This window comes from Homo sapiens, chromosome 13, assembly GCF_000001405.40.
Source record: "Homo sapiens chromosome 13, GRCh38.p14 Primary Assembly".
Taxonomy (NCBI): Eukaryota; Metazoa; Chordata; class Mammalia; order Primates; family Hominidae; genus Homo; species Homo sapiens.
In genome coordinates this window covers 76,879,164-77,415,882 of record NC_000013.11, presented here as the reverse complement: position 1 = coordinate 77,415,882, position 536,719 = coordinate 76,879,164, and the positions used below count along the sequence as shown (strand labels likewise).

At 37.8% G+C, this 536,719-nt stretch overlaps 6 protein-coding genes, 5 long non-coding RNA genes and 3 pseudogenes across 16 annotated transcripts, besides 26 other annotated features; 7 read left to right on the top strand and 7 right to left on the bottom strand.

Annotated features, from left to right (window-relative positions):
- Positions 6,115–6,409: an enhancer, noted in NCBI's record as "tiled region #1150; HepG2 Activating non-DNase unmatched - State 24:Quies". NCBI's record gives its function as "activates a minimal TATA promoter and a strong SV40 promoter by Sharpr-MPRA in HepG2 cells {active_cell/tissue: HepG2}" and the evidence as "EXISTENCE:reporter gene assay evidence [ECO:0000049][PMID:27701403]".
- Positions 60,937–61,106: an enhancer, noted in NCBI's record as "experimental_33339 CRE fragment used in MPRA reporter constructs". NCBI's record gives its function as "activates a minimal promoter by MPRAs in K562 erythroleukemia cells, with activity observed for the introgressed 13:77928997 or rs17763409 variant allele {active_cell/tissue: K562}" and the evidence as "EXISTENCE:reporter gene assay evidence [ECO:0000049][PMID:34662402]".
- Position 61,021: a transcriptional cis regulatory region, noted in NCBI's record as "Neanderthal adaptively introgressed variant 13:77928997 (GRCh37/hg19 assembly coordinates) or rs17763409 in the experimental_33339 CRE". NCBI's record gives its function as "modulates activity of the experimental_33339 enhancer by MPRAs in K562 erythroleukemia cells {active_cell/tissue: K562}" and the evidence as "EXISTENCE:reporter gene assay evidence [ECO:0000049][PMID:34662402]".
- Positions 76,393–76,582: an enhancer, noted in NCBI's record as "active region_7843". NCBI's record gives its function as "activates an Ori minimal core promoter by ATAC-STARR-seq in GM12878 lymphoblastoid cells {active_cell/tissue: GM12878}" and the evidence as "EXISTENCE:reporter gene assay evidence [ECO:0000049][PMID:35858748]".
- Positions 86,209–86,288: an enhancer, noted in NCBI's record as "active region_7842". NCBI's record gives its function as "activates an Ori minimal core promoter by ATAC-STARR-seq in GM12878 lymphoblastoid cells {active_cell/tissue: GM12878}" and the evidence as "EXISTENCE:reporter gene assay evidence [ECO:0000049][PMID:35858748]".
- LOC107984564 (uncharacterized) lies at positions 87,685–88,838 on the bottom strand. The gene is made up of 2 exons (XR_001749930.2): positions 88,748–88,838; positions 87,685–88,619 (listed from the first exon to the last, which is right to left on the bottom strand). It is a non-coding gene; the product is annotated as an uncharacterized LOC107984564 (long non-coding RNA).
- Positions 88,310–88,639: an enhancer, noted in NCBI's record as "active region_7841". NCBI's record gives its function as "activates an Ori minimal core promoter by ATAC-STARR-seq in GM12878 lymphoblastoid cells {active_cell/tissue: GM12878}" and the evidence as "EXISTENCE:reporter gene assay evidence [ECO:0000049][PMID:35858748]".
- Positions 88,789–371,226, top strand: MYCBP2 (MYC binding protein 2). Its single transcript, NM_015057.5, has 83 exons — positions 88,789–89,409; positions 119,209–119,284; positions 127,507–127,722; positions 136,972–137,125; positions 142,215–142,411; positions 145,345–145,587; positions 145,820–145,891; positions 147,946–148,042; positions 151,881–151,954; positions 152,094–152,232; positions 153,754–153,830; positions 154,508–154,712; positions 155,291–155,455; positions 158,054–158,212; positions 164,528–164,732; positions 171,932–172,077; positions 172,723–172,824; positions 182,620–182,727; positions 190,329–190,448; positions 191,351–191,432; positions 197,926–198,043; positions 203,723–203,927; positions 204,563–204,716; positions 209,058–209,230; positions 210,285–210,410; positions 210,500–210,627; positions 221,639–221,730; positions 224,070–224,204; positions 225,548–225,631; positions 226,836–226,932; positions 229,820–230,012; positions 230,506–230,780; positions 233,961–234,182; positions 235,565–235,756; positions 237,929–238,135; positions 239,255–239,386; positions 241,394–241,572; positions 244,249–244,391; positions 246,169–246,269; positions 247,237–247,455; positions 249,329–249,554; positions 250,492–250,610; positions 251,342–251,429; positions 253,928–253,977; positions 257,774–257,946; positions 259,681–259,825; positions 264,934–265,149; positions 269,666–269,721; positions 271,323–271,438; positions 274,940–275,037; positions 275,720–275,836; positions 276,547–276,687; positions 289,341–289,565; positions 290,415–290,547; positions 294,388–294,510; positions 316,870–318,513; positions 319,402–319,571; positions 320,281–320,525; positions 322,551–322,718; positions 325,620–325,777; positions 326,852–327,051; positions 328,250–328,399; positions 332,691–332,851; positions 333,890–334,046; positions 334,232–334,456; positions 336,994–337,059; positions 338,496–338,735; positions 339,034–339,132; positions 345,172–345,252; positions 347,052–347,318; positions 348,019–348,302; positions 349,795–349,891; positions 351,149–351,268; positions 353,186–353,287; positions 354,093–354,221; positions 354,582–354,714; positions 356,257–356,360; positions 357,477–357,665; positions 358,790–358,897; positions 360,116–360,325; positions 363,965–364,072; positions 364,721–364,886; positions 370,390–371,226. Exons 1-83 carry the CDS (start codon positions 89,108–89,110, stop codon positions 370,503–370,505), a joined length of 14,037 nt encoding a protein of 4,678 aa, NP_055872.4. The 5' UTR covers positions 88,789–89,107; the 3' UTR covers positions 370,506–371,226.
- Positions 88,830–89,209: a silencer, noted in NCBI's record as "silent region_5419". NCBI's record gives its function as "represses an Ori minimal core promoter by ATAC-STARR-seq in GM12878 lymphoblastoid cells {active_cell/tissue: GM12878}" and the evidence as "EXISTENCE:reporter gene assay evidence [ECO:0000049][PMID:35858748]".
- LOC127898562 (uncharacterized) lies at positions 88,895–88,978 on the top strand. The gene has a single exon (NM_001414702.1). The coding sequence runs from the start codon at positions 88,895–88,897 to the stop codon at positions 88,976–88,978; it is 84 nt and encodes a 27-aa protein (NP_001401631.1).
- Positions 89,250–89,369: a silencer, noted in NCBI's record as "silent region_5418". NCBI's record gives its function as "represses an Ori minimal core promoter by ATAC-STARR-seq in GM12878 lymphoblastoid cells {active_cell/tissue: GM12878}" and the evidence as "EXISTENCE:reporter gene assay evidence [ECO:0000049][PMID:35858748]".
- Positions 90,310–90,489: an enhancer, noted in NCBI's record as "active region_7840". NCBI's record gives its function as "activates an Ori minimal core promoter by ATAC-STARR-seq in GM12878 lymphoblastoid cells {active_cell/tissue: GM12878}" and the evidence as "EXISTENCE:reporter gene assay evidence [ECO:0000049][PMID:35858748]".
- On the bottom strand, positions 119,941–135,230 carry LOC124903184 (uncharacterized). The gene is made up of 3 exons (XR_007063827.1): positions 135,194–135,230; positions 132,363–132,428; positions 119,941–120,020 (listed from the first exon to the last, which is right to left on the bottom strand). It is a non-coding gene; the product is annotated as an uncharacterized LOC124903184 (long non-coding RNA).
- Positions 124,281–124,484: a silencer, noted in NCBI's record as "fragment chr13:77865534-77865737 (GRCh37/hg19 assembly coordinates)". NCBI's record gives its function as "represses an EF-1alpha promoter that drives an FKBP-Casp9 reporter gene in an ReSE screen in HepG2 liver carcinoma cells {active_cell/tissue: HepG2}" and the evidence as "EXISTENCE:reporter gene assay evidence [ECO:0000049][PMID:32094911]".
- Positions 231,048–231,097: an enhancer, noted in NCBI's record as "active region_7839". NCBI's record gives its function as "activates an Ori minimal core promoter by ATAC-STARR-seq in GM12878 lymphoblastoid cells {active_cell/tissue: GM12878}" and the evidence as "EXISTENCE:reporter gene assay evidence [ECO:0000049][PMID:35858748]".
- Positions 297,434–297,935: an enhancer, noted in NCBI's record as "NANOG hESC enhancer chr13:77692083-77692584 (GRCh37/hg19 assembly coordinates)". NCBI's record gives its function as "activates a minimal SCP1, AML or CMV promoter by ChIP-STARR-seq in primed H9 embryonic stem cells {active_cell/tissue: H9 hESC(primed)}" and the evidence as "EXISTENCE:reporter gene assay evidence [ECO:0000049][PMID:30033119]".
- Positions 328,107–340,369, bottom strand: MYCBP2-AS1 (MYCBP2 antisense RNA 1). The gene is made up of 4 exons (NR_046716.1): positions 340,299–340,369; positions 338,950–339,067; positions 332,771–332,873; positions 328,107–328,331 (listed from the first exon to the last, which is right to left on the bottom strand). It is a non-coding gene; the product is annotated as an MYCBP2 antisense RNA 1 (long non-coding RNA).
- Positions 334,693–335,372, top strand: MYCBP2-AS2 (MYCBP2 antisense RNA 2). The gene is made up of 2 exons (NR_170173.1): positions 334,693–334,969; positions 335,222–335,372. It is a non-coding gene; the product is annotated as an MYCBP2 antisense RNA 2 (long non-coding RNA).
- Positions 388,604–388,653: a silencer, noted in NCBI's record as "silent region_5417". NCBI's record gives its function as "represses an Ori minimal core promoter by ATAC-STARR-seq in GM12878 lymphoblastoid cells {active_cell/tissue: GM12878}" and the evidence as "EXISTENCE:reporter gene assay evidence [ECO:0000049][PMID:35858748]".
- Positions 388,724–410,623, top strand: FBXL3 (F-box and leucine rich repeat protein 3). 2 transcript variants are annotated; one of them, XM_005266336.2, is made up of 5 exons: positions 388,724–388,871; positions 394,022–394,370; positions 397,161–397,283; positions 400,303–400,474; positions 408,095–410,623. In XM_005266336.2, the coding sequence occupies exons 2-5, from the start codon at positions 394,023–394,025 to the stop codon at positions 408,736–408,738; spliced, it is 1,287 nt and encodes a 428-aa protein (XP_005266393.1). In that variant the 5' UTR covers positions 388,724–388,871; position 394,022; the 3' UTR covers positions 408,739–410,623. The 2 variants fall into 2 exon arrangements, with proteins under 2 accessions (XP_005266393.1, NP_036290.1); NM_012158.4 differs by having other exon boundaries at positions 388,724–389,056.
- Positions 388,824–389,103: a silencer, noted in NCBI's record as "silent region_5416". NCBI's record gives its function as "represses an Ori minimal core promoter by ATAC-STARR-seq in GM12878 lymphoblastoid cells {active_cell/tissue: GM12878}" and the evidence as "EXISTENCE:reporter gene assay evidence [ECO:0000049][PMID:35858748]".
- Positions 389,124–389,183: a silencer, noted in NCBI's record as "silent region_5415". NCBI's record gives its function as "represses an Ori minimal core promoter by ATAC-STARR-seq in GM12878 lymphoblastoid cells {active_cell/tissue: GM12878}" and the evidence as "EXISTENCE:reporter gene assay evidence [ECO:0000049][PMID:35858748]".
- Positions 406,449–406,518: an enhancer, noted in NCBI's record as "active region_7838". NCBI's record gives its function as "activates an Ori minimal core promoter by ATAC-STARR-seq in GM12878 lymphoblastoid cells {active_cell/tissue: GM12878}" and the evidence as "EXISTENCE:reporter gene assay evidence [ECO:0000049][PMID:35858748]".
- Positions 410,624–410,765: 142 nt separating the features above from the next.
- On the bottom strand, positions 410,766–423,802 carry CLN5 (CLN5 lysosomal BMP synthase). 2 transcript variants are annotated; one of them, NM_001366624.2, is made up of 5 exons: positions 423,612–423,802; positions 420,655–420,820; positions 419,756–419,981; positions 417,798–417,840; positions 410,766–415,425 (listed from the first exon to the last, which is right to left on the bottom strand). In NM_001366624.2, exons 1-4 carry the CDS (start codon positions 423,782–423,784, stop codon positions 417,812–417,814), a joined length of 594 nt encoding a protein of 197 aa, NP_001353553.1. In that variant the 5' UTR covers positions 423,785–423,802; the 3' UTR covers positions 410,766–415,425; positions 417,798–417,811. The 2 variants fall into 2 exon arrangements, with proteins under 2 accessions (NP_001353553.1, NP_006484.2); NM_006493.4 differs by lacking the exon at positions 417,798–417,840.
- Positions 422,298–423,497: an enhancer, noted in NCBI's record as "BRD4-independent group 4 enhancer chr13:77566521-77567720 (GRCh37/hg19 assembly coordinates)". NCBI's record gives its function as "activates an origin of replication core promoter dependent on BRD2, P300/CBP, MED14 and CDK7 cofactors, and independent of BRD4, by STARR-seq in HCT116 cells {active_cell/tissue: HCT116}" and the evidence as "EXISTENCE:reporter gene assay evidence [ECO:0000049][PMID:35650434]".
- Positions 423,519–423,758: a silencer, noted in NCBI's record as "silent region_5414". NCBI's record gives its function as "represses an Ori minimal core promoter by ATAC-STARR-seq in GM12878 lymphoblastoid cells {active_cell/tissue: GM12878}" and the evidence as "EXISTENCE:reporter gene assay evidence [ECO:0000049][PMID:35858748]".
- Positions 424,219–424,288: a silencer, noted in NCBI's record as "silent region_5413". NCBI's record gives its function as "represses an Ori minimal core promoter by ATAC-STARR-seq in GM12878 lymphoblastoid cells {active_cell/tissue: GM12878}" and the evidence as "EXISTENCE:reporter gene assay evidence [ECO:0000049][PMID:35858748]".
- Positions 424,379–424,468: a silencer, noted in NCBI's record as "silent region_5412". NCBI's record gives its function as "represses an Ori minimal core promoter by ATAC-STARR-seq in GM12878 lymphoblastoid cells {active_cell/tissue: GM12878}" and the evidence as "EXISTENCE:reporter gene assay evidence [ECO:0000049][PMID:35858748]".
- DHX9P1 (DEAH-box helicase 9 pseudogene 1) lies at positions 426,914–431,141 on the bottom strand (annotated as a pseudogene).
- RPL7P44 (ribosomal protein L7 pseudogene 44) lies at positions 433,947–434,771 on the top strand (annotated as a pseudogene).
- LOC105370269 (uncharacterized) lies at positions 439,156–483,727 on the top strand. Of its 2 annotated transcripts, XR_001749929.1 has the most exons (4): positions 439,156–439,367; positions 473,012–473,122; positions 482,933–482,964; positions 483,572–483,727. It is a non-coding gene; the product is annotated as an uncharacterized LOC105370269 (long non-coding RNA). The 2 variants fall into 2 exon arrangements; XR_942104.2 differs by lacking the exon at positions 439,156–439,367 and having other exon boundaries at positions 472,923–473,122.
- On the bottom strand, positions 457,245–467,372 carry ACOD1 (aconitate decarboxylase 1). Of its 2 annotated transcripts, NM_001258406.2 has the most exons (5): positions 467,313–467,372; positions 463,233–463,394; positions 462,194–462,283; positions 460,359–460,564; positions 457,245–458,873 (listed from the first exon to the last, which is right to left on the bottom strand). In NM_001258406.2, the coding sequence occupies exons 1-5, from the start codon at positions 467,322–467,324 to the stop codon at positions 457,898–457,900; spliced, it is 1,446 nt and encodes a 481-aa protein (NP_001245335.1). In that variant the 5' UTR covers positions 467,325–467,372; the 3' UTR covers positions 457,245–457,897. The 2 variants fall into 2 exon arrangements, with proteins under 2 accessions (NP_001245335.1, XP_047286537.1); XM_047430581.1 differs by lacking the exon at positions 467,313–467,372 and having other exon boundaries at positions 463,233–463,410.
- A 3,065-nt stretch (positions 483,728–486,792) lies between the features above and the next one.
- BTF3P11 (basic transcription factor 3 pseudogene 11) lies at positions 486,793–487,432 on the bottom strand (annotated as a pseudogene). The gene has a single exon (NR_026983.1). The product of NR_026983.1 is annotated as a basic transcription factor 3 pseudogene 11 (transcript).
- Positions 497,363–498,562: an enhancer, noted in NCBI's record as "MED14-independent group 3 enhancer chr13:77491455-77492654 (GRCh37/hg19 assembly coordinates)". NCBI's record gives its function as "activates an origin of replication core promoter dependent on BRD2, BRD4, P300/CBP and CDK7 cofactors, and independent of MED14, by STARR-seq in HCT116 cells {active_cell/tissue: HCT116}" and the evidence as "EXISTENCE:reporter gene assay evidence [ECO:0000049][PMID:35650434]".
- Positions 497,363–498,698: a biological region, named in NCBI's record as "MED14-independent group 3 enhancer GRCh37_chr13:77491455-77492654".
- Positions 498,027–498,698: an enhancer, noted in NCBI's record as "H3K27ac-H3K4me1 hESC enhancer chr13:77491319-77491990 (GRCh37/hg19 assembly coordinates)". NCBI's record gives its function as "activates a minimal SCP1, AML or CMV promoter by ChIP-STARR-seq in primed H9 embryonic stem cells {active_cell/tissue: H9 hESC(primed)}" and the evidence as "EXISTENCE:reporter gene assay evidence [ECO:0000049][PMID:30033119]".
- Positions 529,251–529,680: a silencer, noted in NCBI's record as "silent region_5411". NCBI's record gives its function as "represses an Ori minimal core promoter by ATAC-STARR-seq in GM12878 lymphoblastoid cells {active_cell/tissue: GM12878}" and the evidence as "EXISTENCE:reporter gene assay evidence [ECO:0000049][PMID:35858748]".
- Positions 529,478–535,708, top strand: KCTD12 (potassium channel tetramerization domain containing 12). The gene has a single exon (NM_138444.4). It carries the CDS (start codon positions 529,735–529,737, stop codon positions 530,710–530,712), a length of 978 nt encoding a protein of 325 aa, NP_612453.1. The 5' UTR covers positions 529,478–529,734; the 3' UTR covers positions 530,713–535,708.
- Positions 529,964–530,463: an enhancer, noted in NCBI's record as "H3K4me1 hESC enhancer chr13:77459555-77460054 (GRCh37/hg19 assembly coordinates)". NCBI's record gives its function as "activates a minimal SCP1, AML or CMV promoter by ChIP-STARR-seq in naive H9 embryonic stem cells {active_cell/tissue: H9 hESC(naive)}" and the evidence as "EXISTENCE:reporter gene assay evidence [ECO:0000049][PMID:30033119]".
- Positions 530,081–530,350: a silencer, noted in NCBI's record as "silent region_5410". NCBI's record gives its function as "represses an Ori minimal core promoter by ATAC-STARR-seq in GM12878 lymphoblastoid cells {active_cell/tissue: GM12878}" and the evidence as "EXISTENCE:reporter gene assay evidence [ECO:0000049][PMID:35858748]".
- Positions 535,709–536,719: the final 1,011 nt, after the last annotated feature.

The window sequence follows — 536,719 nt, the reverse complement described above, 5'->3', positions numbered from 1 at the left end:
AGGTTTGAGCATGGGTTGTGCAGACTACATACTATAGTCAGGCTTCAAGTGGAGTGCAGGAAGGAATTCTGGGTTCCTATGGAGTCAGTCAGAGAGATGCTTGCTTGTCCCTGAGAAGGCTGATGCAATGGTGCTATAAGCTTCAGGTCACCATGCAACACAGAACAGCCCAAGGGACCCTTGGAAAAGATGATGTTGCTTTTACCTGGTCTCATGTGACAACATGTAAGTGGGAAATGAGAACTGAAATTGCTGCCTATACAGGAACTAGCTAACATAGGTTTTGTTATCTGCTTCGAGTGTGCTCTGTGTGCATCCACACCCAAGTCCCAGGCCCCAAGAGTCTGTGTGGAGCTGTGTGATGGGCTGATGGTACCTCTTACATGAGGCCTTTTGGGAGATACTGAGAAAGCACTGGACTAGGAGTTGAGGCTCCAACCCCAGATTAGTCATCATCTGTGTGTCAGAGCTGGTCTCTCCTCTTAAGCTTCACCTTCCAGAGTCTCACCTCAGTCCCCCACTTCACAATCCCTTCATCTCTGCCCTGGGTCCACCCCTCACAGCCCTCCCCAGGGTCTTTTAAAGTCTCCTAAATTGTTTTCCTGTCTCCAGTCACTCATCTTTTTAATCCATCCTTCAAGAATTATCTTTTCAAGGTTACATTTGTTTTTTGAATACAGAAGAAATGTGTGTCTACAATGAAAAAAATGATGTTAAATATACAAAAGCAAAAAAGCCAAAATCACTCATAATCTCACTTTTTTTGTATATGAAATGAAAAGGGAAACTCCTCCTTCCTTTCTCTCCTGACACTTCAGCCCCCATCCCTGTAGCCACCATCAAGAGATTGTTTTATATTCTTCCAGACTTTATTCTGTGTTTATAGGAACACATATTTTTGTTGTTATTCTTTTCCAAAATGAAAATAGAATCAGGCTATGAATATGGTTTTGCAGTGTGCTTTTTCTTTTACTTACAATGAATAGTTTTCCAAGTCAGTACATGTGAATCTGCTTCTTCCTTCTTAACTGCTACCTGAATTTCCTTTGATGAATATTCTGTAATTGATTCAAACATTTTCCCAAAGATTGAGAGTTTTTCTCCAATTTTTGACTAGTTAACAACACTGCAATTAGTATCTTGTGACTTTTTTTATATAATTAAGCTAACATTTCTGTCGGATAGAACTCTAGAAGTAGGATTCCTTGTGAAACTGCTGGGTCAAAGGTCATGCATATTTTTAATTTTGATAGATGATGTCAATTGACAGATAGAGCTTTTAGTATGGAAAAGCTATACCTGTATTTACTCTCATCAATACAACATGAGAATGTCCACTTTTCCTCACCAAGTGTGGATGTTATTAATCAATTGAAATGTTGCCAGTTGGGTGGGGAATATAGTATCTTGTTACTGTTTAATTCTCCCTTTATAAAGGAATCCTTTTTTTTTTTTTTTTTTTTTTTTTTTCAGAGTACTGCTCTGTCGCCCAGGCTAGAGTGCAGTGGTACAATCTCTGCTAACTGCAACCTCCACCTCCCAGATTCAAGCAATTCTCCTGCCTCAGCCTCCTGAGTAGCCAAGGTTACAGATGTGTGCCACTACCCCCACTAATTTTTTTTTTTTTTTTTTTTTTTGTATTTTTAGTAGAGACAGAGTTTCACCATGTTGGCCAGGCTCGAATCAAAGTTCTGACCTCAAGTGATCCACCCACCTCGGCCTCCCAAAGTGCTGGGATTACTGGTGTAAGCCACCGCACTCAGCCGATGAATCCTTTTTTAAGCTTATTGGAGATTTATATCTGCTCTTCCATAAATTTCTTGTTTATATTCTTTGTCATTTTTTTAATGTGGCTAATTGTCTTTTTTATTCTTCTTAGTAGATTATTAGTAAAATATTCTAAACATTAATCTTTGCCTTTAAATATGTTGCATATATTTTTTCCCAATCTCTCACTTATCTTTTAACTTTCTATTACCTTTTCAAATAAAAGATAATATAAAGTTATAATATATTGATATTTTCTTCTATGATTTCTAGGTTTTCTATCATGCTGAGAAAGTCCTTCGTCATCCCAAATTATTAAAATACGTTTCATTCCTTTTCTTCTAGCACTTTTGTAGTTTGGGTTTTTTTTTTGTTTTTAATGTCCAGGTCTTAAATCAATTTGGAGTGTGTGTTTGTGAAAGATGCAGTATAGAGATCTAATTAGATAGCCAATTATCTTGACATCATTTAGAATAATCCTTTTGTCTATTACTTCTTAAATTCCACAATTGTCATATACTAAATACCATAATTTGTTAATGGATGTTTTTAATACAGACATAGTGTGTGTGTGCATATGTGTATGTGTGTGTATGAGTGTGTGTGTGCGTATTTGTTACATACATACATATGTCTTAATATCTGGCAGTCAAGTTTTCTATACCACAGATTTCATCCTAAAGCCAGCAATTATGTCTATGATCTATAGGACATAAAATGATCAATGAGATTATGTTCAAAAAACCGATTTACTTATTTAAAATGATGTTATTTATTTTTGAGCACATACAGAAAATAGGTTTTAATTAGTTCTTTTAAAATATTGCAAAAAATGTATTGTAAATTAATGTGTAAAATAGTGTTGCAGAAAAGTTTTACTTTTTTTAACATTATCTCACATTCTAGTTGAAAAAGAAATGCTTTCTGTGAAAGCAGATGATTTTCTGTCATTTCTTTAAGCTGAGACTAAGTTATTGCTACCATATTTTACAGTTCATGTCATGACATAACTCCAATTAGGAAACAATTTACTCTGTCCAGTGAGACAGAATAAATGGCTCGCAGTAGCAGTCCATTTTGCAATTGCCAACACTCTAGTCCAACAGGAATATAATTTTTTCACAGATGGGCAGTTCCCGAGAGATCTAATGTCTGGAATCTTCTTCCCTCACAAAATCTGCATTTAAAAAATTCTTTGTTCCAACCCAGAAGAAACAGTTTCACACCAAACCTTATTCTGAATAAATCCAAAAGTATAGAAAAGAAACTTTTTAAAAAAAGATTCCTGAATAACCCAGACAGAGTTAGCATGAAGGACATCACCAGCGAGGAGCATAGGTGCTAATAAACCGCCACCCCACCTTCAGCCAGGTATTCGCTCCACTGTCGCTGCAGCCACCGACATTCTGGAAGGAAAGGAACCATGGGGACAGGGTGTCAAAGCGACACAAAAACATGACCCCACTCCAGGACCCTGCTCTTCCCAACCCTCCAGCCCGCCACCATTTTTATGCAGTGTAAACATCTTCACAAAGGGAATGGATGGAAATTCATACGCCACTGAATTACTAATGTTCTTCACATTGTGAAGCTAAGTGATGAAATGTTCCCCAAATTAGCTTGACATGAAGATATGCATTTTGTCATCCACTAGGCTATCTTTGTAGCTGCTGAAGAATGTTCAGACACAGGTTGTACATAGCTGAATACAGTTTGAGAAAAGGCCTGCCACACTGTTCTTAATGAAAGTAATGTCAATTGAAATCAGTGGGCATCCCCCATCTCCATAAGAAGGCACAGATTAAGTGCCCCCAAGGGAATCTCTGCATCTGTCTATACACCTCAGCGTCTGCTCCTTCAAACTGATGGAGACAATTAAGCCAGGCATAATTTGCATCATGGCCAAGAGCTAAGATCATGCCAATATTAATCAAACAACTTTGTTGTCCTTTAAAGATTATATTGCCTACCATGCTCTATGTCTATGTGTAATGTCTTAATCCCTCCATATTAGAGGGCAAGGACCATGCTTTATTCATTTTATATGCTTTACAGCATAGAGCATACAGTTCCTTGCACTTAGTAGGCACTCAGTAAATACAATAGGCGAATTATATGAAGCATCAAACATTTTCTAGAATAGCATCGTTAAATGGATATCTAGTCACATATTACTATATAAAAACTCAGCACTCATTTGAAAATGCAATTTTAATTTTAAAGATAAAGGTTTAAAGATATAGTCATTAGAAATTTTAAAGCTACTGTACAGAAAAAAATGTGTAGCTATAAATTGTAAAACAGATGTCTCACATTCTTTTGGATAAACAATAATTGTTATGTTACATACCAAAAGAAGGCAATGCACACCTAACTTCCTAAACATTTACCTTGCTTGTTCCTCTACGTATTAAGAATTAAATAAGTAGTTGCTAAACTAAATGTGTTCTTATGCATATTTCCTTATACAACCTTCAGGATAGAGCAGTAAGCAACACTTCAAACACTGCAAAGAGAGGTGACAAACTCTGGGTCAATTACTCTAATAAGGATACTCAGGCGGCCCTCCTAAGAACCAGAGCCGTGTCAATTTTGCGGTTCTGAGCTGTCCTTTTGCTCTTAAGAGTGTTCTAGGGAGAATTCACATGAAATTGTTGACAAGATGTGGGAAGAGTATAAGGTCTAACCAAAAGGGCTGGGGTTAGAAGCATAACATTCATCCTGAAGGTAAAACTAGAGTACAGAAAAGGAAATCATGCACAGAATGCTGTCATAAGACTTGGGCAAACATGATATGGGAGAATTGGGAAGATGCTTAGGGATACTCAATGTGAACTTATTCCAGACCATCACTAGCTACATCTGAGCCCACTGACAGACTGCTGCCTTGGGCGGCATGAGTTTGGAGTTGGGTAGGAGAGAAGCCTGCTGCAGGGAAGAGCTTCTGTATCTGCAGCTGAGTGGGGCCAAGTGAGGTGGAAACTGACCAATGACATTCATTAATGGGCCTCTCCCACTATCTCACTCATATCCAGTGACCATCTATCAGAATAATTGAGCATTTTATGAACACAGCTCAAGTATGCTACTTTATAAAGATAATTATTTTGTCTTTTGCAGATGGTAGGATTTGCGAAGGACAAGCAAGGAGAGTAGGTGGAATAGGAAAAGCATTTTAAAACATTTGTAAAAGAGACTTGGGGGTTTAATTGCTACCATGATACAATGTACATCAAATTTATAAACCAGTGTATGAAATTACCATCAGTATAACATTGTCCTTGGGGACTATGCTACAAAATTGCCTTCCCAAGAGCTAATTTATTTAAACACATACAAACCACTTTTTGTACTTCATCCAATAAATTTTCAGAGATAAAACAAAGAAGACTCCTTTCTATGCCAAATTTCTCTACATTAGGGATCCTAACTGAGTACTATAGATTGGGATCTAAGGAAGACCTTGGAATTGAGAATCAAAAATTAGAATCATGGTGTATAATGCCCTAGGCCAAGACCGATAACCTGAATTAAGGCATCCATCAAAGTGAAGAGAGTAGTAAACAGCGTGGAAAATAGCCGGAGTGGCAAAGCCAGATTCAAAGTTCTAGATCAAAATCCCAGGACAACATAAGAAAGCCAGTGTGATGTGAAGAGGGTCTTTTGGCTCTCATTCATTACAGAGGATTCTAAGTACCTCTTAAAATGGGGTTCATGGGTGAGTGAGAAGTGAGAGGCAAGTATAACACAACAGATTACTATCTCCTTATCACACACAGCCTAGCTTTTCAGCCCAAGAAAGCTTACATCGTGAGATGGTTTGGCTCTGTGTCCCCTACAAATCTCATGTTGAACTGTGATTGCCAGTGTTGGAGGTAGGGACTAGTGGGAGGTGTTTGGGTCACGTGGACAGATCGATCATGAATGTCTTGGTGCCCTCCTGACAGTAATGGGTGAGCTCCCACTCTAAGTTCATGAAAGTTCTGGTTGTTAAAATGTATCTGGGACCTTCCTTCTCTCTCTCTTGCTCTGCTTCCTGTTCACCTTTCACAATGAGGAAAAGCCTCCTGAGGTCCTGACCTCAGGAAGATGCTGGCACCATGCTTCTTGTACAGCCTGCAGAACCATGAGCCAAATAAAACTCTTTTCTTTGTAAATTATCAAGTCTCAGGTATTCCATTACAGCAACACAAAACAGACTAACACACAGTTGAAACTGAAACATTAAAAAAAAAGTTTTATGAAGCATTTTATGAATGCATATTAGGAATGCTTTCCATCAGATCTCATCTCTACTTGCCATTTGATATAGTTTGGATATTTGCCCCTTCCAAATATTATGTTAAAATTTCATCCCCAGTATTGGAGGTGGGGCCTAGTAGGAGGTGTTTGGGTCATGGGGGTGGATCCTTCATGAATGGCTTGGTGTCACTCTCCCAGGATTGAGCACATTCTTACCCTATTAGTTCATGGGAATACTGGTGGGTTAAAAGCCTGAAATCCCCTCCCCCAACTTTACTCCTCTCCAACCATGTGACGCTGACTCCCCTTTGCCTTTTGCCATAAGTGGAAGCTTCCTGAGGCCCTCACCAGTGAAGCAAATGCTGGTGCCATGTACAGTGGGCCGAACTATGAGCCAAGTATTAATAAACCTCTTTTCTTTATCAATTACTCAGCCTCAGGTATTCCTTTGTAGCAATGCAAAGTGGACTAAGACACCGTTCCGGTGTTATCTACCACCACTCTGCAATTTGAACCCACTAAACAGGTTCATGCATGTCTCCCAAATGTGCCTTGTGCCTTCCTATCTATATACCTTTTGTTAGCTATTCCCCCTATAAAATAATGCCCTCTATCATACCATTTACTCAAGCATTCCCCATCCAATAAGACTTATTCAAATTCCACATCTCCCATGAAGTCTTTTTTATTCATTCCAACTTGAAATGATTTCTCACTCCTCTGAACTCTCAGGTCACTCATTTGACCTTCATATATATTATCTTGCATTATTAATTTTATTTTCCTGTTCCTGTAATTAACTGTATTCCTAGATCTTTGAGGATGCAGTGATTGTATATTATCACTCTGGATATCTGTTGTATATTAAAATACTCAGTAAATATTTAGTGGACTGAACTTAAGGTCAGAGGCCCTGTCTTGGAGTATCTATCTCTGTATCTCCCCAGCTCCAGCACTTGCTAAATAAAGCTAAGCAACTAAAAATGGTACCCAGTACTGGCTCAGATTGGTTGAAATACAAACGCTTGTTTTCCTTTTTTTTTTTTTTTTTGCCAGTATATATCTTCTTTTCTAAAGCAACACTATATTGCTAGAATTTGAAATTTTTCTACCAAATAGAATTAGAACAAAACTACAAATTACAGAGGAAAAAGTACAAACCACATTGTAGTGATATTATTTCTCTGTTTCTCAAATCATGCACAATCACTATAGGCAAATTTGAAAGTAGAGAAACACGCAAAATACATATTTTCAAAAAAAAATCATTTACAGCAGCTACCCAAATAATTTTGTTTAGTTATAATATTCATGAAAAAAGGAATCAGATGTGGGGGCCACTGTTTGTGTGGAGTTTGCATGCTCTCCCCCATGCCTGTGTGGGTTTCCTCCAGGTCCTCTGATTTCCTCCCACATCCCAAAGATGTGCACATTAGGTGTGTCTTAATTGTCCTCATATGAGTGAGTGTGTGTGTGTGTGTTTATGTGTCAGTGCGCCCTGTAATGGGATGGTATCCTGTCCAGCACAGGTTCGTGCCCTGCACCCTGAGCTGCCAACATAGGCTCCAGTCACCAGCAATTCTGAACTGGAATAAGCAGGTTGGGAAATGAATGAATGGATACAAATTGTTGTAAGATAAAAATCAGTCAAGTTTATGATAACCATACAAATGCAGGACAATGAATGAGGCAGTAGGAAAGCATTCATCAAACCACCATATTTGTGATTGTTTTTGAACTTCATGGTAGGAAGAGGTGCTCCTTACAATTTTTGCTCCTTACAAATTTCACTTACAATTACAATTAAGCATTTATTCCTTAATTTAAGCCACCACCACAACAATTGTCATCACTCACTCATTCACCAAAAATTGGGTAAATCATTACTGTGTTTTTATTAATTTTTCTTCAATATATATATAGCTGACATTTATTTCAGTACCTAGTAGAAGTGTTTTGGGTGTTTATTTAGAAGTTTGGTGATGTTTCATGACCAGTGATATGCCATAGGGACTTAATTTTTGTTTATATCAGTCTATGGTAAAAGTGGTTTTGTTATATCTTGTTGTATTTAAGTCATGGTTTCCAAGAACCTACCCACATTGTTAAGTGAGGACTTGCTGTATGATTCTACTATCTGGAGATAGCCACTATTAATTTTCTGGTACATAATCCTTCTCATTAGGCCTTCTTTATACTGCCGACCTACCTAGGTCTTTTCTAAATGAAATTACCCTACCCATACATAGCTTCTACGATGTGAAACTTACACCTTCTCCCATTACTCCAGCTGTAGGTAGGCATCTCCGTAGAAAACTAATCAACTGATTGTCCAGCAACTAACTCAGATCAATAAGATTCCAAGTAATAATTTCTGTCTTCAGAATTTAAACTAAAAAACAGCAATAAGTTCTGAAACCAAAAGGTTATGAATTAAAGAAACCATACTGTTCTACAGGCAAGTTAAATTTACAAGAAGCAGGCATTATGCACACGCCAGTTGAAAATGGAACAGAAAGAAGCTGGGAGTCACAGTCACTGTGTGACTGAGCCACATTAAACGGCAGTATTAGAGGGAAGCCTCCAAATTCTGATCCCCTGGAGCCTCCTTAAAGCCAGAACTTCCTCTAGCTCCAGACTTCATGACATCAGCTGTATAATGGCTTCAACTCCTGGATTCCCAGGAGATTTCTCTTACAATTTCTTACGTAGCCCATCAATGAGATCTCTTTACTCAAGCAAGCTTGAATATTTTAAGAACAAAACTAAGGACTGTCCTAGACTTTTTCCACATACCTATGGAAAAAAATATATATATATATATTTTAAATACTTCATATATATATATAAATATATATATAAAGTGTGTATATATATATATACTTCAAAACATAGTACATATGCTGCTTAGAAGCCTGCTTTTTGACACAGTGATATGCTATAGACATTAAATATTAATGTGCATCTCCAATTCAAATGGCTTCATGACATTTGTTATAGCATGATCTGTTTATCCTACACTCCTGACATTTAAATCGTTTCCAGTTCTACCTTACTATAAACTTCTTCATTTGACACTCTTGGCATATATTGTATCTTCCAGTTGTTTCCTCAGGATAAGAATACATTCTTCATACAATATTATTAACATATTTATCAAAATTCTATCCTTTAACTTCTAAGCTGCCAAATATTAATTAAAATAAGTAGGGTTTGGAAACAAAAATGTGATTGCAATTACATTCTATAAGCACTGTTCTAAGACATGCAGAATAAGGATTCGTAAGGTCGAAATTCAGGGATGGGCATCAGGGATTTCATGGTTCCCCTAATATTATATGCAAACATTTATGTTCATGTACATATTTGCATCTTTCCTTAAGCAGGTCTATAGCTTTAAACAAATTCTCAAAGAGTCCATATCAATACGAGGTCAAAATATCTCTGATATGGACACTCAATAAACTTCATATATATATATATATATATATAAAAATATATATAATATATATAAAACAATGATTATATGAACTCAAATTATAATAACAAAATGCATTGAATCTATTTAGCATTATGTCTGACACATTTAAATAAATTTTAATTAATTTTAATTAATATAATTAATAATAATCATATATACCAAATTTTCTATTGCATTATACAGTCTTTTAGATGACAGATGATATCTATCATTAAAAATACATCCACAGAAATGATGGATATAAATGGATGTGAAAGATATCCACTGAAATGATGATATCCATATGCCCACAAATTAAACATAACCTTGCTAATCTATGTCCAGACTCCTACCATGCAGCTGTAGCATTTTTATTAATTGTGGACAGAGAGCAATTTATTTTCTGCTTGATAAGGTAGGTGATAGTAGCACAACGAACCAAATTATGTGAATAATTCTCATTTTCCCACCTATTTTAGTATTATCAAATAAAGTTGTCAGTCTATTATTTTATCTTGAACAACTCACTGCAGCTATACTTAACTTAGTCTTTACTGATTTTCTTATGGCCTTTTACTCTTTCTTGAGAGAGAAGATATTCTGTCAGGATGAAATAACCACCTACAAAAAGCTTGATTTTTTTTTCATACAGTCTGAGTTTAAATCACCTGAAAAAAATTCATCGGTGCACTTACGTAGATCCAGGCACTATTTTTAATGATGATACTGATAGTGACTTTTCCTGAAATTGAGTTACAGCTTCTTATGTGATGAACACATTATTTAATTACTTTCATTTGAAATTTTCTTGTATACTTTTAGTGATGTGTGGCCCACAGTGTCATTCTAAATTATTGTTATAGTGTAAATGTAGAACCAACTCACACAGAATTCCTTTCTTGGAGCCGTTAGAACAACCTCATTTACCTAAGTCAAGGGTTCTCTACTAAGAAATGCTGTGAGTGTTTGATAATTAATGTCTATATACTGATCATGGTAGGGACACATAATAATCACATTTGCTTCCCAAAATATAAAGAACTCAAGACTAACCTCAGTTTCCCCGTCTGTAAAATGGAATTAGTACCCACTTTATAGCTTTGTTTAAGGATTAAACAAGATACATATGTGAAATCATTTGGTTAGCCTCATATGTGGCACATTATAGGTATTCATAAGTGTTTGTTGTATTTGAATCTGAATTAGCAACCATTAGGAAAATTGGCACTGTTTTTGGTTGGAAGCTTGAAGCCCATGAAATATCCTAAGGATTTGCGACAGACTATACAGAGGTAGTTCTATATAATCCTCAAAAAATCTGGAAAGATTATATCAAATTCTCAGAAAAAGTCAAATGTTTTCTATTCACACTCACTCATACTACTGAAGACAATCAATGGAAAGAGAATGCCCGAAATTATCTATCTTCTGTTATTTCTAACATAATCTAAGTTGGACATAGTAGATCATATTTATTTACGTTAACCAGATTGTGTTGAGGAATAAATAGGTTATAAAATATTATATTAGCCTTAAATAAGAGAAAGGAGTTTTAAATGAGGTAGTAGAGCAAAAAGAACATCGCTACAGAAGGGACTTGGTTTTGAAGAATGAGGCCAATGGAGCTCCATTAACCAAACAGGAGGAATAATTGAAAGCCAATAAATAGTCTTAACTCATCGATTCCTACTTATTTTATTAAATTATAGTATTATCTATTCTCTTTAGATTATTTATGTCTATTATATGTATATGGCAGAAATACTATATAATGGTGTATTACTGTGACTCTCTCCCCAACTCCAAGTTCAGTGATGTTTTATTGGTGGCTTGGAATCAGCTATGATGAAGTATTTACACTATAGAAATCAGCCAGTGCTGCAAATCAGAGTTTTTTTTTCTTTTCCGTTTTACAGAGAACCAGGTGTTAAACATTTGTCAGCACACCACTGAGTATTGGTCTTCTATTTGCTTTCAGAAAGACATAAATTCTGACCAACTGGCTTTGGAAAGGAGATAGGTCTTTTTAACCTCGTTCGGAGACAATTCCCCATGAGTCTCTCCTGTTTCCACTCCTCTCGCAAAACAAGGCACTTAACAGCATTTATATTGAACTATGTTTTCAGTGATTTTTGTAAAGTTATACAAAACTTGAAAGTTATAATGTCTCTATCCAGAGCAAAAGCAGGCACACATGTTATCTGTTATAAAAGATTCCAGTTCCCGGTCACGTGCGGTGGCTCACACCTATAATCCCAGTACTCTGGGAGGCCGAGGCAGGCAGATCACTTGAGGTCAGGAGTTCAAGTTCAGCCTGGTCAATGTGGCGAAACCCATCTCTACTAAAAGAAATAAAAGTGCAAAAATTAGCCAGGCGTGGTGGCAGGTACCTGTAATCCCAGCTACTTGGGAGGCTGAGGCAAGAGAATCACTTGAACCCAGGAGGCAGAGGTTGTAGTGAGCCGAGACCACACCACTGCACTCCAGCCTGGGTGACAGTATAAGACCCTGTCTCAAAAAAACAAAAAAAGATTCAAGTTCCCTAAGCTCAGCATTCCTCTCCTATAACTCAACCCACTGCCTGTGAAGGAATCTACCTGGGCCTATCTGTCACCTCTGTGGAACTTGGGGGCAAAGGGAACAAACCCAAGTCTGCTGATGGCTCACACAGCTTGCTGTGCTGTGAGTATTTGTGCCACCCTATGCCCCAGAATTCCAATGTCTTCTGCCAGCCTCCATTAAACTGTAGCAGGCTCACTTGTTAGCTTGCAATTAGGGTGAAATCTTAGACACATCATAATTCTTAATAATCCTTTCCTGAGAAGAACAGTAGTCTCATAGTTTGGTATAACCTACAATCAGGCAAGGAGGGGCTAAAAGGGTGTTGTTGCTGTTGTTGTTTATATTTCAACATGTTGATTTTCCTAAATGTAGTTTCTAGGAAAATCAACATGTTGAAATGTAAACAACAAACAAACAAGTTGCTAAATCCTAAATACTTTCCTAGGTCCTTTTCTACCTGCCAGAATCTTCATATGCTCTCTATTCTAGACTGGGCCTCTTCTGCCTCTCTTCCATGGTATAAGCAAAAAAGTGTATTGTCAAGAGTAGGAGAGGTAAGAAGACGGGGAGGGGGGATATGTAATAGCTTAGAAGGAAAGATAATATCTTTCATTTTCAACAGTGAAAATTAAGTTTAAGCTGCCAGTGAAAAGTTTAAAAATCTAAAGACTGTTAGAAAGATAATGAAAATAAAAAATAAACCTGTTTTGAGGAAATGGCTGTTAATATCAGAGTAATCAATGAAGTCCCCTGGGGAAAATAGTGCCCAAAGTTTCTAAGAAGACATTACTTTAATACTTGTATTATTATTATTCTCATATGATACTATATCCATTTGAGAAATATTCATGTTTTCTAACAACATAAAATTTTTTCTTTTAGGGGGGTCATGATACCTGGAGGTTGTGTCCTCCTTAGCCAACCCTGAGGCTCTATGCAGCCATCTTCCCCTTTAGTTACTCTGACGGGCTGTAGGCACTAAAGGCCACTGTGAGAGTCACCAGAATGAAGATTTGTGAAGCCAACTTCTGTATTTATCACGAAAGCAATGCTTGATCCAGGTGGCACATGTTTGGAGCATCACCATCGATGTTTACGATAATTACCCATTCACAAATAAGTGGGTAGTAGCATTTACAGCTTATCACCCCCGATAGTATACTCTGACATAAAATCTCTTTAGTTTAACATTTTCATGTCAGTGACTGTGTTTTATTTCTCAAAAACAAATGAGGAAAGCATAGCAATAGAAAGATAATCCATTATACACCAACATGAACTTAAAGGTAGACAATTTTTTTTTAATCTGGTCCTCTGCATTCTTTACCATTTACAGACCTGTAAGAGCTTTGGAATTAATTTGCAGTTAGAAGTCAAAGCAAAGTTTTCATCATCTGAAAACAGTTAAACAGCAAGGAAATAATTTTTGTGCAAAACAAGAGGCTTTTTAAAAATAAAGACATGTTGATGAGCAGTTGATTTTACCATCTTTTTTTCTTTCTCATACCTCATTAAATTGGATTTAAAATATAATATTTCAAATTAACCTAATCAGAATGTGTTGCCCATATTTAACCATATAATACCCACCTAGAGAATAGAATTAAGGCACATTCGTAGTAACAACTCGTATTTCTTCTGACTTTGTCCCCTCAGTCACAATTTTGGGATCCCCAGATTCTCTTGAAATCTCTCTGCTTCTACCTGGGAGTCCTCAGGAGCAAATCTATTCTGCTTCCACTACCTGAAAAGAAGCAGCCACAGAGACCCTACATCTGCAGTAGCCATGCCTCATGATGCTGAGTTGTCATGATGCTAAATGTGAGAAATCTCTGGAAGCTACATTGTGCCAAAGCCATGGTGTACTTCCTCCTGAAAGGGGAGGATGCATCTCTTCCTTTTTGGCTTTGTGCCTAGAGACCAAAGTAGAGATGCTTAATGTCCTCATGTCTTAAGTATACCTATTCTCAATGTCTATTCTCTGTAAGTCCTGTGTGGCACTGGACCAAGGACATCACTGAGAAGCTCAAAGGTGCTAAACCACCAGAAACACAATTAAAAAATCTTTAAAAATCAATAAATCGGTGCTGTGATCTAAATGTGTGTGTCCTCCCAAAATTCATATATTGGGATTTTGACCTCCAAGGTAATGATATTAGGAAATAGGGCCTTTGAGGGGTGATTAGATCATAATGGCAGAGCCCTCATGACTGGGATCAGTGCCCTTATGAAAGAGGACCTAGACATCTAGCTTGCTCCTTCCACCATGTAAGAACACAGCAAGACAGCACCATCTATGAACCTGAAGATAGGCTCTCACCAGACATCCAATCTTCTGGTGCCTTGTTCTTGGACTTTCCAGCCTCCAGAACTGTCACAAATACAGCCATGTTGTTTATAAGCTACCCAACCTATGATATTTTGTTATAGCAGCCCCAGTAGACTAAGATAATTGGCTTTGTCAAATTTTAAAACTTGTGTTATTAAAAATCCACTGCCAAGAGGGAAAAAAAGGAATGCCACATACTTAGAGAAAATATAAAGACTATATTTTTTAAACCCTCAAAGCTTGACAGGAAATAAAACCCAAGCCATATAATTACTTCAAAATAGTCAGAATATTTGAACAGACATTTCAGCAAAGAAGGTGGATGAATGGCAGATAAGCATATGAAAAGATGTCCAACATCTTTAGTCATTAGGGAAATGCAAATTAAAACCACAGTGAGTTACCACTACACAACTCCTAGAATGGCTAAAACTAAAAAGACCGACCACATCAAATGTTGGCAAAGATAATGGAGCAACTGCAATTCTCCTCCACTACTAGTAAGAATGTAAAATGGTGCAATCCCTTTGGAAAACAAGTTGGCAGCTTTTGAAAAATTAAACATAAACCATAGGACCTCACCATTCTATATCTAAATATTTACCCTAGAGAAATGAAAGTACATTCCCACACTAAGATTTATCTAAGAATGTTAATAGCAGCTTTATTATAATAGCCCAAGCTGAAAACAACCCAAAAAAGACAACAAAATGTAGTGTGTCCATATCATGGAGTACAATTCCATATCATGGAGTATGACTCATTGAGACACACAACATAGGTGAATCCAAAATAACTATGTTGCCTGAAAGAAGCCAGACAAAAATAGTTCATACTAGCTAAATCCCTGTATCTTAAATCTGAAGACATACCAACTAATACACAGTCACAGAAAACAGATCAGTGATTTCTCGGGGATATGGGAAAGAGGGAAGAGAGGAGGAATTACAAAGTGGCATAAGGAAATTTTGGAGTGTCACAGGTATGTTCGCTATTATGATTGTGGTAATGGTTTCATAGGTATATAAATAAGCTAAAACATCACATTGCACACTTAATATATGAAGTTTCTTGTATGTCAATTATACCTCAGTAATGCTATTAAAAGCAAATGAAACACACACAAAAAAAGTTTTTCCAAACTACAAACAGCAAATATCACTTGAAGTTTTAACTTTATTTAACTAATATTAAGAATTATTAACATTCATATCAACTTCCTAACTTCTAAACAATCTGCAAACCCTAAAGTAAATGGAGATTTGGAATGACACTCTTTGTATAATCTAAGAAGTGACATTTCCAAGACTATTGAGCCCTTACAGGAACATACAAATATCCAGCCCTAAAAACCAGAAGCAAGCTATCTCTGAAAACATCTTGTTATGTGCTGTTTTAAATCAAGTCACTAACAGTCTTATTTTGCACTTTAGTGAAAAGTAAAATGTTAAATTACCACAGTTTTTTGTTTTGCTTTGTTTTGTTTTGTTTGAGACAGAGTCTCGCTCTGTTGCGCAGGCTGGAGTGCAGTTCCCCAATCCTGCTCACTGCAACCTCTATCTCTTGGATTCAAGCAATCCTCAGCCTCCTGAGTAGCTGGAACTACAGGCATGTGCCACCACGCTCCACTAATTTTTGTGTTTTTAGTAGAGACAGGGTTTCGCCATGTTGGCCAAGCTGGTCTTGAACTCCTGGCCTCAAGTGATCTGCCCACCTCCGCCTCCCAAAGTGCTTGCATTACAGGCATGAGCCACCATGCCAGGCCATTACCACAGTTTTTGAAGCAGTTAAATGATAAATTGCTATTCTTTAGCAAGAGAGTCTTGAACCAATTTGAGAAGGACTTGATACAGGGATCCTGGATGAGGAGTCCACTCTTCTGAAGTTTTAGCTTAAAAGTGATGCAGGACAGGTAAGCCTCAAAATTGAGGCTCAGCCCAGGAAGGTCCTTAGCTCAGGAAGGTCCTTGGCTTTGCCCTTGGAAAGAATTCAAGGGCAAGCCCTTGGTGTTAAACAGCAACTTTTATTGAAGCAACAGTGTACAGCAGCAGCAGAGGTACTGCTCCTTGTGGATCAAGGCTACCCTATGGGCAGTGTGCCCAGAGTAGCAGCTCAGACACAGTCTGCACTCACATTCATACCCACTTTTACTTGTATACCAATTAATGGGCAGTTTATGGCCCTGGTGGGCATGTCTTATGGGGTGGTGCTTCTGCCCTGGACTCTTTTTAGCTAGTCCTCAATTTGTTCCACTGTCCAAGCCCCACCTCCAGAGTTGAGTTTTGCCTCCTACTTCAACGCTATTGTATCATGAATATAATTTAGTAGACATATTGCTAAAGAAAAAGATGTAACTCTATAATTGTAGAAATATATGCTTTGAAATCTGTAGGGAATATGGCTTTATGCCCAGAGAGAAAAAGGTTTACTGGATGGGACTACGGTTTTGATTTATGAACATCCTGTGAATCAGACATTCTGACATAAAAGAGATTATGCACAGTGCTTGGATGGTACAGGGAAAGAGGGAAAACCTGACACTGTGTAGCAAATTATCTGTTCACTAAGGTGCCTTTCACTTGAATTTATTTTTGCCAAATATGAAGATTGCTGTTTCATATAATAGACTTTCTTTCGACATCTGCAGAATGTTTCCAAGTTGATTCATTTACCTTGGTGATACACTTCAAATCCTATTTCCAGGCTTTCTTCACAAATTCCAGGACCAAGATCAACTGCTTGCTGTGTTCATTTCTCAAATAAGAAAGTACCTTGCATCATTTGAATAGATGTGTCCTAGACTATGGTCAGCAAGTTTACATAAACAAATACATCTTCTGATGGGTGTAGTGCCCGTATAATGAGTGTACTTAGGTAGGCAGTTCCCGATAATTAGTTTGTGACCTTTCACAATAACCCTCGCTCCTATTAAAAAATCATTATAGGTTTTGCATTTAACCCTGCCTTGGAAACTTGATTTAAATTCTAAATGCTTTGGTCATGTCAATGCAGCACAAAGCAAAATAAGATCTTAAGAAGTTAACTTGGATACAGTAAATCTGAGTAATTCAAATGTATGTTGCTAACCTATGAAAGCTAAATAATTATTCAGTCCTAAATTTGTCTCTCTTACTAAGTAAAAAATTTGATTCAGCTAACACAAACTAGAAATAATTATGCATCGTACCCCTGGTTGCAGTGTCCAAGCTTAATTAAAAGGGCTTTGGTGAACTTCTGAAGGTGTTTCAGCTCTCTCTATAGCTTAAAATTTTCCACCAGATAATATAAGAAGAGAGTCAATAGAAAAATTGACTGTGTTTAGTAATAAAAGATAACCTGTTATTTTGTAGACCAGAATTTGCTGGACAAGTAACTCGATTACTATGATAATAGAAAGCTCCTAAGAGTTTTGTCTAACTTCTCTCCTTCTTAGTCAACATCAATCACAGAAAGCATTGTGTTACTGTACAAACTTATTTCTACCAGCAAGAGCCAAAGTTAAGTTAATACAGATTGATTTAGCTTACTGGAGTACATTTTTAGTGTAAACAGCTATCAACTTGGCTACGGTTTTCTTAATCGTATACTATTTCCAACTTGCTAATGCACTCAATGCACCTTATTATACAAATGTCTGTAGTATCATCATAATATTGTAATGAAGCAAATTTCATAATATTGAAGTGAATGAATGTGAATCACTGAAATATGAGCCTCCTTTGGGAATTTCTAGAATGCACATTCTAACACCAGCAAGAGAAATGAAAACAAAGCCTAGCTTTAATGATTCTGTTCTTTTTCTAGACATTCCTTCACTAAGAATATATCTATCAATGCTAGTTTTTATCTATAGTCAGAATAAAGATGAAATTTTCTAACAAGTAATCAACCTGTGCAGGATTGTATAGAGAATTACAAACAGTACATTTATACCTCCTCCAGTGTTTTCTGCCTTCTCAATTACATCCTTCAATTGCATTAACATTTCTTCTCTTGGGAATTTCCCACTAACTGATCAATATGTCCATTAGGATATTTTCCCTGATATCGTATTGAGCTTCTGCTCTCATTTGCTATTTTCCCCCCTATTAGTGCTAATTAGGTCCCCTTGGATTGAGAAGAGTAATGCTGTTCCATCTTGGCATTCCCTCTCAAATGCTGTAAACAATGATGCACAGCTTTATTTATTATGCATTGAATACATGTAAATTATCCTCAATAATTCTGGGTAGATTGTAATTATGTCAACTTGCCCTTTTTCAAACGTTCTTAAACTATCTGATCTTTTCAAAGATAAAATATTTAAAATATATTATAATACATTAGAAAAAATGCTGAATTCCACACCAATGACTTCTAACTGTAGTTAAAATTTAACAAAAAAAGAAGAGAGGCAGGAAGGAAGGCAGGAAGGAAGGAAGGAGAGAAGGAAGGAAGGGGAGAAGAGAGAGAAAAAAAGAAAGGGAGAAGGAAAGAAGAAAGAGAAAGAGAGGAAGGAAGGAACAGGGAGGTAGGTAGGGAAGGCAGGGAGGAACGGAGGGAAAGAAAGAGAGGAAGGAAAGAAGGGAGGAAGGAAGGAAAGAAGGGAGGGAGGAAGGAAGGAAGAAGGAAGAAAGGAAAGAAGAGAGGAAGGTGGTTTACAAAAAAATTAGATGCTTAATTCCACACAAAAATACATTTATAACTGTTTTCACTATGAAATTGATAAACCGAATTTTTAATTTAGAGTAAAATAGTATAACTTTAAAATTAGTCCTGTTCTTACACTTAATGAGCCTAAAAGTTTGGTGACTCGATTTTCTTTTGTATTTTTTCCTCCCCTCTGCTAATATTCCCTTAAAATGTCTTTTGTTCAAACCATCTTAGGCACTCAAAAAATGCTGGTGAATTGACAAGTACAGTATTGATGAATGATGGGGGAAATAAATACTTACAAGTAGGATTAGAATGCCTTTGTTCCATAAGATTTAATGTGTAACATGGGTTGCCATATAATTTATCTATGGGAATCTATGTTTGAATTACCTATTTTCATAATCAATAACTTACAAATAAGTCAATGGTATGAAAATAATGTGAAGGGAACTGTTCTAGACTAAAAGAGACAAAAGAGATCTAACAACTAAGCATCATGTGAGAATTTTATTTGAATTTTGTTTTAAACAAACTACCTATAAAAAGATATATTTTAGCCAACTGGGGCAATTTGATTATAGACTGAGTATTACATGATACCAAAAAATATTGTCAATTCATAAGGTATGATGATGGTCCTGTGGTTATGTAATAAAAGTTCTGTAACACTTATGGAGGCATACTGAGTTAGGAGTAAAATGATATGCTGTCTGGGATTTGCTTGAAAGCATTTTAGGAGCAGTAAAGCATTGAAAGAAATGTAGGTTATATGTGAAGTAAGTGAGTTAAAACTGATGAGTTTTGCATGCACTAGATGATGCATATATGGATATTCATTACACTATTTCCTTCTTTGTGTATGTTTAAAACTTGTACAATAAAATATTTTTTAAATAACACAAAAGTAATATGTTCTCAATATACAAAAGTACAAATAATACTAGGCGAGCATAAGTTAAAATACAAAATTCTCCCTCCTACCACCCACAAACCCTACTCTTAGGAGGAAATCACTATTAACAATTCCATGTGTATGTCAATAAGGACATTTCTATCTCTATATATACCAATTACACAGTTTTTTTACTAATATGTTTTTTAACCTTTTTTTAAAATTTTTTGAGACAGGGTCAAACCCAGACTGGGGTTTAGTGACATGAACATGGCCCACTGCAGCCCCGACCTCCTGGGTTCAGGTAATCCTCCCAGCTCAGCATCCCAAGTAGCTGGGATGCAGGCCTGTGCCATCGCACCCGGCTAATTCTTGTATTTTTTTGTGGAGACGACATCTCATCATGTTGCCCAGGCTGGCCTCCAACACCTGGGCTCAAGCGATCTGTCCACCTCAGCCTCCCAAAGTGCTAAGATTACAGGTGTGAGCCACCATCCCTTGCCTTAATCTTTTTAAAATTAAATCTATATCTTGAAGATTTTTCCATGTTAGTGAATTTAGATCTACCTTATTCTTAGTAACTGGTACAGAGTATTCCACTGTTTGGATATTTTACGTGGATGCTTTCATTTTTACATTTCCGTATGAATGCACATTGAGTCTGTTCCCAGCTTTCAACTATTGCAGGCAGTATTACAGGGAACCTTTCCGTACATGCCTTTTTGTACATGTGTCTGACCATGTCTGTAGGATGAAGCCGAAGAAACAGAATTGAGAGGCTAAGTTAGTAGACAAGGGTGTGGACACTCCATTCAGGCTCCCTGGGTCCCAATTTCAGTGCAGTTACTGACAATCTGAGTGATCTTGGGCACATTGTTTAACTGTCTCAACATCAGTTTTTTCTTCTGAAAATGAGATTAATAGCAATCTCATTTACTTTGTGATGTTATGAGAATAAATGATACATATAAAGAGTTCAGAACAGCTCATGACACATGGTGAGTGCTCAGTAAATGTCAGTGATCATTATTGTTAATATAGCTTGGGTAAATTTATATTCCCACCAATAAGAAAATCGATCCTTTTACCCTAATCTGATGGAGGAAAATCATCTCCTTGCTTCAAGTTCAGTTTTCTTACCATTTATTAAGGTTGAACATTTGTCTATGGATTTCCTGGCCACCTACATATTATTACTGTGGAATATTAATTAGTGTCCTCTGCCCATTTTCCCACTGAAATATAAACTTAGTGATGGCAGATTCCAGAGAGGTGAACAGCCACCCACAAGTCCTGATCAGACCTAAATTTCTAGATAGAGAATCTGCATACTTTAGTTTTAATCTGTCCTAATGAAATTCCAGAGGACATTCATCTACAGGTTATGTATCAGACAGACACTCTCACTGAGATGCTGGATAAAATTCTATTTTAAAACATTGGTTATTTGAACCCACTAGGAGGCAACTCAGGTAGTAAATACTTAAAGGGCCAAGATCACAGGAAGAAGAAAAGTACATAAATGCGAATTCAACATTCTCCTCCACGTTGCCCCCTGATAAATTTGCCAATTCTTAAGCACCACAGGGCCTAGTGGCCAAGCAGAGCTTTCAAATTTCAAGCTCAGAGCTTTCAGCAAGTTCACAAGGATGAGAAAATAAAAACTGATGTTTAAGAACCATCAAGGTAAATGCCTTGGCTTAAAGTTAGACCGCAGAAAGGCTATGTCCTAGGATTAAGAACAAACCAAAATATGCCAGACCTTACATGGGCCTAAATTCCATCACACATCATCTTAATCATTGATTAAATCAAGGTGATCTACCCTTACACTAACTGCCTACCAACAGAAAGAAAATCCTCTCTGGAAGGAGTATAAAATCATCCAAATGTCAACAATTTTACATACCTAATATCCAGCATTCAATCAAAAATTACTAACCATGCCACGGGACAGGACCAAATTACTGAAAACCAAAAACCAGTACAATGACAATAAAAAGAAGACAATGGAAATGGATTCACAGCCAGGTACAGTGACCATGCTTGTTGTCCCAGCTACTCATGAGGCTTATGTGGGAAGATCGCTTGAGTCCAGGAATTCTAGGCTACGGTGAGCTATAATGGTACCACTTCACTCCAGCCTGAGTGACAGAAGAAGTCTCCAAATCTTCAAAAAGAAAAAAAAGAAAGGAAGGAAAGGGAAGGAAAGGAAGAAAATAAAAGAAAGAAAAAAGAAAAGGATTCACAGACAATCACATAATGGAGTTATCATTTATGGCCAAGAAACATGAAATATTTCCTCCAAATAACAATCGTACTGACAGCTAACTTCTCACCATCAATTATGAAAGAAAATAACTTTCAAGCTATATTTCTATGCCCAGAAAAAATAATCATCAAAAGTAAAGGAGAAATTTTGCAAGATGAAAACATTCTGGAGATTGGTTGCACAACGACGTAACTATATTTAACACTTCTGAATTACATACTTAAAAATGGTTACAACGGTAAATTTTACGTTGAGTATTTTACCACAATTTTTTTAAAGTGAAGGAAACAGGAAAAAGTAAAGTGAAGGAGAAAGTGGCTTTTGTGGTATGAAAATTGTAAAGTTCTTTTTAAAAAAGGAAAGAAGAAACAAAAAGATTTTTAAACAAACAAAAACTAAGAGAATTCATCATTAGCAAACCAGCATTAAAAGAAATAGTTATTCAGAGGAAAAGAAAATAATCCCAGGTAGAAATAGAGAAACACAAGACAGAATGAAAAGCAATGTAAAGGGTAACTATAAATAATTATAACTGTAGAAAACAATAATATTCTTAAGGGAGAAGGACTAAAATACACACACATACATAAAATATACACACATATATATGAAAATAAAGAAAAATGCAGAAGTATAGTACATAAAATCAAAGTGTTCTGATGTCCTGACATTGTTCAGGAAGTGGTAAAAGTATTGTTTTGTAGATTCTATCAAGTCAAGAATTCCTGTTGTAACGTTGATGACAACCACTAGAAAATATTGTAAAATAATACATAAATAATTACTAATAGAGGAGAAAATAGACATAAAAATAATTCAAAAGAGGTAAGAAAGGGGAGAAAATTTAAACAACAAAGAACAAACAGAAAACAGATAATAAGATGATAGATTTAAACCCAAATATATTAGCAATTTAGATGCAATTTTCCAATTGAAGAAAACCATCACACTGGATTAAAAAATAAAACCCAGCATTGTTTATAAGAAACACACTTTAAACATAAAGACAAAGAAGAATTAAAAATAAAATATTGGAGAGGCATATTCAATGCAAAAACAAGAGAAAGTTGCTATTACTATACTAACATCGGAAAAAAAGAAATATTACTGAAGGTGGTGAATATTTTATAGTGATAAAAGTGTCAATCTACTAAATTGATTTAATGATTATAAATTTGCATACATCTAATAAATGATAGTAATAGCCTCAAAGTACTTGAAGCAAAAATTGACAGAATCAAAGGATAAATGGGTCATCACAATTAGATTTGAATATATCTGTATCAGTAAAGAAGAGAAGCAGAAAAAAAATACACATTTTCTTAAGTGCATATTAAACATTTGCCAAAGTTGACAAACTGGTGGGCCATAATTCAAGTCTCAAAAAATTTCAAAGAATCAAAATCATTAATCTTATGGTATTTGGCTAGAAATCAATAATAAGAATAACTCAAAAAGGGCTAGATGTTTGGGTAAAAAGCAGCACACTTTTAAATAACCGATTGGTCAAAGAATTACTCACAAGAAAAATTTTGAGCTCAATTATAACAGAAAATATGGTATATCAAAAAGTATGAGATGCAACCGAAACTGTGCTCTGAGTGAAATTTGGAGCCTGAAATGCTGATATTAGGGAAACAAAAGGGTACGATTCAATGATCTAAGTGTCCATATCAGTAAGTAAACATGTGCTTTTGATATTTAGTATGTGGGTTCTACTTCAATTTTTTAAAGCTTACTTTTTAAAAAGTTTTTAAGAAAAAGAAACTCCACAAAGTCCAGTCTCGGATTCTATACTAATTGAAAGGATCTCAAAGTCTCTTAATGTGCTTAATAAACCACAGTCAGCTCTTGCTCCTCCTTAACATGTATTTAAACTACTGTGCATGCCCTAATCTCCCAAGAGTTTTTATTTGCTTGCTTGTTTTTTCAATTTTGTATATATTCTAAAGTTAGATTAGCTGTTTCAGAACCACTCTGCAGCAGGAAAGAATAGAAAAGCACCCAGTGCTTCAGACTCACCCTTCCAGAACAGGCAGATACAAGCCCCTGAGCCAACAGAAAAAACCAGTTACTCTCCAGGCATTCATCTCACCACACCCAGATAGCAAGAAATATCTATTTAACATATATATTATCACACTAGCCTCAAAACAAGTTTTGCTAAGTATGAAATTATATAGGCAATACCTGGCCTCCTTTCCTAACACAGTAAAATGGAAAGTTAAAAGTCCTTAGTTGCATATTTTAGATTATCTGAGCAGCAGGTGTTTCATTACTGCAATGTACTACAATTGATATACTACTGTACCTTATTCATAAAACTAAATACTGTTTTGAGAAAGCAATAAATTCAGTATTTTAGTTCTAGAATTTAACAACTAATGTATCTGAAAGAGAATTTTCATAATGTACATGTGACTTTTCACTTGAAAAAGTATTTTGGACATGGGTGTATTAGTAGAAGGTATTCAAACTTATTCCCCATATAAATAGAATTAGATTATCTGTGAGCACCAATTAGGAAGGCTTAATTGAAAACATCAGATTAACAGAATATCAATGTGATATATCCCAGCCACACTAAATATTCAAGAGCTTTATAATTTTCTTGCTTTCTTTTATAGCACTAGTATGACACTAGTACATTTATATAGTTTTGTTTTAAAAAATGCAGGAAACTGCTTCTTCAGTGAAATGGCTAACTTCATTTCTCATATTTTCCTATTTATAGAAATATTATTGGAAATAATACTCTTGAGAAATCAAGTTTAGTGCTTCCCACTGTGTGCAAGCAATGCATAGCCTTAAGCATGGAGGGACAAAGAACCTTCACCCTACCCTACACCTAGGTTTCTGTGACAGCAGGTCACCTCTACGGCCCTTATAATCAGTTTTCTTTCTCTAGTCAGGACATGAAACTCAGAAAAAAAAAAAATTTCTCTGCTGTAGCCATTTCTTCTTGAATGTTCCCAAGTCCCAAGTCAATGTCTCACTGCTCTCTGAGTTATTTTGAGAGGAGGACATTCCTTCTTCCTGCGAAACACACCCAGGGACTCCTTCTGGAAGTTTGCAACAGCCTTGCAAGTGGGGAGGGAGGGATGATGACTGGAAAGAAGGAGCTTGGAGCAGATATTTAATCCCAGACCTTGATCATTGTTGAAAGGAAGATTTATGCCCTTTCTGTAATACATGTGCAACAGGCACCACCCTTTGTTGAAAGATAATAAGCGTCTTGCAAATCTCTCCCCATCTCCTTCTATTTCTTCACTTCTCATCTCCCTTGCACATTTAAACTATTAGAACAGACGCTGTACTCCTGTTGCTCACTCCTTCTGCTTCCACTAATCCTGATCTTGATGGCTTTCTGTTTGAATTCTGCAGCCACTTTTTAAAGTGCTCTTGGAAATTACCAATACCTTTCTCTCAGTCAAAGCTAAAACTCTCTTTCAGAGCAATTATCTTTCACAAAAGTGCTACCTATTTCAATGTTCAAAATATCTGGAATTACAGAATCAAATATCTATCAATTTGCAGTTAGAGCCCTTAAATACAGATAGGAAAAAGAGCCTTAAATGCTATTCAATGCATTGAGACACTATTAAAAAACAGCTCTAAATGACATTTCATAAATTTTTTTCCATTTATTTGTCAATTTTGTACTGAAGTGTCTCTAATACCATGGTAACTCATTCCTACTTAAAAGATACATTTCAGAAGAAAAATGTGCTCTTTTTGCCCCCCAGAAGCAACTCAAATAATAACATCTTCTGTTTGAATAGCATTCTACTGACACTTCATTTTCACATAGATTCTGTAATTTAATCTTTCAAATAACCACATGAGGTGGGCAAGGCAAGCCTCATTAATTGCATTTTAGCACCAGAAGCATCAGTCAGGTAGCTAACACAACATTCTGGCACTTTCACTATGACACACTTTGCCTCTTCAAGCATTCATAGCAACTCAAATATTCATAGCAACAATCCATCACCATAGATAATATCTAAGCAGCACTAAAAAACATGACATTTTCATTTTCTATAACATCTTTATGCAAGAAAATGAAATGCTGAATATAAATTCAACCCCCAAACTGTAGGACCTAAGGGATAGTCCTCCAGGGGTGAAAGTACCCAAAGATTGTTCTAATTGCATGCTCCAGAGTCTGCTATTTAGTTAGACAGGCATGAGTCCATCTCTTTCTGCTAAGGGGAGGGCTTAAGGAAAGAGTCTTCATGAGCTTACCAGGGTATGCCAGTTTGTGACCCAGTTCCAAAAACCCGAGTGGGAGGAGTGCTAGAATCTCAGCATGTAGGTCTATGTGCAAGAAAGAGGTAATTTCAGCTCCCCCTCACCACTCCACCCCCGCCAGTCCAGAAAGAACTTAGACTCTGTTTCTTGGTAAGAAGACAGGAATTCCAATGAAGGGAAGCTTGCCTAGGAAAGGGCTCACAGAAAATTAAGAGAGCCACTATTGCTCATTATTGGAGCTGGTCTGAATGACCTAAAAGTGAGTGGTTGAATTTCTCACCATAGCAGAGAAATTATGACGTACAAAATGCTCCTTATGACTCTCCAGCCTCAGCAGCCCTGAAATACTGAGGGTTCCTGACTGCATCACGCTCTTCCAGCTCTCAGGATTTGCACAAACCCTGGTTTAGAATAAGCTCCATCATTACCTACCTATCTCCTACTCATCCTTTTTGACACAGCTCAATCATCACCTCCTCCAGGAAATCATCTTTCATGATCTATGCTCCCCACCAGCAGCTTGCATGCTCTTGCAGAGCCCTGTATTTATCTTTATCATGGTTCTCACCACACTGGATTGTCATCCTCTTATCTAGCTTACCTAAAAGACTAAATTATTGGAGGACAGGGGCTATGTCTTCGCATCTTGGTAGTCACAAAAACTTAGCATAGAACCTCCACATAATATACACTGAATGAATGAGGGAAGGAAGAAAGTCTTACCCTGATTCCACCCCAGAACTTCTGATACTTCTGGCCCTTCCATTTGGTAGGATACCCAAACCTTATCTCTGAATCACTGGATTTACCTCTTAGCTCTACTCTTGCTCATACGCTCTTTGGGAATGGTTGAGAGGCTCTTGACCAACACAAGCCTAGTGAGACCCTACAAGTAAAGGGAATTTTGTCCTCCAGCCAAAGCAGGGGGATACAAACAGACCCATTCTTGCTCCAGTTACTTCTAACATCACTGCCATTACCAGGCACAGTCCCACCCAATTCCAGAACACACTGGGTTATAATTTAGCAGGTTATTAGTAGCTCTGTCTCCACCTGGTTTGCTTTGTTAAAATAGTCTGGTGAGACACTCCCTGTCTGCTGTTTTGTTTTTGTCACAGTTATCCTACCTTCCCTGAGCTGCCAATATGCCTGAATCCCTTTTACTCACATTAGCTTTTCTCAGTCTCTCTACCAACAAGCCAAACTCTTCTTTTGCATTCTAGCACTAATGCAATGACCTCAGGTGATCTGCCTGCCTCGGCCTCCTAAAGTGCTGAAATTACAGGTGTGAGCCACCATGCCTGACCCCTTGATAATGTCTCTGATTTGTCTTAGGCCAGTACTGCTTTTCCCTGTTAACCAGCTGTCCTTGAAATCCATGTGGCCCAGCATTTCAGATTCCACATCGTGCTACCTGCTTCCCCCAGATTGCTTTCCAACTCTGCCCTTCAATTTCCACACCTCCTTCTGAACTTGGTTTAGGACAGCCTGTTCTGCCCTGGGGCCAGGACCTGTACTTTGCTTTGAGAGTTTTCCAGCCCACATTCGCTCATTTTTGTCCTGTTTATTCCAAATTCAACTTTCAGAAGCGTATTTCCCACTGAACTTAAGAATAATCAAACTGAAAGGCAGCATATGACATTGTACATTTTGAAGATAATTAAACCACTCCTACATATTCCCCTAAGAGTCATTAAAAAATATTTCTGACAAATCCCACCAATAACGTTGATGGAATAGTTGACCAATCATTTAGAAGAACACTATAAATCAAGTCAAAATTAAGAGGCTGAAATAGTTGGAGAGTTTTCTCTATAAACTTTCATGTGATTACACCATAGCCATTGCGTTTTGTGGCATATTCATTTTTATAAGTCTATTTATGAGTACAAAGAGGTAGCCACCACTGCATTAGCTTGCCAGCTTGGACAAACTGCTGCTATTTTAACCACTTCCCCCTTTAGAAAGAGCATGGCCAACAGTTCCAAATTCCTAGGGGAACTGTAACTGTTTGTGCTGAGAAAACTGAATGACACATCATTTAGAAATTTGTTACTATTTACGCCACTATCAACTTGACTTTTTAAAAATTTGTCCAGAGTGATTTCTTAAGGTCCAGAGTCCAATACCTCCAACCCTACCCCAAGGATGACTGGTCGCAGGAGCAGAAAACTATTCTGTGAAACAGCCTAGACAATCAGACACCAAGAACCAACACACTCTAAGATGGATTGAGCCAGTGTTCCCCAATAGACCAAGAACATCACCCTCCCTTAAACACTGGTAGTGATAATGACTAGGTCCTGGCATCGGGCTAGAACAGCCCAAGGACTTGGCAACTTAAGAACTAAGAGTCTTACCCATGGGTCACTTTTGGAGGAAGGAAAAAAGTCCAATCTGTGTTAATAGCCGTGCCGTAGAGCAGAAAGGAACCAAGAGTTACTTTCTGTGAACCTATTTCTGACCACATCTGTCTGGAATAGAAGCCATCCTAACCTCAGATGCCTACTCATTTCTAACTTTGTCTGTTCATTCAGTTCTGCTCTGAACCCAGGTTAGGTAGCTTTCCTTGGATAATATCAGGTCAATCCTGTTCCCTTGATAATGTCTCTCTCTTTCTTTCTTTTCTTTTTTTTTTTTTTTTTGAGACGGAGTCTCACTCTGTCACCCAGGCTGGAGTGCAGTGGCACAATCTCGGCTCACTGCAACCTCTGCCTCCCAGGTTCAAGCGATCCTCCTGCCTCAGCCTCCCAAGTAGTTGGGGTTACAGGCACGTGCCACCATGCCCGGCTAATCTTTGTATTTTTAGTAGAGACGGGGTTTCACCATGTTGGCCAGGCTGGTCTCGAACTTCTGACCTCAGGTGATCCACCAGCCTCGGCCTCCCAAAGTGCTGGGATTACAAGTGTGAGCCATCACGCCTGGCCCCTTGATAATGTATCTGATTTGCCTTAGGCCAGTACTGCTTTTCCCTCCAGATTTGACCTCTGCCTCATGCTTGCCATCCAGCAATGATTTGCACCAGGGGCCCCAATCCAAGACAAGCCTAATGGCATCCAAAAAAAAAGAAAAAAAAAAAAACCTGGGCAAAGAACTGTTAAGGCTCTTTTACTAAGCTTCGCAAGCCAACAAGTTAGCCTGCCATGTTTCTTGGATACTGGCAGAAGACACAAGTCTCCTGGGTCAGAGACAAAGAACTTTATTACTCATGATGTAGTCAGCACCCTGAGCTCAATTTTCATGTTGTTCCCCCTATCCCTCAAGTCCCATGGGAGTTATATGGAGCACCCTAGGTAGATGCTACTCACATCATGAGTTTGAGCTGAGAAACCCTGAGCTAGGAAACCCCAATCTTTTATTATAAACAATTGGGCTGCAAGAAAACCTGTCCAATAAACAATTGGGCTGCAAGAAAACCTGTCCGACTTTTGCTCTGAAGGAAGACATTATTTATGGTATGCTGGACTGAATCTGCTCCAGAAGTTTGTGTCCAGAAGTAGATACTATCTCTATCTTGTTTTCACTATCAAATATCTTTTAAAAAGATTATTCAGGAAAAAAGGCTGTCAGTGCCTCTGCTCACAAGATGTGCAGAAACATTAGAAACCTATGGGAAATGGCTCCCAACACTAAGTTGAAAAAGCTAGTGAATGAATGAATGACACAATTTATGGACACCTTAGAGAAAAAAACAAAGTAATGAGTAATCAATATAAAGTTTTCATCCATTTGCCACTTTCCTAAATAAGCACACAAGCATATGTCAACAAAGGTCATTTCTGTTCACCAAGGAAGATTTTCATTTTGTTTTATTAATTTAAATGTATGTTGCTCTTTCAATCATTGGCACTCATTTGAATAAATGTTGCAAAGCTGCAAAACTTAGCAAGTGAGACTTTTGAACATACCAAGTACTATCCACTTCATGGAAACTACTTTTTTCAAATATCATTCTGTCACTCCACTCATAAATTGTTTGCACATATCTCTTGATTCTGAATATTTCTATCTTAAAGACTAAAATGTAAATGACACAAAATCCTGAGATTTAATTTAGTCAAATATAAAGAAAAAATACAGAACACTTATATATTAAGATTATGCTTCCAACTACAAAGTAGAGATGATTACACACCTCATAGGGCAGGTAGACATGTGTTTAAATTACAGAATTAGTTCCACAAGTTCTCCCCATCTTGTGTGGCTTTCTTTTTGGGCATAGCAGCTTTTTCTGAGTAAATTAAATTATTCCTGGCAGAAATGTCATGAGCAACATTCAAGGAATTCTAAGCATTATAATGGTTAGGCAGCACTTTGCAAACTATATTCTGGGAAGTACAAAGGTCCCTCATAATGTTAACCCATAGTCTGCCACTTCAAAAATTTCTTGGTCAAGTAAGTTTGGTAAACTATTATAATGGCTTCTTGCTGTAGAATTTTTCAGAAACTCTAATTGGGTTAATGTATCTCATGAATATCCTCCAGTAAGGGGGCTAGGCGTGGTGGCTTATGCCTGTAATCCCAGCACTCTGGGAGGCCAAAGCAAAAGGATCACTTGAGGTCAGGAGTTCGAGACCAGCCTGACCAACATGGCAAAACCTCGTCTCTACTAAAAATACAAAAGGTAGCCAGCTGTGGTGCTGGGTGCCTATAATCCCAGCTACTCAGGAGGTGGAAGAACGAGAATAGCTTGAACCTGGGAGGTGGAGGTTACAGTGAGCTGAGATAGTGCCACTGCACTCTAGCCTGGGTGACAGAGCAAGACTCTGTCAAAAAAAAAAAAAAAGAAATCCAGTAAAGGGTTAGGGACACCAGAGTTCCACAGAACCCAGTCAAAAAAACCCTGGACCACAACTCAGGCTACATGTGGGACAAGAATGGTAAAGTTATGGAGTTAGCTGGGAGTTAGTTTTGCAAAGGACCTTGAATTACATGCTAAGATACTTTATTGTGTAGACAATGGTGAAACATCCTTTTGACGTTCTTTTTTACTATTTGGCACAATTAGATGTAGTCATTTTAGACAGAAATCTATTAAAAGATCCTAAAAACTTTCTAGTTTGCAATAGATTACTCCAGAGAAGTAGATCTACACAAGAGAATTACCTCTGTAAACAACCCAATTTCAAAACTTAACAGCCGTCACTCTTAAAAAAATCTCCTTTATGTCTAAGAATTCCCATAAAGTTGTTTTTAAGTGAATTTTCCTTTTTTTCTGTTCTGCATTCATTGTTTTTTTTCTTCAGAGATGAGCTGAGATATCAAGTCCATTTATAGACTATCCCAGTCTGAATAAGCTCACTCTTCAAATCTCCAAATTTTTATTATTTTGGCTTATTTTCCAAAGTTTGGTCAGCTCTGGGACTGTCTTGGATATTCCTACCAAGTTGATTTGTTCTGACATTCAAGGAATATTTAATGAGCAGCTATCTGAGGCAAGGCATTGTAATAAGTGCTGAGAGAAATAAAGGGATTTAGACATTCCCTTCAATATTTGAGTGCACTTTTAAAAATTCTACTTTAGATCAAATCTAGTTTCTTTCAAGCTTTGAGTGATTTCTGCATCTTGCAAGGTCCAAGTGTATAAAGAACAACTCAGTCCATCAGTCAGTGAAAATTTACTGAGCTCTTACTATACACTATAGTTATGTATACACTATACAACCATTATGTTAAATGCTGGAGAAGCAGTAATGAACAAGTCAGCCCTAGTTTCTCCTCTCGTAGAACTTATAAATTTAGCTATAGCTACAGACAATAAAACAAAAGGGAAATTTTTGTTAGCTATGTGCCCTAAATTCTAAAAAAAAAAAGTTATTATTTTAAATGGAGATAAAACATATATGGCAAAATGTTAATAACTAAATCTAGGAGGATGGTATATGAATATTCACTTTACTATTCTTTCAATCTTTTCGTTGATTTGAAAATTTTCAAAATAAGAAGTTGGGGGAAAGATTTAAGGATAAATCAAGTCACAAAGTTAAAAAAAAAAGACTCAAATTTGTTTCCGTAATCTAATACCTCTTTATTTAGTTGTAACATTTTGAGGTTCCATGACTTCTGATTCTGTTGTTTTCATACCAGAATCTCAAAGACAGAAGGCAAAACATTACCATATGAATGAAAGTAAACTGGGATTGCATTTTTCCCTACCACGGAATGCCCTGCTGCAAGTGAACACTGTGCCTTTTGAATTTGCCCAGGGTTTTTGTAAAACGTTCTATAAAATATGTCAGCATATTCAGTCTGTGGCTAAGTAAATAAAGAGAATTACAATGTTCAAACAGGATATTTGTTGCCATTCATTGGACATTTGTTAAGCCATTTTCTAAGGCAAGTATATATGCTTTAACGAGTATAATAACCTATAACCACTAAACTCAATGCATTTGCTGTATATATGCTAAAATATATGAGGAAGAATCTCTTCATTTTACTAGTGGCAAAGACAGAACTGTAGTGTATCCAAATAAAACAAAAGATGTTAAGAAAGAGTGTGAGTGAATATAAGTGGCTTTTAACACTGTCTTTCCCTTACCCTTAACCCCAGTCCCACCAAACAGAGTATCATTATTCACATTTTTTATTTTATCACCATTTCCTAGTTGCCAGATGCAACTTTGACTCTGATGCATGACATACCTGTATTTTCAGCAAGGAATGCATATAGGAAAAAAAACAAGTGCATAAAAATGAGAGTCAGTGATTAAGAGGGAAAAGGAGCATGAAGGAATTTAATGGAGAAGAAATATAAAATCAAAGTCCTGCTACAGATATTCCCAAAGAGTAGAAATACAGGTTAAAGACTAAGTGGCATTTTGCCTCTATTCATTTACTCAAAAATGCATTGCATGTCAAAATGCATTAATCAGACACTATGCTAGGCAGAGGAGGTAAAATAATACAATATAGTTCTTACATTTAAAAAACTTACCAGATTCCAGCTAAGTACTCAGACAAGCAAAAGAGAATCCAATATGCATGCTAGGGATAAGAAGATGGTAAGTGTAGTTGAAACAGCAATGTGGACCTTGGAATCAGACGCAATTAAGTCTCTGTCATTTACAAACTACCTCCTGGACCATATTACCTAATCTCTCTGAGCTTCAAGTTCCTCATCTGTAAAACGCAAAAAATAACATAGCTTGTCCTATAGTTGTAATAATTAGGAATAAGGAATGCAAAATGTCTGGCACACATAAATACTTAAAAGATTATCATTACAAATACTTCAATAGAGGTGTGTGCATAATGATCAAGAAATACCAGCTTTTTCCCTTCTACAATTATATGGCCTGATGAATCCCAAAAGTTATGGTATCAATTCATGTCCTAAAAGAAATTGGGATTTTGAAAAGAACTTGATGATGAGGCTTTTTACAGAAATGAGGACAGCTTTGGGAGACTCAACAAGGGATGTTGAGTCCCCCAAAGGCCAATAATAGAAGAAAGACATTGCCACCCCTAAGCCCAAGCCCAGTGAGAGGTAGAGCCTTGGAAGATCTTCCCCTCTATAGAAACATTTCTGGGGTGGAGAGGACAGCTCAGGCTATCACAGTCTGATGTCATCAAAGATAACTACTGTATCATTCTCACTCAATAATCAGCTGGCTGACTGCTATTTCATTTTTTTCATTTAGATTGCCTGCAAAAACAGAAGTTGCTGTCCAGTGAACACAACAGTTTACATGGTTCATTGAAAAACAATAAATTGGAAGTGAGTGTAAATAAAATATTAAGATGATCAAATAACCAATACAAGCATTCCTGCTCAAGATGTGTGTTAAACTCAGCAGAATATGGTGGCACCATTGTCTGGAAATTGTATCTCTATAAATCAGGTTACCTATTTTAGCCACCAAACAGTCTATAATTGAAATTCCTAGGTCTTTTTGCTCATGAATTGCCGCTAAGCTATGAGTTTTTATAGTGGATTTTTTTTTACTTACATTTTTCATTTTACCTTTATCTCTGTTAAAATAGTTTTATTCAAGCACTTCACAACTTCACATCAACACACTGTATATTCATTTTAAATTAGCAGCACTTGTCTAACTTCATGTCATCTACAAATTTGATAGGCATGTCTGTTTTTCGTTTCTTTTTTTTTTTTTTTAAGAGACAAGCTCTCCTTGTAATGCCCAAGCTGAATTTGAACTCCTGGGCTCACAGGATCCTCCCATCTCAGCCCCTGGAGTAGCTGGGAATACAGGCATACCACTGCACCTGGCTTGATAAGCAAGTCTTTCTATTTTTTTCTAAGTTGCTGATAAAAAGGTTGAATCCCACAAGGGCAAGAACAGAACCATGTACATGCATTCATTTAAAAAAATCACTGAGTACCTAATATGTATGAGGCTTTATATGAATTATTGGGGATACAGACAATGTAGAAAGAAGTTAAAAGTGTTGGCTAGTGATAAATACTACAAATAAGCAAAATACAGTAATAAACTAGTGGCTAGGTAGGGTATAGGCAACTTTGGACAGGGGACTAGGGAGGCCTCACTGAGCCCTAAATGATGACAGTGAGACTGTCCTATGCATACCTGATGGAAAAGTGTTCCAAGGAGAGGGGACTAGGAAGTGCAAAGGTCCTAATGCTAGAAAAATTTATGTTTATATTATTTATATTTATATATAAATTAACTTTATTATGGAAGTTTTAAAACACAGAAAAGTAGAGAAAAAAGTATAATGACCTCAATGTACCCATCATTCAGCTTTGGTAATTATCAATATTTTATTATCTTTATTTTATCCCCTCTAGACCCCAAAATTTGTTTCTCAGAGTATCTTAAAATAAAGGCCAGAAATTGTATCATTTCACCTTATAAATACTTCAGCATATATTTAAACCCTAATTATAATATCATTATCATACCAAATAAAGTAACAATAATTCGTTAGTGTTAGAGGCTATTGGTATATATCCAGTTCTATAAGAATTGTTTCGGGCCTGGCATGGTGGCTCACGCCTGTAATCCCGGCGTTTTGGGAGGCTGAGGCGAGTGGATCATGAGGTCAGGAGATCGAGACCATCCTGGCCAACTCTACTAAAAAAAAATACAAGAATTAGCCGGGTGTGATAGCGTGCACCTATAGTCCCAGCTACTCGGGAGACTGAAGCAAGAGAATCGCTTGAACCCAGGAGGCAGAGGTTGCAGTGAGCCAAGATCACACCACTGCACTGCAGCCTGGGTGACAGAGCGAGACTCCACCTCAAAAAAAGAAAAAAAAAGGAATTGTTTCTTGTTTTCAAAGAGCTTACAATCTAAAGGCATGATAAGATCTTTATTTAAATAACCAAGAGAAGCAAACATCATAAGAAAAGTAGATATAAAGTGCCCTGTGAGGTCTAAGAGGGAGATGGGAATGGAGACTTCAGCACTATGATAAAAATCGGAGCCCAGAATCAGATATGTGACCAGGAAATCAAGGTGATATCCTGACATTGAGGAAGCTGAGGACCCAAAATTTAGTCCAGCACCTGGTGAAAGGGCTTGGCACAGCTCAGAATGGCAGGAACAGAGAACATAGAGACAAGGAAAGGAGAATCAGTTATCCTGGTCTCAACTGAGGGGCAAATAAAAATCCCCAGTGAATGGCCCAAGTGATGAAACCAAGAAGGGTTAGGAATTGGGGACCCTCAGCTGGGATGCACTGGTCCGGCTGAATCTGTTGTTCACTGCTGGCTTCTCTTTGCATTGTAGGGGACTATGTTGCATGAGTTGTTAAATATTTGAACATTACCATTGACTACAAATGATACTGTCATAACATTGGCTTTTACCCAGCGGTATTCCTAGTGCTTAGGTCAATGCCTGAAAGAGAGAAAACATTCAAATATACTCTGATAGAACAGATTGGTGCATGAATTTCATATTATTGTTCAGACAGTTTGTTATGCTATTTCTAAAGCTATATAAAAAAATTCTCTTATTCATTCATTTACCTTAGTTTTTAAAGCTCCTATTGTAATAGTTTCCAGCTGCGATGACAGATTTCCTCTTTAACCCAGGCATAAATCGACTCTAAGAGAAAAATGAAGAAAGAAAATTTTAGAGAAATGTTTTTCTCAATATGCCTCAAAAAGTATACACTCCCTAGTGATAATCAGAGAACAATCTTAAAAGAGAAACTCAAGATTATTGTCAAATTAACATGGCTGTCAATTACCAGATTGGTGCAAAAGTAATTGTCTAATTTTTGTCATTGAAAGTAATAGCAAAAACTGCAATTACTTTTGCACCAACTTAATAGATACTACTCTCACTTGCAGAAGCATGAATGTAAAAGTACATCTTAACAGAAAACATCTGATTAATAAATGCTGTTAGCTGAAAGAGAAAATTCCTTCTTAAAAATCATAAAGCAGTAATATCTTAAGATTACTTTATTCTTTCATAAAGCAAAAGTTACCTGGAGATCATATATTTCTATCATTTCTAATAGTATTATAATCTTTCTTATTACTCATCCACTATTGGAAAAAAATATGGAGTCAGTGTGACTATCATTTGTTGCTTACACAAACATTTAATTCACACTCTCATTTACATAAAGACTGTAATAGCCAAACCTGTTCCTGAGCAAGTTTTATCTTGTATGGGAGGGCTAAGTCAATTAAGCTCCTAACACAATGTGTTAGAATAAACAAGGCTGGTTAATAACAGGTCATTAAATTATTGGGCAGGTAACACCTTTGTTACATAAACAAGTGTATAAAAGTACAGTGCTGAGTAAGAACTTTGGTTTGGTTCAGAAATCACTGAAGGTCATAACTTAAAATTATATGTAGTCTTTTAAGGCACCCGCCTCAGAAGGTTGCATGTCTGTTTTTGTCTGATAGGTAAACATTCACATTAAATTAGAGTACATTTTTGCTTTACAATAACAAAAATAAAAATGCAAAGTGCTATTCCCAGAGTTACACAGAAAGTTACGGCCATCACCTGCATCGGTCAGAATCCCAGCTAAATATAGATGAGTAAGAAGAGGAGTTAATGGAGGGACTGTTTAGAGAAGTATGAGCTGTGTTCAGGAATCAGCAAGTGATAATGAAGCATCCCAAAGCTAAAATAATTGCAAGCCATTCCCTTCTACATATGTTAAGGGGCAAGGGTAGCAAACGATTACTAGAACCTGAAGCGGTTTGCAGCCTAGGTGTAGAAAAAAGACGCTGAGAAGAACTTGTGGACGCACATAGAGCAAAGCAGCCACAAGGCTCTGTAGAGAGAGAGTTGGGTAAGTAAATGCCCTAACCTCACTCTCCTGCCCCTCCTGTTCCTTTCCCATGCCTCCTATTGGCTGAACCCAAATGGAAGCCAAAAGGCAAGGGAACCATTTGATATAGTTCACAAAGGTTAGTCAAAGCGGGATAGAGAAGAGTGGAGAGTGGGTCTGGAAACCAACGAGAAATATTCAACACATACCCACTTCCACCATTATAACTCCAGTTTTACTAGCTATATACATATTTTTCAGCAGTTTCTCTCATCCCCATGAGGCCAAATCAAAAAAAGAATCTAGCAGGTATTTAGGATGCTCTATCCAGACTTTAGCACTATATTATAGGAAACTGTTACAGAAAAATATAAAGCAGAGGCCGGGCGCGGTGGCTCACGCCTGTAATCCCAGCACTTTGGGAGGCTGAGGCGGGTGGATCACGAGGTCAGGAGATCAACACCATCCTGGCTAACATGGTGAAGCCCTGTCTCTACTAAAAAATACAACAAAAATTAGCTGGGCGTGGTGGCGGGCGCCTGTAGTCCCAGCTACTCGGGAGGCTGAGGCAGGAGAATGGCGTGAACCCGGGAGACGGAGCTTGTAATGAGCTGAGATCGCGCCACTGCACTTCAGCCTGGGCAACAGAGCGAGACTCCGTCTCAAAAAAAAAAAAAAAAAAAGAAAGAAAGAAAAATATAAAGCAGTATAACATGTGGACTCTGTTCCCAGGGTCTTTAAATTAGTTGGAGGGTAAGATAAAGACATGTAGCATAAATAGGAGCAAGATAAATAACAAGTTGTAGATCCTAAAAAGGACTGAAGATTTGGGTTTAGGCAAGGTCAAGTGTCTCCTCTAAGACATTTTTTAGAAAGTCTGGTGCGTAAATTGCAGTTTTTTCTATTTTTATAGATAATTCAGGAAAAGGAAGTTGCAGAGCAAAGATGTTCTTTAAGAGTGGCAGTCACTTAACATCCTTAGAAACATTCTAGTAGCAGCTTGGAACTTTGCCCAGCCTATTTTGCTGGATAACCTGTTCCAGGATAGGAATGAAGGTGAAGGAAGGAGAAATTGCCAATTCTTTTTACTCTCTTCACATGCACTTTTCTGCAAAGAGCAAAGACTGACCATTGCCATAGCATCTGTTTTCAACATTGTAAGGCTGTCACATCACAGCCAAACCCAACCTCAACTGGTGGAAGCTATCCCCCCACCTAAAACACTTTCACAATTCCCTCATCATGCAGATGGCTACTGAATTCTTCAAGACTCCACTTAAACAAGAACTCTACAGTTTTTACTGAATATTCCAGGCAAAGCCAGACCCTCCTCTCAACTTTAACCTCCAAAATGATGTAAAAGGTTTACTTTTCAGTGATGCCCTCTTTCGTATGATCACTTCTGAAACAGTTACATTCTATCTTCTTTTACTTCTTTATCCCAGCATAAAAATGTCAAAGAATATTCATATGACTATCTTTGTGCAGAATCAAAAGCATTGCCTAGAGAGATTTTTTTTCCTGGTTAATAAAAGTCTCTAGATGAGAAAAATAAGAACTTGCAATAACTATTGTATCTTCTGAGATAATAACTCTAAATTTGAAAATATAGAAACTTTTAATCTAGCAATGAAAGAAAAACCCTCTTCCCCCATCAATCTCATTCTTTATTGAATAAAAAGCTATTACCCAATCATAATTTATTTATTGTTCATAGATTTTCCATAGCAATAATTAAGATTGTATTTTTTGTTTGTTTGTTTCCTAAGCATACCCATGGTATCTAATGGCTTCATAACTTAGTAAGTCACCATTGAGCCTGATTAATTTCGAGAGAAGAAGAACAGAAGTACCTATAGAGAGATGCTCAACAAATACCTTTTTATTTGAAAACTAACTGTGATGAAACCAAGGAGAATGTGTCCTGGAACTTCAAAGAGCAAAATAATCTAAATGGAATTAATATATAAATCAAATTGATGCAAATATGAAGAAATAATACTTTTTTCACTGCATCTCCATTTAGAATTCTGGAAAGTATGATCATTTGGAATCTAAAACAAGTTGGGGGTGAGAGACGTTGAAATGGCTCCAACTTCATTCAGTTTTCCGTTTGAATCAGGTATGTGTCTGGCTGAATACAGATTGGTTTACTTAAAGCAGGTAAAAAGCTACCACAACTTCCAAAGCAATTTGGAAAGAAATCAGAGCTACTCATTCATTCATCAAACATTTATTGAGCGCCTGGCCTAGGCCAGACACTGTGCTTTGTCTCCCTCCCTGCCTGTATATTCTAGTGGGGGATGTAAACACATTGTTAAAATTATACATGTTATATGCTGAAAGGAGAAGCAAGGAATTAGCATTCATTAACAGGCCAGACACATTATACACAGAATTCTATTTAATCTTAACAATGATCCTGCCCACTAGGTATTATTCATCCAATATTCCAAATGAGAAACTAAGGTCAGAGAGACTCAATGAGTCACCAAGGTTACCCTGCTAATGAGTGGTGAGGCTTAAATGCCAACTAAGATCTCTTTGACTCCAGAGTTCATTCTCTTTTCTCTGTACAAGTGGTTTTTAGGATTTAAAAAAAAAAAAAATGGACTCTTTCTTCAAACATAATACTTTTCTATGGAAACTCTGTGTAGAAAAAAACAAATAAAGTAGATTTACTCTGTTGTAGGAACCAAAACATCTTTTTTCACTCATCACTAGGTTCAAGCTGATGCTCCTGTAACAAAAGACAAGTTACCAAGAGAAATGCATACACATTTATTTAATGTACATTTTACATGATACAGGAGATTTCAATAATGAAGACCCAAAGAAACAGGGAAACCTGCATATATTTATTCTTTGGTTTGATCAAACGTGAACAGTTGTGAAGTATGATAAGGACATTCCTTTTCTCTGGGTCTAAGGAAGGTACCTTTTGAATGAGGACCTCTTCAGAAGAAGATCGGATAATTCTTTTAGGGCTTGCTTCATGAGAGAGGAGCAGGGAAGAGCCAGAGAGACCTTCCTGCTTCTGCTGTTTTCTCAGATGCCAAGGTGCCACATTTTTGGGGCAGCACTTTCTGAACCCTGTCATTATTTAACACTTGAGTTGGTTGGAAGGCCAGGAAGTCTGCCTACCCAAATGCCAGTTACCACACACATGCACACACACACACATCACATGAGGAGACTCCTGAGGCACCAGTGCAGAAGTCATAGTGAAAAGTCACCGTCAGACACTATGTGTGGGGGAGCAGAGCACGGTAGGAACACAGAGTGACTGATCTGTGTGGTGCAGCCAAGCCTATGTTCACAGAGAAAACTGACAGAAATGGAGCAGGCTAAGAAGGGGAGAGGAACACTCAGGAAAGAAGAAAAGTGGTATGGACACAAACATTGAAAAACAAGGCTAATTTGGGGAATATTGAGAAGCCTAATCTCTGTGGCTGGCAAATACCAGGAAGTAGCAGATGGTGCCATTGCAAAGTAAGGTTGGGTTAAATTATAAAAATTGAGAGGCCTTTTTAGGCATGCTGACAAGGAGTGTGATGATATATTATGTATTCAAATTCAGATTTCAGAAAATAATGCAAAGATTATAAAATATTAAGATAAAAACATTGATGTATCCTACAGAGAACAAGCTTTTCCTTTAAAGAAGACCAAATGCCCAGCTTTTCTAATGCCAAAAGAGTTATTGTTATGTAAATCACTATTTATATTTCTGTTAACTAGGTCTTGTTCTCAGCGAAAAAAGAGAAAGTTTTTATCCTTAAAAATGGTAATTAAACCAATTTAAAAATATACAATAAAACTCAACAAAATTGCAAAATATGTTTTCCTATAGTTCATACTTTTCAGTGACCCCACTTTCTATGTTTTCAGTATATGATGTGTCCACAATTTGTATTGATTGATTATTTTTTCTTTTTGCCATTCAGTAATATTCAGTAATTAAGTAATTTTGTTTTTCAGTAATAGTAAATACCCTCATCATTTGTTAAAACTTGTACAAAAAGCAAATAGCAGTCCACAATGCAAGACAAATAAGCATTTAACACTTTTAGAAATTCCTCCCAAGCCAACATATAAGTCTAGGTTTTTTTTTTTTTTAATCATGGCTGATTGGATCTAGACTTACTTCTAATTCTAAGGTCTGTACACAGGGCAAACATTGTGACTCTGTAACCGGTAAAACTGAAGCATTTTCTTTATGCTCAACAATATCATCTGGTCTCTGTAGTTGATCTTGTTGACATTAATTTTGCTGAGGCAAAATTAATATAAGTGAAGAATTTATTTGGCTTGAGGATTCCAACCCAGAATCATCGATTCAAGTTGCTTTGAATATTGCTCTAATTAGCAGGAGTTACAAGTAGGTGTTTAAAGAGAAAGAAGAGGCCATTTCTGAGCTGTTTGCTGATAATTTACATTAAAATAACTTAAGCTATTGACTGGCTATCCATTATTAAGCTATTGTGTGCACGTTATATTGTCCAGTGCAGCATTAAGTTAATTTATAGCTACTTGTGAAAATAGCAAGCAGTTTCAAGAGATGAATAGGTAGCTCTAAAGGGAGGCAGTATACATGATTACTGTCTCAATTCCTCTTTGGGCCTGATCATTTCAAAGGACTCTCACTCTTCAAATATAAGTTCTTTTACTTTCTCAATTTTCCATTCCAATTCCTGTCTCCTCCCAATGGGAGTGAGGACCCTGAACCTCCTCCTGCTAGAACTGGGGCTCTGCTGTTCTTGCTGGTCCCTCCAAAAAGGGGAAAAGACCTATGAGCAGAGTTCTGATTCACATAGAGTAAATTATGAATCCCACTTCTAGCCAGATTGTTGGAGTATCATCACTGCCAAGATATTCCTCCTGCTGTGCTCACAAAAAAGACTACCTCCCACTCCAACGCTACCCTCAACTTCCAACCACTCTCCATCTGGCTTCCTTCTTTTCCTAACAGCAGTTACCCTCAGATCACAGCAAGTGTCATGAAATCAGATAGTTTTATCCACTAAGTCATGGGTCACTCTTGCTAAAAAGTGAAAAAGGTAGGGATTTTGTCTTATGTTAATGATCATTAGCATCTAAATGAGTGGAAGGCACTAGGGCTAGTAAGGCCAGAAGCAAAAATTTTAAAGTTGCCTTCTTCTAAATTCACCAGTATTTGTTATCTTTGCATGACCTACATCAAATGTTAAACCCTTCAAACCCTGCTATTCAATGGAAATAACTTCATTACTAATGGCTAATGTCACCCAAAAGACCACCAGAATGGCTAAGTAGTAGAAAGGAGAGCTTCATTGGTGACATCAGTTTGCAAGCCCAGAAGAGAAAGTCTCCAGCATTGAACAAAGATGCTCCCTCTTCAAAGACGGGAAGAACGAGTTGGGTTTTATTGTTGATAGTCTCCAAATTACACAATAAAATCATACATGTTCAGCAGGTTTCGGAGAAAAGCTTTACATCTTTATGTAGGGAGCCAAATGCATGGTTAAACATGTATGTAACATACATCCCATGTTCACCTTGAGGCAGGATTTTAGCATTAAAATGAGGTGGAATTTGGTTCTTACATCAAACAGTGAATCATAGGACACAAAGACAGTTTGTGTGCAGCCTCTATAATTTGACTGAAACTGGCTTAAGGTCTGCAGTCACTTAACAGAAAAAAATATTTGTAAGACCAGTCCTCTATCCAGTCAGAGTTGAAGTTGTCTGGATTGTAAATCAGAGATAGGAGGGGTGTGATAGCTCCTGTGGTTAGAGAGTTTAGCAATAATTTGTTTTTCTTGTAGCCATGGGAATCTATAAATCTGCCATGCCAGCTGGGTCCTAAACCCTCAACTAATAGGCAACTTTTTAGAGTCCATCTTAGTTAATAAAGGAGCATCTATTTTGATCTCCCAGATCACACTGAGCGCTTATGATACACCTGGCAGATAATATTTTTTATTGAGGTATCATTTACATACCATAAAATGCACCATTTTAAAGTGTACAATTCAGTGGATTTTTTTAGTGTACTCACAAGGTTCTGCAACCATCACCACTATCTAATTCCAGAATGTTTTCTTCACTCCAAAAGAAACTTATATATCCATTAGCAGTCACTCTCCATTCCTACTTCCCCCAGCCTCTGAAAATCACTATTCTACTTTCTGTCTCTATGGATTTGCCTATTTTAGACATTTCATATAAATGGAATTGTAGAATATGGCCTATTATGACTAACTTCTTTAGCTTTGCATAACGTTTTCAGGTTAATCCATGTTGTAGCATGAATCAGCACTTCATTCATTTTTATGACTGAATAATATTCCATTGTGTGTGTTTACCACATTTGTTTATCTATTCATCAACTGAGAGACATCTCCATTGTTCCCACTTTGGGCTATTATTAATAATGGTGCTCTGAAGATCTGTGTACAAGATTTTTTGTGAACCTATGTTTTCAGTTCTCTTAGTTATATATCTAGGAATGAAAATTCTGGGTCATATGATAGGTAACTCTCTGTTTAACTGTTTGAGGAGCTATCAAACTGTTTTCCAAAGAGACAGCGTGTTATTTTATATTCCTGCCAGCAATGTAGAAATATTCATTACTGTTTTTTTTCAGTAGCCACGCTAGTGGATGTGAAGTGATATCTCATTGTGGCTTTGATTTGTATTTCCCTAATGGCCAATGATGTCATTTATAAAAACAACAATAATAATAATCAGGAAAGTGTTTTTTGTGAAAAATAATAATAAACTATTTATATGTTAACATACTTTTCAAAACTGAAAAATAATTAGGCTGGTATTATTTTACATATTGGCAAATCCTTTAATATTTTGCCAAATAGAAAAGAATTCAGATTTCCATATCTGCTTCTACATTCAATCTGGTCTAGTACATTGTCGTGATTGAAGTACATGAAGAAAATCCAGTCTTATGTAGACTCACAGTTGAAAAAGAGAAGAGTATTTCAGTAGCCTTTCCAGATAATTGTGGATATTATTCTTTGATAACGACATCAAAACTGCACAAGTGATAGTTTCTTAGAGGTTAGTTGCAACATGGAATCTAAAATCATAGCAGTGAACTTTACATTCTCTGTTACAGTAAAATCTATTGATCTGTCTTGCACTTTGAGTGGATTTCTTACCCATGATTTTGCAACATCCTGCCTTGGTCGTTTGGCAATTATTGGCTCACTGAGCTATATAGATCTTCTAAATACTGACATAGTTCATTATACCATACCAAAAAAATCACATTTATTAATTTCACTAACAATCATTAGAAAAATTGTTAAGTGTTAGGATACTGTCTAGTTCATGGTGGCTGATAGAAATTTTTCAAAATTCTAAATTTTATCACGGGAAACAAGTATTATTGTCTTCTTGAAGTGACATGTTCATTTCATTCACTTTGAAGAAAATATCTGCCAAATAGCCAAGAATGAAAGATCATATTTGTCATCAATCTTTTTTTTAATCAGGTCAACTTTTATTTTAGATTCAGTGGGTATATGTGCCAGTTTGTTACATGGGTATATTGCATGATGCCAAGATTTGGGTTACGATAGATCTTGTCACCCAGGTAGTGAGCATAGTACCTAGCAGTTTTTCAGCTCTTCCCCTCCTCCCCCACTTCCCTCTCCAGTAGTCCACAGTGTCTATTGTTGCCATCTTTATGTCCTTGAATACCCAATGTTTAGCTTCCACTTATAAATGAGAACATGTAATATTTTGGTTTTCTGTTCCTGCATTAATTTGCTTAGGATAAAGGACTCCAGCTACATCCATGTTGCTGCAAAGGATATAATTTTGTTTCTTTCATGTCTGTGTAGTGTGTACGACTTTTTATTATCCAATCCACCACTGATGGGCACCTAGGTTGATTCCATGTCTTTGCTATTGTGAGTAGTGCCATAATGAATATACAAGTGCATATGTCTTTTTGGTAGAATTATTTGTTTTCCTTTGGATATATAGCCAGCAATGGGATTGCTGTGTCAAATGGTAGTTCTGTTTCTCATGTTCTTTGAGAAATCTCCAAGTTGCTTTCCACAGTGGCTGAACTAATTTCATTTCTACCAATAGTGTATAAGTGTACCCTTTTCTCCACAGCCTTACCAGCATCTGTTGTTTTCTGAATTTTTAATAATAGCTATTCTGACTAGTATGAGACGGTATCTCACTGTGGTTTTTATTTGCATTTCTCTAATGATGAGTGATGTTGAGCATTTTTTCATTTGCTTGTTGGCCACATATATGTCTTCTTTTGAAAAATGTGTGTTCATGTATTTTGCCTACTTTTTAATGGGGTTGTTTGTTTTTTGCTTGTTGAATAAAGTTACTTACAGATTCTGGATATTATAGCTTTGTCAGATACATAGTTTGTGAATATTTTCTCCCATTCTCTAGACTCTCTGTTTACTCTGTCCATAGTTTATTTTGCTATGCAGAAGCTCTTTAGTTTAATTAGGTCCCACTTGTCAATTTTTGTTTTTGTTGTAATTGCTTTTGATGACTTAATCATAAATTCTTTCCCAAGGCCAGTGTCCAGAATGGTGTTTCCTATGTTTTATTCTAGGATTCTTATAGTTTGAGGTCTTACTTTTAAGTCTTTAATCCATCTCGAGTTGATTTTTGCATATGGTAAAAGGCAGAGGTCTAGCTTCATTCTTTGGAATGTGACTAACGAGCTATCCCCAACACCATCTGTTGAATAGGGAGTCCTTTCCCCATTGTTTGTTTTTGTCAACTTTGTCAAAGATTGGACAGCTGTAGGTATGAGGTTTATTTACAGGTTCTCTATTCTGTTTCATTGGTCTATGTGTCTGTTTTTGTACCAGTACCCATGCTGTTTTGGTTACTGTAGTCTTTTATAGTATAGTTTGAAGTTGGGTCATGTGATGCTTCCAGCTTAGTTCTTTTTGCATAGGATTGCTTTGGCTATTCAGGCTCTTTTTTGGTTTCATATGTATTTAAGAATAGTTTTTTCTAATTCTGTGAAAAATGGCATTGGTAGTTTGATAGGAAGGGTGTTGAATCTATAGATTGTTTTGGGCAGTATGGCCTTTCAACAATATTGATTCTTCCAGTCCATGAGCATGGAATATTTTCCTTTTGTTTCTTTCAGCTATTTTTTGTAATTTCTTTCAGCTATTTCTTTCAGCTATATTTTGTAATTCTCCTTATAGAGATCTTTCATCTCATTGGTTAGATGTATTCCTAGGTATTTTACTCTTTTTGCAGCTATTGCAAATGAGATTGTATTCTTGATTTGGCTTTCAGCTTCAACATTATTAGTGTATAGAAATGCTATTGACTTTTGTACATTGATTATGTATCCTGAAACTTTACTAAAGTTGATGATCAGTTCCAGGAACCTTTTGGCAGAGACTTTTGAATTTTCTAGGTATAGTATCATATTGTCAGCAAAGAGAGATAGTTTGACTTCTTCTTTTCCTATTTGGTTGCCTTTTATTTCTTATTCTTGTCTAATTGCTCTGGCTAGGACTTGTAGTACTATGCGAATAAAAGTGATAAGAATGGGCATCCTTGTCTTTTTCCATTTCTCAAGGGGAATGGTTCCAGCTTTTGCCCATTGAGTATGTGATTGCCTGTGGCTTTGTCATAGATAACTCATTATTTGGAGGTATGTTCCTTCATGCCTAGTTTGTTGAGGGTTTTTGTCATGAGGGATATTGAATTTTATTGAAGGCTTTTCCTGCGTCTATTGATATGATCATATGCTTTTTGTTTTTCATTTTGTTTATGTGGTGAATCACATTTATTGGTTTGCATATGTTGAACCAACCTTGCATCCTAGGAATGAAGCCTGCTTGATCATGGTGCATTAACTTTTCGATATGCTGTTTGACTCAGTTTGCTAGTATTCTGCTGGGGAATTCTGTGTCTATGTTCATCGGGGATATTAGCCTGTACTTTTCTTTTTTTTGTTGTGTCTTTGCCAGGTGTTGGTGTCAGAGTGATGCTGGCTTTGTAGAAGGAGTTAGGGAGGAATCCCTTCTCCTCAATTTTTTGAAATAATTTCAGTGGGATTGGTACCAGCTCTTCTTTGTACATCTAGTAAAATTTGGCTGTGAATCCATCTGGTCCAGGGCTTTTTTTTTTTTTTTTTTTTTTTTGGTTGGTAGGGTTTTTACTACTGATTCAATTTTGGAACATAACACTGATCTGTTCAGGTTCATTTTCTTCCAGATTCAATGATGGGAGGTTGTGTGTTTCCAGGAACTTATCCATTTCCTCCATATCTTCTAGTTTGTGTGAGTAGAGGTGACATTAATAGTCTCTGAGGATCTTTTGTATTTCTAGAGAATTGGTTGTAACGTCACCTTTATTGTTTCAGATTGTGCTTGTTTGGATTTTCTCTCTTTTTGCCTTTAATCTAGCTGTCACCTATTGATCTTGTCTATCCTTTGAAAGAACCAATTTTGGTTTTGTTCATCCTTTGTATGGATTTTTGGGTCTCAATTCTGTTCAGTTCTGCTCTGATTTTAGTTATTTCTTTTCTTCTACTAGATTTGAGGTTAGTTTGTCTTGTTTTTCTAGTTCCTCTAGCTGTGATGTTATGCCATTAATTTGAAATCTAACCTTTTGAGGTATGCGTTCAGCTCTATAAACTTTCCTGTTAACATTGCTTTTGCTGCATCCCAGAGATTTTGTTTTGTTGTTTCTCTGTTTTTTATTTCTGTGAAATAATTTTTCTATTTCTGCCTTAATTTCATGTACCCAAAAGTCATTCAGGAGCAAGTTGTTTAATCTACATGTCTGTCAGTCATACTTTCCAGAAAAAAAAATCATGTTCCAATGCATGGAGGAGGCTAATACAGTTTGCAATTTAAACAATGACACAACTGTTTTCCTCAAAATATCTCTATATATTTTGATATGCAGCCGAAGTGTTTATATATACTTCTCAGCTGGGTGTGATGGCTCAGGCCTGTAAACCCAGCACTTTGGGAGGCCAAGGTGGGTAAATTGCTTGAGCTCAGGAGCTCGAGACCAGCCAGGGAAACATGGTGAAACCCTGTCTCTACCAAAAATACAAAAATTAGCTAGGCATGATGACGCACACCTGTGTTCCCAGCTACTCAGGAGGCTGAGGTGGGAGGATCACTGGAGCCTGGGAAGTCAAGGCTGCAGTGAGCCATGATTGCACCACTGCACTCCAGCCTGGGTGACAGAGAGAGACCCTATCTCAATATGTGTGTGTGTGTGGATGTGCACATGTGTGTGTTTGTGTGTGTGTGTGAATCCTTGAGAATCCAGGATTCTTGGCTGGCTATGGCTGAACATAATGAAAATACGTCCAATATTAAGACATAGGACTCTTAGAAGTCCATGGTAGATGGCAAAATAGCTAATTAAAAGAGTCCATTAAAAGCTTTGGGAGACTGCCATAGAAGAGTATGAAGGATATGAGTAAATCAAAAACTGTGGGTTAAACAGATGGTTAATTTTAACAATCTTGGATGCCTTAAACAAAGAATGTCAAGATCAAAATTACACTTTATTGTCTCTGTCAGGTCTCCTGTGTGAAAGGTAGGCCATTTAGTGGAAAGAGCAGAACTTCAAGAATTAGAAGGAAGACATGTGGGAGAATTCGAAGGTCTCAGACAGCTCCAAACCTGGAAGCCTCCACTATATCTCCTTGCTGTCAGTTGAAACATCCCTACCTCTCCTGTCTGACGACATGGTTTTTGTACATGCACACACACAGACACACACACACACACACACTTCCCATTTTATCAAATAGATTCGTAAACAGCTGTGTACTCAAGGATCAAGATTTAATAAAATTAATACCTATTACTGCATCATCAGTGTCATCAATGATATTCTTAAGTAAAACTGGCGTCATTTTTTTTTTTTTTTTTTTTTTTTGAGATGGAGTCTTGCTCTGTCGCCAGGCTGGAGTGCAGTGGTGTGATCATGGCTCACTGCAACCTCTGCCTCCTGGGTTCAAACTATTCTCCTGCCTCAGCCTCCTAGGTAGCTGGGACAACAGGTGCATGCCTGCACTCCCAGCTAATTTTTGTATTTTTAGTAGACACAGGGTTTCACCATGTTGGCCAGTATGGTCTCAATCTCTTGACCTTGTGATCTGCCTGCCTTGGCCTCCGAAAGTGCTAGGTTTACCAGTGAGCCACTGCGCCCAGCCCATTTTTTCTTTCTTTTTCTTTGTGCTACAAGTGTATGGGTAAAGAATACAAAGATCGGCCGGGCGCGGTGGCTCACGCCTGTAATCCCAGCACTTTGGGAGGCCGAGGCGGGTGGATCACGAGGTCAGGAGATCGAGACCATCCTGGCTAACAAGGTGAAACCCCGTCTCTACTAAAAATACAAAAAATTAGCCGGGTGCGGTGGCGGGCGCCTGTAGTCCCAGCTACTCGGGAGGCTGAGGCAGGAGAATGGCGTGAACCCGGGAAGCGGAGCTTGCAGTGAGCCGAGATTGCGCCACTGCAGTCCGCAGTCCGGCCTGGGCGACAGAGCGAGACTCCGTCTCAAAAAAAAAAAAAAAAAAAAAAAAAAAAGAATACAATGATCAGTGCCTACCACAGTTTAGTACCACTGCCTTGAGTCATGCTAAGGAGCAGTTTTAGCCACTAGTGCTTTAGCATCATCAGTATAAATTTCAACACAGTGGAAAAAGGCAAATAACACTTTAGTATTACCGTGAAGATAGTTTTAACCTTGCAGAACCACTACAAGGGTCTCAGAAACCCCAAATGTCCATATTCTGAGAGCTGCTGCCCTTGGCAGCCACTGAATTCACTTGGGAATAGAACATTTCTAAATGAGATCATGGTACTTTTATCAGCAAGAAAATTGAATATGGTAATACTTTGGTGAGACATGGGTTCTGTTAGGGAGCTCTAGAATTTAATCTCTACAATACTCTCCTATTTTTTCACCTTCATTGCTGCAGACAATATCTAAGTTCAGGCACATGTCACCTTCTATTTAGCGAGTTCTCTGAAATGTTCTTTGGTTTCTCTGCCTCTAAAATCTCCTTTCTCCAAATGTGCTTCTACACTAACTGTTGCAGATTAATATTCCTAAACCCCCCTTTTATTCCTTTGCACAAATTTCCTTTGCAATTTCCAGTGACTTTTTCTGTCTATCATATAAAATCTAACTGCCTTTCTTTGATTGCCAGGGCTTCCCTTGTTCTGGACCCAGCTTCCAATCCAGAGTTTTTTCCACCTTTTCTTCATAATTTCCAACCTCAGAACATACATAGCATTTCCCAACTCATAGTAGATATTTATCTGAAACTCCCTATTAATGTTTGGGGCACTTCCCTACCTTTTGAGTCTTTATAGATGGCAGAGCCTACCTCCCTCTAAAGAAGTAAAGGACAGACACTTGCTTTCCAGGAATTGTGATAGTTAGGTCATCAGTGCATTATCAAGGCTTAGCCAGTCATTAGAATTAGCCTTTTAGGGCCGGGCATGGTGGCTTATGCCTATAATCCTAGCACTTTGGGAGGCCGAGGCAGATGGATCACCTGAGGTCAGGAGTTCGAGACCAGCCTGGGCAACATGGAGAAACCCTGTCTCTACTAATGATACAAAAATTAGCTGGGCGTGGTGGTGTGCACCTGTAATCCCAGCTACTTGGGAGGTTGAGGCTGGAGAATCGCTTGAACCTGGGAGTCGGAAGTTGCAGTGAGCCGAGGTGTCCCCATTGCACTCCAGCCTGAGTGACGGAGCAAGACTCAGTCAAAAAAAAAAAAAAGCCTCTTAAAGATGGTGAATCTGGAGCTAGTGACATAAAGAGCTAAGGAGGCTTGGATTCATCAGTGGGAGGGCAGAGCAAAGGACCACAGTGGTATCAGTATTCAGTACTGCAGTAGCATCCAGTATTCGAGTGCCACAGTGGAATCAGTATTCATTCAGTACTGCAGTAGCATCCTGTGTTCTAGGGCCACGGTGGTATCAGTACACAGTACTGCAGTAGCATCCGGTATTCGAGGGCCATGGTGATATCAGTATTCAGTACTGCAGTAGTATCCAGTATTCAAGAGCTACAGTGGTATCAGTATTCAGTACTACAGCAGCACGCAGTATTCAAGGGCCATGGTGGTAGCAGTGCCAGCAGCAGCAGCAACTGCAAACATGCTGGTGGTGCCAGTGGCATTACAGTTGCTAGTTGTTGTGCTCAGGGTGTGGTGAAAGTGGTAACAATGTCCTACCCAAATCAGTTTTGCATAGGATTTTAGCCATTTTCCTTGCTGAGTTTCTTCTTTTTTATGCCCATTTTCTGAGCCTACCTCTCTAGCCCCCTATATGATTCTTTTCAATATCCTTTCAGTATACTTCTTTTCTGCTTGTATCAGCTAAAAGCTATTTCTGTTACTTGCAACTGAGAACCTTGACTAATTCTGAAATTAGTTTGTGGAGGTCGCATCAACAATCCTTCAGGAAAAAGAAGGTCGGGGAGAATACAGGATTCTTGCCTGGCTGTGGCTGAATATAATGGAAGCACGTTCAACATTAAGACATGGGACTCTTAGAAGTCCATGGCAGATGGCAAAGTAGCTAATTAAAAGAGTCCATTAAAAGCTTTGGGGTTATGGAAAAAAATAAAAGAAAATTTAAAAAGAAAAAAAAAGCTTTGGGACTTGCCATAGAACAGTATGAAGGGCATGAGGAAAATTACAGACTGTGGGTTAATCAGATGGTTAATTTTAACAATCACGGATATATCAAACAGAGAACAACAAGCTCAAAATTACACTCTGTTGTTTCTGTCAGGTCTCCTATGTGAAAGGTTGGGTATTTAGTGGGAAAGAGCAGAACTTCAAGAATTAGAAGAAAGACACATGGGAGAATTCAGAGGCCTCAGACAGCACCAAACCTGAAAGCCTCCATTAAACCTCCTAATTGTCAGTTGAAGCCCCCCTACCTCTCCTGTCTGATGACATGGTTCCTGCCTTGCTGTAAGACCTTATAGCATTCCTGTATAAAGGAGTTACCCTGAAAGAGAAATGCAATTCTTCCTCATGCCCTCACATTATTGTCACATTATCTCTAGACCTATACCTAGAGTCAGATCCCAGGATTCCTCAGAGGAGCAATTTAAAAGTCATACCTGAAAAGATACAGAGTACACATCAATATGGTTGGCAAAAATCTGGAGAATATAGATGTAAACAGGTTTTGAGTATGTGATGCCAAGGAAAAAAGGACTCAAACTTAGTCAAGCTGAATTTGTGGATATGGGTGTGCTTACCAGTTATTCTGGATTCCTTGTGAAAACTTAGACAGCTTGGAGTCTTCTGGTTTTTGGTTTAATTGGTTGACTAATGCATAGATTGAATGGTGGCCCATGCTAACTGAAGCTGAGATGTTAAGATGGCAAGAAAGATGGGAGCCTGGGTCACTGATGATAACACAGAGCTGCCGAATGAGCTCTTGAACAGTGCATCATGAGATTGCATTTATATGGGCAATAAAAGCTTTGATCTTGTTTGGGCGAATATTACAAGTATATCTCTTCTATGAAGCAAAGTTAATTCTAATTAGTACAACATGAAAAGTACACATCTCAAATCTATTAGCCTTTTTCAAAAGGACAGATGGAAATTTATCAAGACAACTGTATGTTAGAATTCATGATGTATTTTTTCTTGGAAAAAAAAAGTACACATTCCTAATTCTATCCACTGAAAAGACCCAGGAACAATGACAAGCCCAGTAGCAATGAGCACCCTAGTACCCACTAAAATGAACAAGGGCACCTTGGAACAATGACCAATAGTAGAGCTGAGTAAAGAAATGTAAAAAATGAATGTCCTTCCTTGTATCAGGAGGCAAGGAATCTGTCAAAGGCTAATGGGATGCCAGAAGGTCACAGGAGCCAACTTGAATGGTCTCTCATTGTCCAAAGATTACATCATTTGGGATCAAAAAGAATGACTCAAATTACTAAAAACACAACATATATATACAAATGAAATCGTCAATGATAATGCTAGAAGAAAATCATCCCATGGCTTATCAGTAGAAGTGGCTAGGACATAACTTATTACCATAAAAAATAGATAAAGGGACACATAAAACATTTATTCTGTCTTTCTTGTATGTATTTTATTTTTCTGGTAAACAAATGATTGATAAAGAGCTCTCTTCATAGAAGAGTTTCTGTTAATAAATACAGAAAGAATGAAAGAATTAGAAAATCATCACATTTCAATTCCAAAATGGCAAAAGAGACCTAAGACTTGATTATTAATAAGTGCCAAAATTGGCCAGACACAGTGGCTTATGCATGTAATTCCAGACTTTTGGGAGCCTGAGGCAGGAGGATCATTCGAGTCCAGGAGTTCGAGATCAGCCTGGACAACATAGACCCCCATCTCTATCAAAAAACAAACAAACAAATAAAAAAAACATGTTTTTAAATTAGCCACGCATGGTGGCGTGGGCCTGTAGTCCCATCTACTCGGGAGGCTGAGATAGGAGAATTGCTTGAGCCCCTGAGTTCAAGGTTGCAGTGAGCTATTATCCTGCCACTGTACTCCAGCCTGAGTGATGGAGTGAGACCCTGTCTCAGAAGAAGGAGAAGGAGAAGGAGAAGAAGAGAAAATAAAATAAAAGAATAAGTGTCAAAACTGTTAGATGAAATATGGGTGGGGGATTTACAGTGGATGGATCAGGCTGATCACACATGAACTCACTGATCAGTCCTGGCATTGGAAAAATGAGACCATCGGCCAGTATGAGCCTCCTGATGTAAGACAATAGGATCATCACCATCTCTGAAATACTTTTCACCCCAAAAATGAGACTGTATTTATTCACATATTTAGCCAAGTCCCTACAGGAATGTGTAAAATAAAACATAAAGCCACTTCCAGGATGTGGGAAATTCTTTTAAAAAAAAAATTTTGAACAAGTAAATGACATAAAAATAAGAGGGATCTATATCACAATAAATTACAAGAGACTTAGCAACCAACATTGTTTGGCTCCTGATCCAAACACTTGAGAAAATTAGGAGGATTTGATTATGTTCTAGGTACAAGGTGACATTAAGAAATTATTGTTGACTTTAGGCCTGGCATGGTGGCCCACGCCCGTAATCCTAGCACTTTGGGAGGCTGAGGCAGGCGGATCACGAGGTCAGGATATCGAGACCATCCTGGCCAACATGGTGAAACCCCATCTCTACTAAAATCCACAAAAAAAAAAAAATTAGCCAGGCGTGGTGGCATGTGCCTGTAGTCCCAGCTACTTGGGAGGCTGAGGCAGAGGAATCACCTGAACCCAAGAGGCGGAGGTTGCAGTGAGCCTAAGCCAAGATGGTGCCACTGCACTCCAGTCTAGTGACAAAGCAAGTCTCAAAAAAAAAAAAAAGAGAGAGATAGAAAGAAAGAAAGAAAGAAAGAAAGAAAGAAAGAAAGAAAGAAGAAAGAAAGAAATTATTGTTGATTTTATGTGATATAGTGATATTATTGTTATCTTAAAATGTTAGAGATCCATTCTAAAATATTTATGGATGAAATGATATGACGTCTGGGATTTGCTTTATTATATACTTGTTAAAGCCAGAAGGGAACTGATGAAACTAGATTGGCAAAATGCTGATAGTAGTTGAATCTGGGGATTTACAATATCAATATTCCTGCTTTTGTGTATGTATGAAGAAGAAAAGGAAAAGGAGAAGAAAATGCAGATGACTTCTGGTGCTTCTTCTTCCTTCTTCCTGTTTCTTCATCACGAATGGTATGTGACTACAGGGCTTACAGTGTAGCCACCATCAAGTGACAATAAGGCAAACATGAGCATGGGAATAAAAATAATGTAAGAATAGTAGACAAATACAAAGGAAAATGCTGAGCTGTTACACCAATTCCTCACCTACTGTGGATACCTTTTTGTGTGAGACACCTCAATCTCTACATAAGTAAGCCACTGTGAGTGGAATTTTCTGTTCACTGCAGGCTCACATTGTGGTTACTAATACAGTTTGACTCAATTACCACCAGTGATTCGGGGCTCTTCACGTCCCCTGGGTAAACTTAGCTAGAATGACTGGCACTAACAAAAAATAGGGTTGCTGCTTCACAATAAAGTCAAATCCCCAAATCAACAGGCTCAAAAGAAGTTTGTATTCTCTTTTGCCATGCCAGAGAGAAAATATTGGAAGGTCATATGGAAGATTTTGCCTTTTGTCAGTTATTTCTGGGTAGTTTATTAGAGCTTGGAACTAATGAGGCCATGGATACCTTTTTGTCTATTTTAGTGGCCAAATCAATGGTTTTGCTGTAGTTTGGTATCACACCAAACTTCTAAACTATAGTTTAAATCAATGGTTTTGCTGTAGTTTGGTATCACACCAAACTTTTAAAGTATAGTTTAAATCAATGGTTTTGCTGTAGTTTGGTCACACACCACTGATTAGGGCACAGAGATTTTGAGTGTTCATGCTATAATCCCAGGGTAAACATATATTTGGATCACTGACGGTATTAAAACCACATTCTAACTGCATGGTTCAGTGAATCAATTTCATTATCTTCATATATGTTAAACAGAGCTTGTTGACTGAATCTGTCCTTCAAAACATAATCTGGTAGAAAATTTCATTTATTTCACAAAATTTGAATTGGCACTTTCTTGCTACTTATCTCAATACACTAGAAGAACAGAAATAGTTCCTCTATTAGGTTCACAAGATGACTAACAAAAAGGCATCATATTAAACAAACCCTCTATTACCCAATTTTCTACCTAGAGGGGTGACGTGGGAAATGATTTGGCCTTTAATGATTTCTTTCACGTCCAAAGTTTGCTCTTGTTTTCATGATTCTGTTGATCTCTGGATTCCACAAGTATGCAAATGACTTACCACTGTGCAAACAACTATGCATTAGTCAGAACGTTCATAAAGTTTTGCATAGGAACCTGGAGGAGGTTCATCATAAAAGGACAGATATAATTTAAAATTTGGTAGTAAGGAGTGAGTAAAGGAAGTGAATTTATATGAACTGAAATAAAGAAGGTTTAAGAAGGATTAAGTCTTGTTTTTGAGTATTAAAAAGGTTTGTGTACAAATGATACAAAACAATTATCCTCAGTCCCATGTGGCAGATAGAAATTACAGCAGAGAGAATTTAAACCAGACATTAGAAGAAATCTAAGGACTGTAAAACATGGATCTATATTTCCACATCATTATAGAGTTAGTTTTTTAAAATCAATATGGAGTTATTAGTTATTTTCAAATAACTCAAACTAAAAACAGGATGATTTAACTCAATTTCCTAAAACAAATATTCACATGAACTCTCTGCAGGAATAGAGTAATAAGTGAGACACATCTCTGCCCTCTGAGAGTTACAGTGTTGGAAGGATGGTGAGTAGAATTAGCCAAATACAAAAATAACTGCAAAATAAGGTGTAACTGCCAGGCGAGGTGGCTCACACCTATAATCCCAGCACTTTGGGAGGCTGAGGCAGGAGGATCACTTGAGGCCAGGAGTTCAAGACCAGCCTGGCCAATATGGTGAAACCCTGTCTCTACTAAAATATACAAATTAGCCAGACGTGGTGGCTCGTGCCTGTAATCCCAGCCACCCAGGTGGCTGAGGCAGGAGAATCGCTTGAACCCAGGAGGTGGAAGTTGCAGTGAGCTGACATTGAGCCACTGCACTCCAGCCTGGGCAACAGAGTGAGATTCTGTCCCCAAAAAATAAAAATAAAAATAAAAAATAAAATATAAAGTGTAACTGACAAATACCAAAGCAAAATCCTATATTTCTCCAAGTCATGCCACTGTAATGATAATGTATCAGGCTATGTTATTGGTAGCAAAAACTGTGATACAGATGTGTCAGCCCTTAGAGCTATGTTTGCTCCTCAAAGTGAGGCTGCACCTTGGCTGAATGACCAGAAGATGGATTCACTACAGACAATAGAAAGAGGCTGCCATTTGGCTATAGTGTGCAGAAATATCATCTAGCACAGTTGGTAACCAAGGCCGAGCATTAGTGATTTTCTTATCTCACCTTTGAGGAAGTGTATAAGGAGAAGGGAGGTTTCAAGTTAGCAAAGCTTGCAAAAGGCAGCAAATGCATTTAGCTAATCTTTCAATTTCATAAATTCTAATTCAAAATAGGCATAGACAAGTTTTAATTTTAAAATTTCTACAGTATGACCATGTATTTGCATCTCTGGTAATTGATAGCATGACCATATAAAAAATACCATAAGTAAACCTTGATGAAGAAGCTGAATAGCAAAGGAAGAATAGTTTTAAAACTTGCTCTCTGAGTATTGCTATGCTTTGGGCACTTAATAAGTACATTTAGATTCATTACTAAAATATTTATTAAAATCAAATATCCTCTTAGAAATGGCATTGACTTAAAACACACTTAGCCTACCTGATTCTCATGGGTATGTGTTAAATAAGCTTTCTGGAAACAAGATACAAGGAAACACTTTCTTCCCACATTTCCTAGTGTCCCTTTAACACTGGTAGGAACACGGTATCTAATAAAACAGCTTTCTTCAAAAGTCAAAGTGTAAAAACTAATTTGCAATAAAATATAACCTGGTTGGTAGTCATTCAACATTCATCATTAAGAAAATGTTGAAACTGTTATAGAAAAATTGACAATGCTATGACAAAACAAGTTAAAGAAAAATACAAATGTCTAATTAAAATGAAAAAATATGTTATCAAAGAAATTACAAATTAAATGTTTTCCCATTATATTTATAAAATATTTTAAATTCTAATGATTAGTATTGAGGATTGTGGTATTTAAATGAACAGTTGCAAACAGCTAGTATAAGTAGAACTTAGCACGATATTTATGGAAAGCAAACTAGAGATTCAGATCGTAAGTCTTTAAAAGGCTTATAACTGTGACCAGGTTTTTCGATCTTTAGAGTTTATCCTAAGGCATAAAAAGCTTGGAGAAAGACCTAGATTCAATGATGTGCATTATTAATAATAGTGAAAAGTTAGTCCTATTGGACTCCATGGGCAAGGCAACCATGAGAACCTTTGCTTAGTATCACATTTGTCTGCACTGCAATGATGCACAGAAATAGCAATAAATACGCTGCTCGATGTTTTTCAGCATATGTAATTCATAGTGGAGGGTCATATTTCCTAAGAAAATGTCTGGCAATTTGTGAGAAATGTGTTAGGAGTGGAGGTGGGACAATGGGTTTGATAATACTTAGAAAACTCTGTGGGTTAGACAGCTTGGGCTGCCATACAAAATAACACAGTCCGGGTGGCTTTCAACAACATAAACTTATTTTCTGACAGTTCTGGAAGCTAAAGGTGAGGTTGCCAGCATGGTCAGGTTCTAGTGAGGACCCTCTTCCTGGCTTTCAAATGGCCACCTTTGAGCTGTAGCCTCACATTCAGAGAGAGGGGCACAGGGAGAGAGAGAGGGCTCTCTGGTATCTCTTCTTTTAAGTGCACTAATCTCATCATGAGGGTCCCACCCTCATGACCTCACCTAAACCTGATTCTCTCCCAAAGGCCCCATCTCCAAATATCATGGCATTGGAGGTTAGGGCTTCAACATATGAATTTGAGAAGGAAACAATTCAGTCCATAGTGCTATATTTAAAAAATAAAGTTTCTATGTCAACTTAACTATATAATAATACTAATAAATAAAAACCACACTGAGTTTAACTCATGTGTTAAAGCTCTAGCACTCTACTGTAATACTTTTAAAAACAAAAAAGTACTGAAAAATCTCTATTTGGTACGACAGGATTAGAAAATCATGATTTTGTAACACCTAGTAAATGTTTGCTGAAACCATAGTGTGGAACATACTGTTGGGAGAACAGGATATTCCTGCAGTGCCCTAGGATCACCTCTGAGATTATTTATTAATTCCAAAGAGTAAAATGTACCTTTGCAACCTGGTGATCTGGTAGTTGCCATCCAAACTTAGTATCACCAGTAATAGGACAACCTGACGTGTGTCACCTGATAACATATGAAGTCACAATATTACCTATCTTGAGAACAAAATTAAACATTCTTGACAAATAGGTTAAACCTGAATTTAATCAAGTCTAGACCTAAATACACAAAATAAAGGGGATAGACAAACAGGTTGAACAACACCATGGGAAACAGTCAGGATATGGGACATATTATATAGGAAAACTGGCTCAGCCTCTTCAAATAGTCAACGTCATGAAAAAATATTTGGGTAGAGAATTTTTCTTTTTTTCCTTCCTTTTTTGTTTTTCTAGAGACAGGGTCTCATTCTGCTCTCCAGGCTGGAGTGCAGTGGCGTGATCACAGCTCACTGCAGCCTCGAACTCCTGGGCTCAGTTGACTCTCCCACCTCGGCCTTCCAAAGCACTGGGATTACAGGCATAAGCCACCACGCCCAGCCAGTCGAGGATTGTTCTAGATTAAAAGAGAAAGAGGGGCGATCAAACTCAATAATCAAATTCCATACATTCAAATATACATCTGTAAAAGGAATTTGGAGACAAGAGGGAGAATTTGACTACAGACTGGATATAAAATAATATAAAATTATTGTTAAGTTTCTTGAGCATAATAATAGCATTGTGATTAAGTAAAGTATTCTTATTCTTAGAAACTTTATAGTGGTATATTTAGGAGTGAAGTTTCATATGTCTGCAAATGACTTTCAAATATTTCGGAATAAAAATTATTTTATGCATGTATATAGACAGAAATATTTAAATATTTGCCAGCATGTTAATTTTTGAACTTAGTGGAAGGTACGTGAATATTCTTTGTACCATTCTTTCAACTTTTCTCTGTATTTAAAATTTTAAAATAAAAAGTTGAAAAATACATTTAAACTTTTTAAATTTAAGAATAAGTAATACGACCAGGCACAGTGGCTCACTGTAATCCCACCACTTTGGGAGGCTGAGATGGGTGGACTCCTTGAGCCCAGGATTTCAAGACCAGCCTGTGCAACATGGCAAATACTCGATCTCTACAAAAAATAAAAAAAAATTAGCCAGGCGTGGTGGTGCACGCCTGTAGTCCCATTCACTCAGGAGGCTGAGGCAGGAGGATCACTTGAGCCTAGGAGGTCGAGGCTGCAGGGAGCTGTGAGTGTACCACTGCATCCAGCCTGGGCAACAGACTGAGACTCTGTCTCAAAAAAATAAAATAAAAATAAAAATACATAATACTAGTATATAAGACATGTGATAAATATGTAAGTTAGAAAAATTATACCCATTATCTGATCTAAGATCCAGAACATGAACAATATCATTAAATCTGGATATATGCTCTTCCTCATCCTAACCCTCTAACTTCTCCCCAACTATCTTGATATCTGTAAAATTTGTTATAGACATTTTCAAGCATATACAAAAAGCTCTAGCCCCAGCTCTGCAGTTTCTTTTTTTTTTTGTGTTTATGTTGTTGTATGTTCTATGTTATCCTTAGAGAATTCCTTTATCATTTGCAAAACCAGCAATGCCTCCAATGTGTATCAATAAGTTAAATATTCTGTAAAGGAAGATCCTCTCAGAGATATTTAGTCCAACATAATTTCAGAAGTGGAAATCCTTCATCCAATTTTTAACCTTTTTGTAAATAAATATATACTGTTATTTCAGTTAGGGTCAGTTTTTTAAAAATAGCATTGTTTTGGATACAATGTTTCTTTCTATACAGAAACAAATTGATTTTAATATGAAATGGAGAATATATCTGATGACTACCATCACCTGGGGACCCTGTCCTCCTGCTTCATTCAGTTAATTCATTGCTACTGTAATTTCTTTGCAAAACAGAAATGAAACTTAGTTCTCTGTTCTGAGGACCAGTTGAGCGGAATATAAGTATGCCAGTCAGGAGACGGATATTCTTGGAGTTTAATGAGAAAAGTAGCACTTAGTTGAGGATAAAGAATTCTAGTTAGTAAATAAAATGAACTGAGTAGAACATTGAATAACTGAGAACAAGAAGCATTGAAAAAAAAAGGAAGGAAAGAAAGACTTGAGTCAAAACTTGGAGTCCTATTAAAGAGGAAATAAGAAGAGGAAGTGGTTTATAGAGTAAGAGTTTTTATATATTAACTTGAGATTTTTTACCTCTATTGACAGGAAACATAATGGTGGCCATTAAAAAAGAAAAGAAAAAAAGAAGAGAAGAGAAGCAGAAAGAAAAGAAAAAAGCTGGGTTTGGAGCAGTGGCTCTGGCCTTTAATCCCAGGGCTTTGGGAGGCCAAGGTGGGAGGATCATTTGAGGCTAGGAGTTCAAGACAGCCTGGGCAACATAGTGAGACTTCATCGCTACACATACAAAAAAATTAGTCTGGCATGGTGGCACACCTATCATCCCAGGAATTCAAGGTTACAGTGAGCTAGGACCATGCCACTGCACTCCAGCAAGACCCTGTGTCAAAAAACAAAAAAACAAAACTAATACATTATGGGAAGAAATTGTTAAGGCATAAAGTAATTATACTTTTCACATTAATCAGTTTTCCCTTGTGTATCTAGTTGCTCTCTCATGGTTTGATTTTAAAGAAAGATAAAATGTTGTATACCTTTTATCTGCTGGATTCCCTTAAGCATGATCTCATTTAATTCTCAAAAAATTCTAAAAGACAAGGATCAAACTCTTGATTTTATGACTGAAGTTAATTTGGGCTCAGAGAGGTCAAGTACAAATACAAATGACGGGACTAAGAAGGGTAAGATAATCTGATTTCTCTGGCTCCAACTTAATGCTTTTTATTTACAAGGCTAACCTACCTCAATAGCCTAAATAAATTTGTAAGTTATACCAACTTTCATAAGACTAGAGTTTCTGAGCTCTCAATAAATATAAGATTAGATAATTTGATTATTACTAATCAATCTGAAAGATAAATCTTAATATAATGAGCTTTTAAGTTGCCAGTGGTAGTTAGAAAAGCAAAAAACAAAGTTCCCAGAAGATAAAGTACAATAGGTATATGCACACACTTTGTGTGTGTGTGTGTCTGTGTGTGGTAAGAACACTTAACATCCACTCTGCATTTCTCAGAAATATATGGTCATTAACTATAGTCTTCATGCTATACAATAGATCTCTTGAACTTACTCCTATCTAACTGTAATTAATATATTCTTTGACCAATATCTCACAGCCCCCCCTCCCCACTAGCTCCTACAGCATCTAGTAACCACCATTCTACTCTCTACTTCTATGAGGTCAACTTTTTTAGATTCCATATATGAGTTAGATCATGTGGTATTTGTCTTTCTGTGCCTGGCTTATGTAACTTAATGTTCTCCAGGTTCACCCATGTTGTCATAAATGACAAGATTTGGGGTTTTTTCAATTAAGTGTATATTGTATACATATTTAAAACATCCATCTAGTAAACAAAAAATGACAAAAGAAATTATGCATTAATTTTGCCTTTAACCTTGGCAGCTTATATTTATGCTAGCAGAACGCTATGACACAGATGCTTCTATGATTGTTCTTTGGAGTTACAGTGGACATAAAATTGATATGTGCTCACTTACAGACAATTTTGGTGATTCAGTTTGCCAAATGCATTTTTCTTTCCTTCCTTTTTTAAGGTTTTCTTTCTTTGAAAAGAAAACCTGTTCATGTAGAATTTCCATTTCTAGCCCAACAGAAATAGAATTGGAAGTCATGTCAAAATTTTATGGAGAATGTTATACATCCTGACACTATTTATAAGGGTGAAAGAACAGAAGGAATTGAACAACAAGGGGGAAATCATTGAATAAAATATGGTACTTTCATATGTTACTTATTATATGGCCATTAAAATTAATTTCTCAAATAATTATTAATTATATAAAAATTTTGAGTTCAAAAAGCAAGATACAATGTTGGATATACAGTATAATCTAAAATACCTTCAGAAATATACACACACATAGAGAAGAACTATTAAAGGAAAATTCACCAAAATATTAACAGATGTTATTTCTGGGTTGTGGTATTACGGATAAGATTTTTATGCTGAATTGCCAAAGTTGTCTACAAGTGAGCACATATTAATTTTATAATAAAAAGGCTACAAGCCTGATTTTTAAATGACAAGGTTTAGTCATCTTTTATTGATGTATTGGTAATGATGTTTCCTATAAAAGATATAGTATGGATCCTTGAATTCTTTTATTTTTAAAATTTATTTGTCCATAGACTTTACTTTTGGGTTTAAATATTGGGGACAAATAAGCATCATATTCCTTAAATGCTGACTGGTCAACTAAAATTAAACAATTAGCGTATTTTATCATGTACGTGGTTATTAAAGAGTTCTAATTCAGGAGAGGTATAAATATAAGATGGTTTTGTTTTCTTTAATCAAACACACTTTGTTAATAACATCTTAGGCAGATTCCAGATTCCATAGGATGCAGTCACTTTTTTCTCAGCTTCCTCTCCCTCTAGTACAGGTTTGACCAGTAGCCAAAGACCCTAAATTGTGAAGAGAGGTATAGTCTGCTCACCCAGTTCCCTTTTTCCTTCTTCTTCAAAGTGTAGGTTCAATGGGGACAGGAGCGAGGAAAGAGGGATTGAGGCAAATTGACCAGGTGGAAAGATAGTTCTTTGTACATTAGTTCTTGTTATTGGACTGGTCATGAATACCCACTGTCCCAGGCATCCAAAACACTGGCTCTCTCATGTGGTGCCTGCGTGAGTTCTTTGGCAATGGTGAAGGACTTCTCCACCACACAGTTCCCTAAACTGTGGGAGACCTGGCTCCAGTTCAACCCCTTTAAGTCCCTTTTACTCACATACTCCCACCATCTGTGGGATACCCACAGTCTCCAGCTATTGGAGTCTCCTTTCCTGGCAGGAAGTGATCCTAAGTGGTATTCCGAGTAGATGGCTCAAATCCAGCTCTATTCCTTCCTTCTCACTGGACTCACAGAAACTCATATATCCTGTCCTGTTGGAAGATTGGTTGCATTAAGAGTTCCAGTTCTTTTACCTTCCTTATGTCCACACCCTTTAACATGACCTTGCAGACTCCTTCAGTAAAGATATGAAGTTTACTTTCCTCTTCCTCAAGTCTAGGCTTGCCTTTGGATTTCTTTGTCCCAAGATGATTTTATTTTCTTTAATTGATGCTGTTTTGGGGTTGAGGGATTTCTTCGGCCAATGGGTCATTAGCAAATAAGACACAAGCAGGAACTTGGAAAGTGTTGATGCAATTGGGCTTGCATGCTCTTGCTCACTGCCATCACCATGAGAAGGCCATGTTTGTGTTGACCCACTGATCCAAGATCTGAAATGCCAAAGCTATACTAGTTGACAAATTCCTAAGTCACTCAACAGCCATCACCCCTCAGAAAAATGAGTGAACCCAACCCAGATCAGCTGAAACTCTCAGATTTTTGAGTGCAATAAATGCCTGTTGTAGCCACCACAATTTCATTTTGTTTGTTATGGGACATTATTGTGGTAATAGATGATTTGTATACTCCATCTAATTGTGGTTATACAAGCTGGTCCATTCAATTTCTTCTTTCCATCTAGCCTTCTTTCCCTGATTCCCTTTTCCTATGCTCAGATAAACACAAGGGAAGAGCATCACGTTGACTGCCTAAGCAAATTGTCATGAACTTTGAAGACTCTGAAAGTTACTTGCAAGCTAAGCAGTTAGCAAGCCATAGCTCCAAGGATGCTGGTAAGAAACACAAGACTCCTAGGTCAGAGAAAAACGGTTTATTCACAGCAAGAGCAGTAGCCAGAGTATCATCAATTTTGTGCTGGCTCCTCAAGCCCCAGTTCCCAAAAGGAGTCATGAAGAGGTGCAGATGACACCTACACATGAAGTGAGCTGCATTTCAAGAAACTTTGAGCTTAGGGAACCCAAATCTTTTTTTTTTTTTTTTTGAGACAGAGTTTCACTCTTGTTGCCCAGGCAGGCTGGAGTGCAATGGGGCAATCTCAGCTCACCACAGCCTCCACCTCCAGGGTTCAAGCGATTCTCCTGCCTCAGCCTCCCAAGTAGCTGGAATTACAGGCACGCACCACCACGCCTGGCTAATCTGTATTTTTAGTAGAGGTGGGATTTCTTCATGTTGGTCAGGCTAGTCTCAAACTCCTAACCTCAGGTGATCTGCCCACCTTGGCCTCCCAAAGTGCTGGGATTACAGGTGTGAGCCACTGCACCCGGCCAGGAACCCAAATCTTTTAAGACAGGCACTCGGGGAGCCTAACTTTTGCTTAGAGGCAGGTGTCTTTATGATACTAGATAGCAAGCATGCATGCCCTTTGCTCTGGAGGGATACACCATCTCTAACTTTCAAGGCCGTGTGCTAGACAAACATCCTTGAAAAGACCAGAAAAGGTGGTCCATGCTTTGCTTGTAGGACATGTGGGTGTGTGAAATAATGTGGGTATGAGGAATTTTCTCTTAACACAGATGTCTTCCAGGAAACAGAATGACAGTCCCTTTTTCTAGTCAATTATTCCCAATGTTTAGAAGAGATTCTCTGGTTTCCTCCCCTCTCCCTCCACTTCCACTAGGCTGACAACTCCCAGCTCTTTCTCATTCTCTTGACTTTCAGGCTTCTTATAGAGACTGAGAAAGGATGATGGGCACCAGTCATTGCAGAACCAGATCTGTGGTCTCTAAGCAATCCCAGCCTTCAGTTAACAGGAAAAGTCCCTGTTCTGTTACAAATGAACCATATTGCTCAATATGTGTGTGGACAACAGACTGACTTAAGAAATAATGCAATCAGGCAGCAGATACTTGACAAAAACTCAGAGATGCCCAAATTTCGATGTACAGTATAGATGTGTACTATTGGAACTTGGCAGCAAATGCCATATGAATAAGTCTTGCAGAAATCTTAGGCAGAGTTCCTTTTAGGCTATTCCACATCTCACATAATATACAGCCTATGAGGCAAAAAACACTTAGACTCACCCAATAATAAATACCCTTTTTGTGAATGACATCTCAAAGTTAACAGGCAAGCCACAGATATTTGCAATATTGCAACCAATAAAGGATTGATATTCAAAATATTTAAGGATTCCTTAGTATCCATGAGAAAACAATGGGCAACTGTGATGGCCATGGAATTGCATTACCCAGATCTCCCTTCAAGAGAAACTGCTAAGGAAGAGCAGTTGGCAGATAGCTGCAACACCTCTGGATCCACTGTAGTGTTCATATCAAGGCCAGGTTCTCCAGGTCAGCTCCCAGAGAGCAACTGAACATGGCAAGCATCTAGGGTCTGACTATTCCCTCCCAATACCAGATTACTCTGACAGGTGTTCTTTATTCTGGGACTCCATATTGGTCCAGCTGAGACTTTCTCAGAGCTGCATTGCAGTGAGAGACTTTTACCCTGACACTCTTCCTTCTCTCTTTTCACAAGTGTCAAACATGCATTAAGGCCTGGAGGTTTTCCCTATCTACCCCAATCACATTTATCCTTCACAGGCATTCCCCCTAACCAACGTCTCTGTAGATGTCTATCTTGGTGCATCTGCTTCCTAGAGGACTCAGACTGACACAGGAACCCCATAAAAGACAGCAAAAGATTTGAACAGGGCAGGGCGGGGTGGCTCACGCCTGTAATCCCAGCTCTTTGGGAGGCTGAGGCTGGTGGATAACTTGAGGTCGGAATTTGGGACTAGCCTGACCAACACAGTGAAACCCCATCTCTACTAAAAAAAAAAAAAATACAAAAATTAGCCAGGCGTGGTGGCATGTGCCAGTAGTCTCAGCTATTTGGGAGGCTGAGGAAGACGAAGTTCTTGAACCTGGGAGGCAGAGGTTGCAGTGAGCCAAGATCACACTACTGCACTCCAGCCTGGGCAACAGAGCAAGACTCCATCTCAAAAAAAAAAAAAAAAAAAAAACTTGAACAAGTAATTCATAAAAAACAAAGCCCAAGCCCAAATTAGGTATACATAGATACACATACAATACACACACACAAAGGATGAAATGTGGGTTGAAAAAAATCTACCTCAATATATGAAACTGAGGATCAATTGAAGGAAAGAAAATGGAATTACAATTCAGAAAAGTAAGCCCCGTTGAAAAAAGTGGGGTTATTTATGGACCAAGCAAAGGACTATAAAGATCAGTGGTCCTGGTAATTGTAATGGTCTACATTTACTGAGCTCTTACTATGTGTTGAGCACTGCTCTGAGTTCCCATGCACAAACACAGGTACTACTATAACCTCTATTTTAGAGATGAAGACATTGAGGGACACAGATTAGCTAGTGTGTCCAAATTATTTTTAAAAAAATCCACTCAAGTTCTATTTAAAGGGTCATATATATACATGGTTTAGAGACTCTATTCTAAACGCTATTTAAAAATATGATGGGAAATGAAAATAGGAAGAAATATAGCATTCAACCACATTTTAATTTTGTGATCTTGGGCACATTTCTTTAGATGAGGAAACATTCAGTTTCCTCATCTAAAACATAGGGATAGTGCTGTTTAAATTTTGAGACAAGGTCTCACTCTGTTGCCTAGGCTGGAGTGCAGTGGTACAGTCATAGCTCACTGCAACCTCTGCCTCCTGGGCTCAAGTGATCCTCCTGCCTCAGCCTCCTGAGTGAATGGGACTACAGGCGTGCACCACCACGCCTGGCTAGTTTCGTATTTTGTGTAGAGTTGGGGTCTTGCTATGTTGCCCAGGCTAGGCTTGAACTCCTGGTCTCAAGTGATCCTCCCACCTCAGCCTCCCATAGCACTAGGATTACAGGCATGAGCCACCACACCCAACCAATACTTTCTATTAACAGTTACATTTTGGAAATTATGTTTAAATCTATAGCATGCTGTATAAATATGAGATATTAATATCAATTTATGTGCTAAAGAAATTGAATTTTTAAAAAGAGGATAGCATACAACTTAGAAAATCCTAAATTTGAAGGCATGTAATAAAGCCAAATATCAACTGAAAATTTACTTTAGCCAATTATTTTTATTCTTCCTCAGCTATGCAGCTATGTATTTAGGCATACATGCACTACTGCATTACTAAAGATCTGTAAGCAGGTATTTATTTTTGCAGAGCTCATAGTGAGTAACAAAGTTTAAATATCACTATCTTTCAAGTTCACTCTCTTGAAAATTAACAATGGATCAGTTTACTGAGTTTTTTTGACAAATAATTTGATCAAAATCATAAAGCACAAGATGCCACAGTGATGATTTCTGTGCAGAATGGAATGGTAAGAACCAGAATGAAATGTTCTCATTGATTCTGTAAAATTCTGCTAAACCTCTAATTACTTTAATGCTCTGTCCTCTCACATTTTCTCTCTCCAATCCAATTATTTCCCTTTATGAACTTCTTTCTAAATGTTACCTGTATTGACATGGTCAAATAAACTAAAAAGTACAATGGCCCCAGAAGTATTTGACTTTATTTATTTATTAATAAGGCTACACAATAAGCCCATATGGTAACATATCCATGTCATATAGGACACACTGTTTCTGCGGTAGTCTACAGAGGTATTGTTCTATAACCAATTACATAAAGTATCAAACCATTGCAGTGGGATCTACATAGTTTATAATAGTTTATTCAATAGTTATATATGTGCAATTATTAAAAAGCAATAACTTTAATAAGTAAAAAGATACAAAATAACCCTGATATTCTGAATTTTGGAATTGTAATAATACTACCGACTAATATGTTTACTATTTTTAAATCTTGAATGGAGGATGTACCTTTCTTGAACAGAACAGGAAATTGATGATTTCCTTTGTATTATTTTATGTCAGGATAAAGAAAGAAATTTAGGGGTGCTCCTCAGTTCTGTAATGGTGGCTAGAAAATGGATTAATGGACAAGATATTGTATACATACACACACACACACACACACACACACACACACACACACGCTTTGAGGCAATGCTTCCATTTGTCAAAAGAATTACTTTTCTCTTGCATTCTGTAAACACCCTTATGATAGGTCAATGTTCATTTTTAGAGGCCTTATATTGTTTTGAAATAAAGATAAATTAAAGAATGTTAGATTTGCAATTAATTCAAGTACATAATGCACCAATATTATAAACAATATTGGGTGGATTCACTTCTAGAATTTACCATCTGGTGGCACATGTCTGTAGTCCCAGCTACTCAGGAAGTTGAGGCAGGAGAATCACTTGAACCTGGGAGGCGGAAGTTGCAATGAGCTGAGATCGTGCCACTGCACTCCAGCCTGGGCGGCAGAGTGAGACCCTGTTTAAAAAAAAAAAAAAAAAAAAAAAAGAGAATTTACCATTATCTGGTTTTCTCATTATATTTTCCTTGGTACAAATATTAAATAACGTTAACTTTTTAACCTATTAAAGAAAGATTTTATTATTTGTGTGGGAAGAAAAAGGGGATTTTCAAAGGAGATGAGTATGTCAAAAAATTTATAATAGCCTTCAAAACTGTATGCTTCCTGTGTTTTAAATATTATGGGTTAAATTAGTCACTATCTCCACTTACAAGGAGTAAGATTAACTTTTTTCTTTCCAAATTAGAATTGAGGCCAACCAAGTTCCTCAAACCAAAACTGAAGTAGACATAGTGGCTGGCTTAGGCGGGGAATTTCTCTCTGTGGTGGAATATTCAGGGGGCTTCCACACCAGTGTTCAGTTTTTATAAAGCATGTAGACAAAGCTTGATGTGAAGCTGGATTTCTCTTGCCCTTCTTGAAATAGGTTAAGAAGGAAAATAGATACTGTTTACCCGAGACTATTGTAGCAACAGTAGTTAAGTAATTATGCCTCTACATCCTTTCCATGATATACTTCTCAGGGGCCATTCATACCTTACACAAGTGTTGACTAACAGTCCTGAGTAGATGCTGAATGATGATTTATGAGACTATTTTAGCTAGAGACCTTGCCTCTCTACTGTTCTACCAGCAGGAAAGTAAAACCTATATACTACACAAAGAGAGCAGCAAATGTTTACCCAGCCAGGAGGGCAGCATTTGCCAGTCAGACCAAGAGAATGGCATGGTCTACTAGACCAGAGATGTGATATCTTCCTACCAGAAACAAAGGTCAACATCTGTCTACCAAGCAGGAGGGTAGCCTCTGTCTACCAGTACAGGAGGGTAACATTTTTCAGAGCCAACATTAAGTGCATTTATTTGGCTTTTGTATTTGCCTACTTGTTTTAAAAGGTTATATTGTGAAAAATGCTAATGATTTAATGACCAAAGATCCATGTATGTATTTTGATATGAAAGTATAAATATTAGAAAACAAATCCTTGAATACAGAGTAACACATTATATTTACAAAAGCAGTAGGAAGTCATAGAAACAGATTATTAGTAGATACATCTCTAAATTTAGTTTCAGGTGGTAAATATATTCTAAGTACAGTATTTATTCAACTTAATATTTTAAGGAAAACTATGTGATAAATATATTTGTATATACGTTGGCTTCACTAAAAGGTGGTCTAATGGTATTTTTCTTGAGAACATCTTAATATGAGGCAAAGCACATTGCAATGTCAGAAATCTAAAATAGTCATATATAATTTGTTTCACTAAAAAATATGATTATGTAGCAGATAAATCAGGAAGTCATTTACATTAAGGTACACCAATAAAACAAAACAGTGTTAATGTAACACATATCTAGATTTTATTAATCTGGTTCAAACAAGAAAATAACAAAGAACTATTTCAGTGGGAGAAAAATCAGGTTTAAAGATAAATATTACATATTCTACAAGAATTACACATTGTCATAATTAGGAAAAAATGCAAAGCTAGCTATTTACTTATTCATTCATTTACTTACATTCTCTGTGCTATTGCTCAGAGATTTGAGTTGATTTGGACCCAAAGCACACATTTTGAGATAGTAAAATATAAATCAAAGCAGAAAATTAAAATCAAGGAGAAGATAATATAGAAACCAAACAGGAATGCCAGACTAGTAATCAGTGTTTTTTTTTTCAACCCTATCAGTACACCTCCTCTTTATAACAAATACGCAATAACTCCTTTACTACCCTGGTGGGAAATTTAAAAATACAGTTTATATAAGTAATAAAAAATACAAAGGAAAACTAAAGTTAAAAATATATATACAACACTTTGGCAAGATTTCACTAGAAGACATGAAGAAGTAATCGGATACTTGAATGTAAATGTTGAGTCACCATGAATGTGACAACTACAAAGATGGACTGATACAGGTATGTTATATCGATCACTCAGATACAACAAATGAAATTCCAAACCAAACAAAGGTTACGTTTCCCTTGGTTTATACCTTTGTTATATTTCTGGAAAATTCTTGCAGCTGGATAAAATCACTAAGTGTCTGAGTGAGGTAACTAGTAAGTATCTGAAGTTGGCCCTCAATCTTCCTCTCCTCCCTGTACTGGCAAGCTGCCTCTCACATCAAGAGTGGAGTTTACTTGTCCTTGCCTTAAGTCTGGACCAGCCCTGAGTCTGGCCTTGACCAATAGAAAGCAGCTGAAGTTCTGTTTTGGGGCTCCTGAGCCCAAGCCTGAAGAGGACTGGCTGTTTTCCTTGCCACCTCTTGGAACCCAGCTACCATGCAATGAGAAGCCCAAGCCCTCCATTTGATGGAGGCCTGAGGTGCTCTAACTGACAGCTCCAAACTCAAGTGGCAGCCATGTGAGTGAGCTATGTTAAGCCCCCCGCTGACTGTAGTGCCAATAAATATCACATGGAACAGGAAAACTGCCCAGATGAGCCAGTCGTCCCACAGGGTCTTAGCAGATAATAAACTTCTGTGGTTTTAAACCCTTATCTGTTGGGATGCTTTATTACACACCAATAGACAACCAAAACAGCATTTATATGTAAAATGGAATTAGATTCTAGTTTCAGAAAGATATAAACAGGCTTTTAATCTATTTGAAAATTCAGTGGGACACTTGAAAGTCTTGTAGGACGGGGGATAGTTCTTCATGATGAGTGATTGTCCCATTTAATGCAGGATGTTTATCATCTGTGGCACCTACCCTAAATGTAAGTAGTGTTTCCTGGTTATTATGACAACTAAAACCATCTCTACACATTTCTAAAGTGCTCTCTAGGCAATGGTACTGACTCTGACTAAAATAATTATTTAGATAGTGACTATGGTGGTAGGTAGTGGTAAAGATAGAAATGAACTATAGTCCATGTCTTCAAGAAACATTTAATTGGTGAGGCAAAGAAATGTCAAACTATAACACAAAATAGTAAATGTTGGCCAGGCACCATAGCTCATGCTTGTAATCCCAGCGCTATGGGAGGCTGAGGCAGGGGAATCATTTGAAGCCAGGAGTTTGAGACCAGTCTGGTCAACAAAGTGAGACACCCATCTCAAAAACAAAAAAGGACACAAAAATAGGCTGGCCATGATGGTGTGAGCCTGTAGTCCCAGCTACTCCCAAGGCTGAAGGTGGGAGCACTACTTGAGCCCAGGAGTTTGAGGGTGCAATGAGCTATGATTGTGCCATTGCACCCCAGCCTGGGTGACAGACTGAGACTCTGCCTCAAAAGAAAAAAAAAATGGAAATGTTATGATGGAGACGTCTTCCTGGGACTGTGGTAGCACAGAGAACCAGCTTAGGAAGGGCTGGTCAAGATAAGTTTCCAGGAGGAGTTAATTACTGAGATTAATTTTGAAGTAAATACTTGAGTATCCAAGTGGAGGAGAAGGAACATGGAAAATCAGGCAGAAAAACAACTTATGCAAAAGCACAGTGTGGGGCAGTGGCAGGTATAAAGATGGCAAGGTAGGCTGGGGCCAGAGGCCGATGTGTCTTTTATGCCTTTTTAAGGAGTTTATTAAAGCCTGAAGGCAATTTCGTTGCCAAAGTCAATGTCATATGTCTCCCACATCACTCTCCCAGTCTCCCTTGCAGTTGGCTTGGGGCCTTGTGACTTGTTCTGACCAAGAAACAAGGGTGGAAGTGATGTAAGCCACTTCTAGGCCTGGCTCCCAATAGCATCCCAAGCAATCTTCCAACTCACTCTTCCTCTGCCTCATGTTGGAGGCCATGTATTCCAGATGGCAGAGCTCTAAGAATAAAGAGGACTACCTGACCTGTATGAGACTGGCATGTTCAGGAATTAATCCAGTATTAAGTCACTGAGATTTGGGGGGTATCAATCGGAATTCTTTCAAGAGACAAATTGCCCCAGATAGTTCGAGTAAATAGATTTTAATGAAAGAACTCCTTTCAGAATTGTGGCAGGGTAAGGGAAGAAACATGATAGGTGGGAAGCTGTTATGACCTCTAGATCTGAAGGGGCATAGAGAGGAAGTGGAGTTATGAGAGCCCCAATAGTGGAGCCAAAGAGGAGAAGCTACCCAGAGGAGCTCTAGTCAGAAGCACAGGCCGGGCACAGTGGCTCATGTCTGTGATCCCAGCACTTCGGGAGGCCGAGGTGGGCAGATCATCTGAGGTCAAGAGTTCGAGAGTTCGAGACCAGCCTGGCTAACATGGTGAATAACTGTCTCTACTAAAAATACAAAAATTAGCCAGGCATGGTGGTGGGTGCCTGTAATCCCAGCTACTCGGGAGGCTGAGGCAGGAGAATCACTTGAACCTGGGAGGCAGAGGTTGCAGTGAGTCATGATCAAGCCACTGCACACCAGCCTGGGTGACAGAGTGAGACTCCACCTCAACAAAAAAAAAAAAAAAAAAAAAAAAGCAGCAGCACACAGGCCCTGTCAGAGGCTATGAACCAGGAGGAAGCGAGCTGGAAACAAATACCCTGACCTGCCTCTTCTCCTGCCCTTCCATCTCCTGAAAGGGGCTCCCCATTGGCCAACCCCAATCAGAAGGCAGCCTGGAAGGAGCCCAGGTGGCACAGTGCACAGGGGCCAGCCTCCAGGGGCACAAAGCCGTTCAGTGAAGAGAACAGAATGCCTCTGGGGGGTGAAGAGAATCAGCAGCTCACAGGTTTGGCTGTTGTGGCAAATAGCTCTAATTACCCTGCTTAATACAAATCATGGAGGGATTTTAAGTGAATTTTTAAAAAATAAGATTTATTGAAATATAATGAACATACCAAAAGATTCATCCTTTTAAAGTACAATTGAGTGCTTTCTGTATAGTCACAGTTGTGCAGTCATACACAGCAATTGTAGATTATTTTCATCACCACCCTGCCCCCACCACCAACCTACACACACAAATCTCATACCCATGAAGCAGTCACTCCCCAAACTCTTCTCCATCCCCTCCCCGCCCAGCCACTGGAACCACTAGTCTACACAGTCTGTTTCAGTGGATCTGCTGACTCTGGATGTTTCATATAAGTGGACCCACACAATATGTAGCCTCTTGTGTCTGGCTTCTTTCACTTAGCATTATATTCTTTTTTTCCCTTGGTAAGAAAGACTGTATTCAGCATGATTTCAATAGGTATAGAGACTACTACAACAGAGTCTGCAGTGACTGGGAGAGATTGGCCTCAACCTCAGCAACATATTTTCAAGGTTTATTCATGTTGCAACGTGCATCAGTATTTCATTCTTTTTTATTGCCAAATTACATTTCATTGCATATGGTACAGCTTTAAAAGATCACAATAGTGTGGAGAATAGGTTGGATTGAGCCCAAAATCAGTGGCAGAGGTATGTGTATAATGTGTATAAGTGGAGGAGTGATCATGTTCTCTAAATATATTTCCTCAAATTCTTATCAGACCAGGAAACAAGTTAGCGAAGATAAAGAGCACTCTTCATCTCCCATCCCAAAATCTCCTCCTTTTCCTGGACTCCTCATCTCGATGAAACCATTATCCATCCAGAATCTGGGGTCCTACTAGGAGTCTCCATTTTCCCCACCCACGTTAGATCAGTCACTTTTTTCCTGTGCATGAAACTTCCCAAAGGGCCCTCTTTTCTCTATACCAACTGTTTTCTTTGAGGCCCTCAATGGGGTCATGTTGAACTACAGCAGTAACTGCCTAATTGGTATCCTTTGTTCATGGTGCCCAGCTACATTCTATCATTGGGAGAACAACAATGATAGAATATTGGTAGCGAAATGTAACAACTTATTTTATTGTTGAGTTAGGAAGGAGAAATCAGGCATCAATAGCCTATATCCCCTTCCTCTTTTCATCCAACGAGGAGGTAGGAGCCTTCGAGGAGCAGGCAATTTCCTCCCTGTTGCATAGGGAGAACTGCCCTGCCTGTACTAAAGTGAGTGGATGGATAAAATTGCTAGCATTTGAGGTTTAGAGGAGAGAGCTTTCTTAGCTTTACATTAAGCTCTATCCTCCCACTTAACCGTTATTGTAATAAAAGTGATATCTGCTTCCATTTGCTACAGATGTTTTAACAACTTTTTCAGAATTTGGGGAAGGACTGTAACAAAATATCAAGTTTATTCTCTCAGTAGCCAAATATAAAGGGAATAATGATCAATTGTCTAGTTTTTCATTAATAAAGGGAGAGAACAGGTTTTCAGGAAAGTAGTGTCTTCGTGAGTACTTAATTCTAAAACAAAATCCTAAGGTGAGAAATTTGGGTCATGACACGATGTCATAAATAATGTCATCATTATTTTAAGCAGGTGAAATGACAGATTATGTCCTTTACTCATTATAATTGTCTAGGTTTCAGTTCCCCCAGGAAACTGGCTCTGAAACAAAAACTTGTATGCAGGAAGGTTACTAGCAAGTATACTCAGGAACACAACCTGTAAAGATGTCAGAGAAGCAGAATTAGATAGAGGGAGAAGTGAACTGAGGATCAATTAAAAACAGAGGTATCAGCCAAACTCACAGGGAGTTCTGGAATTGGCCTGGCCCTTGGAGTTGTCTCCACATTAGGGGGACAGGACTAGGTCTTTGTACCACTGCAATGTTAAGTCACTTGAAGCAAACTGCACCTCAGGGAGGTGACATGACCATAAGCCAGGAAGCAGTCGTCAGCTGAGGACAAGTCTCAGCAAAGGGCTCAGCTGTGAGCTGTCGGCAGCCAACACTTCTGACAGCTGGGAAATAAGGGACTCGCTCCCAAGAGAGCAATCCGGGCAATACACTGCGAAATCCATTACAGTCCATCCCCAGCATTGCTCAGACCCACTTGCTTCTCTAGAGAGTTCATCCTATGTCCAGGACTGTGGGTAGTTGTTTGTTTTTTCCTGTTGAAACCTAAAAGAGGAAGACACATGGTATGAACTGGAGCCCTTGTTGCTGTAGCTGGTTTCAGTGCTACAACTGAAACTCATAATGCCTTTCTTCCACATGCGTCCTAGATTGATTTCTCCTTCAGCTAGAACCCCTGCTAGTCTAGAGAGCCTATGAACAGAATTACCCACACTCTCATCTCAGAAATCTGAGCCGCTGGTCACCATGCCCTTCTCAGACCATGGTGACTGTACTTGTTCATTTAATGTCAAAATTAAGTAAGGAGTATCAAGAGACACAGTCATGGATCACCTAAGTGCTAGACATATTCTTCTCTGTGGCCATATGTAATGGCAGCCCTATCTACTCCTGCTAATAGAGGTCACTTATACCTGCCAGTGTAGGACTCCTTTCTTTATCTGCTGGTCTCTTGGACTGAAGGGCCTGAAGCGACTGAAAGCAACCATAACTTAAAGTCCAATGGGGTTCTTACTAGGTCCTCTGGTGGAAGTGTTACACCTTTTGGAACCGGGAGCCTGAGCAGAACAGAAACCACAAATTCTCTAAGAGGTCACTGAAAGTAGAGCTACTACCACTTCCACTCTGGACTCCTGAACTCATATATTCTATCAGAAACACAGCATCACAGAATAGGTGTTCACTTAAAGTCTACTATGTGTAGCTGTGCCTCAATGAGACCTTCAAAAGACCACAGCACTATTCCATCAACAGCAGGTTCTGGGTGGCATTTTAGGTAATAGGATAAGTGGATCCAATGGACATTTTATCAGTCTCCTATTGCCACTGCGACACATTTACTGGATTAAAACAAACTATCTTGTATTTCTGGTGGTCAGAAGTCCTAAAATCAAGATGTAAATAAGGCTACATTTCCTTCACGGGTTCTAGGGGAGAATTTTTTTCCTGATCTCTTCCAGCTTCTAGAGGCCACCTGCATTTCTTGGCTCCTGGCCCTTCCTCCACCTTTAAAGCCAGCAGCGTAGCACCTTCAGATCTTTCTCTTTCTCTTGCACCTCCACTCCATCACGGCATCTTCTTCTCTGACTCCGCTTCTGTAGTCACATCACTTTCTCTCACTCTCACCCGCCTGCCTCCCTCTTATCAGAACTCTTGTGATTATATGGGCCCACCTGGATAAGCCAGGATAATCTCTCCATCCGAAGATGATGCTTAACTTAATCACATCTGCAGAGACCCTTTTGCCACGTAAAGGTACATATTTACACGTTCTGAGGATTATAACATGGACATCTTGGGACGGGGGGCATTATTCAGCCCACCACAGACATGTATCTACTGTCACACATCAGATACCATAAGGTAAGTGGGCTTCTTGGTCTGAGACAATGCTTTTCAGGATCCCATATCTATGTGAGTCTTCAGATAATGGTGCTGGCCAATGAAAGTCCTGTGGCCAAAGAAGGCAAACCTATATCAGAATAGGTACTAATCTCAGTCAAGTTAAATCACTGACCCTTCCAAGGTGGAACGTAATCAACTATCCAGCCAGTGCCTGGCTGGTCTCCTTGAGGGATCATGCTGTCTTAAGGGCTTAATGTTAGTCTCTTTTGCTGGCAGTTTGTGCATTTGGCAGTAGCAGTAGCTAGATCAGCATTGCTCAGTGACAGTCCTTGCTGCAAGTTCCATGCATAACCTCCGTCCTTGCCACCCTATAGAGCCTCCATCTCTGCACCAGAGCTACTCCATCCATGTGCCTTTTGTGCCACCATCAGGTGGACAAAAACAGAGAGTAACTTCAACTGGTGGAATCGTCCTGTCTATGTGATTGTTCACTGACTCTTCCAGGTGAGATGCGATCTGAGAGGCATCATCATGAGACTGATTCAAAGATATTCATGCTTTGTGCTCACTCCAACAAGTCCACTCACCTACCTCTTTTACAGACCTTCTTCTTCCCAATCTTCTAACTTTCAGTCCCTCAACCAAAGAGCCAAGACATCTGCCACTACCACGAGTATTACATATTCTTACTTCAGACTACTTCTCTTATGTGTAAAATGAATGAGAATGTATACTGCATAAAGTCTGAACCATTGAGAGGATTTTGCCTGATCACTATCTAGTGATCCTGCACTGTCAGGATCACAGTGCAACAGCTGTCCATTTTCAGCCTGCTTCCACTTCCCAAGCCAGCCAACGCATGAAACAAGCTCAACTTTTTCCCTCCCCTACCCAAACAGCCATATATTTGAGCTTAGAGACAGGCACCAGTGCAACAGTGGGGGACAATATAGGCGTCTGGCCTCATCCTCATGCAGCTTACTTGTGCTATGGCCAGCCCATACCCAGTTCTGGGTATATCACCTCCACTTTATCATAGGTAGACATTGGGCCCACTGGACCTTATGAGTTGGTGGTCTGACAAAACGCAGCTCCCAGTGGGTGGTCCTAGCCACTTGACATATCTTGTGATCACCTGACATCTCAAGGGGAGATATTCTGTCTCTCTCAGAGCTCAAATAGTATGCCAAGAGCCATTTTTCAAACAGTGCATAATGTTTTTGCTAAAGATCACATGGTTTTGCTCCAGAGTCCTTAAGCTCTTCTTTGTGATTTTCCCACTGAAACTTCCCATTAATTCCAAAGCATCTTTTCCTGTCACTGACATCTGTAATTTCATAGGTTCTGTAACGTCGTATGGCCCAAGGAGCAGAAGTGCTTTTCACACAGCCTAGAAATGATGCAGAATTTTTTTTCTGTTCTGGGCTTCACTTAAAGCTGTCAGTCATCTGTGTCATTCAAGAAATGCCTCAAAGCAATATTTTCAAGTAAATATTGTGCCTTCAGAAAATAAAGAAAAAAGATAGGAAGAACAAGATGAGATAATTTACCCTTTAACTTGTAGGAGGTATCTGGCATGCCTCAGACATCTATGCACTCAACAAGGGGAATCTAATTCCACTAACTTTATAACTAACACCTTCCTTGAACCTCTCAAAACTTGAGCTACTGCACCTGCAGGCGCATTCACATCCACAGGTCTCCCAGCCTAGCCATCTCCAGTGAAAGTTTCAGCAATTGCACAGCTACACTTACCACATGTCAGGGCTATCAATGCTCCATATTCTATCCATCCATCATCAGTGATAGCCTATTAGTTTTCTATTGCTGCATAACAATATTACCACAAACTTAAAATGACACTGTCTTCTAGTTGCTGTGTATCAGGAGTCTGGGCATGACTTATCACTGTCCTCTGCAAGGCTCTAATCAAGATGTCAGCTGGGGATGCAGTTCATCTGAGGCTCAACTGGAAAGGAACCACATCCAAACTCATATGGTATTTGTCAGAATTCAATTCCTTGCAGGCTGCCAGGCTGAGGACTCAGTTCCTCTTTGGCTGTTGGTCAGAAGCTACCATTAACCCCTTTATCATATGAACCTCTCTGTGTGATGGCTTACAAAATGCCAACTTGCTTCTTCAAAGCCACTAAGGGAGAGATGGTCCCAGCAACATAGTTACAGTAGTATGCAACTCAATTACATAAATATAATCAAGTACATCCTGTCACTTTTGCCATATTCTATTGTTTAGGAGGAATTTGCAGGTCCTACCCACACACAAGAGGAAAAGTTTATACAAAAACAGAGATATTAGGATATAGAGATCATGACGAGGTCACCTTAGAAACTGTCCATTACAGGGGGCCCTCACTGCCACCTAACCAGTGGATAATCCAGCTCCAAAATTCCATTTCAGACTCTGGTTCTTCAGACCACTCCCCTTACAACTGAATTAAGTTGGGCTCCCTGGGAAAGAGATTGGGAAACAGATGTAGACTGGCATACAAGAAGTTTATTGTGGAGTTCTGACAATACTACTAGTGAATGAGTGAGAAAAGCAGGATTGGTTGAGAGAGAAAAATGGAACTGTAATGTAACTGCAACAGAGGCCTTAGCTAATTGCACAGAGTTCTAAGAGCTGGAATGGCTCTTCAAAATCATTCTGAATTAAGGTAAGAGTGCCTTGTCTTTGTATATCACTTTGACCAGTTATTTGATGCAGGCACCCTCTGGAGAGGGGTTGTAACCTGGCATAAGGCAGTTCCCCAAGGCCAAGAGCAACTTATGGGCAGGGGTTTAGCTTTGAGCAGCCAGCAGTCAACACTCTCAACAGCTGGGGAATAAGAGCCTCATACCTGAAGGGGTATCTGGGAGGCACACTATAGTAATCTTTAATAAAATCCAAAGGCATCATATAAAATACAGTTCAGTGAACTTTCTGATGTTTTGACTTGATTAAAGGAAGAAAATTTAGGACCCAGGGGAATGAATGGGTTTTTATGCTTTTAAGTATTTTCCATAAATACATATTTCATTCGGACAGATTACTGATAGATTCTAGATAGGGAATGTGTCCTGAGAAGATGCTAGAGTTGGTATATCAGGTAGAATGCTTTGGCTGCAAGCAACAGAATACTTCATCAACAGTAGCTGAGACAATTAGGAATTTGATTTTTACCTTGTATAAAAATAAGTTTGAAACTTTGTTCAATGGTTCTATGATGTCAGGGTCAATATTTATGATGCTCTTGGCCTTATCTCATGCCTCTTGTCTCATGGCTATGAACATCAGCCATTCTGTCCATCTTTTAGGTAGAAAGAAAGGGAGAGAGAGAGAAGTAGTACTAGCAGATTTTCCCTCACTGTGCTGTCCTGAATTGTGTCACGATGCCAACTCTAGGTGCAGGACAGACTCACAGAGAAAATATTTCACTTTTTCCGGCATCCAGAATGGAGGCAGGCAAGGAAGAAGGGGATTTAGAATGGGTGTGAGTGAGCCAACTAATATTTTCAAAGCAGATTTCTGTTTTGCTGCTTGATGTCAGATCCGCAAGCTTTCAAGACCAGATGAAAGATGATAAAATGCCATCCTTTGGCTGAGAAACCAAATCAGGTTTATTATTTGGATGGAAGACCATCTGTACCATTCAGGGTCCAATCAGGAAAACAGATAAATGCATGCCAGGTCATTAAGAGAGAGAATTGAATATGGGGAACTAATTGCAATGCTACTCTAGGAATAGAAAAGCCAAACAAGGGACAGAGATATCTACAATCCCTAGGGCTGGAGACACCAAGGAGAAAACGCTGCTACCAGGGTCCACAAGCTGGGGCTGCTCAGTGAGAACTGGCTTTACGAGAGGTTACCTAATTGCAGCTGGACCATGGAAGGAGAAGCTGTTCAGCAGGAGCTGGAACCACAGAGGAGATGTTGCCTAAAGTTGGCGGGGGTGGGGTGCCGGGAGAGAGAGAGAGAGAAATTGATTCTCCTGCTGCCTACTTGCCAGTCACCCATTTTGCCCCCAGGCTGAAGCTAATTTGAAACTAGCTGGCAAGGGAAGCCTGACAAATGGAATTTGCAGGGATCCTTCCCCTGCTGTACAGAGCAGAGCAGGAGAATGGACAGGAATGGACTCAAGAGCAAATAAGCAGATTCCTGGCACACCACCCCACCAACACTGAGGTAGACTTTAGAAGTACCTGCAGGGATGCCACAGTTTTTCTCTGCAAGCAGTGTTGTCTTTGCTGCACCACAAAAATTAGTAATTAATTCAGTTCACAACAATTTGGCATCAAATAGGTAAGATTATTTTGTCTATCCAAGAAAATTCTGTCACCACAAGTTAATTTAGGAAGACTGTGAAATATTTTTTATGACTTTTATGTTCTAAAAACTTTTAAAATAGCTTCCGGTCTAGTTTGAAGGCAAACCTGATATGATATCAAAAAAGAGGCAAAATATTCTTAAGAAAAATTTTTTATGAAGAACTGGTAAATTGGCTCCTTTTTACTTTCTAAATATAAATGTAGAAATATTCATCAAAATAGGAAGCCAAACTAGGCAAGGTCAAGATTTTGATGTTAAATTCAGATTAACCTACAGAAAATGTAAATTATAGATGATTTATAGTTTTTGAATCTGGAGAGATACCATAGCTACTAGCCTTTTGAGAAGAAACTATAGTCTGTTTTGGCTGTTACATGTCGAAATGTATCCATCAGTAAAAATTCAAAACACTTATTGAATTTATGAAGGTAGGCAATGTGTTTTGTGAGTTAACAAATTATACAAGAATGGGTATTTTAGGGAAACAACTATTGTCTTTGGATTCTATTCTTCCTGTCATGTCAAGACACAGTAAATCTTTATTTGTGGACAGGACTCTTTGTTAAGAAAACAACAAGAAAACCAACTTTCAAATCCTAATCTATATAACTCAAATTGTATAACTGTTTTGTTACTTCTAGCACAAGATTAGGACATCCCTCAAATAAGGGATCATTAATATATTAACATAATATTGACAATAATAGCTATGGCCTGCTATGTAGTATGTTAAGCAAGTAAGTCATACAGATTATTTAATTTAACCCTCAAATAATCTAATGAAGTAGGTGCTATTATTATTCACTTTACTGATGAGAAGATGTAGCATGAAAGAGGTAAAAGTCTTTGAAAAAAAAGACCATGACTAATATAGTCATTTTAGAGCCATTTAGTTATATCAGGTTATCTGGATTTGGCAATAACCCTATTAAATATATTTAAAAGAAACATTAATATGACATAGTTGCTATTCTACATGAGAATTTCAATTATCCTCTTACTATTTAATTTTAGTAATAAAGATCAATCTAATATCACGCCAGTTAAAAATGGCTTATGGCCAGGCGCGGTGGCTCACGCCTCTAATCCTAGCACTTTGGGAGGCCAAGAGGGGGCGGATCACCTGAGGTCAGAAGTTTGAGACCAGCCTGGCCAACATGGTGAAACCCCGTCTCTACTAAAAATACAAAAATTAGCCAGGTGCGGCAGTGCGTGCCTGTAATCCCAGCTACTTGGCAGGCTGAGGCACAAGAATCGCTTGAACCCGGGAGGCGGAGGTTGCAGTGAGCTGAGATCATGCCACTGCAGTCCAGCCTGGGTGACAGAGTGAGACTGTCTCAAAAAACAAACAAACAACAACAAAGAAAATGGTTTCTATCCAAAAGACAGGCAATAACAAATGTTGGCGAGGATGTGGAGAAAAGGGAACACTTGAACACTGTTGGTGGGAATGTAAATAAGTACAACCACTATTAAGAACAGTTTGGAGGTTCCTCAAAAAACTTAAAATTGAGCTACCATATGACCCAGCAATCCCACTGCTGGGTATATACCCAAAGGAAAGAAAATCAGTATATAGAAGAGATGTCTGCGCTCCTGTTTGTTGCAGCACTGTTTACAATGGCCAAGATTTGGAAGCAAACTTATTGATGTAAGTGTCCATCACCCTATAAAGGGATAAAGAAAACGTGGTACACACATACACAATGGAGTACTATTCAACCATAAAAAGAATGAGATCCAGTCATTTACAATAGCATGGACTGAACTACAGATCATTATGTTAAGTGAAATAAGCCAGACACAGAAAGACAAACATCACATGTTCTCACTCGCTTGTGGGATCTAAAAATCAAAACAATTGAACTTATGGACATAGAGAGTAGGATGGTTACCAGAAGCTGGGAAGAGTCATGAGGAGTTTGGGGAGGGGAGATGGGGATGGTTAATGGGTACAAAAAAAAAAAATCAGAAAGAATGAATAAGACCTACTATTTGATAGCATAATAGGGTGACTATAGTCAATAATAACTTAATTGTGTATTTTAAAATAACTGAAAGAATGTAACTGGATTGTTTGTAACTCAAAAGATAAATGCTTGAGGGGATGGATACCTTATTCTCCATCATGTGCTTATTTCACATTGCATGCCTGTATCAAAATATCTCATGCATCCTATAAATATATACACCTTCTATGTACCCACAAAAAAATTTTAAAGTAATAACAAAATTTAAAAAAGATTAATCTAATAACTTATAAACTATACTAAAGTTTTCAAGGTTGAAATGCTATAGTTTTAAACTTTCTGTTTTTAGGACAATTATACTTTATATAACTTTCTACATCAGTTGTGAAAACATCCTCTAGGCTAAATGCATCACAACAATGAGATTTTGAAAGAATGTGATTTGCATTCAGATATATAGTATTGAATTCACATACTTAAAAAACATATACTAATATATTTTAGGATAATTTTTCACGGATGAAAATGTCAATATATGTCAATATATAACTTAGGATCCCTGGAACCTAAATTTTTGGATGTGGGAAAACTTGGACATATAATTTACATCTTTTAAAACTACCATGAATAAAAAAGAAAAACATTAACTCATCATGCTTACAAGTTACTGAATATCCCAAGGCCCTAAAAATATAGTTGTTTAAAGCATGAGGTTAAGATAGCCAGGGGATGCAATATGTAATTTATGTTTAAAATAATTTCGATAGCCATGTTGAATTTTTCCCTTCAGCTTGGAGTACTAAATATATTCTATGAAATATACTTTATTTTAAAGTGCAATATATTTGTCAAGAATGCACTATCTTATTACCCTTAAAAAGAGAAGGTCACTGAAGAGTAAAGCATGTCTTCACTCTTCAAGCCTAAGCTTTTTCTTTTTTTTTTCCCAAATTGTTCTCAGCTACCAATTTTGTTTTTAAATTCCCCAATACATTGTTGTACAAATCCAGGAAACAAACGCAGACTTTACCACAGCATTTTCAGCAGTCTCGATGTACCTAATAATATACATACTTCCTGTGTTTGTAGTCTTGTAGCTTTAGTACAATATTAACCCTTTAAATGAAACAACACTAATCTGTCCTCTTATATACACGTTATGGTTCCTGCCCTGTTATTTACTACATCAGCACGGGTAGCTTCCTTTAAAAACAAAATCGTTAAAGATGAGAGTAGGAAAAATGTAAATGTGATAAGAGTTCAAAAAACTGTGGTCCAGGTTTGCAATGTTAAGTGGAAAAGAACGACTAAATCTGTGATCACAAGGGGAAAGATGAAGCCATAGTCTTATTACATGGGCACAGGACAGAGAGATCTCTTTTGCGAAATGAGCATACCAACCACAAAGAATAAAACATACTACGCCCGTAATAAAATGGGCACAGGCAGGATTTGCCGTAGTTCAATGCTATTCTTTGAGGGCGAATGTGTCGTGGGTGAACTGCTGTCTAGCCCATTCCGACACCCAAGCCGCCCAGGCGGCCCCCACGCCCCCCGGCTGCAGCCCTCCCTGTACACACAAATGCACACACGCCCAGCCCGGCCGCTGGAGGAACTAAGATGGCAGCGCAGAAAGCACGGGGGCCGAGCTCGGTGGGGTGGGGAAAGAAAAGCAAAGCCCTCTGTGTTTTTTCATTCTGTATAGGTCCCCCTCTTTCCCCAAACACAAGGGCTGCGTAAGGCATTCGGTAGTAGAGCTCGCAGGAGCGGCGGGAGGGGACGCTTGCTTTGCATACTGCCAGAAACCCACGTCTCCGATCTGCAGCGACGGTTCAGGCGACCCTCGCGACTTGTGACCACACTCTCCTTCACGTCCCCTTGACAGTAGAAGTAAGGGTGACTCCAAATGCCTTTTTCTTTCTGGCATGCGCCCCACTCCCCCGCCATCCCAGGGGAGCCTTCCAAGTTGCCCAGCTGCCAAGGCGGTAGCTGTGGCAGTTGCAGGGACCGGGGAGCGCGCCGTGCGGAGGCAGGAAGAGGAGGAGGAGGAGAAAAAACGCTGCACTGGCTATCAATTTTGAGGAGAGCGACCGCTGCCGCTGCCGTGGAAGGAAACGCTGCCAACCGCAACAGAAATGCCACTCTCGGATACCTAAGTGAGCATGTGTGCGACTCTGCGCACGCCTAGTTGCGCAGCTCAATGACATCGGGCTTCTTAGCAAGTTATCCAGTTTCCGGGTTTTGAGTGTACCCATCAGGCTCCGTAGGGGCCTGTCTGGGACTGAACAGCAGTAAAGATTGAAGCGAAATTAATGAATGGTGGGAAGAGCCCGGAGACCAGGGCAGCCACGCGGGTCAATGTCCACTAGAAACTCTAAATGGGCAGTGACTGCACATTCCACCACCTGAGCCTGCGCTGTAAATGTTTTCTGTGCAAGCAACATTCATTCATTCAGCCAACATCTATTTCCCTCCTGTTCAGGGCTAGACCCTGTGCTAGGAGCCTGTGATGGTTGAACAGACACCATTGCTACCCTACGGAAAACCTAGTGTTTTGTTTAGTATGTGCTACCATTTGTGAAAATTCATGTGCCAAGTTGGACATCCTAGATCCTTTAAGTCCTCCCTCAATCTCATGTAGTGGGTATTCTTTTGAGCATTATTCAGAGGAGATAATTTGCCCAAAGCCAGACAAGTATTAAGTAGCAGAGTCAGGATCCAATTCCAGGGCTGTCTGATTTCAGAGCCTTTTAGCTACCCTGCTAGGTCTTGCAATAGTAATGGGCCCTCTCATTGCTTACCTGTCAGGCCTTAGAATTCTTAGAATTTAGCTGCCTCTACACCATTGTCTTGGTTCTCACTCCAGGGTTAGGGGCTGCCTGGTCAACACTGAGGTCTTTAACTGTGCTGAAGCATTAGGATAGAAATTTAGTCTAATAAATACTTACTGGATACCTACTACATGCAAAGTCCTGAAGTGGCTGAAGGAGACACAAAAGCAGCAAGCTCTGAAGGAACTTAGGTAAGGAAACAAGACAAATACAAAAACTTAACAGGGCTAATTACAGTACTAAAATACTATGATTCCACATGTCTTGTCCTTTGTTCCTATGTTTATCCCACTGCTAATTATCTTTAAAAAAACTAAATGAAATCCATCCATTATTTAAAGCTTCAGAAAAAAATGCATTGCTTTCAGCAACCTTCCACCCTAAAACTAGAATTAATTTACTTTCCTATTCCTTGTTGTTTGCACTTCTCAAACACTAAGGAGGATTTTTTAACATTTATTTTATTTTTTTTTAAGAGAAGGCCATCCGAAGAAGAGGCACAGATATAAGAACTAGTACATAGATGAAAGATACAGTACTGGGATGACAGAACTTATAAATTATTTTGTCAGGACTGTAAATTAGGAAACTCTTCAAATTGAGAGTCAAAGGATAAAACGTAGTAGGAATCAAAGTGCATTGGCACGTATATTTCTAGAGCATATACTTAGATGGGGTTCGTAGGTTAGCTTGGAACAAAGGACTGAGCAAATGTTACTTTTTTATAGACAACAACAAGATATGTGATGGATCTGACATTTTCAGACGCTATACAGTCTCCGTCACAATTATTGTTTCAGATCGCATTCAAGAATTATCTTTAAAAATGTAAGTTTGGGCAGAAAAAAATAAACCATTAAATGACCACTGCCAAGAGATAAAAGTGCACTCTTAGGTGAGTGAGGAGTCAATAAAAAAGAGTAATTTAAAAAATATTATTGCTCCGTTGAGAACAAGAATTTGGGAATGACTCTGGCTTGTGAATACTAGCCTATCTGTTATACTTTCACACACAAAATACTTTCACACACAAAAAAGAATGTGCTAGATTACTACCTGTCTTTGTAAGTAAAAGCTGTGTTAAACAAGCGTAAATCCTAATGACAAAAACCATATAAAATAAGATCGCTAAAGGCACTTCTAATTGGGATGGTTTTCTCTGCCTTAAACTCTGAATTAACCAGCACAATTCACAGTAAATCTTCCTGTTGGCAGCAGAGCCTTGGAGAAGAGGTAGCAGAAGAGCGTGCCACTCCTCCTCTGGCGATGGGCACGTTCCCCCTTGCTTTCTGGTCCTCGTTCTTCCACCTGGAGGGAACCTGAAGTCGAACGTCAGTAGCTGACAGCCTCCCCAGCACTTTCCTTACTCTTCTTCAAGCTGCCAGTAAAACCCGGAGAAGTGGACTACTTCAGATTCCGCACAACCCAACAGCCCCAAACCCAAAGCCCCGAGGCGGAGGGAGTGGTGGCGGAGAGGGGGTGGGGAGGAAAAGGGGCGGCAGTTACTGAGCATGTGCGAGGAGTGGCGCATGCTCTGTGAGGCCGGCAGCTTCCCATTGCGGGTAGCCCCGGCGGTGGTGGCGGTGGTAGCGGTGGTGGCGGCGGCAGTGGCGGCACCGCCTCCTCCTCACATTCCCGGGGTGGCGGGGTTAGATGAGCGGCCCCAGTAGCGGCGAGGGCGGCGCGGGGGGGAGGAGGAGAAGAAGGAGGAGGAGAAGGAGGTCGCTGTCTTTGTAGTCTCCCTGCTGCGGGAGCCAGAGGCCGCCGCCGGAGCCGTCGTCGTTGGAAAAGGGCTGTGTGTGCGCGCGCGTGTCTGCCCGCCCGGCCCGCGGGGACGAGGCGGCGGCGGCGGCGGCGGCGGCGAGGATGATGATGTGCGCAGCGACTGCCTCCCCCGCCGCCGCCTCCTCGGGGCTCGGCGGGGACGGATTCTACCCAGCCGCCACCTTCTCTTCCTCCCCGGCGCCGGGGGCGCTGTTCATGCCGGTTCCCGACGGCTCCGTGGCTGCTGCGGGGCTGGGGCTGGGGCTACCCGCCGCGGACTCCCGGGGTCACTACCAGCTGCTGCTGTCAGGCCGGGCCCTGGCCGACCGCTACCGGAGGATTTATACCGCTGCGCTCAATGACAGGGACCAGGGGGGCGGCAGCGCTGGACACCCAGCCTCCAGGTGCGTCCCCAGGGTGCCCTTCCTTGCGCCCCATGCCGCCCTTCCTTGCGCCCCATGCCGCGCGTGCACCCGCGTGTGTGTGTGCTTGCGTGTGTGTACCTGCGCATTTATTGAGCTTTCAGTCCGCTCTGGATGTCTGTTGGCAGGAGCACTTATCGAGATAGGAGGGTGCGGTGGCTGCAGTTTCTCGTGTGTGTGTGTGTGTGTGTGTGTGTGTGTGTGTGTGTGTGTGTCTGCCTGCCTATGTGGGGGGATAGTGAGGGGTGGTAGGGGAACCTGTGATGCTGGAAAAGGCGATGGTGCTGGTCGGCTGTGACACGTGTGTGTATCGTTGAGGTAGGAGGTGGCATGGGTAGAGAGGGTAAGAGGATGATACACGAAGAGAATTGCAACAGTGGCAAGGGAAGTGGCGTTTTCAGTGTCTCTGCCGCAATGTTATTTGCACGTGCCGCCTCTCCCATGACATTCCTTCCAGCCCTTTCCACCTCCCTTCAATCTGCCTTTCACCAAGAGGAGTCATGGTATAGATTGGTTGAGTTTTGGATAAGCAGGCCCGAGGGATAGGCGTGAGGTTTGCTTTAAAAAGATTTATGAATAAGGGACGCAGATGGAGATCTGTGTGGATGCGAAAGGTGTCTGATAGAGATTTTTAGAGCTGTACTTTGATAACCGGGCCTTTTGGTCTTCTAGAAATGAGGTTGCAGTTACTCTTGTGATCTGATGTCCCATCGGCCATTTCTCTTCATCCTCTGTTCGATTTCCTCTGTTACTTACAGGCTTTAGAGTAGAGAGGGTTTTGTAGGGAAAAGGGGAAAACTGCAGAACTTCAGAATATGACAGCTGGTACAGCGTTCAACTGCCACTAGCTAGAAAATCTGAATAGCGCGTAGATTTGTCTCTTTTACTTGGGTTGGCTACACCTTCAGCTTCCTTGATGTAGATGTTCAGTTGGTTTCATTTTCTTTTTCTTAAAATGTGGGTGCTTTTTTTTGCTGAGGGCTCTCCTATTGTTTTCTTTTCCATGCCCTTACATGCCGCATACCCTGAAGGTTGGTGACTGACTTGTTTCACCAGCTTTGACAGTGGTAATTGGGAGTTGGCTTCATCTTTTTTTTCCCACAGCTTCTTGCAGTACATGGGGAAAACATAGTAGGAAACTGTCAAAATGAGTTAAAGAGTTTACTGTTATTTATTGAATGTGCAATTTATTAGGCAATTGTTAGGTGTCTTTTTCTCCCATTATGAAAGGGACGAGGCTGTAAGTCAGGTATTTGTAGCTTATCACTAGGTATCATGGCTTATCTGTTGGAGACAGTTGTAAAGCTGGAGCTTTGTTCACACTTTTTCTAGGTTAACCAGTTTTCTCATGTCTGTGATTGTTTACAGGATTGGGCACAGCAGTAGTTTTACCATATGGATGTAAACGTGTGTAACTATTTTTTGCTATCTGAACTGAAGGCCAGAATGGCACAAGTCTGTTTCTTGCTAATGCTTTTGAAAATAGCACAAAACTACGTGAGACAGTTTGCCCTGATAATTAGGTATAATTTTGATCTGTAAATCTCTAAATTATGGCACCGCAGGAACATCTTTACAAACTCCTCTCAAAGAATTTAAATTTATTTTGTGTATGGTTTCCAGACTTATGCAATAATTTTTGACTTGTATATTCCTGTTTTGACTTCCTACTACTAGTGTAATATGATTTCTGTGTATCTAGAACTATATTAACGGTTTTAGACAAAATTAACATAGATTAATCATATAACATTTGTGAATGATTTTTTAGCCCTTGGTCCATTTTTGTACAAGCCGTCAATGAAAAGTAATGAAGAATTAGTTCAAGTATTTCAAGAACTACTCATGGAAATCAGCATTATGTTATGATATTGCCTGCTAATGCTTGTTCAACGCAACATTATTGTTTATTTAAGTTCACATTATTTTATTACAAAAAGTAGCCTGCAACTACTCTATTGATGATTTGATTAAGAATTAAATCACATTTCTTATTAAAGATGTTGAGGAAAGTAGACTTGGGGTTTCGGCTCTGAATGAATGATAGAATTATTTGTATAGGGACACAAGTTAAAGGAGAAGATGATATCTTTTAGAGAGACTGAATGGAGCAATAATAGAGAATGAAGCTCTAGTGAGCATCAGGTTTAAAGGTGTGAGAGAAAGGAGACAGTGAAGGAAACGGAATCAAAATTAAGAAGAAAATCATGAAACAGTAGCCTCTGTGGCTCTAGGAGAGTGGATTGAAAATTCTCAGAAGTGGTAAATGTTGAAGAAAGTGAGAACCGTTTTCAGGTCATTGATAACTTTTGAGGAAGTGGTCAGAATAGAGGGATGTGGTGAGGAGTGAATGGAATGTGTTTTTGGTAACTCAAGGGGATTTCAAAGTTGAGGGAAGGATATTCAAGTATAGGAGGTTGGGTGGGATATGCAAATATGGGAGGCTAAATGGAGAGACAGAGTGAAGAAGTGAGAGAGGGGATAATTGATAGGAAAAGGTCAAAGGGATCTCAGGGACAGGAAGAGGTCAAAGGGATCTCAGGGATAGAGTTAAGGTGACAGGTGGAGAGGTTAGCCATTGAAAAAAGGAGCAGTTAATATAGAAGGGGTGGAGGTGAGTACTTGTAAATATAAAGACTGGGAGTTTATTGAGGATAGGCATCATATCCTATTCGTTTTGATAATCCCAATGTCTAGCACATTTTTTGGCATGAATTCTGTAAACATCAAGTGCCTGCTCTGTGCCAGGCAGTATTGCAGATGCTGAAGATGTAGCGGTGAGCAAGATAGACAAAGTCTCTGCCGTCTTGGAAAATCCACTCCAATGGGAGAAATAGACAACTCATAATTTCACTTAGTAATAAGTAACTGTGAAGGCAATAAAACCTATTTCATGTGATAGGGCAATTTGTAGTGGGGCTATTTTAGGTAACATGGTCAGGAAATGTCTCTTTGAGAGTTGGCATTTAAATTGAATTGCCATGATGAGGAGGCAGATGTAGAGGAAGAATGTTCTGGGAATTTATAAAGGCCTTGAAATGGGAACAGGCTTGTGTTCAAGAAACAAAAACATGATGAGTGAGTTATCAGTCAATGTCAAATGAATTAATTACTCTTTGCTTTAGGTGTACAGTTGAGAAGTTGAGAGTTTCAAACCTAATGGACTCAGTGACTTTGATGACAGTCTAACAAAGTGGTTAAGAGCTTGGGCACAGAAGCTAGACTGGTTTTGCATCCTGGTTTTGTCATTTGCTAGCTGTGTAACTTTGAGTATATTACATAACTTCTATGCCTCAGTTTTTTAAATATGTAGAATGGGGATCATAATACTAACATGAATTGTTTTGTAGATTAAATGAATCAATGTATGTGCTTGGCATGTTGACTGCTATGAAATATTAGTTACTGTTTTTTGTCTGTTTGTTTTTGCTGAGAATGAGGGGTGTGGGGACTTGAAGAGAAGGCAAGGATCATGTCTTACTCTTTTATTTTTGGTCTCAGTGACTGTGTAGAATGTGGGAATAACTCTTTCATTTATCCAGTGACTGAATAGATATATTTTTGGATGAATGAGGCCAATCAAAATCGGAACATTCTGTTGGGGAAAGGGGTTGGACAGGAAATGTATGAAGGAATGTATGATCTGTTCTGAATGTGAATGGTGGTATAACCATGCACTTGGGAGGCACCATAGCACAGTGGCTAAATGTTAGAGCACTGGAGGTAGACTCCCTTAGTTCACGTCTACCTTTTTCTACTTGTGTTAAATTGGGCAAGTTAATTAGACTTTGTCTGTTTCTTTACTTGTAACTTTGTAGTGTTATCAAAAGGACATTATGTCCGCACCTGGTAAGTGCCCATGAAATGTTACCTGTTGTTATTATTAAAATCACATTTAAAATTCCAACCAGCATGGCACTGTATGTTTTTCCACACAAAATAGAAATGGAGAAAACCTAGTTGAGTTGATTTAGGGTTAAAGAAAAAAGAAATGGAAGGTTTTGGGGACAGTGTTTGACTATATGGTAAAAAGGAAAGTGATGCCAAGAGGGAACTGATAGACTGGAAGATAAAGAGGAGTCAGAGTATCTGGGTCCTGAAGTCCTAGAAGAACAATGTTAGTGAAAACAATAGAGGGGATTGTGACCAAAATGGGGAATCTAAACTTAACCCCCTTAGTTTTTTCAGCTGCTTTATCTCTTTCTTGTTAGAAATGGTATTTGAGTCCATCCTTCAGATGCATGGGATTTTGGTTGTAAGAGGTTAAGTAGTCATTTTAGCAAAAGTTCAGGGATTATTTTATTTTACTTATTTTGAGGCAGGCTGGAGTGCAATGGTGTGAACATAGCTCACTGCAGCCTCAACCTCTTGGGCTCAAGTGATCTTCCTGCCTCAGTCTCCTCCAGTAGCTGGGACTACAGGCATGCACCACCATGCCTGGCTTGTTTTTTATTTTTTGTAGACACAGGGTCTCACCATGTTGTCCAGGCTGGTCTTGAACTCCTGAGCTTAAGTGATCCTCCCACCTCCACCTCCCAAAGTGCTGGGATTATGGGTGTGAGCCACCATGCTCAGCTTGCTCAGGGATTATTACTTGGCACTAACCATTGGCCCTATAAAAATTTATAAGACACAAATTCTAGACTTGAGTTTACTGTCTATCTGGAAGTGCAAGATACAAAGGCAGATACTTATAGAAGTGTTAAATGAAATGACCAAGAAAGTATAACCTACTATGACAAAGGCATGGCATTCTAGGCTGGCTTAAAAGCATCAGCAGAGACAGGAAAGCACAGTTTGTATGTAGGTAACAGTAGGAATTCTGTTAGAGCTAGAATGCAGGTGTCATGAAGGACAGTAGTGGAATTCATTCTGGAAATGGAGGCTTTGGCTAGGATGGGGCATCTTGAAGACCAAGGTAAGAATTAGATTTTATTCAGTAGACACTGATCACCCTTGATGGTTTTAAGCTATGAAGAGACGTTATTTATTGTAGGAATATGTCAGGAAGTAATGCGGGATTGAATCTGTATGTGTACATCTGTATTTGTGCATAGGTAGTAATTTTCTTCATGTAGCTGTTATATCAGTGGAATCCTGTATAGTGTATAAACACAAGTTAAGGCAAAAACTGCTCTATTGGTATACTGGTAGGTAGAAATGTGAAATGAATTAGTTTCCTAACTCAAGAGAAGAAAAAAATCTTGCCTCTGGGCTTAAAAGGAAAATAAAAATGTCAATCTAAAAATACTTTTGTCCTTTAATATATTTGTTTAAAAAATCAACAGAATAGTCTCACTTTTTTCTCAAAAACCAGATTAAACATTTAGGTTTTCTGAGGAGGGGTTAGGTTAATTGAGGTTTAATTTATATACAATAAAATTCATCCTCTTTAAATGTTCATTTGAAGAGTCCTGAAACTATCACCACAGTCAAGTATAGACTGTTTCCATCACTTCATATAAAAAGTTCTGTCAGGCCCTCCTACCCCTGGTTACTGACCGCTGCAAATCAGTTTTCTGTCACTAATATTTTACCTTTTCTAGAATGTCATATAAATCTAGCTCCTTAAGGGCAGGGCCCCCAGGTATTGTTCATCTTTCTGTCTTGTATCTGTATTTCCTGTAAGTGGAAGCTAGACCTTAAGGGTTTATTAGGTGTTCATTAGAAAATTTTTTAGCAAGAATATTGTATATGGCGCTGGGTACTGCATGTTGCATCCCATCCAGAGGTTGTGAGGTTGTCTCACTATTTAATATGTTAAATCTGATTACTTGGGTAAGACGGTACCTACTAGATTTCATCTCTGTAAATGTATGCTTTTTCCATTTGTAAAGAACAAGTAATCACAGGGTAAAAATTTGAGCACATTGTGAATGCCTTTTACCTAATGCTTTTAGCATTCTTTGATAATCCTTGTCTGAGTCAATAATTTCATTAGGGGTTGCAAAATGATGAATTAAAAAATAATTCTGTTATTTCTTCTATGTTTATTAGCTGGTACTCTTCTGCAAAGAAGAGTTGGCCTTCACTGACTGTCAGTGAAATGTAGTTTCTCCTAATCCAGCAGCATAAATGCTTAATTCTCTTCCCTCATTAGCCAAATTGGTGTAATAGTCCAGTGGTGGTGTGGCAGGTGCTGTGGTTAGGCTTTCAGATCCCGCTTTCAGGCACATGTTCCCCTAGCTCTTGGCAATATTGGCAGCTAAAACTGATTGCAGCTGAGTCCCACTCCACGCATTGCCCTGAGCCAAGAGTTGCCTCCCCCAGAGTCATGCCTCCTCTTCAGGGGCAGTTTACATCTAATATCTATACAGTGTAGGGATATAAATGCCTAGCGCTTTTGCTATAAGACAAGCCAACCTTGAAGTCTATCCCAACACCAGAGAGCTCTCCCATGGGTCTGGCTGAGGGCTTCCTGGGACTGCATTGCAGATCAACTCCTTCCTCTGTTCAGTCTTACGTCTTTCACTGCCCCACAGTTGTTGGTTCGGAGGGCACTCCGCAATAAACTTCCGGTGTGCACATCTGCATTTGAGAGTCTGTTTCCTGGGAACCCTCCTACCCAAAGCAGTTGGTGCCAGGAGTGGTCTCAGAAAGTAGACTTTACAGTGAGGTTTTGAAGCTGGATTATTGGCTGGCTGGCTGGCAATGAGAATCGATTCTGGTGCTAGATGGAGCACTAATACTGATAACGCTTGGCATGCACTGTAGCTATGCAACTTAAAACTTTCACTGGTGGTGAGTTGGAATGCTATTCCTGTTGAAGGGAATGCACTGGTGAGTGCACTAGGCTTTTGAGAAGTTCAGAGAAATTAATTATGAGGACAATCATCAGATGGCTTTTGGTAAATAACATTGATAGATTGGAGAAAGATGATGCAAGGTGGAAGATAATTGGGGGCAAAATGTAAAAGGAAATTTATTTAGCATCATGTAAAGAAACACATATACAGTAAGAGGAAAAATCTAAGGCTTCAACCCAAAACTTAATTTTAAGGGTAGCAGAGCACCAAGGTAGGTAGAATTCTCTCTCAGCTATGCTAAGGTCAGTGTTCTGGTTGGGCAGGAATCCTGACCCTTAGGATGGGGCATCTGAGTGCACTTGAAAACCCTGAAACCCCAAATTCCTCTTAACCCTCTGGGCCTGCAGAAGTGGCCTTCTTCTACTAGCTAGAGGGGTTGCTTGCAGACTGTGCTGTCCCTCTTACCCCCAGCTCCTCCTCTCTCGCCTACTGACTATCACCAAACCAACAACTAGGGTTAAGTCACAAGAACACCTAGTTCGGGGTGCTGGATCTGCGAAGGGAGGAAGGGACTGTACACACAAACACACACACACACACGTTCCCAAACTGCACCAAGGCACCCCAAAGCACCACCACAGACACAAAAGAATACCATGGGATATTTCAGAATTTTAAAGGAAACACAGCAATATCTGTCACAAATTACTAGCTTGAGGTAGTTCACGGTTTTGACATTAGCTCATGCCACATTTCTTTTGATGATGTCATATTTTTGCAGGGTTGGATTTTTACTAGTTGTGATACAGATCAAGCACTGTGCAAAAATCAGTGTGGAACAGGAAAGGAGGGTGGCATGTTCAGTCTGATTCCAAGTTTGAGAAGTTGTTCTGTGTCTAACAGGCACACATGTCATATTATCAAGTAATTGAAGTTTTTGTTTGTTTGTTTGTTTTGAGGCAGAGTCTCGCTCTGTCACCCAGGCCAGAGTGCAGTGGTGCGATCTCGGCTCACTGCAACCTCCGCCTGCCAGGTTCAAGTGATTCTTCTGCCTCAGCCTCCTGAGTAGTTGGGATTACAGGCGTGTCCCACCACACTCGGCTGATTTTTGTATTTTTACTAGAGGTGGGGTTTCACCATATTGGTCAGGCTGGTCTCGAACTCCTCACCTCGTGATCCGCCTGCCTCGTTCTCCCAAAGTGCTGGGATTACAGGCGTGAGCCACTGCGCCTGGCCCAGTATTTGTAGTTTTTAAGAAGGAAATAAAAATATTTTTCTTCCAATTTATGTGTTATTTTTTCAAATGTCTACTCATTTGTTAGGACATGAATTCTTGTTATTTGGATCTAACTACTTAATAAACACTACTGTTTGGTATTTCTTTTGGCCTATGAGTGCATGGAAAAATTACCGATGATGGCTGTGCATGGGCCCAATAAAAGGGTTTTCATTCACCAGTGCTGATCTAGCAACTGCTGCTGCTGAATATCCAGCCTGACAGCAGCAGAGATCAATCATCCTTCAAGCAGGCCAACCAGTCCTTATACAGTGGAAAGGACCATGATTCATTTTGATTGGATTTGAGACATATTCTGGGTCTGAATTTGTCTTTCCAGCAGGGTCTCACCCAGGACTACTGTTTGAGGGCTTGCAGGATGTTTGATCCTCTACTACAGGGATCATTTCAGAATAAGGGACCCACTGTTATGTTATGTTATGTTATGTTATGTTATGTTATGTTATGTTATGTTATGTTATGTTATGTTATGTTTTGAGACGGAGTCTTGCTCTGTTGCCCAAGCTGGAGTGCAATGGCGTGATCTCAGCTGACTGCAACCTCCGCCTCCCGGGTTCAAGCAGTTCTCCTACCTCAGCCTCCTGAGTTGCTGGGACTACAGGTGCACATCACCACGCCCAGCTAATTTTTGTGTTTTTAGTAGAGACGGGGTTTCACCATGTGGACCAGGATGGTCTCGAACTCCTGACCTCGTGATCCGGCCACGTCAGCCTCCCAAAGTGCTGGGATTACAGGCGTGAGCCACCGCGCCCGGCCGGGACCCACTTTTATAGAATAGGAGAATCATTTGTCCCATCTTGCACCACACCGTCCAGAAGCTGATGACTTGATAGAGCAGTAAAACAGTCCTTTGATGGCACAGCTGATGATGAGATCCTGCAGCTTGGGCATGATGCCCTGCAAGGGTGAGGCGCCCATTCTCCAGTGTTCCCAGTAGGAAGATCACATGAAATTAGGAGTGGCTCCGCATAGCATCACTCTGTGAATCACCTGGGCAGTTTCTGCTTCCCATCTCCATAGCTCTGATGGCAAGGGGTTAAAAGATCCTGGTTCTCAGAAGAGAAACATTTCCAACAGAGGGCGCTATGAGAATCCTGTTATACTTTAAAGTACAGCTGCCACTAGGATTTGGGGCTCCTTTTCTAAATAAAGAAGTCACCAGGCTGGGCACGATGGCTCACGCCTGTAATCCCAGCACTTTGGGAGGCCGAGATGAGTGGATCACGTGAAGTCAGGAGTTCGAAACCAGCTCAGCCAACATGGTGAGACCCTGTTTGTACTACAAATACAAAACAATTAGCCGGGCATGTTGGCGCGTGCTTGTAATCCCAGCTAATTGGGAGGCTGAGTCAGGAGAACTGCTTGAACCTGGGATGTGGAGGTTGCAGTGAGCCGAGATTGCGCCACTGCACTCCAGCCTGGGCAATAGAGCAAGACTCCATCTCAAAACAAAAAAAAAACAACAAAAAAAGAAGTCACCATTTGGACAGGGTTAATGTCCTTGTTCATGTGGAGGAGGTAGGGCTGTGTTCCACAGTGGAGCATGGAGGTTTGGCACACAGGTGATCTATAAGGTGTCTCTTGGTACTTCCTTGTCCAGTGTTTGTGGTAAATGGACACGAGAAAGGCCCAGTGACCACCCCATGAAGTCAGCCACCTGGACCAACAGAAATACTAGCCATAGATTAAAGGAATCTAGAATGGCTAGTAGAGAAGAGTTGTTGATATCAATTTTACCGTCTGTAGTGGCTGGGGCTGTGGTTTGACCCACTTTCCTTCCTCTGGAAAGTTTCTCCAGGAAATGACACTCACCAGAATTCTGGAGGAACTTTTTCCATGCCTTATTTGAAGCAAGTGAATCCTAATTGTATAATAGGCGAAATATAGTGAATCCTGTATTGTGGAACCCAGAGCCCCTGCCCAGCACTGATGTGCTCAAAATTCCCCCACGACTGCTGGGAACATTGGTTGGCTACAGACTCTTCCCTAGTTCCAATATGGGCATTGCCTTTGGCAATAGGTGATGGCCCTAGGTGATGGATCATTCTTGGGGGCAGCCTGAATGAACTGGTTGATCGGGGCATTTTATGGTTTTTAGTGCTACTGTAACTAGTTTAGTTTTTCCTATTTTTCAGTTGTTTGATATGAATATATAACAATACAGTTGCTTTTGAATGTTAACCTTGTATCTCTGATCTTGTTAAGCTCATTTATTAACTTTAATAGTTTTGTAAATTCCCTGGGATGTTCTGTGTAAATAATCATATTGTCTTTCTTTCTGATCTCTAGATTCTCCTACCCCTCAGCCCCTACTTTATTCCAATTACTTAATTCTCCCTTGTTTTTAATCTGAGAGAAAAACAACTACAAATTAATCTTACAGTTTTTTAAATCATTAAGTATGATATTAGCTGTAGGTGTTTCAATGGCCTCTATCAATTTGAAGATATTCCCTAGTATTCCTACTTTGCTGATAGTTTTTATTTTTTATATTTTAATTTTTTTTTTTTTTTTTTTTGAGACAGAGCCTTGCTCTGTTGCCCAGGCTGGAGTGCAGTGGCATAATCTCGGCTCACTGAAGCCTCTGCCTCCCGGGATCCAGCAAGTCTCCTGCCTCAGCTTCCTGAGTAGCTGGGATTACAGGCACACGCCACTATGCCTGACTAATTTTTGTATTTTTAGTAGAGATGAGATTTCACCACGTTGGCCACTCTGGTCTTGAACTGCTGACCTCAGGTGATCCACCTGCCTCAGACTCTGAAAGTGCTGGGATTACAGGCGTGAGCCATCGCACCCGGCTTGCTGATAGTTTTTAATTATAAATGTGTATTGAGTTTTGTCAAATGCTTTTCCTCTACCTGTTAAAATGATCATATAGTAAGAGAACAAAAGGAAAATTGAATTACATTAATTAATTTTTGAATGTTAAATTAACTTTGCATTCCTGGGATAAAACCATCATATTTGGAATGTATTGCTGAATTTGATTTGCTGGTATTATGCTAAGAATTTTCAGGTTTATATTCATGAGGGATATTGGTCTGTAATCGGTTTTTTTTCTTTTCTTTTCTTGCTAATCCTGTCAGGCTTTAGAATTAGTTATCCTCGTCTCATAAAGTGAGTTACATAGTAATCCTACCCTACCCAGTCCTACCCAATTTTTAAAATGTTTGCGTAAGATTGTTGTTATTTCTTCTTGAATGTTTGACAGAATTCACCAGTGGCACCATCTGGTCCTGGAATTTTATTTTGGGGAAGCTTTTGACAAATTCACGTTCTTTAATAGTTAGAGCGTTATTCAGATTTTCTGTTATTATTCATGTCAATTTTGGTAACTTGTATTTTTTTGGAGAAGTTCATTCATTTCATACTTCTAAGTTGTTGAAGTTTTTAGCATGAAGTTATCCATAGCATTCTTTCATTATCCTTTAAGGTCTATGGGATCTCTGATAATAACTCCCTCCTTTTTTAAAAAAAATATTTTTTTAAGAGCAGTTTTAAGTTCATAGCAAAATTGAGAAGAGGGTACAGAGATTTTCCATCTATCCCTTTCCCCCACTCACGCATAGCCTCATCCATATCAACATCCCCCACCAGAGTGGCATTTTTGTGGCCATTGTTTAACCTCCACTGACACATCATAATCACTCTCAAGTCCAGAGTTTACATTAGGGTTCACTCTTGGGGTTATACATTTTTTGGTTCAGAAAAATGTATAATGACATGTATTTATCACTGTAGTATCATACAGAATATTTTCACTGCCCTCAATATCATCTGTGCTCCACCTATTCCTGTTTCTCTGCCACTCAACCCCAGGTAATCACTTACTGTCTCCATAGTTTTGCCTTTTCCAGAATGTGCTATAGTTGAAATCATACAGTATGTGGCCTTTTCAGATTGGTTTCCTTCACTTAGTAATGTGCATTTAGGTTCATTCTTTTTTTGTGTATGAGACTTGATAGCTCATTTCTTACCACTGAATAATCCACCATGTAGATGTACCAGAATTTGTCTGTTCACCTACAATTTGGTGAGTTTGGAGGACAATTGGGTTGCTTCCAAGTTTTGGCAATTATGGATAAAGCTGCTCTAAACATCTGTGTGCAGGTTTTTGTGTGGACATACATTTTCTTTTTTAGAAATTGACAAATGACATTGTATGTTTTTATAATGTACAGCATGATGTTTTGAAGTACATATACATTGGGGAATGGTTAAATCTAGTGGACATGTTTTCAGCTCCTTTGGGTTAATACCAGAAACAGTGATTGTGGGATCACGTGCTAAGAGTAGGTTTAGTTTTTGTAGGAAATCACCAAACTGTCTTACAAAGTGGCTGTTTCATTTTTCATTTCCACCAGCAATAAATGAGAGTTCCTCTTGCATTAAAGCCTCGCCAACATTTGATGTTGTCTATGTTCTGGATTTTGGCCATTCTGATAGGTGTGTAGTAGAATCTCGTTTTTTTTTTTCATTTCTCTGATGACATATGATGTAGAACATCTTTTCATAACGCTTATTTGCCATCTATATATCTTGTTCGGTGAGGTGTCTGTTAAGGTCTTTGCCCCATCTTTAATTGAGTTGTTTGTTTTCTTATTGTTAGAGTTTTGAGAGTTCTTGGTATTCTGTGAGGGTGTAACTGAGGAGATGGGGAAAAAAGTTCTTGGTATTTTGGATAACAGTCCTTTATCAGATGTGTCTTTTGCAAATATTTTCTTTCAATCTGTGCCTTGTCTTCTCGTTCTCTTGGCATTGTCTTTTGCAGAGCAGAGGTTTTTAATTTTAGTATTCAGCTTATTAATTATTTCTTTAATGGATTGTACCTTGGTGTTGTAGCTAAAAAGTTATCTAGGTTTTCTCCTGTGTTATTTTCTAAGAGTTTTATAGTTTTGCATTTTACATATAAAGTCCGTTTTCCATTTTGAGTTAATTTTTGTGAAGGGTGTAAGGTTTGTTTCTAGATTCATTTCTTTGTATGTGATCCAAAGAACCAACTTTTGGCTTTCTTAATTTTCTCTATTATTGATCTGTTTTCTATTTCATTGGCTTTTCCATCATCATTGTAATTTATTTCTTTCTACTTTCTTTAAGTTTACTTTGCTGTTCTAATTTCTTAAGGTGGAATCCTAGGCCATTGATTTTAAATTTTTCTTCCAATATAAGTATTTAAAGCTATGAATTTTTATCTGGGCTGTGCTTTAGTTACATCCCACAAATTTTGACTGCTATATATTTGTCATTTAGTTCAAATTATTTTCCAATTTATTGTTTAAAATTATTACAACTTTCAGATATGGTGTTTTCTTACATATTAATATATTATTGTTATTACTTTCTAATATAAACCTTGTATGATTTTGATCTTTAACATTTATTGAGATTTGTTTTATTGCCCAGGATATGTTCTGTCTTGGTGATTGTATTATACACACTTGAGAAGAATGTGTTCGGTCATCTTTGGACATGAAGTTCTATAAATGTCAGTTAAAGTTGGATGATAAGTGTTGTTTGGATGTTTATGTTTTTATATTTAAAGTTTCTCCTCTTAGGCAACTAGTATAGAACCTTGCCCTTAAAAAAAGAAATCCACTGTCAATCTTTGCCTTTCAATTGGAGTGTTTAGATTATTAATATTTAATATGATTAATTATTGACATATTTACCATATCAACAGTGATAGGTCTGCCACTTTATTGTCTTCTGTTTCTCTTTTTTTGTTCCTTTCTTCCTCCTTTTCTGCTTCTTTGGGATTATATTTTGGGATTATTGGGAGTATTTCATTTTAGTTGCTCTATTGGTCTTTTCAGCAATATCTCTTTGTATTTACTTTTTTTATGCCCTAGGGATTACAGTATGCATACCTAACTTTTTACAGGCTACTTAGGGTTATTATTATACTAATTCACTTAAAACACAGAAACCTTGCAACCCTACAGATCCTTTTATTCTCCCCTCCCCCAGAGACCTTTATGTTATAGTTGTCATGCATACTATACTTGGCAAACATCACCAAACAATGTTATAGTTTTTGTTGTCGACAGTCATGTGTACTTTATAGAACTTAGAGGAAAAATCTAGTATTTTGTGTTTTCCTATATATTTATTGTTTCTATTGCTCTTTCTTCATTCCTGAAGATGCAGCATTTCCTTTCAGCCTAATGTTGACCTTAGCTTTTCTAGCAGATCAGTCTGCTGGGGATACATTCTCTTTGTTTTTCTTTGAGAATGTATTTATTTTACTTTCATTCCTAAAGGATATTTTAGGTGGATATATAATTCCGAGTAGATGCTTGCTTCCTTGAGCACCTCAATGATGCCATTTAGCTGTCTTTTCACTTCTCTGATTTCTGGTGAAAAATCTTTGTAATGTAAACCTTATTCCCCTCTGTGTGGTGTGTAATTTTTTTCTAGCTGCTTTCAAAAATTTTTTCTTTGTTTTTGGTTTTCAGCAGCTTAATTTGATGTGTATCTAGTCATTTTCTTTAAGTTTATCCTCTTTGAAGAGTACTGAGCTTCTCAAATCGGTAAATTTTTGGCTTTCACTAAGTTTAGAATGTTTTCTACCATTGTGTCTTTCTTCTGACCTTACAAAATTCTAGTGGCAATTATGATAAAACTTTTGAGATTGTTTCACAGGCCTCTAACTGTTCAGTCTCCTATCAATTTTTTTTCTCTGTTTTTCAGATGAGGTTATTTTTATTGATACACGTTCAGGTTCACAGACTCTTTTCTCCCATCTCCATTTTCTTATTGAGTCCAACCAGTGAACTTTTTATGTATTGTTTATTTCACTTTTAACATTTACATTTGGTTCTTTAAAAAAAAAACAAAAAAAAAAAAACAAAAAAAAACTTCTCTTTCCCTGCCGAGAACCTCTTTCCATTCCATTCAGTTGTCCTTGTCTTTCCTCAATGTAGCATATTTATAGTGGTTGCCTTCCAGTCATTGTTGGATAATTACAACATGTGCATCGTCTTAGGGTTGGCATCTTTTGATTGTCTCTTCCCTTGAAGTTGTTCACATTTTTCTTGTGTTTTGCATTGTGAGAATTTGGGATTGTATCTTGGACATGGTTAATGTTATGTTTTGTAAACTCTAGGGTTTATTATAATTCTCTGGAGGATGTTGTGTTTTTTGTTGTTTAGGGGATCCCTTTCTGTGTCTTACTCTTTTTCAGGACTTCTTACCCATTTTCCATCATATCAGTTTCTTTTCTCAGTTCCTCTGGCCAGAAAGAGTTTTAACTTGGAATTTTAACTTTTGGGTTGTAGCCCTGTAATGCAGTGATCTCTTCCTGGCCTTCAGGCAAAGCTGTTAGTGAAAGGAGAAAAACAACCAAACTGGGAAATTTACTCTTCTGTGAATCACTTTTCCAAGTTTTGACTCCCCTCCAGAATTTGCTTTTATTTGTTTTTCAGAGTCCTGAAGTACTTTTTTTGTCTTTTTAAAAATTTTGCCCAAAGTAGTTGTAAACAGTGGGGAAAATAGGCTGTTTTGGGGTTTATGCCAATGTACTGGAACCAGAACTCTCTTATCTGGCTTTAAAAAAAGATTTTCCCTTTTATTGATTTTTAGCAGCTTGACTGTATTGTACCTAAATATGGTGTGTGTGTGTGTGTGCATGCGCACGCACACACGTCTGTGTCTCTGTGTGTGTGTATCCTGCTTGGTATCCTTTCAGTTTGTTAGATCTGTGTGATGTCAATTTTTATTTAACTTGCAAATTTTGGCCTTTATTTCCTCAAATATTATTTCAGACTCAATTTCTTATTTCCTTCTGGGAATCCAATTATATATATATGATACTGTTTGATATCATATGTGTCTATAATCATATATATGACATATTTATATGACCAGATAGTAAATAACTTAGACTTTATGGGCCATAGAGTCTCTGTTGCAACCATGCAGCTCTGTTCTTTAGTTTGAAAGCAACCACAGACAATATATATAAATGGATAAGCATGGCTGTGTTCCAATATAACTTTATTTACAAAGATAGACAGGAAGCTGTTTTTGGCATGTAGACTATAGTTTGCTGACCCCTGAGTAGGTGGTAATCGTTGCTGGAGCTACATTGTGAATTCAGGGAATCAAAGAAGTGCAAAACAGAAATGTTGGAAATAACTACAATGTAGGTAGCGGGGTGCATAAAAATGAGGAGGTAGGAGATATGGCTAGAAAGATATGTTAGGACTAGGTTATTATGTTCCCTGTATTGCTTTATTTGAAAATAGTATGGAACAATCATAGGGTATTTTTTGTTTGTTTTCTTTTTTTTGTCTGTTTTTCTGAGACGGAGTCTCACTCCGTTGCCAGGCTGGAGTGCAGTGGGGCGATCTTGGCTTACTGCAACCTCCGCCTCCTGAGTTCAAGAGATTCTTCTGCCTCAGCCTTCTACATAGCAGGGACTACAGGCACCCACCACCACGCCCAGCTAATTTTTGTATTTTTAGTAGAGATGGGATTTCACCATCTTGGCCAGGATGGTCTTCATCTCTTGACCTCGTGATTTGCCCGCCTCGACCTCCCAAAGTACTGAGATTACAGGCGTGAGCCACTGCGCCCAGCCAATCATAGGTTTTTAAGCAATGTAATGGTAGAGTTAAACTTTCAATTTATAAAGATAATCTCTAGTAGTGTTATAGAGGATGAATGAAAAGGAGCAGATCTGCAAAGCAGGGCTACCTTTAAAGAGACAGTTGCAGTAACTCTGACAAGTGAAAATACTGAGAAAAGATAATGGGAATAGATGGAATAAAGTGGATTTAATGATATATTTAGCAGGTGACTAGATCTCAAGTGCAAATATAATAATGATTTTCATCTAGATAGAAAGGGAGGAAGAGCTAGTTTCTCAAGAGTCCATTCTTGGGATTCTTCTCTCTGAATTTTCTTCTTTGGTTGTCTCAGGCTTATGATTTCAGATATGCATTTGACTTCCTGGTCTGTGGTTTTTAGGTAAAACCTCTTTTCTTAAGTTCTAGCCTGTATTTTGAAAAGTCTACTGCTAGGATTCTCTCAGTCCTGTTCAGATACATTATGTTCAGTATATTCAAAGTCTCCTCGTGAACATACTGTCACTCACAAACTGCCTCTTTTCCCTTAGGCCAGTGAAACCGAAGTCTGAGATAGGTTCTTGAGGTTGGCAATAAGAAATTATAATGAGCCAACACCCACTCACTTCACCTCCTTTTTTCAGGAGGCAGGGAAAAGTGGGAAAGTGAGGCTGGACATGGGAGTATTTAGAAATAGTGTTTAATAATGTTTAAAGGGCAAGAAGGAAGGCAGTAGCTTAAGGAAGGAGACAAATAATTAATCTTTTGGATTAGATAACCTGTAGGAGATGTTCTTAGTGTCCTAGCCATATCCCTTTGGCATCCATTTGCATACTGTCTTCTGCAAACATCTATGACTATCTGCCTGAAAAGAAACACACTTGGCCTGTGTGCAGGGCAACTCACATGCGCCAGAGAGTTAATGCCTTCAGAAAAACTTTCCACCAGTGATGGATGGGGAGTTGGTAGATAAATACCTTTGTCTCACCTGCATTTAGGATAACTGAGCCATGTTTTCTGCTGTCTACCAGAGTTCTCCACTGGTTCAGGCCCTAGTTCCCCATCAGGGTAACTGGCTTCATAATATGTCCTTTCTTGACTTCCTTCTTTTCCCTGTTTTACTTTTGTTTTCCCTACTGGTGTTTTTCCTGGGATCACCTCTCAAAATAACTACTGCACTTGAATTCTTGAATTGACGTCTGCTTCTGGGGAAACCCAAACCAAGGTAGACATTTGAATTTGGCATGGGAATAATAATAAAAATGTGTTTAGCACTTACTAAATACCAGGCATAATTCTAAGTGTGACATCATCCAGTGGGAGAGGTACTGTTTTCACCCTATTGTATGGATGAGAGAACTGAGGCACAGAGAGATTAAAGTAATACCAAGATCACAGTGCTGGTAAATGACAGAGCTTGTATTTGAACCCAAGTCATTTGTTTCTAAATTCTGTACTCTTAACCTATCTTGACATAGCAGGCTGAAGGAAAAGGGCAAGGATAGTAAAAAAGAGAGAGAGAATGGGAATAATTAATAGAGTAAGGCCCTGGGTTAGAGATCATTTCAAGGTGGGTGGAAGAAAAGCAAAGGGAGTACATTTGTAATGGTGTCTCTATTTTATTGGTTAAATAGATGGTTAGATTCTCTGCTCTGAGTTGATGGGTAGGGGAGGGATTTTGAAGTAGCTGGAAAGGTTCTAGATTTTTATGGTAGATGTACCTTGATAGAGAACTTAACTGGCTCTAGACCAGCAGTCTAATGATGTTCAGTAACTCCAATAGCTATTATTGTTTAGGGTTGTTATAGCTTATTGAACAAGGTTTGTAACTAACCAGTATAGAAGTGAATATAGAACATGAGCAGATAGCTCACATTAGAAGTGATATATGTAGTAAAGACTTAAGGGACAGGAAGAGGAAGAAAAAGGAGCCAGTAAAGAAGACTGAGAAGGAACCACCATCAGAGGTAGAAGGAACACTAAAGTAGAGGTTCTAGAAGCTGGCGGGACAGGGGGCAGGGATGTAAAGAAGTAGGCACTGTTTGGTAGTTATCGTATGTAGGAGAATGTGAAGGATAAAGACTGAAGATGGGCAGTTGAATTGGCTACTAGAAAGTTTGTGGTATTGAGAAGTCTCATAGACTTGCATGAGTTTGATAGTAAGGTGTTAAAAAACTTCAATACAATGAAGTTTTTTTTTTTTTTTTTTTTTTTTTTTTTGAGACAGGGTCTCACTTTGTCATCCAGGCTGGGGTGCAGTGGCATGACCATAGCTCAGTGCAGCCTCTAACTCCTGGACCAAAGCGATCTTCCCACCTCAGCCATCTGAGTAGCTGGGACTACAGGCACATGCCACCGTGCCTGGCTAATTTTTTTTTTTTTAATAGAGACGGGGTCTTGCTATGTTGCCCAGGCCAGGACCATTTTTTTCTTCAAGAAATTTAGTGATGAAGAGGGATAGAGGATTACTTAAACTTTTTTCCCCTTTTGAATTGGAGAATGACAGTAGGCCTCTAAGGTTAGAAACCACAGAAAAAAAGCATAAAGGGTAAACAAAGAGAGGGATGTATGGTTGAGCAAAATCTCAAGGATGGTGAATGAAATGGGATCTGGTGTATGAGAGGAAGTGCATACTTGGATAGAGTAAGAGCTGTCTCTTTTGGGATGGGGGAAGGAGGAAGTTTCAGATTTGAAAAGGTCTCAGGGACATATTTTTAGCCTTTTTATGTTTCTGTGAAGAATTCCAGATTCTTTTTCTGATCTGTTTTCTAGATCTTAAATTTTCTATTCAGCTGTGTCCTGTACACTTAAATCCACCTATGGAGTCTGTAGTGTCAGTTATTTTTCATGTCTAGTTTGATTTTTTTTCAAATGTGCTTGGTTGTTCCCCATTCCCTGCAGATATTTTAATGATAGTCTTTTATTTCTTTAAATTTGATACACATGTTCTTGTTGCAATCTTTCCGAAAATCCCACCATCTGAAGTCTATATAGGTGTCTTTCTGTTGCCTAGTTCTGCTGTTCTCACTCAGAGTGCCTTGTATCTCTGTGTTCTTAGTTATTTGCTTGCTCTCATTCCTCTTGTTGTTCTCTGAGGCCTGGGATGAATAGATTGTATTCATGATATCATTAGAAAGTGTTACAGTTTTACAATTGCTTCAAGGCTTGAGTTTCCCTGGCCTACCTAGCCTATGTTTACTTAAGAGTACAAATATGCATGAGGCAGGGTCTATAGCCAAAGCTTTTCAGAGAGTTCTCTTCCCCTCACTTATGCTCCCTTCCATATTCCCCTACCCTCTTTTCTTTTTCCTTCTGCTGCTCTGCCCATTGCCAAGGTAGCTTTATTTATAGTCCTCCCCCCATGTGAAGACTTCCAAATAAGATCAAGAGACTGAAGCTATATATAAGAAATCTGTTTTCATCTCTCCCCTAAATCAAGTTGAACTGTTAAAATCTCTTTCTTATTACTAATTAGCCGGCTAGGTTAAGTAAATAAAAGTTTTCTACTTAGTAATGAGATAACTATTCCTCCCTAATTTATTCATTGATGCTTGAACATGATAGGAGTATCATTACATTAATTACACAGAATGAATCTGGCTTCTATGGAAAAGCTTCAGTTTACATAAGGTGCTTCATAGATTGATTTTTAAAAGTTGGTCTTGTATCCAGTGACCTTGATAATTCCCTTGTTAATTCTTTATTTGTGGATTATTTTGTATTTTCTATAAATATAATTATCTACAAATAAAAAATGCTTTACTTTTAATTTTTAACCATTATGACTTTTATTTCATTTGCATCACTTACTGACCTTCAATATTGTGTTAACAGAAGTGGTGATAGTACAAATCCTTGCATTTTCCTCCTATGCCTAAGTGGAAATACTTAATTTTTCAACATTCAGTATAGTTGAATACACTGTTAAAAGTAGGTTTTTTATAGATAATCTGTATTAGATTAAGTAAAATCTGTTCCTGGTTCACCAAGGAGTTTCATCACTAGTGGTTGTTGAGTTTTAAAAATACTTTTTCTGTTTCTATTGAAGTGATCATATGTTTTGTTTCTTTTGTTCTGTTATTATATTGAATTATGTTGATTATGTATTTATTCTTTCCACATGTTGTTAGACAAAATTATTTGTAGGTAAATGGCTCTCTCTTTTTTTAAAAATAAAAGGGGTAATACACATACCATAAATTCACCCTTTTATACAACTTATTGGTTTCCAGTATATTCACAAAGTCATACAACTAAACATTTTTGTCTCTCCATAAATCCCAAAGCTATTAGCAGTCAGTTTCTATTCTCCTTTCTATCAGTTTTTGGCAACTACTACTTCCTGTTTTTATGAATTTGCCTACCTAGACATTACATATAAATGGAATTATACAATTTATGACCTTTTGTTGCCATTGTTTCTTTCACTTAGCATAATGTTTTCAAGGTTCATCCATGTTGTAGCATGAGTCAGTACTTCATTCTTTTTTTATGGGTAAACAACATTCTCTTATATGGAAGTGCTACACTTTATACATTCATTAGTTGGTGAGCATTTGGGTTGTTGCTATTTTTTGGCTGTGCAGTATTTTTGCTTCTATGTTCATAGGAGATATTGGTCTGAAATTTTTGTATTTTGAAATGTTCTCTTCAAATTTTGATATCAGAGTTATGCTTGTCTTATGAGTTGGGAAATGTTTCTTCTTTTTATATTGTCTAAAAGAGTCTAACATTGATAATGTTTGAAAGAACTACCAGTGAATTTTTAAAGTATTTGGAAGAATTCACCAACAAAGCCATCCGAGTCTAGAGTTTTCTTTGTGGATAGATTTTGATTAGGGATCCAGTTTTTTTTCAATATATAGAAGACTATTCAGATATTACATTTTTTTTCCCTTGTTTAATGTTGAGAAGTTACATTTTTTCAAGGAATTTATCCATTTTATTTGTCAAATTTATGGGCAGCATCTGTAGTGATGTCTCCTTTCTTATTTCTCATATTGGTAATTTGTGCTTTTACTTTTTTCCTGACCATTTTTGCTCTAGGTTTATTATATTTATTTCATTTTATTTTAAAATATTTGCTATATATTTAATTCACAAATAATTGTACTTATACATGGGGTATAATATGATATTTTGATACATGTTTACAATGTGTAATGATCAAATCAGGATAATTAGCATATTTATCACCTCCGACATTTATCATTTTATCATTTCTTTGTCATGAGACCATTCAAAATCCTCTCTTCTAGCTGTTTGAAGTTGTATAATACATTGTTGTTTATGATAGTCACCCTGTGGTGCTATATAACACTCAAACTTACTCCTACTTTCTAGCTCTGATTTTGCATCCATTAGCCAACCCCTGGCTACTCTTCAACAACTCTTCTACTTTCTACTTTTATGAGATCAACTTTTTTAGCTTCCACATATGAGTAAAAACATGCCATATTCATCTTTCTTTGCCTGGCTTCTTTAACTTAAGATAATGTCCTCCAGGCTCATCCACGGTGCTGCAAATGACAGAATTTTACTCTTTTTTAATCACTAAATGGTATTTCATTGTGTATATATATCACATTTTCTTTATCCATTCATCTGCTCATGGAAACGTAGGTTGATTCCACATCTTGGCTATTGTGAATAGTGTAGCAGTGAACATGGGAGTTCTGAATCTTTTCAACATACGGATTTTTTTCCTTTGGATATACACCCAGTAGTGGAATTGCTGGATCATATGGTAGTTCTGTTTTTAGTTTTTTCAGGAGCCTCCATTCTATTTTCCACAATGGTTGTACTAATTCACATTCCCATCAACAGTGTAGTTCTACTTTCTCCACATCTTCAATAGCATTTATTTTTTGTCTTTTTGTTATGTATACTAATCTTTTCAGAGAACCAATTTTTGGCTCCCTGATAACCTCTATTGAATGTCTGCTTTCCATTTCATTGGTATCTACTCTTATTTTTATTTCCTTTCTACTACATATTTTGCATTTAATTTGTGGTTTTCTTTCTAGCTTCTTGAGTTGTAAGTCTAGATAATTTACTTTCAGTGTTTTTTTTTTCAGTATATGCATTTATGTGTATGCAAAAGGAGATGCATTTTGTGGAAGTACTGCGTTAGCAGCATTCTACCGATTTTGTTATGTCAAATTTCATTTTCATTTTATGGAAAATATTTTCTGATTTCCATTGTGACTAGTTCTTTGACCCATAGTTTATTTAGAAGTCTTGTTTTTTTGATTGCCAAACATTTGGGAATTTCTTAGTTGTTTGTTTTTTTTTAATTTCTCGTTTAATTTTTCCATGACCAGAGAATTACCTTATCATTCAGTCCTTGGAAATTTGTTTAGACTTGGTCTGTGGTCCAGCATATTATCTATTTTGGTAAATGTTCTATATGCACTTGAAAAGAATATGTATTCTATTGTTGTTGGATATGTTTCTGTATGTATGCCAATTAGGTCAGGTTGATTAATCATGGTTTGTTTGTTTGTTTGTTTTGAGACGGAGTCTCGCTCTGTCGCCCAGGCTGGAGGACAGTGGTGTGATCTACGCACACTGCAACCGCCACCTCTCGGGTTCAAGCGATTCTCCTGCCTCAGCCTCCTGAGTAGCTGGGATTACAGGTGCGTGCCACCACGCCCGGCTAATTTTTGTATTTTTAGTAGAGACGGTATTTCACCATGTTGGTGAGGCTGGTCTCGAACACCTGACCTCATGATCCACCTGCCTTGGCCTCCCAAAGTGCTGGGATTACAGGCATGAGCCACCGCGCCTGGCCGATTAATCATGTTTTCAAGTTTTTCTATGTCAGTGCTGTTTTGGTCTCTACTTGTTCTATCAGTTACAGAGAGGTATGTTAGAACTTACTCTTTCAATTGTGGATTTGTATTTTCCCATTTAACTTCTGTCAATTTTACTTTATATATTTTGAAGCTGTGTTACTGGATGCATTCAAATTTAGGAGTGTTATGATTTCCTAATGATTTGACCCTTTTGCCATTTAGAAATGCTCTTTTCATTTCTTTTAATACTGTTGCCTTAAAAATTACTTTGTCAAATATTAAAATAGCCACTCCAACTTTTTTTGGGACACTGGAGAGTGTGCTTGAGATACATCTTTTTCTGTCCTTTTAGCATGTATCCTTTCATTTAAAATTATGATATTACAGTTATTAAAGGAAGACTTTCCTTCAGTATTTCTTGTAATATTGGTCTCTTGACAGTGAATTATGTCAGCTTTCATGGATCTAAAAACATCTTTATTTTTGTCTTCATTCTTACAGGATACTTTTAGAATCCTTTATGTGAATTATATCAGCTTTCATGGATCTAAAAACATCTTTATTTTTGTCTTCATTCTTAAAAGATACATTCTTAAAGGTTACATGATTCCAGGTTACTTTCCCCCACCTCTAACCCCCATCCCTCCACTCTACCACCTCCCCCTCCCCACCCCCCAGCCCTTTTCAACACAAAGAATGGAAACTATCAATTTTATTGTTCCTTTAAGCATATCTCTTCTCTGGCTGCTTTAAAGATTTTCTCTTTATGCTTTGCTTTTAGCAATATGACCATGCTGTGCCTAGGTATGCTTTTCTTTGGATTTTCCTGCTTAAAGTTCCCTGAGTTTCTTGAATCTCTCAGTTGATTTCTTTCTTCACTTTTGGGAAATTGTCAGTAATTATCTTGTCATATATTGCTTTTGTTCCATTCTTTTTTCTCTCTTTCTGGGATTCCAATTATATGAATATGAGACCATCTGACTTTGTCCCACATGTCTCGTTCTCTGTTTGGTTCATCCCATTTTTGTTTCCGTGATTGAATTCTGTTATTTATTTATTTATTTATTTTTGGCCTGTTTGCAAGTCTGTGAAACCTGTTTTTCTGTAACTTACTCTGCTTTTAAAATCATATGAGAAGTTCTTAATTTCAGATGTTTATTTTTCAGTTTCAGAATGTCCACTTGGTTCTTTTTTTATAAATTATGTTGAAAATTGCCAATTGCATTATTTTACACATATTGTTAATCTCTGCATCTCAGGTACTTGCCTCCTAACGTTAATATCTGGGTTTTCTGTGAGTCTGACTAATTTTCTGGTTTTCTCTTGATTATGTGTCTGCCACATATTTTGCTTCTTTTGATGTCCCTTAATGTGTTTACTTAGTGTCCCCGAACTAGACTAACACTGTGTATGAATGAACATGATTTTCTTTCAGATCATGTGTTTTCTCCTAGAGAGGTGTGCTCTTTGCTGTGTCAGACAGATAGAATGAGGAGTTTGATTATCTCAATCCAGTGAGGGATTACATAGACCGCTCCCTCCCTCTACTAGGATTCTGTCTTCTTACGGAAGTTTTCTCTTCCCTTTTGACCCAGCCTCTTTTTTTTTTTTTTTTTTTTTTTTTTTGAGATGGAGTCTTGCTCTGTAGCCCAGGCTGGAGTGCAGTGGCGCGATCTTGGCTCTTGGCTCGTCACAACCTCTGCCTTCCAGGTTCAAGCGATTCTCCTGCCTCCGCCTCCCTAGTTGCTGGGATTGCAGGCGTGCACCACCATACCCAGCTAATTTTTTGCATTTTTAGTAGAGACGGGGTTTCACCATGTTGGCCAAGCTGGTCTCGAACTCCTGACCTCAAGTAATCTGCCCGCCTCAGCTTCCCAAAGTGCTGGTATTACAGGTGTGAGCCACCGCGCCCAGCCTTGACCCAGCCTCTCTATCATCCTTCAGTGTTCCAGTTACATTTCTGAGGAGATATACCACTGGGAAAGCTGTCTATGTATCTAGAGCTTTTCTAGATTCCAGTCTGTCATTTCAGCCCACATGGGCATCTAAAGCACTACTAGTCTCTTGTTTCCTTTATTAGAGTTCCTCTGCTTAAGCCAAGCTCAGTCCTTACTCATGCCCAAGCTCTGCAGTTACCCCCATGGAAGAACAAGCCAGTGGTCTCAGCTGCCTTGGAAGTGCTCTTCCACCTCTGGATTTTTTGTTCTTTTAGTCCTCATTGCTTCCACAGCTTTCTTACGTTGGTTAGTCTGGTCTTTGAAGCAGGCGCATTGGCCTGCCTCCTATCTAATCACTTACTTTAGGGAAGTGGAAGTCAGAAGTTTATCTTTATAAAAAGAAAAGGCAGATAATTTTAGGAGTGCTTATTTTTATAAGCATAGTGATGTTTTGAATAGTTTTATCTGTGTTGCATACTCATAGCTATAAAGCATTTTTTTCCTTTCTGATATGGGCCTGTTTATCAAAATATGCCCCAGATCTGGGGCGAGCAAACAAAGACCCACAGACCAATGAGGCCCAATTCTTGTTTTTATGTAGCCTGTGAACTAAAAGTGGTTTTTACATTTTTAAAAGGTTGAAAAGAAAATAAAAAAGGAAGAGAATGTTTTGTGAGCATTATGTGAAATTTGGAAGTTTTATTGTAATATATGCACACTCCTCTCTTTATGTGCTGCCGATGGCTGCTTTCGTGCTGTAACCATTGAGTAGTTGCAACAGAGATCTTGTGACTCACAAAGTGTAAAATATTTGCTGTGTGGCCCTTTGCAGAAAAAATTTCCCTATTCCTGCTTTACATCACAGGCTCAGGAATTTTTTATTTCTTATTACTAAGAGAAATTAAGCAAAAGATTGAAACCATTTTATTCCAGAAGTTCTGTAAATTTGGATTTATTAAAATCTTAGCATTTTAGAGGATTTACAAGGAACCTCAGTCTCCTTCATCTCTTTATTTTGCAAATGAAGCAGATTTGAGTGAAAGAGGTTTTAAAATTATGACTACATTTTTGGTATAAAGTATACTCAGTAATAAGCTGATAGAGAAACTATTGATCTATATCACTGAATAATTTGCAAAATTGATTTGTTCTTATATTGCAGAAGTATTTGATTTTTCTTAAGCAGTGTAGCTCTTAAGAAAATATTTTTGGAATTTTTAAAGTAAATATTTTAAGATAAATATTTAAGGCATGTTAATAGCCTTTTCCTTTTATTGTCAACCACAATTCTTTCAAATCTGATGGATATGAAGTTATTTTTGTGAGAAGACTGAAAGTCTTACAGGACCAATTCCAGACATTCTTCATTAAGCTTCGATTGATTTAGAATATAAAGCCCTAAATCATCAGAAATTCCAAGTTAAATTGTTAATGTGTAAGACTGGTTTTTAGAGTTTCTCTTTTATATTCCCATCCTCAGATATTGTGAAAGGTTTAAGCTTAGTTCTCAAATATAGAGATATAATGGTGTGTTATATTACTAGCAAATGGCATTTTTAAATTTTCCAATGTTGAATACAAATTTTGTTTATATAATTTTCAACTTATTACTGGCTCTTTTAGAAAACTTCTACCTCTTCCTCTGCAAACCAAATCAACAACAACAACAAAAAACACAGTAAAAGTAATTTATAATTAATTTGGGAATAGCTAGTTCTTGGATGGCCTGTACTTAAGAATTGATGGGTTCAGATTCATAAGAATTGTTACAACCAATTAAATGCCATCATGCATAGAAAGAAGTATTTTAGAAATGTACGTAAAGTCATTTGAACTTTAAAGAAGTTCCATTAGATAAAACAGACACAAACATTGGTCTCTAATTGGGAAAATTTGAGTCAGTTATAACTTGTCTTTAGGAAATCTATCTGAATTTGGATTTATATATTCTACTTCTCTGAAAATTGGTTTGGAATAAATTTTGATGCTTTTATAAGTTATATAGAAGGGGCTAACCTCTTAGTAGTTATGTATTCCTGTTGCTCAAATACCTGATTTCACTCAGGTAATCTTTAATATAAAGGAAAGTTGGTTTCCTAAATAGTATGAAGAATACGTATTGTGTTTTATTTATTTATTTGTTCATCTGATATTTATTGACCATCCCTGATGCTTCACATTGATGCAGGTGCTGAAAGTACACAGTTGAAATAGACATTCATCATGCCCTCACAATGCTAGTAGTTGAGTAGATTCTATAAGCAGGTATATGTATTTATGTTTAGCATTTGGCACTGTTAATCTTTCTCTTTCTCTTTACTTTTATGGCATACTATCTTGTGGAAATCTCATCCACATACATAGTTTCCATGACCTCCTTTGTACTAAAGTCTGTGCAAAATAATCCCAAGGATAACTCCTTAGTGGGCCTTTCTGGCTAGAGATGCTTTAAATGCACTCATGTCGATACCATAGATGTAGATACCTTATTTTAATCTCTGAGTAAGGCATGTAGCTGTAGCTCTCAACTTCCTCATTTCTCCCCTTCCTCACTCTTTCTCTTATACTTTCTCTTTCTCTTAAAATACTCGTTGAGTACTATATCCCAGGAACTTTTCTGGACAGAGGCTAGAGTAGTGAACAAGAAAGACAGGGCCCCTGCACTATTGGAGCTTTTAGCTTGGCGAGGAAGCAATACATTAAACAGTTCCATACATAATTACAGTTATTGGCTGTACAATGAAACATAAATATACGATGAATGAGAGTGTATATTAGGGAAACTCATCCAGTGTGGGGAGTTAGACTTAAGTGACACTTATGCTGAGACCTCGAAGATAAGTAGTGGTTAGCAGGAGAAGACGTGGTAGAGAATTTCAGGAAGAGGGAAAACCTTTGTGAAAGTTGTGATGAAGCTTAACAGGTTCAGACAACTGAAAGAATATCCTTCTTGCTGGAGTATGATGAATCAGGTGGAAAAGAATGCAAAATGAGGCAGGAGAGATTGATGGAGGTCAGTTATTGGAAGAGGATCTTTTAAACGATGTCGGTGCTTTTGGACTTTATCTTAAGAGAATTGAGAAGATACTGATTTTTAAGCTGGGGAATTATCCACTCAGGTTTGTGTCTTTAAAAGTTGAGTTAGGTTCCTATGTGAAGAATGGATTGAAGGGTATGGATGTGCAGAAATGAGTTAAGCTTTTGCAGTGGTCCAGGTAAGAGGTGGTGGTAACCTAGCTTATTAGCATTGCAGCAGTAAAGATGGTGTGGACAGATTCAATAACTGTTTATGAGATATAATTGACCAGATTTTGTGATTATTTTGATTTCAAGAGTGAAACTGAAGGCAATGTCAAGGATAACATTTTCATCTGCTTGTTACTCTTGTCTATTTGTTGACATTTTGGTATTTTGAAGTTACACATCTTCAAAATCAAACCCATTACTTTTTTTCCAGCAGGCTAACTCTTCCTTCTAACTTCTCTATTTTTAAGAGTGACATTGTCTACCTCCAAGTGACCTAGGCTTAAAATTTTTCTCTTTTGTCACTGCTGTTACTAAATTAGTTACCAAATCTTAAGGACTTGACCCCTTCAGCATCTGGAACAACCTCCTCCCCTTCGTTCTCCCTGCATTCCCTCTTCCCCCCGACTTCATCCTTTTTTCTTTATTACAGCAGTAGTATCCTCTTGTTAGATCACTAAACTGTGCTTTCCATTCAAGTCTCTGAGCTCCTTGGGGACAAGAACTGTCTTTTTCATTTTGTGTCTTTACTACTTTGCATCTCAGCATGGTGAACATAAAACATATTAAGTGAAATGAAAATAAAATGTTTTCCTTGCTTCTTGTTTCTTGCACCATAATTCTTATTCTTTATCACATATTTTTTTCTGTTTCTCAAAAGTTATTCAGGGGCTTCCTTTTGCTTAAAGAATAATTTGGTCTTAGGACTATGTGATAATGAAGTATCCAGACTGGCTGCTGGAGACATAAAGTATATGAGCTGGGGATTTTCCTATAGTAGTTTAGTAAAAAGTGGCTCTTAAGTCCCTTTGCACCGTAGCCCTCACTACCAAAAAGAGCAGATTTTTTTTCTTGGAAACATCACTGACATTTGTAAACATCCCACTATGGATAAAGTATAAAACACTTCATTTGATGCCTTTTTAATGTTTTAAGTTTATGTTTTTGCAGAATTCAAATTTGTATTATCATTTAATATATATTGTATATTGCTTAGCTGCCCCATGTTATCTTCTCAATAGCTACTTTATATGTTAGTATCTTATATGTGTATGTAAAGTATATTGTTTCACATAAAGAAATTTTGCAAGAAAAAGATCCAAATGTCTACTTTGGAAATACCCATTTTTGATAGCTTTGTATGTCCTAATATGAACATTCATATTTTTTTCCCATTTTTCTTTTAATATTTAGGAATAAGAAAATTTTAAATAAGAAGAAATTGAAAAGAAAACAGAAGAGCAAATCAAAAGTGAAGACAAGAAGCAAGGTAAAGCTGCTGGTAATTGATAAGGAATAGGACTTTTTCATATGGTGATTTGAATAAAAATGCCAAGATTAAAAAATATAATTAAACCATTTTATTAGTATGTGCTGAAGTAATTTTGTAAAAGCCCTTTATGATTTGGTTCCTCTTTTAGTTTCATCTTTCTTTTGGGTGTTTCTTTTCTTTCTTGCCTTTTTTTTTTCTTTTTTGAAACAGGGTCTTGTTTTGTCACCCAGGCTGGAGTCCAGTAGTTTCCTGGGCTCAAGTGATCCTTCCACCTCAGCCTCCTGAGTAGCTGGGACTACAAGTAAATGCCACCACAACCAGCTAATTGTTAAATTTTTTGTAGAGACAGGGTCTCACGGTATTGGCCAGGCTTGTCTCGAACTCGTGGGCTCAAGCAATCCTCTCACCTCGGCCTCCCAAAGTACTGACATTGCAGACATGAGCCACTGTGCCCAGCCTATTTCTGGGATTTTCTTGACCAGTAGCCTGGAAGTTAATATCTGGATGTTGAAAATTATTTGCTATTTATTCTTATTATCTTTGATCAGTCCTTTGGGGAACATATCCATTTCTGTTCTCTTTTTTCAATCTGACTACAGGTACTAGAAACTTGAGTAAAATTAGCTTGTAAACTGGGACTTGGATTTGGGTTCATCATATGCCTTTCTTGACAGGAATTAGGGAAACTTGGTGTGTCCATATTGTTCTGAGCCTCTTTTGACTGTTGGTAGCTCTGCAAAAGAAAAGGCAATATGGAATATTTGAATTAGGTGAGACCTTAGAAACCAAGAATCTATTTTCACCTAATGCAGAGATCTCTATAAAATCCATCTTTTTTATACTGAACATTTTCAGTGACCAGAGCACTTGATATAACAGTCTCTTTTCTATTGAACATCTAGACAGAAGGAAGAGAGGAGTCGTAACTATGATTCCTGAATAGCTTCACTTTGAGTTAAAGAAACAATAGATTTGCTGGGCCTGTATAGCAACTATAGAGGCAATTGTTTCCTACACTTTTAAGTTAGTGTTTTTACTATTGTAACTGAGAGAAATCTACTTCAAAGTAGCAAACCTAAAATAAAATGAAAGGTTGGGGGATGGCATTTATTTGGTGGCTCTATCTTGAGACACAGATGGATCCGGGGATGAAATGATATCATTGGCTGGGTGCAGTGGCTCACGCCTGTAATCCCCGCACTTTGGGAGGCCGAGGCTGGCAGATCACGAGGTCAAGAGGTCGAGACCATCCTGGCCAACATGGTGAAACCCTGTCTCTACGAAAAATACAAAAATTAGCTGGGCGTGGTGGTGGGTGCCTGTAGTCCCAGCTACTCAGGAGGCTGAGGCAGGAGATTGCTTGAACCCGGGAGGAGCAGGTTGCAGTGAGCTGAGATCGCACCACTGCACTCCAGCCTGGCGACAGAGTAAGACTCCGTCTCAAAAATAAATAAATAAATAAAAATAATCAAACCCATATTTTCAGCTCTTGCTTCTGCCTTCCTCTGTGTGTGGACTTATTACCTGTGACTGAGGCTGAGGCTGCCAGTAGCTCCAACTCCATTTGCTCTGAGCAAGAGGCAATCTCTTATACTAGTCATAGCAGAAAGTCTTGGGTAGGATTTTCGGTTTACCTGCATCATTTGCTTTGACCACGGAGATACGGGATACTTTGGTTAGACTGAGTTATATTTTTAACCCTGAGATGGGCAGTGGGTGAGCACCCTGGTGAATAGGCCACATGAAATGAGGGAGGAATAGTTACCCTAAGGAAAGTGTTGCCGGGTAGGCAGAAAAATAATCTGTTCACTGTATCCCTTCTCATTACTTCTGCTTCTGGGATAGAGGAGGGAAGTGGAGCGCATTGTCAATATACAGAAAACCTCTAACAAATACAGTCATTCCAACCTCTATCCCTTTTCAACTTTTTGGTGCTATGTGCAAATCGGAGTATGGGAATCTTGAATATCTTTTAAGTTTTTTTAAGGTTTCATTTGGTGATTTTCCTGAAGTGGTGGCATATGATATCCAGGAAGAGGTGAGGAGAAGTCAAGGTCTTTTGTCCCCTTCAATTCGGCCTCCAACTAGCTTTGTGCCCTTAGTAATTCAGTTTTTTTCCTCTTGCTCTCAGTATTTCTATATCTTCTTTTTAAGAGTAGTTTGAGATAACAGTGATGTAAGTAAGTTCATTCATTTATTCCTCAAACATTAATTGCATGCTGAGTATGTGCAGGCATTATGCTGGATGTTTGGGATACAAAGATGAGTAAGAGGCATTTTTTGCTCATGGAAAGCATATAAAGTAGTAAAATGGTGTTGTTAGTCTCCTTGACCTGTATTACTTTTTCCAGATTATTTTTCATCTACCCTCTTTCTGAAAGTTATTTTTAAAATGCCATTTAGCTGGCATTTTATCTACTTTATATCTACTTTATATATATTTTATATATATGTATATATATATGTATATATATATATATATATATATATAGCCATTATATCTACTTTATGGCTATCATCAACCCCTCTATTTCTCCTCATCCATCAGTCATCTCCTTTATTTAATTTCCATCTTACCCAGGTTAGATACCAGTCTTTCTTTTTAGAAAAACTCTTATTTAATCTGTAACAAATTACAAAAACTTGATGGTTTAAATTAACACTCGTTATCTTACAGTTCTGGAAATCTGAAGTCCAAAATGGATCTCACTGAGCTAAAATCAAGGTGTCAGCAAGGCTTTATTCCTTCTGGAGGCTCTAGGAGGGAATCTGTTTTTTTGCCTTTCCAGTTTCTATAGTAGAGGCTGCTCAGATGTCTTGGGTTGTGGCCCCCTTCCATCTTCAAAGCCAGTGGCGGTTGGTTGAGTTTTCTCATGCGGCATCACTGATAGTTTTCTGTTGTTTTATCTCCTCCTCTTACTGTCCAGCCTCCCTCTTTCACTTGTAAGGACCCTTGTGATTACATTGGCCCATCCAGATAATCTGTGCATTTCAAAATCCTTAGTTTAATCACATATACAGAGTCCCTTTTGCCATGTAAGGTAATATTCACCTGGGTTCTGGGGAATTAGGGTATAGAAGTTTTTGGAGGCTATTATTTACCTACCATATCTCCCTTGTATATTTGTTGCATTAATCTGACAAAACTCAATCTTGTGTGAATCCAGTTATTTTGTCCCTCCCTTAAGGTGAGTTCCATGTGCTGCCAAAGAGAGTTACACAAGAGTTAACTGATAATGATACACATTCATGATCATCAATCTCAAGTATACCATAGCCAGACTATCTTATTATTTTTTCTGGTCAAATAGTTCTCTTTTCTTCTGTGATTATTTCAGACCTTTGCCATGCTCCTCAAACCTCTGATAAATTCTACCTTCCAGCACATGACTTCACTTTCTTACAGGAGAAATCAAATTCATTACTCAGAAAAGTTCCTCAACTTCCTAATCCCAAATGCGTCTGTCTTCAGGCTTCTCAGTAGCTGAGCCTGACATAGAGATTTGAAGTTTGCAGTTCAGTAAGTTTTGAAAGTTAACATTCATGCATAGAAGCACTACTGCAGTCAAAGTTCAGAACATTTCTATCATCTCCAGGGGTTTTCTTTTTTTTTCTTTCTTTTTTTTTTTTTTTTTTTGAGACGGAGTCTTGCTCTGTCTCCCAGGCTGGAGTGCAGTGGTGTGCGATCTCAGCTCACTGCAGCTTCTACCTCCTGGGTTCAAGCAATTCCCTGCCTCAGCCTCCTGAGTAGCTGGGATTACAGGCACCAGCCACCACGTCCAGCTAATTTTTGTATTTTTAGTAGAGACAAGATTTCACCATGTTGGCCAGGCTGTCTCAAACTCCTGACCTCAGGTGAACCACCCGCCTTGGCCTCCCAAAGTGCTGGGATTACAGGCACAAGCCACCGTGCCTGGCCGGTTTTCTTACCCTCTGCTGATTCCATCCCTCCCTATAACCCTGGCTGTAGACAACCACAGATATATTTTCTGTCACTGTAGATTAGTTTTCATTTTCTAGAACTTCATATAAATGTGATCATATTGTGAGTGCTCTTTTTTTTTTAAATCTGGTGTCTTTCCCTCAGCATAATGATTTGTGTTAATGTTGTTGTATATCAATAGTTCATTCCATTTTTTTGCTGATTTTATATACATATATATGCACTTGTGTGTGTATGTGTGTGTGTTCAGTTTTCTTGGGTGCATACTGAGGAGTGGAATGTTTAGGTGGTTTTTCCTTTGATTTGCCAGAAGGACTCATAAATCTCACAAGCAATTTATACTCATGGCTAAGATTTATTACAACAAAGGATACAGAGCAAGCAGCAGGAAAAAGGTATGTGTTTGTGATGTATAGGAAGTTATGGCATAGGCTTCCTAGTTCTTCATTGACTGAGCTTTCATGTCAGAAAGAAAGACATGCTTTCTCTCTGGCAGTGAACTACAGAGAAATGTGTATATTGTTTTTGCTCAGGTGAGTTTTAGAATTCAAGACTTTGTGGGTTTGGTCACACAGACATATCTTGTTAGTCAATCAGACATGGTAAGTGAAACTCAGGTACACATTGTAAAGCTTGATGTTCGTACATGCAGAGCAGTCTGACAGGCCAGGAGGCATGGTCCATTGCTCTGTGTGTTCATAACACAATCATCAATCACTACCACAAAGAAAACTCTAAACATCCACATTCCCAAAGGTTAGCCAAGGGTCAATCATGGTTTCCTTGGGGAAATACAAGGAGTAAGCAATCATGCCTGCAGCGTTAACTTTTTCCTCAGAGTGGGCACGGTAAATGTACGTTTAGTTTAGCTTTTTTTTTTTTTTTGAGACAGAGTTTCGCTCTTGTTCCGCAGGTTAGAGTGCAATGGCACGATCTCGGCTCATTGCAACCTCCGCCTCCCAGGTTCAAGCAATTCTCCTGCCTCAGGCTCCCGAGGAGCTGGGATTACAGGCATGCACCGCCACGCCCGGCTAATTTTGTATTTTTAGTAGAGACGGGGTTTCTCCATGTGGAGGCTGGTCTCGAACTCCTGACCTCAGGTGATCTGCCCGCCTTGGCCTCCCAAAGTGCTGGGATTACAGGCGTGAGTCACTGCACCCGGCCTGTACATTTAGCTTTTTAAGAAACTAGAAAACTCTTTTCCAAAGTGGTTGTTCCAATCTGTAGTCCCACCAGTGGTATATGACCAATCTAGTTGCTTCATATCTTTGCAAACATATGGTATTCGCTTTTTAAATTTTAGTCAGCCTACTAAGTAGGGGTTTCCCATTGTGGTTTTAGCTTGCTTTTCTCTAATGACTAATGATGTGAAATCTTTTCATGTACCTTTTGCCATTCTTATTTTTTTGATGTGAAATGTCTGTTCAGATCTTGCCTCTTATTTTTGTAATTGTCTTCTTCTTATTGAATTGCCAGAGTTTCTCATATATTCTAAATACAAGTCTTTTGTCAGATATCTGCATTCCAAATACATTTCTCCTGTTCTGTGGCTTGCTTTTGGGGGAAGAATTGCCATTTTAATGATATTGAATTTTCCAATCCATGAACATGGTATATGTCTCCATTTATTTAAGTCTTTAAATTTCACTCAGCAACACTTTTTTGTTTTCAGTGTGTAGGGCTTACACATATTTTATTACTTTTATTTACAATTATTATATATTTTTGATGTTACTGTAAATGCAGTTATTTTTGAAAATTTATTTTGCTTTGAGATGATTTCAGTATGAATGCAGTGTGTATGTGTTTGTGTGCACCTAAGTCTGTGTAATTTTATCACATGTGTAGGTCCATGTGACTCTTACCACAGTCTGGATATACAGCAGTTCCATCACAAGGATTCTCTGTGATATCCTTTATAGCCACAGGTATCTTCCTTCCTCACCCTCTCCTTAGCTTCTGGCAACCACTGATCTGTTCAGCATTTATAATTTTGCCATTTTAAGAATGTTGTCCAGTGAAATTGTACAGTATGTAATCATTTAAGATTGGTGCTTTTTTTCCCCACTTGGCAAAATGTCTTTGAGATTCACACACATTGTTGCATATTGTTTGTTCCTTGATGAGTAAGCATTTCATGGTATGGATGTACTATAGTTTGTTTAACCATTTACCCATTAAAAGATATCTGAGTTGTTTCTAGCTTTTGACTATTTTAAAAGAATGCTATTACGAACATTCGTGTACTGGTTTTTGTGTGAACATAAGTTTTTATTTCTCTGGTGTAAATGTCCAAGAACATAATTGCTGGATTATATGGTAAGCACATATTTAGTTTTGTAGGAAATTGCTGTACTTTCTTCCAGAGTGGCTGTACCATTTTACATGACCATCAGCAATGTATAAGTTTCTCCTCATCCCCACCAGCATTTGGTGTTGTCACTATTTATTTTAGCCATTCTGATAGGTGTGTACTATATCTCATTTTAATTTGCATTTTCCTAGTAGCTAATGATGTTGAAATTCTTTTCATGTGCTTATTCACCCTTTGTGTAAATATCTTCTATATTGATGTGTTTATTCCTATCTTTTGCCCATTTGTTAATTGGATTCCTTGTTTGTTTTTACTGTTGACTTTTGAGAATTCTTTATATATTCTGAATACTCATCCTTTGTTGGATATGTGGTTTGCAAATATTTTCTCCCAGTCTGTGACTTCAATGCTATTATTTTTGAAATTACATTTTTTCAGTTGTTCATTCCTAGTATGTGGATATACTACTCATTTTTATATAGTAATTTTATATCCTGTGATTTTGTTAAATCTGCATACTATTTCTGGTAACTTTTTTGCAGATTCCTTAAGATTCTCTACATGTTTTTTTACAAGTAAAAACATTTCTTTTTTAGAAAATACTTCTTGCCTTTTTCCCTTGGCTGGATAGGATATTTTCCTTGCACTAGATAGGATATCCAGTACAATGTTGATGAGTTGCTGAGAGTAGACCAATTTGCCTGGATCACAATCTTAGAGGGAAAGCATTCAGTCTATTACCATGTTAGCTGTGGTTATTTTGTAGATACCCTTTATCAAGTTGAGAAAATTCCCTTCTATTCCTAACTTAGACTTTTTTTTTTTCTATCATGAATCGATACTGGATTTTTGTCAAGTGATCTTTCTGTGTTTATTTGAAGTATAATATATTTTTTCTCTGTTACAACAGTGGTTGCTTTTCCAGTGTTGTGCCAGCATTGTCCCTGGGTTAAACCTCAGTTGGTCATAATGTATTACTTTTTTATATATTGTTGGATTTGAATAGCTAATACTTGTAATATCTCTGGATATTTGGATGAGATATTTGTAATATCTCTTATACATATATTCATAAGTTATATGCCATGCCAATTTAACTTTTTGATGTATTTCTTATTTAACAAGTGTATTTTTTTTTTCCAATTCTTTATGGAAGAAGAGTCGAATATTTGGGACCAAGTGTTTTTGGTACTTGAGGTATCATTTTGTTTATCTTAGATACTTCCTGGACATACTCTAATTATTGGAAGTTGAATTTCTAAAATATTTTAAAACAGCTTTTTATATTTATAATATAAATGTTGATCTTGAAATTGTAGTTGCTGTCTGATGAATAAAATATTGGGCATAAAAGAGAAACTGTTTAGTCTTAACAAATTACCAATCACATGATTTTTAGCCTTTATCAATACTGATAGGTGAGAGAGAGCTTAGGGAAGCATCTACAGTTTACTTGGCATTACTGTTACTTGAATGAGAATGAAATGAGCTGATGAAAATTAAGTGTTTTTTTGGGAGGCCCTCATTTCTGTGTAAACTTCTATATCTACTTTTAAAAGCATTCAAAATGCAATCTAATGTTTGTAGTAGGTCATTGAGACTCTACAGTGTGTCTAGAGTCTCTTAGGAAGTCGTAAAATGAATTTCCTTTGATACAGAACTCTAAGAGTTAAGCTTTGTTGAGTCTATTCCTGTCATGGCGATACAAGAATATTTCTAAGTTTTTTGCCCATCCTTTTCCAGCCCTTGTCAGATTGGTTGGTTATTGCTGCATTGCTCAAAAAATAGTGAGGTATAGAAAAGGGGACTAGAAGTTGGGTCCATAGACTTAGACTGTCTCTGCTGTGTCACATAATGTGTCTTCTGCAAGTCAGTTAGTGTGTCTAATCTTTACTTTTATGTAAAATGGGACTTGATGATAGAAAAGAGTGTGAAATGGAAATATTCTGTTTTGTATTTCAGTCTGAAAACTTAGAGAATACAGTAATCATACCAGATATCAAACTACATAGCAATCCTTCTGCTTTCAATATTTACTGTAATGTACGCCATTGCGTTCTGGAATGGCAGAAAAAGGAAATATCATTGGCAGCCGCATCTAAGAACTCTGTGCAGAGTGGAGAATCAGATAGTGATGAAGAAGAGGAATCCAAAGAGCCCCCTATCAAGCTTCCAAAGGTAAGCCACTGAGTTCTATTAATATTTAGATGTGTAACCTGCAGGTGTTCTGGCTATAATGCATATATACGCATTGCTAAAATACTTTGCTTTATGTAAAATTGCACACTAAAAATAACACGGCTTATGGGCAAAAATAGATTTGGAGCAGAAAAGGAAAACTCTGCAACTTTATAACTAAGGTGCTAACAAAGTCAATAATTGATAATTCACTGGAAAGCGCAGGAAGGGAGATCAGTGGGTTGGAGTCTGTTATAGGGGCAATTAAAAAATGTACAAAAGCAGTAGGGTGGAAATGCTAGTATAGAGGCATTGAGCCATGGCAGATGGAAGTAGAGCTCTGAGCCAGTGAGCCGAGAGTAAGGTGGGCACAAGAGAAAGCCAAGAGCCCTGGAAAGCTGGGAGGTGCTCCTCACCTGGGATGCAGGTATGCGTTTTTATTTTTCTTGAAATAGAACTACAAAGCCTCTCAGCTGTGTAGTAGCAGGGCTGAGAGCCTTTTCCTTTCTGCCTAAGCTTATAATTGTACTCTTGATATTGTGGTTTCCCTTGATTAGGAAAAAAAAAAATCACCTATGAACCAACTGAACTTCTGCATTATTCTGATATTACTCCCTTATTTACCAGGAGCATATAAACTAGTTGGTATTTCTATAATAGAAGCATGTATTGTAGGCCGGGCGCAGTGGCTCTCACACCTGTAATCCCAGCACTTTGGGAGGCCAAGGCGGGTGGATCACCTGAGGTCAGGAGTTTGAGAACAGCCTGGCCAACATGGTGAAACCCTGTCTCTACTAAAAATACAAAAATTAGCCCGGCATTGTGGCAGTCGCCTATAATCCCAGCTACTCAGAGGCTGAGGCAGGAAAATTGCTTGAACCCAGGAGGCGGAGGTTGCAGTGAGCCGAGATCATGCCATTGCACTCCGGCCTGGGTGACAGAGTGAGACTGTCTCAAAAAAAAAAAAAGAAACTGGCTGGGCGTAATGGCTCACGCCTGTAATCCCAGCTCTTTGGGAGGCCAAGGCGGGCGGATCACGAGGTCAGGAGATCGAGACCATCCTGGCTAACACGGTGAAACCCCGTCTGTACTAAAAACACAAAAAAAACTTAGCCCGTCACGGTGGCGGGCGCCTGTAGTCCCAGCTACTCGGGAGGCTGAGGCAGGAGAATGGCGTGAACCCGGGAGGCGGAGCTTGCAGTGAGCCGAGATGGCGCCACTGCACTCCAGCCTGGACAACAGAGCTAGACTCCATTTACCAAAACAAAAAACCTGTATTATAGAACTACTCTCAGTTTACTCTGTTCTGTTTAAGTATTGGTATATTTAAGACTGGAAGGTCTATATATATATATATATATATATATATATTTTTTTTTTTTTTTTTTTTTTTTTTTTTTTTTTTGAGACGGAGTCTAGCTCTGTTGCCCAGGCTGGAGTGCAGTGGTGCCATCTCGGCTCACTGCAAGCTCCGCCTCCCAGGTTCAGGCCATTCTCCTGCCTCAGCCTCCCAAGTAGCTGGGACTACAGGCACCTGCCACCGCGCCCGGCTAATTTTTTTTTGTATTTTTAGTAGAGACGGGGTTTCACCGTGTTAGCCGGGATGGTCTCGATCTCCTGACCTCGTGATCCGCCTGCCTCGGCCTCCCAACGTGCTGGGATTACAGGCGTGAGCCACTGCACCCAGCCTGTTATATATATTTTTTCTATATAGTAGATATAGTTAATATTTACAACAAAAGAATAGGTGAAAATATAGACATTTTTAAATGGTGCCTTTATATGACTTATGCATATTGCTTTTTTCTAAACAGAGCTATTCAAAATGATTTTATAATTATAAATGATTTATGACTATTGCCTTTTTACTAAACTGATACCTTAAAATTATGCCTTGAAAGCTTATACATATCCACAAGGGATTGTGTAAATATTTTTTACTACTTGGAAATAGCAGCATAAATGGAACCTGGTCTGAGTTCTTTTGCACATTTTATGGTGGCTGTTCCTAAGTACACCACCATCCTTAATCATATTGTCAGGTTCTTCTCACCTTATTCTCGGCAGATGGCTTGCTTCATATTTCATAGAGTAATACAAGTTTTGTGAACTTACTCAGCTTCTTGATCAGCCATCTTCACATGTCCTTTTTGCCTCCTGTTTTAGAGTGGGACCCTTTTCTTTTTCTTATTTCCTTTGTCTGCAATGTCCTAACTGTACCTACTCTAATAGCTCCTTCCTTCCTTCCTTTGCTTTCCTTTGCTTTCCTTTCCTTTCCTTTCCTTTCCTTTCCTTTCCTTTCCCTTCCTTTCTCCTTTTTTCTTTTCCCTTTCCTTTTCCCTTTTCCTTTGCCTTTCCCTTTCCTTTCCTTTCTTTCACGGAGTTTTGCTCTTGCTGTCCAGGCTGGAGTGCAATGGCATGATCTTGGCTTACTGAAACCTGTGCCTCCTGGGTTCAAGCAATTCTCCTGCCTCAGCCTCCTGAGTAGCTGGGATTACAGGCATGTGCCACCGCGCCTGGCTAATTTTGTATTTTTATTAGAGATGGGGTTTCTCCATGTTGGTAAAGCTGGTCTCAAACTCTGGACCTCAGGTGATCTACCCACCTTGGCCTCCCAAAGTGCTGGGATTACAGGTGTGAGTCACCGTGCCTGGCCAATAGCTTCTTTCTTTAACCTAAAACAAACATGTTTATCTTTAATATGGGAGCTGCTCTACATAGAAATTATGGTCTCTAATTGTAATTTCTTATGCTTAACTAGGAGAGATTGAGATAAAAAACATAGTTGAGTTAGGACGTAGGGCTGGAGGACTTGTATAATTTACTTTTTAGTTAGAATACCAATTCTGTGTATGTGTGAGTCACACTGTATTATAGTAATTGTGCTACTTAAGTTCAATATTGTGAGAGAAAACAAAAGCCTGGGTAAATTTTTTACACAGGTATGCAGATTTTGAATAGTAAACTGTAGTTCAAATTAAATTGCATAAACAAGAACAATGGATTCCTAGGGTGTTTAAAAACATCAGGATTAGTGAGTATTAAATGAAATATCAGGCATTCTTAAGATAACCTTTTGCAGCATAATTAACAGAGTCAAAGGGGTATCTTTCAAAGAAAATTAAAGAAGATCAGATAGCCCAAGTGATTAATACTGAATTTTCTACCAAGTACTGACCTGTCTGCAAACAGGGTTAGCATGGGTTATGGAGCCAAACTGCTGGGGTTCAAACACCATTAAAATTACTAGCTATGTGACACTGGAAGTTATTTGACACATCCGTGCCTCAGTTTTGTCATCTATAGATTGGGGGTTGCATCTACCTCATAGGGTTGTAGTGACAATTTAAATGAATTAATGGATGTTGAGTGCTTGAGAGAACAGTACCTGGCAGAAAGAAGTGCTCGGTAAATGATATATATAGTTGTAAGTGTCAGTTTAGGTGCAAACAAGAAAATGTGTAGGTGCAAATGAATTTGAGTTACTTGTCAAGGAACTCTTCAGTTTATTAAAAAAATTATGCAAGCAAATGAAACTTCTAGAGAATCAGTGCAATCACCTGATGAATGAGAGGTAAAGAGAGGAAGAAGTGATGAGATGCCTCTATGCAGAGGCAAGCAGATACTATGGGTGGGGAGTGAAACTTTCAGGTGATATTTTTTGGCAGCCATTTCCATGACATGAAGGATTGACACTGAGGACGAAATTAGTCTCTTAAGGTTTGAGGTGATGGGATTTGAAGGCAAGTGGGAAATGTTGGCATTTTTCTTTTCCCTTTGACCTTCTCTGTGCCTCAGCCCCAAATGCTGCTATTATCCTAGTTTGCTCCTTTTCTTTGTTCCTCTGTTGCTCCTCCTAAGTGTGTGGCTGTCCCATTCCTTCTTGCCTGAGGTTTCTGTTTCTTGTACTCTTTTTTTTTTTTCCTTAACATGATTAAGACAGTTTTTAATCTGTTGTTGAAGTGTTGTTGTAATACAGTTTTATTTTTCCCATTCTTGAGTTTTAAATTATTATTTAGTTACTAATAAATTGAGTTTGACTGTTATATAGACCTTGATTGTCACCCTTTTGCTTTTTGCTTTTGTTTTTGTGTTTTGCGGATCAGTAATCATTGATGTATTTAAACGAGCTTTCTATTCCCTGAATGCTTCTACATTAAGTTTTTTAACCAGCTCAAACTGTCACTAAAATCTACATCCTCTAAAACTTTACAGATTTTATAGCTACATAATTTTTATTATTTTTGTTTTTATTTTCATTTTGAGACAGGGTCTGGCTCTGTCACTGGGGCTGGAGTGCAGTGGCGTGATCTCAGCTCACCGTTAACTTCCGCCTCCTGGGCTCAAGTGATCATCCCACATTAGCCTCCCATGTAGCTGGGACTACAGGTGTTTGCCACCACCCCAGGATACTTTTTGTATTTTTAGTAGAGATGGGGTTTTGCCAGATTGCCCAGGCTGGTCTCGAACTCTTGAGCTCAAGCAGTCTGACCGCCTCAGCCTTCCAAAGTACTGGGATTACAGGCAGGAGTCACCGTGCCTGGTGCATAATTTTTAAATAGTAACGCTTAGAAGTCATATTTCCCATCTGAACCCATTTGAAGCCAGTCATGCCACATTATTAAAAGATTTAGACTTACCTAGGATCATTTCTTTCTTAATTCAGTATATTCTTTTTGAATTTGTAGCCAGCATTATATTAGGTCCTGAGAACAAAAGGATGAGACATAATTCCTGCCCTCAAGAAAGCATTGTCTTGTAGGGATAAGAACCAGGTCAATAAATATTCTCTAGTGCCTTAAGGATTGATAGGGAGTGCTAGATATAGTGGAACACGTTAGAGAAAGGACTCAACACTGGCTGAGATAGAGCAAGAGAGAGAGAGCAGGAAGCTAAATCATGAAGGGCCTTATGTGCCATGTAATTGATTCAGATGTTATCTCATAATTAGTAAATATTGAAGATTTTAAGCAAAAGAATATCATCAGACTTGCATGATTGCATCAGACTCACCACCCTGTAGTTATGAATATGCCTTACTAACACTGGAGTAACTTTGTACTCCAGTAAGTAAGTAACTTTGTACTCCAGTTAGTAAGTAACTTTGTACTCCGGTTAGTAAGGCATATCCATAACTACAGGGTGGTGAGTGAGACTGGAGACAGAGGAACCATTTAGGCAGTTATTGCAGTTGTCTAGAGAGTGTTAATGAGGGTTGGAATTATGGTAGTGACAGTGTTTTGAATATAGGAAATGTTAAGCAGAATTGACAGGAATTAGTAATAAATTGGCTATAACGACTGAAAAAGAAGGCAGAATCTAAAGATATTCTTAAAGGTTTTGTGTGGTGAGGGCCTTTACTGAAAGAGGGAATACTGGATGAGGAACAGTGCTTGGCTGAAATGATGATCAAGTTTAGTTCACATGCTGATTCTGAGGTAAATGTGAAGTATCCAGTGTGTGCTATGTAGGGCTGAAGTTCAAAAAATAAGTGTCAGCTAGAAAAATAGATTTGGGAGTTATCACTATGTAGGCACAAGTTGAAACAAATTTCTGTGAGAGATCGGAGGGGGTGGGATCAAGAACATTGTTTGAAAAAATAGCTTTGAAAAGTTGAAAAGTTTTGAAAAGTTCTCTTCCTCTGAGTGTGAAGAGAAGGGAAGAAGATGGTAGTAGTCATAGATAAATTTGTTAGGCAAGGAACTCAGAAACTTCACACTCATACTTTCTTTCTTTTTTTTTTTTTTTTCAAGATGGAGTTTCACTCTGCTTGCCCAGGCTGAAGTGCAGTGGCACGATCTTGGCTCACTGCAGCCTCCACCTCCTGGGTTCAAGTGATTCTCCTGCCTCAGCCTCCCAAGTAGCTGGGATTACAGGCATGCGCCACCATGCCTGGCTAATTTTGTATTTTTAGTAGAGATGGGGTTTCACCATGTTGGCTAGGCTGGTTTGCAACTCCTGACCTCAGGTGATCTCCCAACCTTGGCCTCCCAAAGTGCTGGGATTATAGGTGTGAGCTACCACACCCGGCCTCACATTCAGAATTCTCCATCTTAGCCTTCTCCTCCTCTCTTTCTGCTGCTGCCTCTTCCCCCTCCTTTTTTCTCTGTCTCTAGATTTTTAAATTTTTTATTATTTGTAGATATTATCTCTGTACCAAATATTTGCTTTATACAAACAATTTTAAAAGACAGTATACTTCACTCTATGGTAATATGTAAATATAATTTTGATTTCCTTTTGAGCTTTTTCAAATATAAAAGTATAGGAAGTGATTTTAGGACCTTTTAACTAAACAAGATACAATTTTTAAGGGTAAAGAATTAATTATTAAATCCAAATGTGATGTAACTAAACTTTTATGATCACACTTAGTCATGAAATAATAAAGTCACGTTTGGAAATATATGATTTGAGAAGGGCAAAATAAAACCTTGAAAGACTCTTTATATATCATTTTTCTTTGGCCAAATATATTTTTATCTCACTTTCCTAGCATATTAGACTGGCTGTATCAGGTAATTATTTGGGCTTCATGTTTCTTTATCTTTCAAATATGATAGATAACCTTCAAAATTTAATTATTTGAGAGCAGCAGTAAAGGTAAAATTCAGTAAATTTACAAAAGACTATTTTCTGAAGAGAAGTGCGAAAGCATGTGTTGGGTAATTAGTTATAGTTCGTTATGGAAAGTATTGAAGCTTCTTGTGTTCTTTTATTGTTATAATTATTATTTTTATTAAATATCACATTTATTTATTTTGCTAATTATACATATTTATTGTAGATGATTTGAAAAATCAGAACATTTTTCTAAAGAGGTATTAAAAATCGGAAGTAATATTTGAAATACCATTAACCAAAATATACCCCAATATAAACATTTTTATTTCTTTTGTCATTTTTTCTATGTACACATTAAAATGTTTTTTACACACAAATGAAATAATACTATATTGGCAGGACTATATTTTTTCTCCTTACACTCTTCCTTCCTGATACTGAAGGAGGGAGAAATATGTGTTTTCATTGACTATAAGACTTCAAACTGTTTTAAAGTCTACTTTCAAAGTTCAAACTTTTGGTAAAATACTTTATACTTAGCCAAACAGCAGAAAAAGACTTATTTAAGAACATGTCTGTTACCTCTGTGCAATAATCCATAGCTAAATATTAAAAATTCTTTAATAGTTGCAGAACTTGAGGTTGATTTTTGTTGTGTATTGAATATATATTACTATTCTGAAAATGAATGTTTTCCCATTTGTTAAACAAAAAGTCTACAATGAACCAAGATGTGGATAATTAGTGAGACTCTCACAGTGTTTAACCCAGACAGATGAAGAGTTCCCTATCATCATTGTGACCAAAGTTTTATGGGCCAGTCTCACTAAAACCGGCTAGCTCTGTTTCTAGGCAGCCCACCTGAGTTGCCTATTGCCATTCACTTGTTATTACACCTTAAACTTACCAGAGAGATCAAGAACCTGTTCATTAGGCAGTCTTACTGTTTCTGGCAAGGTTCAATAATTCCGTTGTCACCGTAGGAAACTGTATCTATAATAAATGAACCTTAGCCAAAAATGTCATCTGTGAAAAATCCTCTTGGATTTATGAAAAATCATGGTTGGTAGCAGAGTAAGCAATCTGAAAGAATAACAGAATATAGTAGTCTTCCATTGGCTTGAGAATAGAGCCCCATATTTTGTACTCTGGAGATCTTTGACTTCACATTTCTCTTTCCTGTAAGTACATAAGCAGATGGAAATCTTGGACAGCATGTTCTTGTTTTCTAGTCCATTCCAGGAAAAGAAACTATATCAAATGTGAAAGTTTAATCACTTAATGTGTTTAATCAATTGAAACTCTATGCAGACTCTTCTGTAATATTAGCTATAATCAAGTCTGTTAGCATTTTAGATAACTTCTCCAAAGACAGTCCTCCTAGTTATTTGACTTCTTAGCTATATCTGTTGTTTCCAGAAAACTTGTAAATGTTAATCAGAACTACAATTGACTTACCTTCAGCCGACTTGCTTCTGGTTTAGAAAATGTATTTCTGAGATGCAGTGGTTTTTTAGCAAACAATTTAGTGAATAAATTAAACAAATATTTAATGTGTGCCTACCATATGCTAGGTAATTGGCTAGGCATGGGAGGTATTAAGCCGTTTAAGACATGTTCCTTGTATATTGGAAGATAATACAAGCCGTTTAAGACATGTTCCTTGTATATTGGAAGATCCCAACATGGTTGGGAAAATGAAAACAAAAATAGTTATACTGTAATGTAATAAATGCTATAACAGAGGTCTGTATTGAGTATGAATTATATAGCATGACTAATTTACCCTATTAGATTATAAACTCTTAGAGGACAGGGTCTAGTATACCTTCATATTTCCTAAAGTGAGTTTGCACAATATGAGTGCTTAGGAGGTATTTATGTAATATATGAATTAATGCAAAAATATCAGCAGAGAGAATATTCTTCCACTGTTGTGTTCAATAGAATTAATGGTTTTGGGAGTTTCTACTAATTAGTCTTATTTCAATTTTTCTGTTACTTCTCCAAACAATTTAATTAATACTTCTTGAACTGGTTCTCAGAATGTTGACATTGCCTGAGAAATGGAATTTGTCTTTTGTTTTATCAGTCTTATGAAGGTATATCCTTAAACTCATTCATTGCAATTTGCTCTCTCAATCTTTAGTAACAAATTTATCTCTTTTGCTGGATATAGAGTCTGATTTTTCTTGCACCTGATGAGGAATAGTAAGATAATTAAAGGAAAAGTACCAGTGATATTTTTAGCTAAGCAGTTTTAAATTGTTTTGTGATCATCCTACAAGAAGGGATACCAACTATAAATAATAATATAGTGATTGTACCATTATAGAAAAGGCTAAGACGAAAAGCTCCTTGTAAAATCTTTTTACTATATGTGCTGTGTTGACTTTATTTCTGGTTATAGGTAACAATTAACATGACTTTTGACAAAAAGAGTACTGAATTTTCCTTGAGTACAATCAAATGAACTTTGCAAATTAATATAGTTTATTTCTTCTGAGTGAATGCAATCTAGTCTCTAGTTCATTGTTATAAGCCATTTTCATGATGTTTTATTATGGCTCCATTATACATATACATTATCATTTGCTGTGGAAGTAACTTGTACCAACTAAACTGCTTAGAAAGTGTTACTAGCTTACATGTCATAAAGTATATATATTTTTTCCTTTTAAATAGATTATTGAGGTTGGCCTTTGTGAAGTTTTTGAATTGATCAAAGAGACACGATTTTCTCATCCATCCCTGTGTCTCAGGAGTCTCCAAGCCCTGCTCAACGTGCTGCAGGGCCAGCAGCCAGAAGGCCTCCAGTCTGAGCCACCTGAGGTCCTAGGTAAGAGCCAAGGCTCATTCAGTGAAGCATTTAAAAGTGAATATAATTAATAATAGAGTATTGTACACTTCAAAATTGTTAAGAGAATATTTCTAAAGTTCTCACTACAGAAAATGTTAAGTACTTGAGGTGATAGATGTTAATTAGTCCACATTTTATTCATGAATCATAACATCACTTTATACCCCATAAATTTATATAATTATAAATTGTCAATTTGCAGTTTTTAAAAAGTGAAGAGCTTCTCTTATGAAGCACACACAATAGCCTGTAATGCAGTCTTTATTTAATTGTGGTACGGAAACAGCAGGGGTATAAGTTCTAGAGTATTTTTTTCTGTGTTCCACTGAAGTTATGGTTTAAGAGTTGAAGTTCGTGCACACACATTTCTCAATTAGTATGATGAAGCGGGGGGCAAACAAAACATAAATCCCTGGAATCCAGAAATAATCCTCAAACCTTAAGGTCACTATTAACTGAAATCGTTCTTATTAAACTTTTGGCCAAAATAGCTAACATTCACTTTCTCTAACTTGTTACTCTCAATAGTTTTAAAAAACAGGGGAAAAGGAAATAAATGCCACAAAGCCAAAACAGTACAATTAGTTTCTAAATTGAGGGGACTTTTTTTTGTATTCATCATAAATAAAAATCTATTTGTGTTATGGATTAAACTTCTGACTTAGCAACTTTCATTAAGTAAATAAAGTGTTCGCTTTTCTTAAAGTATGTTCCGATTCTTGCCTTTCATATCAGTGACCCAGACTCAACATGTAATCCTTTAAATAAGATAGGAGCTTTTACTTAAAAGGTACTAAGGAATAGAAATATAGATGGAAGCATAATTTTTAACTGGTTAATTGCTTTTTTTCTCCGATGCTAACTATGGGTCTTTAAACTATCTAAAGTTTTCTAGATCCTTCTATTATTATAGGAAAATTCTCAGAAGTACTAGAGCTGTGGTTCTCATTATGTGGTTCTCAATTCTCATTAGCATGTATCAGAGTTATCGGGGACTTCCCTATGGTGTTTCTGATTCCATAGACTTGGGGTGGGGCCCAAAAGTTTGTATTTGGAATTAGTTTCTTGGTGATACAGATGCTGGTTTGAGGAGTACACTGCTGGTTTAGACTAAAACTTGGTCCTTTTTTTCCGACTTGGCTATTTAGATTTTGTAGGACCCACCTGTGAGAACCAAACTGCATGAACCTAACTACATGTCAGATTTTTCTTTTTTGGTCGCATGTGGGGACTCAGTTATTGTGTTTGACTTTTGTTTGTTTTAATGAGAGGGAGGATGCTGGTCATTGAAACAAGCTGAGGATTTTTTAAAACCACCCCCCTCACATACACAGTTATTAAAAGCTATTACCAAATAGAAGCTGTCATGTTGGCAGGCAAGCACCGTGTTGGTTATTGTTATGATAGCACCAGTGATCATATTAATATTGTGAAGTGCTGCTTGGCTTGACAGCATTTTACTGAAGATTTGATTTATTTTATTTAACAATATTTTGCTCGGTTTTCTTGGATTTGGTTTGTTAGTTAGCAAATAATTGGAATGTTGAAATACCCGCGAAGACTTGGATGTCGTATTTCCTACTTTGAACATGTTATTTCTTTCCTCCTAAGTCTTCTACCATTCTCATGTCTCATGTCAGTTGTTATATACTTTCCTTTGTATCCATTCTGTACATACTTTCTTTCCTTTATTCTTTTAAAACTAGAACTTGTTCTTAATACTGGCTTTGGCATATAATATGTGCTTTAGTCTTATCTTCCATCAAAACTTTCACATTATTGGCTGGGTGTGGTGGCTTATGCCTGTAATCCCAGCACTTTGGGAGGCTGAGGCAGGAGGATAGCTTAAGGCTGGGAGTTTGGGACCAGTCTGGGCAACTTAGACCCCTATCTCTCCAAAAAAAAAAAAAAAAAAAAAAACTGGGCATGGAAATGAGTGCTACTCAAGAGGCTAAGGTGGGAGGACCGCTCGAGCCCAGGAGTCTGAGGCTACAGTCGGCTGTGATCATGCCACTGCGCTGCACTCTAGCTGGGTGACAGAATGAGACCTCATCTCTACCAAAAAAAAAACCCCCAAAAAATCCCACAAAACCCAAAAATATTTCACCTTATTAATCTGTTCATTTTTATTTTCTTGTTTAAAGTTTCAAATTCTGCTGTACTGCCTTTCGTCTGTCTTCCATCCTTTCAGTGTTTACTGCTGATCTCGTCACTGCTTTGGCTTATTTTTCTATGTAAGGGATTTATTATCACTTCATGTTTTCTATTTTGTTAAATTAGCTCAAAGATAAAAGCACTGATTTGGTTCTTTTATACTAAATTTCTTTTGAAACTTGCCTCTCCTCCTTTTTTTAATCTAATATCACAATCTTATTGGTTATCCTTTTTTTCCCATTCGGTTGTTTTCGTGTTATTCATGAAAATATGTGTATATTTATATAACTCTTACTGTGGAACATCTTGATGATTAGTATACACCAAGCTTCTTCTCTTTGCAAATAGATTTTGATTTTTAAATTATCTATTTAAAAATATATTTCCTTATATCCATATATTCTGTTCAATTAGATTATATTCTCGAGTACTCACTGAAATGTAATAGCACCCCCTTTGTTATGTGCTAAGAATGTGCGATACTATTGCTGTTATTATGGAACTTAGCATCAGAGAGTTGGATATGTGTATAATTACAAATGTGGATAAATCGTATGGAGGAAAGTAGAAGGAGTTCTGAGAGTCCTTTTTTGTTTTTTGAGACGGAGTCTCGCTCTGTTGCCCAGGCTGGAATGCAGTGGTGCGATCTTGGCTCACTGCAACTTCCACCTCCTGGGTTCAAGCTATTCTCCTGCCTCAGCTTCCTGAGTAGCTTGGACTACAGGCGCGTTCCACAATGCCCGGCTAATTTTTGTATTTTTAGTAGAGACAGGGTTTCACTATGTTGGCCAGGCTGGTCTCAAACTCCTGACCTCAGGTGATTTGCCCACCTCAGCCTCCCAAAATGCTAGGATTACAGGCATGAGCCACTGCGCCTGGCCAAGATTCCTTTTTTAACTTAAAAATTTTTTATTTATTTATCTTTAGGGACAGGATCTTACTATATTGCCCAGGGTAGCCTCAAACCCTGGACTCAAGTGATCCTCCTGCCTCCACCTCCCAAGTAGCTGTGACTATAGGTACACACTGCTGCACCCAGCTCCTTCTGAGAGTCTTTAACAGGCTCCCTGAAGATGTGACATATGAGATTTAGAGGGTGAATAGGAGGGAGTGAATTCGATTATAAGTGCTCTAGGCAGAAATAACAGCATTTAGTAAGGCTCTGAGACAGAAAGGAGAATGAATGAAAAGAAGAGCAATATGGCTAGAATGTGGAGAGTGAAGGAAACAGTCTTGTGACAGGTGAGGAAGGAGGCAGGGACATGCAGAGCTTTACATGCCATGTTAAAGAATTTGATTAGTGGGCTAGGAGGAATGGAAAGTCATTCTCTATTTCATTACATGAAGAATATTGTTTTTTAAATAGCCTTATTTTCTTAAATTATTTGTTTAAACTATTGACTATTTTCTTTCCCTGGATTCTTAACCTTTTTGAAAGGGTAGAGACATTCTTTGTCATGTTTGCCAATACCCTAGTGTAGAATAGTTGCCAGTGTGTGAGAGTTCGGTATATATTTGCTGAATAATCAACAGATGTACTCACTGAAGGATAATAATTGGAGGAAGGATGGGTAGATGGAAATATGGACAAACAGGGATAGATGAAAGGATGGAGGGAAGGAAGGATAGCTGGAGGAAAAGGTAGAGGAAAGGATAAATGGAAAAAAATGGAAGTATAGGATGTGTACAGACAAGTGAAGAGAGGAAGGGGGAAAGAAAAGAAGACAGAAGGGAGGAAGAAATTAACAAAGGAGTGAAAGAATTTTAAGTAGACAATCAGATTTTTGGTTTGAAATTCTCCCTGGCTATTGGGGCAAAAGCGAATGGTAAGAGATAATTTCTTAACACTTTTTATCAAAGAGATGATGATAGCATGGATTGGAAAGATGATGATGAGATAGGGAAAAGTGGAGTTATCCATTAGGAAGTAAAATAAACAGGACTTAATTTGGGATTAGCTATGGAAGATGAGGGATTGGTAGGGGCTGCCTGGGTTTCTGTAAGTTACCAGATAACCCACAGGTGGCATTTTAGTTTTTAGAGAATTGCAGTACATTACTCCTCTTTCTCTTGTTCTCCTCCTTCTCTCCCTTCCCTTTCCCTCTCTTCATGTTTCTCAGTTTTTCTTTTTCTAACTCTCTTTTTCCCTCTCCATCTGATTATTCACTCTATAAGGATTTTCAAGTCTCCGTTCTATGGAAGAAATACCCAGATGTCTGTTGATTGAATCTTAGATGGAGGTGTTCAGGGAATTTTGTGCAGAGACCTCTGCTGGTTGTAAAACATTTGTGTGTGTGTGTGTTTCATCTTCACCACTAAATGACTTTATGATTTAGGAAAAATCTTTTGATACCACATATCTCAATTTCATTATTAAAGGGGGAGAATATCTGTCCTATTGACTTGGAGGTTTTTCTAGGGTATAAATGAATTACATCCTAAGTGTGAATTGCTATTATGTTAATGATATAGCCAATTTTATATTAAAGCACATTATTGCATATGTTTTATGTTTCTATTACTTTGAAAATATATACATAATTTCCTGGACACTTAACATTTTAAGAAGCCTCCTAATCTAAAAGGTAAAATAAGTATGACAAGTAGTCTATTACTTGATAGGATGAGTTTCTTGAATATGTGAATGCCTCTAGGCAAGCTTGTTTTAAAAGACCTTAGATTGTCTTTTTTTACTAAGAAAAATAAGGAGTTGAACTGAATGTTCTTTAAGACCCTTGTTACATAAATATTTTAACTTTTGGGGAAGAGAGTAACTAGAAAGAAACTAAAGCAAAGTAATTGTTCTAGATTCCTTAAATTTCGTTTATAATGAGACAAAGTAAAAATAAATAAATATACGCATATAATGTTCCGTATGTTGGATGAATATAATTGAATTCTATTTTATCCACAGAGTCTCTCTTCCAGCTTCTTTTGGAAATCACCGTTCGAAGTACTGGGATGAATGACAGCACAGGACAGTCCTTAACAGCACTTTCCTGTGCTTGCCTCTTTAGTCTGGTGGCTTCTTGGGGAGAAACAGGAAGGACACTTCAGGCCATCTCTGCTATCCTCACCAACAATGGAAGCCATGCTTGCCAAACTATTCAGGTATTTCATATTTATATCTGCTTAGAAGTTTATAAGATGACAAGTTACAGTTTCGTCTCAATTTCTGTCAATAGGAATTCTGCTTTTTCTCACTCATTACAGTAGCTTAATCTGTCCAAGATTGATACATAAATAATCTACAGTATTTCAATTAAGTGATATGTATGTTTAACTCTGAAGCTTTAAATATAATAAAATGAATTTTGGCCAGACCTCTTAAATCTTTAAGCTGGTCTTTGCCTTAACACCATAGCCTTCTCTTTCCTTGCTGTTTTCTTGCTGTCTGCGTTCTCCCTTCTTCCCATCTTTCCCTGAGTTTTTTAGTATGGAATTCATTCATGGTTTTAAATATCTTTTCTCTATTGAAAGAAAAAGATATGGTATCAATCTGATATATTTTTGATTGGTTGATTATGATTTTTTTATGAATTGATTCGTTTCTGAGTTACTTCAGCTGTGTATAAAACATTTTAGGCTTTTAATATTCAGTTGTGGAACAAACAAGCTCATCACCATTTTAGTGGTGGGAAAAATAATCCTTATAGGCAAACTTGACTTAATTATTTGGGAAGGCTCTGGAAATTGAGAAAGAAGTTATGATCTTAAGACCTGACTGTCTACTCTTCTCTGGCCCCTTGGGCAACCCTAGGGCAGGTGGAAGGGATGCCTCAATCCTGTTATTAGCAGACCAAAGATAGCAAAAGGAGTATATTGGTCATTTTCTGTCTTATTCAGTGATTTTGAACTCTCCTGGTCAAACAAGACCCATTCCCTTACTCAAGATTTCTGCTCTTTTCTTCCTTTCTGCCTTGCTTGGAATCCTTTTGTCCCTTTTTATGGTCCTTAATTATTTTGAAGTTGCTCTAATACAGTGGTTTTCAAGCTGTGTTCTGTAGACATGCTTTCAGGGTTTGGCAAATGTTTAATTTAAATATATGTTTAAAATATGCAAATATTTTAAAAATTGTAATAAAGTAACACAAACATTCAGATACCATATACCAGATTTTAATAGGATAGTGACCACCAACATATGAGCTTATGAATTTTGATATGATTTGCTTTTATATAGAGACTTAGGAATGCCATTAGAGCTCATAGCAGGAGTATAAGAACTACGTTCATGGAAAGCCTCCCAGAGGATATGAGGTGAGATCTAAACTAATGAGTTGAAATCAGCCAGGAGAAATTTTTGGTGTTGGTGGTGTAGAGAGAGAATGTTCTAGGTATCCACATGCTAAGGCATGGAGGTGAGAGTAAGAGTGAAATATTTGAAAGCTGAAAGAAGTTTAGTATAGCTATAGCATAGAGAGCTGTCAAATAGCGTAGCCACAGCATACAGAGCTGGCAAATAACAGAGACAGGACTCGAGGGCTTATCTGTCTCCAATATTTATGCTCAATCACTAGACAACACAAAACTACTTGATCCTCTGAATCAATAGCTGCAGTTCTCTACAGACCTGCCACATCACCACATCCCCAACTCTAGCCTAAACTCCATATTAAAGCCCATTACCTTAACATGGCTTGCAGTGCTCTTCATGATTTGGCCTTTTATCTACCAACTTCATTTCCCAAAACTCTCCTGGCCTGACTGTTGGTAGAGGGAGAAAAGCTTTCCCTGAGAATGTGTGCATTAAGTCCGTTTTCACGCTGCTGATAGAGATGTACCCGAGACTGGGCAATTTACAAAAGAAAGAGGTTTAATGGATTTATAGTTCCACATGGCTGGAGAAACCTCACAATCATGGTGGAAGGCAAGGAGGAGCAAGTCATGTCTTACGTGGATGGCAGCAGGCAAAGAGAGCTTGTTCAGGGAAATTCCTCTTTATAAAACCATCAGATCTCGTGAGGCTTATTCGCTATCATGAGAACAGCACAGGAAAGACTTGCCCCCATGATCCAGTTACCTCCCACTGGGTCCCTTCCACAACACGTGGGAATTCAAGATGAGATTTGAGTGGGAACACAACCAAACCATATGAGTATGTGTAACTCTTCACATCTCAGATTTGTTTTGGCACCCAAATGCATACTACTTGTCCATTTCATAAAGCTTAACAGAGAGTTTAAAGCAGGGTAGACATGGTAGTACTGCAAGATGCTGTATTGAAAGACACTGAAATCCTTTCTGGAGGGTTGAACTCTTGACTTCAAAGGCTTTCTGCAAATAAAACACTATTTATTGCATTTGAGCTCAGAAACAAATTAATAAAAAAAGCACATGGAAAAAGGCACCATTATTGAGAATTAGCAGAAACAAATATGGTAGAATCAATCCTGCCAAGTCCTTAGATATTGAAATTATTTGATATAGAATGTGTATGTGTATGAATATATAAAGTATGGTTAAAGTAATAAAAGAAAATATCAAAAGTATGATTAAGTAGTGAGAATATAAAAAGTAGTCAGACATTAGGAAAAAAAACAAATCGAACTCCTAGAAATGAAAAACCAAATAATTACAATTAGAAACTTAAAATGGGTTAACTATTGTATAATATGGTTGAAGATGGAAATGGTGAACTGAAAGATAAAGAGGAAGAAATTATCTAGAATGCAACAGAGAGACAAGGAGAGAAATATGGAAGATAAAATAAGAAACATGGATCGAGAATGACAAAATCTAATGTAATACAATCTGAGTTCCACAAGGCAATAATAGATTTGTGGAGATAGAGTACTTGAAATAATGGCTAAGATTTTACAGAATTGGTGAATGACATGGAATCCCAAGAGTAAGGAAGTCTACCTTGCTTGAGATTTGCTTCTTATAGATGAACTTTTAGTTGGTACTTTTTGCTGGCATGCGAAATATCATTCTGAACAATTTATTGTCTTATGAATGATGATGTATTACCAAAGTATCTTTGTTCTGTGTTTGTAACATTTAAAAATGTTTTTTCATTATTTTTCTTCTCTTTTGATTAGGTGCCAACAATTCTAAATTCGCTACAGAGAAGTGTACAAGCAGTTTTGGTGGGAAAAATTCAAATTCAGGACTGGTTTAGTAATGGCATTAAGAAAGCAGCTTTAATGCACAAGTGGCCATTAAAAGAAATATCTGTTGATGAAGATGACCAATGTCTACTTCAGAATGATGGATTTTTTCTTTATCTATTATGCAAGGATGGATTATATAAAATAGGCTCTGGATACAGTGGAACAGTTAGGGTAATGTGATTCCTTACAGTTCCTTAATTATACAGAGTTATAACCATAATGAATTGTGTTCTGTGTGTTTCTAGTTTCATTTCTAGAATATGATCTAATTTTAGTGTAATAATATTTATTTGAAAACCATAATTGAAATACATGCATTAAATGTCATTCACCCATTTGTATTATTTTTCATTGATTATTAATTATGAAACCACTGATATACTAACTTTTGTTTTTTTTGCAGGGCCATATATACAATTCTACATCCCGTATTAGAAACAGAAAAGAAAAAAAGTCTTGGTTAGGGTATGCTCAGGTAAGAAACTATCCACAATAAACCAAAATTTTCTTATCTTTTACAACATGTGATTTGTCCTTGTTTAATCAGTAATATCACTTCTATTTAAACAGAAATGATAATATATTTTTACTAATATGGCCATAATAACTGAATAGTGTAGCGTAAAGAACACTGTCTCAGAACTCATAAGAGGTTCAATTTTAGTTCTGGCCCTGCTTCCTACTAGCTGTATGACTGGACAACTCAGTTAACTTATTGGGTCCTCTGTTATTTAGCTTTAATATGGGATTAAACATACCTTCTTTAGAGTTCTTGTGTAAGTGAGCCTCTAGATAAGAATTGAAGACCACCTTTATCATTAGCACATTTTTTTTTTTAATTGAGACAGAATCTCGCTGTGTCACCCAGGTTAGAGTGGAGTGGCACAGTCTCGGCTCACTGCAACCTCTGCCTCCTGAGTTCAAGTGATTCTTGTGCCTCAGCTTCCTGAGAAGGCCCATGCCACCATGCCTAGCTAATTTTTTTGTATTTTTAGTAGAGACAGGGTTTTGTCATTTTGGCCAGGTTGGTCTCAAACCCCTGACCTGAAGTGAGCCACCCGCCTGGGCCTCCCAGAGTGCTGGGATTACAGGCCTGAGCCACCCCACCCAGCCTCATTAGCACATTTAAATTGGAAATGTATACATGTCCTGAGGCCAAATTAGGGTTTCTTACCACAGACTCTTTCATTTTAGTCTAGATTCAGTACTTTCTAGGAAACAGTGTTTGGCCTACTCAGTAGACAGCTACCTGCATGAAGAATATGCAAAGAATCACAAGAGAGAAAGAAAAGCCCTGGGTTTTTGTGTCTTAATGCTGTGATCTTATCTCCTGACCAACATAGTCAGATAGGTGTTAGCCTTTTACAAGGTCAGCAGCCAGATGGATACATTACTCCTCTTATGGAGAAAAGCAAATGAAGGATGGACAAGAGGGACTAGAAATATTTTTTTCCATACAGTACCTACCTGAACAGTGAAGCCCAAGTTCCTTTGTATAAGGATAAAGAATAAAGATTTCCCTGCATGCCTGCCTTGCTGAGCTTGTGAGATTTGTTGTCAGGATCAAATGATAAAAGATATTTGAAAGTCTTTTGAAAACTATGGAAATTACTATTGTTACATGAAGAATAATTCTACTGTATCACCTATTGGGGAGAATTTGAAATTAAATTTTTTTTTTTTTTTGGAGTTGTAGTTTTGCTCTTGTCGCTGAGGCTGGAATGCAGTGGCGTGATCTCAGCTCACTGCAACCTCCGCCTCCCAGGTTCAGGCGATTCTCTTGCCTCAGCCTCCCGAGTAGCTGGGATTACAGGTGCCCACCACCACGTCCAGCTAATTTTTGTATTTTTAGTAGAGACGGGTTTAACCATGCCGGCCAGGCTTGTCTCGAACTCTTAATCCCAGGTGATCCACCTGCCTCAGCCTCCCAAAGTGCTGGGATTACAGGCGTGAGCCACCGCCCCCAGCCTGAAATTAAATTTTAGATAACAAATTAGTTTCTCAGTAATTGTCTCTTAAAAATTGAACTTAGTTTAAAATATCTCATCAGATTTTTATTTGCCACTCTATTGTGTTTTATCTAAGAAATAATGCCGTGGAAAGTATATTATTATAGCAGTGTGTTCAATGGCATACCACACCTTCTGAAACCACTATGCTATTCATTTTCAAATAGCAAACTCAATACTTGTTATTTTTCTTAAAGTACTTGTTAAAGTAACAGTGATCATTCATATTATTTACTTGGCAAGTGGTATGGTCATTTTGAACAAAATGTTTGTAACTGTACTGTCCTGTTTAGTATACCTAATTATGTTTCTGGGAATATGTTACATCAATTTTCAATAATGTATGACTTTTCCTCTAATTGAGAGGAATGTTCTTATATTTTTAATCATTAATATCTTTTAGACATCAATATTGATGTATTATTGTACCTCAAAAACCTGTAATATGGAGCTGTATGGCTGCTGTTTCTGCTGAATTAGTAATAAATATTTTAACAGGAAAATTTTTTGCTGTTATCAGGGTTATTTATTATATAGAGATGTGAATAACCACAGCATGACAGCCATAAGGATAAGCCCTGAAACACTGGAGCAAGATGGTACTGTGATGTTACCAGGTATGTTTCAAGTAGTCATTTTTTCTCCACAAGCAATTTTAAGAAATGTGCATGTTAAGCTATTTAGACACATAAAGAATGATTAGCAAGGGATAGTGCTTGCTTATAAAAGGGTTTTAAAAATCTTGACATACAAAGCATTTTATAGTCTACGTGAAGTTAATACATATCAAGAGAATAGACATAGAAATATAACAAGTTTTAATATTTGTTTTCAAACTTGGCCGTCTATGGCCTAATCTCTGACCTCACCCCACCACTGCTGAATTAGTGGGGTGATGTAACTGTGTTGCTCTTAATAAAAATCAGAACTCTGGCTCTCATGTGACTCAGTATAAAGAACCTTCTGTTTATTTTTACTTTAACAACAGTGCAGTTGGGTTTTCCTCCTTATTTAATTTAATTTAATTTTATTTAATTTAATTTAATTTTATTTTATTTTATTTTATGTTAAAGGGGTTTCAGAGACAGAGAGTTTAGGGTAGGTCAGGAATTTTTTTTTTTAATTTCATCATTTATGCTTCTTATGCTTCTTAATACTTTGATAAAGGTCTTTGGACACAGTTTATTTTGCTTTAATTTTGAGGCTTTTATATATTCACTTAAATCACTGCTAAATTATCAGGCAGTAGGTCTCCAATTTTGATGAATGCTGGAAAAATGCATATTCTTTATTGTAAGATCTTTGAATTTGTTTATAATGTTGATACTTTCTGAGGCTGTTTATATTAAAATCTTGAGTGTCTAATGTGTCTGTCAATAATTTCATAGTAGCAATATTACTTGTAAGCGTTTGACCATCTGAAAGTGAGAGCTACTTCTGAAGAGTGCATTGAGAAGAATAATTGCTCCTGGGCTGCATGTTTATTTTTAAATATAATCTTAATAATTTCATCAAACATTTATTTGAACCTTACTACATATACATAGATACATATTAGTGTACATGACACTATGTTAAAGTAAATATGACATTTCATGTCCATTTCAGAAATAGAGGAGCTTTGGAAAGCGGATGACTTAATAAAATCATTTTGAAAATAACCATCTATTTTCAGATATGTCTACAGGGTTTTTTTTTTTTTTTTTTTTTTCATTACAAGTCCTGGACCATGTCTTTGGTCATAATAATAATAATAATAATGACAATAATATTAAAAAATACTTTTAATAACATGCACACTCCCCCCACATATTTATACATATATTGAAAGTAATCATGTTTGTTGTATAAAAATCATATGAACAAAAAAGAATGAATTGAAATAATTATAATCCCACTTCCCATATATAAACACTATGAACATATTGGTAAATATCCTTCTCGTATTTTTCCTTTGTGTATATGTCCATACTTGTAAAAAAGTGTGATCATATGCTACATATTGCTTTTTTAATCTATCTCTTTCACTTAATATTCTGAAAATATTTCTAGGTCATTAAATAGTCTTCTACAATGTCACTTAAATGTTACAAAATATATTCCATTGATTAATGTTTGAGAATGAAAGCCTTCCAGGGTTTTGCTATATAAATTACACTGTAATGAGCGTTCCTATCGTGCTGTCTTTGTGCCAGTCATTTTAGGATAATGACATAGAAGAAAAATTCTAAATTGACACATCCCATCCGCTATAACACATGGGTACTAATATCAAGGATTTACTTCTGAGAAACCCTGCACATTTAATAGAGACTGTGACTTATTGATAAGACAATTTGAAAATATGTGCCTACAGCTGTTTTATTTATTCTGCCTTGATAAAAAAATTACTCGTTAATGTCTTTATTCAGTTTAAATCTCGTTGCTTTGTTTAACTTGTGAAATGCAACTTTGAACAATACAAGTGTGGCTTTCTGTGTTTCATAAGTGTGTGCTGTATTAGTGGTGAAGAATGAACCAAACTTCAGGAAGATAGTCCCATATTTGTCTTCAGAACTGGCAGATGTTGCTTGATATATTCCTGAAGATACAAGCTTAAAATATTACATGATGGATAAAGAAAGGATAAAGAGAAAATCTTGAAATCACGTGGCAGAAGACTCCTCCCTCAAGCCTGAAGAAGCCTTTTGTAATTTTCTTGTTTCTTTGACCTGGACTGAATTTTCATCCAATAGCACTTTTTGTTTTTCGTGGGTAGGAATAGCTCTGCTCTGTAGCCTTCCAATCAAGGAGCAGAAGTAAATTGTCAGGTTTATAGATGGTAATGAATACCATGTTTCAAGTTGACATAAATCAGGTAATTCCTTGAGCTTCATGTTCCAGCTTGTCTTACAGTATAGTTTATTTAAAAAGTATTTCAACCTTGTTTTGATGAACTTAAAACATACTTTTTTTATCTGATAATTGTCATTTTATTCTTTAAACCTCGGCTTATCTTACAGATTGTATCTTTATGTCATTTTCTCTCCATGTCTGGTGACAGGTTGCCTCAGTTCATGAGGCTTTTTGCTACTCTTCTTGCGCCGCTTCACTCCTCACCCCTGCGTTTATCTGAAATTATAATGAGTTTTTCTTCTTTGCTTTTTAGTTTAAAATCTTACTGCTTAGAGCTTGAGAAGCATCTTTCTTGCGCCTCTTTGTGTTCTGTACAGTGGACTAGGAACTCTTTCTTTTGATTTCTCCTCTCTTTGATTACCAAGTCTCTTGGGCTACCAGTGGGCCTTGTCTCCCAGTTTCTATTTCCAGTTTGTGATCCCTGAATTCTCTATTTGGTAAGGGTCTGCCTGTGTTTTGCATATTTATGATAAGGAAGTATGCTAGTATGAAGCTCCTGGGCAAAGATAAAGAATAATCCAGCTTATTCGGGTGGGCTCCATTACTGCATTTCAAAATCAGAATTTTATGTTTTGTTGATTCAGGTGCAACTAGAAATGAAATGTTATTTTTTGTTTTGGTATTGTGATTAATGGAGAGATTCATCCTAGTTTTCTGCAGTTATTTTGGGAAGTATGTGTGTGTGTGTGTGTGTGCTTTTAACTTGCTTGCTGAAAATTTGTTTTTCCAAAAGGACAGAATTTATCCTTGATGTTGATTTTGCTTGTAGTTTTGTGTTATTTAGTAGCAATCACTAACACGTGTTCCTGTGGTCCTTCTGTAATACTGGTATCCCTTGTTACAATTGAGCTTGTGCATTATTTTGATCAAAGTATATGGTGTACTATTCTATGGAGATACATGCAGTATTGATGAAATATGGTATTCTAGCCAAGATACATGACTGCTTTGAGATAAAAATAAAAGCATAAGCATATATTTGTCTGCTCTTGTTGGACAAACATTTAAAAAGTTTAGAGCACACTAAATGCTAAAAATGCTGTGAATAAACATTGAATTTTTAAGTGGGAAATGTACAACTGGTTTTGAATATCCATTTTACAAAGCAAGGGATATCTGTAGTTGGACACAATAGATGTCAAATACAGAAGCTTTAGGTCGTATTTTTCTGTGACACTAATGACTGTGATGTATGTCTGAGAGTAGAGTGTTGCCTCCATTGCATGTGATTGTATTGAAATGATTGTAACCAACATTATAGTTTGTTCATCGTGGTGCATGTTTACTGTCAGACTATATCTAATACTAATTCATTTTGAAATTAGGTGGGATCTCAGGTCCTTGGTTATGGAAGATTTATAAATATAAGCAAAAATGTAATAAGTATGATTAGTTGAATTAGTTTCTGCTAATTTATAATTCTTTATTAAAAAGCACAGTCTCCTTTTGAGTTTATCCTTATTGCGTGGAGAACTCTCATTTTGACTTCAACAGAGGAGTAAATTCATTTTGCAAGGTGTTTGCTTGTATTGTAATATAAATACTTTTTCTTTTGCACAGATTGCCACACTGAAGGTCAAAATATTTTATTCACTGATGGAGAATATATTAATCAGATAGCTGCTTCAAGAGATGTAAGTATCCTGAATCTTAAGTAGCTAGTGTAAATGGAATTCCTTTTCCTTAAATTATTTAGCTTTTATTAGATAGACTGTAGAGCCTTGAACGACCTCTTTATGTAATGTAATGCTGTGGATGTTTTATTTTTCTTAGGATGGCTTTGTTGTCAGAATATTTGCCACAAGCACTGAACCTGTTCTACAGCAAGAATTGCAACTTAAACTGGCTAGAAAATGCTTACATGCCTGTGGTATCTCACTATTCGATCTGGAAAAGGACTTGCATATTATAAGTAAGATAGCAAATTAAGTGTTTTCCCTATATTTTAATTTTCAATTTTTCATACTCTTAAAAATGAACATTGTGTTTTCACCAGTTCAGCTTATGTTGTAGCAGCTATTTTGTGTCTGTTACTATTAATATAAAGGATAATTTTGAATTAATATGAATAAATAACTGGGAAACACAGTCTTTAAACAAAGTATGATATTTGAAGACCATTCTAAGGAATTGACTAATAATTTCTCTTTTTTGCTTTGAATAGAGCAAAAGAAAATAAAATTTAATGAGAATTATGGATGGATATTGGTGAATGTCATTAGTTTATATGCTGCATCATTTTTCAACTATTTAAAAATTTGAAAACTTACGTTGTAAATGTTATTACAACAATATACATAGTTCTCTCGTTGAAATTTTTAAAGTTTTTACTTGAATAGATTTTCAAGGTAACTATAGAATGATCTCATAGATTGTCAAAATGGTAATTGGCCTTACACACGGATCAGTAATCTTTCACTTGGATAGAGAAATACAGATAACCACAGAGTATTTCTTGGGCTTAGATTATTTACTTTTGTAATGTTGTAAAAGTAATTAGGATCATGAGTTCTCCTGAGAGTTTTAGTTTTGGCTTGCCATGCCACTCCAGGTTTAATAGTGACCTTCCGTAACTTGTAGGGTTCTTTGCAAGATCCATCTTTTTTGACTGTTATCTCATTACATTTCATAAACTTGGCATTAGTGCTTTACTTTCTATATTCTAATTATGTAGTATTTTTATAATTCTTCCCTAGAAAAATCTTGAATTGAAATTACAGATTTAAAATTTTTAAAGCCCATAAACTAGTTAGTAGTTTGTATAGCTGGACAAAGTCATAAAATGTACCATATGTAAAGCTACAATTACTCATAGTTTTACAATTTGAAAATATGCATAAGGATCTGTGTGTGTATATGCATATTTACATATATATATATTTGAATTGATGGAGTAGCTATATAAGATGTCTTTCTGTAGAAAAAGACATAGGCAGAGAATCTGAAATACTTTAATTCAAATATCTGCATGGCATTGTTCCAAGCTTGAATGACTCTGTGTCTGGACTAACCTCTCCAACCTTTATATATGCTTATTTGTAAACCAAGTGGTATAGTTGTGAGAATCAAATGAGATAAATTTTGTGAATTGTATAATGCCTGGTACCTAATAAACGCTCAATAAAACTTTGAGCATTTATACATTAATTCAAGGAATATTGCTGACATTGAATTTTTAAATTTTTTTGTCGTATATTTAAAAAATTAATTTGGTACTGGTTTGGAACAAGAGAAACAGATTATGATAACTTTATCTTTCCTTGGAGTACTATACCTATGGTTAATATTTTTAAAAATTTGAGCACATGACATTTTGTCATCCTTGTTTTTTAGTGATTTTGAATTGACATTGCAATCACTTAAAATAGTGCATGTTGTATTTAGAATTCTTCATATTAGAAATGCAATAGTATTTATTAGTCTCGTATTTCAGGTACAGGATTTGATGAGGAGTCAGCAATTCTTGGTGCAGGACGAGAGTTTGCGCTAATGAAAACAGCAAATGGAAAGGTAAATTATTCTCTTTGGATTAAAAATGAGCATTCTCTGATTTAAGAGATTAAAATACAATCTGTTGATTAGTTTATATAGTTTGCATGTTTAAGAAGAATCATCTTTTAAATTTTGATTTAAAATTATTTTTTATAAGATAAAATTTTATTCATGTAGGGAACAGTACAGGCATGCCTCATTTTATTGTGCTTAGTTTTGTTACACTTCACAAATAATTGCTCTTTTTACAAATTGAAGGTTTGTGACAACCCTGAGTTGAGCAAGTCTGTTGGCATCATTTTTCTAACCGCCTGTGCTCACTTTGTGTCTCTGTGTCACACTTTGGTAATTCTCGAAATATTTCAGACTTCTTTATTATTATTATATCTGTTATGGTGATCTGTTATCTTTGATGTTACTATTGTAATTATTTTAGGGTGCTGTGAATTGTGCCTATAGAAGACAGGAAACTTAATGGATAAAAGATATGAAAAAGCTATTATGAACTGTGTCTTCTTGGCAAAATATGTGTATTTCTTGCTCAACTCCCAGAAGCTGAATAGTGTAAAAAAGAGTTTGTTTTTATGTGAATTTTATTTTTCAATAAAATATTGATGTCCTTTTTTTTCCTCATGTGAAACCTGATGCACTATTCCAAAAAGTACCATAATTCCTTTTTTTTTTTAATACATAAGATATATTACACTGGCAAATACCAGAGTCTTGGAATCAAACAAGGTGGTCCTTCAGCAGGAAAATGGGTTGAGCTACCAATTACAAAATCTCCAAAGATAGTACACTTCTCAGTTGGACACGATGGCTCTCACGCCCTTTTAGTTGCAGAAGATGGGAGCATATTCTTTACAGGATCTGCTAGTAAAGGAGAAGATGGAGAATCAAGTAAGTTGAGTGATCAACTATGCATTTAATAAAAATAAATGCTTTATTTTAGTAAAAATAAAACTTTATTAAGATAAAGTTTATGAATTTCAATAACACCACACCAACTTTATATATATATCATTGACTTGATGTAACTGCTTAATAAATACATATTGAATGAATGAGGAACTTATTTTACTTTCCAGGATCTAACAAGAATACATGTGAATTACAACTTGGGAAAAAAAGGAGATTTTAGATATGTGTTAGTAGAATGGTATTAATAATGCAATAGCTAATTTAGAGATTGGGCCCTCCAGGAGTTTGGTAGAAAACTAATATTACTCACTGAGAATTTGAATGTACTTCAGGGAATGAGGATCTAGCAATGATAGCGTAAATATTAATTGACCAGATGAGGCTAGCAGGTTCACTGATTTTAAATGACATGTTGGGAAGCCCAGGCCTTTGTGAAAATAAACAAATAGTGTCATAAATGCAAATAATATGGGTTTTTTTTTTAGCTTTATATACAAACCATTATTATTATTATTTGTACATAGAGGTCTTGATTTAATCTAATTTCTTTTTTAAAGCTAAGAGCAGACGGCAATCCAAACCTTATAAACCTAAAAAGATAATTAAGATGGAAGGAAAGATTGTGGTATATACAGCCTGCAATAATGGAAGTAGTTCTGTTATTTCTAAAGATGGAGAACTCTACATGTTTGGAAAAGATGCCATTTACTCTGATAGTTCAAGTAAGTTAATAAAAAGTTTTACTTTTATGCAAAGAAGTTTCAATACTAGTTATGTATGACAAAGACATATCTAGAAAATTTATGTTGGTGGCATGCTTTCTCTACATTTTTTACATTTCCTTCCAAATGTGAAATATTTCGAAAGAGAAATTTTCTGTCATATCTTGTCACTAGGAGCACTGTCCCTAGTTTCATGCAAAGCTAATCATAGAGCTTGGCAAGGGAAGCTTCGCTGTAGCTGTGACTTCTGTGGATGTTTTCCCTAGACTCAGGTGCTTATGGGACATGTCCCTGGGACAGTGGTAGTATCCTGAAGAAGTGATTTTCATGACATAGCTAGTTTATAATTGTTGAAGTATTTTATCTCCCCCATTAGGGTGTTTGGCTGGGATGATCTGTCTTATTTACTATTCTATCCCCAGTGCCCAGCACAGTGTCTGGCACATTGTAGGGTCTCAAGAATTATTTTCTAGTGCCTGGGTGACTGATAAACCAAAAGTTTGAGAAGTGGATATGAGGGGTAGAACTAGCTAAATGGTTTTATATTTATAAATGCTAATCTCAAAAACTTGTCATATTTGGTTACTAGATTTTCTTTCTAGCAGCTAGAAATGAATATAATGAGTGAAGCATCCCACTTGGAAGGATTTTATGTGTGATAAATATGTAAAGCCTTTGAGTTTCTTTGTAAAAAAGGAAACTAGAATTAATGAAGTTTATGATTAGAAATATATGTAATTGTCCCATGCTGGGGAAATTACACCTGTAGAACATTTATAGCAATTAATTATTAAGTGGAGGTGTACCCAGATGATAAGTGAACTGGCTTAATGTTGTAATATTTAGATTCTCAATTGGCTGCAGCTATCAGAGTAAATCAAAATTTGGGAGTGGGTTCTTGTACAGTTTAAAAATAATATTCAATATAATTGTTGCTTGCTAACATCCACTGGGTAGAGCTGATGGAAACTTGTATATTTCTTCAACATATATTTATTGAGCATGGGTGATACATTAGTGATTGATGGACCTGACAGACCTGGATACTGCCTTTTTGAGGATCCGAGAGACAGTTGGGTATTACAGAACTTAAATATTGGGGAAGTGGTATTGAATGGTTATGGACATAGACTGAGATCCTAGCACCAACACTTTTTTTTTTTGAGAGGGAGTCTCACTCTGTCTCCCAGGCTGGAGTGCAGTGGCACAATCTCAGCTTACTGCAACCTCTGCCTCCTAGGTTCCAGCGATTGTCCCACCTCAGCCTCCCAAGTAGCTGAGATTATAGGCACGTGCCACAACACCCAGCTAATTTTTTGTATTTTTTGTATTTTTAGTAGAGACGAGGTTTCACTGTGTTGGCCAGGCTGGTCTCGAACTCCTGACCTCAAGTGATACACTCGCCTCAGCCTCCTCAAGTGCTGGGAATACAGGCGTGAGCCACCGCGCATGGCCCTTGGCACCAACGCTTTTAATTGGGTAACAGTTTACTTAATCTTTAACTGGGTAACAGTTTACTAAACATTTAAGAGTTTTCTTTTTGTTTTTTTCTACCTGCAAAAAATAGATAATGATAGCACCTGCTTCATATAGTTGTTATGAAGATTATAGGAGGTAGAACTTAAGAAATGCTTAGCACATCATGTAAGGTCTCAAAGCATGTCAGCTAGTACTGTTAATAATAATAATAAATAACTACTGTTTTATATATATACACACACCCTTACCTTTTTCAAATGTGCTAAATATTAAAAGTGGAAATTTTTGAGGTATAATTAACAAAAAGACCTAAACTAGTGAAAGGTGAAAGTGAAGGCCACCTTAAGGTAGTGATATCTGAGCTAATAATGTAGAACAGTTTTCCCAAAGCATAATATGAGATTGATACTATTTGTAATTTAAATAAAACAAATACTTGATAACATGTTTTTATTTTAATGTATATTGGAAAAATAATAATCTTTGATTGTTAATGTTAAAGATGCTTCAATCAATTTAGAGTTGATACAAAACATATTAAATAGATAATATGAGTGGCACTTGGATATGACAAATATAATGAAAGTAATACATGAATAAGTGAAGTTTAGAAAATAACTGTGTATTGGATTGTGGAAGAAAGCATTGTAGGTTGAAAAGGATTAAAAAATACTGTTTTGAAAAGTCTCACTGGTTTCTACATAAACAATTTCATGTCAATATACTATGGCAAGTATTTTACTTTGTTTTGCTGAGGCAGGTCAAAGCAGGTAAAATAAATTATTTATGGACTCCTTTGTGCTTAGACCAGAAAAGTTTGAAAGTACTGTGGAGAGGTATTACCATTTGGAGGAAGCATTCAGGAGAAGTAAGCTTGAGAGAAAGCTACAGTAAAGATATGTCCCAAGTCTGGATGATAATGTTTTAGGATTCACTGAAGCTACGTTACAAAGTTACAAAGTTAATTCAGTGATACTCTGCCAGTCTTTTGGCTACTTATTTCTCATTTTGTTGAGTTATTTTGCCCCAGAAATAAACGGTTCTGCATTGAGGTAGTTCTTTTACTAGGCTCAGAAGGGCCTTTTTGTTGTTTTTACTAAATTTGTTTCTTTCCTATAGGTTTGGTAACTGATTTGAAGGGCCATTTTGTAACTCAGGTAGCTATGGGCAAAGCTCACACTTGTGTTTTAATGAAGAATGGAGAGGTGTGGACATTTGGTGTAAATAATAAAGGACAGTGTGGACGAGATACTGGTGCCATGAACCAAGGTGGGAAAGGTAGGTCTTTAATTCTTAGATATTAAAATTTGTGTTGTCTTTTCATTAGTTTTTCAGAACAACATAGTGAAAAGTCTTGTTCTTTTCAAAATGAGTGGCTCTTCTTTTTCTTTTTGTTCCTATTTAAATTTTTTTTAAAAATTTTATGGGTAGATAGTAGGTATATGTATGGGGTACATGAGTTGTTTTGATACAGGCCTACAATGTGTAATAATAATCACAGGGTAAATGGGGTCTCCATCATCTCAAGCATGTATCCTTTCTTTGTGTTATGAGCACTCCAGTTATACTCCCTCAGTTGTTAAAGTATACAAAAAATTATCGCCAACTGTAGCCACCCTGTTGTGCTATCAAATAGTAGATCTCTTGTATCTAATTATATTTTTGTGCCAACTAACCATCCCATTTCCCACCCACTCTCCCTGACTACCCTTCCCAGTCTCTAGTAACCAGCATTGTACTCTCTATCTTCATGAGTTCAATTGTTTTAATTTTTAGCTCCCACAAATGAGTGACAACATGTGAAGTTGGTCTTTCGGTGCCTGGCTTCTTTCACTTAACATAATATCCTCCAGTTACATCCTTGTTGTTGCAAATGATAGGATCTCAGTGTTTTTTATGGTTAAATAGTACTACCTTGTGTTTATATGCCACATTTTCTTTATCCACTCATCTGTTGATGGACACTTAGGTTGCTTCCAAATCTTGGCTATTGTGAATAGTGCTGCAATAAACATGAGAGTGCAGATATCTCTTTGATGTACTAATTTCCTTTCTTTTGGGTATATCCATAGCAGTGGGATTGTTGGATCATATTGAGTTCTAGTTTCAGTTTTTTGGGGAAGCTCCATACTGTTCTCTCCAGAGTGGCTGTACTAAATTTACATTCTCACTAACAGTGTACAAGTGTTCCCTTTTCTCCACATCCTCTCCAACATTTGTTATTGCCTGTCTTTTGGATAAAAGCCACGTTAACTGGGGAGAGATGGTATCTCAGTGTAGTTTTGATTTGCATTTCTCTGATGATCCATGATGTTGAGCACCTTTTCATATACCTGTTTGCTATTCATATGTCTACTTTTGAAAAATGTCTATTCAGAACTTTTTCACATTTTTTAATTGGATTTGAGTGGCTCTTTGACGTTATATTTGTGAATTAGGAAAACCACTGAATTTCTTATTTATTTGATAATATTTACTGATAAAATATCACTGGAAAAACAAATACACTTTAGATTTTTTATTTTTGAGCAAATGTGCTGGCTTACTCCAATCATCTTCTAAATTCTACATAAAATAGTGCTTCTTTGGCTTAGCATCTTTGATGACTGCATTACTCCAGAAAAGTCTTTTCCAAACATTTTTTTATTAGCTGCTGTTACACGACATGTTTTAAATTTTAACCATTTTTGGCAGCAATCTTTCTGGCGTATATTATCTTCCCATTTAACAGCACATGCTACCTGTAATTTAACCTGTTCTTGACAACTAAGAGTGATCCTTATGAATATCTGACACTTTACCAAGAAAAGACTAAATTGTAGACACACCTTCTTCACAATATCCTTTGCTCCAACCCTCAGGCCATTGAAGAGAACAAAGGGCTTTCTCCTTTGATTGCCCTGTTTGCTGTGGTCTTGTTTTGTTGTTGTGGTTGTAAATAGCATGTCTACTTCTTGCCCTCAATTTTTATATCTAGCTGCTATCGTTATGTTTATAACTTTCACTCCAATTTCTGATTTTGGTCAAGAGATTAAACCATACATATATATTATTAGAACTAAGCGTTGAACTTTGGTTAAAGTACCAATAATTTCGAGGATTAATGCTGTATAAATTAACAAAACCTGGTTTTTCTGTTTTGAGGCTTTGATGTCAGACTCATCTGGATCTCAGAAACCCACCATTCTTTGTCTTTGCCTTATTCGTGTGTCTGTGTGTGTATTTAAAATGCATCACTTTAAAAATGAGCAAGTTACTAGAATATATTGGCAAATGAAGAAGGAACAAAAGAAAGAAAAGAAATGGATTACTTCACAATGGAAATACTTTGATTTATTACTAAATTAGTGAACTTGTTTTGGATAATAACTGCTAGGACAAAGGGGAGAATCGGGTTTTTTTAATATATAATATGAATATATATTCAGATTATGTTTTATAAGAAGTCTGAACTAAACAACATTGTTTCCTTATTCTGAAACTCTTGTGAAAATTGAGCGTACATTTACACCTATGTTCTAGATTCTTCAGTGACATTTTGTAATAATCAAAGTAAAATTGTTAAAAGATTTTTTTAATAAGAATCATACCTACCCTGCTGGTAAGTAATGAATTAGAAAGCAGATGAGTAAAGTAAGACACATACAGTGCATACTGATTGCAGAGTCATAACAGATGCTGGGGAGAATGTGGAGAAAGGGGAATGCTCATACTTGGCTAGTGGAAATGTAAATTAGTACAGCAACTATGGAAAACATAGATTTTTCATTCGTATGAAGGTGACTCAAAAAACTGAAAATGGAGCTGCCACATGATCTAGCAATTCCACTTCTGGGTATATGTATCAAAAAGAAAGGAAATCTGTATGTCAGAGAGATGCCTGCATTCTCAGGTTTATCATAGCCATATCCACAACACCAAGATATGGAATCAACTTAAGTATCCATCAACAGATGAATGAGTAAAGAAAATGTGGTACATACACAATAGAATATTATTCATCCCTAAAAAAGAATGAAATATTGTTATTTGCAGAAACATGGATAGAACTGAAGGACATGATGTTAACTGCAATAAAATAAACCAGGGACAGAGACAAATATCACTCATATATGGGAACTAAAAAATTGATTTCATGGAGATAGTAAATAGAATAGTGATTACCAGAGACTTGTAAGGATAGTGGGAGGGGGAGAGGAAGAGTGGTTGGTTAATAGGTACAAAAATACAGTTAGAGAGAAGGAATAAGTTCTAATGTTCAGGAGCAGAGTAGGGTGAATGTCGTTAACAACAATATATTGTGTATTTCAAAATAGCTAGAAGAGAGAATTTAGAATATCCCAGTTATCTTGACTTGATCCCAGTTACCCAGATTTGATCATTAGACATTATATGCATGTATGAAAACTCACATATATGCCATAAATAGGTATAACAGTTATGTATCAATTTAAAACGAACGTAAAGGAATATTTTAAAAGTTTATTTAAACCAGGAAAGTACAGAACATATTGAAATATTAAAAAATTGTGTCTCTACCATGTCTTGTCATTTTTTTTCAGTTAAAAAAAAATCACAGATAAGATTCAAGTGCCCCATATCCCCCTTCCAAGGCTTATTATCATATTCCATTTCTCCCCAGAGCTAACCGCGATCATGACTTTGATAAGCATACGTTCAATCATGTTCTTATATATTTTTACATGTTCTTTTATATTTTATGTGTAAAATAATATTGCATAATGATGTCTGTTTTACACATAAAATATACTACTGTTTTATGTGTTTTTATAAGTGTTAATCTGTTATTTACATTTTTCTACAAATTTTTTTTTCTCATCATTCTGTTAGAAATATGTCCATGTTGGTACATATAAATCTAAATGATTCATGTTAACTAATGTGTAATATACCACACAGTGAACATGCTATAGTGTATCCATTCTCCTGTTGATGGATGGGCTTATTTCCAATTTTTCATTGTTATAAATGAGTTTAAAACCTCCTTTATAAATGTTTCCTGGAAAACCTGTGAGACTTTCTCTGATGTAATTGCTCTATTGTGGATTTCAGTTTTACTGGATTTTTCTTGAAAGAGATTGTAACAATTTATACTCTCACCAGTAGAGTTGGATTTTCCACATCACATCTGATATTGACAGACTGATTTTTGTCAGTTTGGTGGCTATGAAATGATACTGTAATTTTTTATTTGTTACATTGAAGTATAATATGCATGCAGGAAAATATACATAGTATCTTGATGAATTTTCTCAAATTGATTGTATTCATGTAATCAGCACCCAGATTAAGAAACCACATATTACCAGCAGCCCAGAAAGCCCCACTGTATGTTCCTCTCTGCCCTTCAGTTAATTACCATAAATTAGTTTTCTTTTTATACTTGATATAAGTGAAATCATGCAGTATGAACTCTTTTGTGTCCAGTTTCTTTTTATTGTTTTATGTTTATGAAGTTCATACATATTGTTACAAGTAGTTATAGATTGTTCATTTTTGTTCTATTAAATTATATATAGATACTACAGTTTTAAAATTGTTTCTAGTATTTGGGCATTTGGATGGTTTCCAGTTTTGGTTATTATGAATAATGTTGCTGTGAACATTCTAGTAAATGTCTTTTGGTGAAAGTGTTTATTCATGGCTTTTGGGTATATACCTAGGAGTAGAATTGCTGGTTCTCTCACTTTTCTTTTAATTTTCATTCCCTTGATTATTAATACTGAGTTTGAACATCTCTTCAAACTTTATTTTACTTACTAAAAATTGATTTGTAGGAGCTTTTTTACGTATTATGTTTTATATATCTTTGACTAACCTGTGGTTTACAGTTTCATTTGTTATGTATAATTTTAAAATTTTGATGTCAAAATTTTCAACCTTTTTCTTTATAAATTTTTGATGAATGTAGCCTGGTGAGAGATTTTATTTTCCATATAAATTAGAACCAGCTTTATTTGCTTGGCATTGTGATTGAGATTCCATTGACTGTAAAGATTAATTTGAGGATAATAGTTCCAGTATTGGAATGATTAAATGAGTAATGCTTATAGAGCTAGTTACAAATAGTGCTCAGTACATTTTAGCTATGATTATTGAAAATAGTCACTGAGGCTTCCTTCAGGATCACTTTATTCTAATCCTAGATATAGCTAGCTGATGCTTGGTTATCTAATTTTTCTGCTTGCCCATAGATTAGAAGTGGCAAAACCCCAAAAGGCTATATATGCTATGAGTTTATTTCTTGGTTAGATAGACCTGTATTGAGTGATAGCTGTATGTTAAATGGATGTGATAGGTGTGAGAGAATAAGATTGACTAAGAATAAGAGATATTATGAGCAAGACTTAACCTCATAACTTAGATCCTTTAGGAAAGTCAAATATAAAAAATAATTACTTGACTCCCACAGATTTGTTCTCCTGTCATAGGGTCTTATAACACTGTGTTCCTTCAAAACCCTACCAGTTGTAGTTTACATTTTTATTTGGTTATTTGATTAATGTCTGTCTTTCTTACTACATTATAAGCTTCATAACAGCTCAGTATTACCGTCTTCAGTTTCTAGAGCAGAGGTCTGCAGAGTATAACCTGATGTCATTTTTTTATATAGCCCTCTAAGCTAAAAATTGATTTTACATTGTAAGGATTGTAAAAAATGTGACAAAGATTTGTATGGGCCACAGAGCCTAAATTATTTACTGGCTCTTTATAAAAGGTTTGCTGATTTCTTGCCGTGAAGGAATCCCTGGAGTATAGTAGGTGTTCAATTTAGAAAAAAAGATGAATGAATTGTATTGTAACACCATTTTAAAAAGTTGTTAGGTGAGGTATAAACAGGCACTGAGGAGGTAGTGACTGACTGCCTGGAAAAGGTAGCAAGTGCTTTAATAGGGAATGACTTCTGAGCTGAATTTTTGAAGGCTGAAGTTTCTCTACTAGATGAGATAGGCAGAGACATCTTGTAAATGAGGAAGGAAGAGGCAGAGGGAGCAAGAATGAACAAAGGCCCTGAGCATATGGAAGGACACAGGGTGTTTGGAGAGCAGAGGGAAAAGAAATGAGATTGGAGAAAATTAGGAGCCATCTTGTGCCTACTGCCTCTTGCTGAGTTTTGTTCTTCTGAAGACCTTGGAAGGTCACTGGAGGTTTGTAAATTATGAAGTTGTCATGTGCTTTGGGAGGGTGATTGGTGGCAGTAGGAGGATGATCTAGAGTGGGGAACTCTTGGCTTGGAGCATGGTTGGGAGGCTTTCTTTGGTCTGTTGAATGAAAGTGTTGGTAGTGAGGATGGAAAACAGGAAAAGATTTAAAAGTATGATTGACAGAAGGTAACAGCCAAGAGACATTTGACAATAGCCTTCCTTGCCTTCTTTTGCAGAAATGAAATGGGGAGAGTGTTTATTAGTGGTCCCTAAATTAAAATTTATTTTTGTTACTCAAATTTAAGCATTTCTTTGTATAATTGCTTGGATTAGCATGCTGTCATTTTTTAAACTGGGAAATATAGTCATCCATCTTTTATACATGAAAGTAACCTGTATAAAAATTACAAATTGATCTGTCAAATAGGGTTTGGAGTTGAAAATATGGCAACAGCAATGGATGAAGACCTGGAAGAAGAACTAGATGAAAAAGATGAGAAGTCTATGATGTGCCCTCCAGGCATGCACAAATGGAAGCTGGAGCAGTGCATGGTTTGCACTGTCTGTGGAGACTGTACAGGTTATGGAGCCAGCTGTGTCAGTAGTGGACGGCCAGACAGAGTCCCCGGAGGGTAAGAGACAATGATTCCTACTAAAGAACATGTGCAGAACACATTTCTTTGCAAAATCATTCCGGAGTATACTCTACTATTAATATTTTTTTCTTAAAGACCAGTGGCATCTTCACTTGATCTTAGCCAAAAGGCCAAGAAAGTATTATAATTCTTATAATTGTTTTCTGTTATAATAATTTATAATTTAATGTCATCTCTAAGGTTGCCTTTCTTTCATTTGATTCATTTAAACCATTATTTAAAAACAGACCATAAGTTTTTCAAGACTTGGGGCTGTACTTTTATTTGTATTATTTTTCAAAGCCTATTTAATGCTAGATATCTATTATATTTCTTTCTGTTGAACATGAATCTTTTCTAAATAAAATTATCGATATCATAAAGAGTACTTGATTAGATATATAGTTTTGTTTTAAATTAAATGTACCATTTATAAATTTAGAAACGTTGTATGCTTGCTTCTAAAGTTACATCATACCTGCTATATTTATCCTTGTTCTCAATGGACCACATTTTTCAGGGTTCTATATTATTGTCAATTTACAGTTAATATGTAAGTTTGGCAGAATAAGAATGCAGGTTTTCTGCTAGGATGTTAGGAAGAATTTTGAATCTATTTTCTACATTGCTAGTTATAGCCACTATAACATGATGGGATATTCTTTGTGTGATCAGCTTTGTAATAATTGGCTGATTTGGGGGAGTAGAGAAAATTTTGTGAAGAGAAGCCCAGAAGGAAGACAGCCATCCCTGCCTCTTGACCTTCCTCTTTGTCAACTCTGTAATAGTTGCTTCTTCCCAAATATTGTCTGGATCTAATAGGAGTTTATTTCTAAGTTTATATTTGGCCTTTCATAGTTAAATAGGTCATATATAACAGGCCTTTTCTTTAAGGCTGCTGAGATATGATTTTTTTTTTTTTTTTGAGACGGAGTCTCGCTCTGTCGCCCAGGCTGGAGTGCAGTGGCGGGATCTCGGCTCACTGCAAGCTCCGCCTCCCGGGTTCACGCCATTCTCCTGCCTCGACCTCCCAAGTAGCTGGGACTACAGGCGCCCGCCACTACGCCCGGCTAATTTTTTGTATTTTTAGTAGAGACGGGGTTTCACCGTTTTAGCCGGGATGGTCTCGATCTCCTGACCTCGTGATCCGCCCGCCTCGGCCTCCCAAAGTGCTGGGATTACAGGCGTGAGCCACCGCGCCCGGCCATGAACTTTTAAAAACAAATTTTCTTTACATTATTAGTATAAGCAATAAAGTCGTCTTTATCAAAGGATAATATTTATTCTGTAGTGCTTTATGTTTGGCTCTGTTTTCTGTTTTTTAAGCACCTAACTTCTTTATTTTTAAATTTAATTTGGATGCAGAAAGACTCTGATTATTTTTTAACAATGTTGGAATTGAAATTTATTCTCCTGGATCTCTCCAACGCTATTTCCATTAAAATTCAGTGTTAGCTGGGTGTAGTGGCCCATGTCTGTAATCCCAGCACTTTGGGAGGCTGAGGCCAGAGGATCACTTGAGGCCAGGAGTTTGAAACCAGCTTCAGCAGCATAGCAACACCCCTAACTCAAAAAATATATAATAAAAATAAAATTTAATATCCCCACTCTCTGAGCTTAAGCAGCCAGTATATATCGTGAACAAAATCTATAAATTATCTGGTCCCTTTTGAAATTAATTATTCTTCGTTTTTTCCTCCAGAGACTTACATAATTTATAATAATTATTCATAGACTTACATGGACAATACTAACCAAGTATAATAATTGCTTTATGAATGAAGCAAACTGAATATATCAGAATATTAAGGACTATTAAGCTGACTTCAATTATTATAAAATTGTGACTACATATCTTATTATGATAAAGTACATATAAAATTGACCAGCTTAACCATTTTTAAGTAGACAGTTCTGTGGTATTAAATCCATTCATAATGTTGTGCAACTATTACCACCATGCATCTCCATAACTTTTCATCTTGTAAAACTGAGACTCTGTAACTGTTAAACAATGACTCCTCATTCTTCCCTCTCCCCTGCCTCTGGCATCCACTATTCTTGTTTTCTTTCTGTGTCTGATTGACTACTCTAGGTACCTCTCATATAAAGAGAATCAGAGTATTTGTCTTTTTTGTGACTGGCTTATTTCACTTAGCATAATATCCTCAGTTCATCCAGGTTGTCACATATGTCGGAACATCTTTGCTTTTTGAGGCTGAATAATATTCTATTGTATGTATATTACCACATTTTGCTTATCCATTCACTCACTGATGAACACTTTGGTTGCTTCCACATTGTAACTATTGTGAGTAATGCGCTGTGAAGATGAGTGTACAAGGAGCTCTTTGAGACCCTGTTTTCAGTTCTTTTGGGCATATACCCAGAAGTGGAATTGTTGGACTATATGGTAATTTTATTTTTAATCTTTTGAGGAACTGCCATACTATTTTTCACAGCGGCCAACCATTTTACATTCCCACCAATAGTGTACAGATGTTCCAGTTTCTCCACATCCTTCTTAACACTTATGATCTGTTATTTTGGTAGTGGCATCCTAATGGGTGTGAGATAGTATCTCATTATAGTTTTGATTTGAATTTCTCCAGTGATTAGTGATGTTCAGCATCTTTCCATATACTTTTTGGCCATTTGTAGATCTTTGGAGAAATGCTATTCAAGTCCTTTGCTCACTTTTGAATCAGGTTGTCAGTTTCTTTTGTTGTTGTTGATGAGTTTTAGGAATTCTCTATATAGTTTGAATATTAATTCCTTATCAGATATATGATTTGAAAATAAAAAGTTCTGTCTGTGGGTTGTGTTTTTACTCTGTTGATGTTGTCTTTTCAAGCAGAAAATTTTTAAAATTTTCATGAAGTCCAGTTGTCTATTGTTTTTTGGTTATTGTCGCCTGTGCCTTTGGTATCATATCCAAGAAATTATTTCCCAATCTAGTGTTGTGAAGGGTTACTGTTATCTTTTCTTCTTCTTTTTTTTTTTTTGATTATACTTTAAGTTTTAGGGTACATGTGCGCAACGTGCAGGTTAGTTACATATGTATACATGTGCCATGTTGGTGTGCTGCACCCATTAACTCGTTATTTAACATTAGGTATATCTCCTAATGCTATCCCTCCCCGCTTCCCCCACCCCACAACAGGCCCCGGTGTGTGATGTTCCTTTTCTTCTAAGAGTTTTTTGTTTTTTTTTGTAATAGTTTTAGGTCTTACATTTAGGTCTTTGATTCATTTTGAGTTAATTTTTGTATATGCTGCTAGAGAAGTGTCCAGATCAAGTTTTCCCAGCAATGTTTATTGAAATGATTATCCTTTCTCTATTGAACCATCTTGGCTCCTTTGTCAAAAATCATCTGACCATATATGTGAAGGAAGATTTCTCAGCTGTCTATTCTATCCCATTGGTCTGTATGACTGTCTTTATGCCACACCACATTGTTTTGATTACTGTAGATTTGTAGTAAGTTTTGAAGTCAAAACCGAGTACTTTGTTCTTCTTTTTCAAGATTGTTTGGCTATTTGAGGTCCCTAGAGATTTTCTATGAATTTTAGGATAGGTTTTTCTATTTTGTAAAAACCATCATTGGGATTTTGATAGGGATTACAATGAATCTGTAGATTGCTTTGGGTAGTATGAACATCTTAAAAACATTAAGTCTTCTAATCCATGAACATAGATGTGTTTCTACTTATGTCATCTTTAATTTCTTTCAGCAATGTTTTGTAGTTCTCATTTCACCTCATTGGTTAATTACTAAGTGTATTCTTTTTGATGCTATGGAATTGTTTCTGTAATTTCCTTTTCATATTGTTCATTGTTAGTGTCTAGAAATACAACTGATTTTTGTGTGTTGACTTTGTATCTTCCTACTTTGCTGAATTCATTTTCTCTATTGGTTTTTTTGAGTGCAATCTTTAGGGTTTTCTACTTATGAGATTGTATTATCTGTGAACATAGATAATTTTACTTCTTCCTTTCTGCTTTGGATGACCTTTATTTCTTTTCCTGTCCAATTGCCCTGGCTAGAACTTCTAGTGCTGTTTAGGATTGGTCAAAGTGAGCATCCTTGTCTTCTTCCTGATATTACGAGGAAAAGCTTTCAGTCTCTCACCATTATGATGTTCACTGTGTGTTTTTCATATGTGGTTTTTATGTTGAGATCATTTCCTTCTATTCCTAGTTTGTCTACTGTTTTTATTATGAAAGGGCATTGAATTTTGTCAAATGCTTTTTGTACATCAATTGAGATGATCATGTGTTTCTTTTCTTTCATTCTGTTAATGTGTTACATTACATGGATTGATTTTCATTTGTTGCATTCCAGGAGTAAATCCCACTTCGTTATGGTGTATAATTCTTTTAATATCCTGCTGAATTTGTTTTGTTAGTATTTTGTTGAGGATTTTCACATCATTATTCATAAGGGATATTGGTCTGTAGGGGTTTTTTTTTTTGCCTCCCCCTGCCCCTCTCCCTCCTCCCTTTCTTCTCTTTCTCCTTCTCCTTCTTCTTTCTTCTCCTCCTCCTCTTCCTCCTTCTCCTTCTTTTCCTCCTTCTCCTTCTCCTCCTGCTCCTCCTCCTCCTCCTTCTCCTTCTTTTCCTCCTTCTCCTCCTTCTCCTTCTTTTCCTTCTTCCTTCTTCTTCTTTCTTCTCTTCTTTCTTCTTCTTTTTCTTCATCTTTTGTCTGACATTGGTATTGGGGTAATCCTGACCTCAAAGAATGAATTCTTGTTCTCTCCTCTTCAGTTTTTTGGAAAATTTTGAGAATTGGTGTCATAAACACTATTTTAAAAATAGTGTCAGTCAGGCATATTACTGTGTCACAGTTTTTACTGTGTAGTAAGTGATCTTCCAAATTGTTTATAATGCTTGCTTTTAAAAGTGACACATTTCACAGGGTGTCTAGCTATGTCTTTTAAACTGCTGCCAGATATGTTCTTCCTTTTGTACCTTCTGAAATCTGTATAACCTGGGGTTCAACAAGGCTGTCAAAAGTTTCAAGAACTGATCTGATGAACTACATTAAAGCTATACCTTCTACAAAATATGTGACTAAGAAGTTACTTTCCCTGACCCCAAGTCAGTTTCTGGGAGTGTCTTTGTCAACATATACCCCATATGGTTCACAATCGATATGAAAGGGCTGAAGGAGAAAAAGAACAGGTAATTGGACTCTGTGAAAGGAGAGAATGGGAGGTGAAGGCATGTAAAGAAGAGAGGGGGAAGGAGACATATATGTGTTTGTGTGTGTGTATATATATGTGTGTGTGTGTGTATACATATATATATACATATATATGTATTATTTTTTCCTTTCCAATGTGTGAATGTTTTTATTTCCTTTGTGTGTGTGTGTGTGTGTGTGTGTGTGTGTGTGTGTGTTACTTTACGTTCTGGGATACATGTGCAGAACGTGCAGGTTTGTTACATAGGTATACACATGCCATGGTGGTTTGCTGTACCTGTCAACCGGTCATTAGGTATTTCTCCTAATGCTATCCCTCCCCTAGCCCCCACCCCCCAACAGGCCCCAGTATGTGATGTTCCCTTTCCTGTGTCCATGTGTTCTCATTGTTCAACTCCCACTTATGAGTGAGAACATGCAGTGTTTGGTTTTCTGTTCCTGGGTTAGTTTGCTGAGAATGATGGTTTCCAGCCTTCATTCATGTCCCTGCAAAGAACACGAACTCATTCTTTTTTATGGCTGCATAGTATTCCATAGTGAATATGTGCCACATTTTCTTTATCCAACCTATCATTGATGAGCATTTGGGTTGGTTCCAAGTCTTTGCTATTGTGAATAATGATGAAATAAACGTACATGTACATGTGTCTTTGTAGTAGGATGATTTATAATCCTCTGGGTATATACCTAGTAATGGGACTGCTGGGTCAAATGGTATTTCTGATTCTAGATCCTTGAGGAATTACCACACTGCCTTCCACAATGGTTGAACTAATTTACACTCCCACCAACAGTGTAAAAGCGTTCCTATTTCTCCACATCCTCTCCAGAATCTGTTGTGTCCTGACTTTTTAATGATCACCATTGTAACTGGCGTGACATGTTTTCTCATTGTGGTTTTGATTTGCATTTCTCTAATGACCAGTGATGGTGAGCTTTTTTTCGTTTGTTGGCTGCATAAATGTCTTCGTTTGAGAAGTGTCTGTTCTTATCCTTCGCCCACTTTTTGATGGGGTGGTTTGTTTTCTTGTAAATTTAAGTTCTGCTGCATAAATAAATGTCTTCTTGTAAGAAGTGTCTGTTCATATCCTTTGCCCACTTTTTGATGGGGTTGTTTGTTTTCTTGTAAATGTGTTTAAGTTCTTTGTAGATTCTGGATATTAGCCCTTTGTCAGATGAGTAAATTGCAAAAATTTTCTCCCATTCTGTAGGTTGCCTGTTCACTCTGATGATACTTTCTTTTGCTGTGCAGAAGCTCTTTAGTTTAATTAGATCCCATTTGTCAATTTTGGCTTTTGTTGCCATTGCTTTTGGTGTTTTAGTCATGAAGTCTTTGCCCATGCCTGTGTCCTAAATGGTATTACCTAGGTTTTCTTCCAGGGTTTTTATAGTCTTAGGTCTTATGTTTAAATCTTTAATCCATCTTGAATTAATTTTTGTATAAGGTGTAAGGAAGGGGTCCAGTTTCAGTTTTCTGCATATGTCTAGCCAGTTTTCCCAGCACCATTTATTAAATAGGGAATGGGAAGGAGACATATTACATGAAGCTGGCAAGCTTAGGCTCTGTTGCTGAAGGCTACCAACACCTGCCTTCACTTATCTGCTGGACAGCAACATTGTTTGATTGTTTTTAGCCAACCAACCCATCTGGGTCACTTAATCCTAAAGCTTCTGGTGCTTCACTAACTGCAAAAAGACTTTTAAAGGATTGTTTTTAAAGTAGTGACTTTGATGATAGTCGAATCTGTGTGTATTTTCTGTAGAAATATACCAATTATGCCTATTGGGAGTTTAATCAGTCTTGTTTTTAATTATTCTGCTATTTATATCTTTTCTTTAAAATGAACAATCGTGATCTAAAGAGGTGATTTCATTGCTTACTCATTTAACAATTTCAAAAATGTGGAAAATAAGTTATAGAAAAGAGTTTTAAAGACAAATTAGGAATATCTCAGTTGTCTTTTTTTTTTTTTTTTGTATTTCCCCCTAGGATCTGTGGTTGTGGTTCCGGAGAATCTGGTTGTGCTGTGTGTGGATGTTGCAAGGCCTGTGCAAGAGAGTTAGATGGTCAAGAGGCAAGACAAAGAGGAATTCTTGATGCAGTGAAAGAAATGATACCTTTAGATCTTCTTTTAGGTAATTTTGATTGATTATACTATGCTACACTGAGTTGTCCTCAACTCAGTAAGTCTGACAGTTTAAACAATTTCTTTTAGATATATGTTAATAAATTAGGATAATAATTAATGTATGCAATACTGCTTTTACGGTAACTGACAATATGACATTGTTTAAGGGATGAGATTCTTTTTTTTTTTTTTCTTTTTTTGAGATGGAGTCTTGCTCTGTTGCCAAGGCTGGAGTACAGTAGCTCAATCTCAGCTCACTGCAACCTCCGCCTTCTAGGTTCAAGTGATTGTCCCATCTCGGCCTCCCGAGTAGCTGGAATTACAGGTGCCCGCTACCACACCTGGCTAATTTTTGTATTTTTAGTAGAGACGGGGTTTCACCATGTTGGCCAGGCTGGTCTTGAACTCCTGACCTCAGGTGATCTGCCCACCTTGGCCTCCCAAAGTGCTGGGATTACAGGTGTGGGCCACCATGCCTAGCCAGAATGAGATTCTTTTTCCCTTTTTGGCTAAGAATTATTAAAGTAAAAATATTGTGTGTTTTAGACAATGTTTTTGCTAGCTTTTACTTTCTTGAATTTTATGTAGTTCTGTCATAGCTATTATATAACATATATGTTGTTGTTGTTGTTGTTTTTGGCCAATCATCTAGCTGTCCCAGTGCCCGGGGTTAACATTGAAGAACACCTTCAGTTACGACAAGAAGAAAAACGGCAACGTGTAATCAGAAGGCACAGATTAGAGGAAGGAAGAGGTAAGATGTAGCTACAGAGAAAAAGTACATGAAAATCCACTTTCCTACCCTATCCTGAAACCACTGAAAAGTTCACACAATAAACTAATTTGGTAAGAAATCATCAAAATTAAAATTAGCAATATTCTGATAACTCATATAATGGGAAAATATTCAGGGTATTCATGCTTCTTCTAATAACATACGTTTAGGTATTTATAATTGTGCTAATAACATACTTTTAATTCAGCAGGGTGTTTATGGCATAAGTCAGCCATATTAAGAACTGTGCCATCTGCCTACTATCAATAACTATTAGAAATGGCAACTTTTTAAAAATAGATATTCTCACAACTTGTCCTTCACCCGGACTTTGGACTCATCTATTTGACCGTGGAACAAAATTCAATTTAGTCTTTTTCATTTCTATTTTCTTACTCATTTATGCTCATTATCATTTGGACATAGTCCTGCTATGCTGCCCTCCAGTTCAGCACATAACTATGCTTTCATGTGTCCTTTTTTGGAAAAACCTCATTCTAGTTATTTACAGGAAGAGTAAGATGGCAGGTCTGCAGGTTTCATTTGCAAAGATAGGTCTATTGTTTATCTTTTCCTCATTGTTTATGAGCTTAAAAGTTTCTTAGCTTAAAAATACATTTAACTGGCCAGGCACGGTGGCTCACGCCTGTAATCCCAGCACTTTGGGAAGCTGAGGCAGGCAGATCACAAGATCAAGAGATCAAGACCATCCTGGCCAACATGGTGAAACCCCATCACTACTAAAAGTACAAAAAAATTAGCTGGGCGTGGTGGTGTGCGCCTGTAGTCCCAGCTACTCAGGAGACTGAGGCAGGAGAATCACTTGAACCTGGCAGGTGGAGCTTGCAGTGAGCCATGATCGCACCACTGCACTCCAGCCTGGCGACAGAGTGAGACTCCATCTCAAAAGAAAACAAACAAAAAAAATTTAACTGTGGTTATAATTGGTATTTGAATACGCAAAGATAAATATATGTATTACTAAAGATTTCCTTGCTCAGTAAATTTTTTTTTTGTAGGATTAAGACAAATTGTTATGGAAGTCTATGATTTTATTCCTCCAATAGGCAAAATTTTGATTAGAAATGTTTACTGATATTGCATATTTTAAATGCTTATTAGAAATGGCATGATATTTGATGCATGAAATAAACCTTTTACCCATTTAACCATCATTATATTTTTTTCTAGCTATTCTTTTTGTTAATATATGGAATAAGTAGTAAAATGTATAATACACATGGTGAATTCTAGTTTTACTAAACTTAAATTGTAAAACATATACTTGGCACATGAAGAGTGTTCTTCATAGCATCTGATAAGTGATGTTGATTGATAAGGTGAATATTTACTATTGTTTGGCTTTGCTTGCATAATGTCCTTTAAAGGATATTTTAATGAGATTAATATAGATACTGTCAGTATTTACATTATATAAGTATATGGGAAAATTGCATGTTAAATATTTCTTACAAAACAGGATAGAATTAAGTTTCTGATGTGGTAATTAATAATTTTTTATGTTGATATAATTTTTTCAGATTAGTTACCATTCTATCTGTTTGCTACCTGTTTCTTCTTTCTTTAGAAATATTAGGTTGAGCGACATGAATGAACCTACAAAATGCAGCTATTTCTTACATTTAAACTACAGTATAGCACATCCTTACACTTAATTATTCACATTTAATTACTTGCCTAATGCGGTGTATCTTGTTACTCTTTTTCTCTTCCCTCTAAAAAAGCTATTCTTCTCTAGGTATAGTATATTTGTGCATATAGGAAATAAAGGAACATTGAATCGTGCATTGATAACTTGACATAACTTGGTGATTGCAGAATATTCTTTTGCCATTTATTTTTAAATTTGACATAAACCTGTGAAACATAATTGTAAACATTAACCCTTTAAAGTTAAAAAAAAAATCCTCCACTAGCTAAATATTTAAAGAAATTATGTTGTTGTATCTGACTTTCCAAAGATAGATTGAGGTTCTAGGCACTTAGTGTATATTTTGTGACAAATAGGTTTCATCTGCAGTCCTAAATATATAGAACATCAGTAGAAACACTTTGTTCAGATTATTGGTGTACATAAATTTTATCTTGTCCTTATTTTTTGGTAGAACTCTTTCTTAGATCACCCTCCTTCATGTTTGGTAAAACAATATATAGTGAATATCTTTTCTTGAGTGGAATCTTCAGTATGAACCTCAATTATCACAGTCCTTGCTTTCCATGGCACTAAAATTAACAGAAATGTGTGCACATTGGAACCATGTCCTCCCCTTTCACAGTCACCACAGTTACCTAGAATCATGCGAAAGGAGGACAGAGTTCCCGTATTTCTGTGTTTCAGTTAACACAGCACTATGCAAAGTGATGCCTGCTTGTATGTTTTGTTTGTTTGTTTATTTATTTATTTATTTTGAGATGAAGTCTCACTCTGTTGCCCAGGCTGGAGTGCAGCTGCACAATCTTGGCCCACTGCAACCTCTCCCTCCCAGGTTCAAGCGATTCTCCTACATCAGCCTCTTGAGTAGCTGGGACTACAGGTGCCCGCCACCACGCCTGGCTAATTTTTGTATTTTTAGTAGAGGCGAGGTTTCACCATGTTGGCCAGGCTGGTTTCAAACTCCTGACGTCAAATGATCCACCTGCCTCAGCCTCCCAAAGTGTTGGGATTATAGGTGTGAGGCACTGTGCCCAACCTATTTTATTTTAAATGAATATTTTTGCATTTGGACAAGAATTCTAACTATGTATTCATTTTTTAAAAAATCAAACTTCAGAGTCATTCAGTGACTTTGGAAATCCTTATACTGTATTAAGTAATTAAAAATCTATTCTGATATGACACTTTTATGATTTTATCTTTATATTATTCTTAGCACTCCATTAAGCAATTTTTATTTAAAAACAAATTTTTATAAGAAAACAAAATTAGATGAATATGATATACTTACACTTCCATAGAGATAAAACAAGAAAGATAAATACCAAAATATTAACAATGCTTTTTCCTGACAGGTGAGTTTATAGATATTTTTTATTTTCTTCTTTACAATTTGTTTCCTAAATATTCTCCAATAAGCATATTAGTGTATAAATAGAGTAAAAGTTATGTTTTACAACTGAAGCCATTTTAAAAAAATACTGATTAGGTTTAAGGCATCCATACTTTGCTTACCTTTGCTTTTTAAAAAATATTTTTATTTTAATTGGATGGAGGACTCTCTTTCAGGTGCTGTGCTTTTCATTACTTTCTGGCCATGGTTCTCAAGGTGGTCTCAAAGGGACCAGCATCACTTGGGCACTTGTTAGAAGTACCAGTTCTCAGGCCCCACTTCAGATCTCTACTGAAACAAAAAACTGGGGGAGTACAGCCAGTAAACTGTGCTTTAATAGCGTTCCAGGTGATTCTGATGGTCCCAAAGTGTGAGACTTAGTGTGCTAGGTCAGTTGTTTGCACTTTGCGGTTTGATCCAATGACCTTCTGCATCAGAATCACCTGGGCCTAATGAATCAGAATTTATGGGTCAAGGGTCTTGGAAATAGATCTGAGTCACTTGCACAGTGTTCTAAGGCTCTTCTCTGGCACTGTGCTAGAAAAGATTGTAGTGGCTTTGCTCCCATGAGGAATAGAAACATCAAATAAAATGTTAGTGTTCCGGCTGCCATACATACAGATCTTTTATTTCTTTGGCCTGTTGATACTTTTTAGAAACTAAAAATTTAGTAGTATGTTAATAATTATACTTACTAGTAATTGGCTTTTACCTGTGTTAACATTTCAGAATTTAAGAATTAGGTTATGTTAGATTATTTTACTTGACTTTTCTGTCTCATCTTATTTACCAAGTCTGAACTAAGTTTTTCATAGATGATCAGAACTCTGGGCTCTAGTTCTTTTTTTTTGAGTCACAGTCCCACTCTGTTACCCAGGCTGGAGTGCAGTGGTGCGATCTCGGCTCACTGCAACCTCCGCCTCTCGGTTTCAAGCGATTCTCCTGCCTCGGCCTCCCGAGTAGCTGGGATTATAGGCATGCACCACCACACCTGGCTAATTTTGCATTTTTGTTAGAGATGGGGTTTCACCATGTTGGCCAGGCTGGTCTCAAACTTCTGACCTCAGGTGATCAGCCTCCCAAAGTGCTGGGAGTACAGGTGTGAGCCACTGCGCTCGGCCTGGGCCCTAGTTCTTGTACTAAAGCCTTGCTCAGACAGCTTCAGGCCTATTGACGTAATTTAGTTACTGTTTTATGACACCAGGTCTCTTATAATGGAATGTGTTATTGAAACCCAAGAAAGCAATGATATTACTGCTTCTTCATACATTTGGAACTTTTTAATTTTAAATCTTTGTGTTATTAATAGTCTAGTTAATTTTTTTAATTTATCTTTTTAGGTATTAATAGTATTCATTTATAGATTTTAGTTCAATGGTTTGTGATAACTTGTCTTTTTTAGATTATATTGGGTTGATTGATGTATTAATTTAACTGTGCAAGTGAAGTGCTTATTCAGTGAAATTCTTAAGTAGGGCTCTTGAAGTCATCAGAAGAACTAGTGGATGATCATATCAATGATTTTATCCTTATATTCCTTTTCAGCACTCTGTTTCGTAAGGAAAATTAAACTTCAATAATGTTAGCTTTTTCTTCTTTCTTCTAAGTATCCAAGTTTCATAATTGTGAGCTGTAGATGGGCTAAACCCATGTCCTGGCTTACATGGGAGAGTCCCATTTTATAGGTGTCCAGGCATATTTCTTTTTTTTTTTTTTTTTTTTTTTTTGAGACGGAGTCTCGCTCTGTCGCCCAGGCTGGAGTGCAGTGGTGCTATCTCGGCTCACTGCAAGCTCCGCCTCCTGGGTTCACACCACTCTTCTGCCTCAGCCTCCCGAGTAGCTGGGACTGCAGGCGTTCACCACCACACCGGGCTAATTTTTTGTATTTTTACTAGAGATGGGGTTTCACTTTGTTAGCCAGGATAGCCTCAATCTCCTGACCTTGTAATCCGCCTGCCTTGGCCTCCCAAAGTGCTGGGATTACAGGCGTGAGCCACCGCGTCCGGCATGTTGCTATTACTTTTTAAGCCCTTAAAACCATTATGGTTTTCTTGATTTGACGCATCAAATCCAATATTAGCTGATATTCCAGTGACACATAAAAGTCTCTTTTTAAATTAAAGTATTATATGAAGAATTTAGAGAGTATAAGTAAGAAAAAATAGATCAGCATAACCCTTTATACAAAGAGAACCATTAGTAGAATTTTGGTGTAACTTCTCACACTTTTTTACTTATTTCATATAATTTCATACTGTGATAGATATTGGTGTCCTGTTTGTATTCCCTTTAATATTATATCATGAAATTTTTTTGTGCTTTATTGCAAATACCATATTAAAGTAATATAGGAATTTAGGTCAAGGTTTTGCATAAACCTATTCCTTAATTCAATTATTGTTTTTATTTCGTTGTCATCTTCTAATCAAGTTTTACTTATTTCTAGTTATATCATTGACTGAATTTTGTTTTACATTTTTGCTTAGTGTTATAATACATATATTTTTATGTTTTGCTTGTATTGTACCCCTACCTTCCCATTTCCATCCCCCCCTCAAAGTAAATGTTAATAGTCTAATATCTTACTCTATTAAAATATAATCATGTACAGAGACTTACACATATGTGAAAGTGTAGACATATGTTTATTTACAAAAGTAGTATTCTGTATATACATTTGCAACATCTTTTTCTCATTTTACAATACAAGAAGAACACACTGTAGGTCAGTAAATGTGGATCTACCACATTCTATACAGTAACTACCTAATATCATAATATGGCTATACCATAGTTTATATAACCATTATTTATTGATGGGCATTCAGGTTATTGTAAGTTTTTGTGGGTTTTACTGTAATAAATATTCTTAAACTTAGAGCTACATATTAGTGTTTGTATAGTAGAGCTTTCCCAAAATAGAATGTGTGGGGCAGAGAGTATATATCTGTCTTAAATTTTAACAGATAATTCACATTGTTTTAAAAATGTTATAGGAATTTGTTTATACTCCCTAGACTAATGTATAAGAGTAGTGTTTTCCTCTAGCATCACCTGTATTCATTATTCTTTTATTTATTTATTTATTTATTTATTTTTTGTAGAGGCAGGATCTTGCTATGTTGCCCAGGCTGGCCTCGAACAACTGGGCCCAAGTGACCCTCCTGCCTCAGCCTCCCGAGTAGCTAGGACTGTACAGGCATGTGCCACCACACCTGGGTTTAGTTATTCTTTTTAATTCTTGGAAAACAGTGGTGAACAATGTTATCTCATTGTTAATTTAAATAACACAAAATCATATTCTGTGTAAAATTATTTCATAAATCTCATTTTAATGGCTGCGTATTATTCCATTTAGTAGATGTATTATAGTTTTTAATTACTTTCATTTGGGTATTTTTAAAATGTTGCTATAATGAATAAAGTTGTAGTAAACACCTTTGAGGTGAAATCCTTTAAAAATATTTTAGAGTTTTCTTTAGGATAGATTCCTAGGGTGCAGTTACTAGATCAAAGGATAATAATTTTTATGATCTTGAAATATATCACCAAGAGCTTTCTGAAAGGCTTGTACTATTTAACACTGCCACTTATTCCATGCTTTTTCTGCCTACCTGCCTACAGATGAACTCTGAATTACCCATTGTCTACACATGAGTGTAGCTTCTATCTAAACCTGGTTATCTCATACCCCTATTTTACTCACTCCTCTCCCAATGAAAGAAATAAATCACCAAGTTCTATTTATACAGCCTTCTTAATTCTTTAATAGCTTTTTAATATCTACTTTTCAGAATCTTACTGTTTCCTTAGCTGAGGCTTCTTTTCTTTGCCTATCTGACAGCAAAAAGCCTTTTAACTGGCCTTACCTCCAGTCTTATCTTCTAAGCCATTAGCCACCTTCTTTCCAGAATATTCATTCTGCAATACAGATCAGATCAGTAGCACTTCTCTGTTTAAAACCAAAAGGCTATTCATAGTCCTTAGGATGAAGGATATACTTTTATCTCTACAGCCTCATCTCTCTCTATTCTCATTTCTTTTCCCTTGCCCTTCCTTTTTTTCCCCTACCTCTGAACCTTTATGCTACTTGTTACCTCCTTTATTTGACCTCATCTTATGTGGTGGTTTCTTTTATCTCTACACTGTCTACCTTCCCACCCTCAAGTTTTGTTAGCTTCTCCTCTAGTTTGTGTGCCTCCTTTTGTTATAGCATACTGTCATAATTTCTTGTTTAGTTGTGTGTAAACCCTCCCTCCCCTCATTAGAATGTGAGCTTCTTGAAGCAGAGATTGTATCTTGTTTATCAAGGGTTCCCAGAACTTCACATGGTACCTGTTAGTACCATGATTTGTAGTATATTTTTGTTGACTAATTGAAAGCAGGTTAGGGACTTATCATCTCTAGAATGAAGTTTTGTGGTATAAAAAGGTTTTAATTATCTGTTTTTTTGCATACCTCTCCAAGCAAATTTCCCAAGACTTTTGCTCCATCACATATACTCTGTAAAAGTCAGCTACATGTATTTTTAATGACTATACAATATTGTTTAATATCTTTATGCTTTTATAAAATCCTAATTTATATCCTATTCCTTTTAACTGGAATGCCCTCTCTTCCTTTCCTTTTCTCTTGTTAAACTTTTTGTCATTCTTTGAAACCTTGCTGATTGTCCTGAGTTTATTTAGTATCTTTTCTTACTTCAGGACATAATGTGTATAGATTTCTTTTATAGCATTTATTGTAATATTTCATAGTTTGTGTTTTTATTTCTGTTTTTTTCCCTAGTGGACTGAATTCCAGTGAGACCTGTATCTTTGTCATTATATTCATTTCACCTAGTGTCTGCTAAATAAAAGATAATCAGAAAATTTGGTGAATAAATTAGTGACTCAACTATATTTAAAGAAACATTATTTTAGCCCATGGGATACAATAGTATTTTCGAGCCCAATTGCTTTAATTTTTAGACATGATTGCCCCCGTGCCTTCTTGATTTATAAATCAAAAGATTCTAAAAAGATTGAATTTAGCAAGACATTAAACGGGTGTGGGTGTGATGTATTTTCATGAGGAGAAACAATATTGTAGGCAGACCATAGAAATCAGAAAATGGTAATATAACAATATTATTACCTTAATATCTATAACTTTTTTATATAGTTGGAAAATACTTTTTATAGTAATTTATATATCTGCTTTGTAACAATTGAGAAATCATGCATGTTAAGAAAATAAGGCATTTTGTTCATATTTGTTCATATTTGAAATATCAATTTTATTACATTTTAGAAATGGAACTCAGTTTACATAACCTTAGCCTGAGAAAATAATTGGTACTGCATTATTGAGAACTTATTCTTCTGTTAACATTAAATTAGCATGTTTCTATCTGTAGTAGTCATAGAATATGTTATTCATGGTTTTTCATACAATTTGAGGTATTTGCATTTTTGTTTATATCTAGAAACATAATTGAAATATGGTTCCTTTACCCACTTGTACATTTAATGAAGGGTACTTTGATATTTAATTTGACATTTATGAAATTTTATTAGAGGGCAGTAGGCTCAATTTGTCCCATCATTAGAAAAATTAAACTGAAGATCAATAGAGAATCATGAAAAAACTTGTTTTAAATAAAAATGTTCAGTGCTTATATAGTGTCATAATTCCTGTTTCAGTTAATGGTAACCTGTCAAATTTAGAGTGTTTTCAAATTTGAAGACATTTTTGATGTTGTTAAAACTCAAGGAAACTATAGTTCTGCTGTATAAGAAAAAAACCTAAAATTTTAAGTTGTAACTAAAATTTATTTTTCTTTTCAAGGTAAATAAATGTTAATGGGAAAAATGATTTATTTTATTTTATTAAAATAAATTTGGCTGTATATTTTTTCCTTAAATACCATATAAGTGGAAAGAGCTATAATCTGTGTGGGTATGTATTTATATATGTATATATATATGTACATAGTGGCACTTTAGAAGAAATGATTTAATGAAAGATGTTTCCAAAATGTTATTTGGGTTAGGTGCCCCCTTTACCATCAATATAAAGCCCAAGCTCCTTTCTCTCTCTCTCTCTCTCTCGTTCTCTCTCTCTCTCTGTGTGTATACATATATCTATATGCAGAATATAGACATTTTTGTTTTGTTTTTGATCATCTGGTTTTCTTAACCTCTATTTATGATTTGTAGTAAACTCGGTAACATTTTTATTTTGGTTTTGTAGCAAGATTAATACAAATATTAAACCTGGAAGAGCTTGTTAAAACTTAATGGTTAATTTAAAAATTAGTTTTTATGTTTCAATGGAAAAGATATCTGTCTTCAACGAATACATGGTTTACTGACTTTGAATATATATGATATTAAAAAAGTATTTGTAAGATAATTTGATTGATTTAAATTGAACTTCTTGATTATCTATTTGAGACTATTAGTAACTACACAATAATTTTATGAGTATACAAGACGGGTTTTGTACTTTATAAATTATATTTAAGATATTAACTTTTATGTGAAATGGTGATTAGGTTATGGGTGGGGGTGGGGGGCTGGAGTGGGGAAATTGGAAGAAAAGTATAATGTCCAAAACCGTTAAGAATAAATTTTTATGCTTTTTAGTTTGAATTATTTTTTGTTCATTATAGTGTTTTCATTTTGTGAGTTTTTCTATGCACATACAAAATGTTTCTCCTCAGGCCCCCTTGTATTTGCTGGTCCTATTTTTATGAACCATCGAGAACAGGCTCTAGCCAGACTCAGATCCCATCCAGCACAGCTAAAGCATAAACGGGACAAGCACAAAGGTATTTGGTCTTCCTTATCACCTAGGTGGGATACTTTCCCAATTTCTTCCACTCATTTGAATTTTGTCTCTGGGAAAATGCACAAACCTGATTCTTCTACTTTGCTTCTATCATGATGTAGCCTGAGGAGAAAGAACATTCTGAAAGTGATACCGTTTGTCAGTGACTGTCATGCTTCTTGTTTTTTTGTTGTCGTTAGCTTTCATAAAGGAGATATTTTACAATATATCTTTTCCTTGTCCATTTCTTTTCAAATTTCAAAAAGTTAAGGGAAGGTGGAAAAAATAATTATTGCTTTCTGTCTTACATCCTTTATTATTTGCTCTTTAATGACTGTGATCTGGCCTTTTACAATTCTTTTTTGAATGCTGTTTATATGCTTTAGGATAAACAATATTACTAAATTCAGTATATTAAATGATGATAATAAGACTGCCATTACACTTTTCCACTGTTTATTAATTAAGTTTATATAAACAACAAATGAATATACAAATATTTGATGGTTGTGGGTTAAGTAGAGATAAGTGCAAGCAAAGCACGAATCATGAAGACTTTCTCTAGTCCCTGGTGATGGTCAGAGGGCTATCCTAGTCTGTGAGGAAGTAGGAATCTAGCTCGGTGTTGTCCTTTGAGATCTCAGAGTTCTGGGTTAATTAAATATATTCTTAAAGCATGCTTATTTTCTTGTAAACCACAAATTATGGGTCAGCTAAGATCAGGAAAGAATTTAATACAAGGAATTTATAAATTTATATAAAATTTTTGCCTTGTATCCTGGCCTTTGAACCAGTGTTCTTCCTTAGCTAGCACAACTTAAAACTCCCATTTTCTTAAATGCCTAAGATAGGTCCTGCAAAATAGAATAGGAAGTTTTAAAAACATGCTTTCCATGTAGACAAATTAATCTAATTAATGTTTGGATCCTTTTCTTTTTTTTGCTGCAAAATTGTCATAGTCTAATTTAAAAAAATTTCATAGGCAATATAGTATAATCCACTTTATTTTTATTTGCCTCTTTCAGTCTGTCAGTTTGCCACTCAAAACAAAAACATAAACAAAATAGACAAAACTCATCTTTAGTAAAGGTGTAAATAGAGCACAACTTAAGATATACTCTGCAGAAATAAAAATAGTGTTTTAAATCTAATGCAATTAACCACAGTAAAATTTGTGATTACTTTATTTACTGAGTGCTCTAACAATGCCATAAATATTTAAGGAATTTTCAACCTAAGACAGCTGATTCCAAAAAGAAAAGATACATATATAAGGAATAATATTTGGGGTATGCAATGAAATTGTTATTTGCCAGAATGTCTGATCTTTTATGATTTCTACTATGTCACAATTAGAACAGATTTTTTCAGTTTCTTTCTTCCCCCAAATATATGAAAGTGAAGTTTTCCCAATAGTTTAACTGAGGTTAAATATTCACATTTCATGAAACAGTTTAAAACCTTTTCAGCTCCATGTTAGTATCTCATGGACAAGTATCTTTACCCTTTCCAGATTTTTAAATGAAACGTTAAATGAAAACCAAGGTTACATATTTAAAGCAAACTTTTCCCAATGTCACATAATGATTGGCTATAGAAATTATTCAGTGAGGCTGGGCGCAGTGGCACATGCCTGTAATTGCAGCACTTTGGAAGGCTGAGGGGGTGGATCACTTGAGGTCAGGAGTTCGAGGCCAGCCTGGCTAACATGGCGAAACCTCATCTCTACTAAAAATACAAATAATAATGATAACAATAATAAGCCCAGTGTGGTGGCACATGCCTGTAATCCCAGGTACTCAGGAAGCTGAGGCATGAGAACAATAATCACTTGAGCCTGGGAGGCAGAGGTTGCAGTGAAAAAACAAGTTATTCAATGATAGCTAGTCTTCAAGTTTGCTTGTCATGGGGTTACTTTATAACAAGTTTCTTTGTATACTTGTAACCACTCTGTAAGGACCTACTTTGTAATATCACAGTGTAGGACCAGTTTTATTGGATTTTAGGGTTTTATAGAGTGAGATAGTTTTATCTTTTTACTCCCCAAATACATTTACAATGCAAATAATAATTTATCAATTGGTACCCTATTTTTTTGTGAAGAGTATTAATTTACTGCTCACTAATTTCCCTCCAGCCACTAACCATTTACACTCACTGTCTTGTCATTTAATTATCTCTCCATTCACTGCTTTTACTTTTACGACATGTTGAACATCCCTAATTTGAAAATTCGAAATGCTCCAAGATCTGAAACTTTTTGAGCACCAACATGAAGCCCCCAAGTGGGAAATTCCACACCTGACCTCCTGTGACAGGTTGCAGTCCCAGCACACAGCTTATTCAGTGTCCTAAAGTGAAAGCAATCCTCTCAGCCCTCTTCAGCTATGATAAAGCTTTTCCATGCACAGCATGATGGTGACGCCAATCACAGTTTGTCTACGTGGGTGGCTGGGTGGCTGAGGTACCTTTGCTTTCTGATAGTGCAGGGATACAAATTTTCATGCACCAAATTATTTAAAATATTGCATAAAATTATCTTTCGGCTATGTGAGTAATTTGTATATGAAATATCAATGAATTTCATGTTTAGACTTGGGTCCCATCCCCAAGATATCTCATAATGTATATGCAAATATTCCAAAATTTGAACAAACTCCAAAATCCAAAACACTTCTGGTCCCAAGCATTTCAAATAAGGGATGCTCAACCTGTACATATTTTCAGTCTTTTAATAAGTATTTTTTCTACATATATTTTTCTCTTCACCTTACCCAGTTTATCTTCTAGTTTATCTACTGAGAAGTTTATGGTATTGATTGCTATGTTCTATCCTACATTTAATTATGTTGGTACAAATTATAGGATGGTAATAGTTAAAATTTTTTAGACTGTGACTTTTTTGTGAGGGTGTAAGGAGAGTAAGAACTGTGGATTTATTGTTAACAGGACTAAGTTCTAAGATGGAAAGTTGGAGAACTTCTGGGTGATTGGAGAAAATTCAGAGAAGGTCAGAATTCATCCTATACAGGCAGATATTGACTAAAGGCAAAGCAGAGTATATAGACTGAATCAATAAGTAAAATTCCATATAAAATACAGTAAATTATTCTAAAATGTGCCTATAAACTATATTCGAAACAGAATTAACATTTGTTTCAGCTATTCAGTACCTTACACAGAAAAATGTGTTAATAGTGTACATAGTTAGGAACATCTGAATTGTTCTAGAGATAGTCCTAAAATCTATTTTAAAATGACTGATTTGAAAATCTGAAGGCACACTGATAAACATCTGAGTCTATTTTACTCTTACTTTCTGTTTGGAAATGGTGCAGTGTGATGAAAATATTATAGCCTTTGGAATTAGGCTTCAATTTTATTTCTGAATTTGTCATTTACTAGAACTACATGGCTGTGCAAAATGTCTTAATCTCTTTGGCTTCAGTTTTCTTATTTTAAAAACAAGAATAGTAATTCTTAACTGATTGTGTTGCTATGAAGATTAAAATATATGTGTGTAGTCTTTGCACACCCACATATGTAGTCTTTGCACATATAAATCCTCCATGAATACTAGCTTTAATATTTTGAATTGAATTATTTGTTTTCTCTTTCAGAATTATCTTAAAGGTACAATATTTGAGATTTATTAAATGCATAGTTTATTTTTACAAAGGATTTAAGGTTTCAACCATTTGGTGGTGGTAAAATGCATGAGCCTTATTTATGATTAAACTCTAAATTTGTCCTACCATTTATGATTTTGGGCTGGTTACTTAACCCCTTAACCCTTCAAGCCTTAGTTTTTTCATCTGTAAGATGGACAAAGAATACCTATATTATCAGATTGCTTTATTCATTAAAGAAAGTAACAATAGTAAATATTGATTGAGCACTTTTCATATTTTATTTAATTCTCATAGGAACCTGATGAGTTACATATCATTGTTGCTATATTATAGATAGGAAAGCTAGGACCAGAAGGTCCAGTGTCCAGTTGTCATACAACTAGCAAATGAGAAGAGCCAAGATTCCAGTCCAAGTTCTTAAGTTCCAGTACTCCCAAGCACTCATCCACTGTGGTATTTAATTGTTTACAGTGTTCAGTTAGCACACAGCAAGTGCTTAGTAAATTGCAACTACTTTTGTCCTTGCTGATTTGTTTTAATGATTTTGCTCCAAGTACTCACTGTGTTCTGTGGTAGTTTCTGTTATATGCATGACTGTAGGATTACCCTCCAAAAGTATAGATTTTAGTAAAAATTAAAATTAGAAGTTAGAGTCCCTTAGATACTGAACCCTCTTTTTTCTCTGTGTATACAAATATGTGTATATAATTATATATAATGTGTACATACATATAATATTTTAGTTACATAGTTGCCAAGGCTTTGTAGCTACTGTAGTTTCAGTGTTACATGGTATACACACACACACACACACACACACACACACACACACAACATATTCATCTTAGGGAAAATACAGATGTGCTCATACTTAAATGGCCAATTATAAGATTATTCACATCTGTCAATTTTTTATTGACAATGTTTAATTTTTTATATAGATCTAAGCTTTGGTCTTATTGCTGCTCATTAACACTTTACTGAATAATGAGCTTGAACAGATTTTTTTTTTTTTTTTGAGACAGGGTCTCACTCTATCACCTAGGCTGGAGTGCAATGGCATGATCACGGCTCACTGCAGCCTTGACCTCCCGGGCTCAGGTGATTCTCCCACCTCAGCCACCCAAGTAGCTGGGACTGCAGGTATTCACCACCACACCCAGCTAGTTTTTTGTATTTTTAGTAGAGACAGGGTTTTACCATGTTGCCCAGGCTGGTCTTGAGCTCCTAGGCTCAAGTAATCTGCCTTTCTCAGCCTCCCAAAGCCCTGAGATTACAGGTGTGAACCACCATGCCCAGCTTGAGCAGAATTAATCTTGCTGAATTCACTTGCTGGTTCTTGAATTTGGACTAAATTTTTGGCCACTTATTAAGTGCCTTTTTTCTTTGATAAACTTTGGTTAATGTCTGAGTTATAGGAATTATACTCAATTTTTTGATATCAAATACCATATACAGATATATATATAAAATATATATTTTAATTCTGCCACTGCTGCTGATAAAGATTAAGACCCTCATCTCAATTTTTTTACTTGTAAGATTTTCACTGTCTATAATAATTGAGAAGTTGTTTTGTACAGTTACAGTTTGTTTCAATGAACAAAATGTTTCTAGTATTATTTTGACCTCTAAATAACAGCTGCTACTTTTTTAGTCATTGTGGTTGTATTCACTAAATTACCAACCTTTAAAAATAATCTCCTTCCTTGATGCTATGTCTCTATTGTGGGATTTATGCCTATATTTAATCTCCTACTCAAGGGAGGAGACAAAATGCTAAATTCAAAGGTAAAACCTTATAACTAGGCATCAATACATTTATATAAAGTGGAATGATACTTGAAATGTTTAATTAAGTCTGGCAGAATCATATGAACACAATGTATTTTCTATGTTAAATCTCATTTGGTTTTAATAATTAGACATTTTTACCAATTGAGATAAAGCCGTAAAATTTCTTTACATCTGGCGTCTTATTAAATAGCCTTTGGAAGATATGTATTTGTGTGTGTGTGTGTGTGTGTGTGTGTGTGTGTGTGTATGTGTGTGTGTGTGTGTAGGCTTTTGCATATATTTTACCATTCCACTATCTTTCCAACATGAGGAGGCTTTGAACTGAGTATATTTTATTTTGGATGGAGTGAAACTAAATGTTGTTGGTTTTTTTTTTTTTTTTTTAGTCCATCCATTCTTTGATTTAATTTGGCAAACCCACATTAGATAATTTAGCAGAAGAGGAATTATATCTTCATCCTATTATAGTAAAACCTCTCACTAATTCTGAATTTATGATATTTGAGATGCAGTATTTGTGATCTTTTTTGAGTAAAAAATTCAAAATAATTTCTTCCTCTGAATTTTCAGGGTCATACTTATAAGGGGAAACCTGTCTAAAATCACTAGCTTTTCAAACCAAGGGCTCAAGAAATGAAGGATTCCTTCAACGTGCCTTCAGCCTCTGGGTCCAGCAGTTAATTCTTGTATGTTAAAGGACTTTTATGTTTATGGTACATTTTAAATGTAATATTGGCCTATTTTGAAATATAATGTAGGTAACCACACTCTATTTATTGTAGCATTTAGTTTAATCTGTAATCTGTACTGCTTGAAGGTAACAAAACTGAATTTTTACTTCAGTGTTCTGTATGATTAAGACGTTTCCAGTAAGCCACACAGGCCTACCTGTTCTATGTTATTCCGAATTAGTGAGGTTTTACTGTCCTAGTGTCGTAAAGAGTTTCAGTCTTCTTGAAATTATAGGCATTTAGTTACGGAAAGGAAAGTAATAATGTAGGTAGATTTTGTCTCACCTGGATGTTACTAAAGGTTAGGTAAAAAAAGAATAAACACAAAATGATTTAATATTATTCTGTTTAACATTCTAAAATGCACAATGAAAATACAGGATAGAAAGTGTGTGTCTGTAGATTCACATATGTATCTTCATATAATACACACTTGTTTAGAGTTGCTATACCACTTGAGAGTGGTTTAGACTAGTTGAACTTGTGAAATTCCTTCCAGATTTACATTTATTCTGTGTACAAGGAATTTGAATCTTGATGATATAAAGGTCATATGTTAGTGATGTATAGAAGTACATTGTGATTAGAAAAAGTAAGTTGTTGTTATTTACACATTCCAAACAAAAATTTTTATATTCTGGAATGTGGTTTTTGATGCTATGGTTAGATTGTTGGAAAATTCAAAGTTGGATTGCAAAAGCCAAGGGTAAAGAAAAGGCTTAAAGCAAGCTCAATGAAGGAAATTGTGAGAAGGGAGGAGGAAAGAAGGAGTGAAAGCAGAAAAAAGGTTTGGTTGAGGGTAGTGATTGGGGACAGGGAGAAAACCACAAAGCAATATGGCTGAAGGTGATGGTGGCACAGGAAACATGAATAAGAATAGGCCATTGAACTGCAATATATTGAATAAAGCTCTTTGGTCTTTATACATTTTGAAAAGTTCAGTTGAGTTTCAAAATACTTATGGGCAGTGTAGCCTTTCTAAGATCTATTTAGGAAATCTAAGTCACTTGTGAATCCATTAGCAATTTTTTAAAAATGGCTAGTACTAACAATATCACTAAGTTTAAAATAATTGTTAAATGACTTTGCATGCAGTAATTTTTTATGGAAACTAAATTTTCCCATATAAACTGTTACATTTTAAATTTTGTTATTTCTATAACTTAATGACCCGTTTATTACATAAGGTTTTATCCATAACCAGATCTTATCTCTGTTTTTATTAATTTAGTGATATTTGCAAATGGAAGTATATAGTCTATCTTTTCAAAATTCCTTCTTTGCAGGTAGATTCTTGATCTATCACTTCTAACAGCTACAGATTCTTCTTGCTTGTTCCTTTTAACATTTTTCTCTTGTTCTTCCATAATAAACTGATTTAAATTTTTATTTTGAAGATGAATAATGGCTTAATCATAATTCACAAATTATAACACTTGCAGATGGAAGTGGAGAAAGAGGCGAAAAGGATGCAAGCAAAATCACAACATACCCTCCAGGCTCTGTGCGATTTGACTGTGAGCTCCGGGCAGTCCAAGTCAGCTGTGGATTTCACCATTCAGGTAGCGGCTGGAACTTTAGGGTATAACTGCGTTTTTACAATTGTGCTCAGTAACTTATTTCTTCAGATTTGATGAACATAGCCTGTTAACTGTGTGTTAAAAGCTGTAGCGTGGCAGTCTCTCAAATCTGTAAGACCTTTGTATTTATTACAGAATCTCTTTAAACAACTATGGCATGATGGAACAGGTACTTGTCTAGAGATCTAACTTCTAGTCTGTCTTCCTGTGGACTTCTTTTATAATTCAAGACAGTCTGGAAGATGAAATAATCCTTTAAATCTCTTTCAGTTCTAGAATGCTGTGGTTTTTGTAACATGTTCCCATATTTTGTTAATGTTCAGTGATAAATGTATGTCAACAAATTTACTTTCTTAAAATGTAGAAAATAATTAAATTCTTAGTAAATTATTGGCATTTGGGTTAGCTTTTGCTGTACTGTTCAACCTTTATAAAAACAAAAATGTTAAATTCCTTCCTTGAAGATTATTTGATAAGGTATTAACAGACATTAAAGTTCTGCTGTTTCATTGATGTTGTACGTAATTGTGCAGACCTCCTATCCTAGATAGGAGAGAACAATATTTTATATGTAGTTACTCATTATTAAGAAGATTTTACAGTTGACCTGAACCAGTGTGTTAATAAGAATTAATGTTATTAAATGGCATTTATACGAATTTTTAAGTGTGTATTATGAAAAAATTATACATTTATATGACCTACAAAAATATTTTTCAGAACTAAAATTAATTTCTCATTAAATACAAATTTGTCCTTCAGTTACCTATTTTTAATGGTTCTATAAATCTTAAATAGTGAAAATTACACTGCTTTTAGTATAGTTGTGATAGAAATGTAAAATGCATATAATGAAAAAATAAAGCTGTGTGTTTTGGTTGCAGTGGTTTTAATGGAAAATGGAGATGTCTATACATTTGGTTATGGGCAGCATGGGCAGCTAGGACATGGAGATGTCAACTCCAGGTACTTGCTAACTTTTCATTTGAAGATCCAGAGTTATTTTTTCTTCTGTTTTCTTTTCCTTCTTTTTTCTTTCTTTTCTCTTTTTAAGTATATATTTCTAGAATTAAAATAATATTATACCACTGCTTTGCAAAGTGTGGCCCATGAATTATTGGTGGTTTCTGATCTTATGGTTGAGTGCTTTTGTAGAGATAAAGGATTTTGTAGTTTCAGGAGAAAAGCTGATATATATTTTAAATAGGAGAGTGATTATGATTGTCACAAAATATCACTATATTCTTAGCAATTATCTTTTTAAAGGCTGTGCATGGCAATAGAAAAATAGTGAATTGTATTTTTAAAAAATGTCAGCAATGGATTCAAACATATTCCTGATGTCTGTTTTGAAATTTTGGTCTAATAACATGCAGTCATTGAAGCTTTTGAATAATTTTTGGACAGAACCTATTGGTCTCTCTGATTAACTCTTTTGACTTATTGCAAATAGTAGTAGAGAGACTGGTGGTAATTTCCTAATATCCCTACTTCATTTGTTTTAGTTTTAGTTTTAGTTCGTGACATGATCGTGCAGCTAAAGATTCCCTTTCTCAGCTTCCATTGCAGCAGGATGTGGCCATGTGAACTTAAGTGATAGGTGCCACTTTGGAATCTTGCTGTTAAAGGGAAAGGGTGTACCTTTCCATTTGTCCTTCTCTCTTCCCAGCTTGCTGGCTGGAATGAATATGTGGAAGCAGAAACTAAAGAAGTCATCACAGAGATAAGTTGGAGACTGTGTACTGAGAATGGCAGAATCATAAGATGGGAATAGGCTGGGTCTCTGACACCATGAACTGCCTCATCAGCTTCTTAAATTGCATGCTTCTTGCGTGAGAAATAAACTTGTATCTTGAAGTCCCTCTTACTTGTCTTTCATTACAGCAGCCGAGTTTGTATTCTACGTAATGCAGTCAGAATACTTTTGGTCAAAAGTAATAGAAAATCCATCTTTATTAGTTCAGGTCTTCCAGAAAGCAGATGCCAAGACAGGATTAGATATGCAAAGAATTTATTAGATACATGTAGTTTTGACCCTATGAAAGGAGAAAGAGAAGGAAGAATCGGGTAGGAGTCTAGGTTCCAGCATAACATTAAGAGAGTTTTAGCCAGGCCAGTGATGTGTCCCCAAGCTGAGGATACCTTTGGAAGGGTCCTGCATTGGGCAGGAATAGACCAACATTCATACCTTCACCATGTTCAGTCACAGCTGGTAGCACCCCAGGGGACGAATGTCCTCGTGCATCCAAAGGGACAGCACCTGAGGCTGTTATAATAGTTAACTCTGCTCTCTGTAGCAGATTGTCTTGAAGGAGATCTGAGTGGTCTGTGTCTGTGGTTGTCTCACCATGGAAACAGGAGTATTTATGAAGTCTGGAAAGATAGAGAGCAGCTTCAAGCCAGACTTCACTCAGCAATTCACTTAGCTGCAAAAACTTACCTTTTGACCTTCTACTCTGCCTTATTCTTCCTCGCAGTCACAGTGTATATGCCAGAATCAAGGGGACTTCTATGGTTTCTCCTTTACATACAGTGAAAGAAAGAGAACTTACCTTCACATAGTCATTAAATAAAATTCAAGGTTGTCACTGTGTCTTGAACTCACTCTACTATTGTGGCAGGGATGGAATTCTGCCATTTACATGGTAAAGATTAGTGATTCTTAACCCTGGCTGTATATTAGAATTACTTAGGGAATTTGAAAAAATATCATATGTGGATTCTACATCCAGCATTTCTGAGAGATGTGTGTGTTGAAAGGCTTGTGGGTGGGACAGGGGTGGGGAGTGGTCCTTGATAGGATGCCAGCATCAGAGTTTTTTCTAAAAGGTCCCCAGATTCTATATGTATCCAGGATGAGAACCACTCTCTACCCTTCGAGCTGAGGCAGGGTCAGATCTGTGGGCACTGCATAAAAAATGGCAACAAAAGGGAATGTCCTGAGTTATGTTTATGAATGTTGTTGCTAATGATAAGAGACGATTGAGATATCATTGAGTTGAACTTCTTATTAAAAACACAACTGAAACATAAAATTGATACTACTATCAAGAGGTTTGTAAAACTATCACAATCATAAATATTTAATGACTAATATCATACTTGCAAAGAGCAAAAGATGTGTTTGGCAGAATTACTTTATCAGATGTGTCTGCTGGATATGACATAATACCAACAGTGTTGAGCAATTACTGTCACAGGTGTTAGATGCCAACTGATATTTTGCTTTGCAATTGAGTAACATTACTGAAATGCAGAGGCTGAATCTGGGTAGTAATTACAGTTGGCCCTCTGTACCTGTGGGTTCTGCATCTGTGGATTCAATCAATCTTGACAGAAAACATAGTTAGGCCTACGATAATTGCATCTGTACTGCACATGTACAGATGTTTTTGTCTTGTTATTATTTCCTAAACAACAGAGTATAACAACTATTAACATGGTGTTTACATTGTATTAGGTATTATAAGTAATCTAGAGATGTTTTAAAGTATACAGGAGGATGTGTAGTTTATGTACAAATACTATGCCAATTTATATAAGGGATTTGAGCATCCCTAGAGTTTGGTAGCTGCAGGGGATCCTGGAACCAATTCCCCATGGATGCTGAGGGATGACTATAACCTGTGTGGGGAAGAACGTGGCAACTTTTTGTTCTGTTTCTCATTTGAGAGTTGGGACACAGAAGAAGAGGGTTTATTTGTATCATCGTGGCTATTGTTGTTGTTATTTAGCTGGTGGTTATTTTGTGAGCCATAGAAACTGGGAAAGGTGCATTGCAGTTAGATAAGATGGGGTCTCAGTCATGTATGCAGCAAAGAGGGCACTTCACAGAAAATAATTGGCAAATAGTATTTCATGGTCTTGCCAGAGTGGAAAGGGAAGTAGTGAAAAGCATGGCCATGTTATAGTCAGGTTATGTTATCTTACTGTGCACTTGGCACTCAGAAGAATGAGCAGCATGAGCACAACATCCTTCCACACCACACTGAGGTGTGTTGGCCGCTGAGAGGGAAGGTGTTCATGTCAGCTTTTAAAATGAAGAGATTACCTAAAAACATTACTTCGTGGTCCTGATTATACCAGTGAACACCATTCTTCGATTCCCAAGTCTGAAGAGATATAGGGCAGTTTCAGGCCAGACTTCCTCAGGTAATAATATTGTAGCAATATGCTCAATATTTTAAATTGCTTGAATTTATCGTCTTCATGAAATACGATAGCATTTAATGTTGAAACAAAATATCAGGGTTTCTTATGAAGATTAAACATTGGTAGGATCTACACAGTGGTATAGTAACTGGTAGATGCTACATAGTCATCGAACCTGGAACTGTAGAGGCAAGGTTCAGCTCTTCACTTCTTACCAACCATATGACTATAATTTCTTAAGATTAAACACTGGTGGGATTTGTTTTAACTGCCCAAAGTTGTTCTTTTCCAGCATGGAATGTTTTGGTCCTTGTTCCATTGAGTGGTAACTGAAAGACTGATTACATGAAGTGTGGGCAGAGCTACAACGGATAATGCAGTAGTCATACCTATATACTGTGCCTAGTGGATTAGATATTCATCAAGACCGCTTCAGTCTTAAGCACTCAGTTACCCTGTCTGTCTGGACTTTTGTGGAACTTGGAAAGTAGCAACCAAGAACTCTGTTATTAATTCAGAAAGGAGTTGATTATGTCTATAGAGGAACAATCTTGGGAGGAACAAAGCTTCTATAGCATATGTATTAACTACAACAAAGCAAAACATTTACAGATAGTTGAAATAAAGGGTTACAGTTGGAGAATATGTTTGAAAAGTCTCTAGTAATCAAGAGCTGTTAACTGGAATTTACTATATAGCACACATTAATAATGTGTTGTTTAAGATCAATATTGTGGTATGCATGATAATGAAGATGGAAAAGTGTTATTGATATTCTCTTTATTTAATGTGTTATATTGCCAGAATGACTGAGTTCAGTCTCTAGGTTGGGTCCTGATTCTGTCACTTGGTAGCTATATGATCTTGGCCAGGTTACTTAATCTTCTTGTGTCTCAGTTTCTCAAGTTTAAATATCCATAATCTGATGATACTTTCTTCTTCTGTGATGCAGCCCTACTTTATTTCCCTTTGACTTTATGCCCCACAGCCCTCTACTTTTTTACTCTTTTTTCACCCTTTTTTTAACTTTATTTCCTACTCAAGTTAAAGACTGTTGCTTAATTTCTTCACCTATACTCTTACCAGTTTCTTCAGTTTTCCCACTCTCTTGGTCGTGGTGCTAGGACATGATAAAACCGCAAACATGAATCAATCTTAATATTTCCTATGCCTATACTTAGGCTTCTGGAAGGTAAGAAATCACCATACCTATGCAGATTGATACTTAATTTCCAGATTCAACCAGTTCCTGTACAATGGTCATTAATCCTCCTGTTGTGTAGTATTGAACTATTTGACTTAATACCTTTTGAGAGTTTGATGAAAGACATGGGGTCTCTATGAAAAATACAAGAATATACACTTAAAAATTTGCTTGCAAATTTAGGAGATCTTTTGAAGCTCACTCATGGACTTCCTAGAAGTCCTTTATATCTGAGTTGAAAACTCCTGCTCTCGGTATGTATCTATTCCATCTACCACCACACCTTTTCTCGAATCTTCAAACTCTCCACTCACCTGTTTCCTCCTTTTAGCATAGGATCTCCATGTACATTGCAACAGATGTAAGAAATTATTCAGCCCACCAACCCTGCAAACCTACTTCCATCCATACCACTTCTCTGCTTCTTTCCTCATGTTACAGTTAAAGAGGAACCTGTTGTGTCCTTGCTATGAAACCTAGCTGTCTTTTCCTTAGAGATCTATTTCTGTTTCCTGTCTTCTCTCTAACCTTTGTCTTTAGCGTCTTTATTTTGAGTCACCTTTTAAACTTCCTCAAATCTCTTATCATTAAAAAAAAAAAATCCTCTCCTTCAGCTTCATTTTTCCTTTAGCTGCTGGCTCTCCTTTCTTTTTCCCTTTAGTGCTGGGATACTTAGAGCTACTTTGTGTATTCTCTGACTCCTTATCTGCTGCATTGTGGTGCCTGCTTCCACCAAAGAGACCTCCTTCTGCTAAATCGAGTGGTTAGGTGTATGTCTCCTTAGAGCATTTGGCATGTACTTTATTTTCCACGCTTGAAACCTACTCCTCCAATGAGTCTCCTTGAGTTCTTTCTTTCTGTGTGGTTTATTCTAGATGTCTGTGAGCTGTTCTTCCTCGGTCTGTATCTAAAATGTTAGAAGAGACTCATAAGGGAAATTAGGATCTCTTCTTTTCTCTCTCAAAGAGTCTTCCTAGATCTCATTCATTCTCATAGCTTAAGTGAATATTACCACTATCTACTCTGTTGCTTAAGCAAAAAAAATCTTCCTTGCCCCATATCGATCATCTGCCAAGTTTCATCAATTCTGTTCCTTACATAGCTATCAAAGTCACCATCTCTTTCACTCTGCACTGCTCCTAGTTAAGGCCTTCATCATAAATTACCCAAACTACTATATAATTTTTAAAATTTAAAGTGTCATAATTACATTTCTCAAAAGCAGAGCTCTCCTGCTATGTGTGGACTATTTCTATAATGGTTGTGTTTCTAATTACAGATAATGGTTACTAAAAATGGCTGTTAAAAGTAGGAAAGGATACTAGGATGTCATTTATCATAATAGTTACTGTTCATTAAGTGTTAACTGTGTGCCAGACGCTGATCCAAGTACTTGACACGTATGGGCCTCTTTACTGTTCACAGGAACTCTGTGGGGGTAGACACCGTTTGTTAGTATTCTCCATGTGATAAAGAGGAAACTGAAATACAAAAAGAATGAAAAACTTGTTCGAAGTCTGGTCGCATTATTATTAAGTTGGGGAGCCAGGATTCACAACCAGCCAGTCTAGCTTTAAAGCCTGAGCTTGTAGTCACTGCTCTAATGCCTCTCATGATACTGTGTTTTGACTCATTAACTGTGATTCTAAGATCTAAACTTATAGCTTAGTGATAAAAGTTAGAAAAGATGATCATAAAATTATTTCATCTAGTTCCTGGATTGAATTTCTGTTAAGGCATTACATGATTTTTATTTCATCCAATAATTATTTATAAAGATCTCTAACAGGCCAGTCAGTATACAGAGTACCAGATTAAAAATAAATGTAGCACCAGTTTTTCAGAAATTATTATGTGTCTATAATTAGGGTAATTACATTTAGAAGATCTTTTTGATGATCTCCTTAAAGTCAGCAACTGTCTTTTTCATCTTTGTTTACCTAGTACCTGGAATGGAGATAGGCGTTTAGCACTTAAATGTTTACTGAATATTCTTATGAGTGCCTTTTATCTTTCCTACTCCTTGTTGCATTGCTTACTTATTGTTTTTATTTTAGTTGAGTTTTGTAAGAAATTGACTTACTTTTTTTTTTTTTAACCTAGGGGATGTCCCACTCTTGTTCAAGCATTGCCAGGCCCTAGCACACAAGTCACTGCAGGCAGCAACCATACGGCAGTACTTTTAATGGATGGACAGGTCTTCACATTTGGAAGTTTTTCTGTAAGGAATTTTTAAAACATTAATAATATTGCATTATACCATTGCCTTATAATTTGTCTATATTAGCTCTTTTTTCTGTTTCCAGAATATAATATAACAATTATATTATAATTGTTACATATGCATATTTCATGCCTTCATCCCCAACACACACTAAACCTGAATGATATTCTTTGAAGTAATTTTCCTCTCTAGCTCAGCATTAGAATTTATTGAATTTAACAGCTTTGTTAGAATTGGACATGTTTATTTCAGATTAAAGTCTTTTAAGCATTCAATAGAGCTAATTCTGTCATAGGAAAGGTTATTTCTCATCTAACTTGTAGAGATGAATTTTTCTTAACACATAGAACTATGCTATTTTGTAACCTTTTAAAAGCCTAGTTTTTTTTATTTGATTTGTTTAAAATTATACTTTCTTTTTTCCTTTTCCACCCTCTGAGTCTATCCGCCTGTCTGTTACATAGGCGCTTGTGCACATTCTCTCCCTCTCTCTGCACCAAAGCTTAAAGAGTGAAAATGCTCTAAGAATTTTGTGTAGTTTGGGCATAGTAGATATCAAGAAAAATCTTTGCGAGACTGTGCTAATACTCTTGTACCATTTCAGATGTGGATAATTACTAAGAACTCTTGAACCTAAGTGTCTGAGATGACATTTACAGCTTTTGATTTTTTAAAAACTGTAAATGTGTACTTAAAATATTTTATTTGAAAATGGTTTCAAACTTACAGAAAGATTGCACAACTAAGAACAGTGTGTAGAATATCTGGTTAGTGTCTTTAACCAGATTCACCTATTGTTAACATTTTGATCCAGCATTTGCTTTATTATTGCACATGTGGCTGTTCTCTTTCTCACACACGCAGTGTGTGTGTATGCACAAATGTGTGTGTGTACGTATGTATATAAAATATTTTTTTTTCTCAAATCCTTTGACAATGTCTTGTGTACATTATGGCCCGTTACCTCCTACATACTTTAGTTTGTATTTTGTGAATTGACCTAATAATTATTTTTTGGCATTTCTTTCCCCTCCAATCTAGGATCAGGCATTACATTTGCCTGTTGTGTGTCTTTAGTCTCCTTTAATCTGTAACATTTCTACAGCTATGTATTGTCTATTATAACATTGACATTTTTGAAGAGTATATAGTACTGTTTTGAAAAATAGAATCCTCTTCATTTTTGTTTCTTTGATAATGTCCTCATGTTTAGATGCAGGTTGTGCACCCAGGCCAAGATACTCTGTAAGTTATGTTGTGTTTGCCCTCACTGCATCACATCTGAAGGCTCAGAATGTCCATCTGCTCTTCATTGATTATGGACATTTTGATCACCTGATCAAATGTCTGATTTCTGTACTGTTTCTCCTTTGAAACTATAAGCAACCTGTAGGTTGACACTTTTAAGATGCCTGCTTCTCATCAAAATTTCCCCCTAGATTTAGCATCCATTGATCATTCTTTCCTGAGCTAGTCTTTACTATAATGTTTAAAAAATGGTGATTTTTTTCAACTCCAGTAGGCACTTGGCCTTTTACTCTAAGCAAGAGCCCTCCTTTCCTGTTTACTTGTTTTTCTACTTATTATTGGTATAGACTCAGGTATTTGTATTTTCTTCATTATCATCTTTAATTATTTGGGTGCCTAGATTATCTCCGATTTGGCCAGCAGTAGCCCCTTCAAGTTGGCTCCTGTATTCTTGTGACATGCCCCTTCATTTTTTGGAGTGCTTCCTTTCTTTCCAGCATAACAAGTTGTTCAGGGTTTATCTTGTACAGGCCCTGTATGACTGTCCTAGAATCAGCCATTTCTCCAAGAACCCTGATTCTTTTTAGTGGGGAATAGTATTAGACACTAACTGGGCACTAGAAGTGTTCATTGCTACAGGACGTCTTTGGATCTCTGGTATGCATATATTTATATGTCCACATATATGTATGTATTTTAGAAATCATAGGCCAGGTGTGGTGGCTCATACCTATAATCCCAGCACTTTGGCAGGCCAGTGTAGGAGGATCACTCAAGCCCAGGAGTTTGAGACCAGCCTGGACAACATAGTGAGACCCCATCTCTATTAAAAAAATTAGCTGGGTGCCGTGGCACATGCCAGTGGTCCTAGCTGCTCAGGAGGTTGAGGTAGGAGGATCACTTGAGCCCTGGAGGTCGAGGCTGTAGTGAGAGCTGTGATTCCATCATTGCCCTCTGGCCTGGACAGCAGAGCAAGATCCTGTCTCAAAAAGAAAGAAAAAGAACCCCACTGTGACTTCTACTTCCAATCCATTCCCACAAGGTTCTTTCTTACCTGTCCTGTTCTATATTTATGTACTTTCTTCCTCAGTAAGAATCTTTCCTCTCAACAATATCAATATATTTATTTCTCACTTAGTCCCCAGATATGTCTAAAATAGTTTTATATTTGCTTTGCCTGTACAAGTTCAAAAAAACAAACTCACTGAAAGGTCATTCTTGCTCTTTCCCCTCCCACCTGCTCCCCACCCCAAGTCTGAAGGTGTATAGTCAAGCACTGTCCATGAGTGGCCTGGATTCTCTCTCTCACTCCTTTCAGTGGAAATTGTGATTCCTTTGGAATAGAGTGGGGCTCATTTGTTTCAGTTTAAGATTCCCCTCACCCTATCCTTTGATTAAGTTTTATTTCATTTTTAAAATATATAGAACATTTACATGTTGCTAAAAATTAAGTTATACAAAAATTGTATACTCAAGAGGTGTCACTTCCTCCCATATCCTTGACATTCCTGCCTCCCCACACCTTTCATTCCATACTTGGAGGTAATGAATGTCATTGTTTTACAGTTTATTCTTCTTGTGTTTCTTCTTGTGAAGATATATAAGCATGCAGACACACTATTTTATATATATATACCTATATATGTATGTATGTGTATACACAGTTATGCACTGTATAACAGTATTTTGGTCAGTGATGGACTGCGTATGCTAAGGTGTTCCCATAAGATTATAATAAGTACTTTGACTATAACTTTTCTATGTTTACATGCAGAAATACTTACTAATGGGTTACAGTTGCCTACAGTATTCAGTACACCAGCATGCTGTACAGGTTGGTAGCCTAGGAGCAATAGGCTACACCATATCACCTAAGTATGTAGTAGATATACCGTCTAGGTTTGTATAAGTCCACTCTGATGTTCGCAGCATCACAGAATCACCTAATGACACATATTTCAGAACATATCCCTGTCATTAAGTGACATGTGACTGTACATAAATATATATATTTCCCCTTTCCCGTTTTTTAAAGGTAATAGCCTATATATGCTCTTTTGCACTTTGCTCTTTTCGCTTCAGCATCTCTCCTAGAAATCACTCCATATCAATTCATAAAGCTCTTCATTTTTTTTTTTACCTCCATGTAATACCCCATTGTGTGTATATATGATAGTTTATTCATTCAGTTTCTCATGTTTATATATTTACGTGGTTTCCAATACTTTGTAATGGTAGTAGTGAATATTGTTAGAGGTGTATCTTTGAGATAAATTCCTAGAAGTGAGATTACTGTGTTGAAGGTTAATGCCTATGTAGTTTTGTGAGATATTAACAATTCTCCTGTATTTTGCTTTCACACTAACGGTGTATGAGATTGCCTGTTTCCACAGAATTGCCAACAGAATGTGTTGTGGTACCTTTAATTTGTGCCAGTCTGATGGGTGAGGAATGGTCCTGCTTACTTCCAAGTTCCTTTGCCTTTAGTTGGTGCTCTGATCCTCAAAGTTCGGATCCATATTTAGTATTTTGGCATTGAAGGTTAACTTTCTTTTTGGGGGCATGTGTTTCCCTGTGCTTTTTCTAACTTCTTCACACGCCTCTGTCCTCCTTCTTAAGAACTTCCCTGTTCGTGCTTTGCACATGCTCAGGTTTGCAGTAGCCGGTGGGTGGAGAGAACTCTTGGAATTTGGCTCTTCTGCTTACAGGAAACATAGAGATCATGACACCCGCTGTCTCCTTCCACTGCTGAAGGTTTGAGTCACATATAGATTTGTTTGCACAGCATATTTTTGTGTCTTTTGAGGTGGTTATGTGAGTGATAAGATTTGACGTCAGACAGTCATTGTCCTCCAGTCCCAGCAGTCCTAGTTGTGAACTTTTATGAATTTAAATGTGGCTTATTTATAACCACATTCTGGTCCTTATGGGGTTGTCCAGGTATCTAACACATTTTTGGACTGCTTTTCTTCATATTAGTTGGTAGTAAGGGAATACATATTTATTTCAATAGTCAATGAAAAAGATAACTAATTTATTTTTCCTCCAAAAGCAGAATATATCCCTGAATATGATATATTTTGCTCACTATTTACTTTTTTTTTTCTTTTTGAGACAGAGCCTCACTCTGTCATCCAGGCTAGAATGTAGTGGCATGATGATCTCAGCTCACTGAAACCTCCGGCTCCCAGATTCAAGCAATTCTTATGCCTCAGCCTCCTGAGTAGCTGGGATTACAGGCCCATGCCACCACACCCAGCTAATTTTCGTATTTTTAGTAGAGACGAGGTTTCACCATGTTGGCCAGGCTGGTCTCAAACACCTGACCTCAGGTGATCCTCCCATCTCGGCCTCCCAAAGTGCTGGGATTACAGGCGTGAGCTACTGCACCTGGCCCCTGTTTACATTTTTGTGCTCTCTTATTTTTGTCAAAAAATAAGGACAGATCTTAAAAGAGTATGAGAAATAAATGTTGAGTGTTTTGGCTGCTTCTCTAATCATGTGCTTGCCATGTTTCCTTCCCTGGTTCTGTCCAGGGATTGAAGCTCAGTTGCTTCCACAGTTAGTTTGTGGCTGTGTTTTCTTGCTGTGCTACCTGGTGGTTGGATGAGAACGTGACCAGAGTGTTCGCAGTGCTCCAGGCTCCCTTGTTCCAGAATGCTGTGAGGGGAGAGAGGTCCCGAGCCAGGGGTGGAAGAATATCTATTGAGTCAATGTCAGCATTCTTTTATTCTTTTTCAGCTACAGGCTTACTAGTGAGAAACTTCCTATTACTTTTTAAATTAAACTCTTACCTGACCAGGTCCCTATAGAGAGCCATACTTTTAAACTGGTTAATAGTTATTTACTTAAAATATCATATCTTACCATTGATTGTGCTGTTTATTTTAAAACATAAATGAAATAATTTAGGGACATATCATGTGAAAACAACATTACATATTTTTCTAATTGTATTCACAGTTTCAGTATTTATTTTGGTCTTTTTACATGGATATTCTCAGATTATATGAGTTCAATAGTGACTTTCTTTTATACTATCAACTTACTATGTCAAAGTGACTTTTTAAATGAACAATTTGGAATACTAATATTTTAACATATTGTGTGTATTTGTCGTACTTTTCATTTAAATGTAGGTGAAGACAAAGTATTTTGGAGATACTTCTTGCGTGGAAAATATTTCAAACTTTTTTTTAAAAAATAATGCACTTTTTAAGACTTTCCAGGAATAATAGAAATTATTTTATTACTTTATAAATATTTGGTCCAAATTCTTACATATTGTATTTATTTTAAAAACCCAAACTAACAATTGGTGAAAAATAAGGTTTCATAGATTGATTTTTATCTACTGCCTCCTTAACTTTATGAAAATTAGATTGTTTACACAGCAATATTGCTAATATGGTTTATTTAATCTTTTAGAAAGGACAACTGGGCAGACCAATTTTGGATGTGCCATATTGGAATGCAAAGCCAGCTCCCATGCCTAACATTGGATCAAAATATGGAAGAAAAGCTACTTGGATAGGTGCAAGTGGGGACCAAACTTTTTTACGAATTGATGAAGCACTTATTAATTCTCATGTACTTGCTACATCAGAAATTTTTGCCAGTAAACACATAATAGGTAATACCAGAAATAAACAAATGCCCCTTCCAAACTCTTGTCTTGATTGATAGTAAATGGTTTATCTTTCCCTTTAATGAAATGTACTTTTGTAGCTTTTTGTTTTCTTTCTGCTCAAAGAAATTTAAACAAAGCCTGTAAATGTCTCCGTTTATATGTGTCTCTATGCTGAAAGAATGGAATAATTGGGAGATCTGGAAACCACAGTATTTGTGAGCTAGACAGTGGTAGAACTATAAACTAAATTCTAGTAGGATAAAATCCATATTAGAGTAAGAGAGTTTTATGCATTGTTTATTGCTAAATAAATGTTAGAAATTAATTTTTATGGGAGGTTATATAAATCCAACTTTGAAATTTCACGAAGACCAAGTTATCAATCTGTACTGTGTCCATGATACTGTGAATAATTATATAATAGAGTGGTATAGCAAGAGATTAGGAGCATGTGTTGTGGATTTAGACATCTTGAGGTTTTATTCCTAATTCTCCCACTTAAAGATTTTTTAATTACTTAGCCTCTTTTATTCTCTGCTTATTCACCTGAGAAATGGAGATAATACTACTTTATGGGTTTTGGAGAATTTAAAAGGGTAATATATATTAAAATTATATATAAATATTTTTTTCTTAAGGCTTGGTACCTGCTTCTATATCAGAACCTCCTCCATTTAAATGCCTTCTGATAAATAAAGTGGATGGGAGTTGTAAAACTTTTAATGACTCAGAACAAGAGGATCTGCAAGGATTTGGTGTGTGTCTTGATCCTGTATATGATGTAATTTGGAGGTAAGCATCTCAGTTTATAAAATAGTCAATAAGTTTTGATGCAGTTATACTCTTATGGTAATATAAACTTTATTTACAGGTGGACTTTTCACATGTGAGTACTCTCCTGTTTATCTAATAACTGCAATTCTGTCTCAGTGATTCACAGGGACCTTTATACTGTAGCATAGTGGTTAAGAGCATGCATTTTAAGCAACACTACCTAGGTTTATCCCAGCTCCACAACTTGCTTTCTGTGTCACCCTGGAGAAGTTACTTTGACTGTGTGCCTCAGTTTTCTCATTTATGAAATGGGGATGCTAATACTACAGAGGTGCATACTAGGTGCCATATAAGTGTTTGCTATTATCATTATAATTATTAATTTTACTGTTGAGAGTTCTGTTGTTATTTTTAGTCTGTCATCAATCCTGTTTATATTGTATAGAATTCATTCTATTTTTTGTTCTCATAATTATTATTAACTATGAGGAGGAAATTATGCCAAAGACAATAAAGAATAAAGAAGATAATTGAGCTTGCCCTTTAAGAATGTGCATTAAAAAATACTCTTACTGGTAGAGAAATATACAGGATTATATGCATTCTGGAAATTATAAAAACATAGAGATAAATAAGGCACAAAAGAGACTCAAGAAATTATGTTGCATTTGTTTGAAATTTATTGTGGTGCTGGGCCGGGTGCGGTGGCTCACGCCTGTAATCCCAGCACTTTGGGAGGCCAAGGCGGGCAGATCACGAGGTCAGGAGATCGAGACCATCCTGGCTAACACAGTGAAACCCTGTCTCTACTAAAAATACGAAAAATTAGCCGGGCGTGGTGGCGGGCACCTGTAATCCCAGCTACTCGGGAGGCTGAGGCAGGAGAATGGCGTGAACCTGGGAGGCGGAATTTGCAGTGAGCCGAGATCGCACCACTGCACTCCAGCCTGGGCGAGACTCTGTCTCAAAAAAAAAAAAAAAGAAAAAAAAATTATTGTGGTGCTTTATATACAAAATGAATAAATAAGTTACCCTTCTTAGTGTTTCTAGCTTTGGATACTAATAGGAGGTGTACCCTGCCATCACCACAGTGGCTCATCACAGGGCTGAGCACTTCTTTCCTTTTGCGGCCGGCCTTAGTAGGCAAGATTCCAGTAAGTTGAAAGGTTGAAGTAGTGTGAGTGAGGAGACTTTTTCTCTGTCTTCCTTCTTCTACCCATGCCTGCTTGCATTCTCATCAGACAGCCAAGTTCTAAGAGGCCATGTGGTAGCAATGGGATAGATGATCTCAAATGTCTTGCCAACTCCTTGGTAATTTTCTTCCGTGTTCCAAAATAGAGATTAATAACGAGGCTTGCATTCAGAGTGAAGAGACTGCTGCACTTCCCAGGTTGCTGGCCAGCTTCCTCTCTTATTTGGGCATTTTATGAGAAGGCGTAGTGGCCAGTATTGAGTTGAGTACATCTCAAATCAATTACATCTCCCTGGCAGCATTGTGCAGGGTAGATGAAATAACAAGAGACTATGGGTGAGTGGTCTTTTGTGATCATTCTTATGAAGACATGAGGTATTAAGAACCAAAGTTAGAATGGTCACAGTGGGATAGAATGGAGGGGATAGAGAGGAGAAAAGATGTAAAGATAGAATTGGCTGCAGTTACTTACCGATTAGAAGTCAATGTTCAAGAGACTTAGTTACCAAAGAGCAGGCTCTGGTTTGGACTTAGGTGTAAATTGATGTTTTACTGTTTTGTAGTTCTTACATGTTTTATTTTTAAATGAAGTAAATTTGCATTAGCAAAACAAAAATAAAAATTGGCAGTGTGGAATCTGTTTCTGGATGCATTCACTAAGTTAGCAATAACAGTATAACTAAGCGTAACAGTAAAAACTTACTTGAACTAGAACCATTTCCGTGGGGTCTTAACAGAACTCTCAAGTATGATGTTCAGCTGGTTGAACCTTGTCTTTTCCATTTATGGTAGTAGCAATGGGACAGATGATCTCAAATGCCCTGCCAGCTCCTTGATCAATTTCTCCATTGTTGGAAAACAGAGATTAAGAGATGTTTTGGTAAAACAGCTGAGAGGTATTTTTCTTTAAATCAGGATCAGAATTTCTGTTATCCTGACTTCTGGCTGCTTTGTGTCTTTTGTGTTTTTCAATGGGGCACTTAAATTTTATAATTATCATATGCATTGCACATCCAATATTAGCTTACTTTGACTTTCCTTCTGGCCTGCATCTGCTTCATTTTATATTCTTTAGGAGCCAACTTTGCCTGAGTAATTAGAAACAACATCTATAAAGAGCAGATAAATGTTAAGAACACCTGTTTTATTTCCCACATACAAATTTACACAAATAATATGTGAATTTGTGTTATTTTTTAAAAAACAAAGCAAAAATACATACAGGAAAAAGGATGGTCATACTCTGTATCTGTTTCTTTTCCCATACCGAATTCCACTAGCCTTCTCTGTGGATCACAAGTATGAAGTTTGATTTATATCATCTGACACCTTTTAAAATGCATGTATTTTTCTTTTTATGTAAATAAAAACATACCTACTCTAAAAGTTAGATTTTTTGCTCAAAAATAATTTAGAGATCTTTCCAAGTCAGTATTTAAAGAACAGCTTCATTATTAAAATTGTGGAATTCTGTAGTCTGGGTATACCAAATATACTTAACTGTTTGCCCATCAGTGAACATTTTAGATTTTTTTTAATATTACGATACTACCTACAATGCTACAGTGAACAAATACACAGGTATCTACACACAGAGTTTTACACACATGTGGAAGTATTTCTGCAAGCTAGCTTTTAAAATGTAGAATTGCTGAGTTAAAAGATAGGCTCACAGAATTGTAAAATGACTGAGGTAAGTCTGAATCACTTTAGAAGTTTATTTTTCCAAGGTTGAGGAGATGCCTGGGAAGAAAAGACAAGCCACAGCAGGATCTGTGCCCTGTACTTTTTCTGAAGAGGTTTGAGGCCTTCAGCATTTAAAGAGGAAAAGAGAGCAGGAGGAGAAAAGGAAAAGAAAAAATGAGAGGATGTGGTCACATTCTTGTAAGGTTTTGATTAGGCTTACTGAATCCACATGTTGCACATGAAAAGGAAGGGGTAGAGGGAACAGTGAATTTTGTATTTGGAGTTAAAGTAAACATAGAGTAGAGGAAGCAGTCAAATACTCATTCATCTGGGGCTGGGGCGGGTGGGGCTTGGTGGGGGGATGGGCAGATAATTTCTAGTATCTTCTTGTCTCTTACCATGAATTTTCCAGAACCAAAAAGAGATTTGAATCCATGGATATTAGAAACTATGTGTTTCTATTATTTACCATCAAGAGAGTTAGTGAAACTGTTGAACACTAAAGACCAAGGGGAAATCTTAAAAGCAACCAGAGAGAAAAGAATGATTACCTAAACAATGAGATCAACAGAACTTCCCAAAAGCAATAATGCAATAATATTAATGCTACTAGTTATAGAAGCTACCATAATATATTTTCTCCCAAATGCTATTTTAAGTGCTTTTTAAAAATAATTTAAAATTTTTTAATTGTGGTAAAAAAACAGTATAAAATTTACCATCTTAATCATTTTGAAAGTCTGCAGTCAGTGGTGTTTAGTGTATTTATGTTATTGTGAAATAGATCATCAGAACTTTTTTTTCTTGGAAAACTGAGACTCTATAGTTATTAAACAATAGCTTGCATCCCTCACTTCCCGACCCCTAAAAGAGGTAAAGAAGTGGAGATAGTTTTTTGAAGTTTTTGTTACAAAAGAGATCAGAGAAATGGGATGATGAAGACGTTGTGGGTTCCTAATAGTTTTTAATTGGTTTTTACTGTTTATTCATATGGTTGAACATCCACATCCATTCTATCTGTGCTTCCTTTCTATGGATAGCATTCCATGTCCTTGCCAATTTTTGCTATGGATTGATTGTTTCTAGCTCTTATACATTGAGGATATTGTAGCTGTGTCTCACAGGTACACTTCACATTTTTCTTCAACTTGTCCTTTGTCTTTAAACTTTTTTAATGGGGTATTTGTTGAGTTTCATATTTATATGTATGTATCAAAACTTTATACAGTCAAGTATTATAATCTACATTACTATTTTCTGTATTAAGTATTATAATCTACGTTACTATTTTCAAATTATTTCACTTTTAGTGATATAGTTTTTTTATATGTTTAGCTTAGATCCAGAAGATAATGAGCTACATTTGTCCTCTTTAAGCTGACTATATTATTTATTCTCTTTGTATCATCAGTTATGTTTTAGGAATTTTTTTTAAAAACAAAACCACATTGAGGTGCTGTAATTATTCTTTTTCTTTAAAGGTTTCGACCAAATACTAGAGAGCTGTGGTGTTACAATGCGGTGGTTGCTGATGCCAGGCTTCCCTCTGCAGCAGACATGCAGTCCAGATGTAGTATCCTAAGTCCTGAACTTGCCTTACCAACAGGATCAAGGGCCCTCACTACCCGATCTCATGCAGCTTTGCACATTTTAGGTAGGGTTGCGATTTGATGTACCATTAATTCACATTAATGTGTGCTGTCCAGGGTTTTTTTTTAGAGTATTTAAATTTATATGTAATTCTGTCTTGTTTGTTAAATAATAATAATGTACAAAATAAGTTAAATCCTCTAAGAGGCTAATTCCACAGAAAACAATACATGAGACCTGTACTAACACTATCAAAGATTTATGTATGCCCAATTATTTAATTTTCACAGAGGTAGACCCTTAAAAATAATGTTTTTGCTCAACTTGAATGTATAAACTTTTAAAGATATGATAAAATTTTCAAGTATATAATATTTAATTTATGTATATTATGTTAAATAAATTCTATAAAATGTAATGAATTTTATATACATCTTCTGTTTCTTCTTATATAACACAGTTTTCCACAGCATATCAACTTCATTCTTATTTAATTACTTTGAGATGTAGTACTTATTTAATTACTTTGAGATGTAGTGCAATATATTATTTTGTAACTGGAAATTTTATATCACTCTATGTAACTATGTATTTTGTTGCTTTTAAAAATGATCCTTAAAAAGACTCATTTTCAGACTCTAGCACTTGCAGGTGTGAAATCATATTCCTAAATATAATTACCATATCATAAATATAACTCTTTGTTTCTTTTTTCTCAAATTTCATTTTGGTTTCTATTGTAGACATCCAAAACTAGTGTTGATTAAGTTTGTGTGACACTAATGTGTCTTCCTCAAATAGCACTTTAAGAATCAAACTAATTTGGAGTTTCATAAAAGGAAGAACCTTGTAAGAATTCAAAGGTTAAGTGATTTCAACTTTTCAGAGATCCAGTTTTGTGTAAAAGGTTGTCGTATGGCAAGTTTAAATATGATCATTAATCAGACAAGGGATAATTTGTATTGGTTTTAAGCATTCTTCCATGAAATGATGTTTAAAGCTTGGAGTAACATTCTGAGTTTATTTATTTTAATTTATCCCCTATAGCATTTAATGTCATCAATACCATAGGACATTTTAATTTCAAGGAGTTAAATTTTGTTTCTTTGTTGTTTTAGGTTGTCTTGATACCTTGGCAGCTATGCAGGACTTAAAAATGGGTGTTGCAAGTACAGAGGAAGAGACTCAAGCAGTAATGAAGGTTTATTCTAAAGAAGATTATAGTGTGGTAAACAGGTTTGAAAGTATGTATACTTCGGTTTAGGAAATGTTGTCTTACAACTGAAATATATATGGATCTTTTAAAACATAGATTATGATTTATATATTCTAGGTCATGGAGGAGGCTGGGGTTATTCTGCCCATTCAGTAGAAGCTATACGTTTCAGTGCCGACACTGATATTTTACTTGGTGGTCTTGGTCTGTTTGGAGGTAGAGGAGAATATACTGCTAAAATTAAGGTAAAGTTCATCAACAATGTTGTCCTTTTTTGTTTGAACATACTGATTTTGACTTAATTTATTATTTTATTATTTAATGTCTAATTTTTTTCCTTTTTAACTGGGTTTATTTTGTTTTTAATGCTTCTTTTTAAAAAGCGATAGAGAAAACATTGCTAAAATCGAATACAGTAATACTAAATTTTTTAAATTTATTTATTTATTATTATTATACTTTAAGTTTTAGGGTACATGTGCACAATGTGCAGGTTAGTTACATATGTATACATGTGCCATGCTGATGCGCTGCACCCACGAACTTGTCATCTAGCATTAGGTATATCTCCCAATGCTATCCCTCCCCCCTCCCCCCACCCCACAACAGTCTCCAGAGTGTGATGTTCCCCTTCCTGTGTCCATGTGTTCTCATTGTTCAATTCCCACCTATGAGTGAGAATATGCGGTGTTTGGTTTTTTGTTCTTGCGATAGTTTACTGAGAATGATGATTTCCAATTTCATCCATGTCCCTACAAAGGACATGAACTCATCATTTTTTATGGCTGCATAGTATTCCATGGTGTATATGTGCCACATTTTCTTAATCCAGTCTATCATTGTTGGACATTTGGGTTGGTTTCAAGTCTTTGCTATTGTGAATAATGCCGCAATAAACATACGTGTGCATGTGTCTTTATAGCAGCATGATTTATAGTCCTTTGGGTATATACCCAGTAATGGGATGGCTGGGTCAAATGGTATTTCTAGTTCTAGATCCCTGAGGAATCGCCACACTGACTTCCACAATGGTTGAACTAGTTTACAGTCCCACCAACAGTGTAAAAGTGTTCCTATTTCTCCACATCCTCTCCAGCACCTGTTGTTTCCTGACTTTTTAATGATTGCCATTCTAACTGGTGTGAGATGGTATCTCATTGTGGTTTTGATTTGCATTTCTCTGATGGCCAGTGATGGTGAGCATTTTTTCAAGTGTTTTTTGGCTGCATAAATGTCTTCTTTTGAGAAGTGTCTGTTCATGTCCTTCACCCACTTTTTGATGGGGTTGTTTGTTTTTTTTCTTGTAAATTGGTTTGAGTTCATTGTAGATTCTGGATATTAGCCCTTTGTCAGATGAGTAGGTTGCAAAAATTTTCTCCCATTTTGTAGGTTGCCTGTTCACTCTGATGGTAGTTTCTTTTGCTGTGCAGAAGCTCTTTAGTTTAATTAGATCCCATTTGTCAATTTTGTCTTTTGTTGCCATTGCTTTTGGTGTTTTAGACAAGAAGTCCTTGCCCATGCCTATGTCCTGAATGGTAATGCCTAGGTTTTCTTCTAGGGTTTTTATGGTTTTAGGTCTAACGTTTAAGTCTTTAATCCATCTTGAATTGATTTTTGTGTAAGGTGTAAGGAAGGGATCCAGTTTCAGCTTTCTACATATGGCTAGCCAGTTTTCCCAGCACCATTTATTAAATAGGGAATCCTTTCCCCATTTCTTGTTTTTCTCAGGTTTGTCAAAGATCAGATAGTTGTAGATATGTGGCATTATTTCTGAGGGCTCTGTTCCGTTCCATTGATCTATATCTCTGTTTTGGTACCAATACCATGCTGTTTTGGTTACTGTAGCCTTGTAGTATAGTTTGAAGTCAGGTAGTGTGATGCCTCCAGCTTTGTTCTTTTGGCTTAGGATTGACTTGGTCTTGCGGGCTCTTTTTTGGTTCCATATGAACTTTAAAGTAGTTTTTTCCAATTCTGTGAAGAAAGTCATTGGTAGCTTGATGGGGATGGCATTGAATCTGTAAATTACCTTGGGCAGTATGGCCATTTTCACGATATTGATTCTTCCTACCCATGAGCATGGGATGTTCTTCCATTTGTTTGTATCCTCTTTTATTTCCTTGAGCAGTGGTTTGTAGTTCTCCTTGAAGAGGTCCTTCCCATCCCTTGTAAGTTGGATTCCTAGGTATTTTATTTTCTTTGAAGCAATTGTGAATGGGAGTTCACTCATGATTTGGCTCTCTGTTTGTCTGTTGTTGGTGTATAAGAATGCTTATGATTTTTGTACATTGATTTTGTATCCTGAGACTTTGCTGAAGTTGTTTATCAGCTTAAGGAGGTTTTGGGCTGAGATGATGGGGTTTTCTAGATATACAATCATGTCGTCTGCAAACAGGGACAATTTGACTTCCTCTTTTCCTAATTGAATACCCTTTATTTCCTTCTCCTGCCTAATTGCCCTGGCCAGAACTTCCAACACTATGTTGAATAGGAGTGGTGAGAGAGGGCATCCCTGTCTTGTGCCAGTTTTCAAAGGGAATGCTTCCAGTTTTTGCCCATTCAGTATGATACTGGCTGTGGGTTTGTCATAGATAGCTCTTATTATTTTGAAATATGTCCCATGAATACCTAATTTATTGAGAGTTTTTAGCATGAAGGGTTGTTGAATTTTGTCAAAGGCCTTTTCTGCATCTGTTGAGATAATCCTGTGGTTTTTGTCTTTGGTTCTGTTTATATGCTGGATTACATTTATTGATTTGCATATATTGAACCATCCTTGCATCCCAGGGATGAAGCCCACTTGATCATGGTGGATAAGCTTTTTGATGTGCTGCTGGATTCGTTTTGCCAGTATTTTATTGAGGATTTTTGCATCAATGTTCATCAAGGATATTGGTCTAAAATTCTCTTTTTTGGTTGTGTCTCTGCCCGGCTTTGGTATCAGGATGATGCTGGCCTCATAAAATGAGTTAGGGAGGATTCCCTCTTTTTCTATTGATTGGAATAGTTTCAGAAGGAATGGTACCAGTTCCTCCTTGTATCTCTGGTAGAATTCGGCTGTGAATCCATCTGGTCCTGGACTCTTTTTGGTTGGTAAGCTGTTGATTATTGCCACAATTTCAGATCCTGTTATTGGTCTATTCAGAGATTCAACTTCTTCCTGGTTTAGTCTTGGGAGAGTGTATGTGTCCAGGAATCCCTTATCCATTTCTTCTAGATTTTCTAGTTTATTTGCGTAGAGGATTTTGTAGTATTCTCTGATGGTAGTTTGTATTTCTGTGGGATCGGTGATGATATCCCCTTTATCATTTTTTATTGCGTCTATTTGATTCTTCTCTCTTTTTTTCTTTATTAGTCTTGTTAGCGGTCTATCAATTTTGTTGATCCTTTCAAAAAACCAGCTCCTGGATTCATTAATTTTTTGAAGGGTTTTTTGTGTCTCTATTTCCTTCAGTTCTCTGATTTTAGTTATTTCTTGCCTTCTGCTAGCTTTTGAATGTGTTTGCTCTTGCTTTTCTAGTTCCTTTAATTATGATGTTAGGGTGTCAATTTTGGATCTTTCCTGCTTCCTCTTGTGGGCATTTAGTGCTATAAATTTCCCTCTACACACTGCTTTGAATGTGTCCCAGAGATTCTGGTATGTTGCGTCTTTGTTCTCGTTGGTTTCAAAGAACATCTTTATTTCTGCCTTCATTTCATTGTGTACCCAGTAGTCATTCAGGAGCAGGTTGTTCAGTTTCCATGTAGTTGAGTGGTTTTGAGTGAGATTCTTAATCCTGAGTTCTAGTTTGATTGCACTGTGGTCTGAGAGACAGTTTGTTATAATTTCTGTTCTTTTACATTTGCTGAGGAGAGCTTTACTTCCAAGTATGTGGTCAATTTTGGAATAGGTGTGGTGTGGTGCTGAAAAAAATGTATATTCTGTTGATTTGGGGTGGAGAGTTCTGTAGATGTCTATTAGGTCCGCTTGGTGCAGAGCTGAGTTCAATTCCTGGATATCCTTGTTGACTTTCTGTCTTGTTGATCTGTCTGATGTTGACAGTGGGGTGTTAAAGTCTCCCTTTATTAATGTGTGGGAGTCTAAGTCTCTTTGTAGGTCACTCAGGACTTGCTTTATGAATCTGGGTGCTCCTGTATTGGGTGCATATATATTTAGGATAGTTAGCTCTTCTTGTTGAATTGATCCCTTTACCATTATGTAATGGCCTTCTTTGTCTCTTTTGATCTTTGTTGGTTTAAAGTCTGTTTTATCAGAGACTAGGATTGCAACCCCTGCCTTTTTTTGTTTTCCATTTGCTTGGTAGATCTTCCTCCATCCTTTTATTTTGAGCCTATATGCGTCTCTGCACGTGAGATGGGTTTCCTGAACACAGCACACTGATGGGTCTTGACTCTTTACCCAATGTGCCAGTCTGTGTCTTTTAATTGGAGCATTTAGTCCATTTACATTTAAAGTTAATATTGTTATGTGTGAATTTGGTCCTGTCATTATGATGTTAGCTGGTTATTTTGCTCGTTAATTGATGCAGTTTCTTCCTAGTCTCGATGGTCTTTACATTTTGGCATGATTTTGCAGTGGCTGGTACCGGTTGTTCCTTTCCATGTTTAGCACTTCCTTCAGGAGCTCTTTTAGGTCAGGCCTGGTGGTGACAAAATCTCTCAGCATTTGCTTGTCTGTAAAGTATTTTATTTCTCCTTCACTTATGAAGCTTAGTTTGGCTGGATATGAAATTCTGGGTTGGAAATTCTTTTCTTAAAGAATGTTGAATATTGGCCCCCACTCTCTTCTGGCTTGTAGAGTTTCTGCTGAGAGATCCGCTGTTAGTCTGATGGGCTTCCCTTTGAGGGTAACCCGACCTTTCTCTCTGGCTGCCCTTAACATTTTTTCCTTCATTTCAACTTTGGTAAATCTGACAATTATGTGCCTTGGAGTTGCTCTTCTCAAGGAGTATCTTTGTGGCGTTCTCTGTATTTCCTGAATCTGAATGTTGGCCTGCCTTGCTAGATTGGGGAAGTTCTCCTGGATAATATCCTGCAGAGTGTTTTCCAACTTGGTTCCATTCTCCCCATCACTTTCAGGTACACCAATCAGACGTAGATTTGGTCTTTTCACATAGTCCCATATTTCTTGGAGGCTTTGTTCGTTTCTTTTTATTCTTTTTTCTCTAAACTTCCCTTCTCGCTTCACTTCATTTATTTCATCTTCCATCGCTGATACCCTTTCTTCCAGTTGATCTCATCGGCTCCTGAGGCTTCTGCATTCTTCACGTAGTTCTCGAGCCTTGGTTTTCATCTCCATCAGCTCCTTTAAGCACTTCTCTGTATTGGTTATTCTAGTTATACATTCTTCTAAATTTTTTTCAAAGTTTTCAACTTCTTTGCCTTTGGTTTGAATGTCCTCCCGTAGCTCAGAGTAATTTGATCATCTGAAGCCTTCTTCTCTCAGCTCGTCAAAGTCATTCTCCATCCAGCTTTGTTCCGTTGCTGGTGAGGAACTGTGTTTCTTTGGAGGAGGAGAGTTGCTCTGCTTTTTAGAGTTTCCAGTTTTTCTGCTCTGTTTTTTCCCCATCTTTGTGGTTTTATCGACTTTTGGTCTTTGATGATGGTGATGTACAGATGGGTTTTTGGTGTGGATGTCCTTTCTGTTTGTTAGTTTTCCTTTTAACAGACAGGACCCTCAGCTGCAGGTCTGTTGGAGTACCAGGCAGTGTGAGGTGTCAGTCTGCCCCTGCTGTGGGGTGCCTCCCAGTTAGGCTGCTGGAGGGTCAGGGGTCAGGGACCCACTTGAGGAGGCAGTCTGCCCTTTCTCAGATCTCCAGCTGTGTGCTGGGAGAACCACTGCTCTCTTCAAAGCTGTCAGACAGGGACATTTAAGTCTGCAGAGGTTACTGCTGTCTTTTTGTTTGTCTGTGCCCTGCCCCCAGAGGTGGAGCCTACAGAGGCAGGCAGGCCTCCTTGAGCTGTGGTGGGCTCCACCCAGTTGGAGCTTCTTGGCTGCTTTGTTTACCTAAGCAAGCCTGGGCAATGGCGGGCGCCCCTCCCCCAGCCTCGCTGCCGCCTTGCAGTTTGATCTCAGACTGCTGTGCTAGCAATCAGCGAGACTCCATGAGCGTAGGACCCTCCGAGTCAGGTGCAGGATATAATCTCCTGGTGTGCCGTTTTTTAAGCCCGTCAGAAAAGTGCAGTATTCAGGTGGGAGTGACCCGATTTTCCAGGTGCCGTCTGTCACCCCTTTCTTTGACTAGGAAAGGGAACTCCCTGACCCCTTGCGCTTCCCGAGTGAGGCAATGCCTCGCCCTGCTTCAGCTCGCGCATGGTGCGCACACCCACTGTCCTGCTCCCACTGTCTGGCACTCCCTAGTGAGATGAACCCGGTACCTCAGATGGAAATGCAGAAATCACCCGTCTTCTGTGTTGCTCACGCTGGGAGCTGTAGACCGGAGCTGTTCCTATTCAGCCATCTTGCCTCCTCCCCCCCTACAGTAATACTAAATTAATAACTCATTAAAAAAATCAAAATTCTGTAAGAAGGGAAGAAATGAAAGGAAAATTATTTTCAACAATTTACCACTGAAGAAAGACTATATCTCAGTCCTTTCTGTGGAACTTCTGGTGGCCTAGCAATACCAGTGCCTTTTTATGTGGCTACTTTCTTATAGCCATTTTAATGACAGAGGAGGCACAACTGTTTAGGGACATTTTGATGTAGTATGTAAACAGACATCTTCACCCCAGGAGTGGAGACCGGGAGGAGTGAGAGATAGTGTTAGGGGAGGATTCCATCTGGTAGGCCAACTAAAAATCATTGAGAGTCATATGTTACCACACCTATTCGTATCCAAAAGGGCCAACAAATTATCCTAAACAAAGTATATGTTCATTCTTTGAATATTCACTAATAGCTTGAATGTTCTGCTTCTCAAATTACCTGATTTTGCTCTAAAAGTGAAAGAGAAAACTATAGTTTCTGCCTGAATTTCAATAGCAGGCTTCACAAAAAAATCTCGATTAAATGTCATCTGTTCAGGAGGTATTTTCTTAGTTCTCTCAATAATATCTAAAAATGATATCAATATGTTAACACTCTTCTTCATAATGCTGGTTTCCAAGGACATTCCCCATGGAGGCCCAACCAGAACTGACAAACTTAAAGAAATATTTGCTTATTTCTGGTTATAGTTGGAATACATGCTAAAAAAGCAGATAATGTAAGAATGAATAAAGTAAAAATTTAAAGCTCCTATAGTTATATGGAGTATAGTGATAGAATAATGATTAGGACTCTTGTAGCACATATATTTTGATAATAAGAAAAATAGTAGTTTGGCTCATTTCAGTGCAACTGCTTTAAAATGGTTATTTTAGGATGTCTTGATTCATCCTCACGTTAGAGAAGCAACCTCAATGTGTTATGTAGTTCTATTTGACAATGTCTAATAAGCTCATCAGGAGGATATTTTTTTTTCTAGCTCTAAGAGATTTTTTCTTTTCGGAATAGTGAACAACGTAGTGGACCTTATCTTCAAACACTGTAGTATATAGAATTATGGAGGCCTTCCATATATGTTGTTTTTATATTGGCCCTATTTTTCTTTTTCAAACTCAAATTTTACCTCACTCCTCCTATTGTCTGGAAATGATCTTGCCTTTTGTATTCAATTATCCAGTGAGTGGGCTAAGGCCTTTCAACAGTAGTCAGTCTTTTTTTTTCCTTCCCTTCACCTCTCTGTAATGTATGCATTTGTTAAGCCCTTCTGTATTTTTTTGTTTTGTTTTGTTTTCATACCTGTAGTTTTTTCTTCTATCTCTTTGTAGGTTCATCCCCTTCCACCTGGCCACTGAATGTAGGAGTTCCTCAAAGACCCAGCCCTAGGCCCTCTTTCTTCACATATTCGTATATGCATTCTCTTTTGAGCCCAGAGTTTTAATAGCCATCAGCATACCATAATCCCCAAATTTGTATCTCCAACTCAGACTTCTTTGATGCATTTTCATGTAAATATGTTAAAGGCACATCAGTTATCAGTCATAATATCTCAACTGAATTCATGCTCTTCCACTGATCTCTCTCTCTCATGATTAGTACCATCCACCATATGCTTGATACATAGGCCGGAAATCTAGACATTTTTCTTGATAGGCCTCCTATATCTCTTTCTTCTCCACAAAAAAGACTTTTCTACCACTACCCTAGGCAAAGGTATTTGTCTTGGACTAGCCACCTAGATAGTCTCTGTACATATTCTTTCTATACTTTCTGTCTCCATTCTCTCTCTTACCATTCCTACTTGAGCCTACTCCAGTCAGATTTTTGCCCCCACCACTGACATTGCTCTTGTCAAGGACACTGATGACTTTCATATTGCTAAATTCAATAGTCAAGCCTCAGCTCTCATCTTCCTTAACCAGTCAGCTGAATTTAACCCAATTGAGCTCTTCTTTGAAATACTTTCTTCTCTTGTCCCCCACGACACTACACTTCATTTTTCTTTTGTCCCACTGACTGTTCTTCTTAGTCTCCTGCTGGTTGCTCATCATCTTCCTGACTTCTAAATGTTGGAGTGCCAAGAACTCAGTTTTTGACATCTTTTAAAAGTATTCTCTTCCTCATAGTGGTCCAGCCTCATGGACATTTATCTCTGATGACTTTTAAATTTATAAACCTCTTCTCTGACCTTTAAACCAATATGTACAACAGCCTACGCTGTGTCTCCACGTGACTCTCTGATAGGCATTTTGGAGGTAACATATTCAATACTATGCTTCTGATGATCTGCCTAAACCTGCTATCCTCATGTTCTTCCCCATCCCAGTTAACTGACTCAGCATGGAGTTAACTTCATTCTTCTGTTTCCTCAGGCCAAAAATCTTGGAGTCATCCTTGATTCTACTCTTTCTTTTACACACATCCACTTCGGGAGCAAATATTATCGTTTCCACTTTCAAAATAAATCCCGTATCTAACCACTTCTGAAAACTGCCACTGCTATCAGGTTGGGTCATGCCACAGCCATTCTCATTTGTATTATTACAGTAGCCTCCCAACTTGTGTTCTACGTCTGTCCTCACCCCATTTGTTCTGTTCTGAGTGTGGCAGTGATTCTCTTAAAATGTACAACAGATTGCATCATTGTCTCTTCAGAATCCTGTAGTGTCTTCCTATGTGAGAATGAGAACCAAAAGCCTTAGAAGGACCTACAAAGTCCCCATCAGAACTGGCTGTCATCACCTCTCTGACCTTTTGTTCTACTAGTTGTTTCACTCTAATCCAGTGACACTGGCCTGCTTATTGTTCCTCAGACATTCCAGGCACAGTCAAATCTCAGTACCTCTTCACTTGCTGTTTCCTCATAACTACAGCTCTCTTCACTTCAGCACCTACATAGCCCACTTCCCCATCACCTTCAGAGCTTCATTCCCTGGTAAGCCTACTTAAAACTGTAAATTCAATTCCCAACCATAGACTTACTCCCAATAGCCCCCAATTCTTTGATTGTATTGTTTGCCCCTTTATGCCCAATTTCTAGAACTGTGCTTGGCATACAGTATGTGTTCAAAAATATTGGTTGAATGTAAATACAGGAGTCAGATTGGGGACAAATTATTAAGAACCTTCATATCATGCTGTGGAGGAGATGAGAAACCAAGGAATAATTTTAGATTAAGAAAGTATTCTGATAAGATATTTTTATAAGGGTACTAAGGGTCATGAAACAAATACAAAAATCCTCAACTTTGTGGAATATGGGTTAGAAGAAGGAGAGAATGGAGATAAGACTAATTAGTTGTTGAAATATTCCAGCCAGCAATAGGGAATATGGTTGAATTGACAAGCTTTGGTACCAGTAAGAGAATAGATACAGTAATGGCAGAGAAATATGGAAAAATGATTATTTCGGACTATTTTTTTTTAAGAGTCTCTTTGGTAGCCCACACTGGAGTGCAGTGATGCCATCTTGGCTCTCTGCAGCCTCTGCCTCCTGGGTTCAAGCAATTCTTCTGCCTCAGCTTCCCGAGTAGCTGGGACTACAGGCATGTGCCACCACGCCCAGCTAATTTTTGTATTTTTAGTAGAGACGGGGTTTCACCATGTTGACCAGGCTGGTGTCAAACTCGTGACCTCATATGATCTGCCTGCCTCAGCCTCCCAAAGTGCTAGGATTACAGGTGTGAGCCACCAGGCCTGGCCTATTTCAGACTTTTTATCTAAGAGATTAGGTGAATGAAAGACCATTAACCAGAACAGAGAAGGCAGGAAGAAGGTATAGAACTAGTAGGACAAAGGGAATCCAATGACTGTTGAGAATAAGAGCTGAGCTGGAGAAAGATTTCTAAGTCATTAGCATATAATTTAAAAATTTAGACACCTAGCACAGTACTTGTCCAGTAAATTTTAATGCATTTTAATCTTTATCTGCCTCTCTTGCAATTCACCTTCCATAATTATCCAGAGGAAAAAGGTTTTCTTAAAAAAAAAAAGGACATTTTTTAAAAAGACCTCTTCTTCATAATTCTTATTTTCACTTAATTTCATAACCTTTTTGTATTGGATATCTTTTCTGTTTTTTTCTTACCCAGAGGATCTTCCCCTCTTTTTTAAGAGCCATTTGTTTCATGCTTTTCATCTATCTTTTTCTCATGCCATATTACTTTGAACTATATTTTGTTACCTATTGTTTTTAAGGATTCTTATGTTGCTCTTCTCTCTCTGTAGCTAATATTTCTCTACCCTTTTTTATTGTTTGTTTTTTTAAGAATTCTACAGTATTCACTTACTTTTTAAAAGTACTGTGAGATGGGAACTGTTAGTATCCACCCACCTTTTATGGATGAGGAAACTAGGTCCCAGGATCTCAGTTAGTAAGTGATGAAGCAACATTCTACCTCATTTAGAATGAGGTAGAATCTCACTTAGTGAGAGACTCACTTAGTTAAAATTTTTTGTTGGAGTTCTCTCACCTTTTTCAGATGCACATATTAGGTACAAAACTTGTATAGAACTATTTAGAGCATTTGATGTAAATAGATGAATATATAAATTAGGAAAACAGAGATTAATGTAGACCATAAAACCTTGTTTCCTAATTTAAATACATATGTTTGTGTATTTCACATAGTAATGTTAAAAAAGCAGGTACTCTGATTTTTTACATTTGGTATGGTCCAGCATACATTCATCATGCACAAAATTATGAACACATTGTTCATCAGATATGTATAGCTGATTTATATAAATGATTGTCTTTCTCCTTTCCTTAGCTGTTTGAATTGGGTCCTGATGGAGGAGATCATGAAACTGATGGTGACCTTCTTGCAGAGACTGATGTATTGGCTTATGACTGTGCTGCTAGGTAAATAATTTGTGCATTATTCATTGTAACTCTTGCATACTTAATATTAAAAATTTATTATAAATGAATAAACATACTTTAAAAGGAAGTTTTAAATCTGCTATGAATATCAAATACTTGAGAAATTAAATTATATATTAAGCAATATAAGTATTGCTTTCAAAAATGCTGAATTAAAACTAATATACTTCATAAATTTATTTCATAAGTCAACTGTTTCAATATTGAAGATAAAAATGGAAATATGCATATATTTTATACACCTTTACTTTCATGCATCTCTTACGGAATACCTAGTTTGCTGGTGTTCTAGTAATAATACAGTTATTTATTACTCCTAGCATTACAGGTAATAAATAATTAGCGTCAAGTGGTCATGTTTGACCATAATTCAGATTACCCATGTACTCTGACATCATGCTGCTAGAATATATTTGATAATAACACACTTGGGGAGGTGACTAGCTTTACTGAAACCTTTTGGGAGTTTATAAAAATTAGTATGTTTATTTATGAAGGTTCATTAAGTAAGAGGATACTTACACTTTATCAGTCCTCTCTACGTAATCCTAAGAATTATCTCAATATTGTGTTATGATCAGTGTTCCCTGGTTTGAAGCAGGGAATATTATTATAAGAAAAATTATAAACTGAGCTTCATAGTAGTAATAGTGTGCTATGTTTCCCAACAATAACTATGTTAGGAAAACCTTGTAGGTTTTCTTGCTAGTGAAAATGTATATTTTCAGAAACAAGGATGATCGTAAGATACTGACTTTGCTTGTACAAGATATAAATACTTTTGAAAACAAAAGAGTAAATCTAAAGAAAATTTTGACTATTTCTTAGGCATTAACTAATATCGCAAGATTTTTTTAGTAACCTTTAGTGTTTTATACAAATGAATATTAGGGAAAATTTTAAGAAAGCTAATTGATTAATTTTCAGCAAAGCCTTAAGGTGCCATTGTCATTTGCCGTATTTATTTATTTCTTTATTTATTCATTTATTAATTTTTATTTTTGAGACAGAGTCTCACTCCATCACCTAGGCTGGAGTGCAGTGGTGTGATCTCAACTCACTGCAACCTCTGCCTCCCGGATTTAAGCGATTCTCATGCCTCAGCCTCCTGAGTAGTTGGGACTACAGTCGCATGCCACCAGGCCCGGCTAATGTTTGTATTTTTAGTAGAGATGGGGTTTTACCATGCTGACCAGGCTGGCCTTGAACTCCTGACCTCAAGTGATCCTCCTGCCTTGGCCTCTGAAAGTGCTGGGATTACAGGAATGAGCCACTGTGCCTGGCTGCCATTTGTTTTTGACCATATGAGTTTGAGTCGAAAATATAAAGCACAGTTTCATTTATAGAGAATCGTCTAGGATTTCTTCATTAGCTTATATACAAAGCCCAGACTCCTAAGGCATTGGGAGCATTGAAGGATTTCCATAACATCCAGCATCTTTTTTGACTTTCTACCACTACTCTTCTACAGCTGTCTTAATGCATTAATGAAATTAATAATGAACACCTTGTCATTTCCTGACCTCTTTTGTACTTCCATACCTCTACAGATTTTTTCATGACATTCTCCTGCTTCTTTAAATGCCCTTTATTCTTCTTTCAATTCCAGCTACAACCAATAAACATTCCTTCCACTCTGTTACCTAGTACTTTGTAACTTGTTTATATCCTTTAGAAGATGCCCTTATTTATTGTCTTTTTTCTTCTTCTAAATTAATAATGTTTGTATAGATATTATGTGACAGACTCCAAACACCTATCTGACTTAATTCATTCTAAAGGACAACTCTATGAGCAGGATATTATTTTCACCACAGTTTTCAGGTGAAGAAGCTAAGGTACTGAGAGGATAGAGTAACTTGCCCTGCGTTGCCCTGCTAGCAGGTCACAGAGCTGGGCCTTGAACCCAGGCTGCCTGACTCCAGGGCCATTTTCTTAATATGCTGCCTTTCAAAACTATTTAGCTGAATGAATGAGCTTTAAAACTAAAGTTCAGATTTTTATTTTCCAGCAAAATTTGAATGTTTTTTAATATCAGTTTAAAACATTCTAATTTTAATATGAAAGTTTTATAACATTTAAGGATATTGTAGAATTCAAGAAGAGGAGGAAGAAATGTAATTCTATCACCATAACATAAATAACTATATTTGCTTGCATTCTTGTCCAGACTTCTTAGAGTGTTTTTAATGTTGTTTGATAAGAATTTTATAATACAGTTAGTTTCATGTTTTTGTTCACAAGGGATTTTGAAAAAATAAATATATGTGACAGAGAAGTAAGAAAATATTGTTTTTGACTCACTAATTTTTTCTCAGAGAAAAATATGCAATGATGTTTGATGAGCCTGTTCTCCTGCAAGCTGGGTGGTGGTATGTGGCATGGGCCCGAGTGTCAGGACCCAGCAGTGACTGTGGATCTCATGGACAGGCATCTATTACCACAGATGATGGGTAAGTAAATGCCCAAGTGTTACTTAAGCAATACTTATTTTTGTTAGAGGAATATTGTTTTGAAAATTCAGAGTACTTTCAGCAGGATTCAAAAGCTTAGGAAGACTAGAGCATAATATAACTGCTAAAAATTAAATTCATGTAACCTCATGCCAAATTGAGGTCTAGACAGAACAAGGAGATAATAAGACCACTGTACTTTGCTCCTGTCAGATGGTATTTGTATATATTTCTGGGTATTACATTGTTTACGAGCTTGATTACCAAATTAGAAATTATATAGAGGAAGGTGACAAGGAAAATGAGGAGTTTGGAACCATAAAAAAGAAGTAGATATGTGATATTAAATTTGATAGTGCATGAGAAAACAGTTTAAAATTTCAAAGCTTCAGCAATGTGTGTTATTTTAATAAAATATAGGGAAAATTTTGCTGTTTTAAAATAACTTTCACGTATAGAGTACTTTTCAGTTCATATTCTTATATTTTATCTGATTTGATGCCCTCAATAGCTTTGTGAAGCAGTTATTAGCCCCATTTTATACTCCAGGGACTAGAGAAATAAAAAGGTGAAATTATTTGCTATTTCCTGAGAGTCATGTGGTTAAAACCAAGGTCAGACCTGTAACCTGTTGACTCTAAATCCAACATTTCAATATTCTATTACTATGATTTATGTATTCTAAAGGACTATCATTTGTAAGATAAATTCAGTTTATTCTTGATTACTCCTGAGCATAAACTATTTGAAATCAGTTGAAGTTATATAACAGTATATATTCCAGTGCAGGTCAATTCATAACAAAGCTGACCAAAAAAAGAAATAGACTTATTTGTGAGGTGAATTTCCTGTTGCTGAATATTCAAGGAGACTACTGTAGAAAAATCACATCTGTTGTTATGTGCATCAACTTAAGAATGTCTTTAGAACTAAGTGACTACTTTGACCCTGGACTGTATGATTTTCATAGACAGTTCATTCAGACTTGGAATGTCATGGCACACTGAGGCTAAAGCTTATCATGCAGCTAGTCAAGCAGATATTATACTACTTAGTTGTAAGTAGAAATTTTAGAAGTTTACTGCTGTGGTTAAAGCTGAGTTGGAGAGCTAGGAGGGACAGGACAGCTACTCATTTAGGAGTCCTAATCACGTTCAGTTCTTTCATTTTACTGACTAACCCATTCAGAGCTAGAATGAAAATCTAGAAAATACCTTTTTGCTTTTCTTTATGTAAAAGAGTGAATCATTTTCATTGACATAAGATTTGAAAACATGTTTCTTAAATTTCTTATTTCCTGTAATGATCATGTTGTTTTTGGTATCATTGTTTTCTCTTCTTAGGGTTGTTTTCCAGTTCAAGAGTTCAAAGAAATCAAATAATGGTACAGATGTTAATGCGGGTCAGATACCTCAGTTATTATACAGGTATTTAGCATATTTATACTGAATTAGTATGGTTTATTATTTTGCTATAATGAAGTAGAATCATTACAAAACGTGGCATAATAGGGAGAAATTATTTGAAGCATTCAGCAAATTATAATATGCTGGTAGAACTATAAATATATTTAACAAAAACAGTTAATATTTTGTATATTTTTAAACATTTTCCATACAGGCTTAACTTTAAACTTTGCCTGATTACTCAGATTATCTGTATTATACCAATAACAATATTTTACTGACTTTAAAAAAAATCTATCCATTGATTTTCTTACTAATTTCAAATGTTGTAAAAGAATAAAATTTGTCTTGGAGAAGTGAGATTGCAGGGAAGATGGGGAGGACTATAGATGCAGGCCTGGTTGATATATTGTAGTCTCATAAGACTGATAAAATGAGTTGGAAAATTCCCTACTGTTGGTAAATTTTCACCTTTAGCTAAAATACCAAATAATAACTTGCTCATATAATATTTACTATATTTTTAACATTATTGAAAAATTTTAACTTACAATAATTTAAGCATGTATAAAGGCATATGCCTGTGTTTACCTTATTTATTTCTAGACTACTGCAATACTTTTAGAATAAAGAATTCAAATGGATATAAACCGTTACTGAAAAATGTTGTCATTCGTTAAGCAGTAAAAAATCAAAGGAAATGGTCTAGAACTGTGATTCTATCTCCCTATCTTTCTTTCTGGTAATCACTTTGTGGTTACAAACATTATTTTTCCCCAAAAGGTTTTTTCGTTTGTTTGGTTTTTATGCACCGTGCAATCTGTTATAGTTACTGTTTGTAATATGTAGCTCTACAAACATAACGTGTTGCATTGGACTACTCCCAGGTACTCACTGGTTGAATAACTTTTAAATAACAGCATTAATAGTAGCATTACTAGAGAATATAAGTTATATGTTATATACATTATATATGTTCTCTAAGAAGAGGAAAAAGCCTCTACTACTCGGTCTTGCGAAGGTAGGATTTAAAGGAAGTGCCCATATGCTAAAAACTTTGTTTAGCTTGGAAAAATGTTTCAAAAAAGCCCTGTATTGGCATTACCTGGCAAAAAAATTTAAATATATAATTTATTTTCCCATTCAAAAATGTATAATATACTTTAAAAAGAAAAAATGACATTGGACTTTCTAACATAATTTTATATGTGTCTACTGCCTTTAGACTTCCAACCAGTGATGGCAGTGCTTCAAAAGGCAAACAGCAAACCAGTGAACCTGTACACATTTTAAAGAGGTCTTTTGCAAGAACTGTCTCAGTGGTAAGCCATGTTTTAAAAAATTTCAGCTTTTCTCTTCAGTCCTCAGATACATTTTGATGTTTAGAGTTTAGCTGCTCTTGTAAGTTTATCTTAGCCTAGATTTATAAACTCAGATTTGGTTTTGTATTCACATTTATATTCTAGACCACAGATAAAGTATACTTTAAATCATAGAAAAATGGAGGTGTTGGCCTATGATTTTAACATGACCAGATGAATTGGCCTTGCTGTTTTTGAAACAAATAACGATTTGCTTTTCTAGTAAATCATATATGAATGCATATGCTGAATGAATTAGAAAATGAAGGAAAAGTTAAGGATGGTGCTGGCCCAAAAAAGCGTGATTACTACTTGAGGAACTAGGTGGAAGAGTTGCATATCTAACTAGGAAGTTTGTTGAACCACTTGCCATCCCCATTGTACACATGAAGAAGCACAGTGCCATTGAGGTTAACAGTGCAGAATGGAAAGTCAACATGATGTAAATAAATGAAAGTATAAATTAAGGTCTTGATCTCTCATGTATTAATTGAGGATTCTTACGTATGTTACCTAAGTAAATTACATCATAGCATTTTGAATTTCTAATGAGATAAGGGGTGTAAGATGTTTTTGGAACTGTAAGGCACCATCTGAATGTGATTTATTAATATAGCTAGTAGTCTTTCATATTAGTAAAATGCATAGGAAGAATGTTTCTTTCCCTTTTAAATTTATTTTTCAACCCACCAAGTGAATATATATTCCTGGTAGGAATGAGATAAAAGTATCCTAAAAGTATATGAAAGATTTTTCTCCCATTCTCATGATCACCATATATACCTACTATTTACATTTTGGTGTGTATCTTCCCAGACCTTTTTTTTTTTTTTTTTTTGGTGAGGCAGAGTCTCGCTCTGTCGCCCAGGCTGGAGTGCAGTGGCACGATCTTGGCTCACTGCAACCTCCGCGTCCTGAGTTCAAGCAATTCTCCTGCCTCAGCCTCCTGAGTAGCTGGGATTACAGGCGCCTGCCACCACGCCCAGCTAATTTTTGTATTTTTAGTAGAGAGGGGGTTTCACCATGTTGGTGGTGGTCTCGAACCCCTGACCTCGAACAGGCTGGTCTCGAACCCCTGACCTCATGACCCACCCGCCTCGGCCTCCCAAAGTGCTGGGATTACAGGTGTGAGCCACCGCACCCGGCCTTCCCAGACCATTTTTATATGCAAAAAAACTTATTAGTACGTATCAAATACAGGATGCTCTACAACATGCTTGCTTGTTTCTTACGATACTTACAGTTTTCATCTTTTTTAGAAAATTTCGTATTATATATCATGGACATCCTTCCCTGGCAGTACATTTGGCTCTGTCAGTCTTCTCCGTTTGCGTACCATTATTCTAATTTATTCAATCTGATATCTATCAAAGAACCACTTTGATTCTCATTTTTTGTTATTTCATCTTGCTTCATGAGCATCTATACACATACATCTTTAAATACTTGTGTACTTATGTGCATACTTCTACTGGAAATATGCCCATTTAAAGTTTGGTATATCCTCTCAAAGTTGACCTTCCAAAAGAGCCATGGCAGTTTGTAGAGCTTGTGCTTTGAATAAAAGACTATGAGAACTTTGGCTTCTTGGTAACTTTGCATCCTATTAGTCTTAAGTTGAGTTTGGTATCTTTTGATTCAAATAAGGATCTTTGACTCTGTTATGCTTTCTTTAGTGATCTCACTTTTCTGTGCTTGGTAACCCCTTTGTATTTATGTTTAAGTGGTTTTGTGGCCATTAGGTAATTGTAGACTTTATATACAAAACTTATTCAGTCATTTCTTTAAAAGGTAAACTATAGGGCTTAGCACATTGGCTCACGCCTATAATCCCAGCACTTTTGGAGGCCGAGGCAGGAGGATTGCTTGAGCTCAGGAGTTCAAGACCAGCCAGGGCAATATAGTGAAACCCCCATCTAAAAAAACTTAAAAATTAGCTGGGTATGGTGGTGCGCACTTGTAGTCCCAGCTGCTTGGGAGGCTGAGGGGGTGGTGAGAGGATAGCTTGAGTCCAGGAGGTTGAGGTTGCAGTGACCCGTGATCACACCATTGCATTCCAGTCTGGGTGATAGAGGAAGACTCTATCTCAAAAAAAAAAAAAAAAAAAAATTGAATCTATAAACTCGTTTTCAGGAGCTCTGGGATTTGGTGGGAATGGGGCAGTAAGTGCTCTGCTTTGAGATTCAGGTGGTATCTGTTGTCATTTAACCATGATAAAACCAGAAGACTAGAACTGCAAAGAAAATCTACCATCTTAAACTCATATGCTAGAATTTTAAATAATCAAAATAGGAATTTTTTAGTATTTTCTAGTCAATTTTTATCTTCTATTAATGTATTTATCAAAAATTGACTGTAGTTTGTATTGCAAATTTTAATATATAGACATAAAATAAGTTATTTGATACTGTTACTGATATCTAACACTAAAACTCTATTTTATTTTTTACTACAGTGACTGTAAAAAGCTTTATTTTTCTTTCAAGTAAACATGCATTGTTTTATAAGTGCTTCTCATTTTTCCCTTGTTTATATGATAAGCTAGATAGCTGGGTAGCAGGAACACTGAAAAATTTATTTTTAAATAGGTAAATATTGAAGAATGTTGTTTTTAGAAATGCTTAACTACTTTACCTTTTTTGTAACAAACTTCAAAGTTACTGTTGAGGGTAATTTAATAAATGAACTATAAAAGTGTCTTGGGCTCAGTAAAAAAAATTCAATTAAAAAACTCAGTAAAAAAATTCAAAAGAAAGTTTTGAAGTTGTCTACCATTGCCTTTCCATTTGATTCCGTTTATGGTATCATTTGAATTAATTGTTGTCTGTTTTTTCATATTCTGGATTAGGAATGTTTTGAGTCATTGTTGAGTATTCTTCACTGGAGCTGGACCACCTTAGTCTTAGGAGTTGAAGAACTTAGAGGATTAAAAGGATTCCAGTTCACAGCTACACTCCTAGATTTAGAGAGACTGCGCTTTGTGGGTACCTGTTGTCTGAGGTTATTGCGTGTCTATACCTGTGAAATTTACCCAGTGTCAGGTATGATGCATTTTTTTTAAATGACTATAGGGAGAAAATATTAGAGACATTGAGAAGATTTACTTTGAGATAACTGAGAGTTTATGCCCCCCAGCTGCATTTAAGCTGCTTCTAAAATGAGGGGAGAAAGTCAGCTTGCTATGATGCTTATGTATTTGCTTATAAAGAGTAAAATAGATTACATGTCATTCTGATACAAAAAGTAATAGTGGGCCAAAGTTAAATAATCTAATAAAGTTTAATTTTAAACAAATTCTGTCAAATAGAAATATTTTGAACAAGCAATTTGGACTTAAATGCTGAAACTAGGTTTTTATTCCCCCTTCCATTTAGATTAAAAATTGGGACTACACTTAATCTCTAAGTTGTTTCATTTCTAAGATATTAGTACTTGTGATACTTAGCTGTATAGGGAATTACTGAATTATATTGATTGTTTTCATGCATATTTAATATTTTGCTTAATTACCAATCTGCTTTTTCCCCCTCAAAGCTACAGGAAAAGCAGTTGTAGAAGAAACTAGCAAATTAGCAGAGTGTATTGGAAAAACCAGAACTTTGTTAAGAAAAATTTTATCAGAAGGAGTTGATCACTGCATGGTGAAATTGGATAATGATCCTCAAGGATATCTCAGTCAACCCTTGAGTCTTCTAGAAGCTGTCCTTCAGGAATGTCATAATACTTTCACTGCCTGCTTTCATTCTTTCTACCCAACTCCTGCCTTACAGTGGGCTTGCCTTTGTGATCTGCTGAATTGTTTGGATCAGGTAATTTAAGTTTGTAAAATGTTAGTTGAAAATCTGATATATTGCTTAATACTCTTCAAGAAAATAAATTGCAGTTGCCATATCTTCTTAACTTGTATAAAAGATAAATTAGGAAATCATTCGGTGTACATGACTTATATAAGCAAAGTTTAAAATTTTTTAAATCTGCTTCATCATCTTTTAGTTACAAAATTGGTAGGCACATTGTGCAGTTGCTGATTGGTTTTTGAATTGGAGTGAGTGATTCTGAGAGAGGGAGAGAGGAAAAGAACCATAGTGACCAGGGGAGAGCAGGGATAGCACCAGGAGGCCCCCGCCACCCTCATCTGTGAGAACAGGAAGGAGAGAGAGCTGAGAGAACAGTCATACTAGCATTGTTCATTCATTCATGAGGAAGCCACAACCTTTGTAAACCTTTATGCACCAAGTCACAGAGTTTCACAACACCTGAGGCAAAACACTGACAGAACTACAGGGAGAAATAGATTCACATTGACAGCTGGGGACTTTAACACTCCTCTTTCAGTAATTAATAGAGGAACTAGGCCAAAAACATCAGCGATGCAGATTTGAACAGTACTGTCAACCATCTTGATCTGACATTTACAAAACAGGATATGAAACTGCAAAATACATATTCTTTTCAAGTACACATGATTTTTAAAAGAAATATTTGGGACCATTCACTAAGGTAGATCATATGCTAGACCATAAAATGTCTTAATAAATTTCAAAAGATTAAAATGTGAAAGAATATATTTTCAGACCACAGTAGAATTACAGTAAAAATCAATAGCAAAGGATATCCAGAAAAAGCACCAAACATTTGGAAAATGACAGCACTTCTAAGTAAGCAGTTGATCAAAGAAGAAGTTATAAAGGAAATTTTAAAATGTTTCACATAGAAAGATAAAAACATAATATCAGAATTTGTGGGATTTAGCTAAAGCATTGCTTAAAAGAGCTCTTTATACCCTTAAATGCTTATATGAAGAAGAAAGGTTTAAAATCAGTGACCTAAGCTGCTATGTTAAGAATCTAGAAGGAAAAGCAAATCTAACCCAAAGTTAGAAGGAAGGAAGGAAATAATAAAGATAAGAGCAGAAATCAATGAAATAGAAAGTAGAGAAAATTAACACAGCTAAAAGTTGGTTTTTTGAAGAAAAAAAGTTGGTAAACTCCTAGCAAACCTGACTGGGAGAGAAGAGAGAAAGAAAAAACATGAAATACCATAATCAAAAGTGAAATAGGGGTTCACCGGGCACGGTGGCTCATGCCTGTAATCCCAGCACTTTGGGAGGCTGAGGTGGGTGGATCACTTGAGGTCAGGAGTTCGAGACCAGCCTAACATGGCAAAACTCAGTCTCTACCAAAAATACAAAAATTAGCCAGGCATGGTGGTGCACAGCTGTAATCTCAGCTACTCGGGAGGCTGAGGCACGAGAATTGCTTGAAGGCGGGAGGTGAAGGTTGCATTGAGGCAAGATTGTGCCACTGCACTCCAGCCTGGTGACAGAATGATACTCCATCTCAAAAAAAAAAAAAAAAAAAAAAAAAAAAAGAAATAGGGACTATCACTATAAACAACTTTATACTGGTGAATTTTTCAGCCTTAGAGGAAGTTGACAAATTCCTTGAAAAATATAATTTTATCAAAACTAACACATTAAGAAATAGAAAAATCTGAATTGCCTCATATCCATTTAAAAATTATCAAAAACTTTCCCACAAAGAAAATTTCAAGTCCAAATATTGTCATTTATGAATTCTGTTAAACATTTAAGAAAGAAATAATGTCAACCTTTTACAAAGTCTTTTGGAAAATACAGGAGGCAACACTTCCCAACTAATTTTATGAGTTTAGCTTTATCCTATACCAAAACCTAACTAAGATACTACAAGGAAAAATTACAGATGAATATCACTCAGAAACATAGATGCTCTTAAAAATATTATCAAACCAAATTGAACATGTAAACAATATATCATAACCAAGTGGGATTTATCTTAGAAATACTTAGTTAAATAATTGAAAATCGATGTAATTTACCATGTTAACTGAAAAAAGAAGGCAAATTGATGATTTCCTCCATATAGCTACAGGAACAGTGGTTGATGAAACTAGCAGTTACTCAATGATGAAAACCTCTCAGGAAAGTAGGATATAAGGAAACTCCTAAATCTGATAAAAAGATATTTACAAAAAAATCTTCACTAACAACATCCCACTTACTGGTGAAATCTGAATATGCCCCTAAGTTTGGAAACAAGACACGTGGTATCTACACTCACCACTTATATTCAGCAGTGCACTGGAAGTCCTAGGCCTCCCCGCCCTCCTTCGTGAAAAAAATCATTGTCATCACTAATGCATCCCAGGCAACTTTGCATCCATGTAGCAGAGTAGTATGTTTTACCACTCAATTTCCAGGGGCAAGATTATTGCCTGGACTAGTGCACAACTTAATTACTCTCTCACTCTGAACCTTCCCAGTCTGATATGGTTCTTTTCTTCTTTGCTACAGAACAGGCTAGATTTAGCAAATGTTGGTTTAACATATGGAATGTTACTCTGCTTTTATGCTTAACTTTGTAACACAGATGTTTGAAGGACTAGGTAATGTGTACACAATTTTGTGAATTAGGATATCATGTGTTGGCTTTAATGCTTTTTTATGAAATTTTGTAAGTATGCTACTAATTTTTCTTGGTAAATTATGGAATGTGATAATATAATTTTGTGACCTTAGTGAAATGTGCTTGTAATAGCACAGATTTATAATTTGCATCATTTATTATTTGAGAAAAATAGTCTCAGTCCTTATTGAAAATACCTTAGATACATTCTAATTGGGGCCTTTTTGGCATCTCCCTTTGAAACAGTGCTAGAGAGTACTGTGATTGTGAGGATATGAAAATATAAAAATGCTCATTTACTAGAGGACAGGAGCCTGATTTTTCTTGACCAGACTTAATTTTTCATCTTCATTGAATAGAAACTTAAACAATTTTTTAAATATATAGATGTAGTATTATTCTATAACAAGACAATTTAAATGACAGAGTGACAGAAAATTTTGGTATAATTTAAAAGATGGTTTACCTTTTATGTATTCAGAAACTTAGATTATACTGATGCTATATTTTTTGGTTGGGGGGCCATATTTTTGTTTTTAAAAGGATATCCAAGAAGCAAACTTCAAGACATCAAGTAGCCGACTCCTTGCAGCTGTTATGTCAGCTCTGTGTCACACGTCTGTTAAGCTGACTTCCATCTTCCCGATTGCGTATGATGGAGAAGTATTACTACGATCAATTGTTAAACAAGTTAGTACAGAGAACGACTCAACACTAGTTCATCGTTTTCCCCTTTTGGTGGCACATATGGAAAAACTCAGCCAGGTAGGTCTGTCTCTGAAATCTTTTATACAGAGGCACTAAAACTCTAAATGGTTTTATTTATTGCCTCTTTTATACAGAGGCAATAAAACTATAAACACACCAAGCTAAGCGTATTTAGCTTGGTGCTTATTCTTCTCTATTTTTAAGTATATTTACAAAATGATTATTTTAAATATTTTTGAAAAATGTTCATATTTACCTATAAAATGAAGTTTTTTTGCTCTAACGGTTTAATCACACACCTTTAAAAAAATTTGAGAGTTATACAATGAATACCTACATATTTGTTTTTCCTGAACCATTTGAAGGTAAGTTGCAGATACTTTACATTCTAATATAATATTTTAGATTTCTAAGATAGAACAATAAGAAAATAAAGGATTTTTAAAATATCTACTTAATAACACTTTGGTATATTAAAATAAGCACTGTAAATAATAGGTATAGGAAACATTCACATAAATCATTTTCATGCTGGAAATCAGCTAAATTAATCATCTTTTCCCTTTTTTCTGAAAAATAAAGTATTTTTCCTTTATTGAGACTCTGTGACTTCTTGAAATTTTTCTACCGGTAGGGGTTGGAATTTTCTTATCTCCACTTAGGAAAACAAATACAGTAGAAATTATAAAACTACATAGGAATCATATGTGTGTACAAAAAGAATTTTGTTAAAAAAGTGATTTACACAGACTACAGTTGCATTACAGCTAAATATACTAGAATTTATTATCTCAGATTAAGACCTTGTCCTATAGAAAAAGCTTTTTATTTTTGTTTTTTAAGACTAGCTCATTCTGTCACCCAGTCTACAGTGCAGTTGTGCCATCGCAGTTTACTGCAACCTCAACCTCCTGGACTCAAACGATCTTCCCACCTCAGCCTCCCAAGTAGCTGGGGCTGTAGGCACATACCACCACACCCAGCTAACTTTTTAAAAAAACATTTTGTAGAGACAAAGTCTTACTATGTTGCCCAAGCTGGTCTCAAACTCCTGGCCTCAAGTGATCCTCCCATCTCAGCCTCCCAAAGTGCTGGTATTGCTGACACCACGCCCAGCCAAAAAAGCTTTTTAAATGGAAAGAAGTTTTCTGTCTGTCATATAGAATTGTAAATTGAAAGTTAAATAAGAGAATAAAATAGGACTCAAAGCTAATAAAAACATTTCGTAAATGTATGGTACTTTGATACGCAGAGACAGATAATTCAAAAAAGAACTTCTAAGTGAAAAGTGGCTCCACATATAACCAGAAAGATTTGTAGAAATTGACCCTGATTCAAGTCTGAATTTTAAGAGTATCAGAAAGACAAGGTTTTCAAATTGAGTACTCCTATGAAGGAAAATAAAACAATACCTTAGAACTTTTTCTTATGTATCGCAGAGTGAAGAGAATATCTCAGGGATGACAAGCTTCCGTGAAGTTCTGGAGAAAATGCTGGTCATTGTTGTGCTACCAGTCAGGAACAGCCTGAGGAGAGAAAATGAACTCTTCTCCTCCCACCTCGTCTCTAACACCTGTGGATTACTGGCCAGCATTGTCAGTGAACTGACAGCGTCAGCCCTGGGATCTGAGGTAATACATTATATTTTGACACTGGATAAAAAGCACATGTGTAAGTTTTTTACACAGTTTCTTTTTTCAACTATTTTGGCTTTGTGGAAGCTAATTTCAGATTGGATTAGCAACCCCAATGCATTGTTTTTCTTTTTTGCCTTTCTCTCCACCTCCTACTTTCTCTGATTTGTTACTTCTCTCTCACCAGTTTACCCAGCATCCACAGGAATATAAAGTATACATTTTCCTCATAGAGCAGGTCGTCATCTGCCCCATTGCACAAGCCCACCACCATGCCCCGTGAAAAGCAAAGATAGTTCTCACTGCTGGAAGATGAGTAACATTGCTGAAGTCAGGCCCTACTCATAGTGCACACATAGTGTGGGAAAGGTAATGAGGTTTAGACTTCAGCTCTGCCCACTCAACCGACCCTAGAGAAATACATACTTAAAATTGGAATAATAATTTTTATTTCACCTCTATCACAGGTTTTTTGAAATTATAGTAAAATATACATAATATAAAATTTGCCATTCTAATCATTTTTACGTGTACAGTTCAGTGGCATTAAATGCATTCACTTTGTTGTACTTAGTTGTACATTATCACAAAGTTTTCAAAGTCTCAAATATTATGTTTGAGAAAATCACTTTGAAAGTGCCTTTACATTTTGTAAAGTAACATTATTCCATTTCACTGCCTTACTCTTTCTTATAACTTAACTGAATGTTTTGACTGAATTTGGGGAATGTTTCTGTTTTTTCCTCCTAAAAAACAGACAGTAGATTGGTTTGGAAAATCATGTCCTAATATGAAATATCTTACATCATTCAAATGAATGTTTAATAATCAGCATATATTCAGTGGCCCTAGCTCCCAAGTTCTTGTCAAGGAACTTCTTTTCTCTATTTTACTTTTATAATTCCTAATCTTTGCTTTTTTTAAAAAATTTATTTTAACACCTATTCTGAATTAACCCATCCAATATATACACATTATTGATTAATTGTGACAGTTTAGCCTTTAGAATTTCATTGTATGAAATTCATACGTAAGAAATTCGCATACATATGGTTCATCGCATACACTTGAGCTAATTTTAGTCTCTCATCCTGGGAAGCACTTTCTAAGTTTCTTGGTTAACTTTGAGTTTGGCCTCAGAGACGATTGAAGCCCTTGTCAGAAATTTTTTAACTTTTTACATTTACTCATTTAGTCTATAATACCTTCCTTTGATAGTATACTCTGCAGGATGCAGGAAAGTCTATAATGTGTAGATCCCCTTCCAAAGTTTACTAAAGAGTTCTCCCCTTTAAACTTACCTTTCCAATGAAAAGGAATACCAAAAGTTACAGGGTGCCTGGTATACAACTTTGGGAGTTCCCACAGGTCCTGGCTTAGAGATGAATATTTCTTTCTCAGAGAAGTTTGCAATTTTTGTTAGAATCATAAACTTCCATTTTTGTATCTATTTAGTCTCCCAAAATTCTGTAGCCAAGTTAGATTAGAAGTAGGCTTTGTAAATAAAAAGAGCGATTTCAACCCAAAGTAAGTTCTCTAATTCTCTCTAGTGAAAGTCTATAATTAGTATAGTTGCACATGTGTATGTGTACGTATTCAAATACTGAATGCTGTTACAAAAATATCACTGTATATATTCGTAGTATTCAATCTTAGGGTATAGACCATTTTCTTCAAATGAAGTTTTACTTGCAAATTCACAGGTAAGAGGAGAGAGGACATAGTCTGGTTGAAGAGGGGAACCATAAATTTACCTCTTCCTTGCACACCTATCTCTGCAGAATTTCTAGAGCTCTGTGTTGCATAGTTTGAAAACTGTTGATCTATAGAATTTCGATGAAATTTTTAGCATCTCTTTTCAAAGTCTGATGATTTATTCATACATTATGACTGATAAGACAAGCTTGTACTTCTGACATTATAAATTAAGTGGAAAGTATAGTTTCATATGGCTAAAGGAAGAAAATACTGTCAAGTGACATTGATTTGTGAATTTAGAATGATAAAATCTGGTTTTATTGTGAGTTAATCTCTCAGTAGAACATACCTTTAGGAATGTTTATATCCACTTATTAAATAAAGGTTATTTTATTAGACTTCTTAGAAACCTTTGGATGGTTTTGTTAAAGGTATACCAACTACTGATACAATTGCTTTTATTGTTCACAGGTTGATGGACTTAATTCTCTTCACTCTGTAAAAGCTAGTGCTAACCGATTTACAAAAACAAGTCAGGGCAGAAGTTGGAACACTGGGAACGGGTCCCCTGATGCAATCTGTTTTTCAGTAGACAAACCTGGAATAGTTGTGGTTGGTTTCTCTGTCTATGGAGGAGGTGGAATTCATGAATATGAATTAGAGGTGTTGGTTGATGATGTAAGTATCACCCTTTTAGTATTTATCCTGATTAGTGGGTTGTGTATCAGGATTTACCATTGTCATAGTATGTTCAGGGGTTTACTAGATCAATCACTGATGAATGACACTAAAGAAATTGAAAAAGACTGGCCACAGTGGCTCACACCTGTAATCTCAGCTCTTTGAGAGGCTGAGGCAGTTGGATGACTTGAGCACAGGAGTTCAAGGCCAGCCTAGGCAATATGGCAAAACCCTATCTCTACGAAAAATACAACGCACGCCTGTAATCCCAGCTACTCTGGAGGCTGGGGTGGGAGGATCACTTGAGCCCGGGAGGTTGAGGCTGCAGTGAGCCATAATCATGCCACTGCACTCAAGCCTGGGCAGCAGAGTGAGACCCGACCCTGTCTCAAAAAAAAAAAAAAAAAAAAGAAAGAAAAGAAATTGAAAAATAATGATTTTACCTGATTGTTTGTGTTCCATCTTTCCACCTTGGGTCACTACTGCTTCATATTTTTTGTACTTTCAGAAAGAGAAAGATTTAAAGTAGAATTAAAGACTAAAAGTGTTTAGCTAAGTCCCTGATGACAAGTCTTGAGTAGTTTTTTTTTTTTTTTATATTGTCATTTTTCAAGAAACACAATGTTGAGATGGACTATGTCATAGAGTACTAATGGGTGATTCTTAGTGAAGACACTATTTGTTGACTGATTGAGCTATATCTTTCTATATTCTCTAAAATTAAAGTACCTGAGTTTTATTAAAATGGGACAGATGGGGTAGCATGTAAATCATTGCCTATTAAATAGCAAGTCTATCTCTATCTCTAACTTGATTCCTTTCACTAGTTAATTTGAATTTATTCCCTACTTCATTAGGCTTTATAAATGTGAAGAAGTAGAAATAGTTTAAGTCATCAGATGAGAAAAGCTTATTTATGTTGTAGTCTTCTCAAGAAATCACATAAAAATGTATATAGTACCCCCAACTTTTTCTTTCATATGTATGGGAAAATACTAATGGCTAATTTTATATTCAAGAAAATAAATTTTAAAAATAATAATTATAAATCAAAATTGTTCATACAATAAAATTAAGAGTCTGTTGGAATTTTTGTGTTTCATTTTTTTTTTTTAGAGTGAACATGCAGGAGATTCAACTCATTCCCACAGATGGACATCTCTGGAATTAGTGAAAGGAACGTACACAACGGATGACTCACCCAGTGATATAGCTGAGATCAGACTTGACAAAGTGGTTCCTTTAAAGGTAGTTTCAACTGAATGTTTCTATTGTGAATAAGAGGTATTATTATGTAGTTAAAATAGTGAAGAGTATTCCATGAATTTTGTTTGTTACCTATAGCTATTTGTAAGTTATCCTTTATATGGTACTTAAATATTTATGGAGTACCTACTACGTACCTAATGTTGTACCACATTATATTATATTTTTGCATAATGTTTCTTAAAGTCAGGAGTAGTAGGAAGTTTTGTAGTCAAACAGACTTAGCTTTGGATACCTGCTGTTCCACATGCTGACTTTAAGACACTGGCAGATCATTATTTAACCACTTTGAGACTTATCTGTAGATTGGGAAGAATAATACCTGCATTGTAGTAGTATTGAGATTAAATAATGGAAATAAAACACCTGCCTTAGTGTCTAGCACAATATGAAAAATAAATATTAGCTCCTGTCTTTTCTTCTCTTATTGTGCCCTAACTCATTTAAAAAAAAAAAAAAGTGTTTTTGTTTTGTTTTGTTTTGTTTCTTTATTTTTTTTTAATTATTATTATTATTTTTTTTTAGATGGAGTCTCACTCTGTCGCCCAGGCTGGAGTGCAGTGGTGTGATCTTGGCTCACTGCAACCTCTGCCTCCCGGGTTTAAATGATTCTCCTGTGTCAGCCTCCCGAGTAGCTGGAATTACAGCCACGTGCCACTATGCCCAGCTAATTTTGTATTTTTAGTAGAGGGGTTTCACTGTGTTGACCAGGCTGGTCTCGAACTCCTGCCCTCAAGTGATCCACTCCGCTTGGCCTCCCAAAGTTCTGGGATTACAAGCGTGAGCCACCGCGCCCAGCCTATTTCCTAACAATATTTGGCAAAATAGAGAAATTTTACCACATCAAAGTAATTATAGATGTTAAAATAAAATTAAAGTATTTCTGAATTCAACTGAAATAAATTTCATTATAGAGCAGAATTTTGGATAAGATCGGTACACGAGAGGTTTCATCAGGAAGAATTTAGATACTGAAAAACCAAAAAGCTTTTATTGTGAAATTTATATCATGGGTCATAAAGCATTAGTTTCTATAGCTCACATTTTAAAAGTACAGTGCATTATATTTTGGACAGCTTTTTTCCTATGGGTTTTTTTTCTCATGTCTGTTTGCCTATATATTTCTATCTCTGAGTTTTTCTTAAAAATATAATAGACTCACCATTTTTTTCCTCACATCTAAAATTATTTTAAAAGTTAAACTAGTCAAGGAAAAGTATCAGCTTATGCAATTAAAATCCCTTATTGCCGGGCACAGTAGCGCACACCTGTAATTCCAGTACTTTTGAGACACCAGGGAGGGAGGATCACTTGAGCTTGGGAGTTTGAGGCTAGGCTGGGCAATATAGTCAGACCTTATCTCTACAGAAACACCCTAAAAAATTAACTGAGTGTGATGGAACACACCGGTGGGAGGATTGCTTGAGCCCAGGAAGAGGAGGCCACATTGAACCAAAATTGCACCACTGCACTCCAGGCTGGGTGACAGAGCAAGATCCTGTCTCAGAAAAAAATATATATATATAATATATAAAATATATATATATTATATATATATAATATATATTATATATATATAGTATGGCTAATATTCTAGCAGTAAAATTAAGAGCAGGCACTAGTTACATTGGTTGTGTTCAGACCTAGTTCCATCACTTACTAGCTGCGTGACTTTGAACAAGTTACTTAACTTCTCTGAACCTCAGATTCCTCATCTGTAAAATAGGGATAGTAATGATACTTACCTTATGAGGTCATTTTAAGGATTAATTAAATTCCATAAAGTAGTTAGGACAGTTGCTTTTATGCAACAGGTGTTCAGTAAATGTTAGCCGTCATCGTGTTTGATTCATTAAAAACTTATTTAATTATATCATCTGTAAATATGACAAAGAATTTCAGTATATTTGCCTATTTTACTGCTAGAGTTCTTTTTATATATCCTCTGTACATTGTGAATAAAAGATGTTTTACATCTTTATAATGAAGGAAAATGTTAAATATGCTGTGCGCTTGAGGAACTATGGAAGCCGTACAGCCAATGGAGATGGAGGAATGACCACAGTTCAGTGCCCTGATGGTGTGACATTCACATTCAGCACGTGCAGCTTGAGCAGTAACGGCACAAACCAAACCAGAGGACAGATCCCACAGATACTCTACTATAGGTGGGTGAATGTATAGAGATAACGGAAATACTTTACAGTGGTAGAACATACACAGTCTACTACCAGGTAAAATTGCTAACTGGATACTTATAATTAAATTGTACAGTGTATCTTCTTAGCACATACTTGTACAAATTCATATAAAGAAATCTCTTTTTAATATATAAATTCAATGTTTGCTACAAAAGTTAATGCTTTAAAATATTTTTGCTGTTATTTCTTCAATATCATTGAAATGTTTGTGTACTGGGCATATGTGCTGTTGCTGTCACTCTATAATTTCTGGTCTGCAATTTCAAATTTAAAGGATATTCATTTCTTTTTATAAAATACCTCAAACTAATGATCAGATAGACTGTACTCAGATAGTGGTGTTGCCTTGATCTTGTTATCTAGTCACAGAATATTTTGATGTCTGTGAATCTTGGACCTGCCCCCTGGGGCCCTAGAATATATAATAGTGTGTTTCTTATAATGTTTTTAACAAAAACCATTCCTTATGTAAACCTTGGAAAATAAAAGAATGATAACAACCCTTGGGTTAAAAAAATCTTTTAAATAAACATTTCTCACTGAGTCTGAATTTTTCTTGTAGCGGCAAAGCTGGCGTCTTAGGTAGTCATGAGTACCATTTACCACATTTGTCCTCAGCCTGACTTGGCATTAAATCACTGAATTTCCATGTCACTTTCAGAGGCTTGCTGCTTCCTCTCTTTCCTTCATGAAGAGTCTAGGGATGGTGCCTACGTAGATAGTATAAAATAATTTCCCTAGATATAGATTTTCTGCTTCCTCTTTCCATCAGAAATAGAATAGAAATAGCAGGCAGCAAATAGCTATGTAGTTCATTGTTGCTGCTGAAATACAAAAGCTGTCTAGTCTTTTGCCCCAGTCAAGAAAAGCTTTCTGTTACATAAGCACTACAATAAATAGTACATTATTCTCTTTCTTAAACTATGGATTAAAAACTCTGTTATGCGTAAGAGTTACGTGTTTCAGAAAGCTGGAGAGCCACTAAGAGCATCTGCCATCCAAACTTTATATCTTATACAAAATACAGTGTTTTGAGTATTTTCATGTTTTCTATTAAGCTTTAAATACCCTTAGCTTTACATTTTTTATAAATGAAAAATGTTAAAGTCCTTTAGTTTTAAATACCATCCTGCTCTGATAGCTCCCAAGTTTACATCCCTAGCCTTCATGACCTCTGAGCCCTGGACTCCGGGTCTCTCTTCTGACATCTTCATTTGGATGACACTAGTGGAGATGGTGTTAGTTACTGTGTGCCAGGACATGCTTTGAGTATGTTACCTGTGTTATTTCACCTTGTCCTCACAGTAACCCCAGGAGGTAGGTACTTTCCTTATCCCTGTTTCACAGATGATGGAACTGAGACGCTGAATTGTCTAGAGTCACACCTCTGTTAAGTTACGCTACTGCGACTTGTAGGCAGGAAGTCAGATTTCAGGTGATACACCCTTAACCAGAATGCTGCACTTTCTCTTTAAGGATGTTCGTTATAGTTGGCTAGTAGACATCTGAGGTTTCATGTGGCTAGAATATTCATCTCCCTTCCACAGTTACAGCCAGACACCTTGGAGTCATTCTGGACTTCTCTTTCCCTCATACTTTACACCTAGTTCATCAAGAAGTCCTGTCAGCTGTACTTCTAAAATGTCCTAAATGTGACCTTTTCTTCTACTTCCATATTTAATAGTCTAGACCAAGCCACTGCAACCTCTACCTGCTAACTGTAATAAGCCTCTAAACTAGTCTCCCTCCTTTCACTATTGGTCTCCTACAATCAGTTCTCTACAGCACAGCCAGAGTGATCTGATAAAAATATAAATCATACCAAGTTCCACCCTTGCTCCAAACCCAGCTTCCCATTCTCATACCAGTATAAAATGTAAAGTCATTATGTGGCCTACAAACCTTACACAATTTGACTCTTGTTTCCCTTCCCACCCATCACGCTTCACTCTTTCTCCTTTTCTTCCAGCCATACATGTCTTCATTCTGTTCCTTTAATTCACCAGTATGTTCCTTTTGCCCTGACAGTTTTCCCTCAGCTCTTCGCGTGGGTCTTTAAAAAAAAAAAAAAATTCAGGTCAGCTGGGTGCGCGGCTCACTCCTATAATCCCAGCACTTTGGGAGTCCAAGATGGGTGGATCACGAGGTCAGGAGTTTGAGACCAGCCTGGCCAACGTGGTGAAACCCCATCTCTACTAAAAACAGAAAAATTAGCTGGGCGTGGTGGTGCATGCCTATAATCCCAGCTATTTGGGAGGCCGAGGGAGGAGAATCGCTTGAACCTGGGAGGCGGAGGTTGCAGTGAGCCGAGATCATGCCACTGCACTCCAGCCTGGGCGACAGAGCAAGACTCTGTCTCAAATAAGTAAATAATTTAATTAATTAATTCAGGTCTTTGTTAAATATGAGTTCCTCGGAGAACTGATCTTATTTAAAATAACACCCTTCACTTTATGCCCTATGCTGCTTTGTTTTTCTTCAAAGCCCTTATCATTCCCTATTATTGTATAGTTGCATGTTTACTTTTTTAACTTTTAAAAAGCTATAAATTAAATGAGGATCTCAGATCTAGATATGATTTCTGGCACTGGATCATGTTTTACTTACCATTGTAAAATAATCTCATGTTTGCTCATGCTACAGGAGTGAATTTGATGGAGATTTACAATCCCAACTTCTGAGTAAAGCCAATGAAGAAGATAAAAACTGTAGCAGAGCATTGTCTGTTGTAAGCACTGTCGTTCGAGCCTCTAAGGACCTCCTGCACAGAGCTCTTGCTGTGGATGGTAATATTTTTTCTTTCTCAGTAGTCATATTTTAGATTCTTTATTCACTAAATTTTTGCATAGAATTATTGAAGAGGAGCCTTCTATTATACAATTTTATAGAATCTAAGTGTTATTTATAGATCCACCCATGGATTAATTTTGGATAGGTCACACTCTCCATACTGTAATGCAGAATTATTTAGAATGCTCAAAAGGAGTTACCATATATTCTTATTTTCTTAGTTAATTTAGTAAAAGAAAAATTGTATTTGAGTTAAACTGGGTCTTTATTCTTCTTTTAGTAATCAAAAAGCTTTTTCTTCCTCTCTGTTCTTTTTCCAGTAATGTATCGCTATCCACCCAAAACTCTGGGGTACCCTAACCATCTCCTCAGAGGCACTTGTCTAAATTCAGCTCTATGAGTTTTTCCATTGGAATCTCTCTAGTTTGTATTCTCCTCTCTTTCACTTCTTCTCCTGCTGTCATTTAGACTGCCATGGTGCAAGTACATTTCATTTTTTAATATAGGGTTAATATCCCGATAATCTCACTGCTGCCTTTCCCCCATTCTCCATCTAGTTGTTTAGTTATTCTTCACACTGGCAGCAGAGTTATCATTATGAAAACATGGTTATGGCCGGACATGGTGGCTCATGCCTGTAATCCCAGCACTTTGGGAGGCCGAGGAAGGCAGATCATGAGGTCAGGAGTTTGAGACGAGCCTGAGCAACATGGTGAAAGCCCATCTCTACTAAAAATAAAAAAATTAGCCAGGCGTGGTGGCAGGTGCCTGTAATCCTAGCTACTCAGAAGGCTGAGGCAGGAGAATCGCTTGAACCCAGGAGGCGGAGGCTGCAGTGAGCCGAGATCGCACCACTGCACTCCAGCCTGGATGTCAGAGTGACACTCCATCTCAAAAAAAAAAAAAAAAAGTTACCTCCACCTCCTTATTGTATAACATTAATTCCTAAACCTAGTTTAACATCAGAACCACCTGGAAAGCTTGCTGAAAATAAAGACTATTAGATTTATCCCCAGGTCCTGAAGCTAGGCTAAAAAACTATTTTTTAAATAAGTGTGCAGCCTGTTTTGATATAACAGCAGACCTAGGAATCAGTATTTGGGAGAATAATTGGCTTATAAAATAAAGGTCTTCACAGTATAGGCTCAGCTTATCTTTCCAGCACCATGTTCATGGATAACTGACTAAAATGTTAATCAGCAAAGTGCTTTTCTTGGAAAAACAGAAAGCAATGTAGCTTAATAACAGTAAACATTTTTGGAGTGCTGAATATGTGTAGGTGTTGTTCTAAGTGTTTTACATATATTACCTCGTTTAATCTTCCCAACATCCAAATGAGAGGAATACTGTTGTGAACCTAAGTTACAGAGTAAGTAATTTGCCTAATGTCACTGATACAGCCATGTTTGGTGCCAGAATGGTAATTTAAAATAAAGACTCCATTACCCTAGGTTCTGATTCCAGCTCTATTATTTTACAGGTACATGTACTTATGTATTAAGTATTTTGGGTAAGATACTTAAACCCTATGTGCCATGGTTTTCCTTTCTGAAAATTGGGGATAATAAAAGTATCTTATTGTGAGTATTAGTTGAGATAAGGCATGTATTCTCAAAAGCCTTTAGAATAGTACCAGGCCCTTGACAAGCACCCAATTGGTGTCAACTATAGTTTCGCTCAAAAGAGCAGAATATAGATTTAGTACAGCATGTATGCAGTACAATGAAATTACCTTCTGACTATAGTTTTAATGCCTTTTATGCCTTTTTTTAGCTGATGACATTCCAGAACTGCTGAGTTCTTCCAGTCTGTTTTCCATGCTGCTCCCCCTTATTATAGCCTACATAGGACCAGTAGCTGCTGCTATTCCCAAGGTGTGTAATTTAATTCTATAACTTTGAATGTTTTTTTTAAATATCTTTTTTAAAAAAAGACTTTGTGTCTTGTCTTTACAAAAACTTGCATCTTTGAGGCATCTGGGATATAGGTAACAAGCAGAGATAGATCTGCTAATTATTAAACTTCTCTCTTCTTAGTATTGTTTACTGGATTGCTGTGCTTATTTGTTGGCTTTTTTTTTTTTTTTTTTTTTGAGACGGAGTCTTGTTCTGTCACCCAGGCGGGAGTGCTGTGGCGCGATCTCCGCTCACTGCAAGCTCCGCCTTCCGGGTTCACGCCATTCTCCTGCCTCAGCCTCCCGAGTTGCTGGGACTACAGGCGCCCGCCACTGCGCCCGGCTAATTTTTTGTATTTTTAGTAGAGACGGGGTTTCACCGTGGTCTCGATCTCCTGACCTCGTGATCCGCCCGCCTCGCCCTCCCAAAGTGCTGGGATTACAGGCGTGAGCCACCGCGCCCGGCCTGTTGGCTTTACATTTGAAGAATCTGTGAATGGGAAATAGATTTTAGCAATTTTAGGAATATGATATGTAAGGAAAGATTATGTTAACTGAGGTTTTTCACATTTATGAGGTTGATGCCAAATGGTCTTCATTAATAACAATAGCAATGTTAAAGGATAAGAGTGTTTTAAAATAGTGACATATTCAAGAGATGGAAGAAATGATAAACTATTGATTCTTTGGCATAATTAAGTAAAACCTGATTTACTTCAGATCATGAAAAAACAAGTTTTTAAAAATATAGATTTAGATATTGTCATGTAACATCTAAGATAAATCTTTTTTTAATCAATTGAAAGATTTCTCTTTGGACAAAAACTTAACTAGTGGAAAATTTAGATGGAAATTGTTATTAGAGTAACCAACAATTATTGTAATGCATAATTTTAGAACCACTTTCACGTGTATCTCATTTAACCATATTTTTATATGTGTACTAGGTGGCTGTAGAAGTCTTTGGCCTTGTCCAACAATTGCTTCCGTCAGTTGCCATTTTGAATCAGAAGTATGCACCGCCTGCCTTCAACCCTAATCAGTCGACAGATAGCACCACAGGAAACCAGCCTGAACAGGGCCTCTCTGCTTGTACAACCTCCAGTCACTATGCTGTCATAGAGAGTGAGCACCCGTATAAACCTGCCTGTGTGATGCATTACAAGGTAGGCACCGGTTCTTAGTGTGATTCGAATGTAAAACTTGGCATGAGGTTCTCTGATGATATCTTAAAGAATGCCTGGCCTGTATTTACAAGTGTATTTTCTTTTATAGTATTTACATATAGAGAATCAGCAGGTGATTAGGCACTGTTGGATATATAAAATAATTTAAGATGGAATTTTTATCTCAAAGATGATAAAATTTTATTGGTTTATGAGAGTTGTTCTTAAATCTTCCTACAAGTATAGTGTGGTATATAATGCTAAACTTCATGCTGTGATTTGCAATAGTAGTAGATATAAGCATTAACAATTTTAAATTGTATTTTTTGAACTAACATTATTTGTACCACAGCCTGAGCTCTGAAAATTTACAACCCCAATGTAAGATTTAAAGTAGTCTATACATAATGTTAAAAAAACTATGTATAAAATGTTTATAAATTTAATGTTATTAGAGAGTATTCAAAATCCGTATTCTTTGTTTTTTCATTGTATCATGCAAATTAAGGAAGAGAAGGATAAACTTGTATTTTGTGTGCTTGTAAAATATTCCACTTTTCATGGTAGAAACTATTAAGCATATAGAAGTAAACAAGCTAGTACAGTGCACTTGTTTATCCATCATCCCAGATTCAGCAGTTTCAACTGTTAGTCAGACCTGTCTTATTTATTCCCAACCTACTTCCTAACCTCCTATATTGTTTTAAAGCACATTTATGATATTTATTGATACAATGTCTCCAAAATATAAAGACCCTTAAATATAACCATAGTATTATCACATTGAAGAAAACAATTTAATGTCTGCAAACATCATGTAAATTTTTAATAATTTGAGTTAGAATCCATATAAAATCCATATATTGTGATTAGTATGTCTCTTAAGTCCCCTTTAATCTTAAGTCCCTTTAAATCTATAAGTCTCCCTCTGTCTCTCTCTCTTTTTGTTCCCTTGAGTTCTATTTGTTGAAGAAACTGGATCCTATGTATTTGTTAGATGGGAGCCTCTTCAGCTTACCTGCTGGTTCTTTCAGACACCCCTCTTGCAGTCATTCCTAGCTTCCTTGCTTTCTGGTAGGATAAGATGTTCCAGGCTCCCTTTATATGTTTGATGCCTCAGACTTGGAACTAACCATTTTTTCAAAGTGTCCTGATTTCTGTTATACATACACACACATGTTATATTTATATATGTATATACATAAATGTATATATGTTTATGTACAGATAGATTTATGTGTATAGTTTTTTAAAGATAAAATACCTCATGAGTTTATACTGTTGATACTAATTCAAACAAGGACCACAGACACACCTCAGTCTCCTTTCTCTTATATCTAAAATTCCTATTAGTGACACTGGGAATATCAGAATTAGAAAATCATTAAATTATTTCATTTGGTGTGTGTGTGTGTGTGTGTGTGTGTGTGTGTGTGTGTGTGTGTGTGTGTATGTGTGTGTTTTGTCTTTGAAGTATATCCCATCTAAGTGTATGTCAAATTACTGTGTTTAAAGTAAGTTGGAATGCTCCCTCTGCATGATTATGCATTCATTGGATATACACTTAGAGAGTCATTTATTTTATCTTAGATTTTAGGAATTGCTTTTTAAATTTGGATTTTGTTTTATAATTCTTTACATAATTACATACTTTGAAGTCAAATTTATGAAACAAATCTAGCTTTTATCTCTGTCCTCTTTACTCTGTTCCTCCTTCTCTGTCATAGGTAACATTTTATTCTATTTTAATTTTGTACTTTATCCTGTTGTGTCATTTAATAAAAGCATAGACACACACACACATACAGATGCAGATGTGTATGTTTGTGTATATATATATCTGTATTCATGTCACTTTGCCTGTTGACCTCAGGTGACATTCCCAGAATGTGTGAGGTGGATGACAATCGAATTTGACCCTCAGTGTGGTACTGCACAGTCAGAAGATGTCCTTCGTTTGTTGATTCCTGTCAGAACTGTTCAGAATTCAGGATATGGACCAAAATTGACATCTGTTCATGAAAATCTTAATTCATGGATAGAATTAAAGAAATTTTCAGGATCCTCTGGGTGGCCTACTATGGTTTTGGTGTTGCCAGGTAAGTTTTTTTTTTCTTCTGTTTTATGTGGTAAAATAAGTGCATTTATGTATATTTAGTAAGGGTGTATCATTGAAAATGTTTATCTAATTTTTAGAGAAATTTATTAAAGACCTACTATGTATCTGGATTGCATTCGAGGAATAAATAAGGTACCCTGGGCAAGGGGCACAGCCTGATCTGAGTTTTGGAGAAGACAATGTTTTAAGGATTTTGTGAAAAAAAGATTAGCTTGAGCAAAGCAGAGTGTTAACGTTGAGGAGTAGCTAGCTGTCTGTGTAGTTGGGTCCAAATTATAGAAAACAATGGATTAGATCTTTTATTTTCCCAGGAAGTGCTAAATTTTCAGAACTTACCTAAGGACTGAAGTCCTTCATTGTAAGAGAATTCGTAAACCACTTTCTTGTGTGAAGAGAAACTATGTTTTAAAACTTATGGTTTGTTGCATTCTTAACCAGTTAACCAGGACTACTCTTGTGATCCTTCAAACTAATAGGCAATTTCATTTCAGAAACTTCTTCTTTCCACTCTGACCTGCCTATTTGTTTGTTTGTTTGGGAAAAGATCAGAAAAAGCCACACTCCAGGGTAGAGGATTGCCCACTTTGAAAAATAAAAAGGCTAACCTCAGTATTTGACAAATAATTGAAAAATGATTGCCCATGTAACTGAAGTACTTTATTAAGCAGGGGAGTTTGATTATGAAAAAAAGTAACAATTCATTTGCGATAGACCTGTTGTTTCTAGTGTTATTTTTGGTACAGTTTCCTCAAGTAGATATAGGAACGCTCCCCGCCGCAAGTCTATTTAAGTTATGTAGTATATGATTTGTGTTTTTACCTATCTTGTGATAAAAGAGAAAGTCCATTGGATAAAAGACAGGGAAATTTTTATAAAATTGTTTTAGAGTTTGAACTCAATTCTGGCATTTTTATTAGGAAATGAGGCCCTTTTTTCATTGGAGACTGCATCAGATTATGTGAAAGATGACAAAGCTTCTTTCTATGGTTTTAAGTGTTTTGCAATTGGATATGAATTTAGCCCTGGACCTGATGAGGTAAGAATGAATTATCTTTTCATTCTTTTAAGGAAGATTGTGTTTCTAAGGGCTAGTGAGTTGTGCTTCTAACTGACTTAAATTGTACTGTTGCCTCTATTCGAAAAATTGGGGCCTGGTGCAGTGGCTCACACCTGTAATTGCAGCACTTTGAGAGGTGAGAGAATCCCTTGAGACAGTTTGAGACCAGCCTAGGCAATATATCGAAATCCTTTCTCTACAAAAAAAATAAAAAGAAATTAATTTTAACCTAGGGGTGTGCAATTCTAAATTTTTGTAGTTTATGTGCAGTGGTCTGTTTTGCTACTTTTAATACATGAAGAGGATGGAGTTTGTGCAACATGACCCAGCCTTTGAAGTATAGTTATACCTGCCCTGAACCTGCTCAGTTGGCTATACCTTTCTGAGTAAACAGTAGAACCTGTTTTCAAAAAGGGGCTATCATCTTGTCTAAATGTTTTAAATCATACAATAAGATAAAACCAAGGACAAAGTGGGCCAAAGTCATGAATGAACAGTTATTTGAACAATGAACCTTTAAACCTGAACCTTATAACCAGCCTGAGCCACAACATTGAGTACTGAATCTCATCTACTCTCAATTTAACCATTAGCTTCACGTGCTTCCTTCTCATTTCAAAAGTAATGCTTGAATTCAAATCACATTTTGTTGATAATCCGTATTATCATTCAAACATTTTTAAAGCAGCAAATTTTATGCAATTCCATAGGGAGTCATCCAATTGGAAAAAGAATTAGCCAATCTTGGTGGGGTTTGTGCAGCAGCTCTGATGAAGAAGGACCTAGCACTTCCTATTGGTAAGTGTGGCCAATACTGGATGTTTTTTGATAGGGTTTTGTTTTGTTTTGTATGTATTATAAAAGGGCCAAAAATAGATTTGCAAAATGAATTTTGTAATCTCATATATTCATGAGCAATAACTGCTTCATGTACTGGTAATTTGAGTTTGTTTAGAGACTGAAGGGTATCCTCTGACCTTTTTTAATTTACACACGCACATGGACACCCTTTTTATGCATATACATGCTTTGAGCCAGGCAGTGGGTATAGTGTGTATATTCAGCCAAGCACTGAATATATAGTATTAAACCAAAAGTTCTAGATATTTCTTAAATATTCTAGTGGAAATATCAAGTAGACAACTGAATACTCATTGTCTAGATCAGAGAACAGGTCGATAGAAATGTAATTGAATATGATCGTTATTTAAAGACATGGGACTGTATGAAAGATATTCTACAGCAAGTAGATAAGAAAGAGAAGATAGCTTAGGATTAAAGCTGTGACTTATCAAAATTTCAAAGATGCACAGAACAGGAAGAGGAGGCTGCAGATGAGACTGTGAAGGAACAGTCAGTGAAGAGGAGAGAAACCAGGAGAGGGGATGCTCCTGGGATTTTTGCATGCTCTGAGAAGTGAATTAAAATCTATCATTGGACTTGAAGACTTGTTGGTTGCTTGTATATGCAATAAGAAATATGTTAGCAAAATGAGAGAACTGTAAGTACTTTCAGAGTAGAGAGGGAGAATGGAAAGTAAGGAAGGGCGGTCCATTTGAATATAGGTAGCTCTTTAGAAGAATTTTTCATTGAAGCAGAACAGAGATGAGGCAGTGGCAGAAATGGTACTTTTTTATATGGAGCAAATTTGTATGATATATAGATTAATCTATAATCAAGGGAGTAAAGTTGAAAGTAAAAATGCTTACTGATTCTCTAATATTTATACATGGTTTAAAGTTTTATTTTCTTACCCCCCCAAAATCCATCTTTACTCCTTCATTGAAGATTACTCTTCCCACTGTTATTTTTTTCCTCCCTTTTCTTCCTCTGCCTTTCCTTCTTTATTCCCTTTTCTCTTCCTGGTCCCTTTTATTCTTCTCCATCCCTTTTCTCCCACTTAATATTGGTATATATGTATGGAAATGAGACCTTGTATTCTAGCCACATGAGGAAAATTGCTAGCAACCTATTTTTGTCAATAGCTGTTAAATTTTACATTATATATACTTTTTGACATAGAAAATTTTTATACATACTTGCACAAATACTCAAAAAGTGTATGTTGAAGGGTGGATTAATATAGCAGTGCTTGTGATTGTAAAACCTAGAAACAACCAAAATGTCTTTCAGTTGGGAACTGGTTAAATAAGTAATGGCATAGCCATTCAATGGTAGTATATGCAGCTCTTTGAAAAAGTAGACCTATACAGCCTAACAAGGAAAGCTGTCCAAATTATATTGAGAAAAGCAAGTTGCAGAAGAAGGTCCCATTTTTGCATACATTACTCTGTATATTACAAAAAAGTATGATCATGCCTGTAATCCCAGCACTTTGTGAGGCCAAGGTGGGTGGATCACAAGGTCAGGAAATTGAGACCATCCTGGCTAACACAGTGAAACCCCGTCTCTACTAAAAATACAAAAATTAGCCGGGCATGGTGGCACATGCCTGTAGTCCCAGCTACTCGGGAGGCTGGGGCAGGAGAATCACTTAAACCCATGAGGTGGAGGTTGCAGTGAGCCGAGATCGCACCACTGCACTCCAGCCTGGGCAACAGAGTGAGACTCCATCTCAAAAGAAAAAAAAAGAGTATGTTTATGTGTGGTTGAAACACATATACCTTTTTGGTTTGTTTGCACACCAAGTTTCTAGAACAACACATAGGCTGTTGACACTGGATAGTTTTAAGGGAGCACGGCACTGGTTAGAGGTTTAGAATTTTTTGTTCTACACTCCTATACAATTTGAGTATTTCCCATTGAACAAGTATTACTTTATTAGTAACATTTAATAATTAAACTATCAAAGAAAGATCAATAAATAAAATATGTTCTATATTAACTAATAAAGGAGAAAATGGCTAGGGGATGCAGTCACTGCCTTATATTTTTCTGTGAGTCCCTGTTGTTTACTAAAGTCATAGCTCTTCTGTAAGGCAACCAAAATATAAAGGCCCAGATCTGAAATAATTTGTTCCCTCTTTTTTTAGACAAAACGAATACACTAAGTTCAGAAAGTATACATTTATATTCATAAATGTAGGATATATCTTTGGCAAATCACCCATGGATGCTTCTTGAGTATTGCCTTGAGAATTGTAGTATATTCCCACTGGAAGTATCTTATATATTAAACTGTATGCCACTAGGATTTTTTCCAGAATCACAAATCTTTTCAATCTGGAATAGCAGAATTATTTTTTTAAAAAAAGTGTAATGAATGCAAAGGACTAGAAAATTAAACTAAACTAAATATTGACATATTTTAGTAAAACTCTTTATTTACACAACAGGTAATGAATTAGAAGAAGACCTTGAAATTCTTGAGGAGGCTGCATTGCAGGTATTGTCCCAAATGTTTTAAGGATAAACTTTGTACATTAATTTAAAAAGTATTGTCACTCAGATCAGCCTATTTGTCTTGACCATTGGGTTCATTCATTAAGTACTTCACTTTATTCATTGGCATTATAGAGATAAATAACTTATCATTGCTCCCTTTGGTGGGAGAAACCCATGTGAGCCCTATGTATTTGGTGGGTAATTGACTCTGGAGTTAGACAAAAATCCTTCGGGAGAAAAAAACAAATCAAGTGCCAAGGGTGCGGAGGATGGCTTGCAGAACTGTGGCCATTTAAATTGCATCTTGAAAGAATTTGTTTTTCTTTTTTTGCCTGCTAGAGAAAGGGGAAAGACATTTCACAAAGGATGTATAGTTGTGTTATAAGAAGCAGCAAAAGGTGAGGTTGGTACAGTTGGTGAGCTCAGTCTGTGACAAACCAGTATGTCATATTAAGTGGTTAGGGCTAGTTGCCTGTAGACAATTGGGAGCCATCATTTGTTGTTTTTATTATTGTTTGCTTTACCTTTTTTGCTCGTTTAGGCATTAACTAGCACATTTGGCACTGAATGGAAATACATGAGTACTATATTTCAGTGCAATACCCCCTTTGGATCTGTTACGTCAACCTAATATTTCTCAAAATTGCCTAGAGATGACTACATTGTTTTCTTACTTCATTAGTCTGACTTCAGCTAGCTAGTAATCTGTAATAGGATGGAAATATCAGAATCTGTAGACAGCATTTGTCAAATTGTAATACCTACTTAGGCCAAACCAGAGTTTCTGATGTACTGCTAAGTGAGCCCCATTGGATACCACACACTGAGAACATCAGTGATGGGGAAAATTTTGCATCTAGCAATGGTGTGAAGATAGAAGAAAAGTTGAGAGTCTCTCAACTGGATCAGTGTTACTCAGACCCTAGGATGTGATAGATTTGTAAAATTTTCCAAAAATATTTTTCCTGAGAACTTATTAAGTAAAAACACTCTTTAAAAATGTACTACTTTTTATCAGCAATGTCTTATAAAATAAAAGACATTTTAATAGCCCCAGATGGAAAGGTCTTAGAATGGAAGACTCTGTTATAGCCTTAGTTTTTCTAATTCTGCCATGGATCAGAGAACTTTGGGCCCACATTTGGAAAACACCAATTTAGATCATACTTATTTTCTATACTAGGTATATGTAGTTAGTAATAGTGATTTAAATAATATCTGTAGAGCACTTCATAGGTTTCAGCATCTTTAATATTATCTCTCTGTTTTTATAATTACACTTCGAAATCAGTATTAGGTCTTGCATCTTACAATTATAATAACTGAAGTTCAAAGAAGTTTTGTGACTTCTTGAAGACTCAGAAGGGAAACAAAGGCTGGTACCCAGACCTTGTAATTGTGAAGGCTAGTGCTTTACATTTTACTTATTTCCTGAGGTGAATTAATCAAAGCGGTAATAATGAAAACATTTATTTCATCTTTGTCAAGCACTATTTTAAACATTTTGTGCATTTTTAACTCCCCACAGCAACCCAATGAATTAAAAAGTTTTATCTCCATTTACAAATGAGGCATAGAGCATTTAGGCAGTTCGCCCACGATCATACAGCTAGTGAGCAACTGCACTGGGATTTGTTCGCTGGCAGTTTGGTGACAAAAGAAACCCCGTCTCATTAGCTGGGCGTGGTGGCGCATGCCTGTAATCCCAGCTACTCAGGAGGCTGAGGCAGGAGAATCGCTTGAACCCGGGAGTCGGAGGTTGAGGTGAGCCAAGATCATGCCATTGTACTCCAGCCCAGGCAACAAGAGTGAAACGCCGTCTCAAAAAAAAAAAAAAAAAAGTTTGTGATTTTGAACACTGTCTTCTGATCATAGGGAGCTGTAGTGTTGTCAATAATGTTAAGAAACGTCTGAGTTTTAAAAAGCCATTGGCATCTTATGTGTATTCCTTTTTTAAAGTTAAATCTTTGTACCTTAAGATTCAAAATAAAAATAAATTCAACAGATATATAATAAACAATATGTGTCAGGCAACATTCTAGGTGAAGGAGAACTATCAAAGAGTTTCTATTAGTCCATTTTCACACTGCTATAAAGAACTACCTGAGGCTGGGTAATTTATAAAGAAAAGAGGTTTAATTGACTCACAGTTCCCTACATGGCTGAGGAGGCCTCAGGAAACTTACAATCATGGCAGAAGGCAAAAGGGAAGCAAGGCAAGTCTTACATGGCAGCAGGAGAGAGAGAAGGGGAAAGGCCTACACACTTATCAAACAACCAGATATTGTAAGGAAAACAGCAAGGGGGAAGTCTGCCCCCATGATTCAGTCACCTCCCGCCAGGTCACTCCCCCAACATGTGGAGATTTATAATTCGAGTTGAGATTTGGGTGGGGACACAGAGCCAAACCATATCAGAGTTCATATATGGTTTATAATTTCAGGGATTATTATGGTATATAAGGTGTCATCTAGACCAGATATGGAGAGATCTTTATTATGTTATTGTTCAAGAAAAAAAAAAATGGTGTCCCAAATTGCCTCTTTTTGGCATGTAAGGTAGTTATTCTGATAATCTAACATGTATTAAACACTTACTATTTGTTAGGCAATGTATTATATACTTTATATGCATTATTTAGTTTGAATTTTTTAACTGTGTAAGAGAGATTATTTGATGACCAGTTTATACATTTTACAGATTCAGGGATGGTAACTTTTTAGCTTAAGAGCACACAGCAAATAATTTGTCCAAAGCCAGGATTTGAATTTAAGTCTATTTGATTCCAAAGATGATTATTTTTGAAACTGTATAATTTCAAATTTGATAGTACTAGAAATGTAATTATTTTCTATGAAAAAATCTTACTGGAATTTATTTTATAGTCAGTAAAAAGTTTTCAGAGTTCCAGCATTTAAAACAAGTCTCTCCAAAAACATAAGACTTGCTTGTCAGATAGGTGAAACCTAAAATTTGTTTTATCTGCCTCTTCTTCTTAACTTTAGTAAGGCTTAGGCAGGCTAATGAGATGTGTGTGCTGCCACAATCAGGCTTCCACCCACTTTTTACCCAAGTCAAGACCTTGGTGCCCACCCACCCAAGAGAACAGACACACCTTACTCATGATAGCTGCCTGTAAGGGGGACTGAAAAAGAGGGAAGCCGGATGCAGTGGCTCAGGCTTATAATCCCAGCATTTTGATAGGGCAAGGTGGGAGGATTACTTGAGGCCAGGAGTTCAAGACCAGCCTGGGCAACATAGCAAGACCCCATCTCTACAAAAAGTTTTAAAAAAAATTAGCCAGCCATGGTGGCATACGCCTGTAAGTCCCAGCTACTTGGGAGGCTGAGGCAGAAGGATCGCTTGAGCCCAGGAGGTTGAGGCTACAATGAGCTATGATGGCACCACTGTACTCCTGGGTGGCAGAGTAAGGCCCTGTCTCAAAAAGAAAAAAGGGGGAGACATCCACAGTTGCTGACAGAAGGGAGCTCTGGCCCTGAAAAATGAGGACATAACATATAGAGGACTGGCATGGAAGGAGATACACCATTTTATCCAGCATGCAGATCTCTGACAAGGCATTTATTTTTGAGGGAGGAAAGAGACTGGAAATATTGTCTCATATTTTTCTCTCCTAGGAATTTCCTATTCTGTGGGTTAAAAGAAGGAACAGTGGGGTACGTGGAGAAAATGATTTCTCCGTAAAGGCCTATCTGAAAGTATCTGCATGTTGAAAAATTTTATGTAATTAAAGTTTTATTTTTAAGAATATATAAATATTCTTTTTTACTTAACAGGTGTGCAAAACCCATTCTGGAATTCTTGGAAAGGGTCTAGCTCTTTCTCATTCACCAACTATATTAGAAGCACTTGAGGGAAATTTACCACTCCAAATCCAAAGCAATGAACAGTCTTTTCTGGATGATTTTATTGCCTGTGTCCCAGGATCAAGTGGTGGAAGGCTTGCAAGGTAAATGTACTTTAAGTTACTTACTTTATTTTAGGGCTTTCATCTTTCTTCATTTCTGAAAGAGGGGAGTCATTAGAATATTAAAATACTACTTTAAAAAAGTCTGGTTTATGTATGTTTAACTTGCTGAAATATAAAATGATAGTTAATATTTTTGTTTGGCGGTTGTTTGTTTGTTTGTTTTTGAGAGAGAGGGTCTCACTGTGTTGCCCAGGCTGGAGTGCAGTGGCATGATCTCAGCTCACTGCAACCTCCACTTCCTGGACTCAAGCGATTCTTGTGCCTCAGCCTCCCAGGTAGCTGGGATTACAGATATGCCACCACACCCGGCTATTTTTCTTTTTTGTATTTTTTGTAGAAACAGAGTTTCCCCATGTTGCCCAGGCTGGAATAGTTATGATAGTATATGATAAGACCAGGTGCAATGGCTCATGCCTGTAATCCCAGCACTTTAGGAGGCTGAGGTAAGTGGATTGCTAGAGCATAGGAGTTGAAGACAAGTCTGGCCAACATGGTGAAATCCTGTGTCTACAAAAAATACAAAAATTAGCCAGGCATGGTGGCACACTCCTGTAGTCCCAGCTACTTGGAGGCTGAGGTGGAAGGATTGCTCAAACCCTGGAGGCAGAGGTTGCTTTGATTGTGCCAGTGCAATCCATGGTGAAACCCTGTCTCTGCAAAAAATACAAAAATTAGCCAAGCATGGTGGCACACACCTGTAGTCCCAGCTTCTTGGAGGCTGAGGTGGGAGGATTGCTCAAACCCTAGAGGCGGAGGTTGCTGTGATTGTGCCACTGCAACCAGCTTGGGCAACAGAGCAAGACCCTATCTCAAAAAAAAATTAACTAATTAAATTAAATTTATTATAGTTGTTAATTGATTATTTTTGTTGCTTTTTGTTTTTAGGATGAAAAGGGAAAAAAATATGCTGGCCTGCATGATTTTACTAGTAAAAAAAAAATCCCAACTTTTTTCTGGTTTTAATTTTAAAATTGCAGAGATTACTCTTTAGTTTTTAAAAATCACAAAATAGTGATTGGAGAGGAATGTCAAATCACTTAAGTCAGCCTCACTACTATACTATGCAGACGTTTTTATGTAATGCATGGTAGAATTACTTATTACTCAGCTCACAGGACAACTTGAATGTGTAGATCACAGAATGAATTCAGGAATGAACATCACAAATTACACAACATTGATGCATTTTAGGTGGAAAGCAAGGTAATGAGGAAGATAGTTGAGAAACTGTGAAAAAAAGATGGGCAGTACACCTTGAACCTGGCTGCTGTCAGGCAAGTAGAGGGCCATTTCTACCCCTGCTTTTACAGAGACACTGCTTTTTCCAGGCTTGCAGGATGGCAGAGTAAGGTGGAGCTCCTTCAGAGAGAATGAGCCTGCTCAGGACTTCAAATTATGCACAACCTACATTCGTGTTCTTGGTGATTTTAAATTAGCCATAGTTAAAATTTCAAGTTTCCTGGTTTTAAAAAGTATTTTTATACTGTATTTAAATATCAGAAATCTCCTGTGCTTAGGCATGTTTTTTAAATGAATTTGTCCTTAACAGTTTCTGAGGGAGACACTCATGATTATCACTGAGTTGGAAATGAAGATAATGTTTTAGCATTTTGTTTGATACAAGTTTTGTTCATTTGGCTTAATTTTATATTAATTGTTGAAGATGCTGATCAGTGTTTGGGGTTTTGTTTATTTGTTTTTCATTACTGTTAGGTGGCTTCAGCCAGATTCATATGCGGATCCTCAGAAAACATCTTTGATCCTGAATAAGGATGATATTCGTTGTGGTTGGCCTACCACCATAACTGTTCAAACAAAAGACCAGTATGGGGATGTGGTACATGTTCCCAATATGAAGGTAATTATAACTGGATTAAATTAGCAGACATCTATATACTGGCTGCAATGACTGATAAAATTTTAGAAATGCCAAGTGCTGAGAGTCCATTTGTTCTACCCTCTTTATATAAAGGGTGATGCTGAAAGTTTGTTTAAATGACTTGTTTATATTAATTAGTCCCCAAGTGTCCAAGTTACACCTGTTTTTTTTGTGAGTTTGTTCTTTACATTTTGCTACCTGTTACGGGGACTCAAAGGAGGGATAAGAAAGTATCCATCTAAAGAGTGCTAGACACATACAGTGAAGCCCCTCAATATGTATTGATTGAATAAATGCATGAAAGAATACATTTTTAAATTTTGTGTATAGTTTTGAAAGACTCAAGTACGTTCTGTGTTTGGTATTACTGAAACCACATTTTAAAAATAACACTCATTAAGTTAGAAATATATGAGTTTAGATTGTAAAAGAATGAGGAATTGAAATAGTTGTATACCATATTGATGAATATAGAGTTTTTAGGATACCTCTTACCTGAAATATTAATAATAATGTTTCAGAGCATATTATACATAATTATTTGTGATTTAATCTGTTAATATGAATATCTCATTTAAAACTTTTATTTCTGAAAAAATTATATTGAATAAAATTTTATATAGGCAGTCCCCAGCCCTTTCCTCCTTCAAAGTTGTCTTATAGAGTGATTGGTTGTTTGAAGCTTAGAGCTGATTAAGCCACAAAATCCTTTTTGCTCATTGGGTAGCTAATTTTGCCTCAATATTATTTTCAGTAGAACTATTTCAACTACTTCATGCATTCTTTCATTTATAGCGTGAAGAAGTACAATGCCAATGTAGCATCTTACCTAAGTAAAAAATAAGAACACATTGCTTACATGACTTAAGACCAGTAAATAAAACTGTATGGAAAAGGTTTCAACCCTGATACTAAATCAAAATCAGTCTTTTAGCAGTATCTTTCAAATATTTGGCCATGATCCATAGTCAGAATTTTTATTATAACCCAAAGATATAAATATAATATATGATGGAATAGTGTCTATGTAATAGCATATGTTAAGTACATATAATATACTTTATATATACATACACACATACATACATAATATGCTATACTCTGATGCTTTCTCTATCTTATTTTTTAAGGCAAGTCATACCCTTCACAAACTGAGTTCATGCCTACTTGGAATTATTCTATACAATGCAAAAAGCATCACAAATTATAAGAAAAAAAGATTTAAAAATAAAGTTATCCTGATAGTGATATGAAAAAAATTACTACTCAAGGACAGATTTTTGATCACAGTACAATACACGTTAAGATGTTGAAGGGCTTGTATATTGTGTATTCACTGATGAATTTCTCAATGTAGTGAGTTGTTAAATCCAATCTTTGAACCCTCAAGATTAAGTTTTTTATTCATGTGACAACATTCTAATACCATGTTCATACTGTTACGCTTCTGATATTTCTTTAGTTGTATTTTCTTTCTTGTGTTTTCTCCTTTGCACCTTTTATTATCTCTTTTGATATCTGGTATGTTTATATCTTGCATTTGAAAGTCAGACTTCATCTTTTTTTCTTTTCATCTTAGAGTTCTTTTTTTAACCATATGATGGATCTGCTTTTTTTTTTCCTCTCTTCTTCCCTCTCCTCTTTCCCTTTCACCTCCTTCTCCTTTTTCCTTCTTTTCTTCCTCTTCTTTCTCCTCCATATATTTGCTTCTCCTACTATCTTTCCTTGACTTAAACCTCTTACTCAGTGTGCTCTAAATTCATGTCAGATTTATCCAATTTAGAAACTTTCTAGAAAACCACTCTAAATACTATCTAGAAGAAGTGATTTGTGCTCCTACTGATGTTTAATGTATTAATATCATATTATATTAGCTGGAAACAAAATTAATTTAACCTATTTTACTTTCAGCCTATTAGTATATGAAGTCTTAGGAGCACTTTAGACTGTTCATAAATTGTTAAAATCTTTATGCAGTAATAGCTAATTATTTGAAGCATAAAAGTTGATTTGCAGCTAATATTTCAATGAGTTCCAAAATGCTTTCAAAAGCAACAAGTGTTATTGTTATAATTTTTTACTTATAAAATGACTGTTCCCTACCTGTGATAAAATGAGTTAGAACTAAACACACATATTGTACCAATGTCAATTTCCTGGTTTTGGTTCAGTACCATCAGTGTCTGACAGTGTTGGATAAAATGTAGCCATTGGGGGAACCTGAGTGAAGGGTACATAGGACATTTCATCTATTTTTGAAACTTCCTGTGAATTAAAAAAAAAAGTTTATTTTAAGGAAATCTTATTTATTGACAAGAGAAAGTCACATAGGAAATACAAGAATAACTTTTTTTTTAAGTAACACAGTTTGTAAAAGAAAGCAGAATGGTTATTCTATAATGTCTCAGTTTTCTTAAAGTATAAAATTATTCAGTGATTTACTTCAAGGTTCATGGTGCATACACACATAGACTCTAATGATAATTTATTAAATACTTAGGGTAAATATAGTTGCTTACAGAAAGGTTAAATTGAAATAGTATGTATAAAAATAGTGTCTGTAATTTAATATCAAATATGTTTGAGACAGGAGAGTTCCCTTGACCCCTTTGTGGGACTTGGGACGTGGGTGTCGTGTGGCTCATTTACTTGACTGCTGCACTCAAACCCCTTGCAGGATGGCGAGCACTGAGGCAAGCAGGTGCCAGGGCCCAGGCAAGCACCTCTGGGCTCCAGCCCCACAGCAGCATCTAGGAGTGTGTCACAATTAATGCTTTTTTAGCTTTGTTGTCTGTGGATGGCTAAGTGTTAAACAGCTCAGTGAAGAATCAGCATGACAGCCTTTTTGGGTTCCTGCACCCAGTGTGTCCTGAATTCTTGTCTGGCATTCAGGAAGAATCAGGTCATATGAATGGTTTGAAACGCGATGAATGCGTGAATACAGCAGATTTTTTTTTTTTTTTTTTTTTTTTGAGACAGAGTCTCGCTCTGTCGCCCAGGCTGGAGTACAGTGGCACGATTTCAGCTCACTGCAAGCTCCGCTTCCTGGGTTCACTCCATTCTCCTGCCTCAGCCTCCCGAGTAGCTGAGACTACAGGCACCCGCCACCACGCCTGGCTAATTTTTTGTATTTTTAGTAGAGACGGGGTTTCACCGTGTTAGCCAGGATGGTCTCGATCTCCTGACCTTGTGATTCGCCCGCCTCAGACTCCAAAAGTGCTGGGATTACAGGCGTGAGCCACCGCGCCCAGCCACGGCGGATTTTATCAAACGGTGGAAGTGGCTCTCAGCAGAAGGGGAGCTAGAAAGGGCATGGTGTGAGAAGAAGGTGATATTTCCCTGAAGCCCAGCCGTCTCCAGCCATGCTCCTCTCCTAAGTGGTGCCATCTGAGGTTAAGCCGCGCGTCTCATCAGTTGCTGCTTCTCCTCTTGGTATTCGCCACTTGTCTCTTTGCTAGCTGAAGTCTGGGATTTATAGGGGCATAGGGTAGGGGGGCAGGGCTGGCCAAAAAGGCAACATTTAGGCGGAATACAAGGATAAACTGTTCTCATTTAGGGTCATGGTTTCCAGGCTTGAGAGTGGGGCCTTTGCCAGGGAACCACCTTCTCCTATCCAGTATATCCCTGACTCCTGTCTGTATCATCTTCAGATTTTTTAATTGTTTAAAGTTTAAAGCTTTTTATGCTGGCACATGTGTTTGAGTTGAAATTTTAACCATATACCTGTAAACTGCCATTTTTTAAATATAAGAATGGGTTTTTAATATTTCCAGGGGTTTGTGTCAGTCCAAATACTGATCTCTTGTAACCTCACCTGAAGATAGTGGTCACTTAATGGAACATATTTGTCACCTGTGCCTAACATTATATAAATAGCGAAAGTCTCAAACTACTGATTCCATAGAATCGCGTTGTTAAGAACAATAAACATAAAGACAGTCTGTAGTTCTGAGGTAGCTCTCAATTACTTAAAAATACTATCACTTTTATCTCTGCACTTTTTCTATTTCTGTGACAATTCTGTTGAATTACCTGTTCTTGCCAACCACAAAACTATTGTCTGTAGGGAGCAGCAGAAACTTTGAGTAAAGCTCAGAATGGTGATACCTGCTGAAGAACTAAAGTGGTATTCAAATTGTGTGTACATTTGTGGTTGCCTAGGGGTCAAGTGTTTTTCTGCCAATGCATAAACAAATAAAAACAATGTTTTCTTATAATTTCTGGGAAATATTTCTAAAAAGTATTTTTCAGAAATAGTAGTTAGTAGATGAAATAGTAGAGTTAGTAGATCAAAGATAGTCCCGTTTTGTTGAAGAAATTGAGTTGCAAAGTTATAATTCCTGGAAAATATATCTAAAAGGTATTTTTATAAGACAATTTGTATTTTCAGTATATTAACATCCATTAACGAATCTGTTTTTTGCATCTATACTGTAGAGTTAGTGGACGAAAGATAGTCCCATTTTATTCTTAAAGAAAGTGAGTTGCAAAGTTTAATTATTTAATAGATTGCTTAAATCAAATGTTGATGTTGGTGATAGGGCTGTCTAATAATATTCTTTCTTCACCCGAGTAAAGAAACATATTTGGGCTTTAGGTATAAGATTTGTTTTATTAAGTGTTAATTTTTGAAACTTCTATAAATAGAGTACATTTTCTTCTGTAGAACAGTGCAGCTCAAACTGACATTAGTGCTTTAAAATGTGCTGAGATTGTGGGAAAGCATTTACACTTGCATTACCTGATAAAATAATTTGTTAGTCCCTGCAATAACTTAATGTAGATTCATTCCACTATCTTTTCCTGTACTTTATTAGTGGTGCATTTGTTTTTATGTTTTGATATCTCTGATTATGTATTCCAAAACTATGAGGCCTTGTTTTTACACCGTGTTCATGGTTCATATTGTCAACCCATCTTGAGGTCATTTGAACTCTTTTCAATAAGCCTTTGAAGGGAATGCCAGAGACAGACCAATGCTAACATAAAGTATACATAATTATGAGTTTATAATAGTAAGTTGCTTATTTTGATGTCAGTGACAATTAAATAATAATGGTATTTGGTTTCTATAATACCATGTTTAGGTGGAAGTGAAAGCTGTCCCTGTTTCTCAGAAAAAAATGTCTTTACAACAAGATCAAGCAAAGAAACCTCAAAGGATTCCTGGCAGTCCTGCAGTAACAGCTGCATCTTCTAATACTGACATGACTTATGGAGGGCTGGCATCACCAAAGCTAGATGTTTCATATGAACCAATGATAGTGAAGGAAGCTCGATATATTGCCATAACAATGATGAAGGTAATTTATTTTACTTATCAGAAAAATTTTAGTTTTCAGCATTTGTTTATTTAACCAACATTTCAGTGATTCAGATGCAGACATGAAATTGTAAGTCCAAAGAGCATTTGATGGATATTAAATTTGCAGCAACACTTATTAAGATGATGTTATCCTGTCTTCAGAGAGGATTTTCATTGGTTTTTGGCAGATGTCCAGAGGGGATCACCAATTACAGATCAAGTTAATCGAATCAGAGATACAGATGGATTAGGCTGAGTTTCAGTTCCTGTGAAAGTACTTGTCTACTTCTGACCAGGAACAGTGGCCCACACCTATAATCCCAGGGCTTTGGGAGGCCAAGGAGGGAACATCACTTGAGGCCAAGAGTTCGAGACCAGCCTCAGTAATGTAGTGAGACCCCATCTCTACAAAAAAATAAAAATAAAATAAAATTTCTAAGTACTTGTCTATTTGCAGTTTACTATTCTTGCTAGAATGTATCTCTTCAGGGTTTTGGGGTTTACCTATGCCCCCTTCAATTTTGGGTTCTCTCAAATGCCAGATGTATCTCCTAGAACTCTTTGGGATTTTTAGCTCTCTAATACCTTTAGACATTTAAAAAATATATATTTTGGATGTTTTAGTTATCTTCAGAGGCAATGTTAATCCGAATTATCAAGGTAGTCATTATTTGAAGCTGAAGTTTGTAATTTTGGCATTTTCAGAGAGCAGTGGTGAGCCATTGAAGGCTTTTGGGTAGAGGAATGGCTTGATTAGATTTGTGTTTTGTAACGATTGTGGTGGAATATGGACAGTGTAATTGGGCAGATGATCAAGAAACATGACTTGGTTTTAGTCTCTTTAGGGGACTATTGACTTAATTTGGTGAGATATGCTGATCAGTTGGACTAGTGAGTTGTCAATGAGGATAGATTCAATAGAATCAGTAGAACCTGGTAGCTAGTGGAGGTGGAGTAAAGAAGAAAGGTAGGAAATAAAAGATGAAATTCACATATTGAGCTTGTGTCCAATTGATAATGGAAGAGGGGCAGGTTTTGGTTGAGAAAGATAGCAGATTCAGTTTTGGATGAGGTGAGTTTTAGATACTTCTGAAATACCTACGTGAAGATGTATAAAACAAAGTTAGATGTACAGACCTGAGTGATCACAGTCTGACCTCAAGAAAAGGATTCAGGAATCATTAGCACTTACATTACTTATGAAGTCATGGGAATAGATGATACCTTCTATGGTGAATGAAGACAGAAGTTCCAGGATAGGATCCTAAGAAACACCAATATCACTGAGTCTCAGACTCTTCTCTACATCAGAAGCATCTGGAGCACTTACTTAAAAAAAAAAAAAGATTTCCAAGCACCCAGAGATTTAGATTCAGTGGGTTTGGAGAGAGGTTCAGGAATTTACCTGAAACAAATATGCAGTGATTCAAATTCAAAACCTAAACTTTGAGAAATACTGATTTACAAGGTAGATAAGAGAAAAAGAAAGGAAAAGGAAAAACGATTCACATTGGTAAGAATACTAGCCAAAGAAGCAACACATAATTAAGGGAATGGCTGAAGTGAGTGTAGATAAGCCTTTCAAGATGTTTGACTATAGAAAGAACCAGAGGAAATGGAATTGAGTGAAGGCTTTGGAGTATGGGGTCTTATTAATAGAGATAGAGTTACATATTTGAGTGCTGATTAGGAGGTAATTGAGAGAAAAAACAATAAAGATACTCCGAATATAAAAATAGAATCTAGAGCTCAAGTGGTAGCATTGGCCTTAAATAGGAGGAGGAGTAGTGCTTGTTTCATTCTACCAGAAGAAGGAAAAGAAAGCTTAATACAGATGCTAGTAAATTTGTAGGTTTTGCAGCCAAAGGAATTATTTAAAACAGTAATTATGTGTTTTGGGATGGAAATGGAAGTGATGAATCTTAGGGTCAAGGTTTTGAAACAAAGCGGATAAAATGAAATTGTTATTCTAGAGATTAAAAGAAAGCACCGATCAGAAAAGATTTATTAGATGCCTTTGAATAATCAGTTGAAATTGAAGATTATTTGTGAATAACAGTGTGAGTCATATGAGCATGGATAAAACAATCATTTGGATGGATCTAGCATTAAAATTTTGCTAGACCAGCAAAAGAACAGTGGAACAAGGAAGTTAAGTATATGGTAGCTAAAGAGAGGACAGTGGAACCTAATTTAGTTTGGAAGGGAAGAAATTTCAGAGTCAAGGAAGTAAGAGGGACTAGACGTCAAAGTAGATATAAGAATAGTTATTGAGGTAAAAAACTGAACAGGCCATTTTATTTTGATTTCAGAGACAGAACAATTCTGAGTAATGTCACAGGTCTGTGACTTTTGGTGTGAGTGGCTGGAAAAAAAGTTGAAGTTATTGAGGTTAAAGAAATCAGGGAATGAGAAACTAGAGTTCTAGGTGAATTGTCCACTGGCTGTTAAAGAATTCTCTTCTCTCACTTTTTACTCACCAAATTAATAATCTCATTATGAATTCTATATCCGAAATAAATATTTGTCTCATTTTTTAAAAAATCCATCTTACACATTTGGCTATTTTAGTATCAAATTTTAAAATTATTTCTACTATTAAAAAAAAAAGCAAGGCTAAAAATTCTTCTCTATTCCAACACTTGCTTAAGGAATTTAGTTTCTAGTCTCCTTACCTCCCTAATCTTTTAGTTTCCTATGAACATGCTTCAGTTTGTATAATTTCTTTTGCAAATTTTGTTACCACAACGGAATGCAATATTTCAAACATGTTCTGAGTAGCCTAGGTTTAGAGCAGGTATGGAATACCATTCCCAAACAGTATCTGTGAAATGTTAATTCAGGTCCCAGGAAAGGAAATTTTCCTTATCAACCATTCACAGATACTATGTATTCACTCAGTAGTGAGCCAAGTATTGTAGAGGATGGAAAGATGAAATATGGTCTCTTCTTTCATTACTAAGTGTGTTAATAATATGAATTTGAGGGAGAGTGATGAAATAGAAAATACATTGTACTGAAAGTCTAGAAACATGGATTTCCTTTTCTCACCTTTGTATGGCTAAAGACTCAGCCTTAACTTGCGTTTTTCTCATGTGTAACTTTTGAGTAGGTAAAGTCAGCTAGATCATTTCTAATTCATTTTTATGAAAACAAAAAGGGTAGAGAGAAGGAAGGGGGCTTTGAGTTTGCTTCCTTTTACTGTAAGTACAGGAGGAGTTAGAAGTAGATGAGCAGTTGGACATCTTGACCTGAACCTTGAAAGATAATGATTTCTTTGCTAATGTTGCAGGCATACAGAAGTATTCAGAATAATGTGCCAAGTTTCATGTACCTACAGCCCATTTTTGTCTTTACATTTTACCATAATTGTTTCAGGTCATTTTGTTATTTTTTTATTAAGAAACAGATTGCTACAGGTACAATTGAAGCCTGCCTAAACCCTTCCTCAGACCCATTACCACCCCTTCCTTAGAGGTAACCACTGCCCTGAGTGTAGTGATTCTCATTCCTGTATATATTTTTAGGCTCTTACTGAATACAAATTTATTCATAAGCAGTATATTTTGGGTTGTTCAATACGTTTTCCAGAAGTTTATAAAATAATATCGTATTGTATGTATCATTTTGCCAGATTTTTGCTTAATGTTGTTTTTGAGGTTCAGCCGTGTAGCTATAGGTCATTCATTTTAACTGCTTTAAAGCATTCCATTGGGGATCTATTCCATAATCTGTCCATTCTCCCATTGATGGACGCTTATTATAAACTGTACTGAAATAAACATTCTGTATTTGTCTCCTTTTGTACATGAGCAAGAGTTTCTGTAAGATACATACTTAGAAGTGGAATTGTTAAGTTGTAGGGCATGCACAACTACAACTACATTAAGTATTGCCAAAACTCACACTCCCACGAGCAATGTATGAAAGTAGCAGGTGCTGCATGTTCTCCTCTGCGCTTGGTTCTTACCAACACAATTTGATGACCATGATGTGATTTATTTTAGTTTTGTTTTAATTCGTATTTTCCTCCAAGTTTAGTTAAATAACTTTTCTAGTCTTTATTGACCTTTCAGATTTCTTCTTCAGAGAATTGTCTTGACTGTCTTTTTTTGTTGTTGTTTATCTCTTTTGTATGGATTTATTCTCTATATGTTATGGATGCATATCACCTTTGGGTTATACGAGTTACAAATCTCCTTCTCCAAGGTGGAAGCTTTTCCTTTCTGTATAGTATTTGTTTTGGAAAACTTTAAAATTTTAATGTACTCAAAAGATGTTATCTGTTTTTTTCTTTTGCTTTTTTTTTTTAAGTTTTGGTGTTTACTTTTGGATCTTCAAACCTTGTAGAATTTATCTTTAATAAATGGTCTAAAGTAGGTAATTTTTTTTCTTTTTCTCCTATATGTATAACCAGTTGTCTCACAACCATTTATTGAATAATATATTACTCTGTTAATTGAGAATGTTTTTAAATGATTTTACGATTGTTCAGACTGGTCTCTTTCTTAAAGGTTTATGAAAATTATTCATTTGAAGAACTACGTTTTGCATCACCAACTCCTAAGAGGTAAGGATCGTTTTCTCAAAGTATAACCAAAACATGTGTTGTCAGCTGCTTGCAACTAAAATCATCCTGCATTTCAACTTTATTTTCTATAAATAAATACTTTATAGCATTTTTCTAGGTTGCCGATAGAGATGTCATATAATAATGTATAGATTTGCAGAAAGAATGTGTTTACATTCAACTGTAATACTGCCAATATATTACATAATACTACCTACTAGTGAAAATAGGTATGTAAAGTAGATATCTAGTATGTAAAAATGTTTAAATTGACTTGTTTAGGGTTGATTAGTTTGTTTTTTGTTTGTTTGCTATTTAAAAATTGTTCCTTTTCTCCTTCCAATGAATTGTGGAGAGATTTCAGCATGTGGTATACTTGTATTTGATTGTACTGTCTTAATTTTTCAGCCCGTAAGTAATTCTGTTAACTTCAGATTTAAGGACTTTTTTTGAGTTAATATTTTATTTGTTAGGAACAGTACTACTTAAAATAGAAACTTGGAAAAAATAATTAGATGCATTATACTTTGGAGAGATCACCTCCATAGAATTTAGAAAAATCTCTGAAGTGAATCTGAGATAGCAGAATTATGTATAGGCTGGAAATACCAGTTTGAAACTCATGGGGAAAATAAATTTGGGAATCATCTATATTGAGATGGCATTTAAAACTGAGGAATGGTTGTCACCTAGATAGATGGCATAGGTAGAAAAAAGATGACCCAGACCCAAATCCTGGGGCATTCCTTAAATTAAACGGTAGTCAGAAAAGGGAAAGCAACAAAACACTGACAAAGAATGGCCAGTGAGATAAGAAAAAAGCCAGGAAAATGTCACAGAAGCAAAAAGAAGGAAGTATTTCAAGATAGGAAGAGTTGTCAGCTATCAGATGCTACTGAGAGATTGCTGAGGATGAAGTGACCATTGAACTTGGGGACGTGGTGGTCATTGGTGACTTTGACATCAGCAGTTGTAAGGAAATGTTGGAAACAAAAGCCTAATAAGGATAAATTGTGGAAAGGAAGTAGAAGTGAGAGAATGGAGTTTGATATAAATCGGAGAAGAGATGTAAGACCTTATTAGAGGGGGTTGTAATACCAAAGGGAGGTGTTAGTGAAGATTCTAAAGTTTGTGTGCTAATCGAAATGATTCACTAAATTGAGAGTAATTGATGATGCATGAGAGAGAACAAGGTGATTGCAGCATAAAAATGTTGAGGGAATAAGATTCACAGCACAAGGGGAGGGACTAGCTTTGGATCAGATCCAGGACACTTCCTCCATTCTACCATGAGAGAAGGCAGGGGAAAGTAGGTTTATTAATCACATTGCAACTTTGAGGTTGTATCTGATTGCTTATTGTCTCACAGAAGAAAGAGGTGAGGTCATGATCACCTGAGAGTTAGGAAGAGAGGTGATGCAGGTTTGAGGTAAGAAAGAAGTGAAATTCAAGCATTTTGGAGAGTAGGCAAGCGTACTATGGCAGGGTGGTAGGATTGCCAGGAGGTATGCAAACAAATTAAATGTTTGCTGAACTATCGTAATGATGTTGACTGCTTAACCAAAAGTAAAATTTCCAATATCCATCTTATTTCTTTTCAGACCCAGTGAGAATATGCTGATCCGTGTCAATAATGATGGGACTTATTGTGCAAATTGGACTCCAGGGGCTATTGGACTCTACACTCTTCATGTTACCATTGATGGCATTGAAATCGGTATTTTCTTTAAAGCCATGAGCTACTACTTACTTCAAATAACTAGAGTCAAAATTATTTTTATCTTCTAGTTTTGCCCATTAACTTGCACTAGACATATGGATAGGTTTCATAACTTATTTGAGGCCTTGTTTTCTCTTTCATAATGAGTATTTAATTAGTGCATTAACATTTTGTAATAATTTCTGGTGTCCGCCCAGGCACTGTAGCCCTCATGACTCTCTCCCTCCATTTCCTGATGTTACTAGTCAGGTGTGCTCTCTTCCACGCTGCTGTTACCCTGTCTCTCCCCTGTGGGTGTGTCTGTGCCTCTCCTGACTGTGAGCAGAAAGCATTCATGTTTGGATCTTCCAGTGTAGCTCAGTGCCTGGCACATAATGACAGCAAATATGGATGAATGAATGCATTTTTAAATCGATCATTGTGTTAATCTGGGTTCTCCAGAGAGACAGAACCAATAGGATATCTATACAGTCATGTACCTCATAGCATTTTGGTCAGTGACGAACAGCGTATATAATGGTGGTCCTATAAGATTTTCCTGTACCTTTTCTATGCTTAGATATGTTTAGATATGCAAATCCTTACCATTGTGTTACAGTTACCTGCAGTATTCAGTAGGGTAACATGCTGTACAGGATTGTAGCCTAAGACCAATAGGCTGTACCATATAACCCAGGTAATCTGTACCATCTAGGTTTGCTTAAGTCCACTCTGATGTTTGCACAATGATGAAATTGCCTGGTGATTCATTTCTCAGAACATTTCCCCATCCTTAAGCAATGCATGTCTATATTAGATATATGAGAGGATTTATTAGGGAAATTGGCTCGCACAATTATGGAGTCTGAAAAGTCCCATTATGGGCCACACCTGCAAGCTGGAGATCCTGAGATGCAGGTAGCCTCAGAACCAGGGAAGCAGATGATGTAACTCTCAGTCTGAGGCCAAAGGTCTGAGAATCCAGGAGGGCCACTAATAATAAGTCCTGGAGTCTAAATGCTGGGGACCCTGGAGTTCAAATGTCAAGGGACAGTAGAGGAAGTGTTTATCCAAGCTCCAAAAAATAGAAATACATTCACCTCTCCTCTGTTTTTGTTTGCTCTGTGTCCCCAGCTGATTGGACAGCGCCTGTCCACATTGAAAGCAGATCTTCTCCACCTACTCCACTCACACTCACACGCCAGTCTTGTCTGGAAACACCCTCACAGACGCAAAAGTAATGCCTTACCAGGTTTCTAGGTATTCTTTAATCCAGTCAAGTGGACACCTAGAAGTAATCATCACAACCATTAACTTTGAAAAACATATTTCTTTTGTTTTAGGCATTAATCTTTTCTTTACTTTTAAACTGTCTGTATAATAGGATAACAAGGAGAAAACTCTAGTACTTATCAGTGTGAATTTCTTGTAACATTATTTTTCCTGATGCTCCTCAAGGAAAGGGGTTTCTGTGATCAGATAAATTTCGAAAACCTGGTTTGGGATGAGTATCTTTTATCTGAAATGCTTGGCACCAGAAGTATTCTAGATTTTGGACTTTTTCTGATTTTGGAATAGTTGTATTACAGTTACCAGTTGAGCATCCCTAATTCAAAATTTCAAAATTCAGAATGCTCCAGTGAGCACTTTTTTTGAGCATCATGTCAGCACCCAAAGGTTTTAGATTTTAGATCATTTTGGATTTGGGGTTTTCAGATTAGAGATGCTCAACTTGTATATGGTAGTCTCACTTGAGACATTCACACAATCTACATTAACATATTAGGGATTCTGAGAAGTTCTGAAATCAAGAAACTTGTCTGACTATGTTTAATCCTTATCGTGGGACCCCTTGCAAGTGGAGAAGAGAGAAACAGGGTGGAGATAGTAATAATACCAATTAATATTTCACCAAAATATTTGGGAAACCCTGCTTTAAGTAGTTTGCTTTGGCAGTGGAGGTAAAGAGGTACTTTACATTGATGTAATTGTATGTTCTCATACATTAATGTAACTATATAGACTCAGATATATCCAGTTCATCTGTACCATTCTAGAGACCTTCACCAGCAGCCTTTGCTGCACTCTTCTTTATTTCAATATATTCATAAAGCCTTTAGTTCAGCAAATGTTTTTTGGTTCTGAGCATACATTTTCCTGGGTAAGACAATTCCTGTCAAGTGTTAACACTTTAATGAGGATTGTGAAAATAAAACACGCAAACAAAAATCTTATGAAGTAGAATATAAGTAGTGACACACAAGACATACAAATTACAGTAGGAATTCGAAAGTAGAAATAGCCAAGAATGACATTGTGAAAATTTTCTTTTCTCTAAAAATTCTGGTAAAATTTCAGTAGATAGAGTTTTTTTCATCATCTTATCTAATAGTGGGGATGAAGAAAACTGATACAAATTAGATAAGAAAAATCCACTTATATTTGTTTTTTGGAATGAAGCTGAACAAAAATACTTGCTTACTTAGAATCATCCATTTTCTTCCATACTCAACTTCCCTGCTCTTCTTCCTAAGTTTTCTCCGATGCCATCAATGGGCTGCGACCTTGCTTGACCATAGACAAGCAGAGATAATAATTCACTAGAATAGTTATAATAATAATAGCTAGCATTTATTGTGCATTTAATATATATCTAAATTTTCTCTATGTATACTTTTTTTTTTTTTTTTTTGAGACAGAGTCTCACTCTGTTGCACAGGCTGGAATGCAGTGGCGCGATCCCTGCCCACTGCAACCTCCACCTCACAGGTTCAAGCAATTCTCATGCTTCAGCTTCCTGAGTACCTAGAATTACAGGTGCGCGCCACCAGGCCCGGCTAATTTTTGTATTTTTAGTAGAGATGGGGTTTCACTATGGTGGCCAGGCTGATCTTGAACTCCCGACCTCAGGTGATCCGCCTGCCCCGGCCTCCCAAAGTGCTGGGATTACAATTGTGAACCACTGCGCCTGGCCCCTTGTACATTTTACGTCATTTATTTCCTACAACAGCTCGGTGAGTTAGATACTGTTATTTTTCCCATTTTATAGATGAAGAAATTGAGGCACAGAGAGTCAAACAGTTAGTGCGAGATATTGGAGTAACCAAAGCAGTCTAACATGAGAACCTCAGCTTCTCACAACCATGCTACATTGTCATAGAGAGGACTGGTAGAGATGATGAGTGGTATTCTGATTGGATATTGTCAGATAAGATTTAATTCTCAAGGGTTCTTTTTTTTATTATTTTCCATTTTTTCTGTATCATTTCATATGTTCTAGTTAAAGATAGGGAGCCCCTTCTTTTCCTTGACATCCTGAGACATTCCTTTAGAATCTCAGGGCCATTTTTAAAATATTTCTCTTGTTTAGCCTATTAAATATCCATCACCTTAAAAGGACAGAAATCAGATATTTGTGTTAATTTTTAAAAATAGCCTGTGGATGTTTATAAGATTAGGTTTAAGGATCTTCCTTCTCTTTTTTTCTCAAATGTTACAGTTCTCTGATTTTTCTGACAGATGCTGGTCTGGAAGTAAAAGTAAAAGACCCACCAAAAGGGATGATACCACCAGGAACTCAGTTGGTCAAACCAAAGTCTGAACCTCAGCCTAATAAGGTTAGGGCAGAATGAATTGAGAGCCGGAATCATTCAATTTTTACGTTTGTCACTGATGCTTCAAAATGGCCAGTAAACATCTAACATTTTACTTGATTTCAGGACTTGAATTCTAAATATCCCTAAATAAATTTAGAGAGTAGTTCATGGTAATATTTCTAAGTTGTAGCATGTGTACTTCTTTATTTGGTACATATTGTATTCTTCCTGCTGTGGAACATTTACAATGAACAAAAGTCTACTGAAATTAAGTGTAAAGTTTGCAAGGTGAAAATGTCCTCTACTGTCAAAAGAAAAGTTAATTTCTGAAATCTAAAGAGTAAGTACAGGCATTTTGGTAAACTGCATGTTAAAAAAATGAAATATTGGTAATTGAATTTATTTTTCTAACAGAAAGAAATGGTTTTTATCCTTCTTAACACGTATCTTCAGTATTTAGAAATGAGTTAAAATATATATAATTGTCTAAGCTTTATTTTCAGTAATACACATTTCAGTGCTTAAAAGTTCTGTTGTTAGTGTTGTTATACTGTTATTTGCAGAGGGAGCCTCTCTACAAATAATTCTGGAACCTTATTAAGAATTACGATACTTTCAAACCTGCTTAATTTTACTTCTTGCTACTTGTAAGATCTCTATTCTATGTTCTTCCTACCTCACTGTTTATCTTTGCCTTTCTCAGGTTCGAAAATTTGTGGCCAAGGACAGTGCGGGGCTTCGCATCCGTAGCCACCCTTCCCTTCAGAGTGAGCAGATAGGCATAGTGAAAGTCAATGGAACTATCACTTTTATTGATGAGGTAATTGATAAAGGAGCTTTTGGTAGTAAATTTTGGACAGAAAGTTTTTGCATTGTTTGCATAATAATAAGGTTACTGAGTTTTTTGTCAGAATATGTTTTAAGCAGTTTGGGAAATATTTTAAAACTATTTTATAGAATGTGTTCATTGAGTTTCAAACATTTCATTTATTTTATCATTAAAAAATGACTAAAATTATATTTTGAACATGAAAAGAACAATGTTCGACATAGTATTCAGAACCTGTACATGTATTCACTGAAAATGGGTATAGTTCTTCATGACATTTTAAAATGTTGTTTGTTTTGAAATGTGTTTCTTACTGCTTTAACTTTGGACAGTATATTTTTCTGGTAATATAACCAAGTAACTTCTGTTTCTTAAAATATAAATATAAGGGAAGGAAGACTCATATTCCTTTGGGAAACATCTGATTTTACTGTTTATGTATCTTAAAGTGTGGTTTCCTTGTGTTTTTATTCCTAAGTGAAATTGTTTTTACAGTCTTGCCACATGAATTACCATATTGTGTTGGCACTCTTTGCTGCTTTTTTTTTCCCTGGAGGGTCTCTCAGACTTACTTTCTGCAAAAACTAGATGCTTAATCTGCACATGCACCATCATTTTTCTGCTTTGCAGACTTTCAGACCTTGCTAGCCTCATAGGACTTACAGGAAGGCCTGGCTTGTTTCTGTTGCTTTTTTCTATAGATCCATAATGATGATGGTGTGTGGCTGAGGCTGAATGATGAGACAATAAAGAAGTATGTCCCTAACATGAATGGTTACACTGAAGCCTGGTGCCTCTCTTTTAATCAACATCTTGGCAAGAGTCTTCTGGTCCCTGTTGACGTAAGTAAAAGGTGGTTTTAAAAAGCATTATAGATACACGCTGTTTGTTTTACAGAGCTTTCTTTAATTAAGGCTTTTCAGTTCTGAGGTAACCCACAACTAAGTAACCTTTACTTTACAATTTCTTGAATTCTTAAGGGCTTCTGTGTAATGAAAGTGAAGTTTGGCAAGGTTAAGGCCCTTAGTGCAGATTATGATCCATCACAGATAGGCAGGAAGTAGTAAATTTAATTAATTGCTACTTAATTAAAACTACTGAATTCCTTTCAAAGAGGTAGAAAATGAGAGTGGTTACATTTTTTTCTTTCTTATTTATACAGCTGTGTGGAATGAATTCCAAACTAAAGTTTATGAACTCAGAATTATACATTCAAAAACATGTATAAATGTATGTTATGTTCACATTTTGCAGATAGTTCTGTGTGTTCTGTCTAATTTTGACTCTCTTCCTTCTCGGCTTATAATACTATTATTTAGATTTGTGGTGCTCCGTTGTATTCTAGTTGAAGTTAAATCCTAGTCTTTGAGAGAATTCATTGTACCTCCTTGTTGAGTATAGTAGAATAGAGCCAGTGTTCACAAGATTGCTACTTCATGAAGTATAATAATAACCCACACTTCGTTTTATATATTAACCAGGAAAGAATGATTTTTCCTTTTTTCATTACCATCAAATGTGTGTGCTCTTTAGGATAGAGCTAATAAATAGCACGGGTAAAATTTTATTTAAAAACTTAGTATTTTAAACAGTTGAATTTCTTAAAAATCCGTTTATAAAGTTAGCTTATTGTATCAAACCATTCAGTATATTCCATTTGACTTTCTCCTTGATTGTCCATAATAATGTTCTCCAAAGCAGTAGTTTATATAATACAAGACAATTCTTTGGTGAAGAAAACATTGGAATTTCTATTTCTATTTATTGATCTCATTCTTTTTTATATGCTTTTGTGTATGTTTTATAATAGCACAGTGGAGACTGTATATAGACAGAGAGCAAGAAAGAGAAGGAAGATATGTGATCAAGAAGATTTAGAGTGTTGGCTTACTGCTTTACGGAGGTTAAGTTGAACAATGATACATCTATAAGTAAAATACTAAATTTTAAATTAAAAAATTACATCAATTACGTCTTATTAAATTTTCCTCAGATTTATACCTGCAGTTAAAAATAAAAAGGATTTTGACCCTCTATGAAAGTGTATTTTAAAGAGATAATTATAGCAACCACTTTTGTACAGTTTTTTTTTCCAATATAGACTTTTTTGTTGGGCAAGGGGGAGTTGGTTTTTGTTTTTTATACAGATGGGAGAGCCAGGCGAGGTGGCTCACGCCTGTAATCCCAGCACTTTTGGAAGCCAAGGCCAGTGGATCACCTGAGGTCAGGAGACCAGCCTGGCCAACATGGTGAAACCCCGTCTCTACTAAAAATGCAAAAAATTAGCCAGGTGTGGTGGCGGGCACCTGTAATCCTAGCTACTCTGGAGGCTGAAGCGGGAGAATCGCTGGAACTCAGGAGGTGGAGGTTGCAGTGATTCAAGATCACGCCACTGCACTCCAGCCTGGGAGACAGAGCGAATCTCTGTCTCAAAAAAAACACAAAAATATAGAGATGGGGTCTCACTATGTTGCCCAGGCTGGTCTCAAACTCCTGAGCTCAAGCGATCATCTTACCTTGGCCTCACAAAGTGCTCATATTACAGGCATGAGCTACCACACCTGGCCATTGTGTGTTTTATTTAAGAAAATTTTCTTAAGTCCCTAATAAAATGTTATTCCAGATTATATTATCTTTTCTACCTTCCTAGTCCAAATTTTCTCTGATTTCTTTGCTCATTTGAGGAGCTGCTTTTGGGAGAGAAAGATACTCACACAGATAAAGCAAGTCAATAAACAAAAGTAGAAAGGAAGAGCAAGAAGTACCATCTGTCACAATTCTGAATCCCACGATTTTATTTTAAAGCATTGTGTTCTGTTACTTGATGCTTTTGAACCCCATCCAAGAGACAATCTGTAGTAGACAGTCTCCTTAAGGTCAGGGAAAGAAGGGAGTAACAAAGGTTAGAGGAGCGGTAAGGAGTGGAGTGAGGCATACAGATACTTGTGGGTGGTTTTCACTGGAATGTGAGTGCGGAGGTTGTTAATGTAAACAGCTCAAGAGTGTCTGGTATTGTTAGGAAGCTAGGGTTTTTTTGGTTTCTTCATTTTAAGAGTAGTAGTGACTTGAGAGTTTTATAAGTTAAAAGAAAGATACTAGTAGAAAAAGGGAGAAATTAAAGATATAGATGACAAGACTGAAGACTGAGAAACAGGAGGAGGAAATGGAATTAAGGGCACCTTAGAGAGCTTGCTTCTGTAAAAGAGAGGGGAATATGCATGGCAGTAGTTATGTTTTAGAGGAGGGAGGGACGAAGGGAAGAGGTTGAGGGAGACTACAAGTTCCCTTAAAATAGAAGATAGGAAAACGATCAGTTCAGAATCAAAAGAATGAGTTAAGTTAGGGGGTTGAGAAATGCAATGAATATTTGAAATATTGTTTGAAGGATTACTGGGCCACTAAAGACTCAATGAGACCACTGTATAGACCCAACTGGAATCCCCTGCCTAGTCCTTTATTGCCCTAAGTGTCTGGAATTAAAAGAGCCAAGAAAGAGCCAAGAAAGCAAATTATAGTACTAGTTGCTGAGCTGCTGTGACAGAAATAGCAATTAAGATTATCAGTTCTGGGAATGTGGACTCAGACCTAAGTTAGAAATGTGAAAGGACAAATGGAAGGTCCAAGGGATTTAGAAGATTTAATAAAATCCTAGAACAATATAGTGAATGCACTATAGTTAAAGAGTTGGAAAAATGCAGGCAATAAAGTAGAATATTTGTATTTGATATCATAGGTAGGGCACTTTAACAAATGAGATACTCTATTACATTGCCATGGGAGGGTGGCTGAAGTGCAGTGCACGTGGAAGTCACTACAAGTGCCTAAGTCTAGGAACTAAGAAGTTAGGCAGGTGGAAGATCATCTGCATGGACTTGAAGACACACAGATGATGTGACTCACAAAGTTAAAGATAAAAACAGGCTGGGCACGGTGGCTCACGCCTATTATGCCAGCACTTTGGGAGGCCAAGACGGGTGGATCACAAGGTTAGCAGTTCAAGATGGTGAAATCCTGTCTCTACTAAAAATACAAAAATTAGCCAGGCGTGGTGGTGGACGCCTATAGTCCCAGCTACTCAGGAGGCTGAGGCAGAGAATTGCTTGAACCCAGGAGGCAGAGGTTGCAGTGAGCTGAGATCACACCACTGCACTCCAGCCTGGGTGACAGAGTGAGACTCCGTCTCAAAAAAAAAAAAGAAAAAAAAGATAAAAACAATGTGTTTACCATTGGAGGAAGGGGTCCATAAGACACAATTTAAAGTCATGGGGGGATGGGAATAGTTTGGATCAGGAAGAAACAGAGCAGTTTGGTATAAAAATGAAAGAACAGGTAGATGACATAAGGATTTATGTTTTGGGTGGTGATCAAAGATGACAGATGGGGTACAGTATGGCAAAATTAATTGGCATAGGGCTCTAAACAGATCTGGGATAAAGTTACTTCAGTACAGGTATTAACTGAGGACTCATACAGAGTCAGAGGCCTGGCATAGGCAGGGACAGGTATGATTTTCTGTAGGGACTAGGGCAGACCCCTTACGCAGTCAGTACATTTTTTTTATGAGTATCTGACTGTGCAGGGCTAAACATGGTAGGACATAGAATAATGATTCCCTCTCATCTTCTCAAGGAAATAACACACCTAAATAGTTGCATCTTGCTGCCTCTTCTTTTGTATGTCTTATACATTTACTGCTGGAAAAACTATCTTTCTCCCTTCTTACTTCAGTTCGTTTAAAGTAAATGAACTTTAATCATGGCTGTTAATTGTAAAACATGACTCAATAAAAAAATGAAAGCTGGGAGATATGAAATCAAATTAGAAGTATTCAAACACCAATGCTGCTAACTTAAAAAGAAGTGAAAGTACTGAAAAGTTGCCTTCAGCACTGTTTGTGTCTATCTCTTCAACCTTTTCTAGTTAAAACAATTTTGTATTGACATCAATGTGTGCACGTTATTTGGATCCCAACTCAAACAAACTATAGAGAGAGGAATGGGGGCAGAGATTGGAAGTTTGAACACTGACTGAATGTTGGATGAATTATTTTTAAAAATAAGATTACTATAATTACCCATTTTAGATAATCCTTAAAGTGATCTTGTCATGCTGTCTTGTTTACTCATGTTTTAGAATTCGTGTATTCATCGTTAAGTATGAACTTTAGCTCAATTTGGATCTATCAGTCTTTCTATTTAAACACCATATTTGACTGAAAAATATTCATATCCTAATTTAGTTCAAAGTGACTTTAACTGTTTTTAGTAATGCTCTAGTTGAGAGACAAAATAACATTAGACATTCATATTATGACTGTATCGTTTCCAAAATAATTTTTAAGTCAATGGGAAAGATAGAGCTAAATAGATGAAGGGTTCAGATCCTCTGTGAGGCATTCATTATCAATTATGTAGAACTTTTTGCCCTTTTTAGAACACTTTTCCTTTTTTTTTTTGTTATTTTTGTTGTTGTTTTTTGTTTTGTTTTTTGTTTGTTTGTTTGTTTTTACAGCACCTTGCCCTGCCACCCAAGCTGGAGTTCAGTGGCACGATCTTGGCTCACTGCAACCTCCACCTCCCAGGTTCAAGCGATTCTTATGTCTCAGCCTCCCAAGTAGCTGGTATTACAGGCATACACCACCACACCCAGCTAATTTTTGTATTTTTAGTAGAGACGGGCAGGGTTTTACCATGTTGGCCAGGCTGCTCTCGAACTCCTGGCCTCAAGTGATCCACCTACCTTGGCTTCCCACAGTGCTGGGATTACAGACTGGGATTAAAGACGTGAGCCACTGCACCCGGCTGAGAACATGCTTTCCAGTTTTATGTCTTAAGAGTCTTTGTTTTGTTGTCTAATTTATCTAGAATGGTTTCACTTCCATTTTTTTCTAATCTTAAGTTGTCCAGACTCAAAAATTGGTTGGTGATCTTCTCTTTATTTTCCATTTTTGCTATAGTCATTAATTCATTAATTGCTCATTTAGTAAATATTTGAGTTCTTATTCGTAGAATTCTTATTTGCATTCTTGTTAGTAATAAATACTAAGCTGGAAAGTAGGCATTGGGTGGAGATGCAGAGGGGAGGGATACAGAGTAAATAACATGGGGTGAAGTTCTGATCCTTGGAGTACTCACCATGTAATGTGGTAGACATACCATATTCACATAATTAAATTGCATTGTGATAAGTTGTGGAATGGCTTCACTTAAGTGACATTTGAGGAGGACTTGAAGAAAAGTTGCCAGGAAACAGTAAAGGAATTTCTAGACAGAGAATCAAATGTTCAGAGTTATGGGGACATGCTATGTATGTGAACTAATGAATAGTTGATATAGGTAAAGCAGAGAATTGAGGGTGGAAAACAGATATGTACTGGGGAGAATAGCTTTCTCTCTTCCTTCTCAGGCAGCACTTAATCTGTAGAAGTAGAGAAGGCTTACTTCTTTCTCCAGCTACCCATAATATTTGTTTTTCTTGCCTTCAGCCCATTTGTGTTTATGTACCTCTTATTTCTGTTTTTAAGCTACTTAAGGATAAGGACTCATTCAGGATCCCTTCTCACTCACATTTGTTTCTTCCTAAGCATTAAAAATTACACTTTGCTCATAGTAGGTTTTCACAGTTTGTTGATGCTTTACACATTTGTGGATGCTTAATTTTAGTTCTTTGCATTTGATATGATCATTCTGTTTAAAATAATTTCTAACATATATATGCTCCTTGCCTTAATTATCTCATTTAATCCTCATTGTGACCCTGTGATGTTAAGCATATTATAATTCTCATTTTTGCAATGAGTAAAGATAGCCACTCACCCAGGATCACAAGTAGAAAGTAGTGGAGCTGGTATTGGAACACCAGTTGATATGATTCCAAAGCCCATGCATTTATGTTCCGTATGCATTAATCTAGTGGAGAGATAAGGATAAATATAGTTATAAAAGGATGAAGCAACTATAGCTGTAATAATCCTGTTACTTTGACTAGAACTGCCAAACTACAGAAAGATAAATACTTATAACCTTAATGGTTGAATGAGGATGAATACCATATGTATTGAAGATGACATGAGTTATTCTTTGATTGCATACCTGGGGAACATTGATTGATTTTAAATTAAAATTCTGAAGATGTGGAATCTGCAAAATGTGAGCTAGTAGAATGTTTCAAATATCAGGGACAATGCAAGTAAAAAGATGAAGAGAGAATTTATTATGCACCTACCAAGGAAGACATTAGACTCTGGAATCACAAGCTTAATTTTTTGGAAAACAAGTGTACTTCTATGATAGGAGATGTTAATGGTTTCAAACTTACACACCCAATTCTTTGGGTACTCTGTCAAAAATGAGATCTTTTAACATTGTGAGGGGGGTTGAGTGGAAGAGAAAGTTTATATCAAGGGAAGTAGATGATAGACAAATGGAAGTATTCTGAGGTATCTTTATAGTTCCCATATAATCTGAATTCTTACAGAATTGAGTTTCTGTATATCTCCATGCATTTATACAGATTACTTCTTATTTTAGGCTGATGGGTGTTCACATATAGAAAGTATACTGATTTTCCAAATTTTGGAACCTGAAAGATTTGAAGTAGAGTTGAAGAGAAAGTATCATTTGTTAATCTTGTTTGTATAGCTTCACCTGGGTTAATTGATAAAATTGGCAAATGTTTCTTGCATTTTAAATCCAATTTCATTCCTTTTTACCTAATAACATTAAATCCAATTTCATTCCTTTTTGCCTAATAACACTTAGCAGTCACAGCTTTAACATACCCCAGATTTCCTGATTTTGTTAATAGCTTTGTGTGTATGTGTATACATAACCCGTGTTTTAATCTCAATAATATTAACTTAATACAACATTAGTAAATGTGCTGTTCTTATATGGTTAAGAACAGCTTTATTTCATTCTTTAGCTTAGTGTTAAAGTTTCGTAAACAGAATGAGATTAAAACAGTTAAATTAAGATTGTAATAATATATATACGCTATTCTTAATTTTCCTGAGTCATTTCATCATTTTGCTTTAACAATGGCAATTCTTAGCTTTGTGCTTATCTAACACAAGGAAAGATTTTTTTCTTTTATTTGCATGAGCATTTGGCATGGTTGGTCACTTATTTTCACTGTGATAATTATTCACTTGTTGGTCTCTTTTCTACGCCATGAAAGATTATCAGCTTAGAGTTGCAATTTGGTGTTCATTAATTTAGTTAGATTCCCAGTATGCTTTAATTTTCTAATTTTCTTGACAGAACTTTTCTGCCTTTAAAATAGTATTTGAGAATGAAATGTTATTTTATATATATGTGTGTTCGTATATACACATGCACACACAAGCTGTGCTTATAATAATCTGTGAAATTATACTATATGAAAGCTAACATATTTTAATAGTGAGAAATTGGGGCTTTGGAAAAATTAACATTTTCCTGAATGTTCATATCTTTAGACTAAAACATTTCTAAATTTCCAAAGAACACTATTCAAGTGTGTGTGTGTGTGTGTGTGTGTTTGTTTGTGTGTGTGTGTGTGTGTGTGTGTTTGAGATGAAGTCTTGTTGTTGCCCAAGCTGGACTTGAACTTCTGGGCTCAAGGAGTCCTGCCTTCTCAGCTTCCCACGTAGCTGTGACTACAGGCATGTACTACCATGCCGAGCTATATTTTTAAATTATTTTGTAGAGACGAGGTCTCTCTGTCTTATCCAGGCTGGTCTCGAACTCCTGGATTCAAGCAATCCTCCTGTCTCAGCCTTCTGAATAGCTACGAGTATAGGCATGCACTACTCACCCAGCTATTCAAGTATATTTTATTTTTAAACTCCAGCTTTCTGTTAGTCAAATTTCTGCTTCTTGATAAATGCAGTTTTATTAGGACATTGCATTTTGAAAATAATCTTAGGGTAAACCAGTGTGAATTAAGAATTTTCTACAACTGCAGAACAAAAGCAAAAAAGTATAAAGTTTCAATTTACATGGAAGCATATACAGAATTGATTTTATTGGCAATTTATTACCACAGTTAGCAGTTAACATCATTTTAAAATATCATTGTACATGTTGTTGACTGAGAAAGCACTTATGTTTGCACATTGACTTAAAAGAGAGACATAAGCTTTAAATATTGTCAACCAGTCATCACATTGCTTCTTTATCACTAACTTTACCTGCATTACTTTTAACAATTGCCTTTCATGTTACTTTAATACTAGAATAATTTATGCTAAAAAATAGAATACGCTAAAAAAAAGTGATATTGTTTTATGTCAAAAAGTCTGTCCCACTATGCTTTGTAAGGGAGAAAAACCCATTGACCAAGTACTCTACAAATTCTTATATACGTGGATGAACCAGTATAGACATTTTTCCCCTAAAACATAGCACTTCAAAATGCTCTGCAATATGTTTTTCACTTTACCTAAAGAGAAAGGACGTATTCCCTATCCACTTTTAATTAGGGGGCAGTTGGCTTTGGTTTTGGTTTACATTTATTTGTAGGCATATTATTAGACACTTTGTTTAGAGTTTTATATGTCTTATATTTATGAATTAGTATATATTTATGTAGATGGGTGTGTACCCACATTCATCTGTACATATATATGTATATATCCATATATATATATGGATATGGAAAATATAGAACTAGAAAACAGTAAATAAAGTCTCATTATCTAAAATGAGATAATGAGAAAAGTTTCATTATCTAAAATGAGATAATGAGAAAAGTTTCATTATCTAAAATGACTTATAATTGATAAGGAATTTTGATGTTTCTTTTTTGTTGAAGTCTTAGTTGATCTTTTTTATTAATATTTTGAATGTCCTCTTTTTTGGTTCAAAATAACCGTTTATCATAATATTTACATAAGCAATAAAATTGTGCAATTGCTACTCACTAGAAAGATTTTAATTTCAAATCAGATAAATATAGATTGATAGCATGAGATAACTACGAAAATGTATATCATTTAAATTATCAGTAAAACATTTTGTGAAGATGTTAATTTTTCTAGGATAACGTTTCTGTGAATTAATTGTTCCTTAACAAAACATTTTTAGACTTAAACTTAGAGATCCTAAATGCTCTGCATTTCCTAAACTTTGAGATAGAGAAAAGTAGGCCTGTCTTTTGATAAAATTGATTACATTTTTATCTTTTGATAAAAAATTGATTGTATGTATTATGTTTTTCTTATCAAATTTGTTAGTAGCATTCAGAAACATTTCCAAATGAATTTTTTCCTACTTATAAAGGGAAGGAAAATTGAAAAAAATGACTCAGACTTTTTATTTTTTACTTTTTTAGTTTTTATTTTTATTTTTGTACTTCAAAAAGTGATAAGTTCACGTAAACTACATGCCATTATTATTCATAATGATAATTGCATTTTCTATACAATCGATATCATTTCCATTTTTATTATAAAACAGCAGACTGGTTTCTGTCATAAAACAAATCTGGCTTGTATTAGAACAAATACATCCTCATTTAAAGAATTTTAAGGTTTCTTTCTTGCATTGAGTATCTTAAGCTTTATAACAACGTCTGGCTCTTAATTTTAGTAAATGGCATGACACACTATATCCATGGAGAGCTTCTGACAAAAACTTACTTATCAGACAGAATTTCTTCGGTGTGTTGTTTACTCAGATGGCTTCAGTTTCTCTTTAGTAAAATAATATTTCCATGTTGGTGCTAGAGTACAGAAAAATGTTGTTACTGTGCACGCATCTTCTGCAGATGATATCCTGTTCCCTTTCTTTGTTGATATTTTTCTTTCTTAAACTTTGTTGCTCAGAATATCTTTAATGCTAGCCAAGGAGTCAGGGATTTGGACGTATTTTCATGGACTTCCAAAGCTTTTTTCCCCCAGGTGAGTTAACTGTAAGGAACAATAATATTTTATTCAGGTATTTCAGCATGTATAACAAATTTTGTGTCTTTAAAACCTTTGCTTAAGATTAATAAAACCTTTTAACCAAAAAAAGATCTATATGAAGTGCTGCAATTGAGTTTTCTCACTCCTGCCAAAAAGAATGTATTATTAGTTTAAGTGATACTTCCACATGACTTCAAATTTGCTATATTTAGTTTTATGAGTAGCTTTTCCAATGACTATATCTAAGATTAGTGTTTTCACAACTAACTTATTTAGGTGACAGTGTCCTGGCCTTATGGCTCTTTTATTTTTTCTGCTGCCAACACTTTCACATTCCCTCTTTGAATGTTCATCTGAGAATGGGATGGGAATGGAGGGAGAAAATAATAATATTGAAATTCATGAATTTAATATGCTGGTACCTGGGTCTTACATTTCTGTATTGAATAAAGCATGTATTTTACTATTGCTTGAGCATGATAGGCACAGTTCTATGACTTTATGTCTGTCAGTGTTTTATACTGTTTAGCACAAGAATTGGATAAACTTTGTTTTATACTTATTAATATAGTTTTATTACCTTTTCAATAAAATATTATTTTAAATTTTTAACAAGTTTTCATAATTGCCTTTCAGTGACTAGTTTGCAATTATAATTAGTTGTGCCAAGGCTTAACTCCCAGTGTTACCCTGAATGATCAAAAGTTAGAATTATTGTTATAATTAATTAAATGCACTAGGAATATTATTAAATACCAGTGAAGTTGGGTTTTTTTGCTAAATCTATGGATATTTGCTTTTTTATGTTGCCATGTAATTTTTAAGAATCAGTTGTGAGTGGGATTAAAACTTGCCCCTTCCAACTATGAAATGGCATGATGTATTTATTTATTAACCATTTACAAACAGACATTTTAAAATGTTTACAGAAAATCTTGTGAGTGTAATAGCAAGTACTATGTAAAGTTTAGACCTGTGTTACTCTCAATTTTTATCTTGAGTGCTCTCTGTGTATTCATGTAGGTTTGCATATATATAAATTCTTACAAATATATATGATGAGTATATAAAATGCGTATTTTACATTTATTTTCGGTTGTAAATCTAAGTTTTTTGAGTGTTTAAAATTCTCATTTCCGTTAAATTTCCAATATGTAACCAAAGAATATTGGTAAATAAAATATAATTACAGTAAATGTAAATTAATTTTTCTTAGTACATATTTGTATAAGTAAAAATTGGTTATTCATCACTATAGTGAGATTCACAAAATATTATGTGAAAGTTAATGGTGACTTTAACATTTTCCCTGACCAGTCATGTATGGAATTAACAAAGTAGCAGGTATACAGAATTCTTGAATCTACATATTTTTAAACCTGAGGATTCTATTTTTAATATTCTACTGTGTTACTGTGTGTATGAACATGTATACATATCTCTTCATTATGAGGCTACTGGTAGGGATAGAACTATTTAATACAATTCTATCTTGCATAATGTTAGTTGTTAAATTTTTATTCTATTTATAACATTATTAAATATCAGTTTTAACCTAATGTTTGCATGTGTGTCTCTTTATGGTTATCTATTACTCTATCTGAATATGAAATAAATTATAGAGTTCATATTACTGTATTTAAAAATGCAGTTTTAAATCTCTTTTAAAGGAGTAATGATGACAATGAGAACACCCAGTGTGGACCCTTTATTTACATTTAGTTGGGAAAAAGAGAAAATATGGAAAGGTTATTATTTCTCTTTATTACATTCACATAGGAAACAATTTTATCACAGCATTACAATTTAACAGAAAATTTAGGGAAGGTTCTTTCATTTTAGAAGTGACTCTTTTCAATAATAAATTTACGTTATATTTACTTAAATCCATGTTTAATTTCTCCTTTCTACTAAAAATATAGTCTGTTTTTCTGTTACTAGCATTAATGTATCACTGCATAGTAATGGCTTAACAAATCTAGCAAGACGTTTTTATTTGTACAATATTAGAGAGTATAAGTTGTTAAAATATTGTAAGCATCAATATTTCATTCATAACTAACAAATAGCAAGATATAGCTATATTTTTAATGCATATTTTTCATCATCTCTGCTTATGGATCAGTTTTCAGATTCTTCATACCTGTTTTCTCTATTTATAAATAATTATTTCAACATGGGAAGAAATGAATATTTAGACTTTTTTTTACCCATAACAATATACAGTAATGCAGTAATAATGATTCAAAATTATTCCCTTGTGGTTCACATAGTATAGTATTTTTATTTTTCCAACTTTAAATATTGCATTAAAGATAAAAGTAAAATCAAGGATGATTATATTTCTCAAATTATGGTGGGCAGAAGCCAGAGGTTGACTGGTTTCCTGCTATATTTTCTTGCCTTCAACTTTATTTTAAATAGCATTGTTGAAAAACTGAGATTCTTTAATTAGTGCTAATGACTAATTCTTCAGTTATCTTTAGTTATGTGTTTTTTTTATATTGACAGTACTGTAGACTTGCTATAAAAGCTATTAATAGGAAGGCTTTGAAAGTGATAATAGATTGTATTTTGTTTATTTTTCTTTCCTATTCAAATTTTCAGGAATCTAAAACTAATACTGATGACTTTTTCAAAGACATAAACTCCTGCTGCCCACAGGAAGCAACAATGCAAGAACAAGATATGCCATTCTTGCGAGGAGGGCCAGGCATGTACAAGGTAGTGAAGACGGGACCTTCAGGTCACAACATCAGAAGCTGCCCTAACCTTAGAGGTATCCCAATTGGAATGTTAGTTCTGGGAAACAAAGTCAAAGCAGTGGGAGAGGTATGGATTCTTGTAGCTTCATGACTTCTAAGATACTCATTTTTAATGTAATACAACCAAAGCATCTCTTCTAAAGGTTGCCATTTCTACCACAGGTTTTTCAATGTTAATGTATTTTATCTTTACTTGTATTGCAAATACATAATTTTTCTGTGCTTCTGTCTAATGATTTGCATAATTATCCTTGTGTAAACAATATATTAACAAATGATTTGTATTGTATATATAAATGTTTGGTATTTGCACATATTTTTTCATTATTACAAATGTACTATACCATCATGGATTATCATCACTTAAAATATTCTATGTGATCGGTATGGAGATGTGGTCATATGCAAAAGGTTTCATTTCTTTGTTCCCATTCATAGGTCTCACTGAAGTCCTGAGCAAATAAAATTACTCTTTAGGCTACTGTGGCATTTGCCTCAGCTGATAAGCTTGAAGATGTAGTGTGTCATGCTATTTCTCAGTAAGGGTCATTTTCAAGTTACACTATGGATACTCTCAACCTAAATAATAGCAAGTCGGCTGTGTTAGGACATTTTAGATGCAGAAAAAAGAAAATGAGCCATGTGTTCTTGGGTAATTCTTAAAATTATTTAGGTGTTATCTTTGTGCTTTGAAAGTTATTATTTTAACCAAATTCATAAATAAGCAGTATTTTACAGAACTTTTTATTGACTTCTGTCTTACCTCAGGCTGTGGCCTTAATTTCAGAAACTAATTTCTTAGTAGAAATGTATTGGAATGATTACACTATTCAGACACGTAAGATTTTTACTGGTTTTCAGACTGAGTTCCCTGAAAGAATCAAGCCAATCAATCATGCTTTTTGTTATGTACCAGGTAACCAATTCTGAAGGGACATGGGTGCAACTGGATCAGAACAGCATGGTAGAGTTCTGTGAGAGTGATGAAGGAGAGGCATGGTCCTTAGCTAGAGACAGAGGCGGAAACCAGTACCTCCGACATGAAGATGGCAAGTTGGCTTAAATTTGTGATTTATTCCAATTAAGCTTTCAAATACAGAAGTTTAATGCCTATTGTATTGCTTTTGTTTTAAAGAGTTTTTTGTGTGTTTGCTTTTTAACAAGCAAAACTAAAAGTTAAAAAATCTTGCAACTGTTAAAATTGGTTTGTAAAATACGTGAGTACTTAATGCACATTAAAGAAGAAAATTAAAAGAAAATTCGAAACATATAGACTCATCTTTATAAAACAGGCTTTTAATTTCATTAATATAAATTTATATACCTCTTTCTTCTGTACCAGTCCAGGACTGAACGTTCTATCCCTTCTATAATAAAATGAAACTTCGGTATTCCAACTACCAATCTCAGTACTTCTCCCAGGCAACTTCATTTGATTGCATTTTGTCTTAGGGAAAGAGCATTGAATAAATGCATAGTGTCTTTAGGGTTTCCTGTTGTTAGATTTTCAACTTTAAATTTTATTTTACCTTTTTCAACATGGCTATCACTTAATAAAATATATTCCTTTTTGTCCCCCTCTCTTTGATATCTTGGTGGCAAAAATTTGTTCTTCGAAGTTGAGACCACATTATCACTTGTGTGATGCTTTAACTGATCACAACAGAGCAAAGAATTTCTTGTGTTCCTAAAGAATTGTGCTCACCACTAGAACAATAGTGTCATAGTGAAGTTCATGTTTATTTCTTCATACCCAGTTATGAGTCCCTTGTGGACAGGCACATGGTTTTTATCTTTCCATTCCTAGTACTGAAACAGTTTTGACACATACTAGTTGCTCATGAAGTTTTGTAATACAACTTGAATTATAAAAATAATAGCACATCAAAATAAGTATGTAAGCAAACATGGACTTGTCTGCCAAATCCCAAAATTTATAGGATGAAGTTAGGTAAATAAGAGAACATGCATCTTTATTCAAAAGATAATAAATTTATAATACTTATTATTCCAAGAGGCAATTTGGCCATAAATATGGATTCAGAAAAGGTTTGAAATTTGCAATAATGATGGAGTATCTTTGGAGATATCTCCCTTTTTCCCCCCACAACACACCTTTGAGGTAGGTGATATAATCTTAAATTTATAGGTAGGAAACTCAAGCTCTAGAATTTAAACTAACGTGTCTATGGTTGTACAGCTGGTGACATAGCAGATGTAAGACTTCAGCCAGAATCTTCATTCGTGTTTTAAATGCTGTACTCATTACACCATGCTGTACACATTGAGCACAACTTGAGAACCTACCTCCTCTCCTTGTTTTTCCCAGATAGACTTTTTTTAGTCTAAGATGATATGGTCATAAAATAATGTCCTGAAACAGTAGAACTGTTCATTTGAAAAAGATAAGGGTTCCGCTTGATGTAAATCAGACATTTACTAAATGACTTTTTCACTTACTATGTGCTTATTATATATTGCTGTATATTTACTTCATATTCATAAATTTTTAAACATTTTTCTTTATATAGGAATATTCAGATATAAATGAAAATACCTAAGGGGAGATCAGCTTTATTTAAGATAAGTTAAATATGAGAACAGCTTAGGTGACTTCTAAAGGACTTTTCTAGCTTAATCCTTAATAATTTTTTAACTGGCAGTACAAAAAATATGTAAGAGTGGATTCTGAAGCAGGACTGCCAGGGTACTGATCCCAGCTGTGCAACTTTTTACTCATGTGACCTTGACCAAGTTAACCTAATATCTCTGTGCCTCAGTTTTCCCATTTATAAAATGACCTTATAGGTCATAACCACATAAATTTGATATGAAGACTAAATGAGCAAATAACAGATAAAGCTAATGGATGGTAAGTTAGGTCTTATTGTTAAAATGCAAAATGCCTTCCATGCTAAGGATCAAGTTTTAACCTGGGAAATTTTATTCTTATAAACTTAGAAGATAGAAGCTTCTTTCAAGATAAAATGCCTCTTAAATTAGAGTATCATTTAAGAAAAGTTTAAATTTTTCTCTGTAATTAGTTAATCATCTTTTACTCTTGATGTATAGATACAGACATAAATATGGATATTTGGTGATCATGTGAATCTTACTATTTTAATATAAAACCTGGAGTGATAAGGAAAGAAATGATATGAAGTTAGTGCCTTTAAATCACTAAGATTAGTTGATGTGCTGCCCAAATAGTCTGTTCATTGGTGATAATATTTAATATGGAAGTACAAAGATTTGGCACTATGGTAATTTATATGAAGTCATGTGAGTAAAACAAAAGCTTTCCTCTTTGTAAAAATTCTCTATTGGTCTTTGAAATCTGTAGTAGGCAAAGTTACTGCTGTGGTAAAAACAGACTTCACTCTGGGTGCTAGACCATTCTTAGTCTAGAGAGGAAGCAGTGCTATCTTTTCCGTTCAGTTTACTGTTCATGGGTGTTTTTCTGAAGAAACATTCTACTGCTGAAATATTGCATGCTGAAGAGTATTGCCTAAGGGAAGTGCTAAGATTGGTTTTTTAAATCAAGTCTACAAATGCTGGTAAAGGGATAGATTATACAGTACCACTGGTTTAGCAGAATTGCAATTTACAGGTAGGAAGGAAACACTCTACCACACCCTGTCTGTAGTTCCCTGTTCTGTTTAAAGGACTATTGACTTTTTTTTTTTTTTTTTTTTGAGATGGAGTCTCGCTCTGTCACCCAGGCTGGGGTGCAGTGGCGCGATCTCGGCTCACTGCAAGCTCCGCCTCCCAGGTTCATGCCATTCTCCTGCCTCAGCCTCTCTGAGTAGCTGGGACTACAGGCGCCGGCCACCACGCCCGGCTAATTTTTTGTATTTTTAGTACAGAAGGGGTTTCACCGTGGTCTCGATCTCCTGACCTCGTGATCCGCCTGCCTTGGCCTCCCAAAGTGCTGGGATTACAAGCGTAAGCCACCGCGACCGGCCAAGGACTATTGACTTTTAAAAAAGATATTTAAGATACTTAAAGATATTTTAAAAATAAGATATTTAAAAATATACTTGAGATATTTTATTTTTCATAAGGTTATTTTAATGGAATAAATACCTTTTCCCCCCAATTTTACTTGACAGACTTTATTTTGCCTTTTTTGGCTGGCATTAATATGGATATTTAACTAAGGTATTGTTTTATATCAGACAGAGTCTTGGAGCCAGTTGATTGTTCATAGGGGATTAATTTAGTTTGCATATTTTATAGGTCACATCTTGCCATTTGTAAATGGATAAAACATTTGCCATTTTCTGCTTGAAATAAGAATTCTGATACATTTATAGACTCTGATTATGTAACATGGTTTATTATTATCCTTCTATTTGGGAAAAATATCTTTATGTGATAAAATAAGTTAAAAGTTAAGTTTTCCATAATTTTCACATTCATAACTTAGAACAGTTAACAAATGAAAATTCCTTTTGGTACTAGATACTTAGTTTTTTTCTCTATTCTAATACTAATATGCAAAATACTTTTATTTCTGGTTTATAGGTTATCCATTTTGTTTTGCAAAATACTCTTGTATAAATTTGTTGCAAATACAAAGAGTTCCTGGTCCAGAAATATTAGTATGCATTCAGTAATGTATCCTGCCACAATAAAAGTAAATTGGCTTCATAAGAGCCTATCTCATTTCTAAATTTCACTGTGTATTTGATAAATAAAAACAAAGATTTGTCAGGTGCTTTGTTAATGTTAAGATGACCTGACTGGTATTTAAATTGATCAAATCTAGATGTGAGCTTATTTTAAAATCTAACCATCATAAAATCTTTTGCAATTTTCTCTCTTTGTTGTATGAATAGGGAATAGCACGTAAGAAACTAATGTTACAGCTATGGCTTTTATTGTAGAACAAGCTCTTCTGGATCAGAATTCTCAAACTCCTCCTCCAAGCCCTTTCTCAGTGCAAGCTTTTAATAAAGGGGCAAGTTGCAGTGCCCAAGGATTTGATTATGGACTCGGAAATAGCAAAGGTAGGTATTTAAAAGTAAGTCTTTTACTTACCTAACTTCAATATTTTTTATTACCTTCTCTTTTATACACTTTTTATTTGTGTTCACCCAGAAATCTTTATTAAATTAAAATTTGTTCATGGAAAGCTAATAAAAAATGTTTACAAAGGTGTTCTTTTCATAGTATTGTTTTTTGCTGTTGTTTTTTGTTTTTAACCAGTTTTGGCTTAAGTTTATGAGAGTGCTTGCTTATTTTTTTTCTATTTAAAAAACACTCATTTTGATTTCATATCCTAAAGATTCTATTTCACTAAATCTAGTAAAATTTGATTTTTATCATCCACTTATTAGGATGGTAATGTTAATGAGAAACAGAGAACTTGCTCAAATGATCCATTTAAAATCAAACTATTACTTCTAAATAATATTTTTAAGTAATATTACACATGAGCTTTATAAAATTTATGTGGTTTTGAATTTCTAACCCAGTAATCTTAGTTAATTTAGAATTATGTGAAATGATCTGTTTGGTTTTAATATCTATAATAAAACCAGAAAGTTGTAAAAAGAAGAAAACCCTAAGTCATATGAATATAATATATATACAGCTGTTTTGGCTGCATTAATGGAAGAGACCAGCATCATGGACTGTCCAAACAATAGTTAATTTTGAAACAATTTATGCTGGAGGTTCATCAGAAATTGCATTTTTATGTGAATTCACACACTCTTGTTCTTTCCTATGTACCTGATCTAGACTCCTTCAAAATCAGCCCTATTGTCCACAGGTAACATACAGCTGGGTCATGAGTAAAAGGGAGCAGATAGCTTACGTGGAAATAATTTTACTTTAATTTTATTTAAATTAATTCACAGGACTTGATTCCAAGGGACAAATACAGTGTCATTATACCTGACTTGAAGAACAAGTGAAAAAATAAAACAGTGAACAAAATGTATAAGGAATATTCTGTTTAAAATAAAACTACTTCTATTGAATAGCTTCATTACTTTCCACAAAGTATTTTTATGAAGGAAACCTAGCCACAAGATTTTTTTTTACTCCCTTGGACTAGCCTATCTCATAGGATTGGGTATCATCTGCTCGCTTACTTCGGGTACCTGATTTCCATTAACTTAAGCTAGATCTTTGTACTTACATAGTGTAAATGCTTGGTGGTGTTTTCTTTATGTCCCTTTCTCTTTACCTTTGTCAACTCTTAAAATCTCAGCATTTGCTTACCGCTACTATATCTCTATATAGTAATGTTTTAAAGCCTTGTTTAACACAAATTGTATGCTTTCAGTCTTTAAACTGTCTGTCATTGTACTAATAGCTATCACAGTAAATCAGTCATTATAATTTATTAAAATATCATTAAAATAAATATAAATGTTTGAGACACAAACATTGCCGAGAAAATTTGTTATTATGTACAAATAATAAAGTATTACTTTTTAAACATGAGATTTTGTGAATATCGTTCAAAAATAGCATGCACCATGCCAGGCATAGTGGCTCATGCCTATAGTCCCAGCTACCTGGGAAGCTGAGGCAACAGGATCACTTGAGGCCAGGAGTTTAAGGATGTAGTCTGCTATAGTCGTGCCTGTGAATAGCCACACGCTCCATCCTGGGCAACAGAGCAGGATCCTGTTTCCTTAAAAAAATATTAATAATAAGCCTACTCTTGTTAACAAGCTTTTAAAATATTTAGAAGGAGCAAAGAAATAATAAGAAACTTAAACTTGATGAAATATATCTAACTTTATTATCTGTAACAGTAGTTCCCATTTTAACTCTTAATACTGTCCAAGATCGAAGAGCTGTTTTTTGTAAGTTTTTTTTTCTTAAAACAGTATTTTAGAAAATTCTTCATGATCTCTAAATTTTTTCCTATAATCTACAGCATTTATTTATTATTTCAAAAAAAGATATATGGCTCGTGTACACAGTTCTTTCCACATAAATCTATCCCGTGTAGGTACTTCAGTTGAAATTTTCACATATGAAACTTTATTATATTTCAGAAATATGACTAGAAAGATACTATTTTCCAGTTTCTGCATCACCTAGTCTGGATGTAGTTCCCTCTCCCCACCTCCAGCATCATTTAAACTATTTAATGTATACTCACAAATAAGGAGTTATTATCCATCACATAATTTCATTATCTTAAAAAAAATTTTTGTAAAACCTTTTGGTACAAGGAAAAATGTTAGAATCGATATTTTAGATACTATTCAAATTAGGTAGCTCATAATCCTTTTTGTCATATAGGACTTACAGATTTTTAAATTATTCATCTAAGCAAAATATTTCATGCTTTTAAAGTAGAATTTCTTTGGCAGTAACAACTTAAAAAAGAAAGTATTAATTTATAACTATAATGTAAACACATTGCTATGTTAATAACATACTTTGCCCCATTCTGCTTTTTGAAGAAAAACTGTTAATTGCTTATTTTCTGCATGAAATATACTGCCGATGAGGCAGGGTGGTATTAGTCATTGTTGGGAACTATGGAAAAGGCATCATTTACTTAAATCTTCATTTATATATGTTCAATATTGAAGCAATTTATCACTGATTCTTCATAGAGTCTTCGTTCTCCCATACATAATGAGAGATGTTATATATGAATTTAAATGGATTTGTTTTTATAGGTGGGCTTCTATATAAGATTTGGTGGGGCGCTTCCATTAAAAAAAAAAGCTTGCAAAATTCGGTCCCTAATCTGAGGATGATTAACAGTCACCAATTTTCACTCATTTCTGAATTGGCATGGTTTTATTTAGTGTTCAACTCTATCTGAATGTCATAAAGCACCATTTACTTTGCCATTTTGGATGTTAATGAATAACGAGTTGTAGTTTTGACTGTTTTACCCACTGCAGGTGACCAACTGAGTGCCATATTGAATTCCATTCAGTCACGACCCAATCTCCCAGCTCCTTCCATCTTTGATCAAGCTGCAAAACCTCCCTCTTCCCTAGTACACAGCCCATTTGTGTTCGGACAGCCCCTTTCCTTCCAGCAGCCTCAGCTTCAGAGTAAGTCTGTCAGCCTTACCTGCCTCATCAAGCATTTCTGAAGCTTTGTTCTGAGTTGCTTATCAGTTACTAATTAGTTATCAACTCACCTGACTGGTTTTTTTTAATTAGGATGTTATCCCCTCCCACATTTTTGAAATATCTAAGCTATTCTGAGCTAAGACATTCTGCAGCTAAGACATTTAAAGTTGATTTAAAGTTCATATGCATGACTATGGTAAGCATCACATACAGGGACAACTTTCAGTGGATTTTTCTTACTTCAAGATGTCCCAAAAGGATAAAGCCATTTCACTCTTATCAGTGGGTAGAAGAGAGACTGTACTTGTTTGGACAGGTTTGTTTGTTTTTTCTAAGTGAATTTGGTATCTATGAAATGTATGACAATTTAGTTTTCCCGGTTTTCTCAAATTGTTGTTTCCTGTCTTTATTTTTATTTTTTTGTTGTTGTTCCTAATATGTTAAATTGATCATTTGATTCCAGTTCTGTCTTTTAGGATTGCTCTAGTCCTTCATTCATGATAGTAATTCACATTGGTTTGGAAAAGATACCCAAAAAAATTATACTTAACTGAGTGTTCTTTTTTCTTAATAACCTCCTGAACCTTCCACCTAAACTTTTCAAAGCTCTGTCCAGTATGACAACAGTGTGTTCTTCTTGGCATTCAGTTCTCATGTTGGCTATACAATATATAAACACATTAATTGAATGAGCTAGTTTATGAAAGTTTCAGCTTGTATACCATTTTTCGGATTCAAATGCACAACCTCTTTGCTTTGGTAAAGTACATTCACACTTAGGTCTAAGTTATTTGTTTACAAAAATACTTTAATAACTGTTATTAGGGTCATGTAAAAGAATGCTAGCTGGTTTAGTTTTTATTAAAAACTAGGTTAGTATGTAGCTAGCAAATGATATTATTCATTACTTTATCCACCTTAGGTAAAGGGTACACAAGAGTATAAACTTTTCTGGGTTTCCACTATCCATTAGGAAAGTTTAATTGATGAAATTAATTAGTTTGGAAATATAAGTACTATCAATTTCTAGCTTATCATGTTCGTTCATGTATAATATTAATTTGAATGTCTATTAAGAGAAGAATTTCAAAGAAACAAAATAGTGTCACATGTGCGAAATAGTTTTTTCCTTCTATGATAAATATTATTTTAGAAGAATGAAACAGAAGTGAGGAGTTAGTTTATTAATTTTGTGTTGCATCAGACTTTTTACATTTAGAAGTACTACTTAGGTTTCAAGAAGTTTTAAAGGTAAGGACAAAGGGAAAAACAAAGGAAAAATATCAGGATCAGTCAGGTAGAAAATTTATACTAGAAAATTTAAATTCATTCATATTCAAATTCAGTTTTAAATGAAAAATTGCCTGTGTCATAGCAGTAGCAGACAAAAGAACTAAGGAGAAAGGAGAACCTTTTTGTTCTAGCTAAAGAATCATTGCAAGTCTTTACAAAAACAAGCATAATTACCATTTTAATTTTACCAAATTTAATTAATAAAATATTTCAAAACAATAAACAGTAATAAAAGTTGATTTGTCTCTTCCAGGGAATAACAGTTTCTAGGTGACATTGTGTCAATATAATTTTATGCATATGTGTTATCAGTACCACCACTTTATTTACCACTATCTTGAAGCAAATTTGAAATCATGGCTTAGCTATGTTTCAATTAGCAATTTTCTGAATCATTACTTGCCTATAGTCCAGCAATGGAAATTACTTAGGTCTTGTTTTAAACTTCTTATTCGCAACAGGACGTCTCTAAATTTTGACTTCCAAATTCCAGAAAATGGAAGTCTTAATCTTTAGCATCACAAAAAAAAGTATGGAATCTGAAAATAGTTTTAATTTTTTAAAATAATTCAGAATTGTATTTTTTATACCGTGTTGGGAAAGGTAAATGTGGCAAAGTGCCAACATTTAAGACTCCCCAAGCAAGGTATTCTTCCCTGAACCTCACTACCATGTATCCCACTAGTATATCACCTATGCTTTAGAAGATGGCTTATTCTTAGTGAACTTCCCTATGCTATTTAGTAAAATGAGATTTATTTTTGTTTTATACCTTTGTGATACTAAATAAATCATTATGTAGAAGACCATATTTACTCAACTTTGTTTATACTGATAGTCGCCACTATGTAGTAAACACTGTACTTAAGCACTTTGATACAGCCTCATTTGAGATACTGTCTCTTATGTCTGTTTTACAGAGAAGGAAACATAGGCTTAGAGAGGATAAATGATTTGCCCCAGAAACATACATAGTAAAATGGTAGAGCCAGAACTTGAGGTCAATTCTGTTGACTACAAAGGCTATTTTAAATATTCAGCCTTACCTCGGTAAATAATGCAAAATCTACTTTAATATATATATATTTTTAATTTATATTTAAACTAGGTCTGGCATCTAGAGTATTAGCTTTGTTCAGATTGATTATTTTTCTTTTTATAGTTTGACTTTTTTTAATGTAACAGTAGTTTGAATGGAAAAAAAGATTTCCTGAATGTCATAACTCAAGATCCTGGTTAACTAGAAAAATTCTACAAAGACACACATCAACCGGTGCATGGTTTAACTTCATCTAGCATTTCTATGAGCATTATTATCTGTAATTCTTTGGTTTTTTTTTTCCGAATCATAGTTTTTACACCTATCTTTGGAAATTTGAAAATAATCTGGCACATTAAGTTAATTTTTGATACCTTTTCTTTAGAATCAGGCAACATTTTATTCCATAAAATAGAATATTTGGTAATTTTTAAATTAGCAAAATTATTTGATTTTATATACGTAGAAATTATTTCAAGTGTTATTCTAGTGAAGTAGAATGTTATAGAAGTAAAAGTTAACAAATTTCCCTTGTCTTATGTGTGTGCACACAGAGACATGAAAAAGAAAAGTATGTATATAGAATTTTCTTTACTGTTCTACAATTTACTTTTTAATTTAAAAACTAATTATATAGTTTTTAGAATTGGTAAGCAATTTGGCAAAAAAATTTTAGTGAACCAAAGTGGAGAATGATATCTGTATCTGCTTTCTTTAAGAATATTACATTCCTTATTTTCATTATCACCATTTCTCTTGAAAGCTTCATTTTATGTCCTGTACCTTCTGACAGTGTCTTACACATCACAGGCATTCAAGGAGTGTTTATTGACTGTAGGTATTTAAGATTACCATTTCATCAATTTAAGATCTTGTGTTTTCTATTATGATATTCCATTGTTTACTCAGAGAACATCTTCAAAGAAGAGAATTTATTTCTTTCTCTTAGTAATTAAAGCCAACTATACTGTGACAATATGATGTATGATAATTGTGGGTTTATACTGATTGAATTCTAAGCAAGATTATCCAACTGAAAAACTATATTGCAAATGGCTTCATTTAACATAGCATTTTATCACTTTCTACCTACTGTTCCAGAGGCTGAATAGTTCATTTTTCAACTTTTATTTATTTGTTTGTGGTAGAAAAATGGCAAATAAAACTGAAGACAATTTGCTTTTCTCCCAGAAACTTTTTAATACTTTTTTTATTTTATAATGTTTTATTTTTAATTTTGATGGGTACATAGTAGACATCTTCCAGCAATTTCAAACATGAAATATATGATATATGTCAAAAGACAGTACTTTCAAGCACAGATATCATAGCTCTAGGTTACCTTGCAACAAGAGTTTTTCTATTATACTCATAAGTCACATTCTTATGTGGGACAAAAAAAATTAAATGTGACCCCAAAATTCATTTGGATATCTGCATGACTATTTATTTACATTTGAGAATATGAACACACTAAAGTACTATGTTTACTTAGCTTGTAGAAACATAGTCATGGAAAGACTTTCAGCTCAGATTTCCCTTCCAGCTACTTACTAGCTCTCTAAGTTATCTGACAGGTCTGAATTTTTGTTACCTCATTATAAAATGGGATTCCCAATAAATGTTATCTTTTGATGTTATTATTGCCTTTTGATGCAAATACTTAATACCTCTCATGCTTTGAGGAAAATATAGAAAAAGTCCTTCTCTAAAAGAGAGCAATCTATTCTTGGTGTGGAATGAGTTGCAGGAAGGAATTTAGAAAGGGACAAATGAGCTTTCCTAGTTCCTTTTGGGTCTATTTTTGCAATGTAATTCAGTTACCTATTTTAAGATTCTTAATGTATTTAGACTGCATTCAGATGTTAGTGTGAATGTTAGCATAAAAGCCAGGTTTGTTTGTAAGGCTTAGACTGAGTCATTTCTACCCCGGATTATAATCTCAGCACTGTATTTGTCAGTTTGTTGTTTGCCTGCTTTGAAGGTATGTGGATGAAGCACTTGATTTAGGAATGAGGACCTGTGGGATTTAATCCCTGTTTTAGAAGATTAGAGTCAGCATTGGTTCACATATCAAAGTTTAATAAAACTTTTCCACTTGACTTTATAACATCTGTCACAACAACCAACATATTTATTTTAGTTTTGGGGCTAACATCTCCAGCATCCCTACAAATACAAATCATTTTAGGCATGGGCTTGAATTTATCTTCACTGAGCTGAGCCATCTTCTCAGTGACCTAAAAGCTTTGACCCAGGTATTTTGTTTTGCTGCTTCATCAGTGATTTATTCATCCACCCTTTACTTCATCCTAGGAATTCAAACCACAAAGAATGCTGATGTTGCTTACAAGACATTTTGTCCCAGTGCATTTGTTTGCTTTCTCCTGGCTTGATTTGACCTTTTATCTCTCCCTCTTCCCCCACCTCTTTGTTTGCTACTGTGTTTATTTCACCCTTCATTACCATCTTTCTTTAGATGACTTATTCATTCTTCCATTTATTCACCTGCTTTTGTTAAGTATCTACTCTGTGCTAGGTTATGGTGATGAGCAAGGTTAAAAAAAAAACAAAAAACCATGATCACTGATCTTGAAGGCTTCTAGAATATTTTAAGAGATACAACCTAGTTAAAGAAAAAATAATGGCATGTTTTAAGTGCAACAAGAGCAGTAGTCACAGGATGCAATGGAAACATAGGAAAGCTTCTGGCTCAGCTAGGAGAGGTTAGAGAAACATTCAAAAAAGAGGCAGGTCCTACTCAGAGTGTTGAAGGACTTGTGAGAATTTATCAGGCAAGGAGGAGTGGAGATGAGGAAGGAGGTTAATGGAGCATTCCAACTATAAGGATAACATGAGTTACATTACAGAGATCCAATGAATCACAAAGTATTTTATTGAGTCCACCTACGTGTCAGGCAGTGTACTAAGCACTGTTCATGCAGAGGGCCAGTTTGGAGTAATGAAACTCCAAAGTTTGATTAGAATAGGCTTAGGAGAAAACGGGGAAGGAGAAATTGGAGACAATGAGTATAGAGAAGTGTGTCAAGATTTGATCTAAAGAGAAGATACTAAGAGAGAAGATACAAGATCTGGAGAGGTTTTTGTTCTATTTTGTTTGTTAATGGAAAAAAAAGTATATCAAGGTTGTTTTCTAATGAGAGTAATTCAGTTGAAAGAAATATTAATAATGCAGGAGGGTGAGGAGAATTACTGGCACAATATTCTTTTATAGAAGAGGGGATGCAGACCAGGCGTAGTGGCTCACACCTATATTCCCAGCATTTGGCAAGGCCAAGGTAGAAGGATGGCTTGAGGCCAGGAGTTTGAGACCAGCCAAGACAACATAGCAAGTCCTTGTTTCTATAAAAATTAAGAAAAATTTTTTTAAAGATCAGCTGGGCATAGTGATGCACACCTGTAATCCTAGCTACTTGAGAGGCTGAAGCAGGCAAATCACTTAAGCCCAGGAGTTCGAGGCTGCAGTCAGCCATAATTGCATGCCACCCCACTCTAGCCTGAGCAACAGAGTGAGACCTTGTCTCTAATATGTATATATACAGATATAATATATAATATATAAAATACATTCTATATAAAATATATATTATATATTATATAAATAAAATATTATATATAAAATATATATTATATAAATAAAACATTATATATAAAATATATATTTTATATATATATAATATAAAGAAGAGGGGATACAGTCCAGTGCAAAGTGGAAAGGTTGGCTAAGTGGGATCATAAATAGTTATCCATCATAACAAGCAAGAAAGAAGTATGTATATTATTGGGAGCTCTTTTTTCTAAGTAAAATAGGAAGCACTTATCAGCTCGGAGTTACCATGGAGAGACTGCATTGATAGTTTGAGGAAAGAGAAGATATGAGATTTTAAAAGCTAACATATGTCAAATATTTATCACATGCCAGGCACCATTCATGGGAATCAACTTTTATCCCTGTCCAAGAACATGGTTCACTTGAGAAACTTCATGCATGTGCAGCTTTAAGTGACCTAGTGTCAGTGTCTTAGACTAGAGAGGTTGGGGCTGGATCATGAAGGGTCTTGTAAGCCATACTTAGTTTAGACTTTATGTGCAGTGAATAAATGGAGGGAGCACATGGAGGAAATTGTTCTGCAGAATTTTAAATAAAAAGAGTGATATGATCAGTTTTACATTTGGGACAGATAACTGAAAATATTATGAAAAAGGTCCTGGAGAAAGGGAGAATGTTGGAGGCAAAGAATCCAGAGAAAAGCTGAGTAGGGTTTAAGCTAAGGTTAATTGCAGGGAGAATGTAGAAGAAATATTTAGGCAGTAAAATGCTTAGGACCAGTCTGGACAACAAAGCGAGACCCTGTCTCTACTTAAAAGAAAAAAAAAAAAAATTAGCCAAGCATTGAGGGCTGCACCTATATTCCTGGCTACTTGGGAGGCTGAAGCAGGAGGATTCCTTGAGCCCAGGAGTTTGAGGCTGCAGTGAGCAGCCTGGGCGAAAAGAGCAAGACCCTGCCTCTTAAAAAAAAAAAAAAAAAGGAAGTGACATGCTGATTAAAGTTAGGAGCCAGTCTCAAATGACATCTACTTTTATGCTCTGTTTTGAAAGGTAATATCTTATCTAGTACCAAGAATAAAACACAAAACCACCTTTTAAGGAAAAATGAGTTCGGTTGGATGACTTAGCTCCAGTTGGCTATAATATAACTTGAAATTGAGAAATATATTTAGCATTCTCATAATTAAAGATGGCATTGTTGACTGACAAGTTGAAAATAGAAAATTATTCATATATTACATTTTATTAAAAAATATTATTAAAGCATTCTCATGATTTTGCACTCAATTTAGGAAGGATTAGGTCTGCTATATCTCCCACTTTGTTATTCTCTCAAACTTCTGTACCTGTAGTATATCTCATTACTTAAGCTGAACAAAACGTTCATTTTTTGTAATCAGACTTCTCATCCTTATCATCAGATTGTCTTTCCTCCTTTGGTTTATTTAAGAAGTGTGCATCAGCAGCAGCCGTTATGTCTTATGATGGCATAATTTCAAGTGTTCTAGGGGCCTAAGAAGTTATCCAGCTCTCATTTTGAGATGAGAGAATTCTTGCTGACTTGCCCAAAGTCATAGCTGGCAAATCTAGGACTTGAACATGAGAGTCTGTATTGGGGGAACCCGCCCCCAATATTTCAACGTAGGTTCTTTCTATTTTCCCTAAGCATTGGCCAGTCTGAGAAAAAAAGAGAAAGAGTACAAAGAGGAATTTTACAGCTGGGCCTCTGGCGGTGACATCACATATTGGTAGGACCGTGATGTCCTCTGAGCCACAAAACCAGCAGGTTTTTATTAAGCAGGTTTTTATCAAAAAGGGAGGGGATGCAAGAACAGGGAGTAGGTCACAAAGATCACATGCCTTAAAGGGCAAAAAGATCACAAGGCAAAGGGCAAAGCAAAGATCACAAGGCAGAGGGCAAAATTAAAATTACTGATGAGGGTCTATGTTCAGCTGTGCACGTATTGTCTTGATAAACATCTTAACAGAAAACAGGGTTCAAGAGCAGAGAACCGATCTGACCTCAATTTCACCAGGGTGGGGTTTTTTCCCCGCCTTCTGAGCCTGAGGGTACTGCAGGAGACCAGGGCGTATTTCAGTCCTTATCTCAACCGAATAAGACAGACACTCCCAGAGCAGCCGTTTATAGACCTCCCCCCAGGAATGCAATTCTTTTCTTAGGGTCTTAATATTTAATATTCCTTGCTAGGAGAAGAATTTAGTGATATCTCTCCTACTTGCACATCTGTTTATAGGCTCTCTGTAAGAAGAAAAATGTGGCTCTATTCTGCCTAACCCCGCAGGCAGTCAGACCTTATGGTTGTCTTCCCTTGTTCCTTGAAAATCGCTGTTGTTCTGTTCATTTTCAAGGTGCACTGATTTCATGTTGTTCAAACACACATGTTTTACAATCAATTTGTACAATAATGGTCCTGAGGTGACGTACATTCTCAGCTTACAAAGATAACAGGATTAAGAGATTAAAGTAAAGACAGGCATAAGAAACTGTAAGAGTATTATTTGGGAACTGATAAATGTCCATGAAATCTTCACAATTTATGTTCAGAGATTGCAGTAAAAACAGGTGTAAGAAATTATAAAAGTATTAATTTGGGGAACTGATAAATGTCCATGAAATCTTCACAATTTATGTTCCTCTGCCACGGTTCCAGCCAGTCCCTCCATTCAGGATCTCTGACTTTCCGCAACAAGTCTGCTAACTCATTCCAGTGGTTTTTTCCAACTGCATCTCAGTTATCTTACATAGACTGCAAGAAGTGAGAAAGACAAGAGGTTATCTAGTCCAGCCTTGCTATTTTATAGTTTAAATCCCTCAACCACATCCCTGATGAACTTTTGCCAGGCCGGTAATTAACAATATCACAAGGCTGTTCTGATTGTCTGTATTTCTCAGTGTTTGTTAGAGCAGGGATGTCCAACCCCCAGGCCACAGACCAATACTGGTCCAAGGCCTGTTAGGAACCCAGCTGTACAGCAGGAGGAGAGCATTACTGTCTCAGCTCTACTTCCTGTCAGATCAGCTGCGGCATTAGATTCTCATAAGAGTGCAAACCCTAGTATGAACTGTGCATGCAAGGGATCTAGGTTGAGAGCTCCTCATGAGAATCTAATGCCTGATGATCTGAGGTGGAGCAGTTCCATCTTGAGACTATTTCCCCAACCCCCCATCATATGGAAAAATTGTCTCCCAAGAAACCAGTCCCTGGTCCCAGAAAGTTAGGGGACCATTGTGTTAGAGAACTAAGGAAACCGTCCTCTACCTGCCACATAAGAATAAAGGAAACAATGGAACAGTTTCCCTACTTTCCCTAATTAACACGTATTCCCATTTTGAGGCAGTGAGTTGCTGGTACCTGCTTTCTCCTTCTTTCTCCAAATAGTACTTTAAAAGTATCTTATCCTGGCTGGGCACAGTGGCTCATGCCTGTAATCCCAGCACTTTGGGAGGATGAGGCGGGTGAATCACGAGGTCGACCATCCTGGCTAACACAGTGAAACCCCGTCTCTACTAAAAATACAAAAAATTAGCTGGGTGTGGTGGCAGGCACCTGTAGTCCCAGCTACTCAGGAAGCTGAGGCGGGAGAATGGTGTAAACCTGGGAGGCAGAGCTTGCAGTGAGCTGAGATCGTGCCTCTGCACTTTAGCCTGGGCAACAGAGCAAGACTCCATCTCAAAAAAAAAAAAAAAATAAAGTATCTTATCCTAAAAGCACTTCTGTTTTTGGTTTAGGTTTTAGCTGTCTTTGTGCTGCGTAAGCGTTGTCTCTTTCTCAGGATGTCACTTCTGGAGGCAGGAAAGGGTTATGGTTAATGCTAATCACTTTATCAAAATGTCTGATTTCTCTGATGTATAATTAATATTTTTCCCTTGCAACTAATAAGCAACTTGTGGGAGTAAGATTTTTACTTTTAAAAGCATATCCAACCTTCTTGTGTCTCAAGTTAATGCTCGGGAAGCAATACCTGTCTCTTATATTTTGAAGTTATTCTTTCTAAGGCCTAAGATATATACCCATCAAATTATGCTCAGAATTTTTGTCTCAGCCATCACAAACCCTGAAATGATACGCTTTTCCTAAGTGTTATTTTCCTTAACCATATTTACTAGAGATTTGGAATATATTCAATAATATGCTATGAGTATGTTTTCTTCAAGTTCAATTATGTGTAGATGTCATTTAGAGAAACAGTATATTTTGGGGGGAATCCACTTTATGTGTCCCATCTTCTTTCCACATTCAGATCATGTGGATTAATGTCATAGTCTAGTAAAAAGCTTGTTTCTATTTTATCCTTAAGTTTAAAATGTTGTTCTTTCATTCTATTAGCATGATTCTTTTAGTATACTAACATTTATGTAAATAAGTCTTACATAAATACAGTTATATAAACAAATCTTTAGTCTAATTCTTTTAGTATACCAACATTTATGTAAATAAATCTTAGTTTCTGTTCCACGTCCTAAGCTGCTTTACCATTCACATAATTCCATATTCCTCCTAAGTTTACTACAAAGAAGAATATTAGATGTATTGATTATGCAGTGATACTGCATCTAAAGCTGTCAGTCAAGAATGGCTGCCATAGCTAAGAGTATATACAAATCATCACTGTTACTTTATTTTATTTTTTTAATTTTATGTATTTATTTATTTTTTTGAGACAATTTCACTCTGTCGCCCACACTGGAGTACAGTGGTGCAATCTAGGCTCACTGCAACCTCCCTCTCCCAGGCTCTAGTGATCCTCCCACCTCTGCCTCCTGAGTAGTGAGGACTGGAGGCGAGTGTCCCCACACCTGCCTAATTTTTGTATTTTTTTGTGGAAATGGGGTTTCACCATGTTGCCTAAGCTGGTCTCAAACTCCTGGGCTCAAGCAATTTGATTGCCTTGGCCTACCAAAGTGCTAGGATAACGGACTTGAGCCACTGTGCCTAGTCCTGTCACTTTCTGAAAAATCCTATGAAGCATTAATAGAAGTAAAATCACACTTAATTATGCCTGTTTTTAAATCTGCATATTGTTTGATTAATCACATCTTTTGGCCAAGTTGAAGGCATAATTTATATATTGTCTATAAGAATCAATAAACTAGTTTCTAAATATGTTTTAAATAAATAATTTAAAAATTAATTTCTCAAATATCCTCAACTATAAAGTTAGACCTATTTACTGTTTCTTGTAGGAGCCTATTGCTGTCAAAAATATCTGAAGTTCTATTCAGAGAAAAATAGAAATGCACAATGACTGGGACTTAAGCTGAGGAAAGTCAGCAACACTGTTCCCATCATTCTACCATAAATGTGGCAAAATCTTATTGTTTGTGACAGATCTATAGAATTAGATTTTCTTATATCTAAAGAAATATATATAAATACATAAACGTAGGTATGTATAGCATGAACAGAATACAGTGCTATTTGACCATTGTCACAAGACTTATTTATAAAACCTCCTCAAGCTCTTGCCAATATCTTAGTTAAGATTGCATCTAAGGTGGGAGGAGGATGAAGATTGAAGAACTGTCAGGTAATGCTTGATTACCTGGGTGACAAAATTATGTTTACACCAAACCCCCATGACACACAGTTTACCCATGTAACAAACCTACACATGTCCCCCTTGAACCTAAAATAAAAGTTGGAAAGAAAAAAATTGGAAAGAAAAAAAAGGAACTTAAAGAGAAGAAAAAGATTGTATCTAGTAGTTTTACTAAGACTATAAAATTTCTGACGGCTCCACTACCTCCTCAAGATTGAGAACTAAACAACATGAGAAGCACAATTACATGCCAAAGATTCTTTTTGCTGTCTTCATTTGTAGCATCCCAGTGGAATGTCTTTGAAAAAAATTTTTTTTATCTGTATTATCTCACCTGCTCTGAGTATTGGTGACAGTGATATATGCATTGTGATTAGACGCCTAGCCTCCTGAATATAATGTATTTCCAGTATATTGTCCTTCTGAATAGCCTGTTTACAATTCTTTGAACATTGCCTGCCAATAATTTAGCAAATTGTTATTGAATGTCACAGCTTGATTATAGAACATAGTAAGAAATCAACAAATTGAACACCAAACTGAATTTAATGCTAAAAATTATCCTTTTAAAAAATAATGTATTACTAATTTTTACTCATGAAATTTAACATTTCCAATCATTGCTTAGTTGTTGACTCAACACTCAAAAATAATATATGCTACTTTTAAAATCCCAAAACCTCCAGATTTGTGTACTGCCACCAGGTGTTGACAGGTGCCTTGATTCTTCTAGTTTGTGGTTCCAGAGATAAGGTCAGGGTCCTGATACAGCAAAACCACCATTTGTCTTTGTTAAACTGAAATGAGAATGCGTTCCTTATTGGAAAGAAAAGTTACACGGTTTTATTATTATCATCAGTACTTAGAGAAGACTTAAAAAGTACAACTTAAAATGAACTCAAAGTTTCTGTGACTAGGAAATGATATGACTCAGGGAATTTAATACTTGGGATCCAAAACAAAGAAAACAAAATGACCCATAAAGAACCATGTTGTTTATGAGGGCAAACTATAGTAAGCAAACAATATTAACTTCAAATGAGCACTGGAGAAAAATCCTGATTCTTTAAAATTGTTTTTAATATTATTCTCTTAAACTTAGTGATACCCAAAAAAGAATCAAAATTTTGTGGAGAGGAATATAATAACTGGTTGTCTTATCTGTATTAACAGGATTTTGTAAAAGCATTATTATTTCTGTCAATTGATTTTTAAAACATCTATCAACTTTTTTTCTTTTGTGTATAGATATCAATGTATCTCATAGATTGCTTCCCTTTTTTAAATTAAAAAGTATAAATCTTTATAAAAATTAACTATAACTTTATGAAAGTATGTTTAAACTTGAGCAGATTTTGTAAAAATTTAATGTGTAGAACATGTGTTGTTTTCAGCAACAGCTTAATTTCTTTAGTCACTTAACCTTTTTTAGACTTTTGTTTTTAAAAATATTTCTTTTTTTCACTCTGAATCATACCTAGGAATCAAGTCTCTCTAGCCTTTGTAATATATTGAAAAGACTTGAAGGCCATTTTGCCTTCAAACTTTTTTCCAGGAGTTTGTCCTTAAACCTCTAACATCTTATAAGTTTCCTCATAGTTTTTCACATTTCTGTTTTATGTGTGCTTCCAATTAAGATGGTATTCTTCTGATTTCCTATTCCTGTGTCTTCCTGCTATGTGGAGTCTTCACAGATTTTTAGCAGCCAGGCCAGGAGATTGTATTCCTTCCTATATTGGCAGGTTGGATTCCCCCTGAATTAACTCTTCCATTCAGAGGCTGCCACCGTTCTAGTTCGTGTCTTGAAGAATTGTATCACCCTCCTAACTGATATTTTAACAATAGCTGCAAACTCCTTATTATATGACACTTAAATAGCATAAGAGCTCCTTTTGCAGCACCTGACATCTTTTGAGGTTTATAGATTTGTTCAAAATGAAGGATGTACAAAAATATTAAAAATTTAACTTTTTAAAACTTAGATTAAGATGGCTTTATGCCATGGTATGTTGCTATCTACTCCTCCCATTGTCTCTTGAGCCCACTGCATTCCAGCTTTAGTCCCTATCCTCGGAAACTGCTGTAGTCAGTCTGTGACTTTTGTGTTGCCAAATTCAGTTGTCGGTTCTAAGGTGTCAGTTTTACTTAATCTGTCAGCAGTATTTGACAGAGTTGGTCTTTCTTCCTAGAAACACATTCATTTGCCTGCCGGATATTTCCTGCCTTACTGGCTGCTGAATTCTAGTCTCCTTTCTACATCCTCATCTATTTGGTCATCTAGAAATGTCCTAGGGCTTTGGCCTCTTCTAGGCGTCACTCCCAAAGTGGTATTCTGCAGTCATGGAGAATGACACATCTGTAGGCATATGACTCCCAAGTTTCTCAGCACCTGATGTGATGTATACTTATTTGTTCATTCCCTCTCTCCTTTCTCCTAAATATAAACTCTGTGAGAATAGGGACTTTGTTCCTGTTCACCACTGTGTCTGCAATGCATAGAACAGTATCTAACACGTAATATATACTCATACTTTACATTGAATGATTTCTTAATTTATGGGTCATTCATCATTAATCTTGATCATAATAATGAATCAGCCGAAAACAGCACTTTTTTTAAGAAAAGTGTGTGTTATGTCTAGTTTATTTCAATAATACTAAGACAACTATCTCCTTACTACCTGAATTTATTTCAGCACAACCGATTAATTTTAATTGCTATGAGTTAAAAACTTTAAATACAGTGAGTTTTTTTAAATTCAGATAGAGATGTTTTTTAGCTTACTGCTTTTAAAAGACTGCAATTTAAAGGTTCTGTTAATTCTTCAAAAAAAGATAAATTAAGTGCTTCATTTTCCTGCATAGTAAATCATTGACGTTCCTAACATTTTTTCAATAACTTATAAATTTTCTTTGCTTTGTTTGTGTTGTGACACGTTGTGTAAATGAGATTTGATATCAGAAGTAGGATCTACAAAACAAACACTAAATACTGGGGTTAGTACTAACGTTTTCACTGAAGATGGACCCAGAAAAGTAGCCAAACACAGTGTCACCCCGAGTCCATTCTGAGATACATACTGGAAAATTATAGTAATCGGTTCATTCAGGAAACCAAGTGACAATAGGTTAAGCCATGAGTAATATAAGTAATATAAGTAACATTTCTTTATCTTCCACTATTAAAAAAAAACTTGTAAATCTTTATTTAAATGAACACCAAATTAAAGAAAACTGAGCCAAAGAAATGTAAGTCTAAAATGAAATGCTCAATTTTGATTTATCAGAGATATAAGCCTTACTAAGTTTTAAGTTAACAAATTTGGACCTTAACACATATTAATCTAAATTAATTAATTCGACCTTTGTTTTCAGTTTTAGAGAAATGTAAACTTGTTCAAAAATATAGCAGAATATAAACTATTTAAAATAACAGTTTATACTTGCATACCATTTGAAATGCTTTGTTTTTGCTTGTGTTCTCTGCTAAATTTTTTTTCCATTGAATCTGTGCTGCTTCTTTGCCAATGTTTTCCACTGTAGAATCTCCATCTCGCAACCTTGCTTCTCGTGAGCGCATTTACAAAAATTATGGTGTAGCTGGGCCTGCCTCTGCTCTCTCATCTCTGTCTCACAAACTGAAGGGTGGGTATACATGCATTCATGGATGGGCCATTCTTAATGAACATAAGGAGTGTCATTAAAGATGTTTCCGTTCGTCTCAGTCATGTTCATGCCATTCCATTTTTTTAATTAAAGTTTATCATTTTATTTACATTTATATATGTTTGAGTAATTTATGATGCTCCTATTCAGTATTATAATATAGATTATCCCAGTAGCTATGCATGTTTATTACATCTATAGGTTAAACATTACTCTTACTTAATTTTAAAACTTTATGAGATCATTAAAATTAAAATAGGTATAAGGAAAGAATTACCTAATTGGGGGAATTTTTGAAATCATTTTTATCAGAAAAAGATGATATATGTGCAAGGCATAAAGCACATTTTTTAGTCTTAAACTTATTGTTATATAATATAAAAATCATTTTACTATTTTAGTCTTTTATGAGAAACACTGATAATGAACTTAAAGTTTTTAAGTTTAAATTAGTTATTAGGACTCATGTGTCTATTTATATTTATATGTAAACCTACCTGTCCTATCTGGCATAAATTTTTCTAATATTGTTTTCCTAGTGACTAAGTTTTAATATTTTAAACTTAGAAATGTTTAAACTATTGACAATTGACAAAATTTCAGACAATTTAAAAATATGTTTTTGGTTTTTTGAAACACTACAGATGCCTACTTAAATATTTTGTCTTAAAGTATTATTTAATTAAATTTAAATCTTGTAAATCTTTTAAAATCTTGTATTTAAATAAAATTTTATCAAAAAGAACTTTTACAGCAATGCCTAACATATTGTATAAGTTTTTCAACTAATTACTGATTTTCTTTTTTTCTTAGAAATAGATAAAACAGCTATATGTTTCTCATTATACAATTGACAGTATAAACATATAAATAGGAAATATAAAAATATACTAAATAGTATTGTACAACCTGTGCTATATAGTATATAGTATTGTGTGTAATAGCATATAGTATCATGTAACCTGATATATGCTATATATCATGCCATGTGATATATGCATATAGTATTATGATATAGTATGATCCTGATAATTTAAGATTTGGGCATGAAAAAATGTATGGGTCATTTAGTGAATGAATGCTTACCATTTAACATGTTTAGTAACATTTAACTTGCTTGCCCTAAGTTTCTATCCTGTCATTATTATTTCTTCAGGTTTCCTTTAAAGTTAGAAAAATGTTTGCATATTATCATTTAAATGTAAAAGTACAGTCATTAAATAAATTAGGAGATGAATGTGAAAGTATTACGTATAGTCTGAAGATTTTTAGCAAACTGTTTATATTTGTTGGTATTTTGAGCAGCCACAACATACAATTTTTAGTAATATTTAATAACATGCTGCAAAACATTTGAAACACAAATGAAGCAGATAAACATAAATTAGCACAGGGGCTTACCCCACTTAACAAGCATAGTTTTTTTTAATATATAAAATACGTTTTGGAAAAATAAATTTTTCAAAAAGATTTAGTTATCATTTGAGAAATACATCTGAAAAAGAAATATTTCTGCCATTATTTGTATGCCTAAACTTCAACAGGTATTTAGCTGTCACCACTTACAGATCTTAAGAAAATATTCACCACTATTAGAGATATAATAAGATATACAAATGCCTATTCTTTCTAACACTATGTAATAAACTTTTTTGCTCACATATGACAAGTGGTGTTCCTGGTATTTGGCAGATTCCATTTTTCAGGCAACCACAGAGGTTGTTTTCATGATGAGTAAATAACCTACCATTGTAAGTTCATATGCATTCCTAGAATAGAGGTAGCATCAGCAGGTATTCACCATTCCTTTGCATGCAGCTGTTGTGCAGGTCAACCACTAAGACACATCTGACACAGGGAGTAGGTAATCTTTGTCACGAACCCTTCCTATTTGTTAGAAATCCTACACAAGTTGTCCTTTTTTATAAATTAGAGAGAAAACCTCTTTCAGTTTACAGATGGATTTTTTGGAGAAAGGGATACCAAATATAAAAGACTTACTAATTGTTTGTCTAGATTCCCATTATGTGTGGTTCAGTTTCTGAAATAAATGTGATGATAAAGGTGATAAACATGTCTCCAGCTGTCAGATTAATAACAAAAAACAAGTATTCCAAACATCACATACTCAAAATTAATGGCCATGACTACTGATTTAATCTACCAAATATAATTTGTTTACCAAATTTGCCATATGCTGTTACTAGGTCAGTAAGATTAGATGGGTAGCAATTTTTTGAACTACTTTTGAACAGTTTAAGGGTACTTATTCATAGATCACATCTGTTTATCTGTGCTCTCCCAAGACAGCATTGATAGTTAGAATTCTAAATTGGGATTTTTTTAACCCTTTTTTCAAAACTTAGCCCCATCTGTTAATACTGTATTTATAAAACAGAGCACATAATATGATAAAGGAGGTTAATGATTGAATAATGAAGCTTTGCAAGAAACTAAAAAGCATTATGTTTTAGTTACTTTTATTCATCCAAAGAACAGGAAAAATTATCTTAAATATTGGCATGTTGCAATTAAACATTTAGTTCATCAGTGTGCCCTGTATAAAGTACTTGCCATACTCTATTATTTCACCATGTAATTACTCAGTTTGCAAGCATCTAACCCTTGCACATCAATAACTAATGTCACCTCTGTCCTGTGGCCTTGGGAGCCTTAATTGTAAAAAGTAGACTTCTGGAGAAGCTGAATACTTGGGAGTAGCAGAAGAAAAAAATCAAGAAAATTGGAATATATTACTCATTCAACACATATTTATTGAATACCTACTGTATTCCTGGATTCATTCTTGGTATTACATCAGTGAAGAGTAACAGACAAAAATACCTGCCCTTGACAAAGACTGGGGCAGATTCTCCAGCACTACTGTCCTGAGCCATAGAGAAATAGAGCGTGACTATACACACTTAACACATGCACGGAAGCATAAAAAACATTTTCCTACATCATCTGAATTTGTTCACATCCTTTTTTCTTTTAAAAAATAATAACATGCAGTTATAGCCAGTTAACAAATCTACCTTAATTTCCTAGGAACTGTCTTTGAAAAAATATAAATACTTCCAGATAGGTTTATGGATTTTCAGTTTTTTATACCACTTGAAACCCTTCAGTCAGATTGCTTTTCTCCTAACAACTAACTGGTATCACTTGCACTAAGAGTAGAAGTTTTTATTTTAAGGAGGAAAGGTGATGTTGAAGTTTGTACCATTTACTTGGGTCACAGACAGCCTGGCTCTAATGCCTCAAAGAAAAGCATAAAATAGAATGAAGGAGAGACACTGAATGAAGGCAGGGTGCTAAAAACAATTAATGTCCATGCAGAAACATCTAATGCTTTGCCTTAGAAAAGGGAGGTGATTCTTCTTTTCATCCTGTTTTTCTGTCATTCTCCTGACTCCTTGTTTTGAGGGTCCACAGTTCAGACTTTTACCACTCATTCTGAGGATCCACCGTTTCTGTGGTTTCCAAGGGAACACAGGCTCTGAGTTCTAAGCAGCTAAGCTTCCTGAACTTTTGGAGTGTAACCTGTTTATAAATAATTAAATAACAGCTTCAGGGCATTCATGTGCTCATTGTAAACTAGTCTAATCTGATCATAAAACAGAGTGCCTCTTAAGCAACTCTTTGTTAGCCTAATTGTATGCATACACTTAAAAATTATAATTGTGTCTATGCATAAATTCAGTTCTCTAATTCAACAAAACCCATACCGTTGCCCTAAGGATGCGAGGTATCACTCTGCTGGAAATTTAGCTCTACTCTACATTTAAAATACAAGTTTTCACATTAAATAATTTCTTATTCCCCAAAAGATTAATTTCTGTCTCTTTCTAGTCCCTCACTGAATTTAAATTCTAACTAGTTATTGCACTAGGGCAGAGGTTGAGATATCACTGATAGTTCACACTGGATTTGTTCAACCTGTTGTTTTGCGTCCATGAAAATAGTTTTTGGTGGTAATGTTGTGTAATGATGTGTAGAAATTTTATTAGAAATATTTCCCCCTTCTTTCCTTTATTCTTCAAGTATTTTAGTATGTATGACAAACAATATAAATTTTGTAGCTATGTTTTTTTATTTCAGTGTTTAGTGGCTAAATTATCAGTAAGTTATAATTTTATTAATAAGTTTCACTGTAAAATGGACCATACAGGTGATCGAGGAAACATCTCAACATCTTCTAAACCAGCCTCTACATCAGGAAAATCAGAGCTGTCCTCTAAACACAGCAGATCGCTTAAACCTGATGGACGTATGAGCCGGACTACTGCTGATCAGAAGAAGCCAAGGGGCACAGAAAGTTTATCTGCTAGTGAATCCCTCATCTTAAAATCTGATGCTGCAAAGTTGAGGTCAGATTCCCACAGTAGGTCATTATCCCCCAACCATAACACCTTGCAGACATTGAAATCTGATGGGAGGATGCCTTCTAGCTCCAGAGCTGAATCCCCAGGACCAGGTTCTCGGTTGTCATCTCCTAAGCCAAAGACTCTCCCAGCCAATAGGTCTAGCCCATCGGGTGCTAGTTCTCCACGCTCCTCCTCACCACATGATAAAAATCTACCTCAAAAAAGTACTGCTCCTGTTAAGACAAAGCTTGATCCTCCTCGGGAACGTTCTAAATCAGACTCTTACACACTTGATCCAGATACCCTCCGCAAGAAGAAAATGCCCCTCACAGAACCTTTGAGAGGACGGTCAACGTCACCAAAACCAAAATCAGTACCAAAGGATTCTACAGATTCCCCTGGATCTGAAAATAGAGCTCCCTCTCCCCATGTGGTACAGGAAAACCTCCACAGTGAGGTGGTCGAAGTCTGCACCTCAAGTACTTTAAAAACAAATAGTCTAACAGACAGCACCTGCGATGACAGCAGTGAATTTAAGAGTGTGGATGAAGGTTCAAATAAAGTTCATTTTAGCATTGGAAAAGCACCACTGAAAGATGAACAGGAAATGAGAGCATCTCCCAAAATAAGTCGAAAATGTGCTAATAGACACACCAGGCCCAAAAAAGAAAAATCGAGTTTTCTTTTCAAAGGAGATGGATCCAAGCCTTTAGAGCCAGCCAAGCAAGCCATGTCTCCTTCTGTGGCCGAATGTGCCAGAGCTGTGTTTGCTTCCTTCCTCTGGCATGAAGGCATAGTACATGATGCAATGGCTTGTTCTTCTTTCCTAAAGTTTCATCCTGAACTTTCCAAAGAACATGCTCCTATAAGGAGTAGTTTAAATAGCCAACAACCTACAGAGGAAAAAGAAACCAAGTTAAAAAATAGACATTCATTAGAAATATCATCTGCACTGAATATGTTTAATATTGCACCCCATGGACCAGATATATCTAAGATGGGTAGCATCAACAAAAACAAGGTATTGTCTATGCTTAAGGAACCACCTCTGCATGAAAAATGTGAGGATGGGAAAACCGAGACCACTTTTGAAATGTCCATGCATAACACAATGAAGTCTAAGTCTCCTCTTCCCTTAACTTTACAACATTTAGTGGCTTTTTGGGAAGACATCTCTTTGGCTACTATCAAAGCTGCTTCCCAGAATATGATTTTTCCAAGTCCTGGTTCCTGTGCAGTTCTTAAAAAGAAAGAGTGTGAGAAAGAGAATAAGAAGTCCAAAAAGGAAAAAAAGAAAAAAGAAAAGGCAGAAGTTAGGCCCAGGGGTAATTTGTTTGGAGAGATGGCCCAGCTGGCAGTAGGAGGACCAGAGAAAGATACCATCTGTGAACTGTGTGGGGAGTCACATCCATACCCGGTGACCTATCACATGAGACAAGCTCACCCAGGTAAATGATACTGTTGAATGTACGTATAAGTGCTTTTTTCTTTAATGAACCAGATCACTTTATTTGAGCTGTTCTATGAATTTTGTCAAAGGATAGGGAATTTATAGTATCTTAGAATGTCATTTTTAAAGTACATTATCAGTACAGGGTTTTGTGAAAAACAGATAAATTCTAATATTATGATGGCCAGGTCATTTAGTGCTATTTCACTTTCATGTAGCATGTTTTAAAAAATATTATGTGTTACCCAAAGGGTGTGCCATTAATGTGTCTGTCTCACACAGCAGAAACAGTGGCATGCCCATACACACAGGGCATCTCCTTTGATTTTACTATTTTCCTGTTCAGAATTGCAAATTAAATTAGATTAGATTGATTTCTATAGGCTTTTTCCTACGGAAGTGATATTGTTTTATCAGAAGACTGCATTTTCAGTAAATGTAATGATTTCTGTAACATTGACTAATATTCCAAATTCACCTAATACAAATTTGGTTAATTTTTTTCTTTGTCTACATATTATACCTCAAATGTCTTATGAATATGTGATTTCTGAAAATATATCATTGTTATAGAACTTTTATACTTGTATTGTCTAATTTTATTGACATAATTAAGTATATCTAAATATACCTATATTCTATCTCTCTTTTAATATGCCTGATTAGAAACTAAGTATCTCTCATATTTGGGGCATCATTTAATTGATTGCTTTTTGATCAAGTAAGCTATTTTTCTGATATAGTTAATAGCCTGAAAAATAAGATATCTACTTCAGTATTTTGCTTTCTTTGAGAAGGTAAATCTGTCATTAATGTATGAGTAATAAGGATCAAACTATTAAGGACACTTGGAGTGTTAAATATTTATTTTTGGTATTGTTTCAAGGTTGTGGCCGATATGCTGGTGGACAAGGTTACAATAGCATTGGGCATTTTTGTGGAGGATGGGCTGGTAACTGTGGTGATGGTGGCATAGGAGGAAGCACTTGGTATCTGGTATGTGATCGCTGTAGAGAAAAATACCTCCGCGAAAAACAGGCTGCTGCAAGGGAGAAGGTATTTTATTCCATTTGGAGCTATACTTTTAATGATATGGATACACTGTATAAAAATACCTTGTTATAATCTTACTACATCAGATAATTCCACATAGTTGATATTAAAAGATCAGCTTTTATAATGGAAATCATATACAAATTTAATATTTGTACTAAGTCAAATGCTTTTAATTTTAAAAATTAACTATATATTGGAATAACACTAGATAACCTCTGCTACATATGCCTTATTGACAAATATTTGTTGTGTAACTCTTTATTATTAATTGTCTGTTATTCTCTCTATGGAGAGCTTTCCTTTTCACCTTCTTTCTCTTTTCCTCTTTTTTTGGCTCCTTTGTTTTCCTATTCCATATCTACTCTCTCTTTTCTTTATTCACTCTAGTGGCACCTAACTAAAAAATTTCACTGAATACACGCACTGAAATGATTTACTTTTTAAAAAAATGAATTACATTTAGATTTAACTAGTTAGGTGTTAAATTTTTCTGAAGAAGGAAAGGAAGTATAGTTTGTGTTTGATACAAAATTGTCTTGGTCAGCCCAGGATGAATATGAAATGAATGTTGTTTTTTATAATCTTATTATCTTAAAATAGCTTTACAAGTGTTTAATAATTTTTATTGGAAACTCAAAATACTTAGCTTAAGAAACTAAGGATTTTAATGTAAGTCAGAAAAGATTAGTTTGATTTTTTTCTTCGCCAGGTCAAACAATCTAGGAGAAAACCAATGCAAGTCAAGACCCCTCGTGCCTTGCCCACCATGGAAGCTCACCAGGTGATTAAAGCCAATGCACTCTTCCTGCTGTCCCTGAGCAGTGCAGCAGAACCGAGCATTCTGTGTTACCATCCTGCAAAGCCATTCCAATCTCAGTTGCCCAGTGTAAAAGAAGGCATTTCTGAGGATCTTCCTGTGAAAATGCCTTGTCTCTACCTGCAGACATTAGCTAGGTAATAAAATTTTGCTGTTGTTTTTTAATCACCTTTGGATTAACAGCGATTGTTTATTGATATCTAGGGTAGTTCGGTATTTGACCTACACTTTATTAGCTATTGTGTACTATAAACAAACTTCCAGGCATTTATTTTTTGAGTTGCCTTGACTGACATAATGACTTTATGGTAATAGGTATTTAAAAAACTATAAAAATGCTTCATCAATTTGCATTGTATTAATACACAACATGTCTTAGAAAATAAGACTATAGCTATCTTTTACTCTTTGGTAGGCTGACTTCACTCTGTTAGTGCGAAATGCTGAAGTGTAAAGAAAGTGTGTTTCCTTAGCAGTCTTTTATTTCGTAAATTATTCATTCTGTTAGCATTTAAATGAATACCAACTGGGCACCTACCAGCCTTGTGCTAGGCCCTGAATGTATGAATATAACAAAATCCTGGCTTCTATGTACTCATACTCGGATGTCAAGTCAGACATGTTAGTGAAACATTTGAAATGCCATGTGAGGAGTGCTACAATAGAAGTATGTATGTAAGATGCTGTTAGAGCATAAAAGATGGAGAGTATCTGAATCTTCCCCAGGAAATCAGAAAAGGCTTCCCAGAGGGTCTGAGCCTTTAGTAGAGTCTCAAAGGATAAATAGAAATCTGTCAGGCAAGCGACAGGAAGAAAGCGACTCTTGGAAGAATAACCCAGGTGAGTAAAGACACAAATGAAATCTCATTACACATTTCAGGAATCACGGGTTGTTAAAGGACTGGCTACTGGAGGAAATATGTGAAAGCCCGTTCAAAGTGATTGGTTCACCCAAGTAATGTCGGGCTCTGTAGCCCAGGTTAAGATTGCATTTTATCCCATGAGCAGAGGAAACAGTGGAAGAATTTTAAACAGAGAAATACATGAACTGGTTTGCAATTAAAAAATCACTGTGGAATGTGGAAGCTAATGTGGAGACTAGATAAAAGTGCATTACTGGAGATAGAAACCTGTTAGTATTCTGTTTTCATATATTGGACCTCAGTGGTGCAGCCTGTACTTTCACACATCATGCACTGACACTCCAAAAGAGCCTTTCATATACCAAAACCAAATTTTTTTCATCAGCTGACAAATGAAGGTAATCTAGATATTGCCCACTGACATGGCTTGCCGACCAACAGTTCCATTTTGGAAATTGTCCTCTTTGTGTAGCAGAGTTGTATGGTTTTTAAAATTTTGTGCTTACTATTACAATAAAATGAATAAGCAACAAAAATGAAAATATCAGACTAAGTACATTTGAGACTGAGGTGGAAATCATCAGTATGCCAAAATACAATAGATCTTTAGTGTGAATCACACCACTCAGTGGACTTAGGTTAGCAACTATTTGTTCATTTTGAAAAGGAAAGAATCAAATTGTAAAACGTGAAAAATGCTAACACAGCATAATTATAGATTTTTTTCTTTTTAGCTGTCTGGGGAATGGGCACCCCTTCCACCCTGAACCACAGAAAATTTCATATATCTAATATTTTTCAAATATGATCTTATGTATGTTCCTACCCAAAAAAGTAACTGCTTGTATTTCAGTGGTCTGTGCAAGAAATAATAAGCATGAACCAAGGCAGTGATGATAGGGAATGAGAAGAGAGAATGGCTCTGAGAGGAAACCTAATATCATGGGCTTGAAAGATGATGATGATAGAGGGCTAAGCCTACTACAACACTGGAAATATTTTAGCTTAAGCAACTGGATGGTTGGTGGGCTTATTCACCAAAACACTGGAAGATGGAAAAGTTCTCAAAAGGAAAGAAACTGAGTTCAATTTTGGATTTGAAATGTTCGTGGTACCTGGAATGTTGATGAATAAAATTATCAGACTTTTATTTTCACCTACCTACATCTACGATTATTTTAATGCTTTGCCTTTAACTATGATTTACATGTGCTGCTTTTCCTGTTATGAAAGAGATTAAAAATGGAGAGGATCTGTATTGCCATCATGCTTTAAGTTATTGGGTTTGATTTAATGCAGGCATCATCATGAAAATTTTGTGGGCTATCAAGATGACAATCTATTCCAGGATGAAATGAGATATCTACGTTCAACATCTGTACCTGCCCCGTATATATCAGTAACTCCTGATGCAAGTCCTAATGTATTTGAAGAGCCAGAGAGCAATATGAAGTCTATGCCACCAAGGTATTTTAGTTCTCTCCTGTCTGTTGAATAGCTAGTGTTTGGTGGAAGAAAGACTTTGAACTAGAAAAGAGTCCTGTAGAAGTTCTTTAATACATCTGTGAGCCAGTTTTGCTAACTGCTGGAGCAGTAAGAAAAAGCATACATGTATGACTAAGGTAAGGTCCTTGATGGGAGAGGCAGACTAGTTGGAGAGAAGAGATCAACTAGTGAAGGAATTAAAGATTACATTATATGACATTACTTAATGCTGTAGTAAATCAGAGTAGGGAAGGGTTACTTTGAGTTTTCATGGGAGCAGTGGCATTGAAAATAAATCTTAAACTTCTTGGATTATTGTTTACAGTGCCTCCTAACTTAGGTATGGTAGTATCAGAGTAAAGAGCTTCTCGGAAAGCTGAATAGAAACTTGTTACAATAATGTAATACACAAGAAAATAGAGGCCAGGCGCTGTGGCTCACACCTGTAATCCCAGCACTTTGGGAGGCCAAGGCGGGTGGATCACCTGAGGTCAGGAGTTTGAGACCAGCCTGACCAACATGGTGAAACCCTGTCTTTACTAAAAATACAAAAAATTAGCCGAGCATGGTGACACACACCTGTAATCCCAGCTACTCGGGAGGCTGAGGCAGGAGAATTACTTGAACCTGGGAGGCAGAGGTTGCAGTGAGCTGAGATTGCACCACTGAACTCCAGCTTGAGGAAAAAAAAAAATAGAGTACCACTGAAACTTTTTTAGAGGACGAATGATGTGATAAAAATGCAAAGGTAGTCTCACAGTGACAATTGAGAAGCTGACATATGGATTAAAGAGATATATTTTGTAGGAAAAATAAGTGTGACTTGTTGACTAACTGGATAATGAAAAAGATAAGTTTAAGATGACATGAAGATTTCAGTCACGAATAACTGTGAACATGGTATCATTGGAAAGGAAGACATTTGCTGAATGAAAAGAGAATGTGCTTATTAAAAGAGCATGCCACTGTGTTACTACTATACAACTATAATTATAAACTAATATAATAAATACTTTAATGAGCGCAATGGGACATATATATCCAAATGAGGTTTTTTTTTTTTTTCATTAAAAATACATGCAACTTCTCCCCTCCCCAACTGTGTGGATTACTCGTCAGAATTTCTTTGAAGCTGCTCTTGACATTTTCTCCAGAGTGCAGTGCAACCTTTTATATCTTTAAAAGTGATAAAGTATTTCTAAAGGAGATACACTTTTTAAAAGAGTTAGAAACTGTTTTGAGGCTAGTCTGACAAGTGTGATTCTCATTGGGTTACTATTACCCCTTAGGATCAAAATCCAGGAGGCTGAGGCAAGAGGATGGCTTCAGCCTAGGATTTTGAGGTTACAGTGAGCTACGATTGTGTCACTGCACTTCAGCCTAGGTGACAGAGCAAGACCCCTTCTATTTAAAAAAAAAAAGTTGATGAATAAATGAATTCATTAAATCAGTGGTTCTCAATTGAGGGTGATATTTGCCTCTCTGTTGACATCTGGAAATATTTGGAAATAACTTTGTCACAACTGGGCTAGTTGAGTGGGCATCCTAGTGAGTTGAGGCCAGGGATGTTGCTAACCATCCTACAGGAGGCAAGACAGCCTAACAAGGAATTACCTGGCTCAGGGTAGCCATTCAATTAAAGATGTCATCTTTGCTTTCTTCTTTGGATTTTCTTGTGTTGCTTGAATTCTTTCACAAGCAATTTTTTTTTTTTTTTGGTAAAAAGTCACTTTTTAAATTTGTGTAATTTTTTTTAAGTTAGTAGAAAACTTCCTCTGAAAACAGAACAAATGTCTGTGCTTTATAGTAACACCATATATAAAGTGAATTAAGTTAATGTTTCCCTGTATTCTAGTCATTCTGGAACCAAGCAACCTATACTAACACCCAGGGACATTTACTGCCAATCAGTTATGTACAGTATTTATAGTCTATTCAAACAAGAATGTACATAAGCTTAGAGAAGTGGTGAGTAAAGAAAACACCTAGGCAGTTAGCCGTCTATTAGAAAATAGATAATTTTACCAAGGGACACAGGATTTCAAACCTGGCTTGAATGATGGAAAAAACTCCAGAACCAACGGTGAGCAAAAATATTCCAATTTGAATTCAGGTGACAGAAAAAGGAGCTCACGAAAAGAATAGTTTCTAAATTTGTTTTAGAGAAATAAGAAAGAGAAGGGATTTCTCTTTTTTTATAAAATGTGTCAATAAAGGAAATTGTATAGCTCTCTTAATAACTTTGTAAGTATTTTTAAATGTTGCTTTAATAAATAGAAAAGCTGTTAGTTTACTTAAGCCTGAATAAAACCATTAAGTTCTTTTATAGAGTGTAAATACAACACTGGTGCCAAAAATCAGTTTGTTACCTCTCATGACACCTTGATGCAGCCATCCTCCAAGGGCTTTGGGCAACATTTCCCAAGAGTGAGAAACCTCACAGAACACTGAAGACACCAAAAGAAAACTTTGGAACCAAATTTTGCTTCCTGTTTTATTAGGTTTTCATGTGTACATATCCATTTTCTTTCTATTTGGTGCACTTACGATTATATCTGACTGTTTTTCCTGAATATTATGATACATGAATTCCACCCCAGTGCTTTTGATTCTAAAAGGAGCTTGGAAACCTTTCTTCTTTTTCATTTAAAATACAAAGTAGATTTAAGAAAACCATAAGTTTTAAGGTACAATGCTGAAATCAGTCAAAATGTTACTGCATTTGAAAAGATCAAATTATGATTTAAAGAGAGATTATCAATTTGGCTTTGATTTTGTTTCTCCACATGAAATATTGAGTCACATATTTTGCATCATTATAAGTATAGTTACATTTCATTCAGCTCTTCTGAGTTTGTATCTGTTGCATTGTTCCATGTACAGTTTAGAAACCAGTCCCATAACTGATACTGATCTTGCAAAGAGAACTGTCTTCCAAAGATCATACTCAGTTGTTGCTTCCGAATATGATAAACAACACTCCATTTTACCTGCACGAGTTAAAGCTATTCCTAGAAGAAGAGTTAACAGTGGAGACACTGGTAAGTATGAGGATAAAAAAGAATATTGAGTGATCTGACTACTACAAATAAAAAAATTGTTTTATTTGCATATAATTTTTAAAATTTAATTTTTGAAGGAAAAGGCATGGGATAATTTCTAATGTGTGATTGACATTCCTTCTATATGACATAGCTATAAATGTGCATCTCTAAATTTTGCATCTTAGTTGAAGGGAAATCTGGAGATCATTCAGTGATTGTTCGAGAATAAATTGACCTTTACAATCTTACTTGTTAGGTATCTAAGCCAAATGTTACAACCATTATCCCTTCCACTAAACTTTTGTGGACCAGGAGTTCCAATGACGTACACATTCACAGTTATCTCTCCACCCCAACTGAAGCTTGATAACTCTTGGAGCTGCCATCATTCTAAGTAGATAATAAAACTTTGGGGATATAAATAGCCCTTAATCGATTTAAAAAAAAAAAAAAAACAGTTACATGATCTGGACCAGTTGGTATCAACAGCCCCAAATTGGAGCTGGGGATTCTACCTCAAGAATAATTTTAAAAACCCAAGAAGAACAGGGTAATATAGTGATCAATTATCAGAGAGATCACTTGCTAAAATGAAGATTTGGCCTAAAAATTATAGTCAGATGATTAAGTTATCTTACTGAAGACTTTTAAGAAAAACATTATTGAAGATTGTCCAGCAATTTATAGGTTCATTCAACAAATATTTTTGACCTCCTGTTAAGAAATGTTTCTTATAAAGCCATCTTTTAGAAAATGATGCAGATGAGATGTAGATTTCATTTAGAGAAAATATAAATCACTTAGCTTTTAGAGTGTTTTAGAAAAGGTGAACTTTAGATTCAGCTCTGATTCAAAACCCACCTCTACAACTTAATAGCTATATGACTTTCAGAGAGTAACATATTTAATCTTTCTGAACCTTGGTTTCCTCAGTAAAAGTTGAAATTGTTATGATTTGTGTCATGTTCAAAAAACCAATGACAAAGGCTTTAAGTGAATATATTAGATATTATTATCTTAAATATATATGCACTGCCTATGAAAATTAATAATTTTCTTTTTCTTTAATAGAAGTTGGTTCTTCCCTTTTGAGACATCCGTCTCCTGAGCTTTCTCGGCTAATCTCAGCCCACAGCTCTCTTTCTAAAGGAGAACGAAATTTCCAGTGGCCAGTTTTAGCTTTTGTTATACAACATCATGATCTAGAAGGTCTTGAAATAGCAATGAAACAGGCCCTAAGGAAATCTGCTTGTCGAGTTTTTGCTATGGAGGTATGAAGACATTAATGAAATTACTGATTCATTGATTATACAAATCATGTGATGATTCTATTTCACGATGCCACTTTTTTACCAACAGAAATTGTGTGAAATTAAAAGGCATTAGCCAATTAAAAGTATTAAGTGTTCCTATAAAAATCAGACTCTAAAGTTTATGAATATAAATGAATTTAGAATTTCATATTTAAGCACCCTAAAGAAATTTATTTCTGTATTGCTTTACTATTTGAATCTTGAGATTATCTTTTTTTTAAAAGCTTTTTATACTCAGAATGTCATTTTATTAGAATGAAATGACAGAGTAATCATGGAAAGAAGATAAGGAGTAGGGCTTTTGAGTGGTAAGTTGACCAGTAATAACTTCTCTGGGCCTTTGGTCTCTGGAAATAATAGGATTACTGTATATTACAGGCCTATATATAGTAAATCTGTGTTTTTATCAAATGTGATAAATAACCTACCACTTCATGGATGGGAATTATATGAATATATTTAAGTAAATGGTTGCTTGCCTAGAGCTTGAGATACACTTTGTGTTCATCCAGATGCAAGTTGGAAAAAATGTGCTTGAATAAATTAATATTAAAATGAATTTTCAAAGTAAAATGTGATTTGAAAAAATATTTTGGTATTGTATCTTATAAATTATTTTTCCTGTTTTTTTTAAATTAAAACCCCAAATTATTAACTGTTTCAAGTTCCGTGTGCTTTCAGTGAAATAAAGGTCAGATTTTCAAGGTGCCAAGCATAGTAGCCCATGCTTGTAATCCTAGCACTTTGGGAGGCGGAGGAGGGAGGATCACTTGAGCGCAAGAGTTTGAGACCAGCGTGGGCAACATGTGAGACCTCATTTCTACAAAAAAAAAGTTTTAAAATCAGCTGGGTGTGGTGGTACACACCTGTAGTCCCAGCTACTTGGGAGGCTGAGGTGGGAGGATCATTTGTGCCTGGGTGCTTGAGGCTGCAGTGAGCCATGATCACACCACTGTACTCCAACCTGGGTGACAGAGCGAGACACTGTCTCTTAAAAAGAAAAACAAATAGTAAAACTATAAGGCATTTTTTTTAATTAAAAAAGATTTTCTAGTATCTTTCTTTGAAGTCTTAATCCATGGAGGTACTTTATTTCTGAGTACTTTTTAAACTCATGTATTTTATTCTTGAACTCATTTAACCGTCATTTCTTCAGGCTTTCAACTGGCTTCTGTGTAATGTCATCCAAACCACTTCTCTCCATGATATTCTGTGGCATTTTGTGGCATCACTGACTCCTGCACCAGTGGAACCAGAGGAAGAAGAGGATGAAGAAAATAAAACAAGCAAAGAAAATTCAGAACAAGTAAATGAAATTTTTGTTTTGATTGTGCATATTTTTATAGAAACTGGTAGTATACCTTCAAATAGTCCAATAATTTGCATGAAATCATTCGCAGATCTAACTTGAAAGCAAAAAGAATATTTTAGTGCTATGGGCAAAGTATTAATAATGAGACCTGGATTTTATAGAAGGCAGCCTGTATAATGGAGAGAGCATTGAATTAGGGCACTAGGAGCCTGAGTTCAGCCTCATTTCTACCCTATTGTAGTTGTATGACTTGTAGGCCTCGGTTTCCATGTCTGTAAAATGAAAGTAATCTAGGTGACATTTATCTTATTCCCAGTCACTCTGAAATTATGTGAATGGCATTTTAGGTTAATTTCCAAGGATATCAAGCAACATTATCATAGTCAAATTCTTAAAACTCACAAACAAGACACCATGAGCAAGAACTAACAAAAACAATAGACAGTAGAAATAGACCCTCAACAATGGTTGTAATTATCTATGTAAATGTAGAATAATGTGTTAATATGCTTAAAGAAATAAAAGAGAAACTTTAAAATATGAGAAGAAATTGTAAGAAGAAATATGAAGTGATGAATTTGATAAAGAACTAAAGAAAACATAAATACTAATCTAAGTATAATTGATATTTTTAGTTTTGAGATTTTATAGCATGTCAGTGAAAAAATTGGCTAAATATAAGAGAATGATGGATTCGATAAAGAACTAAAGAAAATACGTAAAAATTAATCTAAGTATAATTGATATTTAAAAAACAATCAGTTGGACATTTTATAGCATGTCAGCAAACAAATTGGTTAAATATAAGAGACCTGTAGAAATTATCTAGACTTCAACACAGAAAAAGTAAATAAAAAATACAAGTTGCTAAGAGCAATGAAGGGCAAAATGATGTACAACTTACCTACTTGGAGTTTCAGAAGGAGAAGACAGAATGGAAGAGAGACAGTGTTTAAGAGTTAATACTTGAGAATTTCCCAGAATTGATTACAGATAACAACCCATTGAGTCAAGAAGCCCAGTAAACCCCAAGCAGAATAAATACAAATCATGGTGGACAAATTATAGTGAATCACCTGAACACCAAAAACAAAGAAAGAGATCTTTTAAGCAGCCACAGAAAAAAATATTAGCTTTCAAAAGAGGGACAGTGAGAATAATTGCTTAATTTTTGGTAGCAACATTACAAGTTAAAATACTGAGTTTGTTTAAAAGGCTGTCAGTTGGTTTTTTTCAACGTGCTGAAAGAAAATACTTGTTAACCCAGTTGAAGGGTCTTTGAAGAACAAGACCAAAGACATTTCCAGAATAAAAACTGGGAGAAATGGCCATGGAGTATCAATGAAGAGAAAAGAAAGTGTAAATATGAGGGCATATCTTAAAAAACATTGACTATGTAAAAAGTAATGATATGTCATGGTGATGTACAAAATGATAAAAGATCAATCCTGGATATGTATCTACCTAATACTGTAACCTTAAAAAAAGTAACAATTGACAGACTGCAAGGAAAAATAGGACAGTCTACAGTTACAATGTGAGATTGTCATATACCTGTAACAGCTATCTGTTCCTGCATAACTACCCCAGAACTCACTGGACTAAAACAGTTGTTTATTTGCTGACAGTCTGTGGGTTGGCAATTGCAGCAAGGCTCCACTGAGAGGAATGACTCTTTCCTGTTTTGGTTACATAGTGTGCTTCAAGTGGTACCCCCTGAGCTCTTTTATCCTCCAGAATGCTGGCCTAGGTTTGTTCAGATGCCAGAAGCATTCAAGAAAGAGAGCACAGAAGCTGCAAAGCCAAAATGGCGAACACTAAACTCATATGCCATGCTTCTGCCACCTTCCATTAGCTAGTATAATTCACAAGGCCGGTCAAATTCAAAGACTGAGAAATAAACTCCACCTGTTGATGGAAAGAGCGACAGAGAATTTGTGGCTGTTTTGTGTATAGTACCATAACACTCTTTTTAGTACTGGATAGGTCAGGCAGAGAAAAAGAATCAGAAAGTACACAGATTTGAATGATTGACAGTCTTGATAGAATATACAAAACATTGCATATAGTTGTTTACATTCTTTTCAGATACACACAAATGTCTATGGAAATTGACTGTTTACTGGACACATAAAGCAAGTTTTAACAAACTTGAAATAATTGGTTTTCTTCCCACCATGTCCTCAGTCTTTATTGCTAGTATATAAGAATTAGATAACAAAACAATAACAAGAAAAATATTTATAGGGAAATTAAGTAACGCTTCCAAATGAGTTGCATCAAAGAAGAATTATAACAGAAAATATTTTAAATGGAATGGCAATAATAGTACATCTCAAAACTTGTTGTTTGGCAGAGTTCTAGTTATAGTTACGATGAAACAGCCAGTGTCAGCATTAGTTCTTATAGTAAGTAACAAAAAGCTGGGCAAAATATTTAAAACAATTGTTCATAGGCTCTGAGGAGTGACCAGTACAGGGCTGTAATCCTTGAGAGAAGAAAAGGGCATGAGGTAAGCCCCACAATTGGGAAAAGAGCCCAAGCAGAGTACGTCAGTTGTGTTGGCAGAGATCAAAGTTTAGGACTGTAACTTTGGGATGTGGGAAGCAGGGCACTAGTGGTACAGAGCTGCAGAAAGGGAGTCTAAAATTTTTGCATAAAAATATCCCTAGGGTCCTGGCCACTCTTAGACTGGGCATGCAATTTCTCTGGAGGATCTAGCAGTGGAAATGAATTGTAAGCTGAGAACTGAACAGATTCTTAGCTTCAGAGCTGGGTTCTGAAGTTTTAGTCCAACCAGAGGTGGGGTGAGCGTGATGAATACTCCTGGCATGCCCTTGAAACCCCAGAAAGACCATACTCAAGGAATACAGACCATGCCTTAGGAGTAAGGGCAGTGCCTAAAATCAAGGGCAAAACTGAAATAACCCCAGTCTAACAAAGTCGAATGCCAAGCCTTGATGGAATCTAGATGGCCTGCTATCTCCCTGTAAGAACAAAACTACATTCTTTAGAAGACAATATAAACCAGAACTTCTATATCAGTAGAAGATAATATAAACCAGAACTTCTATATCAGTAATCAATATATGCACAAAGAAGGAGGCAAAAAGCAACCATCTTTTACTTAGCTCAGTGACATAGTTTAAAAAGTTTGATGGGCTTACATTGGTAGCAAGATGGAAGAACAAACATTCTTTGCTGTGGAGTAGCAGCTTCTTAGAGAATGGTTTGGTAAGATCTATCAAAATTCACATTAAAAATCATTCAGTAATTCCACTTTTATGAAGTTCTCCTTATCATATATGCATGTGTGAAAAGACAGATATACAAGTTGATTCATTGCAGAATGTTATATAAAAACAAAAGATTGGAAACAACCTAAATGACTGTTCTGAAGTGGACTGATGAAATAAACTATGGTATTTTTATTCATCAGAATACTATGCAGTGGGATAATATATGTTACATACATATCTAATAAGTAATAATCTCAAAGATAAATTATTGTTAAAAGAACACAGATCAGTTTGTTTCCAGTGCTGCCATTTGTGTAAATGAACAATATTTATAGACAGTCCAAGAAACTGGTAATAGAAATTGCCAGTGGGAGGGCATCTAGGTGGCTGGGCTGTAGAGACAGGGAGACTTTTTATGGTATTTTTTTATACCTCTTGAATATTTTATTATGATGTGTGTTATCTACTCAAAATAATAAAAAGTTATTCCATAGTTAATATTATTAATGGAGCCATCTGAGGGTTGTAATGAGAAATGAAATTCAACCCCTACTTCTCTTTCCTAGCTGTGGTCCATTTGCGTAGAAAGGAGCTTTTTTTTCTAATTCACATAAAAATGCTGTATGAGTTAGTGACCACCCCAACTTCTAAACATATGTTATTTTTTATACATAAACATACACACAAAACATACCTACATATATGTATGTGTATATATCCATACACATACATATATATGCACACACACTACACATACACATGCATACACATGTGGATTCACCCTACAGGTATCTTTGTGAGTACACTAGAATTGATACATTTATTCATTTGCATGCTGATTTTGCTTGTGACTAAACTTACAGCTTTTTTCCCTAAAATAATACAAGCATAATTAGTTAAAATTACTGTATCTTTCTGGGTACAATTTGGTTTTGTTGTTTGTATTTCTGTTACATGACCATTTTTTAAGTATACATAATAGTCTTTTGTGAAGAGGATTCCTTCCAGCACACAAACTGATAAACTTGTTTCAATTTCTGCCTTAGGAGAAAGATACAAGAGTATGTGAACATCCACTCTCAGACATAGTGATTGCCGGGGAAGCTGCTCATCCTTTACCACACACCTTTCACCGCTTGCTGCAGACCATCTCAGACCTTATGATGTCTCTCCCCAGCGGCAGTTCATTACAGCAAATGGCCCTGAGGTAATTTTGGTATCCACATATCCTAGGTACATTGGACAAGAGAGTTTATGGAATATTCAAAGTATGAAATGCTCCAAAAAAAGCTCTTTAAATAGTAAGATAGAATCCCTACATTATATAGATGGTGCCTCCCTCCTTACAGTCATAATTTTTAGAATGGTCCTTCCTCTTAGTTAACATTTGTTTGCCCTCCTGTAAAATGTGGCTAATGTAATTCTTAGTGCCCTAAATTATCACTGTAGCAATCTCCCTCACTTTCCCCAGTCTCCTACCTCAAATCACTTAAATGTCCCAAAAAGAGAGAGGGAAAATGAAATCTCAAAAACAAAAACCAAAATAGAGTTTTGACTTGAAAAGAATCTTGGGGAAAACAGAGCCTGGTTGTATGCACCCAGTCCTAAAAGCACCTTAAGGAGCATCACAGATGCTCAACAGATTCCAATTTCAATTTGAAATGTGTTGAGAATTTAGCATTGCTTTTACACTGTGAACCTTGTTACTAGATTCACATACTGGACTCACACTTATAAATAAATTCTCCTAATTAATGTATACAAGAAATAGATTGATGGAATGCTTGGGCTTCCCATGTTACTAATGATAAGACCAGTGGAAGAGAGATTTCTCTTTGTCCTCCTCACAAGATTTTTGAACTACAAGATAAACTATACCCTGATGAATTAGTATGGCATTGTAAGAGTAATAAATTTGAGGGGTTGTTGCAGTTGGTGTACCACTTGTTTACACAATAGATTCATTACCCTTTTTGCTTCTGTAGCCTTGATCTTCATCTGTCTAATTCTTTTATATTTAAAATGGGTCAACTTTCCTTAGAATTTACCTTGTTCCAAAGAAGTTACCTTTATTTCTCAAAAACAAAAACAATAGGAATGATTTTCTTCCCTGAATTTTTAAAATGTCTGTTACTAGAACATTAAAATTTCTTGAGATATTAGCTACAGAGTACTCATCTAAGAGTTCCTTAGATGTTCCTGGAAAATAATTATTTCGTATATTGCTTATATATCGCCTTTTTAGGTGCTGGAGTCTCAAATTCAAGCAATCTGATCACCAGTTCCTTCATCAGAGCAACGTCTTTCATCACATTAACAATATTTTGTCAAAGTCAGATGATGGCGATAGTGAAGAGAGTTTTAGCATCAGTATACAGTCTGGCTTTGAAGCTATGAGTCAGGTCAGTCATTTCAGTTATTATCCTGGTTGTCCTGTTAGTTAATAATACATCAAAGGAGAAACTGTAAGTTATTCATAATCAATTTGATCCTGTCTTCCATTATGTTTTATCTTATACCTGTTTGTTTTATCATCACGAAAGATTTGCTTTTAAGTATCATAAGTACTTATATTTGTTTCTGATAGGAATTATGCATAGTAATGTGCTTAAAGGACTTAACCAGCATTGTTGACATAAAAACTTCAAGCCGACCTGCCATGATTGGCAGTTTGACAGACGGCTCCACAGAAACCTTTTGGGAATCAGGAGATGAAGATAAAAACAAAACTAAGAACATCACCATCAACTGTGTAAAAGGAATCAATGCCCGCTATGTGTCTGTTCACGTGGACAATTCCCGAGATCTTGGGGTAAGAAAGCAAACGTGATTTACGGCTCTTTAGCTCTTTTCAGATCTTAGTATTCATGCACTTTCATTTCTGAATTTAGCAACAAGCTTTATCACCTGGAATTTCACCAACCAAACATCATTGCTATAATCCCCAAATAAATCTTAAGTCTAAAAACAAATTAATATGATTGGGAGCACTGTGGAATTCCATTTCTGAAAAGAGGTCTGATTACAAATATACCATGGCTACAGCTAAGCAAAATGAAAGTCTGCTCTACAATTTTCTGCTGCCATTCCCTTGGTTAAGATTTTCCCGTGACCTGGAAGTCCTCCCCTTAAACTCTGCTGATCAATTCTTCCAGGGTCTCTCAAACTCAGCAGAGAAATTCTAAGTAACTCCTCTAAAAAATTACTCTTTCCCTCTGCTGATTCTTTTTGTATTACTCTGGTGGCACTTAATAATAATCTTTGACCTATAGTGTAATCAGCTTTTTTTTTTTTTTCTGAGATGGAGTCTCCCTCTGTCACCCAGGCTGGAGTGCAGTGGCACAATCTTGGCTCACTGCAACCTTCGCCTCCAGGTTCAAACGATTCTCCTGCTTCAACCTCCTGAGTAGCTGGGATTACAAGCACACGCCACCATGCTTGGCTAATTTTTGTATTTTTAGTAGAGACAGGGTTTCACCATGTTGTCCAGGCCGGTCTCAAACCCCTGGCCTCAAGTGATCTGCCCACCTCAGCCTCCCAAAGTGCTAGGATTACAGACATGAGCCACTGCACCCAGCCTATCTTCAAGTGTCTACTTTGCCACAGTCCTCATGAAATAAAAAATAAGTTTCAGACTGTCCCAAATAATCATAATTTATATTCTCTTCAGCCTAGTTCATCCATGTGTTTCAACTGAATTAAATATTCTTTTATAAAAGGCACTAAACAAGAAAAAAGAGTCCTATTTGCTTGAGTATTAACAACCAAGAAAGAAATAGCACTAACTGCCAGACTGCCTTTCTTCTACCTCATTTAGAATTTTTTTCCTCAGAATGGATGTGGCTTGCTAGCAGATACAGTATTAATGGCTCTCCTTGAACCATTGCCTGGCTTCTCCTGTGCCATTTGCATATTTCCTTTCTCAGGAAGAGCCACAGTGGTAGGATTGGGTCTCAGATAACCTGGATGCAGGCCAGTCTGCAATCAGAGCAACCTCCAACTCCTGTACATCAGTGCAGGTTCTATTCCTCCCTGGTATTGAGTAAGTAAAAGAGGCTTAGCTAATATAATATGAGCTATTTCCTCCTCAGACCTAAGAATTTCCACTGGTGTAACTACTTTATCTTACTGGAAAGTCAAGTGTAACAAAGCAAAACATTTTTGTAGCTAGAACTCACTGTTCAGTGCAAAGCTATCTTTGGCTCATGGTACATTTTAAGCAAGGACATACTCTCCCTCAGAACAATGATTGCAATCAATTTAACACTTCTGTCTTTTCTAAGAGGAAATAATCATAACAGTATTCATTTTCAAAATTCCCAACATGTAAGCTGACATCTACTTTCCTTTTAACAGGCTTCCTCTATGTTATAGGTTGAGCATTCCAAATCTGAAAATCCAAAATGCTACAGAATCTGAAACTTTTTGAACACAGATATGACACTTAAAGGAAATGCATATTGGAGCATTTCTGGTTTTAGATATTCAGATTTGGGGTGCCCAGCCAGTAAGGATAATGCAAATAGAGTATTTCAAAATCCTAAAAAATCCCTAATCCAAAACACTTCTAGTCCCAAATATTTCTAATAAAGGATACTCAACCTGTATGTATGTTTTCCTTGAGTTATGTACCTCCATGTTCCTCAACCTGCCTACCACAGAGCCTTGTACACAGCATTTGTTGATTTGAGTTGTATCAGCCTACAGCACTCATATTATGCAGCTCTCCAAGGAATTAATGTTAATCTATTTCTTGATGTGCTTTGCGTAAAACTTATTCAGCCTTAAGATATTTGACACTAGTTTGAACATGTATTGAACTTGTACTGTTTGACATTTATTTTGTGTATTAATGTTGCCTTCCCTAGTTTGGCAAGTATCTTGGGGGATAGAACCTCCTCTCATATATCCTACTTCAAATCTGTAAGGAAGTCTGGGTACATTGTGACACTCATAAGTATTTGTTAGTTCAGTTACCTTCCCTCTTTATACTTCCAAAAGTAATGAAAATATAGCAACAAGAGTCTGACATAAGTGACAAGCAGATTTGTTGAAAGGCTTCATGAGGAAGGAATCTGAATATTTAGACTTTGAATAAGGAGAGGGAATGTCAAGCTGTGAGAGAGCACCTGGAGAGAGGCTGAAATGTGCAATTTAAGATGGAGTTTGTGAGAATGAGACTAAAGTTATAGGAACCGTGGTTAGTTGGAGGGATGGGGTGGGGTCAATCAGGAAGGACCATAAGAGACAGGCAGAAGAGTTGATGTGGTATTAGTAGGTCATGAGAAACCATTGTAAGTTCTGAAGCAGGAATATAGCATATTAACTATTGTGAATTGTCTATTTCAGAATAAAGTTACCTCAATGACCTTCTTAACTGGCAAAGCAGTAGAAGATTTGTGCAGAATAAAGCAGGTAATTGAAATTTTGTCATTAAATGTTTCGCTACCTAGAGAGAAATTTCTTCTTCTCAGCCTTCACTATTGAATTCCACCCTTGGCACACAACCAAAGTATTATAGGGAATTATCTATTTACAGAACACTAAATTGACAAGTGGTCCAAAACATAGGAATAGTAACCACCATCCCTGTGCTGGACATCTCACCTGTTTTCCTAAATGTTCCCCAGTCATGAGCAATTATATTGTACCTACAGTCTCCCTACCCTACTCCCCAACAAAGACTCAGGGTATCTTAAAATTTATCACAGATCCCATTCACACTTAAAACCTTACTTCACCTATACTTTGAGTTAATACAGGTTATTGTCCTCTGGCCTGAAAAATCTGTCTGTTATAACACTTATAACACTGCAGCTATATCCAGGTTGCAAGTCAGTTTAAACCAACTTTAGAAACAAGTTAAGTTTTATCTAGGCATGTGTCTGAGACTGTGCTCAAGCTCCCTTACTTGTATTCATGAAACTTTGTCAAATCTGTTCCTCACTGGCTACTTTATCTCACAAAAAGTTGGCCAATCGCTTGCTTGCTTGCTTGTTTTCAAATCACATTGAAGGAATCAATTAAGATTTTGGACTAAACATATAATAAATTTTGTTTAAATTGTTGAAGAATTTGGGAAAATAATCCTATTCAATGAGATTGTGTTTGTTTATACTTAATACCCCTTTTTGAAAATTGACATTATTAATTAAAATAATATCAACTTAATGTCTATTTAAATCACATAGAAATCGCCAGGTCATTTCTTGGTTATTAAATGCCATAAGAACAGTTTTTATTTTATGAAGGGAATAGTGTCAAGAACTATTTCACAGTATATTAACATTTAATCCTTGAAAAAAAAAGTCATATTCTCAATGAAAATTAGTGAAATAAGGAATCACAAGTGTGAAGTTACATATTATGTAATTTTTGTTCAAAAGTAAAACATATTAAGTAACTGCACTTTAAAGTCCCTTATCTTTAAATGGTACTTTAATGTGAGGATGCACAAAAAAAGAACCCTTTTCTGATCTTGTGAGGTTTCCACTTACAGATGATATAGATAAAGTACAGTCATATAAATTATTTGTAATTATTTCACTCATATAATTTTGCTCGGAAGCCATATCGTAGTCAGGCCTGGATTTTAATTCTCAATTCCACCATTTACTGAAAATCCCTTAACCTGTATTAACCTTAGTTTCTTCATCTGTGTAATAGCTACTATAAATAATATTACTTATCTTCACCTGGTTGAAATAAGAAAATCAGTGTGAAATAACCTCATAACCTTTACTCTGTGCAATTCTTTGTTATTTGAGCTTGCTGGTATCAATGCTAAGTCCAGCACAGTGATAAAAGTGATCCAGCTGAATCAGGTTCCTGCCTCTTTTCTACTCAACCAGGTTGATCTGGATTCCAGGCACATTGGCTGGGTAACAAGTGAACTTCCAGGAGGGGATAATCACATCATAAAAATTGAATTAAAAGGCCCAGAAAATACACTGAGAGTTCGACAAGTCAAAGTCCTGGGCTGGAAAGATGGTGAAAGCACAAAAATAGCTGGCCAGATTTCAGCCAGTGTGGCCCAGCAGAGGAACTGTGAAGCTGAGACTCTGCGAGTATTCAGACTGATTACGTCTCAAGTGAGTGTCCTTACAACATATTCTAGCACAGGATAATTGATGTAATATATTTTAAGAGTGTAACAAAATATTTTGTGAAACTTATTACAGAAATTTCTGGCTATAAATGTTGCCCATTTTTTCTTTTCATAGCCCTAAACACCTGAGTTCCATGTTGCATTTGTAATTAAGAAAAATAGTGGTGTATATTAGCAAGAGTAGCATATTATAAAACCTGCGGAATCAGCTAATGAGTCCTCTGGCCAATATAGTGTTAATGCCTGTCATTAATTCCTTCTCACATGCATATCTTCATCAGGTATTTGGAAAGCTCATCTCTGGAGATGCTGAACCTACACCAGAACAAGAGGAAAAAGCACTATTGTCATCACCTGAAGGAGAAGAAAAAGTATACAATGTATTTATTTGTATTCTAAAGATATTTATTTCCCTTTTTTATTCTTTTTTTCAGTGAAATAATTCATTTATTGCTGTATATTTTGATGGATATGTAATAACAGTTTTATGCAGTTCATATTTGTTCTTAGAAAGATGAAGGAACTATCTAAAAGAAATTCATTATTCATGTATAATCTAGCTAGTATTTTAAGTAACAGCAAATTTGCTCTATACCTTGGGTTTTTGCATTCATTTGTAATCATTTCTGTGCTATACCCCATCAGTTATCTTCTCCCTCCTCCATTGTCCCTGTCCTTCACAGTTCAGCTCAAAAGTACTGTCTTCTTCATGAAACTTTTTTACGATTTATCCTCTTCATGAAATTTGTTTATGATTTCCCCAAACAAAAGCAGTTTTCTCTCTGCTGGAGTTCATAATAATCTGTATGTGTCTCTTCTTCATTTTTCTCTTATGTTTATCTACATGGATGTTTTCTCTCTTCTACTGAACCATAGCTTCTTAAAGACCAAGTCCATGTCTAATTTGTCTTTGTATCCATCATGGTAGCATCACACACATGTTTAGTAAATTTTTATTAGAATAACTACTCTTTGTTACTGTTCTTGAAATTTCTTGCAAAAATACAGTTGCTTTACTTTTTCGGTCCTGACTAAAACACTATACCTAAAACTTTTGTACTTCATCCATTTGCAAAAAGAGAAGTCAACTCTGACTAGTCTCAATATTCTAGTGTCTTTAAATGCTACAAATAATCACCTTGGCAGCCCTTTGAAAGATAAATTTCAAGGATTTCCCTTGTCTCACCCTGTGTTTCTTAATACAGTAGTATCTAATCATTGTCCTGTTTTTGTTTGAGGTCTGAAAAAAATAAGATTTCTTAAATGCTGGTAACTTCTTTCAACATCTTTTGGAGATTTCATTTGAATGACTACAAGACTGTGTAACTACCTGTTAAGTCAATTGAATTTTAGCAGATGTCAACTCTGTACTAAACAATTGTGAGAATGGCAAGCCCTCAAAAAGCTTGCATTCTGTTCTTGGTTATGAACCCTCTGCATTCCCCTCACCCCCCCCAAAAAGAAATCAACAAAGATACTATATAGTATAAAAGCAAGTTATTAAATGTGTGAAAAAAATTGCAGATGACATTGGCTTTCAGAGTACCTTGAGATCATTGTGCCCTGGAGTGGTCAGAGAAGGCTTCTTAGGGGATATTGGACTGGAGTTAGATCTGAAAGAGAATGAAGGGATTCAAATGAGATTAGTAGAGAGAATGGGAGCAAGGACTGATCAGAGAGACTGGCCTAAGGGTGGGAGAGTGTATGCTGAGGAGTTAAGGTTGAGTAGGAAAGGTTATACTGTCATGTGTGTGCCCATGAAATAACATGATTTTTAAGAGAATCTTTTTTTAAGTTAGATTATTGAAGCACAATTTACATACAGAAATTCCTCATTTTAAACTGTATCATTCAATGAATTTTTACTTGTGTACACTAGTGAAATCATTATCACAATCAAGTTTGTTTTGTTTTGTTTTGCTTGAGACCGGGTCTCTCTCTGTCATCCAGGATAGAGTGCAGTGGTATGATCACGGCTCACTGCAACCTCAACCTCCCGGGCTCAATGGATCCTCCTGTCTCAGCCTCCCAAGTAGCTGGAACTACAGGTGCACGTCACCGTGCCCAGCTGATTTTAATATATCTGCAGAGATGTGGTTTTGCCATGTTGCCCAGGCTGGTCTCAGACTCCTGGGCTCAAGCAGTCTGCCAGCATTGGCCTCCCAAAGTGCTGAGATTACAGATATGAGCCACCATGCCCAGCCCACAACCAAGTTTTAAAACACATCACTCCCCAAATTTCTCTCATGTTCCTTTGCAGGCAATCCCCCAACCTCACACTTAGAGCCTAGCAACTACTGAACTATATTCTGCCAGTGTTGTGTTGCCTTTTCCTGGATGTCATATAAATGGAACCACTCAGAATGTAGCCTTTTTGTCTTGTTTCTTTCACTTTAGTGTAATGCTTTTGAGATTTATCCATGTTGTAGCATGTAGCCATGGTTCATTCTTTTGGTTGCTGAGAAGTGTTCCATTATATGGATTTACCGTAATTTGTTTATCCTTTCATTTTTTGATGGATATTTGGGTTGTTTCTGCTGTTTGGCTACTATTAGTAAAGCTGCTGTGAACACTCACATACAGATCTTTGCAGGTCTTTTACCAATTATGTGTTTTCAAATATTTTCTCCTAGTCTGTGTCTTATCTTTCAGAGAACAGAAGTTTTTAAGTTTGATAAAGTCCAGTTTTTTCTTGTTTTTTTGATTCATGATTTTTATGTATGGTCTAGAACCCAAGGTCACACAGATATTCTCTTCTTTTCCTTTAGAAATGTTATAGTTTTAGTTCTTTTCTTTAGAACTGTATACATTTTAATTTTTATGTGCAGTGTAAGAATTGAGGCTTATCTTTTGCATATAGATGTTCAATTGTTCTACTACGATTCATTGAGAAGACTATCATTTATCAATAGTCAATTTACCATAAATGGTAGGTCTGTTTCTGGACTCTATTCTGCTCCATTGATCCATCAAAGTGTCTTACTTACTGTAGCTTTATAAAAAGTCTTGATATCAGGTTCTAACTTTGTTCTTTATCTAAGTTATTTTGGCTATTCTAGATCTCTTGCATTTCCATATAAAGCTTAGAATCAGCTTGACCGTTTCTTTAAAAAAAAAAGGGGGGGGGGCGGTGGGGATGGAATTTTGACTGGAATTAACACCAAATTGATAGTTTAGGGAGAATCGCCATGTCAATAATATTGAGTCTTCGTATCTGTGAACATGATATGTATCAGGGGTTTTCTTACATCTGTTTAAAATTTCTCTCAGCAGTGTTTTGTAATTCATTGTACACATCTTGTACATATTTTATTAAATTTATTCCTAAACATTTAACATTTGTAAAGCTATTGTAAATGGTATTTTTTATTTCACTTTCCAATTGTTCATTTCTAGTGTATAAAAATAGAATTGACTTTTGTATATTAGATTTCTACCCTGTGATCTTAAATTCACTTACTAATTTCAGAAACTTTTTATAGACTCTTTGGGGTTTTCTTAGATAATCATGTAGTCTTCAATAAATTTGGGTTTTTTCCTTTCTAAACTATATGCCTTAAATTTCTTTTCTTATATTATTGTGTTATTGCATTGATTAAGCCCTTAAGCGCCATGCTGAATAGAAGTAATGAGAACAGATAGCTCTGACTTGTTCTGGATCTTGAAAAGAAAGTATAAACCATTCATTATTAAGTGTGATGTGAACTGTAGATTTTTTGGGGGTGAATCTTTTTAATAAGATTGGAGAATGTTTTCTTCTATTCCTAGTTTGCTGAGAATTTCTATCAGAATGGATTCTTTTTTAAGAGACCTGGTCTTAACTCTGTCACCCAGACAAGAGCACAGTGGTACCTTTATATGTTTCTCTTTCTTCATTTCTTTTATTCCGTAAGATAATCCATATATTGCTATGCATTTTAGTCAACATGTGATACTAGCTTGTATACAGTTCATTTTCCTTCAGTGAAAAAAAAAACTAGGGGATGGTAGCTACATGATATAGTGCTTCTTTTAGAAGTAATAAAAATGCTGTAATATTGACTGACGACGATAGTTGCACATATCTGAATGTACTAAAAACCATTGAATTCTATGCTTTAAACAGATGAATAGCATGGTATGTGAACTATATCTCAATAAAGATGTTTTTAAAAAGCAAAAATAAATGATGAAAGAGGTAAACAAGATGAAAGAACTATCTAAAAGAGACTCATATATAATCTAACTAGTACTTAAGTAGCAAAATAAATGCTCTATTCTAAAAATTCACTTTCTTTAATAGATAACAGAGCTGTTTCAGTTATCTGTTTCTTTTTGGGTAAGCTTTAGTAGTTCTGACACTCAAGCAATTTGTCCATTTCATCTAAGTTTCTGGATTTATTGCCATAAGTTGTTCATAATATACCCTTATGTCTTTTTAATATCTGTAGAACCTGTAGTGATGTGTCTTGGTGATTTGTGTCTTCATTCTTTTTTTCTGAAATAGTTTCTCTAAAGATTCATCAGTTTGATCTCTTCAGAGAACTAGCTTTTTGTTTCATTGATTTTCCTCTATTTTTGCTTCTTTTAATAATCACAACTTTATTTCTTTCCCTATGTTTGCCTTGTATTCATTTGTTCATCTTTTTCTGACTTCTTAAGGTCCAAGATCAGATCGTAGACTCCAAGACCTTTCTTTTCTCATCTAAGTATTTAATGCTATTATTTTCTTCTAAGCACTACATTAGCTGCATTTCACAAATTTGGGGTATTCTGTTTTTATTTTCATTCAATTCACAATGTTTTCTTAGTTTTCTTATTCCCATTTGATTTCTTTTTTTTTTTTTTTTTCTTTTTTTTTGAAATGGAGTCTTGCCCTGTCGCCCAGGCTGGAGTGCAGTGGTGCAATCTCGGCTCACTGCAAGCTCTGACTCCTGGGTTCACGCCATTCTCCTGCCTCAGCCTCCCAAGTAGCTGGGAGTACAGGCGCCCGCCACCATGCCCAGCTAATTTTTTGTATTTTTTTTAGTAGAGATGGGGTTTCACCACGTTAGCCAGGATGGTCTCGATCTCCTGACCTCGTGATCCACCCACCTCGGCCTCCCAAAGTGCTGGGATTACAGGCGTGAGCCACTGTATCCGGCCCCATTTTGATTTCTTCTTTGACCCTTGGGTAATTTAGAAGCACCTTGTTTAATTCCCAAATATTTGGGAATTTTCCTGTTAGCTTTATATTATTAATTTCTGGTTCAGTTTCATTGTGGTCAAACTGTATTGTATACTTCGTATAATTTCAGTCCTTTTAAAATTGTTAAGATTTGGATTCTGGCCTATAATATAGTCTGTTTTAGTGAATGTCCACGTGCACTTCAAAAAAATGTGAACTCTGCTGTTCTTCTTTGAGGGGTTCTATAAATATCAGTTAGTTCAAGTTGATCAATAATATTCAAGTCTTTAAGAGCCTTAATATTCAAGTCTTTAAGAGCCTTACTGGTTTTTGGTTTTTTGCTTGTTTACTTGTTCTGTTAAGTACTGAAAGAAGAGTTTTGAAGTATCCAACTAACTGGATTTGTTTATTTGGAATTCATTCTACCTGGTAGCTGATCTCAACATTCTAATGGACTCCAAAAAAAAAGTTTTGGTTTTGTAGATGATCAGGTTTTTCCTCATTGTTAGGGCGAAAGGGACATTCTCTTCTGGCTCTCTATCTTAAGAAATGTAAAACCAAGCATCATTTTTGATTCTTAAACAAAAGAGTTTCTTACCTCAGTTTTCTTACCTGTAAAGTAGGCAAAATATTACAATTTACCTTCTGGGGTTGTTGCGAAGATTAGATAAGATTTGTGTGTGTGTGTGTGTGTGTGTGTGTGTGTGTGTGTGCGTGTGCACACACGTGCATGCATATATATATATACACACACATATATACATATGTGGCACTTAGAAGAACAGCGTGCACATAATAAGCTCTATAAAATTTTAGCCTTTATATTTTTCCTTATGATACATTTCTTTGATGACTTGGTGTTCCGATAGCTTAATTTAAGACCACTATCATCACAGAGGTTTGTTAGGACACTTTCCTTTTAAACAAATGTTATTTTCCTGGATTGTTCTTCAAACAATTAAATGTGGGATGTGAACTAATAATGTTTACAATTTAGAAATAGATTTAATCAAAGCTACTCAAATTGACTACATTAAAGAAATTTGTGAAAGGAGAATATACTTCTCTGAATTTCCTAAGTTCTGAGATTTTGTTCTTTTTATTTCAAACTTTATCCTTTGTCTTAGTATTATAAGCCTCAATTTAAAATAAATTTACTTTAAAAATATATACACAAAATTATTTCTCAAGTTACTTTGAAATATCACATATACAAATTTTATTTAAAGAGACCACTTCATTCTTTTTTTTTTTTTTCTTTTTCTATGTAAAGGCAACATCAGATGCTGACCTGAAAGAACATATGGTTGGAATCATATTCAGCAGGAGTAAGCTGACTAACTTACAAAAACAGGTTGGTTAACAGCTATTTCATTGTCTTCATTAGTTTTGTGTGTGTGTGTGTGTGTGTTTGTTTGTTTGTCTGTTTGTTTGTTATTAGGGTATAAAGCAGGGATGTCCAATCTTTTGGCTTCCCTGGGCCATATTTGAAGAAAAAGAATTGTCTTAGGCTACACATAAAATACACTAAGGCTAACAATAGCTGATGAACTAAAAAAAAAATTGCAAGAAAAAAAAATCTCCTAATACTTTAAGAAAGTTTATGAATTTGTGTTGGGCCACATTCAAAGCCATCCTGGGCCACAGGCAGTCCCCCGGCTGCAGGTTGGATGAGCTTGGTATAAAGTATTTTGAAAAATTTATGAAGGCTTTTTTATGCTCGCCCTTTTATAGGTCCTGCAGAATGTGCCTGCCATTTTTTAGAGAGGAATGAGTATTTTGGCATACCTTCATCATTTTAAAGATTTTACTTATGAAAACTTGCTTACCTTGCTGCTATTTGTTATGGGTAGATTTTTTATTTGGTGTCAAATACCCAGCTATATCAGATTTGATTTGCATTTCCCATATTTCTTTTCCCCCATTCTTCTGTGTGTTGGCTGAGCAATTAACAGTGTTAACTATACCAGTGTTAATATTTTTAAATATAACCAGGTGAGGAAATAGCGCTATATTGTTCATATAATGGGGTGCTACATAACATAAAAATATCACTTCAAAAGTCAAATAAAATATTGATTTTAAATTAACCTATTATTCTAACTTTTTTTTTTTTCGAGAGGGAGTCTCGCTCTGTTGCCCAGGCTGGAGTGCAGTGGTGCGATCTCGGCCCACTGCAAGCTCCGCCTCCTGGGTTCACACCATTCTCCTGCCTCAGCCTCCTGAGTAGCTGGGACTACAGATGCCTGCCACCACGGCTGGCTAATTTTTTTTTTTTTTTTTTTTTTTTTTAGTACAGACGGGGTTTCACCGTGTTAGCCAGGATGGTCTCGATCTCCTGACCTCGTGATCCACCCGCCTCGGCCTCCCAAAGTGCTGGGATTACAGGCATAATATTTTTGTATTTTTAGTAGAGACGGGGTTTCACCGTGTTAGCCAGAATGGTCTCGATCTCCTGACCTCATGATCCACCTGCCTCGGCCTCCCAAACTGCTGGGATTACAGGTGTAATTTTTTTGTATTTTTAGTAGAGACGGGATTTCACCATATTAGCCAGGATGGTCTCGATCTCCTGATCTCATGATCCGCCCGCCTCGGCCTCCCAAATTGCTGGGATTACAGGCGTGAGCCACGGCACCCAGCCCTATTCTAACTTTCTACACTATTATTCTTTTCAATGAACTACAACATGAATTTATTTTTGCTTTATCTTTCTAGCAGTGTTTCATTGAATCTTAGATGCTTTCAATTGTAAAATGTCATGTATAATTTCAGTATTGTGAATCTTATCAGCTATAAAGCACCTTATGAACATAATGGTAAACCATGAGAAAAAGTGCCTTCAGTGATAAAATATGGTGATTGGTTTTTGACGTGCTAAACTGTAAGCATAGGCATTAATAACTTGCATATAATCAGTTTGCACATAGTAGTTGATTTAAATATTTCCATTTTTATTGTGGCTCCCTTAGCTTTACTTGTTTCTTAGATGAGTTAAGAGAATGACATATGATGGAGAATTAACTGGGAGAATAGTATTAAATTGAGTATCAATTTACATTCTTGTCTTATTCTTTTGTTTGCTTGTTTTGCTAGGAGTAGTAAATCAAACTAACCCTATATTTTTACATGTTCTGTGTTAACTTTAAATAGGTGTGTGCTCATATTGTCCAAGCTATTCGCATGGAAGCTACCAGAGTCCGTGAAGAATGGGAACATGCTATATCAAGCAAAGAAAATGCCAATTCTCAGCCAAATGATGAAGATGCCTCCTCTGATGCCTACTGCTTTGAGCTGCTCTCTATGGTTTTAGCACTGAGTGGCTCTAACGTTGGCCGGCAATATCTGGCTCAACAGCTAACCCTGCTTCAGGATCTCTTCTCGCTGCTTCACACAGCCTCTCCTAGAGTCCAGAGACAGGTGACTGATCACACTACAGCCTTTCCATTGCTTTTGTTACTTGAAACATTGTTAAAAGTTGCAATGCAAAGAGAATTATCTAAGGACCCTAAGTATAGATTTTTATTTCGTATTTTGTTATATTTTGTTTGGGGCCTGTATTTTACTCCCTTTTTTACTGTTTATAGTGAGAGTATAGAATAGTAAAATATGTTCCATTTTATTAATGTGTTGTGATAAGAGAGTATTCTGGCTACTGATTACCATATTACCATGAAATATATAATGTCATTTAGCCCTGACCAGAAAGAAAAGGTATTTTTTTTCGTGCTGCCTTGGGTTAGTAATTACCACTACTATTACCATTTGAATAGTATGTATATCATATTTTCTTCCTTCACAAAATGTAAAATAGTGTTTAAATCATATTTCTTTTCTTAAAGATTTTGAAGTTACAGAATGGTAGTTAGGTACATTAAAAAATGAAGCCTGGGATGGGGTACAGTGACTTATGCCTGTAATCCCAGCACTTTGGGAGGCAAAGCTGGGAGGATCCCTTGAGCCTAGGAGTTCAAGGCTGCAGTGAGCTGTGGTTGCTCCACTGCACTCCAACCTGGGCAACAAAGCAAGACCCTGTCTTTAAAAAAAGAAAAGAGAAATAAAAGAAACCTTAAAACATTAGTCTTTACATGGAATTCTCTCATTTTATTTTTCTTACCAGGTAACCTCTTTACTAAGAAGAGTTTTGCCTGAAGTAACCCCTAGTCGTCTGGCCAGCATCATAGGAGTGAAATCCCTCCCCCCAGCAGATATCAGTGATATCATTCACTCAACAGAGAAAGGAGACTGGAATAAGCTGGGTATCTTGGACATGTTTCTAGGATGCATTGCCAAAGCACTCACTGTACAGCTAAAAGCCAAAGGAACCACCATCACTGGAACAGCTGGTACCACTGTGGGCAAAGGAGTTACAACAGTTACTCTTCCGATGATTTTCAATTCCAGGTTAGTTATTGCCTCTATTTTAGTACCAAAACAGAATAGAGTGAGCTACTGTTCAGAAATTTAAGACATAATTTCAGATTTTACCTTGTTAGGTTACTCACCAAATAAAATCCATAAACAACTGGCTAATATCTAAAAAGGTCATGTATATAATAAAAGTGTCATTTATAATTAGTGGGGAATAGAAAGTAGGCTGAATATGTGATGTCAGAATATTTGGATATCCATGTTAAAAAAAATTCTAGATACCTACCTCTCACCATATACAAAATTAAACTTCAGTTTTAGGTAATATGTTTTTTTGCCACAATAAAAAGAAATAAATATGGGGGAATAAAGTAAAGTTCAGGTCAACTAAAGCTTTATGTACATTTCTTTTTAAAACTGTACTGGGACAAATTATAGAAGAATATTTTTGTAATCTTCAATTTGATAAGACCTTCTTAAACAAAACACAGAACCCAAAATCATATAGGAAGATATTTATAGATTTGACTATATAAAAATGAAAATTACTTGATAGGTGATAATATTTAAATGTTTTAAAATATAGGGAAATAACTTAGAAAAATACTTAAACCTATATAATAGACAATGACTTGTTAGCATAATATAGAAGTATGACTACAAATCAATTTTAAAAAGGCAAACAACTGATAAGAATAATAAATGACAAGAACAGTCAGTTCACAGAAAAAAACTTATAAATGCCAGTAGTCAGTTCACAGAAAAAAACTTATAAATGCCAGTAAACAAATGAAAACACCTCACTACTAATCAGAGAAATGTAGATTAAAATAATTGCAAAATATCTTTGATGCTTTGGCAACATTATGAGGAAATAGGCATTTTCATCTCATATAAATTGCTGCAGCCTTTTTGGATATCTGTTTATAATATCTAACTATATTTTAAATATGCATATCTTTTGACCTACCAATTCTACTTCTAAAACTTTCATGCATTTGCACCAAGGTATATATGCAAGGATGTTCTGTAATTGTGTGTAACAGTAGAGAATTAGAGACATCTGAACAGTGCTACTTGTAGAGCCAATCCATGACAATATGCAGATAACATCAGAATGTTAATCATTGTATCACTTCTTTCCTGTAGTCTTGCTAGGAAAAAAGTCAGCTGAACTAAATAGTAGTGTGCTTAGTGATACAGTGAATTTATATTCCGGTTAAGCTCCACATTATCCGCATGTGCCCTAGAAATAAGTCGTGTGTGGTCCCTGGACTGTACTTCTAAAAGATGCACACAGAAATAATGTGCAAACAGAGAAATACTTGAAAGGGAACTCAAATAACCTTAACTGCTGTCTTGGGATTTGGGGTAATGGTTTGATGAATTTTCTTTTTAAATGTTTTAATTGATTCAGTCACTTAAAAATCTAAAATGCTGCATTCTGAAATAACATTTTCATCTTTTTCATTTGTTACTACTACTGATAATTTATTGGCTTTTTAAGTGCTAATTTTTCTTGTAGTTATCTCCGACGAGGTGAAAGTCATTGGTGGATGAAGGGCTCAACCCCTACCCAGATCTCAGAGATCATCATTAAACTTATCAAGGATATGGCAGCAGTAAGTTCCCATTCTTCTGTTTTGGCAGTGAAGTGCGGCAGGAAGCTGACACAAAACAGCTTACTCTGCTGAATTGATAGGAGATGTAGATTAGTGTAACTTTACTTAAAGACTATTTGTAGTATGTTAACTATCATGCTGTTTGTCTTTTCAGTGAGTGATAATTTGTCATTTATGTAAACCATGTTCATTTCAAATTTTCCAGTTAATTTGTGTGGGAATTGTTACGTGACTTTAAAATCTAATAAAATAAAATATGCTCTTTCAGACCCTAAGAAAGAACTTGATTCAAAAAACCTAAAGGAAAAAAAGAGGAAGAGAGCTCTCGAAAGTGGAAGTTTCTCATTCTCCTCAGTCCTCATGGTTTTTAAACCCTTTATTCTTCTTTATTAATGTCATATACCCTCTGTCTTAAGATGGTGGCTTCCAAAGGAGATCTGGGAGTGTGGAGGACAGGGAGTTACTTTACAGAATGCCTGGCTCTGATTAGTTGCTCCTTGTCATTTTCCACACATTGTATTATTTCTAGGAGGGCAGCCTGAGAAGGACAAGATAGTATGGAATGTAGAGTCAGAAGGAATAGAAGGCAGCTTGGAGAAGGAGGAGGAATTGAACTGCCCCTTAAATCATGTGGATATGAGAAGTGGGAGGATTTTCTGGGGGAAAGATGAAGTTCTATCACTTTTCCCAACAGCGTGGATATTTTCTCAACCTCTGTGGCAAACAGACTTTCTCAGGGTGTTCATTGAATTAAAATATTTAGGAGTAATATTTAGGAACACCTAAATTATATGATAGTTAAATGTTTGTTCATTACAAATCAAGGTAGCAAATAAAGGTAGTTGCAGTTTGAACCTGTTTATATTTTAGGTTCCTGTAATACTCATCTAAAGCAGTTAGCTTCACTGTGTAAATTTTATGCTAAGTGACAAACTTCTCAAACATAGATAACCTTAGTATTTCTGTTATGTTTTTATCAGATGTGAGAGTAATTGCCCTTGATTTCCAGGAAAAGAGTATTGAGAACTTAATTTTTTATTTATTTATTTTTAAATATCAAAATGATGATTAGAAGTTGAATTTTCCATAGGATCACGAAGAAATTTTAGTTCAAAAGTTTGTGCCCATAATCTAAAATTCCATGGTCTCACTAAAAACAAATATTTCCTTTGATAGGAGATGTTATTTAAGAAAAAAGAGTTTACTATGGTAATACATTTCTGGTCACTTATTAAAATACTCTGTTCTGCTCAATAGGGTCATCTGTCAGAAGCTTGGTCCCGAGTGACAAAAAATGCTATTGCAGAAACCATCATTGCCTTGACCAAGATGGAAGAAGAATTTAGGTCTCCAGTGAGATGTATTGCAACAACTAGAGTAGGTTTTGCTTTGTTTTGTTTTGTTTTAAATTTGGTGTGTATCATTGCGTGTTCTTTTTTAGTAATAGATTTAAACAAATTTTAATCACTAAGTCAACATAATTATTTTTTAACCAAATACCGTATTTATTGAAAAAGTATAAAGGGCTTTTATATTATGAACTAGTCGTTACTTCTCACTGTTATGTGTTCTGTGTCACTTGTTTTTGTTATTGTTTAGGAAGCCAAGGGTACACTGGTTAGAAAAGGCTAATTACATTGTACATTGTTTGCGTGTTGTCTTTCTAATGATCTGTTTGCTGTAGTTTACCACAGTAAGTTTAGTGCCAGCATTATGCTGTGATAGACCGAAGGTCCTTTGGAGACAAGACCCCTGCCTATGCCTGGTTGTTCCTAATGTAGAGCCCTGTAACTTACTTACAGGATTTATAGGTCTTACTTCTAAAAAGCAAGAAGTGCTTGTCCAGGGCAGGGTCAGGGTGGAAATCTTTGAGGAAATGAGATTGCATTCTTCAGATGACACATTTATAGTAAGTTTTAACCTGCTAGATTTCATGTCCCATATACTTCCAGAAGAGATTTGAGATTTCCTTGAAGGAGGGCAGTCTGACAACGTTAGGAAGAAGTGAATGCTGGTAAAAATTGCTTAGGTTAATCCTCAGAAATCTGAAGAAGATAAACTATATATCCCTAGGGCGGAAAAAGTCAATTTATGCTATCTTGCTATTATTGACTGTGACACCTGAAATAGGTATTTTTGACAGTAATCCTTTCCTACCACTCATGTGTTGCTTTCTTTCAGTCTGCATTCCCCTTCCTCCTTGCATGCATTATTTCTTTTTCTATTTTTCTGTCCCTATTTTAACATCTCTTGCTTTCTGTATCCAATAACACTCACATGCACTTCTTAGAGTTGAGCTAGTTAAGTCATTTTCTATTCTTCATTAATGAGGGGATATATCATTCTATATAAAACTGAAGCTTACCCTTTAAGCCTCAGAAATTTTTAACTATTTCTGAAAACAGTTGTCTTTTTTTTTTTTTTTTTTTTTTTGAGACAGAGTTTCACTCTTGATGCCCAGGCTGGAGTGCAATGGTACGATCTTGGCTCACTGCAGCCTCCGCCTGCAGGTACAAGCGATTCTCCTGTCTCAGCCTCCCAAGTAGCTCGGATTACAGGCATATACCACCACACCTGGCTAATTTTTTTTGTATTTAGTAAAGACTGGGTTTCACCATGTTAGTCAGGCTGGTCATAACCCCCTGACCTCAGGTGATCCACCCACCTTGGCCTCCCAAAGTGCTGGGATTACAGGCATGTGCCACTGTGCCCGGCCCTATTTTGGAGAACAGTTTTCTAAAGCTTTTAGACATGTATGTATTTCTGACAAAGTGCACCAAGTATAGTATTAGGCTTTCTGGGGCAACAAGGGGCAACAAAGACTTCTGAGGAACTTTTATTATCTAGAAGGATTTAATGTGTACCTGACTACTCATGGGACTGTACACAATTTAGCAGTTGCTGTACCACCTTCTTTGGCATTTAATGATACTAAATGGAAAAATATTCAGAAGACATTAGTAGTAAATATTAAATATGCCAATTCATTTATTCATATGTTGTTTACATAGTAGACCAATAAAGGATAATTTTATTTGTCAGATAGAAGACAGGGTGGTTCATCAGAGAAACAGTCACTTGTTCAGTAGATATCTGAGTGCCTCCTGTGTGCATGGCACATAGGACAGTGATCGTGTATGCCTGCTACCACATCAGGAAGACTTGAGTGCCACTGAGTATCTATGTATTTTCAAAATCAGCCAGCATTTATTGAGCTGTTGTGATGTGTCACAGTCAGCATTTCATAAGTCTTTCCTAAAAATTCAGTGGTGTAACAGCCTTCCCTTTCAACAGCTCTGGCTTGCTCTCGCATCCCTATGTGTTCTTGATCAGGACCACGTAGATCGTCTCTCCTCGGGGAGATGGATGGGAAAGGATGGACAACAAAAACAAATGGTAAGATCAGAATTTTGTAAGAATTTATCTTGCTTTCCTTTACAGTAAGCTTTAGCTTAGCTTAAAAACAAACAAACAAACAAAAAACACATCAACATAAACAGTTAGTGGATCTCTTGAAAGATTGTGTCCCTTCGGCCAAGTTCATCTCACAAGTCTATTTCAGAGAGTCCCTACTTCATAGTATATGGAAACTTTAGGGGCTTTTATTTAAGTATATTAAAGAGCTTTCTTCTTCTCTGAGTCATGTTTGCATCATATCAAAATTTATTTTTAGCCAGAGTCTGATTTAGTGACTAGATATTTTACTAAAATGTAATCAGTCTTATGGTAGGAAGGAAATAAAGCAATAACACAGGCAACATGACACACCACCTGTTCACATATATACTTAAGTAGGTTTGATGGGTATCTTTAAGTTCACTAGAAAGGAAAACTTTATATAGGCCCTTTCACCATTTTCTTATTAATGTTCAAGTTTCAAAAATAAACAGTTTCTTCCTTTGGCATACAGAATGTTTAGATATATAATGGGGCAGACATTTCTTAAGTCTCTAAGTAACAAAGTATACCTGTTCATTGTATTAATCATTGAACCTGCAAAGCACATTAATGATTGGATTTGGAGTTTTGAGAGATTTTTATAGTTAAGTACATTTGCAATAATTCTGTTTAATATTCAGATTCTAAATTCTTAATAGACTTCCGAATAACGGTTTATTTTTGTAAATAAATTATATTCAATTTGTATGAGAGTCTGAGACTTGCTTGTTAATCTAAGTAACGTGGAAATGTCTTATTTTAGCCTATGTGTGATAACCATGATGATGGTGAAACTGCAGCAATCATTTTATGCAATGTCTGTGGAAATTTATGTACAGACTGTGACAGATTCCTTCACCTTCATCGAAGAACCAAAACTCATCAAAGACAGGTGAAGATTTTTGTCTCTGGAGCATAAAATATGTTCAGTGAATTTTGAAATAAATGTGTGAAAGAGGCTTTGTGTAGTAGGGGGAAAAAGTGGACTTTGGAATCAAAGACCTTGGTTGAGTTCACAGCTGTCTCGCTTACCATCTATAAATAGCAAGTTGTTTTATCCTTAGAAACACTTAATTTCTCCATTTATAAAAAAGGGACTGCTGTGAAGATTAAAGAGAAGATTGGAAATATTCAAAACTTCTTAGAGTGCTTAAATGAAAGCCATTATTATTATTGAATAATTAAATTTTATACTCTCCCTTTCAGAGTGATAAATAAGCATATTTTTCCCTGTTCTTTAATGAAATAATAGGTCTTCAAAGAAGAAGAAGAAGCTATAAAGGTTGACCTTCATGAAGGTTGTGGTAGAACCAAATTGTTCTGGTTGATGGCACTGGCAGATTCTAAAACAATGAAGGCAATGGTGGAATTCCGAGAACACACAGGTAAAAGGTTTAAAGATTGAGCCATGCCTTTAAAACCCACAAAAAAAGATTAAACCGTGCCAACTGATTAAACTGTGAATAATTTTGAGTGATATTCTGATGTTTAATTATGACATCATTGATCTATATATTTACTAAATATATAGAGTGTTCTATGGTGAAGAGAGCATTAGACCAAAAGTCAAGAAACCTGATTTGCCACTAACTAGCTGTGTGGTGTCGAGCAAGTCACTTAACCTCTGGAACTCATTGACTTCATTTATAAAGTGAGAGGATCACAACTAATGGGGCTCCATAGATAAAATACATTTCTATTGATAATTCCCTTCTAGTTCTGCTAGTTGTTGCCCCACAATAAAAATTGCTGCACTAGATGATCACTAAGATCTCTATTTATTATAAGGTTGTATGATTTTATGATATTTAGAGGTTTTTGTAGACCTAATGCTTCTGAAGGTGTTGTGAATGGTACTGTTTCCATTGATAGCAATAAAATAATTAACAAAAATGAATAGACATAAAACAAAAGGTAACCTATGTATGTTAAATGTATTTTTATCTCTAAAACATAGTTTTCATTTTGCTGCTTTTCTAAAGTAAATCTTGTATATTCCTAGTTCAAAGTTATGTTGAATCTTACAAATTCTCAGTTTTCAGCACATCTGCAGTCTGCCATTTGACTGACACGAACTTCCAGTGTTGGAGTTAGGTGTAAATCCGAATCAATTTAATTCTAGGGTGACTTTGCATGCTGCAAGAGCATGACCTTCTTTTCTCATAGTTGATTTCTTCCTCCTATAATCTGTCAGTGCTGTATACTGCATTAATAAATGTTCTAATGTCAAACCATCCTTGTAAACCATCCTTTTTAAATAGATTTTTCTGTAAATATTGCTGAATTCAATATATTGATATTAATTATAGTTAGATTTTTATATCTGTGTTTAAAAATCAGCTTGGTCTGTAATTTTCAAATCTTCACGTTCTTTTTCTTATTGCTCTGTTCTTGTTTTATTGATTCTGTTTCTTCTTTAAGTATTTCAAACATATTTAAATTCCTTTTCAAATTGCAGAGTTCCTGAGGTAGGAATTCTGTTTTTCAAGTTTCATACTCTGATGATAGGCTTTATACCATGCCTTATAATTTTGTTATATATAGTTAAAGATTTCCCTAACTTCTGTGTATTTTTATTTAATTTTTGGTTATCATATTTTTTATGGTATTGTGCATTTGGAGTCAGGGGCTTGTAACAGCTGCTCAGTCTGGTAACTTGACTAGAAGTCTAGTCTGTTTCTTTCACTGAAAAAAAATATTAGTCGAGAGTGTATTTGGCTTCAGATAGGTCTTTAATTTCTTTTTTTGTGTGTCATTATTTACTTTATAATTAGGACAACTTAGAAACCTTCCGTTCTAAAACTGTCAGGCTGATTTCCCAAGGATAGCAACTTATACAAACCTAGTTTGCTTTTTAAAATTTAGTTCTGTTAACATATCTAGAAAACATCCATAAGAAGGATTTTTATTTTTCTGCTTGAACCTAGGCAAACCCACCACGAGTAGCTCAGAAGCATGTCGCTTCTGTGGTTCCAGGAGTGGAACAGAGTTATCTGCTGTTGGCAGTGTTTGTTCTGATGCAGATTGCCAGGTGAGTATATAGTGACACAGGCCATCCCATTGTCCATGTTCCCCTGTGACACCTTTACTTCATACAGAAAAGAGTTTTAGCTCAGCGTCACTCCAGCTTCCTAAATGAGTGTATTACCTATGTGAAGCATCAAATGCCTTACCAAAGTTGAAGAATGGGTCAAATAAGGCTCTCAAGCCCAAACCACACTCTTTTTGTATGTTTCTCAGTTACCATGATCATATGTATTTAATATCTACTTTTGTACTAGAAACAGTTAAAAATTTATGAACTGTATTTCCTTTATCTCTTACAGACATTATTCACTTATTTCCTTAAAATACATTTTCAACATCTAAGAGTTCTTTAATCCTGAACATATATAAACATATTCTATGTTGTCCAAATGTTTTTGGTTTCTCAATTAATAAGAATGTGGATATGCTCAGAGAGTCAAAGGTACCTTTTTAAAAAAAAAAAAAATCTGCATTTTGGTGATGCGGAGAGTGGTGACTGGGAAATTATACATTGGGGAACTTTTTTTATTTTTTATTTTTTTGAGACGGAGTCTGGCTGTGTCGCCCAGGCTGGAGTACAGTGGCACGATCTCGGCTCACTGCAACCTCCGCCTCCCGGGTTCAAGCGATTCTCCTGCCTCAGCTTCCTAAGTAGCTGGGATTACAGGCGCGCGCCACCATGCCTGGTTAATTTTTGTATTTTTAGTAGAGATGGGGTTTCACCATATTGGTCAGGCTGGTCTCAAACTCCTGATCTCGTGATCTGCCCACCTCAGCCTCCCAAAGTGCTGGGATTACAGGTGTAAGCCACGACTCCCAGCCAGGAACTTTTTGCTTTATAGCTGTGCATGATGACAAATATGAAATTATAATTCACTTATCAGCATTCCCTTTATAGAGAGTGGCATTTTTTAAAAATCGCATCAAAAAAAAAAAACTTTGTTAAGAAGCCTAATTTATATTCAAACAAAGATTAGAAATAACTTTACTTTGTTGTTACTTGGCCTGCATAGATACTTCCTGTGGGAAAGTAATCTTTGGAAATTTATATAATAAGGAAAATTACCAGAATGTGTGCTTTTTTACATACTTGTGTAACATTGTAATTCATCTTTAACAGGAATACGCTAAGATAGCCTGTAGTAAGACGCATCCTTGTGGCCATCCATGCGGGGGTGTTAAAAACGAAGAGCACTGTCTGCCCTGTCTACACGGCTGTGACAAAAGTGCCACAAGCCTGAAGCAAGACGCCGATGACATGTGCATGATATGTTTCACCGAAGCGCTCTCGGCAGCACCAGCCATTCAGGTTGCCTCAGCTTTTAAAGTATTGAATGTATCCAGACATTAAGATGGGGAATATATTTGTCAAATAAACATTGATTGAGGCCGGGCGCAGTGGCTCATGCCTGTAATCCCAGCACTTTGGGAGGCCGAGGCAGGTGGATCACGAGGTCAGGAGATCGAGACCATCCTGGCTAACACAGTGAGACCCCGTCTCTACTACAAAAATACAAAAAAATTAGCTGGGCGTGGTGGTGGGTGCCTGTAGTCCCAGCTACTCAGGAGGCTGAGTCAGGAGAATGGCATGAAGCCAGGAGACGGAGCTTGCAGTGATCTGAGATGGCACCACTGCACTGCAGCCTGGTGACAGAGCGAGACTCTGTCTCAAAAAAAAAAAAAAAAAAAAAAGCAGTTGATTGAAATCTTTTTTTATATCACTAGGCAGAAGTGTTCTTTTAATCTATACATGTACCAGGCTAATGAGGAGCAAATTCTGCCTCTTTATGCTGTGCTTTCTATGTTGCATGCTCAGCTTTAATTTGTGATTTGTGTGAACCTCTGTAATCAACAGAATGTATAAAATATTCAGAAGCCAGGGGGAAATAATTAGATTATCCCCCAGTAGCTAAGGCTCTTCTTAATTTCCAAAATCCAGAATGGTATTTTTACAACATTATATAATTGATCTATACATAATGATACATACTTCTATACATACACAAGTTACTGTGCACTAAATAGGTTTTTTTAACTTTTGCCCATTGCTTATATTTTCAGTTCTCATGATTCCAAGATAATAATAGTCTCCAAAAGAAAATCATAAGTCAGTAATTTCTTCTTCTTTCTGTGAGATACAAAATTGAATAATTTTACTTTTTTTCCTAACCTAGCTTACTTTATATAAGTGGCATGAATGTTAAAAAGCAGGAGAAGCCAAAGGCCTAGTTAATAGTATCCCAATTTACTGTAATGAAATTTAGTAAATAATAATGTCCCAATTTCAGTGTCCCAATGAATTTTCATTATAGTAAATTTCTTGATTTTTCTCTTACCTGCTTTAAGTAGTGCCTTGCATTAAATAATCTCCCAGTCACTCAACTGTTTATCATTATTATATTTGCTTATGTCCTTTTCTTTTGTTTATTTAAGCTGGATTGTAGTCACATATTCCACTTACAGTGCTGTCGGCGAGTATTAGAAAATCGATGGCTTGGCCCAAGGATAACATTTGGATTTATATCTTGTCCCATTTGCAAGGTATGGAAAGAATCTGAAATCATGTACTTTCTTTTTCTTTTGTTCTTTCTTTTCACCTTTCAAAATAAACATATGTCAGTATCTCTTGGTTTTACCCACCAGCCCCTAGCAGTTTCTTCCCTTCTCATTCATGTGGAACCTGAGAATATAATCTCTCTGTTATAATGCATCTCAAAACAGTAATTGTCCATTTAAAACTGATTACATTCTGTTAAACATATTACATGAGAAAGTTCATTTAAACATCGTGATGCATTAAAGGGCATGCATCTCTACTCTCAGACCACTAGAGAGCTCAGTTGACATAACATGACAACGGCTACCAAAAAGAAGAATGATCCTCTGGTGTTTGTAGAAACTGATACCTGCCATTAAAGAGTGAAATTGGAACCCTCAGTACCACTAGAACAGATTCTTTTAGAGCTTAGTTAAAACAAGGAGAAAGTTCTTGGCATTTTGACACATTTGTACAAAGGTAGTCAGCAAGTAGGAAGTTGTTTTGGCAAGCTAATAATGATTAACAAAAAGCTGTTTTTGAAGAATGTGGCAGTACTTTCCCTATTAATTCATCGCCCCTTTTTGTTCTATTAAGCTCTCCCTATTTTCTTATCTTCGTATTTGCAAACTAATATAAAGGGTAGAATGTGGAAAGACTTAGCACAATCATTGTCTAGATAGACTGAGGAATAATCAAAAAGATTGTAGTATTTTGCTCTCCCCTATCATATGGTGCTACAAATATTAATAGATACATGAAAGTTTTACAGCAAATACTACCTGTTCACTTCTGTCACCTGGCGTTCTGCCTTCCCCTCAAGGAAGCAAAACACACACACACACACACACACACACACACACACACACACACACACACACACACACACACCAAACACAGAGCGTGTCTTATTTGTGGCAACAAGGTAACTTTGTTTCCACAATAGCTAGGGCAACAGGAGATATATTTCAGACGCAGGAAATATAAAGCTAATAAAATGGAATTTTCATGCTCTGTGTCCCATTTGCCCCATTTTCCCTGCTCTTGGAAAAATATGGGCTTCTAAAGAATTTACAGAATGTTTTTCAAATGACATTTTATTTAGAATATGTGTGCTGTCTGGTTATCTTCTAGCACAATGCTTGGCACTTAGGTGCATGCTAAGTGTTTGTTGAGTTGGTTAATAAATGATTCTGCTAAAGAGTGTTCATTTTTTATTGCAGAACAAAATTAATCACATAGTACTAAAAGACCTACTTGATCCAATAAAAGAACTCTATGAGGATGTCAGAAGAAAAGCCTTAATGAGATTGGAATATGAAGGTCTGCATAAGAGTGAAGCTATCACAACTCCTGGTGTGAGGTTTTATAATGACCCAGCTGGCTATGCAATGAATAGATATGCATATTATGTGTGCTACAAATGCAGAAAGGTATGCTATAAATTATACTGAGAAGTTTTAAAAACTAGAGCTTACCTATATGATTAAGAATTCAAATTGTACAGTGATATCTAATTATTCCATCTTAAGCCTGAAGTTAAAAATAAGATAGCTTGGTACAATGTTTCCCAATGTTTCCAGTAAAACTTGTTTACTTAACTTGTTTGGGGATTCTTTATTTAACCTGAACAAACTTTTCGAAACATGCAGTATTTCTGTATACAAGCTGCTTCCCATCAGTAATAACCTGTTGGCCCAGGGCAATTCCTTCTCGAATAAACTTCTCTCACTTGACTCTGCTAACCATTCCTTCCTTAAAACCCTTAATTCCTTGGCTTCCAGGACAACACACTCTTTTTCTGTCCTCCTTCCTTTCTAGTCATTTATCTTTAACTACTTCTTCTTTTTTTTTTTTTAACCTACCCCTTACATATTTGTTTTCCTAGAGCTCCATTCTTGCCTACTTAATAAATACTTCCTTACCTTGGGTGACCTCTTTTACATCTATACCTTCACCTACCATGTATATGTTTATGACCCCCCAAAATTTTTGAGATTTAGTTACAAATAACCAACTGCGTACCAGACATTTGGATCTCTCACACATACTTCAGAGTTCACATGTCAGGTATTATATTCATCAATCTTGGCCGGGCACAGTGGCTCACACCTGTAATCCCAGCACTTTGGGAGGCCAAGGTGGGCAGATTTCTTGAGCTCTGGAGTTTGAGACCACCCAGGGCAAGATGGCAAAACCCCATCTCTACAAGAAATACAAAAATTAGACAGGTAGGTTGGCATCTGCCTGTAGTCCCAGCTACTTGGGGGACTGAGGCAGGGGAATCGCTTGAGTCCAGGGGGTTGAGGCTGCAATGAGCTGTGTTTGTGCCACTGCAGTCCAGCCTGGGTGACATAGTGAGACCCTGTCTCAAAAAAAAAAAAAAAGACTTTACCAATCTCTGATCTTTATTGACAAAATCCTATCAATTCTGTCTCCAGATCTCTCTTGAGTCCTTTTTTCTTTCCATTACATCTCCAGCAAACCTAATCATTTTCCTTGGTAATTACAGTAGCCTTCTTCCTGAGCTCGGGTGTAGAACCCCTAATTCCTCTGTTGCATCCCTTACACTGCTGCTAATTAATACTTCTAGATCTAAAATCTAACTGGATCACTCTTCTACTTATAATACGGTAGCCCAGTCTCCCTCTCCAGTCTCATCTCCCAAGATGCTACCATTTGCTCTCCATTTGCTGCCACATACCAAATAACTTGCATTTCCCAAACTCAGCCCTGTCTGCTCACCCACTGACACCCCCATGCCATTGCACAGGCCATTGGTGTTTAAAGGATGCTCTTCTCTACCTCCCCCTGCATATTTTACTCTGACCTGCCACCCCCAACCCCATACACACATGCTGTCATGCAGAGCCTAATCTGTCTTGTCATACCTCGGGCTTCAGCTCAGGTTTCACCTCCTCTGTAACATACCCCCATCTCACTTCCATCAACACCACCACCACATGATTTTGGTATCTTGCAGGCATCTAGCATAGAACTCCCTATTCTGCATTATGACTACTGGACCACTTATCTCTCTGCCCTACTTGATAAGTTCCATGAGGACAAAGAGTATGTTTTTTCATTTTTCTATCTCTAGTACTTTGCACTTACTAGATACAAAGTTAAGTGGAGAATGAATAAATGAGTGAAAGAATGACTACATGAGAAAGGTGCATAGTCTCCCAATGTAGCAAAAAGAAAATACAGAGGATGAATGGATGTCTAAGTAGAGAGATGATAGCCAGAAAGGCAGATAAATACATGCACACCCAATAGTGCACATTTATGAAGCTTGTATTGTTACAAATAATAAAATAGTATTTCTGTGTGTTTCATGTACTAAACATTATAAATGAATATTGTGCTATTACAGGGTAGCAGTCAAATGCTTAGGAAGCCAAGCAGAGGATATAGAAAAGTGAAACAGCTGGAGTAAGCAGTCCCCAAGACAAACCGAAATACTTCCAGGGTTAGGTTTAGCTGGTGAACGACCGTTTATAACCTCTGCATCAATGGATCCTGTCTTTGGACCTGTTTTTCTAGTATAGATAATAGATTTATATTGACTCAGTTTGTTTATTCCCAATCCGGACATAGCTTTTTGACTATGAGACAATCAGTGCATGCAAATTGTCCCAGTTCCTTGGCCTCACTTAATCTCTGCCCAGGGCAAATACAGATAAATCACCCATCATGATATTTTTATTTATTCATGATAATTTTATTTATTCAAATTCTATTTATGCAAGTGTCTGTATTGGAAACTGTTGAGTTCCTGCCTACTGCATAACTTTATAACTATGAGCAGAATTCTGAACAGAATTATCAAATTTGCCTTTTTTTTTTTTTTGAGACGGGGTCTCACCATATCACCCAGGCTGGAGTGCAGTGGCATGATCTCAGCTTACTGCAGCCTCCACCTCCTGGGCTCAAACAAGCCTCCCACCTCAGCCTTCTCAGTAGCTGGGACCACAGGTCCTCACCACCACGCCTGGCTAATTTCTGTGTTTGTTTGTATTTTTGATAGAGATGGGTTTTGCCATGTTGCCCAGGCTGGTCTTGAACTCCTGAGCTCAAGGAATCTGTCTGCCTCACCCTCCCAAAGTGCTGGGATTACAGGTGTGAGCCACCATGCCCAGCCGGCCTTTTCTTCTTAAAAAATGTGTGATCAGAGGATGCTTAAAATTACTTTTTTCTTTCCCATTAGCCTTGGAATTATAATTCTATACTAATTACTTTATGTATATTTTGTTCTACAGTATTATAAATTGGGAACTGCTAAGCATATTTATTAAAACAGTAGAAGGGGATATGTATTTTAATATTTCAAAATGAGAAAAATTTCTCAAACTTTACCCTGAAAAAAGCATAGCTTTTACTACTTAATATTCTGTTGATATTTACTTGGAATATTATACTTTTTTGTTTTGACAGGACAATGTAACTGCCTACTTTAAGCTTGAATCCATTTGAGAGTCGAAATAGCTTTAGGCCAGGCATGTGGCTCATGCCAATAATCCCAGCACTTTGGGAGGCCAAGGCAAGAGGATCACCTGAGCCCAGGAGTTTGAGACCAGCCTGGGCAGCATAGGGAGACTCTGTCTCTACAAATAATTAAACAATTAGCCGGGTGTGGTGGCGTGCACCTATGATCCTAGCCACTCAGGAGGCTGAGTTGGGCGGATCGCCTGAGCCCAAGAGGTTGAGGCTGTCGGGAGCCATGATTGCGCCACTATGCTCCAGCCTGGGCAACAGAGTGAGAGCCCGTCTCAAAGAAACAGAGAGAGAGGTGGAAGAGGAGAAGAGAAGAGAAGGGAAGGAAGGGAAGGAGGGAAGGAAGGTAGGAGGGGAAGAAAGAAAAAGAAGAAATAGCTTTATTTCTTACCCTGATCCACCCTACATACAGTCAGCAAGCAATATGGGCATGCACTTGGCATTTCAAGGGATGGTCTAGTAGATAATGGTATTTTCTAAAACCCCTAGATCTTACTTTCACTATGCCCATACTGTATCTCCCATGCCAGAGTTTTCTTTTTTCCTGCTGTAATCTAGATGTGTTTTCTCCACAGGCATATTTTGGTGGTGAAGCTCGCTGCGATGCTGAGGCTGGACGGGGAGATGATTATGATCCCAGAGAGCTCATTTGTGGTGCCTGTTCTGATGTTTCCAGGGCTCAGGTAGGCAGAACATTTTATTAGAAACAACAGTTTAGAAATGTTAAATAGTATTATTTTTTAAACAATAATATGGTGGGAATGTAAATCAGGCTTTTCTCCTCAGTATTTTCTGATATTTGTTCAGTGTTGTATAATTTTTCACATTATTTCATATATATTATTTCCTTTGGGCGATATTTTTATTTTATAATTTTGTCTTCCATGAAATGATCACCATAGTTAAACAATGTAATAAATTTTCTTATTTTCTTAGTTTCTTAAACGTGCAGTGAAACTTTTAGGTTTTCCCCTCTTCAGTGAAATGTTCACAGTACATCTGTGAGATTATAAGAGAGGTTAATTTCATTAATTTTCAGTTTGACCAGCCATAAAACATTCATAAAGAAATTAAGTACCTTGCTTATTAAATCAGATAGATTATGATGGAAATGGAATTAGAACTTGGATCTTTGTCCAGACCTTTTGGACAGGCCACATATTTATTTGTTAGTTTTCAAACATGTGTATCATCAGTTTTTCAATCAATTTTTAGAGTTATGTAGGCCCTCAAAATATGAATTAAGGAGCTGTCTATGTATATGCCTATCTTAAGTGTGATTGAAATAGTCTCACTATGATCTTGTGTCTGTCTCTTCTCTTTTGCTATAGATGTGTCCCAAACATGGCACAGACTTTTTGGAATATAAATGTCGCTACTGCTGTTCAGTGGCTGTTTTTTTCTGTTTTGGAACAACACATTTTTGTAATGCTTGTCATGATGATTTTCAAAGAATGACTAGCATTCCTAAGGAAGAACTACCACACTGTCCTGCAGGTATGCTTTTAATATTTTAAAATCACGATTATGATCTATATACCATAGTTTTATGTAAACATTATATGAAAGCTCTGTTTCAAGTGACAGAAACTCAATTCAAACTAGCCTAAAGAAGCAGGAGGAATTCCTTGATCCTTGTAAGCTTATGACTTTCTGGGTGAATTAGGAAGCAGGCTCATCATCATGAGTGAGAAGTTAGCTGTGACGGAGCAGATCTCATGGGGAGTGAGAATGAAGTCTACTAAGGATTGGTGAAAAGATGGCTGTTCAGCACTAAAAAGTCATATGAAGTTCAATATTACAGAACCATTTAAAAGGATTCTGTGATTTTTTTTTTTTTTTAACGAAGCCTGGAACCGTTGCCATAAAATGAACCAAGTGATTTAATCTAGAATGGCTGGGAATCAGTAGTGTAGTGAGCATCAGAAAGTCAAGGGAATTAAAGAAACCACTCAGAATACAGGAGAAATTATTGTCTATGGAAAGCAGGCTGAGGGGAAAGAAGTATGAAACCAAAAAGAAGCTGAAAATACTGGAAGAGGACAGGAGGCTAGTGGCAACGGTGAGGTGGAATACCAGGCTTCACGGAAGTGAGAGAAGTGGAAGGAGAGGTCCGTGCAACCATAGGAGAGAATTTTACATAAGATATATCTGAAATTAGTGAAAATACATGCACAAGTACATACAACACAATATACCGTGTTGTCAAAGCTAGAAAACACACACTGCCATCTGCTGCCTATCAGAGTGCAAGTGATAGACCTCTCCGGAAAACAGCTTAATAGTGCCTCTCAAAATTACCAGCGTATCAACCCTTCAGCACTCCCTCTTCAGGGATATAGCTACAAATGTGAGGACAGTAAAAAAGGGCAAATAAACAAGGTTATTAACTACAGCTTTGCTATGATAATAAAAATGTATAAACAATGCTAGTGTCCAGTAGGGTAGTGGCTAATATTACGCATCAGTTTAAAAAAAAAAAAGAGTGAGGATGGTGTTTCTGTGTGCTGATTTGGAAAGATCTTCAGGAGATAGCATCAGATGAAAAAAGTAAATTAGGCCAAGTGGTGTGACTGACACCTGTAATCCCAGCACTATGGGAGACCGAAGCAGGTGGATCACTTGAGGTCAGGAGTACGAGACCAGCCTGGCCAACATGGTGAAACCCCATCTCTACTAAATGTACAAAAATTAGCCAGGCATGGTGGCGGGTACCTGTAATCCGAGCTACTCACGAGGCTGAGGCCAGAGAATCACTTGAGCCTGAGAGGCGGAGGTTGCAGTGAGCCAAGATTGCGCCACTGCACTCCAGCCTGGGCGACAGAGCTGTTTCAAAAAAAAAAAGCAAATTGCAGAACAGAGTATGCAGTATGCTGCCTTTTGTAAGAGGGAAAATGAGACTATCTAGTCATATTTGTTTATATTTACATAAAGAAACCCCTGGAAAGATACTCAAGAAACTAATACTATTGATTAACTATTGGGAAAAGCAAGAAAAAGATGAGGGTAGAGACTAGGGAAAGTTGCTTCCAATTGTGTTATCATTTTTAACATTTTGATTTTAAACCATGTGAAACATATACTATCCATTTCAAAATAAAGATAAGTAGGGTTTTTTCAAGTATGACTACTTTTTACCATTTGCTCATGTCAAATAAAAATTGTTTTACTGTTTCTCCTCAAATACTGTTTTTTTTTAATAGAAGTAGCAGGCTTTGAAAGAAGCAAGGCCAGAATGATGTGAAGCCAGGTTATGGAGGATAATGGACAGAACAGAGATGTGAGCCATGCTTGGAGGGAGGGGGTGATGTGCTGGAGGTCAGCAAGTGAAGGGAGTGTGGAAAGGGCAGTATTCTAGATGACTCTAGATGACTTGAGCTTGGAGGAAGGGCAATTATTGAATGAAAGTTGTAGGTTGTGGTCTGGAAAGAAATAGGAGCCAAGAGAAAAATCAGTCACACGTTGTAGCCATATGACCTGGAGGAGCTTGGGAGATAACCAGCCTCCAGTTGAGAAAGATTTAAGGCAAGCAGTATCTTCAGGGGAAATCTAGATTTTACTTAAAGTTTCCTCTATGTTAAAAAACAGAAATAAGAATGCTAAAAATAAGGAAGTTAACAATGAAACACTTTAGAGAACTCAGTGGTGGGTAGTAGCTGAGAGAGGAGGGTCAGGTTTCCTCACAGGATCAGGGCAGCCAACACAAAGGAATCACAGGAGGGAGGCGGGGGAGGAGCCAGAGTTGGCAGAAGGAAGGAATGACCTCGGTCCTGGGCATTTTCACACATATTTGCTCCATTTTTACAATCTGCGAGTAGATGGTATTATCCCTATGTTATCAAATGGAAAATTGAGGGCTAGGGAGGTTAATGAACTGGCCTAAGAACATACACTGAGATTGAGGTATACTCTCCCAGCCTCACACATCCCTCTAACTCATCCATTCATTTAGAGAACTGGAATAGAATAAAGGAGATCCCACAGGGATGTGAGTAGGGAAGATGGCCATATACAGTTTACTTAGAAGGACAGAAGAAGCAATTCTCTAACCACTCTCAACCCTGTTAATTCTAATATTTTTAGATAATCAGTCTTCATCCATTCAAGCTGCTATAACAAAATACTGTAAACTGGGTAGCTTATAAACAGTGGAAATTTATTCTCACAGTTCTGGAGACCAGGAAGTCTAAGATCTAGGAATTAGCAGTCGAGGTGTCTGGTGAGGACCCACTCTCAGCCTCATAGGTGGCACTTTCTTGCTGTCGTGGAAGGGCAGGGGGCCTCTCCTGGGTCTCATTGATAGGAAGAGCACTAATCCCATTCATGGATTCCACCCCATGACCTCATCACCTCCCACAGCTCCACCTCCTAACACCATAACATTGGTGTTAATGTTGTAGTCTCAGCAGTGCACCAAGATATAACAGTCTCTCATTGTCTGAGATAATGCCAGGAGTTCTTTGTCCTACCTCCAAGAAGATTAAGGAGCACAGATACAAAGGTGAGGTTAGAGCGAAAGTTTAATAAGCAAAAGAAGAAAGCTCTCTGCCAGCAGAGAGGGGGGCCCAAACAGGATGCTCCCGTGAGGCTGGGGCCCAGGGTTTTTATGGACTGGAAAGGGGAAGGAATGTGCTTAGTCTGTGGGCTGTCTTGGCCCGCAGCGTGACTCAGCTTGGCCCGGGACCCTGGCCCAGGAACCCACTGGAGCCCACTGTGCCTATGCCCACAAAAGGAGAGAGCCCCCTGACTATACAAAGGACAAAGGCATTTCTATCCCAGGTCTTGTCCTTTATCTGATTGAAGGTTTTTCTGTCTGTGCAGCCGTGGGCATGTCTTTAGGCACAATGCCCTGTGCTAGTTCCCTCATCGGTGCCTGCAGCTTGACTTTTTTTCCCCAACTGCTTTTTATGTTATATGGGGATGAGGCACTGACCTGTGGACCTGGGGCTCTCTGGGGACCCTTCCCTTGCTATCTACCTAAGGCAAACTAACTCCTTTCATTAACACGTCAGTATATAAATTTGGAGGAGCACAAAAACATCCAGACCATAGCATAATCCCTCTATCCATTTCTTTCTAAAATATTTATTGACTACCTTCTCGTGCCAGGATACTTAATCTTCACAGCACCCCATGAGTTAGGTATTGCTGTGTCTATTTTAAAGATGAGGTATCTAAGAATCAGAAAAAATAATTTTACTTCAGTTTCATATCTACAAAATGAGGATAATCGTTTCTGCCTCCTATGACTGTTAAATGGTTAAGTAGCTGATATACTAGAACAGTGCCTCAGTAGTAAGCACTCAGATGTTTGCAGGTGTGTTTTCACTATTTTTATTTCTCACCACCATGTTGGATTGTGAACACCTTGAAGATGGGAGCCATGCACTTTTCATCTTTAATCCCAAGTACCTAAGAATGCCCTTCATATATTAGGCATGCGGTAAATATTTGTTGAGTAAATGACTCATTTTTTCCTTGAAAAAACCCAAGGGCTGCAGTTTGTGTCACCACCATTGATATGTTGTGTATCTGAACTAGATCTGCCATTGAGTGTCCCCATCCTGCGCACTCTCCCCCACCCACTGGTGGGGTGGGCACCAATCTGCAGTGTGATTTGGAGCAGGAGCTACTGAACTACTTTCTAACAGGAATAATTAACTTTCTAGCAAACCTCTGGCATCCTCCCATGCTGACCCATCCTGAGGTCTGTGCCTGCATTTGTCTGAGGTGGCACTCATTGCCACTCTCATGCCTGTTAGCTCTAACCTGAAGTTGACTTCTCTGAGATTAGCTGTCTTCAGTTTGACACTCTAATGTCTTGGTCTTACTCTTGTACAGAACTTACTTTTTATTCCTCTAGATCAGGCCTCAGTTTGTGGTTGTTCAGTAATAGTAGTAATAGCCAACATTTATTGGGTATTATACTGTGCAGTCTAAGAGCTTTATAAATGCTAGCCTTTTATCCATCATGGTTTCCTTCTCTTATGTCAGAAATGTTTTTAAACCTAGAAAAGGTAAAGTAAATGAGACGTCATTCCTCATTGATCAGTGTAAGCTCATTCCATCCAATCTCGTGATATTTTTCTCTCAAGCACAATCAGAATTTAGATTTATTATTTTGAAAACTAGCTGTAGAAAACTAATGCAGAGTTCCTATTCCTTCATCTACTATTAAATAGGGACTCTGCTTTCAAGTATAAGCCTAGCGTGTTTTTCTGACAAAGTAAGCCTCCTGGTTTCTAAAGGAACTAAAAATCTTTTCTAAATGATATGAAACCCATGACGTGAAGCACATTAATATAATAATTTTCTTTTTTAAAATACTGTTTTTGGTACATTTGATAGGCCTACTTTGATTATTATCAACAAATTCATATCTTCCCCAAAGTGTTTTTTCCACATTGTATTTTATAACATTGTTCATGTTTTTAACCTGATAACTTTCATTTTCCTGCTAATATCCTTCAGGTACTTTTAAAAATTACAGGAATCATTGGCCTTCCCATTTTACCAGTGTGGGCTTTTTCATCAGTAAAAATAAAAGGGAAAACATGGCTTCTTTAAACTTAAATGTTTTTACTTATAGAAAAACATTCTACACAAAAATCTCCCTGTTTTCTATTCAGAAAAATAATGTTCTGCCAGACTAAATTGAGGGGTTTTGTGACCTTTTTTGTTCATTACTCTGTTTTAAAATGATATATCTGATGCATTTATTAATAGAAAAAGATCTGTAGCTCGAAGTGATCCTCTCTAGGCAGGATATAGTGAGTAAGGGACCCCATCACTTCTTCCATTGTACATATCTGTGTTGAATTTTTTATAGTGAACATTTTTTACTTTTGTGATCAGAAGAAAAATTTCTAAATGTTATATTTGTATAACCATAGTCATGTTATTTCTTTGAATAACCTATCAGTGATTTATATTTCTGTGAGGTTTATATGTGTGTATTCTTAAAACATTATTTTCCTTTGCCTCCTTCAAATTTATACAGGTCCCAAAGGCAAGCAGTTAGAAGGAACTGAATGTCCACTCCATGTTGTTCATCCACCCACTGGGGAAGAGTTTGCTCTGGGATGTGGAGTGTGCAGAAATGCCCACACTTTTTAGAACACGCAGATCCTTTGTCTACAGAGAGAAAAATTGCCTTCATCCCCCAAGAGGATGCGGTGAAGTTTAAACTCTGCTCAGGATAAGGACGGGACCATTTTTACATCCATGAAAATGAACCATTCACAGTGCAAGAAGGATACCAAATACCATGTACATAATTCTTGCTATGAAAAGTTTCCCCATTATTTTGGTTTATCTTCTTTTGAACAAATGACATCAAACTTGTGAGGTGTTTGCATGTGGCCATTACCGTCATTGGCCTGTGAAGCATTGGACATTTATAGATAATTGATATAAAAGAATCGCCATGCCCATGGACTAAGAACGATGCTGGCTTTCAAGCAAAAAAGAAAAATAATCATTGTTTATTGTATACTGCCTTTTTGTAATCCTGTACAATTGCATCACGGGTGGGGATAAAAAGAGGAATATTCTGGTTTATTTCCTAGACTGTTATTTAAAAAAAAAAAAAACATTGTGTTAGGACAGCATATAAATGTAATAAGTATCACACTGTATATAAACATATCAATGTTTGTCCTGTATAAGAATTACTAAATTACAAATGCAATTTCATTTAAACTTCTAGGTTAAGTTTGAGCCTGAAATTTTAATGAAGTGCAATACTGAGTGTGCCTCATTATCTTGCAGCTGTAAACATATTGGAATGTACATGTCAATAAAACCACTGTACATTTTTATACAGTGATAAAGTCTACCACTGTGGGAGGTATTGTTTAAAAAACAAAATTTGAACACCTTTAAGGTCTAAAAGTCCAGTTTTCCTCAGAAAGAAATTTACTAACACAACACATTCATAATTTTCAAAACTGTTAGAGAAAATAAGAATAGTAATGAAGTGCAATGTTGGAATCTTAAACCCTAAGCAGAAGATCATAAATATATATATATATATTCGTAGGTAAATATATTCATACCAAAGACAGAAGAAAGCATTTAGGAAATTAACTTCTATTTTAACTAGCAGCATTTTTAACTTTATTTATTTATTTATGAGACAGGGTCTTACACTGTCACCCAGGCTGGAGTACAGCGGCGTGATCTCAGCTCACTGCAGCCTCCAACTGGGCTCAAGCGATCCTCCAGCCTCAGCCCCCTGAGTAGTTGGGACTACAGGCATGCACCAGCACCATGCCCAGCTAATTTTGTAATTTTTGTAGAGATGGGGTTTTGCCATGTTGCCGAGGCTGGTCTCAAACTCCTAGACTCAAGCAATCCCCACTGCTTTGGCCTCCCAAAGTGCTAGGATTACAGGCGTGAGCCATTGCACCCAGCCCCTTTTTGAAGTTCATATAAAGTAATAAAATCACTAATTTTTTATTCATTTTCTATAGACAACGGTGTGTTTAGGTACATCTTTTTGACACTCGAGTCATGAAATTGCCAAATTATTGATTGTTGACTCATCATACATCAGATTAGCAAAACTTTTGTTGTTGTTGTTGTATTTGAGACAGTCTCACTCTGCTGCCCACACTGGAGTGCAGTGGCACCATCTTGGCTCACTGCAACCTCCACCTCCCAGGTTCAAGCGATTCTCCTGCCTCAGCCTCCCAAGGAGCTGGGACTACAGGCGTGTGCCACCTCACCCAGCTAATTTTTGTATTTTTAGTAGGGATGGGGTTTCACCAGGCTGGTCTTGAACTCCTGACCTCAGGTGATCCGCTCGCCTCCGGCCTCCCAAAATTCCGGTATTACAGGCGTGAGCCACCGCGCCTGGCCAAGACTAGCAAAAGTTTTAATCACATTTTGTTCTAAATTCCAACTGTGGGAAATATAGAACTTAATTTGTCAATATAGAATTACTGACAAATTTAATGACATTTGTGTTAAGCATTTATGAGAAATTTAAAACAATCTTTGCCTTGAAGGAACTTAAAAAATAAAGATCAGATCTGAGCACAGGTAACTATTTTACAGAATGTTCTAATAAGTTTCATAAAAATATCCAAGCCAAATGCTTCAGGATTTAGGAAAAATCATTATTGTTTTGTCGTTGGGAGTGTAGCTAAGAGGCCATTTAAGCTGCCTTTTGAAGAATAAGTAGCATTTCAAGGAGCAGAGATGTGGAGAAAGGCATGAGAAATACCTAAGTAGGAAAATCTAGAATATGATCAAAGAACAGTAAGTATGAGTGTTCAAGCTTAGGATTGACTGAAAATGTTTCCAGAAAACACAAAGTACGTAGAGAGACTAAAGCTGTTACAAGAAAACTGGAGGGGAGAATGCAGTGAGGACACTGTCAGTATATTTGACTTGACACTGTCAGTATATTTGACTTAAATTCACAGGCCACAGGAATGAAACTAACCTTGAGAATGCCACACAGATAAGAGACTTTATGGACACTTAATAGCTGCGAAGAATACCATCTTGCGTCAGTTAACTTTGCTGGCAAACTGGTCAGCTCAGTTTGTAAATCGTAGAGGAAAAGAAACAAACTATTGAGATGGCTTGGCTAAAAAAGCCATCTCAAGTTATGAAAGGGATAAAATCAACAAAGCTGTGTAGTGAATACTCACAATGACTTCAACTTATCTTCATTTATGAGGAAGTCACTTTTAGTCAGGATCTCTAGCACCTCAAAACCAGAGAACATAAACATCTTAGCAATAAATTATGACAAAGCACAGGAAGGAGTGGCTTTGGCAGGCATTTTTAGCTCAAGCATCCTACACACAAGGACCATCCTTCAAACACTGCATGTAACATCCAAGGCAGGAGACAGAAAGCAGAATCACAGTGGTAGATGTCAGTGAATCTTCCTGGAAAGAAATTGTTTTTCCGTTATATTTTCAAGCCTAGGAAAAGCCATTTTTCTTAGTATTATGGCTAGACTGTTTAGGCCTAAAATCTCCCTATTTTATCAATAAGCTTATTTGGTTTTGGTTTTTGGTTTTTTGAGTTTTTTGGGTTTTTTTTTTTTTTTTTAAGAAAGGGTCTCACTCTGTCGCCCCAGCTGGAGTGCAGTGGCGTTATCTCGGCTCGCAGCAACCTCTGCCTTTTGGGCTCAAGTGATCCTCCCACCTCAGCCCCAAGTAGCTGGGAGTACAGGCACGAGCCACCATGCCCAGCTAATTTTTGTAATTGAAACAGGGTTTCACCATGTTGGCCAGGCTGGTCTCAAACTCCTGAGCTGAAGCGATCTACCTGCCTCAGCTAGGATTACAGGTGTGAGCCACCGCACCCAACCTCAATAAGCTTATTTGATAAAATATATGCAATGCTCCCTTTATTCACTTTTCATTCAGAATGTTTAGTAATTTGTATTGTTTTTCAGATTTTCAGCCCAATATATCTCCCTGCCCACTGTGTCACTGTATTCTACCTATACATCATCACGTGTTTCTGCTATTGGCTGTATGATGGAACACTGCGGCTCATTTTCCTGAAAACTGCCGATAGTGCATAGAGTGCTGGGATGGAAACCAGAAGCTTTGAATTCAAGCCTTGGTTCTGCCTTGTTTTTGCTTGGGTGGCCTTGAGTCAGCCACATACCTTTTAAAATCTCAATTTATTAGAAATTATTCCAAATCAAAATCAAATGAGAAGGTATATACAAAAGTGCTTTATCCCACAATAAACTATTCAAGAGAGAGCAAAGGAGAGGACATTTACTCAACACCTCCTAAAAGGCAGCCAGTGAAATTAGGCATTTTATTTAATCCTCCTGGCAACTCTGAGAGTAAAGCATTATTAATCCCATTTTGGCTGTTTAAAGAAATTATTTGCACTAGATTCCAGCTGTAGTTTAGCTTCAGAAAAAAAAATCCTGAGATGTGAATTCACAGCTTTCTGGGTTTAAAGCCCAAGCTCTATCACATCATGCTATTATTGTTACATTACTGCTAGTTCTATGAAAAGAAATACTAATTTATGAAATACATCTTATCCAAAATGGTTGGGACCAGAAGTGTTTCTGATTTCGGGTTTTTTCAGGTTTGGGAATATTTGCATTACCAGTTGAGCATCCCAAATCTGAAATCCAAAATGCTCCAGTGAGCATTTTATTTGGGTATCAGGCATGTCAGTACTCAAAGTTTTAAATTTCAGGACACTTATCGTATGGCCAAGGTTGCACAGGGGACAAGACAGCATATGCCTCCAAGAGTGTTCAGTGTCGTCAGGAGGTACCTCCACCCAGATTTCCCTTCAGGGGAGGCCCCACCTCAAGGAGTCCAGTTAGCTGACAGCCTCCAGCTTTAATCACCCCCACATATGACCCAATGTCACACTCCTCCAGGGCAGCCCCAGCCTGTGATAGAGTTCAGATGGGGTTCTCGGGCCTGGCCATTTCTGCCCAAGCGGCACTCCTGCGTGCGCGGTCTTGCGTAAGAACTCAGGCCGACTGAGACTGTCTTACAGCTGCCCTGCAGTCGGAGGCTTTTCCTACCCAATCTTTCCTTCTCTCTTCTTTCCTAGATGCCAGACCTGCATCACAGTCTAATGGCTCTCCCTGCCCACTCCTGCTCCCTCATCACTTTATCTTTCATAGGGATTACCCCCAACAGATTTTCTGCACTTCTAACTTAATCTTGGCATCTGCTTCCTAGAGGACCTGCCTGACACAGGAGGGTAATACATTTTAAATGACTTACTTATGGCTTCATTTCTCAAATGTCTTAGGGTGGCTTAGAAAAAAATAACAAGACTACAAAAAGATATACGCTGGAGGGAGTTACAGTGAAGAAAAATTATGAAAGAAAAAGCCAAGGTTAAAGATTAGTGTCTCGCTGTAACCATACAATGTTATCAAATTGCTCAAGAAAAGGCCATCAATTTTACAGTAAGTTTCTCCAGTAACAAGCAAGGTCAGAGATATCTTCATTTAAAACATACAATGTTCATCTGTTAATTTAAAAAAAAAAAGCCAACGCAGATAGTCTTTCAGGATAGATCAGTTTTGACAAGCAAAAGTGGGAAAGGGCATTCCAGGGAGAGATGATGGTGAGAACTGAGGCATTAACGTGTTCCTCAGAAGCACCAGGTAAGCTGTTTTGCTTCGTTAATTTAATAAATATTTGAACACCTGGTCTAGGTCCACACTTGACAGTACACTCTCATGAGGGTGTTTAGTAACCACGACTTCTACAGAGAAGGCGCTTGATGAATGAACTGCATGAGAGTCTGTCAAGATGTGTGGCGCGCTCTGCCAGGTGGTAGGATGAGACAGCCATGGAACACAAATACAGAATCCTGCAAATAATTCAATGTTATTAAGGACCTTAATCCAGGTTTTATAACCATTAGACAAAGCATTTATTGAGGGCTTACCGTGGCCCTGCACAGTCATGGCAGGCAGAATAACCATCCCCCCAAATCTGTCCACGTCTTAGCCCTTGGGATGTGAAGATGTTGCCTTACATGGCAAATGGACTCTGCAGATGCGATTAACGGTACAGATCTTGTGATGGGAAGAGTACACTGGATTGACCCCATGGGCCCATGTAATCACAAGAGTTCTAATATGGGAAAGAGAGGCAAGAGGGTCACGGTCAGAGAAGGAGATGTGAGGATAGACGCAGAGGCCAGAGATAGAGACTTGAAGATGCTACACTGTCGGCTTTGAAGATGGAGGAAGGGGCCAGGCACCAAGGAATGCAGGTGGCCTCTGGGAGCTGGCAAAGGTGAACACAGGTTCTCCCCTGGAGGCTCCACAGGGAATGTACACTCTGCTGTTAGTACATTTCAAAATTCTGATCTCCAGAACTACACAATCATAAATGTGTTGTTTTAAGCCACCGGGTCTGTGGCGATTTGTTACAGCAGCAACAGGAAAGGAATACAATGGGCTTCACAAGCATCATGATGTGTTCATCTTCCACAAACCTACAAAATATTATCCAAAATATTATCAGATGAGGCCACTGAGTCTCACCAAGAAAAAGAATGGAAAGTATTTCAATACTTTTTTATGTTGATTACACAGAGAATATTTTGGCTATACTGGGTTAAATAAAATAAATTATTAAAATTCATTCCAGCTGTTCCTTTTTTTAGTGGCTTCTAGAAAAATGTAAAATACATATGTGGCTTGCACGCATTTGTAATGAACAGTGCTGGTCTAGAATCTCATTCTCAACAGTTTGATTTTATCATCCATCATTGGAATTTTTTTTTTAGCAAGAGGTATGCACGAATGTGTGCTCTAGGAAGATGAGGCAGGAAGCAGGCCAGAAGGTGGCTTGAAAAACACCACCACTGGATAAGACAGTTGGGAAGTTATGGCTGTAATCTTGGAAAGAGTTGATAAAGGCTATAATCAAGAGTCACAAAACACACTTCCTTCCTTTGAAGAGTTTACAATCGAATCCTAGATAGAGTTAACACACAAAGAGGTGGCTTACAACGAAAAGGGTTTAGTTAAGCTGACTTGCAGAGCACATACAGTATGATTCCATTTACATAAAGTTATAAAAACAGGCAAAAAAACGAATGTATGGTGATAGAATTCAGAATAGTGGTTACCTTTGAGAGGGCATTGACTAGGACGGCGCATGAGGGAGCACTGGGTTACCGGAGTATTTTCTGTCTTAATCAGGATGGTGGTTACCCAGGCACAGTGTAGCAGTCCACCACACCGTACACTTAAGATTTGTGTACTTCACCGTTTATATATTATACCTCGGCAGGGCATGGTGGCTCACACCTGTAATCCCAGCACTTTGGGAGGCTGAGGCAGGCAGATCACCTGAGGTCAGGAGTTCAAGACCAGCCTGGCCAACATGGTGAAACCCTGTCTCTACTAAAAATACAAAAAATTAGCTGGGCGTGGTGGCAGGCACCTGTAATCCCAGCTACTTGGGAGGCTGAGGCAGGAGAATTGCTGGAACCTGGCAGGCAGAGGTTGCGGTAAGCCGAGATCATGCCATTGCACTCCAGCCTGGGCACCAAGAGCGATACTTCATCTCAAAAAAATAAATAAATAAATTATACCTCAGCAAAAAGAAAAAATAATGTCATAGAAGATGACTTGGATACAGACCAGATTATACATTAGTTTATAATGGCAGGCCTAAGAATTTCCCTTCAACCTTGCAAAGACGGAAGCACAGAATGCTTTCGAACAACAGGAATAATTGCAATCAGCGCTTTATGAAGATGAACAACACTGACCAGCCTTCCAAGGCCCAGCAAATACATCAGTCACTTCCCTCAATTATTGAAGTGGGAACAAATGACTTGGTGTCTGGTGGCGAATAAAGGTAGTGTCAATACAAAACCTTTGATTTAATGGAGCACAGCATATAATACCAGAATGGTGAGTTCCTAGAAAGAGAAGAAATATGTTCCCAGTGCCTAGAAAGAGGATTTAGTAGGAGATTCACTGGCTTCACACACAGAGTGAGGGACCTCATGCAAAGGCCCAGAAGAGAAGGGGTCCAGTAATTCCCAAGTGCACTAATGGAAAAATGGGTCCAATATTGATGTCCCACTGCATGGGGCATGCATAAGAATGTGACCTGGACATTTTAACACAAAAAAGTACAATCTCATGGTTATATCCAAGATATTACATGAAAGAATCAAGCACCAAAAGACTCCAATTAGAAAGTGCACTTTGTCTCAAAGAGTCATATCTATCAGACAAGTAGAAGGGGCAGCATGAAACAATGCTGCAAGTGTGTATGGTGTTTAATTCCTAAATGTCCACATGGAGGATGTGAACAAGAAATAAGAAAATCTGATGGAATTGTAGAAGGTCAACTGGGGTCAATTAATGAGCTGTGTGAAAGTGCCCACCTGGAAAGAATAACTCCAGCTGAAGCTGAAGATGTCTGTATTAGTCTGTTCTCACACTGCTATAAAGAGCTACCTGAGACTGGGTAATTCATAAAGAAAAGAGGTTTAATCAGCTCATGTTTCTGTGGGCTGTGCAGGCTTCTGCTTCTAAGGAGGCCTCAGGAAACTTACAATCATAATGGAAGACAAAGGGGAAGCAAGGACATCTTCAATGGCCAGCAGGAGAAACAGACTGAGTGGGGTGGGAGAGGTAGGTGCTACACACTTTTAAACAACCTGGGGGAAATGGTGCTAAACCATTAGAAACCACCCCTGTGATACATACAGTATTCTTTCACCAGACCTCTCCTCCAACACTGGGGATTACAATTCAACATGAGATTTGGGCAGGAACACAAAACCAAACTTTGCCAATGTCCATGCCTTTTAGTAAGTAAACTGTGTGCAAGTGGACATTCAAAACCTACACACAACTTGGGGCCTGATCAAAAGTAATCATATCTGTGTCATTGTGAAGTAATATGGGGTACATTTGAAAAACAGGCAGCTAAAGAGATTTTTGCCCTTCTGGATTTAGTTTTAACCAACAAGAATGGAACTGATTGGCAAAGTGGACATGACAGGAGCTGAGGTCCTTAAACCTGAATGTCATATAGGAAAAATGCCACGTGCCTAAAAAGGGAGCATGGCTTAATATCATTTACTTTAAAGGCAAAAGTAAAGGCCAGGGGTAAAAATAACAAAGAAATCCCTTTTGGTTACACCTACAAAAAAATACTCTAATGAATCCCTGTGGAACAAATATCCTTGGCAATGAAACAAATATTATTGGTAACTAGTGAGCCCATCACAGGGGCTATTCAAACAGAGGCTAGGCTGATGGACATCTGTCAGGGATGCTGTGTTACAATGGCAGAATGAATGGGAAACCATCCTCTATTGGAAGGGAGTAGAGGTGGCAATCTGAAATTTTATAGAATCTTTTTTCTATCTGCAAGGCTAAATGAGAACTATTTGCAGCTGGTGTGCTGTTTCTTGACATGCATGCCAAGTCCAGAAAATAGTCAAGTGCATTTTAGTGCTTGCCTGGGTTACTGCTTTTCAAGGACAAAGCCAGTCCTGGCAAGAAAAACACTTTTCACATAGGCTGTTAGTGCCCCTTTGGTGGTGTTACTGCTGCTTAAGCCAGTGAGAGAGAAAACATTACAGCTCTTGCAGCTATGAAGGCCTAGAATTGAAACAGCCACTGCTGTCCTCACTTATCAAGTTAGGGCCAAAAATAATAGTGAGACAGGAGAATAGGGTCCGGAGGCAGGGAATCCAAGGCCAATTCAGGCTGACTTACTAGAACTAAATCAAAAGGAAACCCCCAACTTTCCACACCTAAGTAACAAAAGGAACAAAGGCTACTCCTTTTGCAACCCCCCTTTCTGCGTGGCAGATGAAAAATTGAAAGTACCTCTGATTGGTCCCCTCCCACAATCAATTAGGCTGGTCATGGGCCAAGTCCTCATTTGTATGGGAGTATATAACTTTGTAACTTCAGCCTCTGATTGGTCACTTTCCACAACCAATCAGACATTTGCATAAAGTGTAACTTTGTAACTTTGCTTCAGCCTCTGATTGGTCCCCTCCCACAACCAATCAGACTGATCACAGACCACTACTTCATTGACATAGGGTGTACACCAAGTAACCAATGGGAAACCTGTAGAGGGTATTTAAACCCCAGAAAATTATGTAACCGGGCTCTTCAGCCATTTGTTCAGGCCCACTCCCACTCTGTGGAGTGTACTTTTGTTTTCAATAAATCTCCACTTTTGTTGCTTCATTCTTTCCTTGCTTTGTGTGTTTTGTCCAATTGTTTGTTCAAGAAACCAAGAACCTGGACACTCTCCACTGGTAACAATAGCAACAATGATGTAGCTAGCATTTACTGGGGATTTACTGTGTGCCTGCTACTGACCTTTTTGTTCTATGGATGTTGACACCTTTAATTTTCACGATAACCCTATGTGGTATATATTATTATTATTCCATTTAATTTTATTTTATTATTTTAGAGATAGGGTCTCACTCTGTCACCCAGGCTGGAGTGCAGTGGCACTTTCTTAGCTCACTGCCACCTTGCACTCCTGTGCTCAAGCAATCCTCTCACCTCAGCCTCCCAAAGTGCTGGGATTAGAGGTGTTAGCCACTGTGAACAGCCTTATTCCCATTTTATAGATGAGGAAGCTGAAGCATGAAGAAGTAATCTGTGCAAGCTCGCGTATCCTGTAAATGGCAGAATGAGACCTGAGCTCCAACCCAATCCACATCTTCTCCATCCCACTCTAGAGCAGCTTTGACTGAGCAGTGGAGGCTTGAGGCTTTCAAATTTGCAAAGCCTGAGAAGAACCTGAAGCGACATCAGACTAAAGGACCTGAAAGAAGAGAGCTTCAGGAAAAAGAGGTCAGAGAGTGGGAAAGTACACATGGAGCATGCTCCTTATAAAACCCTAAGTCCATAAGGCCCTTGCCTTGTATGACTCAAAGGAATGACTCAATTCGGGTGAAAAGTTCTGTTCCTCCCCAACTTAACTGCTCTTTAGAGATGTATCAGCCCCTCAGGAAAGAACTGCATGCATCTTTCTTCTAGTGATGTCTTTAAGTTTGATTTCGTTCTAGGAAGTCGGCATAAATCGGTCTTAGGTTCCCTGCCTCCAGCCCCTGTGGTTGATCTGTCAACTTGGAAAACAGGAAATCTTTCAAAAGGGGCAGTAGTCATGCCCAGTGACTTTTCTGGGGCTCCATCCAAGACAGGGCCATCCACAGCCACCAGCACCCCTTTAGGACTAGGCAGAATCATCTTTGGTTAAAGGGCAGCTGTGGAGAGGATGCAAGGCCCCACTCCCGGACACAAGACACAGCAAGACCAAATTCCATGATCACCTTTCAGTGAAAAGCAACATAATTTGAGATCCAAGGAGCAGCCTTTCCAGATTAAGTTTGCAATGGTAAGGAGTTTTGATTGCAAGCAAAAGAAAACAAAGTCGAAATAACTTTGAAAAGCAAGAAAAAAATATGTGAGAGCTGAGCTACCTCTTCCAGGCTGTGGGAATAGAGCAGAACCAGGGCTGGAGGCTCTGGCACCATCTCTCCTCACGTTCCTCTCTATGCGTCTATTTTCTCTTCTTCTTTCTCAGTGCAGAGCACCTTTCTCTGCTTTGCAGACCATGTGGTAAAAAGATCACCTATAGCTCCTGGGTTGATGTGTTACAAGTCTAAGGACCCAAGGAACAGACTACTCTCTTTCTGCCGGTATTAATTCCAAATTCCCAGGGGAAAGACTGTCCCAGCTTGGATGGCCCCTGTTTCTATATGGAGGTTTACCATTCACTGTGGAACATAAGAAATTGGTGAATCACAAAAGAACAGGGTTCTTTGTATGATATGGGTCCTCTGACTCATAAACTAACTTATGACTGTGTTCTCTCATCATCTTCCCATTTGCCTCTTAAGAGTCTTCCCTCTTCTGTGACATCTAAGTCCCTATCTATTCCTCAGGACAGATTTATTTTGGGTTAAGTCCAGGTAACTACGCCATGTAATAAAACATAAGTCCTGTTTTGCCACATTCTTTCATCCTTGGAAGAAACATTTACAGACTGGTTTAGGAGCCTAGGATTGGTGAACCAAGCAGACTAAGATTCATGTTTTTGTTTTTTGGTTTTTTTTTTTTTTGAGATGGAGTCTTGCTCTGTTGCCCAGGCTGGAGTGCAGTGGCTCAATCTCAGCTCGGTGCAACTTCTGCCTCCCGGATTCAAGCAATTCTCCTGTCTCAGCCTCCTGAGTGGCTGGGATTACAGGTGCCCGCCACCACACTCAGCTAGTTTTTCTATTTTTAGTAGAGATGAGGTTTCTCCATGTTGGCCAGGCTCATCTTAAACCCCTGACCTCCGGTGATCCGCCCACCTCAGCCTCCCAAAGTGCTGGGATGACAGGCGTGAGCCACCACACCCGGCCAGATTCATGTTTTTGCCATTCTTATATTCCAGGTGGGAGATGGACACTAAACAACTGACATACAATACCTAACAAGCTAGGAAGTGATAAATGCCGTGGGAAAAGAAAAAGAGGAAAAAGAGGATCAGGCACGTTATTATCACTGTTTTGTTTTGGTTTTGTTTATTTCTTGGTTTTATTACACTGTTGGATTTGATTAATAAAGGTCAAATATCTCTTATCTGAACTTCTTGGAACTAGAAGTCTTTTGGATTTCAGATTTTTTTCAGATTTTGGAATATTTGCATATACATAATGAGATATTTTAGGAATGGGCCCCAAACCTAAACATGAAATTCATTTGTGTTGCACAGACACTTTATACACTTAGCCAGAAGATAATTTTATGCACTATTTTAAATGATTTTGTGCATGAAATAAAGTCTTGACTGCATTTTTACTGTGGTCAGGTGTGGAATTTTCCACTTGTGAAGTCATGTCAGCACTCAAAAAATTTTGGATTTTGGAGCATTACAGATTTCAGATGTTTGGATTAAAGATGTTCAACCTGTATTTATTTTAGCATTTTTGCATTTATTTTCATTGTGGGCCATGGGGCTATAGTTTTCCTTTCTTTTTTGGTTTGGGAATCATGATTATAGTAGCTTCATTAAGATGACTTGGATCACTTTATTTCTTTATCTTTTTTCTCAATTGTATAAGAAGGGATCAGGTCATGCTGTTCATGGTGGCACACTCCTATAATCCCAGCTATGAGGCTGAGGCAGGTGGGTTGCTTGAGGCCAGGAGTTTGAGGTCAGCCTGAGCAACATAGCAACATAGCCTTGTCTCAAGAAAAAAATTAAAGAAATAAAAGAAAAAGAAAAGAAGGAAAGGATTAAACTCTTAGAAATCTGATAAGGCTCATCTCTAATTCCATATGGGCTTAGGGTTATTTGGGAGGAAAAGGCTTTGATAATTACTTCAATGTTTATAATGAATTCAAATTCTCTACTCCTTGTTACTAATTTTGACATGTTATTTTTAAAAGAATTTATTCATTTTATTTATGCTCTCTATTTTATTAGTTAATAATTATTCATAACATACTTTTAGTATTTTAAATCTCTGTAGCGGCTATATTAGTTCCCCTTTTAAAAATTTCTGTACTTTGTTAATTTCCAACTTCTCTTCTTTTACTAATCAATTTGACCAAATAAGTGTCTACCTCATTTGCCTTTTGTATAAACCAGCTTCTGTTTTTGCTAATTCCTCTATTTATTTTTCCTATCTTATTGATTCTTCCTCTTGTCTTTATTATTTAACTATCTTCCAGTTATCTACTACTGTATGACAAAGCACTCCACACTTAATGGATTAAAATAATATTTCATTATTGTCTCTCAGGGTTCTGTAGGTTCACCGAGCTTTGCTGGTGGATTCTCAGTTTGGATTTGTGTTTGCAAATAGATAGCAGCTGAGCCGGAGTCATCTGGATACTTAAGTTGGACAGATGCTCAAGAAGGTTCACCCACATGGCTGGCAGTTGATGCTGACTGCTGGCTGGGAGCTCAGCGGGGGCTGTAAACCAGCACACTTCTTTATGTGACTTGGACTTCTTATTAGCATGGCAACTGGGTTCCAAGAGGGAGTTGCTAAGGAAGAAACATGCCAAGAGATGCAGACATCCAGACAAAAACTGCAAGGCTTTTCATAAGTTAGCCTTGGAAGTCCTAGAATATTACTTCCTCTACATTTTCATGATGGAGCAAATCACAAAGTCCAGCCCATATTCAAGTGCATTTCCTCTTAAAGACTTGTGAACTAAAGAGACACGTGATCTACTCATGTAGAACCAATATACAATGGTGAAATAGGCGTAGGATAGTAAATTCTCCCATTTATAAAGGGGAGAAGAGGAAACAATAGCGGTCACTTGTCTATAGTGATTCTGAAATCTAGCTGGAAACATGTAACCAGTTTCTTAATTAAGGCCCAGTCCTGCTTCCTGGAAGTGATTTTCAGTAGCTCTTGGCTCAGCCGTCTGGGGTCCTTTCTCTGCACTCTGAGTCATCATTCCTTCTTTATAAGAAATGGTCTATGATTGCTGGTAAGTCGTTTTATGGACCTATATTTAAATGACAGAAGATGGGAGCCCCAAGGACTCTTCATTTTCAACTGTCTCTGTATCTTCTATTCAAATTCACAGTGTTTCTGTTAATACAATTTTCATAAACATATTGTATGTTTCCTATGACTCTTACTTTGGTTCACTCCATCAGAAAAAAAGCCACACCCATAAATCTCTTTGAGATTTATGGTAGGGCTGAGATTCAAGATGCTATGGCTCAATGCTTTTAAAATTCTTAGAAGTCTAGGAAGCATACACATAAAATCCTTAAAAGACCTCTTAACTAGCTAAGATGGTCTAAGCGGTACCACCTGAAATTGTTCTAAAGTCCAATAGGTGGACTCTTGATCTGAGCCTTACTCTGAGGCCATGTCTTACTGGTAGTACCCAGGTATTTATCATTTCCCTAAAGGTCTTTTTAAATTTTGTGAACCTTTTGATGGAAGGAAAGACTGTTCCAGGCCCTTTATCTTTCCTCTAAATTCTACTAAAAAACTAAACAGTTACTTCTGTACTTACGTTCTCTCTATCTGAACTTTTTCTTTTCTTTTTTTTTGAGATTGGGTCTCCCTCTATCACCTAGGCTAGAGTGCAGTGGCACAATGATCACGGCTCACTGCACTGCAGGCTTGACTTTCCAGGCTCAAGTGATCCTCCCGCCTCAGCCTCCTGAGTAGCTGGGACCACAGGCGTGCACCACCACACCTGCCTAATTTTTGTATTTTTGGTAAAGACAGGGTTTTCCCATGTTGCCCTCAAACTCCTGAGTTTAAGTAATCCAGCTGCCTCAGCCTCCCAACTGCCTCAGCCTCCCAAAGTGCTGGGTATCTGAACTTTTTCATATGCAACCAAAAGAAACCAGCAGATACTCTCAACCTTCTGCTTGGCGATTTCTTTCCTTTTCTTTCTTTTTTTTTTTTTTTTTTTGATAGGGTCTCGCTCAGTCACCCAGGCTAGAGATACAGCGCAGTGGCACAGTCTCAGCTCATTGCAGCCTCCATCCCCAAGTTCAAGCAATCCTCCTAACTCAGCCTCCTGAGTAGCTGGGACTACAGGTGCATGCCACCACGCCCAGCTATTTGTTTGTATTTTTAATAGAGACAAGGTTTCGCCATGTTGCCTGGGCTGGTCTTGAACTCCTGAGCTCAAGCAATCCGCCTACTTTGGCCTCCCAAAGTGCTGGGATTAGAGGCGTGAACCACTGCAGCCAGCCTGCTTGGAAATTTCTTTAGCCAAGTCCAACAATTAAATAAATGCATTTCTCTACTTTCCATGTTGCCATAGACAAATGTTTCCCTGGGCTTGCCATTATTATATGAAAGATATCTAAAGATATCCTGATTTCTCTGGACTCCATTAACAATTCCTTATTGTCTTTCCAGCACTCACTAACAATCTCCTCCCCTTCCAGCTTCTGCCTGTTGCACAAAATTCCTGCAGCTAAAGTTGTACGGAAGATGAACTCACAATCCAAAATTATAAAATACATGAGGAACAACCCACCATGAACAAACATTGACACATATCATGATTAGACCCCCAATTATTTCATAGGATTAAAACAATTTAAGAAAAAAAGAAATTACAAAGTGAAAAGAGTATCAAGAAAGATCAGGTAGATATGAAAAAGAACCAAATAAAACTTTTAGAAACGAAAAACGCAGGCAAAGGTAGTCTTAGCAAAGACTAAATAGACTAAATTAGTGACTTGAAGACAGATCTACAGAAATTACAGACAGAAAAGTAAACATATACAATTAAGAGATATGTAGATACACCTCCCAAGACAGAAAAGTTTTAATAATTTAAATAGACATTCCCCTCTCAAGGAAATGTTGCAGTTCAGGTAAATCCACATTCTTCAGTGTTGGCTGCACATAGTGACTTTCTTCCAGTACAAAAAGAGAGGGAAAAGGGTAACTTTAAGTAGAATAACTTGATCTCAACCTCTGATTAATGTTGACATCAACAAGGATAAGTCGTATTAATAGATGTACCCTTGATATGATGTGATGAGAATGGTACTTTATACCTCTGTAGTTTTCCTTCTAAAACATCCATAGTCCCCATGTAATTATAAGAAAAAAACCTAAGACAAACCCCAATTGAGGGACGTTCTACAAAAATACTAAAGCAGTACTCCTAAAAACTGTAAAGGTCATCAAAAACGAGGAATTACAAGATGGTATTTAAGGAACTACTGCAACATAATCTAATCTATCCTGATCATTGGTGTACCAAGGCTGGGGTGGTGTGGGAATAGTCTACACCATTCTACGTGGTGGAGGGGGTACATTGTCTGTGGATAATTTAAAACAATAATAAAGAGACTAATTGTTCATCTGCTTTTTATTACCACATGCATTGGCAATTCCAAACAGGGTCAGTAATAAATTATTTTTCCCAGTTGGATCAATGTGCTCCACACTCATCCTTTCTCCCACCTACCATGCCACTGATCTTGATGATACAATTGATAAATGTAAATAAGTACTGACTGATTAAAAAATAAACGTTTTTTTTCAAAAAAAATGAGGTGAAATAAAATATTTGCCAATAACAGGGAAGAAAAGGGGTATTCAATAGGTCAAGTGTGCCAAGGTCCTTGTCTTGTTTAGGAGGAGAATAGATCATAATGGCGAAAAAAGAAAAAAAAGAACTATGATTGGAATGTGATATAACCGTAATGTGATACAATATTAACGTAATGCAACCTATGCTCATCATGTTTACTGAATTGGTTTAATGTATTTTGCTGATCATTTATACTGTTCACCCAACTTTAAATAAATGGGCCTGTATTTGACTTATTTGTTTTTCCTTAATAATTATCATTGTCCTTCTTAGAACTTCCTATTGTTCCTCATCATCCAGTCACTGAGGGACCTAAACAAATGTTGCAGCTCAGGCAAATCCACACTCTTATGCTACTAGAGGCTTTGTACAGTTTGATTCAGTGATCTGACAGCTGACAGGCCCTTAAAAAACACCGAACAAACAACACTGGCATTTCCCCACATTGAATTCATTTTATTATAGAAACAGTCTCACTCTCTCACCCAGACTGAAGTGCAGTGGTGACATCATAGGTCACTGTAACCTCCTACTCCTGGGCTCCAGCCATCCTCTCGATTCAGCCTCCTGAGTAGTAGCCGGGATTACACCAAGCTCGTCTGATTTTTTAAAATTATTACTCTTCTATTTTTTTGTAGAGACAAGAGTCTGGACATATTGCGCAGGCTGGTCTCCAATTCTTGACCACAAGCAACCCTTCTGCCTTGGCTTCCCAAAATGTTGGGATTACAGACATAAGCCTGTACCACTCCTGGCCTCACACTGAACTTCGACGTAACTTTATACATGGCTTCCTAGCTCAATTTCTTGAGAAAACGGGAAGAACGGAGAGCTCCCTGGGCACCACTGCTTTTCAGTGTCTTATACATGGGTCTGAGTGTTCTAAGACATCTTTGAATGGAAAACTACTTTCTCTCTTTTTTTTTGGAGGTGTAGAGAGGAATGGCGCATGATTCAACTTAATGATATTGCACCTAAGAATGTTTCTAACTGTAAGAAAACGCAGTATCAAAAAATCCAAACTTTAAAACAAGTCAACTAGGTAGCAGTTACAAAGATGCCTTGATTTACAAAAGGATTCACCAGAGGTTTTCTTTTCAGCAGCTTTGTAATCCTTTACTTTCCCCATTGCGTTTCAAAAGCTATTTACAAATTTCAGGACTCTATTTCATAAAGCAAATGTCGTTTTTAAAATGTAATAACTCTAATGATAAAAGCCACTTTAGAAATATTGGGAAATACAAATATTTGAAAAACAAAAACCATGTGCAATCCCAGCGTTAATACTCTCACTATTCTGGTACATTTCCTTGGCATCTTTTAAGCACCACTTATGCACATCGATGCGCGGGTCTTCGGAGACTGTATTTAACTCCTCGGTTTCAGGCATCCGGGGCGGCCACCCGCGGGCCGCGGTCCCCAGCAGGCTCCGGCGAGACTCCTTCCTTTCTTTTTTCTGCTCCACCTCCCTAAACCTTCCAGTTTCAGCCACAGATAGTCTCTTCCACATATAGCTAGCTTCAGCCCTCCCACATTCCATCTCAAAACAACAAAAAAAATCCCCTTCAAGCGGGAGTCACATCTCTGGCAGGAAGGCAGAGGCTCGTCCCACAGCAAGGAGACTGGGGCGGCCGCAGCGCGCGCTCCCGCTTGGGCGCGGCCCTACTCCCGCCGGGCTCCGCCCCCCCCCCGCCCCCTTCCCGCCCCCTTGGGCGGGGACGCGCCAGGGAAGCGCGCGGCCGCGAGCCCTGGGCGCCATTTTAGACTCGCTGTTTGTGGCCCAGGTGCAGGAAGCTTACGCGGTGGCAGCCGCTCGCTGAGGTAGTCTCTCGCGGCGCCGGGGATCCCTGAACACAGACAGCGCGGGACTGAGAAGGAAAGCTTCTTTCTGGGCAGCCAGAGCCGCAAAGGTGGAGCCGCGTTGGCGCCCTCCGCGGGACCAGCGCCTCGGATGCGGGCGGAGCGCGGGGGGCCGCGGCTGCGGGAGCGCGAAGCGGGGGGCCAGGGGCGCCTCATGTGAGAGCCGCGGGACCTGCAGCCGCCGCCGTCCCCGGAGCACGGGGTGGTGTGTGGGGGAAGCCGCCCCCGGCAGCAGGTAACGGCGGAGGGGCAGGGCCGAGCCCCGCTGCGACGGCGGAGCCGGGGAGGGACCGCGGACCGTCTGTGGGCGGGCCGGGGTGGGGTGGGGTGGGGGGGGGCGCGGGGGCCGGGGCGCGCGCGGGCCGCTCCTCAGGAGTGCCGGGCGGGGCGCGGGGCGCGGCACCCAGACCTTGGAGCTTGCTTGGGGGCGTTTCCCCGCCGTGCCTGCTTCCAAACATGTCAACAAGGCGTGGTGCGTGTGCGGCGGCCGCCTGCAGCCTGCCCGCGACGCCGCCGCTCCCGGGTTCGCCGCGGCTCCTGCCAGGCTTTATGACCCTTGGCGGGGGCTGGTGACAGGCACCATGGAGCTCGCACTCTGTGGGCTCTCCCGGCGTCGGCTACGCCCGTGCTGGTAGCTTGAGCAATGAGGCACTGAAATGTCAAAGCAAACTGCCCAGGGTGGGGCGCATGAGAAATGTCAGGGGAAGCCAGTCGGTGGGGAGGTGGCGCAGGGAGGAGGGGACGCCCCTGCCGCTTAGCCAGGCGAAAAACTTGGTCAACTTGTGTTGAGCGGATTCGCGTCTGCCTTTGGCGTGGGCAGTCCTTTAGGTGGGGTTGCAGACAGGGGTCAGGAAGCAGCCCAGTAAATGGTCTGTATCTCCAAGCTGAGAGGTGAGAGAGATCATTTTTATTTTGTCGTTGCTAATGATATCCAGTTGAGTGACCCAGATTTTTTAATTAGAATCCTCCTTTTCTAACTTGAAAAAAAAGTAACTTAGTTTCTGTTATCTCTGAAATATTTATAAAAATACCATCAACTATCAGTTATCTATCTATCTATATGACCTGTAGACAGATTTTCGCCACTGTGCGCTCTCTAAGCATTTAGTTGTGAGTTAACCTCTTTATAGTGTTTTATTCTTGTAGTTCAGCCAAAGAATGCATATTAGTTTGATATTAGTAAAAGCAGAACAGAAAGGAACTGTGATGCCAAAATAGGCTTTTTAGAGTTAACTACAAATGAGCATTTAAAATTATTGCATGCCCAGTGTAAAAGTGCCTAATACAACGATGCACACGGCTAGCTGTTCACTTCCGGTCTTCACCTAATGAAGTTGCTTCTTTCAAAGTTTTTTTTTTTTTTTTTTTTTTTTTGAGACAAGGACTCACTTTGTCACCCAGGCTGGAGTGCAGTGGCGCGATCTCGGCTCTAGCGATCCTCCCACCCCAGGCTCCCTAGTAGCTGAGACTACAGGCATGGGCCACCATGCCCAGCTAATTTTTGTAGAGACAGGTTTCATCGTGTTGCCCAGGCTGGTCTCAAACTACTGAGCTCAAGCGATCCGCCCGCCTTGTCCTCCCAAAGTGCTGGGATTACAGGCGTGGCCCACCGCGCCCACCTGGAAAGTTTATGGAACATAGAGTTAGTTCACTAACTCCTTGTGCTGCTCAGCTAGTCTGTGGTCTTTCCTCAGTAGTTTGCTATTTAGCAGTTTGTAGTCATATCAGTCCCTCACCAAAAGCTGTGGTGGCCTAAGTTGCATTATTTGGGGCCTAGAAGCTTTGCAGGAAATTAAACTGCCAGAGCCCTGAAGAGGCCTAGTTTTGGTGCTCTAGATTTCTAGAGTCTAGAATGTCTCATTGACGTTTTATAGTACAGCTTGGTTCTCCACACTTCTTTTCAAATATAGGAGGTGTTTTCACTTTGACAAAAGTAGGAATTATAGGGTCCATTGATGTAAATTATTTGCAGGCTGGAAGATGCTCTGAGATGTTTAATTTTATGTATAGCAGAGTTTCATGTGTAAATAGATTTAATAAGATACTATTAAAGTAGTGTAAATTTTTTCATACATAAATGAAATCAACTTGGAAAAATTGACATTTAAAATTTTAAGTGTCCACTCACTTCTGTTATTTTCATGCACAAATGAGGATAGTGCAGAGGATATTTTTATTGGAATTTGGCCTTACATTTTTTTCAATTGCTTAATGCACTATAATTGTAACATAGACATATTACGTATGACAATTAACAGACTTAATTCAGCTATTTGTAAACTGGTAAGTTCTTAAAATAGGCTTTGGTGATCATATAGTGTTTTTATATCTAGATCAAGAGATACTGTCCCTTAGTGTTGCATACTGTTAAAAAAAATTTTGTCAACTTCTTTAACCTGAACTTGGAAAGGTATTTAAGTACATTTTATTTAAAACAGTACTATAATAGACAAAAGAAAGTTTCTATTTTTAGGACCAGCAAAGTATTTATTAGCAAAGACTATTATGTGAATAAGGCTACCATTTTATTTTTGTTTATATATCCATATACTCTAAAGTAAAATGAATCATTCCGTCTTTAAGTTGTCTAGTTCTGGTTTTAGAAGATTGTTCTCCAGAAACAGGCAATCAGTATTCTATAATAAGGTGTAGAAATTGCAAAGACTGTCATTCTTTTTTGAATCTCTGTATCTCAAAATTGTGAGTAGTTTTAGGTGGTCAGAAGAGAAATTATAAGCTCTGGATAGCAAACACTTTGTTCTTTGACCCAAATTTTATATACTAAAATTAAAGTAAGCCTTCAGGGTAAGTTAAAGCAGAAAAATGGGTCATAATAACAGTGTTATCTCAGCCTCTAGTGAGGGATTATTATTAGAAGAGACTTAATATTAAAGATTACAGTGTAGACTATACACTTTTCTCTAAACTTATTAAAAAAAAACTAATCTCAAGTCACACATAATTTCCAGTCTTCCATCAGACTACCTTCTTGCTGTCACCTCTGTCATTCTATTTTCTCTCTTGTTCTCTCCCTGATCAGTAGGGTATACGTAATATATTTTATTCACATAGTTGGGAATAGGAGCAGTGAAGAATAGGCAGTTTATTGCACATATGCTAAGACGTCTTTGACTGACTTTCATGGCATTAAGGTCAGAGGCCTCTGCCATTCTCTTTTTACTCTCCAGCCCTCAATCCTCTTTCACAAGTTTTGCGAGGTACTGGGTGGAGAAAGTCTGCAGAAACATTTGTTTTACAGTAATGCATATGCATATCCTTCATCTCACACAGGAATGAGAAATTCTTTTATGCTGATAGGCCAGAGGAGTGTTGGAGCAACAAGCCATCTTTCTGAAAGATTGTGACCCCAAGTTTAGGTCGAAACCACTACCCTGCCAGAACTGTTCTCTAGAAACAAAAGTATTACAGGCTCTGAACTAAGTAACTACCAGTGAGTGGTCTGCAGCCATTTAGTTTAGAGCCTGCTATACTTTTCCAAAAAGTCCGATTACACGGTAATGCATTGATAGTAAAAGAAAATGTGTAAAACATAAAAAGGGAAGAGATGTTTGCAAGAAAAAAAAATTACCTGTAATCTGCCGTCTACTGTTGGTTACTATAATAATTCAGTGAGTCTACTTCCAGGGTGTGTTTTCTCGTACACAAGCTCACTTGCCCTGTCTCTCTGACACACACACACACACACACACACACACTCTCTCTCTCTCCATTTTAAAGCAAAAATAGAGTCGGGTGTGGTGGTGCATGCAGATACTCTGGAGGCTGAGGTGGAAGGATTGCTTGATCTCAGGAGGTCGAGGCTGCAGTGAGCCATGATCGTGCCACTGCACTCCAGCCTGGGTGACAGAGCGAGACCCCATCTTGAATGAATGAGTGAACGGAATGAATGAATGAGTGAACGGAATGAATGAATGAATCATTCTCTGCCTTCTGGGTAGTAACCCTGGTTTTTAGCATGTTGTGTACTTTAATGTCGTTAATGCTGGACTGCTTTCCTACACAACAGTCATATCTCAACAGTTCAACAGTCGTATCTCCCCTTTGAAAAGCCTTAATAGTATTGCATTTCTCACAGAAACCCTGTTTTATTAAACTAATTTTGGAAATTTAAGCACAGGAATATCAAGTAATTTGCTCAAAGCCACATAGCCAGTGAGAGGTAGAGCCAGAATTCAAACCCAAGGAGCTTGGTTCCAGAGCCCATTCTCTTTAGCCATAATACTGTTTTGCCATGAAAAAACTATCTTTCAAAGAAACTAATGGAATGAAAGTGCTAAGAATACATAGAATAAACAAATAGGTATAATTCAGAAACACAACTTGGGGAAAACAGTGCAATATTAAGTGATGTGTTTGAAGAAGCAGCTACATTCCAGACCAAACAATTCATAGTAGGGGTGGTTTTGCTTATTTTAGGCGGAGTTAAGAAATGTCTGGCAGTAACACATAGCATAGCCCAGTGCCTGTCCGTGGCAGGGGGTGATTTCAGGAAGAAACTGTTCCACCTCAGATCATCAGGCATTAAGAGTCTCATAAGGAGCGCACAACCTAGATCCCTCATGTGGACATTTCACAATAAGATTCTCACTCCTATGAGAATCTAATGTAGCTGCTGATCTGACAGGAGGAGGAGTTCAGACTGTAAAGCTTGCTCACTTCCTGCTATGGGGCCCAGTTCTGGTCCTCAGGCCAGAACCACAGGACCCCTGTATAGACTATTAAATGTGGAACATCCTCTCTGGAGGTTCTTGGGACCCTGGTTGGCCTGGAATTCAAGAACAAATATCCTTAGATGACTTTTAAGAAACCTTTACAAAGTATCGCTGTAGGTTCCCTTTTATATTCATTTTAGTTAAGTTGACCACAACTTTTGAAATATAAATTCTTAGCATAGTTTCAAAATCATAATACTCTCTCCCATGTAGTATATACTGTATATTATACTGATAAATGTAGATGTTTAAAAACATGCCAAAAAAGTGTAAAATTTATAAAACCATTGTTGGCCTTCATTGGCATTTTTCATAATAGTTTGTTTTGGTATTCTTGAATTACTGATCCAGTTTTTCCTGCATGTTTGTGTATATAAACACACATCTCAGTGACAGAAGAATGAATTTTGAGTTTATTTCTATTCAAAAGTTGAGTAGGAAAAAAACTGATGCATTTTTCGGAATAGGATGAAACGAGGAGGAAGAGATAGTGACCGTAATTCATCAGAAGAAGGAACTGCAGAGAAATCCAAGAAACTGAGGACTACAAATGAGCATTCTCAGACTTGTGATTGGGGTAATCTCCTTCAGGACATTATTCTCCAAGTATTTAAATATTTGCCTCTTCTTGACCGGGCTCATGCTTCACAAGTTTGCCGCAACTGGAACCAGGTATTTCACATGCCTGACTTGTGGAGATGTTTTGAATTTGAACTGAATCAGCCAGCTACATCTTATTTGAAAGCTACCCATCCAGAGCTGATCAAACAGATTATTAAAAGACATTCAAACCATCTACAATATGTCAGCTTCAAGGTAATATTTTAAATCCTTCTTTTAAAAAATAAAGTATTTTTAGTGGCTTTGTTTCCTAAACCAGTACATCTTCTCATGCCTTTAAAATATTTGCTTTTTCAGGGAAAATGCTTAAAAATTTAGAATTATTGTATACCTTAGAAGCTGTCACAAAATATTATATTTGATGGAGCTAAATTACTCTATTAATTATTAATAATTTCTTAAAACAGCAAAAGCAGCCACTAAATAAGCATAAGTCATTGATAAAGCTGTGAATTACATTGAATTATTGTGAACGATTTTGAGGAAGAAGAAATATCTAATAAAATAAAAATTGGGAGATTATAATTGAGTAGAGCTTAATTGCTATTTCTATCTAACAGGAACTTAGTGTTACTTACTGATGGCTTTTTGAAATGGGATCTTCAGATGAAAAGGAAGCATAGAAACTTTATGTAGAAGATTTAGATGAATATATTTTAGAGAGAAATAGAAAAAGGTACATGGGAGAATGCCAAAGGGAACTGTTTATTTCTTTTTGTTGCTGGAAGGAAGGTATTGGAAATCATGCAGTGATGAGATAAATGAAGTGGGTGGCTTTTTGCGATATCCAGAATAATTTAAGAAATCATAGCTGGATGTGGGTACCTGTAGTCCCATAGTCCCAGCTTCTCAGGAGGCTGAGGCGGGAAGATTGCATGAGCCCAGGAGTTTGAGGTTGTGGTGAGCTATGATTGTGCAGCTGTACTACAGCCTTGGTGACAGAGCGAGACCCTGTCTCTATTTAAAAAAATAAAAAATCACAGTGGTTTGTGTGAGGCTTGTCATGTTTTGTTTGGGTGATGAATAATGAAATATGGACATGTTTACTGGATCTTTAAACACCAGATTTTGTGGTAGCAAATAACTTATTGAAAAAAAAAAACAATGCATGAATACTTGATTTATCTGGACACAAGCAGTTGCTGAATAGTCCAGGCTAAACCTAGGCAGAACAGTAGTTCTTAACCCAGAGCTTCTGGCCATAACTAAAATCTTGTCTTCCCTCGAAGAATGTAATTTCCTCTTAGGTGGAGATTACCTGCTTATTCTCCCATGTCTGTCCAAGGAGGAGGAGAGAATTGGTGGTGGGAATGGTTGGATATGTTTTTGCCTTTTTTTTCCCAGAAAACTGCACAAAGGCGCTTAGGCCACTGATTGCCAGGTTTTACAAATAAAAATGTAAGATGAGTATTTAAATTTGAATTTCGGATAATCAATGAATAATTTTTAGTATAGTTACATCCCTTTTAATGTTTAGGACATCTTTAATGCTAAAAAATATCTGTTGTTTACCTGAAACTTAATTGGTGTCTAGTATATTATCTTGCGATCCTAACTGGGGGCAAAGGTAGGGGGATCAAACAAAAATTCAGGACTCATCCCCATACCCCCAGGGAAGAAGGCTAAAGAGGTTTCTGTTTGGTTTTAGTTATCTTTGAATTGTGTAAGAGTGTTCTAATGGTAAATTGTATACAAAGATGAGTATAATACAAATACATTCCTCTGATAGGTCTTAAAGTCCAGTTCCACCTAGTAGATTTGCTGGGTCATTTTTATAGCCCTGTGATACAATTCAGGTGTATCTAGTATAACCCTCATAAAATCATTTGTGCAAAAGTTGAACATTTTTAGTAGGGTTTTTTTTTTAATTTTCCTGAGGAAATAATTTCTGATTTACAAAAAAGAGTCACATCACAGGATTCTTCTGGGCTCTCCTGATAGTCTTCACTGATTATAGACCAAGGAGGCTTATAGTTAGAATTTTTAGTCTAGAAGAGTGGTTCTCTAACTTTATGTGCATCAAAATCACCTGAAGGGCTTGTAAAGCCAAAAATTGCTGGTCCCACCCCCACAGTTTCTGATTCAGATGGTCTGGGTTGGGTATGAACATTTGTTCCCATTTAAGTTCCCAGGTGATGTTGATGCTGCTAGTCTCAGGGACCACATATTATCTATAAGTAGCTCTGAAACTAATATAATTAGCACATTAGTTTTACAATCCACTCTTAACATTTTTGGGATAAAGTAGTGTATATGAATCTGGAAATTAATAATATCCTTTTAACTGTTTTAAGGTGCTTCCCAGGAAACAACTAACTTTTTGATGGATGAACTCCTTTTTACATCCTTGAGGGATTTTTTGGCCCTTTATCCTTCCCTTAGGAAATGTCTTTGCAGAAGTATGTGTGAGAATAGCTACATCTTATTTAGTTTAGATTTTCATGCCTGACTGGTCCAGTACACTCATTTTACTTCACATCTTTCCATTAATAACATTAATGATGAATCCCAGGTTGTGATACACGTGAACATTTTGAGTAAATACTTAGTTTTTATTGCATACCATAGACACTGTATTTACATCTATTATGTGATCCACTACCAAATACATAATTATTTTTTAAAGACTATAAATTGATTTACTCCATTAGTTTATACAGTCACTTTGGAATAAATCAGTGTAAAAGCCAACATTAAATATGTCTCTTATCATAATGAAAGCTAGGTCTTGTCTTGACAATTGCCCTTATACTTTTTCAGAGAGACTTAGAAAAGGCCAAGTTGGAGGTGAGGGTGGAGGGTGGATGATTGAAAGAATATTCTTTAAGTTATAATGCAATAAACTAGTAATGATACTTCTATAAAATGAATATGTGTACAGAGAAATATAAATATATACATGAGTAATCTTGAAGTCTGGGTATTTGGGGAAAAAAGTAAAAAAATAATAAAATATTCATGAGTAAACGGTGTTTCTTTTCTAAGGTGGACAGCAGCAAGGAATCAGCTGAAGCAGCTTGTGATATACTATCGCAACTTGTGAATTGCTCTTTAAAAACACTTGGACTTATTTCAACTGCTCGACCAAGCTTTATGGATTTACCAAAGGTATCTGCTGTTTTTGTTTTATTATCTATTACTGAGAAATTCAGTGAAAGTCTAATCTTTTTTTTTTGTATTGACAGTGTGAGTATAAGGAAAGTTATATATATACATAATGGAAAACCAGTTACTATTTAGGATGAAAATAAATAGTATTTTTTTAAGCTTTTTTTTTTTTTTTTTTAAATCACCATACTTCTAAATTGGTATGGTTAAAGAAATTTACAGAGGCGTCTATAGGAAGTATTAAAAGAAATTCAGTAAGTAAAATAGAGTCAAGCATATTAGAAAAAAAGGGACACATAGATACTCATTTTGGGGCTTCCAGAGCAGGTTGGTGAAGTTAGAATCAAAGAAAAGTAGAGTGCCAATATTGAGAGCAGGTATAGCTTCTAAAATCTTTTGGCAAATGTTCTGGAAAGATTTAATCATGACCAAAGTTAGTCTCAGCACAGTTTAGATTAATTTACAGACTTAAAGACATCCTTTCTTTGGGTGAAAAGTTAACATATATTCTTATATATATTCTAACATGATCCTGCATATAATCAGAGATCGTGTCTCTCTCTCACAACTATTCTCTTAAAATACAAAAATAAGAAGGGTGCATTTTTAGAAAGGCAACTGGTAAAGGTGTCTGAATATGTTAGCTAATGGTTAATAGGTTAGTATCCAACAATAATTTGATATTTTTTTCCCAGAAGACACTGAAAACTAAAATATAGACACCCTTTTAAGTATCTAGTAGTTTAATGTACTAGGATGATTGAGGAGGGAATATAACTAAATTGAATATATTAACCCAAGTGGTCGTTTCAGTGGAATGTCTGTACCAAATAAATCACCAGTTGATGTCAAAGTCTTAATTGATTTTGAAACATTTTCATTACATATGTATATTTTGAGATAAAATGTTTTTCTTCACATATAAAATAAGGGAAATGGGCAGGAGAATCTGATTATCTTAATATTTTAAGATCCTAAGTACAGAAAGATCATTGTGGTACTCCGACTTAATGTGTAAAAATCTTCTGAATAGCCTCCTAAATTTTGGATTTCTATCCCTTTTTCAAATTCGGGGTGATTCTAAGTCTTCTCTTCCTGTGAGCAGTCCAGGTGATTCTGATTAAGATGGTTAAAGGAACTCACGCTAAGAAATACTAGTTACATGGTATAGCGCCACCTTCAAGCTTCAAATAGGAAATGAAACAATCTGAATTGATTTTTAGTGTACCTACCATAGCTAAAATACAAATATACATACTGACTCATATGGTATGTATGTATACCATATTAAAGGATATGTTGAACATAATTTAATTTTCTTTTTTTTCTTATCACTATGCATATATCTAGTACTAATTTGGGAACCATGAATGGAGCTAATGGAAAGAATGCTTCTTCCCTTATTAAGTGAGGCTAGGATACTTAATAACTGTTTTTCTTTTTTTCTTTTCCTTTTATGGCTTTGGTAGAAGATTGAAGTAGGGCGTTGCAATATTTTGGAAATCCCAAGAGAACTGAAGAGAACATAGAAGAAATGTTTTTGTCCAGAGCTAAATTGGGGAAATGGGGAAAGACGTCAGTGATGCACTCATTAGACTGCAAATGAAATATGTTTGTACAAGATATAATTGAGTTTGATATGAAAATATTAGGAGAAAAATATTAACATTTAAGTAGTTAAATAGTTTATCAAAATCTAGTTAACCAGTTGTTTAATCACAGTAGGGAAAAAGTAAATTAGGGAATTGTGATCAAGAAGGTAGTGTTTTGGTTGGGTGTGGTAGCTCACAGCTATAATTGGAGTACTTTGGGAAGCCGAGGCAGGAGGTTCTGTTGTGGCCAGGAGTTCAAGATCAGCCTGGGCAGCATAGCAAGACCCATCTCTACAAAAAAAAAAAGTTAGCTGGGTATGGTGGCTCACACCTATAGTCTTAGCTACTAGGGAGGATGAAACAGGATTGCTTAAGTTCAGGAGTTCAAGGTTGTAGTGAGCTAAGGAGTGCCAGTGCACTCCAGCCTGGGTGACAAGAACAGTACTCTGTCTCAAAAAAAAAAAAAAGTAATGTTTCATTATACTTTCTTGGCTCTTAGCCTGCCCTTATCCTTTTTCACTCCTGTAGAGAATTTATAAAGCTTAACTGGAGCATGAAGTTGGTTTTGTAGAGAGGAATGTGTTAGACCATGTATTAGCCTTTCTTTACTCTCCTAGATTCTTTGCCCAGTGGTTTCAACTCATATCTTAGCTCCGATTGAGAGCTGCATACTTTGAGAATGCTTTAATTCCTGTTTGCCTACATTGATTCCTTTAGATCAAATCCTGTCCAACAGATATATAACGTGTGTGTGTGTATGTGTGTATATACACATATGTACATACATACAAATATATACATATATGATGAATGATACTCATTGGTGCTTTTGTGGATCAAAATACATTAAAATAGAAGACTTGAAAATATTGTAGATAACATTTGAAGGAGTTTTAAACTTGGAATTTTAAGTATTATTTTGATTGTTTTATAATCAAATTTTCTATGAGTTTTCATATCTCAAATGAGTCTGTCATAGATTTTGAATAAATTATTAATTTTTAATGATGGTGTTAATAGTTACTATTTAGTGGTCATAACTATCAAACAGAAAAGAAATGCAGTTTAGTGTTATAGAACACTAGGGTTTCCAGATATGGCAAAATGAAGTGTCTGAGAGAGATTCTCATCCTGGGTTCCAGAATTCCTCTTTTTACTTACCAGTGGTTTCTCTGATTTAGAGACACTTATCCTGAGGCTTGAAATGCTTTTTTCCCCCACACATAAATAGACTCTTCTCAAAGATGACAGATAGTCACCTATTTTTACCATATTCCCAACAACAGAGTGAAGGGATGCCACCCCTAAAACATTTACAAAATATTAATATGTCATTATGGTTCAGATAAACTGTAGTACTAGGAAACCCCTTGATTCTCATTTCTAAAAATTGAAATAATTTTTATTTTATTTTTTTTGCTTTTCAGTCTCACTTTATCTCTGCACTGACAGTTGTGTTCGTAAACTCCAAATCCCTGTCTTCGCTTAAGATAGATGATACTCCAGTAGATGATCCATCTCTCAAAGTACTAGTGGCCAACAATAGTGATACACTCAAGCTGTTGAAAATGAGCAGCTGTCCTCATGTCTCTCCAGCAGGTATGTTGTGTTTTTTGCTAGACACATTTTAGTAAAATGCATTGCTATGTTCAAATTAGAAAAAACTATGATCATTAACCTTGAAGGTGGATTAATATGACTGCTTCATCTCTTTAAAATATTTTTAATGTAGTAATAGAATAGCATAAGTTCTGTAGGGTTACTAGCCTAGACACTGACTTTCAGCTTATTTTCTAATCTTATTTGATAAATTTATGAATAGCACATGCTAGAAAATGAACAGGAAAAAAAAGAGGAAAGGACAGTATGAGGTCAGCCTGAGGTGCTCCATTAATTACAGTAGAGTTTTTTCTCATTGTAGTTGAGCTAATAGGGTAGATTTTGAGTCAGAGCAGTCACATAATTGCTTTTCTTCTCACTATGTAGAGGGAGAAGAGTTGTACTAAGTTGTACAACTAAGTTGTACTAAGTGGTAGCCTTAGATTTTGCAAGATGATGTTTTTCCTAAGTTGAATTTTGGAGCCAAGAACCCATCAAATGCAAGAAGAGCATTATAATAGCTCTTTCCAGTTTCTCTTATATAGGATTTTCTGAGCATTACTACATTATTCAGTTTGAGATTACTTAAATTCCAGGTGGTTTGTATTGAAAAGAGAGTATAAACCCTACTACTGTATTATACTACTGTCTGCTGTTTAATTTCTGACTCCTCCCACTATTGACATGTTTGCTGATCCTTTAGCTGTGTTATTTGGGAAACCTGTTCTTTAAGGTATAGTGACAAATCTTTGATCTTTACAAAAACACTTCCAACCTTCTTGCCATTGCCAAAGGTCAGCCTTCTCCTAAGAAATGATTCCATTTTAGATGGAGATTGCTTGCTCATTCTCCCAAGTCTCCTTGCTCATTCTCTTTTCTCCCACAGGAGACTCCTGGTGATGAGAATGGCTAGGTCTATTGTATTTTCTTAGCCCTCTCTGCCACTTACAGATTACCACTGCCTGTTATAAAACAGAAGTTAAGAATAGGCTTTGGCAGTTAGTTCTTATATGACCTTGATTACATTTTTATATTTACTGTATAGCTCTGCTTTCAGAGTAAAGTCTGTGCTTCCTGGCTTCATAGTGTACAAGGTCCTTTTGTATCTTGACCTCCACCTGTCTCTTGCTGGTCACTCACGTGGAGCTTTTACTTGGGTCCTATGGAACTACAGATTTTTGTTTGTTACCTTTGTTTGTGGTTGCTCAGTACACTTTACCCTGTGGAATACTTGCTCAAATGTTTTAACTTCCCCTTGCTAACTCCAGCCAGCCCAGGCTTCAGAATTCAGCTCAGATGTGATCTTTGTTGACCTGCCTGTCAACGTAGGAGAAGGGAACTTCTCCTTTCTGGTTGAGATTTCCTACCTGTGTATTTCCAGAACACTGTGAACTTTATTGCTAGCATTTAACACATTGTATGAGTCTTTATGTCTCTGATTTCTCTATAAAACTGTGAGTTCATAGTTCTCTTTATTCTGGTATATTCTGTGTTCATTCATTTTTATTAAATATACACAACAGTTCTGATAGTATAGTATAAGCTTACTTGATCCCACTTAATTGTGGGATCCGCCCAATGGGTTCACCTTGTCCGTTGCCCAGACAGAACCGATTTATCAAGATGGGAATTGCAATGAAGAAAGAGTAATTCACGCAGAGCCGGCTGTGTGGGAGACTAGAGTTTTGTTATTACTCAAATCAGTCTTCCCGAGCATTTGGAGATCAGAATTTTTAAAGATAATTTGGCAGGTAGGGGCTTGGGAAGTGCTGATTGGTCAGTTTGGAGATGGAATTATAAGGGGTCAGAGTTAGGTTTTCTTAATGTCTTCTGTTCCTAGGTGCCATGGCAGAACCAGTTGGCCCAGATTACCAGTCTGGATGGTGTCAGCTGATCCATCTAGTGCAGGGTTTGCAAAATATCTCAAGCACTGTTCTTAGGTTTTACAATAATCATGTTATTGCCAGGAGCAATTTGGGGAGGTTCAGACTCTTGGAGCCAGAGGCTTCATGACCCCCACATTGTAATTTCTAATCTTGTAGCTAGTTTGGAAGTCCTGCAAAGGCAGACTGGACCCCGGCAAGAAGGAGGGGTCTTTTTGTGAAACGGCGGTTACCAGTTTTGTTTCAGAGTCAAACCGTGAACCGAATTCCTTCCCAAAGTTAATTCGGCCTATGCCCAGGAATGAACCAGGGCAGCTTAAGGGTTAGAAGCAAGATAGGGTCGGTTAGGTCTGATTTCTTTCACGGTCATAATTTTGCAAAGTTGGTTTCATAATGACTTTTGGACTAGTTCTTCAGGAAGGGAAGGGAAGAGAAAGAATACTTTTTAATACAGCTGGGCACGTTGGCTCACGTCTGTTAATCCCAGCACTTTGGGAGGCCGAGGCAGGCAGATCACGAGGTCAAGAGATCCAGACCATCCTGGCCAACATGGTGAAAGCCCGTCTCTACTAAAAATACAAAAATTAGCTGGGCATGGTGGTGCACGCCTGTAGTCCCAGCTACTTGGGAGGCTGAGGCAGGAAAATCGTTTGAATCCGGGAGGCGGAGGTTGCAGTGAGCCGAGGTCGCACCACTGTGCTCCAGCCTGGCAACAGAGCGAGACTCTGTCTCAAAAAAAAGAAAGAACACTTGTAATACTTTCTATTTGAAGAGCATAACCACATAAGATTTCAGTTGAAATTTCATATTTTCATATTTTCTATCTATCTTTTGCATATTTGGACAGTTTCTCTAAGTTGAAATTAGGGACTGTATTCTACTTTCCTCACTGAACATTTAATCAATTTTCTTTCATTTCCTATAGTTGTTATAATTGTCTGTAACTGGACCTCTAGGTTAGTTTGCCTGTTGCTTCCTTAATATTAATTATCAGGTTGAACTAATGAACATTTAGTTACTTAGTTCCCTATAAAGCCAACATTGCATTATAGTTCTAAAGTTGGACACTTGTTTTTACCTTTTTTGCTGTGATTAAAAAAAAAATTGGCTTATAGCAGTTTGCTTGTATTAATTTCTTCCTTAGGGTACATTCTTAAGAAGTGGAAGTCCTAGGACAAAGGTCTTTGTGCTTTTTGCCATATTTTTTTTTTCCAAATGAGTTGTATGAATTTATAGTACCACCACTAATCACCAATTTTTTAACAGCTTTATTGGCATATAATTCACAATTCTCATTTAAAATGTACAATTTATTGATTTTTAGTGTATTGGTAGAGTAGTGCATGCATCACCACAATTTTAGAATGCTTTTATTATTCTAAAAAGAAACCACATACCTCTTAGCTGTTGCCCCCAAAACCTCCATCCCAGCCATCCCTCAACAACCACTAATCTATTTTCTGTCTCTGTAGATTTGCCTGTTCTGGACATTTCATATAAATGGAAATCTACCTTTTGACTTATGAATAATGCTGCTGTGCACATTTATGTACAAATTTTGTGCGGACATATGGTTTAATTTCTCTTAGGTACATACCTAGTGATCATACTCCCCATTTGAGGTAATGCCAGGCTGTTTTCCAAAGCTGCTGTGTACCACTTTACATAGCCACTAGCAGTGTCTTCTAACACTTATTTGTCTTTTTGATTATAGCCATGCTAGGGGGTGTAAACTCATTGTGGTTTTGATTTACATTTTCTTGTTGACTAATGATGTTGAGTATCTTTTTTTTTTTTTTTTTTGAGACAGGGTCTCACTCTGTCGCCCAGGCTGGAGTGGAGTGGCGTGATCCTGGCTTACTGCAGTCTGGACCTCCTGGGCTTAAACGATCTTCTCACCTCAGCCTCCCAAGTAGCTGGGACCACAGGCATACGCCATTATGCCCGGCTAATACTTTGTAATTTTTGTAGAGATGGGGTTTTGCCTGGTTGCCTAGGCTAGTCTCGAACTCATGGGCTCAAGTGTTCCTCCCACCTCAGCTTCCCAAAGTGCTGGGATTATAGGCGAGAGCCACCGTGCCTGACCTTGACTGTCTTTTCATGGTGCTTCTTGGCCATTTGTATATCTTCTTTGGAGAAATGTCTATTCAGATCCTTTGCCTATTTTTTTTTTTTTTTTTTGGAGACAAAGTCTCCTTCTTGTTGCCCAGGCTGGAGAGTGCAGTGGCATTGATCTCGGCTCACTGCAACCTCCGCCTCCCGGGTTCAGGTGATTCTCCTGCCTCAGCCTCCTGAGTAGCTGGGATTACAGGTGCCCGCCACCACATCCGGCTAATTTTTGTATTTTTAGTAGAGATGGGGTTTCACCGTGTTGGCCAGGCTGGTCGCGAACTTCTGACCTCAGGCAATCCGTCCGCTTTGGCCTCCCAAAGTGCTGGGATTACAGGTGTAAGCCACTGCACCCAGCCCCTTTGCCTATTTTCTAATTTGGGTTATTTGTCTTAATTTATTGAGTCGTAATAGTGCCCTAGTTTTATTTTACTTTTGTCACTGTGTTATGTTTTTAAATACTTGGAACTATGTTCTTACTGGTACATAACTGACAGCTATACACAAAGCAGCTTAAACCAACACCCATTTATTTGCTCCACTGTTCTGTACATTAGAGCTGTAGTTAGGGCTCAAGTGGCTTCTCTGCTTAAAATCTTAAAAGGCTGAGAGGAAAATGTCAGGAAGGCTGGGCTCTTACCTGGAGGCTCTGCAGAAGAATCCACCTCCACGCTCATTCAAGTTATTGGCTGAATTTAGTTCCTTGTGATTGTTGGACTGACATCCAGTTTCCTTATTGGCTGTCAGCAGGAGGCTGTTAGGGGGTCTTTCTGCTCTTAGAGGCTGGTTGTGATTTTTCTTTTTTGGCCCCCTCTAGCTTAGAGCCAGCAATAACACATTGAGTCCCCTTTGCATTTTGAATCTCTCTGACTTCCTCTTCTGCAATCAGCCAGAGGAAACTGCTTTAAAAGGGGCTCATATGATTAGACTAGGACCATCCAGATAATCTTTTATATGCTCAGCTGTACCATATATCATAATCATGGGCATGATATCTTATGGAATTCACAGATGCTAGGCATTAGGGTGTGGGATCTTGGAGGCCATTTTGAGAATTACGCCTGCCACAACTGCTTTTGTAGTTATTAAATGATACTCCACAGTTTCTTTCATTTGAATGGTTAGCTACCATTTCCCATGTCTGTGTGTTTTTTTTTAATTATTATTATACTTTAAGTTCTGGAGTACATGTGCAGAACATGCAGGTTTGTTACATAGATATACACGTGCCACGGTGGTTTGCTGCACCCATCAACCTGTCATCTACATTAGGTATTTCTCCTAATGCTATTCCTCCCCTAGCCCCCCAACTCCCGACAGGCACCAGCGTGTGAGGTTCCCCTCCCGGTGTCCATGTGTTCTCATTGTTCAACTCTCGCTTATGAGTGAGAACATGCGGTGTCTGGTTTTCTGTTCTTGTGTTAGTTTGCTGAGAATGATGGTTTCCAGCTTCATCCATGTCCCTGCAAAGGACATGAACTCATCCCTTTTTATGGCTGCATAGTATTCCATGGTGCATATGTGCCATGTTTTCTTTCTTTAGTCTATCATTGATGGGCATTTGGGTTGGTTCCAAGTCTTTGCTATTGTGAACAGTGCCACAGTAAACATACATGGGCATGTGTCTTTATAGTAGAATGATTTATAATCCTTTGGGTATATACCCAGTAATGGTATTGCTGGGTCAAATGGTATTTCTAGTTCTAGATCCTTAAGGAATTGCCACACTGTCTTCCACAATGGTTGAACTAATTTACACTGCCGCTAACTGTAATAGCGTTCCTATTTCTCCATATCCTCTCCAGCATCTGTTGTTTGCTGACTTTTTAATGATTGCCATTCTAACTGGCGTGAGATGGTATCGGAACGGAGATGTGCTTAGGTTACCTTGAGTAATTAGAGTATATTTCAAAGTATATAAAATAGCCGGGCGTGGTGGCGTGTGCCTGTAACCCCAGCTACTTGGTAGGCCGAGGCAGGAGAATTGCTTAAACCAGGGAGGCGGAGGTTGCAGTGAGCCAAGATCACACCCCTGTACTCCATCCTGGGTGGCAGAGCGAGACTCCATCTCAAAACAAAAATAAAGTATATACCTACTTTGCGGAAAACAGAAACTTTGTGGTTGCTGAATACTGAGACATTACTCTCTTTTCTGGTGACTCATTCTGGTAATTCAGTTTATCTCTTCTGATAATTCTAATGCCTATCTTTTCCCACTGTTATAAAGCTATGGCTTATTGGTGGCCTCTGTCTTGTCATTTCTGAAGCAGTAGTTAAGTGCATGGACATAAGAGTCACTTAGCCTGTGTTTGTATTGCAGCTTTGCTATTTTTAGCTAGCTGTCTCCACTTCAAAGTAGAAATAATACTTTTCCAGATTTTTAAAATTATTTGTGGGATAACATCTAGTACCTGGCACATCATACTTGTAACAATAAATAGATGAAAATACGGTGTATGTTTTCTTGTTCCTATCCCTGTTTCTAAACATAAGGAAGAAATGGATTGAATGGGTAACTTACCAGGTAATATAAGGTGCCTCTTTGGGGTAGAATTCTTATAGTAGGCCGGGTGCAGTGGCTCACATCTGTAATCCCAGCACTTTGGGAGGCCAAGATGGGTGGATCACTTGAGGTCCGGAGTTCGATACTATCCTGGCCAACATGGTGAAACCCTGTCTCCAGCAAAAATACAAAAATTAGCCAGGCGTGGTGGCATACGCCTGTGGTCCCAGCTACTCAGGAGGCTGAGGCAAGAGAATTGCTTGAACCCGGGAGGCAGAGGCTGCAGTGAGCTGAGATCACACCACTGCACTCCAGCCTGGGCTACAGGGTGAGACTGACTGAAAACAAAAACAGAACTCTTACAGAGAGATCAAACATTGACCTTTGCAATGTCATCTGTTGCTAGGATGATAGTTTTGGTAAGTTATAAAGCATGGCACCCTAAGTATAGGGAATCATCTAAGGGAACTGCTTTCTAGGTATGTTAGAGCTTCGAAAGTCATAATGAATATTTCCATTAATGTGAATTGAGTAGTTATTTTTGACATACTTAGTGATATCTTGGTATTTTTTCTTATAAGTTTAATAAGCTGCTTATATGCTATTAGCAATTAGACTTGATCATTTGATAGAATCTTTAGTTTGTAAATGTTTTCTTTCATTACCTAATTCATAGTTTTATATGGTTCTATCTTACTCTGTTTTTATTAGGATTAGGTTTTGAACTTCAAAAAATGTCCTTTGGCCTCCGTCACAGTGGTCCTGTAATTACCTAACCTATAAGTTTAGTGTTAGTAATAACTTTTTAAAAATATGGCACTGTCTGTGCATTACTGGAATGCCCTAACCTTAGTGATGGTGTATTTTTTAAATGACAGAGTTAACTGAGTTTTATTTCTTTTTAATAGATGGGATTTAGAATTGGTTTCATTTTCTTGTAGACAAAATTAGTAATAGATTTTAAATGTTTGTTACTTCCCTTCTAATTCAACTATGCACATTTTAAATTATATAGTTTTGTGGTAAGGGAACTGTGACAAACTTTTGTGGGACATGTACTTGATTGAATTTTTCAACAGATAAACTTTTACAAAAACTTGCAAATAATTTTTTTTTTCTTTCAAGGTATCCTTTGTGTGGCTGATCAGTGTCACGGCTTAAGAGAACTAGCCCTGAACTACCACTTATTGAGTGATGAGTTGTTACTTGCATTGTCTTCTGAAAAACATGTTCGATTAGAACATTTGCGCATTGATGTAGTCAGTGAGAATCCTGGACAGACACACTTCCATACTATTCAGAAGAGTAGCTGGGATGCTTTCATCAGACATTCACCCAAAGTGAACTTAGTGATGTATTTTTTTTTATATGAAGAAGAATTTGACCCCTTCTTTCGCTATGAAATACCTGCCACCCATCTGTACTTTGGGAGATCAGTAAGCAAAGATGTGCTTGGCCGTGTGGGAATGACATGCCCTAGACTGGTTGAACTAGTAGTGTGTGCAAATGGATTACGGCCACTTGATGAAGAGTTAATTCGCATTGCAGAACGTTGCAAAAATTTGTCAGCTATTGGACTAGGGGAATGTGAAGTCTCATGTAGTGCCTTTGTTGAGTTTGTGAAGATGTGTGGTGGCCGCCTATCTCAATTATCCATTATGGAAGAAGTACTAATTCCTGACCAAAAGTATAGTTTGGAGCAGATTCACTGGGAAGTGTCCAAGCATCTTGGTAGGGTGTGGTTTCCCGACATGATGCCCACTTGGTAAAAACTGCATGATGAATAGCACCTTAATTTCAAGCAAATGTATTATAATTAAAGTTTTATTTGCTGTAGTTCTGATATAATTCTACTATTTTGTGGCACAGAAATTTGATATCTTCAGTCAGTATATGTAAAGATTGTTTATCGGAAGACCCATGAATGAGTTTTGGTCAGAAAATTCCACTTGTTTCCTTAGTGTAATAGCAGTCATATCTCCGAATTTTTTTTAATGTGGTTCGGATGTGAAATAACCAGTTATACGTATTAAACAGTTTACAGTCTAAAGGAAACAAAACCTATATGTTATAATATCCAAGAAGTACTAATAGGTTTTCTGAAATGTTATATTCTCTATGCATTTAAAAAAAAATGTAAACTTGACATTTTAGGGTCTTCAGTTACACATACACCTGTTATAAGGTGTTTAATATAGCTCAGGAAAGTGAGCATTTTGTGAGAAAAATGAATATATCATATCTAATGGAAAAGATTGGATGAATGTTCTCAAATGTTACAAAGCTGTTTAAAGAAAAAGGTATATATAAGTAATCAGAACACTTAGAAGACTGATAGATGTCACACAGTGGTATTATAGAAGGATAATACAGAGCCAAGATCAAATTAAAAGACAATAAATGGAACAGAAGGGAGGCAGTGTTTAGCTTTGTATAAACTTTTAGGTTTGCTCTGTAATCTGCTAAACCATATACATTCTTTTGTGATATGTTATTATGTATGTGGCACTTGAGGCACTGTATGTAAAGTAAGGAATGCTTTACTAGTTCTCCTTGGTTTTATCTTTGTTTAAACTAGCTTTAAAGTATTAAACAATAATTGAAATGAAAAGCTTACCTATTTTAAAAAGCCAAATTTAAATAAATATAGAACTTTAAAATGTTTATCAGTTGTTTCCATGAAAGAATATTAGTTTCCAGTAAATTTTAGTGATGGCTCACTCACTTTTCTATTTTGGAATTACATAGTTATGTAAGTAAAATTTTTAAAAATCATAAAGGGAGCACCATTGTACAGTCTAGCATAAACAGCAAATTTTAAAGAGGACATATTTAAGTTCATAATCATATTTTTCAGTAAATATTGCTCAGTGAACTGGAAAACTTTAATAGAAAAATGTCTGCAGTTTTGTGATTGTTAATTTGGTTAAACCGATATTTTATATTATTTAAGTTAGGTAACATTTTATATTACTTTCATATGAATAAAAGTAATCCATGCATTGTAGAGTCTATAAAATGTTGAGTTTTAAAAGATGATATAAACTTTGATGCTGGGCACTAGTGCTAGTAGATATTACTACCCTCCTGAGGGAAATCAGAAATGATTTAACCCCGGTGGAATACATTAATTCTTAAAGCGGCTCTTTTCAGTGGTGTGACTTTTAGATTGTGTCTCAGTGGTTGAGGAAGCTAACAGTCTTAGATCTACTTTTAAAACGGATGGCCTTCTTAAGAATAAAGCAAAAGGTGATTTTCTACATAATTTTTGCTTTCCAAAAGTGATGATATGCTCTCCTACAGCAACATATGAGAAGAAAAAAGGCTTATCTAGATTCGAAAATTAACAGCAATTATAGTAATATATCCCCTCCTTCTAAATAGTAAAAAGCTCTGATTGTACAAGAATTACCTGTGCTAGTCAAGTTGTTGTTTTTCCTTGAACAACTTTGGAAAAATGGATTTGACAGTACATAATCAGTTCTACTAACCAAAGCTTGTATTTGGAAATTTACTTTTTGTACAAATTGAATTATATAATGCTTAAAATACTTTGTCACTTTATAAGCAAAATGCATAGTACTTAATTTGTTTATACTGTAAAGTATATGTTAAATGCTTTTATCACTTTGAGAATAAAAAGTTACTAATGCTGTTGTATTTTACTTTTTAAAAACTACACAAACATTTGACTTTAAACTTAAAAATGTTTCAAATCCATATTTGATGGATATAATATTTAATATTAAACAATGTTTATGATAGACTCGCCTTTTTGAAGATACAAGGTTAGGCTCATGGAATCTATTCTTGAAATAAGCTCTGATGCCTAAAGAAATAGGAAATTTAAAACCTACCATGAAATATAAATTTTTAAATTTTTATACAGAAAATAATAGGTTCTTTCTGCATTCAGAATGAGAACTTATAAAACAGATTATTTAGACATAGAATCAGTCTTTAAGGGTCCTTGAACCCAACCAGTCTTTTTAGAGATAAATGTCTTTATATAAATTAGAATAGTTTTTCAACTATTGAAATTATTTTCATTGTTTTACTGGCTTTCAACTTATCTTGGTAATTTGGGCTGTTGTAACCATATCAGAAAAAATAGGTATGATTGAAGATTAAGTCAATTTAGTGCATTTTAAGAACTTTAGGCTGAAAGGAAGACGTTCATGTGAAGAAGGTTCAAGCCTCCACTAGGTCCTTTAAAATTTTTTTTTTTTACACTAGGTCCTTTAACACACTATAATTTCTACCCCACACATAGATAGTAATGAGCTTTGCACAGACTCCAACCCCAGTTTGTGGGGCTGGTTTTAATTTTACCAGGCAGGAAAATTCCAGCTGCTTGCTGACACCCAACTTTAAAAAGGGCACAAAGCCTTTTACTCCGAAAGTGAAGTAAGAGCTTATCCTTAGAATAATCAGTCCAATAAAAGGATAAATAATCCTAACTTGTTTTAAGTAGGAGACAAAATTTTGAAAGGAAGGTTTGAAGAGCAGGAAACCACTTGGATAATAAAGGGTAAATATGACGAAGATGCTGGAAACACTTTGGCCAGCCTGTTTGCCTTTGTGAACAGGGAAAAAGCATGTGTGTAGTTTTGGAACATCACTCTTTGTATAGCCTGCCAACTATTTAAAAAATAAAACATCTTACAGGAACTATAATTCCAGGTAATTCATTAAGTGCCACCACAGCAGACCATAAAACTGGATAAGACTTCCTAAGACTTGATTTTTTTCTCCAATTTTTAAGGAGCCACCAATATTGAGGGTTCCAAATAAAGTTAGTAGGTTTCTTCACTGTGTTTTCCTCTACATGCAACAATATATTAGATGACACTTTGTGGGTATACTTACTTAACTAATTTTGTGCCAGATTAATGAGGAGATATATTCACTCTAAAGCCCTAGTCAGACTAAAAATGTATAAATTTTATACATCTACAACATTTTTTTGAGACGGAGTCTCACTCTGTTGCCAGGCTGGAGTGCAGTGGTGCGATCTTGGCTCGTGGGAACCTCCACCTCCTGGATTCAAGTGATTCTCCTGCCTCAGCCTCCCAAGTAGCTGGGACTACAGGCATGCTCCACCACAACCAGCTAATTTTTGTATTTTCAGTAGAGACGGGGTTTCACCATGTTGGCCAGGCTGGTCTCGAACTCCTGACCTCAAGTGATCCGTCCACCTTGGCCTCCCAAAGTATGTGTTAGGATTACAGGCATAAGCCACCGCACCCAGCCTACATCTATAACAATAGCAAAATAGAAACTGCATTTAAGTTGTACTTAAGTTATAATTAAAGTAAATCACATTAAGTCATATTGCTCAAAGGGCAGCAAAACTTAATTGGCAGATTTCTGCGTGGCTATGTTTTGGTTTCTCAACTACTATTTTGAAAGCATGTTCTTGAATCATCTTCACCTGAAAGCTCTACATCTTGTAAGTAGAGCTGACAGGTTTAATTCTTAAGAAATACTTTTGTAAATGTTAATGCTGTCTGTGCTGTAGTTACCTGACTTTATGATGCTTTCTGTCTTCATTTAATTAAGATTCTTAGGAACAATGAAAAATCTTGAATGCTTTTTTTTTGAGACGGAGTCTCGCTCTGTCGCCCAGGCTGGAGTGCAGTGGCGCCATCTCAGCTCACTGCAACCTCTGCCTCCTGGGTTCAAGTGATTCTCCTGCCTTAGCCTCACGTGTAGCTGGGATTACAGGCATGGACCACCACCCCTAGCTTTTTTTTTTTTTTTTTAATTTTAGGAGAAACGGGGTTTCACCACATTGGCCAGGCTGGTCTTGAACTCCCGACCTTCAGTGATCCTTCCACCACCTCAGTTTCGCAAAGTGATAGGATTACAGGCGTAAGCCACTGTGCCTACTCAAAAATCTTGAATGCTTTTTTCACATAACTATTAGAATCTTGTTTAAAAGTTCCAGGTACAGATATCCTCATTTGTTTTCCCTGCATAACCAAGTTCTTTGATTTGCAGTTGACCAAAACTTGGTACAAGAATCTTTGTCTCTTCAAGGCAGTTCTGGAAATCCAAAATCCTGTAGTTTTTCCAGAGCAATTTCCTGAGTTTGGTAGAAGTTCGTGTTGCCTGAGTTTAGCCACTAGATGGTGATAATGCACAGATCCAAGTTTTCTTGTAACATTGTGAAAACAATTAGCAGGTTAAAGAGGCAGTATTAATTTGGAATATTTAGGCATTATTATAAGGAGTCGACAGGCTAAAGGAGGCGTGAAAGAAAGTTCTCCCTCTGTATTTGAGGAAGATATCTGGTGACTGGGTTATTTTCAGACTGTTGTGGGACTACAGTTGAAAAAAAAAAACCCAGCAAAAATGAATTCCTAGACAAAATAAGACCAAAGACACATAAAATACAAGCTCCAATTTTTTTAATTAGACCCAACAGAAACAAAAACACTCCAATAAATTGTTTATAAAAGCTTCCTGTCAGTATCTGTACTTATTTCCTCACAGACCAGTAACATCTGGTTGGCAGGCACTGGTCTGAGGACCACACTTCGGTGCTAAAAGCCTGTACTATAGTGCATCCAATTCAGTCAGCAGAACCGGGGTTCAAGACCTGACTTCATTACTACTAGCTGGATAGCCAGAGAAAGATCACTTAGCCTTTCTAAGGTCCACTTTACTCATTTGGATCAGGTTAATTATATCTATGATTAAGCTTTCTGTGAGAGCTCAATAATAATGTACTAACCTCTCAGGAAGTACTTGAAAGTTGAAACTGAATCACATAATTGGTACATTTACATATTAAACGTGAATTGTTTTATCTGATATCTACTCCATCTTCTTACTGAATGGTGTTTTCTCCTTGAATAGAAACGTGTTCAGTTGATCATCAAATACTTAAAGGACCTTGAAAGCTTGTCTGGCTCTAATTAAAGCACAGCTACTTGGTGATCTTAACAGAAACCTGTCCTCTCTCGGAGAAGTGCAACCTCTTCCACTGCGCTGACAGCTTTGTGGGAAGAGGGAGAACTACAGGAAACAATGAAGAAGTCAGAAGGTGCCTGTTTACCCAAACGTGTCTGCAGCCATGTTCCTGCATACCCCGGTTAGAAGAACCGCTGAAGCACTATGCTATCAGCTTAAAATCTAGGTGACTACAAAACCCTGGAAAGTTTGGCACATAAACTACATTAGGCAAGATCAAGGATGACATTTGTTCTTTGATTAATCATTATCACTGCCATTCAATGTGACCTGCCAAACATACACAACTTACATCTTTACAGCAATCCTAAATCCTAAGATTTAGTGATGTTAGTATGCTTAAAGAACACAAGCCAGTTACTAGCTAGTTCCAAAATCTCAGCCAGAAATATGTGTTAACACTGGATTTGCCACATCTAGAAGCACAATCACTCCAGTTATGGTGTCTAAACGAATGTCTAAAGTTAGGTGAATGGAATGTAATCAGACTATACTAAACTTGGTTCCAAAAGTTATAGAAGTTGTAAAGTTAGTCTAAACTAAAGCACTTAAGTGAAAAAGTGTAACTGCCATATCAGAAAGAAGAGCTCCCACCATGAAAATGTCACTGAATGTATTTTTTATTTTTGAAGGTATTTTTAAAATCTGGGCACACCATATCTATCTGTAGGACCCTGGGTCCAAAGGTCCTACATAACTGATATGAACCATAATTCTCCATATTAACAAAGGCTCGGAAATTGAAACCAAGATCACCTAACTCGCTCACTTTGGCCAATATAGTACGAATTTCAGCTTCTTTACAAGAGAAGAGTCCTGAGATGTTAATATGCAGCAATTCTGCTGATGTGCATTTTAACTTTATGCACCAAGGAAGAAAGGCTAAGGAATTCACAAAAGTAAAATCACCCCCTGAAAAACAGATGCTGGTGATTGGAGAAAAAAGAGCAGTAGAATTAAGGTGTTTTATAAACCAGAGAGTGTTTTGTTTCTGATAGGTAAAGGGATTTCTTCATATGTTATTTTAATAAAAGGGAATTTCATAGGTAAAAACCAATATTCAAAATTATAAAACAAATAGAACTGTTTGTGCACAATCACTGCATCAAAAATTTGCAAGAGACTCAACAGAAATTCTTTAGTTGGCAAATGTGGTTTGAAGGGGTAATAAAATCTTTTTATGGCTAAACCAAGAGTCTTGTTTCCTGTTGGCCCAAAAACAGATGTTTCATTTCCCAGATAAGTAGGTTCTCCACTGTAAAGAAATATTCTTGTATAGTTGGTTTCTATGTTCTTGAACTCTGCTCCAAATTCAGCCAACTTGTTAAAGGTCCTTAACACAAATTTGGAACAGTCGTAGGAATCAAACCATGTCTCTGCCCCCTTTTCTGGGCTGGCTTTTACATTCCATGTCTCATAATAAATTCCTGTTTCATTGTCCTGTTTCACCCACTTTGCCATTTGGTTGAACATGTTTCCTAGTTTAAAAAAACAAAACAAAGTCACCTAGTGAACAAAGCTAATCATGTTAATTTTTTTTTTTTTTTTTTTTAAGACAGGTCTCCCTCTGTTGCCGAGGCTAGAGTGCGGTGGTAACATCACAGCTCACTGCAGCCTTGACCTCCTGGGCTTAAGTGATCCTCCCACCTCGGCCTCCTGAGTAGCTGGGACTACAGGCGCTGGCCACCAAACCCAACTAATTTTTTAATTTTTCTTTTTTTTAATTTGAGACCAGCCTGGGCAACACGGGGTCTTGCTGTATTGCCCAGGCTGGTCTCAAATTCCCAACCTCAAGTGATCCTCCTGCTTCAGCATTCTAAAGCACTGGGATTATAGGTTTGAGCTACCATGGCTGGCCTAATCATATTAATTTTAAGTAAAATGTTCTAACTTGATTAAGACTGGATGCCTGAGTAAACAATGGTTTTGAATTTCCACACCTGCATTTCACAACAGGAATCCAAGCTCAGCCAATTTTATTCCATTCTTCAAGGCACAAGATATTTCTGAATTATAAACATTAGATATAATAGGTGTATAAGGAGAAGTCATCTTACATACTAATTCTATAATCATTTAAGCTATAGTCAAAGCGAAATTATACAAATGCAGAAGCTCTCTTTCTCTACCCAACTCACCAAATCTTGGATTCAGAGGCAAAAGAGAAAAGGAAAGCACAAAAAGAATTGCGAAAGAGGAAAAGCAGAATGGGCAAAGACAGTGTAAGGAAAATGGAGGTGTGGGAAATGTGGAGCTTCACTGTTGCAAAGCATGCTACACATAAAGTATGAATGGCTGCCTGAGGAGCCACTGCTCTAGAAGGCTGGCTATTACTGTTATGAGAACAAGCACCATACCCCATCCACCTTGTGTGTTTGGTACGTTTCTTTCTTCCCTGTACTTGGAGTTGCTGGGATGCTGCTGATGACCTCTCCACCTGCCACGTTAAGTCCTTCCAACAAATCAACTAAACTGGAAATGTTTTAGGCCGAGTTCATACTCCAGGATGGCTAACCCTCTCTTCTACCATCTTGTACTAGACCAGAAGAATCTTTCCAAATATTCAGAAAACACTACTCTGCATGGTTACAACTCTCATCTTGGGCATTTATAATGCCTAATAGAACTGGGCCCCAAACACTGCATCCTGTCACTGTGTGCAAACCTCTTTGGTTACTCCAACTTGAGTCCATAAAATAAATACTTCATGTTCTGTAAAATGAATAGAGTGACTGCCTTTATCAATTTTATGGAATTAAAATTGTAGAACAGAATAAAGCCTGTTGTATTAGAACTGGGGATACTGTTCTTAGCATTCTTCAACTTTCAAATGCCACCACTATCCTTATGAGACAAGAATGCTTCAAAACACTATTTTGTCAATCACAGGATTATTCACAAGGCAAATAAATGACTTAAAAGATTTAAGTACTGGCATATTTTGAACTATTTTACAAAAAATAGTGATCACTTATTCATATGATCATTGACTTTATGTCAGAAGGAAGGATTTTCAGATAACGATGTAGGTGGAAATGGGGAAAGGTGTGAACTGGCCTGGAATGAAAGAAAGAACCGCTAATGATGGACTTTTGTATTGTTGGTATGGTTTAAGGCACATTGATTAGAAAGTAGCAGGAAATATTAGAAAACAACATGGTGCATTCGGCTAACAGATCCTTGTTACATTTAAAAGACCTCAGTTTTATTCCTGATTCTGCTACATCCAGCTCTTTGACCTTGAGAGGCAAGTAAGTCATGTTACCTGGCTGAGCCTCAATTCCTTATTTGCAGAGAATGAGTATCTTATCCTCTCCACTGAACCGTGAGTTAACATACCTCCAAATCATTTGTAAAGAGCTATACAAATAGGAAGCATGATTACTTCCTCAAGTCCTGGGGTTCACTGAATAATTATTGTCACAACAGTGCTTTCATTTCAGATGTTTCTACTGTTCTGGGGAACAGCAATTTATAATGTAATGCTTCATAAATCATATGGACAAGCTCCTTACTTCTCAAATGCTATGGTATATTGTCTCCATTTTGCACATGAGGCAACGGGCCAATAAGATATAAAATGTGACCCAAGTCACATAAGGAGTTACCAATGAAAGGATTGCTGAACTCTTTTCATTACTAACCAACAATGCAGCACTTGCAACACAATTCCAACTTTCAGCAACTTTCCAATACATCCAAAAGAAGAAAAAAATCTCAAAGATAAAATATTTAAACTGCTCAAGAGGGTCTCAAATATAAGATCATATACATTTTGGGAGGCAATGTATCAAAGTAGTTAGGAGAATGGGCAATGGGGCGTAACTGCCAGGGTTGGAGTCCCACTTACTAAGCTGTGTAACTTTAACCTCTCTGTGCCTCAGTTTCTCCATCTGTAAAATAGGCAAAATAATAGTTACTACCTCCAGAAGTTGTGATGATGAATGATGTGATGTATGTACAGTACTCAGAACAGTGCCAGAACCAGTCTATATTAGTAGCTATTATTTTTCAACATAAAAATATCATCACTAAAATTTTTTTCAGATATAGTTAACATATCCTTTAATCAGGCATTTTATGGATTTCTCTTACTATTTCGTTTAGAAAGACCAATTTAATTGTACAAAATGTTTTATCATTTTATTCATTTTTATGATGGGAAAAGAGCATTTTTAGGGAAACATTCAAAGATCAGAGATAAGCTACTCATCACCAACAGGTGAAGTTCTGCATGAGTAATAGTTTGGGTCAGAGTTTAGTGGTTCCACCAAAAGCAAATGCAACAAAAACAAATATAAATAGATGAGACTTAATTAAACTAAAAAGCTTCTGCACAGCCAAAGGAACAATCAGCAGAGTAAATAGACAACCCACAGAGTGGGAGAAAATCTTTGCAATCTATACATCTGACAAAGGACTAATATCCAGAATCTACAAGGAACTCAAATCAGCAAGAAAAAAACAATCCCATCAAAAAGTGGGTTAACGGCCGGGAGTGGTGGCTCACACCTTTAATCCCAGCACTTTGGGAGGCCAAGGTGGGCAGATGACCTGAGGTCAGGAGTTTGAGACCAGCTGGCCAACATGGCGAAACCCCATCTCTACTAAAAATACAAAAATTAGCTTGGCATGGTGGCGGGCGCCTGTAATCCCAGCTACTTGGGACGCTAAGGCTGGAGAATCGCTTGAACCCAAGAGGTGGAGGTTGCAGCAAGCTGAGATTGTGTCATTGCACTCCAGCCTGAGCGACAAGAATAAAACTCCACCTCAAACAAACAAACAACAACAACAAAAAGGCGGGGTGGGGGTGGCTAAGGACACAAATAGACAATTCTCAGAAGATATACAAATGGCCAAGAAACATGAAAATGCTCAGGGAAATGCAATGATCAGGGAAATGCAAATCAAAACCACAATGTAATACCGCCTCACTCCTGCAAGAATGGCCATAATCAAAAAATAAAAAAAAATAGATATTGGCGGGATGTGGGGGAAAGGGAACACTTCTTCTCTGCTGCTAGGAATGTAAATTAGTACAACCACTATGGAAAACAGTGTGGAGATTCCTTAAAGAACTAAAAGTAGAACTGCCATTTGATCCAGCAATCCCAGTACTGGGTATCTACCCAAAGGAAGAGAACTCATTATACGCAAAAAATACTTTCCCATGCATGTTTATAGCAGCACAATTTGCAACTGCAAAAATATGGAACCAGCTCAAATGCCCATCAATCAATGAGTGGATAAAGAAAATGTGGTGTATATATACCAAGGAATAATACTACTCAGCCATAAAAAGGAATGAAATAATGGCATTTGCAGCAACCTGGAATAATGGTCTCCAATTCCATCCAAGTGAAGTAACTCTTCAGGAATAGAAAACCAAACATTGTGTATTCTCACTTGTAAGTGGGAGCTAAGCTATGAGGATGCAAAGGCATAAGAATGATTAACTTTGGGAAGTCGGGGAAAAGGGTCGGAGAGGGGTGAGGGATAAAAGACTATACATTGGGTACAGTGTACACTGCTCGGGTGATGGGTGCGCAAAAATCTCAGAAATCACCACTAAAGAACTTATTCATGTAACTTAACATAACCAGTTCCCCACAAACCTATTCAAATAAAATAAATAAAAAATACAAATAAGAGATGAAAAAAATTCCCAAAGTTTAATGGTTCCAAAAGTACATTTTACAAATGACCTCTAAGTAAAACATTACTGAAATGTTTCAATGGAAGTATAACAATTTCTTTCATTTGGTTTTTGATGCAATGATCAAATATTGCTATATTTTCACAACTTACCTGATATAGTTGCTACTTGAACTAATGTCCCATTTTCCTTCCAGTGAACATCATCAATTCCCTCAAAAAAGCAGGCAGCGCCTTGATTACACCAGAAAGGGGCATCCATTTCAGGTCGGAGATGGGGAAATGTACAGTTGCCAAGTTGGAAAAGTTCATACCATTCCATTGTGTAGTTCTTGCCAGTTAATGTACTTCTGAATCCAATGGCATCATGCATAATTTTCTGTGTAAAGACAGTACATGTATAAAAGCAACTGTGACACAACCATGGGTCCAGGTAACCTGATAGGAGAAAATGTGGCACATCACAAATGCATATCAAGTAGAACAACTGTTCAGCTGTTCTTCCATGCTGCTACTGTCATATCCACTCTGTGGCCCCAAACTCCAGGCCCTCATCCACCCCAGCTTTGGCCACTACACCCCTATTTGGCTCATCTCAAATAGGAGGCCTGCATGTTATGTGGACAAGCTGATAATTTCCTTAGAGCTTAGAATAAGTGTGAGGAGCCCCCATGCCAGTCTCTGGAAGCAGCTCTACAGACCTCACATGGTGATGGGTTAACCTGGAAAAGTGACTACAACAGAGTATGGAAATCAAGAGGTGTTACCTGCCTGCCCTGCCACTTCTGGGCCTCTTCTCACCTTCCAGGAGCTAGGTACAGGAGCTGGTTTCAGATTCATAATATTACAATGGATAATGGTGATTACATTTGTTGTTGTCAAGATTACAAAATCTGATAGTAACTATTTTTGACTACTCATTTTAAATGTACTAAGACAAACACCAACATGATCTAAAGTCAGCCATCTAAATAGTGATTACTCCTTAAAAATCAACTTAATAACCAAATCATTGAATTAACCAAAGTTATAAGACCAAGATGCATCCTTACCAAGTGTCCCAGGAGGTCTCCATATTTAAATTCCCATACTGGGGCTTGTAATCGAAAAACTTCAATGTCATCATCACCCTCCATAACTGGGATAGGTGAGCCAGTTGGACAGAAAGTATACTTAGCTTGACAATAAGGATCAGGTTTTGGACGGAAGTCAAAGCGCCTAATAAAGAAAAAGAAACCATCTACTTAGATTCTAAAATGAATCTGATTCTTCTCACGTCTTTTAGAATCCAGTAACATTTTTAGGGGACCATTCAAAGGTCGGACCATAGTTAATAAATATAAACACACATTTTGTTATCTTGTGAACAAACTTCCAATAATGTTTTTAATAGCAAATGATAAACTAAAAGCACTCTGATAAATACGGGCTTCCCTGTTCCCTGATCCCACTGTGAAAATTTTGAAGACAGGAATTTTGTCTTAAAATTTTTATAGCTCCAGATCATAGTAGACATTTGCAAATGTTTACAGAATAAATGAACATTTTTCCAATGTGTTCAATTTTACAAACAGTCCATACATTAAGATTATTCAGATAATTATGAGTAACAGAATACATTTTATATTTACTTACGAATTAACATTCATTCAACCAATATTTATTGAGGCTCCACTACATATATAGTGAACTATAGTAAGAAGGAGGGAAACAAAAATTAAAACACTGTTCCCTTTCTCATGGAACTGTGGGTGGGAGCTGGAAAGACACTGAACAAGTAATGAGTGTGGTATGTGCTAGACTAAAGGAATGAGTCCTATGGGCACACAGGAAGGACAAATCATTGTTAACCAGGTATGGGATGAATGGGGTGGGGAGGGCAAAGAAAGAGATGAAGGCCGGGCCTAGGTTTTTAATGTAGTTGATTAGAAGGTTAAGACAGAAAGGCAGAGGAAATGTTAAGTATTGTAAGACAAGCCTGGCACATTTGGTCTCCGGTAGGTACGGAAGACTGGATTTCAGGCCTCGACGCAGGAATGGAGACGGAAGAGACTGGCAGGGGCTGTCATTTTGTCACTAGGAGAATGTGCATGGAATTCCCTGCCTTATAATTGGGGAGGGCTAAACTTAAAGGATGTTAAGTAGCAGATCTGACAGGACTGAATTTGCTATAAAGTAAACCTTATTTCACGAATTAAAAGAGGGTATGGAGAGAGGCCAAATAAAACATGAGAGATCAGTTAGAAGGTGACCTCAACAATGCAGGCAAGAAAAGAAGACCGGAGAAGGCCACAGCAATAGGACTCGAGGGGCACTGCAGCTGAATTCAGCTCAACAGACACACTGGTCACCTATAATCTGGCACTGGGAAAGAAAGAAGTGGTGGCGACAACAGCTTCTATCTAAGAATCCTAGATCCCCAAGGTTGTAGCCAGATCTAACAAATCTTAACAAATCAACAAAAATTTCTATTTTAACTTAAGAAGTTAAAATCTTTATGCTAATCGAAACTATTAACGACGCTCCCAAAAGTTTCTGCTACTTGGGTACAGTGTTTTATAGGCACTTACCTGGTTTAAACAAATACATAATCACATGGAGATTTCACTGACACAGCAAAATCTATTTTAGTTCAAAGGTAATTTAAGTGTGAACTTAATAAACTTAAATATTATATTCAATTGAGGGAATTAGATGGGAGCACGTACTTAATATCTGAGACTTAAAAAAAAAATCCACTAAAAAGCCATAGTCAACACCTTGCCCTAATGTTAAATCAAATCGTTTGGATTTACAATTCTTGTTCTATTGAGTAATTTTGACTTCTTACAAACATTTTATTATTAACATTTTCCAGAAAACTAGCTTCAACCACAAACTTCTCTTTCCACGTAGTATATCACACAAAACAAAAAAGTGTTGTAAACATTTCAGTGAGCAGAATACACTATCTAGGTTTGACAACAGCTGGCATTTTACTAGATTTAATCCTTCCAGCAAACCTATGAGGTACGTGCTACCACTATTCCTATTTTTTGACTCAGGGCATGTGGGCACAGAGATTCTGAGTAACTTTCCCAAGATCCCTGGTGATGACAGAGCCAGATTTGACCCGCAGCAGGCAGAACTCCTTCCCACTCATACTGTCATACAAAATAGCTGTTTTTTTCAGGTTTGTTGTGTGCAGTTTTAGCTGTTGATTACTTATGCTAGTAAGTTAAAATTATGTCCAATGATGCTTTTGGTTTAAAGAAAAATAGCTGTTTTCAAAAACTGCTGGTCTTTCTCCTGCCTGATGTTGACACCATGTTTTCTTTCTCTGTGTTTAGCTATCTCTGACCGCCGGAGGCTGTGTCTTCTCTGTCAAAGGCTGGAATCGACCTCCCAGGTGTGCGGGCTCTGTCCCCGACTTAGGACCGGCGTCCTACCTCCAGGCTGAAGACTGGACAAAAGCGGTGACAATCTTCCCGGTCTAACCAGGACTGCAGGAGACGGGGATTCCCGGGATGCGCGACTTTTGAGGGCAAAACTGGGAAGTCCCAATAAGGACTTCGGATCAGGTTCTGATCAGGTTCAAACCAGAGCGAGTTGGTCGCCCAGTAAATTGTACCAAATGTTCCGCGGTAATAACTAACGACAGTGCATGATATAAATAAATGCGATAGACAGTGTTTTTAAACTACTCAAGAAATCAGCTACTTGTACCCAGAAGTCCCTCCATTAAATAACATTACTCTCCTTTTCTTCTTCCACGATTCAGGACTGTCCTGAGTCTGCCGCAAGTGACCAGAGGGGACGAAAGGTCCCAGGGCTGCACGTAACGAGCGGCTGCGACTCCCCAGTCCTCAACTTTGCTCTCAAGTGCGCTCCGAGCGTCACCCGGCGCTGTCCCCGCACCATCTCGTGACCCGACACAAACCACGGTGAGCAGGGGTCCCCGCCCCAGCACCCCATCCCCCATCGTCAACGCCGACCCCAACCCCGACAGTGCGCGCGCCGCCGCACTCACTTGTAGGGCACCGGCCAGTGGCGCCGGGAGGGGATGCCCGAGACCCGGGACCAGCCCGGAACCACCGCGAGCCAAAGCAGCGCCAGGGCCCAGCACCAGGAAGCGCGTCCCCGAGCCGCGCCCGCGCCCCGCCGCATCTCGGCGCCCTGTGCCGTGTCTACCTCCTGCGCCATCAGGCTGCACCCAGTACTTCCGGAGCCTCTCGAGGCCTGCGACGCCGGTGGGAGGAGCATGCGCGGAGCCGCCAGTCCGGGACGCGGGGCGCCTTGCCCCTGCGCGTCAGCTCCAGAGCTTGGCCCCAAGCGCAGGTTCCGGCGCATGACACCTCCCCGCGCCCGGCCCGCGGCGGCTTCCACACTTTGCAGTCCAGGAAGGTGCTTTGGTCTGGCTCCCAGGAGAATTCGATCCAGACCTGGGGCGTCATCTTTTATGAATTGACCTGTCCTTGCCCAAAAGCCACCACCAAAACCAAAAATCTGTCACCGGGGCTCCTCCCAACACCGAACTTTTACCCCATCCCACAGGGCCCACGCTAGGTGTCAACAAACGTTGAGTGAACGAGAATGTGTATTTGGAGCTGAGGGTGCAGGGCTGGGGGTGCAGTGAGGAAGAAGGGACAATAGTGCGGAAATGGCTCGTCGTCACCCGACCTGGGCCAGTCATAACAGTGGTTAACACTGACAATATGTGGTCCCTGCCACTCCCCAAGTGCTTAGTGGGGAAATGACTCGTCCTCACTCGACCTGGGCCAGTGATAACAGTGGTTAACACCGACAATATGTGGTCCCTGCCACTACCCGAGTGCTGCCGAATCTACCCCCTCCCCTACCGCTCCCCTCACAGGCAGGTGTTCCTTGCTTGGATCTGTCACTTCACTGGAAAGAAGTTTCTGCATCACCTTCTCTTCTTTGACTCTTCAACTAGGTCAAGAAAACAATGGCATCAATTACCCGGCTTTTGAGGAGCCTCTTGTGGCATGCTTTGCTGTTAGGCACAAATACTGACTTAAGTCTATACGTAGTACATTCAGGGCCTTGCCATAGTCACTTGTTTTTACCAGACAGCAGTTTTGCAGGGCCTTAGACCGGGACTTTCCAATTCCTTCACTTCACCCACAACTCGTGTGAAGCATCATAATGTTTGTAAGCCTATGGGAATAAGCAAGGTGGCTTCGGTAGCCGGAGATGACCACCACAATCCATTGGAGGATATGTAGCTTGTGGGGGTGTCACTGACTTCCTTGGGCCCTCCAGGTCTCTTGATTACATATGGGACTCAGTACCCTGCCCCAAACACACACTCCTTTGCCCACTTGCTGCTCCAGGTTTGGGGGTTTTGCGGAGGTTCAGGCTGGGCTGCATTTTACCATACGTTTGTCTAAGCGTTTTGATAGCTACCTAGCTCTCCTCCGTATACTATGGCCAAATTCAAAATTACCAAGGCTAAACTGGCTTCTTCAAAGACCTGCCCAAGATAAGAGGGGGAAGCATTCTAGCCCTGAGAGCTGAAATGTAATGTCTGATTTGAAGGGCACCTGAAGGATTCCGTGGCCCCACACTTGAGCCTAGCTTAAAAAGCAATCAGCAGGAACAGCTTTAAAAAAAAAAAAAAACATTGATTAGAGCATTTACAAATCCTGGAACCATACACAGTATGATGTATGAGGGCCACAGTAGATGGCCTCAACAACCAGAGCCTCCGTGGCTGCCTGGAGAGCGGTGATGCAGGCAGCAGCTTCATGAGATATTTGCAGTTTAATCCAGTCATCTGCAAGCACAATCTGCCCATCAGATTGGACTTTCTTGGAGGCAAAGAGAAGCAACTGCAGTGGGGTGACTAAAGTCATGCCTTTAGCAGAGATGGCTCGAGTTCAAATCTTTTCACCAAATACAAAGAAGGGAGATAGGTACTTCATGTCTTGGCTACTAAAAGGACAATTAACAGTAGATGGTTCCAGGTTCCATCTACTGTTAGTAGAGGGCCACAGTAGAACCTCCCATTCAGTTCAGGACTTCCCAGAGCTACAAAAACAAATTCAGGTTGACCTTGTTCAGTGGTGGAGGCCTCTGGTCTTGCTTCTGCCATCTGTCTCTTCATTCTGTGTGCAGGGAGCTTTCATGGTAAGAAAGCACTTCCTAGTATTGGTTTTTATTTTTTATTTTTTTGGAGACGGAGTCTCCTTCTGTCACCCAGCCTGGAGTGCAGTGATGTGATTTCGGCTCACTGCAACCTCCGCCTCCCGGGTTCAAGCAATTCTCCTGCCTCAGCCTCCCTAGTGGCTGGGTACAAGTGTGTGCCAGTTGTAATTTTTTTTTTTTTTTTTGGTAGAGACGAGGTTTCACCATGTTGGCCAGGCTGGTCTCGAACTCCTGACCTCAAGTAATCCACCTGCCTCGGCCTCCAAAAGTGCTGGGATTACAGGCTGTAGTCACCATGCCTGGCCCTAGTATTGGTCTTAACTCAGCCTCCTGGTAGCTCCCATTCTTCTGGTCTGGTTTTGCCTTGGATGGGAACACTGATTAAACCCCATTCTTTTTGTCTATGACCCCACACCCCAAGCTGAAGGTGCTCATAGATTATCGCTGGTCGATACTGGTTGCTTCCCCCTTGTCCATGGCTTTTAAATCTTGAGGGCCCACAGACAGAACTAATTTCAATCTAATTGGTTTCCCTTGGATCCTTGCCCATTCAGCCTAAGACTGCCTGGACCACATGGCATCTCCCCAGATAGAGTGATAGGATTCTGGGGAAGTGTGGAGTTGAGATGAAATTTAAATAAGCAGTATTTTGGTAGACTCAAAGCAAAACAAGGCTGTATGTCAATGATGGTAGTGGCTGCTCCAGACGGCCTGCTGCTGCCATCAACACACAGGCTCTAGGTCTAGACTGCAAAGTGGATGAAGGGCCTATTTCCTTGGAGACTATGAAGTTAAAATAGCGATGGAGTTTTGTGTCTGGAAACCCCTTATCAGAAGCTTGACATCTGGGTTGTAAATTGAGGCCAATTCTCTGTGTGGAATGACTGAGGTCCTTCAAGCAAAGGTGGGATATTTTATTGTTACTGATGTAATTTCAAACACGAAGTTGTCTCTAATCTATGATTTTAGAGAACAAAGTTTCTTAGTGAATAAGAAAGCAGGAAGCCAGGCAAGGTGGCATGTACCTGAAGTTCTAGCTACTCAGGAGGCTTGAACCCAGGACTTTGAGGCTATAGTGAGCTATAATCGTGCCTGTGAATAGCCACTGCACTTCAGCCTGGGTAACATAATGAGATACTGTCTCTAAGAAAAAATTTTTTTTTCGTGTAATACTTTATTTTCCATTGTATTAAATGAAAGCCAGGAAAATATCAAGTTATTTTTAAAGACAAATCTTTACTCCTTAAAGAAAAATACAAACTGTGGTATTTCTAAGATAGATCGTTACATTTTACATAATATAAACAAAATCACTAATGCATCTATATGCTTGGTTTCCTTAAGCTACAGTGAACCACAGAATGGGTTAAAATGCATTTACTTTTTGGTGGGAAATAAACATTGGAAAAAAATGTCACACATAGCATGGCTTTTTTTTTCTTACTGTCTACACACAGGAACTGACATAACCAAGCCTTAACAGATGCCACCTTCTCTTCCTTGTCCAAAGTAGCCAGTTCCATAGGCCCCCCTACCACCTCCTCGCTGGAATCCCCCAGATCATCTGTAGCCTCTACTAGGCCCTCTGTAATCTCCTCCAGAGTTGCCTCTATAGCCACCTCAGGAAACTTCTCTATAGCCTCCACCAACACCTGCACCATATCCTGCCCGACAGGAGCTGGAGCTGCCACCATAGCCTCCGCTACGATAGCCTCCACTGCTATAGCCACTGCCATAGCCTTCACTGCCATAACTAGAACCTCCCCTTCTATATCCGCTTCCATTGTCATATTGGGCCATCTTAGGAGGACCTGGACCATCTCCATACCATGTACTGCCAATCATAAGGTTGATATCAGCAGCTGAGGGTCTAGAGATTTGACGGATCATGTTCAGTATACTTTCATTTACGGGGTCCAACTGGCTGATGATAGCAGGTTGTTTGGTTACTTCAACAACCAGAGCCTCAGTGGCTGCCTGGAGAGCGGTGATGCAGGCAGCAGCTTCATGAGATATTTGCAGTTTAATCCAGTCATCTGCAAGCACAATCTGCCCATCAGATTGGACTTTCTTGGAGGCAAAGAGAAGCAACTGTAGTGGGGTGACTAAAGTCATGCCTTTAGCAGAGATGGCTCGAGTTCGAATCTTTTCACCAAATGCAAAGAAGGGAGATGGGTACTTCATGTCTTGGCTACTAAAAGGACAATTAACAGATGATTTGTGGATAAGTGCATTACACCCTTCAGTGGTGAGAATCTTTGTCTTTTCCTTATGATAGCATACATTGGGGTACACACCAAAGGCCAGGAAGAGAGATAACAACATCCAAATTATTATCTGGTCCAGTGTTAGTAAACACTTGTGTCACCAAACAATCTTCTGGAAACCCAGAATTAATCAGAATCTCTTTGAGCTGAACTTTGACTTCCCAAGTCATTCTTAGTGTAGCCATATGAAGTCTTTTGTGCGCACAAAAACGTATTTCTGCTTCTTCTCCACCCATTCTAGTATCATCTCCGGCTTGGAATACTGATAAAAGGGCTACATGATGAGAAAATCCGTTTCCAGCAAAATTTCAATGGTTGTAGCCCAGCCACTTTCCTTCATTTATAAAAGGCTCTGGAAAGCAGGTAGCAGCAGGAATGGTACAGATAGCATCTCCCACATAGAAAATACACACCATTATCATCATTTTGCCAAAACGAGGCTCAATGAGGAGGTTAGCCAGGATTCGTCCCAATGGAGTCAAATCATCATTGGCATCTAATGCATCAAGCTCTCTAAGAGTGTGTTCTGCTTCAATCACAGCATCCAAAGGGAGAGTTTCAATTGCTTTGGCCAGAAACTGGCCAATTCCAACTAGACATGGAAGTTTTATGCTAAGAGCAACTTCATGCAATGGTGTTTGGAACATCTCTGGTGTCATGTGGGTTTCAAGTCTCTCAAAACGAGCTCGGCTGCAGAGGTGAAAGCAGAATCCAGGCCGTATTCGGCCAGGTTGCCCTTTCCACTGTTCAAGGTTTGTTTTTGATCCCCATACTGTAGCATAGTTGGTCATATTGTTGTGAGTAGCAAAGAGTTTCACTTTCTGCTTGCAGGAGTCAACGACATAAACATCATTTATGATAATGCTTGTTTCAGCAATATTTGTGGACAAAATAACCTTGGTTACTCCAACTGGTACTGGATCAAACACTTTGCGCTGTTCCTGTCAAGGAATCTGAGAATGCAGAGGTAGAATCTGATACTGATGGCTTCCAAAATGTGGATTCATTTCCAAATGCTTCTGCATAGTATAAATCAAATTCCAGCCAGGCAAAAATACCAACACAGCTCTGGGAATATTAAGGGTTTCAATGTACTTAAAGAGAGCTTCGACGAGTTCAAAAGGAGTTTCTTTTTCATTCAATTGAGACATGCTCATCCTTGTTTCTGGACCATATTCATCACCACAGATCAAGTTGCAATTTGCATCATCATCCTCACCACCATCATCATCCTTGTCCTTCTTCTTGGTTTTCGGTGAAGGAACAAAGTGGGTCATCTGAATGCAGTCTTCCAGAAAATATTCTTGAACTGGGTAAGTCCTCCCATACACTTAAATGATGGGGCAATTGAAGAAATATTCACACAACATGCTGGTATCAATAGAAGTGGACATAAGAACAATGAGAACTTCAGGGTAAGCTGAAACAACTTCACGCAGTACTACCAAAAGGAAGTCAGTATTAATGTCTCTTCCATGTATTTCATCTACAATTACATGACTGATTCCTCAAATGCCTGCTTCTAATTTTCTTAGGAGCACACCTACAGTACAAAGCATTATACTGGCATGAGGACAAGGAAGTACAGACTCAAATTGAACACTGTAACCACAGCTTTTTACAGACTCTTCTCCTCTCTCAAATGCAACTCACTCTGCCATGGAAACTACACTGATTCTTCTGGGCTGAGTTACTACAATGTTACACTCTGCTGTCAGTCATTCTGGATAAAGTCATCTAGAATGAACTGGGGAACCTGCGTGGTTTTACCACATCCAGCAGCCCCTCTAATAATGACAACTGAATTTTGACTGATTGCTTCCAGAATCTCACTTTCAAATTTCTTCACAGGCAGTAACTCTCGCTCCTGCAAGATTGCTGGCAAATCATGATCCTGTTCCAACTGGTACACCAATTCATTCTTGAGGTCCAAGCTTATTTGCTCTGGAGAAGCAAAAGCCAGAGGTCCCTCAGCAATGTCGCTAGTAGTCCAAGGATTCCATCTGGATTGTGGAGGTGACCGAGGAACTATACCCACTTGGTTTTGTCACTGAGATGGTTCAAAGTGAGCCAATTTGCCAATGTTGAGTGCAACTGGCATAGAAGGATCTTCAGGCGGGGGCATAATCTCAAAATTTAGCTCTCAAATGATGTTTTGTGGCTGATGCTCTAAATCTTGAGAGAGGTTTACTTTGTAAGGTTCCACTCTCTCTCCTTCCTTCTTTGTAAGTCTGAAGTAAGCTTCAACCACTCCAAGATGGTAGAGTTGTCTGACTAGTGACAGGGCACAGGACTGTGCTGCCAATTTCTTATTTGATCCATGTTCATGTGCAGAAATCCTTCTGCCCAGCTGCTTGATGTAAATGGTTATTTCTGCAGTAAAGCTCCTGTTGTGATCAGGACCCACTTGGGTGTACTTATATTCTCCTTGGATTTTTTCTTTCTGAAAATATTGGTTTAGATGAGTTTTAGCATTTTCCAAGGTCCAGTTTCCATGAAGCCCAGCATTTAAATCCACTTCTTCTGACTCTAGAGTCGCTTGCACTTCTTGTTCTTCCTTTCTTGAGTAGTAATCCTTCAAGTTGGCTCCTTGGTCCCAGGAACACCATAGCCAGAGGCCCCTACCTCAGAATTATTTTCAGCTTTGAGAGCCAGATGTGGCGGAAGAGGACCTCCCATGGTTGTTGGTAAACCTCCTTCAGCATTTGCTGTAGTGTCAGGAATATCAGTAAGTGGGGGCAGAGATGCAACCCCAAAAAGCTGGAACTTCTTCACTCTTCATTTATTTGAACCAAATAGTTAACAAAGTCTCTGGCAGCATTGCTCTGTGCATCTTTTTTATTGGTGGAATTTCCTATGCCACTGTAATTATACCCTTCCACCTGAACCTCACACAAGAATTTCTGCCTACTTTTGTTCCCCAATGCTCTAATTTCATAGGATGGAGTCATCTTCCTTTTGCCTCACCAGGCATACAGAAAATTTTTAATATCACCCATGATTGAAGTGTCTTCTTCAGATCAGCCTATGCTTCCTGGTTCCCAGCTCTTAGGACCGTGTGGCTCTGGCCTTCCACAAAGACAACAGAGACACGCACAACAACTTCCATAAAGGACTTGGCAAAAAAAAAAAAATTAAGTAGAAAAGAAAGGAGGTTGTTATGACACTTTATGATTTACTGTGGTTTGAGAGAAGTACTGTTTTCTGGTAATTTTGAGGCTGGTTTTATCAGTCCAGGCTAATGAATACGAGGGCAGATTAAAGTCCAAGCTAATTTTTAGTTTCTCATTTACAATCTCATTTTTTATTTTAGGCGTTAAAAGCATTATTCTGAGAAGGGGCTTCACCAGTTTGCCTAAGAGCTCCGGCCCTAGACACACTAATTTCCTACTCCTTTTTTTCTTTTTGAGACAGGGTCTCACTTTGCCACCCAGGCTGGAGTGCAGTAGTGCAATCACAGTCACTGCAGCCATAGCCTCCTAGCTCAAGTGATCCTCCCATCTCTCAGCCCCTATAGTAGCTGGACTACAGGAATGTACCAACATGCCCAAATAATTTTAAATTTTTTGTAGTGATAAGGAGTCTCACTACGTTCCCAAGCTGGTCTCGAATTCCTGGGCTCAAGCGATCCTCCTGCTTTGGCCTCCCAAAGTGCTGGAATTAAAGGCATGAGCCACAGAGCCTGGCCCTGACACAAATATTCATGTAAGAGGTTAAGAAAATCTTAAAGGTAACCAAAAATTAATGAACCCCCAAAGTGTTTCTGAAACTTGGGTATACTAACCTGTTGTTTACATGATAAACTGGGCTAAACAAATACATCAACTATACGTACATCCTATTTTCAGAGTTTCGACAATTTCACTTGCCTAAAGCATCATTTATTTTAGTTCAAAGATAATTTTATTTTCATTTTTATTTTGAGACAGGGTCTCGCTCTGTTGTCCAGGTTAGAGTGCAGTGGCATGATCATGACTCACTGCAGCCTTGACCTCTCAGGCTCAAGCGATCCTCCCACCTCACTTCCTGAGTAGCTGGGACTACAGGCCTGTGCTACCATGCCTGGCTAATTAAATAAAATGTTTTTGGTAGAGTCAGAGTCTCACTTTGTTGCCCATGCTCCTGGGCTCAAGTAATCCTCTTGCCTCAGCCTCCCACAGTGTTGGAATTATAGTCGTGAGCCACTGTGCCCGACCCAAAGATAATTTTAAAAGCATCATTTAAGTGTGAATTTAATAAAATTAAAATTTATAATATTCACTGAAGGCAGAGATTAGAGTGAGACATCTACTTAATAGGTAATACTTAAAAACAAACTGTGGAGCCATAAGGAACACCTTACCCTAATCCTAAATCAAGTGATTTGGATTTATTTTGCTTATTACATTACATTGTTTAGACAATTCTTTAATCTTGTACTTGTTTATTGAATATATTTTTTAGTTCTGTTATGATCGATTTATCAATAGCCGCAAGAAAATTGGCTTCAGAACAAAAACTCTTTTCTTTGTGTTGTTAAATAAAATGTATGAGAGGCCATGGTTTTGAACTGAGCCCCTGCATTAGGTCGCAACAGATTGAACCAAAATGGGGTCGCTCGTGCTAAGTAATCGAACTGTAATCAAACTGAAACGTAAACGGGAAAATTCCCAAAATAGACTGGCTTTTCGTAAAAACAAGAGATTCACAGCAAGCAATCAGAAAGGGCCCAGTCAGCCTAAGTCAGCATGTTAAGGAAGTCCTCTCTGCTTTAACCCTTTATAAGTAAAGTAACCTGAAGTAAACTGATGTTAACCAATTCACTTTTTGTATTCCTGTTTCCCTATTTCTGTTCAAGCTACCTTAGGAAAACCAACTGGTCTGCCAGGCTCATTGAAGCTCCCTCTATTTTGATTAGCAACTGCCTGTTTTATGAGTCACTAATAAAAGCCAATTAGACATTTTAATCAATTTTGTTGATTTTTTTTTTCTTTTTTTGAGACAGAGTCTTGCTCTGTAGGCCAGGCTGGAGTGTAGTGATGCAATCTCGGCTCACTGCAACCTCTGCCTCCCTGCCTCAGCTTCCCGAGTAGCTGGGATTACAGGCATGTGCCACCAGGCCCACATAATTTTTGTAGTTTTAGTAGAGACGGGGTTTCGCCACATTAGCCAGGCTGGTCTGAAACTCCTGGCCTCAGGTGATCTGCCTGCCTCTACCTCCCAAAGTGCTGGGATTACAGGCGTGAGCCACCGGGCCCAGTCAAATTTTTTTTTTTTTTAATCAACGTATATCAAGGAAACTAAAGGGGTACAAACCATTCAGTGAACAGAAATACACTAGTATCAAGGTTTTGACAGAGATGACATTTACTATTTTTAATCTTTCCAACAACTCTATGAAAAAGGTGCTACTTCCTACTTTCAGCCTGAGGAAACGTTGGTACAGATATTTTGAGTAATTTCTCGGGATCACATAAGGCAGTGAGGGTGGAGTCAGGTTTGATCTTGGGCACTCAGACCTACACTAAGTTATCCTGCTTTTCAAATTCACTCCTTGTCCTCCTTTTCCTCCTCATCTGCAGTGATGACGGATGCATGTGTGTTTTCCACAAGCAGTTGCTCTTTGCCCTGTCTGGTGTCACACCACGTTTACATCCTCTTTCTAAATCTAGGCATCGTTGACAGTAAATATCCTACTGGGTCAAGAGCTAGAATCACCCTCGGGGATTTACAGTACTCCATCTGTCACTTATGAGCAGCAATCTACCTCCAGGTTAAGAAAGGTAGGTTTCTTCTTGAAAGTAAATGCAGGGTTTATTCAGCACCCAGGACATAAAGGCTTAGTGAATTTTTATCAGAGGAACATGGGACTAATAATTTAAAGATCCAGTAGGGAAAGTAATGTTTGCTGGATATTGCAGATTTCATCTTTTAATAATAAAGGAATAGTTCCTCTTTTCCCGCTGGAACCATGGAGAGTGTCAAAGAGAAGAAGAAAAAGTTTCCTGCTGTACCAGAAACCCTTAAGAAAAAGCGAAGAAATTTCACAGAGCTGAAGATCAAATGCCTGAGAAAGAAGTTTGCCCAAAAGATGCTTCGAAAGGCAAGGAGGAAGCTTATCTATGAAAAAGCGAAGCACTATCACAAGGAATATAGACAGATATACGGAACTTAAATTTGAATGGCAAGGATGGCAAGCAAAGCCGGCAACTTCTATGTACCTGCAGAACCCAAATTGGCATTTGTCATCAGGATCAGAGGTATCAGTGGTGTGAGCCCAAAGGTCCGAAAGGTGTTGCAGCTTCTTCGCCTTCGTCAAATCTTCAGTGGAAACTTTGTGAAGCTTAACAAGGTTTCAATTAACATGCTGGGGATTGTAGAACCATATATTGCAGGGGGTACCCAAATCTGAAGTCAGTAAATAAACTAATCTACAAGCGGGGTTATGGCAAAATCAATAAGAAGCGAATTGCTTTGACAGATAACGCTTTGATTGCTCGAACGCTTGGTAAATATGGCATCATCTGCACGGAAGATCTGATTCATGAGATCTATACTGTTGGAAAATGCTTCGAAGAAGCAAATAACTTCCTGTGGTCCTTCAAATTATCTTCTCCATGAGGTGGAAAGAAGAAAAAGACCACCCATTTTGTAGAAGGTGGAGATGCTGGCAACAGGGAGGACCAGATCAACAGCTTATTAGAATAATGAACTAAGGTGTCTACCATGATTATTTTTCTAAGCTGGTCAGTTAATAAACAGTACCTGCTCTCAAAAAAACAAAGAATAACTTTTCTTCAAATATCTGGTCAATGAATGATATTGTACAGAAGAAACTCAGGGAGCATCCTACCTGAAATTTTATTAACAAGTAACTTTTATTTAAAAATTATCAAATAAAATGCAAATTATCTGCATTTTTCCTATTTATTTCCTGTGATCATATAAGAAAATTAGGCAACACATATGGCGTTTTGGACTTTCTAAGAACTTGCTAAGTTTGTGAGACAAAATGTCATGAGGAGCAGCGGCATCCTAGCCAAGGCTGCCTGCTTCCACTGCCCTTAGTTACAGCCCACGCTGTATCCGGATCTCAAACTCTCCATGTTAAGTGTCCTAAGAATTTTTTTTTTGTCCTCCAGCTCCGATGAAGATGCAATGGGGTCTCTTCTTCAGTCTTCCCTGTCAAAAACATCACTTCAACTTCCAGCTTTGGAACTGAGCAGTTAAAAAAATTATTGCACACAATTAAATATTTTAAAACAATTAAAAGTATTGCATATCAATATCGACGTTCTCTTTTGAAATAAGTTGAATGGAAGTTACTTTTTAGTAGTGCGGCAAAGGATAGAATCCATTTTTCCCCTTGCTCTTTCGTTTAAAGATAATTTTCAAATAAAGTTATCTATTAATAAAAATCTAGCTTATGTCTCCCTGGCGCCCTCTCTCTTCCCTCCGAACAGAAAGGGCAGAATCTCTGCAGCCTCCGCAGGGGCCGGGATGCGCAGGTTCAGCGGACAGATCTCTCTCCCACCTGGGACCCCATCGCCAACGCGCCAGCGCTCCAGTGGGGCTATGCGCCAGAGCGGAATCCGCCGCAAGGGGGCGCGCGGGTGCAGCCGGAGGTGGGAGCGAGCGGCTCTGCACGCAGCTTCGGAGGTGCTGGGGTATGTGGGGCTGCGGGGCTAGGTCTGGGCTGCACGGCCCTGGGGGCGCCACGGGGGCGCTTTCTCTTCCCTCTGCAGCCTGCGGAGTGGCGGGGGCAACCCCTTCCTAAGCTGTTTTCCCTCTCTCGGGCTTCTAATTTTTATTTTTATTTTATTTTATTTTATTTTGTTACTTTAAGTTCCAAGATACATGTGCAGAACGTGCAGGTTTGTTACATATGTATGCATGTGCCCTGGTGGTTTGCTGCACCTATCAACCCATCATCTAGGTTTTAAGCCCCATATGCATTAGGTATTTGTCCTAATGCTCTCCGTCCCCAGGGGCTTCTAATTTTTTTTTGTTGTTGTTGTTGAGACGGAGTCTCGCTCTTGTCGCCCAGGCTGGAGTGCATTGGCACGATCTGGGCTCACTGCAACCTCCGCCTCCCGGGTTCAAGCGATTCTTCTGTCTCAGCCTCCCGAGTAGCTGGGATTACAGGCTCCTGCCACCACGCCCTGCTAATTTTTTTTTTTTTTTTTTTTTTTAAACAGGAGTTCACCATTTTGGCCAGGCTTGTCTCGAACTCCTGACCTCAAGTGATCCACCTGCCTCGGCCTCCCAAAGGGTTGGGCCGCGACTTACAGTCGTGAGTCACCGCGCCCGGCCTGGGGCTTCTCATTTTTAAAAGGTATCCAACACGCCTCCCTCCGCACACTCCGCTGGATCTCCAGCGACCCAGCCGGGCTTCAGACAAAAAACGGGCAGCAGGGATGTTCGCAGTCACAAGGACCAGACCAGCCTGCCCCTCACCTGCTACCCCTTTGCCAATAGTGTTTTGTTTTTTGGAGGGGAGGGGGAGGGAGTAAAACATATGTAACATGAACTTTACCATTTTAACCATTTTTAAGTAGTGTGTGATCGACTGGCATTAAGTGCATTCACAATGCTGTGGAGCCATCTCCACTGTCCGTCCCCAGACCATATTCATCATCCCAAACTGCAACCGCAACCGTGAAACACTAATTCCTCATTCTCCTTTCTCCCAGCTCCAGGTAGCCTCTATTACATTCTACTTTCTATCTCTAAGACTTTGTCTACTCTAGGTACTTACTACAAGTGGAATCATATAATATTTGTCTTTGTGTTACTGCCTTATTTCACTTGGCCTATGTCCTTAGGGTTCATCCATGTGGTAGCACTTGTCAAAATTTCCTTCCTTTTTAAGGAAGGAATAATATTCCCTTGTATGTAGAACACCACATTTTGTGTACCATTCATCTGTTGATGGACATTTGGGTTGTTGGCTGTAGTGAATAATGCTGCTATGAACATGGGTGTACAAATACCTGTTTGAGTCCCTACTTTTAATTCTTTTGTGTATATACCTAGAAGTGGAATCATGGTAGTTCTCTTTAACTTTGTGAGGAACCGCCACAGCTGCTGCACCTTTCTTTTTAATAAGTTAAAATATACAATTCATTAATTTCTTTGTCTGCAGGATTTGAAGTTTGAAGCTGGAGGACATCTCTGTTCAATCTCCTGGCTGAGTTTCCCTGGGAGGAAAAATGACTTCTTTAAGGTCATCACTAGGCAGTGACAAAGTCAGTCCTAGAAGCCAATTCTCTTTTCTCTAAAACTTAGGAAAGGAAATATCTAGCACCTCTTTCACTTGAAGGGTATTAAGATTAATGTGGGTGTTATTCATTCATCCTTTCAACAAGTAGTTACTGATTTCCTAATGGGTGAAGGGCGATGTCCTACACACTGGGGTTTGTGAGTATTTAATGAACTCAGGTCTCTGTGCTTGAGATGAAGTCCGGGAGAGGTACATGGACTTATTGAGTCTAGATTACAACCCAGTAAATGCCTCAGTGCTTTCTTATCAGTTCCAAAGGACGTGCACATGTTGAAAACGTGTTTCACTCCTTGAGCATGTTCATCTGATTATTCCGTGAAACAACTGAAGGCCAACTTGTTTGGGGAATTCTTTAAAATCAAATCCATGTTTTTAGCATTTTTTTTTTAAACGGGGTCTTGCTCTGTCACCCAAACTGGAGTGCAGTGGCATGATCAAAGCTCATTGTAACTTCAAACTCTTGGGCTCAGGCAATTCTCTCACCTCTGCCTCCTGAGTAGGTAGGACTGCAGCACACACCTCCATTCCTGGCTAATTTTTTAGTTTTAATTTTTGTAGAGACAGGGGTCTCACTATGTTGCCCAGGCTCGTCTCAAATTCCTGGCCTCAAGCAATTCTCCCACCTTGGCCTTCCAAACTGCTGCTATTACAGGTATGAGCCACCATGCCCAGCCTGTATCTGCATCTGCATCTTTCTTGCCCTTCAGAATATTCAAAGTCTTTTCTCATATATATATATATATATATATATATATATATATATATATATATATATGAGCATTCTAAGCTCATATATGTATGTATATATGGTATATCAGATAGGAGCTATTATTCAATTTTATAAAACAACATACGAAGAGAGAATGTTTAGAATCTTAGCATATACTTTAGTGAAATACAAAGTTTAGTAACAAGAGGCTGAGACTCTTGATTTTTATGCCTCCCAGCCCTAATGCCATCCTTTCAGAGAGTCAAGGGACATTTGATTCAGACCAGCCTCGTGTACCTCCTGGTGAAGCTGACCTGTGTGTTTTAGGTTGGAATAGAAGCCAGTGAAGAAGGTGTGGCTCAAAGGCAACCCCCAATATACAAGTGTCTCCCCTGAGCTTCCTCCCTTGCCTCCACGTCCTCATGTTTCCCCAGATCAGGGCCCCTACAGGATCCCAGGGTTGGAGACAGGGAAACTAGAGTGATGTCCTCCCCTCTCGAGTGTTTCTGAGGATGAACCGGGGGTGACCCAGAGCTTGGTGGGGCTGGAGGCATGGAGGTGGATCAAGCGAGAGCTACCAAATGCCCTGCTGCGGGGTCTTGGCATTGAAGACTCCGGGGTTTTAACTCTGAGCCCTGAGTTTTATCTCCCATTTGCTTTAGATTAGTGGTTGCCAGCCCTGACAAACAGAATCGCCTGGGGAGATTTTAAGCTGGAGCAAGGCTCAGGCTGGCTCTTCACTCCCAGAGATTTCCACTGAATTGGCCTCGTTGGTGCCCAAGCTCTCCAGGTGATTCTAATGTGTAGCTAGCTTGAGAAGCACTGCTTTGAAGGATCTCAAGGGCTGATTTAATCCTCCAATTTTTTGAGTCCTGTATGTTCCTATCTATAAAATTACATCCTCTCTTTCATCTATTTAAAGAAATATATATATATATTTATCTGAAAAGCCACCTCTCTGTAATCTACTTGATCTCCCTTCCTTTTGGAAGCTAATTTACAGCTCTTTTTTTCCCCCTTTTAGAAGGCCCCTGCACTTTCTTCTTTGTGGTTGAGCTATAATATTTCTAGCTGATGTTGGCCCTGAAGGCATACAGAATCACTTCGCGGCTTTTGGTCTTGGCTTCCTGGTTTAGATTCTGAGATAGTGTTGCTTGATTGTTTTCATAGAGGTAATGACATCATGTGTTTTTCTTTCTATTTTTGAAGGTGAAGGTATTTGCGCCTAATGTCGAGCAGATGCTCATCGTTAATCACTTGAAAGGGAGCCCAACAGAAAGAAGAGAAATGTGCTGGAGGAAAGTGCCAGGAGAGCCCGGAGGGACGTCCAAGACTTGGCAGACCTGAACTCGAGCAAGCTTGATGCTGTCATTCTACCTGGTGAGTTAGCTGAAAACTGTGAGGCCAACTGTTCATTTTAATTAAGGTTCACTGACTTTAAACCCTTCTTCGCCAAGGAGTGGTGCAGGCTCAGCTGCCATTTTGAAATCTTCTGTGCCTGGCTCCAGGTCTGTGGCTGTACAAACTGTGCTGTACATGAGAATTACCTGGAGCTTTTAAAAACTCCAGATGCATAGGTCATACCTGAGACCAGCGACATGAGACTCTCCGGGGGTGGAAACCAATATTAGTGTTTATGCTCCCCAAGTGATTTCCCAGTGCCCTATCTAGGGTGACCACTAGGTCTCGAAGTTGGCTGCACATTGGAATCACCTGGTAGCCTTCAAAACCATCAACGCCTGTGTCCCATGATTTCGTTGGTCTAGGGTATGGCCTGGATTTCGGAATTTTAAAAAGATTCCCAGATGATTCTCATGTGCAGACAAGTTTGGGAACTGCTGCTCTCTGCCAGTACTTCTTCAACTTCAATGGACGCATGACTCACCTGGAGATCTTGTTACAATGCAGATTCTGATTCGGCTTCTAGGCAACAGGTGGGGTGTTGCAGGCAGACCACCCTTTGAGGCCTTCAGACTTTGAAAATTACAGTAGAGGTTTTGCCTGTTTCTGGACCTTTTCAGGGCAGAAATCAGTTTTAGATTGATAACGCTCCCTTTTCAAATAAAAGATTTAAAATTAGACTTTAATTTGATTTGTGATCAATAAAACCATAAATCAATCTTTTATTGAAATAAATAAATTGAAATAAAAGATTGATTTACTAGGCTGGGCATGGTGGCTCACACCTGTAATCCCAGCAATTTGGGAGCCCGAGGTGGGCAGATCACTTGAGGTCAGGAGTTTGAGATCAGCCTGGCCAACATGGTGCAACCCCATCTCTACTAAAAATACAAACAATTACCTGGGTGTGGTGGCACGTGCCTGTAATCCCAGCTACTCAGGAGGCTGAGGCAGGAGAATTGCTTGAACCCGGGAGGCAGAGGTTGCAATGAGCCAAGATTGCACAACCGCACTCCAGCCTGGGTGACAGATTGAGACTCTGCCTCAAAAAAAAAAAAAAAAAAAAAAAAAGATTTATTTACTTAAATAAAAGATTCATTTATGAGTACAATTTTCTCAGATATTTTTCTTTGACTTCTTTTTAATTCCCTTCATAAGGAATAGTATGTCCTATGTTTATATTTTTCAAACTAAACAAAGTTAGTTTTATTGTCAGATTATATCAGTTCATTCACAATGTTTCTAAAGCTTTTGGAGACACTTTGGAGATGTCCCACAGTGAGAATTGGGAATCATTGTATTGGATCAGGAGTGTGTGTTGCTTGTTGCTATCTATACATCTACCAAATAGGTTGCTTACTGCTATTTTACATATATAGTGTTCCAGACATTTATTGCTTACATTTCATGGCTTAATCAATAATTTATTATCTTTCTTGGTTCTGTGGGTTGAGTAACGTAGAGGTCAAAGGAAAGCTTTCTCTTTGCCCTCTGAAGATTCTCAGAAAAGTCAGCCCACATAAGGCAGATTAATTGGAGAAAAGGCATACAAATTTAATTAAGGTGTACACCAGGCGAATCACAGAGTGATTACCCATCCCCTAAGGGGGTTCAAAAGCTTATACATCATCCTGGCGAAACAGGTTGCAGGAAGGGGTGGAAGAATTCCATTGAGGGGATTTCTAGGGACAATGAATGAATGGATCAGGGAACAGAGATTAACTTGCACGTTATCTTGTGAAAGAGTCTGATCAGGTATGGTGACATTCTTGGTCTTAGAGAGAGGGGGAGGAAACCTTTTGGTGGGTCTGGATCTTAGGCAGAAAAAGGAGCCCCAGTACTAGCTGGGGTAGCTGGGCTTTGCTTGGGGTGTCTAATAATGTTGCATTGAGGTAGAGGCTGGGGCTGCAGCTATCTAAAGGCTTGGCTTGGCTGGATATCCACAACAGTGTCTTCACTCTCATGTCTGGTGCCTGGGCTAGGATGGCTGAAGAGCTGAAGGCTGGCCATGCAGCCATGTGACCATTCCCTGTGGCAATCCTGGGCTTCCGCATAACTCGTAGGCCTCAGGGTGGTTAGGCTTTTTCCATGCGAATTTGGCATTCCCCAGAACAAGGATTCTAAGTGTGAAAAGACAAACTTAGGCACATTCAAATTTTAACCAGTTTATTTGAATAGACAGCTCATGAATTGGGCAGCTCTAGATGTTCTTGGAAGCAAGGCAAAAAAAAGAAAAACCCCACAAAAAACCATTTGAGTGGTTAAAGTGAAAAGTCACTAGTTTGAGGTTCATTGGCAATTTCTGATTGGTAAAGTCTCTAGTTAGAGGTTGGTTGGTGGTTTCTGATTGGTTAAGCTTAAGTGTTGTTTTCCTGGGATGACCGTGACCGTTCACTCTGAGTTGGGTTTCAGGTTGCTTTTGTAGGAACCCAGAGTGCTGAGCTCTCTCAACCTAATGTCCTCCCAATTAAGAATTTTAGCACAAGAGACTTGGGCTTTCCTCTTACAATGTAGCCAAGAAGTCTCTCTGCATCACTTCTGCAGCTTTCAATGGATCAAAAGTGAGATTCGATTCAAGGAGAGGGGACCCCAAAAGGGCATCAATACCAGGAGGCATGGATATTGGATAACTGTCTTTGGAGACATGCTACACATTATGAATAAAATGTAAGTTTAAATCTATCTACAAATCCCCAGAGAGAGAAAGGGCTAGGGAGATTCATTTTATTTGAGTTGTGGGTGTTTTGAGAATTCACTCTTTTCTTCTACTGCTAATACGGTTAACCCGAGAGACGTTTGTAAGGGTTATTGCTCCTGAAGTCTGGTGCTAATATTAGTGTTTTCACATCTAAGGTAGTATTACTAGCAAATTAATGTCAAAATTACTGCTACTTAAAAAATATTTTATTTTAGCACATAAGGATAGGTTTATGTTTTTAAAATGTATGGAGTTATCTCAAAAGCTTTTTAATAGATATAGTTCTACTTCGTACCAAACTTGAAATATTTAGCAAAAATTAGCATCATGATAGGTGTCCCAGCTTGAATCTTCAGAATTTCATACTGTTGATGCAAAATGATTATTTATTATTATTAGGTTAATATAAGCCCTTTATGTCTATTGAGTCCACTTGCTATAAGGCTACATTGAAGCTATGTAATGTCTTTAATGATTTGAGTGTGTTTCAGAATTTGTCATCAGTTTTTTACAAAAAGATCTCCAAGGTATCTTGACGATTATAGGTTGTGATACTGAGACAGAGTCTTTTTTTTTTGAGACAGACTCTCGCTGTGTCACCCAGGCTGGAGTGCAGTGGTGCAATCTTGGCTCACTGCAACCTCTGCCTCCCGGTTTCAAGCAATTCTCCTGCCTCAGCCTCCCGAGTAGGGCGCACGCCACCACACCCAGCTAATTTTTGTATTTTTAGTAGAGACGGGGTTTCACCATATTGGCCAGGCTGGTCTCAAACTTCTGTCCTCTTGATCTGCCTGCCTTGGCCTCCCAAAGTGCTGGGATTACAGGCATGAGCTACCACGCCCAGCTGCGGTACTGACTTTTTAAAAAAAGTTAATGGGAAAGAAAAAAACAAAGTTAATGAATTAATTCAAAGTCACTATCAATTCTAGAAGACATTAAAGAAATACTATTTTTACATCCTAACCACGTGTGTTATGTGTTGCTCTTCTATACCCTCATTCTTTGCCCAAGATTTGTTCATCCATTCTTCTTGTCAGCTGCCTTAAATAATCCTGGGTCGTCGTCTTTGCTGGTGGCTTTGGAGTAGCTCAGAGCTGCCCTGGATGGGAAAGACTGCTCTGTCGGCAGTTCTGTGAAGGACACTTCAAGCCTTCCCCTGTGGGAGGAAGCCCATCGCTACTGCTGCTGCATTTCCCCTGGCTTGGCAGCCGAAACCTTCCTGCTGGTGAAGTCACAGCGGGTCAGGATAATAATGTGGACAGAGGGAAAGAAAAGGATAGAAAGCTGCCTGCCGAGTAAGCAGGTCCTACGGCGCTTTCCTATTTTCCTTCCTGCAGATAAATATAGACGTGACCACTTTTCTAATAGCTTGACAAATTATCTTTTTTTTTTGTAACAGAGTCTTGCTCTGTCACCCAGGCTGGCAGTGCAGTGCACTGCAGTGGCGTGATCATGACTCACTGCAACCTCGACCTCCTGGGATCAAGCGACCCTCCCACCTTGGCCTCTCGAGTAGCTAGGACCACAGGTATGCACCAACACACCTGGCTAATTTTGTATTTTTTGTAGAGATGGGGTTTTGCCATGTTGCCCAGGCTGGTCTTGAACTCCTGGGCTCAAGTGATCCCCCGGCCTCGGCCTCCCAGGGTGCTAGACAAATTATCATTCATTACGGGGCTGCAGCATTTGGTGATTGGCATTAGGGTGGAGGTGGAGGTGATAAGGGGCTGTGGTTTAAGGTGATAAGACTAGATGGCTTGAATCATATGGAAAATATATTCTTTCAAACTATTAATACATTGGCTTACTCTGAAAGAAAAAAATTCAACGTGGCAATTCTGTTATCATATCATTCAGCTGTAAGAATCAAGTGGCGCTTGCTTTAATTATTTCATATTGATCCTAGTACATTTACCCTTCATTTATCTTACTAACTGGGTATTTAAGTGAAGCCTCATGTTGGGACCGATTTCTTGGGTGCATAATATCTGTGAGCTTTTTTTCTGAACTTGGCAGTGTTTGAGAGGCCAGTGTAAGCCAGTAATTTTAACCTTTTTCACGGTCATGTTGCCAGGTGCCTAAGGAACATTTTTTTCCCCACTCAGTTATAACTTCTCTTCATGATATGTTTTCTGGTGATGACAGAGACACTGCTGTACAGGGCCCTAGCTGTAAACATGGATGTGAGTAAATCCTATGGGGATGTTACCAACAAAATGGCACTGACATGTGCATTCATGGCATGGCCCTTCTGCATGGTTTTTTTTTTAGGCATAAAGTCTCACTATGTTGCCCAGGCTGGAGTACAGTGGCTATTCACTGATGTGATCATTGTGCACTACAGTCTTGAACTTTTGGGTTTAAGCCAGCTTCCTGCCTCAGCCTCGCGAGTAGCTGGGGCTATAGCCACACACCACTGCACCTGGCTCTTTGCATGATATTTCTGGTGGATTAGTAAAAATGGTAGGACATGTTTTACAGCAGGCTTGAGATATAGTGCTTGACGTATAATATTTAGAAGAAATTGTTCAGGTAAAAATAGTTTAGCTCCTACCAGATGAATTACATACTCTTTCACTTGATGGTAGGTACTTTAATTGTGATCTTGACTCATAAGTAAGTAGCAATTATACTGACATACATGGTTTCTAAAAAAGTACATTTTTTATTTTTTAGAGTCAGAAGCAACACTATCATGCCATGCTTCTGAAAGATGGGCATTGGGCTGTTTTAAAGTTTTTATTGAACCTCCAGGTTGGCTCCTTCATAGGTGCCAGCTGTAACTGGGGTTGGTTGACTTGTTTGTAATAACTGCACAAAAAGGATAACTTTTTAAATGAGATGGTAATATCGGAATGTTGAATTCTGCATTTACAACTGCGCTGGAAGACTAAACTAATTTTAGTTATTTCTTGGAAGGTGTTTATTTTGTTCTTTTTATTTTTTATGTTTTTGAGACGGAGTTTTGCTCTTGTTGCCCAGGCTGGAGTGCAATGGTGTGATCTCGGCTCACCGCAACCTCCACCTCCCGGTTCCAACTGATTCTCCTGCCTCAGTCTCCCAAGTAGCTGGGATTATGGGCATGTGCCACCAAGCCCAGCTAATTTTGGATTTTTAGTAGAGACAGGGTTTCTCTATGTTGGTCAGGCTGGTCTCAAACTCCCGACCTCAGATGAGCCACCCGCCTCTGCCTCCCAAAGTGCTGGGATTACAGACGTGAGCCACCGTGCCTGGCCTGTTCTGTTCTTTATGATTCCAATAAAACTATGACCCCCCCCCACCTCCTTTTTTTGAGACAGGGTCTTGCTGTGTTGCCCAGGCTGGAATGCAGTGGTGAGATCTCAGCTCACTGCAACCTCTGCCTCCCAGTCTCTAATGATCCTCCCACCTCAGCCTCCCAAGTAAGCTAGGGTTACAGGTGTACGCCACCATGCTTGGCTAATTTTTTACTTTTTTGTAGAAACAGCTTCTCCCTATATTGCCTAAGCTGTTTTTGAACACCTGGGCTCAAGCAGTCCTCCTGCCACGGCCTCCCAAAGTGCTGGGATTACAGGCATGAGTCACCATTCCCAGCTGAGCCATGAAGCTTTAAGAAAGTTACCATGTATCATAAATTCTTTTGATGTGCCACACAGCTGCAAACTACTGGGCACCCAGGGTTTAAGCAAGAGCCTGAGTAGTTGCCTATGACATACTCACCTGCTTTGAATGTCTTGAATTATTACTTTCTGTGAACTATTACGGTGCTATTTTTTTTTATGGTCAGAGAACAGAGGATGAGTAATTTTACTAATGAATAATTTTTTTAAATAAGCGAAGTATTGCAGGTAGATCTTTTGTTGGGAGAAGAGATTGCACACACATGTACATACTTGCACAACTCTGCTGGAATGAAAAGCAGCACATTTTGTCATGACTTTGCCCCTTTGCCCCCTACCTTGATTCCCTATAGCTTTGCTCTGTGCAGGGAAGTCTTGCTAGAATCGACAAGGAAGCTACCTTTGTATGGTACCACTGGTCTTTTGCAGTCATAGGTTATATCATGGCCCAGAAAGAACTGGAAGCTTTTAATTCCATTAAAGGGAGGCTCACATTCTTTGGACTCTTCTAGTCCCTGAACCTAACTCAGCACCAGAAGCTTACATTCCTACCAGGGGAGGAACAAAGCAAGCAGAGGCTGCCCAGAACAGGCACAGAGCACTTTCCTCATCTTATTCAATTATTTTGCTTGTTGTCTCTCTACCCATAATAGATCGTAAGCTCATGAGAACAGGAGGTTTTGCCTATTTTGTCCATTGCTCTATTACCTGCACTGAGAATATCCCCTGGCAGATAGTAAGCCCTCAATACACACGTGTTAAATTGAATGAAAGCCCATTATTTACCCAGTATCCCCCAAAGAGTTTCCTTTACACAAGCTATCACAGTACTTAACGGTGGTCCCTGGGGCCTATCACACGGGAGTTCTCTGAGTGTGATGTTTTTTAGATAAAACCTTCCAAGCGAAGTTGTTATAAAATATAATTTATAAACATTCCTTTAAAACTCACATGTTCTCATTATAAGCAGCTGGCTTAAAATAATCACAGATCTTCATTAGAGAAATGCAAATCAAAACCACAATGAGATACCATCTCACACCAGTCAGAATGGCTATTACTAAAAAGTCAATAAATAACAGATGCCAGCGAGGTTGTGGAGAAAAAGGAACGCTTATACACTGTTGGTGTGAATTAGTTCAAACATTGTGGAAGACAGTGTGGTGATTCCTCAAAGACCTAAAGACAAATATACCATTTGACTCAGCAATCTCATTACTGGGTATATACCCAAAGGAATATAAATCATTCTATTATAAAGACATATGCATATGTACGTTCATTGCAATACTACTCACAATGCAAAGACATGGAATCAACCTAAATGCCCATCAATGATAGACTAGATAAAGAAAATGTGGTACATATACACTATGGAATACTGTGCAGCCATAAAGAGAATGAGAGCTTTTTTGCCTGCTGCCATGTAAAACATCTCTTTGGTCTTCATCTTCTGCCATGATTGTGAGGCCTCCCCAGCCATGTGAAACTATGCAACAGAGATCGGAGGCTCCCAGCAAAAACCATAACAGTGTGTGAATCCTGCGCCAGCAACTGAGGTGTCCAGATTCTGTTATCAGAACTGACTAGGAGGCTGGCATGATCCATGGAGAGCAAGGAAGAGCAGTGTGGTGTGGTGGCCCACCCGAGAGCCACGTGGGTCAGGGGAGCCCCCACACCCCAGCCAAGGGAGGTGATGAGTGAGCGTGCTACCTAGCCTGGGAAATCGTGCTTTTTCCATGGAACTGTGCAACCCACGGATGGGAAGATCCCACTCGTGAGCCCACTCCACTGGGACCTAGGGTCTCAGCCACGGAGCCATGGAGATTCTCAACAGCCACTCAGCTAGAATCTGCTTAAGCCTGCCAAGTTCCCAGCTGAGGAGTGGCGAGCACCACAGCTGTCACTGCCTGCTGTCTAAGCCATTTGAGCTCCTTGGGAGAGGGGCAGCAGCCAACACTGGGACTGCTAGCTGCCTAACACACTAAGCTCCCAGGGTGGGGGAAGGGTGGCAGCCATCACTATAGCTCCAGGCCATGCTTTTCTCCCCGCTGAAGCCAGGGAGGTTGGACGGGTTGGTCCCAAGAGGTATTCCCCACAGCCCAATACACTGGCTGTGGCAGATGCAGCCATAGTGCCTCTTCAGGCCTGACCCTGATCCATCCCTCCTCACTGGGTGGGGCCTCCCTGCAGGAACTCCAACAACTCCAGCCAGGGGCTCAGGGACTGAACCCTGATCTCCCTGGGTCTGAGCCCCTAGGGGAAGGGGTAGCCATAGTCTCCACGGACTAGCTGACTTAGTCTTTCCTCCTGCTAGTTCTGAGGAACCCAGACAGCCCAGACGAGTGCATTTCCCCCCAGCAAAGCACACCCCCTCCACCAAGGGATATTCAAAGTGCTATATTAAACGGGTCCTGTTCTCTGTGCCACCCAACTGGGTGAGACCTGAGACCTTCCAACAGGGGTTGCCAGATACCCTATACAGGAGCATTCCTACTGGCATCAGGTCAGTGCTCCTTGAGGTTAGAGATCCCAGAGGAAGGAGGAGTCACCCATCTTGCTGTTCTCCAGCCTCCTTGAGTGACATCTTCAGGAGTGGGAGCAAATTAGATGAATAGGGCCTGAAGTGAAGCCCCAGCAAACTGCGGCAGCCCTACAGAAGAGGGACCTGACCATTGAAAGAAAAACAAACAGAAAGCAACAACAACAGCATGAACAAAAAAGTCTCCACAAAAACCTCATTCAAGGGTCAGCAGCCTCAAAGATTGAAACTCATGAAGACGAGAAAGAATCAACGAAAAAACACTGAAAACCTGAAAGGCCAGAATGGCTCTTCTCCAAATGATCGCAACACCTCTCCAGCAGGGGCACAGAACTGAACAGAGGATGAGATGGATGAAGTGACAGAAGTAGGCTTCAGAAGATGGGTAATAACAAACTCTGCTGAGCTAAAGGGGCGTGTTCTAACCCAATGCAAAGAAGATAAGAACTTTGATAAAAGGTTGCAGGAGCTGTTAACTAGAATAACCAGTTTAGAGAGGAACATAAATGACCTGATGGAGCTGAGAAACACAGCATGAGAACTTTGTAACACATACACAAGTATCAATAGCCGAAGCGACCAAGCAGAAGAAAGGGTATCAGAGTTGGAAGACCATCTTGCTGAAATAAGGCACACAGACAAGATTAGAGAAAAAAGAATGAAAAGGAACAAACAAAACCTCCGAGAAATATGGGACTATGTAAAAAGACTCAACCTATGATTGACTGGAGTACCCGAAGAAGATGGGGAGAACGGAACCAACTTGGAAAACACACTTCAGGATATTATCCAGGAGAACTTCCCCAACCTAGCAAGACAGGCCAACATGCAAATTCAGGAAATACAGAAAACACCACTAAGACACTCCACGAGTAGATCAACCCCAAGACACATAATCATCAGATTCTCCAAGGTCAAAATGAAGGAAAAAATGTTAAGGGCAGCCAGAGAGAAAGGACAGGTCACCTACAAAGGGAAGCCCATCAGACCAACAGCGGATCTCTGTGCAGAAATCCTACAGTTTTAAGCCTACTGGGGATATCAGCTTTAGTTAATACTGTGATAGAACACACAGCTTACAGGGCTCAAGTGCAACAGAGCAGTGGCAATGCCTAAAGTGGAGGTGAGGTCCAACTTTTATATAACATTTTCCTACCCTGCAAAGCTGCACAAACAGGAAAGGAAGGGGTTTCAGGTTTAAAAGCCACGCAGAAAAGAAATAACATAGCAGACCTGAGGCTGCTGCTTTAGGAAACACTTGCTTACCAGGCTGGCCCTTGGCTGGTGTCTAGGAACATAGCACTTTAACCCACTCTCTAGCTGATAAGAATGATTCATTGTATCTAGACTGCGCAAGCAACTTGGTTTATGCTGAATACCCGCTTTTCTTCTTTGAGTTTGGAATTCTGATTATTTCTAGGGAGAGGGTGCCTACATAACCAACCATGTAAAATCTTTGAATGCTGAGTCTCTTTCTAGGGCAGAAACATTGCACACACATTACTGAATTTTTCGCTGCTGACAAAAGGAGCCTGCTTCATGAGTCTCCTCAGGGGAGGGAGAGAGCATTAAAAGCCTGTGCTTGGATTTTTCCAGACTTTGCATGTGTGTTTTTCTGTTGCTTATCGTGTCATGTATCCTTGCACTGTAGTAAACCCTAGCCACGGGGCTACTAAATGCTGGGTCCTTCTCATGAATCACCAAATGTGTGCATGGCCTCAGGCATCCCTGAAACATATGCAATAGCCAGCACTAGGGCTCTTTAAAGATGGCAAAAATGTTTCTGCTGACTGAGGCAGTTTGACTCGGGGCCATGGATGTGTGCCAAGGATGCAGAAGTACAGGGAGGGAGCTGAAATGGAAACTTTCTCTGTGAGCCTGAAGCCTTTGTCCCAGGCTCAGGGTGGGTTTCTCCCTGGTGATCTGGCCTGATCCATGTGGAGGGCTAATTTGCTTGTACCTAAGCCCTATAACAATAAAAATGGACTGAGCAGCATCTTTGGTTGTTCTCCCTAAGGGAATGAGAGGGAAAACGCAAGCATTTGCCACAATTCCTAGACGTCAGATCAATTCCTAGACTTTAAATCAAAATTCTAGCCCCATCTCAGGCTTTCTCAGGGCAGGGCAGCTCAGAAACAGTGCTTGTTCTCCAGCCTCATGGAAGGAAGAGACAAGAGGGCTCAGGTCTAACTCCAGCATTCCAATGCAAGGTCTCCACTCGCCCTTTGTAAGTTGAAGACCAGCCCAGGAAATATAGTGAGGCCCTGTCTCTGCAAAAAACAAATTAAAAAAATTGGCTGGGCATGATGGTGCATACCTGTAGTCCCAGCTACTCAGGAGGCTGAGGTAGGAGGATTGTTTGAGCCTGGGAAGCTGAGGCTGTAGTGAGCCATGATCATGCCACTGCACTCTAGCCTGGGCAACAGGGCAAAACCCTGTCTGGGGAAAAAAAAAAAGCCGGGCACGGTGGCTCTTGCTTGTAATCCCAGCACTTTGGGAGGCCAAGGTGGGTGGATCACCTGAGGTCAGGAGTTCGAGACCAGCCTGGCCAACATGGCGAAACCCCATCTCTACTAAAAAAATACAGAAAATTAGCCAGGCATGGTGGCACATGCCTGTAATCACAGCTACTCGGGAGGCTGAGGCAGGAGAATCACTTGAACCCAGGAGGCAGACGTTGCAGTGAGATGAGATTGTGCCTTTGCACTCCAGCCTGGGCAACAGAGTGAGACTCCATCTCAAAAAAAAAAAAAAAAAAAAACAGAAAAGAAAAAAAGAAAGAAATCATCACCTGGAAAGGATGTGGAGAGTGGATCTCTCTCCCCTCTCTTCCTCTCTGTCTCTCCCATTTATATGTGTGGCCTGCCAGTGAAGAGGAGCCTTCAGCTCTCTCTATAGGCCAACATTTCCCTGATGTATTCTCCTGCCTTCAGTTTACTCAGTGGGCATAATGACCAACATCAAGGTCACCCTGAGTACTCTTGTCCCCCTCAGGAGAGAGTGGCTTCCCCAACCCCTGCTGGTGGTCTGAGGCATCTGTCAGGTCTTATCTGAGGATATTATTAATAGTCCTTAGATGTTGCCCCTAGAAACGTCTGCAATGCATCAAGAAAGTACAATTAAATTTACCTCAGGGCTACAATTAAAGAAACCTCTTTTACCTTTTCTTTGATCAGCTGTGTTCAGACAAATTCATCAGGGATTTGTGATGTGTCCTGTGGAACAGCATAATCCAAGTAATAATAGAGAGCCAGCGATTCTACATGTAATTTCAAAGTACTGCTTCAGTTACATCTTACCAGTTCTGATTTGTAGTATTTTTGTCATTGGTTAGTCCCAAATATTTTATAATTTTCATTATTTATTTTGTGATGCAAAATATAAAATAAAAAAAATTTGTGTGTCTTCATTTACAAATACTTCAGGCTTTTTTATTTTTTGGATTACATTTTATTTTATTATTTTATTTTATTTATTTATTTTTCTTTTTTTTTATTATACTTTAAGTTTTAGGGTACATGTGCACATTGTGCAGGTTAGTTACATATGTATACATGTGCATGCTGGTGTGCTGCACCCACTAACTCGTCATCTAGCATTAGGTATATCTCCTGATGCTATCCCTCCTCCCTCCCCCTACCCCACAACAGTCCCCAGAGTGTGATATTCCCCTTCCTGTGTCCATGTGATCTCATTGTTCAATTCCCACCTATGAGTGAGAATATGCGGTGTTTGGTTTTTTGTTCTTGCGATAGTTTACTGAGAATGATGATTTCCAATTTCATCCATGTCCCTACAAAGGACATGAACTCATCATTTTTTATGGCTGCATAGTATTCCATGGTGTATATGTGCCACATTTTCTTAATCCAGTCTATCATTGTTGGACATTTGGGTTGGTTCCAAGTCTTTGCTATTGTGAATAATGCTGCAATAAACATACGTGTGCATGTGTCTTTATAGCAGCATGATTTATAGTCCTTTGGGTATATACCCAGTAATGGGATGGCTGAGTCAAATGCTATTTCCAGTTCTAGATCCCTGAGGAATCGCCACACTGACTTCCACAAGGGTTGAACTAGTTTACAGTCCCACCAACAGTGTAAAAGTGTTCCTATTTCTCCACATCCTCTCCAGCACCTGTTGTTTCCTGACTTTTTAATGATTGCCATTCTAACTGGTGTGAGATGGTATCTCATTGTGGTTTTGATTTGCATTTCTCTGATGGCCAGACAGGGTCTTACTTTGTTGCCCAGGATGGAGTGCAATGGTGCCATCATATCTCATTGTAGCCACAATCTCCTGGGGTCAAGTGATCCTCCTGCCTCAGCCTCCTGAGTAGCCAGGACTGCACGAACATGTGTGCCACTGCGGCTGGCAGCTTTTCTAATTATCTTTTTTAAAATATTGATCTTTAACTTAATTGCATTGTGATTAGAGAAAATAACTGTATGATCCAGTACTTTGAAAAGTTGTTGAGACTGGCATTATGGCTCAGTGTTAGTCCACTTTTGTAAATGTTCTATGAGATTTCTAAAAGATTGTGAAATCTCTAGTTGTTGGGTACAGAATTCCTGTTGTATAAACATGTTGATTGTGTTTAAATATTATGTAGCCCATTTATTTTTGGTTTCCTTGAATATCAATTAATAGGAGAGGAATGTTAAAAATCTCTCAGTATGGTGGTAGATGGATTTCTTCTTGCAGTTCAATATGATTTAGGTGCATGTAGGGTTAGGATTATTTCAGTTAGCTGGTGATTTGAATTTTTTATCGTTACATAGTGACACTATTTATAGTAATGCTTGGTCCAATACTAACATTTATTTGTCCAGTTTTCTTTTGTTAATATTCCATCCGTATATCCCCCATCTTTTATACCGTCAACCCTTCTGCATTTTTTATTTGTCTTGCATAAAGTATATAATTGGATTTTAGAAAGTCTTCTGATGACATCCAAAGCCAGAATGATAAATTTTTTTTAAAAAATGAAAAGACAAACCACAGAGTGGGAGAAAATTTTTACAAAACATGTATCTGATAAAGGATTTATACCCAGAATATATAAAGAGCTCTTATATATTCCAGGTATACGTCCATACCATAAGAAGACCACACAATAAAAAGAACTGGAAAAATGGAGGAGAATGAGTCATTAGGGAAATGCAAATTAAAACCACAATGAGATAACATTACACACTCACTAGAATGGCTGAAATAAAAATGACTGACAATTCTAAGGTTTGGTAAGTATGAGGAGAAACTGGAACCCTCATATATTGTTGGAGAAAACGTAACATGATAGAGCTACTTTGGAAAATCGTTTTTTATAAAGTTAAAAATATATTTACCCAGTGACCCAGAGTCACTCCTAGGTATCTATCAAAAAGAAATGGAAACATATGTTCACACAAAGACCTGTACGTAAATGCTCATAGAAACACTATTCATAATAGCCCAAACTGGAGGCAACCCAACTGTCTATTAATTAGTGAATGGGTAAACAAACATTGGCATATCCCTACAATGGAAAGCTGTCCAGCAATGAAAAGCAAAAAAGTGCTGACACATATGTGGAAGAATCTCAAAACCATTATGCCAGTGAAAGAAGGCAAACACATATGACTGCTTATTATATTATTTGATTTGTCCGAAATGTCTAGAAACAACAGAATTATAGAGATACATCACTGGTTACTATGGGCTGGAGGTGGGAATGGGGATTGATCCCAGATAATATGAGAAAATTTCTTGGAGTAAAAGGAAGTATTCCAAAACTGAATTGTGGTGATGCATGCACAACTCTATAAATTTACTAAAACTTACTGAACCGTACACTTAAAATGGATGAATTAATATGTAAATTAAACATCAATAAAGTTGTTAAACATTTAAAAAATATGTTCAGGAAATCTTGGTCTTTTTAAACTGGAACATTTAGTCCATTTACTCTTTTTGTAATTATAGATATATTTGAATTTTTCCTACCATTTTATTTTGTGCTTTTTATATGTCCTTTTTTATATTTCTTTCCCCCTCATTTTTTGCCTTCCTTTGGATTTTTTTTTGAGGGTCTTGCTCTGTTGCCTACGCTGGAGTACAGCAGCATGATCATGGCTCACTGTAGCCTATGCCTCTGGGGCTCAAGCAATCCTCCAACTTCAACCTCCTGAGTAGCAGGGACTACAAGTGTGTGTCACCATGTTTGGCTAATTTTTTTGATTTTTTTTGTAGAGATGAAATATCACTATGTTGTCCAGACTGTCTCATCAAACTCCTGGGCTCAAGCAGTACTCCTACCTTGGCCTCCCAGAGTGTTGGGATTACAGGCATGAACCACCATGCCTGGCCAGATTATATTTTTCTAATTCAATTTTTCTCCTTCTATTAACCTGGAAGTGGTACATTCTACTGCTGTTCTCGAATGGTTATCCTAGAAATTTCAGTGGACATATAATATGGTTTGGCTGTGTTCCCCACCCACATCTCATCTTGAACTGCAGTTCCCATAATCCCCATGTGTTGTGGGAGGGACCCTGTGGGAGATAATTGAATTATGATGCAATTTACTTTCATGCTGCTGTTCTTATGTTAGTGAGTGCATTCTCCTGAGATCTGATGATTTTATAAGGGGCTTTTCTCCCTTCTGCTTGGCTTTTCTTCTTCCTGCTATCATGTGAAGAAGGACATGTTTGCTTCTCCTTCTGCCGTGATTGTAAGTTCTTGAGACCTCCCCAGTCAAGCGGAACTGTGAGTCAGTTAAACCCCTTCCTTTATAAATTACCCAGTCTCGGGCAGTTCTTTATAGCAGTGTGAGAATGGACTAATACAGTAAATTGGTACTAGGAGTGGGGTACTGCTATAAAGATACCCCAACATGTGGAAGAGACTTTGGAACTGGGTAACAGGCAGAGGTTGGAAAAGTCTGAAGGGCTCAGAAGACAGAAAGATATGGGAAAGTTTGGAACTTCCCAGAGACATGTTGAATGGCATTGACCAAAATGATGATAGTGATATGGACAATGGAATCCAGGTCTCAGATGGAGATGAGGAACTTGTTGGGAACTAGAATAAAGGTGACTGTTGCTACGTTTTAGCAAAGAGACTGGTGGCGTTTTGCCCCTGCCATAGAGATCTGTGGAACTTTGAACTTGAGGGAAGATTTAGGGTATCTGGTGGGAGAAATTTCTAAGCAGCAAAGCATTCAAGAGGTGACTTAGGTGCTGTTAAAAGCATCCTATTTTATGTATTCACAAAGATATGGTTTGGAATTGAAACTTGTGTTTAAAAGAGAAGCAGAGCATGAAAGTTCAGAAAATTTGCATCTTGATGATGTGATGGAAGAGAAAAACCCATTTTCTGAGAAGAAATTCAAGCCATCAGTAGAAATTCACATAAGTAACACGGAGCCAAATGTTGATCACCAAGACAATGGGGAAAATGTCTGCAGGACATGTGAGAACTCTTCACAGCAGTGCCTCCCAACACAGGCCCAGAGGCCTAGGAGAGAAAAATAGTTTCATTGGCTGGGCCCAGGGCCTTGCTGCTTTCTACAGTCTCAGGGCTTACTTGGTTCCCTGCATCCCAGATGAGGCTAAAATGGGCCAAGGTACAGCTCAGGCCATGGCTTCAAGGGGTGTAAGCCCCAAGTCTTGGCAGCTTCCATGTGGTTTTGAGCCTGTGGGTGCACAGAAGTCAAGAATTGAGGTTTGAGAACCTCCTTCTAGATTTCAGAGGATGTATGGAAATGCCTGGATGTCCAGGCAGAAGTTTGCAGCAGGGGTGGAGCCCTCATGTAGAACCTCTGCTTGGGCAGTGCAGAAGGGAAATGTGGGACTGCAGCCCCCACAGAAAGTCCCCACTGGGGCACTGCCTAGTGGAGCTGTGAGAAGAGGGCCACTGTCCTCCAGACTCCAGAATGGTAGATCCACCGACGGCTTGCAATATGTGCCTGGAAAAGCTGTGGACACTCAATGCCAGCCTGTGAAGGAAGCTGGGAGGAGGGGGCTGTACCCTGCAAAACCACAGGGACACAGCTGCCCAAGGCCATGGGAGTCCCACCTCTTGTATCAGAATGACCTGGATGTGAGACATGGAGTCAAAGGATGTCATTTTGGAGCTTTAAGATTTGACTGCCCCGCTGGGTTTTGGATTTGCATGGGGGCTGTAGCCCCTTTGTTTTGGCCAATTTCTCCCATTTGGAATGGATGTATTTACCCAGTGCTTTTACCCCCATTGTATCTAGGAAGTAACTAACTTGCTTTTGATTTTACAGGTCCATAGGCAGAAGGGACTTGCCTTGTCTCAGATGAGACTTTGGAGTTAGACTTTTGCCTTGATGCTGGAATGAGTTAAGACTTTCAGGGACTGTAGGGAAGGCATGATTGTGCTTTGAAATGTGAAGACATGATGTTTGGGAGGGGCCAGAGGCAGAATGATTTGGTATGACCGTGTCCCCACCCAAATGTCATCTTGAATTATAGTTTCCATAATCCCCATGTGTTGTGGGAGGGACCTGGTGGGAGGTAATTGAACCATGGTGCCAGTTACTTTCATGCTTCTATTCTTATGATAGTAAGTTCTCCTGAAATCTGACGGTTTATAGGGAGCTTTCCTGCCTTCTGCTCAGCACTTCTCCTTCCTATGAAGGAAGCACTTCTCCTTCATATGAAGAAGGACGTGTTTGCTTCTCCTTCTGGCATGATTCTAAGTTTCTTGAGGCCTCCTCTGTCATGTGGAACTGTGAGTCAATTAAACCTCTTTCCTTTGTAAATTACCCAGTCTTGGGCAGTTCATTATAGCAGCATGAGAACGGACTAATACAGCATACTTATTAATCAACATCTAGAGTTAATAGGTTGCCCTTTTATTGAACAATACCAGGGATTTGTAACACATTAACTATGATTGTTAGTGTTGCATTTTTAACCCCCATGACACTTCTATTATTTTAATACAGTTTAGTATTTATATAATTACTCACGTATTTACTTCTCTTTTTTCCTTTTCATTCTTTATTGCAACTCTGATTCAAATATTTTTATACTGAAAGGTGATATATTGCAGTGCTTAAGACCATGGGTTCTAGAGCCAAAATGCGATTTTTCCAGACTGCTTTTTACTTCGGCTTGACAAATAGGGAAACTGAGGCAGAGGGCTAATGGTAACATGCTCAAGGCTACATCTAGTGAATGGCAGAGGCAGGATTTAAACCCACCCATTCCCCAGTAGCACCCCTTGCACTGTGGAGGGCTTGGTAATAAGCCATGGTCTAGGAGATCTGTTGGTGACACAATGCACCAGAGCCCTCTCCACTGTCAGAAAATATACATGCAGGTTCACATCCCTCTAAAACCTTGAGGCTCATGAAGTCCACACATAATTCCTATGAAGAGATTAATTTTATAAGTAAATCACAGGTGAGTTGAATTTCACCCTTGTGAATGCTTACAAACTCATTTTTGTGTGTGTGTTTCATCTTGATTTAGGTAAGTGGAACTGTCCTGCAAAATTTTCAGGAGAAGGCTCCTTCCAGATATATGTAGTTCTGTTTCTGGACTCTCTCCATCTTTGTTCATTTTTCCTGGGAAAACCAAGCAGCAGACCCTTGCTTTACAAACCAAATCATTGAATCTCCCCAAATGCAAAGTCATTTAGATGTTGGTAAGCCTCAGGAGAGATTTGTGATAGAATTATTACATGCTGGAGAGTTTGAAGCTACCTCTGGTGGAGAGGGTCCTTTGAGAAGTGTAGTTAACACAGAACAGTCTTCTAGGTCTTCTAGATTTTTGACTATCTTTATAAGGCTTTCCACTGTGTCCCAGGACAGCATCTTGGAGGCATTGGCTCTGAACTTTTCCTCTAGGTCCTCCTGGCTCAGTGGTTTTCTCCAGTGCCCATAGAAGGTATCAGAGCGATCTGTGAAGGTGGCTCCATCCTTGAGGGTGACACTTATTTCACAGTACAGTATGTTGAAGCTTGGCAAGTTGTCCGGAGGGTACTCCAGCTCCACCTTACTGAGCAGCTCTCTCACCTGTGGCCTGTTGATCTGGCATTCATGGAATGAGGGGACAGTGATGCCACCATCAAGCAGCATGGCACAGGCCACATACTGGAATGAATGACGGGCTTCATGCTCCGAAACTGGAAAGGGCCTGTTTACATACTGGACATTTGGTATCCTGAGCACAATTCTCTTAATGTAGTCAGTTGGAAGCAGGGCTCTCTCTGCTACAAGGTGCTTTCTCACAGATGCAGCTGCGTCTGCCACCCAGTGGGTAGATAAATGTGCAGGAAAACGCTTAAAGGCCACGTCCTGCTGGTCCAGCAGCCAACTGTAGGAAGCTATGCTTGGAAGGACTTTTGGGGAATAGTTGGCATAAAAGGCCCCAAATCCTGCCTCCAAGTCCAAGACCTGCTTGTTTCCTTGGAGACCCAACATTGCCAAAAATGCAGCTTCTATCCCATGCTTGGCAGCATTGCCAATGTGGAGGGGCTTGGTCTGGGTGGCAGCATTGGCCATGGGTGCCCCAGCATGGGAAACAGCAATGGCCAGAGCTTCTCGGCACTTTGTCGAGCTAAGTCCTAAAAACTTGGATGCAGCAGCAGCACTACCCAACGTTCCTACCACGGAAGGGGGATGGAATCTGAAAAGCAAAGAAGCAGAGTTGGAGATGTACAAACCGTAACCACCAGGAGGCAGGATAGCGTAGTCATCAAGAACATTGATAATGGAGTCACACTGTCTGGGTTCAGATCTCAGCTCCATTACTTTATTAGCTATATGATCTGGGGAAAATTATTCAACTTCTCTGTAGAGTTTTTCTTACACAAAATGGTGATAGGCGAGGTGTGGTGGTTCATGCCTGTAATCCCAGGACTTTGGGAGGCCAAGGTGGGAGGGTCATCTGAGGTCAGGAGTTTGAGACTAGGTTGGCCAACATGGCAAAACACTGACTCTACTAAAAATACAAAAATTTGCCGGATGTGGTGGTGGGTGCCTGCAGTCCCAGCTACTTGGGAGACTGAGGCAGGAGAATCCCTTGAACCTGGGAGGCAGACGCTGCAGTGAGCTGAGATCATGCTGCTGCACTCCAGCCTAGGTGACAGAGTGAGACTGTCTCAAAAAAATATAATAATAAAAATAATAATAATAAGGCCGGGCACGATGGCTCACGCCTGTAATCCCAGCACTTTGGGAGGCTGAGGCAGGCAGATCACAAGGTCAAGAGCTCGAGACCATCCTGGCCAACATGACGAAACCCCGTCTCTACTAAAAATACAAAAATTAGCTGGGCATGGTGGTGCATGCCTGTAGTCCCAGCTACTTGGGAGGCTGAGGCAGGAGAATCACTTGAACCCAGGAGGCGGAGGTTGCAATGAGCCAAGATTACACCACTGCACTCCAGCCTGGCAACAGAGCGAGACTCCATCTCAAAAAATAAAATAAAATGGTGATAATAATAACATCTACCTCTTAGAGTTTTAGGAGCTTTGAATAAATTAACATGTTTACAATAGTGCTAGCACATAGTGAGTTCTTTATAAATGGTACCATTACAATTATTGCCAGAAAGGCAACAGCTATTGATTGCTGAGATCTCATCTAAGTCACTGTGAGAATTGTGGGCCTTGAAGAAACTGAAACTTCACTACCTAGTATTTCAATTTACTTCTCTCCTGGCAGGCTGGAGCAAGTGGCAACATAAATCTGAGACTGAGCCATATGATGTGGCCGACATTTGACCATTTTTTATCTGCAGGATGAACAGTCAGAGTAAGGATATTCTGAATGTCCTCATTAGTCTGAGGGACGCTAGCTAGTCTCAGAATAGATTCTGCTTTGAGAATGAAATAAGGAATACTCAGTACACCCATGAATGCCAGAATGACATGAATCACCTTGCAACGAGAGGCCCAATTAATCTCACGGTCCAGGTTGCACTCTTGAAGTCACTTCTTTAAATGTGGATAGAGGGTTTCGTATGTGACTGGTGTATTGACTTATCTACCTGTGCTAATGTTAACATCTTCCTCTGAACCGGCCTCTAAGTCAGAAAGCTCTACGGAGATAATGATTGATAGATGAAGGGGATGTGACTACCTTTTGATGGGGCAAATTCTCTCCATACCTCTTTGGCATGTCATTGGCCTCCTTGGCGAAATGCAGTAATCGGCCTTGCACTTCAATACCAACATTGAAAGCCAGCAGCAGGTCAAGGCCAGAAAACTTTGGACTCCTTGGCAGGGCTTCTGCTAAAGCTGTGAGGACAGGAAGGACAGCCCCAGAAGGGTGGGTGGCAGGGTGCCACGTGTCATCAAAATCCATGGAGTGAATCTGTATAAACAGACACAAACAGCAACAAAAAGCCTTAAATTTTCCCTTAATGCAATGGCTTTTGGACCACTAAGGACTTAGTTTAGTAATAACCTTGTTTTATGTGAGATTCTTTTGATCTGATTCTCAGAAAAGAAAATCTGAGAAATGTCTGTGATTTTTTTTCTTTTTTTTTTTTTTTTTTTTTTTTTTGAGACAGAGTCTTGCTCTGTCACCTAGGCTGGAGTGCAGTGGCATGATCCTGGCTCACTGCAACCTCTGCCTCCTGGGTTCAAGCAATTCTCCTGCCTCAGCCTCTGGAGCAGCTGGGATAACAGGTGCCCACCACCGCACCTGGCTAATTTTTGTATTTTTAGTAGAGACGGAGTTTCACTATGTTGGCCAGGGTGGTCTCAAACTCCTGACCTCGTTATCCGCCCGCCTCAGCCTCCCAAAGTGCTAGGATTACAGGCGTGAGCCACCACACCTGGCCTGGCTGTGATTATTAATCACATGGCCGGGCACTGGGAAATGCTGTTCCTCTGCCAGAGGAAGGGAGTACCTTGGAGAGCAGCTTGTGAGCCCCAAGGAGCTTGGGTCTTGCCCTGGTGGCCTGAGCTCCCTCTGCTGTGGCCCCTGGAAAGATCTATATTCCCTTTTAAAAACAAAGCTGCAGAATCAGGTGGCTGGCAATTCCTCCTCCACCCTTTAAATAAGTTGCACTGCAAGTTTAATGTCATTTATTCCATATGAGGCCATACGTTTTTGTACCTTTTTATTATGAAATAATTTCAAACTTTTAGAGAAGTTGTAAGAATAGCACAATAACTGTCAAACTCAGATTAACTTTTCAGCTATATATTTTAAAAATCATTATTTTCTGCTTTAAGATCTTATTCCTCTTTCTCCTAGCCATTTTCTTTTTCTTTATATTAAAACAGTAATATCCAGAAGTTCATTTAAAAATAGATTTTTATATCTATTTGCTGTCACTGGTGCATTTCCCACTGCTTTCAGGACATTGCTTTGGAATGCACCGTTGGCTTTAACTTTCAATCTCCTGAGCTATTGTACCCATAAATCATAAAAATATCTCGGAAATCCCAACATGTCTGTTTCCAAGTTACATCTTGTAGAATATTTCCCGTGACACACAGAAAAAGCATAAAAATCATCTGTCAGATGAGAAGTACAGATTTTTGGTTCAGAAAATACAGACACTATAAGGCCATTGTTCCTTTCTCAATAACTATCTGTTGAATGGATGAATGAGTGAATGAATAAAGAACACATTACTTGAGAGAAACTGGCCCCACAACAGGAAAAACAGAAGATATTAGGTCTGGATATGGGTTTTATATTTTTTTGCTATTTATATTCAAGGTTTTGAATTGGGATACCTTAGGGTGTTTTTATCTAAATCCTTCCATCTTCTTTCCTCTGCTACACAATCTGTTTGAAAAGCATCAATTTACTGTAAAAACATGAAAACTGAATTACTACATAGGAGAGAGGGTAAGCCACTTTATCTGTCTGACTTTCAGTTCTTTCATCTGTAAAATATAGAATTTGGGCAATTTCTGAGATATTTCCTGACTCTAAAATTATTATGATTATCTAATAGTTGAAAAGACGTGAAAACCTCCTTACAGCCACACCGTTCACAAAAGCAGCATATGTGGGCGGGAGCCTGATGTCTGGCTGACCCCAAACAGTGCTGGATATGTTGGAACTGTAGATCTGGAACAAAAGCAAATCAACCAGTGATAGTGTGAATACAGTATACCAAGTCACCATTTCAAGAGTTATTCTTCATCTTTGGAGGCATTATTCATAGTTCTTACTTGAACCTTTGCCACAGATAGAAGCCCTAGTCATTGAATACCTCTCATCCTTGTAGAATACACAGCTCTCCCCTGTGAAAGGGGGAGGAGATGTCGTTGCTTGATCCTAGATCATGATCCGGAAGTGCTCCAAGGAAGCACATCTGAAGTTACTCTTATTTACTCCTTGGGGTAAATACCAGGGAAGATGGACTAACTGTTTATCTCTAATACACCCTAGGGAGAGCAGGAGCTCTCACATACATCCCCACTCTGCTCAGAGTACTTGACCAGGCTTTTCTCCAGAGAATAATAATAATAAACTGTGAGATATTATTAGCATATTTTTTTTCTGTTTATTTGTTTGTTTGTTTTTAAGACAAGGTCATGCTCTGTTGCCTTGGCTGGAGTGCAGTGGCATGATCTTGACTTACTACAACCCCAACCTCTCAGGCTCAAGTGATCCTCCCACCTCTCAGCCTCCCGAGTAGCTGGGACTATAGGCGTGTGCTATCACACCTGGCTAATTTTTATGTTTTTTGTTTTTGTAGAAATGGGTCTTTGCCATGTTGCCAAGGCTGGTCTCAAATTCCTAGGCTCAAACCGTCTGCCCACCTTGGCCTCTGGTAGTGCTGGGATTACAGATATGAGCCACTGTGCCTCACTGTGTATGGTTTTAAGACAGTGACTTAGTAAAGAATATGGATGACTATTAAAACTCAGATAATGGAACATAGGAAATTATAAAAATGATATAGAACAGTGCTATGTACATCAAGTGCTGTCTATAAAACGAAGTATAGAGTAAATGTAACACATATGTATGCACTGGGTTTTATCTCTAATGTAGACCTTGAGCTTCTTACCTTGCTATATTGGCTGGCTATGTGAAACACTTCCGTAGTGGTTCCCAGGAACCCAGCACCCAGAGTGTCTAGAATCATCCTCTTGCTCCTCTGAATAACACGATCTGTCAGGTGTCCCACTTTCAAGCCATGGATTGCTGTGGCAAAGCTTTCTGTGATAGACTTTAAAGGGAAGAGTGTTAGGACAGGGATACACCCCACTTTACTTACACACTTCTGTTCTATAAGACACCTTGAGGCACTTTTGCATAAAGAGTTTTGCTCCACTACAAGAAACCCAGTTGCTCAGATTTAGTTTAATTTCTAAAAAAAAAAAGATGTGTACTAAGCACCTACTATGTGTGAGGCAGAGTAATGTGGGAGCACACAGCAGCCAGTTTATCTTCTCAGTTGAGTTGAGGGGCAGCATAGCAAGCACAGGACACAGCATTGCGTGATGGGTGGTGGTGGAGGGAAGCACAGAGAGTTGTGGGAGGAGGATGCAAGGGACACCTCGTCTGTGTGATAGAGATTTCTGCGGGTGCAGTGCACAGCTGCTATTATGAGACACCTGCCAGGCACTGTGCTGAATGTCTCAAATATATTACCCTTTTAATACCCACAAGTCTCTAGGTAGTTATTTTTGCAGGTGAGGAGACTGAGACCTAGAGAACTGAAGTTACTAATTTTCACAGCTTTTAGGTGGTGGAATCTGAACATAAACCCCTATAGGTGTAACTCGACAATCAGTGCATCTAGCTATCAAGTCCCAAATGGTCAGACGAACATGTACCTCAGAACTGCCTGGGGTTCTTGCTGAAAAGGAACATTTCTGGTCCCCACTCCAGACCACCAAAATTAGACTCTCCCCAGAAATGGAACCTCTGGAAGCATAGCACAGGATTCTGTTTTCATTAGGATCTCTAGGAGGCTCTCAAGTGCTCTGGTGCTCTTACGTACAATATGGCAGCTACTCCCTAATGTGGCTACTGAGCACTTGAAATGCAGCAAATTGAGATGTGTCATAAGAGTAAAATAAAGACTGATTTTTGAAAGCTTAGTAGGAAAAAAAGGATATAAAGCATCTCAATAATTTAAAAATATTGATTGCATGCTGAATCAATGTTCTATTCATTGACCAGGTGTGGTGGCTCATGCCCGTAATCCCAGCACTTTGGGAGACCAAGGCAGATGGATCACTTGAGGTCAGCAGTTCAAGAACAGCCTGGCCAAGGTGGCAAAACCCCATCTCTACTAAAAATACAAAAATTAGCCGGGTGTGGTGGTGGGTACCTGTAATCCCAGCTACTCAGGAAGCTGAGGTGGGAGAATTGCTTGAACCTGGGAGGCGGAGGTTGCAGTGAGCTGAGATCATGCCACCGCACTCCCGCCTGGGCAACAGAGTGAGACTCCTCTCATCTTAATAAAAAAAATTCAATATATTGATATCAACATAATAATATATGGGATATGGTGTAAATAAAACATGTTATTAATTGATCAGTTTCTTCTAAACATTTTCTAAAATTTAAAATACTAGAAAATTTTAAATTACATATGTGACTTGAGAACCACTGCCTGCTCTTCCCTGTTGGTGGAGACATCGATACTTGATCTGGTTATGAAAACTTAAGAGTAGTCATCAGATAATAGTGTAGGGTGATGAGAATGGAGGGTAAAGGTAGAAGTGGAAGCAAGGGCCAAGGCTGGGAGGTGTGAGAGAGTGGAGGGAGTTTGGCTCCTTTCAGCTGTGGAGTTGCATGCAGGAGACAGAGGTGAGAAGGAGAATGGATTTGCAGCTTATGACCGAATGATGAACATTACATCACTCTAAAGACTGTGATGTCAATGGGGAGCCAAAGTGCTGTCTTAAGAAAAGTAGAGTTATGGTCAGAACTAATGTTTTGGAAAGATTCCTGTAGGCAGTTGTGTAGAGAATGGATTGGAGAGGGGTAGACAGGGGCAGTGAAAAGACTGCTGCAGTATCCCAGGTTCTGGATGGGGAAATGGCAGTGCCATTGGCCAAGAGAGAGAACACAGGAAGAGGAGCAGCCTTCCAAGCAATGATGATGGGCTCAGTGTGAACTTGTTGAATATGAAGTGTCTGTGTTCATCCCACTGGAGAAGCTCATTCTGCTTCTACCCATAAGCTAGATAAGAAAAACATGTAAGATTACTTGAATTTCATAAGCAGTGGAGTACTCTGCAATTCTTTTAAAATTCAAATTCTTCAATATGTAGACTGTTATTTTGTTTTCTACACATTTTCACAAGAGAGCATCTATTATGTAGAGTTAAAAACATCCACTCTTAAGTCAGGTTTCACTATCTGCTCACCACCTAGTGAATATTGGATTGCTTCCCTTTCTTGTTCTGGTTACTACATCATTGCACAACTTAATTTGTCTCTCTCAACATCAGATACTTCATTTTTAAATCTTAGCTGTAGGGTGAGGGGCTATTGGATTAGGGGACCTGGGGTATCTGGGGTTCTTTGATACTGAGCTCAGTGCCAGGACAGAGCTACAGAGATGGAACCCGTGCCTAGCTGAACGTCCTTCAACCTGGACACTGACTAGTCCCATTTACAGAGCCTCATGTCAGGTTTATCAAGTCAAGGAACACTTGCCATTTTCAAAAGGATGGGCTATTTTTTATGTCTCTGAGGGCTTTGATAGAAAGGTGGAGGGGTGTATGGGGTGGGCGAAAGCAGGAGAGAAGATGGCTGGGAGAGAGAAAGGATGGTGGCACAAAGGTTTCAGATTAGGGTGGAAGAATAACAATAATGTTGATTTTCACGCTGCTAGAAATTGCAGTTAAAATATTTTTAGGGGCAGAAAGAGAGAGGAAGAAAGGGTTTAAACTTAAGAGTTTCAAATATTGATTGGATCCCTGACTCTAAGCAAAACTACCTCTTTTAAACCTCTCTTCTCACCCCCACAAACCCCACAGCTGGGGGCATGTAGTGATTGATCATTCATCTCTTCAGGGCTAGATCTGACCCAGGGGTGTCTTATGGAGGAATGTGAGACTGGGGAGCAGTGGGGGAGGTGGGGTGGTGACATGGAGCCCTGGAGGTACTTGCACCATCCATCCATATGAGACCGTGCTGCTGGTGATACAGGAAGGTGGAGCCCTGGAATCCTCTGGAAGTCCTGAACAGCACCCTGTGTGCCAAAGAACACATGGCTGTCCCTGGCCCCTGAAGGAACGAAACGTGAGGGGAATAAACACACAGCTGCTCAGCTGTCTGTGGTCCTTGCGTTCATCTATTTCCAAAATATCTTCTGATCTGCTTGACCTTCTCATGGCATTTGCATCTCTGTTTAGTTAAATACAGTGATTATTTAAGTTAAAGAATAACATAAAGCCACTGAACAAATCAATTTCACAATTTTTTTTTTTCAAGACGGAGTCTCGCTCTGTCGCTAGGCTGGAGTACAGTGACACGATCTCGGCTCACTGCAAGCTCCACCTCCCGGGTTCACGCCATTCTCCTGCCTCAGCCTCCCGAGTAGCTGGGACTACGGGCGCCTGCCACCACGCCCAGCTAATTTTTTGTATTCTTAGTAGAGACCGGGTTTTACCGAGTTAGCGAGCATGGTGTCGATCTCCCCTGATCTCGTGATCCATCCGCCTCGGCCTCCCAAAGTGCTGGGATTACAGGCCTGAGCCACTGTGCCCGGCCCACAAGTTCTTACTATGAGTCCAGCACTGTTCTAAGCTCTCAAGACTGCCAAGTCAATACTGGATGGTTCCTGCCTCAAAAAGCTTATCTTATACAGAAGGTGGTGACAGTAAATAGATTAACAGAAATGCAATCTGGCAGCGTCATAATGGACACATAAAACTAGGGGGTTAAAATTCAATGAACTTGTCATAATTCATTCCCTTCCTAACTTTGTACAATAGAATCATGTATCTCATTTGTAAAACAGTAATGAAAGCCACCATGCAGTTAATTAGGTAGCCCACAGGTTGAAAGAAAAGTTAAAGCAGAAGCAGGTAGTTCTTAAAAGGAGAGGGCAACTGAAGAAATTGAGGAAGGAAGAAGTCTGCTAGAAAAGCAATTTAAGTAAGTCACATAAAATGCTACAATACCTTGAGCATCATTTCGTTGTAAAGAAGAGGTTCAGTTCAGGAGGAGTGAACCAGAGGAGTAATTTGTTTGCTGGATGTCTGACTGCCTTTATACCCTTCACTCCTCTCAAACCCATTTCCCTTCATTTTGTTCTAACCCTAGAATTTCTGTCATTTCAACACCTCCTGACTAGACTCACTTTAACTTCCTCTTTAAGGAATTGTTTAACTCTTACGTGGATGAAGAATTCAATGAGGCTAGGATGTACAGTAATCGTGATCATATGATTACTCACAGGCATCAGAAAAAGTAAATTTATAGTAAAACTAGGATTGCCTTTTGTGCCTACATAGCTTATGTCAATACTAGAAGAATAGTCACACTCTTTTAACTAGGTATTCTACTTCTCAAAATTTATCCTAAGGAAGTAAGCATGGATGTATGGAAAATTTTTGGGAAAAAACTCCACCTGCACACAAACAAAATTCATACCCTTGCTTATAAGATCAAAAATTGGAAACATGACTGGGTGCATTGGCTCACACCTATAATCCTAGTGCTTTGGGAGGCCAAGGTGGGAGGATTACTTGAGGCCAGGAGTTTGAGACCGGCCTGGGCAACAAAACAAGACCTTGCCTCTACAAAAAATAAAAAAAAAAAAAAATAGCCAGGTGTGGTGGCGTGTGCCTGCAGTCATAACTACTTGGGAGGCTGAGGCAGGGGGATCACTTGAGCCCAGGAGATTGAGGCTGCAATGAGCTATGATCACACGACTGCACTCCAGCTTGGGTGACAGAGCGTGACCCTTCAAAAAAAAAAAAAAAAAAAAAAGAAAAGAAAACAATCAAATGCCCTCAAATCGGTTAGGTAAAATGTGACGTGCAATATTTAATGTACACACCCATTTTCCCCTTCCACTTCACCCTGTTGGTCACCATTGTCTAGAGACAAATGTGCCATCCAGAAGTTTCTGGCAACTTGAGATTAAGAACCTGGAAGGGCATTGGGGGTTAATGAACTTTTCCCCAGCTTGTACCCTTGCTCATTCCTGAATGGCTCTTTCCATATTTGTACATCTCTGATTCTTGATCCTCTGCCTGGCTTCTGGAATGTAGTGCCTTCCTCCCTGCCATCCTGCTATTGCTGGAGTCTGCTTCAACACAGCTTGTCCAGGCCTCTTTGCCTATTATCGATCACTATGATATGGCTTGCCTGGAATTAACTCTGCTCCTCTGGGCAATTGCCACTTCCCCTGGATTGCCTACTTCTGGCCAATTGGTTTGCACTTACAGTGGGTACCAAAAACAAGTGATTTCAAATCTGAACCTGTTGTTCTAGATATGGTGGCAGAATTTGTCTTTGGAGAAGACAGCATTTAAATTATGGAGGAAATCTCCATGAGCCTTGAGGTTCCATTTCAATCCTATTAGGGAAGAGTTTGGGACAAAGGAGTTAAAATGCTCTGTGTAAAAATGCAAAAGCCCATCTTTCTTGTGGGTGGGGGGAATTCCCTCTTATCCTGGGATGGGTCAGCCTTTTTGTTTTATTCAGGTCTTCAACTGGTTAAATGAAGCCCATTCACCTTAGGGAGGAAAATCTGTTTTACTCAATCTATTGATTTAAATGTTAGACTCATCCAAAACATTATCACAGAAACACCCAGAGTAATGTTGGACCAGCTATCTGGGCACCATGTGGCCCAGTTAAGTTGACATAACCATCACACATAGCAATAGATAGTTAATAAAGCTCCAAGCTGATAATATGACTTATAAGGGCCCTTATAAGACTGTAGTTATCTCTTCATGCTCAAATCAAGCTTAGCGTCTGCCACCCACCACCCATTATGGGGCCATGATTTTTATTGTCTAAGGGACCTTTGTAGCAACGATTCCCTCTTACTTCTTATGTCTTCTCTCCCTACCCTTCTACCTTTTTCTTCTCCTTCACTCTACAACTTCCCTTTTCTTATCTTTCATCTAAGCTAGTGGTCTTAACTGGGGATGAGTTTGTTCCCAGAGGACATTGGGCAATGTCTGGAGATATTTTGGTTGTCACCAAATTGTGGCATCTTATGGGTAGAGTCCAGGTATGTTGCTAAACATTCTACAATGTACAGTACAACCCCAACAACAAAAGAATTACCAGGCCCAAAATGTTAACAGCACCAAAGTTGAGAAAACCCTGTCTAAAGTTTTACACAATTTTTACTTTAGGAAGTTACATCTAGGGCTGGGCTCATGCTTGTAGTCCCAGCACTTTGGGAGGCTAAGGCAGGAGAATCACATGAGCCCAGGAGTTTGAGACCAGCCTGGGCAGCATAATGAGACTCCATTGTGGCAGGCCAGGTCTCACTAACCCAGGCCTACATAACAACTGTTTCAGCACTGACTGAGTGGTTAGGTTAAATGTTAAAAGCTGATAGAGGCAGTGCCCTCATACAAAGGCTAGAATGCAACAAAAGCCCACCAAGAGTTTTGCCTAGGCTTTTCCCGGGTCTTATAGCATGACAAAATAATGAAGGAAGTCTTAACAGGACCCATTTAGGATTAAACAAGTTTTCTTGTGGGTCTGAAGGAACTCCTCAGACCTTCACAAACAAGCTTTACTGGGGACTAGAGGAACTCTCCAGACTTCCATGATCTTGCCTCCATCAGACAAATTAAGGGTAATCACTCCAGCACCTGAATGCATTTAGATTAAGTAAATTTACTGAGGCTCCAGAGGAAGGTCTTCAGGACTCAGATCTTAGTCATAGATTAGAAGAAGTTAATCATGTATGTCTTTAGATGAATGCACACTTACACACAGACATATCGCTTAAAAGGTATATAAGCTCTGGGAAACTTTGTAATTTTGAGTTGGTCTGGTGATAATTTCCAGGCCTTCTCCCTGTAACTGGTTACAGAAATAAAAACCTCGCTTCTTTCCCAGTTCATCTGCATCTCATTATTGGGCCATGAGAATAAGCAGCCCGACCCTCAGTTTGGTCCAGAAACACTGTCTCTACAAAAAAAAAAAAAGGAAGAACTACATCGAAGAGCCCACCACAACATCCTAAGTTTAGGTTATGTGCCCTACCTGTATGTTCCCAGGGGATATAAGTTTCCCCTCTTTGTACCCTTTGTTAGATAGGAACATTCTTTTTAGGCAGGGAACTGATCTACCCTGTTGATCACAATATCCCAGGGTCTCACACACAACTTCACACATAGGTGGTGCTCAGTAAATGTTGAATGAATTAATGCAAACCTGATGCTTTCAATTAGTCAGTCATATTAACTCATGCCCTCATCCCCAACAGAAATGTGTCAGGAGAATCTATTGTTTATTTTTTTTGAGACAAAGTCTTGCTCTGTCACCCAGGCAGGAGTGGAGTGGCACAATCTCGGCTCACTGCAACCTCTGCCTCCCAGTTCAAGCAATTCTTGTGCCCCAGCCTCCTGAGTACCTGGGATTACAGGAACCCACCACCACACCTGGATAATTTTTATATTTTTAGTAGAGACAGGGTTTTGCCATGTTGGCCAAGCTGGTTTTGAACTCCTGACCTCAGGTGATCTGCCCACCTCGGCCTCCCAGAGTGCTGGGATTACAGGTGTGAACCACCACACCGAGCCGAGAATCTATTTTTTAATGGCTGTGGCTTTTATCCTGTTCTGGAGTGCTGGTCTGCCAGCAAATAGAATACAATGAATAGATCTTTATCTTCATCCTGATAACAGCAGCTCCCCTATAAGGGATGCTTGTGGGAGAATGTGAACTGTCAGAGTAAACTGGAAATATTTGAAACAACAAATCAGGAATGTGAGAATAGAGACTATTTTGAAAAAAGAAAAGCCATTTAATTTGTTTAATTTTGTCCAAAATAGCTGATTACAGTCTTTGAATTTCAGTTTCCTTTTTTTCTGACTTGCCCTTCTTTGCCACTATTGGGCAACATCGGATGAGTCAATCTCTGGATTGTTATGATTAAGTTTCATTTGATTGTAAGCCAATGTTTTAGGAGAAAATACAGCGGTAGCAATCAGGGTTCATTTCCCCGATTAATTTTTTGTTAATTCATTTGGGTCATTGAAACGTACTTACCATGAGAATGGTTTTATAAAAGATGAAACTTGGGGCAAATTGTGTTTAATTTCTTTAAAATAACAACAGCAACAATTATCAACAATTACCAAAATTGTTTCCACCTTAGGCCATTATCTATATGCCATTGTTCTGGTTCCATTTTTCCCAGCCCTTAGGACAGCATCACATTTTTCTTTTCTTCTCTTCCTTTCTCTTCTCTTCTCTTCTTTGCTTTTCTTCCTCTTTTTTTTTTTTTTTTTTTGTCAGAGTTTCGCTCTCGTCGCCCAGGCTGGAGTGCAATGGCACCATCTTGACTCACTGTAACCTCTTCCACCTCCTGGGTTCAAGTGATTCTCCTGCCTCAGCCTCTGGAGTAGTTGGGAATACAGGCCCGCACCACCACGCCTGGCTAATTTTTGTATTTTTAGTAGAGATGGGGTTTCACCGTGTTGGCCAGGCTGGTCGACAGCATCACATTTTAACAAGGAAGGTGTAAAATATTAAGAAACTATATTTAAAAACGAATATTTAGGAGAATGCCTCATAGAGTCAGTGTTTATTTTGTATGTATATGTACATTGTGCCTTTGTTTTATTAAACTTTGTATGGAATTTTTTAAGCGTACAGGAAGGGATTAAGTTGCAGGGACTATAAAGTGAGGAATCAGTACAATTGAATGGCTGTGTGGCTGTAAAAGCATTGCTTAAATATGACTGTCTCAACATATTTTATTGTGAAGAAATCTTTACATTTGTGAAAGCTCAGCATGGTTATGATGCATTCTCCAAATCATTCTACCTTGAAGAAAACTATTGTTTGTTGCTTTCTCATAAGCATCAAATAGACTGTTAGTGTTTCTTAGTTAACTAGCAAACATTGAGTGATTATCCATGGGCTGTATTGCCCTGTACCAAATGTCTGCTAAAAACAGAGTAAGATGGATTGATGCCTTATTTGAATAAATCCAGCAGACTTTAAAAAATATTCCATGCAGAAATTGTTTATGCACATTTAGCAGACAGAATGGAATTGAGGTAGTTTGTGCTCTTTTAAACTTAAATATAGAATTATCCCAGACTTTAAAAGCAATATAGTTAAATATCTCAACAGCAGAAATCTAGTTACATTCTTTTGATATTCCCATTTCAAACCAGAGACTCTATTGGAATATCAAGTCTTTTTTTTCATCTCAGAGCAATTTTCTACAATTTTCTGGATTCCATTTCTTCTTTATTTCTCTTTCTGAATATAGATTATTATGACTCTGGATTTTTTCTCCTTGTCTCCACTTGAGTTTTATAATCTCCATAGTTTTGCATAGAATTTCCATTCAGTGTTCTGGTAGAATTGTATGACTTGGTCTTCTAATCACTAATTTGTTCCTCAGTTGTGCTCATTTGGCTTTTCAGCTCCTAATATGTTTCTTATTTTGGCAACCATGTTTTTCTTTTATACTAACTCTTGTTCTCTGATGAACATTTTACATAGCAGTGTTTTCTTATGATATGTCATAATGGTTTGTGATCCTAATGTCTCAAAAGGGAGTCACTCATGTCAAGCTGCATTAAGCCCACAGTGAAGCTGCACCTGCCTCAATGTGATAAACATACATGTAATGGACAGAGGTAATAGCACCTGTTGTCACCAGGTACCACCGAAGACCTGGACTGAACCCAATAGAAAGTGAAAAGTGGCTGAGGATTATAAAAGCAGCAAAGACCAGGCCTTCTCAGAGATGCCTTTGGAGACTCTGCCCGGGGTAAGTCTGAGACCTTCTCCTGTCTTGGTGGATGTCAGCAGAGAGAAGCAGTGACCCTACCAAGGACTCAGGACCCACTTGACTGGTGTGTTAACCATTGGTCACCAGCACGGTTGCTGTGGTTTGTTACCTGCCTCTGATTATTCCCTGTGCGTTGATATTAATTGCATGGTTGGTGGTGTGTGAAGTCCTCTGTATAAACAGTGAATTTGATCACATGTAATTGGCTATTGAGACATTGTGAAAGTGGAAGCTTCTGTTGGAGTTAGTGCCCGTAAGTGTGAACTTAATTAACATATCCATTGGCATGGCCGGTAATATCTTGTTTTATGAATCTTGTAACTTCTCAGTGTCTTTGAGAAAATTACTTCAAATATTAAATACAAGTTTTCTTCTGGGACCTTTTACAAGGCTTCTTCATCTTGGCACCTCTCTTTCATGCTGTTGGTTTTATTCATGTCCAGTGATTCTGCATTGTTCTTTCATATATTGACAAATACAGATTAAGTCAGATTGTAGTGTTGGGACATGACCCTCAACTGCAGGATTTCTCTGACTGCTGTCGACCTGCCTCTGTGTCCTCAATTCCCCAAGCTAAAATGACCACCCTTAGGCTTGGAGATCATGGAGTTTGCTGGTCATTTCTTAAGGAAGCTCTTAAACTCAGCTAAAGTGAGAGGCACTGGTCAGGGTGCCAAAAGAGCAAGGCTAACTGTTCAGCCACGCTTTCATATTACAGTGTTAACATTTAAAAAATATGCAGGTCACAGACCTACAGAGAGAGCTTCAGGTTTACTCACTATTATCTCTTTTTAATTAATTAATTTATTTTTGAGACAGAGTCTTTTTCTCCCAGGCTGGAGTGCAGTGGCACAGTCATAGCTCGCTGTAACTCCAAACTCCTGGGCTTAAGTGATCCTACCACGTCAGCCTCCCAAGTAGCTGGGATTATAGGTGTGAGCCTCTCACCCTGCCTCTGTCATCTCATTTTGGATTACACTAAACGTTAGAATATTCCGTGTCTGCTGTGGGTCCAATCGGCTGTGGTCAGGGCTGCTGGAGTCTCGTGGGACTTCCGTGGTCACTTCGTTTTCAGAGGGGACGGTGGCATGCCACGCATTATTGGGCTTGGCTCTTCAGTTATGATGATATTCCCTTAAGAACTGTCATCATCTGCTTTTCTTTTCTTTCTTTCTTTTTTTTAGAGACAGAGTTTTGCTCTGTTGCCAGGCCTGGAGTGCAATGGTGCGATCTCGGATCACTGCAACCTCTGCCTCCCGGGTTCAAGCAATTCTCCTGCCTCAGCCTCCTGAGTAGCTAGGACTACAGGCATGTGCCACCACACCCAGCTAATTTCTTTTGTATGTTAGTTAGAGACGGGGTTTCACCGTGTTGCCCAGGCTGGTCTCAAACTCCTGAGCTCAGGTCTCGAACTCCTGAGCTCGGCCTCCCAAAGTGCTAGAATTTCCTGAGCTTGGCCTCCCAGAGTGCTAGAATTACAGGCATGAGCCACTGTGCCCGGCCTGCTTTTCATATTTTTTCATGTGGCTTTGACTGTCCCATTTAGTAAATCATAGATCATTAAGCAAGATATTTTGTTGCTATCTTGGTGATTTTATCCCCTTCTCCATTTGTATTTTTATGGTTGTTGGGGCTCAGAAAACAATACCTTCAAATGAAAGCCTCAGAAGCAGCCTCAGAAGCAAAGTCTGTCTCCAACCTTTTGCCCTCCTGTCTCTCGCCCCTCATTCTCCCTGAGGCAAAGCATAGAAATTAGAACCTCTTTTCCCTAAAGCCAGCCATAGAGCCTAAAAATATTCCTCTAACCTTCCCCCACATTTCTGTGTAACAACTGGCCATAAAGAAATTAAGACTCTTGTTTCAGGCTGGGCACAGTGGCTCATGCCTGTAATCTCAGCACTTTGGGAGGCCAAGGCAGGCAGATTGCTCGAGCGCAGGAGTTCAAGACCAGCCTGGGCAACATCGTGAAATCCCATCTCTACAAAAAATACAAAAGTTAATTGGGTGGTGACACACACCTGTAGTCCTAGCTACTCGGGATGCTGAGGTGGGAGAATTGCTTGAGCCAGGGAGGCAGAGGTTGCAGTGAGCTGAGATCGTGCCACTGCACTCCAGCCTGGGTGACAGAGTGAGAACCTGTCTCAAAAAAAAAAAAGACTTTCATTCACAGCGGTTCTACCCAGGAGAAAGGAGTGCTGCACAGAGAAGCCAAGAAGAATCTGGGCATGCAGGCCTCTCTGGGTTTCCCCCACTGAGTCTATTCCCATTAGCTCATACCCTTTTTGTCCAATCCCCTTTCTAAATGGTTGTCCCTACGTCATAGAACCTAAGCGTAAAAATGAACAGTTTCCCTTGTATTTTTAGGCCTCCATCCTGAAAACTTCCATGTCACATAAACCTATGATCAAGTGTACTTGTTATGCTTTTCTCTTGCTAATTTCTCATTTGTTATAGGTGTATTGGCTACAACCTTTATGATGGGAAAGAGGGATCACCTGGGTGATAAATGAGAATTCTAAAAATGGCTTTGTGAAATTAGAGGAGAGGGAGTAAGGAAGGGAGAGAGAGAAGGGGCAGGAGAGAGAGAGAATCACAAAGAGCCATCAGCTGATTGCTGAGTCTGGACTCCATGGAAACATTACCCATGGGCTTATCTTGGCGAGTGACCACATATTCACAGGACTAGTTATCAGCTTTGCAGGGATTGATTCAATCCCAAAGTTGACTAGAATCTTGGGGACTGACTCTAGTAATCCAAGTCACATGAGAATGAAGAATCAATCAGAATTCCAATTTATTAATTTACATTGATCAGAATTTTATCATTTCTAATATGTACAGGAGTGTGTTCTTGAGGCCCTTCTCTATATCAAGGTGCCTGGGAAGGCAAGTTAACAATGCTCACTTGGTTAGTAGGGAAAGAATGAGTGCTGAGGGCTCCCTCACACAGATCACTGAGAAGCCATGATATCGTCTATCTCCCTGGTGCCCAAAACATATGGGTCCACAAGATTCTCTGCTATATGTACTTTTCCAATTTCTTATTTTGCTTCTCATAAATTATCTTTATTTTGCTAACCTTTTAGCCTTTGTGAAAACATAGCATGAACTTACAGCACAATGCAATCACACATTCCTGGATTTTAAATTTATACCCCAACACATTACCCTTGTTTTGTGAGTGGGTAAGTGAGATCTGTACCCTCCAAGTGAATTACACAAAATAACACCGTCTCTGAATATTATAGGGATGACAGCTAATACAAAAAGCTCACTATCATCATGTTTCAATGTGAAAAATTCTTGTCAGTTGAAATATTTGTCATGACTCATTCAAAGTATGCAAATTAGCTATGCATTTCAACATCTTAATACTTCCTCCAAATTTTAGGAAAAGAGTTAGAATTAATGTAGCCTCTTGTGATGTTTCGAAGGCTTGGTACCTTCCGTATGACTACTTGGGTTCTGCCTTCCAGAATTCCTACTTCATGTAGCTCCCTTCCTCCTTCCCTTCTTTTTTACCCCTTGGTATCCACTAAGAACATATTTCCCCACCCTCACCGTTTAACATTATTAATAAAATCTAGTTTGCAAAGATTTTCAAACTTTCTGACTATGGCTTTATATTTTGAATTAGTATTACCTTTTTCCCCACAAACTAAAAAAAAAAAAAAAAATCCTTCTTGCTCTTAGATGTGTGAAAATAGGAAAAGGAATGGTAGAAATCAACAGAAAATCTTTTATACATGAGAAACACTGCTAAGGACTGTGCATGTGGAAGAATAAGATGGTAGGGAAATACAGTTAAAAACAAAATCTCCTCCCAGCCCAGAAATCCTCTCTATTGAGAAAGCAGAGAAAGAAAACACATTTATTATTCAATAAGCGTTAAACCAGAATGTAATGCACATCACAGGCAATCCTCTATGAGATGGCAAAGACAGAAGTCTCATCCTTTTATATAACCAAGCAGATACAACCCACTACCTGCATGTTGTCAAGATAAACAATAACTAGTTCTCAAGAAGACATGACAGCACCATTTGTCACACAGCTCATTCTAACTTTACTTGATAATTAGGGTGACCATCTGTATTAGCTAATTTTCTAGAGAAAAACAAATTTCATATCATGGTGACAGGATTGCTATAAAGATAGTAGTTTTTCAACATGGAGGCACCCATCAAAGTTAGGCATTCCCGTGTTGTGTGTGAGGTGGCCCTCAGCATCCATTCTTCCTTTAACTAACCGAGTGAACATTGATAACTTGCCTTTCCAGGCACCTTGATACAGAGAACGGTCTAATAGCAGACTCCTTATAGACACTAGAAATGATAAAATTCTGATCAATATAAATTAACAAATTGGAATTCTGCTTGACTCTTCATTCTCATGTAACTTGGGTTAGTGAGAGTGAGTCCCCAAGATCCTGGTCAACTTTGGGTCCACTGATTGACTCAAGCCCTGCAAAGCTGATAACTAGTCCTGTGACAATATCAGCCCATGGTTAATGTTCCATCTCATTTTCCTCTGTATCTATAGTATCTATTATCTACCACATTCTGGGTGCTGAATGAATAAATATGGATCCTGGGTGCATATGGCAGTTCCAAGTCCTCATCCCATTCTGGTCTTTAAACAGTTGAGAAGTAATATTTCAGTCTTGAGAGTGACATTCTGCTTGCATGTCCTAAATTGGACAACAGGGACTTCCCTGAAGGGTTTAGAATTGCCCTGTCTCCAAAGACTTCTGGAATTTTAGGGACCAGTTTCAGCTCAGGCACTCACCTTAGGATAGGATGAAACCTGGGGTGGGACCAGTTGCTATCAGGGAGTAATGAGGGGGAGTTTAGAGAGGCCAGGTGGCCTTCTTGGGAAAATGCCTTCATGTCGTCAGCTGCATGTCCATGGCTGGATCCAGCTTTAGTACTGAGGATTTACAGGCAATCTGCCACCGGGGAAATGACAGTCTCACTAACAAACTGGTGAGAGTCTGATGCATAGATCAGAATGCCAACGTATCATTTTAGTTCCTTTATATTGCAAGGCTAGTTTCTTTCATTATCTGGGGTCCTTCCCTATAGCAACATGGCTGGGAAGCCAGATGAGTCATGGAATGTTGCTTGCCAAATGTGGAACTGGAATGAAGCAGTGGGAGGGTGTATTAGTCATGGTTCTCCAGAGAAATAGAACTAATAGGATATATGTAAACATATAAGAGATTTATTATGGGGATTGGCTCACATGATTATGGAGGCCAAGAAGTCCCACAATCTGCCATATGTAAGTTGGAGAACTAAAAGATGGTGTAATTCAGTCCAAGTCTGAAGGCCTGAAAAGCAGAAGCTCCAACATCCTAGGGCAGGAGAAGATGCAAGTGCCAGCTCAAGAAGGAAGAGAGCAAATTTGCTCTTCCTTTGACATTTTGTTCTATTTAGGCCCTCAATGGCTTGGATGATGCCCTCCCACATTGGTGAGGGCGGATCTTCTTTGCTCAGTCTACTGATTCAAATGCTCATCTCTTCTAGAAACACCCCCACAAACACACTCAGAAATAATGTTTTACCAGCTATCTGGGCATCCCTTAGCTCAGTCAAGTTGATACATAAAATTAACCGTCACAGGATTGGAGGGACATTTACCAAGGCCTTGGGAAAGCCAGTTGGAAGTCCCTGCCCCAACATAGCAGATACTTCTCTGTTGGTATTTGCCAGATACAAATTCTCCCCAGTTTATGCTAGTTAGCTTCTGTTCCTTCTTTGTCTTTGTTCCCCTTTTAAAATTCCATACTAATCATTCACCTGTTGTTGCAACACTCAGACACGTGACAGCACATAGTTGTTAGGCCATCTTTTCAGTATAGTTCTTGCAAGAGATTAAACTTGAGTTCTTGTAACTGGTAAGATGGCAGCTTAACAGTTATGGCACATCTTCAGACATAGTGGCACATTGTGTCTCCCTGAGGCCATGCCAATTCTTGGAAGTCTCTTGTTTCATCTAATACTTGGTATGGGTCATTTGTACACAACTCAGTCATTGTCATGGATTTGGCTAGTTTAATCTGTATTTCTCAGTTCTGAGGTGGCTTATGTTGCTTCAATGTGCCAATAACGAGGATTAGGCCCAGTAGTATATGGAGTTGATCATGTCTTAAAGTATCAAAATCTTCGGGTAAATAATTAGTAAAAAGTTGAAGTATGAATAGGAAATCATCTGAGGAATGAGATGATTAAAAAAATAAAACAAGTCCAAAAGCAAGAAGTCTCAAGTCTTCTGCCACCATCCATGAAACTGCGATAGGCTTACCCGTTAGCTTGCACGTAGGGCAACATCTCAGACCGTTCTCAGTTCTTGACAAAGCATCCTGAAGAAGGAAAATGTGCTTCTGAATTGCACAAAGGCACCCTATGTACTAGCAACAGCTTGGAAGGAACTAAGTCTAGAGCATAAATATGAAGAATAAAGAACCTGGGCCAGGCACGATGGCTCATGCCTGTAATCCCAGCACTCTAGGAGGCCGAGGTGGGAAGATCACTTGAGGTTAGGAGCTCTAGACCAGCCTGGGCAACATGGTAAAACCCTGTTTCCACCAAAAAAATAAAATCCATTAGCCAGGTGTGGTGGTGCACACCTGTAATCCCACCTACTTGGGAGGCTGAGGCAGGAGAATCACTTGAACCCAAGAGGCAGAAGTTGTAGTGAGCTGAGATCGTGCCACTGTACTTCAGCTTGGGCGATAGAGTGGGACTCCATTTCCAAAAAAAAAAAAAAAAAAAAAAAAGAATGTGGAGATGATGAATAAGCACGGACTGTGTTTTCCTATCCTTGAGTTTCTCATTTACCTGCAGTTGGGCCCATCACAACTTCCAGGATCAATGCTGACAAACTTAAAAGATGCAAGACACTCAACCCTGGACACTAATAAACTCACTTTGAGGAGATTTTGGAACTCTGATGCCTAGGTAATGCCCCAGACCAATGAAACAGACTCTGGGGGTAGAACCCAGGTACCGGTATTTTAGAAAGCTCCCCAGGTGATTCCATTTGCAGCTAAGGTGAGAGCCAGTGGTGCGGCCTTAAGTTCTGAGAGTTACTGATGATGATACATCCTTGTGGGTGGCCAGCACACACACATCTCCTAATGTGTACCCCAGAGATTTAAGGTGTGTTCCTTTTTTCTGATACGTACCTGACTTTGGGCAGAGTCCTGCCCTTTCCCTAGTTCTATCCTACTCTTGCTTGGTCTTTCTCTAGGACCCATAGATCTCTTCAGATGGCTCCTCTTATCTGCTTGCATTTCTGACTTTTGTCTAATCTCTCACAAGTTGTGTTAAACTTCTTTGGTTTATTGGTTAATTTGTTCAGTTAATTCTTTCAAAACCCTAAGCACTGAAAGAAATATGGAACCCTTATTTTCTTTCCCCACACTTGTAATAAAAATATTTATTAAGCACTTACTATATAGAAGGCATTATTCTAAGAGCTTTGCAAATCTGATGTAATATTTAATTCTAACAAAAAATCCATTATCCCCATTTTATAGATGATAAAACTGAGGCAATGCAAGATGAGTAAATTCCAAAGTTATCTAGCTGTTACATGGTAGAGCCAGGACTTAGAGACAGGCAGTCTGGCTCTAGAGATTACACCAAGTCATACTAACCAATAACATTAATATGAAGAACCCGAATAATGTGATTTTCAACATGATATCTATTTTCATGTTTTCTTGAAAAATGTTATATTCTTCACAAATTTTTTTCTCATTATTTTAGTGTCCCTGTTTAGTGGGTACCTTAAGCACATGCCTATCTCTGTGTTGGGCAATCCAGCACTGCTCTACTAACCCCTGTCAGACTTCCCTCCTGCTGACTGCTGGTTTCAATGACATCCATATGCTCAGATGTAGGGAATGCTCCTGCCTGATGAAATTTCAGCCAGAGCTGGTGGCAGGGTCTGCTTTTCCAGGGCCCACTCACCAGTGTGGGCAGATTTGTTAAGTGCTCCTTTCCTGCAGTTAACTTAGCCATGGCCAGACTGTCCTGGATGTCTCAGACCCAAGAGAGCCTTGATTTCTGTCTTAATAGTAAACAATAAAATCGGTCCATGTTGGCAGGAAATTTACTTTAGAGCAGGGTGTTAATTTTTCAGAGCAGTGGTTCTCAAACATTTTGTGCATCTGAATCCTCAGGCTGTCTAGTGCAAACACAGATTACTGGGCCTTAACCCAAAGTTTCTCATTCAGAATGTCAGGGGTGTGCCCTGAGAATTTGCATTTTTGGATAAGTTTCCAGGTGATGCCTGGGCTGCTGGTCCCAAGACGACACGCTGAGAACCATCGCTTTAGATCTGTGCTGCTGAAATGTGGTCCAGACTAGCAGTGTCGGCATCACCTGGGAACTTGCTAGATATGCAGAATCCTGGGCCACAGCCCTAATCAGCCCCTACAGAATCAGAATCCATGTTTAACAAGTTTCTGAAAATGTAATTTATATGCACATTCAAATTTGAGAAGCACAGGTTTGGGTCACCTGTCTTGATCCCATTCAGGACTTTCAATGTCAAACAAAGGAAAACCTTATTTGACAGCAATATCTGAAATAGTTGTAGCATTAAACTATATTCTGGCCACAAAAAAGATGTAAGAAGATGATATGGGTGATTTGGGGCAAATCTGTCAGAACTCACTCCAAATGGCTCAGCGTTATGTCCTTCCGACAGAGGAAGGGTAATGTCTTCATATTAATAACAATTTAAAAGACTGTTAATATGCACATGCTCAATGCAGCTAATTCCGGAAGAAAAAAAGAACTTTAAAAAATAGTTTTGGCTCCTTTTTTATCAGTAAAACTATAGATTCACATAAAACATATACTCAATTTAAAGGAATACTTTGCAAATCAGAAATGAAAGCTGTTTGTTCTGGGTCACTGACGGTAAAAAGTGGGAAAAAGGGAAGCCCTTTTTTTTTTTTTTTTTTTTTTTTTTTTTTTTTTTTTTGAGACAGAATCTCGCTCTGTAGCCCAGGCTGGAGTGCAGTGGTGTGATCTTGCCTCACTGCAACCTCTGCCTCCTGGGTCCTGGTTTGAGCAATTCTCTAGCCTCAGCCTCCCGAGTAGCTGGGATTACAGGCATGTACCACCATACCCAGCTAATTTTTGTATTTTTAGTACAGACAGGGTTTCACCATGATGGCCAGGCTGGTGTTGAACTCCTGACCTCGTGATCTGCCCACCTTGGCCTCCCAAAGTGTTGGGATTACAGGCGTGAGCCACCGCGCCCGGCCTGGGAAGGCTATTTTCACTATTACCTTTACATTTTGGAAAAAGGACAAGCAGACAAGATAAAATGTATCAAGCTTGTTTTTTTAAAAAAGTTTTAAAACATTTGTGAAGAATATAACATTTTTCAAGAAAGCATTGTCACTTTTCCTGATTCTTGATAAGAATGTGTGGATTTTGAAAGTCAAAGGATGAATGATCAATGTCCACATATAGTGAGAGAAAATAATTTGCATCCATCAACAGTTTCTGAGATATTGTGTGTGAGAATCTTCAAGCAATATCAAAAAAGCTGCTACTTCAAACCAAAAATGTGAAAATGGCTTCATTTAATATTACTGAAATATAAAATCTAAGTGCTACAAAAGTATGAAACTTAATAAGAAATAACAATTTTGAGTGCTTACTGTGTGTCTGAAACTAAGCTAAGTGCTTTATTTACACTGTGCACAATCTCATTGAATCTTTACTGAAACCTTTTGGTTCTATGGTTGGTTGTATTTTACAGATAAGGAAACTGAAGCTCACGGAAGCTTATGAGTGAGTGTATATCCATATGTACTTATTTATTCATGTATATTTCAGTTATAGACATTCTATGCAACCTATCTCTTAAAGAAATTATTATTAGCTTATTTTTCCCAAATGTTGCTTGTAGAAGGATAAAGAGAAAAACTTTCAAAGATTTACAGTTGACCCTTGAACAACATGAGTTTGAACTGAGCAAGGCCACTTATATGTGAATTTTTTTCAATAAATATATTGGAATTTTTTTGAAGTTTTATGGCAACTTGAAAAGACTCACAAATAAACCCTGTAGACTAGAAATATTGAAAAAAATTAAGGAAAAGCTAGGCATGTCATGCATGCATAAAATGTATGTTGATACTAGTCTATCATTTACTGCAACAAAATATACACAAATCTATTAAAGAAAGTTAAAATTTATCAAAACTTATGCACACACGCAGACCGCACATTATGCCATTTGAAGTTGAAAGAAATGTAGACATAAAGAATGAGTATTAAATCATAATTATAACTGCATAAAATCATCTTCACAAGAGCAATTCATCTCTCCAGTAAATTGGGTGTTACGGTAAAAAGTGATTTCTCACAGTTCTCATGTATTTCTTGTCGTGTTTAGTGCAATACCATCAACCGTGGATAACATCATGAGACCCATTCAAAATGCCATTAGTGATGCTGGAAATGCTCCCAAGAAGCAGAGAAAAGTCATGACATTACAAGAAAACGTTGGATTGTTTGATAATATGTACTGTAGATCATGATCTGCAGCTGTGGTTGCCCTCCATTTCAAGATAAATGAATCCAGCATAAGGATCATTGTAAAAAAAGAAAAGGAATGTTGTAAAGCCATTGCTGCAGCTATGCCAGTGGGTGCAGAAATCTTGCACTTTTGGTGAAATACCTTTTTTAAAATTATTTTTGTTTTTTTAAATTTTACTTTAAGTTCTGGGATACATGTGCAGAACGTGCAGTTTTGTTACATAGGTATACATGTGCCATGGTGGTTTGCTACACCTATCAAACTGTCATCTAGGTTTTAAGCCCCACATGCATTAGGTATTTGCCTAATGGCTCTCCCTGCCCCTTGCCCCCGGCCCCCCAACAGGCCCTGGTGTGTGATGTTCCCCTCCCTGTGTCCATGTGTTCTCATTGTTCAACTCCCACTTATGAGTGAGAACATGCAGTGTTTGGTTTTCTGTTCCTGTGTTGGTGAAATACCTTTTTATCTCACATTGAAAATGCAGCTTTTTATGTGGATGCGGGATTGCTATAAAAAAGGCATACCTATATACTAATATCATTCAAAAAAAGCAAAGTCATTATATAACAACTTAAAAACAAAATGAAGGTGAAGGGTCTAATGCTAGAGAATTTAGTGTCAGCAAAGGATGGTTTGATAATTTTACAAAGAGATTTGGCTTAAAAAATGTCAAGATAACAGGAGAAGCAGCTTCTGCCAATGAAGAGGCAGCAGATAAGTTTCCAGATGCCATTAAGAAAATCATTGAGGAGAATGGATATCTTCAAGAAGAGGTTTTTAAAATGCAGATCAAAGTGCTTTATTCTGGAAAAAAAATGCCACAAAGGGCATTTATTAGTAAGAAAGACAAGCGAACAACACGACTGAAGGCAGGAAGGAATAGGCTGACTCTACCATTTTATACAAATGCAGTTAGGTTTATGATTAGGATTGCCCTTAACTATAATACTGTTAACCCTTGAGTCTTGAAGGGAAAAGTTAAACACCAGCTGCCAGTCTTTTGGTTGTACAACAAGAAGGCCTGGACAATGAGAACCCTTTTTCTGGATTGGTCCCTTTGATGGTTTGTCCCTGAAGTCAGGAAGCACCTTGCTAGTAAGTGACTGAACTTAAAAGTACTTTTGATATTTGACAATGTCCCTGGCCACTAAGAACCCCATGAGTTCAACATGGAAGGTGTCAAAGGTGTCTACTTGCCCCCAAACACAGTGTCTCTAATTCACCCTCTAGCTCAGGGGTCATAAAGACCTTTAAGGCTCGTTACACACTGTACTCTATGGAAAGGATTGTCTCTATGGAAGAGTATCTGAGAGAGAGAACATTATGAAAGTCTGAAAGGCTTACCTGCCATTAAAGATGCTATTATTGGGATAAAAAGAATCCTGGGTCATTAAGCCTGAAATAATAAATTCCATTTGGAAAAAACTGTGCCCAGATGTTGCACATGACTTCATAGGATTTATGACAGAGACAGTCAAGGTAATAATAAAAGAGATTGTGGCTATGGCAAAAAGGGTAGGAATAAAGGGTTTCAAGATATAGATCTTAGAGAACTCCAAGAACTAGCAGACGTCACATGAAAGGAATTAATAGGAGATGACTTGATGGAGATGAGTGCTTCTGAATTAGCACCAGACAATAAAGAATAGAGGTCAAAAGAAGCAGGGCCAGAAAACAAATTGACATTAGACAACCTGGCAGAAGCCTTCCAATTAGTCAAGACTGCTTTTGACTTATTTTATGGCATGAACTCTTCTATAACATGAGCATTGAAACTAAAGCAAACATTGGAAGTGTTGTAGAATCCCAAATTCAGGCTCGTGTGCCCAATGTGCAGCTGGAGCCAAACAATGGGACATCGGTGCTTGGAGATAGAGAAAGGTTTTTTCAATTTGGCTAAAGTGAGAAGCCAGGAGAACAAGCTCTCTCAAATCTATCTTAACAAAAAGATGAAGCAGAGAGTTTTTATGCAGCTGGAGAGTAAGGGAGGGGGAGTTTCAGGGAACCCAGGGGAAAAGTCTGTCTTCAGTCTCAGATAACACCTTGAGCAGCCAGATTTCTGGGTGTCAGCAGCTGGTTGAAACATTCTTAAAGGCATTCATTTCTTCTACAAAAATGTTTTGTGACCCTGAAGTTATTTCCCTCTGCTTGACAAAGAAATAGTACATCAGCAGTTTATAATTGTATTGTGGGGAAAAAGGGATATTGGTCAAAGAGGGAGTGGTTAACATGTGCAAGCAAGACAAGACAGGACCTGACCAGAATTTTCATGATTTCAGTCACTAAAAATACAGGGGTACTGAAATCTAAAGGGGCCTAGTTGTAGAAGGATTAGTACCATATAGAAACATTTAGATAAATTAAAAAGCAAAACCAAAAAATAATCAGACGGAATTAACAATGTATTTCCATAAAGTTACATGGTGATATAGTGTGGCCATGTCACCATGCAAATCTCACCTTGAATTGTAATAATCCCTATGTGTCATGGGAGGGACGCTATGGGAGATAATTGAATCATGGGAGCGGTTTTCTCCATACTGATCTCGTGGTAGTGAATAAGTCTCACGAGATCTGATGGTTTTATAAGTGGGAGTTCCCCTGCATAAGCTCTCTCTTGCCTATTGCCATGTAAGACACGCCCTTGCTCCTCCTTTGCCCTCCACCATAATTGTGAGGCCTCCCCAGCCATGTGGCACTGTGAGTCAGTTAAACCTCTTCCTCTTTATAAATTACCCAGTCTCAGTTATGTCTTTATTAGCGTGAAAACGGACTAATACACATGTAACGTCCCTGCCTCTCCTGCCTCCCCTTCTACCTCCTTCACCCCTTCTGCCTCTGCCACCCCTGACACAGCAAGACCAACCCTCCTCTTCCTCCTACTTTTCAGCCTACTCAATGTAAAGATGACGAGGATGAAGACCTTTGTGGTGATCCACTTCTACTTAATGAATACTATATGTGTGTATGTGTATATGTGTATGTATTTATATATGTGTGTGAATATATGCATATATGTGTATGCATGTATATATGTGTGTACACATACACACACACACACAGGCACACACATATTTTACTAGGCAAAGAGCTTTATTAACCTTTGTTTCAAACTTTATTCCCAGGCTTCTTCAGCTTAATTAGCTGCAAAGAGTGAATTGTATATAAGCAAAAACTGAAAAGAGCTGCAGTGTCCAAGGGGCTTAAAAATATTAGAGATCTAGATTTTATTAGATCTGTAAACAAAACATTTTTAAAAAGCAGTCATAACATAAAACAGCAGCTCTCAGTAACTACTTCAAGTTTTATCTTCTTCAGAAGTTGACTTAATTCAGTTTGCCTCATTGTTGGAAGCCTCATCAGAATTCTCCACAAGATCTAGAACTTCATCATCCTCTCCAGTAGCAAGTGGTGCTTTTCCACCCACAGATTGTTTGGGCAGTGTTAGCCAGTCTCTTTGAACTAGTCAGACCATCTGCAGCACTGGTTTATGATCGATGCTGAGTAGCATTTCTGTCAGCTGCTTTGTCTCAGCATGGCCTGTCATGGTGAAAGTGTTTGCTGCCAGCGATGCCTGAACTTCAGGGTTGTTAAAGTGAATCACTGTTCCTTGGTGTGTAAACATATTCACCTCTTCAATACCAGGGATATTGTTTACCCCTAATTTCTTTAAGGAGAACTGAAATTTTTTATCCTCTGCTGTCGCTAGGTTTATGATCAGGACTACCCTTATGTATAAAACCGTTAACCTCTGAGCCTTGAAGGGACAAGATAAATGCCAGCTGCCAGTCTTTTGGTTGTACCAGAAGGCCTGGACAATGAGAACCCTTTTTCTGGATTGGTTCCATTGCTGTTTTGTCCCTGAAGTCAAGAAGTACCTTACCAAACTGACTTTTAAAGTTCTTTTGATATTGGCCAATGTCCCTGGACATTCAAAACCTCATGAGTTCAACACCAAAGGTGTCAAAGGGGCCTACTTGCCCTCAAACACAGCGTCTCAGATGCTGTGAACCACCTTTTTCCTGTGAGCAGTTCCTTTCCGACCAGTGTGCACTTCTGCTTGCCGTTTGGTGAGTTTTTGGTTCATGATTGTTTCTTTCATCTTATCTGAGTGGAAAAGGGGCTGCGTGGGGGACTAGGGTTGGCACTTGGGGAGTCCCGGGTGAGACCAGCTGAGATTAGAAGCACACAGGGAGGCAGGATGGCAGCTAAAGGAATACATTTTCTTTTCTCTAGCTTAATTTATTGTAATATAATACATACAATATATGTGTTAATCAACTGTATGTGTTATTGGTAAGGCTTCCAGTTAACAGTTAAGGCTATTAGCAAAGTTTTTGTGGAATCGAAAGTTATACCCAGATTTTTTACTGCATGGGAAGTCAGCACCCATAACCCCCATGTTGTTCAAGGGTCAACTGTACTTAATTTGCCTTTTATTAGGATGAAGAATGTTTCCTGAGACCCACTGTCTTGGTTTGGCCAGGACTGAGGTGTTTCATTGCTAAATCCAAGCGGGTTTCAGGACAATTGGCTACTCTACTGGGATTTCAGGGAAGGGACACATTGAGACTAAGCCTTTAAAATCAGATAGCTTGAGCTATCTCTAGTTTTAGTTAATAAGTGGCTTTTATGATTAAAGGGAACTAAAAGCTTCAAAGTGCCTTAAGGTCTATTCTTTTTTTTTTCTAGGTCATAAGGACCTATTTATTTATTTTATTTTACTTTTAGTTCCAGGTTACATGTTGAGAATGTGCAGGTTTGTTACATAGGTATACGTGTGCCATGGTGGTTTGCTGCACCTATCAACCTGTCACCTAGGTTTTAAGCCCCGCATGCATTAACTATTTGTCATGATGCTCTCCCTCCCATCGCGCCCCCTCCCTGCCCCGGCCACAACAGGTCCCAGTGTGTGTTATTCCCCTCTCTGTGTCCATGTGTTCTCTTTGTTCAACTCCCACTTATGAGTGAGAACATGCGGTGTTTGGTTTTCTGTTCCTGTGTTAGTTTGCCAAGGATGATGGCTTCCAGCTTCATCCATGTCCCTGCAAAGGACATGATCTCATTCCTTTTTATTCTTAATGGATTAATGAATGCTACATTTCCAATGCTAGAACTGGCTTGTTTTTTCCTTTTCTTTTTTTTTTTTCTCAGCTGTGTTTTTGGCCAAATGAGAATCACAGCGTGAAGCCACAGGATCGAACCTTTTGATTTGCCCTACCTACGAGAATACAGAGAAGGAATCAGCTTGTTTGATTCTGTAGACGTGTCTCAAAGCCTTTGTGCAGTTTGAATTTTTAAACTGACAAGTGAAGGAGCCTGCTTTGCTTGTAGTACATAAGCGACCCAACTGCAATTTTGAGTTGTGAGCTTATCTTTGGAATGCTGAGGTATCATGGTCTGGTGGGCCTTTGTTAGGCTAATTTCTGTCCTGGTAGATGAGGCTCATGCAGTATAAAGTTGAACCATAAATCTGTGTAAGGCAGACCCATGATTATTCATTTTTAAGGGAGGATATTTTTCCCTCCCACCTGTCCCCCACTACTGAGAGTCCACATGGAGATAGGCAAGCATTCTTGTTGACTCCTTGTGCTGGTTGGTGGGTAATTTTTCTAGTGTCTCTAGGACAGCCAGATAAAAATACAGGGTGTCCAGTTAAATTTAAATTTCAGATAAACAGCAACAAAAATTTCTAGGAGAAGTATGTTCCAGATAATGCATTGGACACACTTATATTAAAAGTTCATTTGTAATTCCAATTTAACTGGCCAGCCTATATTTTTATTTGCTAAATCTGGCAAGTCTGGGTATACCTTTTACTTAGGCTGAGGTCCTTTGTGGATTATAGCTTTATTTGGGGCCTCAGTGTAACTCCCCAAGTTAAGTGGGGTCTTCTGCTTTTATGAAGCCATTAAAACCTCAGCCTCAGGTTTGTAATGTTAGCATCAAACCGGAAAGCCTTTCACCAGCGTGACTGTTGCACTTTTTGTTCTCTAGCTGCCTGCTATAGTTTCCATCTCATTGTCTTTGGCCCCTGCAGTTCTCTTATTTTCTTCCAAGCTTAGGCATACATTCAAAAGAATATTTTATTTTGTTTGGGGTTTTCAGGTGTTTCAAAGTGTTCAAGTGAAGTTTCAAAGTGTTCAAGTGAAGTTTCAAACTTCAAATCAGGCTCTTGAACATATTCCCAATTCTGCATTCTTCTGGAAGAATTAGATGGATGGATTCTTCTGCAGTGTAAACAGCATAGAACATAGATATTAAGATCCAGGTTGAAAAAAATCCAACGACAGATTATCAGTTGATCTGCTCTTCCCTATAGTAGGAGATGGAAACCCTGACATGGGCTCTGTAACTATTCACTGAGGCCTCTGTGAGTATACTGGAGTGGGAAAAGTTAATACCCTGCTCTCTAGACTTCCTAAGCTATTCAGGGGGAAGGGGAGAGATATTATGCATGATCATGTGTATTTGACCTAGGTATAACGAAGTTGATAGTACAACAGGATACTTTGAAGTGAACTTTTTTTCTAAAACAAGTTTCAAAGACCAAAGGTGAAATATGGGAAGAAATAATTAAAGAGCACCGCATTAATTTAGGAAAATGTAATCTGTAAGTCCAGTTGACTTAATTGCTCAGGTTATGTTATACGTTATAGATGCATTATTGTCTCCAGATATTCCAAACCCTCCCTGCAGTACCTGTCCCTGGGAGGGCTACCCATTCCCTTCCTGGCCGTGTGACTGGGGTTTGGCCAATGCAGTGCTAATAGATGATTTGTGGTTTGTCATATCTCTTTTCTCTTTGCCAGGACAGGACAACATTCCAGTGGTTATGAGAGGTAAAGTCACAGCCAACCTCTATAGTGGATATGTAGAGTGAGCAAGAAAAAAAGAAGCCTTTGTTCTTTAAGCCATGGGGAAGTTTTCAGGTTGTTAGTTACTGTAGCACCCTAACCCTCAAGCATGGTGCTAGGCACTGAAGGTAGAACAGTGAGCAAATTTGATGTACTCTTGTCCCTCATAGAACTTACATTCTAATAGAGGTGACAGAAATTAGTCAAATAGGTGAATTCATATAACCATAAAACTGAGGTAGATATTTTGAAGAAAACCAAATCTCGGGGAAGTTAAAATGCATTTCTTTCAATGATATTCCACTTATTTTCAGAAAAGCTTGAGGCTGTTTACAAAATCGAACACAATACACAATTTAAACCAGAGACAAATTAATATAGCAGAGAAATCAATGTCACAATGTCCTTGAGATAAATCAATTACTGCAGGAGAGCACAATAATTATTTCTGAGTTTCCTAAAGATAAGGCAAACAAGGAAATCTTTGAGTTATGTAATTTTTATTGTTTGACAGCAGGACAGAGACAAACACTTTCAGGAACTCAAGCTTTTCTTGCTCTGAATCACGAAGTAATTTATCAACTGGCTCTTTACAGAAGGGACAATTTAACAGGCAGTAACTAACTCGGGTCTTGCAAAAGTCACAGGAACATTGTTTAAAGGGATATTTTTCGTATAAATCATATATAAAAGTTACAGAGAATAAAAATCCTGATTAAGGGAAGTCATTTCTGCTGGGAGCTTAGATGATATAAGCCAGATTCTTGCTTTCTGCTATGTAACCCATGGCTGGGGGCAATATCTGGAAGAGGGGCAATGGATACTCTAGTATCATGACCCTGAGGACTCCCTTAAATATTGGAAGTCTCACAGGAGCCTTTGGCAAAGGCTGGAATTAAACCGATTTGTCATTGGATTTTTTTCCAACTTGGATCTTAGTATCTATGTTCTATGCTGTTTCACTGCAGAAGAATCCATCCACCCAATCCTTCCAGAATAATGCAGAATTGTCAAAATGTTCAAGAGCCTGATGTCTATCTTTTGTCATACATCAGTTGAATAGGATATACCCATATCCCGTGGGTAGGATCAATATTTGCCTCAAAAAGAAGCATTGAATTTCCTCAAGTGCTTCAAAAGACTAGTTAAGACAGCAGACTTTAGCACCATAAAACATGGAAGGGATAAGATGGGTCTGAAAATTTTAAGGGCTTTTGTTGACAATGGACTGCTTCAGTCAAACAAGAACCTGGCAGGCCATACCTGGCTCATCAGGTGGAAGAGTGAACACTTGGTCTAAATCAGCACTGGTTAGCAGGAGAAAAGGGTCACCACCGTCAGAGTTGTCACACTTCCTTCTTGAAAAGCTGCTTTGACTGTATGGACCTGGGTAATGCCATAGACACGAGCACGGTGCTATGTGATTTTAGTAGAACATTTGTCATCGTTTGTCATGATTTCTGTTGCAGATATACGTCTCTACCCATAAACTTGAGTATTTAAGAAGTGTATCTTTTGTAGAATTTCTGTAACTGAACACATTTTCTCACTGAATCTCCATTCTGCTGAATGGCAAATACTAAATCTTAGTTGGTCCCAGGATCTCCCTGTCCTTCACCTTCCTGTACATTGTGGGGAGGGGGAGGACACTTATGTCATCTCAAGTCATCGGGTAGGGGACATCAAGTGTCAGGCCTTAGGTTGGCAACATCTATCTAACCTGGCTTTGATAGACACACCTTTGCTCCTTCTGGCCCCTGGTCTCTGGTGTTTGTGCTGTGTCAGCCTCATACCAAGTCAGAGGCCTCATGGGTTTTGCTCTTTTTCTGTTATTTACCCATCCCTCCTGGGCTCATGGGGAATACCATGAACTCTTCCTTTGCCTCACTGGATTTTGGAGGCCCTGATGATGTTTTAGGCTTGTCTGCCCAGGTGCCCACACATTGATGATTCTTCTACTGTTTCCACTCTGGATGTGGGATATCTCTGTGGATCTTGCTGGAATGTTTTCAGTGTTAACAGATGTCCCCAAACCCATTTGGAGTTTCTATTATTCACCCTCTCCCACCAGTGATGGGGACAGGAGTGGGACTCCATTTCAGAGATACCTTAATATCTCAGCTCTTCTCTTCCTCTGACTCCCCCTTACTGGCAGAATCCTTGTCTATTTTTGGGATGGAACTGCACTTGTCTTTGATTTGGTAGACATCTATATCCAGTGGTTAAGGCATATACTTCAGGCCTTGAGTCCGGCAGCCTACATTTTCAAAGGCTTTAATACTAAAATTCTGGGATCTTGAGTCTTTAGTTTTTTTCTATTCTGCTATGGCAACCCTTCTGAAGGGCAGCAGACATAGAAAACCATAGCTGCTTCCTGAGTTGGGAGGAAGCTCATGGGTTTTAGGAAGTTTGAGGAGAATTCACAGTTACTTTATGAAAATAGTAGACTGCTTCAATATTTTCATTTTCATGATAGAGGTAGAGGAATGTGTTAAAATAGTGCAGTGAGGTGGGCAGCTAGCTACTTGAACAACCATCTTCATGGAATAGTGGTCCCTTGGACCCTTTTAAGAATCTCATGAAAACTATAGATCTTTTCTTTAGAAAATGCCCATTCAGACAAAATTGGGCATATAATTTCATGTTAGTGAATTTCAGTAAAAATCCTGGTGATAGTATATTGTGTACTTCATAGGGAGGCTTCTTAAAGTTTTATGCAAACTGCTGTTTTGTACTTAGCTTTAAAGACTACCTAACCAAATTTTATAGGGAAATACATGGAGGATCAAAGAGGTGAGGTGATTTTTCCTGGGCTAGATAACCAGTGATGCTGCTATGTTGTTCCAGAGCTTTGGATGAAGCTGTAGGAGACATTTCACTCAGATGTATAGATGATACTAAGCTAAAACAGATAGCTGAGATGGTCAATCTCAGATCAAATTATACTATCTTAAGTGGTCTTGACAGGCTGAAGAGCTACACTAAAACCAAGACATATATTTGAATAGTTTAACAACTTGCGTTCAGAGATGTCCTGTAAGGCATAGGTGTGCACTCTTGAATGCTGGTTGTTCACAAACCAGAAGTGTGGCAGGGCTTCTTAACTTGTTGCTGTAACTTTCTTTACATGAATGCCACACTTTCCAAACCTCCAGTAGTCCTGATTATCTGTTTCTGGGCAAGCTAGGCTGTGAATGTCCCCACCTAGTGCAGACCGGTACAGAGCTCAGAGGGTTGATACTCTGAAGTATATACTCATAATATTGAGCCTTAAGACTGTATTTGCTCCATCCACTTGCATCAGAATTGGCTCATTCTAATAGCACCTTGATCTTGGACTTCCCAGCCTCCAGAACTGTGAGCAATAAATTTCGGTTATATAAGTCACCCAGTCTATGGTATTTTTAAAATGACAGCACCAGCTGATACAGTGTTGATTTTTGTCCTGTTAATTTTTTAAAAACCTAGAATGTATAAGCCTACCTCAGAGATATTGCTGGGTCAGTTCCATATCACTGGCATAAAGCAAATATCACAATGAAGTGAGTCACACAAATTTTTTGGCTTTCCAGTGCATATAAAAGCTATGTTTGGCCAAATGTAGTGGCTCATTCCTGTAATCCCAGCACTTTAGGAGGCTGAGGCTGGCAGATAGCCTGAGGTCAGGAGTTTGAGAACAGCCTCAGCAATATAGCAAAACCTTGTCTTTATAAAAAATAGAAAAATTTGTCGGATGTGGTGGTGGTGTGCACCTGTAATCCCAGCTCTCAGGAGGCTGAAGTGGGAGAATCACTTGAGTCCAGGAGGTGGAGATTGCAGTGAGCCGAGATTGCACCACTGGACTCCAGCCTGGGTGACAGAGTGAGACCCTGTCTCAAAAAAATAAAAAAGTTATGTTTACAGTATACTGTAGTCTATTAAGTGTGCAATAGCATTATGTCTAAAAAAGTGTACATACCTTAATTCAGAAATACCTTATTCCTAAAAAATGCTAACATTCACCTGGACCTTCAGTAAGTGTAATATTTTTTCTGGTGGAGGGACTTGCCACAGTGTCGATGGCTGCTGACTGATCAGGGTGGTGGCTGTTGAAGGTTGAGGTGACTGTGGCAATTTCTTAAGACAAAAATGAAGCTTGTTATATCAACTGACTTTCTTTCACAAAAGATTTGCCTGTAGCATGTGATGCTGTTAGACAGCATTTTACTCATGGTTGAACGTCTTTCAAAATTGGAGTTAATCCTCTCGAAGCCTACCATTGCTTTATCAACTAAAATTATGGAATATTCTAAATCCCTAAATCCCTTGTCATTTCAACAATGCTCATGGCATCTTCACCAGGAGTAGGTTGTATCTTAAGAAACTACTTTCGTTATTCATCTCTAAGAAGCAACTCCTTATCTGCTAAAGTTTTATCATGGGACTGCAGCAATTCAGTCACATCTTCAGGCTCCACTTATAATTCTAGTTCTCTGGCTATTTCTTTTTTAAAAAAAAATTTTCCATAAGTAATTGGGGTACAGGTGGTATTTGGTTACATGAGTAATTTCTTTAGTGGTGATTTGTGAGAATTTGATGCACCCATCACCCGAGCAGTATACACTGTACCATATTTGTAGTCTTCTAGCCCTGACCCTCCTCCCACTCTTTCCCCCAAGTCCCCAAAGTCATTGCATCATTCTTATGCCTTTGCGTCCCCATATCTTAGCTCCCACATATCAATGAGAACATATGATGTGTGGTTTGCCATTCCTGAGTTACTTCACTTAGAATAATACTCTCCAATCTCATCCAGGTCACTGCAAATGCTATTAATTCATTCCTTTTTATGGCTGCATAGTATTCCACCATATAGGTATATACCACAGTTTCTTTATCCACTTGATTGATGGGCATTTGGGTTCGTTCCACAATTTTGCAATTGTGAATTGCACTGTTGTAAATGTGTGTGCAAGTATCTTTTTTGAGTAATGACTTCCTTTCCTCTGGGTAGATAGCCAACAGTGGGATTGCTGGATCAAATGGTAGTTCTACTTTTAGTTCTTTAAGGAATCTCCATACTGTTTTCCATAATGGCTGTACTAGTTTACATTCCCACCAGCAGTGTAGAAGTGTTCCCTGTTTACCGCATCCATGCCAGCATCTACTGTTTTTTGATTTTTTGATTATGGCCATTCTTATAGGAGTGAGGTAGTACCTCATTGTGGTTTTGACTTGCATTTCCCTGATCATTAGTGATGTTGAACATTTTTTTCACGTTTCTTGGCCATTTGTGTATCTTCTTTTCATGTCCTTAGCCTACTTTTTGATGGGATTGTTTGTTTTTTTTCTTACTGATTTGTTTGAGTTTATTGTAGATTCTGGATATTAGTCCTTTGTCAGATGTATAGATTGTAAAGATTTTCTCCCACTCTGTGGGTTGTCTGTTTACTCTGCTGACTGTTCCTTTTGCTGTGCTGAGTTCTTATCCATTTTGCGGTTCTGCATCTTTTAAGTGGAGCATTTAGGCCATTTACATTCAATGTTAGTATTGAAACCTGAGGTACTGTTGCATTCATCATGCTCTTTGTTGCCTGTGTACTTTGGTTTTTTTGTTTTTTGTTTTTGCTTTTTAACTTATATTTTTATTTTATAGGTCCTGTCCGATTTATGCTTTAATGAGGTTCTGTTTTGATGTGTTTTCAGGATTTGTTTCAAGATTTAGAGCTCCTTTTAGCAGTTCTTATAGAGGTGGCTTGGTAATGGTGAATTCTCTCAGCATTTGTTTGTCTGAAAGACTGTCTCTTTCCTTCATCTATGATGCTTAGTTTTGCTGGATTTACAAAATTCTTGGCTGATAATTGTTTTGTTTGAGGAGGCTGAAGATAGGGCCCAAATCCCTTCTAGCCTGTAGGGTTTCTGCTGAGAAATCTGCTGTTAATCTGATAGGTTTTCCTTTATAGGTTACCTGGTGCTTCTGTCTCATAGCTCTTAAGATTCTTTCTTTTGTCTTAACTTTGGATAACCTGATGACAATGTGCCTAGGGGAAGATCTTTTTGTGATGAATTTCCTTGGTGTTCTTTGTGCTTCTTGTTTTTGGATGTCTAGGCCTCTAGCAAGGCTGGGGAGGTTTTCCTTGATTATTCCCCCAAATATGTTTTCCAAGCTTTTAGGATTCTCTTCTTCCTCAGATACACCAATTATTCTTAGGTTTGGTCGTTTAACATAATCCCAGACTTCTTGGAGGCTTTGTTCATATTTTCTTATTCTTTTTTCTTTGTCTTTGTTGGAATGGGTTAATTTGAAGACCTTGTCTTCAAGCTCTGAATTTCTTTTACTTGTTCAATTCTATTACTGAGACTTTCCAGAGCACTTTGCATTTCTAAAAGTGTGTCCAAACTTTCCTGAATTTTTTACTGTATTTTCTTTAAGCAGTCTATTTCCTTGAACATTTCTTCCTTCACTTCTGGTACCATATTTTGTATTGCCTTGCATTGGGCTTCACCTTCTCTGGTCCCTCCCTAATTAGCTTAATAACTATCCTCCTGAATTCTTTTTCAGGTAAATCAGGGATTTTTTTCTTGGTTTGGATCCATTGCTGGTGAACTAGTGTGATTTTTGGGGGGGTGTTGAAGAGCCTTGTTTTGTCATATTACCAGGGTTGGTTTTCTGGTTCCTTCTCATTTGGGTAGGCTCTGTCAGAAGGAAGGTCTAGCACTGAAGGCTGTTGTTCATATTCTTTTGTCCCATAGGATGTTCCCTTGATGTAGTACTCTCCGCCTTTTCCTATGGATGTGGCTTCCAGTGAGCTGAACTGCAGTGATTGTTGTCTCTCTTCTGGGTCTAGCCACCCAGCAAGTCTACCTGGCTCTGGGCTGGTACTGGGGGTTGTCTGCACAGACTCCCATGATGTGAACTGTCTATGGATCTCTCAGCCATGGATACCAACACCTGTTCCTGTGGAGGTGGTAGGGAGTACAATGGACTCTGTGAGTGTTCTTAGCTTTGGTGGTTTAATGCTCTATTTTTGTGCTGGTTGGCCTCCTGCTAGGAGGTGGTGCTTTCCAGACAGCATCAGCTGTGGTATTACGGGGAAGAACCGGCAGTGGACGGGGCCCTAGAACTTCCAAGATTATATGCCTTTTGTCTTCGGCTACCAGAGTGGGTAGGGAAGGACCATCAGGTGGGGGCAGGGCTAGGCATGTCTGAGCTCAGACTCTCCTTGGGTGGGTCTTGCTGCGGCTGCTGTGGCGGATGGGAGTGAGAGTCCCAGGTCACTGGAGTTGTGTACGTGGGAGGATTATGGCTGCCTCTGCTGAGTCATGCAGGTTGTCAGGGAAGTGGGGGAAAGCCGGCAGTCACAGGCCTCACCCAGCTCCCATGCAAACCGAAGGGCTGGTCTCACTCCCTGCGTGTCCCTTATCAGCCCCCAGACTGTTTCCAGGCAGAGAGCAATACCAGCTTGAAAACCTGCCCCAGGCTACTCGCCTCCTAGTTGCGAAATAAAAGGTCTGGATTTTTCCCAGGCCTGTAGAGTCTGCATACTGGATTTGCACCCTCCCCCTGGTTCTGGCCAGGAGGCTTCTCACCCTGTTCAAATTGTTACTAAGTTCAGCTAGAGATTTGCTTCTTCCTGTGTAGTTTTACCCCCTGCTCCTCTCCCGCTGGATCCCTGAGGTGCCAGGCAGGAGTAGCCTGCTAAGGCACCCAGCAAGCTCCCAGGGCCTTTCTGCTGCTTCCTCTACCCCTGTATTTCACTTGGCTCTCCACATTGACTCAGCTCCAGATAAAGTCAGAAACTTCTCCCACAAACAGACCTTCAGCTTTTCCAGTGGGGGTGTGTGTTTAGGAGAGGAGGGTCTCCCTTTCCCAACTTCCACAGTTGGGGCACTCACAGTTTTGAGGGTTCACCTGGGTCCTACAGGAGCAGTCTCCTTTCTTTAGAGGGTCTGTGGAATTGCTCTTGGAATTGCTGTCTCTTGCTATTTCTGTCACATCTGCAGTTACTTCTTACACTGAAGTCTGGAACCTCTCCAAGTCATCCATGAGCATTGGAATCAACTTCTTCCAGACTCCTATTCATGTTGATATTTTGATCTCCTCCCATGAGTCATGAATGTTCTTAATGGCATCTAGAATAGTGAATCCTTTCCAGAAGGGTTTCAATTTACTTTGCCCAGATCCGTCAGAGAAATCAATATCTATGGCAGCAATAACCATATGAAATGTATTTCTTAAATAATAAGACTCGAAAGTTAAAAATTTGTCCTTGATCCTTGGGCTGCAGAACAGATGTTATATTAACAGGCATGAAAAGAACATTAATTTCCTTATATGTCTGCATCGGCACTCTTAAGTGATCAGGTGCATTGTCTCTGAGCAGTAATATTTTGAAAGTAATCTTTTTCTGAACACTGGGTCTCAACAGTGGTCTTAAAACATTCAGTAAACCATGCTGTACACAGGTGCTGTCATCCAGGCTCTGTTCCATTTATAGAGCACAGGTAGAGTAGATTTAGCGCCATTCTTAAAGGCTCTAGATTTTCAGAATGGTCAATGTGCGTTGACTTCAACTTCAAGTCAAGCTGCATTAGCCCCTAACAGGAGGCTCTGCCTGTTCTTTGAAGCTTTGGAGCCAGGCATTTACTTCTCTTCTCTAGCTGTGAAAGTCCTAGGTGGTACCTTCTTCCAATAAAATAAGGGATGCCTGTAGTTGTCTTCAGTTTCTTGAAGGATTGTTATCTTCTCAGGGGTATAGAAGTAGGCTGGGTAGCTCTATAAGATTGAATTAGGATCAGTTGGTAAAAATTGCAGGGAGGCCGCCTTGTGTTCAAGATCTAAGAATAAAATAAAACCTTCTAACAGAGAAATGGGCTGGGAGTGGGTTGGCTGTCATTGGAAGTTGAGTTTTATGGATGTCATATAAAGTTTCTTGCATTAATAAGGACATTGGACTGGATAACTTTTAAAGTCTCTTCAACTCTAGGATTTTTTAAGCACATTAAATGTCTTTGGAAACAACCAAAATAGACTTTTCTGACTTTGGAGAAAAACAAACTTTTTTCTCAGAACGTTGACTCCGTGGGTCAAATCTCTGACTAACTATTATGACAAAAGATGCTCTGGCCACGTAGAGGGTCCTAGTAGAGTGATTTTATTCAACAACTATTTCCTTTGTGCCTATTATGAGTTATATGCTGTGGTAGGTGAATGAGATACAAAGAAGATTTTTAAAAAGTGGTCTCTGTGGCTGGGTGTGGTGGCTCATGCCTATAATCCCAACAACTTAGGATGTTGAGGTGGGAGAATTGCTTGAGCCCTAGTTTGAGAGCAGCCTGGGCAACATAGTGAGACCCTGTCTCTACAAAAAATAATTTAAAAAATTTAGTTGGGCATGGTGGTATACACTTGTAGTCCCAGCTACTAGAAAGGCCAAGATGGGAAGATCACTTGAGCCCAGAAGGTTGAGGCTGCAGTAAGCCATAATTGCACCACTGCATTCCACCCTGGGTGACAGAGTGAGAACTTGTCTCAAAAAAAGTAGTCTCTGCCCTTGGGGAAGTTGACAAAAATGGAAGAGAGAAATCTATAATATTAATAAAAAATGATATTTATTAAGAACATAATACATGGCAGGTGCTAGTCTAAATGTTTTTAATATTAACAATAGTCCTATAAGATACCCATTTACAGATGAGAAAACTGAGGTATAAAGCGTAAAAGAATACTTTGCTCTATTTCACCCAATTATTAAGTGCTAGACCAGCATGGAGGTGGTCTGACTTCAGAAGCTATGCCCTTAATCTTAGCACTATCCTTCCTCTTTCCTGTAATATCTTTCCTTTGTACCGAATCACATCGTGTCCTCCTGGTTCTCCTTCATCCTCTCTAACTGTGCTTCTCAGTGTCCTCCATGACTCCTTTTCCTCTGCCAGGCCGTTTTACCTGGTGTTCTCCAGAGCTCTGCCTAGGCTTTCTTCCCACGTTGAGCCCTCTCCAGGGGTTCTCTGAAGGTCTCATGGTCCCTGATTACCAGTCAGGGGCAGACAACTTGCAGATCTGTCTCCTTAGCTCATTCTGCATCCCCAACTTTCAGGCTCAGACGTTCAGTTGCCTCTTAGATATCTTTACCCAAATGTCCATACGCATCCAGTGCTCTATGTGAAGTATACTGAATGCATCAACTTTCTTCCTAAATTCACTTCTCCTATGTAGTCCATATCTTACATGGGACCCTATCCATGCTGAAAAACTAGGAGCCATATTTGACTTTTGTCTTATCCTGCACAGTCAATCTATATGGGACCCCATCCATACTGGAAAACTAGGAGCCATATTCTTTGAATTTCTGAAGATAGGGCCCAAATCCCTTCTAGCTTGTAGAGGTTCTGCTGAGAAATCTGCTGTTAATCTGATAGGTTTTCCTTTGTAGGTTACCTGGTGCTTCTGTCTCACAGCTTTTAAGATTCTTTCTTTTGTCGTAACTTTGGATAACCTGATGACAATGTGCCTAGGGGAAGATCTTTTTGCGATAAATTTCCTGGGTGTTCTTTGTGCTTCTTGTATTTGGATGCCTAGGTCTCTAGCAGACCCCATGCACCATTCATCTTTCTATTTCTAGGGTTGGGCACCATGTCTGATCCAGCAGATGCTCAATAAATAAGCTTTTGAAATAAATGTATTTATTGAAATAGCTAAATGAATAGAAACGGTTAGTGTGGCATGACACGGGGAATTGATTAAGTACCAAGGAGCCAGTGAACCAGGGATTACAGATTCTGCTTGGGAGACCCAAGTAGGCTTCACAGGAGAGATGACATTTCATTAAGACCTTCAGAGAAAAGGATGAGTAGACATGGGCTAGGTACAGCACAGGGGAAAAGGACTTTGTTGGCAGAGGGAATTTTCAGGGTGAGGTGGGCGGTTTGGCAGGGCTGGAAACAGGGGACCTGAGCGGGGTGGTAGCTGGCAGGTGGGCTGAGAGGTGGCATGCAGCAGGACTGGGGAGGCTGCCTCACCTCTGTTGTAGCCAGATGGACCCTGGCTGAGAACCCAGGGAAAGCAATGCCACCTACTATGCCGAAATTGGTTTTCCAGCCCCTTGCGTGGGAAGAAGTCAGTAGATCACTTATTAACTTGTCAACACACTGGAATTTTTAAGTGAAAACCCTCTCATAGAATTAGAAAATCCATATGTGTGACATATGGAAAACATTCAACAAATACAGTGAACATTTTTCTAACTTGTGACACGTGTTTGCCATCAAGCATTTAAAAAGAGGTCCTGTCCTTTATTATTTTATAAAACGTGTCTCTCTTGATTGCATGATTTTTCCATTTCTCCTCCCTGACATTTTCATTCTAAAGTTATATAGTCATATGAGGCTTAATTGCTGCTGCTACTTTTAGCAGCCTTCACTCACTGTTGAGATTTTTATTTCCATATAACAATGACGCACCTAGAATTACACCATAATAATTATTGGTAAAGTTAATTGCAATCCAGCTCTTTCACTCTTTCATGTTTTATTGGTAATTCTCACAGTTTAAAGGGTTATAATCTGTATAGCACCTGACACAGTTCTGAGCACTTAGTGTGTGCTCAATAAACTGTAATGAGTAAAAAGAAAGTATTGCTTTCAACTGATTTGATCTTGTGATTTATAAGCATTTGAAAGGTGCTATTTTATTTTATTTATTTATTTTTTTTCAGGCAGAGTCTTGTTGTGTCACCCAGGCTAGAGTGCAGTGTTGCAGTCTTGGTTCACTGCAACCTCCACCTCCTGGGTTCAAATGATTCTCCTGCCTCAGCCTTCCAAGTAGCTGGGATTACAGGGGCCTGCCACCACGCCTGGCTAGTTTTTGTATCTTTTTAGTAGAGATGGAGTTTCACCAGGTTGGCCAGGCTGGTCTCAAACTCCTGATCTCAAGTGATCCTCACACCTTGGCTTCCCAAAGTGCTCGGATTACAGGTGTGAGCCACCATGCCTGGCCTGAAAGGTGCTATTTTAATTAAGGCTACTTTGTCTTCCAAAATTTCAGAGTTAAGTCCTTAAGACTTTTCTTCAGTGAAGAATAGGCAATTGCTGCAGCCCAATTTACTGTCCAAGCCTTTTTGCAGAATCAAAAGTTCCTGAGGGAATGACTGTTGCACTTCTGTCATTTGTTAAAAAATGAATTGGGTGGTTACTATGTGTCAGGGTTGTCTTAATGACGAGAAACACAGGAATCAAGCAGACCTGGTTTCATCCCTAAAAACCTTGCAATTTAGTACAGGTAGCCATACAAAAACCCAAGTCTTCCAGAAGTCTACCAAGGCCATGGTAGAGCCACAGAGAAGAGAGTAATCAGCTCTTCACAGAGGTTTAGGAATGACTTCACACAGGAGGTTATGAGCTTGAACCAAGCCATAAATGGCCAAAATATGTTCCTGCATTACAAGTAGAGGATAGTGGTGGCAGGATGTGCAGTGAAATTGGTTAAGTCAGGTTCATGGAGAACTCTGTATGGCTTCATAAGCAGTTTACACTTTATCCTATAAGCAAAGGGGGCTTTTAATGGGAGAGTGAAATGGTCAGATTAACCACAAAGATCATTCAGGTAGCAGTGCAGACAATGGGTTCAGGGAGTAGAGTGGGAGGTGAGTGGGTGGGCTGTGCAATGTTTTGGCAGGGATGCCAATTATAATACAACCCAATGGGCCGGGCACAGTGGCTCATGCCTACAATCCTAGCACTTTGGGAGGCTGGGGTGGGTGGATCACTTGAGGTCAGGAATTTGAGACCAGCCTGGACAATGTGGTAAAACGCCTTCTCTACTAAAAATACAAAAATTAGCTGGACATGGTGGCACGTGCCTGTAATCCCAGCTACTTTGGAGGCTGAGGCAGGAGAATCACTTGAACCTGGGAAGCAGAGGTTGCAGTGAGCCAAGATCGTGCCACTGCACTCCAGCCTGGGTGACAGAGTGAGATCCCATCTAAAAAAAAAAAAAAAAAGAAAGAAAAGAAAAATACAACCCAACAACTATTAAAACAACTCAGGCCTGAAACAACGAGAATGGAAAATTAAACAGTAACAGATCAGTAATTTTTTAATTGGAGGCCTGCAGCTTTGTCTCCCAGGGGATATTTGACAATGTTGGAAAACTTTTTGTTTCGCGAGGGCAACCTTAGCATCTACTAGGTCAGTAATGCTGCTAAACAGCCTACGATGCACAGGGTGGCACTCACAGCAAAGAGTTATCTGGCCTGGAATGTCAATAGTGCCAAGACTGAGAAGCCTCGAAGCAGATGGAAAGAAGAAACAGGTATAAGGGCAGTTAGGAAGCAGAATCTACTAAACTTGGTGACCGATAGAATGTAAAAGGGTAGAGGAGAGCATAGTCCAGGGTTACTCCAGGTTTCTGTTGTGGGTGTCTAGAGATAAGAAATACAAGAGGAGGAACAGTGTTGGGGGAAGAGGATAGGTTTAGCTTTAGACATATTAAACTGCCTGGGTGATGGGATCAATTGTACCTCAAACTTCAGCATCCTGGAATATACCTGTGTAACAAATCTGTACGTGTACCTCCAAGTCTAAAATAAAAGTTGACATTTTAAAAAATAAAGTTTAAATACCTATAGGATGTGAAAGTGAAGATATCCTGGAGGCAGGTGGGTATATGGATCAGGAGTCCGGATTGGGGATGGAGATAGAGATTTGGGAACTATCAGCATAGAGATCACCTTGAATGTGAATGTGTGATGAAAGTAACTTTAATTGATTTGCTTTATGGCAGAGATAGTCAATGTTTGCCAAATGTTAGGGAATGAATGTGTGTGTGTCCCTTTAAAATTTATGTATTGAAACTGTAAACCCCAATGTGATGGTATTTGGAGGTAGAGCCTTTGGGAGGTAATAAGTTTCTGTTGTTTGATCCACCCAGTTCATGCTATTTTGTTACAGCAGCCAAAGCTGACTAAGACACCAAATATCCAAGTGTTGTTCTGTATCTCCTGCCTTCTTTCTAGTGAGACTGGGGCCATGTGACTAGGTCTGGCTGATGGCCTAGGAGCAGAAGCGTCCCTTCCAGGTTAACAGGGTGAAGAATTGGTGTGCAGCCTCCTTCCCTTTCTTCCCCTGCCTCTGTGCCTGAGGAGGCCACGTGTTCCAGAGGCAAAGGAGGAGGGTGGCTGATTCTTGACTGAACTTTGTGTGAGTGAGAAATTAACTTGGTTTCAGCCACTAAGATTTCAGGGTGTGTTGCAGCAGCTGACTTTGTTTACCCTTAAGGATACATCCTGTAACTGACTGAACCTCTCATTCTGCTTCATGGGCAGGAAGCTTAATGTAATCCCTTCCAAGTCAGCTAAATCATGTTAATCATTTGTCATATAAATTTCCTTTCTGTTCTGAATCTCCTGAGAGTCGCAATGTGGTGGGAATGGGCTCTTGTCTGAGGGCATCTTGTGCTGCCATTGGCTGATGTGTAGACTTGTCTGATCTTGGGTACTGCCTGCCCTTCAGACTGGCTCCCATGGAGGTGTCCATCATCCATCTGGTCTCTGTTGCACAGGCCACAGTGTGGCTGCCTCCCTTGTCATGACTGTGGGACCCTTTTGAGCCCGCCAGTTCTCTAAGTCCTATCTATGCTCCTGTCCTTTGGGGGCTGATGAGAACTCTCTGTGAAGCTGCCCAATTCCATCTGCTTTTGCTTCCCACCATTCCATCTCTACTCTCCTAATGGCTCAGAGGAACTCCAGATAGATTGAGGGGCACTGGTTCCTCTACTGTAAGACCCTAAGAATTATATGGGGCACCTCTATCATCTTCTCTTAGAGAGATTGAGGGGATGGGAATGGGTGCAGGAAGCCTAATTCCAGTGACTAATTATTTTTCCCTAATTCTCTGATAGGTTAGAAGCATTACATGAGTGGGTAGGCAGGAGCAGAAAAAAATGGATTCTCCATCACTGAATCTTTTTCTAAATCTCTTATACAAAGACAGGTAAACATTGTTCTAAAGCCCAGAACTTGATGACCTTGTTCTTGCATTCTTCCTGGTTTTCCTCATAAAAGTGGGACACATGGTTAAATAAAATTCAGGAGCATGCAAATCAGCGGTTCAGGAACATCCCCACTTTGGTTAAGTGTTGTCATGGGAGCAGATGAAGGCAGTCAAGGGTGGGATGTAGAGCATCTCCTTGAACTTGAGAAATTAGAATCACCTGGAGGACTTATTACAACACAAATTATAGGCCAGATGCTTAGAATTTTGACTCAGTAGGTCTGGGAAAGGGACTAGTAATTTGTAGTTAGGGTTGCCAGATTTAGCAAATAAAAATAAAAGATGCCCAATTATTTGAATTTCAGATTAATAACACTTTTTTTTAAAAAAGAATAAATATGTCCCAAATATTGCATGGGACATACTTATCATAATTATTTTTTTTTTTTGAGACAGGGTCTCACTTTGCCACCCAGGCTGTAGGGCAGTGGCGTGATCTTGGCTCACTGCAACCTCTGTCTCCTGGGCTCAGGTGATCCTCCCACCTCAGCCTTACAAGTAGCTGGGACTACAGGCGTGTGCCACCATACCCAGCTAATTTTTGTAATTTTTTTTTTAAGTAGAGACAGGGTTTCACCATGTTGCCCAACTGGTCTCAAACTCCTGGGTTCAAGTGATCCACCCACCTTGTCCTCCCAAAGTGCTGGGATTACAGGCATGAACCACTGCACCTGGCCTAATTTTTAAAATTGTAAAATGTATCCACTGCTTTTCTGATATTCACATTTAACTGGCTGTCCTGTATTTCTTAAATTGCATTTCTAACAAGTTCCCTGGTAATAAGGATGTTGCTGGTTTGGAGACCACAGTTTGAGCCCCAGGGATAGACTCACATGAATACAGAGCCCTGGGGAATACCAACATTTAACCAGCAGAAGAATTTGAGAAGGAACATAAGTGAGACAGCAGAATTATGAGGGTTTTCTCAGAAGCCAAAGGAAGAAAAAGTTTCAAAAACACAGAATGATCAACAGAGTAGCATGTCACAAAGAGTTTGAGGGAAGCTGAGGACTAAAAAGAAGACATTAGATTTGTCAATGAGGAGGCCTTTGTCAAAGCATTTCAGCACAGTTAAGGGGGCAGGAGCTAGCCTGCAGTGATGAAGAGGGAGCAGAGTGACACGGTAGAGGGGACAGTTTGCATGTGATTATTCAGGGAGTTCATTGTGAAATGCAATAGACGGAGATGTGGAGGCACTTGAAGGTATTTCTTGGTCTCTCTGTCTCCTTAAAAAAAATAAAGGAAATAGAGACAGGGTCTTGCTATGTTGCCCATGCTGGTCTTCAACTCTTGGCCTCAAGTTATTCTCCCACCTTGGCCTCCAAAGTGCTGAGATTATAGGTGTAAGCCTGCATCTGGCCTGAGGGTATTTTTAAATAAGGGAGACCTTGAATACATTTATAGCCCCAGAAGAAGCCAGTAGAGAGGGAAAGTCTGCAGTCACAGAAGAAAGGGAATAGCAAATGGGACACAAAGAGGAGGGGTTACCAGCTGGGGAAGCAGAAAAAAGATGGAACTAGGGAGAAAATCAGGGAGGTTCATAGCTGGACTGAGTGCAGACTCAGCATCTTAGCCTGGGGTAGTCAGACGTCAATTTTACAATTTGTCCCCTAAAGGAGAAAGAACATCCACTTGGAGAGCTCTCTGATGCCCTTGATGGTTACTGTTGATGTAGAAAAATGTGTGTGTGTGTGTGTGTGTGTGTGTGTGTGTGAGAGAGAGAGAGAGAGAGAGAGAGAGAAGGGGTGTTGAAGAGTACATTAAAAAATTCTGTGTGCTTAAACATTTTGGGCTATAATTTATTCTTTGAGCTCCTCTTTCATTTGGTTTCATGGAGCCATTGTCATAATTTTCCCAAGCTGATTTTACTTCCTCAGGGTTTCTTTTTTTTTTTTTTTTTTGAGACGGAGTCTCGCTCTGTCCCCCAGGCTGGAGTGCAGTGGCGTGATCTCGGCTCACTGCAAGCTCCGCCTCCCGGGTTCACGCCATTCTCCTGCCTCAGCCTCCCAGGTAGCTGGGACTGCAGGCATCTGCCACCACGCCCGGCTAATTTTTTGTATTTTTTAGTAGAGACGGGGTTTCACCGTGTTAGCCAGGATGGTCTGGATCTCCTGACCTTGTGATCCACTCGCCTCGGCCTCCCAAAGTGCTGGGATTACAGGCGTGAGCCACCGCGCCCGGCCAGGGTTTCTTGTTCTTGTGGAGTAAACCATTTTAACTTCCATGTTGCTGTTGCAGCCTCTGGTTTTGTGTGTGCCTCTTGCATTTCCTTCTAGGGCTGCAGTTCACTGGCTGTTTTATCCATGGACGTCCCCACCCCAGTCTCCCTGAATGGCCTCTGAAGCTTTCCTCCTTGCCTTTCCCACTTATTTCTGTGTTACATTTTTTAAAAATTGGTTTTTTATATCAAATGACCTAAACCCACCATTAAAGCATGATTTTACTCTGTGGTATTACAACTTTCTCAGACTCAGGCTCTTTGAAAGGTCAGTTTCCGAAACTGTAGTCTCAGGAGCATCTCCGCCCCAGACTCACTTACAGACTTAGTCTTTAGGGGCCTCTGAAAGGGTGAATCTGGCGAGCACCCCAGTGACATTTTTGAATGACACAGCGACCCACTGTGAGAGATTCTGGAAGGAACAGGGAGACCCCGAGGCAGAGCCACCAGGGTCTTTGTCCTCTACTTTCACATGGCTTAGCTGTTCTCTGTTGTGGTCAACCTGGACTGTATCTCCTGGCCCAGAGAACTTGGAGGTGGGTCAGCAACGCAAAGAAGCAGCACGCAGCAAACACGCAGAGGTGCAGGCTCCTCCTGCCAGGCCTGTAGAAAGGGCTGGTAAATGGCGAAAGTAGGCAAGCTATGGTGGATCACGGCACAGCGTTGGGAGGGAAGCTTTGCAGGCAACTTGTCCTCCCCCTGTGGGGAAAGGCTGTGAGGTTTGGAGTTAATATCCATGACATATCCTCACTATTTTAAATGTGAGCTCCAGAATATACTCTCCTCCTCCGTACCCTTTCTCTATTTGTATTTGACTTAATGATTTATATTTAACATATTGGAGGTTTGATGCTTAATTTTAAAATCAAATTAATGTATTATTAATAAATAATATGTACTCAAGATATATTATTCATATATTTGATAAGTGTTACTTAAATGACTAATTGAATGCAATTTAGTAATAAGATTCATTAATATTATTAAGAAATAACATTTGTTAAAAAGTTATTTAATAGCTGGCATTCCATTTCTATGAATATGGATTTAAAATATAGACACTATTTAATTGTGAAACACTATCCATGTTTTCTCACACAATACAATGATTAAGTATTGCATATAAGCATGTTCACATGTATTGATCCCATCCTTGTCACCGCCAGTGTCCCTGGATCTTTCTTTACTCCCCCTCTGCAGGGAAGAAGTGATGGGTGGGGGCCCAACAACAGTCCAGGGAGCACAGGTAGTTTCTGCTCCTGACTCCTTCCCAGTTGGGGAGGGGAGTTTGGGGAAAATAGAATTATGTAAAATTACACACAGATACCACGATATCCATCACTCTGGCCTCTCCTGGAAGTTTCTCGGTGGTATTGACTTTGAAATGGGTGGACCTTAGCACACCCAGAAGTAGAAGGGAGCCGCATAGTGCCCAGACAAAAAGATCTGATGAAGATATGACATCTTTGTGGGATAGGGAGTGCTGATAATCCATTAAATAAACATTCCGTTATTGGATTTGGGAGAGAGTATGTGATCTGTTAAGAGGATCCAGAATGGAGTTCCAACTTGTGTAATTCTGAGAAAAGAATTTCTGGGATTTTTTTTTTTTTTTTCGTCTATCTCACTCTTCTGCTTATTTGAAAGGAGGTGAGAACCTGCACATTTGAAAGAAGGTGAGGACGTATCCCTGTCATTAACTGACACATAACTGACTGTATTTTATGATTGAATTATTGAGAATTGCTGGCAGGTAGTGACAATGAAAGGTAGACTGACTTTTAGTTAGTTGTATTACTTCTTAATAACTTATCTACAGGTAATATGTCTCGTTATTGTCTGCACCTGAGGCTAAAGAGATTTAGTGAACATGTGTGGGACTTCCGTGAAGTTTGCTTACAGGCAACTGACCCAGTTAGGAAGAATAATCCTTCTCACCCTATTTCTTTCCTCCTTACTGCAGCATGTTAGGTGAATATGATGGTTAGGGCTTTAAAAGCCTTCCTGGACCATGAGGGGAACTTGAGGATGGAGGCTAGTGATAGAGTAAAGCAGGAAAAGAGGACTCGGGTCTCTGATCATGTGGACGCACATGAAGGTGACCCCCTACTGAATCACAATCTTGTATAATCCCCTTTTGTTGAGTTGGGATGAAAACTATGACTTACTTCTAGTTGATAGAATATGGCAAAGGAGATGTGAAACCAGTCCCATGATTAGGTTACATTATTTGCAAAGGTGAAGGAATTTTGCAGCTGTAATTAAAGTTCCTAAGCAGTTGACTTTGAGTTCCTCAAAAGAGAAATTATCCTGGGTAAGCCTGAGCTAATCAGGTGAGCCATTTAAAAGAGCACTGACACCTTCTCTGAAATCAGAGGCTGTAAGCAGCAGAGACTCCTTTTCTCTGTTGCTACCTTTGAAGAAACAAGACCACACGAATTTTACAGCTGCAAGGAAATAAATTCTGCCAACAGCCTGAGAGATCCTGGAAGCAGATTCTTCCCTAGTTTCTAGATGAGAATGCAGTCCATTAAACACCTTGATTTTAGCCTTGTGAGACCACCTAACTAAGCCATATGCAGAATCTTGACCTATGGAAACTGTGAGATAAAAAACTGTTTTTTAAGCTGTTAGGTTTGTACTAAGTTGTTATGCAGCATAGAAAACTAATACATCCGTATTCATGTTGTTGCCATGACAGTCCAGGAATGCCTGCCCCCAAGCTTCTTTTATATAGGCAAGAATTAAATTTCTCACTTCTTTAAGCCATTGTGATTTTCAGTTTTCATTTATAGTCAGTTGAACCCAACCTTAACTGATTCATGGCATAATGAAGAAGGATTTATGGAAGATGAATTATTTGTAGTTGATCTTGAAAAGTACCTATAGTTTCAGAAGGTGGAAACTGGCATGGCTGGAGGCAGAAAATAATTTTTATAGGGCAGAATGAATAAGGGAAAGTACTGGGTGTTTTGAAGAAATAAAGAATAATTCAGTTTCACTAGGTTGAGTGAAATTAGGCTGGAAAAGGAGTTTAGAGCCAAACAACACATCCAAAAAGAGTTTGGGGATTATTTTTTAAGCAATGGAGAGCAATGAGGATTTTCTGACCAGGGTGATATTATAGCATGATCAGAACTATGCCTTATTTTAAAAATGCAACATGAGTCAGTCCTCTTTAGGCTGCAAAAACATATCTCAAAGTAGATTTTATCTTAAGGAGGCTTATGGGGAGAACACTGGGGAAGAGCAACAGGAACCAGAAGGTTAGGGACCTTGTTATTACACACTTATTGCTGCAGAGAATGAGCATCACCCCTAACCGCCGCCCACCAAAGGGGAAAGAAGGGACTTCCCTGCCAGTTCTGGTAAAGATAGCATTGCTGGAAGCTGCACTTTGGTTGAGCAACCTTGGAATAATCCCAAGAGCCAAGGGGTGGGATACAGTGATTGGCCTGGGCCTGGCCTAGGTGTGTGTGCATGTGGGATGTCTGCTAATAGATAAAGGAGCATGGGAAATAAAAACAAAATGATTATTGGTGCAATTTGAATTTCACAACTCTGTCTTTTTACATCAAAGTCTCAAGGACAGACGATACACTCATTTACACCCCCACTAAGAGAGTAACATTTTAGTTGAATTGACATTTAATTTAGGAGTTGAAATATACACTAAAGGTTATTCATAGTTTTTAAAAAATTTGTTCCTTCTTACCACTATCAACATCAACTAAACTATTAGCTATATAATTGAAACTAGTTTCCACTATAAAAGTTTTTAGTGCTTATTTATTTACTGCAGGTCCAAGTTTATAAAACACTGTGTTATACTTACGGCATCTCTCACTTGAAGAAAAGGGAATTTCAGAGTAGCTATTTACAGGTACTTACAAGTTTCTGAAATAATCTAAGTGAAATACTGACTTCTTATTTATGAACCCAACACTCTTTTGCTCAAATGTATTAGTAGACTTAGATACATAATTGTTAAATAAAATCTCAGGCTATCTGAGAAACATACTGCTTTAACCGGTACATTTTACCAAGCATACTTCAAGTACTACCTGTGACATGTTTGAAAAGTTTAGGATCTTTTCACAAATTCCTGGATATATTGATCATGTATACATTTTTCTTTGGAAATATTCAAGCACATAAAGCTGACTCCAAATCTTTAATAGACACACTAAAACACCTATCTCAGGAATCAAAGATGCAGCATTTAAAATGCCACAAATGACGTTTCAACAAATGAGGATGAAGTACTTGGAAGACTTCCAGTCAGCTCCCTGGTGGGTGTAGCTGCTGCGTTTCACCACTAGGTGCTACTCTTCCTCCATCACATGTTGAATCTGTAGTCTCAAATGCAAAGTGGATGCAAAGTCAACCTAGTTCCTTATCTCCTGGCTCCCATTTAAACATAAAATATGATTTTATTTCCTGTATTTACTCATTATTATAATAGAGTATTTTTAGAGTGGTTGGCTAAGCACTTAACACTTAGGAAGTGAAATTTATGTCTGCTTTCTATAGTATTACCCCGTGCCGCATGTCAGAAAACTAAAGATTATCAATACCCCAGTTGCTATTATTAATAGAGATTATCAATACCCCATTTGCTATTAACCCAGTTTCTATTACCTAAGGAAGGGTCATAATCTCATTAAAAAATTATTGATATGCCCATGATTTTCCCTGAAAAGGTAGCATATTGTACATGTAAATTACATGCATCTCACATGTAATTTTACATGTGAGATAACAAATCTAAAATTCTAAATTATTAGTTATTGTTACTAATCACCCAATGGTATTATTGATACAGTGTACATCTATGAAAGAGGCAAGGTATGGGATCTTTTTATAGTCCCATGCTAAATGTTTAAGATAGATGGTAGGCAGCTGAGCGATAAAGATCCCTGTTTGTTTAACTTGCCTGGAAGCATTTCTCTATCCTCTGCTTGTGAACACATAGTAAAAAATTTTTGAAGATAAAGAGACAAACTACTTTCATATGTACATCCACTGGGCCCTTTGGAGAGGAGATTTATACATTTTCCTAAGGCATCTGACTTTCACGCACCAATTCTAAATCATTGAGACTTTTAACTAACTTTTATTTTCCCAATGGATAAAACATATGAGACAAGAAACAACTAAAAGTTAAATAAACTGATTTAAAAATCAAAAGCAGCCAGCAGACCAAATTGATGCTTAGAACACATTATTCATTCCTTTCTTCCCTTCAATTCAGCCATCCAGTTTGATTATTCAGTCACTGATATTCATCCATTTATTCATTGATCAAACTTTTCTTGAGTAAGCTCATGTATTTCAGATGCAGAAAGGAAATGAAATGGTATCTATTTTGTGGAAGCTTGAAGTTTAGAGTAAAGGGGGAGCTGGTGAGGAAGAGAGCTGGTCGTACGTATATACAGAAACTTGACACAGTGGTAGCTCATGGGTTTGTCTTTCATTTAGGGGTGATGATAGATATGAATATAAGGATCTCTGGATGATTTTAATGCACCTTGAAGCTAAGTAGACAAAAATGTTTCACCGTCTGAATAGATGTGTTGCTAAACCTACTGATGACTTTGCTATCCATTGCCTGTTAGCCCTCCAGGTAAAATGCTCCCCTCTGCTGACCTTCGTTATGCTATTGCAGCTGGATGTGGCCACAAGACTAAGTTTTGTCCTTTTGATGTGACAGTGTTGGGCAGGACTTCCGGGACAGGTGGGTTGCCAGGTGTTGCCCGCTTTCCTCTTGACCATCAGCACATGCCATAACTGTGACTGGTGAGATCTATTCCCTTTCATTCTAATTGGGTCAGGGGAAATGTGGGAATAAAACCAACACTTAGTTTTTGTTTTACTCGTATCTGTCGAGTCTAGTTTCCAACTTAAGGACCCATTCTGATGATAGAAACAAGAACCTGCTTCTCAACTTTGGAATTAGGAAATTAGTCTTCAGCCAGACAGAAATAGATAGAAATGACATAATGATTAAATCTAGCAATTTGACATCCTTAACACAAGCAAGAGTACAAGTCACCAATAAAGGTTACCTTTGAAGGTCAAAAGAGAATTTAAGTGAAAGGTGTATTGATCAATCCAGGAGAAGCTGAAAAGGCTCTGTTCTCACAGTGGACTCTAAGCTACAGGATTCAGACGTGTGTTGTTAATAAAGGAGGTTAAAGTGGTAGTGAGACAGAGACAGCTAAGGCTGGAGGTGGGAAACAATCCTCCCATTATCCCCTCTTGGTTAGAAACCCCATTATATTCTCTATTGGCTTCCTGGACCCCTCCTTTGAGGAGAAAATAATATTGAAGAGTAATCTGATGTCTTTAAGTGCTATTTTGAGAAAGCCCCACTCACGTATCTCCTCATTTTCCTCCTTCCACAGCTTGGATTCATTCCATCATTTTAATAATTCCCTTGTCTACCCCTTCAACTCCCTACCTGGGTAAATCTAACTTTTAGCTTCACCTGAGTAGCTGAAAACAGCTGGAGAAAAAAACATGTGCCTTTTGGTCTTCCTGTATGGGATGCATTTTTATTCCTATACCCTGCTGATAGGACAATCAGAGAGTTCATGCACTTTTCTTCTCTTGATTGAACATCTGGAGGTTTGATGAGAACCATTTAAGTATCTAACATATGTTAATATATATTTGGCCTTCAGTGCTCTGATGAAGCAGCCAGGAATAATGATTTGGTCAGCTGAAATGCTGTCTAACTATAGGGAAAATATTATTCTTAAATTTAAAGGTGGTTAGGAGTTATTTGAAACTTACAACATCAAATAAATCATTATACAAATTATTTAAAGATATTCAGTTAAAGCAGGTTGAATATGCATTCATTACTTTGTCTATGGTACTAGTTTCTCCTTGGCAGTCTTCCTATGTGGTATAAAAGAAAAACTTAACTAAGCCTCAGTTATTTTCTTAATCAGTCAAGTTCATTCAATGAATATTTGTTAAGTGGATTATGAATGTGATAAACCCAGGCTTGTTTCTTCAATTGTAAAATTTGGTTAATATCTGCATCCTCTGCTGAAGATAGGAACTCTGTCTGCCTTAGACATATCTGTATCCCAGCACCTAACATATTGCATTACATGTGGAAGGCGCTCAAGAAATGGAGATGGCTACTTCCATTGACCAAAAGAGCATCCTTGAATATGTAGAGCAGTTGAGGATAGGACAGTATCACTTCTAGCAAGAAGGATCAGAAGGATGATGTAAAAGGGATCAGATAATTTAAACACGTATAAAGTTCCTAACCATAGAACAACTATCCCAGTGTGCTGTGGCATCTTGTCTTATATTAAATTTGGTAGGGTAAAGTTAAAATTGTAGACTATGTCAATGTCACAATTAGACAGTTCCTGAGATGAACAAAAGCTTTTTCTTTCTATCTGTAGTATCTCTATATATCTGTAGATGGGATATTTGTAAACAATTTTGAAAGCAGGATGATAGACTCCTTTGGAGAATGGCCCAAGGGTAAATAATTAGAGGGCTTATGAAAATCTGTTTGCATTATTTTTTTTAGGTTTATAGACTTTGTTTCTTAGGGCAGTTTTAGTTTTACAGAAAAACTGAACAAAAAGTATAGCAATCCTATATACTCTTCTCCTCTTCCCCGCAGTTTCCTTTATTATTAGTATCTTGCATTGGTATGGTACATTTGTTATGATTGATTAACCAATATGAATCCATTGTAATTAACTAAAGTCCACATTTTGTATTAGAAATCACTCTGCATTGTACAGTTCTATGGGTTTTGCCAAATGCATAATGACCACTTCAGTTTTTATCCATCATAAGAACTAAATGATACAAGGTTTTGGTAGAATGAATAGGCGAGAAACCAATATAATTAAAAAATCAGTATGTGCAATAAAATGCTTTAAACTATGTGGAATGGTGCTATATTATTTAACACATTTTTACTTGCACTGTAACATACTTATAAAAGTAGATATATTAGTAAATGTACACTGGTTATACTTGTATGGTTGAATTTATTGAAATAAATGAACATTGCCTTTATATTTAGTCAAAGATTTAACAGCAGGAAAAAATTATGTATTAAAAAAAATCTGCTCATCACTGGGTATTCAAGGATCTCAGACATGATTGATCTACTGTTTGGCACAGGTCCTGAGACATAGGGAAGATACAGGACATACTAGCTATTGGTTATGATTATAAGTTCTCTAACATGATAGCTGTTAAATCAAGTTTGATCCCTGAAATTGGGAGGGAAGATTAGAAAAAAATGCCTATTTTTGCATAAGCAGTTGGTGAGGAAAATTGTTCTCTTACGTTAGAAAGAAGTAGAAATCATCTAATGCAATTTCTCAGCCCAAATCATAAGTCCCTTCTGTGTTGCCTGTCTGTAGCTTAGATCTACAGCAGTGAAGTCAACCCAGTTCTTGTCTGATATGTTTTGGCTCTGTGTCCCCACCCAAATCTCATTTTGTAGCTCCCATTCCCACATATTGTGGGAGGGACCCAGTGGGAGATGATTGAATCATGGGGGTGGATCTTTCCCATGCTGTTCTTGTGATGGTAAATGGGTCTCATGAGATCTGATGGTTTTAAAAACAGGAGTTTCTCTGCACAAGCTCTCTCTTTACCTGCTGCCATCCATGTAAGATGTGACTTGCTCCTCCTTGCCTTCTGCCATGATTGTGAGGCCTCCCCAGCCACGTGGAACCGTAAATCCAGTAAAACTCTTTCTTTTGTAAATTGCCCAGTCTCATGTATGTCTTTATCAGCAGCAGGAAAATGGACTAATATAGTAATTTGCTACCAGGAGTAGGGTGTTACCGAAAAGATACTTGAGAATGTGGAAGTGACTTTAGAACTGGGTAATACGCAAAAGTTGGAACAGTTTGGAGAGCTCAGAAGACAGGAAAATGTGGGAAAGTTTGGAACTTCCTAGAAACTTGTTGAATGGCTTTGACAAAAATGCTGATAGTAATATGTACAATAAGTTCCAGGCTGAGGTGGTCTCAGATGAAATGGGGAACTTTTTGGGAACTGGAGCAAAGATGACTCTTGCTATGTTTTAGCAAAGAGACGGGCAGCATTTTGCCCCTGCCCTAGAGATTTGTGGAACTTTGAACTTGAGAGAGATGATTTAGGGTATCTGGCAGAAGAAATTTCTAAGCAGCAAAGCATTTAAGAGATGACTTGGGTGCTGTTAAAAGCATTTATTTTTATAAGGGAAGCAGAGCATAAAAGTTTGGAAAATTTGCATCCTGACAATGTGATAGAAAAGACAATCCTATTTTCTGAGGAGACATTCAAGTCAGCTGCAGAAATTTGCATAAGTAATGAGGAGCTTAATTTTAATCCCCAAGACAATGGGGAAAATGTCTCCAGGGCATGTCAGAAGTCTTCACAGCAGCCCCTCCCATCACAGGCCTGGAAGCCTAGAGGGAAAAAGTGTTTTTTTGGGCCAGGCCCAGGGTCCTCATGCTGTGTGCAGCCTAGAGACTTGGTGCCCTGCATCCCAGCCACTGCAGCTATGGGTGAAAAGGGCCAACACAGAGCTCACAACACAGAGCTTAGAGGGTGCAAGCCTCAAGCTTTGGTAGCTTCCATGTGGTGTTGATTCTGCGAGTGCACAGAAGCCAAGAATTGGGGTTTGGGAACTTGTGCCTAGATTTCAGATGTATGGAAATGCTTGGATGTCCAGGCAGAAGTTTGCTATGGAGGGGGTCCTCATGTAAAATCTCTGCTAGGGCAGTGCAGAAGGAAAATGTGGGGTAGGAGCCCCCATACAGAGTCTCTACTGGGGCACCACCTAGTGGAGCTGTGAGAAAAGGGCCACCATCCTCCAGACCCCAGAATGGTAGGTCCACTGACAGCTTGCATTATGTGCCTGGAAAAGCCATAGACACTCAACACCAGGCTGTGAAAGCAGCCAGGAGGGAGGCTGTACCCTGCAAAGCCACAGGGGTGAAGCTGACCAAGACTATGGGAACCTACTTCTTGCATCAGTGTGACCTGGATGTGAGACATGGTGTCAAAGGAGATCCTTTTGGAGCTTTAAGATTTGACTGCCCTGCTAGATTTCAGACTTGAATGGGCCCTGTAGCCCCTTTGTTTTGGCCAATTTCTCCCATTTGGAATGGCTGTATTTACTCAATGCCTGCATCCCTATTGTAGCTAACAAGCAACTAACTTGCTTTTGATTTTACAGGCTCCTGGGGGGGAAGGAACTTGCCTTGTCTCACATGAGACTTTGAACTATGAACATTTGAGTTAATGCTGAAATGAGTTCTCTCATTTCATTCATGTGGCCTAGAAATATAAAAAAAATTTTCTTGTGTCATGAATGCATAAAATGTATGTCAATACAAGCCTATTAGATGATTTGCTACCATAAAATTTACACAAAGCTATTATAAAAAGGTAAATTGCATCAAAATTTATGTATATACTTACTGACCAAACATGGCACCACTGCAGTTGAGAGAATTATAAACAAACATGCAGTATTAAATTATAACTGCACAAAATTAACTGTAGCACATACTATACTACTATAATTTCATAGCCACCTCCTGTTGCTATTGTAGTGAGCTCAAGTGTCAAAAGTATCCACTTAAAATGCCATGTAATGCTACTCATCTCTGCATGAGCAGGTCATAACTCTGGTAAATTATGTGTCACAATGAAAAGTGATCTCTCATGTTTCCTGTGTATTTTTTTTAACATGTTTTAATGCAATAGCATAAACCTTGAATAACACATGACACCCATACAAACTGCCACTAGTGATGCTGGAAATGCTCCTAAGAAGCAGAAAAAAGTCATGACATTACAAGAAACAGTTAAATTGCTTGGTGTGTATTATAGATTGAGGTCTGCAGCTGTGGTTTCATTTCAAGATAAATGAATCCGGTATAAGGACCATTGATAAAAAAAAAAAAAGGAAAGAAAGGAGAGGAGAGGAGAGGAGACTCATGAAGCCACTGCTGCAGCTATGCCAGCAGGCATGAAAATCTTGGACTTTTTGCAAAATACCTTTTTATCTTGAATTGAAAATGCAGCTTTTCATGTAGATACAGAATTGTTATAAGAAAGGCATATCTATAAACTCTAATGTGATTCAAGAAAAAGCAAAGTCATGGTATGACAACTTAATAAAGGAAGGTGAAGGATCTAAAGCTGAAGAACTTAATATCAGCAAAGGATGGTTTGATAATTTTAGGAAGAGATTTGTTTTAAAAATATGAAGATAACAAGGGAAGCTGTATCTGCCAACCAAGAAGCAGCAGACGAGTTCCCAGACACCATTAAGAAAATCATTGAGAAAAGAAGGATATCTACCTGAACAGGTATTTAATGCAGACAAAAGTGCTCTATTCTGGAGGGGGCAGGGAATCCACATAGGACATTTCTTAGTAAGGAAGATAAGCAAGCACTAGGATTTAAGGAAGGAAGGGATAGGTTACCCCTACTGTTTTGCACAAATGCAATTGGATTTATGATTAGGACTGCCCTTTTTATACAGCTGCTAACTCCCAAGCCTTGAAGGGAAAAGGTAAACACCAGCTGCCAGTCTTTTGGCTGTACAAGAAGAAGAGCTGGACAATGAGAACACTTTTTCTGGATTGGTTCCATCAGTGACTTTGTCCCTGAAGTCAGGAAGTACCTCATCAATAAGGGACTGCCTTTTTAAAGTTCTTTTAATACTGGACAATGCTCCGGCCACCTAGAACCCTGTAGTTCAACAATGAACACATTGAAGCAGTCTACTCACCCCCAAAGACAATGTCCCTAATTCAGCCTTTAGGTCAGGGGGTCCTAAGGACTTTTCAGACTCATTAAACATGTGCTATGGTCTAAATGTTTGTGTCCCCTTCAAATTCCCATGCTGAAACCAAATCCCCCATATAATGGTATTAAGAGGCGGTCTTGGGAGGTGATCAGGTTCTCATGAATGGGATTAGTGCCCTGATAAAAGAGGCCTGAGGGAGCTTGTTTGCCTCTTCCACTATGTGAGGACATAGAGAGAAGGAGCCATCTGCACACCAGGAAATAGACCCTCTCTAGACACCTAATCTGCTGATGATTTGATTTTGGACTTCTCAGCCATGAGAACTGTTAGACATACATTCCTGTTATTTATAAGCCACCCAGTTTATGGTATTTTGTTAGAGCAACGTGAACAGACTAAGACAAGCTGCCACACTGCCTCCAGTAATACTCTCTTCTAAGCTATTCTATGCTAAAATTTAAAAAATCTTGCTATTACATTGTTTTTGGATTCTTCACAAGCTTGCTTATACTCCTTCAAATATACTCTTGCCTATTAAGATAACTCTTAAGCTTGTGATGCCTAGACTTAAAGATATGTGAATGCTAGGTGTAGTTTTACTGTCAGTTATTGTGTTTTTACTATCACATCCTCAGCTTGGATCTGTAAGAGGAAAGATTTGACATAAATAATTTATAAGGTCCTTTCCAATGTTGAAAAGCGATTGTATTTGGTGTTTGTACCTGTGCATGTTACAGTCATGCCACTGTATTGGCTTCTTAAACTTGCAGTAGATGCAGACTCCCAGGTCACTTTTCATGTAAACTGCTCGACTGTGTCATAAGCAATTGCATAACTTTACCTTTATACTTACTACATCCTCTCTTATTTGCTTCTCTTTCTTGCTGAAACCTATGTGGATAATTTTGAAAGTTAATTCCATATTTGTTTGGTTAGTTAGCCCACTAAGCTCTGTGTAACTATACATTTTATTAGCATAATTCCCACATGTTAATTTAATTTACTGATAAAAATTCAATAGAAAAAAGCTAAAACAGAATCTTTCTCCTAACCCGTTCTCTTCAGTTACGCATTGTTTCATTCATCAATAATCTTTGAATGTCTGTTTTTATCAACCATGTCTCCATCTAATTGATATTATTGTCCAGCACACATTTCTCTATCTTATCCAAAAAGATCATGAATGAGCTGTCAGATACCTTGCCAAAATATAATATACTTATGTCTACAGTATTATCACAATGCTGAGATATTAGCAATGCTGAGGAAAAGTGTTTTGTTTGACCTGACTTACTTGAGGTCAGCTTTGTATAGTATCTTTCCTGTTTCTCTAGAAACCTCTGACTCATGCAGGAAGGTAACTTCCCTCCCTATGATCTTCACCTGTGGCATGTCCCTGCTATTTTACTAGTCACTTACTTTGATATTGTACAGGTTCTCATGGGCCAAGGACCTGTGGAACCATCCATAACTTCTGGCAAGATCAGGCACATAGCAGGTGCTCTATAAATATTTGAAGGGATGTTGAATGCAATGTAAAGGGGAGCTAAACTTGCACTGTTGATACTTCTTCCAGTAAAATCTGTTGCAGCCATGCAAAACTTCTGTTTCCTTTGCAGTGTGCACACGTTCTTCCTGTTGTGGAGCCACTGTCGCCTGGAAGCTAGGGGGAAACACCATAGCTGTGGTTTGGGATGGTGCTCTTGCCCTCTTTAGGCTCAGTTCCTCAACATTTCATGGCTTAAGTCCCTGGGTTTAGAACAGAGAAAAAGTCATTGTCTTTGGATTTTAAGGATACCTGGAGTTTTTAAGGCCCTCTTTAGAACACTTCTGCTCACCCCTACCCAGCCTTTACCTCCTAGAGGTTGCCAATAGCTGAACTTTTAGTTACGGAGATAAAACTATGCCAACTGTACTTTGAGTTGCAAAGTCTAGGATGAGAAATAAGCCCTGGAATTGAGGGTTCCCAGCTGTCTAGATTTTGACTAAATTTTCCAACCAGAGAGTAAATTTGTGTTAGATGTGACTGACTCCTAGGAAGAAATGGGGAACTGCTGAGGAAGTGCCATTTACCCTGTCCATTTTAGTTACTGTTAAAGAGACATCATCTAAGAGAGAGTGATAAACAGATTGAAGAATGAGGTAAGCAAACTCACCAAGGAACTCTGAATTATAGAAGTGCAATGGCAATGGGGGAATGAAAGGGTGGGAGCAGAAACCTACATGCATGATGTCATGATGTATCCGTTATGTGCCAGACATTGTGGAAGAAAATGCTTTGTATCATCTCATTTAATCTCACAAGAGTCCCATGAGGTTGGTATTTTTGCTCCATTTTAAGATAAATATCTGAAGTTTAGAATATTTAAATAACTATGACCAATATCTGATTTTAAATAAAACCAGGAGAAGGATACAGGTTCATCAAACTCTAAAGTGTATGATTTTCCCATCTATATTTTACTGTAGGAAAAGAAATGTATTTTTTAAAAGTAAATTATACCAAGTAATGTAAATTTAAAGTTTAGCATGTTTTGAGGCAATTTTCTTACTGTGAAATATTATGCATATTTCTTTAGTAACTGGAAAGCAAATTGGGGAAATATATTTTTCCCCCTTAATTATATCAAATAAATGATCTTACAATTACATAAGAAATCAACCATTACAGTCTAGCCAGTGGCTTGGCTTCTTGTGCAAACCTCACAATAAAATATGCAGACTTTCTGGAACCACATATTAAAATCTCTGCAGTTGAATCAGCCCTTCTTTCTAAGTAACCTAAACTCAATGCTATTCAGCATATTAGAGAACTCTAGGGATGAGATCTTTAAAACCCAATGTCAAAAGGTGAATACCCGATGATCATCACCTTAGTTTCATTCATGAAAACTGGCTTTGTCCTAATTTATTTTCAGGCATGTGGGTCTGTCCTGCAGTGAGGTGCCCTGTTTTAGAGCCCTAGAAAGATATCAACTACAACTTTAACATAAGTATAAAATAATAGGGTGATATTCTTGTGTAAATTGGCTTTGAAGAAAATTTCCAAACAAATGTACCAAAAATGGTGAGTGATTCCAGCATCCCTCAAAGGAGTATATAGTCTTCAAGGTGATTATTTTGAATGACAACCTTCATTTGGGTGTTAAATGGAGCTGATATGGCTGCTGAAGAGTTCAAAGAGCATGGGATATGAAATCAGGAAGCATCCACGTGCATCCCAGCACTGCATCCCAGCCACCTGAGAGGAGGTGTGAGTCACCTAACCTTTTTGAGTTTCTTTCTTCATTTGGAACACAGGTTGGTTAACACCTCACAAAATTGTGATAATTAAGTCAACCTGACAATATGAAAACACTCGAAACAGAAAAACACTAGAATGTGATTAGAATGTGATAACTTATATATAGTTCCTCTCTAAATTTAATATCATGATTGGAAACCAAGACTTTCAAATTCTTATGAAACATCAGTGATGTTAATAATTAGTCTTAGTCAGAAGTTCCAGAATCACTCAAGTGATGAGGGCCAGCTATTTTTGTGTTCAGTTTGATATGCAAAGCCACAAGTAGAATGCACTTGTTCAATTTTATGAGCCCCAGAAGACCAGTGGATACTGCTTGCTTTGGGAAACTGGAACCTAGATCTCAGCAGTTTCCATGGATTCACTTTATCCTTGTCAAGAGTTAATGAGATCAGAATAAAGCCAAATGAACATGCTAGGAACTTGGTGCTTTGCAAACCGTAATGATATTTGAGAGAGCCAGAAATAAAATCTTGTTTATTTTGTGTACAGGACTGAATTAGGGAAAGATTAGGACAATAGTGTGTCAGTTCTATCCAGGGGCTCAAATAGAGATTCTTATTTGGGTAAAAGTACACATGGATACAAGGAAGGGAACAATAGACATTGGAGCCTACTTGAGGGTAGAGGTTGGATGGAAGGTGAGAATCCAAAAACTACCTATCAGGTACTATGCTTATTACTTTGGTGATGAAATAATCTGTACACCAAACCCCTGCGACGTGCAATTTACCTGTGTAACAAACCTGCACAGGTACCCATAAACCTAAAATAGGTTGGAAGGAAAAAAGAAGGCAGAAAGAAGAAATAAGGGCCAAGGACTTGACTCTTTCTTAACCCTAGTTCTTTCAGGGTGGCTACTTTGAGTTTCTGGTTACCAGTACTGCGGAACACAAGCACGTAGACTTTAGAGTAGCATTTCTGCCCCCAGCAGAGATAAAGAGCTGTGTTATCTTGGTCAAGTTACCTTACTTCTCTTTGCCTTGGGTTTCTCATCTGTAAAGGGGGAAAATAATATAACTTACTTCTTAATACATGTAAAGCACTCCTAGAGGAAAGGGGATTTAAAATGCAGTGTTTAAAAGCACAGATTCTAAGGCTACACTGCCTGGGTTCAAATCCCAGCTCCAGCACCTATTTGCTGTATGATCTTGGGAAAATTAGTTCACTGTGCCTCAGTTTCTCATCTAAAACTTGGGTAATAGCACCAACCTCATAAAGTTATTGTTAGGATTAAATGAGTTCATACATGTATAGTTCTATAAATAGGGCTGGCTCATAGTAAGTACTCTATACATGCTTGTTATATTATTTGTTTCCTGGATAAGCTCCAAACACCATCTTAAGGGTATAGAAATATCAACATTGTTAACTTTTGTTTCTTTGTTTGGTTCTATAAATCATAAAAATCATACTCTAGAGATAATCATACAATGTTGGGATATTCTTTACTGTCTAGACCTGTTTTTTTTTTTTGTTTGTTTTGTTTTTTGAGATGGGGTCTCGCTCTGTTGCCTAGGCTGGAGTGCAGTGGTGCGACCTTGGCTCACTGCAACCTCTGCCTCTCAGGTTCAAGCAATTCTCCTGCCTCAGCCTCCTGAGTAACTGGAATTTAGACCTAGTATTTTGGCAGTGTACCCTATATAACATTTTGTTCTCTTTTCTTCAGGTTAAATATTGTCACATCTTTTACCAAATCTTTATTAAGATCATTTTGCCTCCGGATTCACTTAATGTTATTCAATTAATCTCTCCTTCTAAATGCAAAAAGTCAATGACTTCTAAAGCCTGCATGGAGAAAAGATTCACACATATTAGGAGGATGACAAATGGAATAAATATTTATTCAGGATAATTTCTGATTCTGCCTCTCTTCCCCTTTCCCCATAGTGTTCATTTTAATGTTTCTGCCATTCATTTGTTCATTCAGTATTTATTGGGAAGACTTGTCAAGCACCATGATAAGTGGTGGAAAATAATGATTCTGACACTTGAATGGTGTTTTACAATGTACAGATCATTTTCACATATATTAAATTCATTCAATTCTCAAAGGCACTCACTTCATTTCACCAGTTCTTCCTCCCCTTTAACTTTATATTTCTCTTCATGTTCCTCATTCCTTTCCTTAAATCTTTGGTATGCAGAATACAGTAGTCTCCTTTCATACAAAGGGTATACATTCCAAGACCCTCAGTGGGTGACTGAAACCGTAGGTAGTACTGAACCTGATTGCTGTCCATTGGAACATGTTTCTCTTCATGTCTTCAATCCACAAGTTTAATGCCTTTTCCATTTTCACTACACACTTATCATGCACTCTGTGCCATACGTTTTGTGTTTGGAGGTGTGACAGCAAAACTAGCACAAATTTTTCCTTCATAATTTCACAGAAATTTCACAATGTCTACATTCTTATCATAGATCTTAGCAACCTTGGGATGTAACTTTTTTTTTCTTATTAAATTGAGAACTTTCACCTTTTCACTTAAAGGCAGCATTTTATGGCTTCTCTTTGGCATATCTGAATTGCCAGCATCACTACTCTTGTAATTTGTGGCCATTTATTAAGTAAACTGAGTGTTACTTGAACACAAGCACTGTGATAGGGTGATACTAAGACAGTTGATCTGACAGCTGAGATGGCTACTAAGTGACTCATGGGTTGGGAGTGTAGAGGTGTGGATATTCATGTCCAGGGCAAGACGAAGCAGGACAGTGGGAGATTTCATCACACTACTCTGAATGGTGTGCAATTTTGAATTTATGAATTAGTTATATTTCTGGAATTTCCATGTAATATTTTCAAACCACAGCTGACCATGGGTAACTGAAACCATGGTAATGGAAACTTTGGATAAGAAGGATTACTGTGGGGAGTGGGAGGGGAAGCTGGTTTGAAGAGAAGGCAGTAGGTGGGGGAGAAGATGCAAATGAGATGAGAATGTAGGTCCAGAGATGTTTCCAGTATCCTCCACTTTAGGATCAAAGGACAGGTTACTTGCAGGCACACTGTATCTTATTCAGGAAAATACAAAGAGTTACTTGAAAAGGAGCAATGACCATCAATTAGCAATGACCATCATTAGAAACTGGTTTGAGACTAAACACAGGGCTAGTGGGTTTCCAAATCCTCCCCAATCCCTTGCAATCAAGCATATTTAACATACTGGAGATGCTAAAGAGTTATGACTCTCTTCTTATAAACACTCAGGCCCTCAAGTCCCAGCATCAGAGTTCCCCAGTAGTATTTCCTTTTGAATTCTGTGATACCAACCAATAGGCAAGAAACAGAACACACAAAATTAACTAGAAAAACATTCCTTGTGTTTCAAATCACCTGTTTCATTCATTATTATATCTCTCATGCATTACCTGGCTTCCATAAGGAAATACCAATGGCTTTTCTGCAGTAGACTAGCTGGTGGTTGATGACTACCTTATGTCAAGATGTAGAGAATGATGATAGTAGGCTGCAGGTAGTGAATAAGCACACGGTATCACTCACATTTGACTCTGTACTGATCATCTCAAGGGTACTTTGGAGATTCACAGGATACAAGTAGATGACACAATACATAAACTTTCAATGTGAGCTCACTCATAACTCAGGCCCCTTTAACTTGTTTGACCCTGTGCCTGGAATGCTCTTCCTCCAAAACTTCCCATGGCTGTCTCTTTCTTATTATTCAGCTCAAATGTCACATTCACAGAGATGCCTTCCCCAGGCACTCTGTATAAAGTAGTATTCCACACTCAGTCCCTCTATCACATCTTATAATTTTATTTTCTTTGTGGCATTTATCACCACCTGAAATAGGCTTACTTATCTTTATACTATATTTATTTGTCTCCCTCGCAAGACTATAAGCTCCTAGTGGGCAGTGATTATTTTTTAACATGCAGCCTGGAATATAGTAGTAGGCCCTGAATAAATAGTGGTTGAATGCTTGCGTGAGCAACAGATATTTATCAAATGCCTGTAATATACCAGCTCTGTTCTAGGCAGTGGGGGTGTGGCAGTGAACCAAGCAGACAAAAACTGCTGAAGTCTTGGAGTTTATATTCTGATGTAGGAAAAGAGTCAACAAATAAGGCAAGGAAGAGGAAGCTGCAGTGAGGCTGTGCTGCATTAAGAAGTGGAATCAAGGAAAGGTCTTGCTGGGCAGACCTGAAGAAGGTGAGAAGGGAGGGACCTGAACAAGGTGAGGAACACGGGAGGGAGGAGAAATGAGACTTTTACAAGGATGTGCAAAGGCCCTGAGAAAACAAGAAAGGGGCTATGTGGCTAAAGCCAGCCAGCTCCTGGGGGCAGGGCAGGAGATGTGTCAGAGAGGTGCTGGTGGGATAACTCCAAACATGTAGAGTCTTGTAAGCCACTGAGAGGACTTTGGATTTTGCTCTTTCTGAGATAGGAAGCCACTGGCAGGCTCTGAGCAGAGTGACATACCAGCCTTGGATTATAAGCAGGGTCCCTGTTTTTGTTCTGGTGATACAAGACTGTAGGAGCAGAAGTAGAAGCAGTTAGGAGACCAGTGCAATAATCCAGGCAAGAGATGATGGTGGCTTGGTCCAGGGTGATGATAGGGAGATGGTGAAATACGTTAATAGTCTAGAAAGATTTTTAACACAGAGCTGGCAGGATTTGCTGATGCAATGAGCAATGGTAATTATACAAAAATATGTGCAGAACTGATACAAAGAAGGCTTTTCTTGGATTTGTAGAAAAGAGGCTGGTTTTGTCAGGTCTCTGACACTAATATAACGCCTAGTAGCACAACCACCTCGAAATCCTGCACTGGGACTTGGAAGTTTTGTGTTATCTATTATTTATCCCAAAGAACAGAACAACAACAAAAAAAGAATGTTGAAATACATTCAGTATCAAAATCTGTACTTGCAATTAAGATAACTGGTTTGGGGGTTGATCTCATTTCAGCACACTGACATGAGCGCGGTAATTGTTGAGCAGATATAAACATTTCAAAATAAAAATGACATTTATCTGTGAGGAGACTGTGAAGCTCACTGGGTAGTTACACAGAAGGATAAATTTTATCAAGAACAAAGATCTTGCCTGATTTATCCTGATGTGTGGTCTATACTTCAAACTGATGTGATAACTGCGCAGACCCCTGACCCTTTGCTTATTGGGCTACACTGAAAGCGCTTTGGAGATTATTCGCCTTTGCATTCCTCACTCCCTGGTGCCCTGCAAATAATAGCAGGTACACAAGAAACATTCAGTGACCCAATCATTTCTTGACACCCTCCTCTGCACTCTTCTCTTTTTGCAGCATTCAGGAGCTCTTACTTATTTTCATACCCAAATCAGTGATCAGATAATCACTCATAAATATGACATTTCAGAACGTGCTGGGAGCAGCGCAGACAGTGTGTAGGGAGCCATCCAGAGGCCCCACCCACCTGGGAAGCCAGGGAAAGCTTCCAGGGGGAGGGGGCGGTTCTGTGGGCTGCAGTCCGAGGGGGAAAAGCAAACGTGTAGGCAGCAGGAGTTGAGAGATGGGATCCAGACAAGGGCCTTCAGATATATAAATATCCCTTTCTGAGACTGACGGGAACTTGGACAGGGCCGAAGAGTGACCGAGGCATGCGGGAGAGAAGGGGCGCCTGGACTTTTGGAAGGATAAACATGCAGGCGCCAAAGGTGGCTTTAAAAATTACGTTAGATCTGCAACTGTTGTGAGTCTAAGGGCGCGATTCAACGAAGGCTGAATGGGACCCGGAGACCGAACGTTCCGGAGTCTTACCCCTTCACTTCGAAGTGAAGTGCCTCGAAGGCCCTGCGGGAAGAGGGAATTGCAATTAAGAGCAGATTTGAAGCTTCATCTCATTTTGTCTCTGCAGCCAGAAAATAAACTATCGTAAAGCATCCTACTGCGGGACACTGAGGTTTGCTTTTTGTTTCTAGGTTTATTTATTTATTTTCCAGGCTGGCTGCAAGGCAACTTGAACAAAATCTGGCTGCGCTCGGACTGGGGCGGCTCTTTCGTCTCTCCAGGTTTTTCGCGTCTCTCTACTTTCAGTGACACGACAACCAACGATGGCAGGCCGCAGCTGCACTGCTGGAAGCGCCCAGTTCCGCAGGCGGGAGGGCCGGAGGCGGCCACGCATTTCCACTCCCGGGGCGACAGGCTTCCGAAAGTTCACGTCCTCCTTCCAGAGTCCTTGGGTGCGGGCTGGGGCGAGAGGGGAGGGGGCGCGGTGACTGTCCCTCCAAGGAGCTGTCTTCCGAAGCCGCCAAGTCTCGGGCGGGTCCTCTTCGGAAGAGGGAGAAAGTTGGGCGGGACCACGGGGCGGGGCTGGTGGGTGGGGAGCGGGTGGGAGTCCGGGCGCCCCCAGCGCTCGCGAGCCGGGGTGGAGCCAGCAGCCCCGCGTGGCGTCCGCGTTTAAGATGCAAATCGAGTCCCCGCTCCCCACCTCCCCTCGCCCGGTAAGCGAGGCTCCGCCGCCGCCCACGCCTCCTGCGCGCCACGGCACCAGAGCAGGCGGCTCTACTTAAGCAGCGCGCGGGCCGCGACCCGGCACTCGCCTGGAGCGCGCGGGCAAGGCGGGCGGAGCGCACTGGAACTCAAGGGGGCGCACAGCGGCGCGCTCGCACCGCTCGGCTCCGCGCGGCTCTAGGAGGTGGCGGCGGTGGCGGTGGCGGCGGTGGCGGCGGCGGCGGCGGCGGGGCGCAGGGCTGAGCGAGCGTCCGGGTTCCGGGGCTCCGGGGAAGGCGGTTGCAGCTCCTGAGTGCAGCGCGGCTTCCTGCCACTGTCCCGGCCCGGCCACCTCTCTGTCATGGCTCTGGCGGACAGCACACGTGGATTACCCAACGGGGGCGGCGGCGGGGGCGGCAGTGGCTCCTCGTCGTCCTCCGCGGAGCCACCGCTCTTCCCCGACATCGTGGAGCTGAACGTGGGGGGCCAGGTGTACGTGACCCGGCGCTGCACGGTGGTGTCGGTGCCCGACTCGCTGCTCTGGCGCATGTTCACGCAGCAGCAGCCGCAGGAGCTGGCCCGGGACAGCAAAGGCCGCTTCTTTCTGGACCGGGACGGCTTCCTCTTCCGCTACATCCTGGATTACCTGCGGGACTTGCAGCTCGTGCTGCCCGACTACTTCCCCGAGCGCAGCCGGCTGCAGCGCGAGGCCGAGTACTTCGAGCTGCCAGAGCTCGTGCGCCGCCTCGGGGCGCCCCAGCAGCCCGGCCCGGGGCCGCCGCCCTCGCGGCGCGGGGTGCACAAGGAGGGCTCGCTGGGTGACGAGCTGCTGCCGCTTGGCTACTCGGAGCCCGAACAGCAGGAGGGCGCCTCTGCCGGGGCGCCGTCGCCCACGCTGGAGCTGGCTAGCCGCAGTCCGTCCGGGGGCGCGGCGGGCCCGCTGCTCACGCCGTCCCAGTCGCTGGACGGCAGCCGGCGCTCGGGCTACATCACCATCGGCTACCGCGGCTCCTACACCATCGGGCGGGACGCGCAGGCGGACGCCAAGTTCCGGCGAGTGGCGCGCATCACCGTTTGCGGAAAGACGTCGCTGGCCAAGGAGGTGTTTGGGGACACCCTGAACGAAAGCCGGGACCCCGACCGTCCCCCGGAGCGCTACACCTCGCGCTATTACCTCAAGTTCAACTTCCTGGAGCAGGCCTTCGACAAGCTGTCCGAGTCGGGCTTCCACATGGTGGCGTGCAGCTCCACGGGCACCTGCGCCTTTGCCAGCAGCACCGACCAGAGCGAGGACAAGATCTGGACCAGCTACACCGAGTACGTCTTCTGCAGGGAGTGAGCTCCCCAGACCCCCTCGCCACTCCAGCGCCCAGTCCTTCTCCTGCCCGAGAGATGATTACAGAGCCTCTTGTCCCACCTTTGTCCCCTGGCTGCTGCCCTCCCATTCTCCCCCTCCAGTAGTAGCTGGGTGAGACCTGTCCGCCCACCTTCCCTCCACTACAGAACCTGCAGCCGCAAATCCTCTGGGCTGCTTCGTCTTCTTTGGACCTCCTGAACCGAGAGAACCCAGAGGAACCCCCACCCCACCCCCACCTACCACTCCATGCTTTCTCTACTCCCTGCCTCAAACCACCCCTCCCCCAGATGGTACTTCAGTTTGGATCTATTGGGGGAGTGTGGCCACAGACCGGGGGATGATTGAATTGTTCAGAACCTGATTGGACCGTGTCCAATGTGCGGAAGATTTCCTTGAAATCTTCTCAAGCTCTTATGACTCACTGGGGGTTTAAGAGATCAGGATTGGTTCCACTGTCTGGGGTTAGTGTTTTACAAGGTCATTACACAGTCTTTTTGACCTCTTTTGAAGGTAGAGTTTTAGAAGGCTGGATGGAAGATTCTGAGCCTGGAATTAGGACCCCATGGAGGCAGTTCAGTAACTAAACTAATAAAGTTTTGAAAAGTTACACGTAAAGTAGAAGAATCTAGTGCGTGGGACAGTAAAGGATCCTTTCTCGTACAGAATAAAAGGTCTCAGCCTGTAGCTTAAACTTATAGAAAGTGATCCGCCTGCCTGCAGAGGCGCCCTTTTCAGCTGCTGCTCGCCAGAAGCCCTTGATTCCACTGGTTGACATGGCAGCAGTTACTGGCAAGAGGGAGAAAGGACGCTGCCGCCTAAGAGTGCAAGGCTGCTCAGGTCTCCAAGCGCCGTAGGAGGTCACCTGGCAGTGACTGTAGGGAGCTGGGTCATAGTGCACGTCGTGGGTATTAGGAAAGCCTGTATTCTTTCAATGAATGTCAGTAGGACCTTCCTTTAGCTGTAAGACTTGGTGGGCGGGGTGGGGTGGGGAGGGAGGAAAGGGTAGGAAGGGTGGGAAGGGAGAAGCAGACATAGTCATTTATGATTTGAAAGTTGGAAGTTTGTACCATCTGTTTGAGTATATGCACATTTAAAAAATATCATATAGTAAATGCAAACATGCCAAGTATTTTATAAAGATTAATAACAGACCTACTCTTACCTGGCAGTTTACTTAACTTACTGTTTTGAGTCCTAAACTTAGAGTTGTTAATGCTTATATATAATCTAACCAAAGAGTTACCCAGTAGGGTTTTAGTTTTTGAACTTTTATTTTCTTGTTGATTATAAATCCTGATTTTGGAATCTATTGCGCAAAAGAAGTTTCATTTTGGTTACTTAGACCTAAGATCACTTATTAAAAATCCTTATTTTCTCCAAGCCCAGCAAACGTTGACTTCTGGGCAAACCTGAAAACCTGAAAATGCCACTTTCATGCAGTTTGTTTGAAGTTAAGTGGAATCCTTTCAAATGACGAGCTGCAGAGAACTCAGCACCAAGGGCTGCCTATCTGTAGATAGCTGTAAAATGGAATATTTTTAAATGAAGGCAAATAAGTACTTAAAAGTGAGCTGAGCAATAAAATGGTCCAATAATAGGTAAATGCAACAGAAACAGAAGGAGACCTGGTTGCCTTATGCCTTTACTCTTACATGGAATAAATTCCCAATGCATATCCTATGTAAACCATAAGTGAAGGGAAATAAACCTCGTCATGCTCCATGCTGTGAGGTGTCCTTTGGATATTCTGTGATGACAGAGAAGCCTATTTTGTTTTGTTTTCAGCATCTTTCTCTGATGTACGTTTTTAAGGATTTTGTAAGAGCTGTTTTCAGTGTTTAAATTAGTGCTATTTTTCCTTGTTTTTAAAAATGAATCTCGTACTGTATCTTACTATGTCCATACAGATGTTACAAATCGACAGTTTTATTCTTAGACTCATGTGATCCAAGCTGTATATACCATATATAAACATTTTACATGAATCATTTAGTTTTTTAATTCATTTACTAATGCTATAAAATTTCCTATATTACCCCAGTAATTTGCATCAGCTGGTTTATATACTAAAGCAACATGTTTTGATGAGTTTCTTACATCCTTATCGAGGAATTGGGTTAGGAAAAAATACATAATTGTAAAACTGAGTTTGCTGTATTATACTTTTTTTCTTGAGTATTAGTTGTATTACTAATCATATGTTGATTAACTGTCTACTTAAAGTCAAGGTACCTGTATTTTTAATCCACTAATTTTTTTTTAGTTGGGAAATAGATTTCAGGTCTTTTATTAGACTAACATTTTTTGAGAAGTAAAATTGACTTCATATACAAAGCCTGTAATTTTAGGCGAAATGGAAGCAGAAATCTAGGAAGTTGTGCTTGCTTGTATGTTGAGTTTGGTCTCAGACTAAGTAATGCATCAGAATTCATCTGTTTGAAGCCTGAAATAATTTAGGACTCTGATTCACTGACCAAAAGTCAGTGTTGCAGAGATTTCTCTACCCCGTATGGTATTTTGTTAGATTGTTCAACAGGAAGCACATGATTGAGAACATCTTGGGACAGACCAAAACCACTGACAGATGGCAAGGCTCGGCGATTCTGATTTCCCTTCTCAAATCTGCTCAACTCCAAGAGTCTTGAGAAACTGCTAAAATTTTGCCTCTGTCACTCAAGTCTTACAAATGTTATCTTGTAAACCTTTGAGGTGAACTATTCCACTGTCTTGTACATAGGCATCTTATTCACTGCACCCTGTCACACCCAGCACCCCCCGCCCCGCACATTATTTGAAAGACTGGGAATTTAATGGTTAGGGACAGTAAATCTACTTCTTTTTCCAGGGACGACTGTCCCCTCTAAAGTTAAAGTCAATACAAGAAAACTGTCTATTTTTAGCCTAAAGTAAAGGCTGTGAAGAAAATTCATTTTACATTGGGTAGACAGTAAAAAACAAGTAAAATAACTTGACATGAGCACCTTTAGATCCCTTCCCCTCCATGGGCTTTGGGCCACAGAATGAACCTTTGAGGCCTGTAAAGTGGATTGTAATTTCCTATAAGCTGTAATAGTGGAGGTATTGTGGGTTCATTTGAGTAAGCCCTCCAAAGATACCATTCAAATAACCTGGGAGAATGTCATAAATTATTCAGATAATTAACACTGCATGAATCTGATTCAGAGGCATGCATTTACATATGTTGCCCTAATTACCATTTGATGATCATAAATACAAGTGAATGACATTGGACTTTTAGTAACAAACTTAATTTTTAAAAAGGTGTAGACAATGGTGGTTAAAAAAAAAAAAAAAACAGGTACCAGGTTCTGTGTGTTTGCACCAAGTAATTGACATGTTTTTTAATACATGTGGACCATGAACAGTATTCATTCTACTTTTTCAAATGATATGCTGTAGAAAATATTCCTTGAAGATGTGAGATTTAAAAATTTTTCCCTTTCAATGTTGTTATGTATTCTACTGGTTTTTGATTGATAGCACAGTGATAAATCATAATACTAGACAAAATTGTCTTCTCTTTCAAACCAGAGCCATATATATGTCTGTATATATGGGACCTACTGCTTCTCTGAGGAAATGCATAATCTGTTAATATCAGACAAAATGAGCAATTGGCAGTGCTCATAATATATTCCAATTTTTATTGGAATTTTCGATGGAATGTTATTTCAATAAAGCCATGTAAGGTGAAACTTTGATAACTTTTTACTCTTCAAGTTAGGGTAAATTCTGATCCAATATTCAATTCATTTGTGTACTCCCACATGCAAAATGCTAAATTACAATGCAGACATTAAGAAAAAGTATTGACTGGAGGGGTTGAATTCCTTGAGAATTTATTTTATAGTCTAAATCACAAATACTTTACTCAATTTAGTTTTTAAAATAGTAAACTGAATATTTTTGTTGTAAGCCTATCAGAGTCAATCCTTCGTTTGGAATTGTTTTCCTGTTTTTCCTTACTATAAATCATTTAAAAACTGAATTCATTTTCTTAGATGGCATAAGTCTGTCTCTTGAGAAATAAGTAAAATACTCCTATTTTCAGTATCTGTAGCACCTGAAATAGGTCTTTGTATAGCCAGAAACAAGTTATGTTGAAGTTAGCTTTTCTTTGTCAACAGTTTTGGACAATAAAAATCTGAAAGTATTAACACTTGATTTTCTACTGGGGCCCTTCAAACTTGGTTGGAAGAAATTCAACCAGAATATCTACATTAGAGTATAATCATGTGTGGTAGGAAGATGGACTAGTTAATCAAGATTTGTTGTCACTTAAATTTTTTGTGATTTTTTTCCAAGCCAGTTTTTTTAAATTCTAAATGTGTTTTGAGGTATGGGTACATTAATTGTAATGTAAACTATTATACAACTGTTTTTGCGACTTTATAGGCAGGTAAATTTTGCTATTACTATTGAATACAAATGACAATTCATTTATGACCACTCAAACAGCGTTAGTAACCATTTAGTGACAAAGGATTAAAACATCCATCTGGATGTTAATTTTGAAGATGTAAATTATATGTTGTTTAAATTTTTCCAGGCATCTGAAAACCTTATCTGCTAGACAATGTAAGATTCACACAGAGTTATCTGGGATTCTGATTTTTTAAATAGTACATATCATTAAACCATTTTCTCTAAATGTAAGAAGAGCAGAAAAAATCTTATAAGATTATCAGATTTTTCTAATGACACAGAAATGTAAGAAAAAAATCCCTTTATATTGAAAAAAGATGCAGTCAAAGTCTTTTCAGACATGCCCAAACTTTGAGAATTTCTTCAACCATCTAATGCTATAAAGATTTTTGTTCTTCCTGTTCACAACCAGTTGTATAACAGAAATACTAGCTACTGTTTTCCTTCCTGTGTGTGAAGTAATGAATCATTGATTATGTGACTTGTTATGTATTCAATTAAACACTAAAGAATAAAACATTCACTCCTTTAATTATTCCTCTTGGCTCCTTGGCATGGATTGGCTTGAACACTGGTCTAATTTCATTTACGGGGTTCTCTAAATACTGGCAACACTTCCCAAATTATTGTGGGACTACTGCTGAGCATTATGCCATCAGAACTCTTCACCAAGGAACCGGCCAGCAGGACCAAGCACAAATAGCTTCTTTCCCCAGAGTTTATTGTCAAGAATGCCCAGGCGGTCTGGTACTTAATATGGAAGAAATGTTTTTCACAAACATTTTCTTTGACTTCTCTGCAGCATATGCCACTTGCTGTGTATAGGGACAGGGAAATAGAAGCTTCGAGATGTGCTTTACTTAAAAGTACAGTTCATGAGAAGGTTCTAAAAAATGTTGGGAAAGAGGAGCTGCATTTTTTGATGTGGGGGCACTTTACTGCCTCATCTCTAGTGGTTGATGTTCCTCCTCTCTAAAGAAGGCACAGTGCTGCTAAGATTGAGAAATCACAGAAACAAGTCGTCTGGGTTATGGCACCGGAAGCCATGAGTCAGGCGGGTAGAGTGAGCCAGGCTTCACCCTTCCTCTTTCCTTTTGCCTGTACTTCCTCTGGATAGCTTTTGTTTTAAAAGTGTGTGTGTGTAGACACATTATTTTTTGAAAATGTAATACAGATTAACCCTCCTCCAGTAACCGCTAGTTTTTCCTAGAGGCCTCCCTTTTTTTTTTTTTTATCTTTTCTGTAGAAATCACACCTGTTCTGTGTCTTGCTTTCTGTTTGTTAACTACATATCCTGGAGCTACTGCAATGCATGAACATGTGGCAATGATCTACCTCATTTTGTTTGATAGCTACATGATATTCTACATGACACGCCATTGTCTAGATGTGCTGTCGTTTATTTTGTAAGTCCTTTATTGATAGGCATTTAAAATTCCGGGTATTTTTTTTCTACTCCAAAGAGTGCTGTACTGAATGTCTTTTTACATATATGCAAATATATTTGAGTCCAGCTTTTTTTGTATGAAGTGATGCCAAGAGA

What these genes read in the sequence shown, in the direction of transcription:
- LOC127898562 (NM_001414702.1), top strand. Translation starts at nt 88,895, where the DNA reads ATGAGCGGCCCCAGTAGCGGCGAGGGCGGCGCGGGGGGGAGGAGGAGA.
- MYCBP2 (NM_015057.5), top strand. Translation starts at nt 89,108, where the DNA reads ATGATGATGTGCGCAGCGACTGCCTCCCCCGCCGCCGCCTCCTCGGGG. An exon ending in GCATCACCAACTCCTAAGAG is followed by an intron (nt 269,722 to 271,322) that starts GTAAGGATCGTT and finishes ATTTCTTTTCAG; the next exon opens with ACCCAGTGAGAATATGCTGA. An exon ending in GCTTTGAAGCTATGAGTCAG is followed by an intron (nt 334,047 to 334,231) that starts GTCAGTCATTTC and finishes TGTTTCTGATAG; the next exon opens with GAATTATGCATAGTAATGTG.
- FBXL3 (XM_005266336.2), top strand. Translation starts at nt 394,023, where the DNA reads ATGAAACGAGGAGGAAGAGATAGTGACCGTAATTCATCAGAAGAAGGA. An exon ending in TACAATATGTCAGCTTCAAG is followed by an intron (nt 394,371 to 397,160) that starts GTAATATTTTAA and finishes TTCTTTTCTAAG; the next exon opens with GTGGACAGCAGCAAGGAATC. An exon ending in GCTTTATGGATTTACCAAAG is followed by an intron (nt 397,284 to 400,302) that starts GTATCTGCTGTT and finishes TTTGCTTTTCAG; the next exon opens with TCTCACTTTATCTCTGCACT.
- CLN5 (NM_006493.4), bottom strand. Translation starts at nt 423,784, where the DNA reads ATGGCGCAGGAGGTAGACACGGCACAGGGCGCCGAGATGCGGCGGGGC. An exon ending in GAGACCTCCTGGGACACTTG is followed by an intron (nt 419,982 to 420,654) that starts GTAAGGATGCAT and finishes GTCTTTACACAG; the next exon opens with AAAATTATGCATGATGCCAT. An exon ending in TCAAGTAGCAACTATATCAG is followed by an intron (nt 415,426 to 419,755) that starts GTAAGTTGTGAA and finishes TTTTTAAACTAG; the next exon opens with GAAACATGTTCAACCAAATG.
- ACOD1 (NM_001258406.2), bottom strand. An exon ending in TAGCCAGCCAATATAGCAAG is followed by an intron (nt 462,284 to 463,232) that starts GTAAGAAGCTCA and finishes CTTTTGTTCCAG; the next exon opens with ATCTACAGTTCCAACATATC. An exon ending in GCCAATGACATGCCAAAGAG is followed by an intron (nt 458,874 to 460,358) that starts GTATGGAGAGAA and finishes TTTGCTTTTCAG; the next exon opens with ATTCCATCCCCCTTCCGTGG.
- KCTD12 (NM_138444.4), top strand. Translation starts at nt 529,735, where the DNA reads ATGGCTCTGGCGGACAGCACACGTGGATTACCCAACGGGGGCGGCGGC.